This window comes from Mustela erminea, chromosome 20 (assembly GCF_009829155.1).
Source record: "Mustela erminea isolate mMusErm1 chromosome 20, mMusErm1.Pri, whole genome shotgun sequence".
NCBI classification, from domain to species: Eukaryota; Metazoa; Chordata; class Mammalia; order Carnivora; family Mustelidae; genus Mustela; species Mustela erminea.
The window spans coordinates 37,966,345-38,539,052 of NC_045633.1; the positions used below are offsets into that span (position 1 = coordinate 37,966,345).

Genomic DNA, 572,708 nt, shown 5'->3' on the forward strand with positions numbered 1-572,708 from the left:
ATTATTGTCGCTCCTCTCTTACTCTGCCTAGTTTATCATAGGTAGGTATGTATAGGAAAAGACATAGTATATATATACATAGGATTTGATAATATCTGTGGTTTCAGGCATCTGCTGAGGGTCTTGGAATGTATGCCTATGGGTAAGGGGGGCCGATTGTGCTCAAGTCACCAAAAAACACGTGCAAATGTGCCGACATCATTAGTCTCACGGAAACGCAAATCACAATCACAGTAAGATAACACTTCACACCCATTCAGGTGGCACTAATAAAAACAATGGATGATAACGAGTGTTAACAAGGGTGTGGAGGAATTGGAATTCTCATACATTGCGTGTGGCAATGTAAAATGGTGGGGCCACTGTGAAGAACAATTTGACAGTTTCTTAAAGAGTTAAACCTAGAATTACTCTATGACTAAGTAATTCCATTCACAGGTGTATATCTGAGGGAAATGACAGTGTATATCCATACAGAACTTACACTGAAATGCTCATGTCCTATGAACTGAATTGTGTCCCCCTCCCCTGAATTCATTATTGAAGGGTGATGATATTTGGAGGTGGGGTCTTTGGGATATATTACGTTTAGATGATGGTTGGGCCCCCCCCATGGGATTAGAGCCCTTATAATAAGAGACATCAGTGTCCCCCAACTTTCTACCACATGAGGACACAGCAAAGAGGTGGCCATCTTCAAGCCAAGGAGTTCTCACCAGAACCCAACCCTCCTGGCACCCTAACTTCAGACTTCCAGCCTCAGAACTGTGAGTAATAAATTTCCTTTCCTTCAGCCACGCAGACTATAGTGTTTTGTTATGGTGGCCTGAGCTAACTAGGACAGATTTTTGGTACCGAGAAGTGGGAGGCTTCTGTAAGAAATACATAGCAGGTGGAAGAAAGCAACTTGGGAACCGGGCAATGGGTAGAATTTTGAGGGGCATGACCTAAATATAGAACTAAAGATGATTCAGTGAGATCTCAGACGGAAATGAGGAATATATTATTGAAAACCGGAGGAAAGACAATCCTAGTATAAGGTGACAAAGAACATGTTCAGACTATGTTCAGGTGTTTTCTGGAAGGTAGAACTAGCAAGCGATGAAATTGGATGTCTAGCTGAGGAGATTTCTAAACAAAGTGTTGGAAGAGCAGCTTAGTTTCTCCTGACATCTTGCAATAAAACACATAAGGAGAGAGATGAATTGAAGTAGGTTTCAGGCAAAAAGGAACTGGAACTTGGGTATTTGGGAACATCTCAGACTATCCATATTGCAGAAAAATGAGATAAGTTGTTCGGAAGAGAACACTACGGGTGTGACTGAAGAGCCACTTGGTAAATCACGGGTATGACTCATGGACTCAAGCAGCTCAGCCATCTCAGCAGAAGCCAGGAATAGAGAAGGTATTACGCTAGTGAAGACTCTGCCAGTTTGAACTAAGGAGGCAGAGGAAGCCTGTTGGAATGAAGGAAGACTATCAGACTCTTCGGATTCTCCAGGACAGGGCTACAGACACATTTGGCTATAATGTGCACTGTTTGATCGTAAAAAAGGAAGAGTGACCCCGAAGTGATTCTGAGATCACCAATACGGCCTCTTTGGTTTCAAAGAGCAAGGCCATCACCTCAGCTTCAACACGCTGTATAGTCTTCATCCCAGACCCTTGGGGGACAGGACCCTTGCCTGGCAGAGCCAAGGGGCCAGGACTGCCACTCCAGTGGGTCCAGAAGGAAGGATATAGAGTCAAAGAGGATTATTTTCAAGCATTAAGATCTAACAGAATTTACCTCATTGGGGGTTGGACTTGCTTGGGACACATCACCCCTTCCTTCTTTCTTATCTCTCCCCCTTTTGAGAAGAGCATGGTTATCGTATCCCTGTCCCATGGTTATACGGCATACAGTTTGTTGTCATAGGTTCATAGCTGGAGAGGAATTTTCCCTCAGAACGACTAGTGCCTTGAATTCCACCCACATCTGACGATATTTAGATGAGACTTTGGACTTGAGAGTCATTGCTGGAAGGAGTTAAGGTTTTGGGACTGTTGAGGTGAAATTAATGCAATTTGCATGTGAGAAGAACATGAGTTTTGAGCTAGGGGCAGAATTCTATGGACTGAATTGTGTTGCCCTCCCTACCCCCCCGAATTTATATGAAGACCTAAGTCCCAGTGTGCTAGTATATGGAGACAGGGCCTTTGAGAGGTGATTGGGTTAGGGTGAGGTCGCAAGCATAGGGCCCTCAGGATGGGTTTACTCTCCTTATAAGAAAAGACACATGGGGTGCCTGGGTGGCTCAGTGGGTTAAGCCTCTGCCTCAGGGTCCTGAGATCGAGTCCCTCATCGGGCTCTCTGCTCTGTGGGGAGCCTGCTTCCCACCCCCACCACCTGCCTGCTTCTCTGCCTACTTGTGATCTCTGTCTGTCAAATAAATAAATAAAATCTTAAAAAAAGAAGAAGAAGAAAAGAAAAGACACAGCAAGGAGGTGCAATCCAGGAAGAGAGCCTTTGCTAGAGACCGACCATGCCGGCATCTCAGCCTCACACTTCCAGCTTTCAGAACTGTGAGACAGAAAGCTCTGCTGTTTAAGCCTTCCTAGTGTTTTCTTATGGTATCCTAATTTGATTAACACAGAAGAATTATTCATAAATCAAAAAGTGGGGAAAAAAACCAATATCCATCACTTGATGACTAGATATATAAAATGTGCTATGCCCATATAACGCGGTACTAAGGAAAACCAAACCAAAATAAGTAGATAAATAAATAAAATAAAAATAAAAATAAATGAGGTATGAAACATGCTACAATATAGAGGAACATGGAAAACACTATGTCAAATGAAAGAAGGCTACGTATTGTATGATTTCATTAATATGAAATGTCCAGAATAGGAAAAGCCATAGAGATAGAAAGTTTGGTAGTTTCCAGGGGCCGCCGGTAGGAGGGGGTGAGAAATGACTGCCTATGGGTATGGGGTTTCTTTTTGGGTTGATAAAAATGTTCTGGAATCAGTGGTGATGGCTGTACAATGTTATAACTATAGTAAAAACCACTGAATTATATACTTTACAAGTGTGAGTTTTATGATATGTGAATTATACCTCAATAAAGCTATTATTTTAAGAATGCTGCCCAGAGCAATAGCTCCTGGCAAATTGTAGGCCCAGTGAGGAAGGTGAAGAAACTTGACTTCTAGATTAGGATGTTAGCCAAGCTGTGGGCCAGCTTTGTGACTGGAAATGCGATGGTCCGGATATCAACACAAAGCTGGGTTATGGATTAGGATCCTGAAGGATCAGATGGGGGCAAGCCACTAGACAGAGAGAGGAATAAATAAATGAAAAACAAAAATAAGATATTCTACTGTAAGCCAAAATATCAAAATACAAGAAAATACATCTAAGGGAAGCCAACAAATAAAATCAACATTCAGAATAGAACCTAAATTCAATTGTGTGAAATTACATTTATAGAACAATCTGACAAAGACTTTAATTTAGATATAATTAGGATGCTCAGAGAGAAAATGAAGACATACTTTCTGTTAAAAAAAGAATATTACAAAAAATAAGGAAAGCTGAAAAAGAACAAGTAGAAACAAACAAACGAAGTCCATTAAAATGACAGACAATTCCAGAAAAGGGATCGGTACAATTTTACAAAATGGAAACAAAAGGAGAATCAATTAATTGGAAGACAGGATTGAGAAATTCACAGAAAGTGTGTCACAGAAAGACACAGAGATGCCAAAGGAGAAAGAGCAGTTAAGAGACGTGGAAGATAAGGTGAGACACTTCAACATTTAACTGGTAGGAATTTTAGAAAAGAAGAATGGTAGAAGTCAGGGAAAGTCTATTTTCTTAAAGACATAATTTATAGAAATGTTCTAGAATTTTGTAAAAACAGTCTTCCATTTGGAAATGCACTCCAAGTACTGAACATGACCAAACCATAGAAAGCTCAGGAACGTGCCCTTTGGTGTACAGAAACTCAACATATGAAAGCGATAGCATCATAAATTAATGGAGGAAGTAGTACTGCTGAAGAAATATGGAAACTATTATGCCCTTACTACATATTACAAGCCAAGTAAATCTTAAGTAAATTAAAAACCCAAATTTCAAAGGCAAAGTTGTAAAACTTTTAGAAGAAAATAGAAAAAAATAACTTAGAATCTTTTGATAGGATAGATCTACTTAAAAGAAAGCCCAAAACATCAAGGAGACATTGGATAAATTGGACAGCTTTAAACATAAAAAGCTTTACAATTAAGACAGAAAAAAGAAAGTTAGAAGACAATCTACACACTTAGAGAAAATATTTACAAAGTACGAAGCAGACAAATAATTATTTACAGAACATTTAAGGAATGGCTACTACCAAAGACAATCTGATAGAAACATAGACAAACCATATGAACAGGCAATTCATAGACAAGGAAACCTGAATGATGCCGGAATATTTGTTCAAACATTGAACAGCGAAAGGTCTCCATTTCACAAGTAACCATGGAAAACAAATGAAAATAGTGATGAAGTTCAATTCATACCTATCAGACAGGCAAAAATTAGAGTTCAACGATACCAAGCACGAGTAAGAATGCAGAGAAACAGAAATTCTGTGACATTTCTAGTGGGTGTGTGCATTGATATCATAACTTTGGAGGTGAATTTGATTGCACTTAGTAAAGCAGAAGATCTTTATATTCTACCCTTCAGGAAAGAAGTTCTCACACAGGGCTAAAGGAGATATACTTATGAATACTCATTCCAAAATTGCTTGCAAAAGGAAAACCAAACAAAAACAAAAACAAAAAAAGAGAGAGAGAGAGAAAAGGATAAAGGGAAACAATAGGAATTTCCAAGCCATTCGCAGGAGAACAGATTAATCATTTGTGGCATGACGAATCCGTACGGTAGGGTAGACTGCAGCTAAAATGAGTGAACTACGGTTGTATGTATCAAAATTGAAAAACACTGGAAAAGAGCATAGAAGGAAAAGAACTAGATGCAGAGGGATAAACGCCAAATGCACGTTATATACATATACGATAAATTAAAAACATGGAAAAGCACATCATTGAAAAGCCATGGATATCTAAATTTGCAGCAAATGCATGGAACAAAATGACTGAACTCGCGAGAGTAGTTAACTAAATGGGGAGGTGGGGAAGGATCTGGGTGTGTGGGTGATGGGGACATGGAAACCTCAAGTCTTTCTCTAGATCGTTTAAAACAAATCTGAACTTACTCTAAATAGAGAATCATGTTCATATTGTATAAAGGAAAGTCATGAGAGTTTATTGTATTATTCTTAATTTTTGCTAAACATTCTAGATACGTATTATAATGAAAATATTAAAAATGCCAACACTCCAGTACTAACAGAGGAAATACACAGCGGGAGAGAGTTACTGCGACAGGTGCTGGGCAGACGCTGGAGGTTCTCATGATATAAACTGCTCTTGTTACGCAATGAGAATGAGATGAACACACAAGAGGAAGCTGGAGTTAACAGCATGAACGGGCAATTTGCAGGAAGAGGAAAACAAGGACTTGTGAATTTAAAAAAGCAAGTTCGATATCCGTGCAAAGATGCAGATTGGAGCAGCAACGAAATCCGCTTTTTAAATTCACTGAGTTCTTGGAGCCGACCCTTAAGAAGTGGCCAGGAAGTCTCATAAAACCAAAACCAAAACCCAAACCTTTATGTTCGGGATAATATTCATGGTTGATGAAAGTGGTGAACACAAAGATATGTGACAACAGAGTGTGTGCACCTGTCCACGCCAGCGACCTGGGAGTGAGTCTTGATTCACTCTGACTTTTACTCTCCATCACCAAAGACTGACAGTTCTACTTCCTAAATTCAATGTCCCGCATTCAATGTTTTCCTTTTGGCATCGGGCAAGTGGGGACGTGGGCTACAGTCACCGCCGGCCAGGCGGCACTCGACGATGTGGCTGTCCCCCTCCAGACACACTGATCAGAACCTGCACAATAGGTGCTAACATTCTTCTCAAAAGCTTCCTAAGTACCACGAGCACCCTACAAGCTTCATACACGCGAGCTGGTTCAGAAACCCACAGTCCTCTCAAAGGTGCCATCGTGGTCCAAGTTAGAGCAAATTAAGACAACTCTGTCCCACAAGAGAGAGAAACGAGACGGCAAAGCAAAGCAGAAGTTTCTATAGTGTCTTTCGGAGTTCGAATCCGGGACCCACCTCATGGGCTCCCAGAGCGGGGGAGAAGAGGGTTTATGAAAGCAGAAACCGCAGGCTTATGGAAGTGGCACACGCAAAACCATTCAAGCTTGTAGGGTGCTCGTGGTACTTAGGAAGCTTTTGAGAAGAATGTTAGCACCTATTGTGCAGGTTCTGATCAGTACACCAGGTTACTATGCTGGTCGCTAGGTTGGAGCTCAGTGAAACCAGCCTCATTCTTAGAACCGCAACAGGATGCAGCCGTTTGTGGTTGGCACAGCCTAAGAGTCCGGGTTCCGTCCCGGTGTGCCTGTGCGTAAGGCCACCTTCCCCAATCCCCTCCTGGCTCCTTTCTGGGACCCCTTGACGTTCCCGACTCCATTTCAGATGTTTCTGTTCGCAGATCTAAACCAGCGAAGTGAGAACAAGCAGGGACAAGCAGAACATGACAGCTTTAATTTAAGTGAAATGTGAGCGTAAGTTGAGACAAAACTAAGCAGTTCGTTGTCAAGGTCTGAATCTGTCCTCTTTGGACCCAGTCGCTTGGACGGTGTTAGAGTAAGTTCTAGCTGATACGAAGCCGTGTGTCTGAGACTGAGCTCCAACATCACTCACTCCCCTCAGAAGTTCTTATTGCTCATCAGAACTAATTAATGTGTAATTAATATGTAACCGAACCGTTTATATTGAACCAAAGGCAGACTCAAACATCCTTCTCAAAAGTAACATCTCTGGATGGATTGGCGGGTGTGCAGTTGAAACTAAACTCCGTGTGAAACCAACTCTGAAATCACGCATGCATTTCAGATAAAACCCAGGAGCTCTGTAGAAGCGGTACGTGCAAGCCAACAGAAGACGTGTTCCTTGTCCCGCTTATCAGGGGGTCGTCGGACTTCACTGACCATTTGCTTACCACGTGCTTGAAGCAAGATTTGGGTTGCTTTGAATGACGGGGATAATCTTGGCAGCTCCTTGGGGAGAGCAAATCGGGAACACACACAGAAGGATTTGGAGATGCCCTAAAACAGTGTGCGAAACAGTGACGGCGGATGGAGAGTTCATTTCCTCAGTGTGTGAAGAGCTTCCGAAAATCCGTGGGTCCCTAAACACGTGTGGGGCAAGCACAGAGCTCGCACAGCGCTCACAAAGGAGGGTATACCACCGGCCGAGAAACTCCCGAAACACAGAAACCTGACGGAAACCGGAGAAACGCAGGCTAGGGCAAGAAGTTAATTGTGCCTCTTAAGTCACCCTGTATTTAAATAACACACCATCCACGGTGGCTCAGGTTGCCGTGAAACAGGAAACACTGTGTCCTAGTGGGAGCGCTCACGGAAGTAGCCTTTCTGGGAAGCAATGTGCCAATATGCACTAAGAGACTTAAAAATATCCATGCCTTGCCCATGTATGCAAAAGGCAAGAACCGTAGGAGGCAGAAACTGAGAAGCAAACGAGCTGGTTCTCGAGGGTAAGGGGGGGACACGAATGAGAAAAAGAAATTGTAGAGAGAGTGAGTGGCACCTGTGACTTCATACACTTTTATTTTATTTTATTTATTTTATTTTTTTTTTAAGGGAAAGAAAGAGAGCAACCACAGAAGGTGGAGAGGGGCAGAGGGAGAAGGAGAATCCCCAGGAGGCTCCCTGCTTGGCACCGAGCCCTACCTGGGGCTCCATCTCAGGACCCTGAGATCATGACCTGAGCCAAAGTCTAGAGTGGACTGAGCCATCCAACCGCCCTATGTGTTTATGACCTTTTATGTAGTTCTGAGTTTTAGAAAGAGACCTCCCCCCAATGAATAATTTAAATCAGCCGGGATGTGGGGAAACCCAGAATAGAACGCAGATGGCAAAAAGTGAGCCTAGTTGTGTTACGGATGATTAACCTCCCTGGTGGAGAAGGGGAAAAAAACAGCCTTCGTGTAACATTGGAAAACAGGGTTTTGACTCCCTATGGCCAGACCAGAGACACAGAAGGGTACAAAGTACTGGGCTCAAGTTAGTAAGTATGTTTCTCGCAGGGGAAGGGGCTAACCATTCTGACACGACCTCACATGCACACCAGAATGGGTTGGATGAGTGAAACTGTAGCTGCAAGTAACATCTGCAGGGCTTCTCGGGCTCAAGAAAGAAGTTACCAACAGGGGAAAGGGGAAGGTTCTGGATCGCAATGAGAGGTTATCAAGATGAACTCATAGTTTTCGGTAGAAAAATGTATATTCAAATGCTTTGCCCATTTGTTAGTTGGGTGATTTGGCTTTATTGTTGTGTTGATTTGTAGAAGATCGAGCCTGCTTGGGACTCTCTCTCCTTCGCCCTCTGCCTTTTTCCCACCCCCGTGGGCGTGCTGCACACGCACTCTCTGTCTCTCTCGATCTTTCTAAAAAAAAAAAGAAGAGGAAGAAGAGAAATTGCTGGAGATCTACCCCACAGTGATGCGAGTAGACTTAGCACTCATTACTGGATCACACAGTTAATAATGTTTAAGGTCACAAGTTCTATGTTATGTGGGTTTTTTTTTTTTAACCACAATAAAACAAACAAACAAAAAATTCGAGAAGAAAGGGATTATTTGCAGAGTCTTTAAAAATCTCCCATCAGCCAAATATTTATTCATTTCAAACGGCAAAATAGAAACTATACAGTGGGGAAACCCAGACACCAGACATCACCTTAACCAGGTGATCAAGGCTAAGGTCACCAAAAAATAAGACTTACCAGCCTTGGGAGCCTCCTGAGGTAATGCACTGAGAAGGGCACAACATCTGTGGTTTTCTTGCCAAAAGCACATAACCTCAATCTAATTGTGAGAAACCACTGAGGAAACTCACATTTAGGGACATTCTCCAAAATACCCAACCAGTGTTCTTCAAAACCCTTAAGGTCTGGGGCTTTGAGCAGCAAAGCAAGACTGAGGAACTCACAGACTGGAGGAAACAGAAAACTCCAATAAGTATAATATGTCTCCCTAGCCTGGATCCTGGACCAGAGAAAGGACATTAGTGAAAATGCTCGTGAAATCTGGACACAGACGATAATTGAGTAGACTGAACACAGTCCATAAATTATACTATTATAATTCTTCAAGTTTCTAAATTTCAAGATGGTAACATCAGGGGAAGCTAGAAGGAGGTTTAGGGAAACTCTTTGTACTATTTTTGTCACTTTTCTGTCTAAAGTTATTTCAGATTATGATTTTTTAAAAATCCATACATTGGGGAAGAACCCCCCAGAGTCTCTTTCCCGGCAATTCTTTCCTAAAGAAAGAATCTGAAATACAGAAGATGCTCATCGTAGCGTTAGTCGTAATTTTGCAACAAGGTCTATGTTCCTAAAAAGGATGCTGGTTAGTAAATTATGATCTCCGGGCTCTCGGATTTGAATAGAACCTGTGCTGGTTGATACCCCAGTACATGGCTCTGTTGGTAGAGCTGATGGCTGGCTTCACACCTCCACTCAGGAAGGTCGAAAAGGCACAGCAACTTAGTACCCACAACCTCAGCCTCAGACTTGCCTGTGGTTTAGGTGACACCTACCAGCCACCCTCGAGTTCCTTGCATTTCCTCGTCTTCCAGGCGTGTCCCCTTATCAAGTCCCTGTGCTCTTCCTCCAAGACACGTCGTTGAACCATGTACTCTCCGCAGCACCATCGTGCTCCCTGATGCAAGTCCTCCCCGCCGCCCGCCTCTCCCGGACCACTGCACGGGCCTCCCAACGGCTCCCCTGTTTCCTCTGTTGTCTGCTGTCACCCTCTCCGTGCTGAATGATGTAAAAGAACACAGCCGTCTGTCCCGCCTCTGCCTAAAGCCCTCCAGTGGTTCCCCGCTACACACGGAAGGTCAGCTTCCTTAACGTTCATTCCCTGCTGGGTCCGACGGGAGCCGGCCAGGCGTTGAGCGCTGGGCCTGTCCGTCATCCTCTCCCTGTGCTCTGGCCGGAGTGGTCTCACTCAGTGTCTAAAACAGCAAGCTCGTTTCCTTCCCAGGGCCTCGGCCCAGAAGGTTCTGTGCCCAAATCCTTCCATGGTTGGTTCCTTCTTGTCATTCAGGGATTGAAGCACTGGTCACCTCTTGGAGGCAAATTAACATAAAGCGCCCCCCACTCCTACCCCAGCATCATTCTCTATGCCCACAATGTCCTCGAACAGCTTCTGAGCACGAGTTATAATTAAGAGTCTAAAATTATTTTGTTCAGGCATTTGCTCAACGGTTAATTTTCTGCCTCTTTTTAGAACATAATCTTCCTGAGAATAGTTAAATTGTATTTTGAAAAATTTCAGGCCTCCAAGAAAGTTGAAGGAATAGTACATATACCTCACTTAGTTGAGTCAAATATTAACCTTATACATTGTCTTTCTCTCTGTCTACACACAGACACACACACACACACACACACGCTTTTTACCTTAATTGTTTAGAATAAGTTAAGGACATCATGGCGCTTCACCTCTAAATGCTTCCTCATGCATTTCCTAAGAATAATGACATTTTGCTGTATAATATCTATATCATAATTAAGAAAATGAATAATTCCATAATATCATCTAATATATAATCCAGATTTCTCCAACTATCTTTTTTAAAATCAGTTTTATGGTTTGTTTTTTTTTCTCTTCATTGCGGATTCAGGTCAGTGTCAAGCACTGCATTTGGTTATGTCTCTTTAGTCTCTTATCTTGTCCTTTAATTTTTCATGAGGTAAACTTTTGTGACGAGCCTGAGTTCTTCAAAGAGCTCAGAGAATCCATCTGTTGTGTAAAAGGCACCGCTCTCTGAATCTGTCTGATTATTTCTTCGTGGCATCAATCGACTACATCTTCTCTGTATTAATTCAGCTCACACCACAGTTGCAATCCAATATGGCGGCCACTTGCCACATGTGAGCACTTGGAACGTAGCCAGTGGGACCGAAGACATGAATTATCACTTTTATTTAGTTTTAATTCATTCATATTTAAAATTTTAAATGGGCATTCTTTTCAGCTATTGGGAATTTTTAAAGTATGTTCGGAATGACTTGGGTATGTGAACCTACTTTTTAAGCTGTATATATATTGAAATCTGCGGTAAGCGTAAAATATCAACTGAATTTTGAAGACTTAGAAATAGGAAAAGAATCCACTCACCCATTCCTTCACAAAATCTGCACTCAAGCCTTGGATTAAAAAGTCTGACAACACACACCCATGCTACACACACAGGCAATTCGAAAAGTCAGGCCGGAGCAGGAAGGCAAGGGCTAGCTGAAAATGACTCACCAGCTTGTAAACTCTACTGGGTGGGAATCATTATCTCTTACTCAACTTATCAACGTGTCTTTGGGATCTATGTGACACCTGGCGTGTCGTTGACGCTTACTGGGTATTTCTGGTTGAATGAGAGCGGGCAACCAAATTTTCAGGCCTTTGAGGAAGGAAGAATGGCTTTGCTGAGAGCTGAGGGAGCCCTTCCCAGCAGCCCTGCAGCATGAACAGGCAAACAGTAGTGTCCTAATCTAGAGATAACAGAGACAGGGAGGGTGGGGAAGACCTGGCCAAAAACCAGGGCAAGAGACAAGCACCTTGCCCTCCTTTGGGCATCTCTGTACGGGCCTGTTTTGGCTAAAGCACGCCCGTGAGTGGCAGCCTGGCTTTGGCCTCGCTGCGGGACGTGTTCCTGGCCAGCTGGACCTACAGCGCGACACCTGCATTGGTAAGTGGCCTGGTACTGGGCAGCTGTGTCTGGCCTCCCTGTGCCCAGAAGAGTCGCACACCCGGGGGAGGTGCAACAGAGACCCTCCGCGCTTCCCACAACATTCGTCTTTCTTTCGTAATAGAGGAACTGACAGGTTGGGGACTAGTACATTTAACCACGAGTTCGTTGTGCCTAGTTCTTAAATACAGTCCAGATACCATTCCCATTCTGAGGAACACATTGCAAAGTAGGTATGATTGTCCTTAGTCTAGATAGGAAGAAACTTGGGGCGTCTGGGTGGCTCAGTCGTCAGGTGTCCGCCTTCGGCTCAGGTCGTGATCCCCGGGTCCTGGGATTGAGCCCCACATCGGGCTCCCTGCTCAGCTGGAAGTCTGCTTCTCCCTCTCCCACTCCCCCTGTTTGTGTTCTCTCTCTTGCTGTGTCTCTCTTTGCCAAATAAATAAATAAAATCTTAAAAAAAAAAGAAAGGAAGAAACTTGATTTCGAATAGGTTGAATAGCTTACCAAAGGCCACACAGCGAGTCGGTGTCTGTGCTGGCTTCTGAGAGCAGTGGGGCCCCAACTTTTTGTTTCTCCATGGGGGAATAAGACACTAAGATCCCAACCCGTCCCTGGGGCCATCCTTGCACAGCTCTGGAATCTGTGCCCTGCGACATCTCTGTATTCTTGTGCGTCCTATATATGCCACTTTGTACATTTATATCTGAGCATAAATTACACATATGTATGTATATAAATATATAAAATTATAGTCATGTATTTACTATTTAAATATTAAATCATTCATTATTCATTTTATTATTCATTGATTTTTATTAATAATTTATCAGTACGTTAAATTATTTAATATATCAATTTTATTATTTATGAATAACACTGTATTAACAAAATCATTATCAATGATATATCAGTAATTTGTTATTTAATACATGTAGTATTTATGCATTATAAATTATATATGTAGAATATAAAATTATATTTATATACTTAATATTGAAACATTGATTTTCCTTATTCATTTTATTTATTTATTAATTTTATGAATAATTCATCAATAAAATTTATTAATGTTATTTATTACTCTTACTTTTAAATAACTATTTAATATTAAGTATACTTATATACATACATATAAAATGTCATATAAATATTAAGTATATATTAAATAATAAATGTGTTGATAAACAAACAATAATCATAACTATTTGTATTATACTATCATTTGTTTTATTAAATCTATTTAATTAATTATTAAAAAATTACCACAATAATTATTATATGATGCATTATGTTATAGTATTAATTTTATCAATCATTTAATTCACTATTAAATAGCTATTAATCATTTATTAATATTGTTATTTATACTTATTCATTATGACATTTATATGTGTATATAAATATATAAAATTACATATGTGTATTAAATTATATATATGTATGTGTGTATTTCATACTTGTATTACCTATACATACACACATGCATATGTATATTTATATGTATAAATTGCATTTTTTCTAATTAAGTTTTAGGAAGAAAGTTTTGCTCTCCAAATTTCTGGATATATCATTAAAAGCTTGAGGGACAACTGTTGAATGAGAGGTCAACTGACACAAGGTCATCGCTCACAAAAATGGTTTCCCGCATTTGAACTGGACCGAATCCCTGCAACGGCTCGAGGTCTCTCCTTGCAGGACCAGCACTGAACATGGTGTCGGCGCCTAGCGTTTGCTACAACGCTGGAGCCTTGGCTAACCTGCCAGAGCCGGGAAGGCAACCCCCTGCCTGTCAACGTGCTTTTACCTAAACATTCTTCCATTGAAAGCTTGGAGGTTTCCATCAGAGAGGGTTCCGACTTTATAATGATCAGAAAGCGGGGGATCGACCCTTTAGTTCCCTACTGAAGAGCCCTATGCCGTGGAGAGCAATTGAAGACCTACTGAGTGACGGGATCTGCTTGGGAACCACGAGTAAACTTCCCGTGGTGAGATGCGGGCAACACTATTTTCCAGAGATCTTCAAGGCTCCTGGGTTAAAGTGTGGTTGAATGTGCACATTTATTCTCACTTCCTTCCTAAGTCCTGCTGGGACTATAGAAAAGAGGTTTTTAAAAATATGCAAACATGGGGAAAACCAGAAAGGAGAAGACAGCAACAAAATCTGGGGTAATGCATGGAGTAGATGTGTGCGCGGTAACTGACTTAGGAGATCCTGTAAAGCTAAGCCCCAATCCACAGGCCCCTCTCATACATACTGCAGAATCCCAGACAGCCATGGGAGGCGTTATGTCTGAATTTAGGCAAAGCCAGTGGCCAGGATGAGAGAACCGGGTAAAAACTGGAGAGATCTGGAGGGGGAGAGGAGGTAGCTCTGTGACCTACTTTCTCATGTGGGTACGATCCAAGGCCATCTTGAGAGGGCTTGCGTAGGCAAAACCTGTGTGCTTCCCTCCCCATCTGCCTCAAATTAAACCCATCAAGTTAAAATTGTTAAAATAGATGTCAAAAAGCAACTTTACGGGCGCCTGGGTGGCTCAGTGGGTTAAGCCGCTGCCTTCGGCTCAGGTCATGATCCCAGGGTCCTGGAATCGAGTCCCGCATCAGGCTCTCTGCTCCTCTCTCTCTCTCTGCCTGCCTCTCTGTCTACTGTGATCTCTCTGTCAAATAAATAAATAAATAAATAAAAATCTTAAAAAAAAAAAAAAAGCAACTTTACATTAAAAAGACAACAGTTACCTGGGTGGCTCAGTGGGTTAAGCCTCTGCCTTAGGTCATGATCCCGGGGTCCTGGGATCGAGCCTCACATTGGGCTCTCTGCTCATGGGGAGCCTGCTTTCCCCTCTCTCTCTCTCTGCCTGCCTCTCTGCCTGCTTGTGATCTCTCTCTCTTTCTGTGTCAAATAAATAATTTTTTTTAAAAAGACAACAGTTAGAAGATGTAAACAGAGTAAGGACTTGTAGATGAGTTTTACGTGTACAAGAAGGAGTGTGGTTTTGCCCTCTCCCTCTGCCACATTACGTACCCTCTGACGGTAGGGTAGGTGCTGGGAAGTTTCTAGAGAGCCTTGGGTAATGCCTCTAATTTCTTGCAGCTAAAAAATGGTTCTCCCTAAAGGCCCACATAGCCTCTAACAGAAAACTGCCAATGCCCTAGAGTGTTTTTCTTGCTACCAGCTGCTACAAACTCCTTTGAGTTACACGTTGCTGAAATTCGTCGGGAATTATCTTTGGGCAATATACTGAAATGTCTTTGTCTGGGCTTGGAGGTTTTAATTTTTCCGCTATCTGAATTCAGCACTTGGTCAGATGTCATAACCGGTCATTATGCCAGCACCAATGTTATTCTAAAGCTACACTGAAATAATTTCTATGACAGGCTTGAGTAGTAAATAGAGAGACGGCTTAGTGTAGCATAGCATTTTTCAATTTTAAGTAAAGAAGCTCTTTGAAAGGGAGGGAAAAAACCCTTTCACTGCACCTCAAGCACTGACTCAAATTATGTTTATTTTGTTACTAAAACAAATACATTAACAAGACATAAATTCCTTATGTTTTTATAGCTCATAAACCATACAATCAAAAGAGATATTAAAACTAAATTTAAACAAACTACAGAAAAAAAAATCCCACAATACTTTTAAATAGATCGAATTCCTCTAGAGTTAGAAATTTATGGCAGATTATTACTTCTGTCATAATGACTAAAATATAACTGGATGAAATGAAATTTCACATGTTTTTTAGAGATACCAGAGAGCTGTGGGTGCAAATAAATTTAAAGGAATAAATTCCAGACAGGAGAGAGTCCTTTCTAGATGAGGCAGAGATCCTGCCTAGATTAGCAAGTTTCCTTCCTAGGGGCATTTGCCAAATTTGGGCACAAGCAGAGAGTCAGTCTTACCATAGGCAGAGAATTCTATGAGAGAAAGAGAAGATTTGTAATGTTTAGTGACCTTGTGGACTGGCACGAAGAAATGGAGGTTGGTTTTTCCTACCTGCCAGTTTTCGATCACATACGTTTTACCGAGTGTTGGGGTTGTGGTTGAGAATAGAGCTTGGCTAGAAAGGCAGAGAAAGGGTCCCTATCATTTTCTGGTTCTTGAAAAGGATAACCCCTGGAGGAAAACGCCTGAAATGAACACAGACAAAACTCACCCTCAATATGTTTGCAAAAGAAGGAAAACTAATACTAAGAAGCTGAAACCAAGACCCAGCGCAGCTCAATTTGCTGACAGAGAGAAAAGGCGTGTTTTGTCTTGAGAAAATAGCATCAGCTTCTGTCTCTATGGATCTTTTATGCAAACTGTCTGGCACAAAATAAAGAATGAAGAGATTTTCTGGAGAATATGATCATGCCATTTTGTATACTTTAATATGAACACAAATGTTATATGTGCATGTGTGTATCCTGTATTTATATTATGTATATAATTTATGTATGGCATTTTTCCTAGTATTAAGAAGAAAGTGCTGCTATCCAAATTTCTGCATCATATTATTAAAAGTGAGAAATGCCATGATTCAAGAGAAATAACATCCTTTTGAAGCAGACCTACAGCCAACCCAAGCTAATTCTAAGCAGAGGACCTTAAAATAATCGTGTGGATATGTCTTAAAAATTAAAAAAAAAAATCTAGACAGAAATGGATGAAAAGGTAGAAAATTTCTGTAAATAAATAGAATCTGTATAAATAAATATCTATATAAATCCATATAAATGAATAATCTATAAAAATTAAAAATAAAAATCTAATAAAATATAAAAATAATAAGAAAATAAAATAACTATAAAAATAAAATATAAATAAAATAAAAATAAAAACCTATAAAACCTATATAAATAAATATTAAAAAAAAACAAGATCTCATACAGGAACTTTAAAATACAATATTTGAAGGGGAGAATGAAAAGAATGGAGAGGGCAGGAATTCTCAAGTGGTGGCGTGAAAAAAGAAGGGCAAACTTTAATTTTAAAGCAATTCCATTATTAATTATTTTCCTAAAATCACAGTTTGGGTATTATTTTAAGAAGTCTTCACTTAAGTCAAGTTTACAAAGATTTCCCCTAGGGTTTCATCAAGAAGTTTTACAATTTTCTTTTACGTTTAGGTCTGTGATCCATTTTCACTTAACTTTTGTACATGGTTCGAAATGCAGTTCTACGTTTCTTATTTTAAATATTAAGTTTCTTATTTTGAATATGCATATCCAGGGACACCTGGTTAAGCATCTGCCTTTGGCTCAGGTCATGATCCCAGGTCTTGGGATGGAGCCCCACATCCAGCTCCCTGCTCAGTGGGGAGCCTGCTTCTCCCTCTCCCTCTGCCTGCCACACCCCTGCTTATGCTCTCTTTCTCTTTCTCCGTCTGTCAAATAAATAAAATCTTTAAAAATAAATAAATAGAAATGGGTATCCAAGTTTCCAGCGCTATTTGTTGAAGAGACTATCTTTTACCCCATCGAAATGCCTTGAAACCTTTGTCAAAATCAACCAACCATAAATGAAAAGGTTTATTTCTGGACATTCTACTTCTGTTTCATTAATATCTAGGCCTATCCTTTGAGACCAGCTACTGGAAATCTTAAAAGTTTGTTCTTCTTGTTCAGATTGCATTGGTTATGGATTCTAATAAGAATTGCATTGAATGTATTCCCCAGTCTGGGAGATCTGCCATCTCAACAATACATGAGCATGGGACTATCTTTATTTGGAGCTTGACTTTCTCTGTTATGTATCTATGTGTGGATCTCTTTATATTTATAGTAATTAGAGTTTACTGAGCTGCTTGGGTGTGTAGATTGTTTTTCATGAAATTTGAGAAGGTTTAAGACATTATTTCTTTGAGTGTTTTTTCTGCCCCTTCCCTCTCTTACTGGTTTCTAGGAATCCGTGATGGTGTACTTGATGGTATCCCACAAGTGTCTGAGGCACTCTTGACTTTTCTTCCTTTTTCACTTCCCGTCCTTCAGATTCAATCATTTCTATGGGTCTACTTTCAAGTTCATGTATTCTTTGTCCTGCCAGCTCTCATCCTGTCCACTTTTGAGTCCATCTAATGAATTTTTCATTTCAGGGGTATTCAATTCCAGAGTTTTCTTGTTCATATTATTTATTTTTATTTTACATTTCATATATATAAATGCAAATCAAAACCATAATATAATAACACTTTACCCCTTTCCACACACTAGCACAGCCACTTTGGAAAATCAATTTAGTGGTTTCTTAAATATTTAAACCTACACTTAACAGTAGAACCCAATAATCTCTTTCTTAGGGATGTATGAAAAGAAATGAAAATATATTTCCACATAAAGATACATATGTGAACATTCATCGGAGCATTACTCGTAGTAACCAGAAACTGGAAACAACCAAATTATCCATCAACCGGTGAATAAATGAACAAAATGTGGTGTCTGCTGGCAATAGAATGTTACTCAGCAATAAAAAGGAGCAAACTATTTATACATATTACAAAAGGATGGAACCTCAAAAAAGGTACACTAAGGAAAGTAGCCAGGCACAAAAACTACATATATTTTAAAACAATATTTATAGGAAAATTCTAGAAAAGTCAGATCTCTAGACACAGAAGACCGATCACCCTAGTAATTATCTGGGTCTAGGAATGGAAGTAACAATGTCTGTAAATGGGCACAAAGGAGCTTTTTAGAGCAAAGAAAATGTTCTTAAACTGCATTGTGGTGGTAACTTCACAGCTGTATAAATTTACTAAAACTCACTGGACCACATGTTTATAATGGGTAAATTTTATAGTATGTAAGTCATGTATCAATTAAACTGCTAAACATTTGATAAGGCAGTAAGGAAAATTACAGATCCATCTTACTCATGACCACAATGCAAGAGTTGTACCCAGAACATTAATGAAACAAACCCATGAATATTAAAAAAGGATATTATATTGCCATTAGATTGTGTTATTCCAGGAATGCAAGTCTGGTCAGTCGAACATTCAAAACTGGCCAATGCCGTTGTCCCATCAGCATCTGTTGGGTCAATGGTGAGGGCTCCGCCACCTGACTCGGTGTGTGCTTAGGTAGTTTGGGGACAGATCCCTGGGTCAAGGGGATCCTCATTGAGAACATGGATGGGATTCTGTCTGTGCCTAGACTGTGAGGCACATGCTTACTTCTGCCTCAGTCAGATTGAATAGAACTTGAGCTTTGGCTCTAAGCAGATGGGTTTCTTCATAATTAACTTTCCAGAAAAGTTGGAGATGGTCTTCCAGCCCTCGTGTTTACCGGCCATTGCTGTGGTTGGGCTAATGTTGGTAATGGAGTCGTCTGTAAGATGGCCGTGGTCCTAGGAAGGAACTCATACTACAGTAGCACTAAAAAGTCCATGGGAACTCATGCATAATGTCTAAAGAAGACCTCTGCGGAGGATATCCTCAGTGCGGCCACTTTTTTTGTGTTATTATACAATATTTAACTCTTCTACAGAGGCAAGAAAACAAGTGGGATAGGTGAAGCTGATAAGGTATGTTAACATACATAATGAGTACTCTATGAGCTTGTGAGATAGAACATGAGTCAGGATGTGTGGTTAGGGGTAAAACTAAACAAAAGCAAGGTGGGGCACCTGACTGACTCAGTTGGTTAAGCATCCAACTCTTTTTTTAAAAAAGATTTTTATTTTGAGAGAGAGACAGACAGACAGAGTGAGAGAGAGCACGAGAGGGGAGGTCAGAGGGAGAAGCAGACTCCCCATGGAACTGGGAGCCTGATGTGGGACTCGATCCCGGGACTCTGGGACCATGACCTGAGCTGAAGACAGTTGCTTAACCAACTGAGCCACCCAGTCATCCAAGCATCTGACTCTTGACATCACTTCAGGTCTTGATCTCAGGGTCATGAGTTCAAGCCCCACATTGGGTTCCATGCTGGGCTTGGAGCCTGCTTCAAAAAAAAAAAAAAAGAGGAAAAGGAAAAGCAAGGAAGGGTTTACCATGAACTGTTCTAGCCAACACCCAAACATACATCCTTTCTTAGAAATTTTACTAAAAATGTCTTACAATTGCAAGACCTTCTTCTGTCCCTTTGAGATGTGTATTTTTGTCCTACAACTCTAGAGTGTCTTTCTCATGAACCTGAAAGCCATTCCTTTAAAATATAATCCCTAGGAAATTAGGACCTCTGTCTCCCAGTCCCTGTAGGAACGAATCCTGACTCTGAGAGTTGCCAGCAACAGACACAGCTGGCTTCATGGACACTGACACTAACCCACCCTTTGTAAACTCTCACTTTCCTGTCGCTGCTGGCCCCTGCTCGCCCCCCTGCCCAATTCCTCACTCTCCTGTTGAAATACCCAGTCACCTCTGCACAAATCAAGGTTGGGTTCAGTTCAGTGTAGATGCTCTTCCCTACTGCACTAGGGATGTAAATTTGAGATTTACTGTTTAAAAACTGTCCTTACTATTTAAAATCTGTCCTTAGCACTCTTGAATTGGTATCTGACTTTGCTAATGTTTGACACCATAACGTTGGGGGACAGGATAGTGTCCACGTAAATTGGAGGATAGTGATGGGTGGGGGTCCTATGGGGTTCTTGGGAGCTGAAGTTCTATTTCTTCATGAGGGTGATGGTTACACAGACGGCTTCTTTGAGTTCTTGAGCTGCCCATTTTTGATTTGCAAATATTTCTGTAGGTATGTTAGAGTTCATCATTTTTAAAAGGGTTAAACAAAGAATAATTGGCTTTGCTTCTCCCCGGAGGCTAGTGCTCCGCAAATTGCTTCCTAAGAATGTGAGCGTAAATGCTGTTCATTACTAGCTTCAGGAGAAAAATTGTGCAGACTTAGGTATTGCTGATACGATGCATTGTAGGAAGAATATAGATTTTTATGTATTAATGACTTTTTGAGAAGCCACTCGTATTAGATTTTAAAACTTCTGATGCAGAATCTTTCCACATACTAATGGTTTCTTTTCATTTCTTGAAGTGTGTGTATGATAGCATAGGAAGCTCAGGGAGTCATATCTGGTAAATCTTGGACTTGGAAGGACGTTGCGTACTCCTGTCATTTTTGTTTTTTCTTTATTTAATTTTTAATAAGAGCAAATGTCTCTATAGTGCTCACTCTGTGGCCAGGCCTACATGCATTACGTGGATACTATTAACCCATTTAATCCTCAAAATAAATCTATAAGGGAGGTGCTATTTTTTATCTCTATAGATAATGAAACTGAGGACCAGGAAGTTAAACTTCTGGACTGGCCACGGTGCACAGTGGGTTGGTTCCCTGGGCTGGGCCATGGCTCTATTTTTATAGACTGTTTGGCCATTGTCTATTTGCATTATATTTGTGTATTCAAGATTACACAGTGAATAGGAGTAGAGCTGGACTTTGAACCATGTGGTTGGACTCCAAAATTCATGTTCTTTTTTTAAAAAAAATTTATTTATTTGAGACAGAATGGGAAAGAGAGCGTGTATGAATGGTGGGGAGGGGCAGAGGGAGAGGGAGAAGCCGGTTCCCCGCTGAGCAGAAAGCCTGACACGGGGCTCCATCCCAGGACCCTGGGATCATGACCTGAGCTGAAGACAGACGCTCAACTGACTGAGCCACCCAGGCACCACCCCCTGCTCCAGATTCATGCTCTTAACCAACAGGTTATGTTGTCTTATAAATGCTAAATGAGTAGTGCCGTCTGAAACACATATAGGATTAAAATAAGGGTGAGAGTCTGAGTATGCAAATAGACAATGGCCAGACCATGTAAAAATAGCACCATGACCCACAAACTATAGCAACCAGCCCAGGAAACCAACCAATCATGCACAGTGGCCATTCCAAGAATCAGGCTTCTATTTCTTAGCCTGGCGGTCAGAAAGCTAACTTCTAGCAACTGGCCCAGGAAGCTACACAGTAACAACCAGTAACAGTTGGCCCCAAATGGCCAGGATTTGATGAAAACCTGATAGCTTCCGTAATTGTGGTTCCCGTTCTGATTTAGGAACAATCAGAGGACGTGAACTATGCTCTCCCTGGGCAATCCTATGGAATGCCTTCTCCTGATGAGCCCATCTACAGCTTCCCCAAGACAACAGCCTCCCCTCGGGGTGACCTGAAGCTCAACCCCACACCCCCATCTCCCACACGCTGCCTGCCTTTGCGTCTCTGCCAAGCCCACACGTCGGGGCTGACTCCCTTGCCACAGGAAGTCCTGAATGAACAGCCTGTGCTCTTGCCCATCTCATCGGTCTTTGTTGGTCTCCGCGAGAGACAACAATGGCGGAACATCTGAAGGGAAGTGGTTCTAGAGGGTCAAGGAAATCACCACCATCAGCATAAATAAAATATATCTCTGAGTGAGTAACTGTATCGATCACGCTACTTCCACCAGTCTGTCCTCACGTTTAACTAATATAAAATTGATTCGGTTGGAAGAATTCCAGGGTACCACATGAAAAGCTTTCTTCCTTCCCACCAGGTTACCTGGGCCTGTGATCCCCTCATTCATTCTTTCTGGTTCCTGCTTACATCCATTCTGCATACAAACCCTTCCCAAGCTTCTAGTCAGAAGTTATTCCCCGCTTAGACCACCAAGGCCCGTCTTGGTCACCAGCCCCCAGACATGAATGGACTTCAGCAGAATCTTCTAAAAACAGCCTCCCAACTTCTTTCTGGCGGGCCATATGCCTGTATCCCCCAGGACCATTCACGGGATGGCCTGGTTAGGATTTGTTCTGAAACTCCAAAGGAAGAAGGACTATTTGACTTTCAAAATTCCTGTTCCAACTGGGAGATCCTGCAGTTTCCTGATTAGACAGAATGAAGGATGGGGCCTGGCATTTACCCATTAGAGTGATGACGAGTGGGTCTAATTTGTGGCATCTCTAACTGATAGTTTGCATTTTAAGGTTAAGATATTTTATTGCTTCCAGATGGTCAGCTAACTTCTAGCCAGAGGAACATTACAGCAGAGTTTAAGAATAGCTATGATGCAAAGAGAGATTTTAATTATCATGTAAAGGATCTAATTAAAAAGACATACAGTAGTCGGCTTTTCACATGCTTAAGCCCATAAAAATCAGTAGTTTAAAAAATTACCTTGAGAAAGAAATTGGAAAATTATTCAATTTGAAGTAGAGACACTTGAGGAATTTCTCAAATTGGGGAACCAGAATCAAGTTAACTGCTTATTCCTAGAGGCCTTCATTTCCATGTTGTTCCTTCCCTTCTGTTTAATGGCACAGACCGGCGGAGGTTCGAGTCTTTTTGCTCCTTTGTTAGTCTGCTTCTGGAATAAGGCAGATTCCGTTCCAACAGCCTATCCATCCAAGAAGTCAACACAGGATTCATTTCTTGTTCGCTGAACTCGAGACCTCTGTTCTGATCCAGACTCTTCCACTTACTGGGTGACCTTGGGCAAAGCCCATAACCTCTGTGAGCCTCAGCTTTCGGGTGTGTAAGATGGTAAGCCCTCTCCCGAGGGTTTCTGGAGCATAGCCCGAGACAACGCGTAGGCTATGGTGATCCACAGAGTTTTAGAACGAGGCCAAGGACTCTGGAAGACAGGTACCTCGCACGACTTCTGGAGGAAGGTATTCAACAGACAATGTACTCTTTCCTCTGTGACTTCCTCTTCCTGCCTCCTGAGCTCTGCAACACAGAGACATTTTGAAAGAGGGGCCGTGGGGGTTGCCGCAGGGATGGGGAGCGTGCTCCCTCTGCAGCAGGCAAACTGAGCTCTTTGGGCTCAATGATGTGGAACCAGGTGGGCACTGACCTGTGATACGGGGATGTTGAATAGACACCATCTTCGCACGATGCCCTGGCTCTTCCCCACGTCAGGACCTCCTGATCCGCTCATCCCCGTCTCCTCCGTTTGCTACCTGGGGCCGGCGCTCAAACACAAAGGGCCAGCAAAACTCAGCTTAAAGCCTGCCGCATCCACCTCTTCCCTTTTGTGGCCTCCAGTCATCCTGAAGTCCTCATTCTCTCCCCCACACTGCCTCTCTTTCTCCTTTCCCACTTGATCCAGGGCATTAGTTCGATCTGAATAAGCGTGAGGTCTCCAAATGCGTTAATCCTTTTCTTGGAGGGTGACGTTACTACAGCCCACTCTTCTTCATAGCTCCGAGGAGTGCAATGAGGCTTGGACGGAGGCTATGGAAGAAAGAAAGACGTCCCTCCTCTGCTGCTCTGGGTTGGAAACCCTAATTAATTGGACACCAAGACTGTTCCTCTTGGAAAACACAAGGTCATCAACAACAGACCCGCAACTTGCGGGCTCATCCCACTTCTGTCTTCTACCTTCAAGGACTGGTCCCATTACTCAGGTCAAAGGAGGTAGAGGAGACCGGGAGGGATCCTTATGGACGAAGGAGCCGTGGTCTCTCCTCTCATGAATCCGGGGACACCAGGACAGACCTTCCGTTTTCTGGATGTGGCAGAAGAACCCATAAGGCAGAAAGTCAGTCCAAGTCAAAGAATATCTAATTTGTTAGCTTGAGTGACAGTAATAGCCCTGCCCGGACCCAGTGGGGGTTGTAGGTAGGTAATTACTCCCTAGAATATCCTTTTTTTTTATTCCTACCTTTCCTTTCCTCCTATGTTCGGAAGTCAGATTTAAAAGAATGAGAACGTTCTAGACCATACCTCCTTTCTCCCAGAAACAAAGCCTAGAGCCCTAACCAATGCAGCGGGTGTCAGCTACATCCAGGTCACATAACTTTGTGGACAAGAAGCTTCCAGTAATTAGGATAAGTAGCTCTGATAACTAGGGTAGGGCAAGTCACTCCCTACCGCCAAATACACAGAGGAGTGGAATTTGTGTCTCAAACATATAACGGGGGGAGCTCTTACAACTCAGTGAAATAGTACACAATCCATTAAAAAGTGGGAAAAAGACTTGAACACGTATTTCATGAAGGAAGATTTATGGATGACCTACAAGCGTATGAAGAGATAGATGTTTGCCGTCCTTCTTCGCGGTGCAATTTAACATTGTAATTAGATACCATTTCATACCCTTTAAAATGGCTAAGAGGAAAAAGACTTACCGTACGAAAGCATCGGTGAGGATGTAGAACGGAATGTCCCGTACGTTGCTGATGGGGACTTACCATGGTACAGCCACTCTCAAAGCCAGTTTTGCCGTTTCTGATGAAGTTAAAGATACACTTACCGTACCCGCTGGTGATTCTCCTCCTAGGTATTTACCCAAGAGAAATAAAAACATGGGGCCACGGAAAGACTCGGTGGGGAACGCAGCAGTTTCACACTCACTAGCCCAAACTGGAGACAGCCTGATTTCCATCAGCAGATGAATACATAAAGAAACTGGTCTGTCTCCATACAATGGAATATTACTCAGCAAGAAAAAGGAATGAATTACTGATGCATGCTACAATAGGAATGAATGTCGAAATAATTATTCTATGTTAAAGAAGCCAGCCAGATCAGAAACTAAGTATGTATTGTTTCGTCTTCCTCCTCCTCCTCCTCTTTCTTCTTTTTGGTGAAGAAAACAAATGAGTGTCTTCCTGGGGCTGGAGTCATTGAGCACAGAAGGGCATGAGGGAACATTTGGGGAGTGACGAAATATCCTCTATCTTGTAAGAGGACGCCGACATTTGCGACATTTGCGACAGTCTGGACAAAGCTGGGGATTGTTATGCTAAATGAAACAGTCAGACACACAGAAGCTGAAATGACTGCCTGAGCTCGCTCACTAGAGCAATTCAAAAAGTGAGTGCATAGAAGCAGTGATAAAAATAGTAGTTAACAAGGGTGGGGGATGGGGAAAACAGGGAGATGTTGGTCCAGGGATACAAAGTTACAGTTACGCAGGATGAATAAGTCTAGAGATCCAAGGTACAGCATAATGACTGCAATTTGCAATACTGCATAGAATACAGGAAATTTGCTAAAAGTGTAGTTTTCAGGTGCTTTTATACACAAAAAGGTAACGATGTGAGAAGATATGTTAAATAGCTTGACTCTAGTAATAATTTCTCTATGTGTATGTATATTAGATCATGTTGCACACGCAAATGTATACAATTTTTATTAAAAAAAAAAAGTAAGGGGTGCCTGGGTGGCTCAGTGGGCTAAGCTGCTGCCTTTGGCTCAGGTCATGATCCCAGGGTCCTGGGATCGAGCCCCGCATCAGGCTGTCTGCTCAGCGGGGAGTCTGCTCCCCCCTAACCCCCGCCTGTTTCTCTGCCTACTGGTGATCTCTGTCTGTCAATTAAATAAATAAAGTATTTTTTTTTTAAAGTAAATAGGTCACGGCTAAATAAAAGAATATGTTCTTTATCTTGAAAGGGACATTGTTATAGGAGTAAATGTATTTGTTAAAATGCACTGATGCATACATTTAAAACTGACACCTTTTGTTATATGTAATTTACACCTCAACAAAATTGATTTTTTAAAAGATTTTACTTATTTATTTGACAGAGAGAGACAAGAGAGAGAGGGAGCCCAAGCAAGGGGACTGGGAGAGGGAGAAGCAGGCTTCCTGCTGAGCAAGGAGCCCGATGTGGGGCTCCATCCCAGGACCCCAGGATCATGACCAGAGCTGAAGGCAGATGCCCAACGACAGCCACCCAGGAAACCCTAAAATGGATTTTTTTTTAAAGCAGAAAGAACAACTGTAAACCCAAACCAATGAGCACAACCAAAAATATTGCTAAGACGTCTGAGTGGGCTGAGAGATTACCCTGGGGGAGCAGTAACCAGAACTCACAGGAGGAAGGCAAGTCATCTGTGTCCGAATCAGTTTCTGGTGTTTCTTCGAGAAGGATTTTTTTTTTTTTCTCAGCAGAAATTTCCCCACCGCAGTAGCGTGCACATAGCTGTCTTTCTGCAGCTAAAATCGTGAGCTGGCTGGGGAATATTGAAGGACAGACAGAAGGCAGGTTGTTCTACACAAAATCACATCTATCATGCTAAGAGTAAAAGCAAGTTACTCGTAAGTGGCAGACGATAATGGGAAATCAGGGTTTTCTGAGCTCAGAGAACGTCAGCTAACCTGCTTTGATGGGCCTGCGTTGAGATAATGAATGTTCCAAGCTTGGGGAAGCGATCATGGGGCTGGGAGGCCCAGGGCAGGTGTTCCGATGTTGGCTTTACAGATCCTCGAAAAGAAATTTTCCTGTGTGCTGGACACAAACAGGCTTTCACCTCTGATCAGAATCAAATATCTCCTTTATTCCTTTCACAAGAATGAAGACTGGTGTGCAGCCTCAACAAGTGGAAACACTCCAGATTTCAGGCTGTGGGATGTGCACCACGGCCCCTGGGGGACGCCTGCGTGACCCACTCGGACCAGAGCCTGTTGGTTTATTTCTTGGGGTCGTTAATCCACTCGCTCACTCAGCTGATACTCCTCGTGAAGCTTCCGCCAGCAACGTGTCCAAGACAGACAGGACGTTTCTGCCATGGTCTCTCACCATCCATTGGGTGACGGACACATGAACGAAAAACTGATGTGACAGGATCACTGAGACAAGTGTTCATGAAGCTACGCGGATACACACAAAGGGGTAACACACAATCTGGGGAACTAGGAAGGAATTTGCCCACACCCAGGGGCACACGCACACACTCAGAGGGGGCTGGCTACCTCTTGGACAGAGGCGCCAAGGGCCAGTTTGGGGACAGATCCCTGACCTCTGAGCTTCCTGAAACCATCCATGTGACGATATCACCCGTGGTTTCTCTAGACCCATGTAAGGCTGAAAATAACCAGAGAAACGAGGAGAGGAAGAAAGTCGTTTCGAGTCTCTCCAGCGCTGGGTTGAAGAGAACAGACAGCCTCCGTTCCGTCACACAGCGAAGGTACGAGCCATCTGCTGGGTAGGAAGAATATAGCACTTTGGTCAAATTTATTCATTCATCTTATTTATTAATGTGGGTGGACGGCCTTTATCGATTGCCGTGATGCGATTGTACACAGACGTCCCCTCCCCAGTCCAGAAGGCGCTGGGATCGGGTGACATCATTGTGGATGTTCATTCTTTGTCCCGCCTTGCCTTTTTCCTTTTCCTCTTCGAGAGACCTCCTCGTCCTCCTAGGCAAAAAGATCAATAAGGAGAAATGTCATTGGCAAATTTTGCGGTGACATTCTGAAAGTGCAGGTTAATAGCAGCGCGCTTCGGGGCCGGCGGTCGCTGGAGAGGGGAGGCTTTGGCTCTGCCCCCCACTTCTCTGACACGCCTCTCCCCTCCCTGTTGTGGGGGTTTGAGATCGACCCACACAGCTGTGTAGTAGAGATGAAAAGTAGCTCAGCCTTAGCTCTGGGGCACTGTTTGATACAGTGCGGTGCCCACACCTCTGATGAAACCTGAGAAAAATGAGGCACTCCACGGAGGGGCGTATTTTGCAAAAAAGTTGAATCACTTAACAGGCCTCACGGGTGCATATCGCTCCCAAAACAGAGACATGAATAAAGGCGGCAGCCTGGCATGGTTCAGAGCCTGAACTCTCCAGTCAGCCCGCTTGGGTTCTGGTCCCGGCTCTTCGACTTCCCAGCAGGGGAAACTCCGTGCCTCGCCGTCCTCGTCCGTTCAATGGGCACGATCGCAACAGCACCCACCTCCGGGAGCCGGTGCGTGTGAGAGGTCAGTGAAGTCACGTGAGTGGAACATTAAACAGGTCAAGACACGTGTCGAAAGCGTGACACATAGGAAGTGTCTGATAAAAATTCGCCTTATTATTCTATGGATCTTACTGTTTCGAACGTCGCTGCTTGTAAAGAGAAGAGGGTTGGTTTGGATGAAGAGGTTCTCTAGATGATGGTGCGGTTGGTACTTCAACGTGTAAACATTGGTGAAGCTATCCACAAGATCGGGGGGCTGGGGGTGTCAATGAACACAACCCCCAAATTCAGCGGCTTAGAGCCCAAGAAATTTATTACTTTCTTCAGCGCAGAGGACATGAGTTTCCAGCGAGCGGGTGGTTCTGCTCCATGTGGTGTTTTCAGACCCCCGGGGTCCTTTAGTCTCGAGGCTCTATCTGCCCGCGGTTTCCTCGTCACCTTCATGGTGATGGTACTGATGGGCGGGTTACCCCTTTGGGCTCTCGCACGCCGGAAAGGGGACGGAAGGCTGGTGGCTGTCTTAAAGTCCCCGGCCCGGAAGGGGCCACCCCACTCTGCTCACATTCCGTGGCCTCAAACTTCACTCCCCTGAGCTGGGAAGAGCCGTGTAGCCGCGCCCCGCGTTTTCATGAGCAGCTAGCTGACTCTGAATGTGAGTGAGGGGAGTTTGGGGAACACCGCTCTTGGGCTTGGTGGCGGGATTCCTCCTAGGGCTAGGGCCAAGGAGCAAGATGGCAATTCAGGGCTTCCCCGTGACGGGAAAGGGTCGATGAGTTTTCGGCCCCTGCCACTCAACGCCCAGCTTCACTTCTTCCCCCTCTGTCACGTACTCTGTTATTGCCTTGAGCTGGAGGTGCCTGAGGCACGTGGATGGGACCATGAAGGGCAGAATAATGCACCCGCAAACCCCACAAAGGTGCCATCACCCTAATCCCCACAACCCGTGTATATATGACGCACATGGCAAAGGGACTTTGCAGGCATGGTTAAGATTGAAGACCCTGGGATGGGAAATTAGCCTGGATTTTTCAGGTGGGTCTGACCTAATCCTATGAGTCCTTGTAAAGAGAGAATCCTTTCTGGCTGTAGTCAGAGAGCCAGGGTGGGTGGTAGGAATTCAGCCTGAACCGACTGGCTTGAAGACAGAGGAAGGGGTGGGGGGACGCCTGGGTGGCTCAGTGGATTAAAGCCTCTGCCTTCGGCTTGGGTCATGATCCCAGGGTCCTGGGACTGAGCCCCGCATCGGGCTCTCTGCTCAGCGGGGACCCTGCTTCCCTTTCTCTGCCTGCCTCTCTGCCTACTTGAGATCTCTGTCAAATAAATAAATAAAATCTTAAAAGAAAAATAAAAAGACAGAGGAAGGGAGTCTGTGAGGCAAGGGTTGCAGGGAGCCTCCAGGAGCTGGAAAATGTGAGGAGATGGAATCTTTCCCAGAAGCCGCAGAAAGGAGTGCAGCCGCCACACACCTTGATCTGAGCTCAGCAAGACTTCTGACATACAGAACCCGAAGACCAACTTGTGTTGTTTTGAGTCTTTACGTTTGTGGTAATCTTTCATAGTTAATACAGGACCTGTATCTTTAGCTCGGAGAAAAGAGCGAAGCGGGGGCACAGAGACATGGAAAAATGTTGACTGGAAGCCCAAGGGTTTTGAGCATGAGGTGACATGAGGACAGCCAGGGGAAGATGACCAACCCCAGAGAATCTTACCCTTAGGAGTTATTGGGGGAGGACATTGCACTTTTCGCAGCAACTACAATGGACGATCTTAAAGGAAGTTGGGGAATTTGGCCAAGATAAAATCCCCCCAACTTCTGTTCATCCTGGAAATTCTGTCTGCACCTTGAGAATTCCAGAAGCCTTGTTCTTTTTCAGAATATTTGCAGAGTACTTGGAGCTGTGGATTCTCGGAAATGATGCTTTCCTGGGAGTTCTCTCCAAACGAGTGGTTGCATTCGGCAAACTAGCCCAGGAAGCTCCAGTTTCAAAGGCCACTTCCTGGTGGCCTCCAGGAAACTCCAGGTTTCCTTCAGGAAACTCCCCAGCAGAGCTAATCTTGAGCCCAACCTACCACCGATGATAGAAAAGCTGTTGGTCTGTAATGGCCAGTAAATAGGTCATGAGAATGTCATAGGGTATATGAACGCACCTTTCACATGACTGGGTCTGCATCACATAGCATGGATGGCCCATGGCAGGATAAGCCCAGTTTCTCGACTTCTCCTGCACATGCTCACACTCACCCCGAAGCCAAAGCAAGAAGGGTCCAAAAAGGGCTTTTAATTCACAGGAACAACAGGCAATGAACAGACATTGAAAAGTTTCTTTCAAGTTCCTTATTCACACTTGCTCTGTTTTTCTCACTTAGAACCAATAACAGACAATCTTCTGGTTGTCACAAATATTCGTTAAATTAAGAGAAGTTGCATATACAGTATGGTGGTTCCTCAAAAAATAAGAATACCCTATGATCCAATAGTTCCGCTACTGGGTATTTATGCCAAGAAATGAAAACACTACTTTGAAAAGCTGTATGCCCTTCTATGTTTATTGCAGCATTATTTATAGTAGACAGGATATGGAAGCAACCTGATGTTCAAACTGGCAGATGAATGGATAAGGAAGATGGGGCAGACGGTGGAATATTACGCAACCATGTAAAGGATGAGATCGTGCCGTTTGCAACAACTCCGATGGACCTAGAGGGTGTTATGCTCAATGAAATAGGTCAGATTGAGAAAGACAAATATCGTATGATTTTACTCATCTGTGGAATCTAAGAAAACCCCAAATGAATAAACAAACAAAAAGCAGAATCAGACCTATAAATACAGAGAACAAACTGATGGTTGCCAGAGGGGATGGGCAAAATGGGTCAAGGTGGGTGGGAGCTACAGACTTCCAGTCATGGAATGAATAACGTCATGAGGATAAAAGGCATGGCCTAAGGAATACAGTCTGTGGTATTGTCATAGGGTCGTATGGTAGAAGGGACAGCTAGGCTGGTAGTGAACACAACAATGTAGAAACTTAACCAATCACTGTGCCTGGCACCTGGAACTAATGTAACACGGTGTCAGATGTAGTAAACAACAACAAAACAACAACAAAAAAGTTGCCGATATAGATAAAATAGAAGCTTGGGCATACTGAGCACCAGAGTGAGGTTCATGTATATTTGAGAAGAGCATTTCCCGGCCTCAGCATTCCCAACAGAGCTGTCCTTGGGAGGGTGTAGGGTCCCTGAGCAAAAATAAGGAGTCTGGGGACAGGGAGGAGGGAAGGGCCGTCCCCAGAGCAGTTAGTTTCACTGGACCCTCTGAGGCCTGGGACTCTGTGAACAAACACGCCCAGGCCACCTGTTCCCTGCGGTTTGGTGGAATTGTTTCTCCTAAGTGCAACTCAATGATTTTGGTATTATAGTTTATCTGTGACTTACCTCTCCTCCTAGACAATAAGCCCCACAATGCCTGGGACACAACAGCTCATGACAAGTACTTGAAAAACATTCGATTACAGAACAAAACACTGAGCAGGTACTTTGTAGATGGGTAGATAAATCTGTGGCTAATTTGTAGCTAGAAAGGCATCCGGAGTTTCCTGATAAGGCTTCGCAGAGGACTGGGATACTAAGCTGGGCCTTCAAATGGTCTTTGAGTTTTAGGAGGAATCCAACTTCTAATAGGAAGGAAAAATTTTCATAGGTAACCCAGGGTTTCCATGCAAGTTGGCCAGTAAGCAAGTATTGCTTTCTAATGGTGGTCCCTACCAGGAAAAGATGTGAGACGTGTATGCCCGTTATATGTGCCATTCTTTAGAAATCATATACCCGTGTGACTCTCACTGCATAGATGAAATGTCAGTAGCTTTTGATTTCTTTCTTATTTTGGATCACAGTAAACGGAAGGTTGAATATTTTTCCCCATCCCCCAGTGGGTTGCCTTGTGTGCTCATCGTGGAAGCCCACACACTCCTGACTGATTGATGAGACTGGGACAAAGGAGAAGGTTCTGGGGTTGGGAGGCGGCCTGTGTCTCTCCCACAGGTGGGCCTGGTCTCAATGTGTGCCTCTACCCATGACTAGCCTTTCTCAGTTCTACTGATTTTAATAATGCTGATAATAACCAATGCGTACTGAGTGTTGAGAGGGCTGAAGTTCATGGCCAGACGTGGCAATAGAGCTCTGACCCTCTCAACCTCTGTGGCCACCAGCCTGGAAAGCCCACACAATCAGCTGCAAATGCTGGGGACCTGCTCAGTAATTTCCAGCTTCCCTAATTGTTACCCCTGCTTCTAACTTAGGACCAACCAAAGAAAGCCCAATAAAAGCTCCCTTCCTCCATCACGTAGAATGCCCCACTCCTAGTGAGCCTGCCTCCAGCTTCCCAGGCCATCAGCCTTCAATCAGCGCTGATCTGAAGCCTCTCCCCACCTTTTTACTATTAAACTCTCTCCTCTGCCTGCCTTTGAATCTCTGCCAAACACCAGGGACGGTGGCCGGCTCTCTTGCAACAGCAAACTGAATCAACAGCCTTTACTTGTCCTCAGCTGGTGGTCCTTGTGTATCTCCACCGGGCTTCCCGTCAAGGCTGTTAACTGCTGTTTTGTAGCTGGGGAAGCAGGTGATGCCCCCAGAGAAGTGAGGTAAGTTGCTCAGGGTCCCCCCAGCTACGACTGGCACCCAACACAGGCTCTCAAGGTGGATTCTTGAAGGGGGAGAAGGGAAGATTCCTATCTTCCTTTTTTCTTAAAACAAAACAAAACAAAACAAAGCGTGACGTAAGCCAGGCAGAGAAAGACAAAGAGCATATGATCTCACGGATACGTGGAAATCTAAAACAAGACAAAACAGAACCCTAAACACGTAGATGCAGAAAACAGATGGGCTGGTGGTTGCCAGAGGTGGGGGATAGGTGAAGAGGCCCAAAGGTGCACGGTGCCAGCGATAAAGTAAATACGTCGTGCTGACTGCCGTTAATCCTACCGTATATTCGGAAGTTGCCGAGAGAAGACCTTAAAAGTTCTCATCACATTAAAATAAAAAAGTCTGCAACGCGGTGTGATGACAGGTGGCAGCCTTACTGCGCTGATTGTCTCCTGACCTACACAAAGATAAAATCCTTGTGTTGCACACCTGAAACTAATATGATGCCCTATGTCAATTCTATCTTATTAAAGAAATCAAATAAGCCCCCCCCCCCCAGCCCCCGGTTTCTGTTGCTCAGGGTTTTATGGGAAGGATGGCTCCAGCCCTCGTTCCCTGTAGAGCCATGAGCCCCTCCTCTTCCTGATGAACCTCCAGCTCTTTCTAGCTTCTGTGACAGACCAGGCTGAGATGTGAGAGGTTTTCAACAGGCAAGGAAGGGTGACACAGACCAGTCAGAAGCTTCACATCATGGCTGATGTGTGAAAAACGTACCTGGAGGAGAAATCTTTCGTGAACCGTGGACGGAAATACACCCATCGCCCCCCTTTCAGTTGGCTCAACAACAACAACCAAAAAAACCTGCCAATAAACCTCTTTTTGGAAGTATCTGTAGCTTAACTGAGTTTTATGATCGGGAAAGATTTTTGGAGCCCTCCAAAAGTCAAGAACGGATGTGCTTCATGGTAATAGGGGGACTAGGAACAGTGGCTCCTGGTGAGCAGGACACAGAGGCTCCGAAGGGTCGTTTTGTTGATTTTTACAAGCTGGATTGGAACAAGGGGTGTGTAGACGGAGGGCAGGCATTGATGGAGGGAGGTCGCCCACCCCTCTGGGAGCCTCTGGTTCCAGGACTATCAATGACTCTGCAAATGGGTCCTTCCGTCTCTATGTATGTGGTGTAAATGGCTAAGAGTGCTCCTTCCAGAACACTCTCAGCAGAACCCATTCAATTCAGCTCCTTCATTCATTCAGTCCGACCTTCATCTGTACAAGCGGCTGGCCTTTGTCCAGTCTTCTTTCTTCTATCTATGCAAACAACCAGAGAGTTCTACCAACCCGGTGTGCCTCGGAGCCGCTGACTTTTTAGGCAGCTGGCAGACAATAAATATTGAGTTGATTATGTTTTTGCATATCCAACGTATCCCAGGCAGGGTTTTAAGTATGTGGAGTCTCCGACCACCATTGAGAATCTGATGGAAGCTGGCGGTCTTTTCCCCAGAAAAATGCCCATAGGACACACATGTGAGTGTTTTGTACTGGACTGAGGGGTGTTTATGGACTTCTGAAGTCTATGTCAGGCACCTCTGAGGGGGGAGGAGCTGCCTAGGATCATGGAGCTAAGAATTAAGGATCCAGTTCAAGTTAGATACCACCAACTGGTAATGTCTCCAAGCTTTCCGTGATGGCGTTTTCCCTAAGCACACTCTGTTGCTTGGATCCGTGGGTGCAAGAACCAAGACGGTGAGATTGTAATTCAGAGGTGCAGATTGCTGGGCTGGGGACGGTGTGAGCATATGCACAGAGAGTGTGTGAACTGCGGTCACTGCTAGGAAAGTGTTTGAAATAAGTAATCAGAGCTAAAGTGTAACCAGGAAGGGTAGGGAAGGAACTCACGAGGGGATGGACGGGCTTAGAGACTGGGTGAGGGAGACAGGGGCTGCTGGTGGCTGGAGAACATGTTTTTGTTTGGGGTTGCGAGTGGGAAATTTTCCTGAAGGACTGCTGGAGCGGGTCACTTCTCTGTGATGACAGGGCTCAAGACAGGAGCCTGACAGTGTGTCAGATGTCATTTAGGAATGCAGAAGCTTTCCAGGATGCTTGTGGAAGGGGAGGAGAGAACCCTGCAAGATGCTGGTAAGATCAGCAGTTAATCTGGGCTAAGGACCTCTCCTGCTTTGGAGGGAGAAAAAGAAATGTCTGAAGTTGCATCTTGTGTGGAAACATGTCCATGGCTCAGTGGGTGTTCCCTCTACGTGGCTTCCCGTCTCCTACTCCCAAACAGGCATGTGCTGGGGCGTCAGACCCACCTGGGTTTATAGCCACTTACTGGGGGCTCCAGCCCCTTGTCTCAGCCTCCCTGCCTTCTGTCTTGCGGTGGAGTCCACGTTGGAAAATTATTTTTGCAGAAGTTTCCACTGATTGTACTAGCTTCCATCTGGGTTCCCGGTGAGACATTGTGGGGACCCTGCCTGCCCTGGTGCCTGTCACGTCACCACTGCCCAGTAACTCGGGTTTCTAGTCCCTTGGCTCCTTTCTTGCCCAACACCTGTGGCAGGAAAAGGTCCCTTGGGGCTTTTTATGTGGCTTTTTCATTTGCCTGTTTTGTATTCACTTTTTGCAGGTGCTAGAAAGCAAAACACCAGGAAGACCCGACTGAACCCAGGCACTGAGTTCCAAGGGACTAAAAGGACTAAAATTGAAAAGAACTGTTATTTTTTCAGGCACTCCTCTGTTAAAAATATCAAGTTAAAATGATACATCAGCAACAAAAGCCCCAAACCCCAAACCCCAAGCGCAGAAAGAAAAACTTCAGCGAGATCGGGGTGGTGAGGTGGAAACCACCAGAACGCTTGGCCTTCCCTGCCCGCTCTTTATGGGGGGCGGCCGCGTTCTTTCTTAGGCCCAGGGAAGCGAGTGGATCTAGAAGGGTCTTTGGATTCCGGCCTTCCCAGCGCCGGGCTCCGCGAAGAGGAAGAGGCCGTGGAGATCCGGCCGCCCGAACGTGCGTCTTGCGATGGAAAGAGGGGGACGCGCCCGCGGCGGCGGCGACGGTCAGCATCTCTGCGCGGACGGAGCCCACCCAGCCCAGGGCGCGCGGCGCGGCTCCCAGAGTCGCAGATCCGGGTCTCCAGGCCAGGTTTTCCCTCCAGCCATTCCCGGCCACGCCGCGCGGAGCCGCGAGCGCACGGAGAGGGATGTCTTCATCGCCGCCCGGGATGGAGCGGCCCCGCCAGCCCCGCGGGCGCGGAGGCGCGGGGGTCCCTCCGACGCCGCCCGCGGCCGGCATGGCTTGAGCGCCCCCCCCCCCCCGCCCCGCGCGGCGCCCACTCTCCAGGCGCCCCCGCCCTTTCCGGGTGCGCGCGCACGAGCCGGCGACCGGGGAGCCGTGCGCCCGGCAGCTCCGGGGAGAGGCTGGCCCGCGGCGGCGGGGGAGGAGCTGGCGCCGCAGCCGGTCCCCTCGGGCCGCGCCCCGCCCTCCGCCGCCACCTGCGCGGTCCCCCCCCCGCCCCCCGCCCGGGCTCCGCAAGCCGGGGCCGGGGCCGTGGGCGCTCTCGGTGCCGCAGCGGCGGTGTCCTGCGTCCGCCAATTAGGAGACTCGGCGCTCGGCTCCGCGGGCGCGGGACGAGCGGCGCGGCCCGTGCTGGCGAGCGGAGGGGGCGCCCGCGCGCGTCCCTGCGGCCGCGCTCCCCGCGCCGTTTCGGGAGGGGCAGGGAACTGCCGTGACTTTTGAGGTCCGACTCCTTCCGGCCGGCCTCGCGACGCGCCCGCTCGCAGCGAGGCCGGGGCGACCCGCAGGCCCCGAAGGCTCCCGGCGTGGGGCTGGGGCTTGGAACGCGTCCCGGCGCCCGCGGCGCTGTGCGCGCTGGTGAGTTCGCTGGCGGGGTGGGGTGTCCCCGGCGCGAGGGGCGGAGAGGACGTCGCGCTCTGCCCCTTGGCCCGCCCCTGGAGCTGCCCCCACTTAGAGAGTAACTGGGACTTGAGCGTGACTGCGGAGCCGCGAGGATGCGGGCGCCGGGCGCGGGCTTCCCCTCCGCCGGGTGCGACGGAGCGGGGCGCTGAGCGGAACAAAGGCGCTCGCCCGGGGTAGCGGGTCCAGGACCGGAGACCGCGCGCCGCGACGGCCGCCTGCGGACCAGGGTGGTGGCCGTGCTGCCCCAGGCGCGGCGCGCTCCCCGCGGGCGGGCGGCAAACCCGAGCCCGACACCTGCGCGCAGCTCCCGCCGCGGCGCCCGGGCAGCCCCGCTCCCGGCGACCCGAGGGCCAGCGCCGAGCCCCTTGCCGGTGCCGCGGAGACACCCCCGGCCCCCGGCGCTTCGCGGAGTCGCCCGAAGGGGCCGAGCGCCGCGAACTGAGCAGGCGTCTCCGGGAGCACTTCTGCACACCCAGCGCTTCCATGGGAGCGACTTCGCTGTCCCCCTGACCGCCCCGTCCTCCCCGCCGCCGGAGCGGCCGCGCTGCGGGGCCGCGAGCCTCTGGGGGCCCCGCCGGCCGTCCGGAGTGTGAGGCTCGCACGGGCCCCGGCTGCCCCGCGCATCACCGGAGCCCGAGGGGGCGCGGGTCCGGGGCGAGGGCCGGCGGGCGTGTTTGATGGCTTCACTGAGAAGAGTCAAAGTGCTGCTGGTGTTGAACTTGATCGCCGTGGCCGGCTTCGTGCTCTTCCTGGCCAAGTGCCGGCCCATCTCGGTGCGCAGCGGAGACGCCTTCCACGAGATCCGGCCGCGCGCCGAGGCGGCCAACCTCAGCGCGCACAGCGCCAGCCCCATCCAGGATGCGGTCCTGAAGCGCCTCTCGCTGCTCGAGGACATCGTCTATCGGCAACTGAACGGTAAGGACACGCGCCGGCGCCCACGGGGCTCTTCGCGGGCGGGCCCGGCACCCTTAAAGCCCTGGGGCCCTGCGCGCGGTGCCGGGGAGCCGGTCCCTCCCGGCTCCCGCGGGCTCCCCCTTCCCCTTTCTGCCCTGCCTGGCCCAGAAGGCCGGGGCTGCTGGAAAGAATGACCCGCTTCTTCTGTGGCCCAGCTGTAAGTTTGCTTTTATTGTGGAAACGTGTCAGTACAGCCGGCTCCCGGGCCCCCGCGTGCGGGAACGTTACCTGGAGACTCCGGCCGGACTGCAGAAGCTAGACGCGCGGCGGCCGAGGGGGACGGGGCCGCTGGCCGGCTGACTTGGAGGAAGGAGCTCCTGCAGCTTCGCGTTCCGTGGGGTCAGACAGAGAGGGACACTGTCGGGCTTTCAGTGTCTGCAAAGTCAGGGCCTCGGGTGTGGAGCTAATGCGCTTCGGTAGTGAGTTGAGTGTGTCAGCCGGCTGGACAGCTGATAACCAGGACCCGTCCCTTCCTGCCGCCTGGGTGGAAGCTGCTGTTAAAAACACCTGGTTTCTCACCGGAGAGCAGCCTGAGGGCGACTGTTAGCAGTTCCTGGTGGGCTGGGGAGGCAGTGCTGCAGAGTGTAGCAAAGCGAGGCGTGCCATCCAATTAATGGCAGTTCTCGGAATCTGCCCCGTGTGAAATGTTCTCCTTCGTGCTTCTGGAGAAGGGGGGAGACTTTTGATGTGCCCTGACCACATCTGGCCTGGGGACTGTTAGGTCACTGGACACGTGCTGTTCGCAAGGCCAGAGTGAGTGTCACCTACCTGAGTCCAGGCAGCTCCTGGGGGGTCCGTGGGGCTGGCACCCAAGGCAGATCCCAGGCTGCTGCCTACCCTCCTGAGCTTCTTCCAGAACCACTAATACTCATGAAGATCATGATAGTAATAATTGGTGTAACGTTTGCTCCCCAGTGATCCCTGCTGGGTCCTTCCAGGTGGGATACGGTCGGAACTCTGAGCATCATCTGAAATATCGCCTTGGTCTTATTGGTGTCATGTCACAAGTGTCCAGGGGGTGCTTTCAACTTGTATCTGCCCCAGGTAGTTGCGTCTAGATAAATTAGAAGCTTATGGGGTGGGCCTTTGATTCGACTCAATACCTGCCAAAGACCTACCCATAAGACCCAAGATGGCTTGGGTCTCACTGTTACGCTGCACGCAGGGACACAAGTCATTTTAGAATTGGTTTCAGTTAGGAAACAAAATTTGGTATAGCCACACTCTGCATGCCCTAAAGAGGAATAATAAAATCTAAATGGTATTTACTCAGCGCACACACATGCAGGGACTCCTTTAGTCTTCCTAGCAACCCCAGGAGATAGGGGCTGATACGGCCTGCTGAGTACCGCGCTCCATAGGGGCTGATACGGCCTGCTGAGTACCGCGCTCCATCCCCTAGTGGGGGGCTGGGGCTGGGGATCAAACTTGGATGGTCTGTTCTGGAATTGAGGTTCTTAGTGTGGTGCGGCACTGGCCTGCCCCAGTCTGGCATGTGTCAGAGTCGGACGGAGGGCGCGCTAAGTCACAGGCTCCTGGACCTCGGCCCTGCAGTCTCTGATTCAGTAGATCTGGGGTAGAGGCCTAAGACTTTACATCTGGGCTAGCTGGGGCCTGCACCACGGCCCACTGCCTATGCGGGGCAAGCAAAGAGGAAAACCTATTCGCCCATCAGTGCCCTCCGGTTGGGGTTGGGGTTGGGGTGGGAACTTCTGAGAAGCCCAGAGCCTGCTTCACGTGGCAGGGATGGGGGGTGTTGGGCTTCTCTGCATGTGTGCTCTTCTGTCATGTAAGCAGTCCTCTGGGGAGTGAGGGACATGCCTGGCCCTTGGGGCTGGTTGGGTTGGCCGCCATGCGGTGGGAAGACGGAGCTTTCTGGACTTGCAGCCTCTGAGGAGGGACTGGTGGGAAGACTGGCTTCAGAGCCTTTCCTGGGCCAGGAATTCCGGCCGGGACTCGGTGGGTGCTGTCTTCCTGGCTGCTGAGCGTAATCTGGAGCGAAGGGAAGCCCAGAGGAAGAGGACAGGGCGGAGTCAGGGCATGGGGAGAAGCCTCCGGCCCAGCCTGACCGCTGGCGCGCCGTGCCCGTCCTCGTCCTGGGCATTGTGCGTCCCACCTGTTGATGCAGTAGCCCGCTGGGGCTGCAGGGGACGGGGGCTGAGAGTGGCGAGCGCTCCTGGGACCTGGACTCCAGTGTCCACTGGCTCTGCAGCCTGTCTCTATCCCTTGCTCCTGAAGGAGAAGGAAACCTTGACCTTGGCATTCTTTATTCCTCGGGAATTAAAGGTGGCCTGTGAGCACCAGGCATCCCATAGGAGCAAGGCGGCTGGGGTCCAGCCCTCCTGTACAGAGCGCGAGCTGACGTGTTCAAGGCTGCTCGGCCTTCCTTTGAACCCTTAGGAAGTTCCAGCAGGAGGCACTCCTGGAGAGCTCTACCCCTCCCTGGCCGTGGGCACTGCTGTCCCGAGGGGCTCCTCCCCCCAGGAACAGGTTTCCTTGGGTGTCCTGACAGGCCCCTCCACCACCCCCGCCCTCTGGGCTTAGAGGCCAGGGGGCCCCAGGCTTCCTTAGAATCAGCCTCTCTGCTAACATTCTCAGTGCCCAGATCCCGAATCCTGTTCTTGGAAAAACAGTTACCGGCTGTTGCGCCTGTTGTGTTTTTCTTACCGCAGGCTGGGAACTTGGAGATGCAGGGAAATCACACGGAGATGAGTGAGTTAGGTTTTCCCCCTCCGGACTCTGTCTGGCCCCTGCTTTCCCATTCTTCCGGCAAGTCCCCCACGGCTGCCCCTGGGTGTTACGTGGGACGCTCTGCCCCGTGCCCTGGGCCTGGTCTCTCGTGGTGGCGTTGCAATGATCACACGTGGGTCCAGCTCTCTGCGTGGGAAACCCCACTCCCCAAGGGCCCAGCTTCCAGCAGCTCTTTCCTGAGGAATCCTGGGCAAGCCTAGGGGCTGCTAGTCAGGGCCGGCCCCAGCCAGCGGCAGCCAGAACGTCCCAGGTTCCCACTTGCCAGGGCCTTCTGCCTTCCCCAGCCTGACCCATCTGCTCGCAGGAAGGCCCAGCATTTGCCTTCGGACTGTGGCCTCCACAGGTCAGCCCCAGCTTTGGGGACGACGTCCGGGTTTGCTGTCCCAGCTCCCTTCCTGGATGCCTCCATCCTTTAAAGTTCGGGTCAAGGTCCTTACCGTGGGGTTGGGAGTGGGGTCGAGGGCGGGGTTGTGCCAGGCCACGCGTCTGGGCTCCTCCTGCTCCGAGGGGCGTGAACTTTCTTGTCATACGTGTTCATGCATGTTCTTGTGCTTCCCTGGGTTTGTCTTTTGAGGCCAGAACTGGATGGTTCGCTTTTCAAGGGCTTGAACCATTTTTTGGACTTTTTAATACCACGTCTGTCTTTCAGGCCTTAACCAATAGCACCTCGTACGGGATGTGGTTGGTCCATTGGACGGGGGCTAGTTTTAGGAGGGAAATAGTCTCCACACTGTCCTGGCTGGGTTGGGCTGGGTCAGGACGCTGGGGAGGGAGCTAGAAAGACTTGCCTGGAGAGACCAGGCAGTGTGAGGAAGCCATCTGTCTCCACCGTCGTAGCTGCGCCCTCGTGAGGCTGCCCTGGTCCTTCCCTGTCCTGACTGAAGGGCTCCAGTCCCTCCGGAGGACCTTGGAAGGGAAGCCGTTGCCCGGCATAGGGAAAAAAGCATTTCAGTATATTTTCTTTGAATCTGTGCTTTCTTATAACACAAATATGGTTTTATATTCCTTTTTTGGAGAGAAGAAAATTCAGTCATACTTACTGTAGAAAATTTGGAAACTCTCAAAGGGTTCCATGAGAGAAAAATAATGCCGTGTTGAAATATTTTCTGGAACAGTGACTTCGTGGTTCAGGCCGAGCATTAGGAACCGCGGACCTGGGGACGGATGGATTTCTTGTGGGGTTTCTCATGGGACTCTGCACGGGACTTGTCCACTTCCTGCCCCTTCTGGGGACGTCATTTGCTTCTCTCATTTTGGAGCGGAGAAAGAGGTGACAAGCAGAGATGCTGTGTGACTTAGCCAGGAGGACACAGCCAGGGAAGGGCAGTGCTGAGATTTCCCGAAGGCTGGGTGTTTTCCCCAGCCCAGGGCCGTCCCGAGGAGTCAGGGTGAAGACAGCGTTTCCCTGTCCGCCCTGCCCCATGCCAGCCCCAAGCTCTGGCTGGCGACCCCCTCCCGCACTGCCCACCCCACCCCTGTGCGGTGAAGCCCAGGGCAGCTCTGTCCTAAGAGGAAAAGCGATCGATTCAGGTTCGCTTCCAAATTTAGATTTCAGGAGGATATTGAGCAGAAGCGGGGTGGCTTGGAGAAACTGACAGTCTTTGTGGGAACGGAGAGAAGCCAGAATGACCCTTCGGAGTCCTGCCCCCAGGCCGTTGGGGCAGATGGGGTGTGAGCTGCGGAAATCCCACAGGGGCCCCGGGGCGCCGGCCCTGGCACAGCCCCCCCACAGCCTGACAGCCCAGGACAGCCAGGCAGAGGCCGAGATCTGCTCTCGGAGGCCTCCAGGTGGAGTCACAAAGAGAGGGCTGGCATTTCGAAGGCGCTTCTCCATGAGGCCCGGGGTTGGCCTGGAGACCCCAGAGCTGCCTGGGATGGGCCCTGCCTATGGGAAGGAGGGAGGTGGTGGGGAGGAGGAGAGGGCAAATGTTTGTGTTAAAATCACAAATTTTACACAAGGAGCGTCAGACGGAGGCCAGGGCAGCTCGGGCCTTCACGGGGTGCCCAGTCAGCGGGGCCAGGGTCTGGGCGCGGGGCGGGCGGGCGGGCTCTTTTCCTTTCCCTCTGATGCACGGCCGGCATCTGGAGCAGCCACCTGTCCTGCGGGATGGGGAGCCCTCGGAGGCAGTGTGTGCGACAAGCGCCCTCCTGGCAGGCTTGGCCGCCGCCTGCCCGGCCCCAGAGGTGGTGGGCAAGAGGCCACCGTGCCATTCTCAGGGAAGAAACCCAACCCCCTGACCTTTGCTGTTGCCAAATCGGGAGTGTCCTTTGTGGACAGGAAGGAGGCTTGGTAATTAGAGCCAGAGGCAGCCACGGGAGGAAGGGGCCATGGGCGCTGTGAGGCGCATGGCAGACAAAGAAAATCTGGGATCAGATAGCCGGCAAGTCTCTTCTAAGAATATACAATTGGAAAAAAAACCCAGAAGTCTGCTCACTTGGGCATCAGGCAGACTGGACTGGATGACCCATTCTGGTACCTATTAGCTCCATGACCTTGGGCAAAGCATGTCATCTCTCGACTGAGAAAGGGGGTCCTTGTAAGGCCAGACAAAATGGGACTCGGAGCAGACAGGCCAAGCCCTGAGGCCTGGCGTGTGGCAGCTGGGAGCGCGCAGGCGTCTGGAAGGAAGGGACCCTGCCCGCCTGCCTCCGTCCCGTCCTGGATGCTGGGAGCCACTCTAGCTCATAGCAGGTGCCCAGCAGATATTTCTGGCCTAAATGCACAACGAGCCGCTAGCCATGCTTTGTGGCAGACTGTGGTCATTGTTGTCTGCGGTGTGACTCTTCAGAGGGACAATAGCAAGTCCTTTTCCTTCTCACTTGCCTGGATTGTGAATTAATGGGCATCCGTCTCTCCTCTTGTGTTTGTCTGAGGCCAAATTCTGTTCCCTTCATCTTTCTCCTTTCTCCCTCTCCCACTTGACTTACAAAGATGATGCCTTTGGGTGATGCTTGTGAGACCGAGGAGAAGAAATGGGCCTCTACACCTCGGACCCCAGGACAGAAGCTCACGTGTATTATGGGCACTGGCGGGCGTGGGCTAGGGATCAGGATACGGAGGGGGCAGACATCTGTGGTCTCAGTGGAAAGGTGCGTTGGTGGTCTTACCAGGGACACATGAGGTCCTGGAAGAGTTGCTGGCGTGAGTATGGGGCTGAGGCCTGGACGGGCACGTGGAGGGTACTTGGCCGGTGAGTGTTGAACTTGAACCTGAGGACTCAGAGGTTTTGACAGGTGCACCTCAGAACACAGGTGGTCAGAGCTCCCCTCTCCGGCTTTGCTCTACTGGGGGACCTGACGGGGAAGCAAGTCACACACAATGGTCCGGGCCCAGGCCTGGGAACCCACAGGGTGGCCGGCATGGGGGGCGGCAGGGACAGAGGCAGAAACGTGGGCCGGGACCCAAGGGAGGCCGCATGGCAGGAGCTTGCCGGTGAGGTGGGGCTGGTCTTGGAGGAGCAGGTGGGTCCCACTACCCCGTCTGGATTCGGCGGCACGGCTGTGTTGTAGGGGCAGAACCTACGTCTTCAGCTGCTGCCCAAGGGACCAGAAGGTGGAACCTGGAAGTCCGGGAGAGCCAAGGCTGTGCAGGATGGCCTTTGACTAGGAGCTGCCCCTCAGCCGGGGATTGGGGGGAGGGGTGGCCCCTCAGCAGGGGTGGAGGGTGGGCGAGAAGGGCCTTCCATCCCTCCCCCTGCCCCCCTTTCCTGATGCCTACAAGTCGTGAAGAAAATGCAGGACTCGTTTTGTTGAAAGACCTTCTTCTGCCATAGTTATTGTTGCTCACGGGTCTCTAGTCTAGTCCGACACAAGGATGACAATTGGCTTAGCCACTGAGAGAGAAGTTTTCCCTTTTAATAACGTCCGTCATCGCTAACTGCTGAGCCTCTGCCTCGCCATGCGTGAGTAATAACCCGCCGCCGTAATTGCGGGCGGCCACATGCACACAGCAGCACCGCGCGTGCCGACAGTTGATAGGGAGGAAGGTTCCACCAGAGCCTCCTTCCGTCTCGCCGCAGACACAATGGCTAATTGTGTGATTAGTGTTTGCTGAGGGGTGTCTAATGGTAAGACATGCCTTGTTAGGTGCTGTCCGTCCCTGTGGAGAGTGCACTGAACTCATGGGGCCCCGGGGTTCTAGTTCTACCCTCTTTCTAGGGACCAAACTTCATGTGTGTATAAACTGAGAGCTACATGACTGGAGGGTCCTTTAACTCGCAGATTATGAGTACCCCCCCCATCTTATTAAAACCTCACGCATTCTCCAACAGCCGTTCAGAATCCCTTTAATCCGTGAAACCTTCCCTGTCACCCTGTCAGAATTAATTGTCCTGTGTTCTGGGCTCTTACAGTGCTTTGCATGGGCCGGCTTTTAGCCCTTGTTCATCTCTGCCTTGCATTATAACGAAGTGTTAACGTGGTCAGAGCTAAGAGTTTGCAAGAGAATACATTTTATTCATTTCTAAAAATCCTTCTCTGTGTCATTTAGGAATTAATTCATCGTGGAATGGGCTCTGTCTTGACAAGCCCAGAAGCAGTGGTGGCTAGGATCGGTTGGGCATCGTGAGGTCATTATGATGACATAATTTTATGACATTATATTTCGCCTGGTCTTCATGGTTGCAAGATGGCTGCGGTAGTTCCAGACATTGCATCTTTGTGCAAGGAGGGAAGTGGCCGCATCTCCTATTCTCTAATCTGGGAAGAAAATCTTCTCCAGAAGTGTCTCTGGCATGCTCTGCTCATGGTCTGGAAAATGGTCAAATGACCAGCTTTGCTTCAAGAGAACTTTCTGGAGAAAGTGAGGGTAGCTGAGGCAAAAAACCAAAGAGGGAATGGGGTTTACATTATGAATCCACGGTGTCTGCCATCCCTTCCACACTCCCGATGCTTTTTCAGTGAACATCAAAGTGAAGCAAGACTCTTGGCCAACCAGAAACCAATTACCTAGAATAAAGTCCTGGGCATCTTGGTTAACTGAAATTTGTCTTGAAGGCATCTCATAGATGGAAACTGTAACCATGTTTTGTCATTTTTGTGTCTCTGAAACGTTCATTTTAGGGTTGGTAATGTGTCATAGTTTAACTGGTAGCATTTTTTCTCCATAAAAATGGTATAGCTTGGGATGCCTGCATAGCTCAGTCATTAAGCATCTACCTTTGGCTCAGGTCATGATCCCAGCATCCTGGGATCGAGTCCTGCATCCGGCTCCTTGCTCAGCAGGAGCCTGCTTCTCCCTCTGCTTCTGCCTGCCATTCAGCCTGCCTGTGTGTGCTCCCTCTCTCTCTGACAAATAAATTTTTAAAAAATGGAAAAAAAATTGTGTAGCTTGCAGTCAGAGGCCTCTGAGGTTTGGTGAAGTACAATGTGTACTATTGTACGTAGAAGGTACAATATGCATGTGGTATTATCGTATGTATCATATGTAGTACGTACATATGTATACCAGAGTTTACCTGCACAGTGGTTTTATTGAGCACTTGATACATACCAAGTGTTTTGTGCTCCTGAATTGTACGTCAGGTACGTGTCCTGTGAAGCCCATTTTACATACTAAGGAAGCTGAAACTCAGAAAAACAGGTAAGTCGTCCAGAGACACTCACCTGCTGCCTCTCTCTGTCTCCCTTTGTGAGACGGACGCTCGCTGCCCCCTGGGTAGGCCAACACCCAGTCCTGATCGGCGTTGGTGGCTGGCCCGGGGGATTGCCGAGGGACAGGCGTGGGGGCTCAGTGGCAGAATGGTGGCCGCGAACCTTCCTTCCTCCCTTCCTTCCGGTTTAGCAGTTACCAGTGTGTAAAGTTGTGAAGCTGTTAATTCTAGGGCTCTAAATTATGCTGCGGGAGCTTTAAATCCAGCCCATAATTAGAACAAAATGTGAGAAAAGTGAAATTGATATTAAGTTAATTAAAAGGCTTTGCTTATATTTGCAAGGAAATTAGCACGACGAGAGTGCTGACAAGTGCACATTGTTAATTTCTTCTTCGTTTGGGCAACTCTCAGCAGGCCCAAGGCAAGCTTTGTTCTTGGCTTCTGCCCTGTGCCCTCTCCACAGCCCAGTCTCCAACTTGTTGGTATTCACGGTGGCTTTAATTGGGCAAGAGCAGTGTCATCTTGCGAGGGTTGTTTTTTAGTGGAACCAGGCCTCAAGTCGGAGCCACACCATCCAGCCAAGGGCCCGGGCCCGGACGGATGTGTGGGGCTTTGGAGGTTGTGGATGCACCTGCTTCTGGGAAGCCGATACCACGCGCTGATGTTCCCTTTGGCTCCAGCTCACCCTTCTCGTGCCTGTTCACCATCCTGACCTGTGCGAGAGACCAGAGCTCGAGTATGTGGTATAGGACTGTAGCTTGGAGCTCCTGGAAGGCAGGAACAAGGCTTTCTGACGGTGCCCCAGATCAGGGTCTGCGTTAGGGCCGCTGACATCAGGCAGCTTAGAGCGCTCCTGTCTCCAGTCGGGCTGGTGGGACTAATGCTCTTGTTCACCAAGAAATTTGTTTTGGGCACCGAGCTCACCTTCAGCCTTGCCTGCGGGTAAGTGGGGGCCATGGGACTGAGTTCTGGGTAGAAGGTGGGTGGAAGTGATGTTTCTCACTGTCAGGCTTGGTCCCCCGTGTCCCCTGTGGGGTCCCCCACGCTTTCTCTCTTTACCCGTTCATGGTGGCCTTGGAGTCTGCATCTAAGTGGCATCTAAGATGGAAGGACCCTCAGTCTGTGAGTGACTGGGTAGAACACAGCCCCCCACTCTGAAGCTCTCTCCCGATGTCCCTGTGCCTTTGGACCGTTGTGTTAAGCCGCTGAGATCTTGGAGCTTCGCTGTTACAACAGCTAGTGTTAATCCTGACTGATTCAGTCAGGCAGAGCCGGAACCCTGGTCTCCCTAAGTGACAGGCCGGCCTGTCTACTCCAGGTCTCTACCTTGATTAATATGACCAGCAGGTACTCGTTGAGCTAAACAATAAGTGGTTTGGGGTACGGTGGTCGGCTTGGAATCCATCTGGCTCTGGACCAGCTTCTCTGTCTGATCTGTTGGCTTTAAGAAAAGAGTCTTGTTCTCAGTGTCCCGGTGTTCTATTTACGGAGTGATGGAATGATTGTAATCATCCCCTACTTATGCTCCATGTTGGAGCTGAGGGATAAGTATTGAAATACAGCTAAGTTGTTTGCAATTATAAAGAACTAAATAATATATGCATTGTCTTTATTACAGCTTCTGCTGATAGGAACTGGCATTTTTCAAGATGAGACAAACTGAAAAGGTTAGCTTAAGAATTAGCAATTTAAAAAATCATGATCTTTGCTGCCACTGCATTTTAAATCATGCAAACATTTATGTTTGTGCCAAAGTTCCACAATTTCCTTTAGAGCAATTACTGAAATGCATTCACAGGATAAAAATGGAGTTCAGGGAAGAATATTTAAGAGCTCTTTAATGATGTTACAAACTTTGCTAATTTGCCAAGTTGTTCTAAAATCCACTTTGATTTTTTTTTTTCTCTCACTACCCATCTTCCTGCCATTGAACTGATTCCAGAAGGTTTGAAGAAGGGGGCTGCAACTTCCATTAAAATAGACAAATCTTATAAAATATCTTTTCAAGGGCTTCGTGTCTTCTTTCACTAGCTGAAGGTGAACACTCAGAAAGAGACAAGAACCCTTGGGCTGTGTTTACTTGCACAAAGCAGTTCAGGGAGCAAACAAAAGCCGAACAGGAGTTACTAAGTGGGTGGTTTGAAAAGTCTTTTTTGCTCCTCATCGGCTGGTGTTCTAGAGCCTTGGGTGGGGGAGCAGACGCCCAAGTGTCCTCTCTCTCCGCTTCCTCTCTCAGAGGTCAGCTTGGCACCGCTGCTGCCAGTGAAGGGCGTGTGGCCCCCACAGCCTGGCAGCTGGGGGATGGCTCTAGCTTCCTTGTCAGGGCCCTGGAAACCCACATCTGTCCTTCTGCTTCCCCACAAGAGGGGAGCTCATGTTCATGGTGCCCAGTTTTGTTAAGAGTATACTAAGTTCTTGGTTGCCCCTCTGGGATGCTTCTTTTGAAAGCTTCATCTCCAGCAAAGAAAGTTCAATGCCCCCGAGTTCCGGAGGAGGAGGGCCAGCCATGCAGCGCTGCCCCCCGCCTCCCCGACCAGCTCCCTACTTCCCCAACCACGTGCTCTCCAGGGGGCACCACGCCGTGAACTGAACATGGGCCTTGAAGTCCATAGATTTTCCCAGACTTCCTATGGCTACATAACAAAGCCAAGCCACACCCTTCAGGGTTGCTGCGCCTCAGTTTACCTAGCTGGAACACAGCAGCTGCTCATAGACATACTATAAAGACCAGACAAGATGGCATTTGTAGAATACCTTGGAGAGTGCCCGGAGGCAGGAGAATGTTGGTGAATGATCCTGGGATCACTGTAGCAGGGGTGGCCAGAGCCGTTGGGGCTCCCTGGACCAAGACAGTTAGCCGCTCTGGGACTGCTTGTCTCCCCAGCAAAGCCTGGAGGGGATCTAACCTGTGTTGAAGTCCTGTGATTTTATGGATCAGACCAGTGATTCAGAAGTGCCTTTTCATGTAAACGGTGGTTGGTCCAATCTGGATTTCCATTTTTGGGCATCAAGGGAAAGTGTAGTCTAAAGGAACGGGAAAGGGCTTTTGTAGGTGTGGTGGTTTTAAAATGTATCTGCAAATTCTTTGACGCTGTTCCCGGCTTAAAAGGCACACTAATTGCCTCCTCCTTGAGTCTTACTGGCTGGCCTTAGTGACCACCTTCTCGAGGCTGGAGGCCAGTGGAAGGGGTGTTGCAGGACCTCGGAGGCTGGATCTAAGGGGTGGTGGAGGGTCCCCCAGGCACTCTCTCTGGGGATGTGTATCTTTGTCGCCTTGGGCCACAGTCAGAAATCAGGCCTTCCTGAAGCCACTGCTCTGGGAGGGGGAGAGACTCTCCCAGAAAGGGGGAAGGATCGGGGGAGGGGAGGCAAGAGCGCCAGAGGGTGCAGCTCCCGGCTGCTTTTGTCTTTGGGGGGGTCAGACACGGGAGTGAGCGAGTGAGCGAGTGAGCGAGTGAGCGAGCTTCAATCCACCGCACCCCACCACCCTTCCCGGCTGACCCCCCCCCCGCCCCACCTGTTCCGGCTGCCCCCACCCCTCCCCCATTTCCTCTTCGCAGTCCCCCTCCCCAGGGACCCCCTCAGCCCCCCCGCCCCCCATGCCACCTTTCCCCTCTCCCCACCTCCCCTCTTCCACCCTGCCCCACCCCACCTTGGCCTGCGAGCCTCCCGGCCCTGATGCCAGGTGGAGCTGAGAGTGGCGGTCCCCACGCCCAGGCTCTGCCCAGATTGCAGATTTGGGACCCAAATCAATGTGGTCATCGTTTCAAGCCAGTAACTTTTGGGGTTGGTTTGTCGTCCAGCAGTTAATAACCAGAACACCGGGCCAGTACCCTTGCGCTCAATAAAATGTCTTTTTTTCCTTCCGACCCACAAGAAGTAAGGGATTCCCAGTGACGATGGCGTCGAGGGGCCGACAGGAGCACATGACACAGTAGCTAACATCGGCAGCACGTGCGCCTCATGGACCCAGCACTGGGCCTGAGACTTTGTATGGACGTCAAAGTGGGTCATGGATCATGGATTTTTTTTCCCCTTAAGTCTCAGGTTTGTGTGCCACCGACGGACTGTGGACAGCAGCCTGATTGCTGCAGAGCCGGTCGGCTGGCCGAGAACTTCAGCGTCTTGTAGCCCGTCCCCGGCTTGGCCTGGACGGCCAGGCACCACGGCTGTGCCCCCCTCCCCCGAGCATCTCCTTGAGCATCGTGGCCAGACTCATGGACCCTCACACCCGAGTTTCTGACATCCCGCTGTTTCAGGTCTTTGAGGAGGTACAGGAATACATTCGACAGAGCTTGTGTCGACAGGAGACAAAGGACTTTCTACTTGTGGGGGGGCGGGGGAGTCCGGAACGTTCTTCTACAAAGAAGACACAGACGGCAAACCTGCAGAGCACCTTATTCCCCGGAAGTTGAAATAAATACTGTAAGCGTCTCATCTTCCGGTGAAGTAGACTGGGGAGTAGGCGGCTTGTCTGGACTCTGGTCTTAGAACGAAGACATAAATCAGCATCTCGCTTTGCCCAGGCGGAGAACACTGTATTTTGGTTCTAACTTGGACACGTCGTGCCTGTGGCTTTGCCACTTCCTTACTCCAGAGCCAGGGCACCCAGAGGCCAGTGGTTCCCATGCCGGTCTGAGCTTCCTACTGGTGAAGACGCTTGGGAAACTGGCACAACTTTGGGGGAAAGTCCCGGTTCCCAGATCGCTCCCCCTGGGGGTTCACATTTTGCGGATACCCCGTGTCAGACTTGGCTTTGGAAATCCTTCTTTTTCGAAAGCTCGGTGGGTGATTCTGAGGAGCAGGTGGGAGCCACAGACGGGGCGGCCGCCGTGCCTTGAAGTGCTCCCTTCTCTTTTCCTGGAGGCAGAAGCTTTCGCGCCTTCCTACCTGCGGAAGGCTTCGTGGAGGGTTTCAGTGTCTGCATCTCTAAAAACATTGATTCCGCGGGGCTGCTGGGAGGCTTGGATAAGTTTATTCACGTGGGATGTTTGATACATTCCTGGCTTCTTGTAGATACATTTTCTTTTAAACCTCCCAACGCAATTAACATTGTTGCCAGCATTTGCCTCTTCATTTCAAGAGCAGAAATATACCTTCAAAACCGGATCTTCTCTTTCTGTTACTGCCAGAACACTGAACGTGAGAACTACCTTCACGGTCAGCGGGTGTTGCTGGGACCCCAGCAGGTGGCCTCCCCTTTTGGGGCTCACGGTGTGCCCCCGTTCTGCCCTCACCACGCCTGCCTCTCCCGCCATCCAGATGTCTTGGGTTTGGATAAGCTGGGTGTGGGTGGCTGTGTTTCATTGTTTGCTGGGAGTGCAGTTCTACCTTTTTATGGAAAACCTGCTTGTCACCTGGTGTTTGTTTGCTCAGTCAGTTTGCTGTAGTATTGACTCTGGTTTTACAAGGCGCTGCCTTCCATCTTTGTTCTCAGACTTTGTTCTCACACCCCGGCTCCCCCCTCCCCTTCTGCTCCCTCTTCCTGGTGTAGCCCTACACCCTGGGTAAGACCTGGGAATGGGCCTCGGCTTGGTTTCCCCCTCCAGGCTCTGCTGGGAGGCGTCCGTGCTGCAAGGGCCACCGGTGCTTGGTCCTCAGCCACCCCACGCCCTCCATTCGTCCGAGTTTTGTCTTCGTCCCCGGTAATGCTTCTCACCCCTTAGCACCAAGTGCCTTTCCTGAAGAAAGCCGCCTGTCATCTCAGAGTTCCTGAAAGTGATGGGGATGTGTTTGGACGCGACAGTTGAGACTCGAAGAAGGCACGTTTCTGCAGTATGCGGAAACCTTCCAGAGCTGATGAATTTCTTTTCCCCCTAATCTTGGGTGCTGTCTTGCCCACCTCTAATGGCATCCTTGTCTGCTCGTGGCTTTCTCCCCACCTTGAGTCTTTCTAAAGCGTTCAACTTGGTTTTCACCGAGACAGTCACTCTCTTTTTTTATCCTAACTCATAATGTCATCCCTTTATGTAATTTAATAGAATTACATAATTACAGTAACAAGCACAGCTGGTACGGGGAGGTTTGGGAAAAAGGCAAGGGACTGTTGGCAGGTACACAGCTCAACTGGTGAGAGCAGAGGCAGGCCGCCCACGAAATCGAGGGGTCCCTTCCAGCCTGGTGACCGTGCGCCGGGGTCTGTCGGTCTGTCTGCCTCTCCTGCTTTACGGAGGTGACGGAGGGTGGCAGCCTGGTGGTCTCTGTGGCAGTTAAGAGAGCATTCCTGGGATCAGCTTAGCACATTCACTGTGATAAGTCAGGAAACAGGGAACAATAGAAATGCGAGAATAAAATTGTTGTAGCTCAATGGCATTAAGATAAGAGCGTCTTTCTTCCCTGTAAACACTCTTGTGTCTTTAAGATCATGCTTCCCTATAAATGTTTGTGTCTTGTGCTTTCTCTTACATTTTTAGATAAACATTTCCCTGAGGTGTTATCAAACACCTCGTCAACATTAATTTTAGTTATATGGTATTTTCATACAGTGGTTCTACCCTAAGTCTCTCTCTCACCTCCCTATAGGCAGAGAATCCAATTGATGCAATGGGAGAAATTTCAGAGTTTTTCCTTCCTCTGTAGGCAGAAACCCAGTTCTTCCCTCCTGTGTCTCTCCTGTGTGTCTCCTTCGTGACCCACAGGGAACCCTTCGTTTCTGACACTTGTGGTCACCGAATGTCGGGGTGTTTCCCCACACTTAGCAGTTCTCTGTGCCTCCAGCTGGGGCTCCCGTAATTCAACTCAATTCTGATACTGTCTGCCTGGGGTAGCGTCAGATGACCCCGCTTAAGGGCTCAGTCCCACAGGACTGTCCCCTCCACTAATTCAGATGTCAGTCCTAAGCCAGAGTTTCCAAGGACTCCCTCTCGGGTTTGGTTAATTTTCTAGAGCACCTCGTGAAACGCAGAAACATTTTACTTACTTTTATGGGGTTGTTAAAAAAGGATAGGGTAAAGGAAACCGTTGAATATCCAGATGGAAGAGATGTGTGTAGGGCAGGACGGTGAGAGCTTCGGTGGCCGTTCGGGGCATGCCAGTCTCCCAGCCCCTCCGTGTTCACCAGCCCACAAGCTCTCCTGATCTTGTGCTTTTGGGATTTTATGGAGGCTTCATCCCACAGGCAAGATCAACCATTAACTCTATTTTTACCCCTTCTGGGATGTGGGGCCGAAAATTCCAAGCTCCAGTTATGGTTCCATCTTTCCGGAGACCAGCTCTCATGCAGGAGCCCACCTAGAGTCACCCCATCAGAGCGAGATACTCCATCACCTGGGAAAATCCTGGGTGCCTTGGGAGCCTTGTGTTGGGAACCAGGGTCAAAGATCAAATACTAGAACAAAAGATGCTCCTACTGCTCTTGTCACTTAGGAAATTACAAGAGTTTGATGAGCTCTGTGCCAGGAGCTAGGGCCAGAGACCAAATTTATATTTTCTATGATCTCCTTCCAAATTTTTATTATAAATAATGGTGTGATGAGCATCTTTCTATGTAGAATTTTGTATCTGGTATCAGATAGAAGTAGTGTCATGTGGAACTAGTAAACCAGAAGGTTTAAGGGCTTTTTAAAGATTTTTGATCTATTTTTGCCCAACTGGTTTCCATTAAGTTTATGTGAGTTTGTTTTTCACAATAGTACCCAACAGTCCTGTGTTCCCTTATCTTTTCCCACAATGAAGAGATGTCTAAAACCTTGCTAATTTGATAAACAATCATACCTTCTTGTTTTAGCTTACATTCCCTTGATTGGTAGTGAGACTGAATATTTTTCCTAATACGATTTATTTGCATTTGCAACTTGCTAAAATTTTAAGCTCTGATTGATCTGTTAAAAACAATTTATCTGTTGATTAATTGAATTGCTGATTTGCATACATTTTTTTAATGTAGTGAAGAAATTATCTTTGTCTTCCGTATTTATTACAGATATGCATTCCCAACGCATCGCTTACCTTTTAATGTTGATAATTTTTTGGAGGGGATGTATCGGCTTTACATTTTCCAAGAAGAGTGAATTTCACAAAGAGTTCTCGGCTTTGGGTTTTTTTTTTTTTTTTAAAATATATCCACATGTATTTTTTTTCTGGCTTTATTTAAAAAATTAAGTTCAATTTTTAGCACATAACTAAAAATACACCTGAGAATTATGCTGGGGAATTATACTTAGGCGTTGAAGTTCTAGCTTGATCTTTTCTACGTCAGCCCCGCTGGTTGAGTGACGCTGCCTTCCCCACTGACTCATGCCTCTCTTCTGCCGCGCTCTCAGCTGTTACACGGAGAACGGCGATGGTTCTGGGTGTCTGTTCTGTTCTGATGTTATGTCTATACTAGCATCAATGCCGTGTTGTATTAATTACATGATCATTTTAGTCTCCATCATTTATCTTCCGTTCATCTTTGTTTCCTTTTTTTAAGAAAGGATTTATTTGAGAAAGAAAGAGAGCGAGCGCTTGAACAGGGGAGGGGGAGAGAGAGAGGGAGAATCCTCAAGCAGCATCCACCCCCACCATCCCCCCCACCCCAGCCGTCACCGTGTAGGGTCCGCTGTGGGGCTCGAGCCCAGGACCCTGAGATCATCACCTGAGCTGAAATCGAGAGTCAAATGCTTAACCAGCTGAGCCACCCAGGTGCCCCCACATGCTGGAATTCTGGATTTTGTCTGTCTTTCACAGACCAGTAACATTTCTGACGGAAAGGTAGAGGATGATAGATTTTCACAGATCTCGTTTTGTATTTTTCCTTTGCTTTTACATATATGTGCCTTGGCTAACTGCAACATTTCTTTGTTGGACTCTTTTCCCCACAAGTGATGGCATTCTCTTCTGACATTCAGTACTAGAGTGCCTAAGTTGAGTCCATCTGTCCGGCCATCCATGGATCCCTGGATTGGAGCCATCTGTCCATCTGGGACCAGTTCTGTCATTTGCAGAGCCCGTTGCAAAATGAAGATGCGAGGTCCCTCGTTCAACAATCGTGAGCAATTTCAGGGTGGTGACGGCAGAGCGTTAAGCCAAGTGCAAGGCCCTCGAAGTTCAGGGCTTCTTTATTTCCTGTTAATTCCTTATTGAACACGCACCACGTGTTGCACAATTTAAGGTACAGTCCATGGGGCGACATAGGTAGCTCAGTTATGGGCTTGTCAGTACGGGATGGAGGTGTGCACAGGGTACTGCGGGTGCGCAGAGGAGAGAGAACTCCACCAGCCCTGGTTTCCAGAGAAGGCTGCTGGAGGAGAGAATACTTGTACTGATGTTCCAAGTGACGCTGGGGGGGTTTTGAGCTTAAAGTAGTGACATGTGACATGCTCTGATTCCAGTGTTTTCAAGAGATCACCCTGCCCCGTAGAAGTGATGTTGTAGGGGACCGGGTGAAGGCAGGAGTGGAAGCAATGGGAAGATGATTGTGGTGGTCCAGGCAAGGGAGGATGGGCGTGGTGGCTTCCGTCTATTTGGAAGAGTGGAGGTGGTGACGCGTGTGATGTCCTGGGTGGGTTTTGCGGGAGCACTCCGTCTGTCCATGCATAGGAGAAGGAGAGAAGCTAAGGGCGACTCGATGGTTTTAATCTCTTCAGTTAGAAGAAAGGAGTGGCCGCTCACCGAGACGGGCAAGACGTGCGGGAGAACGGGTCTGGGGGGAGATGAAACGTCCAACTTCGGATACGTTGGATTTGAGATGCTTATGAAACGTCGGTGGAGATGCTGAGTAGACGGCTTGACGTGCAGTTCTGGGTCTGGGCTTGACCCAAGTTGGGGAAGAAGCTTTGTCAAGGAGAAGGTTAGAGAAGATGAGTAAGACGCCGCCAATGAAATGGTTTTTATGGTTCCTATTTTTTATTCAAGTATAGTTAACATACAGCGTTGTGTTAGTTTCGAGTGTACAATATGGTGACTCACACTTCTGTACATTTCCCGGTACTCATCACGTTGAGTGTGTGCTTGATCTCCTTTTACTCGTTATCTGATTCACTCATTCCCTCCTGCCCCCTTCCTTCTGGCAACCACCAGCTCTTTGTGTTTAAAGGTCTGGTTTTTTCTTCATCTCTTTTATTTTCTTTGTTTGTTCATTTTGTTTCTTAAACTCTGCATTCGAGTGAAATCATACGGCATTCGTCTTTCTCTGACTGTCTTAGTTCACTTAGCATCACACCCCCTAGGCCCATCTACATTGTTGCAGGTGGCAAGATCTCATTCTTCTTTTTTTTAATGCCTGAGTAATATTCCATTACATATGGAATATGTACACTTGGGTTGCTTCCGTATCTTGGCTGTTTGTAGATAATGTACAGTAAACCTAGGGAAGCATGTATCTTTTCGAGGTCATGTTTTTGTTTTCTTTGGGCAAATACCCAGCAGTGGAATTACTGGATCAATTAATTTTTTGAGGAACCCCTATGCTGTTTTCCACAGTGGCTGCACCAGCTTGCATTCCCACTAGCAGTGCCCAAGGGCTCCTTTTTCTCCACATCCTCCCCAACCCTTGTTATTTCTTGTGTTTTGGTTTTAGCCGTTCCGACTAAACGGTGCGTAGTGATTGATTCGACATAGAGAAGGAGGAAACAGATTTAGAAAATGACACTGACCAGTTTTATAGCTCTTTCCCCCTCATTCGTGAACCAAACAGGGATTCTGGAATATGGAATTGTGTTTTGTGCTTTTGGGGAGAGCCCGTCCTGGAAGTATTTCTTCTAGTTCACATTCCTGTAGGAGATGATGAAGGTAATTTCTTGATGTTTACTTATGATGAAGAGACAATTGCTGCCACTTAAGTATTGAATTATTAATGATTCAGGAGGAAATGACTTCTTTCCGAAATACCGATCCTGAAGGTGTGTTAGACAGAGGCCAAGTAGTAAATTACCTCTTTCAGTGACAGGACTAACATGTTGAGGAACATCTAAAAGGAGGCAGTGATTACCTTCTCCGGGTTGGGTTCAGGTAGTCATGATTCTGGAAGTCCAAATCAGTTTGCTTTTGACACTTGGCACATCATAGAATCCATTTTCATGGGATTAATCTCATACTGGGGGCGGGAGGAGTGGGGCTTTCTAGAATCAGTGGATTTGGAACCGAAACAGAACATTTTCAAGTTTCAAGGAAGAGCCAATGGTCCCAGGCCATTCTGATCTGATCTTATGAGACAGTTCTTCCAGGGTCTGGCTATTTGCTGCCAGACATGGTAGTATACTGGGGTGTGTGTGTGTGTGTATACACAGTACATCCTCCTCCCCTTTCAAAACTCAGAGGAGTTTTTGCAGAGACAAATGGGACCAGGATGGGACTTGCCTGTGTGTTGTCACCGGCATGAGGCTCAGTGAGGAGACGGGACAGCAGAGAAGACCCTTTTAACCAGCTGGGAAGCTAGGTGAGTGAGTGTGTGGGTGTGACAAGGTATGTATTTTACCATCATCTCATACACTCACGTGCAAAGAAAAAGTTCTCTAAGGCTATTTGCTGTGCTCCGAAATGGATTAGAACCTGCCTTTATTTCCAGAGAGTGATTTAAATATTGGATAGCTCATTCATAATTGACTAAAAGAATGCAGGGGCTCTTTACAGATTTTGAAGGCATTCTCTCCAAAAGGCTGTTTTGTTTTCTCTTTTTGAAATAAACATGAATTAGCATAAGAAATAAGGAGGCCCTGAAAGGAATCAATAAAATTAACGGGAATTGGATTTCACCCTTTGAATGCATCACACGTCCCTATTAGGGGAGATACGGAGCAAAAGGGAATCAGTTCAAAGAGAAGCGGAGGCTCATGAAAGACTGACCTACTTCAAGAGGATGAATATTTAAAATCAGAAAAGCTGGAAAAATAATTCAGTTTACATGGATGGACCGAATCGCAAAAATAGCAGGGAAAGCTGGGTCGAGTGAGGTGGGGCTGGCACCGTGTTGGGGAGCCCGAGAGGTGTGGGGAGAAGGCCGACCTTGGACCCTGAGCGGGGTTTGAGTTCTGGTGCTGCCGATTGTTTATTTCAAGTATATGTTTTCATTTCTACCCTTAAAGCTGTTAGCCTTTGCATTGCAAATGAAGTTGGCTTGGCTCGACTTGAATGTTAAAATTAAGCCTGTTTAATTTTTTTTTTTTTAGGTGAAACAATGAGGGAGGAATTTATGAGTTCAGACCACGCTAGAGCCTCTGTGTGGAGGGGCTGAGGATGGGGTGCGAGTGTCCCTGCAGACATGACCCACAGCCCTCCTTGGCGAGGTGGGCAGAGGCTTCCCAGGAGGCTGCTCTTGCCCCACCCGAAACTCTCCTTACCTCCTGCTCCGGGGCCCTCTGAGCCTGGGGTTGTAACAGAGATCAGTGTTTCTGCCTCCAGAGCTGTGTGACTTCAGAGGGGAAGCTCTGCGTGCGCACCCACTGATTTTCCTTTTGCAAATTAGTGCGGGCGCTCCACGCACGGCATCCGTAGGGAACCTAAGTAAAGTTCTCTGTTTCCCTGGCAAATAACTGAATTTCCTCCTGCATAAAACGGAGAGGGGCACCTGGGGGGCTCAGTCCGTTGTGGGCCTGACTTTGGGGGTCAGCTCAGGTTATGACCTCAGGGTCCTGAGCTCAGGCCCTGCCTCGGGCTCCGTGCTCAGCGGGGACTCTGCTGGGAATTCTCGGCTTCCCTCTGCTCCTACCTCCGTCCCCCGCCCCCTTGCCCCGAAACAAATACATCTAGAAGGGAGATAAAATGCCCATCTGATTTGTTTGGAATTCTCCATTTCTTTATACTTAATTGGACTTTTGAGAAGGGTTTTTTTAAACAGCTTTGTTGAGGTATAATCAAGTCATTACACCACACGTTTAAAGGGTACGCGTTGATACGTTTGGAAATACACACGCACCAGGGAAACCACCACCACCTTCAAGCTCACGTACTATTTGTCGCCCCAGAAGTTTCCTCGTGCGCCGCTGCCATCATCATTCCCAACCCTCCCATCGGCCTTTCTCCGGACCACGGTGGTTCACCTTCTAGGTGGTAAGGGGTTTGCCTCTTCGTCGGGATCCGCAGGAAGAAGGGGGTCACAGAGCGCGCATTCTCCCCTGGCCGACTGCCTCTGCCCGGCGCGGTGGTCCGAGCCCATCCATGCTGTGGCCGGTAGCAGCAATTCATTCCTTTTCCTCGCCGAGCGCTCTCCGTTACGAGCGGCCACGGTGTGTCCGTCGGTTCTCTTGTTGATGGGCATTTGGGTCGATTCCAGATTTCGTCGGTTCCGAAGGAGACTGCTTGGAACGCTCAGGTAGGAGCCTTCGTGTGGACAAGGCTTTTGTTTTTCCGAGGGAAATAACCAGATGCAGACTGGCTCGATTATATCGTAGGTAAATACTTAGGAAAGTTTTTTTCAGGGACAACTGATCCGATTTCCGTTTCAGTTCTCACCAGCGGTGTATGAAAGCGTCAGCTGGAGCTGTTATGACGTGTGTGTGGTGGTGTCTCTTCCTAACTGTAACTGGCCTTTCCCTAATACCTAGGGTTGTGTTTGCGTTCAAATCGTTGCCCATATTTTACTTTCCAGTTTTCGTTCTCGAGTTTTGAGAATTCTTTGTGTATTCTCGATGCAATCACCGTCTCAGATCTGTGGCTCACACACAGTTTCTCCCAGTCCGTGGCTTGTGCCTTCATTCTCTTAATGGTGAATTTCAAAGAAAGGCTCTAACTTTCAAGGACGTCTGTCCGGTTTATCAGTTTCTTCTTTTATGGATCGTGTTTTTGGTATCTTATTGAACAAGTCTTCACTTAACCCATTGTCACAAAGAGTTTCTTCTATGTTTTATTTTTTATTTTTTAAAGATTATTTATTTATTTATTTGACACAGAGAGAGAGCGATCACAAGTAGGCAGAGAGGCAGGCAGAAAGAGAGGGGGAAGCAGGCTCCCTGCCAAGCAGAGAGCCCGATGCGGGACTCGATCCCAGGACCCTGAGATCATGACCCGAGCTGAAGGCAGAGGCTTAACCCACTGAGCTACCCAGGTGCCCCTATTTTCTATGTTTTAAAGTTTAGTTTCACCGTTAGATCTATGACCAGTTGAAATAAATCTTTGTATCTGGTGCAAGTTACGGATTGTGTGTGGGTTTGTGTTTTTTTTTGTTGTTTTTTTTTTTTTGGTATATAGATATCTAGTTGTTCCAGCATCATTTTTTTGGAAAGATGGCCTTTCTCCGAGAAATTGCCTTGGTAGGTTTGTCAGAAATCAGTTGATCATGTACGTGGGGATCTATTTTTGGACTCCCCGTTCTGCTTCTTGGCTATGCATGTCTGTATTCACAACACCACCACGGTGCCTGATTACTGTGGCTTTGTAGTACGTCTTAAAATGGGTAGCGTGAGGCCTCTGACGTGTGCTTCTTTTTTAAAAGTCCTTTTACCTGTTTTAGGTCCTTCATATTTCCATAGGAATTTTGGAACCTGTCTGGTTCTCTCTCTCTCTCTCTCTCTCTCTTTTTTTTTGTTTCCTTTCAAGATTTATTTATCGATTTATTTATTTGTAGGAGAGAGCACGGGTCTGGGTGTGCACAAGAGTGCATGAGTGGGGGAGGGGCAGAGAGCAAGGGAAACAGGCAGGCTCCCCAGTAAGCAGGGAGCCCGACCACAGGAGGCTCCATCCCAGGACCCTGAGATCATGACCTGAGCCTAAACCACGAATCTGACGCCTAACCATTGAACCTCCCAGGCACCCCTTCTGTTGGCCATCTTCTGCATTGATTGTTGAATTGTATGTAGCATCTAGGTACCCATTGGCTGGTGGCAGCAGACCTTGTTCGGGGCCCTCTGTGAGTCCAGGCCACTTGTGGTTACCTCTCTTCCTTCCGGGTGGTTCTTTCCCCAGCACTGGGTCCTTTCTTCACACTAACGCACTGATCGGTTTTCAGCTGATGCTGGAGGGGTCCCTTTGCAGACCTCTGGGATTCTCTCCTGTGCAGCATTCCCCCTCCTGCGCTTTGCCCTGTGAATCCTTGCTGTCTCCGTCTCCACGGACCCTCGTCTCTACCCTTCAACTGAGGATGGCTGTTGGCCTTGGCCTGAATTCCCTGGTCCTGAATGTTAGTCCTGAAACTCTCAAGGGAGTGGCTCACCTCATTTGGTTCCTCTCTTCTGGGGTCCATTGTAGTTTGTTGTCTGATGTCCAGCATCTTGAAAACTTTTTTCTTTTCATATGTTGAGTCTATTCTGGTGGATTCAGGTGGGACAGTAAATTTGGTCGCTGTTACTCTGTCTTGATTGAAAGTAGAAGTCAATTACTTGGGTTTTACATAATGCGGTTTCTTCTATTTTTAAGATTTTTTTAAGTAATTTTTTAAAAGATTTTATTTATTTATTTGACAGACAGAGATCACAGGTAGGCAGAGAGGCAGACAGAGAGAGAGGAGAAAGCAGGCTCCCTGCTGAACAGAGAGCCCAATGCGGGGCTCAATCCCAGGACCCTGAGATCATGACCTGAGCCGAAGGCAGAGGCTTTAACCCACTGAGCCACCCAGGTGCCCCTCAAGTAATTTTTATACCCGTCACGGGGCTTGAACTCACAGCCCCGAGATCAGGCGTTGTATGCTCTACTGACTGAGCCAGCCAGATGCCCCTGTGTAATGGTTTCTTAGTTTAGTCGGCTTTTTAGATGGGATATTAACCCTAGCCAGGCTGTCCGCGACCTTCTGCATGGGGAGGGCAAATTCTTTCCATCTAGAGTCTCCCTTCCTTTCTGTTGAATTTATAACACCTTGTCGAAACTTTTGTCGTTTTAATTTATTGTTTCTCTTTTCCATTTGACTATGGTCTCCTTGAGGATTATGGCCGGGTTTTATTTACATCCTGCCCTGCTAGGGAATGTTGGTTTATGTAATGATGAGTGAATTAAAGTGAATGAAATTTTCCATTTCCATAACAATGCATGGGTTGCTGCTTTTCCTTACCCCTTCGAAGAAGTAGATCAGGCAAAGGCTATATACTCTTTTAGAAGGGCGATGCTTTGTTTAAAATCTAGCTTATTTGGAATTTTGAGTGTGTGTTCCTGTGCCTGCATGAGTGCAATACTGACGGGTGCTTGGTGTTTTAATATTGAAAAGGTGTGGCTAATTGAAAGTCAGAGTGGCCCCAAAATAATTCATGGCAAATGTCCCTCCAGGAGATACAGGTCTGGGACCATAGGGTCCTGAGCTTTTTAATGAAAGTTTATTAAACAAATGCCATTATGTTTTATAGCTGTATAACCTGTGATGCTTAATTCATTTTTCTTATTTCACTTTTGTCGCTAAACGGGATAAAGGCAGACTTGCAAGCATGTATGATTCATAGGAAGCCCCTGTGGGAATTTGGTGTTTTTGAGGGGCCTAGTGAGTTAGAAGGAGGAGGAACGCTAGTGAAAAAACTTAGTAGAAGGGGTATCTGTCTCTACGGAGCCACTATTCCAGAAAGAAAGTTTGTGTCTTGGAAATATTCTCATTAGAAATTTTTGATCTCCAATTACTTGCAAGTTACTAATTTGGGGACGCGGATTTACTCATTATTATTACCGTAGACTTTGCTCCGTTCTCTCTGATTTGCGCCTGTGGCTGTAGCAGAATGCAAAATGTAGAACAAATGCGGACCGGGTTTTTAATCTGTTTGAACAATTCGGAAACTTGCATTGCACTGTAATGGAATTCGCTGGGTTGTGCCAAAGGATTTTTTTTTTTTTGATTCTGAAGTTTTTGTGCTATTTGCTTTTGCTTTATTTGAAAAAGGTTCTGGGATGTTGCCAAAGACAACTGGGAATTGCTTGAAACTATATTAGAAATACACACGATGTGGCTGAATGTGGAAGCAGAGCTGCATATGTTGGGAGTCATTCCCAGAGCCGTTGTGGGGCTGGGGATGGCTTTCCTTTAAGTAGTTGTGATTGTATTTGTAAAAAGACAGTGAAAAGTGTGAAGAGTGTGGGGTTGTGGGAGTTTTACCACTGGGACATGTGGATCGAAAGTTTCTAGAGTATTTTCTTTGACTGTTTTTTGATTTTCTGCTCAGTTTAGATTTATTTGCAGGAAAGGACATGCCCTCCCTTTATCCACTGTCCACCCATCTGGTATTTTGCTTGACTGTTCTTGGCCCTTGGGGTTACCTGGGTGTGCGAACATGAGAGTGATTTTATGGAAGGGGAGGCGATTGAGGAGTAGGTAAGAGAAAACCACATAGGACAGAAGAAAACGTGATAGAAGAAGAATTTTGGAGGAGGGCAAAGAAGAGAAAAAGGGAGACGCAGGTGTATGTGTTCATCAGAGCTATTGGTGAGGGACGCTTAGGTGGCTCAGTGGGTTAAGTGTCTGCCTTCGGCTCAGGTCATGGTCTCAGGGCCCTGGAATTGAGCCCTGCATCGGGCTCCCCACTCAGCGAGGAGCCTGCTTCTCTCTCTCCCTCTGTCTGCTGCTTCCCTTGATTGTGTTCTCTCTCTCTGTGTGTCAAATAAATAAATAAAATCTTAAAAAAAAAAGTATTGGTGAAGTTAACCAGGTTTAGGAATGGATTGTCAGAGCCCTAAAATAATCCTTTTCTGGCTCTAGTCTTATCTAAGAATCTTGGTTTCCCCCACAGCACTGGATAGATGCCATCTTGGACTGCTCTTGAGAAGGACAGGAGACCCCACGAGGACCAAATCCTCTAGAGTGAAAGCCACGTACGGGCAAATGTGTCACCATCTCCCAGTTTCCGCAATGCCTTGCACTTGTTGCTTATCAAGCTCATAGTAGCCTAATAATGTTTACCAATTAAATCAAGGTCCTTTAGTCCTGAAATCGCACTATATTTCATGATTTTTTAAATAAGCAGAATAACGCAGTTGCTGAGATAAGCAGTAACGGGTGACTTTGAAATGTCCCGGCAGCTTCCTGTTCGGCTTGAGAGCAAGGTATTGTTCATCCTACAGGGGAGGAGAAGAGGGTTATGGAAAACTGGTAGCAGGGAAAGGAAAACAAGGGATCGGTGAAGGGGCCAGGAAAGGAGCAGGTGCTGGAGTAGGGTGTGGGTTTTGTGCCCCTGCAAAGCAACTGTATAGGTTTCACTATCACGATTACGATCCTACCGCCCCTTTGTTTCTGTCACAACACAGTGCGTTGTGTAGCTGCTGGCCACTGACCCAGCAGAAGGTGAGAGGGCAACAGGCCGTCGTCTGGTGGTGGTTCCCCGGAACCTCAGAGGGGGTAGTGCATGTAGGGCCGTCTGGAACCCTGGGGGCTTGGCAGAATGGCTGTGGATGTGGATCCTGGAATCCCCCAGCCATGTAAGTGGGAAACAAGATGGCGGGCCTGCGCTCCCGAAGTCATGGTATGGCCATGGACTTCAACTCTTGGGCCGTGCCTATTTTGATAAGGTGAGGTGTATCGCCCCCATCATGGAGGACAGTATTTAATCGAATGACGTGACTAAGTAGCTTAACATTCTAGTATTATTATTGTTTTTCTTATTAAGGGTAAGCCACATAAGCTCAGGGGCTCTTGTCTGCTTAATTCTCATTGTATCTTCAATACCTGGGCAGTGCTTGGTGCAAGGTAGACACTCAGTAGATAGTAGTCAAATTTTGGGATGGTATAACTACAATGCCTGGGGTTCAGGCAGGGGAAGGAGAGAGAGCGGAGGACCAAATGCCCTTGTGCTTGACCTAGATTCAGTTGGCCATCTTTTCTTAGGCAACATAAGAGATTCTTCCATGCTTGCTGTGTCCCAGATGGGTAAGACCGATGGTTAAGGCCCAGCCCTGCCCTCGTGGAGCTCTTACTCAGGAAGGAGAGGTATTGCCCTAGGTATTGCCCTAGGGCTGCTCTGGGGGGTCTGCTGCAGATGCTGAGGGGGGTCCTGGTCAGATCTCCAGGGTCATGGAGGCCTCTCAGAGGGGACCTCTGAGCTCAGGGTTGATACCTTCATAGGATGACAGAGAAAGGAAATTGGGGGGGGGGTTCCTTTATGTACAGGTCATGTCAGAGCACAGTGTCAGCCTGGGGGACCTTGGCCCCATCAGGGATCTGCACATGGATAGTGTGCCTGGAGCTCTGGAGAAGACCTGGGGAGGACCCAGGCATGGAACAGAAGTTAGTGGAAGCCAGACGCAGAAGAAGCTTGTGTGCCATGCTTTGGAATTTGGATTTCCGTCTGTGGGTAGTCATTGAAGATTTATTTTAATTTCATTTCCTAAAAAACTTTTAAAGTGAAAAATTTCGAACATGGGCAGAAGTAGGAAGGATAATACATGATGTCCATAAACTCAGCCTCTAGAGTCTACAACTCACGTTTTCCTATATTTGGTCTCTCCATCTTTCTGTATCTTACCTGTCCATCTGTCTGTCTATCCATTCATCCATGAAATCCTCCGAAGCCTCAGTCACACACATCTGGCTGGATGATGCTGGCTCTTGCTCAGGATCTTATGGGGACACCCAGGTGTGGCCTCACCATGGCCTGGGATTCTGCACAACATGCTGTCTGGATATTGAGAGAGAGACAGACAGACAAACAGAATAAGCGTGCTGGGTAGAATGACAGTTGGTTTTATGGTGTAGCACCAAAGTCATGTCCCATTGTTTCCGGTACGTTCTGGTCATCAAGGCAGTCACCAGTTCAGGACGAGAGAAAATAGTCTGCACTACTTGATGGGGAGTGGCAAGATTCTAGAAGAATCTGTGGATCTGGAAATATGGCTGTTGGCCACTTTTGGAAAGTACAGTCTGTCCAGAGGCCAAAATGGCAGGATCTGTAGTTGGATGTACGGAGTCCGAGATCACACGCAGGCCTCTAGGGGGAGGGGCAGGGGTCGCGCAGGGCAAGGGCAGTGTGGGCGGAGGGACGGGCTCTGCGAGGAACCGGGAGAGGAGGAGGAAGGGTTTGCGTTGAGGCCCCTGCGTCGGGACAGCTTCAGAAGCTACAAACCCCACAAGTATAGCAGCATTCCGGGAGCGGACCCCTGAACGTTCAGGTTGTTTTCTGATAGCTTTGGGCCGAGTCGGGTGTCCTGGCCTCCCTGCCTGCTGGGAACACGGGGGCCCTCAGCGTCTGCTTCCTTCGGTGCAGTTGGGGTGGCTGGTTGGGACCCAGGCCTTCATGAATCCCTCCAGCAGGTGTTGACAGAGCTCGTGGTGTGCTCTGACCTACAGAATTTACATATAAGCTGCAGCCTGGAGAGCTTTGTCTGCAGATGGGGAGACGGTGCTTGGGGCCACCCACGTACCACTGAACTTCGAGGATCCGGAGCTCCGAGCAGGAGCAATGTCAAATTACTCCCCAGGCTTTTCATTGCCTCTGGGACCCCCACGGGGTACACAGTGTTGCTGGTGTTTCTGTTGGAGCTCAGAAGGTTCTGCCCGAGAGGAGAGGCCAAGCCACCCATCCTCACACTTCATGGGACATCTGTCCGCACTGGGCTCTCTTGGTTCCTAAGTCAAACTCATCGACCACAAGATGGCACCCCTGCCCTCCACCCCGGGGGCAGAAGGCTGCTGAGCCAGTGGCCAGATGACCCCGACCAGCATTGGTGTCTCCAGGCACCCAGTGACCCAGAGAGCTGCTTCTCTGGGAACGCCCCCCCCCCCATCCCCACCGCTTTCCAACCCCCTGTGTGTGGACTCTGATTTAGTGCCATACTGCCTGGGAGGTTCTGACACTATTTATTCTGAGAACCCTGACTGGAAATCCGATTCCCTGTAGCTTGTACACAAACAACTATAATTCAAGGTAGAGAGCCTTGAAATGCAGAACGAGTCCTTCTGCCTGGGGAGAAGAGCGCAAGTTTATTTGAGGAGAGGGCGTCCCAGCTGCGCGGAGAGAGCAGGGTCTACAGAGATGATGGGGTTGATGGAAAACACATTCCTGGGAGCGTCCCGGCTGGAAAAAAACCAGCAGGGAATGGGGCAGAAGCGTGTTTTATTTTCCATGATTTTTATCAGCCGTCCCCTTCTTGGAGCCTGCATACAGTTCGTGCGGAGCTGTTTACCTTTATTTATGTCTTAAAATTCTTACCAAAATTAGTTCATTATTTCCTCTTGCCTCGATGCAGACTTTTGCCTTTATCATGAAAACCCGCGCAGGGCCCTTCGGATGAATCTACACCGTAGATGATGTGAACAGAATCAGCAAATCAGGAGCATTTTGACTGAGTCAAAACTTTTGAAATGTTTTGGAGACAGTTCTAGCATTTCAAAATCAATACTAGGGTTTTATATGAAATGTATATTTATTTCTATTAAGATTAAGAAAAATTACCAGGAAGGTAAAACTTGCTTGTCTGAACATTTAGGTGACCTGGAATGTGTGTTTTCCATTTTATTATTATTATTATTATTATTATTTATTAGAGAGAGAGAGAGCGTGAGTCAGGGGGAGGGGGAGAGAAAATCCCAAGTAGGCTCCCCACTCAGCATGGAGCCCAGCTTCGGACTCAGTCTCATCACCCTGAGATCTTGACCTGAGCGGAAATTAAGAGTCAGACGCTCAACCGTCGGAGCCACCCAGATACCCTGTAGCCCCCCATTTGTAATTCAGAGACCACGTCATACATTTTATTTTTATTAACATTCACCTTTTCCTGTATATTCGAGTTACCACCCACATTCCTTTTTCTTCAGACTGGAGAACTTCCTTTAGGAGTTCTTGTAGGAGAGTTTTGCCGCGTAATGACGGATTCCGGGTTTATCGGTTTTTTGCTCAGCGGGTTGAAGATAACCTTCCACTGTCTTGGCCTCCATGGTTTCTGATGAAGAATACACCCTCACTTGTGTTATTCTCACGGATGTAATGTCCCCTTTCTCTGGCTGTTTTCAAGATCTGAACCTTGTATTTCTGTAGTTTGCCGGAATGTAATTTTTTAAAAATAGTTACTCTGCTTGGGTTTTGTTGAGTTTTGTGAGTCTGTGCTTGTTTTTTTACTAAAGCTAGAGATCATAAGCCTATTAAAATGCCTCAATTATTCTCCTGTCCATTCGCTGTTTGCTCTCTTTCCTGGGACTCCACGTGTAAGCTGAACAGATTGATGTCATACAGTCTCTAAGGCTCTGTTCATTTTCCTTCAGTCTTTTTTCTCCTCTGTTCTTCAGTTTGGATGGTTTCTATTGGTCTTCCTTGAGTCTCAGAGACTCTTCCGCTATCTCTAAATCTGCTGTTAATCCCATTCCCGTTATTGTACTTTTTACTTGTAATTCTCATTTGGTTCCCTTTTTATAACATCTAATTTCAGGGCTGAGATTTCCGCATCTGTGCATTCATTGTGTATATATTTTAATTAAAGTTCTTGAACATATGTATAATAGCTGCTCTAAAGTCTTTGTGTGCTAATTTTTATTTTTATTATTTTTATTTTTTAAAGATTATTTATTTATTTGACAGAGAGAGAGAGAGAGCGAGAGAGATCACAAGTAGGCAGAGAGGCAGACAGAGAGGGAGAAGCAGGCTCCCCGCTGAGCAGTGAGCCCGATGTGGGGCTCAATCCCAGGACTCTGGGACTATGACCCAAGCCAAAGGCAGAGGCTTAACCCACTGAGCCACCCAGGCGCCCCTAATTTTTAAATACCATTTAATGTTTTTTAGAGGAAGTGAGAGAGTGCACAAGCACAAGGGAGGGAGACAGGACGAGGGAGAGAAAGAACCTCAAGCAGGCTCCGCGCTTACAGCCTGATGCCGGGGGTGCGGGAGAAGAAGAGGGTCCATCTCAGGACACTGAAATCATAACCTGAGCCGAAATCAAGAGTCGGAAGCTTACTAGACTGAGCCCCCAGGAGCCCCCTTTATGCACTAATTGGAATTTCTGGATCATCTCGAATTGCTTAAAACATTTTTTTTTTCCCTCTCAAAAATGGTTTCTATTTTTTCTTTTCATGTCTAGAGATTTTTGGATCAGTCCCCGGATGTTACTAAATTATATTATAGAGAGAGACTCTGGATCCTGCAAAGGTCCTTTCGATAGGATTCTCAATTCTAAAGACCCTTGACTTGGCTGGACTTAAACTCTGAGCTCAGTCCCTTACACTAGGGGCCTCAGGACATCTTCATTTATTTATTTCAGTTTCCAGATACTCTTTCTTCACCAACACCATGCCCCCACCACCATCATGGTCCATCCTGTCTGTGCGGTGCAGGCTGGTAGGCAGCCAGGGATCTGGTGGATTTCGTATACGGATTTTCATGGGTTCATTCCATCTGCAGCTGCCTCCCTCCCAGGATTCCACCTCTAAATTTCTGACTGTTCTTCTAGCCACCAAGTTCTCCTCTGATGACTGAAGCCACTTAAGTCTGTGGCCTTCTGCCAGATGCATGCAAATTGGAGAGGACCTTCAGGTAAAAGGCTGCTGCAGTCACAAATTTTACCTTCTCCTGCTGTTTTACAGAGCTCGACTCCTATCCAGTTCTGGCCTGCTTTTGGTTCCTCTCCCATACTTTTAAATACATTTTTAGAAAAATTACACTTTGTCTGGCTTTGGTCTTTATTACCTGCCGAAGGCTTAGTTTGTACAAGCTGTTCTGACATTACTGAAAGCCAGGTCAACATTTTTTCTTTTTTTACAGTTAGGCTGAGGTATAATTTATATAAACTGTGCATATTTAAATTATACAACTTCAGGGCACCTGGGCGGCTCAGTTGGTTAAGCCTCCGACTCTCGGTTTTGGTTCAGGTCCTGAACATGATCTCAAGGTCACGAATGTGAGCCCCGTGTCGGGCTTTGCGTGCTGGACGTGGAACCTGCTTGGAACTTTTCTCTCTCCCTCTGCCCCCTCCCTGTTGGTGCATGTGTGTTCTAAATAAGTAAGTTGAGCAAATAAATGAATGAATGCATACATACAATCTTAAAAAAAGGTACAACCTCATAAGTTCTAATATATGTTTATGCCCTCGATACCGTCCCTACAATCAAGATAACGGTGAGCTCTTGAGTTTTGTTCAGAAGTCCTATGAAATGAGTAGTGGGAAAACCGGGCGCTCTCACACTTTATGCCTTACACGTGGCTTTCAAAATGCCATACCTCAGTCGGCTCTTCATCATATTCCCGTGTTATGGGCTGAATGTCTGTCTCCTCACCCTCCCTCCCCTCCACCATTCGTATGTTGAGATCTGAACCAGCCGTGTGATCCTACTAGGAGGAGGGGCCTTCGGGAGGTGATTAGGTGTTGAGGGTGGAACCCCGGTGAGTGGGATTAGCAGCCGGATGAGAAGAGGCAGGAGGGCTTGCTTCTCTCTGCTCTGTCAGCGTCCGGAAACAAGATGGCCGTCTGCAAACCCGGAAGTGGGCCCTCGCCAGGACTGGATCTGTTGGCCCCTGGGCTTGGACTTCCCAGCTTCCAGGGCCCTGAGAAGTAAATGTTTGTGGTTTGAGGCACCCAGTCTGCGGTAATTTGTTCCTGAAGAAAGACGCCTAGTGAAGGTACCGTGGTTCTTCATGTCACCCTTCTGCTGATAAGAAACCGAGGTGATGTGTGAAGTGGCTTGCCCTTTCCGTGATACCTGCTGTGCTTCCTTACTTCGCCACACACCCGTGATTCTCAGACACGTCCACGGTGGTTCTGCCTTCAGGGGTGCGGTTTTATTCTGCGCGGGGAGAGAGAGCTGCTCAGAACAGGGTGAGTGTGTGGCGGAGAATTTGGTGACCCTGCAAGCCAGTGGAACATTTGGACCAGATGTAGGGTGTGGTGGGGACCACGGCAGTGTTTGCGCAGAGGGGTTCTGGGACAAGAGGGGCAGTTGGGCTCGGGGAGAAACTGAGGCAAGGAGTCTGGTTTGGGAAGCGTGTGCGGCACGGCAGTGTAATAGGATGACCCTCGTTCCAGAAGTGGAAAGAAGAACAGGTCTCAGAGCCCTTTCGGAGGAAGAACTGCAGGGAAATAGGAGAAAAGCAGAGGCGGGATCCACGGTAGCCTTCCCGTGCCGTTCACTGGGTGAGTGCCCAGCGAATGTTCGTGGAACTAACGTGAGTGACGGTGGGGAGGGGGGACAGGGTGAAGCTTGCCCGCAGACCACTCAGTTAACACTTCACTAACTTGTGTGTGCGTCAGCGTCACCTGGAGGGCAGTTTCTGGGCCAGTAGGCCCGGAGTGGGCCCCCCGATTTGCATCGCTAACAAATCCCATCGGCGCTGCTGGCCCGCGGCCACACTCTGAGAACCAACTGCTCAAAGTCAAGGGAACCTTCGTGAGTTCTGCTGTCTGCCCTTTCCGCTTCGGGGGCTGACTCTAGAGGAATGTTCTCTCTCATTTCCGTCCGCTGGGATTGACAGTCAGAGAGGTGTCTTTGGGATCATTAATCACGATTTAACATTTGCAAGAAATCCACTTTATTACTTCCCTTAAACTCTGGAGCCCCGTTTCTGGAACCTCTCGGGTCACATCTCGAGAGCACTATATGTTCTGCCACAAATTCTTCGTGAGCAAACGGGAGGCTTTCCAGATGTTACAGGAGATGCTGTGTCCTGGGAAGGGCAGCGGCAGACAGATGGGGGTGCCCGTGCCATGACGTTCGGCTTATTGGCTCATTTGCAGGATCATGACTTCATGTATCATCAGGTAGAGGTCCTGGGCGTCCCTCCAATTAGCCAGGGGTCTTCCTGAGTATCTGCTTGGATTGCAAATTTTTTTTTTTAAGATTTTATTTATTTATTTGACAGACAGAGATCACAAGCAGGCAGAGAGGCAGGCAGAGAGAGAGAGAGAGAGGAGGAAGCAGGCTCCCTGCAGAGCAGAGACCCCGATGTGGGGCTCGATCCCAGGACCCTGAGATCATGACCTGAGCTGAAGGCAGAGGCTTTAACCCACTGAGCCACCCAGGCGCCCCAAATTTCTGTTCTTTAATCCACCTGGCATAGTACTCGGACAGCTGTCGAAGTAACCCAGATTTGCTGGATGACGTATGCCTTCTCCGAGTGTGGGGGCCGTGGCTGAATCTCACAGTCTCCCCCATTCTGTCCCTCAGTCCGATGTAGAAAGCTGATAGACCCAGCCTGTCTTCCGGTTGCTGTCTTCACTGACGTCCTTGACCTCGGGTCAATCCTTCCCCTCTTCGGCCAGACCCAACAGGCCCTCCCTGGTGAGATTTGCCAGCTCCCAGGCTCAAGATGGAAAACAGCTGGTTCCCTCAAAAGGGCTACGCACTCAGTTCCCCTCTTGGTTTAACAGCGCGGTGGGGGCTATTAAAGGCCCGTTTTGCATTATCCTGCGTGAAGCCCCCTGTGCAAATGCTGGGTTAGTTGGCATTACCTGGAATTCGAAGTTGGCTCTCCCCGCGGCACTAAAAGTTATATGGGAAACCATGGGAAGGGCTTTAGGGCAGCGCGTGTGAGTTCTGACTCCGGAATCCCACAGACAAACCGTGGGATCTGGGGTCGTCATCGGACGGTCTGCAGCTCCGTTCCTGCAACTACAGGACCGGGGTGAGCACTGTAGTCAGTCACGGGGCGCTGTGCCGCCCAGAGACGCGGCACAGGACGGCCGATGCTCGATCCGCAGTGAACTCAGTTCTTAGAGTTGTTACTTTTATGGACCTGCGAGATAATTCAGGATTCCCACTTGTCCTCTTCGTCAACAGAGCTGTCGACTTTGTTAGAAATGCTGAATAATGGTGCTGTTTATGATCTTTAGGAGTTACTCTCTGTAAGTTCTCCACAAATGGTAATCCACATAAAGATACCGTATGTAGCCTGTTTTGGAACTAAGAGCATTCTGCTGGTTTTTTGGGTGTGTGTGTGTCTGTGAGTCCTGGACTTCTATTTCCTGGTTAATTCCCTGCTCCCTCGCTCTTGTCCGACAGAAGGGAACATGTAGTTACCTGTTTGGGTTAGAATTGAGGACCCAGATGGGGCCACGTTTCTGGTGTGTTGGGGGCGTGGCTTGTGAACACCTCGTGCTTGGGGATGGGTCCGTTTTTGCTTCCTTTCAGCCACGCTGTGGTCCTGCCGTCCTGCCGTCTTTGCTCTTCTCCTGTGGGTATCCCACGGCCTTCATACTTTCCGTGGCGAGTGGAAGAGCTTGCCTTTTGGGTTTGGGCTCAGCAGATGGGAGGGACTTGTAGGGTTTGATCCTCACCCCCACGAGTCAATCAGAGTTGACTTCCCGTTTGCCGGTGCCCTTTGGGTGCTGGTGAACCTCAAGGGCACGGCGGGAAGGGGAGGGTCTAGCCTCATCTCATCAAAACTCCAGGCCCAGTTCCCTAAACAAACGGTCTTGCAGACATTTCCCTGGCCAGTACCAAAATGAAAGTGGGATTTGGGCCTCTACAAGCAAGCTCAGCTACCTGATCGCGGACGTCAAGGCAGACACTATAATGGGAAAATAAATATTTCCCCTAAGGCAAGAAGGGCTGAGGCGGCTGCCATCCGCGGCTCCTTCCCTCGGGACAGAGCCCGTGTTTCTCTTATTTTCTCTTTTCCTCCCCAAAGGTAAACATACAGGCAGACAGCTGCCCTCCCCTCGGCTCCCCAGCTTCTCCTCTGGATTTTGTGTTTGAAAGCAAAGCTCAAATCTCTGACAGGTGGGTCCAGCCCCAGGGTAAGAAGACGTCTGCAAAGTGCGGAGGGGAGGCTGCCGCACGTCTCCGTCGCTGCCTTAAAACGATCCATTCAGCAAGACGATCTGGGACAGATATGGTGACATGTTGGAGGGACAGGTAGAGATCGCCCCCGCATTATGCTGACTGTGGTCTGCTTTCTGTATTTACATCACCGTTGCTAGCTTTGCTGGGGAGTTATATTTTGAAACGAGCCACAGAAAGTGGCTTGTTTCCTAATGTTATTTGTTGAAATTGTTTCCTAATGTTATTTCCCACCCCCTGCGTTGTCCATTTTTCCATTGTGGGATTCTTTGTTCCGGGGGCAGTGCTGCCTGGCGAGAGCCATGTCACTTCGTACGGTGAAACATCCACAGCTCAGCTTTGGGCACGTCGCCGGGTCACGGGACACACGTGTCTCTCACAAGAAATGGGCCCGAGGGAGAGTGAGGAGGCAGCAGAGGTTTGGTTTGGTTTGATTCTTATTCCTGTAGCGGCAGCTCAATGTAAATGTACGTGACACCTGGGGCTGTGAAGTGCGTGTGTTTTGATTCATGACCCACAGCTCTCGAGAGAGTTTTTGATACAAGAAAGCGAGGAAAACCGAACAAAAAGTCATCTGCTCCGTGGAAGGCAGCCTTCCGCATGGTCCTTCACTCGAAAGTTGTTTCTGCCCACAGAGCCTGCGGGCTCACGTGCGGGATGTGCACGTGTCCAGGGGTTTGAGAACTGGCCCCGGTCTCAGGCCCTGGAGAGGATGGGCCGTTGGAGGGAGAGAGGTAGGGATGGTGGGACGGAGGAGAAGGTCGGCCTGGCCTCAGCTGTCCCTCACCCAGAGCATCTCTGAACTGAAAATATTGGGCAAGTCCCACAGGGCTGTTTGGACAAAGACCGTAGATGAAATGAGATTAAAAGCCACGTCCTCTGAGGAATTCCAAGGGCCCCGAGGCTGGGTAGTTAGGAACAGCTGGTCATTAAGAAAAAACAGCTGTACAGAGTGAGCTTGAAGTTGAATTTCAAATGTAAAGCTACGAGAGCACAGAGTCGAAGGGAAAGGCAGCCCCGTTGAGGGTAAGATCCCACCCTTGTGTCTCTTGAAAAGAACAACAAGTTGTTTTCAGTATTTCTAAATGTGGGGTGAAATGGATAGACCTTCACTATGCAATTCTGATCAGTTTGGACAAACTGCTTATGTTTGCGGAACCCACGCTCCGCCGATACGCAGACCAATTCTGTCACCTCGGAAAGGGCTCTGTACCCCTCCCCAGTCAGTCCTCCATCCGCCAGAAACAAGCACTTTCCTGACATTGTCCACCCTAGATTAGCTTTGCCTATTCTAAAACATCATAGCAACGAAGTCATGAAGTTCACACTCCTCTGTTTTTGGATTTTTTTCTCCCTCCTTCACTCAGCATAATCTTTCTGTCTTTATCTTTGTCAGAGGTCCAAAGACATTTCCTTAAAAAAGCAAATAGTAGATATTTGAGGCCGTTCGGTCATAAGGTCTCCGGCAATATGCAAATGATGGTCACTGCTCTGTAAATAAAACTTTATTTACAGGAAACAGGTGGCCATTCTGCCAGTATAATTTGCTGACCCTCAATCTATGTTAGTTTATTTTTTACTATATATGAGAAGTATTCTGTGTATGAATGGATAACAGTTTATTCAAACTTCTGTTAATGGACACCTAGACTGTTTCCAATTTTGGGCTAGTATGAATAAAACTACTATGAATGTTTTTGTGTGAAGACTTTTGTGAGCCTGAATTTGGATTTCTCTTGTATAAAAACCTGGGCAAATAATTACTGTGTCATAGGGTAGGTGTATGTTCAACTCTTAAAGAAACCACCAGGGAGTTCTACAGAGTCATTGCACCAACATATACTTCTTCTTTTTTTTTTTTTTTTTAAAGATTTTATTTATTTGACAGAGAGAGAGATCACAAGTAGGCAGAGAGGGAGGTGGGGGGGCGGAAGCAGGCTCCCTGCTGAGACCCTGAGACCATGACCTGAGCCGAAGGCAGATGCTTAAACCAATGAGCCGCCCAGGCGTCCCCAACATATACTTTTGTCAACAACATATGAGAGTTCCGGGGGCTCCTCAGCCTTGCCAACACTTGGTGTTGTCGGTCTTTTTCATTTTAGTTGTTATTGTGAAAATGGAATTGTTCCTCATCGTGCTGTGAATACTTGATTAACACAGTTCCATCCCAGGAGTTGTCTTCATTTCTGAGGTGGCTGGAAAGGGGATGCCTCTTCCTGGGATCAACCTTCCAAGCATTAATAGCTTCTCTTTACATGGGATCTGGCTAAGTGGCATGTGTCTATTCAGAGTCTTTGACAGGATGTATTTTGGTCTTTAATTATCATTTCCTGTAATGGTCCCCATGAACCAGATTTTACACGGATACCCCTTTATCTTCTTTGGTGGAGAAGAGTTGGGAGAAGGGTGGTTCTTCTTGGTTTGGTTGGTGGAGCCAAGCTGGGAGAAGGGTGTCAGCAATGACACCATTTCTGTTTTTGCAAATGCCATGATCTTTCCTCCTTTAGAGCTTTAAGACCAGGCTGGTCCCCATCTATGGAAACTATGGAAAAATCCAGCTGATTCCTTCCCACCATATGGTTGATTTTCCCTGGGGGGAAGGGGAAGGATTGAGAAAACAGACCCATATGCTGCTGGTTTCCTGTTTGCGTTTGGATACAGAGTTTGATTTGTGTCAGAAAATGGCAGTATTTTTACTTCATTGATTTCCTTTTTGCTTCTTTTATAAAAGGAAAGAATAAACGCTGGGAAATTAGCTACAGAAATAGCAAGTAAATAATAAAATATTGTGTTGTTGGCCCACGTGCAATAGAAAAAAGGAATAATGTTTTACTTTCTTTTGGTGTGTATTGACAAAAAACATACTGCTTTCTTGTTATCAATGTGGTGTTTTAGAGGCATAAAGAATTCTTGCATCCCCTTTCTTATTCAGTAATAAAAATAACCCTGTGAAGCCGTTGTATCAGCTATGAAGCCTATTTTATAAATGAGGACTCAGGGTCACAGAAATGTAATAACATTCACAAGGTCACTTAGCATGACTGTGGTCCTAGTTGAATAGGCACTTGAAATTGCCAGTGACTTGGTTTGTCATAAGATACTTCAGTGAATATTTTTTCCCTACCTTGGAAAAAGAAATATGGCATGTTAAGAAAAAAAAACAAAAAACTTTTGGGTCCTCAAGTTCAAGTAATGGTATTTCCAGGAAGGTTCAACATTGAAATTAGAGGAAGGAGACGGGAAAGGTGGATTTGGGAGAAGAGAACTTTTTCTAAAGATTCAGCCATGAATTGAGACAGAGCTTGTGCCTGGCATTGATGCTGACTTGGGGGACATAAGGTGGTGAGGGTGACAGCTGGGTGCAGAGGAGAAGTTTCTGGTTAACTTTGCATCCCTGGCTAAGTCATTCAGTCCCTCTGTACCACTGTTTTCTCATTGGTAAAACTGGGTTCTTGGATATGATCTTCTTTCTCCCCTCCAGCTCTGAATTTGACTCATTACCTAGAGTAAGTCTCCTTCATTTTAGTTACTCTGTTGAATCAAGGAGTGATGGCTTGGTAGAGTTATGAGCAAAACACCAGCACCCGTCAGTGTCCAGTGCTATCTCAGATTTGGAGGGTCCTATTGGAAAAAGGTCCTTAAATAATTAAAGGGAACAAGGTATGGGTAAGAGCTATCTGTTCCTTGTGTCTGGAGATAAATAACGGTCTTTGGCCACAGCTGCTGACTGCTAAGCCCACCCTTAGGTCCCAAGGAGGTAAGTTGATGTAGAGAGGTGTTTGGCCAGCCCCGGCCTGGGTGGATGGACTAAATGGGGAGAGGAAAGTAGCTAATATGCATTGGGCTCACAGTCTGTGATGGAACTTTACATACATTACCTTATAATATATCCTTTTAACAACCCTATGGAGCGGATATTACGATTAATGCCATTTTACAAATGAGCACCTCCTAAAACCTTTACGTGATGCACCGAAGGTGACAAAGGTGGGATTTGAACCTTGACTGTCTAATCTGGAGCCTCTGATCTTAACCACCATTTCATGAGTAGCCACATGATAATAATTTAAATAAGCCTAAATAAGCCGATGTTTTTTGTTTTTTTAAATTAACATATAGAGTATTATTTGCCCCAAGGGTACAGGTCTGTGAATTATCTGTCTTACACATTTCACAGCACTCACCATAGCCCATACCCTCCCCAATGTCCATAACCCCACCACCCTCTCCCTACCCCCTACCCCCCAGCAACCCTCAGTTTGTTTCCTGAGATTAAGAGTCTCTCATGGTTTGTCTCCCTCCTGATCCCATCTTGTTTCATTTTTTCCCTTCCTACGCCCCATGGCCCCCCTCCCTGCCTCTCACATTCCTCATAACAGGGAGATTATATCATAATTGTCTTTCTCTGATTGAGTTATTTTGCTTAGCACGATACCCTCTAGTTCCATCCACGTCGTTGCAAATGGCAAGATTTTGTTTCTTTTGATGGCTGCATAGTATTCCACTGTGTGTATGTATTTGTATATATATACACACTACATCATCTTTATCCATTCATCTGTTGATCTAGGTTCTTTCCATAGTTTGGCTATTATGAACATTGCTGCTATAAACATTCAGGTGCCCGTGCCCCTTCGGATCACTACATTTGTATCTTTGGGGTAAATACCCAGTAGTGTGATTGCTGGGTCATAGGGTAGCTCTATTTTCAACTTTTTGAGGAACCTACATGCTGTTTTCCAGAGTGGCTGCACCAGCTTGCATTCCCACCAACAGTGCAGGAGGGTTCCCCTTTCTCCGCATCCTCGCCAGCATCTGTCATTTCCTGACTTGTTGATTTTAGCCATTCTGACTGGTGTGAGGTGATATCTCACTGTGATTTTGATTTGTATTTCCCTGATGCCAAGTGATGTGGAGCACTTTTTCATGTGTCTGTTGGCCATTTGGATGTCTTCTTTGCAGAAATGTCTGTTCATGTGTTCTGCCTATTTCCTCATTGGATTATTTGTTCTTAGGGTGTTGAGTTTGGTAAGTTCTTAATAGATTTCAGATACTAGCCCTTTATCTGATATGTTATTTGTGAATATCTTCTCCCATTCTGTCAGCTGTCTTTTGGTTTTGTTGAATGTTTCCTTTGCTGTGCAAAAGCTTTTGATCTTGATGAAGTCCCAATAGTGCATTTTTGCCCTTGCTTCCCTTGCCTTTGGCGATGGTTCTAGGAAGAAGTTGCTGTGGCTGAGGTCGAAGAGATTGCTGCCTGTGTTCTCAAGGATTTTGAGGGATTCTCTCTCACATTGAGGTCTTTCATCCATTTTGAGTCTATTTTTGTATATGGTGTAAGGAAATGGTCCAGTTTCATTCTTCTGCACGTGGCTGTCCAATTTTCCCAACACCAAAAGAGACTGTCTTTTTTCTATGGGACATTCTTTTCAGCTTTGTTGAAGATTAGTTGGACATAAGAGTTGAGAGTCTATTTCTGGGCTCTCTATTCTGTTCCATTGATCTATGTGTCTGTTTCCCTGCCAGTTCCATACTGTCTTGATGATGATAGCTATGTAACAGAGCTTGAAGTCTGGAATTGTGATGCCATCAACTTTGGCTTTCTTTTTCAACATTCCTCTGGCTATTTGGGGTCTCTTCTGGTTCCATATAAATTTTAGGATTATTTGTTCCATTTCTTTGAAAATTGTTGATGGTATTTTGATGGGGATTGCATTAAATGTGTAGATTGCTTTAGACATTTTCACAATATTTGTTCTTCCAGTCCATGAGCATGGAATGTTTTTCCATTTCTTTGTGTCTTCCTCAATTTCTTTCATGAGTACTTAATAGTTTTCGGAGTACTGATTCTTTGCCTCTTTGGTTGGGTTTGTTCTTAGATATCTTATGGTTTTGGGTGCAATTGTAAATGGGGGTCAACTCCTTAATTTCTCTTTTTTCTGTCTTGCCATTGGTGTATAGAAATGCAACTGACTTCTGTGCACTGATTTTATATCCTGACACTTCACTGAATTCCTGTATGAGTTCTAGCAGTTTTGGAGTGGATTCTTTTGGGTTTTCCACATAAAGTATCATATCTGCAAAGTGTGAGACTTTGACTTCTTCTTTGGAGACTTGGATGCCTTTTATTTCTTTTTGTCGTCTGATTGCTGACGCTAGGACTTCTAGTACTATGTTGAATAGTTGCCGTGTTCCTGACCTTAGGGGAATAGCTCTCAGTTTTTCCCCTTTGAGAATGGTATTTGCTGTGGATTTTTCATAGATACCTTTGATGGTATTGAGGTATGTACACTCTATCCCTAAACTGAAGAGTTTGGATCAAGAAAGGATGCTGTACTTTGTCAAATGCTTTTTTAGCATCTATTTAAAGTATCATATGGTTCTTGTTCTTTCTTTTATTAATGTATTGTATCACATTGATTGATTTGTGGATGTTGAACCAACCTTGCAGCCCAGGAATAAATCCCACTTGGTCGTGGTGAATGATTCTTTTAATGTACTGTTGGATCTATTGGCTAGTAGTTTGGTGAGAATTTTTGCCTATGTGTTCTTCAAGGATATTGGTCTGTAATTCTTCTCAATGGGGTCTTTGTCTGGTTTTGGGATCAAGGTGATGCTGGCCTCATAAAATGAGTTTGTAAGTTTTCCTTCCATTTCTATTTTTTGGAACAGTTTCAGGAGAACAGGTATTAATTTGTCTTTAAATGTTTGGTAGAATTCCTCTGGGAAGCTGTCTGGTCCTGGTCTCTTGTTTGTTGGGAGATTTTTGATGAATGCTTCAATGTCCTTACTTTATGGGTCTGTTCAGGTTTTCTATTTCTTCCTGGTTCAGTTTTGGTAGTTACATGTCTCTCGCATCTATTTCTTCCAGATTGTCAAATTTGCTGGTGTATAGTTGCTCATAACATGTTCTTGTAATTCTTTGTCTTTCTTTGGTGTTGGTTGTGATTTCTCCTCTTTCATTCATGATTTTATTAATTTGTGTCCTTTCTATTTTCTTTCTGAGAAGTCTGGCCAGGGGTTTATCAATCTTACTAATTCAAAGAATCAGCTCCCAGTTCGTTGATTTGTTCTACTGTTCTTTGGAAATCTATTTCATTGATTTCTGATCTTTATTATTTATTTTCTCCTGCTGGGTTTAGGCTTCCTTTGCTGTTCTTTCTCCACCTCCTTTGGGTGTAGGATTAGGTTGTTTACTTGAGACCTTTCTTGTTTCTTGAGAAAGGCTTGTACTGCTATATATTTTCCTTTCAGAACCACCTATGTTGTGTCCCAAAGATTTTGAACAGTTTTGTTTTCATTTTCATTTGTTTCCATGAATTTTTAAAATTCTTTTATTTCCTGGTTGACCCATTCATTCTTTATTAGAACCACGGCTCTGGTTCTCTCCGGGCTCCGGGTGGGCTTGTCGGGGCTCGGGTCGGTCGGGTGACTGCGCGGCTGTCCCCGCGACCCGATGTGGTCTCCGTCTCCTCCTCCGCCGTCCTGCTCGTCCTCGAGAAGCCAACGTTTCTTGACCCTTGCTCTTGGGCAGGCGTGGGGCAGAGCTGTGTCTGGGGGCTGGGGAGCTGCTGGTGGGCAGGGTCGGTGGGCAGGCTGGGTCAGACCTAGGGCGGGGGACGCCCCTTGGGTTGGTGTTCCGTGTGTTCTTTGAGTCCGTGTTTGTGTTTCGGGCCCGCGTCCATCACGGAGCCCCGCGGTGGCCAGAGCTGTGTTCCTCTCCCCTGTGATTCTCCGCTGCATTCCCGCTGCTTTCAGTCCACCCAGGGCCAGGACCAGACGACTGGGGACGACCCCGTGCCCCAGGAGTGCTGAAGTCTTCACACTGGCCAGTTCTGAGCTGTTCACCTGCTCTGCTTTGCTGTGGTCCAGTCTCTAGCCTTCAGTCCTCCTTCTGTCTCCCGAACGACTCCAGGCATGTCCCCAGGTGGCCCTGTGTGGCAGGCCCCTTGCTCTCAGGAAATGCACGTGACCAGTGTCTTCCTTCGAAGGCGTTGGCTACATCAAACACTAATGATGTGCTGTATGGTGACTAATATGACACAGTAAAAAATAAGTTGAAGTATTATCTTAAACCTCCTTCTGAGAAATAAAGTCCGTGAACAGCTGAAAAATAAAACAAAACGAGACAAAGGCATTGGCCACTCTTGTTGTCACTCAGTCCCTTTCATAAATCAAAGTCCTGTGCTGTCATTGAGACCATCAGTTCCATTTTCCTAACCCATGATTTGTTCTGGAGAATGGAATCCTTGCCTCTGGGGGCATGTATATATTTAAGAAATTGCCAAAGGGTCCGCTGGGCTTTTAGGGAGGTATTTGAGGGACAAGTCCGTCTAGTGTAGCAGTGGACCGGGATGAGGCTTTGTACCTGGCTTACCTGGGGGGCAGAAAAGATGTAACCCAGCAGAGCTGACGGTGTCGTCTTTGCAGAGGTGTTCCTACAACGTTGGCCCTCGGCTGGCATCTGAGAACTGGGATTTTGAGAGAGTTTCCATCCTTTCCTGATAGCAGTGGCTCACTATGTCCAAACTCTGTGCAGATCATTTGTGTGCGCCGAACCCCTGCTTTCCTTCTGGGAGCCTGGAGTTTAGATACATAATAAGCCTGTGTGACAGCCCCCAGTGATAACCGTGGGCACTGAGTCAATAATGAGCTATACGTGTTGTCACAGCTCTCGCTGGGGCACTGAGTCCTGTGTGTCATTACCGGGAGGGGACTCTGGAAGTGTCCGGTGTCTTCCGGCGCCTGTTCCATGTGCCTTTTCCCTTTGCCGATTTTTGCTTTGTCTTCTTTCCCTATAATAAATCATAGCATGTGTATGACTATATACTGAGTCCTGTGAGTTCCTCACTGAGTCACTGACTTGGAGGTGGTCTTGGGGACCCTCAGCACACCTGTGTTTGAAACCTGGTTATGTTAATTTATGGGGTGTGGCCTTGAGACTGTTGGTGAAGTTATAAATGTATTCCTCGTCTGTGAAACAGGACGAAAGCACCAGTTCAGATGGATAGGGTCCGAGGTCCGTGAGAAATATGCGTATGGAAGCCTTCAAGGATTAGACTTTTCCGCTGTCCCACTCAAATGTAGGAACTAAGCAATGTGAGTGACCAGTCGGTAGACTTCGGTGCGGGAAAGGAAAGGCCTTCCGTTTCCTGTTTTCATTTCCTGCATCTGCTGAGGCTATGTTTCTTTTTCTCTGCTGATCTGGAATGTACCTATTAAACCTGGCCCTATACCAGAGAGACTGAGAGGTCACCCAAAGACTCTGAGCTCCCAGAATTTCCTCTGGGGTGTCTGGGCTAGTGGTAGACAACGGATGCCAACACAGAACACTTAAGAACGAAGAACCTCACCGTTACCCGTACTGAAGCTTACGTAACTCGGAAGGTGGGCACCTCGAAAGAGGCCACTTTCGTCCTAGTGTCTGCAGGTGGGGTGGCTGAAAATTTCAGGAGAAGGAATTTTTATGTCTGCATTTTTCTGGAAGGTTTCTGTGTTTTCTACCAGAGAAACGTGTGTGTGTGTGTGTGTGTGTGTGTGTGTGTGTGTGTGTGTGTGTGGTGTGTGCTCGTGCATGCGTGTGCTCTGCCCTCTGCCTTTCTAAAAAAAGAAATCTGGGTCAAAACGAAGTGTGTAGTTCCCTTCATTTACGCGCTGGCTGCAGGGGTTCTTGAACCTGAGCGGGCTTCAGCATCACCTGGAGGACCTGTTAAAACACAGATGGCAGGCGCCACTCCCGGAGGTTTTGATTCGTAGGTCTGGGTGGGACCTGAGAATTCGCCTTTCTCAATGGTTCCCTGTTGCTGCTCCTGCTGCTGGTCCCCCTCACACCAGCCTGCAGCTTCTGGGCGGCATAGCGGCTCTGGCTGGGGGACGTCTCTCTTTCTGTCAAGAGTGACTCATTTAAGCTCCTCACAATGCTACTTCCACCCTCATTAATGGTTTAAGTGTGTAAGCTTAATTTACAAGGCAAGAAGCCCTGAATTTTGTCGTTGAATGGTTTCACAAATGGTCCATCTGAATTTTGTTCATAGAATGGCATTTCAATCAAGTCTTGTTTGCTCTCTTGTTTGGTGTGTGTTCAGAATACCACTCTTCCTACTGTGGTACCTTTTGTAACCCACTGGTATGTGTAAGTGGTTTGAGCAGCTCCTTCCTTGTGGACTAGGACTCACAATCATCCATCCATCCATCCACCCACCTACCTACCCACCTACATACCCACCTAGCCAGCCAGCCAGCCAGCCATTCATCAGCCCGCCTACCTACTTCCCCTTCCTCTCTCCCATCTATCCGTCTGCCTCCCCGTCCAGCCACTGTCCACTCACTCATCCACCACCCACCCCATCCGTCCACCCATCTGTCCATCCACCCATCCGTCCACCCAGCCAGCCGGCCGCCAGCCAGCCATTTACCTCACATAATGTGTTGGAAGGCTGTAGAGTTCTAAAGAAAAATAAGACAGTGTTCTTGCTCTCAAGAGGTTTATGGTACTGTAATAGAAACTCCTCTTTCTTGTCTTCCCTGGAGCAGTTGTGCATTTCTTTCTTCCTAGTGAGTTGTGATAATAGTTGAATCCATTAGATTAATGCTATCCTTTCCTTACAAGAGTTCATTTCCTCAGAAAGTGTTGTGAGAAATCTGCTGATTTCTTGAAGTAAAGACACAAATGTTTTTAACCCAATACCTTATTGGAAAGGCAGCCCAAGGAAGCCCTTCATAGCCTCTTGGTGGTAATGACAGAAGGGTTTTCTTTGAATTAGGATGCTGCTTTTTAGAAGCCTCTGCCATGTTCTCAGGTTATCTTCAAAGACCCATGTCGGTTTCAGCAAGGCTCACCAGTGCCTCTGCCAAAAATGGATGTGGAAGGGGTTTTTGTAAATAATTCTAGAACATCTTCCTGGGGACTTTTCTTCTTTCTTTCTTTCTCTTTCTTTCTAGTTTCAGAGGTAGAATTCAGTGACTCATCAGTTGCAGATAACACCTAGGCTCCTTCCATCCCGTGCCCTCCTGGATGCCCGTCACCCACTTGCCCCATCCCCCATCCGCCTGCCCTCCAGCAACCCCCAGTTTGTGTCCTGGAGTTAAAAGTCTCGCACGGTTTGTCTCCCTCTCTCTCATTTCATCTCATTTTATTTTTCCCTCCCTTCCCCTATGTTCATCCGCTTTGTTTCTTGAATTCCACACAGGAGTGAGACCATATGGTGTCTGTCTGTCTCTGACTTACTGCACTCAGCGTCACACCCTGTAGCTCCATCTGCATCATTGCAAATGGCAAGATTTCGTTTCTTTTTGAAAGCTGTATACTGTTCCCTTGTATTTATTTACCACATCTTTATCCATTCATCTGTCAGTGGACATCTGGGCTCTTTCATATTTTGGCCATTGTGGCCATTGCTGCTATAAACTTTGGGGTGCAGGTGACCCTTGGAGTCACTGGGTTTCTATCCCTTGGATAAATACCCAGTACTGCGATTGCTGGGTCATAGGGTAGCTCTGTTTTCAACTTTTTGAGGACCCTCCATGCTGTTTTCCAGAGTGCCCGCACCAGCTTGCATTCCCACCAGCAGTGGAGGAGGTTCCCCTTTCTCCGCATCCTTGTCGGCACTTGTTGTTTCTTGAGGTATTAATATTAGCCATGCTGACTGGTGTGAGGTGGTATCCCATTATGGTTTTAATGTGTGTTTCCCTGATGCCGAGTGATGCGAAGCATTTTTTCTTGTGTCTGTTGGCCATCTGTGTGTCTTCTTTGCAGAAATGTCTGTTCATGTCTTCTGCTCTGACTGGGTACTACTCTGGTTTTCACTGCTGGGTGAGGTGCTTCAGGCGAGTGCCTGTCCATGGGCATGGACAGCTTTATGTTTCCTAGAGGCCTTTTCTGAAGCATTTAAAGTGGTATCTTCACTCCATGCCTTCCTCCATCCTACAAAAGCATCAAAAATTTGCATTATAAAATTTTGCATTAAAATGTCCAAATGATGGGTGCCTGGGTGGCTCAGTGGGTTAAGCGACTGCCTTCGGCTCGGGTCATGATCCCAGGGTCCTGGGATGGAGCCCTGCATCGGGGCTATAAAAAAATATAAAAATATATAAATATATATATACAATATATAGATATAGATATAAAAAAATATCCAAACGATTTCCACCTCTTCTTATCCTCATCCCATCTTTATTTAGACAAATAGAGCTCTTTTTATGGTTGTAGTCATTATGGAGATTCAGTTTTTTGGCTTTTCCCACTTTGCGTTATTTGGTAAATGTTCTTTCTTCCTCCTGAGTGGCCATAATGACTTCATAATAGTCATGGTTTAATATACTTTTATTGCTTTTCCATTTTCCTTTGCTGAATATTAGGTCACTTATATTTTTTTAAAAATATAACTAAATGCTTCTACATCTAGTATCTATATATAAAAAGCAAAAAAAAAATATCAAGTACACTCTTTTCTCTTTGAATTACTTACAGACATTTTGATGATTAGGTTATTGTTTTTATTGTTATAGTTTTAATTACTCTTGATACTGTGAGTGAGACTTTATTCCCAAAGAACTGAACCAATTATCTCCCTGCCGAAATTGAATTTAATAATTTTTTTGTTTTTTCGATCTTAATAAATTGTAAAGCATATACCCACTGTTTGAACTTAGAGTTCTTTAATTGCCAATGTCATTAAACCTGCTTTCAGTTACTGCTTTACTCAGGAGTTCTGTTCACTCCCATGTTCATATTTGTGATAGAGACTGATGACGTGTGTTTCCTTTGTATGGGGCACTTACATATATATCTGTGTGTGTGTTAATAATACTTATGTCTGGATTTTCCAGTGCTAGGTTTTCTTTCCAAGTAGGCCTTCTTGGCCTCATAAGAGTTGATTATTTTTATAAAAATACATAAAATGGTAAGTTCTGCCTGTTTGGAACTCAGATATTTATTGAATGGACAAATATTTATCTTTTACTTGAAGTCTCTTCTGGTACAGTAAGTTTAAGAAGCACTAGGGAGGGGCGCCTGGGTGGCTCAGTGGGTTAAAGGCTCTGCCTTCGACTAGGGTCGTGATCTCAGGGCCTTGGGATCGAGCCCTGCATCAGGCTCTCTGATCTGCGAGAAGCCTGCTTCCTCCGCAATCCCTGCCTGCATCTCTTGCCTACTTGTGATCTCTGTCTGTCAAATAAGATCTTAAAAAAAAAGAAAAGAACCACTTGGGAGAAAAATGTTGTTCCTTCTTCTGTGTTTTTTATTCCATATGCTATATTTTCCATTTCCATGACTTAAAAACAAGTCTTGATTTTTGTATAGGCAAACTCTACCCCCAATGCAGAGCTCGAACTCAGCCCCCAAAATCAAGACTTGTGCACTCCACCAGCTGACCTAGCCAAGCACCCCAAGTGTCATTTTCTAAATCTAGTTTTTCTGGAGGTTTTGATTTGTTATGCTGAGCAATTTTTGCCACCAAATTCAGATTGGGTATGAATCTCAGTTAATTTTTCTCCATTTTGTTATTTCGTTTCTGTCATAACATATGCTATTAAATTTATTTCCTGTTCCCACTGTTGTAATTCTTAAAAGTTTGGATCATCTTTGGGGTTCCTTTTGTGCCTCTGTGATCTTTGAGCCATTATTACTGTTCATGATATGCTTGTTTTGAACACGTTCTAATATTAAATGGAGAAAACCCTTTTTTTCTTAATTCATCCTTTTCCTCCAAAATATAACATGTTTCCCTTCTTTCCTTTTTCTGTTTTTATTTGCATTTTGCATATAACAGCATAAATAAGGAAAGAAAAGCTTCATAGAGCAAGAGGTAGTTTAAAGCAGCTCTCCCCTCTGTAGTTCAGGAAAATATAATTAGGAAAGTGTTAGTTATGCTTTTTTTTTTTTAGAAATTGATCACACAGAATTGTAGTAATCTATTTGCTATATACATATATTTTTAGAAAATAATTACGTTGTACACCTAAAATGTCAGTCATAGCTCACTAATAAAAAACTTGTCACGTAGACACTATTACAGCAATAATAAAGAAAATAAAGTGAAAAAAATCACCTACGGTCACCTGTAATGTTTTTTTGAAGCTTGCACCTAATTCGGTTTAAAAGTATCTGAAGTTTTGTATGGCTTTAAAGCTAGCCAAACTTTAGTTTTATAGTTTCATATTTTAAATGTATCTATGTAACTTCATATCACAAAGATTTCTCCGTATTTTTTAAATAGTTCTTGTTTTACGTGACTCCATAAACTCTCTTGCGTTGAGTCGGGGTTTAGTAATTGATCTTACCAATTCCTTTGTTAAGTATTCAGGCTGTTTCTATTACAGATAATGTAGGAACAAACTTTGTAGTACATATGGCTTTTTCTCACTGAGAGTGATTTTTTGGGCTGTTTTACTGCAGTGAGGTCACGAGGCCAGAGAGTAGAGACATCTACAAATTGCCAAGCTGCTTTCCCAGCTTGAGAATGTGTGCGAATTATATGATGTAAACAAATGATGAATTTTACTACAGGTTTGCTTGCTAGCTTTCTTTTTTAAAGATTTTGTTTATTTATTTGACAGAGAGAGTTCACAAGTAGGCAGAGAGGCAGACAGAGAGAGAGGGGGAAGCAGGCTCCCTGCTGAGCAGAGAGCCCGATGCGGGACTCGATCCCAGGACCCTAAGATCATGACCTGAGCCGAAGGCAGAGGCTTTAACCCACTGAGCCACCCAGGCGCCCCACAGCTTTGCTTTCTTGTGTATGTGTGTGTGTATAGTTACCTTGTATCCCTCAAATTAGTGGTATGTATATTTCATGAGTACAAGGGGCTACATAATTTCAACTTATGTTTCTTTGAGACTGAACATTCCTCCATTTTGTTTATATGATGCTTCTTGTAGGAGTTGGGTCCCTTGTCCAGTTTTTCCAAACCAGAGAGCTTTCTTGGGTGCCCCTCAGGACCTACGTGAGACACAGTTCAAAGCAGCCCTGAGTATCCCTGCCCCCTCAGAGGAGGGACACGGATAATTCGGCAAGCAGGAGGAAGACCACCCTGGGGAAGTGAACAGCTTTGTGACAGCACATGGCAGGGCAACTCACCAGACTCAGATTTCCCACCTTCCCCACTGCGTGATCCCTTCCTGAGTGCAGGAGCGATGAACAGACCAAGGGACCCTGTAAGGACTGTGTCACTGTGTCACCTTGGCCGTGGACAGTGGGAGAAGCAGTGGCACCAAAAGCTCTTACGAGTATAGCGGTTCGAGTTCATCTTTCCATAACCAAGTCGAATTCTCCCCCTTTGTGTTTTTACTCTTTGAGGCACATACTCATTCCCCCAGGACCTTCCCAAGGATTCTCTGGTGGTGGCACGAAGCGCACAATAGACAGCCATGATTCTAATTAGTATTGTTATTGTATTTGCAGGATTTTCTCACGTGATTTCATTTCTCACGTGAGGTCTAGGGAGAGGTTCTGTTGTCAGGGCAACCGAAGTGGTAGATTTCCAGGACAGCCTTCATGAAGACCTCTCCTTGGGCCGGGTCCTCGCTTCCTGTGGCCAGAGGAGGCCTACGATCTCTGGTCTCTCCCACTTGGCCTCATGGTTTGTTCCCTCTGCTCAAGGGTCTCCGCTTCTCCTCAAGACTATGAGCCAGCATTTTCTCTGGAATCTACTAGCCTAATATGATGCCTTTCTGTCCTCCCAGAAAAGAGAGCCCTTCTCTGAATTTTGCCCTTGATCATCAGGTTTTAGGAAGCAACATATGTTTAGCTTTTGATCCAGTTTTAATTCCTTTTTTTTAAACTTGTAATTTTAAATCATGCCCCTTTGTTGTCATACTTTATTTTTTGGGTTTGATACATTATTCAGCTGCCACTGATCTTCTGTTCTTATGGAATCAGAATAATTTTGGTCGCCTTCACCTTCTGGAGCAAATTGGAGGGTGGATACCCTACTTAATCCGCTAATCTGCACTGGGGACTGGAGGGATTTCATCTGCGCAAGTGCGTAGCGGGAATGGTGGGAACCACCCCCGGTGGGGGTGAGGGGTAGGAAGCATGTCACAGCAGGTGGGCTCTCTGAGGAAGAGCTTTCCAAGGGAAAAGATGACATGCCACCATGAGGAAGTGTCGCCAGGGCCTGGACATTAGGGGGAGAGTGGTGAGAAATGAGCTGACAATCTCTCAACAGTTCTTGGGGGCCTTACGTGCCCCCCTGATGAGTGTGGACTTGACCTCAACTGTCCTTGGGGGCCTTATGTGCCCCACTGATGAGTGTGAACTTGGTCTTGAAATCACCAAGAGCTGTTGGAGCTAAGCTGTCAGCATTTTTCTGAAACAGCAGAGCAGAAGAAGTTCATGCGAGGTTTTCTGGCCATTGCTTTAGCCTGGGTATTTGTCAGAAACACATATCTGGAGCCATGGATATGTGTTCAGGTATGAGATAGACACACGGCCATAATTTTGATTTAAACGTGATGTTCCAAGAATAACAACACATATCTGCTCCCACCAGAAGATCGATCGGGGGAGAAGTAGCTTCCCCTCTGTGGATTGCTCCAACCAGGGAGCTCAGCCAGAATGACCCACACGGACAGATTCCGCCAAAGAAACATTAATGACTGGCCTTCACACTGTGCTTGTTTCAATGTAATAGATGCTTATAAATCATATAAAATGTTTGTATTTCCTTTCTTATGGAAGCAGTTTCAGTATTTTCATCGTATGAAATGGACTTCAGAAATGGAATCTTTGTTAAGAACTTTATACTCACAAGAAACAAATAATTGATTTATGATTACTTGACTTGCTACTTTTGTCCAATAATTGATTAGGTCGGGGGTTGGCAACCTCCTCCTGCAAAGGGCTGGAGAATAAATCATTTCAGCTCTGCAGGCCATATGGTCTCTGTCAGAGCTACACAACCCTGCCTCTGTGGTGTGAAAGCAGCCACAGGCACTGCGTAAACAAATGAGTAGAGCTGTGTGCCAATAAAACTTTATTTTGGGCCAGTGATATTTGAATTTTATATAATTTCCATGTATCACAAAATATTCTTCTTCTTTGGGTATTTTTTTCCACCCTTGAAAGAAGCCAAAATATTCTGAGATTATTGGCTGTATAAAAACAGGCCAGGGGCAAGATTTGGGCCCTGGTTTTACCCCCACCCCCAACTCCCACCTTGGGTCATTCTTTAGGATTGTGTGGATAGCTGTGATTTACACAACACACTCAGTGTGCTGGGTTCTGTGCTGTATACTTTCTCATGCATCAGCTCACGTAATTCCCATGAAAACTCTGAATTCTGTCGATTTATTTAGAGGTGGGGAGACGGAGGCGCCCCGAGTGCCAAGGATGAAAGGGGAGCCCTGGCACGCACGAGGGGGCGGCATTGTGAACTGAGATCGGCCCGAGTGTAGGTTGGAACTGTAAAATCCCTTTCTTGAGGAATTTACGGGGTTGTGGGGAAGAGAGTGGGCAGTTAAACAATTTTGGCATTGTAACACGGGGTCATAATAATTCCGTCGATGAGCAGATTCCTAGCTCCAACGTACTTATGAAGCCTCAGATGACTTGAGTTCTTGGTTCTTTATCACGCTTAACACGGGAGGGAGGAGAAATTGTCTGGGCATGAACCTCGCTCCAAACTTGGAAATTCATTGACCTTCAAGTTACTTATCCGCTGTCTGCCTCAGTGTCCTCATTTGTAAATGCAAGTAAAAATAGTGGCTTACACTGGGGAGTTGCCCAAAGGATTATGTGAGCTGGGGTAAGCTCAGTGGTTGGCACGTTAAATGGAAGCTGTTGTTACTATTTTGAACTTTGAGTCAAGTTAAAGCCCCCACAGCTATGTTTAAAACTCATGCTCCCCATTCTATTTTTGTGAACTGACTTTTGGGGGAAAAAAGATGGTATTTTGTGGACTAGTACAGTTGTTCTGTATATTTTCCCTGTACTCAAAAATGAAGGTGCAGAAGGATTTCCTTTTGTGTGTCGTCCTTTTAAATGTCTGTGATTGCAGATGACTTCTTCCAGGATGAAGTACGTCCCAGGCCTTCTTGTCCTTGCGTAGAATGACTTTGCAGCCCCCAGCAAGACCATTACAATTATTAAAATTCATCCTAGGTCTTTCAGATTTGAGAGTGTTTTGTGAGTATGTATGTCTTTACCGGTCTAGTTTTTTTTCCCCTTTTATAATTGCTTGTCTTCCTCCGGTTATTGATCTGTTTAAATTTTATAGCTCTCATTGGCTTGGTATTTAAAACTTTAATAGAAAATTATAAATTACCCTTAGATTAGATTAGATTAGATTAACCAATCCAGCTTGGCATAGCCTTCTCAGATGACTTTTTTCTCCAGCATGTACGTGGTTACTTTTCATTGGTAATGTTGTACATTCGTGTCTGTTTCTTGTTTAAATTTACATGAGGATTATCTGGGGTTTTTTAGTTTTTTGAGGGGAAAAAGGGATCTCTTCCTTTTATTCATCAGCCCTTAAATGTTATTTATTTATTTATTTATCTATCTATTTATTTTTTAAAAGATTTTATTTATTTGTCAGAGACAGAGGGAGAGAGAGCGAGCGAGCACAGGCAGACAGAGAGGCAGGCAGAAGCAGAGGGAGAAGCAGGCTCCCTGCCGAGCAAGGAGGCTCATGTGGGACTCGATCCCAGGACCCTGGGATCATGACCTGAGCCGAAGGCAGCTGCTTAACCAACTGAGCCACCCCACCCCGGCGTCCCTGTTTTTATCTTTTATTAACACATTTGTTATATTGCGATCAGAGAATTTGATTCCTAGAATAATTACCTTTCTGTACTTAATGGCATGCACTGTCTTATCAATTACAATTTTGCTTTCTTTGAAAAGGAGAAACATTCTGTTTTCATTTACTTTGTTCTAATTCTCCATTAATTAAGCGATATTAGTTATAATGTTCAGATGTATATCATTGCTTTAAAAAAAAAGATTTTATTTATTTGACAGAGAGACACATTACAAGTAGGCAGAGAGAGAGAGAGAGAGGGAAGCAGGCTCCCCGCTGATCAGAAAAGCCTGATGCGGGGCTTGATCCCAGGACCCCGAGATCATGACCTGACGCAAAGGCAGAGGCTTAACCCACTGAGCCCCCTAGGCGCCCCCATGTCATTGCTTTTAATGTACCAGATTACTGAACTCTAACAGCACGGCTTTGTGGTAAATCACTACAGAGGTGATTCCATCAAGTTCTCTACGCTGGGCAGACAGTCAGTCTTAATGTATTTCGCCAACATTTATCATTTGAGAAATGTTCAACATGCATTGGTTTTCAGTTGTTATATGCTTTTAACATTTTGTTATGACTGTGTGTAATTTAAGTGAATTTTGACACAAACAGTAATGTTTCCATTTTTATTTTTTTAATTGAAGTACAATAAAGATACAGGCTTAATTAGTTTCAGGTGTGCAATGCAGTGATTCAGCAATCCTGCGCATCTCTCAGTGCCCATCGTGGTGTGGAGCCCTGGCCACCCTTCATCTGTTTCATCCGTGCCCCCACCCACCTCCTCTCTGGCAACCACCAGTTTGTTTTTTGTATTGAAGAATCCTGGGGTTTTTCTGGTCTTTTTTTTTTTTTTCCCCTCTTGGTTTGTTCATCTGTTTTGTTTCTTAAATTCCACTTAAGAGTAAAATCACATGGTAATTGTCTTTCTTTGACTGACTTATTTCGCTTAGCATTTTATTCTCTTGCTTTACTCCATGTTGCAAATGGCAAGATTTCTTTCTTTTTTTTATGGCTGCATAGTATGCCATTATATGTAATGGGAATTATAACATAAATACTAATATATATATGTGTGTGTGTGTATGTGTGTATAATGTGTGTGTGTATACACACACACTGCTTCTTTATTTATTGATCTATGGATGGACACTTGGGTTGCTTCCGTATCTTACCCATTGTAAATAAGGCTGCAATAAAAATGCATAGACCTTTCTGAATTAGTGTTTTTTGTTTACTTTGGGTAAGTATCCCATGGTGGAATTACCAGATTGTATGGTAATTCTGTTTTTAATTTTTTTTTGAGAAACTTCATATTGATTTCCAGACTGGCTGCACCAGCATATATTCCCACCAACAGCGCACAAGGGTTCCTTTTTTTTCACATCCTCACCAACACTTGTTTCGTGTGTGTGTGTGTGCGTGTGTGTTTCTTTTACCAGTTCTGACAAGTGTGAGGTGATATCTCATTGTGGTTTTGATTTGCATTTCTTCGATAATGAGAGATGTGGAGCATTTTCTCATGTGTCTATTGGCCATCTGTCTTCTTTGGAAAAATGTCTATTCAGGTCCTTTTGCCCATTTTTAAAATTGAATTATTTGTTTTTTGGTGTTGAGTAGTAGAAGTTTTTCATATATTTTGTATATTGACCCCTTATAAGTTATACCACTTGCAAATGTCTTTTCCCATTTCCTTTTTGTTTTGTTGGTGGTTTTGTTCACTGTGCAAAAGCTTTTTTATTTTGGTGTTGTTCCAAAAGTTTAATTTTGCTTTTGTTTTCTTTGCCTGAGGACACATATCTAGAAAACTGCTTCTGCAGCTGATGTCAAAGAAATTACTGCTTACGTTTTCTTCTAGGAATTAGATCTTTAATCCATCTCAAGTTTATTTTTCTGTGTGGTATGGGAAAGTGGCCTAATGTCATTCTTTTGCTGTCCAGTTTTCCCAACACCATTTGTTGAAGAAACTCTTTTCCTTAGTGTATATTCTTACCTCCTATGTCATAGGTTAATTTCATTTATTTCTGGACTCTGTATCCTGTTCTGTTGATCTCTGTGTCTGTTTTTCTGTCAGTACCTCATTGTTTTGATTATTACAGCTTTCTGGTATACCTTGAAATCTGGGATTTTGACCCCTTCTTTTTTCTCAAAGTTGCTTTGGCTAGTTAGGGCATTTTTATGGTTCCATATAAATTTCAGGGTTGTTTGTTCTAGTTCTGTGAACAATGTTGATATTTTGATAGGGATTGCATTAAATCTGTAGATTGCTTTGAGTGGTATGGACATTTTAGCAATCCTGTTCTTCCAATCTATGAGCATGGAATGTCTTTCCTTTGTTTGTGTCATCTTCAGTTTCCTTCATTGATGCTTTATAGTTTTCAGAAAATGGGTTTTTTTACTTCCATGAGTTTATTCCGAGGTATTTTTTTCTTTTTGGTACAGTTGTAAATGGGATTGTCTTCTTAATTCTTTTTCCACTCTTCATTATGAGCGTATAGAAATGCAACATATTTCTGTATATTAATTTTGTGTCCTGCCATTTTCTGAATTCATTTACCAGTTCTAATAGTTTTTTGGTGGAGCCTTTAGGGTTTTCTATATGTAGTAACATGTCATGTGCAAATAGTAAGAGTTTTACTTCCTCCTTACCAGTTCACATGCCTTTTATTTCTTTTTCTTGTCTGACTGCTGTGGCTGGGACTTCCAGTACGAAGTTGAATAAAAGTGGCGAGAGTGGGCATCCTTTTCTTTTTCCTGATCTTAGAGGAAACATGTTCAGTTTCCCACCACTGAGGATAATATTAGCTGTGAGTTTTCCTTATATGAGGCCTTTGTTACAGGGAGCTGTGTTCCCTCTAAACCTACTTTGTTGAGAATTTTTATCATGAATGTACATTGTACTTTGTCAGATGCTTTTCCTGCTTCTATCATGATGATCATATTTATTTTATACTTTTCCTTGTTAATGTGATATATCACACTGATCGATTTGTCAATCCTGAACAAACTTTGCATTCTGGGAATAAATCCCACTTGATCCTTGTGTATGATTTTTTTTTACCGTATTGTTGATTAGGTTTGCTAATATTTCGTTGAAGACTTTTGCATCTGTGTTCATCAGAGATATTGGACCACAGTTCTCTTCTTTTGTAGTGTCTTTGTCTGATTGCTGTCAGGCTAACTAGCTGGCCTCATTGAATGGGCTTCGGGGTCTTTCTTCCTCTTCTGTTTTTTTCTTGAAACAGTTCGAGAAAAATAGGTATTTTTCTTAAAGGTTTTAGTTATTTATTTGACAAAGAGAGAGAGATCACAAGTAGGCAGAGAGGCAGGCAGAGAGAGAGGGAGAAGCAGGCTCCCTGCCAAGCAGGGAGCCCGATGTGGGGCTCGATCCCAGGACCCTGAGATCATGACCTGAGCCGAAGGCAGAGGCTTTAACCCACTGAGCCACCCAGGTGCCCCAAGGATAGGCATTAACTCTTCTTTAAATATTTGGTAGAATTTACCTCGGAGGCCACCTCATTGTGGACTTTCATTTGTTTGGAAATTTTGTGATTACTTGACTCAGTTTCATTGTCACTAATCAGTCTGTTCAAATTTTCTATTTTTTCCTGATTCAGTTTGGGGAGATTATATGTTTCTGGGACAGTCCTTTGTATTTCTGTGGTATTATTTCTCCTCCTTCATTTCTAGTTTTGTTTATTTGAACTCTTTTTATTACTTTTACTTTTTTCATTTTAAAAAAACCCATACACATCTTTTTATATTTACTTTTTATTCATGTGTAATAGATTTTGTTTGCTAATCCAGCTAGAAACTCCTTTTTTTCCTCTTGGGATGATAATTGAGTCCTTTTGTACTTGGCCTTACATTTGGATCATCTTCTGTTATCCTAATCATTATTTTCATCTTTTTAATTCTTCTGACATTTCTTTCCAATTGTGACTGCAGAATCCTGGCCATTCCTCACTGGCCTTATTCCTTACCACCCTCCCCATCAATGTCATCTTCTGGTAACCAGCCTGTTTCTACTACAATATCACTAAACCAAATTGGTCAGCAAATATTTTATCTTTGTACATACCTTCACATTTTTAACTGCTTTACATTTTTATTGGCTTTAATTTTTAACCACTTAATGCAAGCCAGCAATTCTGGTTTAAAACAATCTTATTAAAAATTTTTAAAAGATTTTATTTATTTTATTAGAGAGAGAGAGTGCACACAGAGGGTGAGTGAGAGAGAAAAGCAAACTCCCCGCTGAGCAGAGAGCCCGGCGTGGGGCTCGATCCCAGGACCCCAGGATCATGACCTGAGCTGAAGGCAGATGCTTAACTGACTGAGACCCCCAGGTGCCTAAAACAAGATTAAATAACAATTATATATATTTAACCCGTACAACGTGAGGATTGATGTACATGCACATAGTGAAATGGTTATTATAGTCAAGCCAATGTAACCCACTGCTTCTTTACACAGTCAGCATTTCATGGGTATGTATGATGGCAGCACTTGAAATCTACTCTCTCTGCAAATTTCTAGTATTTAATCCCATCTTAGTGGCCGCAGGCGTCACAGCGCACGTCCAAGCTTCCGACGGACTCCCCTTGCGCACCCGAGGCTTCCGGCCCGGGCTCCCCCTTTTCTCCGCCTCCCGGCCCCGGCTGGGCCACTCTGCCTAGCGTTTCTGTGTTGCCGACTCCGTTTTAAGATGGTGCATGTAAGCGAGATCATGCAGTGCTGTTGTTTTTCTTTCTTTCTGCGTCTCGCTTTTTTCGCTTAACATAATGTCAGTAATTTGGGGTCCTCTTGGTGGAAGAAGAATGGGCACCCCCCTTCCCCGCGCCCCAGCCTCAACCCTTCACCCAGTTCCCAACTTTTCCTTTACCTGCGGAAACTTGGAGAAGCGCAGAGCGGGTTTTTGTCTTTGAGGCCGCACTTTCCGTGGCGCTGATTGATCTGCGCCTGTGTTGAAGCTCATCCCTGGCGGTGCGGCAGCCCTTCCCGTCAGTGTCCGTTCTTTATCGCTCCGAGCTGGCATTTAAACTCAGCGGCTGCTTTGAAGTCATTTCAGAAGTGAGATTTGTCCGTCGTGCTGCGCGCCCTAAGTAATGCCTTCGGGAGCTGGGCCCATCCAGGTCTTCTGTCGCGGGCGCTCTGAAGTGATAGCTTTGCAGGGTAAACAATACCTGGGAGCCTCTGCTTTTATTTCTGAAGATTTATGTGCACCGCCGAGGTCTGGGACGAGCATTCGGAGACAAGCCTTATTTGTGGTATTTCTTTCAGTGGAACTCCTTCTTTCCCTTTTCAGTGCCTTGGGAAGGCATTTCCTGGGAGAGATTGGGTCTTCCTCCGTGCTGGCAGATGCTGGAAGGAGCGTCGTAAGCGCTGCTGGTCTCCAAACTAAGTTTTTAAACAATCTAGGAAAACAGAGAGAGAGAGAGAGAGAGAGAGAGAGAGCACGAATGCGGGGCGGGGGGGAGGCAGAAAGAGACAGAATCTTTTTTTTTTTTAATTTATTTGACAGAGATCACAAGTAGGCAGAGAGGCAGGCAGAGAGAGAGGAGGAAGCAGGCTCCCCGCTGAGCAGAGAGCCCGATGTGGGGCTCGATCCCAGGACTCTGGGATCATGACCCAAGTCGAAGGCAGAGGCTTTAACCCACTGAGCCACCCAGGTGCCGCAGGAGAGAGAATCTTAAGATGCTCCATGCAGAGCCCAATGCGGGTCTTGATCTCATGACCCTGAGATCATGACCTGAGCTGAAACCAAGAGTTTCGGTCACTTAATCAGCTGCACCACACACGACCCCATCTGGAATGTTTCTAATTGTTCCCGTCTCATTGTACTCTTCCTTCCAACCCCAGTTTAATCTTGATTGGTTTTTCAAGAGAAGATGCTGCTTGTTAGCTAGATGCTGTTTTTGATTCTGGTAGTTGTTACAGTTTCGTTATCAAAGTGCTGTTCCCAGGCGCCCCCCACCCCCCACCCCGCCCGCCCCAGGCCGGCTCCCAGGGCTCTGAGCTTCTGCCATGGAACACATTTTTGTCTATCCTGGGGTTTTAATTGTTTTTTTTTAAATGTTGTTAAGATTTACTTTTCTGTTTAATTTGTTTTCTGTTTTATGGGTGTTTTCGGTGGAGGAGCCTGTTTTTTTATCTTCAATTTTTGGAAAGTGTTTTCATTACCACTTTTCAAAATGATTTTTTTTTTTTTTAAAGATTTTATTTATTTATTTGACAGACAGAAATCACAAGTAGATGGAGAGGCAGGCAGAGAGAGAGAGGGAGGAGGAAGCAGGCTCCCCGCTGAGCAGAGAGCCCGATGTGGGACTCGATCCCAGGACCCCGAGATCATGACCTGAGCCGAAGGCAGCGGCTTAACCCACTGAGCCACCCAGGCGCCCTCAAAATGATTTTTTATTGTATTTTCTTTATTTCCCTGATGGAGGTATGTGAACGATTACGACTTTATTCTATTCATTTTTATTTTAGTTGTATTGTGATAATAAAATTTTAACTCTACGTTACGGTAGAGAGGATTGCCTAATGCCTGCTCATGTATCCCATGTGGATACCCAGGGACCACCTGGCTTTAGTAATAATGACTTTTCTTCGATCTCATTTTATTTATAGTCCGCGGACTCATTGTTTGTCCTGGCATATTATCAGGGGAAGCCCAGATATTATGCCATTTCACCTGTAAATGTCACATACCAGAGTCCTGGGTGTGGCTGATTCTTCCTCATGGTGTCATTGAACTTCCTTCTTCAGACCCCGAATTTCCTCTAAGCAGGAGTTGGATCAAGAGCAGACGGTCTCCAACTTTTTGGCCTTCAGACCCCTTTGCAATCTTGCAAATTATTGAGGACTCCAAATGCTTTTATTTATTTATTAAAAAAAAGATTTATTTATTCATTGATTTGACAGACAGAGATCACAAGTAGGCAGAGAGAGGAGGAAGCAGGCTCCCTACTGAGCAGAGAGCCCGATGCGGGACTCGATCCCAGGACCCTGGGACCATGACCTGAGCTGAAGGCAGAGGCTTAACCCACTGAGCCACCCAGGCACCCCTGATTGTTACATTTGGAACAGCTTCTGTGTCTCCAGTTTTCCTACCATTTAATTTTTACCTCTCTTAGCCTTTTCTTCTTCACTTTTACAAAGGCAGTGAAGTTCGTAGGTACACACGTTATTATTGGGAGCGTCCCTGATCGGGAAGTACAGAAGGAGGAGTGCTTGCAGAAACTTCTCTGCACTGCCCACTGTCGTTAGCGCTGTGAGCCTTTTGGCCTAGGCCTTTTCAAACCTTTTCTGTGGGCTTCTGAGCAAACTTGGAGACATTAAAATAAAGTAGATACTTGGGTTTTTAAGGTGGTTTTTGACAGTGGTAAATGGGTAGGTATGTACCCTGTGTTTTTTCCTGCAACTCACTTTTTCTTTGTCTTTTAACCTGACAGTATGTCTTGGAGGTCCGTCCACGTTGGCAGAGTAGCTGACTGCATTCTTGGGTGTGGACGCTGTGTGGCTGGGTGCGGACGCAGCAGAGTCTACACAGCCGGCCTACTCTTGGTGAACAGTCAGGTGTTCGTTGTTCTCCTGTGGCAGCCACTGCTGTCGTTAGCACCCTTATGGTGGCCTGCTGGCGATACTTAGCAGTGTTTCTCCACCTAGAAATCCAGAAATGGGAATACTCTGTAGAAAACTCTGTCCCTTTGGGGGGCGCCTGGGGGGCTCAGTAGGCTGAGCTTCTGACCCTTGGTTTCGGTTCAGATCATGATCTCAGGGTCGTGAGATCCAGTCCCGTGATGGGCTCCGTGCTGAGTGTGGGGTCTGCTCGGCTGTCTCTCTGTCCTTCCACCCCTCCCCCCAGCCCCCGCTCCCTCCCTGTTTCAGATTTTAAAAAAGAAAAAGAAAATTCTGTCCATTTTGCGGTGCAGTGAGCGCCACCGTGATTGTCCCCACGGAGCTGCCCCGCACTGCACGTCCGTTCCCCTCTCTTGTCCTTCTCCGCTGGGTTGTCTGCAGGCACCAGTTGCAAGTTCCGGCAATTAATCCTCCGTTTTGTCCATTTTAAGGGCAGTTTTCTGCTTCTGGTGTTTTGCTTGGCTTTTAGCTTTGTCAGTGGCTTGTAGTTTTTAATCTTTTGGCACGTGCTCATTTTTTTTCCCCTGCAGTAAAATTGCTCAATCCCTTTAGGGGATTTTCTGTGTGGTTCTGTGTTTTTGCATCTTTTCAGTGTTTTAATGTCTGGGACAGAGTCTGTGGACTTCTTGTCATTTAGTTCCCCGGTCATCCATATGTATGACACACGTCATTGTCACTGCGGACCTGTGGGGAGCTCTAAGGGGGGAAGAGGCGTTGCTGGGGAAGCTGGAGGTCTTTCCCTGGCAGATGAGGCCTTGCGTCTGGTTCTTTCCTTGGCTTCTGTTCTCAGCTAACCAGTATCTTGTGTTTTCTAATCCCTCCATGATGTCCCTGCCTCTGTGCCTCTGTGTGTGTTCTTTTCCAACTGGAAAGTGTCCCTCTTTCCCTTGGCTTTTGGTTGTCGGGTGCTTTGAGTGTGCAGAGCACGCCAGGAGGCGTGACCAACGTGTCCGTCTGCGGCCCCCATGGTCCTACAGGGGCTGGTCGGCCCTCTCCAGAGGTGACCCTGGATGAACCAGGCTTCGCGACTGCTGCTATGTGTCGTGCCCTCCCTGCCAGCCCATTCCCGCTGGCCGGTGACTTGCTCTAGTCAGGACAGCGTGGCATCAGGGAGGCCATGCTGGTTCTGGGCAGTGCTCTGAAGAAGGCCCATGTGCCCTTCTGTGCCCAGAGCCTCTTGGAAGGGAGAGGTCTTGGGGCTTCCTGGACCCACAGAGGATGAGAGGGTCCAGCCCAGCCCTGCCTTCTCTCTGTCCTGGCTACAGTGCCGCACCGTGGGTGAAGTGACCGTGGCTGCTCCAGCACCATCCATCATCTGGCAGTGGCCATCGAACCAGCAGGAGAACCCGTGAGCAGAGCTGTACCAACCCGCGGAAGCATAAGTAATGACAGGCTGGTGACTTTACAACACTAGATTTAGGGGTCCCTTGGGTGGCTCAGTGGGTTGAGCCTCTGCCTTCGGCTCAGGTCACGACCCCAGCGTCCTGGGATCGAGCCCCGCATCGGGCTCTGCTCAGAGAGCTCCTCCCTCTCGGGCTCTCTCTCTCTGTCAAATGAATAAAATCTTTAAAAAATGAATAAAATGCTGGGTTTGGAGGAGTTGCTAATGCGGTACTAGACAAATGGAACAGAGAGGCGGGAGTGATCGGTCTGGTAGAGAAGGGCTCCGTGTTATTTAAAAGACTCAGGAATGCTCTCCGTAGTAGTCGTCCTTGAATGAAGCGTCTGCTGCGGTCCAGGCCTGGTGTAGAGAACGTACATGCTTTCTGCATGGATTTCTGCTCCCCAGTCTTTGTAGATCGTTGGGGATTTTATAAGAACACAAGCCATAACCACTACTCCTTATTGAGCCGTTAGTCCCTGCCAGATTCTCTCCGGCTGCTTTGTGTGACTTGCTGTCAGCAGATTCCTACTTTGCGTGGGTGATTCTCGACTGACTTCAGCTCATCCTTTGAGAGGGTGGCCACCGAAGGGAGGCGCCGGCCCCCTGGACGGGCTTTGCCAACGGCTGGCCTGTCCTCACTGCCCTGAGCTTGCAGAGCACCTGGCCCTTTGCGCCCGACCGTGTCTCGCTCTGCCCTCTCCTGGCCCCCGCAACACTACAGTGGTTGGCCCAGTCAGCTCTAGGACTGCACACGTGTTATTCCCTGACACCCAGGGGTCTAGGACCACGTTCATAATCGCATACGGCTCCTCGGGTGAACAGTCACCTTGCTTCTTTCCCTCTTCCTTGCTCTTGGATGTTTTTGTCTGTGCTTATGGCCACTGTCCCGTAGGCTGCCCCGAAGTGATAAACCCCTCTGGATGCTCTTTCCACACAGTCAAGCCCCTGAGCTCCTTTTTCTGGTGTGTTTTGTTCTTTCCCTGGTGATGGTCCCCCTGTGGCCCCACAGGGCCTGCTGCATGCCCTCCTCCTGGGGTTCCTCCTGCCTTCTCCTGTGCTCGGGGCTGAGTTTCCAGGAGCCTGCGTTCTCATTTTGCTGTGTTCCCTTGGGACCGTCCGCTCTGCTGTGTGTCTATATTCTAAATCCTTGTATCCCGGGTTTCCTGAAATGCTTCTCCATCCGGGGCTAGGCCTCTTCGATTGAACCTCTGACTTTCCTTATTCCTCTCGTATTTTTGCTTTTTGCTTTTTCGTCTTTTCATCCAATTTTGGGGGGAGATTTGGTCTCTTGACTCTTCTCTTAAAATTTCACAGTTTCCATTCTCTGGACTCCGTAAAGCCTTTTCTTGCCCAGGAGTGTTCCTCTTCCGCATGTGCCGTCTGTTTGGTGAGCTGCGGCACCTTTCCTCCACGCTCTCAGAGTTCCGGGGGGCGCGCCCTGCGCCCTGCGTGGGGTCCGTGCTCTCCCCGTCCCGAGCGTGGTGTTAATTTACATGTTTGCTTCAGCACCTACCCTCGTGCTGCTACTTTTCCTTAAGGCCTGGTGATGCTTTGTTCTTTGGAATCTGGAAGGAAGGTGCTGAGGCCTTGGGGAGCATTCTGTGCCTGGTGGCGCAGAGCAGTGGGGGGCCCCCACCGGTGGGCAAATCGAGCGGGTGTGTGGCTGTTTCACTGGGTGATCTAGACTCATTTGTCACCCCCAAACTCATATGTGGAAGTCTTAACCCCCAGTTCCTCCAGAATGTGGCCGTATTTGCAGATAGGGTCTTGGTCTTTAAAGAGGGAATTAAGGAATAATGAGGCCATTAACGTGGGTCCTCGTGTAATAGGACCGATGTCCTTATAAGGGGTGGGACTTAGGACACACGCACATGGAGGGAAGGTCGCGTGAAGACGTGGGGAGAAGGCGTCCATGCGCAAGTCCGGGAGAACGTGCGCTGCAAGCATGTGTAGGTCACGGCTTTTAAATGCTTTTACGTCTCCTTGGATAACGTTTGAGAAGGAAGCACAGAAGCCTGTATTCAGGACCATGTTTTCCAGCACTTTTTTGGTCCTAAAGATCTTCTTTGTCTGCTTCTTGTGATGTTACTGTTATTGTAGTTGTATTCACTGACGTGGAAGGAAATAATCTCTCAACTCGGCATCTGTCAGGAGGGCATCTGTCCACATCGTTCTGGACAGAGTAACCTCAATTTCCTTCCATCTTAGCCTGGCGCCCTTGGGACAGACATCATACCTAACTCGAGCCCAGGCTCCTACTCGGTTTAAATCCGTTGGCGAATGTTCCATCCTGGTCAAAGCCACCAAAGCACAAGAAAACCCTCTTCCTCAGAATAAACCAACCCGCTGACCCCTGGATCTCAGACTTCCAGCTTCTAGAACTAGGAGAAAACGAGTTTCTGTTGCTCGAGGCCCTCCTGGCCCCTGGTCCTTTGTTACGAGGAGCCCCGAGAAGACCAATATGCCGGGCAAAGCCCACTTGTCAGTGTCTGCGCCTCTCCCCTCTGGGGCCATCCAGTTTCCCTAGAGGAGAGATCCCCAGTCTTCTGCCAGGCGGGGGCCTGCTGGGAGCCTCTGGGAGCTCGTGTCGGGAACGAGACCTCCATGTGACCTTCCTCTCTTCCCTTGGGCCCTGGCCTCCTCCTGGGAGCCTGGCCTGGGGCCCATGTGGGAGAGGCAGGCAGCTGTCCGAGCGGGATTGGCACAGGGTGGGTCGGAGGACTGGGGGCTTAGCTGCACCTTATACAGAGCTACAGCCAAGCTTCCCTTTCAGCCATGCGACTTGCCCCTACTTTCTGGAGATCCCTGGGCACGAGCGGGCGTCTGCCTCTGCAGTCCAAGTATCTGGTCCTTGTGTCTTTCCTTCTCCCCAGGCTGCTGCCCGGGGTGTGAGCTTCATTTTCAGCTTCGAGTTCTGAAGTGATTGTCGACTTAGGGAAGAGCCGCGGAGAGGGTACCGCGCGCTCCTCGGTGGGGCCGTCTTACAGAACGGCGGCGTGACTGTCGAAGCAGAGACACTAGAGCTGGTCCAGTCCGAAACTAAATGTAATAACCAGATGCACTAACGACAGAACCTGGTTCAGATTTTACTGGATTTTTCTCTAACACCCTTTCTCCACTCTGAGATCCGGTCCCGGGTGCTACATCGTGATGAGCTGTCCGGGTTTTGTTGTCTCTTCGAAGCAGTTAGAATTGCTCAGGATGTCCTTGGGTCTCGTGACTCCCTGGGCTGGAAGGGCGCTGGTCAGGTATTCCGAGAAGGTCTCTTAATGTGGGCTCGTGTGGTGTGGAGTTTTCTCAGGATTTGATGGAGGGTTTTGGACTTGGGGGAAGGACACCACAGGGGGACGGGTCCCCTCGGGGCATCATGTCAGGGTTAGGGGACCTGATGGATACAACTGGTAATGTTCATATGATGTCTTGCTTAGGTGGTGGCTGCCAGGTTCCCCTCCCCCGCACAAAGTTCCAGTAGGGGTGTAAAGCCTTCTTTGTAATTAATATGCCTTTGGGGGATTCTGGAAGCCTCTGCCAGAGTCCTGCTTCTCCTTAAACTTTCGCCTACGCGTGCATTGGGAGGCATTGCCTGCAGCAGCGGTTGCTGAGGTTTCTGGTGGAGATTTTCTGCTTCTGTCATTCTATCCGTACTTCTTACTTGGAGTTTTGTAAGGAAACGTTGTCCCTTGTCACTCACTTCTTTGTTCATCTAAGAATTTGTTTATATCAGTAGGGATGGACTTGTGCATATTTATTTTATTCTTTGGCGCTATGTCCAGTTTTCTGTTTCTTTCTTTTATTGCTCACATGGTTCTCGCACTGGCCACAGGTTGTCAGCTTGGTTCTTGTGTCCTTTTTTTTTTTTTCCTGAGCATTTTTTCACTTTCTGATACCACAAGATGCCCCGTGCTCCTCTTGTAGAGTTCACAGATTTTTAATAAATTCTTTTTGTTGGGGCGCCTGGGTGGCTCAGTCGGTTAAGCGTCTCCCTTCGGCTCCGGTCATGATCCCAGGGTCCTGGGATTGAGCCCCATGTCGGGCTCTCTGCTCTGCGGGGAGCCTGCTTCCCCCGCTCTCTGCCTGCCTCTCTGCTACTTGTGCTCTTTCTCTCTGTCAGATAAATAAATAAAATCTTTAAAAAATTCTTTTTACTTCTGTTTTGATAAGGTTTCAGAAGGAAGCAGAGAAGAAGCGTGTGTTCAATAAAGTGCTTTCTCTAAACTTCTTTTGATCATAAAGGTTTTCTTTGTTTCTTATGATGTTATTGTTTTTAAATTTCTATTCACTGTTGTTTAACGTCTGAAGCAGACATCTGTTAGAAGGAGGGCATCCAGTCCCTGTCTTTCCAGACACTGTAACCTGAATTTCCTCCCCCATCCTTAGCCTGGTGCACTTGGGACTGACATTATACCTAACTTGAGCAAACAGGATCCCACTTACTTTAAAACACTGGGTGCATTCCATCCTGGTCAGATCTCCAAAGCATGAGAAAATCCTTTCTAAGGACTTGGAAAGGGGAGGCTTTCTCTCTTCCGTAGAAGCAATCAGAGGGAAGTTATCTTTTTCCGTGGATGATGATGTGTTCCAAAACATCAGTTTGGAGCGGCTGCAGCCTTTTTGCCCCCATGAGGGTCAGGTGCTGTGGCAGGGAGCAGTTGTCATGTAGAGCCTGAGGGTGAAGCCAACCCAGGAGGGGAGGGGGGTGCCGAAGAACCAGCACCTTGGGGCTTAATGTGTGGGTTGCTGCTGTAGAAAACCCCACCTGACCAAAACACTTCCTTTATTGTTGAAACTAGTGCGGTGTGTCATTTTGGATGTCACTTCACTTCCAACGAATATAATCTCTTTCTTCCAGAAATCATGCTTTACTGCCTTAAATGTGCAAGTGCTGTAGGCAATAGAGATAATAATGATCTCAACTGATCTGCAAATGTTTTGAAAAAAGCATTGTCTTTTTTTATGTTTCCAGGTTGGTGATGACTTCCCGCTGTGTAATGAGGACAGTGATTATATAGAAGCTATTTCTTTGGCCACCGAGATGTTTGCGACTGTAAACGCCCTGCCCTGGCCCATTCTCCTAGGAAGTGAGAGTTCAGTCCAGTCAGGGGCACCTGCGTGGCTCAGTCCCTTACGTGTCTGACTCTCGATTTCAGCTCAGGTCATGATCTCAGGGCTTTGGGGTCGAGCTCCGCATCGGGCTCTGCACTCAGTGTGGAGTCTGCCTGGGATTCTCCCTCTGCCTCTGGCTTTCCTCCCACTCACACTGTCTCTCAGATAAATTAATTAATTAAATTTAAAAATTAAGTCCAGTGAGTGAGTAGGGCTGTCCGTTAATTTTCACGTAGCGAGCAGCCCTGTACTCTGTTGTCTGAGAGATGTCCCCAGGGGTCCTGTGCCAGTGGATGACACAACCTGCCTTTTGACCAAACAGTCACCTCGTTGGAAGCCATCTCAAGGAAGTAAGTAGAGAGGTGTGTGTATAAAGGGGAGAATGTGCCAGAGGGGTACTGCGGTGTCGTCGCGACCGAAGAAAACTGGAGAGATGTATAAGGGGCAGTCGGTCACATACGTTACGGCACATTTGTGCACATCAGCCGCGGACCGGTGATGGCCGTGTGTATTCAGACCTGGAGCGGTGCTTGTGGTGCACTCTTGGGTTCAAAAGAAAGCAGACATGTCACAGTACAGTACGATTGCATTTGCAAAAAAATTATATATACACGCCTATAAAAATTAGCGGTTATATTACAGATTTTTAAAATGCCTTTGAAAAGTTTTTTTTCTGAATCAAATCCACACCACTTTCAAGTAATATTCTAAAGCTAAGTAAAACCAAAATTAGCTTTGTGACCCTGGTGCCCTTCTTCTGGAGCTCCTGTTTCTGAACAGCAAGTAGGCACGAGGTGTTCCTTCGATAACTGGTTATTCGTGGGCTGGTAAGGCCTTACGTGTCTGTGACGTGGATGTCTTTCCCACTCCTCCAGGCCCTTCTCGGGGCATGGCTCAGGCAGCCTGGAGTCTGGGGGGTGGGGAGGAGGGACGTCCTCTGGGCAGTGGCACAGCAAAGGTCAATGTGAAAAGCAGTGAACCTAGATTCCAACGTGGGGGCTTTCATTCCCTGTCTTCATGGTCTGGTCTGAACCCTCCACTGTTATGTTGGGGCACGGTTATGGTTTTCTCTGCTTCATAGCGGCACCATCACAAATAAGGTGGTACCCCCAGAAGAGCCTTCCAAACTGGAGGAAAACATCTGTGAGGTCCTACTGGGTCTTGTTTGGGACAGATGCTGGGATGTTGGCTCTGCCTCTTAATGTTTCTTGGGCTGAGAGTCCGTCCGGGTCCTGTGCTGCCTCCTGAGGAACCCCACGTCCTCGGAATGGAAGGGGGCGGAGGGTGAGGGGGTCGTTACGTCCTCTCCGGCCTTTGAGCCCCTCCTTAGAAACTGCCCTCTGTGCAGTCAAAACGGGAGGCCCTGGAGGTCAAACGGTAGGTCGTGCAGCTCCGGGGAGAGCCCGGTTCCCTCCAGGCCACCCTGTCTGCCTCCCGAAGGAGCCGAGTCCGACCACACTTCTTGCCCCGTTCTTCTGCTTTGCCTGGCTCCGTGATCTGGATGCTCCGAGCTCCTTTCACAAGCCGTGATTCTGTTCCTTTGGCAAGAGACCTCCGGTATCCCTCCTGCCCCCTTTGCTTGATGGCTTAATTTCGTCGGCTCCCACCATTTGATTTGATTTGATAGCGTGCAGCATGACGTCCCCAAATCATTTCTGCCTGTTAAGCAAACATATATTTCTGGGATTGATGTTTTAATTTAATGAAACACATTCTAATGAGGGTCAGCTGCAGCCATGAATTTTTTATGAGTGATTTGCTGAAAAGCAAATCCAGTGGTAACATCCTGTGCTTGGCTGAGAGAACCCGAACCCCCGTTCCAGCGCGTGGTTGAGTGAGACGCGAAGCGAGATTCTGCCGGCCGCGGCGCGCCTGGCTTCTCCTTAGAGTCGATCCTGCTGCGTTTGTGCTGTGTCTCGTCGGGGTTCCCTTTCGTTGTTTGAAAGAAGGAGCATCCGGGGACGCCCAGGCCAATAGAGGAGGACACGGGTGGCACAGAACCCCAGCTTGGCATCTGCTCCTGGGGCTCGTCTTCAGGCCCTATTAAGGCAGAGAATGAGGAGGGCTTTGCTGGGGCGGGGTGTGCGTGTGCATGAGCGTGTGCGTGTTACAGGTGCCTGGGCGCTGGGGAGGGCAGGAGAGCGAGTGCATGAGCAGGTGCACCGGGTGCCTGGAGGGCAGGAGAGCGAGTGCATGAGCAGGTGCACCGGCTGCTGGGAGGGAGGAGAGGTCCGAGTCTCTGTGGAGGAACGTGGGGCTTCCATCGCCGCTCCCCTGTTCCCGAGCCATTCTCCTCGTGTTTGTTTCCTGCGGCTGCACAGTGAGTCTCCACAAGCTGAGAGCAGTCAGACCGCCGGCGTGTATTCTCTCTCGATTCTGCAGGCCAGATGTCCTAGATCAGCACCGCCGGACTGAGATGGAGGTCTCACAGGGCTTTGCTCCCTCCAGATGTTCACGGGGAGGGGGGACGCCTCTTCCAGCTGCTGGTGGCTGCCAGCGCTCACTGGCCTGTGTGGCTTGTGGCTGCACCAGTCCCTCGTGGCGGGCCACCCCCCCTCCTCCGCAGCAGCCCCTGCTCTGCCGTCCCCTTGCCCTCTCCCCTCCAGTGCAGGACGGTTAGATGCGCGTCCGCCTCTTCCCACAAGGACCCTGTGATTGCTCTCGAGGCCCTGCACAAGGCAGGACACCCCCACGTCGAGCTCCTCAACTTGGGAGGGGTTTGGGGGGGATCGGTCCGTTAGGCACCTGACTCTGGATTTCAGCTCAGGTCATGATCTCAGGGTCCTGGGATCGAGCCCACGTGGGGTTCTGTTCTGAACGTGGAGCCTGCTTGAGATTCTCTCCCCTCCCTCCTGCCCACCTTGTACGCGTGATGCTCTTCCTCGCTCTTTGTCTCTCTCAGAAACGATCCTTGGCTCCATCATGTTTCCTGTGAGGACTCTCCCGAATGAGGCTGACACTCAAGCTTGCAGGGATCAGGACCCGCCCTCTCGGGGCCGTTTGCATTCCTCAGTGGTCTTCCTCCTCCTTCTTTGCCAAGGCCCTGATCTGATGCCCCTTGGCCAGTACGTCTGTGCCCGGCTGGTCTGGCTCATGAGGCAAAGGACCAGTTAACAGTGGGTGTCCCGGTGCCACTTGCCCTTCTTCTCTGCTCTGCGGGCCGCTGGCCAGGAGGGATGCAGCCATTCTGTCATCACAGGCACGTGCCCAAGAGAGCTGTGAAGATTCCCACGCAGAGCCGGGACGGGCCGGCCAGCCTCCACAGCTCTCCGCAGCACGAGATCTGCTCACTGACCCAGGATGCACTTGGGAGGCCGCTCCTGCCCCGAATGACGGCCGGCCTCTTTCCCTGGCCTCTGGGGTGAGGGCGCAACAGGCCCAGGCTGGATCCCAGAGTCCTCTTGGGTCCTGTTTCTGGCTCTTTCAGCAGCCACAGCACATCGGAGCAGCTGCTGGCCACGTGGTTTGGCCCCAGGCCGTGCCGTTCCTCAGCTATGTCTGGAAGCCGGTACTTCTGGAGGAGGTCAGGTCAGGTTCACATCGCGAAGGTTCCGCCCTCCGCCCAGCAAATCAAGTCTGTGCTGGTAGCTGCGCCCCACGTGGAGCCGGGGTGTGCGAGAAGTCACGGGGCCGACCACCCCCTCATTCAGCCCAGTGTCTGTGACAAGCCGTGCCCGAGGCAGGCAGGTGCCCAGTTAGGTTGCCCCACAGGCAGGAGGAGGATAACAGGGTCGAGCTGAGAGACCGTGTGTCTCAGAGGGGCTTAGACTGAGCCGGGGCCAGCGGGGCGGGCTTGGCCGGCCTCGGGCCGCACCCAGCGCTGAGAACACTGTGGGGCTGGGGGCCACGACTGAGGGCTGCTGCAAGAGGAGCCGCGCCCCGGTGGGCCCAGCACGTAAAGGGACAAGGGGATGGTGTGGGCCTGGGCCTGGGGAGAGAAAGCAGAGCATGTTCCTTGCATTAATAGTCCTGCTGCTTCTGCTCTGTGCCTCTCCCTGCCCACCCCATGAGACCGATGCCAGATGACCGAATACGAGGTCATTTGTTGAAATGAAAGTGGAGTCTATGTGTCCGTTGAGATCTATCAGCCTTAAGACAGTAAGTTCAATAGGGGTTTGTTTCATTCATGGCCAAGAATGCGGGAATGGGCCGCCTCTGCATGGAAGAAGCTAATATCCGGGCTTCCCTCCCTGCTGCAAGACGGCTGCCACAGCTCCAGGCATGCTGCCTGCGTTCAGGAAAGAGGGAGGGAAGTTGGCAACAACATCAGCGGAGGAAGCGCTTTCTCAGCTTCCGCAGCTCCCAGCAGACGTTCTCTTGTCCCCTTGGTCAAAGGAAGGAGGGAGAGACGGGGAAGCCCTACCTGTATCCTCAGCTCCGTCCCACCGCCACTGCCTTGGGGATGAGGCTTCTAACATAGGATTTGAGGAGCACACAGACATTCGGGTCACAATGATGGGGAAGTAGGATCTGGGTGGCTGGTCTCTCCTGGGGCAGATGAGGCCTTCTATATTCCAGCATTCCCTGAGTCGTGCGCAAAGTCACTATTCACAACAGAGAATTCTTGGTTGCCACAGAGACCCATCGGGTCCTGGGACACTCGGCAGGTGTCCGTCTGTGCTGAGAGTTTGGGACATGGGATGGAGGTGGGCAAGGCAAAGGGAGTAGAAGCCTGAGTCTGCCCTCAGGGGTTGTTTGCTACACACCCGAGGGATGGCCTCCACAGTCCGTGCCCTCAGACTAGACTGCTTGCCCCTGGCTCTCACCAGCCCGTCTCATTCAGGCGAGGGGAAGCATCCTCTTGAGGCGTGGCAGGTGGGGTCTGTGGGACGGCGTCATCGTCCAGAGCACGCCCTCCGCTGATGACTCCCAGGCATCTTGTATTCAGTGAGAGCAGTAGGGGGCAGAGGGGACCCAGACCCCAAAAACAGAGGAGCAGGAGGAGTGGAGGGTGAGGGGGTTTTACGTATGCTTAGGAGCAGGCGCATTTCTGTGATGAATTCCAAGTTCACACACACGTCATTGAGTCGTCTCAAAAGCCCCAAGATACAGAGAGGGAAACAGTGCAGAGCCCCGGAGTCTGCTCTGCCAACGGGGGGCGGGGAGGGGGGAGCCTGGACTTGTAACCTCCAGGCTTGTGACGGGCGATGCACCTGTGATGACTGCCGCTAACATTGCCGTGGGACGCGCCGGAGAGCTGTGACCGGAGTAGATCCTGAGTCCTCATCCCGAGGAAAACAATCCGTTGCTTTTTATCGGGTCCATGTGAGCGGATGGGCACTCACGGAGCATCCTGCGGTGCACATTCCATGGGATTTGCGAGTCAGACCCTTACATGGGGCACTTTACGCTTTCGCGGTGATGTGTGTCCATTACATCTCCGTGAAACCGGGAGGAAAAAACCCTTGGGGGTCTTGCCGGGAGCCCTAGTGGTCTGTTCACCACAGCCGCTGCTCCTTCACTTGCTGGGGGATCGGCGGGGGGGTGGGGGAACCTGCCCAGAAGCCTGGGGGTGGGGCTGTGCTGCCGGCCATGGTCCTCCCCACATCCCCGTTCACGGAAGTGGGAGCAGTGTCGGAGAGAGGACAGAGCTGGACCAGTCCATCCAGAAGGCCCTAGAGATGGAGGAGCCCCCATGAGGGACGCGTTCACAGAGAGTCCCGTCCAGCGGCAGTGAAACCCAGGTCACCATTCGATGAGATTGCGAGGGGCAGTGGTGTCCCTGCTGCGAGACCTAGGAAGCATGCATGGGTGTGACCATCACAGAGCCCTCTGCTGACCAAACGGAAAGCCAAGGAACAATCAAAAGTGGACTCTGGGAGCCCAGCACCCGAACAACCTGGTCGAACTGATGTGTGACGGCTGCAGTCTGGGATAAAGGGCGCGTGTGCACTGGCTGCCCTGCAGGGCCCTGGTCTTGCCTTTTGCGGACGTCATTCTGTCGTCCGACGCAGACCCAGGGGCATTGGACCTCAGGCTCCTTGCTCCGGATGTCTTAACACCGTCAGCCCGGCTACAGCCTGAGCACCAGCCTGTCTCTTCCGGGTGCTTTTGCCTGCCTAGAGATTTCTGAGCTGTGTGTGCTGACTTTCCATTCGATCTTGGAGGACGCACGGGCTGTGGAAGGGTGGGGGTTGAGTAAAGGAAGGAAACTCAACCAGCCTCCGGCACCTGTCTGATGTTCCGGTGTTCTGGAATGGAGCTTGCTTTCATCCGTGGTGATCACTAGCCTTTGTCTTTCTTTCTGCGATGATAACCCACAGGACCGGACAGAACTGATTTTATCCCCCCCAGAGACCAGCCCCAGTGTTACGGATGCAGAGTCCAGGAGACGCGTCTTGGCGTGAAATCTTTTGTACCTGGCCATCTCCTGCACAGTGAGGATGCTGGAGGCTTGCCTTTGCCCTGCACGATAAATAATTCAGTCCGGCCCCTCTTGGTTTCGCCCCCAGTTGGGAATAAGACCATCAGTCCGGGGTTTGTGACTTTACGACACAGATGCCCGCATTAGTCAGGATTTCTGGTTTTCAGGCTGCAGTGTACTTTTATTTTGCTGTTTTTTGTTTGCTAAGGACCTAAAGTGACTTGGATGGAATTGCCGCTGGAATAAATGATGTATGAAATGAGAAATCTTTGTCCGGTTCTGCCAGGGGGAGGGAAAGGAGAAGGGAAGGCTTTCAGCAGCATCGCTGTTGTACAGTTACTCCCAGTACAGCCAGAGACACCAAAGAATGAGACAACGAATCATCATATATTTCTCTCCATTTTTTACTGAAAAGCCAGGCTTTTATCACTTTTCCATTACCCCTTGGAGGCTCCCGGCGAAGGAGAGTGGATCTTAACACCAAATGAAAGCAGATTTTCACTTAGTCCAGACGCTCCCAGGGGCCGAGCACAGGGGACCCCCGTTGTCTCTTCTGCGCTGTCTCTTCTGCTCTCTCAGGAAAGGAGCTGACGAGCTCATCCACACTAGGGCTTCAAGGGGAGACGATGCTTCATTGCTAACTTCCCTCTGGGGGGTTTTATTCTGAATGGTGGAAAACCTGGAACCAAGATCGGAATCTACCAGGAAGCAGATGAAGCTTCTCAGGGCCGGTGCCCGTGTCGTTGGCTGCAGGATGGGTCTGATCTCCGCGTCACCTGCTTCCTCAGGGGCACTGCAGACGGCACACACTCGCCCGTCTGCAAGGCTGCGTCGTCTCCTTCCTCCAGGGCGAGCGCGATCCCGCAGTGCGGCCGCTGAGCTCCTGCTGCCGCACCTGGGAGGGCCAGGCCGGCGTTCCCTCCACCGCCACGCGCTCCTGGGTCTCCAGCTGACACCTCCAGTCTGCGCCGGGAATCTGCGACCAGAGCAGCCAGAGCTGGAGACGTGGAATCCAGGCCAGCCCGCAGCGGGACACCGCCCTTGACCTCGCTCACAGCACTCGCGTGGGGTGTTTACGGAAGCTGCACCTGCTGCCGTCGCGGCTGGCCGTGCTGGGGGGACGTAGTCATCTCAGCCACCGGAAAGAGAGGAGCACAGAGAGGCAGCCTGGGGGAGGAAACGATCCGTGCCCTGCTCTATTTTTGTCTCTGCTACAAGCTCACTGAGTGTCCTTGAGGGACCTGCCTCGGTTCTCGGTCATGCTCTGTTCGTGGCCCGGCCGAGTTTCGTTCAGTGCTTGCCAGAACTCGCAGGGAACCGTGGCCTCCCTGACAGCACGCAGACATCCTGGCACCTTGTTTTTTTTTGGGGGGGGGGGGGCGGAGTGTGGGAGGCAGGGCCATCCGTCATGGGAGAGGACTGGCAGTGCCCCAGTTCATCAGACCATAGGCACGTTGAATCTTTCCTTGTGCTGCCTTTGAAGGACAGTCTTATTGTCCTTATTTGTAGCCCCAGTAGGCTCCCCCCTCCCAGGCTGGCAAGGAGTTGGGCGAGCTGTTGTTTGCTGACCGTTTCACAAATACTTTCGACCCATGTACATGCATCATGTTACTTGTTTCCCATTTTCAAGATGAGGGAATTGAGGCTTTGGGAGGCCGGATTATTTTTTTTTTGGAACAGAACGGGAACCTCTCTCGTTTTTAGACCCCAGCACGGAGCCCAGCGCACAGGAGGGCTCAGCAAATAGTTGGAGGCTGAGAAGAAGTGTGGGCAGCCTGGGGGGCTCTCTCCATGCTCCGTCCTTGTCTCGGTCCCCTGGCTGGTTCACCTGTCAGATAACGTGAGCCGATCCTCGTGTGTGATCGGGGACGGCTTGGGGAGGGAGGGCAGTTGTCAGCAGCCCTTCCTACCCCACCTGAGTTTGGAATCCCTTGAGAAATGAGCACGGAATCAGGCCAGTGCAGTAGAAATGTATTCACGTTTTGAGTGACAGAAGCTGGCCTCTAGGGGATGTGGATCCAGTCCATGGCCGTAGTGGGTTTCCTACTGTTTTGCCCCACAATTAAACTTATCCACCAATCACAGCTGGAGCTGGACAGCTTCCCTGTGGGACAGAGCACACGCCATGTGGCAGACGGCGGATCAGCCACACTTTCTCAGGGCAGCTGAAATTGCCAGGGAGAGAGCCCTAGGGGTGCAGGGCCGCACAATGACTTTCTTCTCAACTGTCCTAATACAGTAGCTCACTCTGGTTCTGGAGAGAGGTCAGGGAGGAATTGGGAAAGAGGTACCTACATCCAGTGTTTATTAAACTAATAGGTCAAATATCAGAGACCGAGGGAATGCAGGTTCCCCTAGCCCTATGCATCTCCTGGAATCAGTGTTTGTTCTTGTCCCAAGTGAAATAATGAATGATGGCTTTCTTTCCAAACAATTTAAAACCTGTCCTAGCAAGGAAATTGGAGGCAGCCTCCAAGGTATGCCTGTATAGCACATTTATGCCTGGGTGTAATCCTCTCCCCGAAGTGTGGGTAAGGCTGTTGACTCATTCTCATGAACAGAATATAGCAGAAGTGACTTACGACGCTTCTGAAATTAGGTTATAAAATTCTGCTGGGCAGTAACAGACCAAGACCAAGAACTAAGGCAGTTCCCTCGAGGACACTCAGTAAGCATATACACTATCTGGAGCACATTGTCTTGGAACACACGTCTGGGAGAACCCAGTTGCCATGTCCTGCAGGAGGCAGCCCTGTGGAGAGGTCCACGTGGCAAAGGCTGTAGGCCTGTCAACAAACGTGTGAGTGAGCCCAGAAGGGATTTCCCCCCTCCCCACGTGGAGCCTTCAGATGAGACCGCAGCCCCAGCTGACCATTTGATTGGAACCTACTGAGAGACCTGGAACCAGAGGCACCAAGCTAAGCTGTGTGGATTTCCAACCCCTAGAAACTGAGCTAGTAAGTGTTGCTTGAAGCCACTAAATTTTGGAGTACTTTGTTGTGCGATGACAAGGAGCTATACAGAAAGCCTCTCCTTCCTCGCACGAGGGCCCTGCAACGTAGCATCCCCAGGAAAGCCCAGTGGTGTCTTCACCCTGTGGCCTTTTATTCCTAAGGAACCGAGTCTGCCCGTTGCAAGCAGCTCAGCCCAACCAAGCCCAGGATTCTTCCTCGCCCCAGGCCCCAGACTAGAGATACAGACGGGCTGGACCACGTGATTCGGCTCAGCAAACAGGTTTAAAAATAGCTTTACTAGCTCGCACTTCGAAATTTAAGCCATCCATTTAGGAAATAGTGTGTGTAGCTGGGAAAAATGATTTTTACATTATTACTTTTCAAGAACAAAGTGATAAGTGACTCTGGAGTCAGGAAGTGGTTGTTTGCAGAGTTTATGAAAAATAAGCTGTCAGCCTTGTCCTATATTACATTGGAGTCACTGGGAGTTAGAACTTAGTTTTCTTAAATTTGGGTGTTTTAAGGGATCTTGGACAATATTGAAATAAAAGAATGCCTCACAGTTACACAGAAGTGACATTTCCCACCTTTTCCCTCCAAGAATGGAACATTAAAAACACACTCACTCCTTTGGAGCCTCACCGAGGGCCCCATGCGCAGTGCCCAGGGAAGAGCTCGAAATAGAGACACATGTGTTGCCCCAGCAGCCGCCTTAGCCGAGACCAGAGAAATTGTCAATTATATTTAGATAAGCCATATTCTCAGCTACCAAATATACTTTCAGACGGCATTTGGGGGATCAGGCAGTTCTGTTTCCCTGGCTCAGAGCTTGTCCATAAGATCTCTAAAGTGGTTTTTTTGGCCAACATACTTTGCATATTCCCAAAGTTACAAATCTTGGTGCCCTTGGGTGACTGCTTTCTTGTTCTCTTTTTCTCCATTTGGTTCTTCTCCGAAGGGCTCTGACAGGAGAGTTATTTGGATAAGTCAGCAACTTGGGGACAGGTGCCATGCTTCCTCTGTGTCCTTCAGTCTTTGTGACAAGGACCATGTGTCTCCCGTTTTCCCCAGAGATGGGCTTTGTGGTGGGTACATGGCCAGTGTCTCTTGTAGTGTGGGTGCAGAGATGTGACCTGAAGGGCTGTGAACCGAAGAACCATGTGCCGTTTACAGGGAAAGAGAATGTGCCCCTCTTCCCTCTCCCACTTGCCACTGGCTGGAAGGCAGATGCTGTTTGAGCCCACTTGGACCATAATGAAGAGGGTGGCTACCTGGGGATGGTGGCCAAGAGCTGGGGCCCCTGCCACCTGCGCCATTACAGCCAGTATCACTTCAGGTCCCTATCACACACAGCAGAAATTGGGTCCCATTTCATCCCCTGGTATGACCCCGGGGTGTGCGTCCCTGGGCCTGCTCTGGAAGGTGCCCAGTGTTCATCGATTCGTGTGGTTGAGCAGGTCACCACCCTACGTAAAGATGGCCACTGAGGATGGTTGCAGATGGCCCCTTCCTCCTCAGTCTGTGGTCTCCCACCACTTGGGCCGTTAGAACCTTAGAGTTGGAGAGAATCTTCTAGATCAGCTCTCCAGTGCACCCTTCACTGACATCAATTTCTGCACATCATTCTTTTTTTTTTTTTTAAGATTTTACTCATCCACTTGACAGACAGAGATCACAAGTAGGCAGAGAGGCAGGCAGAGAGAGAGAGAGGTGGAAGCAGGCTCCCTGCTGAGCAGAGAGCCCGACGCGGGGCTCGATCCCAGGACCCTGAGACCATGACCTGAGCCGAACAAAGGCAGTGGCTTAACCCACTGAGCCACCCAGGTGCCCCACTGCATGTCATTCTTGACCCATCTAGTTCCCAGCCCGATGATGAAACAGTGTCGGACCTTCTTAATTGTGCCGAAGTAGAGGTGCTGGAGGTGGTTTGCTCTGAAGGTGAAGGTCCAGAAGCCAAGGGAGACGAGCCTGATGGAATGAATGAGGCAGCGGGCAGGGCTGTGTGCGGAGCCCAGCATTCAGCTTCAGCAGGACGCACAAGTAGCCTCATAAAAACAGGCTACAGGTCCAATGGGCATAGGAGAGGGAGCCTAAAGGACCTATACAGCACTGACCGAGTGCCCAGCTGAGGTACTAGAAATTTCCAACAGTCCACGCAATGGTGTGATGCTTTCTAAAAGTGCTCAGCCACAGTGAGACAGACCCAAGGTAGGGTAAGACAGGAGGGCGCCCTGGAAGGCCAGGGGTGCTGGGGAGTCATTGTGAGAGTGAGACACTGGTTTGGGGGCCAGCCTCTGGCCCAGGTGGGAGAGGAAGGAGATGCAGGGGATGCCGGGCGGGAGGCTTGCGTTGGTTTCTTCCAGGTGTCAGGGGGTTGGGGGACCAAGGCTTACCTTCTGTGTGTCCGTCTGCCTGGGACAGTCCTGTGCATTTTCTTGACCATCCATCTTTGGGGTCTTCCGGTCTCCTCTTTGAGGGTCTCGTTGCCCGCCCCCAGCCCCCACGCTGGGGCCCCACCCCCACCAGCCCAGCTCAGAACACGTCTGTCCTGGCTCCACAGCCATGCTCAGAGCTGTTCCAGCTCAGGACATCGTCCTTCGCTCCCACACGCCCGGCCCCACCGTGGGTCTGTCCCCGTGAAGCGGAAGGCCCGCCCTTGTGGTGCTGGGTCTGCGCGCCCGGCACCGCCAGCCGCTCCCAGCTTCCGATCCCCGCCGTGTTTGGCGCGGTCATTCTTCTGAGGGACCAGAGCGCTTGGTGGTCAGGGGCTGAGATGTCGGGGTCATGCAGACCTAAGGCTGGACTTCAGCTCTGCCTTTTATCAGCCATGGGACCTGGAGTGGGTCTCTCCGCCTCTCTGTCTCCGTGTATAATGTGGGGACAAGAGAGATGCCAGCGTGACGCATAAAGGGTCGTGTGTGGGCCTTGCGGGCATGATCTTGGAGTGAAGACAGAGACAGGGCGCCTGGACGTGGCCGGACCTTGGATTAGAGCTCAACCAACCAACCCAGCCGTCTCTTGGGAAGGACCCTCCGCCCCATGATGAGATGGGTATTTCTAAGGATCGGCCATTCATCTGTGTCACACAGCCGCACTGTAGATACTCTCAAATAGCCCGTCGGGTTTTGGTGTGGTTTCTTGGCTCCCCGACAGCCAGCAGGTCCGTAATTACATTCTGACTCTGGGGCACCCCGTGATTCTTCTCCGCCCCCAACTCTGTAGAACCTTTGTCACAGCCCACGAATGATGTGCCCCAGGTCTGTGGATCTTTCCCACGGAGCACACACTTGACTCGCGGGGGCTGTGCTCACAATGCACTAAAAAGGTGATTTAAAAACCGTCGTGATTTCATGAAGCGCGCTACAGTGCCCTTTCTCCTCGGCACTGCCTGTCGCCCAGGATCTAGAGGAGTGCACAGGTCTGAAGTAGCTGATGTTAACTGTGACACGCCAGGTGAATCCCTTGTCCTCTGGGCTGGAAGGGAGGAGGCAGAGACGGACAAGCGTCCCCAGGTCGGGTGCAGTTGGTCTGACGAGACCTGGTCACAAAAGAGTGGGGACTCTGGAGGGCGCCCGCCCACCCCCAGCTTACGTGCAGCATCTCGTTCTGAGTCCCTGAGAGCGAACAGTTCTGTGGACACTGGGGACGGAACTGGTTTGGGGTGTTGGTTTTCTGGCTCTCTGATGGGCAGAGCTTAGAGGTAATTAAAGGGAAGCCCATGTGCAATTAGTATTTCAAATTAGCTTTCTGGAGTTGGAACTTTTGACAAAAAGAAGGCACTAACCACTCCATAAGAACAGGGAAGACCACTCAGAGGAGGCCAGCATGCTTCGTGAAGTCTGCAGAGAAATCCTTGCTGTCCAGTGTGGTTGAGGTGTTGCCAAGACTCACGGCTTCCCGCTAGCGGGTGGCCTTATAAATTCCAAGTCACGCTTTTGGAAAGCCACTTGGAAGTACATATCCTAAGCCATAAACATATTTCATACCTTCTGAACTGGTAATCTCCCTTCTGGGGATTTATCCTAGGGCATTCGGTCTGAAAGGAAGAAAAATACCGCAGGCATGGAAGTGCTGATTGTCTTGTTGGTTTCCATGCCAAGGATTCGGAAGCAGCCGCAAGGACCAGCAGGGACGGGGTGGGGACTTAACTTATGGAATATTGAATCACAGAGTGGCAGCCCACTGTTAGGTGATAATGACGAAAACCAGGTAGAGGTGTGTTTCTGTCTGAGCTGACGAGCTTTCCTGGTAGAAGTCAGGAAAAGCGAGCGTAATGTCAGCGGCTCACTGTTCTGCGATTTGTACAGAAAACTGAGGTATGTCTGTGAGAAGGTAAGAACGCTTGGTGGCTTCCCGTGGTGAAAACAGGACTGATTGCTTTTACGTTTTTGACCTCGGTGGTTCTTGTAATGCAGCTAAGATTCACATCCTTGTTATGTCACAGGATTATTACAGTTCGGTCATCTGTAAAATGGGTATAATGCTGCGGAAGAGTATGAGCAGCTCAGTCCCTGCCCCCAGCCCAGGCTCCGTTCTTGGCCCGTCCATATGTCGGTTCTTTAGGTCTCTGCCGCCTCCCCAGGCCCCCCTTGGGCTAGTGCTTGCAGACAAGGGACAGAACTTGGACAGTTTGTCCCATGAAGGTCACTCGGAACCGAGTTGGGCTTCCAGAACCATGTGGTTTGACTCCAAAGGCAACACCCTTCACTCCCTACCCAGTTTGGTCTCCTTTGCCCTCTGCTTTCCTGGAACTTTCCGAGTGTGTTGTCGAGGTAATGTATGCTCCCTTTGGGCTTGGCATTTAGTAGGAACTCGGTAAACACGAGCTGCTAATCACCATCCTCATTATACTGTTTGTATAATAAAGTAATAAGAAAAACAACAAAAGTAGAATGAGTACCTTGAGGTTCATCTGTGCGGGTGAATAAGGCTTACGTGCCCTATTTTAATGGATTCTCAAGGTCCATCTTCAAATAAGAGCATCTATTACAGATTTTCTTATTGTAACAAAACCACGTTAGAATGAACATCAGAGGGATGTCTGGGTAGCTCAGTCGGTGAAGTGTCTGCCTCTGGCTCAGGTCACGATCTCAGGGTGCTGGGATTGAGCCCCGCATCGGGCTCCCTGCTCGGCGGGGAGCCGGCTTCTCCCTCTGTCCCTGCCCTTACCTCTGCTCATGTTCTTTCTCTCAAAATAAATAAAATCTTTTTTTTTTTTTTTTTTAAAGAATGAACATTGGACACCGTTAGGCTGGATGAGGCCAAAATGGGCCGGATTTTTCAGCAGCAGACTCAGAAATAGTAGCAGTTCCTTGTGCTTTCGACCTCTTTATTCACAGTGCTTTTGTCTCTCTGGCACCTGTGCTTCTTTAAAACCATTTTCATATTTATTATGCCTCTCATTAATTTGGTGAGACACATGGTGGTCTCTTCACCTAACAGGTTGGGGTCTCTAACCCTTTTTTTTTTATCATATTAGTGAAAAATTTTGAGTTTATACCTCTAATACCTGTATATCTGTTTACTTATAAATTATACGTGTGGCTCACAGTGCTAACGGACTAGCCGTGAAGGCGTGGGATGGCATGGTGAAATAAGCAATGTTTAAAAAAAACAGTTTTCGGGGTGCCGGGTTGGCTCAGTGGTTAACCATCTGCCTTCACCTCAGGTCATGATCCCCGGGTCGTGGGATCAAACCTCACATCAGGGTCCCTGCTCAGTGGGAAGCCTGCTACTCCCTCTCCCACTCCCCCTGCTTGTGTTCCCTCTCTCACTGTCTTTCTCTGTCAAATAAATAAATAAAATCTTTTTTTAAAAACCCAGCTTTCATAATATTTGATTTAATAGCACAGCAAACCTTTATGCTTTCATTAAAATATCATTGCTAGTCATAGTTTCAACAAGAGCGGTGTTAGTGGCTATGTTTTATTGTCTTCAGAATCCCGACTTAGTACTTTGTGATATGCTAACTCACATGTCTGGTTTTAATTCACTTATTTTCGGTTTCAGTAGCTACGGACGTATCTCAAGGAGATATGTAGATTCGAGTGGGAGAGGTTCCTTGGTGCTGGTACTTACTAAATTATGACGCTCATTTTTCAGTCCCATCCGTGTGTTATGCAAAGGTTTTTGTTGAAATTCAGCTGGTAAATTTTCATTTCTCAGGATGTCAGTCCCTTGCTCTTGCATACTAGCTGAAATGTGCTGCATTTCAATATTTTTAACAAATGGGTTTGAAGCCCGCTGAAATTCATTTGGAAGACATTTAAAAGACTAGGAAAATCCGTTTCCAAGTTTTTGAAGTGTGCAGATATGAGTTTTTATAAATCGAATTACAGCGTTTTCAGCCACAAATCATTAATCATGGAAACGTTTCCAAACATCCATTTTCAAAATGCCTCTCCAATAGTACAAGTTTCTTTTTCTTTCTTTCTTTCTTTCTTTTTTTTTTTTTTATTTGGAAAACATTGCTTCCTCATTTATTGTTAAAATGTCAACTTTACCTGGAGGGAACTAATTCAGTGTATTTGTTTTTCCTGAAAATTTCTTCTGGGTGCCATATGCTTTTGATAGTCACCTGTCGTCCAAGAAGAGGCCATTAAATTTTGAGCTCTAAAAAAATGGTAACGCCTCATTAAGTTTTAAATTTGCAACTTGACTTGAGTTCTTTGATGCAAGAAAACCAGGAAATGTCTGGGTATTCCAGAAGATTCAGATCACTGCCCATCTTATTAAAGAGGTTTGGTAGAGAGATGCCTCCATTTTATTTTTATTTATTTATTTGACAGACAGAGATCACAAGTAGGCAGAGAGGCAGGCGGGGGGGTGGGGGGAAGCAGGCTCCCCGCTGAGCAGAGAGCCCAATGTGTGGGGCTCGATCCCAGGACCCCGAGATCGTGATCTGAGCCGAAGGCAGAGGCTTAACCTTCTGAGCCCCCCAGGTGCCCCGAGATGCCTCCATTTTAAAGATCGAGTGTTTTTACAGTTGGTGTCCCAGAGCCCTTTGTTCCTTTTGCTACAGTCACTTGCTGGGAGTGATGCACTAAGTGAATTTCCTTGTGCCTCTGTCTCTGTCACCCGGCACCCAACCCTGTTTTTCAGGCACAGCTACGATTCCGTCAGGACCTACATTGTGTTTCCTCCTGGAAAAGAGCTTTCATTTAGTTCAGAATATGAACTTACCATAACTCTTTTGTTAATTGGACACACACACACACACACACACACACACACACCATGGTGGATCATTACGGAGACAGAGTCTAGCCCATTCCATGCAGAGAGATCCTCACCCCAGAGCACCGCAAACCTCCAGCCACACGCCTCTTCCTCAGGTGTCTCTAGATGGTCACCGCTGTTTTCAGTGCATTTTCCAAAGGTATTTGCTGACAAAGAAGTGCATTTAATTTGTGGGCACATTGTTTTGCATGTGACAGTTAGGATGGTTTTGCTAGAGTCGAAAGCAACAAGTGTCTCTTCTACAGGGTTTCTTACCTTTCTCTATTAAGAAACCTCAAATTTTTTTTTAAAAGATTTTATTTATTTGAGAGAGAGAGCGCGCGCGCCCACAGAAGCAGGGGTGGGGGCGCAGAGGGAGGGGGTCAGGGAGGCTCCCTGCTGAGCGGGGAGTCCAGTGTGGCGCTCAGTCCCAGGACCCCAGCATCGTGACCTGAGCCAAAGGCAGACGCTTCACCGACTGAGCCACCCAGTTGCCCCAGGAATCAAAACTCTGTCATGCGGTTTGGGGAATGTCCGGAAGGCGCTTGGATTGTGTCTGTATGACGTTAAGTATCCCTGAAGACACCCAGACGACTCCTGTTCCTTTTCCATGTGTGTCCGTGAGCCTGATGGTCAGCCCGTCGTTCGGCACCGTCTGTTCTTCAGGGAGGGCCATTGTGATGAGATGACTGTGCACCCTCGGATTCCAGTTCTCGTCTCGCTGATTCCTTTTCTTCTTCTCGGATCTCTGTCTGATCGGCCTGTATTTACCTCCTCTGGTGGCTGACGACAAGCTCCCATCAGGGGGACAGTGTCTGCTTCCCTTGCTCCGTTGTTAGCTCGTGTTTGCCTTTCTCAACCTCATCCTCTGCACACGCGCTTTACAGAAAACCTGTAAGTCTCTCACCTGTCTTACGGGGCTGGTCTTGGTCAAGCCATGCCCCAGAATCTGTGCATTCGTGGGCGGGCATGTGGCACGGCGTGTTGGCGCGGGGCTCTGATCAGACTTGCCTGCCTGTGTTGTATTCTCTGGGCTGTGGGGGTGCTGGGCTCACTCAGGGCATTGCCTTTTTTTTTTTTTGACCACCTGGGACAGTTCCGCCAGTGGGAACACCACGGCGAAGGTGTGTATTACGTGTGGTTCGATTCGATGTCCTGTCTCATTTTCAGATCAATAAGCATTACTGTCCCAGAACCTGTAGTATAGGCTTGTAATCTTTTTTGTTTTTTTAAAGACTTATTTCCTTCTGGGGCACCTGGGTAGCTCCATCCTTGTGTCTGCCTTCGGCTCAGGTCATGATCCCAGGGTTCTGGGATGGAGCCCGCATCGGGCTCCCTGCTCAGCGGGGAGCCTGCTTCTCCCTCTGCCACTACCCCTGCTCGTGTTCCCACTCTCACTGTCTCTCTCTCTCTCTCTCTCAATTAAAAAAAAAATTTATTTCCTTCTTTGATTCTTTGAGAGACCGAGAAGAGAGGTCATCTGAGTGGGGGAAGGGGCGGGGGGGGGGTTGGAGAATGTCAAGTGGACTCTGCATGGAGCTCCATCACGTGACTTTGAGATCATGAGCCTAAACCAAGAGTCTGACGCTCAATGGACTGCACCACCGGGGCTTATAATCTTGTATCTGCAGTTCCGAACCTCAGAAAAAGGATGGGATCCAAACCCACAGAACATGCAACACCAAGAGGGAGCCCTAATGTAACGATGGGTGTCGGGTGACATCAGTGTGTCAGTGGAGGGCCGTGGACTCTGGCAGATGTGGTGGGTGTTCCTTGTCGGGGAGGACGGGCCTGTGTGCCGGCAGGGGATCTGGGGGGCCGCTGTGCCTTGCTCCTATGCTTGCTTTGTGAACCTGAACGGCTCTAAGAGAGGAAATCTTTTTTTTTTTTTTTAACTGATACAAACACTAATTCTTTCTTTTTTCTTTTTTTTCTATTTATTTTATTTTATGTTTATTTTTTAAATTAACATATAATGTATTATCTGTTTCAGGGGTGCAGGTCTGTGATTCATCAGTCTCACACAGTGCACAGCGCTCACCGTAGCACATGCCCTCCCCGGGGTCCATCCCTGGCCACCCCATCCCCTCCACCCCCCTCCCCTCCAGCAACCCTCAGTCTGTTTCCTGAGACCAAGAGTCTCTTATAGTTTGTTTCTCTCTGGGATTTTGTCTTGTTTCATTTTTCCATCCCTTCCCCTATGATCTTCTGGCTTGTTTCTCAGATTCCTCATGTCAGGGAGATCATATGATAGTTGTCTTTCTCTGATTGACTTGTTCCGCTCAGCATAATACCCTCTGGTTCCATCCAGGTGGTTGCAAATGGCAAGATTTCATTTCTCTTAATGGCTGCATAGTATTCCATTGTATATATATACACCACATCTTCTTTACCCATTCATCTGTTGACGGACATCTAGGCTCTTTCCATAGTTTGGCTACTGTGGACGTTGCTGCTATCAACATTCGGGTGCACGTGCCCCTTCAGATCACTGCATTTGTATCTTTGGGTTATATACCCAGTAGTGCGATTGCTGGGTCGTAAAACTTCTCTAGTAACACTACAGAAATGATCCTTGGAAGTACAGACTTAGAAATGAAGTCTTTAATAATAATTTTTTTAAAGATGGTAAAGCCTAACCCTATCTGAATAAAAGGCTCTTAGCGGCCTGTATTTATCCCACTTAGTGTAGCTGTGTTTACAATGTATACTGGAGGGATAGTCCTGTATTCCTGTGGGGTGCTGGCCTGGGCCCCCAAAGAGTATTGGGTCGTATCTGTAACTCCCCTAAACTCCGATGCTGAAACGGAGCTCGGCCCAAGGTTTTAGATACGGGACTGTGAGCCTGTATGGTCTTCCCGTGGCCCTGCGGATGGTTCTGGGCTCTCCCTGAGGGGCGTGCACCCTACTCTGGTGCGTGCAGAGGGGGAAACCAAAGCCCAGGGGAGCTGTGTGTCATGCCGAGTCACCCATCAAGCCAGGGACAGGAAATGAGACTGACCGAGGGCTGCTTTCCCTGAGTCATGTCGTGTTGTGCATCTGAGGGACAAATTCTGGGTCCGGTTTCAAACCAGAGCTTCCAAGAGAACAGGCCTACCCGCGGCCTCCTGCCAAGAGCCGGCAGCCTTCACTGCCAGCATCAGCTGTGAGAGGCCATGTCCGCAAGGGGGATGCGTCTCGAATCACAGAACGTTCGAGTTCGAACATTTTGTCAATGGATTCCTTTTTGCTTCACTCGCCCGTTCAACACAATATTTATTGATCCTGTGCTAAGACTCAAGCTAGGGCTGGGGAGGGTGAGATCAAATGCCTGGTCATTGCTGCCTGCCTTAACAGTGTCCGCGGGTCCCTGTGGACTGATGGGTATGTACGCAGACTGCACATGCACAGTCCGGTCCCGTGGCTACAGGCCTGGGACTCGGAGGAGAGGCAGCTCCCCTTAGGGAAGGAGCTCCTCAGTAGAGACCTGAAGGTCGACTAGGACTTTTCTCAGGTGCCTTAGGCTGGAGAAGGTGTTTTGGTTGACAGACTGGCTGGGTGAAGGCACAGCGGCTGGCTGGGGGGCTTGCCGGAGCTCACCGCGTCTTGGTGTATTTCAGTGTTGGTCTGTTTCAGCTCAGTGTTATCGGGGTAAGCTAAGGAGTAAGCAAGGTGGGAGAGAAACCAGCCTGGTTGGCAGGGGTGCTGTCCTCCCGGACCCTGCGCTGGCGGGTGTGGATTTCCCATGTGGAGCTAGTGAACCGGTTTGAACAGGGGAGGGAAGAGTTTGTCTAGAAGCTCCCTAAGCCTCGGCCCCAAAGCAGCTCCTTCCGTGGCACCCCTGTGTGGATGGTTGGGTGGCCTCTCGTTGGCCACTTCTGGGACATTATTTGGTTAACATAGAAATTAATTTTGTTTAGGTGGCTTGTCATCTGTAACTTCCACTCGCTTTAAAACCCATTTTTTTTTTTTTTTTTTTTTTTAGGGCACTCTGTGCAACTTCAGCGTGTCCTTTTTTGGGAAAAGGGTGCAGGATACTTCAATTTAATTCCTTTTGTGTTTCTCATTTTTCACACCAGTTGCCTTATTATTCTTAACTGTTATTAAAAGGAATGATAAAAAGTAATTAACCATCTGGAACAGATTCATGCTTCCCATTAGTCAGGGCATCCATTATAAAACCTCCCCAAAGTTCAGCCTTGGAAATAAATTCTCCACGTAGGTGGATTAGCTAATGAATTTTTCTTCTCCAAAGGCAAGCGCGTTTTTCCCGGCACAGCCAGTTCCTTCACTGCCCATTTATCAAAAGGGGAAAAAGTAGAAGTGAAAATGGAAACAACTTATCAATATAATTTACTGTGTTAAAGCTGTAGATTTGGTAGGGTTTTTGTAGGGCTTCTACACCAAACTTTCCCACCACTCGATGGATTTAGTGTGGCTTTTCCCATCAGGTTATTCAGCCAGCGCTCCCTCTGGGGTCCTGGGGAAACAGCCTCTGTACTTCCAGTCTGATGGGGAAGCTGGGGATGGGTCTGTAGTGGGAAAGCACCAGGCTTCAGCTCGTTTCCTGTGGGTCCCACTGTGACTTTTAGGGGTCCCTGGAATTTGCCCAAAGGAGGAATTGTGTTGTAATGGGTGAGCTCTATGTCGTGCCTGGGTTCCCCAGATCCCCATCTCCAGTGGCATCCCAGCGTGGATGGGCTGTCTGACTCCTGCAGGACCCATGCGACATGGCCGTGTTGGGCTGCGGTCCTGGCTGTCTGTAGAGAGTCGCTCCCCCTTGCTGCTTCTCGGGTGTCCCACAATTATGAATACCCAGGAATGGAGTCGGGATTTGTCATTGCTCATCATTTCCTCCAGATTCGGGCTGGCCTTGAGCGGACATAAGCTCAGCCCCCCAAGACCCTTCTGGGGGAGAGGCACCAGCCCTCAGTGCTTCTTCCTCAATACGGAACACGGGTCCCGGCCCCCAAGGGCTGCAAGGCTGACTCCCCGTTAGCTCTGTCGACAGGAGCGTTTTCTTTTCTCCAGATCAGAAGCTGTCCACAGCCCCTTGCATTCCCAAGGTGTGAGGCTGATCTGGGGCTGACAGTGAACTCTTCACGCTCCGGGAACTCTCCTACGGCTTTGTAGTAGCCTGATAAGGCTTAGCTTAAGTACACTTTCCTTCCTGAAGCTGATAATGTGAGCTTATGAGTCGATTCTATTCCACAAATATTTGTACGCCGCCTTTCATAGTCCGAGTCCCATGCTGCAGTCCGGGGATACGGGGGTGAGTGAGGCACGGTCTGTCCCCCAGGAGCTCTCTGTTGGCTGAGAGTTGCACATGCAGCAAAGTTACAGGTAAATATGGTCAGTGCTGTGAAGAGAGGGCTCGGGAAGGGGCCGCAGGGGCCTGGAGAAGAGCCTTTCCCTGTCTGCTGTGGAGGCTGGGGAGGACCTTCCCTGGGCAGGATTATACGTGTGCTGAGCCTTGATGCCTTCCTAGGGACTTGCCGAGTTGAAAACTGTTGAAGCAGAAAGAATACGTACAGGAGCCTGGCTTGGAAGACTGGGGTATGGGGCATAGTGTTTCTCTTCTCTTCTTTTCCTTTTTTAAAGGTTTTAAAAATTTTTGTTTTTATTTTATTTTTAATTTTTTAAAGATTTTTTTATTTCTTTAACAGAGAGATCATAAGTAGGCAGAGAGGCCGGCAGGAAGAGAGGGGGAAGCAGGTTCCCCGTTGAGCTGAGAGCCCGATGCGGGGCTCGATCCCAGGACCCTGGGATCATGACCTGAGCCGAAGGCAGAGGCTTTAACCCACTGAGCCACCCAGGAGCCCCTAGATTTTTTTTTTTAATTTTTAAAGAGAGAGCAAGCATGCACGAGCAGGGGGAGGCACACAGGGAGAGGGAGAATCTCAACTGAAGTCCCTGCTGAGCACAGAACCGGACCTGGGGCTCGATCCTGGGACCCTGAGCCAGAATCAAGTGCTGGATGCCCGACTGCCTGAGCCACCCAGGCACCCCAGGGTATTTGTTCACAGAGGGTAAGGCGGGAGCCCATCCTGGTTGTATCCCCTCTGTTGCCCTCACTTTAGACCCCGAGCCTGGCACACGGTGCCCGCTGGGAGCAAGGGGCCCGGATGGAGACCCAGGACGAGCTTACGGGTGAGGGCTGGGCAGAGCCCCACCGTCGGGAGGAGTGACTAAATATGGCTGTCTCGGGGACCGCCTGCCCAGGGGCCTGGAAAGAGGGCTCAAAGCTGCAGGTCCCTAAGTAAGAGGCGGGAGCTCCAGGGGAAGGAGAAACAGAAACAGGTTGTTTCAGCCAGGGAGGAATGACCCTGCATTGCCCAGGTTCGTGTATACCCTTCTTTACTCTTGCAGTACATTATGCCCGAAGCCAGAGGGGATGGCTCTAAATTTATTTAGTTTTTTTAAAAGGTTTTATTTATTTATTTGTCAGAGAGAGAGAGAGAGTGCACAAGTAGGCAGAGAGGCAGGCAGAGGCAGAGGGAGAAGCAGGCTTCCTGCCGAGCAAGGAGCCCAATGTGGGACTCGATCCCAGAACCCTGGGATCATGACCCGAGCCAAAGGCAGCAGCTCAGTGGACTGAGCCACCCAGGTGTCCCTCAATTTATTTTTAAGTCCTAAGCACCGCGATCTAGTAGAGTACCATGAAAACACGTGGGAACTCAAGCCACTTGCTGACAGTTCCAGAGACCGTAGGGTGGCAGAGTGAGGAGCACTGTGCTGCTGGAGCCTGGTGTTAACCCCAGCCCTGGACGGCTCCCAGAGACGAGTGTTTGCCCCGTCCCTGCCCTGCCCCGCCCTCCCCAAGTCCAGATGTGGAGAGTTAATTCCCCAGGGTGGTGATACTGGAGATGCGGGCCTTTGGGTGGTGAGTAGGTCGTGAATGCCGTGAATGGGATTCATGGCCTTATTAGAGCCACCCCAGAGAGCTCCTTTGTCCCCTCCACCACGTGAGGATAAAGCGAGAAGATGGTGGTGCGTGACCAGAAAGTGGGTCCTTATCAGACAGGGACTCTGCGATTTGATTTCGGACTTCCCAGATTCCAGAACGATGAGAAGTAATTGTTTCCTGTGGGAGCAACCCAGTTTGTGTCATAATGGCAGCCCAAGTAGACCAAGAGGCTTCCAGGTGAAAGCAGGTAGTGACCCCTTTCCGGGGGGGTCGGATCTCATTCAGGGAATGTGCTTAGTGGACAGTGTCACACATAACAAGTTCAAGTACACACAGGGGATGGGGACCTCTGGTCCTTTGTCTTGTCCTGTGAACAAAAATTGAGGGAGCAGAGAAGTTGCCAGAAAGGCCTGCGTGTGTAGGGTGGTTGGGCGGCCGGGAAGCAGGGTGGTGAAATACTTGCACGTGTTTCATGTGGAAGAAGAATTGATTTTGGCCGATGTGGCCCTGAGGGCGGTACCTCTAGCTGCCTTGAGGTCGCACATCTCCGTTAACCGCTGGTGCTGCTTAAACTTGCGACAGGCTGATCGGAAAGAGTAAGGCTTCCCGAGCGAGTGGCAGAAACAGCAAGGCTGTTGTCAAGAGCTCCCTTCTCCGAGTAGGGGATCCCACCAAATGATTTGCAGCGTCTCTTGGAGTTTGAGGATTCTCTGCATCTCTTGATGCTTCTGTGATTCTGCCGTTCCCCCCGGCAGCTGGCGGAGGCCAGGCTGGGTGAAGACCTCAGAAGCTGCGCAGCCGGCTGACTGACGCCCGCCTCGGTCCTCATTCTTGCAACGTGTGGGACCCACTTGCCAAGAGAAACGGGAAAGTATTTTTAGCCGAGGCATTTGCTTCCAGGGGACCCAGTTTCCTAGAAAAACTCTGTTCCTCCCCTTTTCTGTCACACCTTCTCATTCCCCAGGATTTTTATGCTTGGGGTGCTGTTTGGAGGATTGTTTCCTTTCTCATCTCTTGAACCAGTTGGGTTCCAGAAGGATTAAAACCCAGGTGTTCAATTCCAGCCTAGAGAGACAGCCGCCTATTGATTGCAACAGAAAACACCCACCCCTGAGTTGGTGGCCGGGTTCAGGGCAGGGTTCTCAGCTTTGCCTGAACTCTGGAATCACTTGGGGAGGTTTGGAACATCCTAATACCCAGGTTGCATGCAGACTGGTTCGATCAGGTCGGGGTGGGGCCGGGCACCAGAGGTTAATAAAACTCTTCTGGTGGTTTCATGTGTAGTCAAGGCCGAGAATCATGGTTTAAGGTACATTCTGGATTCCCCTTGGAGGACCTGTTGGTCTCTGTTCCATTTTGGACCTTAAAGGGATGGAGAAAAGCAGTTTACGGTGTACCTGTGTGCTTTGAGGAAGTTAATGGAGTTCTCAGAGTCTCTGTATGGAACCCCTAGAAGATCAGTCACATGTGTCGTGTCCTCAGCGAGTTTCCTGGCAAGGAGTTCACTCTGGTGCTGTTAGCTATGATGATGATGATGATGATGACAGTATTGATGAGGGCAGTGGCGATGACAACGATGATGTTCGTAATGGTCGTGGTGACAGCGTTGATGGTGTTCATGATGCTGACAGTGATAATGTTGAGGGTGACAATGAAGATAATGGTATCGGTAAGGATGACAAGGATGAAGACCACGAGGACAAAAGTGACAATGTTCCTGATGTTAGTGATGATGAGGACGAGGGTGAGGATGACAACGTTGATGATGACAGCGTTCATGACGATGGTCGCGGTAACGTTGATGAGGACAGTGAGGAAGAAGATGATGGCAAGGGACAGAATGGTGAGGGTGAAGATGACCGTGTTCCTGATGATCGTGATGATGATGATGACGAGGATGAGGAGGATGGTACTGATGACGGCAGTGTTCCCGATGATGACAAAGACAACGCCAGTGACCAGGATGAGGATGACATGTTGGGGACGTGATGATGACAGCCATAGTACACACTGGCTGGGCATACTCCTGTGTGGCTGTGGCCTCCGTACCGGGCTTTCTGCATATGAACTTCAGGTACTCCTCTCAGTAGTCATAGGTGGTGGTTACTATTAATATCTTGCCATTTCCACATCACCACCTCCATGGAGAATGATGACATTTGTAGAGCACATGGCAGGAAAGGCGTGACAGCTGCGGGGGCTGGAGGTGATGAGCTTGGTCCCAGTTCCAGGAGCCATGAGTGTGGAGGGGATCAGTGTTTTGGGCACCCCCCACCCAGAATCCCACCTTCTAGCGGGGAAGTTCTGCCTTTTTCAGATGGTGATGATGGTGATGCTGATGCTGATGGTGAAGTCGGTGTGAGGGTTATTGCTCTGTTGACCCCTTATGTACAAGTCACTTCTCATTGGCAGACAAGTTACAGGTGTTCACATGGTATATTTTTAATTCTTAGGAATGTTTTGGGCTACATTGTATTCCTCCAAATTCAGATGTCAAAGTCCTTGCCCCAGAATTCCATACTCAGAATAGAACCTTATTTGAAGATAAGGTATTTCAAGAGGCAATTGAGTTAAAATGAGGTCTTTAGGGTGGGCACGAATATAATGTGACTAGTGTCCTTATAAGAAGAGGACATTGGAGGCGGACATGTACAGAGGGAAGACCATTTGAGGACACAGCAAGAAGGCAGCCATCTACAAGCCAAAGAGAGAGGCCTCTGAGGAAGCCAGTGATGCCCAGACCTTGACCTCAGCCTTCCAGCCTCTAGAAACCGTGAGAACAGGGATACCTGATGTTCAAGTCCCCCAGTCCGTGGTGCTTTCTTATGGCAGCCCCCGCAGACAAGCAGAGAGAAGGAGGCCTCTTTACCACTTCCCAGCACCTGCCTTTAGAACACCGGTGGGTTTCTCCTGCCTCGGGCGAGTGGTTCTCACGCTGCAGCAGGTGTCAGAGCACCCAGAGGTCTTCTTAAAGCAGGGCCTTGGGCTTCACCCTTAGGGTCTCTGACGCATCGTGTGTGGGATCAGGTGGGGCTTTGGAATTTATGTTTCTAGTATGTTCCCAGTGTCTTAGTCCGTTTGGGCTACTGTAGCAAGGGGCCAGTTCCGGAGGCTGCGGTCCAAGATCAGAGTGTCGGAGCCCTCTTCTGGGTTATGAGTTGCTGATTTCTGGTTGTGTCCTCCTCTGGTGGAAAGAGAGGGGCTGGGCCTCTGGCTTCTTCTTTCCAGGTCACTAATCCCATTCAGGAGGGCTCCACCCTCATGACCTAATGAGTTCTCAAAGCCCCCACCTCCAGATATCATCACACTGGGGATCAGGGCTTTGGCTCAGGAATTCCGGGGGACACAGTCGTTCAGTTTGTAACACTGGGTGATGTGTATGTTGCTGGTTTGGGGGCTACACTTTGATAACCGCTGTTCTAACAGCCACAGACCTATAGGTGGCTCCCAGCAGGTCCTCCAAGTCTTTTGAACACTTTGGGGGTCCTTCTGGGTTCATCTATGTGAAGAGGCTGGTGGTTCAAATCCTGCCTCCTTTCCTCTCTCTGACCCTCTCTCCCGGGGCTGAACGTGCAGTAAATGCTTCCTTTCTCAAGGGCCTCTTTGTTGGCCACGTGGAAGGGCAGCGCTTCTATCTAGTTTGGAGTCCCTCTCCCGCTATAGTTAGGGTTCCCCTCTGTTCTGGCCGCCCATACACCAGTATATCTCCAGGGTTACAGAGATGGTGAAGGCAAACAGTTACATTCGTAAAGACACTGCGAAAGGGTCATCTGTGCCAAGACCTACGTGTCGGACACCATGTGGTGACAGAGTGCCAAGTGGCTTACGTTTGCGCAGAGAGGAAAAAGCTCAGCAGAGATAGTGGCATCACCACTGGGGTGTGCCTGAGGGGCAGAGATTTTCCTGGCAGAGAGGAAGGCATGCCGGGCTCCTGTCTGAGACTGTGGTACGTGCCAAGGCACTGGGGTTGGCAGTGACCCAGCCTCTTGGGGGGAGAGTCAAGGAACGAAGGTGAGTTAGAGCACAATCTCTGTGAGTGGAGTGTGGTGGGAGCCGAGGCAGGAGAGAAAGGTGGGTGCCGTTCCCACCGACCGGGACTGTGGTATGCATCTTAAGGACTGAGGACATGTATCTCGTGTCAATGTATCTCTGTAACAAATGACCACAGACCTTGTGCTTTAAAACAGCGCATTCATTCTTTTGTAAGTTATCGTGGTCAAAAGTCTGAAGTGAGTCTTTTTTTTTTTTTTTAAGATTTTATTTATTTATTGGACAGAGATCACAAGTAGGCAGAGAGACAGGCAGAGAGAGAGAGGAAGGGAAGCAGGCTTCCTGCTGAGCAGAGAGTCCAATGTGGGGCTCGATCCCAGGACCCTGGGATCATGACCTGAGCCGAAGGCAGAGGCTTTAACCCACTGAGCCACCCAGGCGCCCCTGGAGTGAGTCTTAAGGACTAAGACCCGTGGGTCGGTAGGACTGTGGTCCATCTGGAGGCTTCTGTGCCTTCCTCTGCCAGTTCTCTGACCACGTCCCATCCTTGGCTGCAGGCACAGAGCTTGATTCTCTGCTTTTATGGCCACATAGCTCCTCTGACTGATTCTCTCGTGGCTTCCTTATAAAGACCCTTGTCTCTGGGCGCCTAGGTGGCTCTGTTGGTTAAATGGTTGCCGTTGGCTCAGTCATGATCCCCGGATCCCGGGATTGAGTCCCGCATCAGGGCCCCTGCTGAGCAGAGGGGGGGAGTTTACTTCTCCCGCTGACCCTCTCCCCTCTCATGCTCTCTCTCGCTCTCCAGTCAATAAGTAAAAACTTAAGAAAAAGTCCTTGTCTTTGCTATTTATTTATCTATTACTGTCTCTGTTCATTACATGGGGATCACCCACACAGTCCAGAATAAGATCCCGCATCGAGATCACTGACTTGTACCTGCGGAGCCCTCCCCTGTTTTTTGCCATATAAGGTAACGTTCATTGGTTCTGGAGACAAGGACTGGCCCCCTTCTGGGCGCTGTTATCCAGCCTACCAAGGGCGATGGAGGAATTTTTAAGTCACCTTGACAAGACCAAAGAGAAATCCAGTGTGGAAGACCAGCTCTGCCGGTCCCCACGGCCACGTGACACTCAAATGGGGCCATTATCAAGAGGAGTGCAGGTCCTGATGACTTACCGAGCTCTACCTCCGAAGTTAATGACGTACTATATGTTGGCTAGTTGTGTTTAAATTAAAAAATGAAAAAAAAGGAGTACAGGTCCGTCCATGACCTGCTGCCCAGATCCCGCCTCTGGTTGTTCGGACTCTCAGGAACCCTTCCTGGGCGTGCCTGGTGAGGTCCCCCAGCACACCCGCTCACTGTCGGCAGACGCCTCCTGGCGCGTCGGCATTTCCTTGCCGGTTTGTCAGGCTGACGGTTTCTCGAGCCCCTTGCAGGGCGTGCGCTGCGAGGCAGGCTCTGGTGTTCGTGAGTTTCCTCTGTTTGTCTGTAGACATTCGGGTGCCCGCGGGCGGCCGCTGGAGCCGGGAGCCCAGAGAACCGCTGTTGCTAGGACACCTTGCTCACTCCCCGCTCCTTCCCGGAATGATGACAGGGCTGAGTGGTTAACCTTGATCTCCCTGGTAGTGAAGTTTTTAGTTGCCTCCCCTTCAGGAAGCCGTGTGTCTTCCAGGATGTCATATAGTCTTTAAAATGGGTGTAAGTAAACCTAATAGCTGAAAATGACTTGGAAATCATTTAGCAAGGAGGGATAATTCAGCTGGAAATATTAGAAGGCAATTTTCAAGGATACTTGCCTGGGTATTTCCAGAAATGGCCTCTCCCTTGAGATAATATTTCTTGTATCCGTTTCAGTAAATATCCGTTCTGTTCATTTGCTGATGGATTTTTGAAGCCTTCTGTCTCCTGTGTGTTCTGGCTCTTCCTTAACCTCTTTCCTCCTGCTTGTTCCTTAAAGCCACAGAGAAGAGTCAGTTCTTTTGTTTAAAAACAAGAAAGGGGACACGGAGGGGACTTTGCCTTTTGCTTGGGAATTCCGATTCCTGTCCCAGACCTGAGAGCAAGAGGACAGGGGTTTCTGTTATCTGGGGAGAAGGCGGAGCCCTCCCGGGAGGACCCATCAAAGATGACATGACTGGTCCACACGCTCAATGATTTCTCCTCTGCATGGACAAGATGTGGTCATGGAGGAGAGCTCTGGGAGAGATGGGGTTCCAGCTCTTTCCTCCGTCAGAGTGACTCCCTCTGCACAGAGATCGGGGGCGCCTTCCCGAAGAGGAGTCTGGCACCCCCTTCCGTGGCTGGGTGCTTGCTGAGCTGTAGCTCTCATAAGCCCGTCTTCACACCGGGAACAGAGTTTGAGGAGAATGTTCCTGGGAGACCCTGAGTGTGGGAGAAATTGACAGGAGTCCTTAGGATTGGGGGTACCCATGTGGACCTGGGGGCCTGAAGACAGGAGGCCAGCAGCAGACAGGGTGGGCGGCCTGCACTGTCTCCCCAGCCTGCAAGCCAAGCATGAGCAAGTCTCCTGGGGGTCCTTCGAGGCAGGGGGCAGGCTGGACAGGGGGTCTGCTGGGGGGAGGACCTGGGCACGGAGGCTGCCAGTCAGGTCCAGTGAGATTCCCAGGAGAGCTCATGACCACATCAGGGAGCCCTGTAGTGTGGAGGTCTTCACAGCAGGGCCTGGGGGAATCCCTCAGATGTGCCCTGCAGGAGAGCCGACCCACAGACCTTTGATTGCCAGCCAGGAGGATCCAAGTCTTTGAAAGGCAGGTGCTGCTTCTCAGGCTCTAGCTGACCTGTTCTTCCTGTGCCTGGGAGGGGCCAGGAGTTGGGACTGGAGGAGGCAGAAGCTCGGAGGACCAGCCAGAGGCCCACCGGCCTGTATGGGGCCACTGACCCCTGCACGGGGCCGGAAACGGAGGGGAGGGGTGAAGCTGGGAATTGGGTATGTGTGGATGCGTTTGCACTGGGCTGCCCTGCACCTTTTGAATTTGGAAACCAAGTCCTAATTTCCTGATGTGTCTTATTCTCCCAAAGGAGCACGAAGGGAAGGCTGAAGACTGTGGCCTGGGGCGACCACCAGGCAAGAACGGGGGAGGGGGGCGCGGTGGTGCGGGCGGACGGCCGCTGGGCAATGGCAGAAGAAACACAAAACCATTGCCTCCGTATCCCCCCGGGTTCAGCAGCACAGGGCAGAGGGTCAGCTCAGGATCCGAGGTTTCGACATACTCAGCGAACCTCACTGAGGTAGTGGCTCAGTGCTCCTGATGTGGTGGCTTTAGGAAGCACGTGTCCACGCATGTTTGTATCGGTAGAAGCACATCACGGAATAGCGGCCGGCACACGGTAGGTTCTTAGAAACCCGTCTCCCTGCTGCCCCACACGGTTAGGAAATGTGCTGTAAACTCACTGAATCTCACGGCCGTCCTGTGATTCGGTGCTCTCAGTGCCTTTTTACAAAGAGGAAACAGAAGCACAGAGAGGTTAAGAAACTCACCTAAGGGCACACAGCAAGAGTTAGAGGAACAGGGATCTGTCTGGCTCCTTGGGCCATTTTCTCTGTCTTTCTCAATCTCTCTGTGTCTCTCTCTCTGTCTGCCCTCCCTCCCCATCTTCTTTGTCTCGAGTTTTTTTATTACAGAATTTTCCCGACACACGAGGTAAAGAGAAGGCTGTCGCAGACCCGATACACACGCCCGCAGCTCCGGCTCTTCTCAGTGTATAGGCTGCACTCCAAACCCCACACCCTTCTTTCTGCCTCTTCTAGCAGATTCGTTTGAGGTGGTGGCTGTCTGCTGAGCAGACGGATGAAACACAAGAAGGAGAAAGAGGGAAGAGTCATTGCCGTGTGATACAGAACAGCAGCGCTTAGCTTTGGTCGAAGCTGCTCCGTCCCCCTCCCACATGCCGGATCAGCCGCAGGAAAAAGAAAAAAAGGAAAGCAGTCGCAGTAATTTAAATTCTGCCGACTTCGTTTTGTCCTCGTCTTATCTGACCTTATTTAGTCAGACAAAAAAAAAGAAAAAGGGGGAAAAAAAAAGACGAAAAAGAAACATCAGAATGGCATTTTCCAGGGATTTCATCATGACCCTTTAAATGAAGGTCCCGTTTACACTTCGGTAATTGTTTTATACGGGATAGTCTTAGTGATATCAAGTTTCATTTCTGAAGGAAGCTGACGAAAGCTTTTACAGACTCACTCATTCAGATGTGTTAGAGAAGCTGAGAATAACAATGTGCTGCCAGTTCATTTACTCCCAATATTTTCTGCCTAAGGGGGCTGCACGCTTTGCCTTTAAGGAACTCCCCACCGTTGCAGAAAAAACCTTCCTCCCTGATCCCAGATCCCTGTCCCCTCACCTCAGACCCCTCTCAGACACCTGGCGTCTGGGGAGCAGGCTCTGCTTAGAGCTCCAGAAGTTTTTCTTGAAAGCACCTGACCTTACAGGAATGAATTAAAAAAACCCCTGGCCTTCATTCAGATTTTTCCTTTCGGTAAGACTGATTGAAGTCTGATGTTCCTCTCATAGCATTCACCTTTGTACCTGTGTGTTCCATGTTTTGGCGATGCATACCACCACGTATCTGTCAGCACGGTCAAGACACAGACCTGTCCCATCACCCTGAGAGCTTCCCCGTGTGCCCTTTTCGAGGGAAAGCCCGACCCCACCCTCAGGCAGCTGCTGATCGGGTCCCTGCTTTTGGGATTTCCCTTTTCTAGGATGCCATGTCAGTGAGACCCCTGCCGCGTGTCACCTTCCAGGTGCGGCTCTTGGACTCACTGTAAGGCTTCTGCGTTTCATCCCTGGGTTTGCCTCTATCAGGAGCTCATTCCTTCTTATTGCTGAGTCATCATTCATGGGCTGGATGGACGTTTGGGTTGTTTCTGGTTTGGGGCAACCGTGAGGAGAGCTGGTGTGAAACATTCATATATGGCCTTTGTGTGAACGTGTGTTTTTGTTTCCCTTGGGGGGATCCGTAGGAGTGGGATTGCTGGACCATCGGGGGGCTGGCGTTTGCATTGTCAGCAACCGTGTGTCATGGCTCTAGTCGCACCAGTTCCTTGCTGACACTTGGTGTTATCAGGTCTTTTTTTTAGCCACTCTGCTATGTGTGCAGATTTTTGTCTTCGGAAGGCTAAGGATGGGCTCTCTAAAACCCGGCCTCGGTGACTGCGTCCGTGGGCCTCTTTCTTCATGGGCTGGATCACAGGGTTCCCTGGGTACAGATGTGTTTTTGTGTCACTTGCAGGGCAGTGAAGGGGGGAAGGACTTGCTGCTGGCAGTCTGGGACCAAAGTCCCTTTCTTGCCACTTATCAGGCCTTCAGCATCCAGCAAATAAATCATTTAAAGCCCGGGCCTGCCGGTCCCCTTCTGTGAAATGGAGATAATCATGGCTGCTGGCCCACCCTCCCGGAGAGTGAAGAAGAGCCTTGAAAATGGAACAGTGCCGCCGGAGAAGAAATCACGGCACGATTGTTTCTGTAGCTACCGACCGGCCGCTGCCGGAAACCCCAGGAACGAAGGGGAGCACTATTGTTAGAGCAGTGAAGGTCGCAAGGACGGTTTCTGGCCCGCTTTGTTATTTTTAACCATTTTATGCACAACCTAATCCCCTGAAAATGCAGGGAAGCTGCCTGGAATCGAAGCTGCATGTTCCGCTGTGATTTTGAATATAAAACTCTGCTCAGGCAGGCACGACCTCCTGTAACCACGCACCTTCCTTCCCAGACCCCAGTCGTCCGCCGTGCGACTGCAGACCTTGCTCCGACTTCAAACACTGTCAGCTCCTGCTCATAAAAGGGGCCGTTTCTGTAGCGTGTGGGTTTATCCCTTTCCCCCTCCGAACGTTTGTGTCACTGCCCAGTGCCATTCGCAGTCAGTTCAGACAGGACGGATGGAAGGAAATGAAATGCAGGCGGGGTTACTTTTTCCCTGATTGCGGCTGTTGTCCAAAGTTTGGCTAAAATGGAGTGCTTGGGGATTTGAATTATTCATGCTCTACCCCTTCCCTCTGTGGGCAAAGTCCGCGAACAGTGGAGTGAAGGTGGACAGTGAGCTCTTCCCGTCTGCGCTCTGTGGTTTCTGTCTTACGTACACCAGAAGGTGATGTTCCAAGTTGGTACGGAGCGAAATTTATTAGGAGCTCACGTCCCATGTGTACGTCGGAGACAACCAGTATTTCTTCTGCGGAAGTGAGAAAAGGAGCAGCCTAGAGAGCCCGTGGCTGAGCGTTCTGGGTACTGACGGTCAGGCGCAGTCACGGCGTCTCTAAAAGATGTTCTCTAACGAGGTCGTGTGTGCGTGTGTGCGAGAGACAGAGGGAGAAGGAGGGAATCATAGTTCTGCGCCGACCTCCATTTTAATTGCAGACTCTCGTTCCAGAGCCGTAAAGCCGCAGAGGAGCGCGCGGCGGCTGAGCTCAGTAAGCCGCAGCCGCGGGGCTGTGCCGGCTCCTGCTGAGGACTCTGTGCCCGGAGACCGGCTCTCTGGTGTGGAGTGACGGGGAGCGAGGGGGGCGGGGAGCAGGGGAGGTGGAGGCGGGGAGCAGGGGAGGTGGAGGCGGGGAGCAGGGGAGGTGGAGGCGGGGAGCAGGGGAGGTGGAGGCTGGGAGCAGGGGAGGTGGAGGCGGGGTGGGGGCCTTCGCGCCGCCGTGGTCAGTGTCACGCGGCCGGGAACTGACACGCGGCCTGCAGCGTTCCTGACGATTGAGCCGCCGGCTCTGGCGGTGCCGACCCCACGCGCCCTTCATTGCAGGGACCGCTCCGCTCGTCAGGAAGCCACGTCCATGCGCCTCGTCCCACCCAGCTCTCCCAGAAGACGTGTGTCGGGTGTCTCGCACTTCACATGGGCGCATGCGGGACAGGGCACCGAGGCGCCGGCAGATGTCGCCGGGCTGATTCTGGGTTGGCGGCAGGCGCCCTCGTCTCCGTGCCCTCCTGCGTTGGTGTGGATGCCCCGGGCCTGGGGGGACAGGGACGTTCAGGGCTTTCTGATTTGCATTTCGCAGTGAGGGCGAGAACTCCGTGAAGGAAGGTTAGTTTTCCAACCAGCAACATGCACATCGAGGTAGGGGCGTGCAGGGGCCAGGTCAGGCTCGGACCCACCTTAGGGCCCACGGCCCGTGTCCATGTTCCCCGGTCTCCATACAGGGGCTGATGCAGCCTGCAGGGGTCTGTCTCAGGAGTCAGGACCCCGAGCTGTCTACTGAGGGATTGCAGCAGCGGGAGGCCCCGTAGAAGGGCCTGCAGAAGTAACATGAAGGGTTTGTGTCTGCCTCTTGCTGCGCTGGCGGATGGGCTAGTCTCCACCTCCCCGGCTTCCCCTGATGAGCAAATAGATGTTGTCCCTCTGATACAGCAAGGGTTCTCCGTGGGGGGGGGGGGGTCCCCAGACCAGCCACAGCCGTGCAGCCTGCCAGCCAGTTAGACATGCAGATGCCCGCCACCCCACCCCCACCCCGATCCTGGAACCCGAGGGTGGGCCCAGGGATGGATCTGGGGACACCAGGGCCTGCCCAGGAGTGAGGCCCACTGAGTCATGGCACCCTTTATGTGAGCTCTGAGCCCTCAGCCTGACTTGTCACCAGTAGCTCACTGCAGGCACTCCGGGAAAGGAAGCATCCAGGTGGGCTGCAGGTTGGGGAAGGGGACAGATCAGGCTGCCACTCCATGTGGGGACTTCGTGGGAAGGCGTGGCCAGCAGGAAGGAGGCGGGAGGTTGCTCGTGCGGGGTCCGGCAATGGAGCCGTCTCTATCTAAGCACGGGCTAGCCCCATCCCCTGTTGGCCCGCTCACAGAACTCCCTGCCCTCAGGAGGGACCCAGTGCTCTGCCCCACACGTGGGGCCCGAGAGAAAGAACCTGGTCTTGCTGCAGAGAGATGGAAACCGTCCGAGCCATCGGCTCCTCTCAGTCGCCGTGCTCTCGCGCTCTTGCTGGCTTACTGACACGTCATACTGTGCCTCAGTTTACCATTTGTGACTGTAATACTTATGTGTCTCTTATTTCCTTTTCTAGAAGAACATAAGTTCCATGAAGGCAGGGGCGGGATCTGTTTTGTGTGCCTTTGTCTCGCCACACCGTAGCACAGCGGCTGGCTGGCCGTAGGTACACCTGGGAAGGTCTGCGGAACGCACGGACGAGAGGGTGGGTGGGAATTTCGGGAGACAGCTGGGTGCAAGCCCAGGTACTTCGTGGAGGAAGGAGACTTGGTTCACATCACTGTTTGTCTGAAATGTCTTTGGTGATCTGGAAGCATGGAAAAAAAAGGCCATTGAAAAGTAGGGAGCAGGGGCCCCCGGCTGGCTCATTCGGAAGAGCATGTGGTTCTTGATCTCAGGGTTGTGAGTCTGAGCCTCATGCTCGGTGTGGAGCCTACTCAAAATAAAAGTTAAATTAAAAAAAAATTAGAGAGCAGAACAACGCTGGAGATATCACTTTTCCTGATTTTGAAATAGATGACAAAGCTACGTGAATTAAAATACTACGTTCCTGGTGGGGGGCCTGAGTGGCTCTGTCGGCTAAGTGTCCGACTCTAAATCTTGGCTCAGGTCATGATCTCAGGGTCTTGAGGTCTAGCCCCCCATTGGGCTCGGCCCTTTGAGCATGGAGCCTGCCCGAGATTCTCTCTTTCCCTTACCGCACCCCCTTCTACACCCCCAACTGTTTGCACACGCACTCTCTTTCTGTCTCTCTCAAAAAAAAAAAAAGATTTAAAATAGTATGGTCCTGGCAAAAAGACAGACCTATAGACCGGTAGAGCAGAGTAGAGCACTCTAGAATAAACCCTCATGTACACGGCCGACGGACCTTTGACGGGGTGCCTAGAATGCCGAGTGAGGAAAGAGAGTCCCTTCGACAGCTGCTGTTGGGGGAGCAGGGTACCCACATGCAACAAGTGAAACCAGACCCTTATCTTACACTGTACTCAAGAATCCACCCAAAATGGATTTGAGACTTGAACATAAGGCCTGAAAATGTAAAACTCCTAGAAGGAAATATTTTTAAGAATCATCTTGACATTGGTCTTGGCAGTGATTTCTTGGATATGACACCGACAGCACAAGCAACAAAAACAGAATTAGACAAATGGGTCTACATCAAGCTTAAAAGCATCTGCGCGGCAAAGGAAACAATCAGCAGGATGGAGAGGCAGCCGGCAGAACGGAGGATCTACTTGCCAGCCATCTAGCTGGGAAGGGCTTAATACCCAACATCCGACAGGGACTCCGACCACCCCCTCGCATAAAGCCCCGAATAACCCAATTAAGAGACTGGCAAGGACAGGAACAGGCATTTCTCCGAGGCAGACATACAAATGGCCACCAGCCCCGTGCCGCGTGGCTCCACTTCAGGAAGCACCGGGGAGGTGCTGCTCAAATGCACGTTCGACGGCGATCCTTAGAACCAACCAGTCCGCCGACGCGAAGTGTCCGTGAAGACCGAGAGGAGCTGGAACCCTCACACGTTGCCGCTGGGAGTGTCCCGTGGGGAAGTCTCTATGCAAAACAGTAGGGAGGTTCCTCCAGCCGTTCAGAGTAGAGAACAGACTAGAACTAGCGCGTGAGGCCGCGGTCCACTTCTGGGTGTGCGCCCAAGAGAGCTCAAGTGACGTCAGAGGGATCTCGGCACTCCGAGCTCCGTGCGGCACTCTTCACAGCCGAGAGCGGGAGCACCGCCCCCGTCCACCAACAAACGACGACGTGAAGACAAGACCGGACACACGTCCTCCTTTATTCGGGAGGACGTCCTCCCGCGGGCTGCAGCACGGGAGAACCCAGAGGACGCCATTATACTAGGTGCAGTAAGCCGGTCCTGGGAAGATGCATACTGCACGATTCCATTTATATGAAACGTTTGAAAGAAGCGAACTCGTAGCAGCAGAGAGAAGAGTGGTGGTTGCCAAGGGACCCAGGGGAGGCGAGCTGCCCGTGCCGTGGGTGTAGATTTTCAAACAGGCCAGAGGACCAAGGTCTAGACGTCTGTTGTACAACATAGCGCCTGTGGTTGATAATCCCGTGCCGTGTACTTAGACCATCTGAGAGAGTAGATCTCGGGTGGCAGGGACTTACATGCCCCCCGCCCCGACCCCCCGAGAAACAACGGTGCACAGGGAAACTTGGGGAAGTGCTGGATATGCTCCTTACTTGGGTTGTGGTGATGGCTTCATGGGCGTAGGCACGTGTCCAGACTCCCAGATGGTTCACATGAAGTACGTGCAGGGTTTGGGGTTTTCCCGTTTGCCGGGGACACCTGGGTAATGCTAGTCCCCACTGGTGGCCCCGGCTTCTGTCATTTGTATGCTGCCTTCCTGCCCTGCGTGGGCACCCCTGAAGGAAAACATTTCAATTACACGAAGGGGAAAGAAACTTGAAATCCATTGTTGCTTTTAGTGTGAGAAATTAATTTGAAAGTAGAGCTGGTGTTTGGTGCCTAAGATAATTGGGCATTGTTTTTTTTTTTTTTGAAATTCTGTCTGATGATAGTTTAGGGAAAGTCAAGCTAGGCAATTCATTTTCCCTTTTGAGGTGTGCCCAGGGGAGGGAGTGATGAAGGATACAATGATAAGTAGCCATAATGTACAATGTTTAATAACAAATAAAATAGCATTACTGTGTCTTTAACAAGTAATAACATATAATAATGCCTCTATGCTATATTTATATTACTATGATACATGATTGTGTATTGTGTTATATAACACAGTGTATGCATAATACTTATATAATATAAATATGAATTTATAAATATATTATGATAATTATAAAATGTACTGTGTATATATAATAATTATATTTTTAATATTTAATAAGATTTACTATTATTATTATTATTACTTGTTATATATCAGTGAAAGAGATTTATTTAAGAATTGGCTTGAGGCCCAGGAAAGCCTGTGGTGTACTTCAGTCCGAGTCTGAAGGCCTGGGAACCAAGGGAGCCAGTGGTGTGAGTCCCAGTCCGAGGGCAGGAGGACACGAGGTGAGATGTCCCAGCTCCGCCGTGAGGCAGGAAGATAACGCGGATGGATTCCACCCGCCTCTGCCTGTTGTTCCAGCCAGGCCCTGCATGGGATGGGTGAACTGAGCCCCGGACTCACCGGAAACGCCCACACAGACACCCCCAGAGAGAATATGGACTCTGGGCACTCCCGGGCCAGCCCAGTGGACACATACAATGAGCCACCCCTCAATGCTCGTATCGATCCTGTGCCTCGGTCCCTGTTCACGGAGGGGTTGAGTAACTCAGCCCACGTCCCCTGCACCTTGTATGGCTTCCTAGGATGTTTAGGACACACGACCCCAACCTGGATGGCCCAGAACAATGAGCATCTCTTCCCTCCGATCTCTAGAGCTCGAGCCTGACCCCAAGGCATCCAGAGGGCTGTGCTTCCTGGGGAGGCTCGTGGCTCTAGAGAAGGATCCTTCCTTGCCTTTTCTAGAAGCTTCTGGTGGCTGCCGGCAATCCTGAAAGTTCCTTGGCTTCTGCAGGGTCATCCCTCCAGTCTGTGGCTCCGTCTCTGCAGGCTCCCCATCCCTCTGTGTGACTGTGTGTCCCCTTCTTGGAGGGACACCTGCTGGGGGATGCAGGGCCCATCCCAGTCCATCCTGACGTCCACCTTAATGCTATCTGCAAAGACTTCACTTCTAGATAAGGTCGCGTTCTCAAGTTCGGGGAGATTGGAATTGGGGGGGAAACCCTGCAGCCACTCCAGTGCTGTGTGTCCGTCTGACTTCAGAGCCATGTGTGATGCCCCAAGGAGCCCACTGAGGCTTCCATGGAGTGTGGCCTGAAGGAACGGAGGAAGGTGCTGGAAAACTCCATGTGGGGGCGGGGAGGAAATTCCGCCGCCCGGTGGCATGGGACTCTGTGCACTATTTTTTTTTTTTTTTTTTTTTTTTTTTTTTTTAGATTTTACTTGTTTATTTGAGAGAGAGGGGGGAGCACGAGGGGTGGGCGGGGGGCGCAGAAGGAGTAGAGGGAGCCGATTCCCGCTGAGCAGGGCCCGAAGCAGGGCTCCGTCCCGGGATCCGGGGATCAGGTCCGGAGTTGGAGGCAGATGCTTAACTGACTGAGCCACCCAGGCGCCCCCTTTAAAAAAAAGGAAAAAAAAAAGATTTTAATTCTTTATTTGGGAGAAGTTCATCTTCTTCGTGCTGTGGGGCGTGTCCGCTTTCTTGCCTGCCGTGTGGTCCCTGGAGAGTTTACCTTCTGTCAAAATGCAAGAGTTCGCTGGCTCATTTAGTGATTTCTGATTCTCGGTCCTCTCCGTCATTAACCCGAATTCTTCCTGCTTGTGTTTGGCCGATGTATCTCGGGGCACGCTTTTAACTGGTCTGGGCTGTGTCATGGCAGGTATGTTTGGTACAAGGGTAGAGAGTAGTGTTTTCTATCCCACTGCAAGCTTTTTAATATAGACGGGAGAGAGCAGTCCCAGAGCGGGGGGCACCCTGGAGGGGGAACAAAGGGGGACCGAGCCCAGGAGACCACACGGACACCATCCTCACCTCCCTCTGTCCTCTGGCAGGGGAGGGAGGAATGTGGGGCCGATGGGTGCGGGGGAGGATGTCCCATGGTCTCAGGGCCTGGGTGAGGAGTCCACCTTGGTGAAGGGGGTGTCGGCCTCTTTGGGGAGGGCCGGGTTTCAGGGAATAAGGGGGTTCGTTGACTGGGAAGAGGCTGAAGCCCCTTGGAGGTAGCCCCTGCGTGGTACAGGGTCTTCGTGGTGACCTTGGAAGGGTCTGCCAGGAGGAGAGAGGATTGTCAAGAGGGAAGAGCACCGGGCAGTGTGGGGCGGAGGGTTCCAGGAAGGACTCATGGCAGGAGGGGCCGAGAGAGACCCGGGCGGGGGTGGTGGCATTACCGAAGGGGTCCTCCCAGGGCCGAGGCAGGACCAGCGGCTGTGACATTCCTTAGCCATGTGGCTCCCGGGACACATTTCTCTTCCTTCCTCTTCCTCATGATTTGTGGTTCGGATTTTTGTCTCGGGTTCATTATTTTAACATGTCAGGCCGCAAGCCTCCTTCAGAACGCGCTCATATCCAGGTGTGTGCGTATGGGTCAGTTAAAAAAAAGGTGGGCTTCTTTTTTTGAGGTTTTTTTTCTTTAAGATTTTATGTACTTACTTGACAGACAGAGATCGCAAGTAGGCAGAGGCAGGCAGAGAGAGAGGGGGAAGCAGACTCCCCCCTGAGCAGGGAGCCCGATGCGGGGCTCGATCCCAGGACCCTGAGATCATGACCTGAGCCGAGCAGAGGCCTAACGCTGAGGCACCCAGGTGCCCCCGAGTTTATTTTCAAACCCCAAGCTCTCCTCTCTGGGAGTCAGCCCCGTCAGCTCACGGAAGATGATTTGTCCCTCTCTTCCAGACAAAGCGTTTCCTCACAGGGTTCTTGGTAGAGGGTTCTGTGAGCTTTCACGGTTAGAACGGTCTTTCCCGTCTGGAAAACTGTCCTACCCTCTGCCGTTCAGATCTGTTCTTCTGGTCCTTGTTGGAGAGGCTTTAAAATCAGAGCATTTATTTTCACAGAAGGAAACGCTGAGCTTTTTTTTCATAACTGAGTCAACTGTTGGAAAGAACAGAAGGGCTCAATTAGGGGGATATCAGATTCAGGGTTTACTGGGGCTTGATGCTGACACAATTTTGGCTTCCTCTTTTTTTTTTTTTAAGATTTTATTTATTTATTTGACAGAGACACAGCGAGAGCAGGAACACAAGCAAGGGGAGTGGGAGAGGGAGAGGCAGGCCTCCCGCTGCTTCCCGCTGAGCCGGGAGCCCGATGAGGAACTGGATCCCAGGATCCCAGGATCATAACCTGAGCTGAAGCAGACGGTTAGTGACGGAACCACCCAGGCACCCTTTGGCTTCCTCTTTTAAGAAAAAGAATGCAAATTAAGTAATACAGAATTAGGTGCAAAGTAAATATTTATCAGGAATGAGAAAAATTGGGAAAAATATTGACAAGTTAGAAAAGCTGACAAATATCACAAACATCCTAAAATCTGGGGGAATAGTGTATTTTTACGAGTTTCCCAATGCCCCTTTATAATCCTTTCGTACGTTTTTGACTGTGTGTTATGAGACTGACTTTCGGTATATGACAGCGGGGTTGGAACACCCTTTACTGTGGAGAGAACAAAAGGGTGATTCCGTCTTCCTCCAGTATGCCTGATGTGAATGTTAGCTGCACAACTCCGTCTTGGCAATGTCCTTGAGTTTTTAGGATCGTTGTCAAAGTCAGGGCGACTCTCATGCATGTGCTATAGGAGCTGTAGGATTTTAAGGCTTTCCCTTTTTTTTTTTTGTGGTCAGTTGTTTTCAGTAGACTTTGAATTGATGACATTGTGCGCATTCTTGGAAGCTGTCCCTACCTGGGCTTAACAATGTATGGGAGACTGCGAGCTATTGTAAGCCTGTCCTGCTGCTGCGGGAATAAATGTATTCCCAGCTCAGCTGTCCCCGATCAAATCCCACATAAACCATCATTCCCACCGCTCCTCCCCACCATATGGGGGAAACTGTCACAAAACTGGTGTAGAGAGGTGGTCAGCTTAGCTGATTGCAAGGGAAGTATTTTGCTTTTGGGGCATCTGGGTGGCTCCATCAGTTAAGCGCCTGCCTTCGGCTCAGGTCATGATCCCAAAGTCCTGGGATGGAGCCCCACATCGCATCGGGCTCCTTGCTCAATGGGGAGCCTGCTTCCCCCTCTCCCTCTGCCCCTCCCTGCCCCCATTTGAGCTCAGGCTCTCTCACTCTCTCCCTATTTTTTTAAAAGGCATATTGCTTTTGCAGATCTTATGGAAACATCTGACTGTGCGTGCACATTGCTAGGGCCCTTTTGAGGCCCCTTAAAGGGGGGATAAGAGGGACGTGATGCTCAGGCTCCGATACCGCGTGTAAAATCGGGCTCCGCGTCCACTGATTACTTCTGAATGCGAATATTTACTAAATCCCCCAGGGTGTGTGTGTGGGTGGTGGGGGGGGGAACTGGGAGCACACACCCTGGTGTTTTCTCTTCTCTAATGGACCTTTAAAATGGAAAAAAAAAAATTATTCCCCCTTGAAATAGGCATTACAAATACTCGCCCGAGTGATGATTACATTTCCCAACATCTGTGTGGTGGTGTACAGTTTGCAGGGGCTCGCAGTGCCTTCTTTTCTTTCGTCTGCACTCCAGCCCGGGGAGCTAGACAGGGTCCGCATTATTCCTGTTTGCAAATACGGAGCTGCGCTCTGAGCGCCCGGGCTTTCTCCATCTGCCTGCCAGGGAGGGCCTGGCGGCGGGAGGCACCTAGGTGCGAGCAGGGACCGCTGGGCGCTGATCCCGGGGCCTGTGATGGGGTCGGCTCCAGCTGGCTCCAAGTGCCCCCCAAGCCTGTTTCCTCATTTGCAGGAGGGCTGGCCCCTGGGGCCCCTTTTTTCCTGCACCGTCCTCCCCTCGATCCAGAACAGAGTTCCTGCCTCTTGGCTTCCATCCGAACAGGGGCAGTGGGCCTTTTCCTTTCCTTCTTTCTCCGTTCCTGATACCCTTTTTCTTCCTGGCATCACCCTGACATCCTCTCGCTGTGTCTTTTCCGGAACGGAGGCCCTGAGCCGGCCAGCGCGGCGTGGAGATTATTTTCCTGCTTCTCAGATTTTGGAAGCTCGTCCTCGAGTCGCAGGCTGACGCTGCTGTGGGCTCTCCCAGGACCTGGGGGGAGGCAGTGGGGCGGTCAGGGGAGGCTCCCCTTTTGGGCACATCACCTGATGGTGTTTCTGCTGCCTGGCCCCCGGCTTTGATGCACCTACGCTTCTGGATATTCAGAGGCTCCCTCGGTTTCCGAACTAGGTTAGAGCAGCACACGCGGCTGGCGGAAGTACAGCAGGGGGTGCAGGAGAGGGGAGTCCGTGGGTCACCCCAGCAGTGTTCTGGCTGTGGATAGATTTCTTTTGAGAAGACTAACCTCTCAGCAGAGTTTTCTTTACATTATCTCTTTAACTAACGCTGAAGCTTGCTTTGGTCCTTGTCATTGAAAAAGACTGCAGACAACTAATGTGCCCATTTTTCCTCTAGGGATGCTGGGGTCCAGGGACGAGCGGTTGGGAGTCCTGGGTCAGAGAGGTTAAGTGGGAACCTGAGCTTGTGTGTAGGCCGCCCTGTCCCTGTGTGTCCATCGTCATTGGACCCCATGTCTTTTTCTTTGCAATCTTATTTTGTGCTTCGTTATCATTATTGGCTATATTTAGTAAGGGCATGGTTGGATTTGAATAGTCTGTGTTTTGTTTTTTTTTTTTTTTCCTTTACTTGCATTTAATTGTACCTATAAATACAGAGATACCTTTCTGGGTGGCTTAATATTGAAATGTAAATGTTTTTTACTTTCTTCTTTTAGTTTTCTTTTTTGCTTTTCTGAATTTTTCTGTTTTTATTATAAAAATGACATAACGTAAAGTTCATCCTGTTAACCGAAGGGGATTTTAATATATTTCCATGTTGTACAACTGTCATCTCCGTCTTAACCCCAGGACCCTTTCATCACTCCCAAAAGAGACTGCGGAGCTATCAGCCATCGAAGATTTCATTTTACAGATGGGTTAAATCGTGATGCCGAGGGTGTGTTTAGACTTTTTTAAAAAATATATTTATTTGACAGAGACAGAGATGACAAGTAGGCAGAGAGACAGGCAGGGCGGGGGTGGGGGTGGAGGAAGCAGGCTCCCCGCCGAGCAGAGAGCCCAACACTGGGCTGGATCCCAGGACCCCGAGATCATGACCCTAGCCGAAGGCAGAGGATCAACCTGCTGAGCCACCCAGGCGCCTGTTTACAGGTGTGTGTGTTTACGGGTGGACCTGGCCTCCCTCAGCAGGTGTATCTCTTCCACCTTGACGATGAGCTGCTTTGGAAACGTGTCCCTTTGTTGAGGGTGCCCTGGATTTCAAAGCCATCTTTCTCATGACTGAGGCTGTATGAGCACGTTGGGGAAACTGTATAGTGGCGGCTGGCCAGAGGCTGCCAGAGCGGTGGGGAGAGGCAGCAGCAGCCCATGGAGACCCCTGGGCTTTCCCAGGCCTCATGAATCAGAGCCAGTGCCGCAGGAAGGAGCCGACCTGTAGAAGGCCGTCTGCAGAGAGGCTGCGAGCCTCGGTCCGGTGTCTGGTCTAATAAAAGCTCCCTGGACACTTTTGACAAAAGCTCCAGTGTAGTTGGCCGGCCACATCCTGATTTGGATCCGTAGCTTCTGCCTCTGAAAACCTTCCCCAATGTCCCATTTGCGTGTGCTGGTCCGTTCTGGGTCTCTCTGCTGCGGATTCCACCCGTCCCCCAGGCTCACGCGTGGACCCCAGAGAGCTGTGTTCGCTCACAAGATGCGGTCCCGGGAACCGGCACCGTTAGACAGGCCCAGTGCCAGACGGACGCAGCGCTGGGCTTGGCTCTCCGCCCCGGGTGTGACCCTGACCGAGTCGCTTACTTCCCTGGGCCTGCGTGTGCTCCTTTCTAAGGGCATTGGTGGGAACAGATGACCTAAAAGTAACAATACCTGCTTCACGGGCATCAGGATTAAGTGAGATAATGCATGTAAATCCTTTGGCACAGTGCCTGGCACACGGCCTAAGTGCCCCCAAAGGCTGTTAATATAAATACACTAATCCTTATTAATACAGGGACCGTAACAAACTGGCTCATGGATCCAGAATTAACTCGTAAATAACCAACGCCATTTCGTAAATAGCAGCATCCTTAATTTGTAACAACTTCTCTAGTGTATATTAAATTTATTTATTAGAATAAGGTTTACTTTTGACTTATTTTAATTATTGTGGCTTTATCAAACTTCTCAACATGTTGGGGCTACCCTCTTACCATTTTAAAGATTTTATTTATTCAATTGACAGAGATCACAAGCAGGCAGAGAGAGGGAGAAGCAGGCTCCCTGTTGAGCAGAGAGCCCGACGCGGGGCTCGATCCCAGGACCCCGAGACCACGGCCCAAGCCGAAGGCAGAGGCTTAACCTCCCACCCAGGTGCCCTCCCCCCAACCTTATTACCACTTTAAGGAACAGAGTTTCCACCCTTCTTGCCTTCCTGTCCTTACATATAATTTCTGTAACTTTGTATATCCTGTGTGAGTGTCTCATTGGGTTGCCGCAGACCCTCCTGGGGTTGTGATCAGAGGCCAGTTCTGTTTTGCCTACATCTTGGTGTCTGGAAACTGGCTACCTAGCGATTTTCGGTCTTCCCATCTGGGAAGAGGCCATATCTCCTCATTGGTTTACATATTTGATGTCTTTCTAAACATGCATTGCCATAGACGCTTAATTATTTGTTACTGTTTTGACTGGCATTTTTCCCATCTTCGTTCTGATTGGTTTTTGTTTTGTTTCAGGAAAGGTGTTGATTTTTAAGTTTTTCTATTATCTTCACCTTATGCCCACTCCTGACTCTTACATGCTAATTCTCAGAATTATTATTTTGATTATCTCTTGATTTCTATACATATAATCATTGATTGTACAAAAAATGATAACTTTACCTCCTTTGTAAGTTTGATTTGCCAAAAGATTGGCTTTTTGATTTTCTTTTCTCAGCAGGCTCCATGCCCGTGGTGGAGCCCCACGCAGGGCTTGAACTCCCAACCCCACGATCAAGACCTGAGTTGAGATCACGAGTCAGACTCTTAGCTGACTGAGCCACATGGGCACTCTTCTCTCTTAGGTTATCTTATGTCATTTTGTATTTATTTACCCAGCGATGCAATTGTTTTTTCTGGTTTTCTGGTTTCGGATTCATTCATATCTGCAAAAATTTATCCCTGCTTTTCACTGGCCATTTTCTTTCTTTGTATTTTCTGACTTCTTCAGTAGAGTGCTTGAGGGCTCATTTATATTAATTTTTTTGCTTCAATAATACACGTACTTAAGGCCATGGATTTTACTCTGAGTAGGTCAGAGCATGCGTAACCCTGACATGGATTAATTCCATCTTAGGTATTTTCAAACGAGTTTGTTATTGTAGATTTGATTTTCTTTTGGAACTTGCCGTTTTTCCAATTCTCTTTCTGGGAGACTGAGATCGGTAGCTGAAAAAGTGTCACTTTGAAAGCCTCTGTAGAGGGGCGCCTGGGTGGCTCAGTGGGTTAAGCCGCTGCCTTCGGCTTAGGTCATGATCTCAGGGTCCTGGGATCGAGTCCCGCATCGGGCTCTCTGCTCAGCGGGAAGCCTGCTTCCTCCTCTCTCTCTGCCTGCCTCTCTGCCTACTTGTGATCTCTCTCTGTCAAATAAATAAATTAAATCTTTAAAAAAAAAAAAAAAAAAAAAAAAGAAAGCCTCTGTAGGGAGGCATGGAATGCGGGACCCTGTTGGGCGGACAGAGGGTACTCTGGGGTGCTGAGCTGCCAAAGCCCAGTGAGGTGTCGAGTCTGTATCGACAATGATAGTACCTAAAGGATTGTTTTCAAGTCCTCGTGTGCCTTGGATTCTTTTCCTTTGAAGGATTATTACTCTTTGTTTTATTGTGTTGTGGACTACATGTGGTCTGGCCGGTTTTCACTTTCAGAAAAAATTTTTCAGGTTATTTCTTGTGGTCTAATGTGTAATCAGTTTTTATAAATGTTCCATGGGTGCTTGGGGTAGAGACTGGTGTCTGCTCATAAGATACACGGATTGGCATGTCCATCCCTCGATTTAGTGTTATGCATCCAAATGCTTGATGTGGTTTTTTATGTGGTTTTGAACTTGATGTGTCAAGTGTTTAAAGAGGTCACTCGGAAGAGCTGTTTTGTTCCTTTTCTCCCTTTTGTGATTCGGATGTTCTGTTATCTGGCACCCACGTGCGGTGACGGTCTATATTAATTACGGACTTTCCCTTTCATTGACACGTAAGTTGTAGGTCATCTGCGTGGACTTTTGCTCTCTCCCTCACGCTTTATGCTGTCGCCCTGCGCCCAGTCTTTGACTTCATGGGGCAGTATTTTGTTTGTCTTTCTTGTCTCCATTAGTAATTCTCTTTGAAGTTAAAAAGCTGCTGTGGCTCCTATAGATCTGTTTATCTGAGGCAAGAAGGAAGCCACTTCTGATCCCTCATTATGTAGGAGGTATTCTAGGATATCTTCAGTCCCTCTTCTCATGGACGTATGAATCCTTGACCTGCAGGGCCCAGGGTGTGTGTGTGTGTTATGATGTATTATGATATGTTACAATATTTTAAACACAGTACAAATGCATATATAAATATAATTTAATATAGGCAATATGTTAAACTATGGTATATGCATATGGGTGTGTATGTGTCTATGGGTGTGTATATGTGTACACACGTTTATATAAATGCATACATGTACACACACATATGTAAACACACATACACATTCATGCATATATGCACACGTGTTTTATATATATATATATATTCATTCATTCATTTCCCCCCCAACTTTTGGGATTGAACGTGACCCCCACCATGGCACGCCATGCTGGTAGATTGGTAGATTCCTCCTCTCAAGCCAGCAGAAGTCAGGAAAGACCAGAACCTAGTTCTTTACCTCAAGTTCTGCCCCGGTTGGTCCAGGGCACTAAGGAGAAGCCCTTCCTTACCCCCATGGGCCGCACATCCGTCAGGTTCAGGTGGACCGAGTGCAGACGCCTGGCGCTCTTCTTCACCGCCCCGGGCATGCATGGCTCACACGTGGTGCCGCCGCAGCCTCTGCTCTTGACCACGCTCTTCCTGGGGCCAGGGTCTCAAAGCAGATCTTCTACAACAAGAAAGATTTGGATCGAAATGCTCAAAGCGGCCTTACTCATAGCAGCTCTGAACTGGAGACAGCGCCAGGGTCAACCAGGTGAATGCAGGGACTGGGGCGCTCACGCCCTGCGGTGCAGCCAGCGGTACAGACGCAGGAGCCATCCAGGGCGTGAACGTAAACACCACTGCGGTGAGCAGAGGAAGCCCCCACAATGGGATTCCGTGTGTGGAAAGTGCTAGAATGGCCACAGTAGCCACCAGGGAGGGAGTGACAGTGCTTTGCTTGTGTTTGGAGGGGGGAGCAGCGGACTGGAAGGGGCTGGAGGTGTTGGCGACCTGTCTCCGGTGGTGGTTCCTCCGCGGGTCTGTGCAGCCGTCAGAGTCAGAGTGCGTTCACCTTTACATCCAGGTGTTGTCTTATCTGTAACTGATAACTGATACATCCATAAACTACACAGACACGCTTCTGGCAAAAAAAAAGGAGGGGCATGGGAGACCATTTCACAGCCATTGCGCTGTGGTGAAACAAGCAGGAGATGACCAGTATTTGAGGACGTTTAGAAATGGGAAGCCGTGTACATGGGTGGTGGGAACGTTCGCTGAGCAGCCATGTGGAAGAGTTCGGGGGTTCCCCCAAATGTGAGATTTGCCCTATGACCCTGCAGTTCCTATCCGAGGTGTATACTGTGAAGACCTGAAGACAGATCTTTGAGCAAATACTCGGATAGGGACGCTTGTGGCAGGGCTGTTTACAGAGTAGCCGGAAGGTGGGGACAACCCACATGTCCAGCGGTGGACAGAGGGATAAACAAAACCGTGGTACAGCCATGCAGTGCGACTCAGCCGCCAAAGGGATGGAAATCCTGATGCGGGCTTCCCTGCGGGTAGACCCCAAAACACTGGAGGGAAGGAAGCCAGGCCAAAGGTCACCGCTTGCATGATCCCGTTTGTAGACGTATCCAGAGGGCAGGTGAGGGGCGGTTGGTGGTGGGTGGGAGGCGGGGAAAGAAGAGCGAACCGAGTGTGCAGTTCCGACCGGGGTGATGGACGTGCCTCGGAAAGAGCCACGCGGGTGGTGGCCCACGGCTGGGAACGCACCCAACGCCACCAACCGCACACTCTAAAGTGGTTAATTCTATGTTAAGTGAATTTCACCTCAGTTTTTCAACATCAATCCAATGTAAAACAAACAAAAATCAGGGGAATAAAATAATGGGTTAACCTAAATGAAATCAGATTCATTAAAAAAAAAAAAAAAAAAAAAAGGCAGACGATGAAGTTGAGAGCCGGGGCCAGGAGTGCGGATGAGTCTTGGCACCTGCTGGGGTCCGTCCCACGTGCCAGCTGTGCCTTTGTCTGCCTGGTTCAGACCCCGTGTTACTCCCTGAGCGGACCGTGGTGCATAGCCTCAGTCGGGCTTTCCCGTCTTTGTTCCGAGTGGCTGGGTTTTTCAATTTCCCAAAGTAAAGGTGTGTTCAGACCCAGCTGCATCGGATTTCTACATCATGTTTATTTCCAGTGATTTCCGTGTGTGTGTGTGTGTGTGTGTGTCCACCGCACACTCAGGGGCCTCTACCTTCTACGGCATACTGACGGCATTTTATTTCGGGTGTGGCGAGACCTGTTTCAGAGGTGCCAGACTAAAGCTGTTTTAACTCCAAGATATGGAATAGGATTAAAAAAACAAAATAGTAGCTGCCTGAGGGAGCTTGGCAGGGAAACCGTGCTGATGGTGCGATGGTGGGTCTGTCACATCTCCCCGAGTGGGGCACAGGAGGGTTTTCACCCCAGCGACTTGTGGCTGCCACAGCCTGCCGATCCAGCGGTGGAAAGGTCCAGCCGTGCACAGGCAAGAACCTTACACCTGCTCCCAGGACCTGAGGTCATCTTACAGGTGGGCCGACCTGAGCCCCAGACAGAAGAGACTGGTGCTTACCTGTTGGGGGCAGGGGACCCACGTAGAAGACCACGTTCTTAACTTTTTTCCAGGATGCTTTCCCCCTCCACTGCAAAAATAAGCTAAGAGATTTTTATTGCCTTAATAACTAAGGGTATACTAATATCTCAAAATACTGAATTATTTCAGACATACGATTACAGTAGTCCTATGATGAATAGAGTGGGGACAGGAGCCAGCGCACTGGAGGAGCGATCTGTATTTATGTTATAATCAATGGCAGATATTTCTCTGGTTATTCTTAGAAAAATATTAGATATGTTAGAAGCCGAAAAGCTTTGCTTAAAAACAACCTGTACATGCAGGGCAAGCTTAGACCTTCAGAAACCAGATAAACATCTGCAAAGTAAAACAAATGAGAAACACTGATTCAATGTTGCACACATACTGGCTTGTATCAGATACACTGTTTCAAGGCATTGTAGCAAAATGAAGCATCCCACTGTACTTAGGAGACTTACTCGCTACATTTGTTTTCATAACTACTTCATTATAGGTCCACCGACTTTAGTGTAGTTTGGGTAAAGATTGATTGGAAAGCAAAACTGCAACCCTGTGATTTCCCCCAGCCCTGGGTGTGGAGATAGTGGCCAGGCGTCTCCCGTGTGTCAGGCATGGAGCACACTCTCTTGTCCCCGTGGAGGGCATGGGTGGTGGCCGAATCGGGGTGGGTTTCATGCTGCGGTGGAGAGAAGGGCGGTGGTTAGGCAGAGCTGTGTGTCCTTCACATGCCTGTGCTTTTGGGTCCCTGCAGGGAGCGACTCACCCTCATAATCACAGCATCACAGAGCTGCGCTTCCTTGGCGCCTGGCGCTGATGGGAGGAAAACGCCTGCTATGTTCAATCAAAGTTTTGAGGGAGATGATTTAAATTGTTTTGATAACACCCTTGGGAGCCAGGGCTCCTTTTAATAATTTAAGGTGAAGGCATGTGTGCTCTCATTAAAGGCAGGAGGCGGATTTGAAGTTTTCCTTTCTACAAGGAGGCTTGTTGAGTTTTGAAATCAGAATGACACGGAGGCTCGGTGTGCTGGCAAACAGGGAGAGACGCCTGCCTGTCTCCTCTCGTGTGTCCCCGCTCTGCAGAGTAACATGGCTGAGCTTTTCCGAATCACTGGCTATTGGACGCTCATGGGCTTGGACAGGATAACAAATGGAAGGGGGTTATTTTCTGATCCTAATAAGTGAGAAACAGCTGTTCTTCCTAGCTTGGAAGGCAAGTCATTTGTTTTCTGCACACACACATACACATACATGGTTATCAACCTGCGGCGAGGAAGAATTAAAAGTCACACGTGGTGTTTTTTAAAAAGATTTTATTTATTTGAGAGAGAGAGAGAAAGCACAAGCAGGGGGAGGTTGGGGGAAGGGGCAGAGGGAGAGGGAGAAGTAGACTCCCCACTGAGCAGGGAGCCTGATGCAGGACTTGATCCCAGGACCCTGGGATCATGACCTGAACTGAAGGCTTAGCTAAATGAGCCACCCAGGCGCCCCTACCTCATGTTATTTCTAAAAGGGGAAAAAGGGAAAAGGGATCCAAACCTGCTTGCCACCCCCGCGTCTCCTCACAGTGCACGACGCAGAGCTTAAGGGTGGACCTGGCTCTGACCATGAGCTTCCAGTTCCTGCCTCCCTGCTCCCTCTAGCCACCGCTGGGGAGACTGAGCTGCCGAGGGCTGCCGAGGGGGAGTCGCAAACTAGACTTGGTCTTTTTCCATAATCTGTCATCAGCTGCTTGTTTTGCTTCCGCGGAAGCTTATTTTAAAAGTGAATTTTGTTGAATCCATTTACATTTAAAGTAGTTATTGATGGGGAAGGATTTACTCTTGCCATTTTGTTAATTGTTTCCCGTTCGTCTTGTAGTTCTTTTGACTGTCTGTCTACAGGCATGAAGTTTCGGTGAAGCCAGATGGATCCGTTGTAGTGTCTGCCGTGTGACGTTGTACCTGTAGTTAACAAGGCAATATTGGACACTTACGGATTTAAGAGGCTAGAGCTCATGCTGAGCGTTCTTATCATAGTAAAATTAAAAAAAGGAAAAAATGAATAAGGTAAATGGTAGATAGATAAGGGAGGGCTCTCCTTGGGTGAGAAACGGATTAAACTGTCATTTGAATTCAACTTTTCTTGGTGGTCTCTACTTTTTTACCGAGGGAGGAAGGCAAAGTACCTGCTGGCGGTGGTAGCTTTAGGTAGTCTCAGGAGGAGCAAAGTGTGGCCACAAACAAACATGACGGTTTCTCGAACACAAACTAGAATTTGTGTTTCCAAAATGCATATTCTCTGAGTTTAAATGGTCACCTTGGAATTCTTTCGAGTAATTGCTGGGCTTGAAAGATACAAACATACATGTGCTTGGCTGTGTGCATATGTCCCCTCTCTGGATGGTTCTGGGCACACGGTCTTGTTTTTCGCTTCCACATCCAGATACTTCCCCTGCACAGAACGTTACTACACTGGGAAGAGGTAGCCAGGCTGAGTGGGTAAAAATCCAGAAATACTGTTTTACTGGATTTTTATTAGGTTGAACAAATTTATTATTTTTAGAAACATAGCATGACTCTGCTGTTTGAAGAGAAAAGAAAAAAACCTGTCTCTCCTGCAACCCTGTTCACCTTGCCTTATTCGGGACACTCATTGGTGATCAGAAGCAGCAATTTTCATGCATGTAATTAATAAACTAAGATCCTTAAAAATAGAATGACTTCTGTAGGTTAGGCATGCCGGGCTTATTTATACCGCTTAATTGCTTTCTTTTCATTTTCTTCATAAATTACACCAGAGTGAAATTGGCCAGCCCTTCCGGAGTGAATGATCCCAGAGTTCGAACTGGTGGGGTGTGTTAATGCTGGCTGCTCGAATATACTCTTGGGTTGTGGGAGGGGAAAGAGACCACTGTCAGGGGTGCCTGGGTGGCTGGTCGGGGCGCCTGGGTGGCTCAGTGGGTTAAGCCGCTGCCTTCAGCTCAGGTCATGAACCCAGGGTCCTGGGGCCAAGCCCCGCATCAGGCTCCCTGATCAGCAGGAAGCCTGCTTCTCCCTCTCCCCTTCCCTCTGCTTGTGTTCCTCTCTCACTGTGTCTCTCTCAGTCAAATAAATAAAATCTTTCAAAAAAGAGAGGGAGAGAGAACACAGTCAAATACAGATACTGTGTACTTTTCTCCTCGCACTGGGAAGATGTCTGATTCTAATCTTTCTTGTTAATAGAGTCATTACTGATACTTAGCACATTGATCTGCTCCTTGGAAATGATTCGCAGATTCTCTGGGAGAGGGGAATTACTCTCTTTGTCTCTTCACGACTCGGATTGGGTTGGCCTCCCCTCTGAAGGAGAGGCCCTTGACTTTGATGAAGAGCCACATTCCTTGCAAGACGTGACCCTAAACCTTTGAGAGGGGCCCTTTCAGTGGCTCTTTCTGGGAATCTAGCGGAACCTGGTGCCTATTTCTCTCCAGGATCCACATAATAGCTGAAGTCCTCGGGGGCGGCTGTGAGGAAAGTGTCTTTAAAAACAACCACATTAGAGTTATCTGGAGGAAGCAAGCGAGAGTCGGCTTGTACTTCCCCGGGAGCACGTGTGTGTATCGGGCCCCGCTAAAGTATGAAATGAGTTTGTCCCTCAAGAACGTGCATGAAGGTTTCTACTCTAGTTTCTCTGACTCCTCTCTGAAGCATACCTCGCTCGTGTGAGCAAAACACACCCAGTTTTCCGGCTTCTTGGCCAGCCACGTCCTTGACTCCTGCCAGCTCTCCTACTTAGAGAAATGGCAGAACTCACACAGTATTCATTCGCTCGCCGAGTCACTGCTTTTTTTACCCTGCAGATGGTTTTTGAGTGTTTACAAAGTGCGAGGCCCGGCCTGGGCCCTGGGAACACAGAGTTCCTGAGCTCTCAGAGCTTGTTATCTGGAGAGACTGACGAAGGGGCAGACACCTCCATGCTCTGTAGGGGATGATGCCATCGTGAAGGAAGACAAGTCAGGGGAGGGCACGGAGAATGGCAAGGAGGTGTGGTGTTTATTAGAGCGGCATTTGTGCCGAGATTTTGAAGTAGGGAGGGAAGAAGCCGTACAGAAGGGCTGTAGACAGAGGGAGCAGCGTGCGTGGCGTGAAGGAGCTGGGAACAGAGAGGAGGAGCAGATGGCTTTGGGGGCACGTGATAGTGGTTTGGTGGCAGGAAGTGGTCAATTTGGGGTTCCAGGGAAGGGCTGACAGGGCTTCCTGAGATCTCAGTGGGTCGAAAGCAGGCGCAGAGCCCAGGGAGGGCTGTTAGAAGCCCGAAGCCGCTCTGGGAGCAGATGGGGAGACGTAGGAGGGGCAGCCTTGGGAGGGGCCGGGGGAGCTTGGGTTGGGCGTGCTGAGCTCGGGGTGTCTGTCGGACACCGAGGGTGAGACGCTCTGCGCAAAGGTAGGTATGTGAGCGGAGAGGTGAGAGAAGCGGCTTGGGGTGGACGGATCGTGGGGGTCTAGAGAGAGTGTTTAGAGCCGTGGGACTGGCTTTAGGGACTTGGGTGAGGGGAGCTTAGAAGAGAGCAGCGGAGACTGGGCTGGGGACGAGCTGGAGCTATACCGAAAAGCTAGAAGATGAGAAGGAATCAGTAAAGGAGAATGAAAAGAAGCCAGTGGTCAGATGGGAACCAAACCAGGGCAGGCAGGTGGAGACAGAGACAGAGACAGAGACAGAGAGAAGAGAGAAAGTATCTGTTGTAGGGCCTGGCTCGAGACCCAGGTGGTAAGACCGTCCGGGTCTGAAGGCCTGGGAACCAAGGGAGCCAGTGGTGTGAGTCCCAGTCCGAGGGCAGGAGGACACGAGGTGAGATGTCCCAGCTCTGCCGTGAGGCAGGAAGATAACGCGGATGGATTCCACCCGCCTCTGCCTGTTGTTCCAGCCAGGCCCTGCATGGGATGGGTGAACTGAGCCCCGGACTCACCGGACACGCCCACACAGACACCCCCAGAGAGAATATGGACTCTGGGCACTCCCGGGCCAGCCCAGTGGACACATACAATGAGCCACCCCTCAATCCTCGTATCGATCCTGTGCCTCGATCCCTGTTCACGGAGGGGTTGAGTAACTCAGCCTATGTCCCCTGCACCTTGTATGGCTTCCCAGGATGTTTAGGACACACAACCCCAACCTGGATGGCCCAGAACAATGAGCATCTCTTCCCTCCGATCTCTAGAGCTCGAGCCTGACTCCACAGAGGGCTGTGCTTCCTGGGGAGGCTCGTGGCTCTAGAGAAGGATCCTTCCTTGCCTTTTCTAGAAGCTTCTGGTGGCTGCTGGCAATCCTGAAAGTTCCTTGGCTTCTGCAGGGTCATCCCTCCAGTCTGTGGCTCCGTCTCTGCAGGTTCCCCATCCCTCTGTGTGACTGTGTGTCCCCTTCTTGGAGGGACACCTGCTGGGGAATTCTATCATACCTAATACCCATAGACTACCCATGGGTCTTCTCTAATACCCATCCGTAATGAGGTATGACCTCCTGTTAACTAAGTCCCATCTGGAAAGAAGGACAGAGAGAGAGAGAGAAAGAGAGAAAGAAAGAAACAGTGCTGATCTGACAACTGCAGGGATGGGCAGGGAGAGCCTCAGACCGTGATGCAGATCGGACAGAGTCTGGCTGTGGGTCGACTCTTGGCTGACTTCCAGGCACTGGGCAGAAATGCCCCTGGGAGCCTGGCCATGCTCAGTCATCGGCTGGGGGGTGGGAGCTGCCCAGGGAGAGTATGGCCACTGCTCTGAAGACCAGGCCACCCCCAAAGGTGCCAGCTGCTGGGGGTGTCTGTTGGCAAGATCTTCTGGAAGGGAGGGGCAGGCAGTACAACTGTGCGGCCGCCATTCCTGGTGCTGTGGTTTCCTGCGTGTTTCCGGGACTCTGTGGGGTGAGTCAGGCTGGTGCTCCTCTTTCCTCAAGGCTGGCTCAGTGCAGCTTTGTTCCTTGGGCTGTGGCCTCCCGAGTCCCCTAGCTGTTGCCTCCTCTTCTGCCTGCGGCGTCTGTGGGGCTTATGCCCTAAGGAATAAATCCCTCTCCGGAAGGCTAGTCGGGGTGCTGGGCAGAGAATAAAATCACATGGCTATGTGCAGTCTGCCGTCTTGACTCAGGAATCTAGTTTGTTTTTTTGTTTTTTCCACCGAAGCAGAGAGGAGTCGGAGAGCAGTTAGGGGTACAAACTACTGGCTTCCGTAATGGAAGAGCCAGTGGCTGCGCAGACAGGTCTGAAGCTGACTGAAGGGAGCAAGGGTGGAGAGCCCGAGTAGGATCCGTCTGTGGGTCGAGGGACCCTGAAGGCGTGGGGGAGGGGAGGACTACATGGACTCAGGCTTTGCTTCTCTCCCTCTGTAGCTTGGATGACTTCGGGAAAATTACGTCCCGACCCCGGCTAGTTCTTCAGGTGTTTGGTAGGCCTGCTGAACATGGGGAGGGTTTGGGGGCGCCCCGGTGGCTCAGTCGTTTAAACGTCCGACTCTTGGTTTTGGCTGAGGTCATGATCTCAGGGTCGTGATCTCACGGTCACGTTCAGTCCGTGCTGGGCGTGGAGTCTGCTTACGATTCTCCCTCTCTCTCCGCCCCTCCCCTGGAGACCACTCTGCTTACAGGGGTGCTGAGAAACGAATTACATGTCTTTGCCCACCTGTGCCCGTGGGACCCCTGCAGTTCGGGGAGCTTCCCTTCGTGCTTCTTACCCGACTGTTCTTTCTCGAAAAAGATGTGCTAGATGAGCCTCCGCTGACCTCCATGTACTGCAGCGTTCAGGATTTCCCTTAGAGACGCCGTATCCGTCCTCTGTGTGTGTTAGGGACTGAGTTGTGTCTCGCTGTAGTGAACATGTTGATGTCCTAACCCCGGTACCTGCTAGGCACAATATTCAGAGGTGGGGCCTTTAAAAGGGAATTAAATTACAATAAAGCCATTAGCGTGGGCCCTAATCTAATCTGCCGATGCCCTTAGAAGAAGAGGAGATTGGGACGGAGAGAACATAGGTAGGTGAGCTCGGAGGGAGAAGGCAGCGTCCGGCCTGCAAGGCACGAGCCGGGTCTCAGCGGAGACCACGCCTGCCGGCGCCTAGACTCGCAGCGTCCAGAACTGTGAAAAAATAGATGTCTCCCAGTTTGTGGCATTTTCACTAGGCCAGCCCTGGCGGAAGGACTCGGTGGGGAAATGAAAAGAACGAGGCCGGACGGAGGTGGACGGAGGAACAGATGCGGGCGCGCGGACTCTTAAAGTGAACTACCCGAACCCGGACTGCATTCTCTTTCTTCTATCAGACATAATCCGACGTGGAGCACAAAGGCTCTGAGTGCATTTTAACTTCCCTAGTTTCTTGGGAGGGGCTTAATATTCATTTATTTTTTGCCACACGCCTGCCTCCTGAACTGGTCATTTAATGCCCATTCAGGACCGTGCGTGTCCGCCGGTCCTCACCCTGCTGCTTTCTTCCTGTGGTGACCCCCTTGCGTGGCAGATCCGTGCCGGCTGCGGCTGAAGCGCCGCCGTTGCTTTCTTCTGCCCCTCGCCGGCCCCCGGGGAGAATACATTTTCCTTCCCTTGGCATGGCACAGCCCATCCTGGAAATTCCGGAGTGGCTCGTTAGCCGCTGTTCTTAAAAACCTGGCCTTCAGTTTTGTGGAGACTGCGTCTCCGATGTTTCTTGATGTTTGAGGAGGAGATCTGTCACCGTTAGGCGCAGAGTGCCGGTTTTTTGGTGGCTGTCCTGCGATGGGCCAGGACAGAGAGGCTGTCCTCGTAGCTCTGCATGGGATCAGTGGTAAAGGACGCGTCGGGCTGGTTATCTGGTGTCCCAGCCTTTAGCCATGGAGCTGGGGAGTTTCTGTGTTTGAAATAACATTTTGGATTTTAGAGACTGTAGTTGTTAACTAGCCGCTGAAGACCGTCTCCCTAGCATAGCATGAGTCATTTGCCACTTGTTTTTTGTTTGTTTTTGTTGTTGTTGGTTTTTTTTTTTTTTGTAGTATTCTAAGTTCCCAGGAAAGCCACTGGATGTTGTAAACAGGAGAGTATCCTATCGTGATTTGATTTACACTTAAACATTTTTTTAATTCTGGTGAAATATACTTAGATAAAGTTTATCATCTCAAGGGGCACCTGGGTGGCTCAGTTGTTTGCTCTGTTGGGTCAACCTACTTACAAAAAAAATTGCCATTGTAACCATTTTTTTTTAGAGAGCGCACCCAGACGCATGATTGTGGTGGAGGCAGAGGCAAAAAGAGGGAGAGAGAGAATCTCAAGCAGGTTCCACGCCCAGTGTGGTGTCCGATGCAGGGCTCAATCTCACGACCCTGAGATCGTGACCTGAGCTGAAATCAAGAGTCAGACCCTTAACCGACTGAGCCACCCCAGCGCCCCCTCTCATTTTAGCCACTTTTATGTGTACAGAGTAGTTGTTTCGTGTACATTCACGATGTCGTGTCATTTCCAGAACACCTCCATCCTCCCCAGCTGAAACGCCGTACCCATTCCGTGACCCCTCGGCTCCCCTCCCCCAGCCCCCGGCACCCACTGCTCTCCTTTCTGTGTCTGCGAACCTGACCGCTGCCGGGACGTCACGTGCACGCACTCGTCAGGGTCGTCCTCTTGCGGCGGGCTTGTTTCTCTCAGCATAAGGTCCTCAGGGTTCATTCATGTTGGAGCCCGGGTCAGCAGTTTCTTCCTTTCTAAGGGTGAATCATTTTCCGTTGTGCGCTTCTCCCATTCTGCTTATCCACTCATCCGGGTGAAGGGATGTTTGGGTCGTTGCCTCCTTTCGGCCGTTGTGAATGACGCTGCTTCGAACATTCTGCCGTGGGAGTGCCGATACGTCTTGGAGACCCTGCTTTCGGTGCTTTTGTGTATATGCAACAAGAAACGGATTCCCGGATCTTATGAAAATTCCATTTTACATTTTTTTTGGTGGGGGGACCACCAGCTGCACCGTCTTTTGTCCTCACGAGCAGTGTATGGGGCTCTGATTTCTCCACATCCTCACCAGCACTTATTTTCTGCGTTTCTTGTTTCTGACATAGTCATCTGATAGGTGTGAGGTCCTGTCTCATCGTGGATCGTAGCACACGTGGGACTTTCTGCTGTGTGCACGTTATGTCCTCGGGTACGCGTGCTCAGAGACCGTAAGACCCCGTTTCCGCCTCCAGAGAGGACTGTTGTGGTCTGCTGGAGGACAGAGGCATCCGAACGGAAAGTTATAATACATCGTACTGGTGTCGTGACAGAGATAGGTCTTAAGAGAACATGGAGTGGATACAATCAAGGAAGACTTCCCGGAGGCGGGGGTGCTTCTTGGAGTACTCTCTAAAGCCCACTTGTTTGAAGGCACTGAACAAGGGAAACTGAAGTTAAGCTCCAAGTGGTTGGGGGCTTGGGAGGGAGCGATATTTCTGGAGTAGAACAGCGTGTGAAGCATTTTCCCTCTCCGTTCGTGTGTCTTTCTGGCTCTGAGAGATTGTAAAGGTTATTTAATTGGGATACCGACTTCACAGTGTGCGGTTATCTGAAAGAGGCCAGACCGAGGCCTTTGGGAGAAAACGTGCCCAGCAACTGAGTGGGTGGAAGGCGCCCCGTGAGCCCGAGCCGAGGGGGCGTGTGCTTGAAGGGGAGAGTTTGAAGGCTCGGGTTAGCGGGTGCGGCGACAAGACAGTGAATACGGAGGGAGAAACATCATCTAGAAAGGCCTGGCGTTTGGGAAGGGTGCTGCTGTTGTCATGGTGACTCACACTCGCCGAGCCTTTGAGGATAGATGCCGAGGAAGAAAGGGGGACTGAGCGGCCACCAGAGGTGGGACCGGGCCGTGTGATCTCACCCGGGCTTCTGAGGTGTGATCTCACCCGTGTGATCTCACCCGGGCTTCTGAGGGCTGGGCTTCCCCCGGGCGGCTCAGTTTCCGTGCTCCTGCCTCTGCGCTGCCTTCCATAGAACTGCTCTCAAAGGAGGTAGTGGGTCTGATGCCACAAGGTCTGTATGCTTTCCTCGGGGAGGAGAGGGACCGGCAGAGAGGGAATACGCGTTTGCAGGACTTCCGTACGAGGCGCCCTCCCCCAGCCTGGGGTTGGATTTACTGCTTAGGTGTTCGGCCTGGACTCCCTGTAAGGCTCCCTGCAAACTTGTCTGGCTCCCAGAGTAGACCGAGAGCCCCTTTTGTCCCCAGAACCACACGGCGTGTCCACGTTGCTGATTAGCCGACATGTGCACAAATGAATGGATGTTGGGAGTTGGGAGCACGGAAGTGGCCAGCCAGCCCTCTTGGCTCTGGTCCTAGAGGATCTTTCCTTTCTGTCTTCTCTCTCTACCCACCACTTCTCCTAGTTCAGGTTCTTCTTCATCTGAAGTGGACAGCTGAGGGCACCTTCCAGTGGTCTGCTCTCCATTCGATGTCATTTTTCTGACGTTCGGCAGTCGGGGTCATCTCTGTACCGGCAGACGCAGCCCTGGTCCTGCCTTTCCTCTCTCCTACTCAGAGCATCTCATGGTTTATGGTGACCCGGAGGCCAAAATCCATGACCCTCTGCATTCTGATTCCTGTCTGTCTGCTTTCAGGCCTTGCCACACTTCCCAACCTCCCTCCTGCCTCAGCCTGCCTGAAATTTGTCTCTCCCTTCTGAGATCTGCGGTACATGCCTCCCTCTCGCCTGGGAAGCACACTCCCGTTTCTTTTTCCAGAGCGAGGTCCAACATTGCCTCGTTAGGGAAATTGGTTACGCGCCTCTCAGGGACAGAGCTGGACCTTCACTTGGGTTCCCGCTACCTTTGTACAGACCTTCTCTGAGTCGCTCACCCCATAAATTCCCCCAAAGTATCTTTTACTTAACATTTATTCTCTTATTAATCTCAAAAATGGTTTAGGCCAAAGAACAGTTCCACAGCACTGAATTATCCTTACGAAGACAGACTTACACTGCAGCGGTGATCACGGTTGTGCTCGGGGCCATTCACGACGAAGGCCGGTGAGGACGGGGTTCGGCGCCGTGCGAACTTGGGGAGCGTGTGTGCGTACAGTTTGAGTGCGTTTGCCAGAAGTGGAACTTGGATCTGTGCCCGTGCTTCTCTGCAGCCTGCACGGAGACGGAAATGCCATCCACGTCATCCGTGTGGCTTGCCTCATCTCCGGGACAGAGCAGATTAGCAGCAACACAACCCAGCCTGCTGCTAAGACTCTACAGAAACTTCCCGTAAGCAGGTTGTCATAAAGGACCCCCTGAGTCATGTCACAATGTCCTCCATGGCATGGGAGGTCAAAGTCATCCCATGGGAGGTCACGTTTTGTGCCTGATGGTGTTTGTTTGCAAATAACAGAAGGGCCCTCGTGTCAGAGACCATGAAGACGTTTACTGTCTACTCTACAAGAGTTCTAGCTTGTTAGGAGCTCTGAGGGGTCAGCTGTGTGGTTCTCGGCCCAATGGCTTCCACTCTTTCCTTCGTGGTTAGTCCAAAGGTCACGTCCTGATGCTGGCATCCCAAGCAGGGTGGAAGGGCTTGGCCTTGTATCAGAGAGGAATGGCCTTTCTGGAATCTCTTTAGGAGACTTTCCCTTCTATCGGCCAGAGCAAGGTCACACAGCTCCCCAAGCAGCGGGAGGCCTGCAGCCGTGTCATCCGAAGGGCGTGATCGGTGTGGGCCCGCCCGGTCATCATGGAGCAGCGCAGATTGCCACCCGGGCATGTTCTGTCGGCAAGGAGGGAGCTGGGAGCCAAGAAGAAAGTGCTGGGGAAGACAGCGCGGAGTGACGGCCGCAGCAGGCCCCTAACGCCCCAGGCCACTCGACGCAAACCCAGTGTGCGACTCAGTGTTGAATAGTTGTATTCCCCAAATAACTTTCAAGTCTTAAGGGGAGGGGCCGCCCTGCCTTTCATTCCGGCAAGCCTCCGCGGATATTATCTTATTTCCGCTGACCTTATCTGTAACCCGAGCTGCAGGGAGCCTGAAAGTGGGGCTTCCCGACCACACCTGAGCGAGGGCTTGCTGGTCGGCCTACTACCCCTGCACTGCGTCCTCCAGCAGAGATGGGAATGAGGGACCACGGGCTCTCAGCCGAGCTGATGACAGCAGCGAGGACACGAGGCTCCTGAGGCGCGCCGTGTGATGACGATGGAGGAAGGAGAGGCTTCGGGCTTGGCAGACGCGCCTCTGCTTCAGGCTTCCCGGCTAAGCCGCGCCGGGGTGGCCTTCCCAGGTGGTTCAGCCTGATGAGGTCGGGCCTCGTGGCCGGAGTCAGCCTGGGCTCAGGCGCCTTCCGGGGGAGTGCTCTTACCAGAGCTGGTGAAAGGCACAGTGACAAAAGTCAGGGAGCAGCAAGGAGCCTCTGGGGGCGAGGCGGGTGCGGTGGGGAGAAACTCCCTTTGCTTGGATCGTGTATGGTGAAGCAAGGGGGACCTATACGAGGAGAGAACCAAAGACCATTCCCGGCAGGCGTTGTAACGCTGACTCAGCTGCGAACCTAGACGCACTCATCCATCAGGAATGAAAACCCCATAGAGGAGCATATGTGCTCTCTGGGGACTGAGGGAGAGACTAGAGATTGTTGAAGCTCAATGGCAAGGATAACGGCGTTGATCATGGCTCAGGGGCTAAACCCCAGGGATTTTGCGAGAGCTCTGGCAGAGGAAGGCGGAGCGCCCCTGGTCCACGTTCCTCGGTGCGTACCGGCTGCAGCCACGCATTATGAGCGAGCTACCTGGTGGGACCCTGTGCCTGGCTTTCCAGCCAGAGCCGGGCCAAGCTGTGCTGTAGTCAGCGACTCTAGCACCTTCACGAGCTCAGAGAAGTTGAACTCCCCTCCTTCCTCACCAGGAGATCCTTCCAGAATTTAGCCAAAAAGGGAGGAAAGAGAGGGGCCATTGGGAAGTAAGCATTCCAGGGCTCAGCAGGGGGAGGTATGCAAAGGCAGTGGTCACCTGGTCTCTTCGCTCCCTGGGAGTAGCTGCCCACTCACCGCGTCTTCTGCGTGGCGATGGAGTTGCCCGTAGCCTGCCCCCAACCCGCTACCCAACACGACTGGCTTCCAAACAGTCGCTTCCTCATGGAACAATCAGAAAGGGCTGGGTTTCTTGGATCTTCCATCCGGTAGCTGGGGCGTGCCATCTGCACACTCTTGCCCTGGGGATTGTTATTTGGAAGGCCGGAAGACCGTCCGAGGAGGTGTCCTTCTCGAGAGCGCCCTTCGGTGGTCTGGGGAGGCCTGGGGCTGGGGAGCCTGGGCGGGCATCTGGGGGGTGTGATTTTAGGAGGCAGAATACCCTGGAAGCCCAATGTCACCAGACAGATGGAGCAGCCCCCCTGCTTCCATTCCCACTACCATATCGGCCGATATAGAAAATAGGAAAAGGTGACTTTAAAAGTTGTATACTAAAAGGCAGAAGGTTAAGGCGGTTTTAAAGGCAAGGAAACCAAAGGAAAGAAAGGAAAAACAGGGAAGTTAAATGTTTATAGGCAATAAAACAAGACAGAATAATTGATATTTTTGCTAAAGGAGATAAGCTAAAAGTGGCAACGTTAAAAATTCAAAAAATACCAAAAGAAGGAATGAAATTTGAGACCAGTGTTAAAAGTAGGGTAGTAAAAGAATACTTTTTGAGAGAATAACATAGTTTATTATTTTTTTAAAGAAATTTTATTTATTTGAGATGGGGCTGCCTGGGTGGCTCAGTCAGTTAAGTGTCTACCTTCAGCTCAGGTCATGGTCCCAGGGTCCTGGGATCGAGTCCCGCATCGGGCTCTCTGCTCAGCGGGGAGCCTGCTTCCTTCTCTCTCTGCCACTCCCCTTGCTTGTGCTTTCTCTGTCTGTTAAATGAATAAATAAAGAAAATCGTTTTTAAAAAAAAGATTATGAGAGAGAGAGAGCGCGCACGTGCACACAAGCAGGGGAGAGGGGCAGGAGAGTCCCAGGGCAGTGGAAGAGCAGGCAGGATAGCGCAGCTTGTCAGTGTGGAAGGCTGACAAGGGGAAAGTTGGGAGGGTCTTGCTTTGACTCAAGTTCTCAGGATGGGTCGGTGAAGGGGTAGGAGCGTTGGTGTGTGGGGATGTGCATGACCGCACTGTGTAGTTGTTCTGCAGGGTCCATGTGTGGGAGAAGCACGAGACACTTGAGGACCTTGGCAGGGACAGAGACCGAAGAGGGCGTTAGTCTAGAGTAGAGCGCCCCTTCCCGCACCAGCTGTCCCTGTGTCTGCGTCCACCATTTTCCGTCTACTTGGATCAAAACCTTGACCTTGACTCCTGCCTCTGTGTCGCCTCTGCCAAAAGCCCTTGAAAATTTAGCAGTGGGGTTCCTGGATAGCTCAGTCAGTGAAACGTCCCACTCTTGATTTTGGCTCAGGTTCTGATCTGGGGTCATGGGATTGAGCCCCGGGTCGGGTGCTGTGCTGAGCGGGGAGTCCGCGGGGGGTCCTCTCTCCCTCGCTGTCCCTTCCCTCCTTTCCTGCTCTTTTTCTCTCTCAAATTAATACATTTTTTAAAAAAGAAAATTTAGCTGGATTGTCTGTGTGAATTTGTTTGCTGCTGTAACAAATTATAGAGACGGGGGGGGGGGGCATAAGCAACAGAAATTTATAGTCTCAAGTCCTGGAGGCGGAAGTCCAAGGACAAAGTGCCCGCTGGGTGTGTTTGTCCCCAGGCCTCTCTCCTTGGCCTGCAGATACCTTCCCTCTCTTGGGCGTGGTCTTCCTCTGTGTGCTCACCCCTGGGGTGTCTCTTCTGTCAGGACACCAGGCAGATTGGATTAGAGCCCCCGTTAACAGGCTCATGTTAGCTTGAACCCCTCTTTAGAGACCTTCTCTCCAACAGGGCTACGTTCTAAGCTGCCAGGAATTGGGAATTCGGCATCTCACAATGCGGAACGGGGTTTGCTCTGTGCTCTGTACCTCCCCTCTTGCACTTGACCTCATTTGAATCAGTTACTTGTGTAATTAGTGCTTAATGTTCATGTTTCCCATTAGCCGGTAAGAGGCACAAGGGCAGGAATTGTGTCTGTTTTATTTGTGGCTCTATTTCCCCTTCGAGAGGTCGGGGACGTAGGAAGTGCCTCACGAGTCTGTGTCGGTTGAAGGCGGAAATGATCTCTTTCTTTCTGTTCCCTTTCGGGCACCCCCGTCACGCGTCCCCTCCTAGCTCTGCTCACGCAGAGGGCACGCTGCTTGTGTGTGGTGGGCTTGGCAGGTTGGGGGGGCCTCCCCCAAAGAGAGATTTCTCAAATCCCAGCCCAGAGTCCATGCTGGGGAGAGCCACGGACCTTCCTACTTAATGGATTAGGACCGTCATGTCTTCACATCCGTGGGTGTTATAAACATGAGTACATTCTTCCAAGCGTGCATCGACGACCTCATTCTCTGAATAATCAGCCCAGTTATTCTCAGGAGTCTGTATTTTTATCGCTTGAGCAACGCGAGTGTATCTCAGCTTCCTGTCCAGATTGTAGATTCCAGAAGGACAAGTGTGCAAGCAGGATACTTTTTCCCTCCTGCCATCCCTGTGAGGGCTTGGAGGGGCTGTCAGTGGGCTGGAATTCCAAAGAGTAAATAAGAAAGGAGAGTCATAGAGCAGCAAAGATTCTCCTGCGCTGTGGCCAATCGTCCGGGGGAACAAAAACACGTTAGCGAGGCATAGTGCTTATTTCTTTTTAGCAAAGAATAATTACCGAGAATGAAAGCCGCCTTGGCAAAAAAAAGAAAATTCAATGTATCAGGTGAATATTTTGTAAAGGAGACTTTTTGACCTTAAAAAATGGTGAGCCATAGCTCAGTAAAAGCTAATTAGGGAGAGAGCGAGCTGGTCAGGGGAGAAAATGCATATTGACTCAGAGTTTCTCTCTATGAAGGCCATTTGTATAACAATGAACGCATGTTGGGTTGGAGGCAGTTACTGTTCATTGGAACCCTTCCAGGGTAGCTGCTGTGCTAAATGCAGAGGCCCTCAGAAACCTGGGTTTAAAAGGAAATTAAATGCGAGGGGTTCCGTTGCTGCACTTTGTTAGCTGTGGGGGAGGGAGTAAAAGGGACATTTTATTGTGTGAGATGTCAGGAAAATTCTCGACGAGCTCACTAGGTTGTCCCCTTGAAAAAAATATGCCCCTCCTGGTGGATTTTGGAAAAGATCATTTAATTGTGGCTCTTGGGCATTATGGGCAGAGAGGGAAGAAGACGTTGCCTTTTATCCTTTGAGAAACAGTCCAGTTTTTCTACCTTTTACACAAGAAAACACAACTGAAATGCACTTCATGTCTGTGCCTTCTGTCTCTGCAGACAGCGGTAACAGAAAAGTTGTAGTAGTTGATTATTCCCGGAGAACAGAAAATTGTTTTTGTGTGTGTAACCATGACACAAAACTGCTTCTAATTTCTTTGGCCACGGGAACCAAATTAGGTGGCATGAATACGGCAGTTAGAGAATTTGGCCGAGGAAGGAGGTAGGGTAAAATTTTAAGTAGATGATATGTAGATCGACAGGTGGACGGAGAGACAGATACGTACAGAATATGACCTGACAGCGAGGTAAAAGAAGACCTTCCTGGGCTGCACTAGAGCTCAGAACAGCCCCTCTGAGTTTTGACATGGAAATAAGAAAGTTCAAGAGGGGTCAAGAGCCTTTCCTGCTTAATTTAACCTTTTCTATTGTTATTTTTTATTAAGAGACCATTTGCATACCATAAAATTCACTCTGTGCAAATGACCGGTATGTAATTCTAGAGTATTTCATCAGTCCCCAAGAAACCCCATGATCATGGGGTGCCTGGGTGGCTCAGTGGGTTAAAGCCTCTGCCTTTGGCTCGGGTCATGATCCAGGGTCCTGGAATCGAGTCCCACATTGGGCTCTCTGTTCCGCAGGAAGCCTGCTTCCTCCTCTCTCTCTCTGCCTGCCTCTCTGCCTACCTGTGATCTCGGTCTGTCAAATAAATAAATAAAATTAAAAAAAAAAAAGAAACCCCATGATCGTTAGCAGTCACTACCCAGCGCACCCTGGCCCCTGGCAACCTCCCCTGTATTTTCTTTTTTGTCTCTGTGCGGTTGCCTCTTCTGGGGATTTCATACATATGTCATCATACAGTATCTTTGATGTTTTGTCTGGGTTTGAATTAGCACAACGTTTTCGGGTCCATCCACACTGTAGCGTGTGACCTGACTTCATTCCTTTTCACAGCTGCATAGTATTCCACTCTGCAGATGCGCCACCCTTGTTCAAGTGTTCCACAATTGACAGGCATGGGGGTGCTCTCCACTCTTTGGTCACTGGGACTAGTGCTTCTGTGGACATGTGGGTCCAAGGTTCCGTGTGGATATACATTGCATATCTAGCAGGGGAATTGACAGGTCACATGGCAACTCTTGTGTTAAAGTTTCCAGGAGCTGCTAAACTGTTTTAGAAAATGACCACACCACCTCACGTCTCTTGGGGGATGCATGAGAGAGCCCTTATGATCTGAGCGCCTGCTGTCCACCAGATACTGTACTTTCTGTCCTTTTGGTGTGTGCTCTGTTGTATGATCTGGTAAGTCGGTATTCCTCCTCTTCAGAATAGGAAACTAAGGCTCCGGGGGTTTAAGACCGAGAGAAAGGACAAACCGGCCACTGTGATTATTGTTATAGGACTGAGTGTGGGGCATCCCCTAAGCCTGGAACCCTGAGATTCCGGCTTGGAGACGGTGGGGAAGTAGAAGGGTGACCTGGAAGGTGCAGAAGCTGTACCTGGGGCGGCAGCCGGAAGTCCGCCGAGGGACTGCCGACGTCTCTCATGGTCTGCGGCTGGAACCAGAGCAGAAGCCAGGGAGGCCGAGAGCCTGGCAGGCCACGTGGGACCGAGGAAGAGGACACCTCGATCAAAAACGGAGGGACGAAAGCATGTGCTGGGTCCCTGATTGTGGTCCCTGGAGCCCCCCAGGCGGGAGCTGGTGCACCGTCCCTGAGACCACTTGTGCACGCTCCCTTCCAGCTGTCCCTCCCCACGCACACCTGCCTCAGGCTGGGAGCCGGGCTGGTATCGATCCATGTTTTTTCTCATCGTGTCCCAGTTCTTGTTCTCCCCAACCCCGATGTCTGCTTCGATTATCACTGTTAGTTTTGCAAGGAGGGACAGGATGAGTAAGTGCGTCCCAAGCGGAAGGGCTTCGCGGTACCAAGTTAAATGAGCACCAGGTAGCGTGAGCATCTCCTGCTGGCCCTCCGGAGGGAGGAAGGGCTGGGGTTGCCGCCCGCACCTGCACATCTGGGCAGATGTGCTTGCCTCCCACCTCCTGAATGGTCCAGCCCTGGGCCGAGGTGAACAGACACATGCTGGGTAGGGTAGCCCGGACGGCAGAAAGTGTGTGTACGTTCACGGCAGCCCTTTGGGAACAGAAACTGGCATTTCCATGTTGGAGCCTCTTAACGAAGCTCAGGCCTTGTAGGTCATTCATTCCCGCAAAGGCTTCCAGATTCTCCTCCCTAAGAGCTGGAGAGCAACCGGGGCATGGGAATGTGTGTTTTCTTCTGGTCTCTTGTATCCGCTCAGTGTCTGTCTAGTGAAGGGTCCAAATGGTTCCATCTGGTCCATCAGGGCCTCCAGGTAGAGGCTGTTCCCCGCGGTGGGAGCCGGGGCTGTGTGTTTCCCCATGGAACACTCAGCCCTACTCGGCCTGCTTCCCGTTTGCCTCATCGGGGGACTGCAGCAAGGCAAGAGAGCAACATCATAGGGAAGAATGAGGCGCGTGTGAGGTGAACCGGAAGGGGAGAAGGTGGAGCAGCTTGTCCTGGCACAGATGTCTTGTGCTCCGGGGACGGTGGCAACATCGAAAGCTCCGGAGCTCGGAGACAGCCAGCCGCTTCTGTGTGTTCCCAGGCAGGATTAAGACCAGTGTGAGGGAAGGTAGAACGATGAGGCTGACGTTGGCTGTATTTAGGAACATTGAACGTGAACCCAATGGAGTGGCCTGGATGGAGGCTCGTGAGGGAGTATGAACCTCCGGAGGTGTCTGTTCTGCGGCTGCACTTCGTCCCGGCAGCAGCGTGGACGCCATACATTGCATTGGGTCAAGGACCAAAGAGGCTTTGGATGAGCCTAAGAATCTGGGTTTTGTGGATTCATATTTGGGGGCGCGTTTTGCATTGCTGAATGTATTGACTCATTAAGAAATTGGATTTTGCCACTTGTACACGGAGGGATGAATTCTAAGCTAGTACCTGTGTTGCTGTATCTGGGCCCACCCAGGTAAAGACTTTGGCCTCTTGCTTCCCTTCCTCTGGTTTGCCATGATGCCGCGGTGCTCTGCGGTTTCTGTCAGGGGATGAGAACACCTGTGTGTCCCCTGTGCAGGTCACACAGAGCCACAGAACCCCCGGAACAAAGACCTTTGGAAATCTGAGTTCCAGAAGAAGCCACCAGGTTATTCCACGTTTTTCGTTTACTGATGGATGAGCTTTCTTGCTTGTGTCCTCATTCTGTCACATATGTTTTCACACCGGGGCTGCCGAGAGAGGAGCATGGAATCTGAGACGACACGGGGTCTCAGATGCTTTTCCATCCCCATTTTACACATGTGAGTTTTGTGGCAGGAATTCGTGGGAGGCCATCGTCCCACTGGGGCAGAAAGGGTCTAGGATTGGTAGAACCGCAGCCCGAGTGTGCCGAGCTTTATTTAGTTATTTATTTTTCTGTTCATGTAGCTGTTTTCCATACTGATCCCTAGAATAGAAGCTGCTTTGCATTTCTCGGCTCCTTCTTACAGCAGCTCCTTGGAAGTGTTACCCGTACCAGCTGACCTCTTACGTTCCCTCTTGTTCTCTCGCAAGCCTCCTCCGGGTTTTGGTTCCCTGAAGCTGGTCCTGCAGGAGTTGCTGGCACCTTGGCAGGACCACATCCATGAGATAGTTCCCAAAATACTCCATGTCTAGGCTTGCTTTCTCCATTTCCTCTCAGTTTTCTTGTAATGGCTCCTGGTTGGTGATGTGCCCAGGGCCAAGTGTTCAGCCTTTCTCTTTCTCTGTGTATCTCCGTTGCCTAGGTGACTCCTCAAGGAATGTGTCTTTCAGTCCCCTTTGGATACTGGTCAACGCCAATTTCGTATTTCCAAAACTGACCTCATCCTCTGTCATGTGCTTGACATCTCCACTTGGATGTCTCATGGGCATGTCCAGTTCCTTATGTCCCACCCAACCGAACTTGAGTCTGATCACACACACTCATACCCGCAGATCTTTTCCTCCCCCTGTTTTCTATCTTACTGAATGGCCCTGATGTCCAAAATCCCTCATTGCTTAGGTTTAAAAAAAAAAAAAAAAGGTAAGTGAGCTATTCTTGGAGCCTCTGTTTCTCTCGTGTGTCTTCAGAAGCTGATCTGGCCTGAGTTTAGCTGGGCTGGGTTCCAAGTTTCTCTCGTGTGTCTTCAGAGAAGCTGATCTGGCCCTAGTTTAGCTGGGCTGGGTTCTAAGCTGCAAACTGGATCCAGCTCGTCCATGAGACTCTCACCCCCCTTGGAGCAGTGAGCGCCCAAAGCAGGTTTTCGTGTTGGTACCAGTTGAAGAGGCCAAGGCCAACAGTCTAGGCACATTAAGGCTCTTCTCACGTTGCACTCGCTAGCATCTTGTTGACCAAAGCAAGTCTAATGGCCAAGCCCAAAATTAAGAGTGAGGAAGTACTCTCTACGCAGCAAAATTATCAGACCCTACATTAGCGGGATGGGGATGTATACTCTTCCCAGGGAATTGGAGGGCAGAAAGTGTGTATTTGCTGAACAAAAATCTCACGTAGCACCTTGGAGAAACACTTGGAGTTTACTTATACTTTAATAGGATCGTTAGTCAATGGAGTCTTTTTATGAGGAACTGGGTATTCGTTTTTAAACTTGTGGTGCTTTTCTTTTTTTTTTTTTAAGATTTTATTTATTTATTTGACAGACAGATATCACAAGTAGGCAGAGAGGCAGACAGAGAGAGAGAGAGAGAGAGAGAGAGAGAGAGAGAGGAGGAAGCAGGCTCCCTGTTAAGCAGAGACCCTGATGCGGGGCTCAGTCCCAGGACCCTGACATCATGACCTGAGCCAAAGGCAGAGGTTTTAACCCACTGAGCCACCCAGGCACCCCATAAACTTGTGGTGCTTCTGACTGGCTCTTTGAGAATAGGTATTTTTTTGCTTCCAGTTTCTAATAACTAATTAGAGATGGTCATGATGGTGGTGGTGGTGGTGATGTTGAGGTGACGGTAACAGTGTTGACAGTGGTGGTGATGGTGGTAATGGTGTTCGTGATGGAGGTGATGGTGGTGATGGTGGTATTGACGGTGGTATTGGTAGTGATGGTGATGGTGATGATGATGATGATGGTGGTAGTGGTACTGGTGTTGGTGATGGTGGTGAGAATGATGGTGGTGGTGGTGATGATGGCGGTGATGATGGCGTGATGGCGATGGTGGTGGTGATGATGTTGATGGTGATGATGATGATGGTGGTGATGGTGGTGGTTGTGAGGATGATGATGGTGACGTTAATGGCGATCATGGTGGTGGCAGTGTTGTGTGTGTGTTAAAGGAAGGTGATGCTGATGGTTTTGAGGCGTTAAAGAGATAGCAAGATTTTCCTAATGTGGTTCACTTTTGTGTTGTCTTACTCCTTCCTTATCCCTCTTCTGATTTCATAATTACCCTCGTTGACGTGACCATAGGTGTTGGCACTCAAAAACCTGTGGAACTGTATGTGTGCTGTTTAAAACTTATATGCTTTTGGGGGTTCCTGGGTGACTGACTCAGTTGGTTAAACGTCTGCCTTCAGCTCTGATCATGACCCAGGATCCTGGGATCGAGCCTCACATTAGGATGCCTGCTCAGTGGGGAGTCGGCTTCTCCCTTTCCCTCTGACCCTCCTCCACCCGTGCTCTCTCTTGCCCTCTCTCTCTCTGTCTCTCAAATAAATAAAATGTTAAAAAAAAATAAAACTTAGATGCTCTTTGTAGAATGTGGTGAAGGTTAGTGTTGCTAACCTTCACTGCCCTCTGTCCCTTCTTTTTAATCCCTCTCATTAGGTATAAACCCTAAGAGGAGGGTTCAGGGCGTGAGAAGGGGGGAGTGGGAATTTTCTCTGAAAGCGGTCAAGATGGGCAGATGCTGAACAAATATGGCAAATGGCATGGTCTGCAGTGCCTGGCGTGTGCTTGACACGGCGAATTTCATAGGTCACGGCAGGGGACTCTCTCCAATTCAGCGTATGGCCCTAGGTCAGCTTTCTTTCCCCTTGTGTAGTTTTGTAAGTGATGTGAGGCTAAGTGACACAATTAACCTGTGCAGCCAGCATCTTTCATCCCTCTGCTCCGAGCAGTCTCAGTGATTGCCAAGCTCTTCTTTATTTTATTAGGAATACGTTTTTCATTTACACACTCAGGCACGCATCCGCTAGAGCCTGGGCCAGGCCAGAAGCGTGCGTTTATCACCTCCGCACATGGGGGGGATGTTTGTGCCAATGTTTGTTTGGCATGGGAGTGAGATTCAGGCCTTATTTGGTTCTCTTCATCACAGCGTGAAGTCAGAGAGGGCGTTTCCTGAGGATGTGCTTGGCAACCCGAAACACATTGACCCAGGTTCTAGATCTACTGTGGACTGTTTTTAGTGATCTTAGACCGTTCAGAAGCCTCCTGGAGCCTCCTTTTCTTAACTGCTGAATGTGGATGGGGCTGTTCTGAGGATCAAATTAAATAATCTATGTAGAAAGATTCCGGGAAGTCTAAAGTTCATAATACATGTACGATATGTCATTTTGTATAAAACTGCAGTTTGAAAATTTATGGACAGTTTGTTCCAAAGGCACTTCAAGCACATAACAATGATTCATATCTCTTGGAATTGCAAATGCTGCATGAACAGTTTGGTTAATGGGCAAAAATGTACTTCTAGTATTCTGGGCTCCCGGGGGGAGCCCACATCCAAAGACCCTATTAGTCATCATTTTGTCGTCTAGGACAGAATCCGGCAGAGGATGACCATGAGTTATCGAGTACGTGCATGAATCGCCTGTGCCAAATTCGCCCATTACGGCCCTAACCTCTAACGTGATAGAATTAGGAGGTGGGGGCTTCGGGAGGTAGGTAGGTTCCGATGAGGTTAAGGGAGTGGTGTCCCCATGGTGGCACTGGTACCCTGACAAGAAGAGGAAGACCCCAGAGCTTGCTCCTGCTCCACTGGGTGAGGGCACAGCAAGATGGCGGTCGTCAGCAAGCCAAAAAGAGAGCCCTCCCCAATGACCAAATATGCCAGTGCCTTACTTTGGGACTCCCCAGCCTCCCAAATGGAGAAATAGATCTCTTTTGTTTAGGTCTCTTGATGTACAGTATCTTGTTGTAGCTGCCTGAGCAGACTAAGAAATCATGGAAAACTGGAAAACGTGGGTATACAGAGATGACTGAAGGGGTGGCTATGGTTAGCCTGGGAAAATGATGGATCAGGTCATGCTAATGCAGCAATATTGACAGGGACATGAGAGCATAATTATATGCATGACAGATGAACCAGGAATGACCTGCTGTGTTGGGCGGCGAGTTCTTTATTCTGAGAGGAAAGTAGTAGAAACAAGGACGCATCTCTCTAGAGTTCTGGCGCCGGATGGGGGTGTGGAGAAACAGTTGAATTTTCCTTCCTTCCAACTCAGGATTCTGTGTTGGATCCCAGGTATGCTGTTGCCTTTTGACATAGGCAACAATGCATTCAGTTCCTTTGCACCAAGGAGCAGCTGACATAGTTGAACTCTGTGAACTCATTCTGGATATTAAGACTCACGTAACCTTTGGACATCGTATCTGGGAAGCACTGAGGATACAGGACCGAAAATGTCAGAATCATTATAATGCTGATGTCAACAAATGTCAAGTTCATCGTACTAATATATGAACCGGGGATTTTATAATGATGCGGTATGAGTTTATGAAGCGGTGCTTACCGGTTGCTGACGCATCCCAGGAGATGTCCGCATCCGCCCTAGAACCTGGTAACAGCGGGCCGGCCCGGCTTGCAATGCACCCATTCACTTACTCTGCCGTTTATCCAACTGCCTTTCTCATCCGGCTGTTTCTTCCTCTGTGCAACGCGTGTGAAGCGCTTCCTAGGTGCAGACCAGGCGTAAGACACAGAGAGGCCTTCCTGTGCGCAGGAAGTGGGGCGAACACAGCAGAAACAGTTACGGCGATGACTTCGTTATATGGAGGACGTGGAATGACATGACAGGAGCAATGCTGTGGTTGTGATTTCCACCTGGGAGCAGCGTCTGACTCTCTGGGTAGGGCGGTGTTCAGAGAGGGTCTGTGGGACCGTGTCGAGCAGCAAGGATGACTGGCAGAGGCACAAAGGGGTAGTGACTTGAGAAGCATCGGAAGAAGGCGATGGCTAAAACAAGGCATGTGGTGGATGAGGCTGGGGAGGGGCCACGAGTGAGCAGCTTTGGACATCGCATGACGATCTTGGATTTTTTTTCTAGAGCGGCAGTTGTGCGCTGATGAATTTTAAGTAGGCAGTGATCAGACTTCCCTGTTTCCCGGTCACCCTAAAGCGTGGTAGGGGCTGACGGTAATCGCTCCAGAAAGAGGACTTGAGCTCGAATCCAGGCGCTGGAAGAGACGCAGAGAAGGACCAGAGTCGAGGTACAGATGAGCGAGCCCCAGGAGTCACTGGGGTAATGAATTAGAAAAAACACGTCTATGTAAATTACGGGAATTAACAAAAATATGTACATATAGCACAGATATAGTTGGCATATTTGTTTAACATAAATACTGTATAATAATGATTAAAGTGCTTAGTATAGCGCTTTGCATCTAACAAACATTTGCCAGCTTAACTAATTATCACTAATAATTGTGTCCAACATGGGGCTATCTTCTTTTGGCAATACTTCTGGGCTGGCTTTCCTTTTTCATTTTTCTTTTAAGATTTTATTTATTTGACACAGAGAGAGAGAGAGAATGGGTGGTGGGAGGCAGAGGGAGAGGGAGAAGCAGACTCCCCGCTGAGCAGGAAGCCCGACATGGGCTCTGATCCCAGGACCTTGGAATCATGACCTGAGCCGTAGGAATGCCTAACAGGGGCCCCCAGCCTACCGTTTTTGTTCACTGATGTGCCTGTCATTTATTATTCTATTGTCTCACTGTCTTAATTATCAGAGCTTTCCGGGGATGCTTTCCCAGCTCGTGGTGGAGGCCCTTCCCGGCCGGCCCCTCTTCACTCACTTCTCCAGAGTCCTCCCTGTTTAGGTGCTGGCTGGGAATCCAGGGCTGGAATGACAGCTCACTGTTACGTTTATGGCTGCCACTTCCTCCCTGTCTGTCAGTTTGACAGCTTGAGCATCGTGGAGGGTCTCCCTGAGACTCTGTGACCTTCAGGAGGCGTCAGGCCTCTGCAGAGACCCCGTAACACACGCTCACCCCGCTGGGCCTCAGGACATGCCGGCCTCGTGGGCTGGTGTGTGTGTGTGTGTGTGTGTGTGTGTGTGTGTGTGCGCGCTTGCACATGCGGGGGCTGCGGCTGCCCCGATGATGAGAAGCTTCGTGAGTTGACAAGACGCCAGGCTGCCTCTCACCACGACCTCTATCTGTCCCGGAGTTTGTGCGTCGGTTGTAAGCGCCGTCCCTATTTCTAGAAGAATGATGCCGGTTATCTGTAAACCCATAAGTTTAAACTGTAACCCTGGAGAAAATTATGTCCTGCTGTACGGAGGGAGGTGGGAAGGCCGCGCGGCCGTGATTTACTGCCGTGGTCCGTTATCTCCACTGCCGCCACGGAGCCCGGGGGCTTGGGCCCAGCCAGAGACAGACGCGGGCCGAGTGATGGGGTCTCGCTGCGGGGTCATCAGAGATGTGCCCCCGGGGACCCCCCGGCTCTGTGCCAGGTGCGCGAAGCTTCTTTGTTATCCACAAGTTGGTTGTCGAGCCAACTGGACTAGAAGGGGTTTCTCAGATTTCAAAAGTGTCGATTCTGTGGGTGACTTCGTGTTCGAGAACTGGGTGACTGTTTGAGGAAGACAGTACATTAGAGCCTCGCTTCCCGGCGTAGATGTGGGATTTCCTCGCAGGGACCACGCCTGTTGCGTTATTACTCCTTTATTCTCGAACTTAGTGTTGGAGACAGCAACCTGCCCCATGATTCTCTCTCTCTCTCTCTTTTTTTTTTTTAATCTGTTTTCTGGCCTCTGTGTTCTTCTGGGGTGATTTTAGAATTTTTATTATGTTCCTGAAAAAAAAACCAGAAATCTCATATGGAGTTCTGTTTAACCTGTCCATTAAAGAGGGGATGTTGTGTCTTCGTGGCCGAACCTTCAAAAATGTCTCTCTCTGCTAAGCTCAGTAGGTCTCATTTTATTCCCTCCAGTAGAATTTTATAACTTTCTCCCTATTAAAGTTCTTTCTAGATATTCTGCAACATTTGTTACTTTTATAAATACCACTTTTTTTTTTTCTTTACATTATGTATTCTGGTGGGTTATTGCTTGTAACACGGGACCCTCGACATGGTGCAGCTTCGGGATCCTGACCAAGGAGGGAGCTCGCTTCCAACCTCTTTTCTTTTCTGCCTTGGGGGTTGCCTATTCATGGGCATGGCGGTCTTTAAGGGCACCAGGGCCCTTTCCGTGGCCAAACCAAGTGGCCCTTTTCCAGGCTTGATTTCCCTGTGACATTCCTTGGTGTAGACTCTCTTCTTTATGACTGTAACTACAACGAGCATATGTTGTTTGCATCGCTCCTCTCGTAGTAGACATTTATCTCATGGATATTTCGTGTTCTTTCTCAACATCAACTTTGTCGTAGAGGCTCTGAGTCGATCTCACACCTCTCTCTGCTCGTCCACGTGTTCAGCAGTTGTGAAGACCTTCCTATGTATCGGGCACTGGGTTGACCACACCCCTACCCTTCAGGGGAGGGTGTAGACGTGGCACCCTGGGAAGAGTCATCCCCCGGGGCTCGGTGGGATGCTGTGTGTGTTAGGATGCCAGCAGGAAACAGGTGGCATACCCAGAAGAGGTGATGGAAGCGAGGCTAGCAAAAATAGTTACCGAGGTCGAGAGAGCAGCAAGAATGACGAGGGATGGTGACTCCGCTGCGGCTCACAAAAGAGGAGGAGGCAGGTGGCATACCAGGGACGGAAGGGGGAGGGGGGGAGCCGTTGACGGAACACAGGGCTAGCTGTAACCCCAGGTGAACCCTAAGAGAGGGATGTCTTGTAGCAACAGCGGCATAGAGCAGGCGACCCAACTGCTGCCCCGTTGGGAGGGAGTTGGGAGAGGACACACCCCAACTTCTCTCTGCACCCGTCCACCGATGGAAGCCACTGATGCTACCTCGGAAGGTCTGTCTCCTGGGATGTGAAGCAGGAGGGCAGGGTGACAGTGGGGGTGGGGAGCAACATGACGCCTACTCAGTCGAGGTTCTGTGGGACGACGAGCTCACTTTGTCCTTGTTCCCTTCTCTTCAGCAACTTGCCTCCTAGATCCCCCTCGGCTCTGCGGTCTTGAGCTGAATAACTCGGAAGGCCGTGCCCGAAGCAGAGAATGATGAGTCTTTCTAGACTGAGTGCCGGGCACCACCCCTGATTCCCTCTTTTCTCCTCCTCCTCCTCCTGTTCCTTCTTCTTCCCTTTGCCAGTTGGGACGTTCATGCCCGTACGTGCATGTTGGTTGGCAGTGGCTTCGGTTGCTTCTGGCCAGACTGCAGAGGCACTTCCAGTAGAGAAGTTTCCGGGTATGTGGAGTCATCCCAGCTGGCCCCAGGGGTGACTTTTCCTGGCTAAGTAGAAGATCAGCTTGAGCCTTGTTGGTGATCTTGAATTCTTATTTATCTTTGCCAGTAGTTTCAGGGGCCTGCTAAGTGAGCACATTAAAATGCCAGTGAAAATTTTTGCTGCTTTGTTGAACCTTTCTGGCAGATTCAATTGGGGGGAAAATGGGAGCACATGGACCACAAAATACATAATTCATAGTTGTCACATCGCACTGTGAAGAGTGATCTTTTTGGGGGCTGCTAAGTGGGTGCCTTTCCTAATGGAAGAAATCATGCCCCAGAAAGGGGAAAAAAATAGCCCTGGGAACCGTCATTCCCTTTGTGTTCATGGTGGCATTCGGTGTGCATTCCTAGTCTTAATTCCTATCCATTTTATTTTTTTTTAAAGATTTTTATTTATTCATTTGAGACAGAGAGAGAGTGTGTGAGAGAGAGCAAAAGCAGGAGGAGAGGGAGAGGGAGAAGCAGGCTCCCCGCGGAGCAGGGAGCCCGACACGGGCCTCGAGCCCAGGACCTGGAGATCACGACCTGAGCGGAAGGCAGATGCTTAACCGTCCGAGCCGCCCAGGCGCCCTCCGCTGCCATTTTAAAATGAATCCCCTCCCTGGCCCTTCTGCCTGCAGTGGAGAGGCTGCCCACGGAAGATGCTGGGTAAACACAGCTGAGATGCAATTTAGCGCTGAGACGGCATTTAATGGCCAAAAGAAGGCCTTTGTCATTAAGGGAAGAAAAAGATGTGCTAAAACCAAACCAAACAGAGGAAATGAGAGGAAGGCTCGGAAGCCGCTCTGTTGGCTTGAGGGTCAGCCATGTCCCAGGCCAGTGGTTTCCCGCCTTGACCCATGGGCTCCGTGCCGGCAAGAACACCATGGAAGGGTGAGTTTGTGACTAGTGAGAAAAAGGGAAAATCCAGGTGGGTGAGCAAAAGTGCACAAGACAAGGAGGAACTACTGTCAGTAGTCCGTGCGTGATCTTTTTTTATTATGCAAAATGGCATCCATTATATAGATCACATACATGTCGGAGAATAATTCTACAACGAATTGTTATAGAAATGAATGAGTGAATCCTCCCGGCTTTCCAGTGGAGCAGTACCAGGACCTTTGAGGTCCCAGTGTGTCTTCCCCAGTGATGATCTAGTCTTTTTTTTTGCAGTTTCTGGTTTCCATGAATTTATACTTCTGACCTATGTTTTAATTAGCCTTTGAGACTTTGTATAAATGGCATTATACGCGTTAATGCTTGCTTTCCCCTTGACAGCGTGTCTCGGAGAGTCATCTGTTTCCTGGCAAGCTAACCATTTTCACTGCTGTATGGTATCCTCTTAATGAGTTCACTACCATCAACTTACCACTGTCATCACCGAAAGTTCCTAAAGAACTTCCTGGATTGAACATTTGTTTGTGTATTGGAGGCTGGGGCGGGTGGAGACATCTTCTTCCATTTCTGTTACTTTTGGAAGGTCACGTAATTAAGCCTCCTGAGCCTCTCATTTCGTTATCTCTAAAGTGATCCTGGTAACATCAGCCTTGCTGGTTTAATACAGAAATGGATATAAAACCATCAGAGAAATTAAGCCCTAAGCAGTGACCATTAGCAGGTGGAGAGAAGGCGGTTGATTGGGTCTATGAGGACAAGCGAGGAGCTTAACCACTTGGTTCATACTGAGCTATTTCTCCGGTCCTTGAAGTCTTGGGTTTCAAGGGTAGCTTCAGTGGGAGAGCCTGTGGAGAAGATCTGAGTTTCAGAGGATGCAGTTCCTGCTCTAAATACATTGAAATTCCGAAGCATCATCTTTCTTTCTCCTTTTTGCTGCTCGACCCCTGCCCCCAGCCCGGCACCCCTGCTTCCATCAGGGCTGCAGCCCCTGCCAGGCTCTGGCTTCCTGGCTCGTCTCCTGAGCTTTGTCCTCCATCTTAACTTCCATTCCCACGTGTTTCAGCTTCGCACTAGACCCCGACTCCGTCAGAATGTCCCAGGTCTGTCCTGTAGACAGACCACCTGTGCGGAGTGGAACTCATCATCAAACTCGCTTCTGAATGTGCCGTCTCTGGGGCTGGTGTCCCCAGCTGGTCCTCATGCCGGGAGCCGGGCTCGCTTACTGCTTCCTTCTCTCCTACCCGAACACTTGTCTGTCTCTGCCTTGTGACAGTGTCTCTTAAATACTTCTCCAGTCTCTCCTCTCCTTTGGGTCAGTCTCAGCACTGCCTTAAAATGAGGCCCGTGTCCTCTCTGGAAGAGCCCTGGAGTCGGTCTCCTCGGGTGTCACAGAGGCGAGGTTTTCTCCTGCTTTGTGTCTCTAACTGTACTCGGAATCCCGGCCAGCCTTCCTTTACCAGCTGTGGAGCTTTGACAAAGTGACTACATTCTCAGGCCAGTGTCCTCATTTGGCAGAGATCAAAATAATGCCTTCCTCATGAGGTTTGGCAGGAGAGTCGATAAAACAGTAGCACACGTCGTGTAAAGCAGCCAGCAGGGTCCCCGGTGAAAGCCTGACCTCAAGGGAGTAAGGGCCGCATGATGACTTTGGCCGTGGTGGGTTTCTTCCTTCGTGAAAAATGGTACTAAGCATTGTATTCTAGGACTGCATTGTTCTGATTTTACAAGAACTTGAAACACTTTCCTCTTTAGTATATTCCCAGGTTTCTGCACATATTGCTGCAGTCTAACTCCAGGACATGGTCACCATCCAAAAAGGCACCCCACACACACCCGCAGCCACTCCCCATGGCGTGCCCCAGTCCCCTCAGCCCAAAACAGGCACTGATCTACTTTCCGTCTCTAGAAATGTGCCTGTTGTGTACGTTCCGTATAGATCGAATTGCACAGTATGTGGTCTTTTCTGACCAGCGTGGTGTGCTTGGCGTCATGTTTTCAAGGTTCACCACGTCCTGGTGTATATCACTACTTCTTTCCTTTTTATTTTGCTAAATAATGTCCCACTGTATGTTTTTACATTCTGTTTATTGATTCATCAGTTGACAGACGCTCAGCTAATACAAATAATGCTCCTACAAACGTTTCTGTCCAGGGTTCTGTGTGGGCAGAACTTCTCTTGGGTGTCCACCCGGGGGTGGAGTTGCTGGGTCATATGGTAAAACGACACTTGGCATTTTGAAGAGCTACCAAACTGTTTTCCAGAGTCACTGCCCTGACTTACGTTCCTACTAGGAATGTCCGATGACAAGTGATTTCAGCACGCAGTGCAGGCGTTTGCACTGGCCTGGGAGGCGTTCTTACCGATCTGGGAGCATGGCGAAGGCGGCGTGACTGGCATGTCGGTAGCACGTTGACGCGGGATGGGAACTCGGCGCCCGGGAAGCAAGTGGGCAGTGCTGGAATGACCTGACTGCCCAACCGAGGGTGCTCTGTCGGGATGATGGCTGACAGGATAGAGGTCAGGGCTCCTGAAGCTCCCAGCGGCCAGTGGGAATGATTCTTTGGCAGGAAAATGATGTTCACCTGTGGCCAACTCTGAGCCGCTTGCTGGACCTTCGCTTTTTGATCATGATGTCACAGAAGACGCATTTCTGTTTCCAGAGAAGCAGGCACGTCTTGCCACTGTGTGACAGAGCGCCGTTCTGTGACGGGAGCAGATTCGTTGCCCTCTGACAGGTTTGCTGGGTGCCTTTCTGGGAGGTTCGAATTGTCCTCAGTGCTCTGGGCTGCCCCTCATGGGAGCAGAGGGCACGGTTTACATGTCTGCTCCGCTTACGTCCTGCCAGGAGCAGGAGTGGGACTTCTTTGGATGAAGTGGTGCGTGCTTGTGTACCTGTGTGTGTACCTGCGTGTGCATGTGTGTTTGTGCACGCACATGCACCTGTGCACTCGTGTGTGTGCACCTGTGCGTGCATGTGTGCGCACATACGTGCCTGTGTGCGTGCATCTGTGTGTGCATGTGCACGTGTTTGTGCACGCACATGCACCTGTGCGCTCGTGTGTGTGTGCACCTGGGCATGCACGTGTGTTTGTGCACGCACATGCACCTGTGTGCACTTGTGTGTGTGCGTGTGTACCTGTGTGTGCATGTATGTGCGTGCACGTACACACGTGTGTGTGTGTGTGCATGCCCACAGTGGTGCTGAGTAGCCTGAGCCTTCGTGATGACGGAAGGGAGTGAGAGCCCTTAACAACCGACGTTTCCTAGCTGAGAGGTAAAACCTGCCGTAACTCCTGGATTTCACAATTGCCCATCAAGCTGTTTATCGTGTGATGGGGCAGCAGGTGTAAAGCTGCCACCGTCCTGGGGACAGGCCATTGCTCAGCGCGGCCCGTTACAGAGGTGTCCCCCTCCGCTTGGCGTGGTTATCATCCTTGTGGGATTTCTCCCGCCTCTGTGATGTGTTCTGAAACCTTCTGCATTTCCTTTCGCCATTTAGATGGAATTTAAATAAAACCGTTAGGTAAAGAAATGTGTCAGGTTGTTGTGCACTTTAAACTCGAGATAAAATCAGTCTGTGGGTCGCCCTCTGTCCAGACGAAGCAGAGCACCTTGGCTTGGCTGTTCTCCGCGATGGCTGTTCTTTCTCTGGGTCGTGCCTGTAGCTCGTGGAGTGCCGAGGCTGGTCCTCCCTGCCCCGCACGGCCGGGAGCCCTGCATCTGTCCCATTGCTTGTGTCCTTCTTGGTCTGCCTTTTTCCCAGGGTAGAGTCTCTCGGTTTTGTAGACCCCGTCCACTCCGTTCTGCCGAGGAGGCAGAGGCTCCCACCTGGGAGTTACACGTAGCCCCAGAACTCTCTGTTGCCTCGACCTTCCTCTCAATGATACAGACGCGTTCAGGGCATATTCCTTGATTGTTCGAGAAGTAATTAGCCGTGACAGGTCATGTGAGACTTGCCGTCAAAGCATGTGTCTGAGTTTGAGTGACATACCCTGATGTGGTGGCTTTCTAATAATTGTCTTTCCTTCCTTTTTCTAGGCTTATCCAAGTCCCTTGGGCTCATTGAAGGCTATGGCGGGCGGGGCAAAGGGGGCCTTCCTGCTACCCTTTCCCCCGCTGAAGAGGAGAAAGCCAAGGGACCTCACGAGAAGTATGGCTACAATTCCTACCTCAGTGAGAAAATTTCACTGGATCGTTCCATTCCGGATTATCGTCCCACCAAGTAAGTTGTGATTCAGTCATTCAGAGCGGCCCGCTGTCTCCCAGGATGGGTGGGGACCCGAGTCTGCGACAGGGTCTCATGTCCTTTGTCACTAGCACAGGGCTTCCGTCTTCCTCTGTCTCCTGCATAGTCCGCAAACCAAGTCCTGTGGATTATGAAATATTATCTAAATGAAGTCTTGACATTTTTAAAAAAGATTTTATTTATTTGGCAGAGAGAGAGAGCACAAGCAGGCAGAGAGGCAGGCAGAGAGAGAGAGGAGGAAGCAGGCTCCCTGCCGAGCAGAGAGCCCGATGCGGGGCTCGATCCCAGGACCCTGAGATCATGACCTGAGCCGAAGGCAGAGGCTCAATCCACTGAGCCACCCAGGCGCCCCTGAAGTCTTGACATTTTTTTAAAAAGTAACCCAGAAACACACAGGGAAGTCCCCAGTACAAAAAGTCTTCAGTAAAACACAACACTTGCCATGATCTCGTTACCTAGAGATGGCAGTCAGTCAAATCTTAGCATCTTGTGTTTGAGTCAGTTTTCTGTACAGATTATGAGCATGTGATGCATTGTTTGTACCCGTTTCTCATTTAATATGATTTCGTGAGTGCTTGCTGACGTCATTAATTATGATTAACGATGATCATCATTATGACCGTTCTGCATCATTATTTCTGTCGTCGGAAATTTAGGGTATTGTCAGTCTGTCGTCGTTATAAATGACCGCCTGATGAGCATCTTCCCACGCACGTCCTTGTCTGTAGTGAGTTGGTATTTATCTTCTGAAAGTATAATATGCCCAGGCCATATCGCAGGGGTGCTTCTGGAATCTCTAGATTGATGTTGGGGTTCTGTCCCCCAGAAAGCTGGTGGCCATCTGCACTCTTGTGGGACTCTTACCTGACCCTTCGCAAACTGGGTCCTGGCGTTTCAAAAACGCCGTGTCACGCTGGTGGGTGAGAAGGTGCATTCCGTGGTTGTTTCAACGTCCACTGTTCTGTTGGAGAGTCTTTTTTTTATAAATTTATTTTATTTATTTTGTATTTTTTAAATTTCTTTTCAGTGTTCCAGGATTCATCGTCCGTGCAACACATGCCTTCCTTCATACCCACCACCAGGCTCACCCCACCCCCCCGCCCCTTGAGAGTTTTCTCTTTTAATCAGTTTGTTTGCGTCTTGGTTGCCTCACGAAAGGTCTTTGTTCTGTGGGCTCGGATTTAAGAATTATTTGTTTTCTCCTTGGGAAGTGGAGAAGAGGGGTCAGTCATAGAAGCAGGACGCTGGAGGGAAACCCGTCTTCTGGGCCGGTGACCGTGTTGACTTCACGGGTTCTTTGTCTTCTGTTAGAGTTGTCGTGTCTCTTTCCTCCCCGTGGAGAGCGTGTCCGAGGTTAGGCTGCTTTATTCCTTTTTCAAATGGGTTTTGGACAAATCAGTTGCGTATCCTGGTTACTGAGAAAAATAGAATCAAGATAAAGAAAATTATCTTAAATGGATTTAAAATTGCAGCATTAGCTGAGAAACCCACTAAATCTCTCTCTGCCTAATAAACATATATTCATCTTGAATCGCTGGGAAAACACACGTCACCCCTGTTGGAAGGGGTTTTGTGCTCCTGGACTTCTGCTCGCAAACACATCTGGCTGTTTTCATTTCCCGGTGCTCTCTGATTAGCCTTTCTTATTTGGACGCTGGCAAACACACAGAGCCATATTTTGGTTGCCTGCCTTTGAGAATGACAATGTTTCCAACATGGAGCTTACTGGAAGTAGGTCCGCCGGACACAGATGAGGAGGGCCTGTTGTGCCGGGTGGTTCCCCGCGCAGGAGGCAGGACACTGGAGAAGACACAGTCCTGCCGACTTCTTCTCCAGGGAGGGAGGAGACGTTTAGGCAGGGTGAGTCGGCCCACTGAGCTGTACGTGGTGTGTGTCAAGCCACAGGTTTACACAGCCCGAGGGGGAGGATCGGGGAAGCTTCCCGCGTGAGATGATGCCTGAGCCTGATCTCGAAGGTCATTAGGGGTTGCAAAATGAGCAAAAGGCGGAGGCTAGGAATGGACCAGGCAGGGGAACCGCAGGAACAGAGCTGGGGGTAAATAAAAGCATGGTGTATTGGGGGTTGGGGATGCGTAGTGCAGCGTGTTCCGTACATTAGCATGGTGTCTTGAACACCCACTTTTATCTGGCCCCTCCTGGAACTGTACTAAGATGGTAGTAAAGAACAGGACAGCTGACCTGTAAGGGATGACCGGGCAGGTTAGGGGCTGACCGCCGGCAAGAAACACCTGCAAAATTTCGGGAGATGGAAAGAGGAGGGATGGACGGTAGCGGACAGCAAACCAGATGAGGCTGGGACCCAGCCTCCTGCCTGTGGTGGGGACGGATGGGGAATCCAGGCTAGTCACACCTCAGAGCCCCAGAGATCTGGGCATTGGAGGTTCTGGGTGCTTCCGATGGCTGAGAAGTCGATGTGAAGAGCAGGCCTGCAGCTGCACCCTCACGTTCTCTCCCCAACACCACCCCTCAAGAATATGGGCGATTGCCTCTCCGGAAAAGGTAAACTTTGGGCTTCAGTTCGTAAGACGTAGCCTAGAACAGATGGTCAGACTGGGTGTCATCTGGGGATACCCTCAATGTCGTTACCCCTCCAGGGCTGCGCACCCTGGTAAATCAGTACTTGGGAGAATGTACTCTTGAAGCAGCCAGCCTAAGAAAGGGCTGATAGACAGGAGGATTGGCCCCCTCCCCAAACGTCTGAGCTCTGCTCACTGTTTGTAGGGTGTGCCCGTTGTAAGACTCCATTTGTCCCCACACAGCCGTCTCACTCCAAAATAAGAAGGACGATCCAGGATCCCTGGACATCCCAGCAGAGTCTCGGTTACAAAAGTCCTTAACAACAGCTACAACTGGGGGTGCCTGGGTGGCTCAGTGGGTTAAGTGTCTGCCTTCGGCTCAGGTCATGATCCCAGGGTCCTGGGACCGAACCCCAGCATCGGGCTCCCTGCTCAGCAGGAAGCCTGCTTCTGTCTCCACTCCTCCTGCTTGTGTTCCCTCTCTCGCTGTGTGTGTCTCTCTCTCAAATAAATAAATAAACTCTTTAAAAACAACAACAACAATGACTGTGACAACAGTAGAAAAGGCATTTAGAGGAGGAAGACACTATAAACTTTCGAACTATAATTAGTCAGATCATGGAATGTCCTGTTTTATTCACAAAACAGGAGCCAAGTGCTATGGCAAAGTAATAATCCGAGAATACAAAAAGAAGCCCTGGGACTTACAAATAAGGTAGGAATAAGTCAACAAAAGAGTGGAAGATAGCATTGAGAAAACCTCCGACAGGTCGAGAAAATGAAAAGTAGGAGAGAAAAATTAAAGCAGTGGATCAGTTCAGCATGTTCAGCATAACCAACAGGGATATGGGGAAGAGACCAGAGAACACGGAGAGCAGAAAATCATGAGACCAGTGATGGAGGGTGATTTCCCAGGACCGTAGGACATGAGCTTTCAGGTTAGGGGGTCCCACCCCGTGTCTACGGGATGAAAGAAAAGAGGAATTAAAGCCACATCACCAAATGTCAGTATGTTTGTGCAACTCCTCAGAGCACCCCTCTGTTTTCTAGCTGGCATGCTGCCTGATTTGTGAGTTGTTTAATAAAGCTAGTTACATCTTTAGGTTTTGTTTTATTTAATTAATTTATTTAAAGATTATTTATTTATTTGTTGAGAGAGAGAGAGAGAGAGAGAGTCCACATCGGCAGGGGTAGAGGGGAGGAAAAGAGGAAGAGGGAGAGAACCCTCAAGCAGACTCCCCACTGAGCACCGGCCCCCAAAGTGGGGCTCAGTCCTTGGACCCTGAGATCATGACCTGAGCCGAAATCAAAAGTCAGATGCTTAACCACCTGATCCACCCAGGCACCCATGATCTTCAAATTAAAAAATATGTAAAAATGTAAAATCTCAGGACAGGTAAATATATTACATTTAAGTAGGTTCTCCACCGTTGTACCTTCCCTGCATCTGTTTTCAGGAAGCTGCTTCAGGATATGCTCCAGTAAAACAAGGGAGTAAAGTAAGAAAGAGAATGATAACAGTATTGAAGAAACAGGGAACTCAAACAGGACCATACAAAAGACAGATCCCAGGACACTGATGAAGGGATGCTCCAGGGTAACATTTCAGGGTGACAGCTGTGTGGCAGGTCAAGAGAACACCCATTCCACACTGGAAAAGGGAGATGGAGGGGCTGTATGAAGTAGGTCTCCAAAGGAGGCCAGGGATAGAATAGTTTGATTACGTAGCGTTTTTTACTGCATCCAGAATTATTATTATTATTAGTAGTAGTAGTATTGGAACGTAATTGACATACAGGCTTGCAACGATTTGATGTTTAGAGACATTGTGGAATGACCACAGGTTTAGTTAACGTTGGTCAGTGCACATAGTTACAGGTTGTTTTTTCTTGTCATGAAAACCTTTGAGTTCTACTGTCTTTGTTAACTTTCACAGGTGTAATACAGTATTATTAACTGGAATGACCAAGCTGTACACGATGTCCCTAGGACATACTTATTTTATACCTGGAAATCTCTTCCTCTTGACTCCTTTCATCTGTTTGGCCTACTCCCCACCAACCTGCCTCTTGCAGCTCCCAGTCTGTTCTCTGTAGCTTATTTTGTTTGTTTTTAGATTCCATAGATAAGGGAAATCTTACAGTATTTGTCTTTCTTGGACTGACTTCACCTTGAAGGCCCATCTGTGTTGTCACAGATATCAGGATTTCATTCTTCTGTATGGCAGAATAGGAGTCGGGGTGTGTGTGTGTGTGTGTGTGTGTGTGTTTCTGTGTGGCTGCACCAACTCTCATTCCCACCAAGAGTGCACAGGGTTCCCTTTTCTCTAAATTGTCACCAAAACTTATTTCTTGTGTTTTTGATATTAGCCAGGTGTCAGGTGGTATCTTGTGGTTTTGATTTGTGTTTCCTTTATGATGAGTGATGTTGAGCATCTTTTCATGTGTCTGTTGGCCAACTGTATGTCTTCTTGGGAAAAATGTTCAGATCTTCTGCCCAATTTTCTAATTGGATTGTTTGATATTTTTGCTATTGAGTTGTATGTATGAATTTTGATATTAATCCCTTATCAGTTATATGATTTACAAATATTTTCTCTCATTTAGACGTTGCCTTTTCTTTTTATCATTGTGTTTAGTTTTGTTAGTTCTGCAGAAGCTTCTTACTTTGATGTAGTCCCGCTTGTTTATTTCTGTCTTTCTTGCCTTTGCAAGATTTTTTTTAACCATTCTTTTAGAAAGTTTGGGACTAATTAGTGATAGAAACAGAACTGGAAAAAAAAAGGGGGGGCTTTCGACAAAGCAAAGCAATTGTTAGCCACAGGAAAAAACCTAAGAGTTTTTCAAGAGAGGAATTGTAATTTTATACACTGTGTCTCAGCTGGGCCTGATACAGTCACACCAGCGTAAGTACTGGCTACCTCCCTACCTGCAGATCATGAGGTGGCTGTACGTGGACAAAGGAGGAGGGCCAGACGTGGCTGTGAGGTCTGGGAAGTGGGAGACCATCACATCTTTATCCCCAGAAACAGAAAATCAATCACAAAATCTAAAATGTGAACATCAAGAAATAGAGGCATTCCCAGTGATAATTAGGTACGTGGAGATTACAGAAATGAGATGGAGCCATATATGTTTTGTTTTCACAAAATCAACGTTTAATTAAGCAGTGAGTGTTAACCTACACACAAAACAAAGAATTAGGCGCAGGATGGAAGTATGGTAGAAGAAAGACGTAGAGAAGACAGGAAGAGGTGGGTTGGATGCATTGCCCACATTTGCCTTTTCAGAGTCTTTTGGCAGCTCCCTGGAGGATGCGTTGGAAGGTGGATTTGGTAATGAATTTGGGAGGTTGCCCATGAGCCATGTATGGCAACCAGAGGCACCACTGTGCATTCTGGGCTCTGCGGCAGAAGTTACCAAATTAACCTTTGCTCATTGCAGATTAACCCTTGCCATCAAAGAATGGCAGAGGATTTGCCCGTGGAGGCTCCTCTTTGAGCCCTGGGGATGGGAAGAGGGGAGCTGTCTGGGGCCCCAGTAGTTTCTTTCCTCTGAGCTCAGGAGGGAGTATCCCCCGATGGGCGAGATCCTTTTTGTGAGGCTCGCCCAAAGCCCTCCCAGGTGCCGAGATTTAAATTAGCGACTCATCGCAGTTTTGCACAGAACCTGGCGTGACTTTCATTCTTACTGTTTTGTTATCACGCTGCTCTTAAGAAAATTGTTTTTCACGGAAACATGAATGGATCTTTAGGTAGTTGTGGGATCAGCCGTTTGTTCATCATCTTTCACACAAACGGATTCCAAAATGTTGTTTTCTCTTTCATTCCAGTTCTGTGGGTTGTGTTTTTTTTTTCCTTCCACTGGACAGATCGTTTAAATTTGTATGAGTCCCAAACTGTCAATCTTGCCAATTTCAGTTCTTCACTGCTTTAAAGCCGAGGAAGATACCGTCCCTCAGAAATACGTATAAATATTCTCTTCTGTTCATGCTGCTTTTCCGGGATGCTTGTAGTTTGCCCCTTCATCCATCCAGGGTTTATTTGGGAATATGGTACCAGGTGTGTATCTTTTGTTTAAAATGTCTGTCCATTTTATCCAAAGCAGCTTTTTAAAAAAAAAAAATCTGTAAATAATTCTTTGATTTGGAGGTGCTAGATATAATGCACTTTATACATTTTATAGATCTAGACTTATTTTCTAAGCTGTATACTGTTCCTTTGGTCTCTATTTTTTTTTCTTTTCCTTTCTTTCTTTGTTTTTTTAAAAATTATTAAAAATGATTTGGAGGGGCGCCTGGGTGGCTCATGGGTTAAATCCTCTGCCTTTGGCTCAGGTCATGATCTCAGGGTCCTGGGCTGGAGCCCCACATCAGGCTCCCTGCTCAGTGGGGAGCCTGCTTCCTGCTCTCCCGCTCTGCCCTTGTGATCTCTGTCAAATAAATAAATAAAAAATCTTAAAAAAAAAAAAAAAAGATGATTTTGACCACCGTCTCCAATCGGCCAGGCACTGTGTGGCTGTGTGGAGGCGAGTCAGGCGCATCCCGGCCCCCTAAGAAACCGGGGATTGTGGGGGGGCGGGTGGCAGAGGGGCTCCCGGGAGTCAGAGAGCAGCACGGAGGCAGCCGTGCTCTTACTGGTGAGCAGGAGTTTTTCCCTCAAAGGGAAGGCAGGGGCATTTTAAAGAGAAAAACCTGTGCTTGAGGAATGGACAAGTTCTCGGATTTGGGGTAAGGGGAGCAGCACACGGACTTCTGGCTGGAACAGAGTTTCCAGAGTGAACTGTGGAAGGAGCGATCGGAGGGCAAGCAGGTGCGGGGTGGGGAGGCAGCCTCAGGTACCAGCCTGGGTTTCGTCGGGGTCTTTGGCTCATCAGTGGGTGCGAGTGAAAGACCGAGGCAGGAGGGTACTGTTGGCATCACCCCCTTTCTGACAAGAGAGAGAATGTTCCCTGTGGCGGGAAGGCATCGCCCAGGCTAGGACAGACGGAGGCCGGTCGCAGGCCGGTGAAGTCGAGTCGCCCAGTCGCTGGCCGGTGAGGTCGAGTCGCCCGGTCGCCGGCCGGTGGTGAAGTCAAGTCGCCCGTCGCCGGCCAGTGAGGTCGAGTCGGCTTCAGCGTCCGCTTCTCCATCCGCCCAGCCCAGTGTTCCTCGCTGCCCGACGGAGAGGACGGCGTCGGTCCAATGCTAGAGTGAGTGATTCCTTATTCACTCACTGTTTCCACGGAAATCATTTCTCGTAGCAAACCAAGGACTCCGAGGCGGCGTGGACGGGCTAGAGAGACGAAGACTTCCTGAGATCAGTCAGCGCAGGCAGTGGATCGGATACGGGCGCGGGGCTGCAAGCCCAGGTTTCCCGCTTGGGGGGCAGAGTGCAGTGGTTCACTCACCGGGCAGAGCGTCCACAGGGGCTCACGCTGTGTGTGAGCTGGTCCGGGTTTCCCTATGGTTTCCTTGAGGCCACTGTGTGAGACGAACCTGTCCAGCTTTATTCCCTATGTGACTAGGTGTGTGCAAGCGAGGAGGTGACATGGGTGACCCTAGAAGCCAGACAAGGCTTAAAACACCCCGCTCTGGTCCCTTGCAGAGAGATGCCAGAGACACCATTCCTTGTCCTGTGGTGGCGTGGGGAGGATCTGCCTGCCCCGTGGTCTGGTAACCCGGGGAGGCAGCCCCCGCCAGCCCCCGCTCCGTGTGCACTTCTGGGAGCCCCTGCTGAGGTCCTCGCACGCTTTTTGTGGCTGGCCTCCTCCTCCGGGATCGTGTCGGTAGTTTATGGGCCGTTTCTCCTGCTGTCATCTTGAGTTTCTCCTTTGGCCTCCTGCTTATAAATCCAGATGTCGGGTTTCCTTGGCGCTCATTTCGCTTCGCTCAGAAAGTCCTCTCTTTCCTTGCCACAAATTCTAACCTGTCGTAATCCGACGACACCCGCCTTGGGCACACGGGGCACGAGACGTTTGTAGACTGACTTCATGTCCACAGGGACGGCTGTGCCTTTGGGTTTGGAGGTCGGGAGCGGTGTCCAGGCTGGCTGTGGGGTTTGAGAATCATCCCAGTCTAGCAGGTGTCCGAGGTGCAAGTGTGTGTGTGTGTGTGTGTGTGTGTGTGTGTGACGTACGCCGTTGCAAGGACCCAACTCAAGGTTTCCAAGAAGCCTGCTGATTATCGAATCGGTGGCTGGGCTTTTCTTTTTCTTTTTTTTTTTCTGAATCGTTTTTCCAATAATCAATACCTGTGTCTCGTAGATCAGTTTTCTAGTGGAGCAGAAGCGCCTCAAAGAGGGTCTTTCCCGGATGTGGGCACGGAAGGTCACGGTCCCATAAACACTTACCGGCTGACATTATAAGGACGGGCTCGGTTAGGAGTGTCCCTGAATCACTAACCACAATAATTATCGCCGTTTATTGACTGCCTTTTATGTTTTGTCACTGCGCTGCGTGCTTTATCGATCTTGTTTAAATTTACACTGTTCTCTGAAGGAGCTGCTCCCATCTCTGTTGTGTCAGTGAGGAGGGGGTTAGGAGAGGTGAGCCCCTGCCCGAGGTCACACAGCCTGTAGGTGCTGGACCCAGATTCAGACCCCCCGTGTGTGCGTCTCGGAGGGCTGTGCACTTGCCCGCACACAGTGTAGCCCCTTCAGGCCCTGCCCTGCCTGTCCCCGCTTGTCTTTCCATGTCCACGCGCTGGGACTTTCTAGCTCCACACTGGCTTCATCAGTAGGAAGAGACACCCTACGTCTGAGAAGCAGAACAGTTTCTTTGGAGAGAGAGAGAGAGCGTGTGTGTCTGTGCACGTGTGTCTGTGTGTGTGCACGCGTGTGTGTGTGTGCGTGCGCGCGCACACGCCTCATTTGCTTCTCCTCGTCCCGTCCGCCCCTCCCAACTAGAGCCACATTACACCAGCAAAGGGACTGTCCTTCGAATTCGATTCGCTGCTGTCCTGTATGGCCCCCTCACACGGAGGGTAAGAGAGTTGAAACCCTCGTTCAAGGATACGGTATTTGTAAAACACAACACGTAAACAGTGCAACACGGACCGGTTCAGGAAATGTCTTGCCGTCGAGCTGCTCTCACCTGGACGGGAGATCTCACCGAGAGCAAGGAGCTTCTTTGGCTGGAGCTGGTCCTCACCCACAGTCGTGGGAAGTGTGGGAGTAGCAGACCCCTCCTTTCCTATCTGCTCCCGTTTCATGGGTTCCTAGGTCTGAAGAGCATGTCTGTGCCACTTAAAATCTGTAGTGGGAGATTTTCCAGAGCGGTCAAGAGCATGGACTTGGAAGTCTGCGTCCGCTCCTGGCTTTGCCTCTTGCTGGCTCTGCAGCCGTGGGCCACGCATTTAGCCTTTCCGGGCCTCGTGTGTGAAGTGCTGCTGCGTTGGTATTTATTTCAGGGAATTGTGGGGAGTAAATCGATTATTTCCTGGGGGCTGCATGGGCTGATCTACCAGACGTGGTCTAAGCCTTTCTCGTGTACTAATGGTACCCAATCGATCAATATTAGCTACGGTTACTTCTTAAAGTCCTTCATCCTACATACCCCTCGTCCTAAAACGCCTTGTGTGGAATGACAGAAGCCTTAGGGAAGTATGTCCCTGAAGAGTAGGGCACAGCTGTGTATCCTTCATATGGGAAACCAAATCTAGGGTGACGAGTATTCCCTTATCCCCGGGTCAGCCCAGAAATCCAGGGGACCCAGCCTGAGACAGATGCCTGGTTGTGACGAGCGCCTGGGAAGGTCATTTTGGTGTTTGGAGGGCCCAGCGGCAGAGGAAAAGCTGGTGGGAGAGATCAGCTGCCTCCTGCTTCTGCTTTGCCAGCATCAAGAGCCGTCAAGAGAGTTTACAGTCGGCCCTTGAGCAACGTGAGGGTTGGGGGTGCGAACCCCTGTGCTGGCGAGAATCTGCCTACAACTTTTGACTCCCTAAAATCTCCACTACTCCTAGAGAAAAGCAGGTGTTACTAGGAAAATCACCAAAAAGAGAAAATACACTTACAGCACTGTTCTGTAAAAACATCTGCGTGTAAGGAATTCACCCACGTCCAACCCTGCTTGAACCTAGTCCAAACAGGTCAAAGATCGGCTGTAACATGTGCTCTTATTTCTTCACAAATCGAAATGATTTTTTTTCCTCCACTCATGAAAACGACTCTTCCATGAAAAGGGCTGAATATTCAAAAGCGCATTTTAGAGTGAGGTCTTTGGAGCTTGCAAAAAGTGTAGGTTGGGGCGCCTGGGTGGCTCAGTGGGTTAAGCCACTGCCTTCGGCTCAGGTCATGATCTCAGGGTCCTGGGATCAAGCCCCGTATCGGGATCTCTGCTCAGCGGGGAACCTGCTTCCCTCTCTCTCTGCCTGCCTCTCCGTCTACTTGTGATTTCTCTCTGTCAAATAAATAAATAAAAATCTTAAAAAAAAAATTAAAAAAAAAAAAGTGTAGGTTGCTGGGCTCTCCGGAGTCCCCGGTCGGAAGTCGTGGACACGTTCTGTGAATTAATTCCTTCTCTCGAGGACCGCTGAAACGGTAAGAGAGTTCTGAGAGATGGGCTGCTGCTCCGCTGTGGCCTTGTCTGCAGAATGCCTGTGTTCTCGCCAGGTTTTGACTTTTGAGACTTTCTGGGAAGCTGTTCCAGTGGGGAGCTTGGCCGCGCCCGAGAGGCCGGCGCTTGGCCTGGGGCAGCTGGGGAGAGCAGAGGAGCCCCATCTTCCGGCTGGACCGGGGTCTCTGCGCAAGCACAGGGAACCCTCTGTTGCCTCAGGTGGACGCTCCTGCCTTAAATCCCCGACTGTTACGGTCAAGAGGCAGATGGGTAGCCCGGTTTCATTACTGCTTCCTGCCTGTTGTGGACAGATGAGAATCTTGGAATAAACGTTCTAGAATGTTCTTTGGGTAAAAGTGTCAGGAGTTACCAAAGTGAAACGTGGAAGCTCTAGGGCCTGCCTCCCTGCTTGCCTAAACGCGTGGGTTCTCCCTCTGGAGTGGGGTGGTGGTTCCCGCTGGGAGGCCCCTCCTCCCCCACCGCGATGGACTCAGAATCTCTGGGAGTGAGGCCCGAGCACCCGCAGGGACCCCCGGGGGGCTCAGTCGGTTAAGGGTCTGCCTTCAGCTCTGGTCATGGTCTCAGGGTCTGGGACCGAGCCCCATGTCAGACTCCCTGCTCAGCGGGGGCCTGCTTCCCCCTCTGCCTGCCAGTCCTGCTGCTTGTGCGTGTGCTCTCTCTGTCTCTATCTCTCTGACAAATAAAGGAAAATCTTCAAAAAAAACAAAACAAAACAAAACAAAAAACAACCACAAGCTTCCCAGGTAACCCCAATATCGCATCAGGCTGACGCTCGGGCAGGCTCCTCAGATTTCTGGAAGCCTGGCCCTCACAGCTGACTCTGCTGGCTAGAACCGTCTGCTGCCTAGAACCGTCAGGTCTCTGGGCTGGCGACAGCCGGGCTGGCCAGGCTGCGGGCTGTGAACCGGCAGCTTCGAAAGCTAACTCGCCTGAGTGATGACACCAGACTGATTCTTATTTCTCAATTCTGAGCGTCCTGCCCCCCACCCCACTTTCTGAAGCAGGTGGAAGAGGAAACGAGGGTCAGGACAAGGTGGGGTCTCCCCGGCCGGGGGGGTCTTGCCTTCGCTGTCGGTTTATCTTCCCTCCTACCCCTTGTTTCTTCCCGTCCCGTGGCCTCCAGTGCATTCGTTTATTTAGTGAGTGAAAATAAGTAGGAACCAACCTTGTTTGGGGGCACCTGGCGGGCTCAGTCGGTTAGTTGTCTCCCTCCGGCTCAGATCATGATCCCAGGGTCCGGGAAGCTCCTCCCTCTCCCCTCCACTCATTCTCTCTCTCTCTCCCAAATAAAATAAATCTTAAACAAAATCAACCTCAGTTTGAATTATCTTCCTTTTCAAATTTCCTTGCACCCCACAAAATGGTTGACAGCCCTCTGGAGTGTTGCACACAGAGGCATAGAGCAGAAGACGGACGCGAAGCCGAAATTCCGTTGGTGCTACCAAGGGCATCGTAAACGTGGGGGTCAGAGACGTAGCTAGTGTTTAAGAAAGGATTCCAGGGGTAGGGCCAGCCTGGCCGGCCGAACATTTGTGAATGGGCCAGGTTACTCTTTCATTTGAACGTAAAAGGATTCTTGCAAGTGCATCCGAGCGAGGGCAGGAGAGACTCCCCTCCGTCCGCTCCTGCTCCAGACAGCGTTCTGGTCCGGTTCAGTGGCAGGTGATGTCTTCAGGTAGAAACCCAGTGTGAACCGTGTCCTGTCCATGCAAACGGCTCTGCCCGGTGGCCTGTTGACAACCGCCAGGCTTCTTGAGTACCAAAAGCGTGCCCCCCAGATGTAGATGCGACTGTGGGAAATGGCATTCTTGATTTATAACCTTAAGTCAAGCTCGTGTTGGGATTTACAGCCGCCATTGTGTCTGCTTCTGCAACTCTTTGACGCTTTGTGGGAGGATTTGTAGGCACACGTGAACTGGAGGGGAAGAGCTCACTTCCCAGCAATATTCAGAAATTCCCATAATGGCTGCAACTGGGGACTCCTGCAACATGCAACCTGTAGGTTTCTAGGGCATTATCCCGCTACCAATGCTACTGACCCTCCCGGGAGCAGTGTGCTCTGAGTTAAAACAAACTTGGACTCATACATGCACACGCACACGCACACAGACACACACACACGCACACACACACACACAGCCCCCTGTAAGAAAGCCCAAGCCGGCCTCCACAGGCCTGGTGTAAGCAGCCTGCCGAATTCCGCTCTGATTTGTCTAGTGGCTAGTTATGTGAAATACTTTCCCGAGAACATTTGTTTCTCAGCCCTGAATGTAATCAATAGAGGCAAACGTTTCTGCAATCACAAGGCCTTTTTTATGTGCGGAGTTCTTGGTGGTTTTTGCTCTGCGAGCAGAGTAAACATCCCCAAAGAGGCAGCAGGGGAGTGCCACGGTGCTGGGTAACAAGCTGAGATTTACAGCGCCGGGAGAGCTGGGGGTGAATAAGGCTGCTGGCGGAATGGGCGAAATGGGCTAAATTCAGGTATTAATGGGAGCCTCTGTGTGCACTGCAGAGGGAGACAGGCTCATCAGTATTACGGATGGAAGGTCCTTGGAGTTAATTTGGAAAAAAATCTGATCAGCCAGCAGAGCTCCGAGGATGGATGCCGGAGAAAGAAGACGGTGGCATATGGAGAGAACATATTTGTTCTTGGAAAATCAGTAGAAAATGTTTAATGTCATCATAACCTCATTTGCATAAAAATAGTCATCGGCTGCGAAACGCACGAAAGCAAAAGAAGACGTGGTGCAGCCGACGCTGTTTGAGTCTTGTTTCATTATGGACAACATAAATAATTCAATTGGATAAATAAATGTAAAATTGCTTCAAGTGGGTGTACTGTGAACCCTCCCTCCCCGAGGATTCCTTTAACGGGATGTGTTGCGGTGATGAAGGGAGGCCGCGTGCCGCCATGGGCAGCACCTCCTGTACCCTGGACCCTTGATAACACCGTCGGGCTCTCCATCACTCGCAAATGCTTTGTGGCCACACACGAAAGTGTCAGTGGCACGGGCCGGTCTGTAAGATGACCTTGAAGACGGTCTCATCCTCATCGTGGGGCATCCAGCCCCCCTTTGCCCATGGCTCCGCTTACGCAATGTCTGGCCATGGGGCGTCTGAGGAGCTTGGGCTGCTCTGTGGTAGACACAGAATTTTTTTTCTTTTTTAAAAAGAATTTATTTATTTATTTGACAGACAGAGATCACAAGAGGCAGAGAGGCAGGCAGAGAGAGAAGGGGAAGCAGGTTCCCTGCCGAGCAGAGAGCCTGATGCGGGGCTCGATCCCAGGACCCTGAGATCATGACCTGAGCTCAAGGCAGAGGCTTTAACCCACTGAGCCACCCAGGCGCCCCTAGACACAGAATTCTTAATAAACGCTTGGAACCCTGGTGGCAGAGTGAGAGCCACTGTTTTTGTCTTACAAAGTCTGGCCGAGGGAATTCTTGTCTAAGTATAAATTGTGGCTGGCGTGGAGAAAATTGATGGAATTTATTAGTTAATTGATTTCAATGGACAGTTCCAAGGGCCATGTAGAGAGCCATGGGAAGGTTCTATGGGGGTTGTAGCAGACGTGTATCACACACACACACACACACACACACACACTTGTATTCATTCGGCAAATAATCATGAGTGCCTGTATCCCAGGTACTTTGCTGGATACTGAAATTATGATGGGAGATGCAGAGGAAACTGGGAAGAATACACACAAGATAATTATAGGTTGTGGATTGTGGCGGGAGCTTCGAAGCAAGCAACAGACTGCTGAGATAGAGCAGCCGGACCTGAGGATGTGCTTTAGGGAAAGGCCCACTGAGGGACTGGAAGAGATGGGCATGAGCCAGCAACTCAGACACCGGGTAGGAGAACACTTCTGGTGGAAAGAACAGTCCTCAGAAAGGCCCCGAGTTTGGGGTGGCCTTGGCACCACTATTTGTGAACTGGTGGGAACTACTGGCAAATGGTTTGAGGAGGATGGAGAGGTGGGTAGGAGCCAGAGCATGTGGGACTGTGGGCAATGATGAAGACCTTGGGATTTACTCCCGTGGGAATAGAAAGTGAGTTTTTTGGTTGAATAACATAGCCCCCCAAATGCATGTCTATCTGGAACCTCTGATGGTGACATTCTATGAAAATGTGGGCTTCGCAAAAGAAACTAAGTTTAGATGAGGTCGTACCAGATTAGGGTGGGACCTAAATCCGAGGTGACTGGGGTCCTTGTAAGAAGAGGGGAGACGTAGAGACACAGACACAGAGGGAAGAAGCGCGTGGGAAGACACAGGCAGAGTGTCGAGTGATGACATAGTCACAAGCCAAGGGATGCAAACTACTGTCCGCGATCTCCAGAAGCTGGGATGCAGCGAGGTTGGGTTCTTTTCTAGAGCCTTTAGAGCATGGCCCCAACACCGTGATTTCAGACTTCTAGCCCCCAGAACTACGTGATAATGGACTTTTGTTGTTTTAAGGCACTCATGTTGTTATGGAAGCTCTAGGATATAATACTAACAGCCATGGAACCCGTTGGAGGTCTGACAGGGGAAATGTCATGACCTGGTGTATGTTTTTCAAGCGTCATCGGAGCGCTTCGGAGGAGGGGCTGTGGAGAGCTGCAGTGAAGCAAGGGATCTGGTTTGGAGGATGGTCAAGGTAGGAGACAACAGTGGTTCCAACCAGGTGAGCACAGAGAGATGAAGGAAAGATGAGAGGGTGACGTTGGAGGTGATCATGGGAGACTGCTGAGTTTTAGATGGAGGCATATGGGTAAGGCCATTTGCTGAGTTAAGGGGGACTTGGAAGAACCGAATAGATTTGGGGAGATATTTAAGAATTCTACTTTGGACATGTTAAGTTTGATTTGACTTTTAGTCCTATCATTGGAGATCTCAAATATGTGATTGAACAATTTATGAATCTGGAGCTCAGGTGAGGGTTTGGGGTTGGGGATGTACCTCTGGAGGCATCAGCCGCAGATGCCCGTTGAAACTGAGGTCACTAAGGACGGCTGGCAATGAGACAAGGGCCCAGGACTGAGCATTAGCTAGGTCATTCCAAATCTCAGAGCACTGGTAGAAGAGAAGAATCCAGCAGTTGATGTGAAGACGGAACAGCAAATAAGGAAGGAGGAAATCCCGGACAATGTAGTGACCTGGAAACCGAGGGCAGAGAGTGTTTCCAGAAGGAAGGAGTGGTCACTCGCCGTGAGTGGTACTGAGACGCCAGAAGTAGCCATCGGGTTTGGCAACAGGAAGAGCATCGATCACCTCCCGGGGGTACCCAGCCCTGGCTGGGAGTGGCCAAGGAGGGAATGGGAGACAGGGAATGGGGGAACAAATGGACTGTTCCTGGTGACTCCTTGTGCGGGGAAAGAGTCATGGGGTTGCATCGGAGGGATTTGGGAATCAAAAGAGGTTATTACTGTCCTTGTGCTTATTTTTAAATCTTTGTTAATGACATAAATTCAGACTCACAGAAAAGTTGCAAGGATAGTACAAAAACGTTCTACACACCCTTTACCCAGATTCCTCAAGCGTTAACATTTTATCGTACTTCCTGTCTGTCCATACATACCCGTTTTTACCTGAATGGTTGGAGACGCGACGCCCCTTTCCCTCTTAGTACTTCAGCACGAGTGTCCTGGGGACAAGGGTGCTCTCTTACGTCCTCACAGAACGATACGGATGGTACTGCAGTCCACAGTCCTTTATGTTTCCGCGATGGTCTCCGTATGGTCCTTTTGGAAAAACCAAGTGCTAGATCACGAAGGACATGCAGTTGTCATGATTTTTTCATTTTGAAATGGGCCTTCAGCATTTCCTTGTTTTTCGTGACATTGACATTTTCAAAGACTTGCGAAACACTTCTCAATTTGGACGTGTCCGTTCCTTCAGAATTAGATTCAGGTCAGGCCATCGTACAGGAACACCACACAAGGGACGTGTCCCTCTCAGCGTGTCTTATGAGGACGCGCGTGGGGTCTAGCGGTTTCATTGCTGGTGGCAGTAATGCCGATCGCTTGGCTATAGGATGTGTCTGCCTGGTTGTCCCTTTCCTGTCCCGAGCCGTCCCATGCGTTGTGGAATTAGTGAGAGCGCGTGGGCTCCCTTGCCTTACTTTTGACCCTGATGGAAATGCCTGCCGCAGGACACTGATTTTAGGACTGTGGTGTAGGTGTTGGCCTGGTTAAGAACGTTTCTATCAATTCCTCTTTTCCTGAGTTTTTTTTAAATTAGGAGGAGTTGAATTTGTTGAAGGCTTTTCAGTATTTTCAGTACCTATAAGGATAATCATAGATTTTCTTCTTCCCATATTGTGTATTGTGTTATTAGATTTCCTCCTGCCGAATCAAATTTGCACCCCTGGAATAAATTCCAGCAGGCCACGGTGTGTTATTTTCTTAGCGTGATAGTCACTCATATTTTATTTAGAAGTTTTGCATCAATATTTGTGATTCTTTCTCTCTGTACTCTCCTTAAGAGGTTTGGGTATCTATACATCTAAAAAGAATTAGGAAGTTTTCTTCCCTTTTCAGTGTGCTAGAGCGACTTATAGAGAATTACGACTGTGGTCTCTGAAAGTTCGGTAGAATGTATCTGTGAAACCTTCTGGTCCTGAAGGTTCTTTATATGGTAATACCTTGATGCTTTTTCCTATTTCTTCGAGGGAAATGGGTCTATGAAGTCTTCTGTCTCTAAAGAGGTCAACCTTGGCAAACTGCCTTTCCTGGGGATATTGTCCATTTTATTTTTATTACAAATTTATTTGTGTACAACTGCAAACTATTCTCAAAAACTATTTCAAGAGTTATTATTCTCTTTGGTTTCTCATTTTATATTTTTGATTTCTTCTTTTTTGGTTAAACTAGCTAAAGGTTGTATTATTTGATTAATTCCTTTTTAAAAATTAGAATTTTGAGAGGCGCCTGGGTGGCTCAGTCGTTAAGCATCTGCCTTCGGCTCAGGTCATGATCCTGGGTCCTGGGATCAAGCCCTGCATCGGGCTCCCTGCTCAGCGGGAAGCCTGCTTCTCCATCTCCCACTCCCCCTGCTTGTGTTCCCTCTCTCGCTGTCTCTCTCTCCGTCAAACAAACAAACAAACAAATAAATAAATAAAATCTTAAAAAGGAAACATGGTTATTCAAAAAATATATATTTATATTTATTATTGCCTTCCTTATATTTCTTTGTGGCTTACTTTGTGGTTCTTTTTCTAGCTTTCTGAGCTGGTAAAGAAATTCAAGTATCTTTATTGCTAAAAGTTTTTCAGGTTTCAAATATTCTTACTACTTGGAAGTTTCCCACTGATTTTATATGCTGTTTGCATCATCATTACTTTTTAGAAGTACTTTAATTTGGGTTTCTACTTACCCCAGACTCAAGATTTGTTTAGTCATATTTTTTTTTAAAATTTTCAGGTGGATGGCTTTAGAAAATTATGAATAATTTTTTATTTGATTGCATTGTGATCACAGACTGTTGTTTGTCCTATTTCTGCTTTATGATATGTCCTGATGTTTCCTTTGTGATTATTTTTTACAACTTTCCCTGAGGTTGAGAAGAAGGTGTTTTGTCTATTTCTGGGAGTAGCGTTTGGTGGAGAGCCGTAAGTGCTGTTATCGTGGTTGTATTACTTAAGCATTCCCTCTCTCTCTCTTTCTATATATATATATATAAATATAATAATTATATGTATATTTTATATATATATATTTGAACAACAGTGCCTTTATTTATTTATTAATTTAGGAGAGGGAGCTAGAGCGGGCAAGAGCACACACGAGGGGAGGGAGGGGCAGAGGGAGAGGCAGAGGCCGGCTCCCCACCGAGCAGGGAGCCTGCCTCTCAGGACTCCATCCCAGGGCCTGGGGATCGGGACCCGAGCTGAGGCAGACACTTCACCGCCTGAGCCCCCCAGGCGCCCCGTGAGCGTTGTAATTTTTACTCGTTGTCTCTCTGATTTGTTTGTGTGAAGAGCGGGGCGTTAATATTTCTGGCCAGCGGGGGTTCTCGCCTGTGCCTTCCTGCGTCCACCGTAGTGGTTCCCGGGATGGTGGCCGCGTTATTGGTGCCTACAGAGGAAACATCCCCGCATCCTCACTGTGCGCTATGCCTTGGAGCGTTACAAAGTAACCTTAATTCCGCTTCACTGGGTGCCTTTAAGGCGTTCGGTCTTGTACCTCCTTTTGGTGACATCAGGTTCCCGCACCCTGCTTTTTCTTTCTTTTGCTATGAACGAAAATGGGAAGTTTTGAGGGTTCTGTGTGTTAGAGTAATGCTGTAGTTTTATTTGTTCTTTTAGCCATTATTTGTCATTATTTTGGAGAATCTGGTGAGAGATTTGGATTTCTGGAGGGCGAACCTTTCGAGGCTGCTCTTAAGTTGGGACATACAGGATTTAAAGTTTATCCCGATAAGGATGTTGACCTACGTCAGGGAAGCAGCTGCGCCAAAACCCCTTTGCAGTTCTTGATGTAGCACACGGTCCTAGATTCTACCCTAAGGAGACTGGGTGGGAGTCCCTGGAAGGGGCCCAGCAGCTGGTTCGTCCAGGGGCATCTCAGGTAGTTCTTACACTCATTAAAGTGTGGGGGCCACGGATGTAGACGGGAAAAGTGATTAAATCAGATACAGAAACAACTACCCTTGGTCACAGCACGGCCAGCCCAGAATTGGGGGGACTTTGTGTCACTCAGGTAATATTTACCCTCAGAAAGCACAAAAGAAAAAATCTCCCCATATATTGTTTTTTGCTCCTTACTATTAGGAGAGAAGAACATAGGACCATCTGGTATCTGAGATTTAGAAATACCCAAGCATTGTCAGTGTCTGTTGTCGTACGCCAATTCCGCTGTCTTGTCTGTCTGCGGGATTCGGAGCGGCGGCTGACGCCCCGAGGCCGTGTTCGCGGGACTTGCGAGATGACTTTTCTGTCACAGACCACTCCTTCCTTCTGGGTTCCTTGCTTCAGGGACTCCCGGGACCTGGAAATCACGTTTCTTCCTCTTCTTTCCGCGTCGTGATCGTGGAGACTACATCTCGTCTGGATTGGTGGTCTTCATATCTAGGGGACCCGATGGACTAATTTTTAAACCAGTGAGTTCTCTAGAGGTTTCTAGAAAACAGTGGAGATACCGAATTGCTTGGATTTAGTTAATACTGTGTTTCCGTTGTGTTTGGTTGAACTGTACAAAATTGCTGACATTGGACCAGAAACGGCCGTCTCCTGGGGTGCCTCGTACCTCTTCAGCTCTTTGAAACCGGGGCCAGGGTCTGGCCCAGCTACTGGCTTCCTGTTAGTCCACATAGGGGGGACCCCTCTCCGCTTTTCTCTTTATTATGGGTCACTTATTTACGGAGGCAACTTGTCAGATGTTCTAAGCGCTTCTTTTTTTACGCAACCGACGGCTTCATGAGTTATTTCACACTCGGCTGGAAGACCCGGAATGGAAGTCAGCCCAGGATCGGATTTTCATTTTTTCAAAAAAAGCCTCTGCCATTTTGTTGTGATCTGGGAGCCAGCAAGCCCGATGGGCGCGCCCCTCACGGCGAGCCTCCGCACCCAAAGCACCCCCCGCCGTTCTCCGTACGATGGCCTTGATGCTCCTTTCCCGTGCGCCTGCTCACTCTTCCTCTCGGGAAGAGTCTCTAGTTCGTTTCATCAAATAGCGGTCGCCTGTTCCTGTTCACCGTGTGGCGGGCGCAGGGCTAAGGGCTTGAGGGCTGTGCACGCGGACGAGCTGTGCTCCCGACGGCGCGGAGGTTTGGAGCTGCTGGGAGGAGCAGGTGCGTCGGTATAGGACCTCAGTGGCACTGACCTCCCGTCGAGCCTTACTCTTCTGGCCTAGATCGAAGGCCTTCTGCTTCAGGTCACAAATCCCGGTAACCGCGGCGTAGTGACATTATAAATAGCATCGAATCTTGACTGCAGGTGAGCTCCGAGAGAGGGGGAGAGAGAGAGAGAGAGAGAGAGAGCAGGCAGAGATGGGACAAAACGTGGAGCACAGTTTATCTGGGTGTTTGTTTGTGGGGTTGGACCATGGCTGGGTCCGGGTGCTGTTCGTGTCCCCACAAGGCCGACTGCGCGATTTTTGTGTCTGTGGTTAGAAGGCTTCTGGGGAGTGTGTCTGCGTGCAGACTTGCTTTCTGCCCGTGAGCACGTGTGTTCATGCTTAACTGATGTAAGGGCTACGCTTCCCCCAACATATTACACCAAATGTACTTAACAGCAATTAGAATGTTTGCCGCCTGCTGTGTGCAGATCTCGCCGGAAAACAAAACTCTCCTAAATGGCGGTGTAAGTAATTCCGAAGATTAAAGCCAGTGATTTGCAGAGCGCCTGGTTTGTTTGCTTCCTGCAAATATCAAGATTAACAAAGAAATTCATTGATCCCGGTTCGCCTCCTCGAAGCCGGCGCGTGGGCCCCAGGGAGCACATCACGCGTGGCTCGGCAATTCAGACGAACACTTGCTGTTGCTTCCTCTCCCGCCACGGTGCTGAGTTAGTGGCATTTCTCTTGGCAAAAGGGGTCTCGAGAAAACAGATCAGTTTATGTGTGTTTTTCCCGGAAAGGCTCCAGCCAGCCCTCCCCCAGTAACGGCCTTCCCAAGCAGGCATGACCAATTCACAGGTCTGGAAAGGGCAGCTCGGGTCCCGACGCAGGGCCCTGCCCCCTCCCTGGGTTGTGCGATGCTGGCTGGATCTGAGCCGCTGGGCCACTGTGGAACCGGTTCTTGGCTCCGGCGAAGTTGCTCTACAAGCCTCCCTTCCATTTCTAACGTGTGAGTTGACTCAAGAGCCCGTCATTTTGGACAATGAGTGACGTGCCGTGGGTGGCGCCAGGGGCTGGGGGACACGGTTGTGACGGTGAGGCGGTGTCATCTCCGAGCACACACAGCGACCAGCGACCAGCGACCAGCACTGGCTGCCGTTGTAGGCAGTGTCTTGGGACGGCGCTCAGTGCGCGTTCCTTTCCGTGCACACTCGCCTGCGCCCTGCCCCCGTCTCCCCCGCTTGGGATCACCTGACTTCAGGTCATCCTCCGTGTCCCTCCCAGGCCCTTCCTCTTCCTCACTCTTCTCCCGGAGCGACGGGGTGACTGGCCCACAGCGAGGAGGTGGCATAGTCCGTCCTGCTGTAAATCCTTAGGGTGCCAGGTGTGGTCCGCGGACCCCCGGCCGCCTCGTGAGCTGGGAGGTTGTTAGCCGTGCGGGATCCTGGACCTCTCCAGTCCTCCTGAGCGGCATCTGCTCTTTGACCAGCTTCTCCGGTGGTTCGCAGAGAGGGTCCAGTCCGAGAAGCCTGGTCTGGGGCCAGTACCGTGACTCAGACTCCCAGGAAGCCTCATTCTTACCTTCTGGAGCAGCCCTGAGGCCTCCCGGCTAGTCCCCACTGGCTAGGCGAGGCACGTGGTAGTCTTCAGATGCCTCCCTTGCCCACCTCCCGTGGCTCTCTGGTGGCCAGACTGTCCAACCAGGTACCCTGGGGCAGAGAGGCTGTCCCGCCCCAGGCCTACCCAGGCCTGAAGACTGTGCTCCATGCAGCATCATTGAAAGCCGCGGAGGCCGTGTGGGAGGCAGAAACAACCGTCCGTGCGGTCACTTCCAGCCGAGACAAGGAGCTGCAGTCAGCGGGTTTTCAGAGGTGTCAAATCATCGTGATGATCACTGTATCATAGAAGACGGACACGGAGGTCCCATGCCCCGGATTCTGTACCGATGGGTGACAGTCCAGCACTTAGCTTCCACCTGCAGTAGACGTATTTGTACCCTGCCCGCTTCTCTGCAGGCCGCCGAGCCCCCTGCCCGCCTGGCAGGAGCCAGGACTGGAAGGGTCCACAGGCTGCCCAGGGAGGTGCACAGTGCTTCCCAGAAGCTCCAGGACGTACAGCAGGAAATGTCTGCTGACCATTGCTGGACATCAGCCAAGCAGTCCCGGCTGGACATGCCCTTTGATGCCTTTCTGACAACATGCAGATTTCCCTTGGGAACACTGAAAGCGCTGCTTGGGCTGTCTTTGTCTCCAGAAACCCGGGATGTTCCCCCTCCCGCACCCATCGTGGCCAGCATTTTGCATCTTCTGTCATTCCCTGCTGTACCTGCCACATCTGCCTGGACCCAGAGACTGTGCGTGCAGGGACAAGTTACAGAATTCTCGCGTGCCACTGCCAGCTCCTACACCTAGACAGTGAACAGGCAAGGAAGACGGATCTTTGGAGCCAGGCCCCCGCTTCGGGGAGGCTCCGCATTCAGCAGGACCAAGGAGGCCGCTGAGGGACACCTTTGCGGAGGCTGGGGTCTGCCTCACGCCTGACCTTTCAGTCCAGACCTGCTCTCACACCCTGGCTGGCCTGGATACGGAGCTCAGTGTGGCGGGAACAGGATGCTGACTCTTGGTCCGAATATGATTGCCAACTCCTGGAGCACAGACATGGTGATCACCCACACTGTAGGGACCGGGGTGTTCCTACAGTTTTTCCTTTGCAGACACGGTGGGGGGGTCTTGCGCCTGTCCTCAAGGGACTTGCTGCCCCCACCATTAGCGCACCCAGGCCCATCCCAGGCCCTGTTCTGGGAGGTTTGTGTGGGGGACAGATTCCCAGTGTAACATCATTTTGCCAAGTAACAGCGTTCCTGTAAATACTCCTTTGGACCAGCGTGCACAGTCGAAGATTTTATGGAGTACTGCCGACATTTTCTACATACTTTTTTTTTTTTTTATTAGAACCCATTTGCAATTACTCATGAAGGCAATTTTTAAACACAGACACACACAGACCAGAGTCGAGGAGTAGAATATTTTAGGATGGGAAGACTTAGATGTGCAGGGACAGTCATTTTGAAAAAGTCATTACTTTGCCTGCTAGACCTTAACACACTTCCCGCCTGCAGTCAGGCCCGCTGGCAGAATCGGGAACGGGATTCTTTAAGGATGTCGGAGCACGGGACCAGAGGGTCTCATTTGCTGGGGCTGAGTGCCAACTGAAGACTCCTTTTTTTCAACCCATTTCTGGGCTTTTTCCTTCCCTTCCTGCGCCGCCGTTCTGGGAGGAGGTTTTAATCTATTTCTTCTTCCACGAATGGTACAAAGTGCTGTGTTGGAATTTACAGATGTTTCCTATGATTTTCTACCTGCCACATCCAGTAGATTTTTTCAAGTCTCTTTTTAACTTAAAGAGAGTATGCAAGTAACAGTTGAATGTATTATTTATGAATTGTGTTGATGGATATAGGGCAAAAAAAAAAAAATTCTTCTTAAAGCCCCAGATCCAAATATCCCTCTTCTCAACAGCGGTAACTGCTGTCGGCTGCTTATGTGTCTATCTGAGGTTTCTTTACGCCTGGATGTGCCGGCATGTTCATTGTTAATTTGTCGGGTGCTGCTGACCTGTTCTTGAAGGATTTTGCCCGTGTGTACTCCAGTCCGCGGTGTATGAGGGTTTCCTCCTCCTCACATTGGATGAGGCTGTGTAAGATCTGTCTTCGTTTTGTTTTGCCAACCCAAAGGAGTAAAAAAAAAAAATACTTTGTTATAGCTCTTGGATGCATTTCTTTGATTACTATAGAGATTGATCACCTTTTCGTGAAGTTATTGGACATTTTTGCTTCTTTGGATTTCCGAGAGAGGCGTGCTGATCTCTCTCCGTGTGACTGTGAATGTGTCTGTACTTCTTGGATTTCCAATACATTTTGCTCTGCGTGCTTTCAAACTATGCTGTCAGGTACGTACATTCGTGACCATTTAATTGTCCTAAATCGTACCATTCATCAGTAAAAAAATTTCCTCTGACCCCAGATCCCTTCATGTTTCTTGTAAAATCACTCAACCGATCTTACGGATTTCCTGCTTCTCTTGCCTCACTCCTCCCACCTTGCTTTAGAGTGTCTTTCCAAAACAGATTCGGTTTTACGGGGTATTAGCATAGGACGAGTTGGTGAAACGTATGAGCCAAAAAGAGTATTAGTGGAAACCCTAAATTCCAATCCCCTGGCCAGGGATTTCTCTTCATACGTGGGATCTGGGGGACGTTTCCTGCTTGGCTGCCATTGTGATGTGTGGTTTACTGGCCTCGGGTGTAGGCAGAGCTGCCCTTCTGTTGGACATGGTTTTGTTTTTTGTTTTTATGTTTCAAGATTGATTTATTTTGGAGAGAGAGAGAGCACAAGTGGAGAGAGCAGCGGATGAGAGAGAGAGGGAGAGAGAGACGCCCCAGCAGACTCCCGAGCAGACTCCCTGCTGGGCAGAGAGCCCGAGGTGGGGCTTGACCCCAGGACCCTGAAGTCATGACCTGAGCTGAAATCAAGAGTCAGACGCTTAACCCACTGAGCCACTCCGGTGCCCCTGTTGGACGTGTTTATCGGTGACTTCCGGCTGGGCCCCTGTGAGCGAGCTGGGAAGGGGTGGGGGCGGGTTAGGGTGAGGTCCCCGGATGCCTGAGGCCCCGGGAAGTGGAGGAATCACATGTGGGAAGTTGCCGGCTTCTTCCCCGGGTCTCTCCAACCATCGATGAGTCCACGGCACCCCCTGAGTTTAGTTCAGAGGTCAGCCCATTCCATCTGGGGCTTTGCCGGCAAGGTAAAACGCCTCGTTCGGACTTCTGATGACTTGAACTGAAAAACCTCGTTTCCTGCTGATAACACTGCGAGGGACAAGTTTCTGTAAGTGATCCAGGAGGTAATTTTCGTTGTGGTCTTTGTTCAGGATGGGGTCGAGGGGCCCTGCCAGAGACCCACTCGGAGAGCTCATGGGTAGGCCCGAGCTTTGGGGCCTCGGAGGGGAACTGGAGTGTCTGAGCCAAGCGTGCACCCTTTGGAAGGTGTCTCAGTGGAGCCCGGCTTCCCCAGGCCGCGTGGGGAGTGGGCAAACAGCCACGGTGAGGAGCTGGGGTTGTGACCTGAGCAGAGTGAAATGAATGAGCTCTGTGGACAGCAATCTCGTACACCCACACCCTTTTCGAGAGCTTGGAGCTCAGCCTCTAAGGTCACATCTTGGCCTGACTAGAAGGGATGCGGTTCTTCGATTTAGACACCTGCCTGGGGCTGTCATGCCACTTGCCTGCTCAGTAATCCTTGACCTCATGGCCTCGCGCCACCGGAGGACGGAGTTCGCCTTTTATCAGCTGCCTTCAGAGCTCCTGGTCGACCGCGGGTTTCTTTCCTCGTCCAGGACTCACCCCAGAAGACCGATTTCCCTTACGGGTGCGCGATGTGTTTTCCTTCCTCTGTGTCTGCACGTGCTGCTCATTTCGTTCTGCTCGAAGAATTTTCCCATCTTCCCTTCCCCCCTCCCAGTTCCTCACCTGGAAACTACCTCCTGATGCTTCACGGCCCCCAGGGCAGATTTGATCTCCTCGGGGCAACCTGCCCGGGGCAGGCCCCCTGGCAGGCAGAAATCCCAGACCATCCTGGACAAACCTCCCTTGTGGTATTTCTCATTCCCTAATCATAGTTATGATTTAGCTATTGTTTTCTCTTTCCAGGGTAACGGGAGGTTTTTAAAAAATGTCTGTATCTTCTGCACTTTGCTGGTCCATAATCGATGTCCCATGTGTGCGAATGTCACTGTTAAGCCATTGTTTCCAGGTGATATAGATACAGTTGTCCCAGGGGGTGTTAAATATAAAAGAACAGGTTTGTTTGTTTGTTTGTTTTCTTCATCTTTTTTATTTTTATTTTTTATTTTTTTAAAGTAGACTCCACAACAAGATTCGTGTTCAAGACTGAAGGCAGGGCACTGTCTTCTATCCCTCATAAAATACTTGGAATTAAATAAAATCACCATCCACAGCCAGGAGACAGCTTCTTCTCCAGTGACCTGATGTGGCATCTTCAAACAGGTGCCCTGGGAGGGGCCACATTCTTGTGATTCTAGGGTCTTCATTAAATACTTAGGGTTCCAGAACTGTACATTCCCCATAACCTCTTCATGCCACAAGTGACTGGAATGTCTCTTCTCTATTTTATAATTAATGTATTTTACACCTATTTATTGAGCATCTGGGATGAGCCCTGTGTGTACTGCAGACGTATCAGCCAAAGAAATGTGGTCCCTGACCTCATGCAGCCTCCTAGCCAGCGATGGGAAGGGTACGTGCTAGGACTGCCAGCGGCGAGGACAGATTTACGGTTACCGCCGTGCCCAATGGGTGTGCTGCCACTTCTCTACCCCCCTCGCCAGCCCAAGATACGAGAAATCAAGTCAACAGATTGGAAGTCTCCAAATTAATGTAAGATCTTACCCGTGGGATTTTAGAAAGGGGAGCGTTACCTGTAGGGAGGTTGAAAAGAATGAAAATTGCTCGTAATTACCATGTCGGAGGGATGGTGCAAGTGACCGCGAACATTCTACAGGACACTGAGAAACCAGTGGGAACGGTATCTGAAGAGGATTGAAGTGTCTTTCATGCCGTTCTGCTGCAGAGCAGAAGCATAGCCTAGCACAGAGGTCACTAGGTCATCTCATCCGTGGTTATTAATGGGTAGACTGGGTGTCTGGCAGGCTGAGGGGGACGCCTCGCTTTCTCTGTAGGAGGCGCAGGCGTGGGCTCACGTCTCACGTGGCATGTAGTATCATTGTAAATGGGCAGGTTCCTGTAACGTTATGAAATAGGCGTAGAACTGGAACTAACTCCATAATTTAAACAAAATTACAGTTATTTTATATTTAAGTTTCTCAGGCCTTTTCAAAGCCACATGTTGACTAACAGAGGAAGGTCTACAATTGCAGTGATTGGTTTTATGTTTATTATACTTTTAGAATATAAACCCTTTATTATATGAGGCCATCTTGGAACAGCTCCCAAGTAGAGGAAAGCGGCAGGGGTCTGATTCGGCGATAGGTCCGCTCGCCCTCCGGAGCGGGGCGCCTGGAGGTCGGGCTCTGCCATTCTTGTTCCCCGTCTGCTCTTGAAAAGGTGGAAGGCTTGGGCCTTAGGTCTTGACTCCGCATTGTCTCTCCGGTGGCGGGGTCACGTGGTGGTGGGGATGGCGTGCGGGGGGTCTCTTCCGCAGGCCAGCGGAGGTCGCGCCCGTGGGGGCATCGGGGAGCTTGTCGTCCAGCACCGCGGTGCCCTTCAGTTGGGCAGTATGGTTCTGTCGTTCCTGTGTTAATCGAAACTGATGTGTTTTCTGTGATATTTGCTCACTATAAAAAAGATCACAAAACGTACAAAGAAGCAAGAAAAAGTTATTTATAATTCCACCACATCGAGGCAGAATGACATCTCATTACTGTCTGAATCCTTTTTATTACTAGGGATGGCCCACCTAGTTTCGTGTTTGTTATTTATTTCTTTTGTTCTCTGAATTGTGTTCATGTTTTTTGTTCATTTATCTGTGTTCTTTGGGTTCTCATTATCTTTTCTCCTTCTAAGTCCTCTGAGGTGGGTTGTTTTGTTTTGGTTTTTTTTTTTTGCAGTTTACTGTTTTAATTTTATTATTTTTCTGATCAGAGATTTAAACATATTACCAAACTATTAAAGATTCTTCAATATCCAGAGTTCGTATAAATATTCCCATACATTTTTATGTCGCTTTCCTTATATTTTGAGTTCTGCATTCAGCCATTTCGTCTGGCTGGCTTCGTCAGAGGAGCGTGTGGCTGTTGATTTTAGGGTTGTGAGTTGAAGCCTCACCTTGGATGTAGAGATTACTTGAATAAGTAAATAAACTTGAAAAAAATAAAATAAATTTACTTTTAGTGTGTAGGGGAGACTCACTGTGTCACCCAATAAAGCAGTCCCAACACCATTTATTATATGATCCTTGGCTTACTGTTTGTGGACCTTTCTTGGCATAAATTCTCCAAGATCAGATCTGTTTCTAGAATCTTCTATTCACGTATCTGTCGTCTCGTTCTTGATTCGATGATAGTCACTTTATGTTAGATTCTAACATCAAGCAGGTCTCTGGGCTTCCTGAACGCCCTTCCCTCTTTAACAGTTTTGGTACTTATTCTTAGCTGTTGATTGTTTCTGGTCGGTGCTGGAATTAATTTGTCAAGTGCTAACATTGTTTCTGTAGAAATCTTTGAACAAGTATCATCTGTAGTATTTTTAACTTAGGAAAGTGATGCATTTTGATACAGAACACTGGAGAGGACAGTCAAATATAAAGAAATAAGCATGTTAAAGAGAATTCCACCAAGGAAGCTGGAAGATCCGAATGACTTTACTAAGCAATTTGTGAACTGGCAGCCTCCTATCTAGCAAATGGGGGGGGGGGTCCTTCGGGGAGTTGTGCAAAATGAAAGATTTTATAGGATGGGGGGGGGATGAGACGTTCTTAGCAAAACAAAGGATCGTTTTAGGGAGGGTCACCCTCCCTGAGGGGAGGGGCTGGGGGTCTTCTTAGGTGGGTTGCCTCCTTTTACTTTGGGGCACAGGGAAGGGCTTCTGGACCAATGACCTCTTCAGCGCTGAGCAGAAAATGCCTAACTGACAGGTCAAGACCCCTTTTCTGGGGGAGGCTGAAGCGGCAGTGAGGTCAGGTATGAAGCCCCAGTTCGGCGACCCGACTCGGCATGAGTGACATCTCGGTCATGCCTGTGGCTTCGCTGGACAAACAGAAGCCATCCCGAATCCCTCCACTCGGACCCTCCTTGGGAAATCATCTGTTTTCAGAGGCGGGGACAAGAGGCTTTGGCGTCAGGTGCGTCTGGGTGTCAGGTCTGGCTCTGCGCACCCCTCGCTTGCCTTTGGGCTGGTGACTCTGAGCCTCACTTTTCTCATCAGTGCAGTGGGTACAGCCGCATTGCTGGCTCACTGTGGAAAGTAATGAGCCGACGCAGACACTGGAAGCTTCTTGGCACAGCGCGTGGCCGCAGAGGCTGGGCTCCCACATGCGTGGGCGTTTTACGGCCCATCTTCCACCCCCGTCGGGGACCAGAGGGCTCGCCCTTGGCTTCTCAGGTGATGGCCAAGGGCAGGAGAACGCTTCGATGCTCGGGCCTGGAGCGGCACGACCCCTTCCCCTTGTTCTGACGGTTAAAGCAAATCGTGTGGTTGCACCCCGATCTCACGGGTGGGGAAATAGACTTCACCTCCTTTGTGAGAAAAACCTGGAAGTCACCCGGCGGAGGGCCTGCGTACACTGAGGGGTGAAGGATTAATGCATTTGGCCACGCAGGGTCCACAGAACGGGGTACACTGCTCCGGCAGTCAGGAAGGGCGAGGGCATTTGCGGATTGAGACGGGCAGGGTCCTGTTAGCTGGAAACAGAGCGAGGGGCTGGTGTGTCAGACCTGACTCTGACTGGGCAGGGCCTGCCTTGGGGGAAGACTTTCTGGGTGGAGGGTGAGAGCCCCGAGGACAGAGGGGTGGCCCAGACGTGGGGATAAACGGACGTGTTCTCAGGGTCCGTGTCCCTCGGCTGGACGGCTGCTTCGGCCAGAGCATTGAAAGGAAAGGTTCCGGTTTGGTAATGTGTTTCTCATCGTGGGCCTGAAGTTCTAGAAGACGACTTTAACCCCAGATTGGAGCTCTGTGCGGGGCTAGGGTGGGGGACTGATGCTTTGGCTGAGATCAGAATGTTCTAGGTCCTTCTGTTCTTCTGAGGAATCAGGTTGACCACGGTTTGGATCTGCTGGGCTTCGGAACACGGTTCTTTATTAGTTCTGGTTTGCACCACTTCCTCATGCATTTTGGCCCTCCTGCAGCCGGGGGGGGGGGGGGCGTCCCCCTCCACCACGCTCCCCTTCCGGAGCTTATGGGATAAGGACCATGTGTGAAGGACTCAGGCAGCATTTCCCGCACCGTAAGTGCACGAGGTTTCCTTGGCTCTGGCCTGAAACTGTCTGTATTAATACACCCTTAATTGCGTTTAGAGATTCTGTTCCCGAGCCATTGCTTAATGAAACTCTGGGGTTTTTCTTTTCTTTTTCTGTTCTCGTCCATTGACTGTAACAAGGTAAGCTTCCTCGCCGCCAGACAGACCCACCTGCCGAGCCGAGAAGTGAAGCCCCCCCCTGCTTCCCCCAGCTCTGGGCCTCGTGGGTGTGGTTCCTCCCCTCCCTTCTGAAAAAACTGTGCTGCACAATGCAGGGGGCTGTGGTCAGGGTCCAGGGTCAGAGAAGGTGAATCAGTCCTTTTTTGCTTGAAAACTAAAAACCTTCTGAAGACAGAGAGACATGGGTGGAGGTTTGCCTGTGTCCTGACCTCGCACTGCGCCTTGAAACTGGCCTAGCAGCCTCCTGGCTAAGGAGAGTGGAGTTTCCTGGATTTTCTGGCTGAAGACCATGACCTTGTCTTTGGAAAGGCAACTCTGCACCCCTTGGAGAGACTCCTCAGTAAGCCCTGGGGGAAGAAGTCACACTTGGCCATCGAGCCCCGAGCCCTGTAGGTAATCAGCTCAAAGATCAAAAACATTTGGGGAACATTCCAAAGTAGGAACTAGGCTGGCTTGGGAGGCCTCCAGGCCTGTTGATCCTTCGGTGCTTGGAAAGAGGGCTTGGGGCTGCCTGGCCACGGGGCATGCCCAGGGCCTGGGGTTGTAGACCGACAGCCGTGCCAGGGGCGGGGGCGGCGGGGGTGCTCCTGCCAGGCTTCTGCAGGAAGCCACGGAAAGAGGTGTGACTTCTCGCCCCAGAAACAACAAATTCTCCCGTAGCACAACATCCTACATTTCATATCAGGGGCTTTGTGGGCTTTGTGGAACCCAAGGCAGGAGGCCGTGCCAAGCATCTCGATTCGTGAAAATGGCCCCAGTGCGACTGGGCAGGACACAGAGGAGCTCAAACGCTGAAGTAGGCAGTTTGTCCCAGAGACTGCTCTGTGCGGGAACTGAGCTAATGAGGTGTGGTGCTCCTTCCCTGACAAGTGCAGAGCTCAACCGAGGAAATTAAACCACTCAGCAAAGCGTGTGTTCTCCCGCATAACGAGCGGTCCAGCGGCGGGGCCTCATACGTCTCCGTCGCCCAGCCCCGTCTTGTTTTGCAAGGCTTGCTGTTGCTAAAAATGGTACCAGTCTTGCCTCGGATTCCGGGAGAGGCTTGATGAGGCGCGCGCCAAGAAAGGGAATGTCGGCCTGGTTAATGCACTTGACCCAAACGGGCTTCCGGAATCTGCGTTCTGATTAGTAAATCAAAGGAGACAGCAGGCAGCTGAGTCCCGGATGGGCTCTTTTTCAAGTGTGGGGGTGCCATCCTTGATGTTAGGATTCGGGAGGAGATAAGTGATGCCTTTGATCGTAAGAAGAGCAGAGAGAAGAAATAGGGGAGGTAGGAGGGTTTTCATTTGTTCCTGCAGTAACGGTTTCTCTGCCAGGGACTGTGCTGGGCCCCGGGGACACACCGTGAAGGGAGTCGGGGAGGAGAGAGTGAAGGGTCCCGGGTGGCAGCTGGCCGTGGGGAGAAAGGAGCAGAGGACAGGGGGCCTGACATCAGGCTGGGGGCCCAGGGACGTGGCCGGGGGCCCAAGGACGTGCCTGCGGCTGGGGCTGGACCGGGATGGCGTGTTGGGCAGAAGGAAGGGCACTGGAGGCAGAGAGGAAAGAGTGTGAACTGAGAGAGGGCTTTCCTGGTTCTGCGAAGGACAGCGGGTTCCCGTCGATGGAGGCAGCGGGGGCAAGGTGAGGTCGGAGGAATGCGCAGGGGTGGAGCTGGGGGCCGGGAGAAGGAGCTGGAACCCAGCCCTGAAAGCACTGGCGAGGCGAGGAGATCGCAGAGAAGAAGAGTGCCGCGATTCCGCTTGCGGGTTAGGAAGGCCGGGCTGGCTCAGTGGGTGGGACACGCAACCCTTGTAAGGGTTGTAAGTTGGAATCCCATGTTGGGTGTTTATATAAAAATGCAGTTATTGATGAGGCAGGAAGGCAGGAAGGAGACAGATCATGCTGGCAACAGAGCAGTGATAGAACGAGGTTGAGCTGCCCATGGGGAGGCTGGACAAAGGGCACCAGCCGGTGGCTTCCGGTGTCATTGAGGTGGGAAGTGATGAGACATGGAGCTTGGGCTGTACAAATGGGAGGCAGGGTGAGCGTCATGAAGAGATCCTAAAGGTGGCGGAATCTTCAGGATTTGGTGACTGACTGGACGTGGTGACCGTGTCATGATTCCAGCTTGATGCCCGCGAAGAGAGAGCATGGGGTGCCCCCATGATGTGGATGGGAAGGCACAGCAGAGCAGGTGGCCACTTTAGGCAGGCTGAATTAGCGGGGCCTAGGAGACATCAAAGGGGAGACGTCCCATGGGAAGTTAGCGGATGCTTGAGTGAAGGTCCGGGTGAGTCATGTGGGTTTGGAAGTCGCCAGCGTGACAGCAGGAGCCATAGATTTGGATGAGGTCAGCCAGGTAGAGTCTATAAAGTGAGACCAGGAGATGGGAGAGAAGGAGCCTTGAGGAAGTCAGAGACTTGAGGGACTAGCAGAAAGGGCAGCCCAGAAAACAGAACAGGTGGCCCAGGGCTCATCACGGTGGGGAGAGGGGAGCCTGGGCATAGGCGAACCCTAAATGTGTGGGCATCCAAGAGTGAATCACGTTTATGTGAGGAGAGAGGCAACCGTGTTGGCTCCAGCAGAAATGAGGCTCAACTAAGGTCAGGTTGGGAAGTGTCCCTGGATTCTGGCCACGTGGATATGCTCAGAAGCTAACCAGAGCACTTCCTGTGGAATAGAGCAACCTGAAGCCAGAAGGGAAAGGAGTGAGGACCTGAGTGGGAGGTGGGGGAGGGTGACAAGGAGAAGAAAGCAGTAACTGAGGCTGTGGGAGGGGCCTGTTTTGTTTAAACGGTAGAGACCGGAACGTCTGCTCGCGAGCACTGCTCCCTTCCAGGGAGACACACAGACAGGAGCAGAGTGGGGAGGCCCAGAGGTTTGCAAGGGGCCCGTGGGACTAAGGAAATGCTTCTCACATTTCCACCTGTAGGGGATGCACCGTTGGGCTTGGTGGGGATTCTGGGTGGCGGGCCTGCCGGATGGCCAAGCGATGCTGATGTTACAGGCCTGGACCACTTTTGGAAATTCCTGCCGGTGGCCTTGATTCCTTATGTGGAGTAGGAGGCGTGCTTCCCTGCCTGAGGGAGATGGGCCAGAGGAAGGTGGTAAAATCCGAGAGCAGTGAGTGGGGGCCGGGGGAGAGAGCTCCTCTGAGGGCTCCACGGAGACTGGAAGCCTGGGGTTTGTCTTGTCATCGGCTGCTGACGGGAGGCCGCCTCTGCCTCTTTATCTGTCTCTAGCATCTATTATCTTAATGTTTATGGCTACATGGAGGTAGATCCATAGGAAGAGAGAGGGAGAGTTAGAGGGAGATTTATTTCAAAGAATTCGGCATTCGTAAGTGTGGAGGCCGGCTGCCGTGTCCCAGCTCTGCCCGACTCATCCACGGCTTGGAGACCCAGGGAGGAACCGATGTTGCATCCAGACTCCAAAGGCGGTCTGCTGGTAGAATTCCCTCTTCCTTTCTCGTGAAACCTTCAACTGATTGCACGAGGCCCACCCACATTATGGAGGGTAATCTGCTTTGACCCAAGCCCACTGATCTGAATGTTAATCTCATCTTTTAAAAAAAGAGTACTTTAGGCACATCTGGATGGCTCAAGTCAGTTAAGCATCTGGCTCTTGGTTTTGGCTCGGGTCCTGATCTCATGGGTCATGAGATTGAGCGCCGTGTCAGGCTCCATGCCCAGTGGGGGTCTATTTGGATATTCTCTCCCTCTGCCCCTTCCCCTGCGCACACTTGCTCATGCGTGTACGTGCTCTCTCTCTCTCTCTCAAATAAATACATAAACCTTGAAGATAGTCGAATGAAGCACTTTCAGAAATATCGAGCGTAGTTTGACCAAAATACCGTGTCCCAGCCACGCTGACCCATATAATTAAGCGTTACAGTCAGCTGGACTTGCTTTGGGATCGGACTTCACAGTCTGACCCCACCTCCACAGTGAGCCAGAGAGAGGAGGGAGCAGCTTGTCTCCTTGTTGGCGAAAGAGTGAAGTTGTTGTTGCCGTAGAAAGCGTGTGGAACATTCCGAAGTTTTCTGTCAGTCGGCATGTGTGGGATCAGTGTTCGTGGCCATTTCCGGGCTCAGGAGTGTGGGCATTTTTGCAATCGGGCTTCCAAGGAGGAGACTCATTTCTGTTCGCAGTTGATCACAGCCCCTGGCTTGGCTGGTGCAGCTCGAGTTGGCGCACACGGGCCACATCTTTGGTCAGACATGCGCCTTTGGTGCTTGTGGGCTCACGGGGCTCAGGCAGCAGCTACGAGATGACTGTGAGACAACTTGCCATTCCTTCCTGGTCACTTCTGTCTGCAACTGGACCCCACTGTTTGGAAAGTGCATCCCACTGCTAAGTGGCTGGGCCACCTCAGTGCTTTCTTGGGGATGGCGCCCCTGGGCCTCTCGGTTTGCGATGGTGGGGTGTGCATGGGGAGTGTCTGCATGGGTCAGTGACGGTGCGGCTACCCAGGTCAGGGGAGCACGTGTGCCCGTTCTGAAGTGCAGGGGATGGTGGCACGGTGCGGTCATTCCAGGTGTGCTCTCACACATAAGGCGCATTCCAGATTTGGAAGGGAGACACTCACCGACCCGGAGCCTCCATTTTGGAGTGGATCTGAGGTCGTGTGGATGTGACGGTGGCGGCAGGCACTTCCAGAAGGAGCCCTCCCCCCGCCACCTCTGCCCATGGCCGTGGAAGAAGAGGGTGTGATGTGTCCGCCCCACTCCCGTGACGTCCTCGAGAGCTTTCTTGTTGGAGTGTGGCTGCTCTTGGGGTCAGGTGGCGTTTTCTGACTCAAACTGTTGGATTCCGCGCACTTCCTGCCTCGCGTTTTCCTCCACGGTGCTGGCATGTGCTGGGATGAGCCCTCATCAGTGGACCTTTAGGACCTCATGCCTGTCTTTGGTGCGCTTTGAGAATGAAAACGAGTCGGCCTGGCAGGAATTTGCGGAGTCTGACGTGAGTCTGTGGTTCCAAGACTGGGCTCTTCACCGCTCCATCTCCGGCCAGGCTTAGCTAGGTTTCTTCCGGAGGCCCTGGGGGAGACCAAGCAGGGGCCCTGGTGCTTCTGTGCGTTCAGAAGTGCCCTCCCTGCATGCGCGTCCCTCTGTTCTCGCCCGTGCGGGTTTGATCCGTGGATCCAGCGTTCCAGTTCGTGGCTCCTCTTCCCTTGTCCTCCTGACCCAGCGCAGGCCGGCCGTCCCTTCTGCTGTAGGTACAGCTGCTTGGCACTTAGCCCTGACTGTGTTGCATCCCAAGCTGCCTGGCTCTAAGGGTTGAATGTTGGTTACCAGCAGCAGGATCAGAGCCTGGGCAGAGCTGGGGACTCTGCTCCCTCCCTGGGATGGGGCGACACGGGGCAGAGATAGGGGCGTCCTTGCACCCAGGGCTGGAGCTGACGGCGAGCAGCCAGCGAGGCTCTGCGGAGTGGCCACATGGTGACCGTCCTGGTGAGCTGAGTGACCGGGACAGATTGGGTAGGCCCTGGAAGGGGGGCCCTCACGGTAGGGCTCCCGCCCTCAGGCTAGGGCTCCCACCCCCCACCTTGGCCAGACAGGGGCCTCTGGGAGACTTTTCACATCAGATGGTGATGCTCATGTCCAGGCGCCCTTGCTGCTTTTCAGACTTGTTGTGTGACTCAGGGCAGGTGACTTCACCTGTCTGGGCCCCCAGTTTCCTCATCCGTGCAGTGGGGATGATAATACTACCTTCCTCCTAGGCAGGCTGCTGGGAGGATTAAATGAGATGGAACAGTCCATAGAAGCTTCCAGAAGTTTCTGGCATTATGTGCATATGGATTGTTGTGGTCAGCGTCGTCGTCATCAGCCATGAGTCCCCTGGACCACACGGAGTCTGAAGTCTTTTACAGCTGTGGGGATGCTGGGGTCATCTCTTTGTTCTGGGCTTGGCAGGCTGGGTCACAAGTGTGACTTGGCACCCCTGACCCGTACCACACTGGGGTCGTGTACGTTGTCCCCTTAAAAGGGGGTCATGGGCAGCCTCTGACAGGGCCTGGCCTGCTCTTTGATCTGTGTTTTCTTCCTTGCTGGAGGCCCAGCCCTTGACCTTCAGTCGTGTCAACCGTGATCCTCTCTGGTGGGTCCTGAGGTGGCTTGACCTTCGGTCGTGTCAACCGTGATCCTCTCCGGTGGGTCCTGAGGTGGCTTGACCTTCGGTCGTGTCAACCGTGATCCTCTCCGGTGGGTCCTGAGGTGGCTTGACCTTCGGTCGTGTCAACCGTGATCCTCTCTGGTGGTCCTGAGATGGCTTGACCTTCGGTCGTGTCAACCGTCATCCTCTCTGGTGGTCCTGAGGTGGCTTGACCTCCGGTCGTGTCAACCGTGATCCTCTCCGGTGGGTCCTGAGGTGGCTTGACCTTCGGTCGTGTCAACCGTGATCCTCTCCGGTGGGTCCTGAGGTGGCTTGACCTCCGGTCGTGTCAACCGTGATCCTCTCCGGTGGGTCCTGAGGTGGCTTGACCTCCGGTCGTGTCAACCGTGATCCTCTCCGGTGGGTCCTGAGGTGGCTTGACCTCCGGTCGTGTCAACCGTGATCCTCTCCGGTGGGTCCTGAGGTGGCTTGACCTCCGGTCGTGTCAACCGTGATCCTCTCCGGTGGGTCCTGAGGTGGCTTGACCTCCGGTCGTGTCAACCGTGATCCTCTCCGGTGGGTCCTGAGGTGGCTTGACCTCCGGTCGTGTCAACCGTGATCCTCTCCGGTGGGTCCTGAGGTGGCTTGACCTCCGGTCGTGTCAACCGTGATCCTCTCCGGTGGGTCCTGAGGTGGCTTGACCTCCGGTCGTGTCAACCGTGATCCTCTCCGGTGGGTCCTGAGGTGGCTTGACCTCCGGTCGTGTCAACCGTGATCCTCTCCGGTGGGTCCTGAGGTGGCTTGACCTCCGGTCGTGTCAACCGTGATCCTCTCCGGTGGGTCCTGAGGTGGCTTGACCTCCGGTCGTGTCAACCGTGATCCTCTCCGGTGGGTCCTGAGGTGGCTTGACCTCCGGTCGTGTCAACCGTGATCCTCTCCGGTGGGTCCTGAGGTGGCTTGACCTCCGGTCGTGTCAACCGTCATCCTCTCCGGTGGGTCCTGAGGTGGCTTGACCTTCGGTCGTGTCAACCGTCATCCTCTCCGGTGGGTCCTGAGGTGGCTTGACCTTCGGTCGTGTCAACCGTCATCCTCTCTGGTGGTCCTGAGGTGGCTTGACCTTCGGTCGTGTCAACCGTCATCCTCTCTGGTGGGTCCTGAGGTGACTTGACCTTCGGTCGTGTCAACCGTGATCCTCTCTGGTGGGTCCTGAGGTGGCCAGTTCTCCCCAGCTCTCCTCTCCTTACTCTGCATCCACGGAGGGAAATGGCGGGCGCTTTGGGTGATAAGTGAAGGCCGTGCCAGGGGCTCTGGGGGAGGGGGAGCAAGCATCACTGTCTGGGACATACCATGTTCAAGGAAGTGGCCCAGGCGTCTGGACAGATGGACGCACAGACATCAGGACAGACATCAGGGGTCTGAGGCATCTCACTGGGTTGGTTACTTGTCTCTGCTTTCTTTGCCCCATGAGCTCAGTGTGGCAGAGACTGGTTCCTTGTCAGGCCTCTGGGGAGAGGGCTGGGCCTGCGTTCTCTGGGGTCCCTTCACGCACGGACGGAAAATTATCCAGGCCTTAAGGTTTTCCTGCCGACCCTCTTCAGACATAACGGTTTGCCGCTTGCTGACCCATTATTGAAGGGAAACCTGTGGTTTCTGGGACCCAGAGCTGAGCCTGTGTTGCTGGAGGGAGCGCACGCCCCCAGCTACGGAATCGGAAGCGCGTTTGCAGTTTCTGGGGCTCGTTCTATCGACTCGTCATCCGCAGCACCTCTCAGGTTCCTCTCACCTGCGTGTGGGGCCTGGACGGTGGCCGGGGAGGCAGGAGACACGACTGATTCTGCAGGTTCCGTTGTCTAGAGACGGTCTCTGGCCTGGCCGCTCCCTTCCCCAAGTCCGCCTGCCCGGCTGCCTGGCACGGGCCATTGCCGGGCCCCCCGAGAGCACCATGCCCCCCACCGAGGCACCGGGCGCTGAGCACCTCCCGCCCCCTCGGCTCTGCGGGGACCTGGGAACCACGGGGAGGGCTTCTTTCAAGTCAGCCTGAGGGCAGCGGGGGACACCGGTCTGTGTGGTTTGGTACACCGTGTGGGGGCGTCCAGCCGGAACAGGAATTCAGCTTCCACTCCTGGGGGCAGAGCCGCATCCGTGCCCTTTCCCCGGGCGATCTCTCCGGGCGATCTCTCCGGGCGATCTCTCCGTATCTCCGTACGTCCGCGGCCTGCCGGCCTCTGCTTCCTCGTGCCTTCCTTCCCGCGCTCACTTCTGCCGTGAGGCACAGGGTGTCTGATGGGCAGCAACGTGCGCGTCCGTCCGCACCTACCCAGTGCTTTAAAACCGCACTGTCCTCCGCTCGAGAAGATTGCACACGTCTTCTCCGTCGCAAGCAGTGAGCCGGGCCCAGGGATTTTTTTTTTTTTTTTTTTTTTTTTTTGAGGCAGAGTTTACTCCCTAGATACGGAAGACCCAGGAAGGAATGCTGATTTTCGTAATACTGACTGTATTCATCTGTCTGCCCACTGGGAAAGCCCGAGGACGCAGGAGAGGTGAAGCGTGAGCCGGGCAAGGACAGAGCCCCGGGTGGGCGGGTCCCGCAGGAAGGGTCCGGGTGAGGGAGCCGGGAAGCCGGGCTCATGGGGACGGGGAGGACACAGAGGGGACGACGGGAACAGGCGACAGCCAGGACAACTGGGTCTTCCCGTGAGTCTGTGCGTTGCATTTTTACGGGGTCTCAAGTGACCTTTATGGGCACCTTAGCCAGGCACCCCAGCGAGGCACACACATCTCAGGTGCAGAGATGACAAACCAGGAGCGGCGTGCTCAGGGTGACACGTCCAGCATGTGACCGAGCCCTTCTTGTTTTTGAAATCTGCCCCTCCCTGATTTCCTGCAGGGCCACCTTGACCCATGAAGGGGCCGGGGGAGGCCGTTCCTCTAAGGTCCCACATCTCCCCTTCACCCGGCGGAGAGGCCCGACTCACACTGAGTCTTGATTGCGTCTCGGCCCCGGTGCCTGTGGTGAAAAGACGGTGCTGGTGCCACGCACTCTGGTCTCTCCACTTCTTAATTCCAAGCCAGAAGGTGTTAAAAACAGAGGACCAAAGGCCCCAGCCCTGGGCATGAGCACTCTGCAGAGGTGGGTGTGTACGGCGGGTGTGCGCTCGTGCGTGGGTGGGTGAGGGATCCGGGCTCGGGGTGGTTGAGGGGCTCGGAGAGACCTTCCGGGGCAGCCTCCTCCCTCGGATCACCCCGCAGTAAAGGAGATGATTCCTGCTGACGGCCCGGGAGCCCGTCAGTAACCGTCCTCCCCTCCCTGGCAGCCCCCAGAAGTGAATTTACAGCAACATGGTAAAAATGAGGCTCCGTGATCAATGGGTCCCCAGACAGTCTCCTCCAGGAGACACAATTGTGTATCGTAACAAAACTTTATTTTCTCCCGAAAATTGCCTGCATGATTAATACGGCCTGACACGGCCCAAGCTGTTCCGCATTAAAAAAAACAAGCCGCTGTTCTGCCTCCTTCTTCAGTGCCGTCCGTGTCACTCCGGTCCTGCATCTGGTTTCCTTTGTTTTCTCCTCTGATGTGCCTGCTCTCAGCTTTTCGGTCTTGGGCAGGGGGGAAGAGAACGCATGGAAATGCCCTAGCTTGCTCTTCATTCCGCTGGGTTCCCGCTCCGTGTGGCCAGCGAGGCTTAGCCGAGGCCGTAGACGCCCATTCGCTGGTGCTCCCGGGACGGAGTGTGGTGCTCTGGGGACGGAGCCGAGCAGAGCACGTTCCCTGGGAATTAAACCACCTCTTAGGGGCGCCTGGGTGGCTCAGTGGGTTAAGCCTCTGCTTTTGGCTCGGGTCATGATCTCAGGGTCCTGGGATCGAGTCCCGCATCGGGCTCTCTGCTCAGCGGGGAGCCTGCTTCCTCCTCTCTGCCTACTTGTGATCTCTGTCATAAATCAAAATAAGTAAATAAATAAATAGACCACCTCTTCAGTCACCAGGAGCTCTGCACCCGGGGTCCGGCCTCGGTGACAAGGAACCCTTCTCTTTCCTCTCCTGGGAGAGCTGCTCTGAGGGAGGACCTTCGAGGCAGGCAGCCCCCGCTCCTGCCCCACCCCAACAAAATTTTAGGAAGAGTCGGGGTGTCTCGGGCAGCATGCGTCTGTGATTATGATTATTCACGTGTGCGTTTTAGGTCCTAGAATGCAGGCTGCACCGTAACAGGTCTGCAGGAGATGTCTCCGTTTGGGTTCCCCCAGAAGCAGACGCTGAGACAAAGATTTGAGCCAGCTGATGGGGAAAGTGGAGAGAACCCCGCTAGGGGCTCGGGAAGTGGCTCCCGGAAGGGAAGGCGTCCCCGAAGGGTGTGGGTGACGAGATCAGCCCCCCCGCGGGCCTCTGGGAGCCGGTGTGAAGCACCCCTCGGAGTCAGCCGCTCCGGGGTGAGCGGGCGGGGACTGATGCGCCAGCTGCCGGCAGGTGGGGGCAGAGCGGGGCTTGGGTGGCAGCCAAGGAGGCTCCAGGCAGGGAGATGCTCCCGGAGTGGGAAGTCGGGCAGGGGGCACCGAAGGGGGATCAGGTAAGTCTCGGAGAATCGGGGCTGGGTCCTTTAACAGTCTCCTTCTTAGGTTTTCGCCAAGAGGGGCCCAGGGAGAGCCCGTGACTTTCACCTCGGGAGGACGTGTCCATACCGGTCCCTAGTGCCCACATCTTCTCCCTCCTCTGACCCCCCCCCCCCCCGCTTCTCCCCCCCCAGGTGCAAGGAGCTGAAGTACCCCAAGGAGCTGCCGCAGATCTCCATCATCTTCATCTTCGTGAACGAGGCGCTGTCGGTGATCCTGCGGTCCGTGCACAGCGCTGTCAACCACACGCCCACACACCTGCTCAAGGAGGTCATCCTGGTGGACGACAACAGTGACGAAGGTGAGGCCTGGCCCAGCTGCTGTGCAGAGGAGCGAGCGTGATGTCAGCAGCGGGGCAACGCCACCGGCGCTGAGACGGGAGCCCACGAGTGTTTGCCTCCCGGCCCTGGGGCCTGCCTGCAGGGTGCCAGGTGGTCTGAGGAGGACATCTGGGCGAACACCGGTCCGTTAGACCGCCCAGTGCTAGACGGCCCTTAGGATTTCATGCCTGGCCGCTTCTCTAGACTCATTTCCCTTCTCCTCATGACCTCAAGTAAGTAGATGACACCCAAGGGCTCACTTCTTCCACGCTCCCCGCCCCCAACCGTTGCCGTTGTCCTGTGATGGGGACCGTTCACCTTGTATCTGAAGTCCCCTCTGGGCCATTGTGCCCATAAAGACCGTAGGTAGGAATGAGTGGTGTTCTCAGGCCTTTCGTGGTTCAGCTCTGTTGGGAATGATGGCTCGGTGAAAAAATCCCAAACAAACGCGTGTTGGGCAGCGGTAATAGAAGTCCTCTGAGACCTTTGGAGACCAGTCAGCGGGCGGGCCTGATGTCCGGGTGGGGGTGATGGGCGGATTGGTCTTGCTAATTGTGCCTTGATGTTGGCTCTTAGCCTCCAGAATTCCCTGTGCTCCCTGCAGGGAGAAAGCCCCACGGGCTGATGACACAGAAGAAGGCCAGCCTCGTGCTTCGGGCCGAGGAAGGATTAGGGGCAGGCTGACCCCGTTGCTCTCGGCATGATGAGTGGAGGAGGATTTCCCCGTGTGTTCCCAGGTCAGGAACGGGTGAAGAACTTAGAGGACGATGCCACAGGTCCTGGCTAAAACCTGATTACAGCCAGGAGCTCTGGGCTGGGCCTGTCACGTGTCAGCAGCCCGGGTGCTGTCGGCCACCTGCCCCTTCTGAGCTGGCTGACTGTCACCCAGAGGGCTCAGGGTCCCTGGGCCCAGCCATCCGCCCGCCAGGGGATACCCCCTGCCCTGGGGCCTCGAGGTGCTGAGGACCGATGCGGCACTTGCTGTATCTCTCACAACCTCACTTTTCTCTTTTGACCTTTGGCCATTTCATTATCCATTGGTCCTTCTGAAATGGACATCGATGGTCTCCTTGTGAGAACATGGCTCATTCTGTTCCCTGAAGCCTCCAGGTTGTCTGGTGAAGTCGTCTCCCTGACGTGGCTCCCAGAGCCCCTCGATGCAGCCTCCCTCTGAGCCCGCCAGGGACCTCCTGCTTCAGCAGAGGGAATCCCCAACCCTTTTGCCGGCCAGAGTCCACCCACTTGTTCCCCAGGTGTCCCCTGTGTGTCATCTCTTCAGAGATCTCTTTTGCTGACATCCTAGGGCCCTTGCTCTGTGTTCCCTCCGCTTCTGACGCACGCAGCTGGTGACGCCTCTGTGTCTGGCAAGCTGGCTTCTCAGGGCTGGGCAGGACGTGGTTCCCCATGGCCGGGCTGCTTAGCCCGACCCTCGGGGAGCCTCACCCAGCCCGGGAGTGAGTGATGAAGGACAGGGTTGGCATGGGGCCAGCGGGAGCCGGCAGCGGTGGCTGGAGACAGGGCAGAGAAGAGCAAGCAAATGCAGGAAAGAGAGCTGGTGGTCTCCTCTGGACTGACTTGGGGGAGGACTCACTGCCCGTGCGGCTCTCCCCACTCAGGGAATCTTGGAAGAGCTCAGCCAGAGAGGAAGAAACCAAAGTCCAAGCCAGTCCCACCCAGAACACAAGTGGCGGTGGTCTCCAGAAGGTGACTTAGTTTGGGCCCCCCCAGAAGCTGACCCTGAGACGAAAGATTGGCGCATGTTAGTGGATTCGCGAGGGGGAGAGGACACCTCCAGGAGCCAGGACAAAGCAGGGCCAGGAAGGGAAGGCGTCCCCCAAGGGTGTGGTGTGTGGACAGCCCCTGCGCGTGACAGAGCTTCATCCCACGGGGGCATTCGGGGAACGGCGGCAGTGGGAAGCCCACTCCTGGGAGTCAGCCTGCTCTGGGGGGAGGGAGCCGGGGTATTGACGCACCTTCGGCGTTCCGTCAGCACCTCCTGGAGCCCCACCCTGGAGGAAATGCGGTCTCTCCGGAGGTCCAAAGTGCTGCTGAGAATTTCTGTTTCTCGCAGATTCCCAGGTGGGGCTGAGGCTACTGTTAGGGACAGCCCGCTGAAAACCACGGAGTTAAGTACTACTTCGGTGGTTCCGTGGGTGAGAGAGGGTGAGACAGGTGCTTGGCCCAGTCTGAGCACAAAGTTAATTCCCATTCATCTTGTTCTCTGCCCCCTTCACCTTCCCAAACACCCAGTGAATCGTAGTAACACGGGTTCCCTCTTGCCTCCAGCCTCTGGGTGTTCTCCGGGCAGAAGGGCCTTGTCTCTAACTGGAAGAGGAACTTACTGATATTTCTCTTTGTTGAGATTTTCTTGCTGATTCGTATTATCGAGTTCTGTACGTGTTCTATGGACCCTTGAAAAGACCCCCACGCACTGTCATCATGGGACTGAGTTCCTGCCAGACGTCAATTTTGTGTATTTGCGTGGACCTGGAGTTTATTTTCTTGAGTCTTTCTGAGGATGATGTTTTAAAATCTCCTCCTCCGAGGACTCTTCCTTCCTGTGTTCCTAATGATGTTTGATTTCTGTATCTGTTGTCAGTTTCTTTGGCAACTATAGACTTGTGTCTGCATGGCTTCGCTATTAGTGGTGGTTGTCACCATTATGTGACGCGCCCTTTATCTCAAAAGCGTATTTTCCCCCTGGCCTTGAGTTTTGTTCATCGAACGTTAATATTGTTATCCCTGCTTACCTTCTGCTTGAGCGTGATTAAACCATTTTTTCCAGCCTTACCATATTTTCTCATCTCAAAGGTAATGCATGATTTTTGTAGGGAAATTGAACATTCCCAAAAGGACTTGTAATTGGAAAATAAAATACTGAGCGGAGTAACTGAAGACAAGGGCTCATTCCCCTACTCCTCCCCTTCCTTAATGCGTATGTTACCTAGTTAAGATCCTGTAGTAAAAACAAGTTAGTGTTCTTGTTCTCCCCCGAATGGTGACACGTAACATTCCCCTTTTTATTCAGAAAGATCTGGGGTACCCAGGCGGCTCCGTCAGTTGAGCATCTGACTTTTGGTTTCTGCTCAGGCCATGATCTTATGGGTTATGGGTTCGAGCCCTGTGTCCAGCTCTGCGCTTAGCGGGGAGTCTGCTCAAAAGAGTCTCTCCCTCTGTTCCCCCACCTCCTCTCTCTACAATAAATAAATGAACCCAAATACGCAAATAAATACACAAGATCTGCAAACCTCATTTTTTTTTAAAGATTTTATTTATTTATTTGACAGAGTTCACAAGTAGGCAGAGAGGCAGGCAGAGAGACAGGGGAAGGGAAGCAGGCTCCCCGCTGAGCAGAGAGCCCGATGTGGGGCTCGATCCCAGGACCCTGAGATCATGACCTGAGCTGAAGGCAGAGGCTTAACCCACTGAGCCACCCAGGGGCCCTGCAAACCTCATTTTCATGAGGGTAGAGTGGGCCGTTCTCAGGCTGGTCAAGACTGGCTCGGGTGGGAACTGTAATCCTGTACCTCTTTGGTTATCCCATACATTAAAGAAAAATGAGGCTTTCTCAGAAAAATAAGAAAGAGAAAGAAAGAAAGAGAGAGAGAGAAAGGAAAAGAAAAGAAAGGAAGGAAAACCTGGCTCGGGGCCTGTGTGGATAAATGTGAGTAAAATCCAGACGACTGGGGATCCGTGCACACAGGCAACTCCGCGACTTGCCCTTGTGGGTTGTTTTTTCTAATGAGTTCTTGCATTCTGCTTCGGTGTTGACTCCGGCTCAAGGTAAGCCCAGGTAAGATGCGGACCTTTGTGGCCATGGGCATTAAACTGAAATCACTGATGCAAACTTCAGCAGCCGTCACTGCTCACCCGATCCAGTGGGCCCTCTGCTGCTCCGACCTGGACACCTTTGACATTGTTGGCGGCTTCCTTCCTGGCGCTGACCTCCTCCCCAGTCCCCAGCATCTCTGTCTTCTCCACCTTGACTCCTTGCTTCCAGGGGGATCACTCGTGCTTCTTACCATCAGGACACAGTGGGCACTTTCTCCCATGCGCGTGTTCGGAATGATCTGCAGATCCATCATTCTGGTGCAGGGCAACTCACGCTCTCCCCTGAGCCCCAAACCTGGGTGCTCTGCGTCCTCTATGGCTCAGGGTCCCTCGGAACTATAAGCTCAATCTGTCCAATGACTGATTTAGCATTCTCTTCTTGGCCTTGGACACCTGCTTTTCGTTCTTTCTCTCCTGTGTCCGTGAAGGGCTCCACCTCCTCTCTGTGGTCTCACCACCAGAGACCGGAAGGCTTTTCGTCTCTCTGTCCGCTCCCCTTCTCAGCATCCCCTTCGTTCCTCTTGAGCGTGATCCTGCCTGGCCGTATCCCGAGCCACTGGTCCTTGTTTAGGTGCTCAGCGTTCTTTGCTTTGATCTTTATTTGAGGGGTTGAGGAGAAGGGGATTTGGGTGCATGGAATTGTATTAATCATAATTCATTTTTTTATGGATTTTTGATTTATTTATTTGACAGACAGAGATGACCAGTAGGCAGAGGGGCACGCGGCGGGTAGCGGGGAAGCAGGCTCCCTGCTGAGCAGAGAGCCCAATGCAGGACTCGATCCCAGGACCCTGAGATCATGACCTGAGCCGAAGGCAGAGGCTTTAATCCGCTGAGCCACCCAGGAGCCCCATCCCTTTAGTCTGTCTTATTTAGAGAAATGTCTGTTCAAAGCTTTTGCCCATTTTTGAAATGTCTTTTCAGCGTAGAACTATAATTGCTTATATCCCGTGGCTATACACTCTTATCAAGTATATTCTGTAAGTATTTTTTTGCAAATGTATTTGCAGACATTGTCTTTTCTCTTGATAGTGTCCTTTGATACACAAACATTTTTAATTTTCATGAAGTCTGGTTTATTTTTCTTTTGAGTTTTGGAGCTTGTTGGTGTCATAGCTAAGACACCATTGCCTAACTCAAGGTCCCAAAGATTTATATCTATATTCTCTTCTAAGTGTCCTATGGTTTTAGCTCTTACATGTAGCTCCATATCCATTGTGAATCATTTGTATATGGTTTGAGGTAGGGGTCTGAATTTTTTTTTTTTTTTCCATGAGGATATTCAGTTGTCCTGGGAGCATTCATTGAAGAGACCATTCTTTTCCCATCGAGTGGTCATGGCATTCTTGTCAAAAATAAACTGCTTTGTAAATGGGAGGGCTTATTTTTGGACTTTATATCCTGTGTCATTGATCTGTGTGTCTGTCCTGCAGCTGGTACCATGCTGTCTTGAGAACTCTTCCTTTATAGTACATTTTAAAATCAGGAAGTGAGTCTTCCAAACTTCTTCTTCCTTTTCAAGATTGGTTTGTCCATTCTGGGTCCCACGTGTTGACATACGAATTTTAGGACGAGTTTGTCCATTTCTGTGAAAAGACAGTTGGAATTTCATCAGGTTTTGCATTGAAGCTATCGGTCCGTCTGAGGGGTATCGTCACCTTAGCAGTATTAAAGTGCCAGTCCATGATGTGGAGTGTCTGTTTATTTAGATCTTCTTTAATTTCTTTCAACAGTGTTTTGTAGTTTTCAATGTATCAGACTTACCTTCTTTTGTTAAATTTATTCCTAGATATTTTATTATTTTTGATGCTGTTGTAAGTAGAATTGTTTTCTTAATTTCATTTTTGGACTACTCATTGCTCATGTATGGAAATGCAACTGGTTTTTGTATATCGATCTTGTGTTCTTCTATGTTGCTAAACTTGTTTATTAACTCTGATTGTGGGGGGGGCGGTGTGTGTGCATGTGTGTGTGTGTTCTTTAGAGTTTCTGTCTAGAATATCCCATCATCTTCAAATAGTGACAAGTTTATTCTCACTTTCCAATCTGGATGCCTTTTATTTATTTTTCTTGCTTGGTTTTCCTGGGTCCTATATTTTTAGAAATGTTTACTCTTTACCAAACGCCTGATAGCCCATCATGTCTAGAGCAAGAACATTGGCCCATGTGTATTCTGATGGTTTATAAAAGGCTCCTTGGGAGACGAGAGCTAAGTCAGGAGTGAGCTCAGGGAAACACAGGGCTCAAGCAGGGACCCCAGCAGGGACATCTGGCAAGCTGTTGTGTGGACCAGTGCTGGGTGCAGGGCGAAAATCTGGACAGAAGGAATGGCTGCCCTGTGTTTTCTGCCCGTGACCTCACCACGGTGCACTGCCTACTCTTAGGAGGAGGTCAAAGCAGACCATGTCTGAGGGATGAAATGAACGTCCTCAGCTGATCCAGGCAGCAGGCGTGGAGAGAGAGAGCACAAACCCTGTCCGCCCGTGGCCAGAATGTCCAGTTACCGGGGAGAATGGGGACAGTCCATCCTCACTCAGACATCATTTCACTCATCAGAGCAGCCAAGATGACAAAGATTAATAAGCGCCCGTGTCGGTGAGGATGCAGAGCAGAGAGACTCTCATATGCTTCTCAGGAGACAGAACCTCGTATCTGGAGAACAATTTATCAATTCATATTAGAAGTTCTTGTCTCAGTTTGTTTCTCGGAGCCCACGGTCTCTCACGGTTCGTCTCCTGCTCTGAGGGAGGGGGCGGGGGGATGGGTTGGCCGACGGCTTTAGGGAGCACTGGGTGTTACACGTAAGCAGCGAACCCTGGAACACGGCACCGAAAACTGAGGACGAACTGTATGGTGACTAACAGAATATATATACAGAGAGAGAAGTTCTTATCTCATTCAGACAGCCTGTCCTCCGTTTAAAAATGCGGTATGTTTGCAGGAGAGAGTAATGGCAGCTCTCCTGTATCTGCTTCAAGTCCCCACTGCTCCGCCCTGGACGGAGGCCACGATGGCCGTGTGTCACTGTCACCTGGGATCCCTCCTCACCACCCTCCTGGGGGCCTTCTTCGCCCCCTCTTATGCTGAGCTCCACACGTTTCTCTTTTCCTGGCTTCCGTGCTCATTTTGGCGAAACACGACAGCTAGAAGCTTCATTAAGGAAGACCGCAAGGAAGATGAACTCTTCGGAGATCATCGGTTTCTGAGGAAAGCTTCGTCCTCGTTTTCCGTGTGACCGACGGCCCGGCTGCGATGGGCGTCCCCTTCTTTCCGACGTCGATGCTCTGGCCTCTTTATCTTCCTTTCAGTGTTTTAGAAGAACAAAGGCGTCCGATTTCCGATCCTCGGTGCGTTTTTTCCTTTTTGGAAGCTGGTGGCATCTTCATTTTGTCCCCACAGTTTTGAAATTCCCAATGACGAGCCTTGGTGTGGGCTGTCTTCATCTATTGGGCTGCACCTTTAGAGGCTCCAGTCTGGAATCGACTGTCTGTCAGTTTTTGGGAAATTTCTTGGAATATTTCATGGATAATTCCTGTCCATTCTTCTCGGTTCTCTATTTCATGTCTCCCCTGATTCCATCTTTCCCCCCATTTTTCCATTATTAAGCCTCTTGGGCAGAACTTTTAATTTTCTCATCCTTTCTCTGCCGCCTTATCATTCCTTACGTTTTTTGCTTGGCTTTGTTTGCTCTCTCCAGTTTTTATCTTCCTTCCCTTCTATTCAGTTTTTTATCTCTGCTATCATGGTTTTACTTCCAAGTGCTCATTTTTATTCTCTGAGAGCTCCTTTTTATGGCATATTGTTCTTACTTAATAGAAGCAATATGTTTCCTTATCCCCTGGAGGATATTAATAATATTTCGTCTTTTGTTTTGTTTTTCCATCTTTCTCCCTGCACGGTCTGTCTCCACATGTTGCTTTTCTCCGGCTCTTCGCTGTGTGGCTTCTGGCTCCCACACTGGAGGCCTCCCCCGTCGGGATCGCCGCTGGTTTTGACAGCAGAGGGGTCGTGTGGGCTGGAGCACAGGGTGGGGACGGGGATCTAGGGACAGGTTGCCTTTTGAATGGGCTTCCCTCTGGTCCTCCTCGTTCTGTTTCCCCGATTTACCCGCAGTTCAAGAGGCACCTGCTGCTGTTGCCATCACTGTCCTCAAGGATTCTCTGTCCCTCAAGATACAAATGGAGTTGATTCTCAGTGTTTCCCACGGTTAGCTTGGGGTTCAGCTGCCACACGGTGTGCGTGCTTTCTTACCCTTTCCCGCTTCCCTGATACTGTGCTTCGTGTCTCCTCTTGTGCTTCCTCCTACCTCGGAATAGGTCTGAGTATGGGTCTATTTTATTTCATTTTTAAAAATCCCTTTACTATAGTTTTCAGTGGCTTGGAGTAAGGAAGTGCATCAGATTAATAAGTTAAATTCATCTTCTTATCCTGATTAATATGCCGTATTAGTTTTAATAACTTTTTTTTTAAAGATTTTATTTATTTGACAGAGAGAGAGAGATCACAAGTAGACAGAGAGGCAGGCAGAGAGAGAGAAGGGGAAGCAGATTCCCTGCGGAGCAGAGAGCCCGACATGGGGCTCGATCCCAGGACCCTGCCATCATGACCTGAGCCGAAGGCAGAGGCTTTAACCCACTGAGCCACCCAGGCGCCCCCCCTAGTTTTAATAACTTTTAATTGAATTGGTAAGTTACTCTCCAGCTCCATGGTTCTGTCCCATGAGAAGGACATGAGAGTCTCTTTCTCCATATCCTCCCCCGACACTTGACTCTGATTTATCTTCTTCGTCTTGACTGTTCTAATGAGTGAGCAGTGACATACCTTTAAATCCACTTTTTTGGAATCCTAGTGATAATGGGAGCTTCTTTGTATGTTTTACTGCCTTTATTTTCATAGAAATTTGCCAACTGATGACCCCACCTTCTGTTTTCTCCTGAAGAATTGATCTTTGCCTCACTGATTTGTAAGAACGGTGTATATATATTAAATGAGCTCCGTTCACGTTCATCTATCAGGTGTTTCTCCCAACTTGTGCTTTTCACTTTTTCTTGTTTATTGCATTTTTCTGACAAATGCAAATTTTACATTTTTAAATTTACATTTTACATGTTCAAATCCACGCTTTGAGTGACGTCCCGAGAAAGTTATTTATCATCCCTAGATGGCACAAATATTCATGCGTTTTTTTCTTACAGGTAAATTTTTTTTTTTTCAAAATCAATTCCAAACAGATTAGACATTTTTATGTTCAGGTATAGGAGTTTCAGCACAGAGACCCTTGTCTCCAAGTATGCTTCTCTGAATTTCTTTAATAATCAGTCTGTTCTCATTTAACCACTGATTTGATGTTGCCTATTTTCATATGCTAAAATATTCTAGATTTGGAAACAAGGTGGCCAGGTCACATGAGGACTGATTGGTTTGGGAGGAGGGTGAGGAGGAGGGGGTAGTCATAGAAGGGTCCCGGCTCTGGTGACCGGGTGGGTGTTGGCGCCACTCGTTAGGAAGGGAATATGACAGAGGTAGCAGTTGTGGGAAGGAGACTGAGTTTACTGTTCTGGATGTGCCAAGTCCAAATACCCGTGCAAGTTAACGCACCTTCAAAACTCAGGGGAGGGGTAACTGTCACCATCAAACTAATATTCGTGGCTAGAAATAATATTAGACTAAAGTAATATTAAAATAACAATAGAGACTTCTTTATTTCTACTATCGTAATCCTTAATACATTTTTAAATATGTCTTATCAAAAGTTTTCAACTACTTTTTAAAAACTTCCCTCAGGGACGCCTGGGCGGCTCAGTTGGTTGGGCGGCTGCCTTTGGCTCAGGTCATGATCCTGGCGTCAGGGATCGAGTCCCACATCGGGCTCCTTGCTCGGCGGGGAGCCTGCTTCTCCCTCTGCCTCTGCCTACCGTTCTGTCTGCCTGTGCTCGCTCTCTCTCTCTGACAAATAAATAGATTAGAAATCTTTAAAAATAAAATAAAATAAAAGTTGAAACTTTAAAAAAATTAAAAATAAAAAGTTCCCTCAGTACCTTCTTTGTTCTTGGGCAACAGCATGTGGAGCAAAAGGTAGAATCGAATCCTGTGTGCTGCTGGCCAAGGCCCTTACCTTTTCTGATCTCGAGCAAGTTGTGGATAATAGTGGCTTTTATACAGGGATTAAATTGTGAGGTTTAGAGGTAATACTTGCAAAGCGCACGGTACAAGTCCTGGAAATAAAATAAAGGTTGTTCTTACGGAGTGTGCTCACGGTGTTATTTGATTGGCTAGCTCCAGACCGTTCTTCAACACTACTTCTGTGTCACCTCCCCTGGGAAGCCATCCCGGATTTCCCAGCTGTGGCAGGGTTGGGGGCCCTTTGCCTCTCCTCCCCAGGCACCAGCATGGATTTTGGCGCAGCACTAGGGCCGCTGCGTTGCCTTTGTGTGCCTGTCCGTCTCTGGACTGTGAGACCCTTTAGGATGAGAACCACAGCTCCTTCTCGCTGCTTTCCCAGCACGCCGCTGAGTCACGGTCAGTGCTGATTATTCACTTAAAGTGCACGTGTGCAAAGATGTTTTTTTCCTACTTCATCCCAGGATGGTCTCGTTGTACATATTTGGGCTTTAACACTGCAGTTCTTTTGGTTGAGGTCTCAGATCTTACCGACCTCTGCTAATCAGCATTGAAGTGTCCTGGTGACCAGGGCGGCCGTATGTCTGCACACTGGAGCTTCCCTGTGGGCCAGGCACACCCAATCGGGCTCTTCTCTTGGCTGGCGCATTCAGAGGTTGAAACCAGGATGGTCGAGTTAGAAGACTTCTTTGAGTGGGGGGTCATACCCTCTGGCCTTCCAAAAGGCATTTTGGAGACGGCACGCTGGCATCATTTGCTTTTCTTCTTAGCTAACAGTCGCAGGGCTCGGAGAAGTCCTGTGTTTCTGGAAGATAACATTTCTCTGGTGTTGTCGAGGCTCCAAGTCAAGTAGCCAGGAGACACCTTGTTATCACACAGCTCCACGCTGGCCCAGGCTTCCTTACTGGAACAGCACCTGCCGTTCCCACAGCTGTAGGGAGCCTTCCTCATCAGAGACAATGCTTGTTTTGTCCCCAACCAGATGGCTGCAGTGTGACAGCATTTGCTCTGTGGGCCTGTATTCACAACTGGGTTGTGGGCTCACATTCTTCCTTGTGTGTTTTCAGCCCACGGGGAGGAGAGATTCAGAAGGAGAGTGTATACCCTTACACGAGACAGTGGGAGAACCCCACTGAAAGCTTCAGAGGCTAACTGGCTGTGAGAAGCCATGATGGAAAAAAATGCAGTAATGACAACAAAAACACTTTGCTGTTTTGAAATAATTTTCAATTCATTAGAAGTTGCAAAAATGGACAAAAGTCTTAGGTGTTTTCACTCAGTTTTTTCCAGGGGCTACCATCTTGCAGAGCTCTAGTCCTCAATCATGACCAGGAGGACATTGACTTTGGTGCCGTCCACAGACCTTGCTCTGATTTGACCGGTCGAACATGGAGGCATGTGTGCGTGTGTGTGTGTGTGTGTGTGTGTGTGTGTGTGTGCGCGCATGTGTGCAGGTGGTTCTGTACAGTTTTAGCACATGTGAACATTCCTGTAACCAACACAATTAAGGTATAGAAATGTGCCAGCACCACAAAGCTTCCCCGTGCTCGCCTTCAATACCCACACCCGACTCCCACCCCCATCCCTGACCCCTGACAACCACTGATCTGTTCTCTGTCCTATAGTTTTGCTCTTTCCAGAACGTTCTCTAAACTGAACTCTACAGAATCTAATCCCGGTGGTTGGCTTTTTACACTCAGCATGGCTCCCTCAAGATCAGTCCAAGTTGCCGTGTGTACCAAGTTCATTCCTTTTGATTTTTGCACAGAGATCTATGATACGGCTTCATCACACTCTGTTCCCCCTTGGGCCATGGGAGGACATCTGAGTTGTTTGATTTGGGGTTTTTACCAATAAAATTTCTATCAGCATTTGTGTACAGATGTTCGTGTGAAAATATAGGTTCATCTCTGTGGGATAAATGGCTCAGATGCAATTGTGGGGTCTTAGGATACATGCATGTTAATGAACTTTTTTGGTCATTCATTCCAGTTGTATGATATCCTCTCTTTAAAAAGTTTGATTGACTTTTAATCCTCCAACCCGACCTCCAGTGGAAGAAAAGTTTCTGTTTTAACCTTGATGACCATGACTGTGGCACCAAAGGGAATGGTTGGGTTCTACAAGAACAAGTTATCAAGAAAACTTGTTGAAAGTTTTGCCTCATGATCAGACTCAGGGTTCACAGTGATGGGAATCAACAAAAATGCTGGAGGGTCCGACCCAACCCAGGGACAACAGTAAGGCTGAGCGGGGGGAGAGTCAGACCCAGGCATGCCGAAGTGTTTATGAGTGACCGGCCACCTCCAGTTCTTCGGGCTGCCTGGAGAGAAGTAGAGCTGGGGAGGTGGCTCAGAGTCGTGTTACAATCCCGCTTCCTCCAGTGGAGAGGGACAGGCCCAGGGGACTCCTAGGGAAGGAAATGGTGCTTTAGTATATGTCGAGTGCCCTTCCTTGGACCTGCCAACACTGTCTAGGAGGGCAGGGGATAGAACCACCCTGGCACAGCTCCAGAAAGGAAGGGGGCTGGGCAGACAAGCACACCACGGACAACATCTCATGGGGATTCACACTTAGGGTTCCTACAAGTTGGGGAAATGAATGAGGTCTTTGTGGCCCTCGAGTTGGCCCGTGAAAGGGCTTTGGGACATCGGGAAGCAGGAGGAAGCAGCAGTGGGAAGAAGTACCCAAACAGAAGCAGGGAGGCGTGGGGCCCACGGAGGGAAATGTGCGTATGGGATCCCACGCGCAGGAACTGGTGGGTGGACCGGAGAAACTCTCCGTCAGGTTCGGAGAGCCCTGCAGGGCCCCAGGATAGGGAGGTGAGTCTTCGACCTTCGCTGGCCCTGCTCCGCGGCCTCAGAGAAGAGGGAAGCCCGGGCTGCTGGAGCTGCACAGCCTGGGATGGAGGCCGGCGAGCGTGGAGGTGGGACAGAGAGCGGCGCGAGGAGCCCCGGGGCTTGAACTGCGCTCAGGAGCTGCCCAAGGCCATGTTCACCGTTGTTCCTCCAAGAGCGGTGTTCAAGCTTTGACCTTATTTTCCTGCGGAAAAAAATGAGCCGGGCACGTGACGGGGGTGTCTGTAGATCGCTTCAGCTTGAGTTCTGGTTCGCTTGCGCTTTGGCCTCAGGCCGTGTTACGGGGTCTGGAAAGGCCTGTGACCAAGACCAGCCCCAGGTCTAGACCGGACCTTTGCTTGCTCTCGCCCTTAGGGCAAGAAGGCTGCCTTCAGAAGGTGGGTCCTGGCTGATGCCCCTCGTTGCCTGCTTTTCTTTCTTTCTTTTTTTTTTTTTTTTAACCCTTTATTTATTTATTTTAGTTTTAATTAATTTTTTAAATTTATTTTTTATTTATTTTCAGCATAACAGTCAGTATTCATTGTTTTTGCACCACACCCAGTGCTCCATGCAATCCGTGCCCTCTATAATACCCACCACCTGGTACCCCGACCTCCCACCCCCCCCCCAGCCCCCTCAAAAACCTCAGATTGTTTTTCAGAGTCCATAGTCTCTCATGGTTCCTAACACCCGAGGGAGGGCAGTCAGCTGCCTGGCCTCAAGGGGGTCTGCTAGGCAACGCCTCCTCGCGGGATGTCCGGGAATGCGGGAGGGTTTGGTACAAAGACAGAACGGGTGTCCTGTGGCAGCTTAGGACCAGGTGTGTCTCTGCCTCCCCGGGTGCCCCTGACCCAGTGTAAGTGCTCCCAGGTGCTCCTGGCCCTGGGGCGCCCTCTCTTCTGAGTTCTATCCACTGTCACCCTCTTTCCGCATCAGAACATTCCAGCCCCGTGCAGCCGTCGCGTCTTGTGCGGCGCCGTTCCTGCCCCCTCTGTTACGCCTGCTCAGGGCCTGTGCGTCCCGCAGATGGTCTCCTGGGGCAGCGGAGACACAGTAGGTTCTGTGGGGCTTTGGGGACCCTAAGACGAGCTGCTCTTCACAGAGCGCTTGCGGGTCACCTAACTGTCCGACGGGGGTCCTTTGCTGTGAGCACGCAAGAGCAGCCCCCTTGCGCCTGCGATCCGTGCTGCCCTTGACCGGGGAGACTCCAGGGCTCTGAGCACAGAGTCCCCAAAGGCTAGAGAAGGGTGGGTTGACCAGATGCCTTGCTCGCTCGTTATGCCGCTCCTGGCTGCCACCAGCGTTGAAAGAAAACTGGAGGCGACCCAACACCAAGACCTGACCCCGTTCTCTCCAGGGCTTCACGTCTCTCATGCTCTGCTCTGCTTCCCCCCGCCCCTGCCCTTAATGACCGTGACTTTTGCTATTTCGAGGAAAATTTTGCCGGCTTCAGAGCATGCAGAATCAATATCGCAGTAAATAAGAAACATAATGAAAAAAACCACACTCCAGCCTGTAGACAAATTTTATCGCTTAAATTCACATGTTATTATTAGAATCAGCTGCGACTGCCAGACTTGCCACGGCCTGTTGTTGGGGGCAGGATCGGGGGTGCTCTCCTATTTGGGGCAGCTGCTTGGAGGCACCACCTCTGGGCTCTATGAGTTTCCCTGTTGCTCTGGGCTACTTGTAGGGTTTTTCTGTTTTTTCTTTAAAGGTGAAATTTAAGTGGGGACAGCAGAGGCGAGGACCTTCTTAACAAAGGGATTGGAAGCAGGGGCGGCTTTCCTTTTCAAAGCGCCTCTCATGAATGCACAACTCGGTGTGATATATTTAGTGTAACACTTTGGTATATTTTGTGCCTTACATCTCTTTTCTTGCTTCTTTTCCTCTTTCGCGTTCTTTAGTCCTTGCTTTGATCTCGCTACGGAATAGCCTTTAAAACGCTCTCACACACAGCAAAAGCATCCTTTTTAATCTCCCCCATTCTTCCGGAAGTTTTCTGCTCCCGCCTCTTTTTTTTCTTCCCTCTTTGCTCCCATAGTCAGAAAATGCATTATTTAAGTCACAAAGCTGAGCGTTGCTCGGAGAATAAAATATGCATTACCGCTGCCTTCTGTATTATTTCAACCTGCACTTTAACATGCTCACTTCCTCTCTGCGGATGTTGGCAGGGGCTGGGATTTCAGAGACAGGCAGGGTCTTGCAGTGGTGTGGGGACCGTGGCTCATGTGTCACTCCTGTCCCTTCGGAGTCCGGTGGGACTGTCTGGAGATGCTCCGTGTTCCGCAGGGTCTTCTCTATGCCCCCAGCCCTTGGGAGCCTCCCCAGCAGCCCAGGGGCTTGTTCTCTGGGGAGGACCGACCGCCATTCACGTACGGGTGCCTACAGAGGCAGGTGCCTGCCCACAGGGAGAGTGCGGGCGCCTCAGAGTTACCGAGGGGGCCGGTTCTGGGGCAGACCGGGTCAGGCCCCTTCTTCTTTGTGCAAGGTGCGCTCCCTGCTTGAGCAGACCAGGGACTTCGGGTCTCACAGCCCAGCACCCACAGGGACCGGAGGCGGAGTGCCGGGGGGATAGCCCGTGTCGCTTACAAAGCGTGACTTGCGGCAGGGACCTTACTCTCTGCGCTGCAGTTTGCTCCTCCATAACGTGGGGATAGCAGCACCCCTACCCCACGTGAAGTCTCAAGGGTAACAAGAGTTGATAGACCACAAGCAGCAGGTAGGTGGCTTCGCGCCAACAAGTATGAAGTGTTAAAGCAAAAATACAAAACAGGTGCCCGAGAACACAAAAGCCGTGCAATGTTAGAAGTTGGCAGATTAGGTCATTCTGTCACTGACTGCGGAAGGGGAGCGGATCCGGACAGCATTGGGGAGCATTTGACGGTCAGAGGACGGTCTTAGCAGTTTTGGCATCGAGATGCTTCGTCATAGACACAGGTGAGCCTCGTATGTGAAGTGTTCAGAAAGTCATGATTATTAGCAAAAAGGAGCTTGGAGCAAAAGGAACCCCCATGAAGTCAGGCTCACCGGGGCGCACTCACCGTCAAGCTGAGAAAACTCGTGCGTTGGGACCTCGCGCGTCTGCATCCCCGCTGACCGCGCGTTCACCCACGGTTTACCCTGAAGCCTGTGGGCTTTTGGGAAATTTATGAATAAGAGATTTTCTTTTTTAAAGACGGGGCGGTGGAGGGCGGGCAAGCTGGGCGTGGGGCAGGGTCGAGAGGGAGCCAGAGAGAAAATCCCAAGCAGGCACCACACACAGTGCAGACGGTGACCGGGCCTGACCTCACGACCCTGAGATCGTGACCTGTGCCCACATCAAGAGTCGGACACTTCACTGGTTGAGCCACCCAGGGGCCCCAAGAGACTTCCTTTTTCTTAAAGAGGATCCTCCACATCTTAGAGACTCTCCGTTCTACAGAACCCAGATTTGTTTCTGGAACTTCCTATCTCCATCTGACAGATGAGAAATCCACCTCCTGCACGACCAGATGACCAGGATATGTGACCAGGTTTCTCTAACCCCCCCCTTTTTTAAATTTTTGAAGATAATGTTTAAACATGCACTGTTGGTTTTTGTAGGGCCACTTTCTTGTATTTAGCTGGTTAGCTGTTTCAGGCCCAAAGATACTCGCAGGCATACCCGAAAAGCCAAGTTTGAAGTCCATATTCTGTGTTCTTTCTGTGGTACTGTAGGTGATTTTTACGTTAAATCTCATTAAAAAAGACCCTGCGGAAATGTAGGGCTAGTCATAACAAGTAACTCTGCTAAAACCCCATGTTGAAGACCGTGATTTTTCTGCTGAGTGATCTTAAAGTCCCCCGGCGTGGTGAGCTGGGAGTTTTCATGAGGGACGGAGGGCAGGCTGGTGTTGGGGGGCCTGGGAGTCTGACATGGAATCGAGGGCTGGATCCTCTCCTCGGAGACCAGACCCCCCTTCAGGGAGCCTGGAATTGCTGTGGGAACAGCCTTCCGGTCGACTACATGACCAGAATGAGGGTCAGAAAAGCAAACTGACGGCAAAACACAGAATCCGATCTTCAGGGAGGCCTCGGCGTTCAAACTCACCTCAGCACGGTCCCTCTCCTCCTTCCCCAGCTCCAACCCGGGCTTGTCGACCACACGGTCACCCGCTGTGCGATCCCGTTTATACGCAATACCCAGAAGAGGCAGGTTCACGGAGACCAGAAGAACAGGGATCTGTGGTCACTAGAGGCTGAGGTGGGGGTCAGAAGTGGAGAGCGACTGCTTAACAGATGCAGGGTTTATGTTTGGTGTGACGGAAAGTTCTAGAACTAGATAAGGGGATGGTTGCCCCACATCGTGAATGCACAGAATGCCACTGAACCGTACACTTAAGAAAAATAAAACGGTCAATCTCATGGCATGTGTATTCGTCGCACTGCAAACAGTGAAAAAGAATCCAGCAGTGCTTTCCAGAAGCCTTGGGTCTGTGCGAGAATTGTGTGGAGTGACCACAACCCTCTACTCACGCCGGCTCAATTAGAAACTCTTGCAGTGTGCCCGGAACCCTGTATTTGCACAGGCTCCCAGGTGATTCCCAGGAAGGCACCGCATTCTGAGAAACGCTGCATTTGAGGCAGGCAGTTTTTGCTTTTTGCTTTTAACTGGAACACGCCGTATGTGCCCTTTTCTCGTCCCAGCTGTCACAACACATGCATCCCCAGCTAGCGGCGTGTCCAAAGCCCAGCCGCCGCCGGCAGGGAGAGGTGGTGGTTGTGAGTGGCTGGGGTGGTGGCGGTGGCACCGAGAGGGGCAGAAGTGATGTTGGTGGAATCGTAGCACTAAGGGCAATAACACGAGGAGCCTGGGGGTGAGAACAGAAGCCCGAACCTGTGCGGTCCTGGGCAGGGGGCAGACCTAATGGCCACGTTGCTCTGTGCAGGGCTGACCAGCAACGGGGACTCAGTTTGGGAATCGGCAAGACAGACCCTCGCCGTAGAGACTGAGATTAGCCTCAAGGAGCTCCATCTCTCTGAGGAGGCAGGAGAAGAAGGCTCACGTCGTGGGAAAAGCAGAGACGGGGCCGTGACCCCCCGGGATCGGGAGCATCTGCTCCGTGAGGAGGAGGCCCGTTCCACGCCCAGGGGCTGGTTCACAGAGAGGGCGTTGTGGAGGTGGTCACCGCCGGGCCCGAGCTGCTCCGAGTGTGCTCTCCAGGCCAGCAGCAGCCACAGCCCCTCGGAACTTGTTAGAAATGCGAGTTCTCTCCGCACCCCAGACCTACCAGGGATCCTGACGCGCGTCCACCTGTGAGAGCACTCCTCCACCGGCGCTCACACTGCCTGTCCTGAGTCGCCGTTCCTGGGGGGAGTACTAGAACGTTCAGGAGGCCTCATCCTCGAGACACAGCAACCACGTGAGGGTTGAGAGGTACAGATGTGACTCGGCCCTGGACAGCGTGGCCACGTCCGAGGTCACGGCTTGTGGCACCAAGGCTCATGGACTGGCTCGAGAGCAGGTAGAGATGAGTTCTGAAGGCCAACGCTTGCCTCTGAGTGAGGCTTAGACGCAGGACCGGACTGCTGCTTTATTCTCGAAAATCCCTGAAAGCGCAGGCTCTAGCTATAATTCTGTAATAATGATTCCGCCGTAGTTCTCAGTCTCCGTGACTTTCTTCTTGCCGGTATATACACCTTAGGCCTGGATGGCAGGTGTCTCTTTTATCGCTACGGCGAAGATGCGTGTCTCTTCTGGTCCCTTCCGAATGCGGGTGGCGTTTCTTCTTTCCTCCCAACCTCCCCAGATGCTGTTTACCGAAACGTTAAGAAGTGCAGAGATTGCCGAATGACGCTGGGCCAATTTACTATTAGATTTGATCACATTGGAAGGTCAACGCTTATTTTTGCCGACGTGAGTTTTGGTTGTTTTTTTTTTTTTTTTCCCTCTGAGTTTGCTGATGAGAAAAATCATACGTAAATGGTTTATCTTACCGTTGTTGTAACGTCCGAGCATGTTTCCTCTGTTAAGGATGATGAAAGGTCTCAGGTGGCGGGGGGGCATTTCTGACCACGGCCCGGCTGGGAACGGGCTTCTTTCCCTGGTGGACTTGTGGGCCTTGTTTTTACATGGTTAATTCGTAGGCTCTCTTGCTTTCAGGCGATTTCCAAATCTCAACACCCCAGTGCCTCAGACTGTTAAAACTGTGCTCCACCAGGGTTACTCGTTTCTGGAAGTTTCCGGAGCTTTCCCTCTCACCCAGTTCTCTTGATGCGAACCTATCCCTGCGGGGCACAGCTGCTTCCAGAAGGGAATTCCTTTTTCTCTCTGGTCCCATCAGGAGCCTGCTTGCTGACTGGATCTGTGAGCCATCCTCAGGTCTCCGTGTGTCTAATGCATTTGATTCTCCTGCCTTTGGATGTTGGGTTACGCTCTGAGGGTAGGGACTGTGTCCGTTTCAGCCGTGCAGGCACTCTGTATGTATCTGTGACATGAAGGCACATGGCCTCCTTTTGAAGCTCTACCCGTGACAGGCTCTGCCCCACGACACTGCTTGGAGCCAGCCTTGTTCCCGGCTCTTCTTCCGGCCTCCCGAACGCGCGTGTGTCCCCAGGTGCCGTCCCAAGTCTGCGCTCCGTCCCTAGAGTCTCTGGGCTCTTTCACAGTGTCCTCTCTCACCACTGTGTTCCCAGTACCATGTGCCTCTGTCCTCACCTCAGGGTCGCTGGTTGGTTCAGCAGTCTGCCTGACGTCTGCGGGCATCTCACTGTCCCCAGGTGGACTCAGCAATGTGTTCTCCGACTTCTCTCCTTTTTCTCTTTTCTGGTTCATGACCTCTTCCCAGTCTCCCAGACACTAGTGGTTTTGTCGCCTGAGAAGACCCAGTGCCGTGCTTGGGCATTTCGCTGTGTGTTTATGTATCCGGGGACGTTGAGAATGCATGTCCAGAAGCTGCCATCCAGTGACCGGACAGAGTGCCCCTGGGGGTCCCAGTCACCCGGCAGCGAAAGGGTGACAGTGTCTATGGGTGCCTGGAGTAGAGCCCAGCACTCAGCATTCAGGATACTCTCCCTGCACTTATGGAGAGTCCCCAAATTCCTACCGCCACACGCCGATCCTAGCAAACGGGCAGGTTTCCCACCACGCCATTCCGTGGGTGAGGTACCCGTGCGCGGTCCCAGCATGTCCCTTCCTCCCCTGCCCGCCCGCCCGGCATTCATGAGGAAAAGTTAAGACCCGGGCAGGCCTGGCCTGCCCCACGCTCTTGGTCAGAACTCTTGTTATGAGAAGTGTAATGAAGACGGGAAAAATCCCGCCAACATTCAGTCGGTAGAGGTTTCTAGAAGCTCAAAACCCCGTGTATTTGGTTATCCCTCTCTCGTGGTGAGTGAAAAACAGAGGGTCCCCACAGCCTGGCCTCACCTCTCGCCAGCGCTGGGATGAGGGCAAGTACTGGAGAGACCAGTTGGTGACGTCACCAAGCACAATAATTCTCCAGGCTGTGTAGTGTGCCCGGCATGCGCCAAGAAAGCCCTGTGTGTTTTGAGCTCAGTGGTTCTCAGTGTGGTTCCCCATACTCCAGCATGGACACCGCCCCCCACCCGGGGTCTTGTTAGAAACACAGACACGCAGGCCTCACCCCCAACCTTCTGAAAATGGGACTGTGGGGGAGGGGCCGGGCAGTTTGTTTCAGGCCCACCCCCCCCGTGGTGCTAATGTGCCCCCGGTTTGAGAGCCACTGTTCTAACCTGCAGGCCTGTTCCCTTCTGGGGGCGGCTTCCTCGGGCTCCGTGGTCTGCTCTGAAGTCTCTGTCCGCGTGCTCCACGGCTCTGCAGACGGGAAACTCAGGGTTGAGCCTTCACACTGTGACAGCGACCTTGCTCGGCATTCCCTCACAGGGACTCATTCCGTCCCCACCACACCGCTACGGGGCCCATGCTGTGATGATCGTCCCCTTCCGCAGAGGAGGAAATTGAGGCCTGAACTGATTGGCTAAAGCTCCCAGGGCCACTCAGGAGATTGGTGGCAGCTCTGGGTTCCGAATCCCAGGCGGCCCGACTCCAGTGTTGAAAAACCCAAGCACATGCTACTTTTTGTTAGAGGGTCAGGCCCCTGCCCCACCCAGATTCCCACTTTTTCCCCTTCCCAAACAAATACCCCCTCCTGGTGTTCGTTTGCTTGGCCGCCATAACCGAGGACCACAGACTGGGCGGCTTGACCAGCAGTTCTGGAGGCTGGACGTCCAAGGCCAAGGTTGTGCGCAGGGTCAGTGTCTCCCAAGTCTCCCCCGCAGCCTGCAGAGAACCACCTTCTCTTTGTGGGTGGCCCCCGGTGCCTCCGAATCTCTTCTCAAAAGACCACCAGTCATGCTGGATTCGGGCCACACTAACAAATTAATCACCTCTTTCAAGTCCGTCTCTGCAGATAGGATCACATCCTGAGGACCTGGGCTGGGTAAGGCTTTGACAGGTAGATTCTGGGGAGTGCACAGTGTGGCCCATCAGATTCCCACTCCCTCACCATGTGGGCATTTGATAGGAACCGCTCCATGTCTCCGTGCCATGGAGACGCCCCCCTCCCACCAGCTACACACCCCGGCCTCTGCAGTTCTTCCCGGGTCCCGTGGCAGCATCAATTCCCGGGACGACACCCGTGACCTAGAGAGCTCAGCCTCTACCTAGGCTCACATCTGTGGCTTTAATTCCCCAAAGTTGCTGTGTATAACGAGGAAGTGAGGGTTCTACACGACATCTGTAAATATAGCCTCTTTGGGTTTCTCTCGAATGGCGTCAGAGGTAAGAGTGTCTCTTGAAGGATGGTTTGTGGCCCGCTTGTGTGCTCCCCAGCCCACAGTGATCCGTAGCAGCGTCTCCAAGGCTGGATCCTCGCGGTGTGCAGACCTGTGAGTGCCCTCCCCTCCCCCTCCATCTGGCGATTCTCATGTACAGAAAGGGGTCAGCTGTCCTGTCTATGGGGTAGACATATTTGGTGCGTGTCTTAGCCCTAACATTACTCAGTGTGTGACCTCAGGACAGGTCAGCTCCCCCAAGACTGTTTCTTCATTTGCAAAGTGGGATGAATCCAGGTAATTAATGGAATCAATCTAGCTCCCTCCTAGTTGCTGTAAGGATTAAATTGGATCATATAAATAACACACTGTATACCACCTGCTTGTCGCAGAAGGGAGGCTGCTGGATCTCTGGTAGGGCAGCACTTCTGCTACTAGGCAAAGATTCCTTTGTTAAACTGAGACCACAGCAGCAATCTTGTTAGCTGTGCATCTGGTGCGTGACTGTGGGACTGGACCACCCAGGACACGTACTCTAAGAACCAGTGTGTGCGCTGATGAGAAAACGTGTTTAGAAGTTGAATAACATGACCCAGGGGATGGTGGGAGGGGAGAAATGCTGGCCTAGAAAGGAGGAAAGGCCACAAAGAGAAGCCACCTCAGAAGGCATCTGCTGGCCTGGAGCGGTCAGAACGTTAAAGCCCGATGTGGATCCTGTCCAGCTCTATGGCTTGGACGTGGGGCGAACACGGCTGTTCTGCATTGGCGTGTCGGCACCGTCTTCCAACGCTCGTGCTGAGCCAGTTGTCTCCTGACTAACTACTAGCATGTCCACTTCTCTGCCTCTCGAGCTCCCTGAGGATCCGCTGGCATCACAGTGGGTCGGACGCATGGGTGTCATGACGTGTTCATGGACCTTCTTGCATTTTATCCTTTGCAGAGGAGCTGAAGGCCCCCCTGGAGGAGTACGTGCACAAGCGCTACCCCGGGCTGGTGAAGGTGGTGCGCAACCAGAAGAGAGAGGGCCTGATCCGAGCTCGCATCGAGGGCTGGAAGGTGGCCACGGGCCAGGTCACTGGCTTCTTTGATGCCCACGTGGAGTTCACCGCTGGCTGGTAGGTCACAGGCTGGACCCCGGGGCACCGAGACCCACAGGAATGTGGTCAGGAGCAATTAGAATCTGGGAGGTGGAACTTTGCCTGTTTCCTCTGGGGCTGCCAGAACAATGGAGAAGGACTGGTTGTTAGTCTGGGACAGAACGGGGAAGCAGGGACAAATGTGCCATATCCTCTGTTCTTCATTGTGGATATCACCGTCCCCATCATCATCCAAATGCCCGGCAAAACGTTAGGTTAATTGCCAGAACTCAAGATAATCCTTGCTAAGGGGACAAGACAGCCATATGTATTCTGTTCTCCCACTGGCGTGTTCCCTTGTCTGAGGATGGTTGAGTGCTGTTCGGAGGAAAGAGATCCATTTCTAATGCTGCCTACTCAGGGAGAGCCTCCTGGAACCCATGGGACCATCTGTGACATCATATGCAGGAAGGGGAGGGTTCATCTCTACAGATGTGGCCCCCAGGGGTTTCCCAGGTGGTGAAACGATCGATCTGGGAGAAATGGGGGGTGGGGAGCCCCAGGGAGAGGAGGCGGCTTGGGAAGCAAGACTAGCAAAGCATCAGAATGCCCAGATCCCTCAGTGAGCGCTGACAGTGGGTTAGGACTTCCCAGCTGAGAAGAGCCGTCATGTGATTGCTGCTGACTGACCACCGGCGACAGAGCAGCGTAGAGGTTAAATAACCTGTGCTCGGTTTGTTGAATTACTGAGAAGCAGAGTTTTCATCTCACAAATCATGTTTGTAACGTGTCGACTCACGGGCACCATCTTGAATACACGTTGTTCACGGTACCAGATTGGAAGAGCCACCGTCCCGTCACCACTGACACATTAAATCATTTCTTCTCCTTCATTTGCAATAGACTTGAGAATCTCTTTAATGGCCGGATCAGAGAATGGCTACCCGCGCGAGCCCATGAAGACTGGAAACGGGGTCAGGGCTGACCCTGCCTCCTCCAGGTGCACATAGGTAGCTGGTGTCATCTCAGACACCTGTTTCCTTCCTGGTGTTTCTGCCAGGTGACACACGGCAGTGTGCTTGCCGCCCTGACCTCCCCCATGCTTCGGAGTTGTTTATATCTCATAAACAATTCTCAGATTGTGGTCCCCAGACCAGCAGCAGCATCTGGGAACTTGTTCGAGAAGGAGATCCTTGGGCTCCCCCGAGGCCTCTGAAATCAGAAGCTCTAGGGGTGGGTGCAGCGATCTACTTTAAGCAGCCCTCCCCGTGACGCTGATGCGCACTCAGGGTTGAGAACGGTTGAGCTGGAAGCCACCCAGCAGATGAACTCAGATGTTCCACGGGAACTTCTGGCCTTTCTCGCCCATCCTTGCCTCCCTGTTTCTTTTCTGTCAAAACTGGTGGCTCTGCCCATGTCTCTCTTCACTTGATTCTTCCCTCCCGGTTATGTCACTCACCCAGTCAGCCTCTGGCTCTCATCAAGCTCTAGCTCTGCCTGGTTTTCCCTTCTATTTTGAACGTCTGCCCTTTCCCCTTGGCCTTGACCCCACTCCCCCACCTCACACCTTGCACCTAAACTTGCACAGTGGCTGCCTGAGTCATCCTTTCGACAGATATTTCCTGGGTGCCTGCCACGGTTCCAGATGGGGTGACCAACTCTTCAGGTCTGCCTAGTGCTGAGGGATTTCCCCAAATGCAGGACTTGCAGCAGTAGAAGTCCTAGGCAAGCTGGGACAGTTGTTCATTCAGCTGGGGTTCAGAATCGGGCAGGACTCAAGTAGCCCGTGGTCTACCTGGTCTCTGTGCCAGCCTTAGCCCATCACACTCAGTTTCCACATGTCTATCGGAGTGACCTGTAGTCCCTGGTGGTTCCTCATTACAAGGTAGACACTGTGTCTCACCTTTCACTGGGTTATGCTGCTCTCGTAATTTCCAACCTCAGTGATTTCTGACGACAAAGATTTTCATCTTATTTGGGAGCCGGTCAGCCACTGCTTCTCCGTCTGGAGCTCTTCTGCACACGTGTTCTGCATTCTGAAACCTCAAGGAGGGTTTTGTTTTGTTTTTCCCTGTAACTTAAAGTACCTTGCTAAAGTCGACGGAATTGGTCATAGCAATTTTTAAAACTGGTGTTAGTTTTGCAATTATTAGCCTAAATGTAGTACAGAGAAACCAGGACATTTGAGTTCAGTTGCTTGGAGTCTGTAGCTTAAAAACAGCTTAACTTTGTACAGGTTAACATGTGGTCACTTAGTAAAGTCCTTCTGAGACTCTTTCTTTTTTGTTTAAAGAGTTAGAATTTGTTCTCTCTTCCTGGAAGGGAGCACTGACATTTAACAGCCTTTAGGCTGTCGTCCTGTATACATAAAATGGAAATCTGGCCATAAGAGGCCATGTGGGAAAGGAGTCGTGATGCATTTTATTTTATATGCCAGTGTACTTGATTGTGAAGAGAGCAGAGATTTGATTCAGGACTCGTGGACACTTGTACTAAAATGCCTTACGCTGTTAACCATGAGGTCTAAAACAGGAATTGCTCGGGGCCGGGCGGGGGAGGGGGGGTCGGACCGTGTAAGTCTACCCTGGTCACGGGCTAATGAACAGTGTGAAGACAGCCACTTCGAGAAACCCCAAATTAAAAAAAAAAAGAAAGCAAAAACCAGTCTGTAGGCGAACAATCTGATCGTTGCTAAAGTGAGGCTGTTTTCACCTATTGATTCGATGAAGTCCTATTCGCCGTCCCGATGGGCTACGGTTCTCCCAGTGTTTCAGATCCAGGTGTGTTAGCTACAGGCTGTGGGTCTGGGGAACGCCAGAGAGTCGTGCTGTTACCTAAGAACGCGACTAGGAGGTGGGTGTTCCTCAGCCAGAGCAGTGAGTGCCCGCGAGGGGGTGAGCGAGTGAGCGCGGTGGGTCCCCCAGAGGCGGTCCGCGAGTCTCTGGGCCTCGGAGGCTGCGTCCCGGCTCCGATCTTCCCCCGAAGACGCCGGTGGACGGCAGCGCACGGGCCGTTTAAAAGTGACAAACAGCTCAGTATTGAAACGGGACACCCGTGTCCTGTCTCTCGGTCTGAAGCAACAGGAAGCAGAGCTCTGCCGGGGATGCCCCGTTGTTGTGGCTCTGCGGGTTTCTGCTTGGATGTGACGTCGTCTCTTCTGCTCAGACCCCGTTGTCCAGAGCAGGTCCCAGATGACGGGCTGCGGGAGGGAGGGCGCCGCGCTGCGGGAAGCACAGCCGGCCGCCCCGTGGAAGGTAGGGTGTGCCCGGGGCGGGCTGTGAGTAACTGGGAGCAGGCGCATCTTTGCCCGCACACTGGGAGGTCACCCCGCAGCATCAGAAGCGTTGGTGGAACAAAGCCGCCTTGCCCCCGAGCTCAGAAGCCCAGCACAGTGGCAGGGGACTGATTGCTTCTCTGCAGCCACCAGACCAGCCGGGGGACCCTGGTCCCATCAAGGACACGGTGGAGCTTATGGGCAGGGCGCGAAGCCAGGCCATCCAGGTCAGAAACCCCGGCTCTGCCACCGGCTGGCTGTGTGGCCTGGGGCAAGCCACGTAACCTCATTTGTCCGATGCTGATCATACTGTCTACCTCCCGGAACCTTTGTGAGGTTTCCATGAGTCGCCCTGGCTCCTGTGGGACGCCTCAAATGGTGCCTGGTGTGTAGTAACCGGCCCATAGCTATCCGCTGCCATTAGCTCGTGCAGAAAAACTGTGTGTGTTCTAACAGTGGCAAAGGCAAGGTATAGTCAGGGTGACCTGATGAGATGGAGAAGATGGTCCAAGAGCTGAGAGGAAGGGCAGAGCCTTCCTACCAGGAGAAACCAAGGAAGGCTTCCTGGAAGAGGTGGCACTTGATCTGGTAAGACTCCATAGGTAACTAGACTTCCTGCCAGTGGCCAAGGGCGTTCCTTCCGGGAGGAGAACCGCGCTTGGAGGGGTGAAGCTCTGAAGCATGTCTCGAAGCCCCGGCGAGTCAGTCCCACTTGGCTTCAGTCTGCGTGGTGCGTGCAAAAGCACTGGGGGCAGTAAATGGCCCAGGGTATGTTTTATTGCTCATTTTAAATAGAAAGATGAGATGAGCCAACAGGTAATTCAATAGCTGGAAACGAAAAGAGATGGGAAGCAGGCCGAGCGTTCTCATTATTCTCCAAGTAATGCAGAGGAACGGTATTTTCACTTGACTCTTTTCCAAAGCCGAGTGCTGTTCTGAGCAGGGAGAGTAATGCCCTGGCTTGCGAGAGCCATCTTTGCCTTCTCGGATCTGGGAAACAGCCCTTGCCGACGTCTGCCTGAGAGACACACACTGGTGGGGGAGCCTGACCACCTGCTTTCTCCTGAGTGGGCGGGGCTGCCCCTTGACCCCCGAGCCAGGTCCCTGCCCTTCTCCCGCTGTAGCCCTGAGGGGCCAGGCTGGCTGGGAGGCAGGACTCTGCCTGCCTTTGCATTTAATTAGTTCTCTCCTGCCACTGCTAACCAATTCAATTAGATCCCTTTTAAGAAATCAATTAAATAATCAATTAAAACAACTGAAACAGTCACACACACCGAGAAGCTAGTGAGATGCTTATTAAAACCAGGCCATCAAGGGCAGAAGTGACCCATTTTGGGAGAGAAAATTCAGCTCCTGCAGAAGAAACAAGAGATGTCAACCAGTGCCAGAGGGGAAATGGCAGAACTGGGAAGCCTGAGTGCGGTGTGCCTGGTGAACCGCGTGGAGTCCGGCGGCCTGGCCTCGGCCTGTGCTGTCAGCACAACACACAGGCCTGGGGCGTTCGTGGGGAGAGGCCCCCACGTTCTGAATTCTTGCCCTGGGTCTCTCGGGCCCAGGGGCCAGGGGCCAGGGGCCAGGGCGTGGGCCACACGGCACCGCCTTCCAGAGCGCGCTCCCAGGGGCATGGTCCACTCCGGGCAGGTCGCTCATATGCCTCAGTTTCCACCTGAGCCTCAGCCCACCCAGGGCCGCCACCTTCGCCATAGATCACTTCTGTGCATTCCACGTGGGGTGGGGGTCCATGCCAGTGGGGGGGTGGGCGTGCCACAGGAGCAAGACTTTACTTCTCCTTCCTGTGTTTCAGGGCCGAGCCGGTTCTGTCCCGAATCCAGGAGAACCGGAAGCGAGTGATCCTTCCATCCATCGACAACATCAAGCAGGACACGTTTGAGGTGCAGCGGTACGAGAACTCGGCCCACGGCTACAGCTGGGAGCTGTGGTGCATGTACATCAGCCCCCCGAAAGACTGGTGGGACGCCGGAGACCCGTCTCTCCCCATCAGGTCGGTGCAGCCAGCTCTGGAGGCTGTTGCGTCCCCAGATCCCAGGGACGCGGGAACCCGGAGGGAGGGAGTGTAGGCGGGGCCACCCGGGGTGGCCAGCAGTGGGCAGAAGCCACTTTGGGACTTGACGGTGTCTTACTGTCAGGGCTTGCTGAGGAAGCAAGAAATGCCTTTGTCTTTAGCTAAAGGTTTCAGGTGTAGCTTATCAAACGGTGATACGGAAAGATGGAAATGTCGGGAACGTCCGCCACCTGTCATCCATCCTCTGTCTGATGGTCTGTGTCCAAGAGCTTGGCCTGTGACGTTTGCGGGGTGGTCATTCCCGTGGCTCTTTCATACCTGCAGCCCTCTCTCCCCTTTTGGTGATGTGAGAACATGGAGAAAACCGTATTTCTGTGACACTGGAGGGCCTTTGTGCAGCCCCGTCTGACTCTCGCCCACGTCCCACCCTGGTGCCCACGGAGATGAGGGCATCGGTACCCCAGAGCGTGCCAGCCGGGAAGCTCTCACGTAAGGGGTGTTGAGTACAGCGGGCTGACGCTGACGCCGTACTCCCACGGCTGCTGTGACAAATCACTACCGGCGTGGTGGCCGGAAACCACGCAGATGTGCTCGCTGCGTTCTGCAGGTCAGAGGGCCGGAGTGAGCTTTCCGGAGCTAACGGTGTGCTCAGCGAGGGGTTTCTTCTGGAGGCTGGCGGGGAGCATCCCTTTCCCTGCCTTTTCCAGCTTCTGGAAGTCCTGGTTCCCGGGTTGGTGGCTCCGTCACCCCCTGGTTCCCGGGTTGGTGGCTCCGTCACCCCCTGGTTCCCGGGTTGGTGGCTCCGTCACCCCCTGGTTCCCGGGTTGGTGGCTCCGTCACCCCCTGGTTCCCGGGTTGGTGGCTCCGTCACCCCCTCCTTTCCGCTCTTTCTTCATCACACGCACGTCTCCTCCCTCCGAAGTTCCTGCCCCCCTGCCATGCGCCCTTGTGATGACATTGACGGCCCGTGTGCATAAGCGAAGGTAATTCTCTAGCCCACAAAAAGACCTCATCTGCAAAGTCCTTTTTCCCACGTAAGGAAACGTTTACAGGTTCCGGAGATTAGGATGTGGATTATTTGGAGGGGAGGAGGCGTTGTCCAGCCCGCCACAGAGGCTGTTTCTCACCATGAGACCTGAGTCATTCGGAACTTCTGTGAGTTTTGCTGAAGGGCCCAAGTGGCTTCAGACCTTCAGGGTTCTGTCTTCAGTTAGGACAGGCGGGAGACGCTCTCCTACCTTGGCTGGGTTTTCAGGCAGTGTCTGTTGATCTAAAGGAGGGGGCAAGAAGGAGTTGTGGGCTAGGACGAGGACTTTCGACAGGTGGTTCTGAAGTTCATAGTTGTCACATGTTAAATAACAAAGTTGCCTCGTGTTCTCTTATTTTCCTGCCCAAACTGAGAGCTGAGGACCTAATCGCTTTAGAGTAGGGCTGCCCTGGGTGGATCTGTGCAACAAGGAAGGCGATGTTTTGGGCCTATAACTTCCTGCACCAGAGAGGTCCTGTGCCTCAGTTTCCATCCCAGTCTCGATGTTCAGTGCCGTGCTGTAGGGCCACGCTCCTGGCTCCTTGCAAATACTTACGTACACTCATCAGTAGGGTGTCACCTGGGAGCAAAGCACAACCTTTGGGGAATTTGAATTTAATGGTGGACTGCCCCCTCACATCCATTAGGGTGGTACTGCCCAACAAACCAACAAGCAGAGAGGAACAGGTGTTGGCAAGGACGGAGAAACCGGAATCCTTGAGCACTGCTCGTAGAAATACCAAATCATGCAGCACGAGAGTTCCTCAGGAATTTCTAAAAAACAGAATTACCATGTGGTCCAGCAGTGTCACATCTGGGTACGGACCCAAAAGAGTTGAAAGCAGCCTCTCAGAGAGAGAGTTGCACACCCGTGTTCCTGGCAGCACTCACTGACAACAGCTAGAGGGTGCTGGTGACCCAGGCGTCCCCCGACGGATGGAAGGGGATAAAACGTGGGGTGTACATGCAACGGAATATCACTCAGCCCTAACAAAGGTAGGAGGTTCCCACTTAAGCTACAGCATCGGTGAACCTTGGGGACATCACATTAAATGAAATAAACCAGTTACCAAAGCCAAATCCTGTATGGTTCCACTCCTGTGAGGTACCGAGCACGGCCACCGTGGTGGATCGGTGGTCGTCAGGTGCTGGGAGAAGAGAGGTGTGGGGCGTGTTACCCGACAGTGACGAGTTTCGGTTTTGCAAGATGGAAAGCGCTGTGGGGTCGGGTGCAGAACAACATGGAGGAACTCAACACTGCTGAGCTGAACACACATGGCACTTCCTCCCTGACCTCCGGCCGCCACGGATACGGGAAGGGGGCTGACGCGGTGCTACCCCAGAGGCGAAGCAGTGGGAGCAGTGCCGTGCGGTCAGGTGCCCAGAAAACCGCTATTCCTACATATGAAAGGCACCATGCGAAAATGTGGCTTGTATTTTGTGAGTTACGGTAATATTAGCAGATGATTGATGCGCGCTCTACAGAGACTCAAGAAAACAGAGCTGTGACCGTGAGTCGTTCATACTGCCTGTATCTCTGACGCACAAAACAGAATCAAATACCAGCCGTCTCTTCTTCATGGGTCACAACTGACGAAATGCGTAGTTTGTTAGTGGCAGATGGAGCTATTGTTGCAGGACAGAGGTTTATGGCCCTTCTGATGGTGCCGTGCAGACACTAGGATTTCTTGCATGTGAGGACGTGGTCGTTTCTGCTCCCCCACGGTGATCCTAATGCTTCAGGAGCAATGGTTTTATTTTGGGGAAGGGCGTGGTGGGGAGAGCATTTCCCCATCCGCACGGCGCGGCCCGGTGAGCCGTGGACGCCGAGTCGTCCCAGGTGACGACATAATACAGGAGATTTTGCATTAAGAAAATTTATATCCTTAAAAAAGAGGAAAATGTGTACCTTTTCTGTTTTACTTCTTTCCCTTTTCTTCCTCTATAGGTACTTTTTCTCCTGCCTGGTAAATGGTTTATTTCCATGGTTTTCCATTTGTTCTCTGCCCTTCTTTGTGTCCACCAGAGCCGCTAGAGCGGAGAGTGGGCCGGTGCCGTGAAGCAGAGCAGAGTCTGGGTATGGGGGTGGGGTGCGGGGGCTGAAGAATGCATTGCCCTCCCCACAAGAAGGCAGCTGCTCCCAGCCCCAGGGGACTGTGCTAGCCGGGGGGCAGGGGGCTGGCCTTTGCTGGGTCCTCAGACTTTGAAGAGAACACACAAATCCAGATCATTCCATGAAGTCTCTTGTTTTCTAAGTATTGGCCCCCAAATCCCTCTTTTTCGACGCTGTGCAGGAGACTTTTGTCATTCCCAGGACAGCCATATCCCTGCTTCTCACACCGGGAGCCTGGGCACCTGCGCTGTGTGGCGTGACCGTGGGACTGGGGGGTTTGGGGAAGGGTTACTCGGAGCTGCAGGAGAAGCATAGTTAGGCTTTCCGGAGAAGCATAGTTAGGCTTTCCGGAGCTTGAGTTAAGCCTTACAAGGTCCCCGTGGCCTCCACTATGTGTCACTGCCCTCTGCTGCCGGGACTCTGCAGGGAAGGACTGAGGGCCCGGTCCGGCTCTTGCCTCGCAGAGCAGGGTCTCACGTCTTTGTATAAGCCCTGATTTTTCTCCAGAGTGACACTATGTCCAGGGTCACATCGGTAATGTTTCTGAGTCAAGGACCTCTTGCCTAAGCTAATGAAAGGCATAGATCGTATCGACCATGAACTTGTCTGATCGGACAGAACTTTTCATATAATTTCATAAACTTCGTGAGGCCCGAATGGTTCACAGGGCTCCTGTTACGAACCAGTGCTGCGTTCCTACTTGCCTCTCCCAGTCAGAGAGCCTCTCTCTACCGTCTTTATCGCCCACCAGACCGTAGACCTATGAAGCCAGGAGTGTGGCTGGGTCACGGCTGCGGACCCCCTGCTCACCTACTACCCGGCACTTAGTCATCTGCTGAGAATCTTTAGTGAGTGACCGAATGGGTGAGTGACAGTTGAGGCTCTGAAGAGCCATCCGCCCTAGCAATTAGAGAGAGAGTGACAGTGCCCAGAGGTCCTTTAGAGAAAGACAAGGAGAGCCTGAATATTTCTGGGGTGGAGGGAGCCTTCGTAAGGGAGACTGACAGGTCTTGGTGAATGATCAGAGATGTATGAGGACAATCGGGGAGCAAGAGATTTAATAACGGGAAGACCCGGAACACCACTGGGTTTAAGGAATCAGCCCCTCGTGGCCTTGCTGAAACCGTTTTAAGGGAGCATTCGGGTCCGAAGCCAGCTGGCAGTGTGCGGAGGGACGGACGGAGCATGAGGACCTTGGGAAAGCGAGTGAGGGGTTTGGGGCAGCCTGGACTCGGTTGGGGGAGGGTGGAAGCTGCGGAGGAGGGTAAGGAGAGATCAGGTGATGTGATTTTAGGAATGGGAGAAACTGAGCGTGCACCCCAGGGCGCGGGAGAGCAGAACTCCTGGGTGTAATGCCCTGCCCTGATGGAAACCCCGGTAGGCCTCGTGACGTTTCTTATCACTCTTGGGTTAGGCAAGTCCTGGGGCCACTTACGTCACGCATCAGCCTCAGTCCCCTATGGATATTGTCCCATCTCCTGTCATCATAAAAACTTGAACCTCCTTGAATTTAAGAATGCTTCAGGGCACCTGGGTGGCTCACGGTTAGGCGCCCGACGCCTGATCTCAGCTCAAGTCTTGATCTCAGGGTGGTGAGTTCAAGCCCTGTATTGGGCTCCGTGCTGAATAAGATGTCCTCCTGTCCCTCGCTGACCCTTTGCAGTAGGGGAGTGGCCTGTCGCTCACTCCTCTGTCCCGCGGGAGGTGCGGAGGAAGGATCTTCCCGTTGCCCAGTGTAGGGCCGGGCAATCTGAGCCTCGATCCTGCTTTATCAAGGCGGCAGGGACGCTCGCTCCTTGGGCCTCTTCCCGTGCTCTCTCCGCCTCTGGCTTAGCGTCCGCCCCGCACCCTCTAACTGCTGGGGTCCCTGTACTGCAGAGCTGCCTTTTACTTCCAGGTAGTTAATTCATAAATTTACATATGCATATGCATTTTAAGCACTTATTTTTTTCAAGCTTTCCTGAGCGATGATTGACAAACAAGAACTGTGTGTACTTACTGGGGACAGTGTTCTGGCACAAAATGGCTGCCGAGGTCAGGTCAGGGAACGCGTCCATCACTTTACAAAGTCACTGTCTTTGCAAGGTGGGGAGCCCTCAAGATCTCTTCCCTCGGCTGACTTGGAGCATGCGGCGGTTACTAACAAGCGCAGTCACCGTGCTGTCCTCCGATCTCCGGAACTCCCCGGCTTGAGGCTCCGTGTCTGCTCCTTGGCCCAGCGCCTTGCCGCTTCCCCCAGCCCCGGCCCCCGGCACCGGCTGTGCTGATCTCTGCTCCCTTACGAGCCCCGTACGCGGGAGCGGTCACTCCCTACCTGTGTCTCTCCCTCTGGCGTCAGACACTCGGCAGGACGCCCTCAAGGTCCATCCGTGTGTTGCAAACGGCGGGATTTTCTTCTTTCTCCGACACGTCACGCTTTCTCGGTCCAGTTCACCCATCGACGGACACGTAGATAGTTTCTGTGTCTTCTAGGGTGCGATTCTAGGCCTTCCTTTTTTTCTGTTTTGCTGACGATTTTATTTAAGGTGGTAAAGCGCACGTGACACAAATTTTACATGTTAACCATTTTATGGTATCGGATTCAGTGGTGTTCCGTGCGCTCGCACTCCTGTGCACGCATCAGCACGTCCTGCCCAGTTCCCTCCCCAGCAGACACTCACCCCTCCCCCTCCCCACTGCCCCCGGCCCCACCCCCGCCGCGCCCCTGGCAGCGGCGTCTGCTGTCTGTCTCCGGACGTCCTGTTCCGGATGGTTCGTGCGCGCAGAACCGTACAGTCCCGGGGCTTGTGTTCGGCTTCTTTGACATCACCCAGGGTTTGCGAGGTTTGTCTGTGTTGTGATGTGAGTGAGTAGTTCCCTCCTTTTCTATACCGAGCTTTAATAATGGCCCTTTTGAAAGTGGTCACGGGTCAGCATTTGCTCTGGGTCCCGTGTCTGCGTCCCAGGAGTCACACACTGAGAGGTGACACCCCGGTCTACCCGGGCTCCGCTCTGCTTCACAGGCCACTTTCCCTAACCCTGCGGCAGGAAGGAGGGAGGGTGTTTTCTGCTGCCGGGAGCCCTGGCCATCACGCTTGGGTCAGACGGGAAGACCCCCTGCTCCGGGGGGAGCACCTCACCCTCGGGGAGCTCTCCGCACACATTGTCCCCTGAAGGCCACTCCCGTACCAGCTGCTTCTCAGCTTCCGACTTTGGAACTCCTGCCCGATCTCCCTGAATGTGTCGTCTGTTGCTCGAACGTCCTCTTCCCAGGTGAGGACAGGAAGACTGCCCTTTAAACACTACGTGCAGGGGCGCCTGGGCGGCTCAGTGGGTTAAAGCCTCTGCCTTCTGCTCGGGTCATGATGCCAGGGTCCTGGGATCGAGCCCCGTGTCGGGCTCTCTGCTCAGCAGGGACCTGCTTCCTCCTCTCTCTCTGCCTGCCTCTCTGCCTGCTTGTGATCTCTCTCTCTGTCAGATAAATAAAATCTTAAAAACAATTTTTCTAAAACATTTCTAAACACTACGTACAGTTGAAGCCACGGCACAAGGAGAGGGAAGGTCTGTAGACACAGCAGGGAGGGAGGGGCTGGTGGGAGCGGAGGACCCCGGAGTTCGGGGACGGGTCAGGCCATGAACTCAGATGGCGGTTTGGTCTTGGAGAGCAGGAGGAGAGAGCTCATGGTTTATGACCACGTTCTCTTTGGGGAAGAGGAGGAGAAGTCACCCTTAAGAGTGGGAGCTAGGCCTTCGTGTGGGAGGTCATGGGAAAGTGATAAAGGTCTGGAGACTTTTCCAGAAGGAAAGAGAGTGGGTGAGCCAACCAAGGACAAAGGCGTTGTTGACGGTGGTTTGGGGGATCTGGGAACATCCGACAAATCTCCCATGAGAATTCCTTGACAAAAGAACTACTATGAATTCAGTTGTACTTGGATATGAACTCAAATTTTATGATTTGTAGCATTATGTCCTCCTATCTGGAAACCAGTAGCAGATAGGGGATCTCGTCGACACAGCCTGGAGACACCCAGATTGGGTGCGTCCTGAATTCACAGAAACCTCACTGAGCTCAGCAGCCTGCAGAGAGGTGTGTAGCTCGCAGCGTGGCAATCGCTCATCTTTCCAGTTCTTTCCAGCTGTAAAATCCGAGAGTTTTACCAGGAGGCCGGGGTCTCCGGTGGCACCAGAAATGGGCCATTTTCCAGGGCACTGCTTCTGGGGGCTGTCTGCGGTTGAATGAGGCATCTTCTGGGCGGTGCTGGGGGTGCCCGCCGGCTCTGTGCTAGGTGACCCTGTAATTAGTGGCATTACTCATTAATAACTAATTCAGGCTGATGATTAATAATTAGCCATCCTAAATCCAACATATAATTTTAACATATAATTATAAGGCACAGGAACCATTAGAGGCTGTTAGTTGAAAGGGCTGTCCTGGATTTGTGTGGCTGCTGGTGTCTCAGATTCTATACACAAATGTATATAATGGAAAAGGGTTTTTTTCCCCCTTCCTAGGGGAATATCACTGGCTTACACACGGGGAAATCCTTACATGGAAAACACGATTTTTCTAGACTTTTAAACACAGATCTCTTCCCTAGGCATCAGCAAATGTATTTTAGGAACCAATTTTGTGCTCAGCCTTGTAGGGACTTTAGGGGGACAGGGTCGGTGAAGGCCGTGGTCCTCCCAAAGGAGGTCCTGGGCTGGTTGGAGACCCGGGACCCAAGTGGGCACAGTTGCATTTAAGCACAAGGAAGTGTGGCTTGACGGGAGGGGGGTTAGCTTTGTGAGCAGAGCGGATGGAGGGCTCATAAAAACCGTAATTAATGTTGGAATCTTCCATGTGCCGGGTTTTAATCTTATGCTGTACACACTTCAGATCCACCTACACCGGATGCCCTTGGAAGTGAGTATCATCGTGGTCTCCATTTCACAGACGGGGCGAGCACTTTACTCAGGGTCACGGGCTTAGTGAGAGAGAAGCGAGGAGACCAGTCACGTCGCCCAGAGTCCGGACTCTTCCCCATGGTGCTGTCTCTCTTGGAAAAGGTGGGACTTTCTGGGCCTTGCAGGCTGACATAGCATGTGGGAGACAGCACAATTAGAGGGCTGGGAGTGAAAAATGAGTGTGTTTGGGGTCCCCAGGCTGCCCTCAGGTGTGATGATGATTCAATTGAAGGACTCACAAAACTCAGAAAAGCAGCCATGCTTCCCTTTACCACGTTGTTAGAGTAGAAGGGTACAGATGGAAATCAGGAAAGGAAAAAGATGCATAGGACAGAGTCCAGGAGAACCAGGTGTGAGGTTCGGGCTGTCCTCTGCCGTGGGGCTGCACAGACAGCACCTCATGTCCCGGCGGTGACACCGAACCGCAGGTACGGAGCAGGGCCAACCAGGGAAGCTCTCCCGAGCCTTGGCCTTCCCGGTTTTCAGTGGAGGTCAATCATGGAGGCACGGCGTGCCGGGCGACTGGCCTTGACCGTGCAGTCTCCGCCTCCCTCACCCAGAGCTTAAACTAGTGTGGTCCAGGGCCTCAGGCCTGCGAGACACTCGAAGCAGGCAGGAGACCTCCAGGGCCTGTCGCTTATCTTCCGGGGCCCCGGCCAGGGCCAGTTCTTTCTTTAGAACGTGCAGGATTGGGGCAACCCAAGTCCACGGAATTAGCCATGTAGGACACCCGGAGGTTGAGGGATCTGGGGTGTGGTGAGGAGGCTGAGGGTAGGGAATGTGCACTGAAAACGAGAGGAGAGATTCCAGACCAAGTGGATCAGAACAGGAAGTCCACGTCACGAGAGTTCTCCAAACCGAACAGAGGAGCCCAGAGTCCGCCCAGCGGTCGGACGAGGCGGACGATGAAACATGGGTGGGAGAGACAAGCAGAAAAGCCGTTGTCTTGGCCTGGGGAAGGGGCGGGGAGAGGAGGGACTGCTGATGAGCAGGAGGCCTTTGCGGGAGTGATACAAACGTCCCAGAAACGATCTCGGTGAGGATTGCACAACTCTGTGAGCACACCCAACACTAGAACTGTGCACTCTAAATAGACGAATCGCGTGCAATGTGCATTCTATCTCCGGAGCGGACGGCCGCCGCGGATGGCCGATCTCGCAACGAGATGAAGACCGTCGGCTGTTCCTTCTTGGCTCCTCGTCTTGTGCCGTCCCCTTTGGAGGGACGTGGCCGGACAGCACAGAGGACGCAGCTGATTAAACTGCGGCAAATCCCAGAGCAGCAGAACGTCGCGGTGGGGTCGCGAGCAGAGATGGGGCAGAAGCTGACCCCCGCCCAGAGTCAGCCAGGTCTTCCCGGCCACCGTGGGCTGGGCCTCTGGTGCTGGCCGCCTGCAGCGTGTAGGGAAGGACAGACTGAAGACCACAGTGGCTTGTACTTGCCTCTGGGTCTAGGAAAGGAGAGTCTGGAGAGGAATCTAGCTCGGGGGCCAGCTGAAGTCTGTCCCAGTTCAGGAAGAGAAAAATCACAGTGGAAAAGCCTCACCTTCTTCTCCTGCCTGTGGCTGTCCAGTGACAGAGGAGGGACCGGGTTGATTTTGCTACTGACAGGGTCTGTGTCCTTAGGCAGGCGGCTCATCCTCTGTGTGAATGAGCTTCTCCTCTTGTTAGCCGCGTACCACACCCAGCGCGAAAAGGTGTATTGTTCCAGGAGTAGAAAATTTCCATAACGAAGCTTCTGGTCCTTCAGAGGAAAAGCACTCACTGTAAACTCTGAAGACCGGCAGGAGGTGTTGTAGAAAATGAGGCTCAGTAAATAGTTTTACCAGAGACCCCAGACGTGAGGCAATTTACAGTTAAAAAGAACCTCCACAAAACGCCGCTTGCTTTCTTCAGGGGACAGCCCTGGAGCAGCCCCGTTGGTAGAAGGTGTCGGTTTGGTCATTACTCGTCAACTGTGGGGTTTCCTCTCCCTCCGGAGGAAGAAGAGTTAGGAGGAGGATCAGGGCTGGGGCGGACTCCGCGTGCGGTGTTTTTCCCTCTCTGCCTCCTGAGCCTTCATTCCTGCTGCGTATGGAACTCTTCTAAGCAAGGCAGAGGCTTCTCTACTTGTGTTTTGGTCCTTTTCAAGTTTTCCCGTGTTTGTCCATTTTTGAGACCCCAGGTGAGAACTCGGTGAGTGAGAATGACCACCGGGGAAGGAATGGATGCGATCTTGCTTTTCTGTCCTTTGTAAGAGCGTCCAGCGGAAGCCGCGTCCACTCCTCTGAAGCATTTGAAGTTGGGTCAGACAGTTAACTGGGAAGAATGCCTCGTAGCGATCGCGGTTGTCCAGGACCTTGAAGCAGCGTCATCCTCACGTTTGTCACTTCTGGGAAAGTAGCAGGTCCAGCCCACCTGGAAACACAGGATGGCCTGGGTCTGCTCTGCGTGGCCGTCCACGGCTGACTGCTGCCTTTTCACGGTGCTCCAAGCTGGGACGGGGCGCCTGGCTGGCTCCGTCGTTAAGCGCTGCCCTCGGCTCAGATCATGATCCCAGAGTCCTGGGATGGAGCCGGGCCTCAGGCTCCCTGCTCAGTGGGGAGCCTGCTTCTCCCTCTCCCGAGTCACTCCCCATGCTCACGTGTTCTCTCTCTCAAGTAAATAAAATTTAAAAAAAAAAAAATTAAAAAGCTGGGAGCTAGCACTTCTCAACCGCTCTGTGTGTCGGCAGCATCGTGGGAGAGAGAAAACATTGCCACGACCTGTTTTGGGGTCAGATTTGAGCACTGCCTTTGAGCCTCAGTTTACTTCTCTGTAAAAGGGGTAGATGTGCCCCAGACCCATTCTGCAAGACCAGGGACAAGCCACTTGACCTCTCTGTGCGTCAGACCCCACCTGTCCGTGAGGGCAGTGACCGATTTTGTAGGATTGTCGTGAAGATGAATACATACAAACTGCTTAAAAATGCCCGTTGTAGGTGTTGTTAGTAGGGCTCTTCTGTGTTCTGCGGTGGCAAGCCTGCTTCTCCCTGTAGGGGCCCTGCAACCCTCGTCTGCATGCTTGGTCCATTCCTCCAACTCTGCATGGTCAGGACAGCTCACCTGACCGCTGGGTTAGCCCTCCCCGGTCTCCTGCCCACGGAGCAGAGCGCCGCACGCCGGTAAGGAAGCGGCAGTTCTAACAAAAGGGCATTTGCCCTGAGAGAGGACAGGCCCACAGTCCTCCCGTCAGTCCCGTCAGGGAGGCTGTTCATTGTAAAACAAAAGCGTGCTTACACATTGGTGAACAGACCGCTTTGGGGTGAAATAAATGGTATTTCTTGACACCCCTTCTGTACCTGCAACACCAGCCTGGGTAGATGAGTGTTTCTTTTTGCATGACACCCTGAAACCGCTGCCCGATGCTGTTCTCTTGGAAGCAGAGTTCCCAGGCAGTGCCGGGAGCCAGAGCAAGGCTCGCAGGGCAGCCGCTCTCGGCGAGGACAGACAGACACCCGCCTCCGTCGGCCAGCACGTGCGATGACAGAGCGGCGGGTAGGTAACTCTGAGTAATTTGGGGAAGGTTCTCCTCCTCGCTTCCGAAGAGGCTCGGCGTTCTGGGCTGCCAAACAGCAGACAAGTTTCCTTTTAAGTGAAAGTTTTTAAAAATAGAAGATACTTTGCCTCTGAGTTAAATGCCCCGGTCCTGAGTTATTGCTGGACAGGAGTCGGGAGCAGTGGGGCCGTTCATCCTGCCAAGCGGATCTGGCGAGGCCTCCATTCCTCAGCAGTTGGAGCTGGGTGGGTGTGATTGCCGACGGGGTGGGGAGGGGCAGGCTCCCAGTAGGGCCCCTCTTCCAGATGGTTCCAGAACGTGCTGTCGTCCAGTCTTGCGTGTGTTTTCCTTCTTCGGAGCCCAAAAAGCAGCTACAGGAGACTCAGACTGAGTTTGGAGCAGAAAATGCCCTTCTCTCCTTATTCCCAGCTGCCCCTTGGCTTTCTCTATGGCGGAGTGTGGAACTCCGGCCCATTGCGTCCACGGGGCCCCGTTGCTCCCTGTCGTTTTGAGGGCACCTTCTGGATGCGGTGCCTCAGATACGGGTCGTAGCGGGTCCCCAGCCCAGCCGGCCTTCGCCGTTCGCGCACTCCCCGCGAGCACCACCAGACTCACCGTCGTCCACCACAGACCGGCTCGGCCCAGCTTTCCCAGACGTGCCACGTTTGTCCCATTTCAGGCTCAGTTTGGAGCTGAGCCCTTCTCCACTTCCGCCTGTCTTTTATGGAAAGACAGGGACATGTGACCGTTTTATTTCTCTTCGACCGGGGAGAATTAAACAGAGTCTTCCGTGAGAGCCCGGGAAATTATCCATCAGCAGTGAGAGCAGAGCCTGTGGTGTGCTTCCCTGCCGGGTGCAGCCCGCGGGCCCAGGTCAGCCCGCTGGCCAGGTTCATCTGTGCAGGTCCAGCCCGCTGTCCGGGTCCAGCCCGCTGCCCGGGGTCCAGCCCGCTGTCCAAGTTCAGCACACACAGCGGTTTGCTCTTAACTCGTGGGCATGCAGGCATTCCTCATCCCGTGGACGGCGCCCGGTTTCCATGGCTGCAGTTCACCCCAGACTTTCCCAAAGCAGGAAGTTCAGGTTGATGCTTTGCAATCTCTCTGGATTTTAGGTCAGAGTCGTCGCCGGTTTGGCTCCCGCAGGGCTCTAAAAATAGCTTTTGCAGCCAACGCACACAGAAAGTCAGGGGCAACGGGCTTCGTTTTCCCCCAAGAAGCTGCGTCAGTAAACCTCTCGGTCTCGCACCCTCACAGCCGCAGGGAGGCGGTGACGCGCTGCCTGGGCCGTTAGGGACAGTGTCAGTAGGAGTAGCGTGCGATGGAGGCCGCCCCTTCACAGCAGGGTCCTTTCTGGACCCTGTAGGATACACAAGTCAGTATTTTGGAGTTTGACTCACGTGCGTGAAGTTCAGTGAACCCCCGGGTTCCTAAGAAGTTGAACTTCCAGGAGAAACGAGAGAAGCGATCGTTGAGCATCTTCTATTAATGTTGATTTCCGGCTGCGGCGCACGCGGTGGCGGCAGACGGCTCTGCAGCCCGGGCGGGTCGTGCGGCCGGTGGGAGCCTCCGCGGGCTGCGGCCGAGCCTGGGAGCCGCGGCTTCTGTCGCCGGAGGCCGGTCTTGTCGCGGGCCCGGCTGCACACGGTGTCGTTCCTGGGTTTACTTCTGTGCCTCTCCGCCCGTCTCAGAAAGGCTGACGGCACGTTTGCTTCCTCCTGCACCGAGAGTCGGACGGGTGAGGACCTGGAACCCGGGAGCCGGCGCTGTGACTTCCGAAGACGTCCCTCTGGCCCCTCGTCCCCTGGTGACGGACGCGTGCGATTCTGAAGTACGTGGGAGCCAAGAGGCAGGGAAGCCAAGGCGAGGCCGTTAGCCCGCGCTCTTCCGCTGCTCCGGCCCCAGCCCCCGTCCAGTGCTCCGAGGTGGACGGGGTGATACAAGCGCGTCCGCTGCGGAGTCCTTCCGAAACCGCTCTGGCTTCCTTCCGCTGCCGGGACAGAAACGCGCGGAGTAGCGAAGCCTCCGCTGGCCCAGCGGCTCGTACCTCTTGAACCTTCACTACACCCGTGCTCACCCCCCGGGGGACGGCTGCTGGGTCTGGGCTACTGAGCGCAGTTTGTCCCTGAGGAAAGGCTCGGCCTCCTGCGAACAGAATGCTCAGTCCAGGTGGTGGGCGGGTGGGGACGCGGTGGGGACGGGTGGGCTCGTCCCCCGCAGCTGAGCGGAAGCCCCGAGGTCGTGTGTGTCTCTTCTTCCCGTGGGCAGGGCCCCAGCAGGGGACGAGGGCCCGCCTGACTGGGATCCGATCTCTCGGTGGGTCAGCGCGCGTCCACCTCCGGGCCGAGGCGTGTGCTGGGGGCGGGCGCCTGAGCCTGGTGCTCCTTCTCCCACTCACCCCCGCTTCAGCTGCGGCCCGTCTTGCCCTCGGGAGAGACCCCGGCTGCTCTCTGACTCTCCACTCAGCCTCCCTCTTCCCTCCCCTCCCCCCGTGGCCACACTGCGCCATCGAGGTCGTTCGGATGAGGCGGGTCCCACAGGCATGTGGGCCCCCTGCGAGGCAGGCTCCTTCTGTGGCCCCCAGGAGAATGGAGGCAAAGCCCCCCGTGCCCCCTGCGCCGGCCTCCCTGGGGAACGCATCGCTCCCTCTCTCCGGGCTGCACCTGGCACTTGTCCCTTCTCGTCCCCTCCCTGTCCCCCGTCTTCGTCCCATGGGACCGGAGGCAGAAAACCACGGGCTTCCGTTTAGAGCACATCTTCTTGCTTCTCAGCACCCACCCGGCGCAGGGCTGTACCGTAGTGAGAGCGTTTCCTTCCCGCTCTGAGAGCCCGGCGGGCTCCGAGCTTGGCTCCCCCGGAAAAAGGCAGTGAAGGCGCTGGGAAGCCCCCACGGTCCCGCCGGGCACCTGAGAGCAGGGAGCAGAGGTCACGGAGCCCAAAGGAGGAAAGCCCAGCGATGGTTCGCAAACCGCCGCCTCTAGCGCGCGGGTTTGGCCTGCTCTGGAGCAGAGAGCTCGGGTTCGTGACGAACAGCTTCCTCGAGGCTCTTCTTCCGTTCCAGGTTTTGGAGGACGGCTGGGGACGGCGGCGAAGACCCCGCGTCTCCCCGGCTTGTTCATTCCCAGCTCTCCTGAGATCCCCACCCTGCCTTCTCTCCGGATTTTGTCCTGGTGGCCCGGCTGCAGTCGTGCGCCGAGAAGCAGTGTTCCCACCTCGCACCTCGAGCCGCCGGGCGTCCCGGAGGCTCCCCTTCTCCCGCCGCCGGCGCCCTCCCAGCATCTCTCCGCCTCGCTCGTGGGGCTCCCGGAGTGGCGACTCCGCAGTGAGACCCTCCGCTCCACCAGGGGCCTCTCCCCCAGAACCCCGGCGTCCCAGGACCGGGGGCTTTTCTTTGGCCAGACCTCAGGGATGCATCCACTCAGAGTCCTGGCCTCCGGGCAGTCATCACCGGGCCGGCCCTGCCATCACACCCCCGAGTCCCGCATCTCCGCTGGCCTGCCGTGCCCCTTTCCCCAGCTCCGTGTCTCCCTTTGGATTTCTGGTCACCCGATGGCTGACCTCTGATTTTAAGCTCCTGCAGCCCTTAAATGCAATCATTTTGCCTGAAGGGCTCAGCCGCTCCAGCCAACCTATGTGCTTCTGTGGCTGGGACGGCGTTTCCGGACTTCAAATGACCACCGTGACCTTCACACTCGTAGTCTCTGCGCGTCTCTTTGAATGCAGTCTCAGGCCCAAAGTAGTGAAGAATGGTGGTTCGACGGGTTGTGAAAGTTTACACAACTGGGACATCCGTCTCATCTGCCCCCAAACGCTTTGGTATCTTAAAAGCAACGACACACGGGGAAGAAACCCCCGACACCTGTCGTCATCACTGGAAAGCGGGAGTTCTTGCTTGAAGAAACTTGAAACTGCAGAGACTTCAAATCCGGAAGGGTGTGAGGAGGGAGGAGCAGGGTCCGACAGCCGTGAAGTGAGAGCTTTGTGATTTGTCTGTCGGCATTCGGGGGGGGAGAAAGAAGAGTCATTTTCTGCTCTGCTTCTACTGCAGATGTTGTCTCCCAGCCCAGCGGAGAAGAACACGGGCAGTGGCGAGGAGACTGGGGAATTTGAAAATCCCGTTGTAAAAAATACTTTTTTTATTATGTGTTCATTGTAAAGTTAATATTCATCGTACAGATTTAAAAAATACAAGTATAGGATGATGACTCATCATCAAATCCCCGGTGGTCATCACGAGGACGGTTTCATGAGGGTCTTACGTATTTTAAATGACGTGGTCCTTCTATGACATTGATGTGCACGTGCATTTTAAAAGTCTAGGACATGCTCTAGAAGGCTCTGTTCGCTCTGTAGAGGGACCACTCTCCGCTCTTGAAAATGGCCCTTCTGTCTTCCTGTCTCTTTCCAAATAATACACTTCTAGTCCTACTTGTTTTTTGAGATGTAAGCAGGATTTCTGGACTTCCTACTCATAGCTATCCCTGCCGCATTTGCCTGCACCTTTCGTCCCCGTTCTGTCCCCCGTGGTAATTATGCTGTGATTTTGTTCAGATCATTTAAAAATATTTGTAGTACTGAAACTTCGTGTGGATGTACACGGTATACTTGGTTATTTCCTCTTTCCTGCTCAGCTTTTTGTTTCTCCTGTACTTAGTCCTTCTCTGTTGGTTGCTTTGTTTTCTAGGTACCCATCACTAATCCAACCCTAGACCGTCTGCCTCTTGTCTGAATTCCCCCTCAATTCAGGAAAAGGCTCCAGAGCGCTCTGGCCCTTTGCAGTGGAATAGGCTGTGCAAAATAGCACGGGTTCTAGACTTTCCTTGTCCTCTCTCCTGGGTGTGGTCCTCTGTGTTCCAATCTCACGCCTTGATTTTCTTGGCTTACCCCTTCACTTTAGTGTTGCATATCTTCAAGTAAACTTTTTAGTCCTGGCTTGTCTAGAAATATCTGGATTCATGCTTCGCACTTGGACTGATTTTCCTTCCCTATTTTGAAGGCTGTGTTTTACTGCCTTCTAACTTTCCACACGGCTCTTGGGACATTCAGAGCCATTTTGACCTTGGTTCTTTGAAGGTGACTTGCCTTTATCTTTTTAGAAATCCTTTTTACCCCACGTATTCTGTAATTTCCTGACAACGTGCTTTGGGATTTACTTCTATCCATTGTGCGGGATGCTTGGTGGAGCTTTCTAATGGAAACACATATTTGTTGTTGATACTCTTTATTCGTGTGTGCATGCGTGCGTGTGCGTGTGTGTGTGTGTGTGTGTGTGTGTGTGTGTAGGTGTGTTTGGCGCTCTTCATTTTTGGAACTTGTTTTGAGTGTCAGACCTCCTGGACCAATTCTCTAAGTTTTTAATCTTTACCTTTCTATTTTTCGTTTTTTACCTTTTGACTATACATTCTGGGAAATATGCTTCACCTGATTTTCTAAACTTTCTATTTCTGCTTTTGTATTTTCATTTTCAAGTGTTCCTATCGGTTCTATAACTCATCTTTTGCCGTAACACCCAGTTCTTGTTTTATGAATGTGATATAGTCTCTGATTACCTGAGGATATTAATTTTTTTTTTCAAAACAAAAGGCACGCATGTCTCCCAAACATGATGTTGAATCAAAGAATTCAGATCCCAAATAGTATACACTGTTTGATTCTTCTTATATAAGTTTCAAAATCATGTACCATCAATCTGCAAGGTTAGTACTCAGGATAGATAGTAGTTACCGTTGGGCAGGTAACCCGAGTAGGGACTGGAGGAGCGCACTGGGAGATTCAGGGAGACTGGTCATCGTCTGTTTCTTGACTTGAACGATGCTTAAATGGGTATGCTCAGTTTTTTAACTGACAGGACAGGGCTGAATGCTTGAGATTTTTGTGCTTTTGAAAAAAATGTGTGCTCTACTTCAACTAAAGGTGTTCTTTAAAAAAAAAAAAAAAAGATTTTATTTATTTATTTGCCAGAGAGAGAGCACGCAAGCCAGAGAGCCCAGGGAGGGGAACAGTAGGCAGAGGGAGAAGCAGGCCCCCCGATGAGCAAGGAGCCTGATACAGGACTTTTTCCAGGACCCTGGGATCAAGACCTGAGCTGAAGGCAGACGCTTCAACTGACTTGAGCTACCCAGGCGCCCCTTGATAAAAAGTTTTCATTAGAAATGACAACTGACCGGATTTCTGAAGTCTTTATAAGTTCTAATAATTTTTGTTGACTTTTTCTTTCAAGGTAGACAAAGCATTGCATCAAGAACAAATAAATATAGCTTTGCCTTTTTCTTTTCCTTCATTGTATTTACCTTTTTTATTGCCTCCACTGAAATCTACAGAGCAATATTGAATATTGATGGTAACGGCAGATCCTTATCTCATTTCTGACTTAATGAAATGCTTTGAGGATTTCACCATTATAACTAGTACTGGATGTTTGTTTGAAAAAGACGTCAGGTTCAGGAGACTTACTTTTTAATTTTGTAGATTTTCCTTGAAAATGCATACATAATGTTTTTATATGTCTTTTTGGTATTTATCAGTGCGATTATTTTTTCTCTTGATTTATTAATATTTTGCATTGTATTCATAGATTGTCTAAAATAGGGCCATATTTTTATCCCTAGAGTAAACTCTACTTGTTAAAATTTTCAGTATTCAATTGATCAGTGACACGTGTATATAGTTTTTCCTTTAGATTGTGTATATGCTGTTTTTTCTTAAAAAAAAGAAAACCAGCCCTGTTGAAATAAAATTCGCAGTCATACATTTTATCCATTTAAAACGTATAATTAAATGAGTTTTTTGTATCTTCAGAGTTGTACACACATTACTGTGATTTTAGTACATAATTCATCACCCTTAAAAGAGATCATCTACTACTTTCCTCTGACCCCCACAGCCACAGGCAATCACTGATCTTTCTGTCTCTGTAGATTTGCCTGATCTGGACATTTCATGCAAACGTGGTAAGTGGTGTGTTGTGACTGGCTGGGTTCACTTAGCCTGATGTTTTCAAGGTGTGTGTGTGTTCACTTCACTGCCTTTATGCTGAGCCTTGTACGTGTGTGGGGAAAATGACCAACTTTCCCATTTTCTTTTATGTTCTGTGCTATTTCAGATTACATGGTATTTTTCTATTCCTCAAAAAAAAAAAAAAGACAATTTATTTGTAGTATAATCTGGGTCGAGTGCGTTTTTGGATAGTAATCTTGGATGACTTTTCCAGGGTTTTGAAGTGGTTGGCCCCTTCCGGGTTTCAGCTCGGTCTCAGAAAGCTTTCTGGAGTGGCATTTCTTCCCTTCCTTTATCATTAAAATATGTCAAAGCTTCTTTATGTGTGGTCAAAGCCTTTTTTTCAGTCCTAATGGCATTTATGTGTTTTTTTTTCACTCCTTTTAAAATTAGATTTAATTTTATAATCTATTTAGTTGGCCTTTTTGGAGAACCGGCTCGTGATGTACCGATTCCTCTCTTTCCCTATATTTGAATTCTGCAACTTCCGTCCTGTCCCCTTTCGCCTTGGTTTCTTGCCTTCTACCCTTCGAGTTGAAACCTCAGCTCATTTATTTTCCTTTTGCCTTGCTTAATAGCAAAAGCATTTAAGGTTATGTGTTTTCCTCTGAGAACAGATCTTGCCACAGCTCATAAGCTTTTATACATAGTGTTAGAGTTGTCACTATTTCCTAAATAGTGTATAATTTCAGTTTTTATTTTTCTCTTTGATCGAAGAGTATTTAGAAGCTTTTTTTTAATAACCCAGTGGTTAAGTTTTAGAAATGTAAACCTTTATTCTTAATTTCTGGCTTCAACTGCATGCTGGTGATTTTTGTTTTTAATTTTTTAAGTACAAAGGGCTTCTTTTGCAGCGGTTGTTGGACAAGAAGTGGTGTGACTCGGGGTGGAGGCGGCCTGCATCTCAGTCATCCGTGTCTGCCTCCTCGGGTGGTCCGCCTCCGAGGGGTGGCGTGAGCCCGGCTGAGCGGAGCGGATCTCTGCCCGCTTCACGCCCCGTCTCAGGGGAGGGGGATCTCGGTTAGCGCCGGCGCAGGGACGCTGGAGCAAGCGTGACGCGTCCCGCAGTTTCTGTTTTGTTTCTGGCACCTTCTCGCCGGTGAAGTGTGGTCATTCGCCTGCCGGATCGTGCGCGAGTCGCTGCTTCCTGGCTTTGCTCCACCTGCTCTAAACCGATCGCCGGCGCCACCTCGGCGCTGACCCCCAGTTCTCTGCCACGATTAGCCTTCTTCCCTGTCCTGGCCTTTGGCTCCCCCCGTCTCATTGCTGCTTCGGGGAGTCCCAGACTGGGAACCCCCTCCGGGCAGGAGTCCTGCTCCAGGGCGTGGACTCCTGCCTGTAGCGTAGTAAGTAAATACTTTCTGCATGAATTCAGGTCGAGAGAGGCTGCCTCGCTTGGGGTGGGGAGGGGTGCGTGTTCCCCAGGTTTCGTTTTAGGCATCATTGGTAATGATATGGCAGGTATTTTGTTTCTGGTCTGAAGTACTACCCTGCGTAATCAGCAATCAGCGTCTGGATTCCGGAACTCGGGCTGCGGGCCTTCTTCAGCGTCTGCCGCTGCGTGTGGATGGCGTGGTGGGGACAGGTGCAGAAGTGGCGCAGAAGGAAGCCGCGCGGCGGGATGCTCTCCTGCCCCCTCCTTGGTTCTGTTCCAGCTCCCGGGGCAGCACCTCCTCCTGCTGCTCAGACCCTCCCAGGGTGTGGTTTCGCCGTCAGATTCCTCCCGTCCGCGTCCACAGACACAGCGACCGCTCCTTCGGCTTCCGCTGCTGCAACTCCCAACTTAGCTTTCTGCAGCCCCTTCCTGCGCAGCCCCCTCCGTGACTGACTTGCTAATCTCCTGTAAACTCGTTCACGTTACAATTTTGAAAGATCAAATGACAGCTTAATACGTCCCGTGGGTATTACTACGCTAGGTTTGGGTGTGGAGGTTTTTGCACTTTAATAAGCCTTTATTCATCTTTTCATTTACTCATTCAGCAAACACTCTTGAACCTCGCTGTGACTGAGGCACTGTACCAGACCCTGTGGCACCAACGAGAGCTCTGCTGTCTCTCAGGCTTGCAGGCCTCGATCCCTAGCTGGGGTGGGGGAAGGGCTTCCCATCGGGAACCTCCGATCCCGCTGGGCGCGTACAACACTGGGCAGGTAATGACTTCTCTCTCAAGGGTAGTCCTGTCTGCATAAGAGGACAAGCCAGACTTTCAGCACGAAGCAGACCTGGAAAAAGCTTTGCCCTGGGATCTGTCCGTTTTTTGTCCGGGTTCATTTCCATGGGTCAGTCTCAGACCCCACTGGGAGTCTCAGGAAAGATCATTGGCTCTTGGGACCTTGAAGAAGGTTGTACCGAGTGTAGGGCCTGTGGTGGGAGCCGGGACCATTAGCTCTTTCCGCCGCTTCTGAAAATCCAGCGTGAGGCCTGGCATGGCAGGGATGTTTGTGCTGTTGCATTTACATTTTAGAACAAGCCACTTTGTAGAAAGGAGCTAATGACATCTAATCTCAACAGCAGGCGGTAGCAGAAGGCAGGGCACACAGGCACCCCCTCCCCCAACTCTGTGAGGTCAGGCTGTGTCCCCAGTAGGGCCTCTGCTCTCACCTACCCCTGTCCTGCCACGCAGCGCCACGGCAAAGCTCCGCGTGGGGAGCTGACCCCGTCCTGCTGGCAGGCTCAGTGGTGGGCGGACGCTTTCCCATCGCAGGTACGGTGGGCTCCGTTCTGTGCAGCAGCGGACAGACATCGGACTGACCCTTGGTTGCTCCCGAACAAAGGAAGTAGAGCTTTGCCGGTGGTTGGAAAGCTGTGTGGAGCAGTAGTCGGACGCGCCAGATACACGGGTGGACTTAGAGGCGTCCATCGGATGGACAAGGATGTCCTTGTTGGACCAGCCCGGCGGTGGGGGGGAGGGCCGTACTAACTAATACGAGACTCCTATTTCTTAGGTAGAATTTCTGGTCACATCTGGCAGATAAAAACAAACAGAAACTATAGGGAAGCTACATTTTGTCCTTCTCCTAGGTTCTGGGCTAGGGCTCCTCCTCGCACAAGAGACAGCTTAACAAGCGAAAAAACAAACAAGCTTATTAATATGTCGATCTCTTGTATACCTGGGGATGCTCTGGGTTGGGTGAACTCTGAGAGGTGACTTAGATTGGGGCTTAAATGCCGTCTTCCGCTAAAACAGAGTGAGAAGGGTGTGGAGGAAAGTGTTGACGGGAAGGGGCCAGGACGAGTACTGCGGGCAAGGATAAGGCTCGTTTTGGCGATTTATACCAGTGTCTTGTCCATGGTCAGAGTCTCTGCTGCTGTGGAGTCCTTCTGGCCTGGTGCAGAGACGCACCCCTACCAATGGAATTTCCTTCGTGTATGTTCATTTCCCTTGCAAAAGGCAAGTTTCTACTCTGTTTCCAGAGCTTCTCCTGTTTCTCAAAATAATCCGCTCAGAATAATCTCTATGCCAAAGAGGCATATTTGGGGGCGGCATTTTCTGGTCCCCTACAGTGATGTTTTGGGGCGGCATATTAGAGTTTCCCACAGAGTTGACTCACCGCCACCCCAGCAACAACTAGGGGCAGAGCTCCTGTTTACTGTTAGGTTGAGGAGATAAGCGGACAAAGCAGACCTCACACAGAGGAACCGGGCTTGGGACTAACATGAAAAGTTGAGGGACACCAGGGAGGCGTAAGACTTCACATTCCTAGAAGGTCTCTCATGCCTCTGAGTGAAACCCGGCCATTAACGCATGAGTATTCGCCAGAAAACCACCCCGTTTTTCTAGATCTTACAGATACACCACGGACGTACGGAGGGAAGCCGCGTGTGAGCCCTGGAAGTAGCTCGTGCGTGCTAGAATGAACACATCCTGAGGGAACAGGTGAGACAGGCTGTCCGAGTGAGTCTTTCCTTTTCCTTAGGCGAGGGCGTTGGAATGAATTGTTACCGCTGCGCCCTCTTCTCATCAAGAAGCGGCGTTTAATGACTTCTGTGCGAGTCCTCAAGTCAGGGAGGTGAGGCTGGGAGCTTGTCTTGGAAGCGGACTGAAGAACGCCGTCCTCCTCCTACGGGACTTAGCGGAGTGTTCGGAGAGCGACGGCTGAAGGCTGCGCGTTCTTGCCTGTGTGGATGGATTCAGCCCTTTTTACTCAGTGGGGCACAAGCATACCGCACTTAGATGAGCAAGGAGAGTCAGAACTGGGACCTCCATGAACACATCCTCGGGGCGGGGGTGGACGAGTGCTCCATGCCCGCTCCATGCCCGCTCCATGCCCGTGCCTCCCTGAGCTGGGCCACCCGACGGGCCCCTGCCAACTGTCCTCTGCCTTTTGAGGTCCTGCTCTGGGGTGTCGTTCTCGGCGGCTTGTCTCATCTCCGGGCCCTCTCCCACAGATGTCGCAGCAGGTCTGAGTTGTTTATTATGCACCCGCTGTACGCTCCTTGCATGATCCTCTGGGACGAGAAATAATACACGTCTTTAGCCTTCGAACGGAGCGGACACTGGAGTCATCGGCTAGACATCCAGGAACGCTGCCTCGGCTCCCCTCCTCCTGCTCACTTCGAGGAGGATGCAGGCGTCGTGGCGAAAAGCAGAGCAGACCCTTGCGTCCGTGACGGTGCCTCACAGGTGTGCCCCGTGTGGGATCTAGAGGGTCCTCCCTGCCCTTCGAGCCTTCCGAAGTCATTCCTGCAGCCGCGCCGCGCTGGGGCACCGCGGGGACCTGCGTGTGGGACTCCTCGGTGGTGGGGACCCCGGTAGCTGCCCCTGTGTCCTCCGTCCGGTCTCAAGGACGTTGATCTCCGCCCCCAGCCTTTCACGCCCTCCTCTCGGAGGAGGTTTCAAGAAACGGATGACACTTAAAACCATAGGGAAGACTTTATTCCAGAGGATTGTAAGGGCTTAACTCTGTTGTAATAGGGGAGAGAGAGCTCGACTGTAAACACGAGGACGAGTGGGGATTTATGGCCAGGGAGCGGGCGGCAGCGCCAGTGGATAGAAAATCGCTGAGGTTGGCGGACGCCTGGGGCTCAGTCACTTAAGCATCTAAGAAAATACACAGAAAAAAAGAAAGTACGGGGCACCTGGATGGCTCAGTCGGTTAAGCGTCCGACTCTTGGTTTCAGCTCAGATCGTGATCTCAGGGTCGTGGGACGGAGCCCGCCTCAGGCTCTGAGCTCAGCGGGGGTCTGCTTGAGATGCTGTCTCTCCCCTTGCTCTCTCTCTCCCTAAAATAAATAAATTAGATCTTAAAAAAATTTTTTAAAGTATATGTGTATGAAATAATCGTTTTATGTGGCTTACATTTACGCCATGCTGTGTGTCCGTCACAGCTCAAGAAAGCCAAACAAAAAGCAAAACGAACAGCCGAAGCCCCGTCCCCTCGAGCAGTGGCCGCTAACAGCAGCCTGTGTCCATCCGTGGCCCTCGAAGACTGAGGCAGGGGCCGGACGACCAGCGTGACTTTATCATGCAATTCGAGATGTCGTCCCCTGGGAAAAAATGTTGGTCTCGAGATGAGGGGTCCCCTTTCGTTTAATTTTGTAGTCTAGTTTGGAAATTAATGCCAGTGATGTGTGTGGCTTGAAATAAAAGACAAGACATGAATACAGGAAGCTTTAGGGGGACGTTGGTTGGTTGGTTGGTTGGTAACTTGGTTGGCTTTGGAGGAACAGCTGTGGAGCTCAAATTGAAGGGAGCGTTCGGCATCGAATGTCCCCTCCCCATGGTGACCGTCGGGGGTGTGTGGACATCTCTCTCACTGTACAGACCCAGACTCAGAAAGGAAAAAACTGCTTTCTGAACTGCTGGCTTTTAGAAATGAAAGCCCTGGTCCAAGCAGAAGGAGGGAGGTGACGGGAAAACCACAGCAGAGATTGAAAGCAGATCGCAAAATGAGCAGACTGGGGACCTTGCTTGACTACGACGGCCGCGGGAGCCTGGAGCGCCGCAGACAAGCGCCGCGGAATCGTGAACGGGGTCCGTCTTCTGACGCTTGCGTCAGAGAGGGCAGGTGTGTGTTTGCTGTTGAATAATATGCAGGTCAGGTTTGTGTTGTTGTTGTTGTTTTAGTACAGAGGGCTTGTGGGTTTCCCCTGCTTCCCCCACCCGTTTTCGTCAACTTTTTCCCCTGCACATTCATTGTTGGAGACGCAGGAGCATCTCGCCCCTGCCCATCTGATCCCCCAAACCACGGTTAATCCACTGGACATTTTGAAAAGCATTCGCGCTGTTAAAACATGACTGTGTGACCCTGCGGGTGCAGCCTCCGTGGTTGTCCCAGCACGCTTCTAGAAGCAGGGCTCGGCCTCCTTTGCTCAAAAACCAAATTTGATGGGACGCCTGGGCGGCTGCGTGGGTTAGGCAGCCGACGCTCGGCTTTGGGTCAGGTCACGATCTCGGCTCAGGTCACAATCTCAGGGTCCTGGGATCCAGCCCGCGTGGGGCTCTGTGCTCCCGGGGGATCCGGCTTCTCTCTGTCTGCCCTTCTCCCTTCTCGCAGGCATGCTCTTCCTCAGTCAAATAAATTAATTAAAATCCATTCAGCTCTATGAAGCATGTTTTCATAAAAGAGATTTAACAGGCAATTAATGCAAAAGGAAGCAGAGAGGACCGTGTCCCGTGCCCCAGTAAAATTTAACAAAATTACTCTTAAAATATCTGATTGCACCCTGTCCCTCCGCACTGGCTGCCAGGTACCTCTGTCTCCTCCCGGACCTCCCCGTGCTTCTCCTCTTCCGCGAAGTGCGGGAGCTGCCCGCTGCTCCAACCCGCGCTTCTCAGGCCCGTCTTCTCTTTCAGCAAACAAAGGACACTTCTGGCTCCGTCCTTTGCAGACGGGGATTATGAACAACAAATGATGCGTTTCTATCACAGATGTTTTTCAGTTTGCATGTGGGCTCAGTCCTAATACTTGCATTTCGTGATTGTGTTCTGAAATCGTTCAAACGGGGAAAATAACCCGTCTCTCCTCAGCCAGGCGCATCGCCCTGTCTGCCCTCGGAGAGCCCGATCAGGCCTTCACCCTTCGTGCGGGTTGTTGTGAAAGGTGTTTGCGGGGCTCCCGGAGCAAACTCCACGCTTTGCGGAATCAGGGCAAAGCCGGCCTAATGGATGTGCCCGGTCCCTTGGTTCATCCGTCCCGTTATAACACTACGAGGCAGTAGTCCCTCCGGCCAGCGCCCCCTTCCTTAGCTGGGTGACCTTGGACTACTCTCCTGACCTCTCTGGGGCTCCCTTTTACCGTCTTTAAAATGGGGATAAACAGCAGCACCTGTCTTCTCTCATGGGGTTGTCGCGAGGATTGGTGTCATTAATCGTGGTTTGCTGTGAGTATGAAGTGAGAACGTAACATTTCATTTGTGTTATTAACTCGCAGAAGAATCCCTAAGAAACCAAATCCAGCTCAAATGAAAGTGTGACTTACGGGGATTTGTTGTCTTCCCCAGAAAAAAACTCATCACAGGTAGCATTCGCGCTTTCCTGGTGTCTGTGCTGTAGCAGCGGCCCCTGCAGCCCCGTCCCGTTCCCTGGGACCTGTAAACTGCTCTTGTATATGGATAAAAAACCGACTTTGCAGATATGATTAAATTAAAGATCCTGAGATGAAGAGCTTATCCTGGATTATCCCGGCAGGCCCCCGTGGACTCACACGCGTCCTCCAGGAGGGAAGCAGAGGGAGACTTAGCAGGCGCGCACACGCGTGTGCACACGCACGCGCACACACTGGGAAGCCGTGTGACTGCAGGCGCAGGGCAACCTGACCACGACCAGGGACTGCCCGCAGCCCCCAAATGCTGGGTGAGGCAAGGGACAGATAGTCCCCTGCAGCGTCTGGGGGCAGCGCGGCCCTGCAGACGCCGTGATCCGGAAGCCGGTGAAACGGACTTCGGACTCCGGAGCTCAGACCGTAGATTTCCGAGCCAGCGTGCGGCAGTCAGTCACAGCGGCCCCAGGAGCGGGCTTCAGAGGCGTGAGCTCGCCTCCTCCACGGGTCCATCCAAAGCCCAGACCCCTGGAGGCTCTGCTGGCTGCACCCAGAGCGCCGCCGACGGGATTTCCGGGAAGCGCTGGACAATTCCCCCTGACTGTCTTGGGGTCTCCGTGGAGTCGGAAGTGCTCAGGGAACGTGCAGAGCCTCTGATGCCCGTGCTGGGCGGTCGCGGTGACACTGCCCTTCCTACCGCCACGACCACCGGTTCGTGACCCGGATCCTCACCGTCGTGGCCACCCAGCTGGCCCTTTCCACGGCGTGGGCCGTGCTGATGGGGACCAGGGGCTCACGGGGCTAACTGGGATCCATGTCCTCTGGAGGAGGATGGTGGGATCACGCGTGAAGACAACGGTCGTTCTGGTCGGGACTTGGGTTTCAGCTCCTACGTGCAGGAGGACAGAGGGGCAAGGTGTGGGCAGTGATGGGCGTGGAGTGACCTAGGCCGCCCCAGCTCGATGTCCTGAGCTTCTGGGGAGATACGGATACCGGTCAGGATGATTAGCTGGAAGATGTGTGGTTGTCAGTGAACAGGAGTCGTGGGGAGCACCAGTCGGGTAGAAGCGAGCTTACTGGCAGACCCCCGAACGGCGGCAGGAGGTCCTTCTTGCTGGCTTCCAAGGGGATTGTATTTCTTTTCAGTGGATGAGCAGAAGCCATAGGCTGATCACAACAGAGTGGGACATTTAATAGCATATTTTTTTAAAGATTTTATTTATTTATTTGACAGGCAGAGATCACAAGTAGGCAGAGAGGCAGGCAGAGAGAGAGAGAGAGGAGGAAGCAGGCTCCCCGCTGAGCAGAAAGCCTGATGTGGGGCTCGATCCCAGGACCCTGAGATCATGACCCGAGTCGAAGGCAGCGGCTTAACCCACTGAGCCACTCAGGTGCCCCTAATAGCATTTTTTTAAAGATTTTATTTATTTATTTGACAGACAGAGATCACAAGTAGGCAGAGAGGCAGGCAGAGACAGAGAGAGGGGGAAGCAGGCTCCCCGCTTAACAGAGAGCCCGATGCAGGGCTTGATCCCAGGACCCTGAGATCATGACCTAAGCCGAAGGCAGCGGCTTAACCCTCTGAACCACCCAGGTGCCCCATACATTTAATAGCATTTTGAATGAATCTGGGACTGTGGCTGTCAAGGAGGTAGGGGAGGACTTCTGTCCCCCAGGGGACATTTGGCAAGGTGTGGTGACATGTTGGGTCCGAGCAACTAGGGGTGCCGCTGGCGTCGGTTGGTCGAGGCCAGGGAGGCCGCACAGGCCCGCCTGCCAGAAACCCTCCACAGCCCGAAAGCTTGGTAGCGCCAAGGCTGAGAAGCTTGCGCCTGCGGGGAGAGTTCAGACTCACGGAATCAGAGTCCCCGAAGGGACTCCAGAGATCACGAAGCTGAGTGGTTTCCAGGCGTCATCCTTCAGATCCCACGGGGGCGAGGAGGAGGCCCTGGGAGCTGCGGCAGGCCCCGTGGGGCGTGTGAGCCCGTCCCGGGGGCCCCACCTCGCCGGCCCCCGTTTCCTCTGCGTTGACGTGGGCCCGGGCCTTTCTGCTGGTGACTGTTGCTGCTCCCCAGAAATCTGAACATAACTGAAGCGCTCTAGTCCTTTGGGTTTGGAGCTGAAAAGCGGATCTCTGCTGGCAGGACTCTGGCACACAGGTCGTAAGTGACGGCGCCCTTGCGAACCCGGCGTCCTGGCTTCCCCGGCACCAAAGCCGGACCTTCTCAAGATTCCCTACACCCCCGCCAGAGAAACCCGGGGGCTTTCAACCACTGTCAGGAAATCTTTCAGACACGAACTCTTTCGTTTCCGACCTTTGTAAAGCATGGCTGTCGAGGATCTTACCAAGATCCTTCACTGAAGCATTCACCAGCCCACCAGTTTTGGCCCTGAGCATTGAGAGGGCATTAAATTTATAGCTGGAACTGTGTAATTCAACGCATGTTCTAGAAGCTGGGGTTTATATGTTGGCCTCTTCTACACAGAAACTGCTGAGGACGGGGTTTCTGGGGGGAGACACTGAGTGTCGTGCTCTCATCCTGTCTTCCGGCTTGGTGGCCGCCGTGCACCTGCGACTCCCGCCCTCTGTCTGGGGGACTTTCCCACTGGGAGTCCAGCCTTTCTTTTTTCTTTTCTTTTCTTTTTTTTTTAAGATTTTATTTATTCATTTGAGAGAGACAGAGGCAGAGAGAGCAGGGGAGAGGCAGGAGGACAGGGAGAAGCAGACTCCCTGCAGAGCTGGGAGCCAATATGGGGGCCCGGTCCAAGGACCTGGAGATCATGACCTGAGCTGAAGGCAGACGCTTGACCATCTGAGCCGCCCAGGCCCCTCTAGTTCCGCCTTTCTTGGGTCAAAGTGGAAACTCCCTTTCTGTGTCCCGTGTAGCTCAGGCCAGAGGTGAGAACCAGCTTCTCCAGTCAGAATCACCTGGGGTCGGGTTGCAGAAGACGGTGACAGAGGACCTATCGCAGCCAATCCATCGCTGTGACAGGGAGGCAAACGTGGTGTCTGTTTTAGTCGGGGCGTCTCGTTCCCACCTGGACAGAGTGGCAGCTGGCCAAGGGTCTCCGTTAATAAATTCCCGAGCATCTGAACTAGCTGAGGGCCAACGAACGCCCCCCCCCCCCCGCCCAGGCAGGACAGAGGGACAGCAGAACTCTCCCAGACGCCAGATCACTTGGCGTTTCTGTGTTTCCGCCAGTGTCGCCATTCCCGCCGCCTCTGTGGCGTGGGAAGAGCTCCCGGCTGCATCCTGTCTCAGACCAGAAACCACCCTTTAGAGCGGCGTTCAAGGCCACGGGCTTTAGGAGAGGGGACACCCGGCTGACGGCGACCCTGTGTGCGATGGACTCAGCCTCTGCACTTAAATGTCTAAAAACATTCCGAGTCGGGTGAAAAGGAAAAGTTGCCATCTCTCCCACCGCGTCCTTCACCGTGCCGCTCGCCGCCCGTGGCTTCAGGGGGCTCTGTCGAAACAGGTTCTTGGAAGAAGCCACAGAGCCGAGGCCACGACAGGCTCAGGGAACTGCCTGGATTACGGCCCGGCACGGCCTCCAGGACCCTGGGTGGTTACTGACTCGGGCAAGAGACTGGGTGATCAGCCCAGAGCCCTCTCCTTTCGGCCGGGCGGCGGGAAGGAAGGCCCTAGCTCAAGGTCAGCAGACGGCTTTCTTCCTCTTGCTGGATCTCATCCCTTTGCAAACAGGAAGAGGTTTAAATGTCTGTGGAAATGTCCAGAGACTGTAAAATTGAAGATCACGTTAGCGGAGACGGCGTCGGGCTCCGTCTCGGATGAATAGTGAAATTGCGTTTGAACGGGCCGGGGCCGGAGGAGCAGCTCTCACGGCCTCGGAGTCAAGGACCGCTCCGGTGTTCTCACCCGTCGTGCTTTGGGGATGCAGACGGTACCCCAGGATGCCGCTGGTGTCTGAGGTCAAGGACTTTGTCTCTCATCCCTGCAGAAGGGGCCGCTGTGTCCCCCGCTGCGGCTTTGCACTTTCAAACCCGCATTTTCCCCAGTGAGCCCCGCGCAGCGGCCTGTCCACATGGAGCCGGACAGTGGAGAGCTCTGCCCTTGCCTGTGGGGACCCTGGCCTTGCGGCTGCTGTCTCCTTTCCCTGTGGTTCCCCCAGCTTCGTACCCGACTGGGGCACTGTCTCCAGAGGGGGCTGGGGATCCTCCTGAAACCCCACGGGACGAGTCCTTCTGGCAGCTCGGCAATGCAGCAGTTTCCCTGGCTGAGCTACACCTTCCAGAATGCCCCGTCCGGAGTGTCTCCCGCCGGGTGGACCCCAGCTTCCTTGGGGAGGTCTGGAGGATGGAGGGGAAGCCCCCACCGTTTTGTACTGAACACGCCGTGGCTCATCTGCCGGCTCTGTGAGTCGGCCACCCTGCGACCGCTCTGCCTTTCCCGGGGGCCTCCCTAGCCTCTCGGGCGCCTGCACCGGGGGCGTGTGTACTTGACTCCATGAGGAAGGACCCAGGCTTCTGTAGGACGCCCCAGACCACCAAGGTCAGGGGTAGCTAGACCCCTGGCCAAGCTTCACCCGTCTGCCTGGGCTGCAGCGCGCGTCTGTGGGTTCCAGCTCTTTCCTGCTCCTTCTCTTTATGTACATCACCTCCCCTGCCCGACCCTCTGCCCTGTGGACTCAAGCCGCAGCGTTGGACGTGAGGAAGAGAGCCTTCGGCGTCCGCGTGACCGCTCCTGCGGTGGGTCAGCTCCGACCCCTGCCCCCACACCACAGGCCTCCAGGGCCACCCCTCCCTCCCCCGGGCCCCCCTCCCCTAGGAAGGCCCCTCCCAGGCTCGTCGCAGTGGGTCATGAAGGTCCAGCCCCCCTTGCCTGATTCGGGGCATCTCTGCAGGGCAGCTCTGCTTCAGCGCTCCCCAGGGGGTCTTCCGGGGTCCCCGTCCTGTCTGCATCACTGTGCCACCTCTCCTCTGCCCAGTCCTGCTTCCCGCCCTCCCTGCACCCCCGGCTCCGTGTCAGGGAACAGACCCTGCTGGTGAATCCGTCTGTGTGGCGGAGTTCCTCCTCCTTAAGCCTTTTTCCGTCTCCGACTAGGGCCGCTGGAGCAGGAACAGGAGTCTGTTCACACACGTTCTTGGCTTTCCTGGCGGAGAACAGGCCGGACTGGGAGGAAACTGGGATCTGGAAACTAGAGCAGGAGGGTCAGGAGTTTGGCGATGGAGCTAACAGTCTGTCCGTGGTCCAGGGAATCTCGGGGGGACAAGCAGCAGTAGAGTCAGAGCGAAAAGCAAGCCCCTGGGCAGCGGGATGAGGAGGAGCCAGGGGACCTGCCAGGTGCAGACCTAGTGTGTCTGGGCCGGCAGACCAAGGAAGCCCCAGAGCAGGAAGCCAGGCCCGCCTCCCGGCGGACCAGCATCCGGGGAGGCACCCGTCTTTGCTGGGAGAAATGTGAAGAAACTTTGAGAAGGGGGTTCCACACGAGGAGGGGGACGGAACCTCATCCCTCGTCAAACACGAGCTGGGGCCCGGGTTCTGAAACTCGAGTGGCACCAGGGTCACCTGGAGGGTGAAACACTTCCCGGGCTCACCCCCAGATTTTCTCATTCAGTGGGTCAGGGCCGCGGGGTGCAGGGTGGGGGGTTGCCGAGGGTTTGCCTTTTTAACAAGTTTCCACGTGACCTGGGGCCGTGCTCGGAGAACGTGACATGGAACAAGGCCAGAAGACAGGTCACCCGGATACGAGCCCTGACACGCCTCGCTCACACTCAGCTCCTCCCGGCGCAGACAGAGCCCGGAAGGTCCGAGATTCCCACAGAGAGGACATCCCGGTCTCGTCAGTAGACTTTGTGGGGTCAGATGTTCACTACGGGAAGTGACTCGACTCCGAAAGGGGGTGATGCCAGCCGTCACATAGGGTCCTTGTAAGGACTGCCCAGGGTCAGTCATGGAAGGTGCTGCCACAAAGTCTGGCCAGAACAAGCCCTGCAGAGACAGACCGAGAGCCAGATGGAAGGGTCAGCGCAGTGGGATGATGGCAGGACTTCCGTGGGGGTCTGTAGAGGGGGCGGGGCGGGGGCTGCCAGCGGAGGGGACTGTCGTCTTGAACGACCGGGTCTGGGTTCCGGGCACAAGGGGAGCCTCCCCACCCCCAGTTTTGGCCTTCCGGTGCCCGGGCTCGGAGTCGTGCTCATTCTGCCGGGCCCTCACGGTGGCATCCGTAGCTGGGGGTGTGGGGGTGGGCTTCGGGGGTGATTTTTATGTTTTCTCAGGCAGGGAACCTAGGGAGCGTCGGGATGACTTTCCTCCGCCAGCTGCACTTCACGGCTTGCGACTCGTGGCGAGGCCCATCACGGCCACAAAGCACGCGGCGTTATTTATATGTTTGTTCCCTGCCTCGTTCCCGGAAGATTTAAGGCAGCTGCACACCCGAGCACATGAATCCGCTGTCAGTGCCCGTGGGGGAGGCAGACTCCGTTATCAGCCCGGGCAGGTGGGCTTGGCTGAGAGGTCTTAGCAGGAGACCCAGGCACCACCGTGCGGGCCGGGGGAGAGGACGCGGAGTGGCTGCGTGGAGGGCATGTTCTCGCGCGCTGCTGATTTAGGTCCACGCTGATTTCCCGATTCCTTAGGTCTGAGGCAGCCCTGAGCCTCCTGCATTTCTAGGAGACCCGAAGCTGCGATACTGCGGGCTGGAGGTCGTGCTTTGAGAAGCACTGACCTGGAGAAACGTACGCTGAGAGCTCTCTCCTGCACGCAAGAGCTGGACACCGTGTCCACCCTCCAGCGATGATGCAGGCCTGTTTTCGGTGCTCTCCCCACCCACAGAGCTGCTGGGAGCCTCCCGCTTGTACCCACCTTCCTCAGGCGTATCGTGTGCTGGAACTTTCCAATCTTGGCACCTGTGTGAACCCTTGGTCCTCTGGCTCTCACTTTCAGAGCCTGGCCAGGAGCCAGTACCCTCAGCGGATGATCTGTCGGGTGGCTCTTTCCTGGCGGAGAGAGAGAGGGAGAGGAGGCAGGCTTCGGTGGCAGATGGACCTGGCTTCGGAGAGAAAGTCGGCCAGGTGGGGTGACACTGGGCAAGTTAACGAAATCCTCTTGGTCATTGATCTGTAAACTGGGGAGAATGCAGGTCCATGGCACGGCTGTCACAGGTCAGTTTTGTCATACAGAGTACAGCCCTTGAACAACATGAGCTTGAACGGCATGGTTCCACTTACACATGGGTTATTTTCCGTAGATACAGTACAGTGGATGTATCTCCTCTTCCTTTTGATGTTCTATTCATTTTTTTAAAGATTTTATTTATTTGTCAGAGAGAGAGAACACACACAGGAAGGGGGAACAGCAGGCCGAGGGAGAAGCAGCTCCCCACTGAGCAGGGAGCCCGATGTGGGGCTTGATCCCAGGACCCTGGCACTATGACTTGAGTCAAAGGCAAATGCTTATCCCATTGAGCCACCCAGGCACCTCTCTTTTGATGTTCTTAATAACATTTTCTTTTCTCCAGCTTACTGTATTGTAAGACTACAGCATCTAATACATGTGACGTGCAAAATGTGAGCTAATCGACTGTTCATGTTATTGGTAAGGCTTCTGATCAATAAGATATTAGTAGTTACATGTTTGGGGATTTTCCACTACATGGGGGGCAGCGTCGCTAAGTCAACCTTGTTGAAGGGTCCACTATACTTGACACCATGTTGTCCTCCCAAATATAATCCTAACAAGAGCCTCCTCGAGGAATGACCCAAGTGGAGAGATTTGGGAGATGGCAATGGGCCAGAGCCATCCTTGTGGGAAGATGAGGGGCCGGGGTCCTTCTTTGGCATTCCTTAGTTCATATGCTTTTGTATGGTTCCTCTCAGCCCCGTGGTTTCCCCTTGGATCCAGGTAAATGACATGAGCAAATACATATTTTAGTTGGAAAGGGCAGTTTCCAGAGAACAGTTTTGATTTCTGCTACTGCTGGTGCTTGAAGTGGGGCAGGTACTGGGTGTTGGACTGGGTGTGGGGCACAGAGCCCAGTTCAATGGAGTCTTGGATCCGAGGAGCTCTGTCTAAGCCTCGCTCTAGCCAGGCTTTGTCAGGGCTCCCTCGGGGCCTTTCCCACCCAAGCACCCAGTGCAAGAGTGGCTCCCTTGGCCACACTGCCAGGGCACACGTGTGGATCCTCAGTTGTCTAGGTGTTCTTGACACCGCCCTGCTTCACCCTCTTGTTGAAGAATTATGTGCAGGAGAATTGCGTGAAGGAGAAGGAGCTCAGCTTTGGTCGTCCCCTCCCATCACGCCACCCCCATGCCTTTGCTTTGCTTCTCTGAACAGTGCAGATGTTTCCGTTTGTATATACCAGGTGATCCATCCTACAATGTCATACAAGTGTCAGGTGTACAACATAGTGATTGGACAGTTCTGTACTTTATCCAGTGCTGGGTATGGTGACTAGTCATGATCTGTCACCAAACACTGTTACGCCAATGTTCTTGACTATATTCCCTATGCTTCTTATCCCCGTGACGTATTTATTTTATGACTGGAAGTTCATTTGTCTTACCCCCTTATCGACTTCACCATCCCGTCACTCCTCCCTCCTGGGGACCACCCCCCCCCCACCGTTTGTTCTCTGTGTTTATGGGTCTGCTTCTATTTTCTGTTGTTGCTGTTTGATTTTTAGATACTACTTGTAAGTGAAATCGTATGGTATTTGTCTTCCTCTGACTTGCTTTATTTAGTCTAATACCCTTAAGTCCACCCATGTTTTCGCGAGTGGCCAGTTGTGGAGGACAGTATGGAGGTTCCTCAAAAGTTGAAAAATAGAAATACTTTGACTCCAGTGATTCCACTATTGGGCATTTATCCAAAGAAAACAGAAACACCAATTTGAAAAGATCTATGCACCCTGTGTTTACTGCAGCAGCGTGTACAACAGCCAAAGTATGGGAAGTGTCCATCATTAGATAAATGGAGAAGCGTGTGGTGTATGTACAATAGGATATTAGTCATTAAAAAAATACCTTTACTGTCGATGGCCTTGATGGCTGTTTCAGGTGGTTTACACACATGGAAGAAGGAAGTCGTCAGCTTCTTTATAAAGCAGAGCAGAGGAGCCTGGGAAAGATTATACTCCATGTCCTGTGTGGACAATGAGGTTAATAGCTGTCTTTACTGAGCACGTAGTACTGTGCCAGGACTGTGCTAACCGCTTTCCATGGATTAATAACTTATTACTCATAAGAGTTTTATAGATGAGGCAGAAAGAGATTAAGTAGTTTGCACATAACTAGCAGTGACAGGACTAGGTTTAAATACAGTGCCAAGGTCTGACCCCCAGCCCCTGGGGCTCCAACCCCCACCTCCTGGCCAGGCTCAGACACGGTGCCGTATCTTGGCACAGCCCCCACAACAGGAGGGTGTTCGTGCTGGAGGCTGATGATTTCTCTGCTTGAACTGGGAACAAGAATAATGCCCCTTCTCTCTCCAGGTATGTAGGAGGTTGCAGCAGGTAGCAAGGAGAGAGCTCTAGGAATGTCCATTTTTGGTCTAGAGCAAAAAAAACAGCAGCCCAGCGTCCGGCAGGCGTCATCAGAGTTGAAGGGGCCGTGTGTGGTATGCTCGGGAAGCAGAAACAACTCCGAAGGCGTCCCCTGTGTTCTTGGAAGTACATCAGGAAGCTCCAGGGGCTTAAGAATGAGGGGCTTTGGGGTGGCAGGCGTAGGCTTCCCAGGAGTGGCCGGGTGGCCGCAGGGCCGAGAGCGGTGAGCCTTACCCTGAGTGTTTGTAGGCATGAAACAGTGACGGAGCTGCCTCTCTTCAGTGGGGGGATGGGGGGGTCCTTAGCATTAGAGGGGAATGTGTCCCTAGAAGAGACTGCATGCCACAGGGCTTGCTCAGTGCACAGCACATTGGTGAGGCCAGTAGCCACAGTTTAAACAGAGGAAGCCAGAATGAGGACATCACCTCTCACTACTGACCTCCACATGACACGAGACAGTCTCTGCCTCAGCTCCCAGCTCTGCCCCGTCCCACCTTCCTGACCTGCTGGTCCTTGAGAAGGAGGGTAAAGAGGAATGAGTATCTCAGAGCCCAACACGGCCTTCTTATTCTAGACCCTTCCGGCTGCACGGGTGCAAGGCAGGAGGGCTGACACAGAATGAGATCAGCGTTCTTCACCGGTCCACGTTCCAATAACTGAAGATGACTTGAGAGGTGGCAAATGTGTCCAAGGAGGAAAATTTGATTCCTTGTCATTGAACTGGGAGCAGGAACTGGATTAAAAAAAAAATCATCTGCTGTATCTGTCCCAGTGAACTAACCTTCCTCTGAGTATTAGTGTCCCAGAGCTGCCGTAACAGTTCATGACAGACTGGGGGGTGGGGGGCTTACAAACAGCAGACACCAACGTCCCCACGGTTCTGGAGGCCGGAAGGCTGGGATCAAGGTGTGTGCGGGGTCGGTCTCCTCTGAGGCCTGTCTCCTCGGCCTGCAGGTGGCTGCCTCTTCCCCGTCTCCTCACGTGGTCTTCCCCGTGCGCCTGTGTCCCCGTCTCCTCTTCCTACAGGGACGATGGCCGCATTGGACGAGGGCCCACGCTAACAACCTCATTTTAATCGAATTATCTCTTTGAAGACCTGTGTCCACAGACAGTCCCTTCTGAGGTCCTGGGGGTAAGGGCTTCAGCGTGAATTTCGAGGGGACACAATTCGGCTCCTCATACTCTGTTCATGCGGGCCCACTGTGGCCCTGGGGGGAGGACGCCGTCTTCCTGGAACACGTCCTCGGGTTAGCAACGTCCACCGCGGCTGCCCCTGCCTGTTCCCGCGGCCGCGGACGGGGGGGTGGCAAGGCCAGAGTGACAGGAGCTCGTCTGCGGGCTCCAGCAGGAGCGGCTCGCTTCGGGAATGCAGGTGTCCCTTCCAGCGATTTGCCCTCGGATGGCTGGGACTTTGGGGAAGACGGACAGCCACGATGGCTCTTCCTCCAGGACAGAGGCAGTTCGCGGAGCAGACAGGGTCGCACGAGTCTGTTTCAAGAGAACGTCTGCGTCCACACGCACGTGTGACCCTGCCTTGGACGTGTGCAAGCCAAGAAGTCTGAGGGGGCAGCCCACAGTGGGGCACGGGTTATCCTTGCGGGCGGGAGGGCGGTGGTCAGCACTTCTAGGAATCCTCACCTGTATTTGCCACAGTTCCCACGATGACTCGATATTACTTTTGTGACATAAAAGAGAGAAAGAGCCACGTGACGCAGGAGAAGGGAGACCCAGAGAAGGCAGGTGCTTAGCCTGGGAGCCGGGAGCCGGGGCATGGAATGTGGGTTTGTGAGCCAGGACTCGGGAGGTGCCCAAACCCCAGAAACAGCCAAATTAAAAGCAGCAGATCAGTAAAACAGTGTTCAGTGAGAGTTTGTTGTGCATGTCAGAGCAGTTTGCTGACTGGAGCTTTTAAGCTCAAAACCGCCGGGAGGCCCAGAGGCGCGGGATTACACGGTGGTTTATAAAGTGAGAACGAGGAGGTCATCGAGCCTCGACAACACTCGGTCATTACACTGGGGGTGGGCAGACGGCAGGGGATTGGTGTAAAGTGGCTGTCTCGTCCCATGTGTAGAAACGTGACTTCAGTCTCTCTTCACACTTCTCAAAGCTTTGACGAGAAACACTGGAGGTCTTTCACTGGCGTCCACGGAATCCCAGCTTCTCTTTCGTCCGTGCAGTTTCGGTGGCGTCGTTTGCTCGGGGAATTTTCACGTCTGGTCCCCCTTCTGTATGTAATTATAACAGCCATCAGAGTGACGGGGTCCTGGAGAGCACGGTGCATCCATGGAGGGGACGAACTCAGGATGGCTGGAGCAGGCGGGGACTCGGCAGAGGCGGGGACCCCTTCTGCCTGTTGGGCTCTGCTGCAGCCGAGGCTGAGCTCCCAAGCTGCCCCAGATGGCTGTCTGAGCCGGAGCAGAAAACTGCACCAAAGAGATGAGTAGGGTTGAAAGATGACATTTAATGTCCCTCCGAACCCTGGGAGCCTGTGCGTCTCTGAAAATGCAGAGCCCCTGAGCTGAGCTGTCTTTGAGGGCATGGTGACATTTGAGGCTAAGAGCATCTGTTGATAGTGTCTTTGAAATCTGCCCTGGGCCAACTCCACCTGGAAGGATGTCCTGCAGAACGTTGGAATTCCTTGTAAGTCTCCATAGCAACTCTTGCGGCAGAAGTGTATTTTTAGGGAGATCCAAAGGCACAAAGACAGCGCGGCATTACGTTTTCATCTTGACATCTCCTGTCCGCGTTCACACAGTCTCGCGAAATGGCATTTCTTTCTTAGATGACCTGTATCTTAACACCGTCACTGTTAACGGGCGCCCCCCCCCTCAGGGCAGGATATGCAGATAGGCTCATTGTTTGCGGGTGATTTGCAGGGACCAGTCACATTTCCAGTCTCCGGTAATGCTGATTTATGGACGGGACTGCGAGTGGGCGAGATCCACCGTAACTCAGACGAGCTCCATCGCCAGCAGGAGAAGGTGCTGCAAACAGGAGCCTTTTTCATTAATGACATTATCACTTCCTCGTGAGCGCTCAAAAGGTTCCAGAGAAAAGCGTCCTTAGACTCAGACAAGTCACGGACAGAGACCGTTTGCTCTGGCCTCCATCTGCTTGAAATGTGCTCCCAGTGTCTTCTTTCCTTCCCCGGGTTTAACCTGTCCCACCAAAACCACTGCAAGTTCACACTCTTCCTTGTAAATCCAGCCCAGACTCACCCATCCCAACTGGCTGCTTCTCCTACAGATTTCCTAGAGCCAGAACTGACATTCAGGCGACCTGCTGTCTCGTAATCCTCCTGGGTGTCCACTAAAACGTTCCGTGCGCTTGTGTCTCCTCGCGGTGTCAAGTAACGTGCTGTGAAGGGAGCAGGTCTCCGGGAAGGGTTCTCGGTCGCTGTTGAAGACCGCCGCGGCGGTGAGCAGCAGTGGCTTCTGCAGGTTGACTTTGTAGCCGGCAGACTCCGCGGGCGGCTCTGCCGTCCTCGCCAGGGACTGCATCATCTGCGGGGGAGCCCCCTTCTAGCCCACCGGCCTCTCCGATTCTTGGCTTCTCCCTTTCCATTGACCACTTGCACTTGGCTGCATCCACCCAGTCTCGTGGCCGTACCCCCAGAACGTGTCGTGACGCACGCAGCAGGAACGCAGACCTCTGTCCCCTCCCGCCTGTACCACCGGCCCTCCCGCTAGGAACCTTCTGGGAGGGCATCAGAGCCGGAGCTCACGACCCCCTCTTCTTCCTGCTGGCGCCGGCCCATTCCCTCGCCGCCTGCTTTCCTATCTGGACTCCAGGCCTCGTCACTTCAGCTGCGCCATGACCATAGTAAACGCTCTACTCTCCGTCTTTCGGCCATATGTGTACACACATATGGCAAAGCCTCAGCCCTGGATGGGTCTCTTCCTGATGAACTCAGGCCCTGAGTGGTGCGAGGGGCCCGTAACCCAGGCGGGTGGGCTCTTGTCACCAGCCTGGTGGCCCTCACTGTGTCAGTGTTGGGGCGATTCCAGTCCTCCATGGCGAGCGTTTCCCTTTGGCCGGCCTCCCCATCCAGACCCCTGACCGCCCCCTCCCACGTGCCTACGAAGTACACCCCCCGTCACCGGCGAGGCAGGAGACATCCTCGGCCTCAGGACTGCGGACACAGACTTGCAGAAATACCCCAGCCTCCTCTTTCCCGCCTGGCGCCCCGAGAAACCGGGTCTTCTCTGAAGCCGGCTCCTTCACCTGACTCAGGATTGGGCCCTGGCTTCACGGGCTCTCTGCAGTGTTTGTTGATTGTTTGTTGATGAGCCCTTTGCTCTCCTTTTTAGATCCCCCTCCTCTGCCGCAGATGGGTCTGTCCCACTGGCCTTCACATGTGCCCAGGCGGTTGCATTAAAAAAAGAGATAATCTCACATTTGCTGGCATCGTATTCTCGTTCACTCCTCATGGCCCAAACTCTCCAGCTTTGCTCACCATTTCCTTACCGCCTGCTCATTCCCATGGCCCAGTGTCTCTCCCAGAGACGGCCGCAGCGGTACAGACGGGCCCGGTGTCTCTCCCAGAGACGGCCGCAGCGGTACAGACGGGCCCGGTGTCTCTCTCTGGGTACAAATGCCATTCCTCTTGCTCTCCCTGCAATGTGACACTTATACCCCGTGGGGACTTCAGGTCTGGGGAGGACCTGGGAACTGAGTCAGCCGAGAGAATGTGGTGGACAGTTGCTGTCCAGCCTCTAAGGCTGGGTCATAACGGGCAATGTGGCACCTCTCCCTCAACACACCTCTGGGGAGCCTTGAGCCAACATGTAGGAAGTCTGGCTTCTCCAAAGCCGCCGTGTTGGGAAGACCATGTGGGGAGGCCACCAGGGCAGACGGAGAGATGTCCAAGGAGCCCGCACTGCCCCAGCCCTGCTGTTTAAGGTGGCCCGGTCTCCACCACCAGGCACGGGCATGAGGAAGACTTGGGGTGATTCCAGGCGCCCAGTCTCTGTCCTGCCCCGGCCCATGCTGAGGAGAGCAGAGACAAGGCCATCCCTGCAGGGCCCTGACCAAATTGTAGATTTTCAAGCAAAGTCTATAAGCAAAGATACCGCTGCAAGCCCCTGTTTGGACCGGTTTGTTACACAGCAGCCGTTAGCCCAGTCAGCCCTGAGGCCTACCCAAGTCACCTTTGCCCCATCACATGCTTAAATGGCTCTTACTAGGCTCCCCCTGTTGCTGAGCCCGGTAGGTGGTATCCAGAACTCCTCTGTCTGGACAGTGACCCTCTGCGCCGCAGACCACCCACCCTGAACGCTGGATTCCCCTGCAATCCGTCATGCAACCCTCTTCGGGACTTTTCGGTTTTCTTCCTACTTTTCAGTCTGCTGCTTCCCCCTTTTTTACATCATTCCATCCCTGACAACCAAACACAGAAATCCTTCGAGACTCAGGCCTGGTCTTCCTTCTGCTCTCGTTCTGTGCTTCACCACTCTGGACAGTTGCTTCCATGTTCACGGGTCTGTGCCCCCCCTTCCGGACACGAGTCACGATTCACATCTTCTCCAGGCTCCTGACCTCTACGTCCAGTTTGCTGGGGCAGCTCCCGCTTCGGAAGGTCAGAGTGACCTCATGTCCGACATGGCCAAGGTCTCACCACCGTACCCGCATCCGCTGCTCCCTTCACCTGCTCTGCCTGGAGGGTCGTGAGACTGGGTCATCGCGCGGACGCCGTTGTGCCTAGGATTCGAGTAAGACGCATGCTGTTCCTGCTCTCGTAGAGCTTTAATTCCAAATCCTTGGAGCAGACAAATGCTGGTAAGTACGTCAGTGAATAGTCAAATGCCAGACTCCAAATCTTACACAGGCGACGCGCGAGGACAGTCGGGGAGGTCGGGACGAGCCTAAAGGAGAGAAGAGACGTGGCGGCAGAGAGAGCCACGGTGCCCCGACCAGGAAGGCAGGGAGCGCACTGGTACGAGGCAGGTGAACCCCGAAAACATTCGCTGAGTGAAAGAAGCCAGTCGCAAAAGACCACGTGTCGTATGATTCCATGTATAGGACACGTCGGAAGGGGACAGATCTAGAGAGACAGAAAGTAGATGGTGGTTGCCCAGGGCCGGACACTGGGGAGAAATGGGGAGTGGCCGCCCCCATGGGTCTGGGACTCCTTCTCGGAATGATGAAAATGTTGTAAACCCGATCGCGGTGGTGTTCGCACAACCCCGTGAAAACACTATAAACCGTTGACTTACGCACCTGAAAGCAGCGGATCGTGTGGTTTGTGACTCCCACCCCGAGAAAGCTTTAGTTAAAGCGGAGCCGGCGCAGAGAGATTGGGCGGCAGGAGCTTCCGTGGCAGAAGGAACAGTGACGAAAAGATGCGGAGTGGAAAGAAACTCTTGGCATTTGCGGGGAGCTCAGTGAATTCCGTGGTGCGGTCTGGAGGGCGCAGGGGTGATGGTTGGAGGCGGACCAGGAGATCTGCACCAGCGGGCGCATCGTGCAGGAAGCTGGGCCTGAGACATGAGTTGTGTCCCGAGTGGGATGGAAACCACGGTCGGGTCAAAGGACGGAGGTAGCGCGATCTGGCTTGGAAAGAGCCTCCAGCTTCTGGGCCGAGAAGGGACCCTAAGAGACACGTGTAGGGTCAAGGAGACCCGTATGGGGCTGCTGCTGCAGGAGGCCAGGCGGTGGTTAGACTAGCGTGCGGGATGAGAGCGGCGGGGAGCACTGGGTGCATTGGGGTGTTTTGGAGCTGCAGTCCGCAGAATTGGTGGGTACCTTAAAGGCAGGGGACGAGGACATAAGAAGAGTTGGGGATGACCCCTAGATCTTGGGTTAAGCAGTGCAGTGGCGGTTGGTGGTACCATTTCTAGGTGGCAGAGACTCAGGGTGACATCGGCTGTGTTCAGTCTGAGGTAGCTGCGGGGCTTGCGGGGCGAAATGCTGTGCAGGCAGCGGGACGTGGGAGCAGAAATCAGGGCTGGGGTTTGAGGTCGGGGAGTTCGATGTTGTTATTTGTATGCACGGGGCTGAAGAAGTCACTTAGGGAAAGCGGGTGCTATACAGAGAGAAAAGAGAAACGCGGCACAGAGCCCTGAGGACGCCAGCATGTGGAGAAGGAACAGTGTTGAGCACAGAGGAAACCTAGGAACCTTTGGCCAAAAGGGCAAGTGAGGCATCTGGCCACCCAGCCCGTTACCCAGCCAGAGACGTCATCCTCGTCCCACACCGGCTGTGTCCTGCTCCGCTGTTGACGCTAAGCCCTGACATGTCCCCAGTCTCTCCCTGCTCTGCTGCAGCCACCCCCAGACCAGGCTGCTGCGTGTCCCACGGGCTTGGGCTGTAGCCTTCACACGGGTTTTCCATCCCCTCCTGACTTTCCCGCTTTTCGGTCCCGGACTGCCCTCTCACGGTTTTTCTTAAAATGCAGATCAGCTCCTGGCCCACGTACTTGGGGGCTCTCACGCAGAAGTAATGCAGTGCTTTCCTTTGGTTTGTAGAACTAGGAGTCCGAGCCTTTGCTTGGCCCTCTGGCCTTACGTACCTGGAACAGTTCCCAGCCTTGCTTTGCCCTTAGCATGCCAGCCCCCCTTCTCTTCCTCCTGCCATATCACCCCCTGCCACAGGACCTTGGCACATGCTAGTCCTTCTGCTGGAATGTCTTTTCTTTCCTCTACTGCCTGTTAATGCCTCCTCATCTCTTCTAGAGAATCTTCAGGGAACTCTTCTTTTTCAATTTTATTTGTTTATTTGAGAGTGGGAGAGCATTGGGCAGGGCAGAAGGAGAGGGACAAACAGACTCCCCGCTGAGCAGGGGGCCCCACACAGGGCTAGAGCCTGGGACCCCGAGATCATGGCCTGAGCTGCAGGCAGACACTTTACTGACTAAGCCCCACCCAGGTGCCCCCTTCAGGGCATTCTTGAGGACATCAGCGTCCTGCATCGTACGCTCTTAGCATGGGCTGCTTCTTCCGAGTGCCTAGCTGTGTTAATTGTGTAATTACCTTGGATCCCATGCCCCCACCCCCGACAAGGCTTGGGCTCCCTACAGGTGCCCACCTAAGAGACGATAGCAGAAAACGTGAGGACAGAGAGAAGCGATTCTTGTACTTTGCGACATTGAGTACTTTTCCCTTTGTCCAACCTGAACCTCTTCTAGCTCCTCAGTAAAATACTAGATCCCGGAAAGATGGAGGCCACACGCTCCCTCACTCTAGCTCTTCTCTCTCGGGTTCTTGGCTAGCACGACCAAGGATCAGAGCCAGAGAGGCGGACACACCAGCAGGGGTGTGGAGAGATGTCCTCAGTGCGCTGGAATTGTGCAGTTAGGTCCCCCGCCCCTGCCGGAAGCCAGTTGTGATCCTAAACTTGTCTGGGAACTTATTTTTCATACAGTGAAAATGAAAAGCAGCCGAAATGGTGAAAACCTGCAGTGTTTATGCACAAACCTCGGTGGTTTCTGGGGAAAACCTTGTCATAGGTCCAGAATAATCTTAAGATGGTTCTGCTTGAACCCCGGGCTGGAAGTGAACACTCATTCCCAGTCCCTTTGGACCCTGGGGGTCTGAATTTGGAGGGGGGGGGCGGCCTTGACACCCTGAGAAAATTAAACCAGCTTCTGTCTGGGCACACAGCTGGCCCCGGAGCCGGCATGTTGCTCAGTCCTTAAGCTGTGCCATTAACGCACGAGTCATTTGCATCTCTGATGACCTGCGTCTGCCTGCCCGATAAAAGGGATCCAGGGCACCGCACCTTTCCCCGCAGGAGGAGAGCTGCCCAGCCGGCCGGGGTGGTGCGCGTGGCTGGGGAGTGTTTGGAGGAGGGATTCGGGAGGAGGAGGAAGCCGCCCCTCCGTGATAAGCCTAATTGTTTTAAGCCTTGGGTTTCAGGTCTCCGCACCTGGGATCAGTATTCAGCTCACAGATTTTGCTAAGCTTGTGTGACAGGATAATCTCCTTTGTTCAATGCCCGAGGAGGATATTTTCTGCATTATTAGACAAGTCAATGAAGATAAAACAAAATATTAACTATTTTAAGCTGCACGAGTCCACCCTTTTCTAATCGTGCCGGCTCCCTTGTTCTAATGACACGGGCTGAGCTGCTGGGCAGGAGGGGCTGGTTTGCAAGTCCCCCGCCCCCGCCCCCAGCCATCCTGTCAGGTGCAAGTTTCACCTTTTCTCCGCTTTGCTTTTCCCGGGCGTGGGGGTGGGGGGCAATTTGTGAAGCTGGGGACCTTGTTTCCTGGCAGGAAAGAAAGAAATGGAACGTGAATGAAGCGCACAGCGGCGTGACATCCATCAGCATAATGTTAAAAGGCATCTATGTCTCTTTTGCAATTATGTAAAACCCGCTAATCCTGCGTCTGGGCTTTGGCAACCGGGACACGTCAGGGCCATTCGGCATCAGGATTCTATCACGCAAAAACTGCCGGCCCTGTCTTTGCATCTGCGCTACCGTGTAATTTCCAGTCGGCTTTTTAAAGGTAGAAACCTGGCCGTCGTCACGTGAGCAGCAATGCTGTTTGCCCACTTTCCTGGCTCTGGGCAGGCAAGAACAGTTGGTAAAACCTGGAGAGGGGAGCGCGCCCTTTCCTGGCCGGTCACTAAGTGCCGGTGTTTTATGGGAGCTGCCGTCCTCACTGGTTTGGGGGATCGTCCCGCCCCGACAAGCCAGACCCTCCAGGTCCCCAGCCTTGCCAGTAGCTGGGCTGTGGCCCTGACTTTGCAGATGCAGAAGCCGTGGGAGGAAATCGGTCTCCCTGCCTCACTTCTCCCCAGAGGACAGGTCCCTCCTCCCTGGGGACAGCCTCACACCCACAAGCTGCCGTGTGACCGGCCCTGGCTTGACTCTTCCCTCCTGCAGAATCTCTGCCTGGTTCTGGAGCACCAGGGTTCCCGGGAGAAGCCCATGAGGTCCTGGACGCACACGCGCGCACATGTGTGTGTGTGTGTGTGTGCGCGCACGCGTGTGCACTTGCGTGTGGACAGCCCCTCACCTGTGGTATCTTCGTGCTGTTCACCCATCCTCTCTGCTAACTCCTTCTCTTAGCTCCTGTGCTCAGAACCATGTGGCTGTTTTCGGTCTCACCTAATCCTCCCAAGAACGTTGACAAAGCGGGTGTAATTATCTCTGTTTTGTAACGAAGGAAGCACTTGGCGTCCCTGAGCCTTGAACTGGCCCAAAGTTCAAAGTCCACGGCAGAGCTAGGATTCGAACCAGAGTCCACACAGCTGGGATGCCTCCAAAGACCTCAGAACTAGGATTTGGGGCAAGCACTTTCTTGCGGGGGGGTTGACCCCTTAAAGCACCAGGGAAGGGAAGCAAGCCGTGAAGGGGCTTATGAGCCAGTCACCGCACGGGCTTAGCCCTGGGGGCCCTCTGAGCGCCTGCGTGGGACACACAGCATTTTCTCAGGGGACGGTCTTTGTTTTTTTGGTTTTTTTTTAAGAGTTTGTTGACATTTATGAACATTTAAATCCCAAGCTATGCAATTCTCCCATTTAAAGTGTACATTCTGTGTGGGTTTTTTTAATGGCAGCCTTGAGCTGCCAGAGAGCACTGGACCAGGAGTCAGGAGGGGTCACTGCCTCCCTCCTCACCAGTACAGTGGGCTTCTTCAGTAACTACTCTTCTTCAAGGACCTACTCTGTCCGCCAAGCGCACGGTCAAACCCCACTCAGGCCCGGCTCCCAGCCGTGCCGAAGCCTACACCACGCTGGTTTTCAGTGCATTCACCGCGTTGTGGAACCATCAGCACGAACGATTTTATAACCTTTTCATCATCCCACAGAGAAACCCCGTGCTTCTCTGCCTTGACCCCCAGCCCCCGTGTCCCTCCCAGCCCTCGCCAGCCACAGGCCTACTTTCTGTCTCCATAGGTTTGCCCGACGCTGAGACTTTTGTCCCTCTAAATCCTGTGCTCCATCAGTTGGGTCACTCCTGAGGCTGATTCCCTGGCACATCCAGCCACCCAGAGCACAGGCTCGTAGGCCAACCCCGTCTGCCCAGAGAACACAGCACACCCAGGAGAGGGGCCCGGGGGCGGACGGCCTCCGCAGGTGTGGGGCCCTCAGGGATGTGGGGCGGGTTCTGACAGCGTCTGCTTGATATACTTCTCCCCTGTGCCTCCTGGGGGTCTCTGCTCACCCCGGAGGCCTCTTTGCTCCCCCTGTTAAGTCACAGCTCTTTCCTCCCAAGGTCCAAGAAGGCTGTAGTGAGTCTCTGCTCCCCAAGTCCATCGCACTCGATGTGTCCTCTTCCCGGGGGGAGGGTAGAATGTGGCTTTAAGGAGTGTGGTCAGGGCCTGGGGCCCAAACGGGGAGATGAAGCAGCCGAGTCGAGCTCCAGCGGACAAGCATCAGGGGCAAAGCGGGGGAAGCAGGAATGGGCTTGGAGCTTGCACGGACCGGACCAGAAGCCCGGGGCCTGGAGTGGACATAGCTGGGTGCGGGGGCAGGAGGAAGTGGGAGGAGGGGGTGGGAGCAGCGGATCCCACAAAGGGCTCTTTGGTGAGGAGTTTGGATTTTCTTCCAAAGCAAGGGAGCCCCTTGGGCAGTGTTAAGCAGGGATGGGACCTTCCGATTTCCTCTTGACACCTAGGCCATTTGCCAGGGACTTCAGTCTTTAGCATTGCGTTGCCCTTGGCCTTCTCCAGCCCCACGTGTGTCTTATTTGGCCGTTAAACTCTGGTACAGGCGCTGTCACTAGCACCCTTGCTAGGCCAAACAGTCCTTTGTGCAAATTAGGAAAAGGCACAAGACACGTTACTGCCATCTGCTGGAAAACCATCATAATTAATGCACCTGTCCGTGATGGTGCCACTTAGGGTGGGGCAGTGTGCAGCCTACACAACTGTACATGGCAACCCTGCCATGCCTTCCACGACAGACTTCTTCTGATACTATAGCTTGGATTAGCCAGGGTTCCCCTCACTTGTCTGACCTCCCACAGTGCTGCTTCTGCTGGGCATTTCTGATAGTAACTGCCACATGCCACTCTACCCCTAGAACCCATGTCCCGTTGGCCTGGATGGAAAGGAAATCTTTCTTTTATCTTCAGTAGAGTTTGTTTTCTCAACACTGAATCTGCTAATGAACAGCTAACTTGGGATCCATCCTCCCAAACTATAGGATCTGCCTTGCGTCACTGAGGTCTTCCTTCCTTGCCCAGCTACGTCAGAGGCAGTGTGATAGGGTGAAGTCCCTTAGACCGGTGGTGTTTCTAGCTCTCTCGGTGGGGACAGCTCTTGCCTTTAGCATCCAGGTCAGCCTAGGTGCCCGGGCCTCACAGAAGGCCTGCAGGCGCCCCACTGGCCTCTTGGGGGTGATGCTCTGTGAGAAAATGGTCACCCAGGACATCAGCACAAATGCTCCGTGAGCAGCTTTACTTGGGGGCTCCCTCAGTTTCCCTGTTCTCAGCACCCCCTGGGGAGGCTGGTGTGGGAGACGTCGGAGACTGGGCATGTTTCTGAGGATCTCAGTTCGGCCACTGTGCCGGGCTAGACCCCGAGTGCTGCCTCAGGCCTTCCCCCCTCCCCGGTCCCTCCGACAGCCAGCGCGAACCTGGCTCCCTGTGCGTGGAGAGGGTGGGGGGTGATGGAGCATTTGGGGGAGAAACGGGCCCGAGGCCCAGTTCCCTGTCAAGGGAAATACTTCACTGTGTCTAATGGGCCAGGATTCCTTTAGCTACAACCTGGCTCCTCTTCTCGAGCACTGCGATTCCCCGAACGGCAAATGGAAACGGAAACGCCACATTACGTAGCATTTCTATGCAATTAAAACACATTAAAATGGCAATTAAGTTTCACAAACAGCCTTCTCTATGTTCCTGGGTTGATTAGGCTGTTTGTGTTGTTTTTCAAGGATGATTGTTTTAACTAAAGGCTGAGTTGTCTTCTTAAGGACTGAGCTGTTCCCCGGGAGGCAAGGAACCCTGAATTCGAAGTCTGTCTTTCTTCCCTTGGCAGTTTGGGCTTACTTTTATTTTTATTTCTTTATTATGTTGAATCTCGAGCTCAGGCCAAAGGAGGGAGAGCGGGGCGACAGCTCCGTGTGCCCATCACCCAGCTTCCGTGTGCCCATCACCCAGCTTCCGTGTGTCCATCACCCAGCTTCCGTGTGCCCATCACCCAGCTTCCGTGTGCCCATCACCCAGCTTCCGTGTGCCCATCACCCAGCTTCCGTGTGCCCATCACCCAGCTTCCGTGTGCCCATCACCCAGCTTCCGTGTGCCCATCACCCAGCTTCCGTGTGCCCATCACCCAGCTTCCGTGTGCCCATCACCCAGCTTCCGTGTGCCCATCACCCAGCTTCCGTGTGCCCATCACCCAGCTTCCGTGATTATCGACGAGGGACAGTCTCCGCTCGCTTGTTACTCCTTCCTAAAGAGAAGGACGTGTAGCAGAATTCTGGTAAGAGAAATTGGCACGGACTCCAACCGGGAGACCCCCTGCCCACAGAATGCATCCAAGGCGGGGCCGTGGGGGCCAGTCCGGGGCAAACGTCCTTCCCTGCCCCTTGCGGGCTTCATGGTCTAGAAAGGCCTTCATCGGAGCTGCCAGGAGGGTCTGCTGAGGCTGGGCTTCCTGGGAACCCTCCGTGGGGCTCTGGCCCGCCCCCGGTGACGCTCTCCCCCCTCATCCACGAAGGCAGACCCAGCGCGAGGGCTCATCTGCTTTCCCCACGGGAAGAGGAGCGCTGTTACCCCGCTCCTGACGACACGCGAGGAATTTAGTGATTGCTCCGAATCTACAATGATTGGGAGCGGAGAAGGCATTGTCGGTCTGGGGTCTCACTGCTTCGGAGGAGCAGCGTAGCTGCTGTCCTTGGCAGGACCGTGGGATCAGGTCTGGGACCCCTTCCTTGACCGCGGGCTGTCGAGGGGCTGGCAACAGCCCTTCCTAATCTCCTTGCCTGCCTCCCGGGTAGCCGGCTCCCAGTCCCAGGGCCTCCTTCCAAGAGCAGCGGGGTGTGCGGTTGCTCGCACACTCCTCTGGCGTTGTGGGCTTCCTTGGGAAAGGGGGATGTGCTGGAGTTAGTGAGGTCGGCCTGCCGCCAGGCCCGCCGCTCCCTGGTTGTTGGCACACAATTCCTTCTCTCCTGCTTGTCGCTCTGTCACCAGCGGCAGAGTCCCTGTTTCCGCCCGATTTCTGCCTGGGATAATGGCTTTTGTCCTTTGGGGCTGCAGGTGCCTGGGCCGTCCTAGCTAGAAGGAGCTGTAGCCTCCTTGCCTCCAGCCGGGTTCCTCCAAGCTTCAAGGGCACAGCACGGCCCGGGGCCGTCCGGGATGAACAGCATCGTGGCCAGGATGTATATTCTGTCTCTGTCACCGTTGCTCGGAGCCTGACCTCACCCCTGGGGCTGCTGACAGTGATGTGAGGATGTCAGAGACCTCAGGACGGGCGTCCCGGTTCCCCCACTCTTTGGCCAATCTGGCTGGTTTTCATGGGCAGCTTTTTTTTTCTTTTTTAGGAATAACACAACTTCGGAGCTTCCTTCCGGGCAGTCATTTGTTTCTATTCTCTTTTTAGTTGTGTGGTGGTTGTTTTTCCTACTAGATTAGGCGTCAGATGGGTAAGACATCGAGATAGATAGAGGATAATAAAAATCAATCATTTAATAAAAAGTATTTATTAACGGCAACTACATGCCAGGGGCTGTTGTAGGTTCAAGGATTTCATAGGTGAACAATGCAGAGGGGCCCGTGACAGTTTCATGCTTCTTACGCACTATCGTAGGGAGAGACACAACACCCGTTGGTCCTCAGGTGAATAAAAACAGAAAACCCAAGCCCATGATTGTGTTATGTAGGACATTGAAGGCGGGGGGGGGACGGGAGTGCGGCATGGGCACTGCTCCAGTGGGGGAGAGGAAGAACCAGCTTTGGGGAAAGGGTTGAGACCCAGAGCTCTCCTCTCTGAGGAGCAGCTCATCAAGGACCTCGGGGGAGGAACGTGTGGCCCCTCCCGGGAAGGCGACGGCGGGCGGTGGGCGGAGCCAGTGGGAGGCAAGAGAAGGGACCCAGGCCCGCGGCGCTCGGAGACAAGAGGCAGAAAATGCCAGACACCCAAGCATTGGTAGGTTCCTGGTGCAGCACCATCTCTGAGGGACCAACAGTTCTCACCCCCTTTCTGAGGCAGTGCAGGGACTTTGGGGTCTCTGCTGATGTGGGCGGACCACCCCTGCTAGCCCTGTTCTTCAGGCCGGAGCGGGGGTCACCCAGCTCAGCCCCCCTACCTGAGGGAATGTGGTTCCCCCCGAGGTCCTTTCTTGCTTCGATGGGGACATCTGAATGAGCAGCGGAGTACATCATCTAAGCTGATGGTCTCGTACTTGCTCCCCAGACCAGCGGCCCCAGAATCCCCTGGGAACTTGCTAGAAATACAGACTGTCGGTCAGCTTCCCCTCTCCCCAAAACCTACCAACTAGGAAATCCCTGGGGTGGGTCCGACGCATTCATGTGCCCGTAGATGCCACCACGACCTCTAGGCTGTCCCTGGCACACGGAGCTCTGACGATACCCCAGATCCACACGGGATCTCGGTCTCCCACTGGCTGAGCAGATGGTCACCATGTACCACACGCATTTCCTAAAACATTCAGTGAGTGCCCCGGAGAAGGCAGAAAGTGAAGTCATTGTGTTCCCGAGAGTAGAGCTTCCGGGTTCGAGTCTTAGGAAGGACGAGGGTCTCAGTAGGGCCGGTCTCCGACTGCTGTGAGGGGAGCAGGCGCTACTTTCATCTTTCTGACATCCGTCCTCGGCTCTGGCCCACCGTAAACCTTGCTGGGTCCTTTTGTTTCGAGTGCGCTGCTTGCGGATTGTACACGGGTGAACTCTGAACTCTGTGATTATCGTCAGAAGCAGCCCCGTCGCCCTCACTTTCTGTCCGGGCTTGTAGCTCCTCTGCATGCTCCCTTGGCCTCTGTTTTCTGTCTTTTCCTCCAATATTGGTCTTTGGTTCTGTCTCGTCCAGTGATCAGGACGGCGCTCGTTCCCCTTTTAATTCTAGTACTTCTTTTTATGTTTTTAGAAACTCGTGAAGCCTGTGTTTTCAAATGATGGGAGTCCAGAGGAAATCTCTGTTGGTTCAGTTCCCTAAATACAGGTGTTTGTTTCCCGCTCCCTCTTTCCCTCCTTTCCTTCCTTCTCTTAGTAAAATTGGAGGTTTGGGGTCTTCATTATTATCAGCTTATTAACTTTTCCATTAACGAACTTCCCTTCGAAGATTGAGATTTGACAGCCGCGTTCGCTGTGGTGACCACGTCTATAACAATGACAAGACTTAACCTGTTCAGATGATTTTAGTCCAGAATGTTCCCACTTTTCCTTCGTTTTGATATGTCTCTTAGGATGTTGGGGTTTTTTTTGGTTTGTTTTTTCCCTCAAAGAAGAGTTTATGTGAGTGCCGCTCGCACACGGAGCCGAGAACAGAAGCAGGACCTCGGCTATTTCCGTTTCCTTCTCTCTCTCAGATGCTCACATCTTTTCCCAAATCCGCAGCCAGTTCCTCACAAACTGGTTGGGCCTCGCCCGAGGACCAGACGAGACGAGTCGCGGGAGATGTTCTTCTGCAAATGCGAATCGCCCCACGCCTTGATACACCGGCCGTGCCCCGCTTCCGCAGCTTTGCGCACACAGTCGCGTGTGGTTCGGGTGCCGTCCTCGTCCACGGGGGCCCAGGGCAGCAGCTGCAGCCGCCTCCTCCGTGACGCCCGCTGTCCTCTCCAAACACAGTGTCATCTCTCCACGGCCCCTTCGACTTGCCTCACTTGCGACAACGAGCGTTTTCTTTGCCGCGTCCCCTACTGCGTTTCACATTCCTGTCCCTTCTGTCCCTGTCTGGGCCCTCTTCGAGTCTCTCATTAGAATTCTCAGATAGAATCTGGTCCTGTTCGTTTTTGGGTCCAGCCCATATCCTGCACCAAGTTTGGTACACAAAAGGCATTCTCTCCATTGTCGCGTGCCCACTGTGATTGCCGATGGGGGAACCCACGAAACCCGGGAGGCATGACCTTAATTCAGCATATGTGGAAACATCCCATCAGAACAGTACTAAAACGGAAGGAAGAAGGTCTAAAGATATAAAAATCCCACAAAAGCCCATCACATAGGTCATTAGGCAGTGCATATCCATAGAAGAGAAAATAAGATCAAAGTCATCACGTAACGCCGCCGTGTAAGCGAGGAGGGCTGGCATTTTCCTCCTGGTGATGTGAGCGGCCTTGTGAGAGCGCCGTTAGGCTTCCCGGGAGGCAACTGCAAGGAGCTCTCGGGCTGCGGATTTCAAAGCCTCGACGGCACGGGGATCCTTTTTTGCCTCTTTTCTGGCTGACTATTATCCTGTCCTCCCCAGGCTGGCACTGAAGGCTCACTTTACTCTCGACTTCAAGGCTTGTGTCAACTCTTAACTGTCTTTTCTTGCCGTGCTCATTTTACCGTTGGTTTGTTAATAAATATTTGCCATCTGTAGCAAATCTTAAAACGGAGCAAAATCTTAAAATGTCTACAGCAAAAAAATGCACAAGACGAGGAACTTGGCATTTCCTAAGAAGAGACCTTTATTTTCTGCCTGACTCTCATCTGTGTGCGGGGGCACACATGAGGACGCACGAGCCGGCGCGTGTGCGCGCACACACACACACGCACACACATGGTCCCCGGCGCACACACACGCGTTCCCCAGCACACGCACACATACACGTTCTCTGGCGCACGCGCGTGCACACACACAAACGCACACACGCGTTCCCCGGCGCGCACACACACACACCACATACACGGTCCCCAGCACACATCCCTTTCCTTAGTTCCTCATCTTTTCTTTGCTTTTTAAATATGATTGTTGAAACCGGGTTTTTACCAAAATTCCCTTCCGTCTGGGGCACTGAGTAATCCAGGCGGGTGTGCCGAGCTGAGGCGCCACTGTGGGGAGGTGTAAAGTAGGCAGAGAGCCTGAGCGTGATTCACAACCCCTCCTTGCAGTCCAGGGCACAAGACTCTTGGGGGCCCTGGGACTTCATCGCTGTGGTCTCCGGCATCACCTCCCCGTCCCGAATTCTCGCTGCCCCACACCCTTCCGTTTCTTTGCCGGGAGGTTTTAGGCAGGTGTAACACACACGTGCCTCAGACCGCGTGTCGGGTGTGGGGTCGTCCGAGCTGGTCCCCGCTGGGAGTGCTCCCTCGGCTGTGGCCGGTGCTCCATCCTGCCCTTTGCGTCGGTGGCCACGAGGGGATGGGCCGAGCCTGTGCTGGGTCGCGAGCGGAACCCGTGACCTCCAATTCGCCATGGCCTCGCCGACAAGAGGTCGTTGTTGCTCACGTCACGCGGCCCCTGCGGGCTCAAGACCGCCCCCCACCCTCCTCTAGGCTGTGGGTTGGCCGGACCTCCGTTCCGTGTCTCCTCATTTTGGGGACCCTGACCTGTGGCTGGTGTTTACGTAGCACGTGCCGTTCTTACGGAGGGACAGAAGCAATGACAGCCCAATGGCACAAGCGCCCTCGAGGACCATGTTTGAGCGCAGTCTGTGTCACCTTCATTCACACACCATTGGTCCAAACAAGTGACATGGCCACGCAGATGGTCCGTGGGGCGGGGAAGTTCCCAGGGAAGCCCGGTCAGAGCAGGGAGAAGGGGACGTTATGTTCAACAAGTACAACCTTTTTCCCTTGATAATTCCACGACCTCCGGGGGGGATTAGAAATCCTAGTGAGGAGGGACCTGGGCGGCTCAGTGAGTGAAGCCTCTGCCTTCGGCTCAGGTCATGATCCCGGAGTCCTGGGATCGAGTCCCACGTTGGGGGTGGGGGCTTCTCCCTGTCCCTCTGCTCCTCCCCTGTACACTCTCTGTCTCTCTCTCAAGTAAATAAATACAATCTTTCAAAAAAGAAAGAAAGAAAAATCCTAGTGAACTTTGTTGCCCCATGACCGCTGCCACCCGCAGCAGGGGAGAGTGGGCTGGCCGGCTGGGTGAATTCCAGGCACGCATTCACAGAAAAGCATGAGGACACAGAGTGAGAGCACAGACGTAGAAGACCTAAAGGTGAAATGTGGGAACGCACACGGAGTGTGAAATAAAATAGAAAGTCACAGATGAAACGGAAATTCAAAGCATCAGCGATAGAAAGAGCCCTCCGGTCACCAGGGCAGAGAGGGAGCAGTGGACTACCTGGGTCTCGTGTGGCGGCGGGGAGCGTGTTCACACACGGCACGGGGGACACCTTCCCCTGGCGCGGGCACTTGGCGCGCGTGAAGGCAGCGTGCGGCCCCATGCAGATAGAGCCCCGTGTAGGGAGCAGCGGTGGGTTCTGCTCGTCACGTGCTCGTCCTCCGGAGCCAGGGAAGGGTGAGCGACGGTGTCCCACGCGGCACAGCCAGGGAGCGGGCAATCCGGATTTCACTTACGTTCACCCGGGTGTCTGCAGCGCTAATTACGCCGTCAAGAACTCGTCGTTACCAAGGTGTTAAGTCTGACGTTCGGGCTTTGCTACGGGAAGCTTTGGAGCTATAATTACCCATAAAATGTAAACAAACTTTTGTTGAAAAATGAAGATGAATTGTGACAGCAACAGAGAAGCGGGTGCCCCACCATGGGCTCTGCAATTAGCAGGGTGGACGGGAACAAGTAATTAATCAGTGCGCAACTCAGGCAACGACGCTGGGCCATTTACTTGTCTGCCTTCCCTGGTCAACTCTCGTGTGATGACAGAGTTCCACGGAGAAGGCGGCATGTCTGGGGCCCGCGGTCCCTTCAGCACAGCCGACATACTCCTGCACTGGCCGGGATTTTGTTTTGAGACCGTGTCCTCTCTCGAAGTTTGATTTCTAGAATTCCGGTTGATGGTGAATTCATGGCACTTGTGTTTGTCTCGGCAACACACATGCACACACACGCAAACACTTTCTTAAAGACGTTTTTAGGAGGAATGTCAGGAGAACACCCCGTTCCCTACTTCAGTTCCTCTTAAAGAATGTTCTGGAAACGTAGCCACACTGGAGGGGCCTGGCTGTCAACGCTGATGACAGCACAGCCCTTCTGAATGAGCATCTCTTGGAGGGGCGCGGCTCTGTGGCGGATGCTTGGGGCACGGCCGTACGCTCGGCCAGCGTCGGCCACCGGAGCTCTCCGCGACGCAGGAAACGCTCCGTGCCGCTCTCCATGGCAGACACGTGGCCGAGCCCGCCGACGAAGCCAGTGCTCTTGAGTGACAGAATTCTGGATTTCGTTTCACTTCTGGACTCCGGGCCAGTCCCCCCCCACCCCACGCCTTTAGGAAACTCGCTAGAATCCTGTGAGGCTTAAATACGTTCAGCTGTCGCGAGTACTTAGAACGGCGTCTCGCATGTAGCAAACTCGAAAAACCCGAGGGCCAAGTCACATACAAACAGCGGCTCCTGGGGCGCCTGGCCCGGAGTCCAGAAGCCAAGCTGGGGGTTTCAAACAGAGCGTATTTCTGGCAAGTGCTCATGTCCCCCGGGGACTCCGTGCGGTGCCAGGAGCTCTGGGTTTCGCAGGCGTTTGGGACTTTAGTCCTCCTTCTTGTCCTGAGACACGGGACCCAGGCCGAAGGCGGGGCTCGGATCCTGTCTCCTCCTTCTGACTTCAGGCCTCCTGCCAGTGCCTCCCGATGGCAGAATCTAATTTTATGACACATGTAATCCGTGGAACTTAATTTAATCAGAACCTAATCAGAAATCTAATCAGAATATAATCAGGCAGAGGGGTCTGGAAAATGTCGTTTGGGGACTCCCTGCCCCAGAATCCCAGGGCAGGGTTCAGACGGGCGAGCTTGGCGTGGGGAGAAGATAGACAAAGCACCTTCATAGTCGTTCAGTTAGCATTTCTCTCAATCCCACGTCCGTCTCCCTGTGTTAATGACGTCACCACTTTCCAAGCTCAACGGCACGGGCCAGGCAGGGGCTCCCGAGACGCTTGGACCCGAAGGACCGAACCTGGACTAATTGCCAGTTTCCGCGTTCGCTTCGGCTAGATCACGAGCAGAGGCCGGCGTGCACGCGGGGCTGCTGGTTCTCCGGGTCTCTGTCCCTAGTTTGCTGCTCGGTCTCCTCCCTGAGCCTGGGGGGCTCTCGTGGACAGGGCTTGAAGCTCTAGACCCAGCCCTCAGGGGCCGCTCCTGGCCGTCCCTGCTGGCCCAGCTGTGTCCGCAGCTCTCCGAAGCTTGCTACTCCCCAGCGGGGAGAAAGAACGGAGTGAAAAAATGCCCAGAAGAGAAGCCGCCCCTCGCTACACCTGTTCACAGTTTCCGCCCTTCTCCCGGGAAAGCCCCCACGGCGCTACTAGGCTCGCTGTGTCTACCCCCCTTCCTCCCAGCTGTACTGAGCCCCTTGTCTTTGGAGCTGGACTGGACATGGCGTGTCACCTCACGCTGGGGAGAAGACTCGCCAATGCTCAGTTTTCTCTTTTACCCACCGCTCGGACCAAGAGCGTGAGAAATAGAATCCGCAGTAAAAAACCTGAATTTTCTAAGGCAACTTCTCTGCATCCCATGGCCTAAAAGTCCTTGTGTGGAAGCAACGCTGAGGGGCTAAGACAGGGGCCAGCGCGGATTAGTGATGAGTGACCGGCTCGTGAGTGTATGAAGCTGTAGGGAAACAAGAATGCATCCGTCTTCTCTTCCAGAACCCATAAAATTAATGTGGAATTTAATGTCTTAGAAAACAAATGACGGACGATCGTGAGACATTACGTTCTTGTCTCTTGCAGCGGATGATGACAGGTTTTTGTTTTGTTCTGTTTTTCCATTTCTGATTTCTGTAGCAAATGATCTCAGAGCTCTGCCGGGTTTTGGAGGCTTCGGCAAGCTCTCTCCTTCCCCAGCCCTGCAGTGTTTCCCACAGACTCTCAGCTCAGGAGAAGTGCCGGCCCGGTGACCGATGACCTTGGTCTTGGGTTGCCTGTCAGAGCCCATTTTCCGTTCTCACGGTGGGACGGAAGGGTGAGCACGGAGCGCAGGTGTCATTCTGCAGGTCTTATCCATGCCTCTCTGCTGGGCCGAGGGGGCTCCGTCTCTTTACCCCGTCCGGGGGTTTCTGGGCGCTGCGTCTTTGCTTCTGCTCTTTTGTTTCGGATTTCTTTGCATTTGTTTAAGACTCACAGTCTTGGTGTTACCTGCTCCTTGGGTCAGTTACAGTTTTGTCCAATGTGTGTCATATTCCCTCCAGCGGGATCTCCAGCCTGTCTTCTGGGCGCCCCGGCCTCCTAAGGGAGAATGGTGCGACCCACGATCTTGTTACCCGAGGTCGTGGGTGCCAGGCTGCCCTTCCGTGTGGTCCCCTCCACCTCAAGCCTCCGGGCCGGTGGGGAGATAGTGGGGGAGGGCCACATAGTTCCCTTGTCATCCTAGAGGCCAAGAGTGGTATTTCCGAGGGACGCCGCTGCTGTGCTCCTCTACCCGGCCCTGCTGACGTGTACGTAGCAGATTTGTCTTCCAGATCCTGACAGTGGGTTGCCCGAATCCAAGCTCTAGAATGAGCAGTGGTTTTTACTCTCTTCTGCATTTTCATGTGTCTTGCCACCGGACGAGAAGGTGGCGCAAGTGGTTGCTAGTCAGACGCCGGCGACATCTGAGTCTCACTCACGCTATGCCTCTTCCGCCGTCTCCTTGTTGGGCAAGGACACCCCGGATCCTACTCCCTGACGGGTGAAAACCCCAGGTCAGATCCGTGTGGGAAAGAAAGGCACTTTTGTGTGCGTGGGTTTTTACCTGTGAAGTGGAAGTGTGCGGAAATTCAGTTTGGGGCCTGTGACGTCCTGCGTGAGCAGACGACCCTCCAAGCAATAAAGTCACCAGCTCTGTGGGGCTTCCGTCCGGCATACGGCTGCGAATGACCGCGCTGGCTTCGTCTCCAGAGTCTGCGCCGCAAGCATCTGTGTTAGGAAGGGGGTGGGCGTGGAGCCCTCGGCCACGTGGGCGTGAGTTCATGTTATCGGCTTATTAGGAAGACAGATGTCATTTCTGGGCCAAGTGTCAGCCCTGACAGGGTTATTTAGCAACTGGAATACTAGCTGGTAAACATTAAGCACTTCTGCACCTGAGATGGATTTCCCTGAGGCCATTTAATTTGTAGGAATAAATGCATTTAATTTCCAGCAGTTGGAATTTCTGATTCTGTGTCCCGTAACGCTGAAGCCGTGTCTACGTTAGGCCCCAGCCAGGCCGTTATCAGGCCTTGTTTAGTCATAAAAATCAATGATTTCCATTTAACAGCTCGTTTTATGACTTAGTTCGCTGTCTTAACAATCAGTCTCTTTGGGCATTTAGCTATCGAAGATGAGCAACCGTGCATCGGTGACCGTGCATGGCAAGGGGAACTGTTTACCAGCTTCGGTCACCGTCCTCCTGACGGAGCTCCTTCTCCCGGAGACACCGGAGAGGGCTGGCCATCGTCAGCAGATGCGTTCAACCCGGTTTCGGATGCACCCGCTTCTCTGCTTCGGGGAGGCTCCTGCATCTGGGCCTCGCCCTTTCCCAGGCAGCTGAGCACAGAGACCCAAGCGCTGGACACAGCCAGGGCCTGGGCACCGGTCACTGCTCAAGTGGGAGCAAGGAAGGCTGGCTTTCTGCCTCAAGCGGCTCCTCCTATAATGGGGAGACCTCGGATGCAGATAAGCTTGAAGCTGTTTGAGTCTGGCCTTCAAGCCTTGAGTAGCGGCAAGTGGTTGGCAGGATGTGAACTTGGAGGAAGATGGTCCACATCCTGCCTCTGTGTGGTCAGCCCCGTCTTCGGGCCCCTCCTCCTCTAAGATACCCACACAGGGACTCTCTGCCCCATGTCCTTGGCTTGCGTTGCGTGCCCTGAACACACCAGGCCCGTCCAGCCTCCCTCCTTCCTCCTTGAGTCCAGGATCTTGATGCTGCCTGGCACGTCCTTCTGCATCTCACGGTGTTTCTGCTGGTGATTGCGTACCCGTTCGGTGATTGCGTACCCGTTCGGTGATTGCGTACCCGTTCGGTGATCGCGTACCCGTTCGGTGATTGCGTACTCGTTCTGTAAGGCTCAGGTCAACACCTCCTTCCCGCAGCTTTCTGCTCAGTCAGTCACCTGGACGACAGTGGTTTCCACTCATGTTTTGTATGATCACATTGTGTCGCAGCTGCTTGATGACGCATCCCGGACTGGGAGCTCTTCAACGGGGAGACAGTGGCTTAGTATCTTTGTGTCCTCAGTGTGAGTAGAGCATGGTGGATTGAATGCCCCCCCCCAAAAAAGATAGGACCCCCGGACCTGGGATTGTGACCTTGTGTGGAAAGGCGGGTGGCAGCGGAGGTACTTGGAACCACAGGACACGGTAGGGGCCCTGGGGCTGGAAGGGGCAAGGGCAGATTCTTCCCTGGAGCCCTCGGAGGGGTGCGGCCTACCTGTGTCTTGATTCTGGACTTGTGGCCTCTGCAGTTCTGAGAGCACGCGTTCCTGACGGAGCCTTCCAGCTTGGGGCGTTTTGTCACGGCAGCGCTAGGAAAGGGGACGGTGCAGAGTAGGGGCTTAGCTGCTGAAGGCATCATCGTTGATTATTCTGTAACTTAGAACATTTAGGATTAAAGGTACTTCCGTGGAAAAGGGAAAATCCTGGAGGTGTCTCTGCACGTGCTCCTCTGGGTCCGCTCGACACCGTGTAACCCGGAGAGGACGGCAGCGGCTTGCACACCGCGTTCCTCCACGGAGGACAGAGGGGCCTCGTCCACCTCCAGCCCGCAGGCCAGCGGCACAGAGAGGGCGGCTCCGTCCCCTCTGCTTCCGGTTGTCAGCAGGGATGAGAGACTGAGAACTCCGCTCGGGGCCCTCCCGTCACCCTGACAAGGCGCGGCAGACGGCAGCGCAGAAGTGCACAGGAGAGATCATCAATTAACCTAATAAAATTGATTTAAAGGCCTTTAAACTTGAGAGTGTGTTCAGTGCCAATGAAAGATCTTCCCAGTCCCTTGAAGTGATGAGATAAAATGATCGATCGCCCTCATCTACCTCCCTTTTTTGGTAATGTGGTGGCAGGAATAGCTTCGCCACTGCCAGACTAACCCTCGTTTTGTAAAGGGTCTGTGCACGCTTCTTCGCCCCAAGTGCTCGGGAGCTGAGCCCGTGGAACTCATTTCTCCTTCACTGCTGGCCTCATCCTGTGTCGGAGGGGGCAGCCCGGGCCGGCTCTGGTGACTGACTGCCCTTTCTCTTGGAGGCTTTCTCGGAGGCTGAGTTTTCTTTTCACGTCATTTGAATTATAAGAACAGAAAAAATGTGTTGTAAAAAATTCAGCCCATTGAGAATCATGTAAGTCAGAAGCCCCTTATTTTGCTGCCTTCCATTGAGCCGTTTGGTAAGTAGACATCTGGACCGTTTGCTTTATGTGTTCACGTGTGTGTGTGTGTGTGTGTGTGTGTGTGCGCGCGCACATGTGCGTTTGTGTGATCGTGTGAGTCGTGTGATTGTGCAACGTGTGCATGTGCGTTTGTGTGATTGTGTGTACATGTGCATGTGTGCACGTGTGCATCGGCTCATAAACTTACATGACATCATCTGCAAAATCCAGCACATCCGACAGACCTTTTTCTGACAACGGTCTTGAAGGGCCTTGTGATGTGCCGAACGTGGAGTGCCTCATTGACATTATTCTGCAACTTGCTTTTGGACTTAATTCACCAAGGACACATCAATCTCTGGAGTTTAGTTCCGCCTCAGGCTTTTTACTGAGCCCCTACTGTGCGCCAGTGCTGCGCTAGGGGCTGGGTGTGTGGCTGTGCAAGCAGATGGGAGTCTGTCTGTCCTGCGGAATGTTTTAATCAGGACCTCTTGTTTACGGGCATGGGGTTATTTCTGTTCTTTCCTCTGTCCCAACAAACGCAATGGCTAATTGCCTTGAATGTGTATTTTGTTACCCAGGTGTATTTCTAGGCCAGTGTCCCTGAAGTAGAAGTGTTTTGTTCAGTCGTGCGAGCGTAACGGTATCACAGTTCATAGACTAGAACAGGACGTTTGAACTGCGTATCAACACAGCATTCATCAATGGGCCATTTTCTTTCTTTCTTTCTTACAGATTTTATTTATTTATTGGTCAGAGAGAGAGAGAGGAAGAGTGAGCACAGGCAGACAGAGAGGCAGGCAGGGGCAGAGGGAGAAGCAGGCTCCCCGCCGAGCAGAGAGCAGAGCCTGATGTGGGCCTGGATCCCAGGACGCTGGGATCATGACCTGAGCCGAAGGCAGCCGCTTAACCAACTGAGCCACCCGGGTGCCCCAGGCAATTTTGTTTCTTAACCCAAGGCTACTGACTGTCAGTCACTGCATCATTAGGCTCACATCTCCTGCTCAGAATCCCTACTCTGCTCTCTCCTGCCTGGGTTCCCCAAGCCGTGCGACAGAGTTGTGCTAAAGGACCAGTGGCCACTTGGCACCAGGCAGTGTGGCGGGAGCGTGCTTGGGTCTCCTGGCCCCGCACGGTTCCCATTCACAGCCCCTTCTCCCTGTGTGGCGTGGACCCAGACTTACGCTCACCCACCCGCTGCGGATGAGCGGCGAGAGGAGGTGCGGGAAGGATGACCCAATGACAGTAAGACCGTTCGGTGACCGGCGCATCATCTCCTGCATCGTGGCTGCTCTCATGAATTCACACGCAGGCCCCTCCAGAGGAAACTTCTTTGAGCCCAGAAGTCGCTGGAGAAAAGGATGTTCTAATCGGGCCCCTGCGTGCACTTGCTGCGCAGCATTCGTAGAACACTTGCGAAATGCAAGACACTGTTCATCGCTGTCGAGGACGCACACGGGGACTCCAGCACGGGCACGTGTTCCGACAGGGGGACGAGATCCGTCGGTGAGTAAGCGCCGCGTAAGGTGGGAAGCCGTGAACGCCGAAGAGACGCGAACAACAAAGCTGGCCCCGAGTCGTCCGACGTCACTTCCCTTTGCCGTGGACGGCTCTGTGTCTCCTGGAGACCCTCTCTTCTTCCATCAGAGAGAACGCTGATCTCGAGAAGGTCATTGCCATTGTCAAGGGTGTCGCTGAGGCCACGTACAGCGGTCTGCGTTCTACTTCCCTGCCCTTTTGAGAATTAAAATATTCAGCAGGCACTTTGCAAGCAGATTTACCCAGGCTCCTTCGCCAAGGTTAATGAATCCAGAGCCTCATCAGACTTAAGATCCCACCTGGCCGACGCATCGAATCCTGGTGACTTAAAAATCTGAGCTACCGGAATAGAGGAATCAAGCCTGTTTGGGGTGGGAGGGGTTTAAGGGAAGATGTCTGGGCGGTTTGTCTCACTGTTTCTAAGGGGGAGAATGCTTGCCCTTTTGAAAAGAGAGCCCACGCTCCCAAAAGAATTTCATTTCTCCTTGTCCTTCTGGTCAAAGAGTTTCAGCGACCACGGTTGCGTTACGGCTCTGGCCCCTGGTTGGGGATGTTTCGCATTTTTGTGCCCTGCCTATGGAAATGACCCCGGCACCGTTCCCATGCAGTTTCTCCCCGCGCCCCGCGCCCCTCCCGCCCAGTGTAGGAAGGAGGTGAGTGGTGCATTATCCCCCTCCCACCAAAAACGACCAAGTCCAGAGCGGCAGGAGTTCATTCGGAAAACCGGAGAGACCCAGCAGTTCCCCTTTGTGCAAACCAACCCTTCCCTGTCTTTCAGGCCCTCTGCACCTGCTGGTCCGTTCTGCCTAGGCAGGAAGAGCGCTGTCCACTGCCAAGGAGGGAGGGTTGCTCCGCTGTTCTGGCTTGAGGCTGTCCTTGGGTTAACACTGTGGAGACTCAGATAATTTGGCCAAGTCCACTCCCTCAGCATCCCCGTTGGCATCGCGATGGTCTGGGTGTGTGTGTCCCCCACCCCCCAACCCCTACCAGCCCAAAGTCCTGTATTGAAATCCTCATGTCCAGCGTGATGGTATGAGGAGGTGGGGCCCTTGGGAGCTGATTGGGTGTAAAGACAGAGCCCTCGTGGCTGAGATTCATGATTTTATAAAAGAGGTCTGAGAAGTCGCCTTTGCTCCTTCCACCTTATGAGGGTACAGAGACGTTCACAACCCGGACGAGGGACCCCTCCCAACCATGCTCTCTGATCTTGGACTTCTGGCCTTTAGAAGTGTGAGAAAATGTGCTTCTGTTGTTTGTAAGTGATTTCGGCATTCTGTGATGGCAGCCCCAACAGACCAAGACAGCATCTCTTCGGCTAAAAATACTCATCAAGTGGGGGACGTAGGAGAAAGGGAAGGCTCTTGGATTCAGAAGATTGTCTCGGACTTGCAGCTTCATCACTGATGAGCCGTGTGGTCTTGTGCAAGCCCCTTAAGTGTCTCTGAGCCTCCATTTCTCCATCTGTAAGGTGGGTAATTCAATCCGTGCGTCTCCATCACATGGATTCTTTGTGGACCAGATGAATTATAGGCATTAACCTTGAAAGCTTTATTTATAAATGATAGAGGTTTATTCAAATATAAAACATTTAGTAATCTCCACTCTTGGCCCTGGGGAGAAGTTGCCCAGGGTCCAGGACCTCGCTGACCGCTGCTGTGATGGCAGAGTCCAACCTCCACGTCTCTTCCTCTCTTTTGCCTCTTTTCCTCTCTCTATGTGCACTAAGGGTGATTTCACCCTCTGTCCCTTTGTTCACGCCATGTCACGCTTCAGCTATGCCTAGTTTATTATTAATAATTCATTATTCTTTAAAACACAGTTTAGCCATGTTTTAAACTTCAAAGTCTGTAGTTTTCATTTCTAGAAGTTTTGTGTCATTATTTTTCCCGTCTGCTTATTTTTCATAGGGTCTCATACATACGGTTTTGTACCTCATTTTTAAGGTTTTTAAAACATTTTGAACATGTTTTATTTCATGGTCTCTGATAGTTCTGTAAGCTTGAGTTCCTGGGGGCACTATTCTGTTATATTTGCTGACTCTGACTTAGGGCGATAGTTTCTTTGTATGTTTGTCATTTTAGATTATGAGCTCATCTTCTGTGGAGCTTCTGGGTTGTCTAGCACCCGGTGCTATTTCTTTGTTTCATTTGGTTTTTTAATTCAAATGTAGTTGACACACAATGCTACCTGGGGAGGTTTTGCATCTGCTTTCGGCAGTCGCTCCCAGTGACTGTCAACCTGGTGAGAGTCAGGGAGACCCAGGATGGGATCTTCTCCACTGCATTCGAGCGGAGCACCCACGTTCTCGGAACTTCATTGTTCCCAGCTCTCAAAAGCATGAGCTATTACTCATCTAAAAGCATTGCTGTGACAATCTGATGGGATGACAAGTATATGTCAAACTCATGGCCTCACACCTGCCACGGGGGAAGCAGTCCAGTGATGGTAGCTGTTCCCCTTCTCCCCACTGCAAGGGTAGAGAAACTCAAACCCAGAAAGAGTCAGCCCACTGCCGGATGGGGCACTCACCCTGCTTCACGGTCAGGCCATGATCCTTTCCTTATAAACCCTCTCATGGGTCCACTTTTCTACGTTTGGGTACATTTACCTGCCCTTGAACAACAGAAGAGCTGCGGGGGTATTTTTTCTTTTTTCTTTTTCCTTAAATTCTGTCTCAAACTTAGAATGGGGTCCCTGGCCTGAGCCAGCAACGGGAGAGAAACCCAAAGCTGAGGAAGGAGGGACCATCACTGTTTTTGTTGATAATGAAAGCAATTTTCTAACAATAAAAGAAGTACAATAAAAGCTATCTCACATAATGGCTTTCATTACCCATTCTGTAGTCTTTTCTAAACAATAGGTTATTAGCCATATGCAGTAGGGACTGAAGCTAATTGTTTTCCCTATTTTTCAAATAAAGAAATGAGTTGTGCACAGTGATTTCTTAAGGACACTGCTAGTGCTAATATTCTGTGAATCGATTTAACGGGGAGCACTGGGGAGGAGTCAGAAGTTCATGGAGACTGGGAGTTCTTTCATCGTTGTGTTTCCTTGAGTGGTGGAGACAGTCGTTGTGTTTCCTCGAGTGGTGGAGACACATCCCTGTCTCACTCCACACCCAGATGACAACAGCAGCAGCAGCTTTTTCTTATGCCTTTGTGCACATGGCTTCTCTGGGTGCTGCCCTGTGCCATGGCCGTTCCACCCAGCCGTCCTTTGTCATGGCGGACATGGCTGGTCTGAGGGTTAAGCTCTCCCCATCATTTTCATGGTGACGTAGAATCAAGAACTCCCTCAGCCTTGACCTGCTCATCTGTGAAGAGACTGACTCCTACCTCCCCCTGTACAGGGTTCACGTGAAGCTCTAATAAAGTAGGCAGGCTTTGGGAGTATGGTATCTGGCACAAATGGAAAACACTCTGTTGGTTTATTTGTCTCTTTGGCTAATGTGCAGAAAACCGTGAACATGTCAGACCTAACTATGTATTTATTCTTTGAAAGGCCCACGTACGAGGTTGGCCCTTGGTTGCCATCTTGGACTTCTGATGAGAGCGTCTCCCTTTATGTGGTTTGTGCTGTGCACCTGCCTTCCCTCTGAGAGACTGAAATTCTGGTACCTGCTAGGCAGAAGGTGCCCCCATAATCAGTAAAAATCCCGGGTGCTGAGTCTCTGATGAGCCTCCATGCTAGACAGCATTTCCCACGTGCGGTCCCAGCTCTCTGCTGGGGGACATCCGATCTGACTCCAGTGGGAGACGACCTTGAAAGCTTCTGCTTGGTTTCTCCAACTGTGTTCCCTACACCTTCCCTATGCTTCCCTATGTCAAAGGAACAGAAGACTTCCTTCGGTCCTTTTGCTGTAATAAATCATAGCCGTGAGTAGGACCATCTACTGAGTCCTATGAGTCTCCCTAATAAGGAAGCAAACCCGAGGGTGGTATCAGGGTCGCCCTCACACAGATGCTCATTAGGGCTCCAGCTTGAGTCATACATTGCGCTGACTCCCCTACATGGCCCGCTCCCCGGGGCCCTGCCTGTGCAGACTCCAAACACAAGCTGTGACTCTCAGCGGGGCCGGTGTCTCAGGGAAAGAACAGGAGGCAGTGGGTCTGGCTAAAGCAGGAGGAGTGGAGCTACCAGAGCTGGAAAAGATACACATTTTCTGGAGACAAATACCGGATTCTAGAAGAACAGGGAGAATCTGCCTGAAGGATGGCATGTGACCGGGGAGGACCAGACCCGTGTAGGTCCTGTGGACCACTCCCAACGGTGTGGTTCTCTCTCAGACCAGGGCCAGGACCCACCCAAAGGTGACACATAGTGTGGAGAAAAATGGGGGGAGAGAAAGCTCCATGGGCTTGGTCTGGGAGAGCCTGGGTTCAGGTCTTAGCTACATACTTACTGGTGATTTGCTGCTAGGGAAGGGATTTACCTTCTTTGTGCCTCAGTTTTCACATCTTTCAGTTGGGGATATTAATAGTAGCTCCTTGTAAGTCAGATCAAGTGGAAGGATTAGATGAAATCCCATATGTAAGTGCTTAGAGCAGAGCTTTCAAGCATTCAAGAACACTGAACTATGATGGGGTTAGTAGGCAGAACGGTAAATTTAATGGCCCAGAAATCTCTGCCTGTCAAGCCGGGCAGCAGAGGCTGCTCCTGATGGGCACACAGGGAGAGGAGCCCCTGGGCTTATAAAGGCCAGGGGTAAATCACAGCTTCCCAGTCAATCCTATGTAAACATACCTCTTCTCTGATTTTCACTCTGTGACTCTTTGGATCTGGAAGTGACTCTGGCTTAACTTGGATTTTCTGATCTCTTCGCTGGAAAACATTTGGAGCTTTGTCTTCTAAACTCTGAACCTGGCAGGGCTGCCGGGCATAACCCAGCCCGATACAAAAGGCCAGCCTCATGCCTGCTCTCCCCAGCTGCCTTCTGCCAAGCTCCCTCCTCCCACCCAGCTGCTCCCAATGCATCATGAGAACAGCTCTTAGTGGCTCATTCCCTCCTGGCCTCTTCTCAAATCTCCCAGCGACAGAATTGTTCCGCTCTTGTGGACCCAGGTTGATGAGTGTGGATGGCAGAGGCCATGCAGTTGTCATATCAAAGGCGGAAGCATGCTCTACTGCTGCCCAAGCCTTCCCGTTGCTAAATACCCATGATGGGGAAAAGATCAGTATGGCTATTTTCCCAGTCCTGGGGCCTGGAGGTAGGGGTAGGGAGACACAGGACAATGAAAAACAGAACAACACACTTGCCAAAGGAGTGTGACAGACAACAGTTCTCTAGAGGTTGAGAGCTACAGTGTTGAGCGAGTCAGAGGATTCATGGAGGACCCTGGGCCAAAGCTAACCCCATAAAATACAAGGACTTGAGCAGGAGATAGCAGGGGACGGTCTAAGCACAGGGAGTGAAGCTCAAATAACACTGGGCTTCAAGGGAGGAGCAAAAGATTCAGAGAGGGAGGGGGTCCTAGAAAAGAAATTTGGAAAGCTAAGAAAGGGCCAGACGTCCAGAACCTTGAATGAGTATTGCCTAGAAGTTTGGAATTCATCAGGCAAGTGTTGAAGATACCTTGAAATTGAGCACAGTCATGACCTTTGGAAAGTCTCTGCACTTGGAACCTTAGGCACTGGGCAATGTGCAGAGGTTGCCTGTGCTTAGACTCAGTGACCCGTCTCTTCTTCCTCACAATAGACACTGCTAGAAAGGAATGATGTCATTAAGGAAAGAGGCAGCCAAGGTCCTGTTCCTGTAGAGGATTGCTCAATGACATGTATCACATCTCCTTGTAGTATCAACTCTTCAGCCTTCTAAGGAGTTAACTTACAACATTTGCAGCTTCTTTCTCTGAGCCAGGGAGTGAATGAGGGTGTGTGAGAAGTGGCTTTGCTTTTGAGCTCCTGGGAGTTCTGGGTGAATGAGAGGCAGCCTTTGGCCTCTCATAACCATGTGACCTCCATGTTTAACTCCTTCCTCATGCCATTATTTTCAGGAGGGCAGGGACGATATAGTTCATGTTTCATGTGGCCTTGCTGTATTCCAGTGAGTTCCCACACCACAAGTCTACTTGGCCAGACTTGTCCCTCCTTCTGGGCTGGGTTGAGTCCTTCTGGGTGGAGAAGGTGAATGAAGGAGATTGTCCTTCAGGAGCTTCTTGGCCAAGCATCTTTGAGACCATGAGAAAAGACCTTACTGTAAATTTGATAATAATATGTTATAAGATTGAATATATCTTATTATACTAAAGCAGTATTTCTTTTTCTCCTTGAGTTGTGCTAGAAAATAAGCCCTTTTCTCTCATCCCAGCTTGTTATATGCCAAGCCCAAGAGGGGATGGGGAAATGCCAAACTCCTGGGAGAATTTTGGAAGAAAAAGAATCCCGTCCTGTCTCATGGGTCTTCTGGGAAAACCGAGAAAGAAGTGTAGAGGAAAAGCTGGGTAGATTCTCCACAGAAGCATCTGGAAAAGAATGTGTGACTTTCTCAGCTCCGTACTCATCCTGCTCTCTTAATACATGTACAAAACAACCACTAGCTCAGAAAGCTACTGCCCCAGTTTGAAATTGAGAACAGTGGTTGCTGGTGTTAAGATTTTTAAATAAAACTTTTCCTACATCATTCAATATTTTTAAAATGATATTTTAGTAGTGGCATCTATTTTATGAGGAGGATATGCCAGAATATATCTAACTGTATCTCTGTTAGTGGAAATTTGGGTTTTTAGTTTTTCTCCATGACAAATAACGTTTTGATTAAAATTCCTACACAAAAACCTTGAAAAATCTTTGATTATTTCTTTTTCTTTCCCCATCTGGCTGCTTGTAAGATTATATCCCTTGTTTTGTTTTTAATTTCGTTGTGATCTGTCTAGGTGTGGATTTCTTTTTATGTATTCTGCTTGAGATGTGTTGATCTACTTAAATCTGTATATTGATGTCTTTCCTCAGTTCTGGGACATTCTCAGCCATTAACTCTTCAAATATTGCCTCTGCCCTTTTTTCTTCTCTCCCAGGATCTCACAAACCCATGTCACATTTCACTGTATTCGCTACATAACCTAACCTCTTTTACATAGTTTTCACCTTTTTGTCTCTCTGGACTTTGTTCTTGAATGTTTCTTCTGACCTACCTACCACTTTAATAATGCTCTCTGTCTCTGTGTCTAATCTGCTGCTAAACTCTTCACTGAGCTCTTAATTTTAGTTGCTTAACTTTTCAACTGTACATCTTCTCTTTTTTTCTTTTTCAAAACCGGTTGTTTCACTTTTAATGTAGTTTCCAGTTTCCCGCTGAAATTTTTAAGTTTGCTTAAAAAACCTTTCTGTGGTCTCTTCTTTCTGTGGGTCTGACTTTTGACATCTTGACTTTGATGCTTCTGATTATCTTGGATTATGTGTTGGAGAGTGTATTCGAAAAAGTATTTACTGAAAGAATTTGAAACTAGAATGATATTATCTGCCTCTAGGGGGAATTTTTGTTTACTTCTGTCAGGAGCATGGGAGTACTCTTAACCCTGATCCCGTTAATCAGAATTCAAGAGTCGAAGTTTCCTGGGCTACTCAAATGAAATGAAGTGGACTCGTAGCTTGTAGGAGAGCAGGTTGGTTTCCCGGAGGTTGTTACTCCTCCGTCAGCCTTTTATGGTCCCAGTCCAAACTGGAAGGTTATTCATCATGTTGCCCATCATGGTGGGCCCTGAAGTCTAATTTTTAGCTTCCCGGTCTTTTGAGGTTGCTGTAAGTGCAGCCCTCCCCCACCCCATACTGGTCTATAGCTCTGGGCAGGAGCAAACCTAGTGCTGGGATTCCCTTTATTCCAATCTCAGCCAGATTGCAACTCAAGCCATTTATATTTTGTTCATTTTTAATGGTTTTATTAAGATTTAAAAATTTTTTCAATCCAGGGGCGCCTGGGTGGTTCAGTGGGTTAAGCGTCTGCCTTCAGCTCAGGTCATGATCTCAGGGTCCTGGGATCGAGCCCTGAGTTAGGCTCCCTGTTCAGCAGGGAGTCTGCTTCTCCCTCTCCAGCTCCCCCTGCTTGTGTTCCCTCTCTAGCTGTCTCTCTCTGTCAAATAAATAAATAAAATCTTTTAAAAATTTTTTCAATCCAGTTTCTTCCATTGTTTTCAGCTAGAAAGTTGTCCAAATCATACAATCCAACATTCTCAGAGTTCGAAATCATTGTATTCTCTAGGATAAATTCATGGGCCTGGAATTTCTATATCTAAGACATGTACACTGTTAAGATTCATAAGACATTTTGCCAAATTACTTTCCAGAAAATTCTTTTTCTTATGTGACTCCTTTGTTCTTTTCTCCTCCTTTTTTTCTCTTGGTGTCTTAGAGTCCATTCATTCTTCTAAGTACTCCAAAACCTGTAGCAGGTTTTAAATTGTAGTTGCAAGGCAGATGTGGGAAAGGTTGACTTTGTTTGGCAGTATTTGAATTCAACTTGATCTTGAGCCCCCATTTTCATTGATGATGAGAAAGAAAACTAATCTTGTCATCTCAAGGGAATTCAGTTTCTTCCAATTTAAAACTCCATTTCTCTGAACCCAGTTGCTCAGTTAAGTCATGATGATACAGGCTATTCTCTGTAAGGGTTGATCTTTTTCCCTAAGGGATCTTCCTTTCCTGCTTCCCAGCCCCCCTTGAATAACTCCGAGGAGTAAATGGGAGCTGGCATCGTACAGCGGTGATGAGGAGAGGTGTCTGGGCTGCAGGCTGTTCCCTGTAACCTTCCTGGCCCCTGTTAACGTGTCTCATACCTGCCATCTTCAGTTTTACCCCCTCTGTACTCACTGTCGATGTCCTTGGCCCTGGCCCTGAGCTCCAGGCATAATATGCACCCATTCTGTGCCCTCCAGGCCCCCGACTCCCTTGATCCTATCTGTTTAGCCTTTTGCCACCACTTTCCCAGGAGATGAGGGACTATCAGGACTTCCTGCAAGCAGACAAGAGCTAGCCGTGGGCACTGGAAGCGCTATTAGAAGTCTTCTGTCTGCCTAAACATCGCTCAGACATCTGCCCCAGGGCCTGGGCAGTCTGCAAGGCATTCTCCCTCCTGTAGAGTAATAGGCAGTGTTGGGGAGGAAGAAATTTTCTCTGCCCTTCAGGATCCTTCCAGCTGCTCTAAGGATCTCATCAACATGAGATCAGGAGAAAATCAAATCTAGTTTTGTACTTACTGCCTAAGACAGTAGGCAACATGAGGCTTTTACATGAGCTAAGGAGAAGCAGAGGGGGTCTGAGGATACTAAGGGAGGAAGACCCTGGGCTTCCTTAAAGGTAAGGTAAGAGGAGAAGTTTGGAAAACAAAGGTTGCCCTTTTATACAGATATAATTTTTTAGGTAGAGAGGAATCTCTGTGAATAGCTCTCATCCTGGTACAAGCTCTCTTTTCCAGTGTAAATTTAGGCAGTTGAGGGGGAGGCAAAGTTCTTTCCCTGAATATGCTAGGGTTTGTTTGGTTTTATTTTTGTTTTTTTAGAGATTTTTATTTATTTGGGAGTGTGAGCACACACATATGTGCAAGTGGGGGGAGAAGCGGAGGAAGACAGAGACTCCCAAGAAGACTCCGCACCAAGTGTGGAGCCGACATGGGCTCAATCTCCTGACCCAGAGACATGACCTGAGCTGAGCCAGGTGGGCCACCCGGGCTCTGGCTGCACTTCCGAATCAGATATGGACGTAGAGCAGTTGGAGCCGAGTGTCTGGAAGGGATCCCAAGCACAGGTAGTTTCTCAAAGCTCCCCAGGTGATCCCAGAGTGAGCCAGCATCGAGACCCATAGCCCTGGAGCAACCTGGTCTTGTGTTTGTCTGATATTTCAAAGGATGCTCAGATTTAGAAAATGCTTTCCTTCCATGCATGGCTAATGCACTTGAAATTCTGGCTTCAAGACTATTTCAGTAGTTTCAGGAGTCGGCTTTATAGTCACAACTGAAAATTAACACTTCTTTGCTTCTTTTCATCTTAGTTCTGACAGTCTTTCCTCGTGTGAAAGCTATGACTGCCTCTGGATGAAACAGCAAACCCAGAATAGAAAAGAATACTCCTGGATTTCAAAATAATATATTTTATTTCACCACGTTCTTACAACGACTTGAATACTCATCTACCCTGTAAATGAGCAAGGCCATCAGAAAGCTGTGTTCTTACTTTGACCTCATTTTGGCCTTGAAAACAGTCATGCTCATCTTATTATACTGGGTAAATGCTGTGAGCCAGAGCTGAAGGATGTTTTAGGAAACAGATTTGTGGAGCTTGTTGTATTACCGAAGTAGCATTTCGAGGATATGGTTCACCAAGTTACTCAGTGGAGAAATATCTTTTGGGTCTTAGAGGCCAAGTACTTCTCTTTTAAAAATCTTTTAGGCACTGCAGATGATTCCAGTAGTGCTGTTTGCAATGACTGCCAGAAAGCCTATGCTGCATTTGTGTCCCCTTTACTAAGTGTATGTTATGTGCACTAAGCTCACTCTTGACATCATCTTATCCTGCTCTCTTCCCCTCTGCCTGCTTATTCTCATTTACTTAATTCTAATTGTATTTTATCCCAGGGAACCTGCATGTTTATAGGCTGTCCTCAGACCTCCTCAGAAAGATTCCCTGCCAGGCACGCATCTCAATACCCTTCCTTTTGCAGGGGAGGAAAACTAATTTTCCTTTTACCCTTCTAGGTTCTTGACTGAGATTCCTCCCTGAAATAAAAAGATTAATAAGAGAAAAACAAACAGGAGTTTAATAACATGTATACCTTTTGTATACATGGGAGAGACCAAGGAAAACTAAGTCCCCAAAATGACCCCACCCTAAACACATTTCAGCTAAAGACAAAAGAAAGATGGTGGGAAGAAGAGGCTGTCAGTGGTGGGGGGGGGTGGCCAGGAAGAGCACACTTACAAGGGGAAGGCTTGTTATGGCAATTTAAGTGGGTGCCTTCTCCATCAGTGAGGGTTTCTAGAGACTCGGGGTCATCCTCCTCTTCCTGGCACAGAGAGGGAGGCACCCTTACAAATCGAGATTCTTCCATAAATGTAAATTTCTCTTTGCAAAGGGTAGATTTTCAGAGCTTCTCCTATGTCTGCTGTTTCTTAAACATAAGCCGTTCAAGGTCATCCTTACACAAAAGAGACATATTTGGGGCTGGCATAATCTGTGCCCCTTTGCTTCCTTAGGGGCACAGATTTTACTGTGTTTTACTAGCCTGATACCACTTTTGAGTGTGCCTCCCCAAAGCGTTCATCGGATTTGTTTTCACATCAGCCCTGGAGGCTGGAGAGGAGCTATTATTCCCCTTTTACAGATGAGAAGGACACTCCTCCATCCTTTAAGTCTTTTTCTCCCCAAGCTCCTTACCTGTCCTTTGAAAGTTACTTCTTTGCTCATCACCGGTACCATGTTGCTCCACACAGAGTCTGCACTCCACTCTAAGGCTCATGTTCCAGCACAGAGTTCAGCAAAATTTTTCTCTAAGGGGCCAAATAGCAAATATTTTAGGCTTTGCAGTCCAAGAGACAAATTCCAGACTATTGTGCAGATACCTATAAACAAGAATAAAAACCAGTTTCCGTAAATATTTTGGTGATAAAATCCAAGATATAATAATAATGAGGATAGTTTTTTGGAGCTTATGTCTACTAATGAGGATAATGGAATTTTATTGGGATTTTATTGGGATTTTAATGGAATTTTATTTTATTTTGCTGGTGTTCTCATCTTCAAGTCAATACGTTCGTCTGTATAAAGCATTCTTAGCTCTCGGCTTGGACAAAAACGGGCTGTGGAGTGTGCTGACCCCGTTCTAGATCCTTCTTCTGTTTCTCTTCTGCAAACATTCACCCAACCTTTGTTTCATCTCGGGAGGTAGCTAACCAGACACGTAAATATACATATGTATGAGGCGTTGATGGCTGATAATGGCTTAATGTGTTACCGATTCTCTAGGAACTTGGTGCTTTTACAAAAATTGTCTTCAAAGGATTATTTGCACATCAGTTTCCCAAAGCCTCCAGAAAATATGATTAGCAAAGAGCCAAAGTGTTATGCTGAGAAGATTCCTTGTGGGGAACATCCTACTGGAGAGTTTTGATAGGGTCTTTGTTTTAATAAAACAAGCCCAGGCAAGATCAGCCAGCCAAGGACATGCGCTCTGGACCGGCAGCTTCAATCCCTGCTGGCATTTTCTACATCTGTGAAAAATCACACTCCAGAGAGATAAGCATTTCCTTCCTCCTCCACCAGGAAAGGCTCTCCGTGCCCAGACGGTTCCCTTCCCGATCTGGAAGAAGTCGTTGTCTCGGCGTGAATGATCTCTTCGGCAACAAAGGGGAAGTGCTACGTCCATTTACCAGACCAAGCATCGGCCTCTGGGCCCCATTTTCCTGTGAGATATTTGTGCACTGGATACAGCGTTTGATTTTTAAAAAGGCAGCAGTACTTACCCTTTTGGTATTTATATGTACAGCAGAGGCAAATGGAACTCTGAGGATTAAATTACTCCTCTGTGCCGGTTGAGAATTCTGTGCCAGCCACAGCCAGCTCCTTCCCCCAAATTGTATTTTTAGTGTTTAGCAGCTGCAAGTTCCCAGAAATCTTCAAAGCGGGACCACTCATTCTGCCCAGTGCGAGAGCTCTTAGCTGCTGCCTGTTTTTGATGATCTTGTTAGGGAGGCAGCGGGATACCGAGGCGGGTGTGGGGGTCCAACGCCAGCAGGTTGCACCTCGCCCTGCGCTTACTTCCACGTGTCTGCCCTGGGCCAGCTCACCTACCTCTGACCTCAGATCCTCCGCTGGAGAATGGGCAGCCCAGGAGAGCTGCTCTGAGGGTTCAGGATTCCTATGAACGGTCTCAACGCGGCCCTGGATACATCTGTCTTCTCAGTACGGGGTCCTGTTGGCCTGGGTGGAGCGCCACCCACCCAGTTTCCTCTCCCCTCCATGCTCTGTCTTTGGGGCCCTTTAGCACATCAGTGTCTGTGCTAGCGGATGGCTGAAGAAGGGGGACATCCCCGTGAGACACTCTTTCTGTGTATTAGGAAATGGCGTCAGAGGGCCTATTGCATACGTGACTGTTACAAATGCAGTGAAATCAATACATTTGGAGGAAAGGTGCTACCTGTTGCTGGAGAAGTGGGTACCCAGGGCAGCTTACACCCTGGGAATGGAACTTGCAAAAGTTCTTTCAAGGATAACTCCAGTCGTGGTGTAGGATTTTACATACTCTTCCTACGAATGGGCTCTGAGAAGGGATCAGCAGAGGTGCCTCAGGGGCTCCGTTACGTGCTGGCTCCTGACTTCAGGTCAGGTCATGATCTCGGGGTCGTGGGATCGAGCCCCGTGCCGGGTTCCACGCTCAGAGGGGCGTCTGCTTGAGATTCTCTCCCTTTCTGTCCCTTCCCCCACCTCTACCTCTGACTCTCTCAAATGAATAAATACATCTTTTTGAAAAAGGGGGAAAAAGGTGCTCAGCAAACAGTCCTGGACATTAGCTGAAGTAGAACTGGGACCAGTGGAAGTGGCAGGCATCTGAGTTTGAGGACAGAGGGAAACAGGGAGTCCCAAGGAGGCAGGCCCGCTGGAATCACGAGAGAAGAACAGGGTGAGCCCCGGGGCCCTCACTTACGAGCCATGAGCCTCACGGATTTGGAGACACGGCCACCAGAGATGGGGACAGGAGACAGCAGCAGGAGGTATGGGGCAGGCAGGGCAAAGCAAGGGACACACACCTCAGCCCCACTGCCGTCCGTGTGACCAAGACAGCCGGCCACAGTGACAAGTGCATACCCAGGCTCGGACAGGAGAGCCAGGGGCAGAGGAGAGACCCCTCCCAGCGGGGCTTCTCTCCGAAGACAGCACTAGTCCTCCGGCCACAGGCCAGCAGAGTCTCCATTTTCTAGCATCTCTTCCCATCGTAGTGGCCTTGTTCACCGGTAATAACGGGGGGCGCCATGACTTCAACCGGAAAACCTCTTTACTAAGAAACAACAAAAATATAGTGCTGGCTTGTTCCAGAGGACAGAATCACACATGCTTTTATCTCCTCAAGTCTTTGGGACTTAGCCTAAGAACCGTGGCCCCATGGCCTCCTCATGCTTGTTGACGGGATGAACCGATGAGTGAGCCGGTGACGAGCACGCGTGACCCCTGCTCAGACCGCTTCTTCCCGTGGCGGTAAGGCCCGGAGCGGGAAGTCCGCCCTCACGTGAGGGTCCCCGTGCAAGGAGCCCTGGGATGGGGTCGCACACGACTTCTCTCGGACAATCCACGCGGAGGCCTAGACGTTGCACGTGGTTGTGGAGGGGAGAGGTGACCTCAGGACGGGCTGGACACTGTAGACCGGACAGACTTTTGTCCTGGGGCCGCTCTGCCTGCCCCACGCTCTTCCCTGGGGTGTTCCCACACGCCTGTCCCAACACGTACCTCAAACGTCACGCCTCTGTGCCGTGCCCTACTGACTCGCTCATTCCCCCTTCTTCTGGGCTGCAGGCCACCTCCTCTGCTTGTCTCACTAGACTGAGATGTCTGTGGCACCATCTGCCAGGACACGTCTCACCAGCTTCTGTGCCCTTTGCCCGAGTCCCTCCCCTCGGTCCGTCACCTCTCTGCTGTCCTTCTAGGTTTCTCCACAGTCGCGCACGTGAACCGAGCGCAGAGCACACCTGTTTCCATTATCGCCTCAGATTCTTGCCACAACCCTACCAGGTCGCCCGGGCATTTTGTGACCAGGTTATAGATGAGGAAACGGAGTCACCCCATGGTTGGATGACGGCCCCGCAGAACGGTTAGATCAGTGCGCTTCCCCTGAATCCTGGGGCCACGTGTTTCCACCCATTCTAGAGGGAGGACCATGGCGCTCACCGTGGTACGAGCGTTTATACTAGTTTGGAAATAGGGCGTATGGGCTAAAACTTTGAACACATGAGGACCTTCTCTCCAGAGTTCTAGATGATCCGTCTCCATGAATAGAGAGTCGGATTGGAGATAGAGCCGTCCCTTCAGTCTCCCCCCTCTGTGTTTTTTAGATTTTATTTATTTATTTGAGAGAGAGTGAGCAAGAGCCAATGGGAGAGAGCGCACGAGTGGAGGCGAGAGGCAGCAGGAGAGGGAGAAGCAGCCTCCCTGCTGAGTAGGAGCCCGGCTTGGGACCCAGCCCCAGGACCCTCAGGATCACGAGCTGAGCTGAAGGCAGACATTTAACTGCCTGAGCCACCCAGGTGCCCCTCAAGTCTCCCACCTTCTATTCTAAAGGCCATTGGAGGAAACTTGGGGTTCGTGTTTATAACGTTACATGACAAAGCAAGCTTAAGGAGTGTTACCATCAGCTGCACGTTTTTTGTTGGGGTCAAATACACATAAAATTTACCATTTTAACCATCCTAGATGTACAACTTCGTGGCATTAAGCACATTCACAGTGTTCTGCAACTATCCCCACCTTTTCCTTCCAGAACATTCTCCGCGCCGCGAATGGAAACGCGGTACCCCCTCCCTACGACCCCGGACGACCACTAAGCTGCTGCCTATCTCTGTGGACTTTCCCGTTCTGGATATTTTATGTAGATAGAATCACGCACTCTGTGACTCTCTGGCTTTTGTCACTCTGCGTCGTGTTTTTGCGGTTCACCCACGGTGCAGGACGTCTTAGCACTTTATTCCTTCTTACAGCTGAGTGGTATTCCGTCGTGTCGATATTCTACGTCTGGCTTATCCCTTTGTCCATTGGGGGGCCTTTGGGTTTTTTCCACCTTCTGGCTCTCGCGAACGGTCTTGCTGTGAACGTGCGTGTGCGGGTGGGTGTGGGCATGCCTGCTTCCAGTTACTCTGAGTGTAGAGCGGGGAACGTGGCCGGAGCAGGGACGGCAAGACGAGGAGGTCAGAGAAGCCCCAGGAACACGGATGGTCTAGATGGAGCCCAGTGAGCTCGAGTGAGACCCTAACTGTTGCTCCAAAGGAAATGGGGAATCATTGGCAGGTTTGCAGCAGAGGCCTACCCTGATCTGGTTTATAGTTTAGTAGAAGGTTCTGGAGGCTGTATTGAGAGTTCACGGACGGAGAGTAAGGCTGGAAGCAGACGCCACTTGGGAGGCCACTGCAGTTACTCGTCGCACGATGGCGATGGCCTGCCCTCGACGGTGGCAGTGGAGGTGCTGAAGGCCATCAGACCCCAGCTAGGTCTTGAAGGTGGAGCCTGAGGAATTTCTGACAGATCGGCAGCAAGGCAACACCAGAGTTTTTACCCCAATATTTTGGAAGAATGGAGTTGGCATTACCTGAGATAGCAAAGACAGAGCGTGGGGCAGGTTTGCGTGGGAAGAGGTTGAACATCCCATTCCGGCCGTGTTGGCGAGAGCTCTTAGACACGACGGAGATGCCGAACAGGCAGTCGGATGTACCGGTCTGGAGTCCGGAGGAAGGATGAAGACTGGAGTGTAAATTGGGAAGCCGCTAGAATAGAAATGTTGCCGAAAGCCACGGGAGCAAAGAAGAGCGCCAGGGAGTGAGTGCGGCTGGGGAGGAGACCCACGGGCTGTGCCCGCAGTCCTCCCGCCTGGAGCACCAGACAGCAGAGCAAGAGTCGACGGGACGGCTGGGGGCGGCCGGCACAGCCGGGCCGGGGCAGGTGTGGCGCCCTGCACGCCTGTAGAGGTCCTGCTTCCAAGGCAAGGGAATGGGGCGCTGGGTCAGCTGCCCCTGGGAGGGCGCCCGCGATGAGGACCGAGCCTTGCGCGTGGCACTCAGGACGCGTCATCTCCGACCTTGACAAACCCGCGTGCTTGCAGGGGAGTAGCGAGGGTGAGAGAGAGCCTGGCGGAGGGGGTTGGGGGAGATCCGGAGAGAAGCATCCGAGGCCCGGGCAGAGACAGTGCTTTAAAGGGGTTTTGCTGTAGGGGGAACCATTAAACGAGGAGGGGGTGACTGTGGGGGACGTGGGTGGGGAAGGAGATCGTAGGCTCTGTAAGCTGCTACGCGTGGCCGGCCCCGGAGGCGGGCCAGTAACGCGCACTGTTATTCCAAAAGGCACCCGGGAGTTTTCTTTTTCCGGCAGATCAAGAGGTCAGTGCCATTGAGAAGACGGTTTGTTACGGTTCCCAAGAGGAGGCATGTGCCGCTGGGCAGGGCCATCTGAGGAAGCCCCCGGGTTGGTCAGGAGGCTGGAAGAGAGAGGGGAGGCACATGAAGGAGTCTCCGCTGTGGGTTTTTTTTCCGGGAAGGAATGGGCAAGGCAGGGTAGGCTTGGGATGGGCTGGCTGGGGTCATTTTGGCAAGCTCAGGGGTTGGGGGGAATCAGGGCTGTCCCCAGTCGTCTGGCTCCTGGCTGTGCGATGATCAGGACAGAGAGGTATTGCCTCCTGAAGCACAGGACCCAGCTAGGGGCTAAGTGTGGTCTCTGGGGTGGCCAGTTTGCGTCGGAGAGGCAGTGCTCCCTGGCGGGTCTTGTGCTGTCTCCAAGAACTGGACAGCCCTGGGACGGGCAGCCTGTCCCCAGCGGGCAAGGCCCGAGATGCCAAAGCATGATGAACACGGAGGCCTGGAGAAGACATTTGATGCAGGCGTGTCTAGGGGAGGGGGCGTCGCCAGCGTGGGGTCTTGAGTAACTACAGAGGACAGTGAGTGACAGCACAAAGCCAAGTAGATGTGGGAACTGGGGACATTCGATTCTGTTTGCCGCCTTCCAGGGGAGCAGGAAGCAGGGTCGTCCGTGGAGAGCTGGAGAGGGAGGAGGAGGTGTGGCAGGGCCTCTAGGTCGCGGGGAGGAGTGACTCGGGCCCTGTAAGGAAGGAAGGGCAGCACGGAGACCCGGAGGCTCACAGCCCTGCGCTGAAAGCAAGACCAGCCCACGCGGTGGTTACCCGCGTCTCTAACTCCGTCAGCGGGAGTTCCAGCTGTGGGTAGGCAGGGTCTGCCTGAGGGTTTGCCAGCTGAGGACGACAAAAGGGGAAGGAACCAGGGCATCCTTGCAACAGCCGTTGTGGCTTTACACGGGGGAGGGAAGGGGTGCGCGGGGCCAGTTGGGGTCCCGGTGAGTGACAAGACTGTGGGCCCCCGGGCTTAAGGAACTGAGCTGCAAAGATGGGCCGTGGGGATGGGGACGCGGCGCTCTCGGTCACGAAGCGATGAGATTTGTTTTAAGGCGTATTTTCTTTAGGGTAGGTATCGTAGTTTTTCGTACCATAAAAATTAATATTTTTTTCCAGAAAGAAAGGTGTTTTGAAGGTTGGGTAGGATTCGCATAGATGGGGGCGGTCTCGGGGACGACGTTTCAGAAGAAGGGGGACAGGCATAGATTGGGATGGGCTTTCTGAACGATGACAGCCCAGAGCCGCCGCGGAATCCGGGGGCGACACGGCTGGGAAGGGGCTGAGGGGGAGCCTGTCCCTCACTGAGGAGAGGGTGGGGAGCCCGGGAAGAGTTTGGGGGGTACCAAGACCCCACACGGGCCCGTTGGCACTCCGAGGGGAGGAAGCCTGGACACGGGGAAGGTTCTCCCCGTGGTGGAGATTCTCCTGCGTCTCCCCCCAGCTGGGCCTGCGGTGCGTGTCACATATATTCTGCGAAACAGAAACAATAAAAGTGATTATTTTTAATTTCTTTCCTTCTCCTCTGTAATAGAGCTATTAGACTTTGGCAGATCCCTTAATATGATTATCGTTTTTGAATGATTTTGAATGGAAATGTTTGCAGTAACGGTGCGAACCGCCGTGCGGTTTGAGGAATGAGGCTGTAGGCTCCGGTTCCAGGGTCTCAGCAGTCCCAGGAGCCGGCGGCAGGGCAGGGGGTGGGGAGACTGGCCGGGAAGCGGGGGCCAGTGCCTGGCTGAGGCCGGGTCTGGCCAACCCTGTCCCCTCCGTGTGGCCGTCAGGGCAAGCCGGCTGGTGGTGCCGGAGACCCGCTCCTCCCCGAGCAGAGAGGCTCCTCACCAGTCGGGTCGGATAGTTCCAGAAGGTGAAGCCGTCTTCCTCTGACCAGCAGAACTGCTGGCTGGCCTAGCCGAGCGGCGGGGGGGACCCGTGCTTTAGTTCAGTCTCCGCATCCCCGGTTCTGCACGGCCGCCTCCGGGACCCTGGGGCCGCGGAGCCCTGCTCTTGTGGCCCTTGGAGTCTCGGTTCAGCAGGGAGGCCCCTCCCGGGGCCAGTCTCCAGGCCGGTGCCGGCCTCTCTTTGCCACTGTCCCTGTCAGGGGCCACGTCAAGAGAGAGCCGAGACACGGAACGGTGCGTTCCTCCTTCTTGACACTGTGGCCGGGGTTTCCTGCGGCCTTTAGGGAACCTTCTCGCAGGCCACCTACAGGAATGGTCACCACTTTGTCCCGCGTCCTCCGTGCTGTGGCCTGTTCTGGTGAGGGGCCCTAGGGGACCGCTCCGTGCCGTGGTGAGGAGTCCGAGGGCTCCCGGGAGGGAACCGAGTTGAATGTGCTAGACTGACCAGCACAGGGGGGACCCGGGGCGGCTCCTGCTGTGAATCCGTCTGCTCGCCACTGCAGGCGAAAACCGCGCCCCGTCCAGCCAGTTCTGCTGGAATACGCGCTGCTTGACAGGCCCGGGTGCTTCCCGAAGGGCGATCCCAGAGGGGTCTGGAAGGAGCAGGCAGCCCGTCCGCCCTCCTGGACAGGGAAAGCGTCGTCTCCGAAGCCCCGCCCCTGCTCTCCTGCCCTCTTCAGCCTCCACCCCTTCCTCCCCGCCCCTCCCTCCTCTCCCCTGTCTCCCCCTCCACGCCCCCCCACCCCCGGTCGGCCTGGGTTGCAGGACACCTCCCTGCTGTCCTGGGTTCCGGCCAGCTCAGCCAGGGTGTCCCTGAGACGTCACAGAGCCCTTCCCCGCGGGCGCCATCCCCGACTGTGTTACTTTCCCTCGTTTGTCCCCAGTAGGCAGCCTGCTCTGGGCCAGCAAGGCCCCAGCTCCCGGGGGACCTTCTCAGCCCTCGGGCACCTGGCCCGTGGAGGGCAGATGCCTCCGCAGGACGGACCTGCTGGTCCAGACCCCAGTTCCCGAGCCCCATCCCCGGAAACCTGGCTGCATGGTTCTGGGCCGCCGTCAGGAGGCTGCGTTTTCTCCAGGCCGTCCCGGAGATGCCGGTGCAGATGGGCCCCGAGCCAGTCTCCGGGAAACACCCTTTCATCCCAGCCACCCCTCCGAGAGTGTGTGCGGCCTGCCCCTGCCATCTGCCCCTGCCATCGGACGGCCTCAGCCTCGCTTGCCCGAGAGGGGCTGGAAAGCACAGTGTCTGGGGCAGGACCTTAACCACCCGCAAATGTTACTGTGGGGAATTTCCGGGTGCTGAGCATGGGCTGTCGGGATGGTTCCAGCGCACCTTTCCGAAGGGGCTCAGCACTTGCCCTCAAGAAAACCGAGGCGCTCCTCGTGCTGCCCCGTCCCCTCCTCCACACGTCCCTGCCCCTCCCGTGGCTGGGTGGGCCCTGGTGCCGAGCTCCCCCAGAATGACGCCCCCCTGCCGTTTGCTCCGCTGGCTGCGTGAGGCCACACCGTCCCTCCCCCGAGCATGAGGAGGAGGGAGCGTGTGTTCTCATCACCGCTTGCGAAGAGCAGAGACGTACTGCACCGGTTTCAGTCAAGGATAGGACACCAAGACTCGGGGGCTCCTGCGTGACCTCGGGGGGCAGAAGGCAGAGCTGGGCCTGTCAGCCGATGAGAGGCCCGGTCACCCGGCTGCCCCTCACCACGGCCTCCCCCCAGCACCGTGTACCTGCTTCCTTCCTTGGCACAGTCGTGCCCTTGCACACGGGGTCGAGGTAGCCTCCCCAAAATGGCGCCCTGAGCCCTACAGATGAGGGACGCCATGTGGCTCTCGCTTCCAGAATCCTCCCAACTCCGAGTTTCAGGAAAAACAGGATTCGCTTGACCCGGTTTGGGTCTGATGCTCATTCCTGGTTCGGTTGGTCGAGGCTGGGCCGGGGGTGGGAGGTGGCGGGCTCACACCGTGCTTTTCCGTGCTAGGGTCAGCCGCCTGTCTCTGAGGGCCGCAGGGCTGGGAGGAGGGGTCGTCAGGCCGAGTGCCTCCCCTCCCTGGTGTGGCCCGGGCGACACCTGTGGAGGGCCGCCCCCCGTGTCCGGGGCTGTGACTGGTACGGGATTTCTGGAGAAATCACTACGGGTGGGCTTCTCAGCGACAGGGCCGGGGAGCCGTCTTCGTTGAGCCCCTGCTCTGTGCACTTCTCTGCACAGCGATACTCGGTATCCAGAACATTCCGTTAACATCATGCAAGTGTGGGTCTCCGTGGCAGCGCCGGTGTTCAGACTGCTGCCGTCAGCGCCGGGCGCGGGTGTTTCCAGTGTGTCCCTCCTGCATGGGGCCGAGGACTCCAGATCAGGAGCTCACGAGGCTCTGACGTGGAGGGTCCCGGTGCAGCTCGAGGGAGTTTCGCCCCATGAACCGCTTCCCGCAGGCCCCAGGCGGGTGTCCCTGGCTTCCGTCTCTTTCTCCCCAGAGAGCATCTCACTGGCATTTCTGGCCGTCGGCACCTGGGGCACGGGCTCCTGCAGGAAGCCTTCTCGGGAGCGCCGAGTGGACCGGAGTCTGGGGGTGCTGAGCCCCCCCGCCCCGGCGACTCAGGGCGCCCGATCTCCGCGGCCTTGGTCTGACTCGGCTGCTGTCCCTCCTCAGAAATGCGCGCGGCCGGGCTTCAGGTCCAGGCGGGTTCGTCCCTGAGGCTTTGCTTGGGGGGGTTTTGCCCCCGGTGTTCACTGAGCCAACTTGTGCGCGTGGCCCGCGTGCGGCTGGAAGAGATCATCACGGCTTTACGTATCCAAGACTGAAGTGTCGTCTCCGGACTCACCGGTCGCAGGCCACCCTGCCGGTTCTTATAATTATTTTAAGTTTCTGTGTGTTTATTGTCAGAGAGAGAGAGCAGGGGAGTGGCTGGGGGTGGCAGGCAGAGGGAGAAGCCGTCTTCCCACCGAGCAGCTGAGCAGGGAGCCCGACGCGGGGCTCGATCCTGGGGTCGCGACCCGAGCCGCAGGCAGACGCTTGACGCACGGGGCCATGCGGGCGCCCACTGCCGGGACTTGTCGTCTTTCCCGCGCGGCACCCTCCGATGCAGGCTGGGGCGGTGTGTCCCCGGGCACCGCTGGTCTCCTGGATGGGTCGTCTCCTGTCCCGTCTGCGCTTCTCTGCGACCGTCCCGGAGGCTCATCGCGTCACACGGCTGTTGCCGGACGTGCCATGAGAACCTGCCCGTGTTTGCAGACCCCACGGGTCACAGGAGACCGTCCCGTGTAAGCTCCCAGAAGCCCGGCTGCCGCTAGATGCCCCGGGAGCGTGTGTGGGCACGAGATGGGAACTTCGGGACGTGCCTCGATGGGCCGGAGTGAATCTCCGCACCTGTCGGGGCGGGGCCTGCCGAGGGGCTGCGGCATGTCCCCTTAGTGGCTTTGGCTCCTCCTTTTTTTAAAAAAATTGATAATTAAATAATTTTTTAAAAATTGATCATTGGCAAGTGGGTGTAACCTGTTGACTTGCTACGTTTCCTACGCCGTGTGAAGGCCGCCACCGCGCGCCGCTAACACCTTCCCTCACATAATGGTCTTCCCTGGGAACTGAAGGCGTTTAGGAGCAGGTCTCCCAGCTTGAAGAACGGGGTGCGGTCTCCTGGCGATGGTGACCTTGCTGTGCGCGTGACCTCCAGAGCGCACGGACCTTCACACTGTACATTCAGGCCCCGCGACCAGCATCCCCCGGCCCCCGGCCCCGAAGCCCCGGTAACCAGCCTCCTCCTCTGTTCCTCTGAGTCCGGCTCTTCTAGACGAGAACATTCAGTGCTCGTCTCTCTGACTCCGCACGGCCTGCGAGGGCTGCAGACGGCGGATTTTCTTCCTCCCGTGGCGGAGACGTAGGTCCATCAGCGACTCTAACCTCTCCTCTCCCCCGCAGGACGCCCGCCATGATTGGCTGCTCCTTCGTGGTCAACAGGAAGTTCTTCGGGGAAATCGGTCTGCTGGACCCTGGGATGGATGTGTACGGGGGAGAAAACATCGAGCTCGGAATCAAGGTTTGTGCGCGGCATCCCTGCCTCCTGCTCTGTTCTCGTTTGTGAGCCGAGCCGCCTGGTCATCCTTCATGTGTATTTAAAGTTTCCTTAGCTGGCGAGCGGCAGAAGCAGTCACCCATCCCCACGCCTGAAAATGTGCCGGTGGCTTGTCACCCTCTTTAGGCAGGGGACCCTGGGCTTTCCCTTCGGCATAGGTTGAACCATGTTTCATGCTTCGGTGACCCACACTGAGCCAGGGAGTTCGGTTCCCATTTCCACCCAGCTTTTCTTCTTTCCGTAATGTGTTCTTCACAGTAGCGTATCTCCTTCGTGAGTATTTCCACGGTCTACGCTTTGACGATTTGTGTGCATCAGGGAATCGTTAAGAGGCCGGAAGCGAGAAGGACCCTACCTGTGGGACCCTTCCTTTAGAAATGCTTCCAAGAAGGCGGACGGGGACGGGGAAGGACCAAGCCGCAGGACGGTCCTCTCGCTGGGCCCTCAGCCCGGTCGGCGTCACCGTTAGGCGGCGTGTAGGTGGCTGACCCTCCCCGCGGGCTTGAGCTGCACGGGTTCAGTTACATGCGGAACGGACAGTGTCCTAAATGTATTTTCTCTGCCTTATGGTCTCCTTAATCCCGTGTTTTTCTCTAGCTTACTCTACCGTAAGAACACAGTACATGATACACACAACACAGAAAACACACGCTCATTGGCTCTTTACGGTATCGCTGAGGCTTCTGGTCCGCAGCCGTGGGCTCGGCGTAGTTGAGTTTTTGGAAAGTCAAGAGTTACACGTGGATTTCTGACTGCACGCAGGTGGTCAGCACCCTAAGCCCCCGTGTTGTCCGGGGGTCCGTTGTCCTGTGTTCTGCTTAAGATTTTGTTTGAAGACATGAATGTCAGGGTAGAAGAAAACGCAGGTTGGCCACATTGATGCATCCCAACCTCGTTGTTATAGAGTTGAGATAAATTAACCGTAGCCAGGAGTTGGCGCAGGGGCAGGGGAGTTCCTTGAAGACCCAGTAAGCACTTCACTGGTACGTCTTGTCCACACCCCAAAGGGTGGGTGCTGGGGAGACCCCCAGCTGGGGCCTCTGTGTCCACTGCCCTTTGTCCTGAACCTTTGCATACCCGAGCCCCAGGCTTGTTGGAAGCCACTCAGGACACAGCTGTAAGGTTTAAAATTCACTGAATTTCTTTTGCCTCCCTCCGCCACGCCTTGTTTCTGTCCGCTCCGGCCGACTCCCAGTGCCGATCGCCCTCCCCAAGCAAGGCTGCCGCTTTGGCGTCCTGTCTCGCTCGTGGACCCCTCTGTCGCTGCTCCGTACCTTCCGCCAGCCCCTCATCGACCCTTGAGCCCCGTTGTGGAATGAAAGGCATCGTGCCTGCGATGGCCCTCAGGGCCGCACCAGCGGAAGGGGACAGTGAGGCCGGCCCCCGCCTCCTCACATGGCTCCCTTCCGAGGACGGCCGGCCCTTCCGCTGCTCTCAGTGTCAGGCCCGGCTTTTCCCTGGATGGGATTTGCATAGGGTTTCTTTGTAAAGCCCCGTAATTAAAAAGCCCGTGCGTATGTTATTATAGTGAAGATACGTGTCGTCCGTTTGGAATTTAACAGAAGGAGAAGGTCTGGACCCGGCGTATTGAACTTGGCCTGTAACTTGGCCCCACATCACTCTCTCCTCCGTCTGGGTCCTTGTGCTGTTCTGCTGCCTTCTCTTTTCTCTGAGTTCTCCTGACCTCCGGCACGCCACAGAACCCACGTAGTTATGGTGAGCGTTGGTTTTCTCCACCCTGCCCTCACAGATCGCAAGCTTTCGGGGCCCAGATCTTTGACGTGTTCCCCTCTGTGTCCCAAGCGTGTAGAGCCGCGCTCGGCCCGGGCTCCTTGGGTGCCCGTTACTACATTCATGCCTGAGGGAACGTCTGTGGGTGCCTGTGAGCGCTCCGGGCAGCCGCCTGGGAGGGGAGCAGCTCACGGAAGCCCCGTGTGGACAGAGTGACGTTCTGTTTGTTCAGAGCAGAGAGACTTGGAGGTCTCTGTCTGCTGTTAGAAGGAAGCCCGTGAGGAGTAAGACGTCACCACAGAGGAGGGGACCGCATGACGGCGGAGCTCTGCCCCGTGGAGCCAGGGGCACCGGTCGGGTCCCGGGCTGCAGGGTCACGAGAGGCTCCCAGATTCGACTGCTGTTGCCCACTGGGTTCCAGGGAAGACGGAGGCCGCGATGGCAGAATCCAGTGCCGAGGCTCGCTGAGACGTCGGGCTCCCCACACTCGCAAGGACGCTTGCTTTGCCGCGTCTGGGATCCTGCAACGGTCTGTACGTGGAGCGCCGCCGGGCCCGGTGCGGGTGGGGGTGACGGTCCTGTGTGGCGGCCCCTCCACGAAGGGGGGCCGGGGCCCCGTCGGCTTCCGTCCCGAAGCAGAGCCCGGCAGAGCACAGCCCGTGTGCCACCGGCCGGCCCAGAGCCTAGCGCGTTCTGCTGCGCAGGGGCCTTTCGAGCAGGCCGGAGCGGGCGGTTCAGGGACACTGACTCCGGCCCCGGCTTCCCTTCCGCTCCCGGCTGTGGGAGCTTCCGACGGGTCAGCGGCCGGTCCCTGACCAGCCACATCAGCCTCTTCTGCGAACTGGTCACAACGCAGACTCTCGGGCCCCGTTTCCCACCTACTGAATCGGATGCTCTGGGCTGCGGTTCCGTGACTTGTATTTTAACAAGCCTCCCGGGTGATTCTGTCGCACACCCAGGCTTGAGAGCCACCGGTCTGCAGCCCGGCCTCAGCCTGCCTCCTGGCAAGGACACACCTTTCCTCAGAGAGCAGGTCAGGTGAGGACCCACGGCTTTCAAAGCCTTCCTGGGGTGTCGCTCACAGCCACCGCAGGCCCACGGGGGCTCTTCTCCCTCTGCCCGGCCCACACCGCCCGGGTGCCCTCGGTGTCAGCACCCACCTTCCTCATGACCTTCACGGGCAGGTGTACGGACCAGGGGACTGCAGGGTTTCTGATGACAGGGCTCCCTCTGTGTGAAGGAATCCACATGTTACAACTGGGTTGGTTCTTTCATTCCGTGCCGTTTCGTGCCACTCAGAGGACGCGTTAGATGAATAATAAATACATTGTCAAGAAAGCCATCCCCGCTGCTTGAAAAAACCCAGAACTTTGTTTAATACACACACACACACACACACACACACATACACACAATTTTCATACAGCGTCCACATATACAGTTATGCAAACTAACCTATAAGAAATTATGCACAATTGGGGTGCCTGGGTGCTCAGTGGGTTAAGCATCTGCCTTCAGCTCAGGTCATGATCCGGGGTCCTGAGATCGAGCCCAACATGGGGCTCCCTGCTCACTGGGGGGCCTGCGTCTCCCACTCCCTCTGCCCTTCCCCCCACCCATGCTCGTGCGCTCTCTCTCTCTCTCAACTAAATAAAACCTTTTTTTAAAAGAAGAAATGACCCCAAATCAAACGTTTTAGTTATGTAGGGAGATTCTAATATGAGAACACTATCTTTGTGGATTTTTTTCACCAAGAAACGGGTCCATCTGCAGTCTTTCTAACACATCTTTGACATTTTTTGTTACTTTTTATTTCCATCCTCAGTGAGTAAAGATGTGTCACAAGAATAAGAATGCAAAGTCTTACTGTGGTTTGGGGAAAAACACCAGCGGGGTTGACTCCTGGGCCGTTGCTCGGGTGAAAGGCAGCTTCCGTGTGACCAGAACAGTGCGTGCGGGCGTGGGGAGTTGGGCTCGTCAGGACTGAAAAAATAAATGAGATCAGAAATGAGAGGTTTCATCTTGTTCTGACTGACATTAATCAGAAACTGTTAACAAGGCGTATCATTGTAACGTGTCCAAATGGGAAGAGAGAAAAAAAAATTCTCCAAGGAGAGCAGACCAGATAGATTACTCTGAAGTGGGGTAAAATCACGTGCCTTCAGACCTCTCTAGTCTAGCAACTTCTCCAGGGAGAAGCGACGCTATCTTTTCTGGAGCCTTGAAGAAAAGGGCGGCACCAGGTCTGCCGAATCCTGTCGGGCAGACGTGCCTAAGGACGGACAAGAGAAGGATGTTATGAGGCCCTCAGACTCTCAGAAAACCTCTTGGCGTGATCGGGTACCTCAGGACCGCGTGTGTACGTTTTAGTAAATATTTGTGAGACTGATGATGCGAGACGCAGGTCTGCAAACTTGAGGGCGTGGGGAGGCACCAGGTGGTAACCTTCTTGCCCACTTGAGCCCCGGGACCTTGCCCTCGGCGCAGCTCCACGACAGTGGCTGCTGAGTTTCAGACTCATGTCATGCTGCGCGACGACGGGCAAAGGGTGTGCGTGTTTGAATTTGCTCAGAGTGACAGTAATGTGCGTAAATGGCAGAGTTTGATCTGGCTGCGGCAGCGGCTGTTTGCATAGTGCCTGGTGTCCCTGGGCCACACCGTTTTCCTAAGGTGTTTGGATGCCATTCTCATGACCCAGGCGGGCCCCAGGGTGGCATCCCTGCCGTCTTGCCCAGCCCGGGACACTCGAGTCCATGACCCTGGAAGCCTGCAGGGTTCCCCAACCTACCCAGGCTACCCTCACAGTTCCTGAGCCAGATCAGGAATGACGGCAGCAGATCTGAAGAGTGGCCTCCTTTACAGGGGTCATTGAGCAGTTGCAGGCTGTCTGGGGTCACCAAGCCCCAGCCCCCCACATGAACGTGGAACGTCCCACTCACGCTGGTCTCAGTGTGGGCGAAACTCTCAGTTTTGCTTCCCACCTTGCCTCTTGTCTCTGTGAAGCTGGTGGTATAATTCAGCCCAACTCTGAAGGCCTGAGAACTGGGAGCTGATATACAGACGGTCCCAGGCTGCGTCCGAAAGTCTGAGGACAACGAGTGCCGATGTCTGAGGGCAGGAGAAGGTGGATGTCGTGGGTCAAGACCAGCTGGGGCTGGTGCCGCGACCCCCACCCCGGCCACTTCTCCATCCATACGGGACGCGTCTTCCAGCACCCTCTTTGCCGTCGGAAGTCCCCCTGCCCTCTCTGAGACCCTTGCTATCCAGAGCTCTGATATCCGGAAGCTTCTGTGAGTTTCGTCTTCCGTTTGGAATTGTTGGGCTCGTCTGTCCCATCTGGTGGATGTTGTGATTTGGATAAACGTGTGGGGAGAGAAACCAGACCACCAGCTCTGTTCAGTTACCCTACTCCTGCCCCTACAGGCATGGGTGTCTGGCCGTGTGAAAATCTTCCTTGTGCAGGATTCGAGTATGTCTGTGATCAAATTCAGGGGGAAGCTCCAGGTCATTTGGGGCTAGGGTTGGCCTTGGGGTTTCACGTACTGGTCTTTGATCAAGATGCATATGTTATAGGTGGCCAGCAGTTCCAAAAGCCTGGAATGCTTTTGAATAGAAAGGGGGCATGTTGAGTGCCTTCTGTGCTCTAGCAGGATGTCACTGGGGCACCGCAGTGACTGACATAGCTTCTGCTTCCATGAAATTTATGGTCAGGCACCAAAACCGTTCCATAACTACGAGTGTGATCAGTCTGAAAAGACAGGCTTGGAGGAGGCTGTGGGAGAATCTGACAAGGGAATATGACTTAGCCTGGGGAGCTGGGAAGAGCCTCCCTAAGGGAATGATGTTTCAGGCTTTAAAAATAAAGTGAATTTAAATAGGCAGAGAAGGTGTGGGTGTGGAGTGTGGGAGTAAGGCTGTTCCAGGAAGCTACAGTTCGATGACACGAGTAAGTCCTAGCGATCCCCTGTGTACTTCAACCTCTGCCAACAGGGTGGATCTTGTGTTGTGCTTTTTTATTGATTATTTTATTGAGATATAACTGACACGCATCCCTGTGTAAACTTAAGTCGTGCAGCGTTAGAATTATACATATCGTGACAGGATTAATGCAACAAGTTTAGTTAGCATCTCCTATAAAGAGAAAGTGAAAAAAAAATCCCTTGTGATGAGAGCTCTGGGGATTTACTCCCTTAACAACTTTCATACAAATCCTAGAGCAGCGTTAACGGTGGTCCCCATGCTGTCTGTGCCCTCCCTAACGCACGCACATCTGTCGCTGGAAGTTCGTACCTTCACCTGCTTTCTCCTCCTCCCCCGTCCCTGCCTCGGCTGACCACAAATCTGATCTTTTGTCCTTAGAGCTTGTTTGTTTTTAGATTTTGCATACAAGTGAGTTCATGCAACACTTGCCTTTCTCTGACTTGCGTCACCTCCTGCTCTCAAGGCATTTAATGCTCTCATGTTGCCACAAATGGCAGGATTTCCTCATTTTTCATGGCTGAACAATATTCCATTATGTGTATGGGATGCGGTTACCTGTTGATGAATACTTGGGTGATTTCCGTGTCCTGGCTATTGTAAGCAATGCTTCTATGAACATGGACGCGCAGACATCTCCTGAAGTTAGCATTTTCGTTTCCTTTGGGTATTTTCCCCAAAGTGGAGCTGCCGGATCATTGGGTAGTTCGATTCTTAATTTTCTGGGGCTCCTCCATCCTTTTCGTTACTGGGCTCACTCATTTACATTCCTACCAGCGGTGCAGAAGGATCCTTTTTCTTGTCTTCTTGGTGATGAGCATTTTAACGGGGCATGAGGTGACCGGTTCTTGTGGTTTCATTTCCCTAAGGACTAGTGATGTGGATCGTCACTTCATGTCCGTGTTGGCCTTTCCTGTGTCTTCTTCGGAGACATGTCTGTTGAGGTCTTTTGCCTACTTACTCACTTTTTTCCTTTTGAGTTGTGTCAGTTCTTCATAAATTTGGAGGTTAACCCCTCATCAGATATGTAGTTTGCAAATATTGTTCCCATCCCTAAGTTGTCTTCTCACTTTGTTGATGGTTTATTTTGCCGTACAGAAGCTTTTAGTTAGATACGGTCCCACTTGTTCATTTCCTGTGGTGTTGCTGGTGCTTTCGATGTCCAAGAAATCATCGCCAAGACCCATGTCAAGGAACTTCTTTTCTGGTTTTCTTCTAGAAGTTTCATGGCTCCAGGTCTTACATTTAAGTCTTTAACCCATTTTGCATTAATTTTGTGAGCGGTGTAAGGCAGGGGTCTAGTTTCTTTCTGTTACGTGTGAGTATCTGATTTTCCCAGCACCATTTGTTTAAGAGACTGTCTTCTCTCTTTGGAGCGCTCTTGCCTCCCCCGTCCAGTACTAGTTGATCGTGTATGTGGGGTTCCTTTCTGGGTTCGTTTCTGGGCTCCCAGTCTGTCTGCTTTCATGCCTCTGTCACACAATTTGATTGCTGTGGTTTTATAGTAAAGCTTGAAATCCGGAAACGTGATGCTCTCTCTTTGTATTTTCTTCTCAGGATGGCTTTGGCTACTTGGGGCCTTTTGTAGTTTCATATAAATTTTAGAATTGTTTTTTGTACTTCTGCAAAAGATACCCTGGGGATCTTGATAGATATTACATTGAATCTATAGCTGGTTTCTGGTCGTATGAATATTTTAACAGTATGAATTCTTTCAATCCATGGACATGGGATATATTTGCATTTGTCTGTGTCTTCACTCGTTCCTTCATCAGTGTCTCACAGTTTTCAGAGTAGAGATCTTTCACTGCCTTGGTTAACTTTATTCCTAAGTATTTTATTGTTTTTGATGCTGTTGTAAATGGGATCATTTTCTTTATTTCTTTTTTCAGATAACTCATTGTTAGTGTAGAGCAATGCTACTGATTTTTATATAATTTTGTATCCTGGAACTTTACTGAATTCATTGATTAGATCTCACAGTTTTTTGATGGCGTCTTTATATTTTTTCTATATAAAATCATGTCATCTGCAAATAGGGAAAATTTTACTGCTTCCATTTCAGTTTTGATGCCTTGTATCTCTTTTTCCTGACTGATGGCTCAGGCAAGGCCTGTGGTGATGGTTCCACAGGTGTATGCATATCTTCAAACTCATCAAGGTGTATGCATTAAATAAGGACAGCTTGTTGTATGTCAGTCATATCTCAATAAACTGCCTCAACAGAGAAAAGTATTTCAGGCAGAGAGAATGGTATGTGCAAAGGATTGGAATTCTGAGAGGGAAACAGTCTAGAAACTGCAAGAGTTCTAGATGTCCGGAACAGAGAAAGGAAGAGGGAGACATGTTGGACGTGGTTGGGGCTTGGGTTATGGAGGACTTGTAAACAAGAATTTGGCTTTTCCCTAAGGAACACTGTGCACATTTTGAAAAATAAGAGATATATATATGTATATGTATATATATATACACATATGTGTATGTATATATATATTTATGTATATGTATATATATGCACATATGTGTATGTATATATATAATATATTATACACACACACGGATGTGTGTGTATGTGCATGCATATGTGTGTGTGTGTGTGTAGTCCTATGTACCCATCACCAGGCTCCTTTGAAGAGTTTTAAGGGAATTAGGTTATCTGGCTTTTCCTTTTTTTAAAAATCAAGGATCATTACGACTACCACATGGAAAGTGGGTTATAAAGCTGAGGAGACTCCGAGGAAGGAAACCTTAGTGAGAGAACGTGCCCTATGGTTGGGACAGTGGAAGAGACATGGACCGATTCAGGAAGTAGAAGAGACAGTGTGTGAGGAAGACTGAGCGTGTGAAAGGAATGGTGGGAAATGGGAGGTGAAGGCCAACTCGCACATGAGTAGCTTGAGCAACTGAGAGATGCTGGTGCTGCTCTGAGGTAAGGAAACCACTGGAGGACGTTTGGGAGAAGAAGGTTCAGTGTCTGAAACACCCAGGTGTATCCAGCAGGCAGTTGGCTGTGTAGGGACTGAGCGGAGGAGAGAGGCCAGGCCTGAAGGAGGCTGGGGCATCTGTGGTCCATAGATCGTACCTGAAGTCTTGAGAGGGAAGAGGTTGTGTACAGAAAGGGGAAGAAAGGACAAGAGAGAAGCCCAGAGAAAGCAACATGTCGGGTGTGAGAGGAGCCACGCAGAGAGGACTGAGAAGAAGCGGGCCAGAAAGGCAGCGAAGCCAAGAGAGCGAGCTGGCGGCAGCGGAGAGAGGAGATAGGTGCGCGCGCGACGTGGGTCCTTCAGGAGGCGTGGAGAGGAGGGGGTGGAGACGAGCGCCATCCGGGGGTCACTTACCAGCCCCTGCTCGGTGACCGGACCTGAGGAAGGTATGCGGAGTGCGTGGCAAGGAAGCTTCCCGTCTTCCCCAGCCGCTGGGTGGGCTCGCTTAGTGAGCACCGGCACGGAGGAGGGCGTGTAGGGGACTCGAGGAGCTCCATGTCAAAAACACTGGGGTCGAGGAGAAGCAGTTCTCTGTGGCCTGGCAGTGGGAGGTCAAAGGGAAGATAGGAGTAGGACGGAGTCCCAGCCAGGAGCGCGAGGAGGCGGAGGTTCCGGGGCAAGGGCTGGGTGTTCACTCGTGCACTCGGGCTCCGCCGGACTCTGGTGCCGAGGGCCGGAGTGACTTCAGCGAGCAAGGGCATGGGGACTCCTTTTATGGTTCGAGCCAGCGGCCTATGGAAGACTTAGGAAACTAGCATTATTGTTATTATTGCTTTATCAAAATATAACTAACATGCGCTTTACTCCCTGTGTCTATCCCATCCGCCCCACCGCTCGCCTTCCCTCGGGCAACCACCAGGCCGTCCTCTGTATCTGGGAGTCTTGGTTTTTGTTTGTCTCTTTTTAAATTTTTGTTTGTTTTGTTTTATAAATTCTACATTTGCATGAAATCATATGGTATTTGTGTTTCTCTGACCTTTCACTCAGCGTCCTACCGTCTAGTCACCCATGTCGTTGCAAACGACAAGAGCCTGCTGAATGGGAGGAGATATTTTCCAATGACGTACCCAGTAGAGGCTGCCGTCCCCAGTCTATAAAGAACTCAGACAACTCAATACCAAAAAAAGCAAATAATCTGATTAAAAATGAGCAGAGGACCTGAATGGACGTTTTCCAAAGAAGACATACAGATGGCCAACAGACACATGAAAAGATTTTTTTTTTCTTAACTGAGAACACTTCATCTCTTTTGCTGCTTATTTTCGGGAAAAGATTTTAGTTTTTTAAAATATGTTTAGAATTTTGATAGCTCTGCTCCCTGCTTCAGTTGCACGCAAGTACGTGAGTTTCCTGGCTGCCCGTCCAGCCCCACTGTGTTCTATTCGTTTCTATGACACTTCCCAAAAGGAGAGGGTGAGGTTCCCCCAAAGTCCCCATCAGAACAGCAGCTGATGAGCCACCCACCTGTAGGGACTGAAAACCCGCAGTGACACCTTCCTTTTCTAGCCCTCACTGCTAAGGGATGTTCTCACCAAAGGGCAGAATGGTGCTTTGTAGGATATGGAAAGAGCAAGAGGAAGTTAATTTAAACTGTTCATGGCATTAGATAGCAGGGCCATTTTGCTCTCTTTATTGAAAGGTATTGCCCTCCCCTTAAAGACAGAATAAACTCATATATGTAGAATGTGAAAAAACACACAAACGTGTGCGCACACACACACACACACCACACAAATCTTGCTCAAGAGACCTTCCACGGACGGCCGGTGTGTGACGTCAGTCGCGGAATAAAACGGCCTCCACAGAGATCCTAAAACTCTGGAGCGCTGACTTCGGGTGGCCTGGGAATCCCACCCTGAGTGGACGAGGGCTTTGATTACGTTGTCTCCTGCCATTTCTCCCCCTCTCACTTTTTGGAGAATGAAGAATTCAGTCATCCCATTTTATGTTAATTTCTTGTATTTTAATCCAACATTTTATTATGGAGAATTTGAAACATACACCAAAACGAACAGTCTAAGGAATCCAAATGTACTCATCGTTAGTCTCAACAAATACCAGCATTTTGCTACGTGTTCTCCAGCTACGACCCCTCAGCGTTCCAAAAGCACATCCCCAGACGGCCTGCCGTCCAGCTGTAAAAACTGTAGGACGTGTTGCCAACATATAAAGGCTTTCTCCAGCGTAGGCACAACATACACTTACACTTGGTAAAATTTAATACCCAGACCATGTTTCTCAAAAACATTTCTCAAAATTCTGTGCGATCTCGCTGTCCATACTTGTGCACGCGCACACGCACACACATGCACACGCACACACACGCACACGCATGTACAGTTGCTTTCTTCAAATAAGGATCCAAACACCATCCACACATCGTGTTTGGCTCATGGGTTTCTTAAATGCCTTTTGATCTGTAACATCCCCCACCGTTATTATTCTCACGCCATTCGTTGTTGAAGACCCCGAGTCATTGTCCAGTGAAGTTTTGCACAATCTGGATTCTGAGCGGATTGCTTCTTCTTGATGTCTTTGATGCATCCCTTCTACTCATGTTCTCTGTGCTGGGCTGTAGCCTCCCCTTATCTGCAGTGTCACTTCCTAGGGATTCCTCTACTCACGGTCCACGGTGGTCCAGAAGGAGGTGATCCTCCTGACTCACTGCCCTCAGGAGGTCCGTAGCAGCCTGACGCTACGTCACCGTGCCCTGTACCACTCGTCTCACGTTCTCTCATCACGTAGGCATCTTAGATCTCACGTCATCACAGGAAGGAAGGACGAGCGCAGGACAGTCAGATATTTTGGGAAACAGAGAGACCATGCTTACATAGCGTTAGTACAGGGTATGATAATTGTTCAATTTTATGAGTAGTTATTCTTGTTAATCTCTTACTGTGCCTAATTTTTAAATTAAACCTCTTCATAGGTACGTTTGCATAGAACAAAAACACAGTCTATCCAGGGTTCAGTACAATCTGCAATTTCAGGCACCCACGGAAGATCTTGGACTATATCCCCTGGAGATAAGGGAGAAGAACCACTGTAATGAGTCTGCAGGGTCTACTGTAATTAGACCCGGAACGTTTACTGGACTTGGCTCCCTTCCTTCTTCCTTCCCACCTTCCCGTCTGTCCTTCCCAGCGAGAGTGCATCCGGTCGGCCTCAGACTTCCTGTCACATCCCATCAGGAGACACACCGCATCTGGTGTTTCACGCTTCGTGAGGGCAAGTTTCAGCAGCGGGTTCATGTGTTGTCAGCCGGACTCGTCCATTACAGAAGTTCCTCATCAACCTCGCCCTGAAGGATTTCGCAGCCACCAATGATCATTGCCTGGATCCATTATTTCATTAAGGCCTACGAAATGGTGATTTTTGAGCTCTACATTAATTCTGCATTTATAAGCTGGAACTCACCTATTAGAAAGGAACGTTCCCTCATCAACTATGTGGATACTCTGAAATACAGTTCAAGCAGGGAAGGCGGGATAAATGCTTAATTCTTTCCTTTCATTTAAACACTTTTAGAAAAATGAATCGTTGCATAGCCACCTCCAGAGATGACCAATAGGGTCTTTCCCCCTAGTAATATTATGGACTCACGGGTTTTTTTGGAAGTGGGTATTTTATGTGTCTAAATCCGTGACAGTCATTATTGATTCGTTTGCCTGCTCTGTAAGAGTTTTCGTTGAGGTATTATTCAGTACCGTAAAGGACACAGGGTTTTAGTCTTCAGTGTGACCGATTTCGGTTTTACGCATCCCCATTGTCACCTCCCAAAACATGACGTGAACATTTCTGTCGCCTGAAAACTCCCTCTTGGCCCCTCTGCTATCCTTTCCCGCCACTACCGCACACCACCCTTTCCAGACAAGCATTTTCTGATTTCTGATGACTTGTTTCTGCCTTAGAACTTCACATAAAGGGAATCATATCTCAGATACTTTACTCTTCCGGCACAAGTGATGTGTTTTGCGTTCCTCCTTGCTGTGCGTCAGCAACTCCTCCTTCCTTACTGCTGAGACGTACGCTACTGTGTGAATATAGGATAGATTTGTTCATTCATGTTCCTGCTGAAGGAATAGTTGGGTGCTTTCCAGTTTGCAAGTGTTAGGAGTATTCATGGAAAAGTCATTTTTGGACATATGTTTTGGTTTCTCTTGGGTAAATACCTCGAGATCGAATAGCTAGAACATAGGGAAGACGTATGTTTAATTTTTTAAGAAACCATCAAATGGGTCTCCAAAGTATCCTTTTCTTCTCTCACGGGCATTGGGAGAGTCCCAGGGGTCTGGTATCTTTACCTGTATTTGGGATGGTCAGTATTTCTTTTAACAAATCTTGTCGGTTTGAAGTGGTACCTCTGTGTCATTTCAATTTCTATTTCCTTCAGGGCCGATGACACTGAGTACCTTTTCTTGCGCTTTTTGGATAACCTGTATATCTTGTTTTTTTTTTAAATTTAAATGCAATTAGCCAACATACAGTACATCATTAGTTTCAGATGTAGTATTCAACAATTTATCAGTTGCCTATAACAACCGGTGTGCTCATCATGTCACATGCCCGCCTTAATCGACTTTTGCCCATTTTTAAAATACTGTGTGATTTTGTTGTTGACTTTTAGAGATTCATTATGTGTATATTGGATACTATTTTCATAGATACATACTATGAATATTTTCTCCAGTATATGGCTTGTCTATCCTTCTTTTCCTGTCTTCTTCTAGAAGCTTTATGGGTTCTAGCTTTTACCTGTAGGTCTTCGATCCATAAAGCCCCTACGGAAAATGTAAGAGGATATACTGAGGTAGGCAGGACTGTTTCAGAATGGACACAAGAGACTTCATCAAAATTTAAAATTTCAGCTAATCAAAGTATACCGTTAAAACTGTGTAAGCACATCAACACGCTGGGGAAAATATTCAGTGTGTATGTCTGACCAAGGAACTTCATCCCAGGTATATATGATAAATCTTAAAAGTCAGGAATAAAGAAGTAGCAAGAGATTTGAACACCCACTTCACAGAGCTCTTGCTTTCTGTCATAAGAGTTTTTTTGGTCTCATTTGTGTATTTCCTATCCCTGACTTAGGATCAGCCATTTCTCCAAGAAGTCCTAGTTCCTTCTGATGGGAAACAGTTAAACTTCAGAGACCAAAGTCTCTTCAGTCAGGGTGCCCGTTGCTCTTGGATTGCCCCTATGTTGCTTTTTCACTAGCAAAGCTAGGTCATATTGAGCTTTGTGGACAGAGAAATGCATATCATTATTGCACACTAACATTTCTGTTTTGAGTTTGTGATTACAGGATTTTTACTTCTTTGATTTTATACTTATCTTTTACTGAAAGACTAGGTTCCTACAATGGAATTTCTTCTTTGCATGATTTTACAACTGTGCAAATAATGGCTCCAAAATAAGAATGCCAACTACCTAGTTAATGAAATTTAATACTTCTGTGTGGTTTGTCTTATCCTCAAGGTGAATTCCGCTGGAGCTAGGTAGTCATCGTGCTATGATTTAGTTATTTGAAGTGATTTTCTCTGTATGGTTATATCACGTTCTTGATACGGGATGTTAGAACTATGTAGCAATGGACAATGAAGCTCACTTTCTTCTCCCTGTTGGAGTTTACAAGTCAGGTGATTAAAACCATGTGACCTAAAGTTTTGGCTTTAAAAAATTTCTTAGAGCAATTTTAGGTTCAGAGTAAAACTGACAGAAGAGTACAGAGATTTTCCGTACCCCACTGCCCCCCCACATAGAGCCTCTCCCATTACCCGCATCCCGGACCAGAGTGGTACGTTTGTTACACTGGGTGAGCCTGTGCTGATCTGTCATTGGTACCCGAAGTTACTGCTTACTCTTGGTGTATGTCTCATGGGTTTGGACAAATGCACACTGACGTGGACCCATCAGTCGGCACCATACAGAGTATTTTTGTTGCCCTGAAAACCCTCTTTGTTCTCTCCCTGTTCATCCTTCGCCCCAACCCCAAGCAACCACTGATCTTTTTACTTTGTTTCATGGTCGTTCCTTTTTCAGAACGTCATGTAGTTGGATCGGCGCACTGTATCGCCTTTCCAGATTGGTGTCTCTCCCTCAGCAATATGCATTCAGGCTTTACTCTACTCATCTTTACATGGCTTCATGGTGCAGCTGCATAAGAGTCCCTTGTCCGGATGTACCACAATTTGCTTATCCATTTACCTACTGAGACACCTCTTGGTTGCTTCCAAGTTTGGACAGTTATGAATAAAACCGCCGTAAACATCCATGGGAAATTTGGGCAGTACCATAGGTCATAGCAATGTACACAAATATATTTTTTTAAATGTATCCAACTTTATTCACTTTGATTTCTTTTTTTACATTTTTTATTTTTTATTAACATATCATATATTATTAGCCCCAGGGGTACAGGTCTGTGAATCACCAGATTTATACACTTCACAGCACTCACCATAGCACGTACCTTCTGCACCAAACACTTTTTATGTCTCCTTCTGACCTCCCGTTTTATTTTATTTTATTTTAATTATTATGTTCAATTAGTCAACATGCAGTCCCTCATTAGTTTCTGATGTAGTGTTCAACGACTCATGAGTTGTGTAAAACACCTAGTGCTCATCACAACACATGTCCTTCTTAAAACCCATCACGCAGAAGAGATTTTATTTGAGAGAGAGAGTGCGAGAGGGGGTAGGGAGAGTGACGAGCAGACTCACGCTGGCTCCAGGGCTTCATCTCTCAACCCTTCCCTGTGGCTTAGCTTCTGGATCTGATCAGGTGGAGCCTCAGTAATTATTGTTGTTGTTGTTGTTGTTGTTGTTGTTGCTAAAACATTGGGGGAAAAAATCAAGAACTGCCAGGCATAAGAATAAAATAATCCCTCCCTCCCCCAAAGCATGCGGTTGATTGTCAAAGCTAAATTAAATTATCATGTACCAAAACTAAGCCAGGGAGGAGAAATAGCCCCTAGAGGGGCTCAATCGGCCGCCAGAGCTCTAAACAGTGGGAAGAGAGCACGGCCGGCATCAGTGGGCGGAGGGAGCAGGGGACAGACGGGAGGAGAGCCCGCGGGCCTGTCTGTGTCTTTCTTCGTGTGGTGCTTTTGCCGCCACAGTCTAGACTGGGTGCGTAAGAAGAGAAGCAAGTGCATAGTGAGTTCGAGGATGGTTCCCACAGCTGCCATTAAATTGACACCGGTGGGGCGCCTGGGTGGCTCACTGGGTTAAGCCTCTCCCTTCGGCTCAGGTCATGATACCAGGGTCCTGGGATGGAGCCTGCTTCCTCCTCTTCCTCTGCCTGCCTCGGCCTCCTTGTGATCTCTCTCTCTGTGTCAAATAAATAAATAAAATTTTTTTTAAAAAAATAAATAAATTGACACAGGAGAGGGAGTCACGTCAAAATAACATCTACTGCTGACTGGCACGAACATTGTGCTCAACACTTTATAAACAAAAGAGTATTCAGTCCTCCTGGCGGTCCTGTGAATCAGTCACCATCGATTCCATTTTACAGATGATACGAGGATTGGCAGAAGCCAAGTGATTTGTCAGAGATCTTGGAGCTAATCAACAGAAGAGCCAGGACTCAACCCCAGTCTGCCTGACTCTAAAGCCCCCTGGGGCTTTGCTCACCTGCTACCTGGAGTCCTTACGCATCCCGGACACCTCAGCCTCCGGGTAGCTGTGCAAACGGCAAATGACGCACGGGTATCATCACAGAGTAGGTGCTCGTACAGAAGACAGATCATAGAGTAATTCCATTTGTAGTAGATGCGATGTTCATAATTCCGATGTAGACACACAGATAGATCTCAGGCCCATACACCTATTTCATGTAATGCGCCATCTCGTATATAGAGAAGGATAGTTAGATAATAAACAAAAATGTGTTTGAAACAGCATGAAATTGGATTTTCCCATCCATAAATTGTGTTATATTTATGTCTAAGTTATAGTTCAAGAAACAGAACGGCGATGTTGATATTTTTATAAATGGTGTCTAATGTATTTCTATTAAGGGGAGATCTATTTGCCGTGTTGAAATGTATTATCATAATAGCCAAACCATTTACTCTACCACTGGAAAACGGTGTGGTGTTCTGTCTGGAATTTCACTTGCCTGCTCACAGCCTGCCAGATCTATTGTAAATTATTGTAGGCGTCTGTGAGTTATTTTATAGGAAGCATCCATCTATTTTTACAACTCCGAAAAGTCTGTCACTCTCATTCATCTCCCTGGGAATAGAGCAATAATTTGATTCTCTATAAATGTGAACCTGAATTTACACCCTCCTCTCCAGTTGGGAGACTCGGTGATGTGGGTGAGTTATAGCCCTGTGTCTCTGGGGCAGGGGACCGGAAAGTGGCGTCCTGGCCCGATGTGTTTGTTGCCATTTTCTCTCACTTCCACAGAAGAGGGGGTGCGAATCAGACTGCCCTTATCCTGTTTGGGATGTCCCTGTTTTGTTCTCTGTACCATGTGGGCTTGTCGAATGCCATGCCACAGGGGATAGCCTCAAGGGTCCTGAGCCAGTGCGTTCGGGTCTGGATCCCATGGTGGGGTGGATATTTGCAAATACATGGGCACCACGACACACTCAGGCTTGAGAGACCACCACCGCGAATGCTGACATTTCAGAGCTTTGACGGGAAAGTGGCTGACCATTTGGGGGTCTGTCAGATATTTACTGTCCTGTGGATAGCCTTTTGGGCAAACCCATGTTATCTATCCTTGGCATCTGTCCTTGGGCTTACTGGAGAACAGCCTGTCTGGGAACTGTCAGTGTTTTATCCCTTTTTTCCTTTGATAAGATGCCAGGCAGCAGTTGCTTGGGGGTCTGTGGGACTGAGGCTGCTTGTGCCTGGAAATCTGGACACTTCCATAGCCAGGGAAGTGGGCAGTGGGAAGAGAGTCTGAGTAATCCTGAAAACGAGGAGGTTGGGAAGAAGGACAGGAACCGGGGCTGGAGGCTACAGTCAGAGAACCGCAGTTCTAGGATGGGCAGAGGAAGGAATGATGGCTGATGGGGTACGCGATGCAGAGAGAAGTCCTGGAGGGGAACCCGAGACAGGCGGGCCCCGGACCCCTGGGCTGGCTTCTTCATGATTCTACAGCACGCTGCTCAGGTGGGCTGGCTGAGCTGGCCGCCCTCACCGGGACCCCTCCCTTGGCTGCGGTCCCCACTGAGGAATCCACATGCAAGCACGAATGTGTCTCGGCCCTCTCTCTATCACATTGTGGGTCTGGAAATGTTGCGCGGCAGGCTGTCCCTAATTGAAACCATTTGTCCTGGAAGAGCATTTCCTAAGGATTACGCACAGTCAGGCTCAGCACGAAAGCTGGGTCTGTGAATGACTTGTGTTATTGTGGAGGCTCTTGTTCACATGACTCAGTCTGGGGAAGAGAAGTGTCCGTGGAAACATGGCTGATGGATTTGTCAGCGGTGACCCTCGATGTCAAAGCGGCTGTCCATTCATCTGCAGGACGCCATGTACAGACCTTCCGGTGACGGCCTCACGGAACCACTCTCTATCTCACAGAGTATGAAACCGCTTCCCCTTTGCCTGTTTTGTAATTAATTCTCTCTTCTTTTGAAAATCTAAATGGGAAATATATTGTGCATTTGACAACACCATAAATTTTAAAATACTCGAGCTTAGCAATGTAACTCCGCGTTTGCTCGATGTGACGGGAAGAGAAAGAATTAGGACCTCGCGTGTTTTCCAAAACTTGTGTTTAGACTCCGTTCCCCCTACAAGGAGAGCCATGTAGGAAACCATGAAGGTCCGTTCTGTTGGAGTCAGAGACGCCAAAGACACGGGCACGTCCAGGGAAGACCTGTCATTTTCCCTTTTTCCCCCAAAGTTCTCCTTTTATCCTCACCCGGAAAATCAGCCAGTTCTTCGGGCTTGGAATGGTTGTGATCCATTTGGAGCTCCTTCTTGAGGACGTTCTCAAGGGAGAGTCGTCCCAGAGGCATGCCGTGGGGCTGGGACCAATGAGGGTGGCCTGCCAGCGTCCAGGAGCACAGGCACGGGCTGGAAGCCTGCTTGGCGGGGTGGGGTCCCTCCGAGGACACTCGGCCGCCCGAAGAACCAGCAGCCGTGACTGCAGGACGGCTGCCGACGTGGAGGAGAGCTGCGCCCGGGCCGCAGAGTGCGCCAGGCACAGGCTCTGGAGAACCAGACGACGGAAGAGGCAGATGGGTTCCAGAGAACTGGTGGATGTTCACATTCTAGGCGTGTGACCAATAGCCCCACACTGATGGCTTAAAATAACAGCGGTCATGTTATTATCTCTTCCGCGCATCAGGAATTCACACAAGGTGTAGTGTGTTAGCAGAGGAATTGCGTCTCCCCACCCCAACCCCTAACTCCTAACTCCCGGGACCTGTGAATGTGAACTTATGTGGAAGTAGGGTCTTCAGGCTCGCCCCAATCCTGTAAGATTGCCGTTCTGGTTGAGGGATCGCACAGACACTGGGAGAAGAACACTGTGTGGCCACCCAGGAAGCTTCTGGAGTGCTGCAGCTACAAACCAAGGGATGCCAGGGAGCCCCAGGGATTGACGGCCGAAGTCAGGAGACCGGAAGTGGTCTCCTGGTGGCCACGGTGAAGACTGTCTCCATTGCAGGCACCAGCGCTGCCGGACCACTGCCGTGTTCTGCCCCCAGGCCCCTTTGTGCTTGGCCTGGACTCCCCTTTCCGCACGGTCCCCTGCGCACAGTACCGCAGCTGCGTTTCTTACTCGGAGGGAGACGTAGTTCTGTGCTTCAGAAGGCAGGAGCAAATCCACCTTCTGGAAGGGGCTTGTCGGTCTGAGAAACACCGGCCGACTCCCCAGAAGCAGCAGACTGTGTTCTTCACGGTCCGCAGCTCACCACAAGCTCCCCTCGGCGGGCACCGGCCTCAGTGACACGGAGCGTGCGTGTGGGTCTCGCACACGTGGAGTCCCTGCAGCTGTGTTTATCGTGTCTCTTATCTGCCGTGGGTGTAATTTTCTTGTTTCCAGCGGGACTTTTGGTTTGTTTGGAGCCTATTTATTCTTTTTTTTTTTAATTTAGTAGATTTAAGGCGGAAGATCCTGGGACATACATCTGCAGAAGTGAGGTGCCTCGACAAACTTTCTAGAACTACTGTCGCTTGCAGCTCCAGGTGAACAGAATCCGAGGGAAATGCCTAGAGTTGGGTCAGTCTAGCAAGTGCTAAGTGTGTGCTGTGCGCCGGCCCGGGGTGCTGAGGGTCTCCCCCGGCGCGGAGCTGATGGTCTGGTTGAGGGATCCGTGTTAATGACCCACAAAGAGACAGTAATGCGTTGGGATAAATGACGGGGGTGGGGAGGGTTGAGTGCTGTGCGAAAGGCCGGGCCGGGGACACCTGCGGTCAGGGAGGACCTCTGTCAGGAGCAGAAACAAAGTCCGACCTAAAGGGGAAGGAGGGGAGCAGAGAGCAGCCAAGAATGGTCCGGACAGAGCAGCACAGAGACGAAGCGGGGTTCCTGGGGCTCCGGGCCCTGGGCGAGGCCCGATTACCTAAGCCGGAGGATCAGGCTGAGCGCGACGAATCTGGAAAAGCAGGAAGGGGCCAGGCCTTGCGTGGCCTTGTAGGGCACCTAGCACACTGGGGACTTTATCCTGAGTTCATGAGCAGTCCGTGAAGGAGGAACCAGAGGCTCCGTAGCGCGCTTGGGTAGAGACAGGGCTGAGAGGAGGCAGCCTGTCCTGACCGCACCGGGAAAGCCGGGATGAAATGTGCTTCGGGGTTTTGCTTTCTTTTCTTTAAAGGCTTTTGCTACCCTGTGACAGTCAGACTCTGTGAGTCTCTGGGAGACAACGGCTTGGGCAGGAGGAACCAGAATTTGGGGCTCTCCAGGGCCTGGGGGGCCTCATGGGCCATGGAAGTGTGGTCTGGGCCGGAACCTCCAGGAGGTCAGCCTTGTCCTCGACTCATCACCACGTCGCTGTGTGGATCCTAAGAAAGGCCCTTCTGTCTGTGAGAGCAGCCAGGCGCCAGCAGAAGTTTAAACCTAGGATAGCTTTGTGCCCTGAGCCATCTCCTAGGGTCACCCATTAGCAGAAGTTCTCCTCTGGACACCAGGGACATCTGGGGTTAGGCCGTTCCTTGCTGTGGGGGGAAGGGCTGTCCTTCTCTTGTAGGATGTGTAGCAGCATCCTTGGCCTCTGCCCAGCAGATGCCCGTGGTGCCTGCCACCTCCCCCAAGTTCTGATGACCGAAAACATCAGGTATCACCAAATGTCCCTGGGGGGAGGGGAAGGGAACAAAGCTGGCCCTTGGTGAGAACCGCTGATTTAGACTGTGCCTTCCCCAGGGGGTGATACGGTCCCTGGGTGGGGGTGGGCAAAACGATGGCTCTTGAGGAGTGAAAATCGTGGCTATTGCAGTGGCAGGTGGCCCTCCAAGGGCCACAGCACGTGGACAGAGATCTCCCGGGTGTTACAGCTGCGTGGGGGGAAGGGCAGCTGAGAACAGAACCTGTCCACAAAGGCTTCCTGGGGGGTGCTGATAAGATGCAAAGCTGTGAAACACTGATCTACACCGAGGGAGAGGAGGTGTCTCCCGGGGACTACAGGACCGGAAACCGAAATGGGGAAGCAGCAGGCGCGGTGGGAAGGGTCATGTGCCTGTCCCAGCAGCAGCTAACAGCTAATAATAATAATAATAACAACAGCAGCTAACAGCTAACATAATCGCTGACCACGTGCCGGGCATGGGGCATGGGGCCAGGTGGTCTGAGTGTGCACAGCCGTGCCTGGGCGAGACCGCGGCTTGCGCGGATTCACGATAAACAGCCCGTGTCCAGACACAGGGCCTCTACCGTGGGGGGCGGGGCCGACCTGCGGGTGGATGAGAATGACCTTAAGAGCCCATCAGAGGGGCTTTCAGGGAACCTGGGGGACCCGAGGCCCCAGGAGTCTGGGAAGGGAGCAGGGGGAGGAGGAGGAAGAGGAGAGGTTGAGAGATGAGCCCGAGGGGGGCCTTGAGTCCATCAAGCCTGCAGGGACTCAACCTCCGAGGCCAGCGCGAGCCTCCGTGCACCCGTCTCTCCGGGCTTCTGCCTTCCCCGTCTCTGCCTCAGTGGCCGCATCGTGGCTTCTCAGCGGCCCGGCTGGGCGGCAGCAAATGGATTCTTCCCAGCTGACCCGGAAGGCTGGCCTTGGCCACGTCCTGTCACACTTGCCCAGTAACTCAGTGCGCCTCCGGACATCCCTCTGGGACCTGTCTCAAACGGAGCTCTTGTCCGGAGCTCGGCGTGACCTCTAGGAAAGGAATTTTGCGAGCGTTCCTGATTTTAAAAAAATAATAATAAAAATTGCATAGAGTATTTTCCACCCAAACTCTGTATCTGCACAGAGAAATAACACTATTTCATGCCCTTTTTTTGAGGGGAGGGCAACTATTGCTGTCCTCAGAGTTGGAGTTTGAGCTCTTTTACCCCCGTCTGTGCTGAGAAAAGGCTTTAGGTTCTAGCTTGCAGGTCCCGTTGCTGGAGAGGCAGCTCCGAGCCCCCCAGGACATCCCCCTAAACCAATTAACCCTTCTTTGCTCATCAGTGGTGACCTCGGAAGGCAGTAGAAGCTGCATCTGGGATGTTTCAACTTGGAAAAGTGGTGGTAACTTAGAGTAATTGGGGCATTTCAAATTAGGAGCGGAATTATGGTAACTGACTCTCCGTGGTGTTCTCTTCAGAGCAGCCCTTGCGCGCACACTGCTGCATCCGCTCCGCCTCTCTCCGTAGCTGCTGCGGGTCGGGAGCAGCTGCAGCCACATGGTGGGGGTGGGGGGTGTCCTGCGAGGTCGTCTTCAGGCTCCCGGGTGCACTGTATGGAGTTCTGTTGCGTAACGTAAGCACCCGTCTTCCTGTGGCATAAACCCGTCCTTCTGTGGCATAAACATACCTAGCACCTCCTCCCCGGTTCTTCTAATCCCATGCTTAACGCTCCTCCCATCTGGGGTCTTCTCGTCCTGCGTGGCCCAGAGGAGCACCTGCCTCTTCCTTCAGATGTGGCACAGACAGAGCAGGTGGGGAGGCTAGGAGCCCGGCGGATTCCTTATTCTCGAAGCTTGAAGCCTAAGATCCCACAATCCTGTGGCTACAGAGTGGATCAACCCACCTGCTCCTCCACAGGCAAAGACCCGTTTGGAGGGATTCCCTTCCAAAGGGATCACTGAAGTTCTATCGATGAGCCTTGATGCGGGATGCCCAGGAAGCTGTCCCCAGGCTCCACCCTCAACTCGACCCAGTCTTCAGCACTTGGTATGCGAACTTCAGGAAGAGCCGCCTTGGGGCCAGCGTTCTGCGGACTCGCTCTCTCACCCGCCCGGGTGCTCATATCGACAGGGTGCAGAGAGCCAGAAGGTGTCAAGCAGAGCGCTGGGGAGCGTTGGGGAGACATAAACATGAAGATGCCCTAGGTCCTGTTTTCAAGGAAGAAAAAGAAGATACCTTAGTTCCAATCATGCCGGAAGAGCGCAGTAGTACAGCGTGCGAGCAGATGCTGGGATTACAGGAGAGAATTCCAAGGCTGGGGTCCTGGAAGCACTTCTGACAGTACCTCAAAAGGCACCTGTGAGTCGTGATGTTCCGGAAGGAAAGGACAGGTGCAGAGGGAGGAGAGATCCCTTCAGCCTGAGGGAAACGCTCCAAGATCAGGAGAGACACGTTAATGTAAGTCATATCGGAAGAGCTTCCCAATATAAATGTTTACGGATTGCAACGGATGGTAGACACACCTGCAAACGTACCTCACTCCATCCAGAGCTCTGTCCACTTCGGGCTGGTGGGCGCAGGTGGCCAGCACTGGGTACGAAGAGGCAGAAGGAGGCCCCACAGCTCTTGGCAGTCCGTGTTTTCGTGAAATTGTCCTTTCTCTTGTCTCCTTCCGCCGTAGGGAGGTCCCCTTTCTATGGGTGTCTGTAGCCTCTGGTCTCCTCTCTGCTTTCCTGGGGTACGTGAAGGGATACTTGAAGGGTCCCGGGAGTCTGCGTGTGGTGTCTTGTCTCTCAGCTGGCCTGACACCCGCCTTACCCTCCCCTGCCCCACTTTTATGTGAATGGTCATAGGCTGGTGACTGTTTCCTCGGAGACTCTTGGTTTTGCTGAGTTTACTTCCGTTTGCTTCAGCCACGATTGTGACCCTCATTCACACTCACATGTGTGCACACACAGGCACGCACACACTAAGCCCATCTTGACTTGCCTTGCTCCTAATCTTGGATCACGGATCTCTACACCAGGGAGAGAGAGACTGATAACACTCAAGAAGCCATGAGCAGAATTACTGGAGAGGATGGTGAACCTCGAAGAGGTCGGGGGGAGGAGGCAAAGTGATAAAATCACCTGGTGTCAGAAATAAGTGGCTCACACGCACGGGGCATGCTCCTCGACTGGATGTCTTATTGAAGTACCAGTTGATAGCATCCAAGATGGTGATGGGATGAGAAGCTCATTAAAAATGCTTCCTGTACAGGGCACCCGGGTGGCTCAGTCAGTTAAGCATCTGACTCTTGGTTTCAGCTCAGGTCATGATCTCAGGGTTCTGGGATCAAGCCCTGAGTCAGACTCTGTGCTCTGTGGGGAACCTGCTGGAGGTTCTCTCTCTCTTTCTCCCTCTGCCCCTCCCCCACTCACGCATGTGTGCTCCCTCGCAAATAAATAAATAGAATCCTTTTTAAAAAATGCTTCTGTACTGCCTAAGGAGTCAGAGTTTTATCATCAATTCATCAAACTCAAGGAAGTATGTGAATACAGAAAAAACATCAAAAGCCCATGGAAACATTTTGTAGTGTAAAAGAATAGTCATTAAGAGCTTAAAGGTGCACCTGAATTATTTCCTTTACTTGAAACTGATGGAAAAGTGAGGAAGCAATTATTACACATTCTCAGTAAGATGGAGGGGATTTATACCTATTGATCATAAACTCGGTAGCACATAAGGAAGTGGATTTAGAGGCGTCTGGGTGGCTCAGTCAGTTAAGCGTCTGCCTTCGACTCACGTCATGATCCCAGGGCCCTGGGATGGAGCCCCACATCGGGCTCCCAACTCAGGGAGAAGTCTGCTTCTCCCACTCTCTCTGCCCCCCCCAATAAAGAAATAAATCTTTTTAAAAAGTAGAATTATAACCATAAGAAACTATGTACTATTTTTTTTGGTTGCACCAAAAATTAAAACTGACACTAAAGGAGATAAACAGATAAACAAGAAATGTTCCCCAAGGCGTGTGGGAAAAGATGACGGACACAGTGATAAAGCACGGAGAGGGGGTAGGTGAAGAGTAAGAGTTGCCAAAGAAAAAGAGAAAAAAGTCAAGTCCCCAGGGGAAAAGAGGGTGAGAACCACCTCCTGTCTGTTGATTTCCACTCTTCCTCTGGTGCTTTCTCAGCAGAGCTGATCAAATGCAAAGCAGAACCCCTTCTTTCCTCGTGGATGGTCAACCCATTGGGAGCCACACTGACACTTCCCAAAGGAGTATAGTTAGTAAAGGTATAATATAGTATAGTATAGTACAGTGTAGTATAATATAGTATGAAAAATACATACATACATACACACATACACACACACTTCACTGTTTACTGTAGTAAAGTACAGAAGCAAAGTTAGGGGCGCCTGGGTGGCTCATTGGGTTAAAGCCTCTGCCTTCAGCTCAGGTCATGATCCCGGGGTCCTGGGATCGAGCCCCGCATCGGGCTCTCTGCTCAGCGGGGAGCCTGCTTCCCTCTCTCTCTCTGCCCGCCTCTCTGCCTACTTGTGATCTCTGTCTGTCAAATAAATAAATAAAATCTTAAAAAAAAAAAAAAGCAAAGTTAGTCAGGACAAGATAAGTTCTGCTGTAGTAACAACTTTACCCAAAACGTCTGTCTCCCGCAAAATCCGGTGAGACCTTTGGGACTCTCCAGGGAAGTAGCTTCAAGTGATTGTTCAGGGACCCAGTCTGCTTCCAGCCTGCTTGCCGCAGGGCCCCCACAGGACCTGTCCTGGCATGACCATGGCAAGTGCCCCTTTCACTCCCCACCATGTACGTGTGAGTGCGTAAGTTATGTAGTCACCTCCTTGTTCCCCCAACCCCCCAGGGGCTGGCTTCCAGGTCACTACAGCAGGGAAAAGAGAAACCTGGTGTTTATGGGCCAGTTTCATCCTTAAATGCTTTGGCCCGGATGTGATGCCCATTATTTCCACCGACCACCCATTAGAATCACAGTGATTGATTCTTCATTTCGCTAGGCGGAGGCCAGGACACGGGGGCAAGCACACGGATAGTCAACGAGCAGTCAACACCACTGTCACAGTAACCTTAGCAAAATCTGACATTAAAGGAAAACGGTGAGACAGATACAGGCAGTTTCAAAGCAATGAAGCTTCTAAGTCCAGCCGTCTAATTTTAGCTCATCTGTTATCACCCCGGAAGGGACCCAGACTCTGGCTGGGTTTTACACAGACACACCCCCACGTAGGGCCACATCGAACACCGTCTCCTGGTTTGTCCCAACTATAGAGTCCTTGACATTCTATCTGATCCCGATCAAAGCCACGCCCCTACCCCTCCCATCTAGGGCCTCCATCACCCCTCAGTGTCGACCCTGAAGGGCGTGTCTTAGTCCATTTCCCTGGCATTGGTCATTTCGTTCTGAATCTTTTGCTTTTTGCCTGAGGATATTATGGCTGTAGAATGAGTGGTCAGGCACCAAGAGGCCAGAAGCAGGAGGACTGGGGTCACAAGGGGTCCTTTGTGGGTGGCAAGAGCCTTCTGAATAGAGGGGCAGCTACCTCAGCTACGGTGGAGACAAGAAGGCAGCAGGCACAGAGCGGCGGCAGAGTGGGGGTGCCACAGCAGGTAGAAATATTCAGTCCACCATGACATGCCACGACATATGGCTAACTGAGGGGAAAAAAAACAGAAAGAAATTATGTAGCTGATAGGAAAGGTGTAATTAGCTAGACTTAATCATACTTAACAAACATTTATTCATCAATTATATGATTAATGAGTGAATGAACACACGTAATTAAAAAGGTAAATATTTTTAGAACTCGACTACCTCCCAGAAGGAGAATGTAACTTCTTTTCAGACGCCTGTGAATCTGTCGCAAAAATTGATTGTATCCTAACCTGCAAAACCGCCATGGATCTTAAGAAGCAGAAAATTTTCAGGTCCTTTTCTCTGATCAAACCAGAAATTGATAGTGTAGGGTTAAATCGAAAGACCACTGTGGGGAAAGAGCCTTGGGCTTTGAAAGATGCCTGCAAATACAGCATTGTTGGCCAGGGGAGAAGACCCAGGAAATCCTTAAAAGCTGCTCAAAGAGAATATGAGCAAAACCAGTACTTGTCAGAGCCCAAGGAGCGCCGCTCGAAGGGAGGTTGACAGCTTTTGCTGCAGTGGTCCCAGTCACGCGGGGTGCTGGGGGGATCGGGAGTGCCTGTCTCTGCCCTTTTACTTGGCTCCACACCGAGTTCATCCAGAGGGTTCCCTCTGAGCACCCTCGGGTCGTCCGCCAGCAATGCCTACTCTGCCCATTGCCTGCTGTCATCTAGACCGTGGCTTCTACCACGTGGGATTTTCCAGCAATCGCCTCTTTCTAAAACAGATGAGGGCCTGCTGTTCCCCTGTGAGGCACGTTTGCTGGATCCCCACGCCGCCAGATTGAAGTCTGTCCTCTTCGGGCAGGCCCTCCGGGCCGCTTGCGCTTGGACCCCAGTCCGAGGCACTGGAGTTCAAGATCCCGGCCCAAGGGGCCGTGACCACTGCTTACAAGCAGTCATTCATTCCAGCCAGCCCTCCGTACCGTGCTCCTGGTGGGTGTGAAATTGTTGTATTATAGACAAACACAACTGTTGACTTGTCTCTTTGTCCCCGAGTAGCATTTAGGCTTCTTTCCTATGTCCTACGACCTCCCTGGAAGGCTTTGTCCCTAGTCTTCCTCACTGCACCAGGACAACGCGTCGGTACAGAAGTACAAGACAAAAGCTTGTGGGATGATAAAAACTCTTCAGGTCTTAGACCAGCTCTAGACACTCAACAGGCATTGACTCCTGTTGGCACTAATACGGTAGACCCTCGGGAAGGGGGGAAACTCCGTGTCACCCGGTGCCGGGCACGTGCTGCAGGAATTCAGAGAAAGGGCTCACGGCCCAGAACGACCCGGGGTAGCCTGACGTGTTGCTGGCTTTGCAGGGGGAGAACCTTAGAACGCTGAAGGCGCTTATGGCCTGGAACTTCTGGCTGGAGGAATTTGATCCACAGCAGAGGAAGGGAGGAAGTGTGGTGACAGTGGGGGGACAGTCCCCGATGAGGGGCACAGGACGTGAGTTTGGACCGTTCCTGCAGCCACCACCGAGCCACAGTGTGGGGCAAGTGGGCTGAACCCCTTCTCTCCAAAGCATCCACGACCAAAGCGGTTTGTGTCCAGACCAAGGTAGGGTTTCGGTGTTCTTAGAAACCTTGTCCGGCTGTTCAACAAAATTCAGAGGGAATGCCCTCCCCCACGCCCGCCTCCAGTGTAGAAGCCTTTATCTGCTGTTTGCAAACTTGACAAGGGAACGAAGGAATCCGGAGGTCAGATCTGAGTGCCTGTGAGTGGGGGACGAGAGAATTGTACTGATTGTTTGCATGTTTTGCTGTGTCGGCGTTTATCCCACGCTGCGCGGGGGCTCGGTCTGCTACGACCCAGACCCCGTCCTGAGGGCTGTGCCTGTGGAAATAGCCCCTTAGACGCTTAGAATTAGTCACTGTATCTCCTGCATAATTCCTCCGCCTGCGTGTCCGTATGGACAACTGGCCCTGGGCTCATGCCCTTCACGTGCTCCGTTAAAATTAGTTAAATCAAAAGAATGCATGAAAAAGAGATTGCGTTTGGCAAGCCATTGTGCGGATATCTGATTAAGGAGAAGCTTTTTGGCATGCTGTGTCAATGAGATGTGCTGTTGTATTAATAAGCCGTAAATTCTAAATAATCGCTTGGTAGATGAGAACCTGAAACAATGGGTTCCTCCCCGGAATGCTGATCACCCCCACAGACGGCGAGAGGACCCATTCCCGCAGTTGTGCCCCTGAGGGAAGGACATTTTGTCCCGGCGCATCGACGGAGAACACTGAAAATTTCCTCTTTGTTTCCTCTCCCCGGAGCTTCTGGTTTATTCCCACATTTGCAGGCAAGAACCGGGCGAGGTGACGACTCCTGCCCGTCTCTGTTTGCCGCGTCCCCTGCATGGCAAGTGCTTCTTTTCCTGGCCAGAGAGTGGGAATTCTGTCTCCGGAGCCAGCAGCATCCCCGGGTACAAGCAGAGCTTCCCTGGGGGGTCACAGCCACGAAGGTGGGTGACTCGGCCGCCCTCTTGCCCGGAGCCCGAGGTTCTAGCGGACATCCCTGCTGCGGGAGGCTCAGCTCCATCAGCTCTGAGTCGCAGCCAGCACTGGTCGTTGGTTCCAATTAAAAAGCAATTGCATTCCCGGCAATTCCAGGCTGCAGCCAAAAATACAGCGTGTTCAGAAAAGCGCGATCCTCTCTGACAGGCGGTGACTCCAGAAAGGGCTGGGTGCTGCCGGGGGAGGCTGATGATGGTACATCTGTATGTGATGGAAATTTCTAAGTTCAAAGTCGGAACCGTAGTAAATGACTGACTTTATAGTTACTTGTGGATGGCGCAGAGGGTTTCCTGTTGCTCTTTTCTTTTTTTTTTCTTTCCCTTCAGCATTAAGCAGCCCGTTTATTAGAGGACAAATAGAAATTGACCTTTGTCAGACAGCAAGGAACAGAGCAATCACATTAAGGAAATCAAAGGCAAAAATGCCAAAGGGTCTACATGAACCGGCCCTGGGAAGCAGTGTCGTTCTCGGGTGCCTCGGCCCGGTCAGCACCTGTCCCTCTGTGAGCGGTGTCCGCTTTCTCGCAGGACCGACGAGGCCGGAAGACTCGTTCAGATCACCGTGTGCTGTCCCCTCCCGTGGTTCAGTGCTTGTGTCTGGGTATTTTTAGTAACCTTCTCCGTCTTGTTTGGCTCCAGGACACATAATTTCGCAAGAATCGTAAACCTGAGAGTCAAGAACCCAGATTTTTTCATGTCTGGCTCGCTGTTGGACGGGGCAAAGTCACTGAGCCTCTCTGGGTGTTTGTTGGGAGTTGCGACTCTTTTATTTTAGTCTTCTTAGTTCATGATTTTAAAATAAAACCGTCCGACCTCATCACCATGAAATCAGTATTTCAAAACAAAGAGTCCCTTAATTTCCACTGTGTGAGCGAGGGTATGACCTACGTTGAGCCAGTCCTAAGTCTTCTTCTGGAAGGGCCAAGAGATCACTTCCAGAGGCCTTTCCGTCTCACGCCGCTGGGTTTCCTTAAAGAGGAAGTGGGTTACTGCTGCCAAGACACCGTGTTCAGGACCCGGGTGACTGGCACGGATCCTCCAGTACCACCACGGTGGGGGCTGGCGGCCGCGTCCTTACCCTGGAAGAGAAGGTGCGGGGGGTGAGAAGCGAGAGCGTCCGCGCAGAGCCGGAGAGGCTCGTCTCCTGCCAGTGGTTCATGTAACTGAACAGGCTGTTTGTCATACTTAATTTTAGGTGTAATTATTCAATCAGGACCTCATCCAGACCAGCTTCCAACGCACTCCCTACTCTGCCCTCTTGTCCCAGGGTGTGTGACTCTTGTTTGCCCAGCCCTCCAGCCCCTGGCCAGCCCCGGCCAGGTCACCTGCGTGGTGGGCCCCAGGTGTGGCTTTTCCAGCCCCTGGAGTGGAGGGAAGCATTCTGGCTCTGCCTCTGTCTACGCCGTAGAAGCAGAGTGTTTCTGCTCTCTCGTGCCGTACTCTGCGTCCGCTCTGTCCTCTCCAGTGGACTCTGAAGGAAGGAGGCCTCGGGAAGAGGCACAGTCCCCACTGGGCGTGGCAGGAGGAGAGCATCACTTCTCTGATGATTCCGGGGGACGGGGGTGTTGCGCTCGGCTCCTCCACCTCTGACGAGGGCAGGTGCGGCACGAGGCAGTAGGAGGAGGAGTCTGAAACCAAGCCCCGGTTCTGAACGTGTTTTGATGGGCAAGACCGTGGGTCCGTCGAATGGAGAGGGTGCCTGTCCCGCCAGCCTCACGTGTGGATGGGACGGGCGGCCCGGAGTTAAAACATACGGCGGCACCGCGTGAACTATGTGTGCGCAGAAGGCCGTCTCCCAGCCTCTGCCTCGACCGGACGAGGATGGTGCTCTGGGCCTAGGACCTGGGCCTGTTTGTGGGGCCTGAGAAGGACGGTTCACAGTGGCACCTCAGGAGAAACTTCAAGCCCTCCAAGCCCAAGATTCCTTGCCCCGCCGTCTCCCCAGAACGGGACGGCTTCTCTGTCTCCTGCTCCTGTCCCGAGCTCCTGGAAATGAAAAGTGATCCCTCATGACGCCACTCTTTCTTCAGTGTTCCTCCGTCCGTCTCCCGTGGATGACTCGTCTGGAGCTGCTTTCCGTCCCGTGCCTGGAGACCTGGTGCGAACACCTTGGGTTCCTGACCTCCTGAGCCACGCTGGCCCTCCTCTCCTTTCTGATCTCCTGTGCCGTCACCGCTGCGCCCTCTCCTTCCCTGACGGACTCTGCTTTTCAGTCCAAGCAGCCAAAATGTAACCTGGCTTAATCATCCTTCTCTAGTTTAAAGAAGATGTCCTCTCCGTGAACTTGTGTGATAGGCCGTTGAAGGTCACGAAGTAGGAAGACCCAGATTTTCCACGGGGAAGAAAGGGGACACGCCCCGTTTAAGAATGGGAGCTCATCCCCGCCCAGTAGCCAATCAGACACGGGTCACCCGAGTTCTGTCCGCCATCCTCAGCATGCTCTTGACCCCCTTGAGTGGGGAATGGGTGGAGAGGTGCGTTCTCTATTGTGTGCAGAACCCTGGACTCCTAGACTCGGGGTGGCCTTGGAGACTCTTCGCAGATGGTCTACAGACGAGAGTCATGGTGTGTCCACGCTCAGTGGCCAAGGGGAGGAGGGACTGCTGACGCCCTGTCCAGTACACTTCACCGTGACAGATGCTGCCTCCATGGGGGTCAGGGGCTCAAAGCTTGTCTTGGGCCAGGAGTCCCTCTCTGGAGAGTGGGTGTGGGAGGTTGCCTCTGTCAACCAAGAAAACACTAGGTCTCCAGCCACTTCTGCCCAGGGACACCCACATGGGGGCCCCTGGTCATGCTCTTGATCTGCCATCATTATGAATGCGATTCCAAAGGAGGGAGTCAGCCCTTTCCCCTGAAAATTGGTTGGCAGTGTGACATGACATTGGTCCCTTCACTTTGCTTCTGCTGTTCTATGTGGGGAAACGGGACTCCTTGGGCTTCCCCCTTTCATCAATATGTTGCTCATTTTCCACAATTTGGGGGAGTTTTTTGAGACCATTCATCATCTCGTTCAGAGTAATTTTGAAATAAGGTGGAGAGAATTGATAGAAAGAGGCACCAAACCTTCTTGACAGAGGAGGAGTAATTGTCAGAAGCACAAAGCCTTTTCAGTGTCAAGTTTCTGCTGACCTCTTCAGCGATCCTGGTTGTCCCTCTTTTCTGGCATCCGAAAGCATCCACCCCGCCCTTTGGATAAATATCAGGTTGGTTCTGACGCTGAATTCACAGAAGCTTGCAAATTCAGATCACACTCAAGACCAAATTGCTGCTTTCAGACAATGGCCTTTGTCTGACTGCTAACTGGGGATTTAGTAAAGAGCCTAAGGGACAGGATTTGGGTCTGAGCTTTCGAGCTTTCGCTAGGTTGCGTTTTTTTTAAAAAACAGAGCTTAATTATAGGCCCAAGTCATATATAGAAATGCAGATATGAGACATACCGCATTCCCACATTTAATTGGATCTTTAGGTAAAAAGAGTGTAAGCCATGTATTAATTCAGTGTGAATATCTGTGTGTGAGCACACTTTCATTGGAAGGCCTGGCTTTCTTTTTTATTTTCCCCCTTTGCCTTACATCTGTGCTCCTGCGGCACCCTGACATCTTCTGTTCTTCTCACTGCACTTGAAACACTCGGAATCGCTTCATCAGCGTCCTCCTCGGTTAGATTGCAAACTCTGAGAAGGGTCTGTATCCAGTTTACCTATCAGTGTACCCCTGACTAACCTCGGATAGTACCTGACATGTTGTAGGCCTTAAAAAGCATTGGGGTGGGGGGGAACATTTGTAGGATGGGTAGACAGATGGACAGATGGATGGACAGATGGATGGCTGCATGGACAGACAGATGGTTAGATGGCTGGATGTATGGATGGACGGATGGACGGATGGATGGACGGACGGGCGGATCGGGGGATAGGTGGGCCAGCAGATGCATGGATGGATGGACAGATGGAAAACAGATAAAAATGTATTCTTCCTGCCTTCTATTTTTGAAAACCTTGATAAGATCACAGCACCCTAAAATGAAAATAGACCCTTCCTTGTGCATTGAAGTGTTCTCTTGGCTGCTCTTCCAGATTGGCCGCGTACTGTGTCCTAAGAAAGCATTCTTGTCCTCTTTCTTTAGAAGCTTCGTAAAATATGTTTTCTGTGATCGTGGTATCTGAGGTTCATTTTTTAAAAATGTGTCAACAAGAAAAATAGATCATCTTTCCTGGATAAAGTTCTAAGTACCTGTTTGTTTTTCACTCCGGGGAGATCAAGGACCCGTAGAATCCAAGTGCGTGTCTGCCCAGCTCCTTTGCTGCAAAGGGATTTTCTTTTTTCTTTTTTTTTTTTTAATTTTATTTAATTCATTTAAATTCAGCTAGTTGACATGTGTGTATTACTAGTTTCCGAGATAGAGGTCAGTGATTCATCATGTATAAAATACCCGCTGCCCATGACATCAGGTGCCCTCATTAATGCCCATCACCCAGTTACCCCAGCCCCCCACCCATCCCCTTTAGCAACCCTCAGTTTGTGTCCTATAGCAAGGAGTCTTCAATGGTCTGTCTCCCTCTCTGATTCCATCTTATTTTATGTTTCCCTCCCTTCCCCTATGATCCTCTGTTTTGTTTCTTAAATAGCACAATGAGTGAAATCATATGATAATTGTCTTTCTCTGAATGGCTTATTTCGCTCAGCGTCATACCCTCTAGTTCCATCCACATTGCTGCAAGTGGTAAGATTTCTTTTTTTGATGTCTACCACATCTTCTTCATCCATTCGTCTGTCCATGGATATCTGGGCTCTTTCCGTAGTTTGGCTTTGTGGACATTGGGGTGCACGTGCCCCTTCAGATCAAACATTTGTATCTTTTGGGTAAATACTTAGTAGTACAGTTGCTGGGTCACAGGGTAGCTCTATTTTTAATGTCTTGGGGCACCTCCATGCTGTTTTCCAGAGTGGCCACACCAGCTTGCCTTCCCACGTACAGTGTAGGAGGGTTGCCCTTTCTCCACATCCTCGCCAGCATCTGTCATTTCCTGACTTGTTAATTGTAGCCATTCTGACAGGCATGAGGTGGTATCACACTGAGGTTTTGATTTGTATTTCCCTGATGCTGAGTGATGTTGAGCATTTTTTCATGTGTCTGTTGGCCATCTGGATGTCTTCTTTGCAGAAATGTCTGTTCATGTCTCTTGCCCATTTCTTGACAGATTATTTGTTTTTTGGGTATTGAGTTTGAGAAGTTCTTTATAGATCTTGGATACCATCCCTTTATCTGATAAGACATTTGCAAATATCTTCTCCCATCCTGTAGGCTGCCATTTGGATTTGTCCTTTGCTGTGCCAAAACCTTTTTATCTTGATGAGGTCCCAATAGTTTATTTTTGCCACAGAGGGGTTTTGTAACCCTCAGTACTTGAGAGTGACGGTCCTATAGCCAAAGAGCCCGAAGGGCATGACCTCAGGCTGCATGGCTTTAGAGCATGTCCTACAGGGGAACCGGAACCAGCAGAGAATCCAGATGAAGGGTGCGCCTGGAGCGTGCCCTGTGATGACTCTGCTCTTAGGCGCGCCGCTGTCCTGTCCCACAGGCTGATGTTCCAAGATTGCTCTGTTTCTTCATCACACTGTTCCAGGCTTTCTTTTCCTGGGGCTCTCTGAGAGCAACAGGATGTTTTTACTAGCATTGAACTAGAAAATGAGAGCATGCTTTCCCGAATGGTAACAGCATCAGTTCAAACCCTGAACACAGCAGCCGTTGCGACTTACGAGAGCAGCTGGAACCCTGGGTCTTCAGAAGAAGTCCGGTTGTCCCCAGAATGAGTGGCCTTTGTGTGCAACACCCCACGGGCCTGTTCTCACTCACACCTGTGTCTCTCTCAGCTTCACCAAGCACTGTTCTTGAATGCCTCTGCTCGCCCTGATGCCTACCTTGCTCCAGTACAATTTGAAGTCTCTCTCCGTGTCACTTCAGGATCTGGCGCTTTCTGGATGTGGTGCGTCTCTCAGAAGCTGACCCGACTGTCCAGTGTGGCCTTCATCATTGCTCTTCAGAGGCGGGGAGAGTGCCCTTTGGGTCCGGCTGGAGGCAGGAGGAGGTGGAGGGACTGAGGCCAGTTGTGGACTCTTTAGAAATGTGGATTGTCCCAGCCAGGTTCCAAGACACTGTGTCAACAGGATATTGGCAGCTGGCTGTTTGGTAAAGGGTGGAATGTCTCTCCCAAGACCCCATGCTGGACTTGGAGGGGTCCACAGGGAGATGAGCCAGGCTCTTCATGCTCAGACGCTCCATACAGCCCATCTGCTCATAACATCCTGCCTCGTTCCCCTCTCCATGTCCTCCTGTCTGCATTTAGGTCTCTTCAAGTTCTCCCTCTAAGTGAGTGCATTTGACCTGCCGCATTCATCTGCCCCTTCCTGTCTTCCTGGGTCTGGACCTTCTTTTTCCTTCCAGACTGTGAGCTCCTCACCTCCCTGGAAAAGGACATTACATCGTATTCTCTGTATACAGTACAGTGCTAAAGATCACGTACTCTGGTGCAAGCCTGCCTGAGTGTTTGCCTTCCATCTGCCTTTGACTAGCTGTGTGACCTTGGGCACGTTGCTTAATCTCTCTGTGCCTCCCTTCCCTCACCAGCGTAGCGAGGATAGCAAACATGTAGGGCAGTGGCATTTTGTTCTTCTGTGTTGCAAATCTCTTGATGTCTAGGGTACTAGACAATGGGTGGGTTGTAGCATCATCCCACATGATGCGGCCTCTGGAAAATTCTACTTGCAGAACAATGCAAGTGGAAAAGGTAAAGAGCATCTTGGTATAACTATGAAGAGAGTCCTGACCTTGTGGAGCCCTGAGAAGGTCTCAGGAACCCACAGGCAACCAGAACGTCCCCACGGGCAAGTGGGAGTCCGTAGCTGTGGAGCAGGGTGGGGGTCAGTGAATGGAAGATCACTAAGAGGAAATTTCAGGGGTGAAGCGGGTTCTGGCTACACCAAGCTAACAGGACTCTTGCTGAAGACAGGCCAAGGTGTCCAACATCACATCGGGGAGGTTTTAGAGCGAGGAACTTGATCAGGATATCAAGATACCAGTGTTCTTGGTTACCTGATTTAGCGGGGCTCTTGCTAAAACTGGAGCGTACAAAGAAGTGTACAGATGGGCCCAGGAGAAGGGTCAGGAGCCTGATTCAGGTTTGGTCAAGCAGTGAATCTTTGTCCAAGTATTTGCCTGGCCTCGGAGACTTACTTTTTCTCCACTCGTTATAATTTGTGTATGATTTTTTAGTGTGTTTGTATGTTGGTTTTTCTGGGGGCGGGGCGAGAATGGTGGTGTGGAGGGGAAGGGGGCCCCGGATTAGAGCCCCCAGGGCCTGGGAGCTGGGTCACCGTGGGCGGTCCCTTCTCCTGCCTGGCCTCACTGTTCCAGTGTCTGGCACAGACGAACTCCACCGTCTCCAGAGCTCTAAGGGTTTGGGTTTCGTTGAGACTCTTGCTAGAGAGGCCACCTGTTTTGAGCTAAATTATTTCCTCCCCAACTTTCATATGTTGAAGCCCTAAGCCCCAGCCTCTCAGAAGTTGACCGTATTTGGAGACACGATCTTTAAAGCAGTGACTAAGTTCAAATGCAGTCCTCGGGGGCCCTCATCCAATCTCACTGAAGAGATTAGGACACAGATATGCACGGAGGGAAGATGGCCAAAGAGAGAGGTCTCAGAGGAAACCCGACCTGCCAACACCTTGATCTTGGACGTCCAGCCTCCAGAACTGTGAGAAAATTGATTTTTGTCATTGGAACTTCCCACAGTGTGATACTTTGTTACGGCAGCCGTTGTCCACTCGTGCTCCACTCAGGAACCGTGATGTGCCCTGAGCCTACATCCAGCTGTCCCCCAGACTGTTGTTTCGAACTCGGACTGGATTCTCTGGGTTCAGAACAATGCCTGAGGGAAAGGATGAATGACCGCTACTGAAGGACAGAAGCTGCAGGCTGTTCTGAAGACACACACCATGTGGGCAGCTCCAGAGTCCTCAGGGGACCTGGGCCCTCAGTGTGTCTGAGATGCTCCTATCTTTGGCTTGTCTCCCAGCCAGAGAGAGGGTGAGAAATGACAGGCATCTTGAGGTAGAACGAATCTGCCTTCGGTTGCGAGAAAGTGAATTTGAGTCTCCAGTGTCTTTCCGGTCTTGTGCTAAGCCTTAAGAGGAGAGAATGTCCACAGGAGCATGATCTTTCTCAGACTTGCGGCAGGGACAGTTATGGACAGTGCTTCAGAGCTGGCTGACGGGGGCTGAAGGCACCCCAGGAACCTCCAGTAAAGGTGAAGACGACATTCTGATTTTTACTCCTTTGCTTCCAATGACCTGTGGCCCTGGGGAAAGAGAATGTGAATTAATAAAACTGTGGCCTCTACTTTTTCCGAAGTATGTTCCTTGGAAGGCTAGTTCCCTGGGTCATCATATATCCTGCAAAATCAAAGTAGTTCTGTGTAAGTAACAGAGAGTGAGTCCGAAGTTTCTGCCTTGAATAGAAGTGAGTGGGCTCCTGGGGCGCCTGGCCGACCGGGCAGTGGAGCACGCAGTGCGCGGTCTGAGGGTTGTGAGTCGAGCCCTGTGCTGGGTGTACAGACTACTTTTTAAAAAAATAATATCTTAGGGGCGCCTGGGTGGCTCAGGGGGTTAAAGCCTCTGCCTTCAGCTCAGGTCACAATTTCAGGGTCCTGGGATCGAGCCCTGCATCAGGCTCTCTGCCCATCGGGGAGCCTGCTTCCTCCTCTCTCTCTGCCTGCCTCTCTGCCTACCTGTGATCTCTCTCTGTCAAATAAACAAAATCTTTAAAAAAAAAATAATATCTTAACAAAAAAAAAAAAAAGAAGTGAGTGGGCTTCGCTACCCAGTGGACCTGGCCCCCAGCTCTTTACAATGCTGGCTGCGGGCGTACCAGGGAGGGCCGTTTCTCAGACCGGCGTTTTCTGCAGACCGGCTAGCTGCGCATCCCAGGAATGGCCTCTCAGATGGTCTGCAGGCCTCCCTGTGGCTGCCCTGAGATGTCCCGATGGAGAGCAGTGAACGGTCACAGGGTAAACGGCAGAGGGGCGAGAAGATTGGTCATGGCCGGCCGGCTGCACGACCGTGGCCTCCGCACTCCTCCCTCCTCCTCATCTGCCAAAGAAGCACAAGACCCAGCGTAGTTTATGGGTAAGGGAACCTACCAAAATCCATAGTTAAAAAAAAAATCAGTGCGTACCCTCACTGTAAGGTACGAGGGACAGGAGAGGCGATTTGCGAGAATGTGTGTGTGTCAGCCTCCAGGCCAGCAGCTCCCTGGCAGGAACCACCCGCTTCTGGATGTCCAGAACCCCCGGGGGCGGCACCTGCTTCTCCCGGGACCGTAGCAGTTCTTCTCAAGCCGTCCGTGGCATGCGTTCTTAGTGACAGTGACACGGTCCCCAACAGGGTGAAAATTGGCTCTTGGAGGGGGACACAGAGGAGCATTGCTCTTTTTATGTAAAATCACAAACCTGCACACAGCGTGCAAACAGATCTACAGAATGTCTGTGGCATTAACATTTCATGGTGGGAACAGAGTGGGTGGCTGGCAGGGAAAGGAAAATGACTTACACGTGCTCCGTGGGGCCAGTCATGAGCAGAACGTTGAGAAGCACTGATGTATCATGGAAGACCAGATCTTGTCTTACTTCCAGTCGATCACAAACGGAGACTTTTATAAAACGCAATAAAATGAATGACTAGATAAACAGAGGAAAAAAAGAAGCAAACACAAAGCCCAAGTCTTTATTCTTAGGTTCCACCGCCATAAAATTACTCAGTTGAATTACTGTAACTGCTTTCACAGCTCACTCACGATTTCCATCCAAAGCTTGGAATTCAGACCGTTCACGGACAGGCAGTGTGAGCCACATGTTCGGTAGCCCTGACCTGGCGAGGCCGGGGTGGGAGAGAGGCGGGTGCTGGACAGGCCTCAAGGAGGGCATCCCTGGGGTCTAGAAGGACCAGCGGGAGTTGGATGTTGGGGAGGGAAGAGGAGTGATTTGGCAGAAGGTACAGCCTGGGCAAAGGCACCGGGGAGGAAGCTCGTGGCCCCCGTGAAGACAGATGGCAAGGTACGGCTCTAGCAGAGGGAGGGAGCCTGGGGAGGAGGGAAGACCAGGGAGGAAAGCAGAGTGCACTTTCCCAGGCAGGAGCTGGACCCAGAGCCCTGTGGGCTGCCTTCAACACCCTGCTCTCAGCAAGCGGCCATCTTGAGATCCTAACGGCACCCATGGGACCCCTCCCCGCAGCTGGAACAAACTCAGGACGTCGTACCAACAATCTAGGGGGATGGTTTTGCCATCCCGTAGGCCCATCAAAGTCTCCAGATTCAGAGCTGGTGGCAGACAGCTGAGTTGATCCCTTGGACACCCCCTTTGGAGATGAGCTCATTCATTCCCACAGCCTGGGTCTGTGGGTCCCCACTCTGTGTCGACTGCTGCTCTGTCAGGCCTGCCAGATTCACACGGGATAGTTACTGTCCAGAGATCAGCCTCGGTCCCAGAGATCTGGGGGTAAAGCCAAACCCTTCTGTTGGCAGAGCGTCCGCAGCAGAAGAACAGAGCGGAAAACGCAAGATGTCCTGTGGGGACCAAGGGCTTGGCGTTCTCCCAACGCGCTGACTGGCAGCACCATCCCACCCCCCCCCCCCAAAGGGAATCTGGTTCTCCTTTTCCTGACCCTCTCCTTGTCACGCCAACTGTGCATTTGGATCCCTTTCGTGCCCCTCTTGTGAGCTCCCGCTGCGGGAGCTGTGGCGGCAGAGGCCACTCGGCCCGGGCTGTCATTATGGTTGAGGATTGGCACACAGTTAGTGGGCCATTTCATCAGTGTTGGTACAGATCGAGAAAAATGAACTAGCAAGTGGAAATGTACTCAGAGAGGCAGCTGGGATAATTGGCCTCGGAAACACACAAGAAGTGCTCTTCTAAAAATACCGGCAACGCTGGGAAGGCAGGCCGGGGACTCAACTCAGCAGGAGTCGGAGATGGCCAGGACGCAACGTGTGGATCTTCCGGGATCCAGAAATCATGGAGGCTGGGAATGAGGACACAGGGGAGAGGTGCCATTTTGGACGTAAAGAGAGGGAGCAGGTCTGCTGTGCGCCGCACTGTTGGGCTCATACCCCAGACACTGGGCGTGAGGGCCGAGAGCACAGGCTCCGCTGCCGGCTCTCCGACTCATGTCCTGATTCAGTCGGTATTCACTGAGCACCTGCTGTGTGCCAGGGCCGCTCTGACGCTAGCCGTGCGGCAGAGAACAAAACAGACAGAGGCCCTGCCCTCGTGGGGCAGACGATAAGCAAATACGGAGTAAAGGGACAGCATTCAGGGGGTGGGGAGAGACTGTTGTGAATAATGCAGGCAGGGAATGTTTGGGGGATAAGGGAGTATTTGATTCATGGACTCAAATGAGGTAAAGGGACAAGTCCTTTGGATTTCTAGGGGAAGAGTCTTCCATGCTGAAGGAACAGCAAGTGCAAAGGCCCTGTGGCAAGAACAACTTGGCACAGTTGCGCCGCAGCAGGAGGTCCGTGTGGCCGAGTGGCATGAGCAAGGGTGTGAGTGAGAAGCGGTAGCGGAGCAGTAGGGGAAGAGTACAGTCCGCCTCTGGGGCTTCTCTGTGTACTCTGAGAAGGGTTGGCTTACGCTGTACAAGGAGCCCCTGTTGCTCTGTGGGGATTCTCGTGTGGTGGGGCAAGAGCACACACGGGGGCCTGGCTGGGCAGGGAGGGTGGGAATGAGCCAGGGAGAGATCACCAGGTGGTTTCGACTCCCGAGGTAAGTGTGGAGGTGCTCGAAGCTGATGGTGGTCTTTAGGGAAGAGAGAAATTAACCCACAACCAGCCTAAGACTTTGAGGACCTCAAGTAGCCCCACCCCAAGACCCTCTGGGGGTTCCAGGAGGGACGCCAAATGGAGATCTATTAAAGGGTCTGGAGATGTTTAGCCTAAAGACAGAAAGAAGGACAGAGGTCCTGAGCCCTTTCTACAGACACCTTGCAGATACCCAGACAGAGAGAACCGTTATGGCCGTAGACATCCGGCCGTGCTCCACCCCCCAACCTGATCAAGCTGCTGGGGTGCTGGAAGACCCCTTCCCTAGAAGTGAGCCCCCAGGGACCGCCCTGCTCGGATGCTCTGGGAAATGGAAGCCACCCCAAATCAGAGCCCCCGTGCATTCTTCATTCATGACCCTGATACGTGTGGAGTTCGAACACTGAATAGGATCCAGCCCCAGCCCTCAGGAGAAGAGACAGTGCTGGGGACTCCCAGGGGTTGGGGTATGCCAAGAGGAGCTCCCACGCCGGCCGGGGGAAGTGGTCGCGGTGGCTGACCTCGGGAGCCCAGCCCCGTTCACACGCCACACGGATCCGTGTGTCTAGGTGCACAGGGGCTGGGTGTGAGGAGAGGACGGGCACCTTGCTCATTGCGGAAGGCCTGGCGGGGGTGGGGTTTGTGGCCCGGGAGGAGCTGCCGAGGGCGCAGCAGGCCGGTGATGGACCAGCTCTCCTGGCGCCGGACCCGGGGTGGGCGTGTGAGGGGAGCCGTGCACGTGCGCGTAGCAACATAGGAGCTCTTCATGGGTTTTTGCATTACTTTTGATTTTTAGAACGCTGCATCAAAATACTATTCCTCCTAACTTGTGAGTTTTTACGGCGCCCCTTCCGTATTGTGTAGGGAAAGTGCCTCGCCCGCCTGACCCCAGACCCAGCCCTGCTTTGGATGGGGCAGCGTCTAGGAGGACGGCGGAGAGTTGCCCCGTAAAACCATCGGAGGAGGCTTCCAGATCATGGCCCAACCACCCCGACCCCTTACGGAGGGGCGGACGGTTCGTCCGGGCAGCGGGTCCCCTTCCTGCCAGCTGGTTCAGGGAGGGCGCCCGCAGAGTCCGTGTCCTGAAGCAGGAGCAGAGTTACTCCCTGCAGCGGAGTAAGCGCGGGGAGCAGGGCTGGGAGTGGCTGTGGCCGCTGGGGCGAGACCCTAACTCAGGGCGACGGGCCACTGTCCCGGCCGAGCCTCACGCGGCCGCCCCGTTGCGCGCTGAAGGCCCGGAGAGGTTTCGCACGCGTTTGTTTGGCTGGATTTGCTCCCGGGGTCGCGTTTCCCCGCGGCTCCTTGATCGCCCGCCGGAAGCACTGGGGAGGAGGGGAGCCGTATGGGGGCAGAGCCGAGGCACAGCGGGCATTCGCAGGCGGGACCCGGCGAGAAGGCCCGCGTCTACCTTCTGTTCCCCGACGCAGGCTCGGCTGCCTCAGGAGCTAGGCGGGAAGCAGCCCCAGAGACAGAGGAGGGGCAGCTTGTGCGCCGGCCCGGCCCCCGCTTAGACGGGCACGTGCCTCGCAGCGGAGCCCCCACGAGAAGCCCCGTGCCACCCTGCCCCTGCGGGAGCACGTTTCAACGGGGACTGGGGAGAGGACCCGCTCCCTGGGCGCTGTGAGGCCTGGGGGAGTGGGTCGGGGCCTCGGGGAGCAGGTGGTTTGGGTCCGTGGGTCTCCCGCCCTGAGCCCCCGGGCGGCCCCCCTCAGACTTCGGGCCCCTTGGTGGCTCTCGGCTGTGGCGCCTCCTCACAGCTCCTAGCCCTGGGGATTGGCTTTAGGCGCCTCTGACTCTGGGGCCTCCCCTCTCCGCGCTGTCTCCGGAAGAATGTTCCGGGTACGGTCAGCAAGGATCGGGCACAGGCAGCCGGGCTGAATGGTCCTCAGGTCCCCAGTGCTCGGCAGCCCCTTATCAACACGTAGCATCGTTGTAGTAAATTGTTTTGTGCCTCTGATGCTCTGTCCACCAGCGTCCGTGTCCTGCCATCCCTGGGGTGGGGAGCTGAGGCGCAGACCTGCTCTCCGTCCTGAGGTCAGAGCCTCGAGGGCTGAGGCCCAGCCTGGCTCCTTCCGGGGCCCGCTTTGGGTCACTTTCTGTGAGATGGGCTGGGGGCCGGCGGGCCCAGAGGACAACCTCCGAAGGAGCCACAACACTGACCTCCGCTCCCACTTAGAGCCCCTCAGGAGACCAGGGCCCCGGGGAGGTGGTGCCAGGCCCTGGGAGGCCTCGCAAGGACCCCGCAGCCCGTGGCCGCCCTCCCGCAGTGCGTTAGGACGGGGAGAGCCGGAGGACAGATGAGAGACATCCCCTGCACTGCGGTGTGTCGACCGAGAACGAGGAGTTCCGCGAGCTCGAGATGAAACGCGCTCCAGAAGAGGGTTGAGCAGCTTGAGGGGTAGGAGGACACCAGACTGTTCTTAGAAAAATGAGGTTGTTATTTCTCCTGTGTTTGGGGACCACATCACGGAGGCCGGTGCAGACACCCAAAGCCAACATTGCAAGCCACTTCCGGCCCCCCGCGCACCACGAAGTTACTTCACTCCGCGCAGCTTTAGGTTTTCGTCGTAAAATGAAAATTATAAAACTGATTTTACGGAAGTGTGGGAATTAGGTGAAATAACTTACAATGTGCCTAGTCCCGTGCCTTGCACGTTGCCAGTGGAAGGACAGTGTTCTGGAAGGTTGTGGTGTCCGTATGCTAGCGGGCCTCGCGATGGCGCTTGTCGGTGCGGGCCTCACAGAACACAGAAGTGACTCTGGGAGCCACGTTCACGTCCAGAGACCAGATTCCCTGAGAGTCTGGGCCCTACCGGTTGGTACGTTGTTACTGGGCAAATGGCCATGGGGCCTGGGATCCCTCTGTGCCGGGATTCTGACCGGGGACCAGAGAGGCGGGCGCAGACCCTCGGTGACTTGACGGCGTGGTGGGGCCGTAAACAAGGGAAGAGCCAGCCGAGCGGAGAAGCCACGGCTAGAGAAGTAGAGACACTCGTGGGAGGCAGGCAGCCCCGACTGAGGGCTATGGACTCTTCTAGAGGAAGTGATGTTGAGCTGGGCTCTGAGGATGACGGGGAGGGTGGGTGAGGAGGGTTGTGGCCACATGGGGCTGCCGGTGGCGGGGCCCCTGGGCCAGAGGGACCGGGACACACTCGTGCTGCGGCTGAAACAGGAGAGACCCGTGGGGAGACGGAAGCAGACCCGCAGAGACGCGCTCTCCCAGGTCATGGGTACGAGTCAGATCTCCTCCCAAGGACGGCGCGGAGCCGCAGAACACACGGCAGAGAGGGGCACCGAGGCACAATTTGCGCATTAGGAAGCACATCCTGGCGGAGGCGTGGGCTGACAGACACAGTGGAGGCCCCACTGTCGCCCAGGAAGACGGTGGATCAGAGGAGCAGCAGCGGGGGTAGAAAGAAGCAGGTGCTTCGGGAAGCCCCAGAGTCCGTCCTAACTCGGCCGTCAGAGGGCCGAGTGCCCAAGTCAGATCACGGCCCTCCTCTCTCCAGAACCTTCAGGGGCTCCCCGCTCCACTTGACGTGAAAGCTGAAGTCGTCTCCGTCCCCTCCAGACCCTCCAGGAACGGACCCGCCTCTCCTGCTCTTCTCCTACCTTCTCTCCTTCAGTCCGCTGACGACTCGCTCTTCCTGAGCCTCTGCCACAGGACCTTTGCTCTAGCCCTTCCTAGTGTCTGGAATGCTCTTCACAGAGATCTCTCTCATCCCTGTGTGCTGCAGCTTCTCCCCACCTCTGCCCATAACCCGGCTCTGCCGAGCCCCCCGCCTGGCCCTCCTTTCGCCGCAGACTTACCGCCTTCCTGGGGCCACGTGATTTACTGTTTATTGTACGTATCATCGAATGTCCCGATGCCCTTGCTGAAATGTCAGCTCCACAGAGCAGGGACCCGCGTGTGTCCCTCCTCTGGTGCCTGACACACAGCAGGTGCACCACAGGGGAGGCAACGGAATCGGGCCGGGCCCCGCGGTCAGGCACGGGGTCACAGGCGGCCTTGGATTCAGGGTAGGGTGCCATCTGTCATGGTTGATTCCAGGAGTAGAGCTGAGACAAAGGCTGGACTGCCCTGGGCTCGGGCATGAGGCGGCAGGGAGTCGAGGCAGCGCGTGTAGACCGCTCTCGGAGGGCTGACTTCGTGGTTTCCGCAGTACCTTTGCTTCATATTGCCTTTAGGGAGGCAGAGACGGCACATTCCACGCTGACCGGACAGAGCCAGCAGAAAGGGAAGGAGAGCCTGCAGAGAGGGGCAGAGAGAGCCAGAGGAACAAAGCCGTGCGGGGAGAGCAAGGCTGGGGGCGGCAGGGACCCATGAAGGCGCATCGCATCCCCCACCCCATAGCAGGAAGAAGCGGGGGTCAGGCCAGGCTGCAGGCGAACTGATGCAGTGACGCGGGCAGAGTGGCTTCCCGCCGGTGGCCTCCGCTTGCCGGGGACATGCAGGTCATGTGAGCCGCCGAGAGTGAGGGCAGGCTGGAGGTTTGAGAGCAAACGGAAAAGCCCGAAATCGCAGCAGCGAGGACCGAACCGGGAGCTCCCGGGAGGCTCTGCTCCTCTGGCAGCATCCGGGTCGTCTCGAGGGCCGAGCACGTCCGTTCACGGGGACAACCAGTGCTCAGGTGACTCTCCTCCAGCAGTATTTAGTGCTTTGGGTGTTGTTCCAGAAGACGCAGACTGTCGGTCCGATCCACGATGGCCGTGGCCTTGCCGAGAGCATGCAGAAGGCCCTGGTGCAGAGGGAACAAGGGAGCTTCGAAGTGACCGCGAAGGGACCGTGAGCTACAGAGGAAAGGCAGAGGCAAGGGGAGCTGCGCAGGAGGCCCGGGGCAGGAGGCAGGGCGCAGGCAGACGACAAGGGCTCCGACCCCCAGCTCAGCCTCTACGGGGCGCGGCAGTGCGTACCTGGGGCTTAACTTATCAAGGGGACCCCATGGTCACTCAGAAAGGTTAGCGCCATTGAGAGAAAAGTCTGTTACTCCTAGTTCCCCAGAAACAAGAGGTTTTCCACCCCACACAGGGCCACAGGAGGAAGGGCCAGGTTTGCCCAGGACGCAGAGACAGGCGACTGGGTTTCCAGGGGGGACAAAGCAGGACAAACAGCTTCTGATGGCCTAGTTTGAAGGGCTCAGGCCGGCCTTGGGGCAGAGGGACTGTCCCTGGACACCTGGTCCCTGGCCCGGGAGACTGAGGGTGGGGGGAACACGGCCGGGCGTGGGAGTTAGACGAGGATGCGGTTCAGACTGTGGGCTCTGGTTCGGAGGGAGATGTCAGTTTTATCTCTGTGACTGGGGACACCACGCAGGTAGGAAGCTAGGAAAACCAGTTAGGACACCCGCCCCCCTGGTGTCACTGGGCAATTTGCTCAAACGCTCTTTGTCTCAGTCTCTTTGTTTCTAAAGTGAGGAGCGGATAGCACATACCTCGTCGCCGCGGATGTGAGCGAGTTGGTGATGAGTGAGTAACCGGGAAGCGCTTCAGACAGGTGTCGGCTCTCGGTCCTCTGCTCTTGTTAGCTCTTGTCACAAGCACCCCGTGGCCCCAGGCCCTCCTTTCTGAACACATGTAGCGGGACAGAGTGAGTGAGAGTAACCGGAAGAGAAGAGGAAAAGCCTGAGGTCAGAGTGGGTCATTCTGCACGCAGCGGGGGCGTCCCTGGGAGCGGGGCAGGAGGGTGGGACTTGTCCCAGCACCGGCTCCGCATGCGGCTCACGAACTGGAATCACACAGTGTCCCCGTGCACAGCCGGCATCTTAGACCATCTGCTCCATCTGTGAAACCGTAGCACAAACAGTGTTCTAAAACGAAGAGGGGGGCCGTCCCTCCCTCGGAGGGAGAGGGCGGTGCTTTCTAGTGAGGGTCCCGGGGCTTGGGAAGGTGAGTGGGACTTGGATGGGCCAAGGGGACAGGAGAGGGAGGCCCTGGTACCTGGTACGGGCAGGGTGGGGGCTGTCGCTGAGGTCAGAATGGACAGGAGAGCATGTGGTGACGTCTCACGGGGGCCGTGGAGGAGGCGAGCCTGGAAGTGTAGGCTTGGGGCGCGGTGACAGATGGAGGTGGTGAGACGGACCTTCTGAGCTCCCAGTCTGGGTCCCATGACGTCAGTGGATGGTGAGGCCGCTAAGTCTGCTGCTGAGCCCTAGGCCCGTGGCCTCGTGGGGAGGAGAATATCGCTTCACTAGCCGTCCGCAGAAAAGCAGGCGGAGTGACGCAGGACGGTTGCACGAGCCCGTCCTGAGGATGAAGCCGTGCCTCCACGGCCACGCTCCCGTCTCCACGCGGGCGTCTGGAAGGTGGCTCCCCTTCTCCTCCCGCTGAGCTGGGCTGCGCCCACAGGTGTCCTGGGGATCCCTCTGGTGTCCCGATGGACGGCTGTCCACCCTCCTCTGCGGGCTGGTTCCACCTCCAGACGCTCTGATGGAGAGTAGTTGCTCCAAGAGGTCCGTGGGGACGTCTCGGCTCCCCGTGGCAGGTGAACGTGAACTTCCTTACCTCTGCCGTGGAGACAAATAATTGTGAGCAGCCTAGAAACACTGTCCCGCGGCACACAGCCGAAGGCAGCCAGCAGGAGATGCCTTGAGCTATTCAGGGGTTGTCAGGTCACGGAGCCTGCCGTCCCCAGCACCGGCAGACTCTCTGGTGCTCGTGCAGCATCGTGGAGCTTTTCGTTATTGCTTTATCTGGCTGAACCTTCAGGAATCTCATCAGAGCGGGCCGCGCTCTGACAAGGCGACGGAGAGGGGGGCTGATTACGGGGAGAACGCAGCCCTTTCCGTGAATACATCCCGGCACCGTTTGCTCTGAATAAGGATAATCATGTCTCGCAATCTGGAAACCATGTTATTTAGAAAATTAGGATAAGTGCAAAACAAAGCAAGATTGGGGGGGGGATAACTTTCATCTTGGAAATACAAGAACGCTGACAACAGGATAAATCATGCAACATTTTTCCCCACAAGATTTGCATGCATGTGATTCCTCGTGGCTGCTGTTCCACAAGGGATCATTAATTTTTCTATCAGTCATTTGATACAGACTCTCGGCGCGGAAGGAAGGAGACTCTCCGGGCAGATCTCGCTTTGCCGATGGAAATCAAGCGCCTCTTTGGCTTGATTTTGCCTCTTGTAAGGCCCGTGTTCGTGGAGAGCTAGCCCTTGGCACTCCTATCCTGAGTGTTGCCGATTTCGTAACTGGCCCTGGCCCAGAACAAGAGCGTTCAGCCTGGGGTCCGCCCATCTCCGTGGAGTCCTGTGATAAATCCACGGGCATGCAAATTTGGTCAGGAATATAAAACACATAGCATTATTTTTCTTTTATTTTTTAAGATTTATCTATTTATTTGACAGGGGTGGGGCGTGAGTGGGGGGAAGGGCAGAGGGAGAGCAGAGAGAGAAACCCCAGCAGACGCCGCGCTGCGTGTGGAGCCCGGTGCAGGGCCGGATTCCAGGTCCCTGAGATCTAGACCTGAGCTGAAACCAAGAGTCGGACGCTTAACCGACTGAGGCCCCGGGTGTCCCTAACGCACATCGTATGTCCACTAACCTGCACCTGGCCCTGGCGATCATCTCAGTGATGACTGGTTGTGAGTGTGCACAGTGACGGAGAGTAATTGGTCCGTACACCACCAGCCACACCTGGGCTTTGTCTCCGGTGCTAATCACAGACCTGGGCATACTGTGTCCCACTTTGTACGGACGCCTTGAAATACTTCGGGATCCTCCTGTCTGCATTCAGATTCATGATTTCCGTTAAACCCACGCTGGACCTTGTTACTTACTGTGTTAAAGAGGCGTATGGGTTACTGCCTCACGGCTTTTTAAAAATTTGAAGACAGTATTTCCACCTAATTTATTTCCTGTGTGTTTCTGTGCATTTGGCTTCATGGAGGCACTTTTACGCTGAGAAGGGCTCCGGAGGCTTCGCCAGACTGCGCAGGTGTCCCCGGTGCAAAGGTTTAAGGATCTCCGCACAGCTCGCGATGAGTGGATTCCGTAAGCTCGTTAAAATGCAGATGCCAGGCCCTTCCCAGAGGCTGCTGGATGGGCAGCTCGGGGCCTGGGACCTGGACGTGTGTGTCTTTCAAGGCTCCCCGGTGATGAGGGTGCAGTGAGCTCAGAGCAGAGCTGTTACTCAGAGACCTCTGACTTAGAGCGTCTGTACCCCAGTACCGGGGCCTCACAAGTGGGCCTGGTGCAAGTGGGGAGGGGCCATCTCAGAGACAGGGTCTTCTCAACTTCTGGAAATATGCATGGGGCGGACGCACATATGGGGGTCCAGTGGACCCCAGTTTGCCTTGGGGCCCCTCACTCCAGAAGTGTCCTCTCTGAGCCTCAGTTTCCTCGCCTAGGGCCCAGGCCTGCTGGGAGAAAGAAAGAAAGTACTGGTGCGCAGAGAGCACGTGGTGGGGGGGCTGACACGCGGCGAGTCGGCCGCCGTTGTTTGTGGTGATGCTGGTGACGTTGTTTGCAGCCCCGCGACTCTGGGGCTGCTAAGGGAAGCGGCGGTTGGGAAGTGACCGTGAGACCGGCTCCCAAAGCTTGGAGGGGCTCGTCTCCTGGCGGTCACGTGAGGCTGACTCAGAGGGGCTCCTGCCAGCATCGGCCGTCCCCTGCCCCACGGGATGGGACTGGCCCGTCGCTGAGAGTCCGGGGCTGTCTGCTGATGCCCCTTCCGTGGTGGGGAGAGTCCCGCGTTACTCCTGGCTACCCCCGCTTTGTGTAGGAAAGCAAGCATCTCATCTTGCAAAGAAGCCCCTTCCCATCTGCGGGCCAGAAGCCATTTTCCTCCCGATGGAGGGAATTTGAGCAGGGCTCTTCTGCTTCTGAGAGAGGATTTGAGGAGGTTTCCCGCAGTGGGCCTCCAAGCTCAAACCAGAAGGTGCCGTGGGCAGCTGAACGCCCCACGGTTTTCAAGATTGCATGCTTTGAAGGAAAAGCTTTCTTTCACAGACTTTCTTCTAGCTTTTCCAGAACCTTCTAGGGACCTGTCTCAGGTGGGTTCGCCCAGGGCCGCGCCCTGTCGTGAGCCGGGACAGTGTAGGCGCGGACCACGTTAGAGCACTCGGGCTGCCGTGACAAACACCACAGCGGGGCTGGGCCTCACCACGGAGATCCGCTTTCTCACGCTTCGGGAGGCTGCGAGTCTGAGAGCGGGGTGTCTCCCGACACCTCTGTCCTGGGCCTGTAGACGCCATCTTGTCTCCTTGTCCTGGCGTGTCTTCCCCGCGTGCGCGTCCGCGTCCTCCCGTCCACCTCTCACGCGAGCCCCCGTCCTTCGGGGTCGGGCCGCCCTTTGTTAATTCCCTCTTTAAAGATCTTCTCTCCAAGTACAGTCACATTCTTAGGACTTCAGCGTACCAGCGAGGCCGGGGGGAGGTGGGTGGTTGGAGCTCGGCCCCCAACAGACACGATTTCTTCCGACTCCCTGCGTACTCCTCCCGGGGCCCAGGGGCGCCCGGAAAACACAAGAGCCCATGGCATCCGTTGGGGACGTCCGACGTGGAGAACTTCCATCGAAGGGTGGCTCCTGCTTCCGATGCTCCGGGACAAAGGGCTCGCATGGCCCTTGAAGAGACCCTGAGCCGATGGTTCTTTAAGGTTTCAGGATCGATGCCGTGCGGCGGCGCTCTGTCTACGAGTGTCAAGACCCGGCCCCCCCCCACCCCCCGCATCTTTGCAAAGGGAAAAAGGGACGTGCGTCCAAGAGAAGACGGCGTCATCCCCGTGTTTTCTCTGAGCCGGAGAGTGGAGAGACGTATCTGAGTCAAGTCGGCTCTCTGTTCGACCCGGCCCCCGGTGAACGGGTCGTGTGTGCGCGTCCCGCCTCCGGGCTCTGTGGGAGCCGGGCCGCTCGAGGCTCGCAGCAGCCGAAGTCAGCAGGTAGGAGATGACATTTCAGAATTGTTCAAATAGACCCCAGGCCTAGCAGATAGGCCGGACACGGCGTTCGGAGAGCAAGAACAAAGCAGCACGGTTTAAAAATTTAAAGGAACCTTTCCCTTTACCAGCTGCCCTGCTGGGCTGTTCTCCTAGCGATTTCCAGAGTGTGAATCTGGCCCCACGGAACGGAGAGGAGAATGGAAGAGGGCACCTAAGTGACGCTTTCGATATCCGTGCGCAATATCCAGCATCCACGGAAGCTGAGGAAGAGAGAAACAAACACAGTTACTGGGTTGGAAGAGCCTCCGTGAGGCTGCTTGCTTCAGGGCATCTAACCCATTCAAGCGTGGGGTTCCCGTATACCTCTTAAATTCTCTACACTCGCAAGCCAAACCAGGGGAGAGGGAGTATCCGGGGCACGGAACTCGGAGCACGGAAACAGCCAACCTCTAACTCTCGGTGGCTGGCTTGAGATTTTCATGAAAACCCATGGTGGGTGGTCGCGGTTGGCAGGAGCCTTCCTCGTGGTCATCCTGGGCCCTGGGCTCCTTCCACACGTGGCTCTTGCCCCTTCAGCAGGTGGCTTCCGGGGTCCCCGTGCCATGGGTCAGAGGGAGCAGCAATGGTGTGAGGCCTCGGGTGGCACGTCTCCAGGCTCACACAACTGGTAAGAACGAGTCTACGCTGGCAGCAGTTGCCTAGACCCTTCCCGTGGCTGATGTCCTCCTTGGGTTAGGTCCGTCGAAAGATGGTCACGGGCTCAATGAGAGCCTTGCATGATTCCCTGCCCCTTCTAGGGACCGAAACGGAAGTTGGAATTCAGTAAAAAGGACTGAGATCCCTCATTTTCTCCATCTGTGAGAGTCCCTTCCCATGTGCTGTTCAAAGTCCAAATGTTGACACAGAGTTGGAAAGACTGTGGAACCTGCTGGTGTGGTGACTCGTCGGGCTTCATGTCACTAAGCTCCGGGCCCAAGTGCACTGAGGAAGGTCATCTAATGGCGCGTTTCCTTTAGTGGCGATACCCAAGCGAACCAGATCCGTGTCTCTTTCCTCGGCTCTGAGTCGCCCAGCACCCCAAGGGCACTGAATGGCATGAAGGCGTGTAATCTCTGGTCTTCAGACTCTATGCTGGCAGCTTCCTCGTCCTCGCGGTTACTGCCCCGGGTCCCCACTGACTATCAGTAACTGCTGGGTCAGCCATTTGGTGCCCGAGGTACCGGGCCCCAGTGCTCCGTCCTTTCCTGACTTACAGCTCGGCATCCGCTTCAAAAACCTCACATTCCCCTGACATCTGAGGCTTCTAACTCCATTACCGGTCCAACGTTTTAAAAATGACCTGATGCTCCTGGCAGTTTATGTAAAAAGAAGGGACTGCTATGGAGTCACCGGAAGGACTCTGTAAGCCTCCAGCCTTGCAGGAAGCCGCGAGAGACCCTGCTCAGGCGGGCAGGACCGGGGCTGCTCCCAGCGCATCAGCAGCCTCAGCCGCGAACCTTCTCGCTAACTAATCGGCTGTCTGTGAGGCATTCGAGGTCTTTATCTTTTGAGTGCAGGGGGAGGTGGACTCATTCTGTTTACATACGGCTCACAGTGTTCTCTCTCTCTCTCTCTCTCTGCCGAGCCTGGGAACTTGAGTGTGTGTTCATTTACTGATGTGGCTCCCAGTCCGCAGGCGGAGGAGAAGCAGAGAGGGGGTTAGAAGTGTCCCTACACCCACGCCGTGCTTCTTCGCGACCCCATCAGTAACGCCGGTGTGTTTGTGATGCTGTCCCTCTGCCAACACCCAAAGCCACCATTTGTAGAGAGTGACGCGGGGGCGAGGCAGGCCGGAGCCCACCAGGCCCTGTTCATCCTGCTCCTGTGGGAGCCGGCGAGGAAGAGCTTCAGTGGCGACTCTTTTCATCCCTCGATGACCACAGGCTGGCTTCCTGCCAGGTCCCGCAGCCCTGCGCATCTCATCCCCTGCGTGGCCCTGTTGGCTCCTCCCAGGAGGTGTCCCAGGAGGTGTCTGCGGTCCCAGTCTCCGGAGAGCTGCCTCAGGTCACTGTGGACTTCGGGGTGGTGGATCTGCCTTTCTCCCAAGTGGCTGTCCTTGTGCTCTGAGCCTTTGTGAGCACTGGACACCATTTTACAGCAGGTGCCCCCTGGGACGTGCTCAGGCCTGACCACCTGGGGTAGGACAAGAGAGCTGAGGGTCTGTCCAGCCAGGCAGGGCAGGGCCAGCCACCACAGAGCCAACATCCAGTCATGGGTCTGCACTTTGACAAAAGCTAAACGTGCACATGGGCACTCGTGGTGCTCCGATGGTGAGGTCTGTGTCCCCTGCCCCAGCATCAGTGGCCTTTGGTCTCCTCAGGGCCATTGGGTCATTATCTCCAACCTGCCCCTCCCATGCGCACCACATGCCCTACTGGCCGTGTTATAGTGAGTGGGAAGTCCTTCTTCTATGACGGCTAAGGGTGGGTGGGTGGACTGTTTCGTCTGGTGCAGCTATGGCAGGCTGGTCCGTCCTGGCCTCTTGCTCATCCTGGTCCCAGACCACAGGCAGCCCTGTACCTGCTGTCCCCTTCCGTAGATTTCTGGGAGTGTCATTGGCAAAGCCTTTCGTTTAGCCCAGACCAAGTTGGTTTCAGCGATGGTGCTCTGGAGAGAGCACTGACACCCTTTGAGAACCTTTTGAACCACGGTGATAGGATTTTCTTGGAAGCATGTGGACATTCCAGGCTCCTTCCAGAGCGCTGTACCTGATCTCAAAGCTCTGGTTTAACACGTTCGGTATTAGAGATCCAGAATTAAATATAATTCACTTTGCTCCTATGGTGAAGCGTGGTTTACCTCTGTGTGTGCCCTAATAGCTCCTTTTCTATCCTGGCAAAATCGCAGGCTAACTGATAGTAGAACACGGATACATAGAGAGGAGAATGAATTCCATGTTAACACTCCCCCCACCAGCGCCCTGGCTGCTTCTACACCAGGGTTCTAAGGCAATCTGCAACACTTTCCTGGAACTCTAATTTTAAGTTCTGAGAAAAGAGCAAAGACGGTGCGTAAGATGCACCTCTAAATTATCTTTAGATCCCTGGCAGCATTTGGCTCTGAGCTCTGGTCTTAGGAAATGTGTAGATGATATTGAATGGAATGGCCAAAGGAGGTAAATTATTACAAGTTGAAAGCATCAGGCTGGGAATGCAGAGGGATAGATGCTTAATACTTAATCAGTGGGAACGGCTCTTGCAAAAGGAGGGACTGTCCAAAGGAAGGAGTGTGTGAGCAGGGCGGTCGCGGAAGGAGAGAAACAGGAGTGAGGGAAGGTCTGGGCAGGGAAGCCCTAAGTGGTAAGGAAAGAGGAGGAGGCAAAGGAGATGGGCCAGGACAGGGGCAGGACAACCTCAAGGTGTGCGACTGAGGCTGCTTGGGGCTTTTTTCCTAACACAGAACCTCGGGGCCTCCCTGACAATAACAGGCTACCAGGCTGGGTAGCAAGGCGAGGCTGAATTTTAAACTGTTGAGAGTATAGGCCTGATATTATTTGTTTTCCCACCCAATATTATTCTCTCAAACACATAAGCATGAACCTCAAAAATTAAAAGAAAAGGAAAAAGCCCACCCATCTTCCATGCACAATAAATCAAGCTGCTTTCCATGTGAATGCATTTCTTTCCTCCTCTAAATCCCGTGTCATGTTACCAAGCTTCCTTTTAATTCCTTGTCGTGTATTAAGAGGAATGACCTGCATCCCCTGGAAATGGAATCGACGTAAGAGGTTCTCGCCACCGTGGTGCTTACACTGAGATGTCTTGAGGTCCATGTTTATAAATCCGATTTCTGAGAAATGGTAATAAATAAAGCAGAAGATTGAAATTGAGTTTTTGTGAAAGGACTTTAGGAGGAAAGCCATTATGCGTCCGTGCAACTTAGGGAGATAGAACAGACATTTCAACCATGAAAAGCCAGCTCACCGTCCCCAGGATGGCAGAGAGGAGCGTGGAGGAGCAGGGGCACCTCTGGGTGTCCTGATTTTGAAGAGAATGAGCCTGTGCTTTGGGAAATGGGTTATCTACCCAAAGTGGGTTATCTACCCAAAAAAGATTGGTAGGATGAGGGTAACAAACTAAATATTCTCTTAGTCAGAAATCTATGTTGTTTCAAACAGATTTACCAGCAGACAAAAGGCTGAAATTTGCCTGCACTTGGATTACTGAATGTGGTCATTTACATAATTTGTGTTAAACATTCCTCCAGTGCTGCTTTTACCAATGTATGTGGGCTTCCCTGGCTTCCAGAGTGACTTCAGTCTGATACCAGGAAGAAGTTATGTCCATGTGAAGGAGACATCTGGAGAACCAGCTCCAGAGGTGTAGGGCTTCATTCCCCAAGAGAGGGCGTGGGAGAGGTCCCCAGGGCAGGGCATCCAGGTTCTGTGGGGTCCAGTGCATAGGTCAGGCCATGAGAGGAGCTCATGCTAACGAAGGTCCTGGAGCTGAAGTTCAGTTAAGTTTGCTTCTGCTTGGGAGATGGTCATGGGGACTGCAGGAGCTTGTGTGGCCCCAGAACACCTTATAATCCAGAATCTCAAGGTGCTGGTCACAAACCACAGGAACATATCCGAGTGTTTATTGAAGTCCAGGCTCTTAGACTTCTCTTCTGCTATCTTTTTTGAAAGGGTAAGATTTTTTTTCCCTCTTATATTCCAAGTCTACATGACAAAATATAGAGAAGATTATGTTTACTTTTCTCCAAAGAGATGTTAGTGAAGTCTCCTGTTACTTCAGGTACATGTGCCTATGAACTGGGGAGAAAGCTTGCTGAAGATAGACTGGAGGCCTTCACAGGGAAGTTTTATTCCCTGTACCTCTTCCTGGCTGGCTGACTGGTCAACTCCCTTAAAATTCTCCCGTTAGAATTCCTATGTGTCATTCTCATCTAGAGAAAAGCCAGGTATAAATTGCAAACAACAGCCATCCCGTAAGACATCAGAGAATGATGTTGCATAGCTCATGGATGGTCTCGGGCTGCAGAACTTACTTGGCTGGCTTGCCTCTTTGGCTGAGAGACCAGGATGGACAGCATGGGACACCGATGGTCACCCTTGGAGCAGTCACAGACCCTGTGCATGAGGTTGGTGTAGAGGAGGAAAAAAATCTTTTCTACTCTTCTAGGGCCCCTGTAAGAAAAGACAGATTAGCAAGAGAAAAGCAAACCGGTATTTCTTAACATCTCATATATACCTGGGAGAAACTCAAGGATGGGTAAACTCCAAGAGGTGGCTTAGAACTTGAGCTCGAACACCATATTCAGCTAAAACAAAAGAAGAGGGTTGTGGAGGAGACCCGTGGTGGGAAGGGGACCAGGAAAAGTACTGTGACTAAGGGTCAGGTTTGTCATGCAGATTTAAGTCAGTTCTGTCTTCGTGGATGAGTCCCTTGTGATTTGGAGTCATCCGTCTCTTCCTGGTATAAAACGGAGGAGGGTGGGGCACCCTTGCAAATGGAGATTTTTTTTTATAAATGTAATTTTCCTTTACAAAAGGGGAACTTCTCTTCTGTTTTCAGAGCTTCTGTGTCGGCTGTTTCTCAAAATAATCAGCTCAAAATAACCTTTATGACAAAGAGGCATATTTCAGGGTGGCATATTCTGGTCCCCTACAGTGGCCATTCCTGGAGCTGGAGCAAGGAGAGGAGGCTAGGGAGAGACACATACCTGAGGGAGAGTGTTGGCGACGTCACTGAGGGGCACAGCCCCCCACACACACACTTGGGACACGGAGCTGGACATTTTGGGGAGACTCTCGGGCTGGACAAGCTAGCACAGCTCATCAGCATGTCAGTCCTGCCAGTGTATTCAGTGCCCAGTCACGGAAAAACCCTCTGGAAACTCAGCCCAGCCCCCCCTCTTCTCAGTGGGGGCCGGGAGCACAGACAGGGTATGGCATCAGAAATCTAGCCTCGGAGCCATGATAACAGTGATGGCCTAGATAATGTGTATTGAGAACTTGGAGCCACTCACTGCTCTAAGCACTTGACAAATAACACATCTAATTTAAATATCACAGCAACCCAGAGAGGCAAGGACCGTTATTATCCTTCACTATACAGAGGATACAGAGGAGGACATTGGAGTATAGAAAGGCTAAGTTGCATAAGGTCAACCAATAAGCAGCAGAACAAGGTCTGGAAATATGCAGTCTGAGACCTGTGTCCAAGCCCAGAAACCATATCAGTTGTCTCCCGTTGAAAGTATGGAAGACTCAGCAGTGTCCCTACATTTTTACATCCACAACCTCATTGTCCCTCATAATGGCTCTGTGTTGGAGGCAGGTGGATAGTCTGACTCCATCTTGTAGGTGAGGAAGCCTTAGCCTGGGAGGAAAGAGGGAAATGACTTGCTTAACATCACAGAGCTGGACTTTGGAGGAGGTAGAACAAGAATTTGGCCTCTGCTGCCTGGTTCATTTTTCTGTACCTTATGGGCATCTCCATGCCAGCTCTACACACAGCCCAGGGAGGGAATAATTTAGGAGACCTTGAACACTGGAGCCTTTGGATGATGAAGAGTGAAAAGAAGGAGAGAAATGACACTGGAAGCCAACTTCATTTTCTCCATGTGGCCTCTGATAATAATGAAAAGACAAACAATCCAATTAAAAACTGAACAAAGGACCTGACTAGACATTTCTCCAAAGAAGATATACAAATGGCCAATGAGCCCATGAAAAGATGTTCAACATCATTAGCCATCTGAAAAATGGAAATCACAACACAACAAGATGCATCCACTAGAAGGGCTATAATAAAAAAAAAATGGCATTAACAAGGTTAGTGAGGATGTGGAGAAATTAGAACCCTCATTATACTGCTGGTGGGAATATAAAATAGTGCAGTCACTTTGGAAGAGATTAGCAGCTTTTCAAGAGATTAAACATAGAGTGACCATATGACTCAGCAGTTCCACTCCTAGGGATATACCCAAGAGAAATGAAAATATGTGCACATCCATATAAACACCTATACATGAATGTTCATAGATGCATTATTCGTAACAGCCAAAATGGAAAAAGCCCAAGTGTCCATGAATGGATGACTGTATAAACGAATTGTAGTATAGTATCCAGCCATACAAAGGAATGAAGACCACGTATACATTACAACATGGGTCAACCTTCAAGATATCATGCTAAGTGAAAGACGTCAGCCGCAATGGGCCACATATTGTGTAATTAGTTTATATGATATACCCAGAATAGGCAAATCCATAGAGACAAAAAGTAGATTAGTGATTATCTAGAGCTGTGGGTGGTGGTGAGGGGGGCTGACTGGTCATGACTATAGAGTTTCTAGTTGGGTGATAAAAATGTTTTAAAATTGATTGTGATAATGGTTGCATAATTCTGTGACTGTACTAAAACCATGGAATTTTTACATTTTAAACAGGTGAATTTTATAGTATGTGGATTATAGTTCAATAGAACTATTATATATTAAGGAAACAGAAAAATAAAAAACAAAGACCTCAGCCTACTAAGATTCCGTCTTCAGCGAGATCTGGTGTGCTCGCTGGCCTGTGGTCCTGTGGGTTGACTCATTCCTTGTTTTGCATCCCTTTGATGTTCAGCTGGACTCTTTGCTGGATGTTCTACAGCATCTCTTAGTCTCTCTTAGACTTGGATCTTGCTGGTAATTGTCTGCTACTGACTTTGACCCCCTTCTGCTCTCTACAGTTCATCTTCAAACGAGCCCACTAATGCCTCCTGACAGCTTGCCCTTGCCCTCAATGCTCCTACTCACTTCCTTTCCCAAGGGTAGTAGGCAGGTCTAGGGGGTCACTTGGGCAGGACCTGGACAAGACACTGACTGGCCTTGGTCTGGGCTGTGTGAGGATTCAGAACAAAATTAATTAATTTCTCTTGATTTCTTTCTTTAACTCTCATAGATCAGGAATAGCCCATATCCCCCAAAGGAAAGAAACTGTCATTTGATGGTGTGAGATGTGCAGTTTTGACTGTGGGAGTGACACAGAAGACTCACTCACCCACACCTCCGTGGGTCATCTTGGCCTGTATGTCCTCACAGGAGTAAAGACTAGGATGTTGAGGGCCCCACAGTGAGTGAGGAAGACCAGCAGCCATCTTACTTTCTACTCACCTTAACATCTTAGGAAGGGATTCACTCGTTTCATGGAGTGTGAAAGATGGTCTCCAAGAGAAACTCCACAACTCTACAACTGGTAATAGAATAAAAGAAAGTGATGGCTGCCCACCAGAAAAAAGTTTCGGACCAATTAAAAGGATGGACACACTTGGCCATGGTTTAAGATCTGAGATCTCGAAGCGTCTCTTTTATACCCTATACCAAGACAAGAAAATGCCGTTCAAGAAATTTGCTCAGTAAGTGGCACAGGGAGTGTTGACTGGTTCATAGAGAGAAAATAGTTTCGGTGCATGCCTAGAGACGGCCTGTGATAGAAGGTGCACACAGGTCCCAAGGGACCCTAGAGATTGGATTCAGAGATAATCCAGTGGTCTAGATAACATGCCTGAATTCATTAGTTGGGGGATTCCTCGGGGTCTCAAGATTATTCCTGAAGAAAGTCAACACGGGGATGGGCAGCCTAAGGAAGCTAGTGTCCTCCACTGGTGATGACCCTGGCCCTCCAGCCTGGGACTGTGATCTATGGTGTAGGGAATCACAGACCCTGAACACCAGAGCTGAAAGGATCCAATGTGATAGCTTCCCCCTCATTTATAGATGACAAACCTGGGGTTGGGGTATAAAATGAGTTGCTCAGATTGTGGGAGAAACGGATCATGTGGCCTTCCCGTACTAGAGAATAAATGGGTTGATTCCTCCTCAGCATCTTTCACCTTATGCTAGAGGAGGGGTTCAGCTGGGCTGGTTTTGCAGTATGAGCCAGGGTGCCAGGGAGCCGTTGTCTCAGAAACACAAGGGGTGGTTTTGGGTTTGTAGGCAGACGTTGGGCAGACTCAGAGCTTCCTGGTGTTGAGTCCTACAGTAAAGGCCCTTGGTCATTCTGACTTCCATTTCTGTGTCTGTCATGTTGTCTGTCCAGACTGTTTCTGTCTTTCTTCTTCATTCCGTTCCTCCCTCTGTGAGAGCAAGTGGGAGCCCATAAAGTGTTCAAGGGAATGATGAGACCCGATCACGGGACTCTGGCTGCCAAGTGGAGGCCAGCTGAATGGAATGGAGCCATCGGGAGGTGGGTGCTGTGGGCCAGGTGGTGGCAGCTTGGGGCGACGGTGGAGGAGGCGGTGGTGCGGTGGTCATGGTAGGCATGAGTGGAGAGGACTGCAGCTGAGCCACAGTGCAGAGTCATTGTCTGCAGGACTTGGTGATGGACTGACCAGTGCCTGGGGAGCAGAGGTCGAGGATGGCACCTGGATTTCTTTCTGGATCCTGCAGCCTCCTGTTCCAACTGAATGACAGGGGTGTGGAGCAGAGGGAGGCACAGAAGGCCCTAGGCCCCCTTCTGTAACAGTATCGGAGGCTTTTTCCAGAGACAGCTGCCCCCCCACACACCCGATGGTGTCTAGAGCATCTCAGGAAAAGTGGCTCTCATGTTCTCGTGACACTCACAGTTCATACTCTAGTGACACCGTTGAAAATTCGCACCAGATTACTTTGGTGACAAACCTACTCGCTCCGGAGCTGTACTTTCTGCTGCTTTCGAGCAACAGCTGGCTTCTGAAAGTGGCGGAAGAAGACTAGACCTTGAGCATTTGAATTCCTGTAGTGGTTTCCAAAGCCAGACACACCAGGTGGGACCCGCGGGCCCGAGAGGAATATATTAGCACTTCCATTTCTGTGCGATTTCAAACTTCTCTCTCTACACTCATCATTGGTAAAATCTAGTAGTGCGATAGCCCATGCATTTAATTTAAAATGGATGAATTCAGTAGGATGGAGGATGGGCTTCAACTGTTTTGTTTTTTTCTCTAGATGAAAATATCTATCAAAAATGTTCAGAGGCCACTGCCTACAGTAGGTGATACAAATGAACCAGCCACGCTGCCCCCGCCTTACTGACCAGGCTCCTTGGTGATGGAGGCCCTGGGGAGAGCATTCCAGGCCGTGCCCGGAACATTCGATCCCGCATCTCTTCCCAGCATCCCCAGAACCACTGCCCGGTGGTCTGAGCTTTTGTCAGCCACATCCTAACTTCTCTTGGCCTCAGTCATGAAACCATCGACTCGGAATAGATATTAAATGGCTTTATGCCTGTGGTTCCCAAACCTGGCTACATGGAAGGGACGTTTTTAAAGACCCGGTGGTACCTCAGCTTCTCCCTGGAGAATGTGACTCGTAGGTCCGGGGAGGGATCCAGACATTGGTAAATTTAAAGCACCCCTTGGTGATTTGGAGTCATAGCCTGGTTTGGGAACCAGTGATGTGGGCCAGCTTCGAATCCCGCCCTTGAAGGGAAGACCTGAGACACTGGGAGGTACAGAGAACATTCAGGGAGTCCAGCAGACAGGCGGAGATCGAGGCATAGTTCTGGAAATACCAGCTTGCCCCATCCGGTGACATACTCTCCGTCGTCTGTAAGACTCTCATGAGCCATTGAAATATTGATGAAACACACGAGTTGAATGAATGAAACGCATCAAAAGATGGAATTAAGCCAGCATGCCCTTGAAGAGGCTCTCTCTGGAGCAACGCTGGAGAAATCAGAAACCATCCGCACTCACTGGCTTCCTTTTCCCAGCATCCTCCTCTCCCAGGGCATCACTGTCCAGAGCGGGGAAGCTGCGTCTTGTGCTGCTCTTTTGCCCCCAGAGCCCTGGGTAGCCTTGGGCAGGCTTTCTGGCGAGATCATGATGCTGCCACAGCTACGTCCCACTGCCCGCGCGGAAGACCAGGAGTCCTTCTTCTTCTCTGCCACATCCAGCCCATTGGCCCAGATTTTGCCATTAAAAAGCTCAAATCTGTCCGCCTCCGCTTCAATTCCACTGCCCTAGCCAAAGCTACCAGAATCTCTCCCCAGGATGACACTAAGACCCTCCTGCCTGCTCTGCCTCCCCTCTCCTTGCCACTAACCTTTTTCCCACACTTCGGCTGGGGTGACTTTTTCAAATTCATCTCTTTCGGTGGCTTCTCGTTTAAAGCAAAGATCCGTTTGCTCCGTGGGGTCTAAGGCCCGGCTGGCGGGAGCCCTGCCCGCCCACCCAGCTTCATAGTCAGGCTCTGCTCTGAGGTACAGACCCTCGGCTGTTCTTCCAGTTTCCTGCATATTCAACTCATGTCGGTGTTTACGGGCACCCACATCCAGCGGCTTAAAGAACAGCCAATTCGCTCACCATTCTGGAGTCTGGCCGTTTGGGCCGGGGTTATCTAGGTGATTCTTCTGCTCTTTGCAGCACGGGTGGGTTCATTCACATGCCGGTGGCCGGTCAGTGGCTTGGCTGGAGGTGTCCGGTCCAACCGAGGCCCAAGGCACGTGATAGAGGCCAGGCCGGACCCCCTTCTCCCCACGGTCTTTCATCCACAGCTTCTTCAAAGCATGGTGGACTCGGGATCCCGAGACGGAGAAAGCAAAAATTCTAAACCCTCCTAAGGCCCAGCCTTGTACAGTGTGAAACATCACTTCTAGTACGTTCTACAACTCAGGGCAAGTCTTAAGGCTAGCCCAGATCCAAGAGGATGAAGATTAGGTCCAACCCTTTATGGAAAGGAGCATGGGAGGGGTTGTTGCAGCCGTCTTGAACGCAGCCCACGTTCGAGGGGCGTAGGCTCCCCCTACACAAGGCCACTGTGCCTGGGCTGCTGCCCCTAGGCTTGGGCTCTTGTCCTCGTGGCCAACTTCTTCAACCAGGTTAGCTCAGTCTGGGCCGTCTGATGACAGCTTACCTGTCCTAGGTCGAGATACTTTCTCTGAGCCGATGGGCCCATATCCCTCTCTTGGCGAATGCTGGCTTTTCCAGCACTGTGTTGCTTTCCTTCCTAGGAATTAGCTTCCTGTCGGAGTGTGCACATCTGCCTGTGATGATTTCGTTCCTGTGTTTCCCTTCCAAGACCATCAACGCCACGCGCGCGAGGAGCGACTTGTGTGTCGGCCCTTCTTCCTCTGTCTTTCCCGCGCTGGAAAGTAGGCTCAGAGTGGAATTTTCTGGTTGAATAAATTAGTTGATACCTCTTCCTGGAGTTACTACACCTCCTGACGGTCACCTCCCCACTTCTCAGGTAAAGGGGCACCAGGAGCCACGCTGTGACAGTGTCACGGGCATCCGGGCCAGCGCCCAACCCCGGTGATTCACTCTAGGTTTGCTGGGCCCAAGAGAACATTGTACCATTGAGACACTGAACGGTCTGAGAGCTCCTTGCATCTTCCCAGATCATGCAGGAAGAGCTGAGTGGCTCTGAGTTGGTGCCCACTGAGTGTGCCAGCTGGTATCCACAGGGCAGAGCCCAGGACAGGAAGCCCGTGTTCCTGCCGCCGGCCTCCCAGCCTGGCACGCCACCTCCCACTCTTGTTTAAGAGGCTGGGGGTGTGACCTGGCCCCTCTCTTCTCTCAGCGCACTCATAGCAAGGAGGGCCACCTGACAGCCCTTCCAAGCCTAGTCACACCCCCAAGAACAATCTGGAATAATTTGGACGATCCCAACGTTGGTTTATCCTGACCTTGGGCTGGACTGCTTACGGAAGACTGGCGCCAAGTCGGCCTGCCTGTGGGTTCTGTTCCCACCTGGCACCTCCGTGCTTGCGCCTGTGTTTCTGGCTTTTGCCGAGGCCCTCCTACACCTGCGCCTGTGACCCCTGCTCGGAAACTGGTCCTCCCAGAACCCAGCCTTGGCCCTCATCACTTCATCTTTCCTTAGCTCCCCAAACTGGAATCTGTCCCTTGAGTCTTCTTTCCCTTCTCTCTGTGGATTTTCTATCGATCTGCCTCTGTATTTTTGTCATGGCTTCATTGAGATAGTCACACACCATTACGATTCACCCATTTGAAGTATACAGCTGTGTTTTTTAGTACATTCAGAGTTCTTCAGTGATCACCTCAATCAATACAGAACGTCTGTATCACCCTAAAAGGAAGCCCCATACCCACTGGCAGCCGCGCCACCTTCCCCCACCCCAGCCCCAGGCAATCACCGGTTTTCTTTCTGTCTCTATGGGTTTTCTTATACTGGACATTTCATATAGATGGAATCATGTAGCATACTGTCCATTGTGACTGACCGCTTCCCCTCAGCATCCCCTGCATGTTTTCAAGGTTCGCCCATACTGCAGCACGTGTCACTCTCTTGTTTATTTTACTGCAGATAATATTCCACCATACGGAATATTTCTTTATCCACTCGTCTCTGGGTGAGCATTTGCTTAACTGTAGGTCATGAAGATGTGCCCTTGTGTTTTCTTCTAAGACTTCTGCAGTTTTAGCTCTTCCATTCAGGTCTTTGGTCCACTTCAAGTTAATTTTTATACATGCGGTGAGGTGGTGGCAAAAATTCATTCCCTGGTGCGTTGTCTGGCACAATTTGTTGAAAATAACTATTTTCTCCCTTTGAATTGTCTTGGCATCCTTGTTGAAAGGCAGTCAGTTAGGGGGCGCCTGGGTGGCCCAGTCTGTTAAGCACCTGACTGTTGGCTTCAGTGCAGGAAATGATCTTGGAGTCATGGCATTGAGCCCTGTGACGGGCTCCCTGATCAGTGTAGAGCCTGCTTCAGATTCTCTCTCTTCTTCTCCCTCTGCCCCTTGTGCTTCTGTTTCTCTCTCTCTCTCTCTGTCTCTATAAATAAATCTTTTTTAAAAAGTCAGTCAGTTATAAATGTGAGGGCTTATTTCTAGACTCTCAGTTCTATCCTGTTGTCTGTCCTTACACCGGAACCACACTGTCTTGATTATAGGAGCTTCCTGGTACATTTTGAGATCTGAAGAGAAGTCTTCCAGCTTTGTTCTTTTCAAGGTTTTTTGAGTCTCTTGTATTTCCACATAAATTTTCAGATCAGTTTGTTAATTTCTGCAAAGAAGACATCTGGGGTTTTGATGGGGATTGGGCTGTCTTCACATCAGTTTGAGAAGTACTGCTGTCTTCACAATATCGGGTCTTCAGATCCATGAACAATTGGGTTGTCTTCACATCAGTTTGGGAAGTACTGCTGTCTTCACAATATCGGGTCGTCAGATCCATGAACAATTGGGTTGTCTTCACATCAGTTTGGGAAGTACTGCTGTCTTCACAATATCGGGTCTTCAGATCCATGAACATGGGATGTCTTCACATCAGTTTGAGAAGTACTGCTGTCTTCACAATATCGGGTCTTCAGATCCATGAACAATTGGGTTGTCTTCACATCAGTTTGGGAAGTACTGCTGTCTTCACAATATCGGGTCTTCAGATCCATGAACAATTGGGTTGTCTTCACATCAGTTTGGGAAGTACTGCTGTCTTCACAATATCAGGTCTTCAGATCCATGAACATGGGATGTCTTGCTGCTCATTCCCTGAATCCCAAAGCTTCCCAACACTGCATACCTGTGCAACTCTGGGCAAACCTTTGCATACTGGCCACCCCTGGAAGTTCAGCCACTGTGTTTTACCCTTATTTCCCATAAGCCTTTAGCCATGCTTCCTTCCACTATCAGCAGCTGCCATGCCATCCCATGGGGGGAAACTAATTGTCAGGTCCCAAATGAAACTACTCTGGATCGCCCGCTCTCTACCAATCTCTTAGCTCACAGTCTCCTCCTTGAACGTGCGTGTTCATGGTTACAGAGAGAATTTCCCATCTTTATCATCTCCCTGTGGGGCAGCCAGAGTTGGGAAATAGAAGATGACATGCATGTGGATTTTGCCACCAAATTCGATCAATAAAGACCAGGGGTGGTGCGCAACTTGCAAGAGGGTCCCGGCTTCCTGCAGAGGGGATCCGGGATACTGAAGGGTGCAGTGACTTGAAGTATCCCAGCTTGAGACCAGCAGCGCTGTCTGTGCTTACTGGCTCAACTCAGCCATCCTCTGTTTACGGAGAGTGTACACGATCCTCATGGCAGGACAGCAGCCTGGGTCCCTGAAACCTCTGTGTCCGCTCTCCCCACCAGGATCAGGAGGTTTATTTCCACAAAGCAGTCCTTCTTAACAATCAGAAATGCTTCCTTTTTCCTGCCTGGGGCTGAGAGAGGTTGGATAGTCCGGCTTTCCCCCTCAAGCTGGGCCTTCTGAGCCCGGGTGCCTGCCATGCCCACACAGAGAACAGCAAGTGTCACTTCCTTGGGCTTTTGCATGCCTCAAAGGCAACCGCCACTTCAGCCTTCCACCTCGGTGTTCCAGCAGTAGCAAGTGGTGCCAGCGCGTGGTAACACTGGGGCACATGGTTCCAGAAGGCTGGGCATCTGTGCTCTTGGGACTCCAAGATAGAGCATATTAACAATGCATAAGTAGACCATTGCACACTTTGTGCCTATATGAATAAAGATGGTTTGGCATGGTTTCAGTTTGAATTTTCCGTTCTAGGTCTGCAAGGCATGGCTTCTGCCAGGTGGGAGAAAACGCTCCACAGGTGCCACTTTCTCACTACTGAGAACTTAAAAATACCCATGCGTCACCAAGGGCACCTTAGGTCAATGGGTGCCTGTTACCCAGAGCTCTGTTTTCACATCCTAAACTATTGTACCTATAAAAGTCCCCCCAAGCCCTCTTTGACACGTGTTAGCTAGGTCAGGTTCATCTACACTGCAGTAACACACCAACCCTGAAATATATGAGAATGCATTTCTCACTTGTGCTGTCTTTTGACCATGGCCCTGGGGCCTTGGGGAAGGGCCGTGGCCTCTAGGAATTTCTCTGTCCGGCTGATAAAATCCTTTATGCCTCCAGGTGTGGCTCTGCGGGGGCAGCATGGAGGTCCTGCCTTGCTCACGAGTGGCCCACATCGAGCGGAAGAAGAAGCCTTACAACAGCAACATTGGTTTCTACACCAAGAGGAACGCCCTCCGGGTTGCTGAGGTCTGGATGGACGACTACAAGTCTCACGTGTACATAGCGTGGAACCTGCCCCTGGAGGTAGGGACGCAGCAGCCCTCCCCCATCACCCTGGGCCAGTGGTCCTGTGTTTGATGGGTCACCGATCCCTTCAGTCAGTTGGTGGTTCCTCCCCAGAGAAGTGCTTGTACTTGCAAAATTATAAGAGCATCTCGAGGGGGTTCACAGACCTCCAGGTGGTAGAACCCCTGCTTTATGTGGGGACCAGCATAGTGGAGACCTCAAAATCCATTTACAAAGAGTAGAAGGATCTTGTGGGTTAATCCCGGTCATGGTAGAGTAATCCGGATGCCCTGCTCTTGAACGAGCTTTGCATCCGAGAGATCCCGTACCAGGGGTTTGGTACAGGCCCCGTCATTTTCTGACTCTGTGCCCTCTCCTGGAGCTCCAGCTGCCCCCACGACATAGGTACCCACTGTTTACATGACTCATCAAGTCTCCTCCCTCTTCTGCCCGGAACACTAAACCCCACAGGAGTATTGCTTAGTGGCAGTATCCCAGCTTGGTTGGAGTCCGTGCTCTGCCAACCACTGGTTACGCAATCTCAAACAAATCCATTTCTTGCCTCTGCCTCTTAGGTTCCTCGCCTAAAAATAGCAATCACAGCAAGTCCTCCTTCCTAGGGTGATCGGGAGAACTAAATCTGAAGTACCTGCTTAAGTAGTAAGCACTACGGTAGCCAATCTTAGTACCAGAGTACTCAGTAACCGATCTAAGTACCAGAGCACTCAGTATCCGATCTCAATACCAGAGCACTCAGTACCCAATCTAAGTACCGGAGCACTCAGTACCCGATCTAAGTACCAGAGCACTCAGTACCCAATCTAAGTACCGGAGCACTCAGTACCCTATCTAAGTACCAGTGTACTCAGTTTGAGTACTGAGTACTGAAATGCTCCTGATATGTACTTAGGTCCGTAGCACAGTGGGGTGACCAGCACCTTCAGCCAGGGCTGGATTTATCTCTTCAGTCATACCTTAGATGTCTCAGCCATGCCCTGAGAGAGTGGCCTGGAATTGTTCCCACTGAGATCTGGCAGCCTCTGCGTTTCAGGAGGCTGGAGCCCAGAGCCGCAGAGAGGCAGCCGACTACGTGTAAGAATGACAGATGAAGAGGACAAAGGGAAGAATGTTTATCATATTGTGACAGTTCTAAAATAATGTTCTGAGACATGGACACTCCCCTCATGGCCATACAGCACTTCCTAGGTATCAGGAGGCCAGAAGTGATTTTACATGTGATCGTTTATATAAACACAGACAACGCTCGCTGAACCCTTGCTATGTCCTTGGTGCTTGGTCAGTTCCTTACTCGCAATATCTTGTGTAGCCCCATAACAACCTGCTGCCATAGTCTTCCATGCCTCAGTTTCCTCATCGGCAAGGAGTTGTGAGCTTTGACCTCACCGCGCTCTTGTGAAGACAGATGTGAGGCTTAGAACAGAGCAGAGCAAACATTAAGGGATCAGTAAATGCGGGCTTGACAGGGACCTCTCTGCTGCCCATTTTGCAGATGGGCAAACTGAAGCTCCGGGAGGCTGACGTGACTTGCTTACGCCCTGCCCATAGCATAGGCCAGGCCAGGGACGTGCACTCGCGTCTTTATCGCAGTCTTCCCCAGCACAGTCACTGCTGTTCCTGCTGGTGTGGGGGAAGCTGTCGCCCACAGAGGCCTTGTTCTCAGTCCTGAGTTCAGGACTGCCGACTGGCTCCCAGCGCTTTCCTTGGACAACCTCAGGCCAGCAGCAGCCCCCACGCTTCTCGAAAATGGCCATTCTCTTCCACTGTGCTCAACACGGTAAAACCAAGAGTTCGAACACCACGGGCCAGGTTTGCCTTTGGATTCTGAAAGTTTTACATTGAAGGGGATTTTTCCTTTAAAATCACCGTTTGGCTGATGAAAGAAAGGAGGCTAATGAAACAACGTGAACTCGCCGTGGCCCCGCGCGGCGGCCTGGCTGCCCGTCGTGGCAGAGCCGGCAGCCGGCCTCCTGGTCCGCGGCCCTGTTGCGGCGGAGCCTGCGGAGCCGCACCTCAGCCGCGCTGTTCTCCATTACAGGTTCATTTCTGTAAAAGCAGAGTGAATTATTCATTAGAACATCATTACAAGCTTTGCAGTGGGAAATTATTTTCACTTCTGTGTATAATGAACTTCACAAAGAGCCAGCAGAGGGGCAGAGTCACCCGGGTAGGGAGAAGAAAGACAGGAGGTGGTTCCAGGCATTTATTTCCTTGTCTTAATCAAATAATTCCTCCAGTAATTGGCTCTGGGAGTCGCTGAGGATATGCGGGAGAGACGGAGCTGGGGACGTAGGTTGTCAACATCGCTGCGTCCCTGGGTCGCTTCGCGTGGTGATAAGGATGATTGACTTTGGGGGCTGCGAGGGGACAGGCCGCGCCAGGGGACAGCGGTCTCGCGTGGGGGAGGCTCTGCGATCCAGTGAGTTCCCTTGAGCCGACGTACCAGCAAGCAGGCAGGAACTGAGGTTTCTCCCGGACGGTGTCTGTGAAGGCCACCTGTCCTTTCCTCTGGCCAGAACCCCCTGCCCCGCCCTGACCCTGGTCACTAAAGCCCCTTGCTTCTGCTTTCAGAACGCGGGAATTGACATAGGCGATGTGTCCGAGAGAAGAGCCTTGAGGAAGAGTTTAAAGTGCAAGAATTTCCAGTGGTACCTGGACCACGTGTACCCGGAAATGAGAAGATACAATAACACCGTCGCGTACGGGGAGGTAATTAAGACCGCGCTTGCTCTCTGCTTTGGTAGCTGTGAATTAGGCTGGGGACTGCTTTGATGGGAGGAATAGAGAACAGAGTCTTCACTCCTTCAAGAGGGGGTTTGGAGCTGCAGGACCTGGCAGCAGGGCTCCCACCTGCTGGCCGGGGACAGGGTAATACATGTCACAGTGAGGGCATGGGCCAAGGCTCTGGTGGCCGGTTCTGCCTACGGGTGTGGAGTGCGTGACCAGTTCTGTTTGGACATTTGTGAGGTTCGCCCCAGGACCTGTGAGTGAGACACTCAGCAGGAAGTCGTGTATGAAGACAGGCAGTGCCTGGAGCCGTCCGCTGCTCAGGCCGGGGTCGAGCCCCTTGTCACCAACAGAAGGGCAGATGTTCTTGGATTTTCTGGGAGGAGATGACATCACCTCTCTAAACATCAAAGCAGATAGACTTTTCTCTTATTACCAATGCCGTAGTATGCATTGTAGAAAATTTTGAAAATCATAACAGCGATCAACCCTTATAGAGTGCTTTGGATGTGCTTTTCACATGTGAACTCACTGTTTACCCTCTTTATGACGTAGGAGTATTGTTTCCATTTTGTTGATCAGGAACTTAAATGAATTAAATAAATTATCCGCGGTCTCAGCCTGTGAGTCATGAAGCCAGCCTTGGACAAAGACATTCTGATTTTGTGGGTACTATGTACAGTTTGACGCTGGTCTTCACTCTGTGCGTGTATGTGGGCATGTGCGTTTTTTTAATTCACACATGTACATGTTTTTTATAAGTACATCTCTGTCTCTGTATTCCTAGACCCGTGGTATCCACCTGTGGAAAAATTTGAATTATTAATGCCATACGAAGGATATTTTCCTGTGTCATTTCTGCCTCACTAATAACGATTGTATATGATGCTACCTTTGGGTGGGCTGTGTTTTGTTGAAAATATAGACATCTGGCTGGTTTCCATTTTTAAAATATCATCAGCACCGCTGCTGAGAACACACTTGAATGTAAGCCTGGTCGCTTCCTTGAGTTGTGTGTCTGGACAAGGAGTTGGTGGCAGAGTCGGGTCAGGGCGCGGGCAGCCGGATGCGCCGGACCAGTGGGGACACCCCACGAGCCCCAGCATTTGGGTTCCTTCCCAGGGCTCCCTGCGGCTGCCCTGTGACAACCAGGCTGACACTCAGAAGGCTCTCTTCGCCAGAGTGTTTCCTTTTTCTCTGTGTATTTTCCTACTCCGTGCCCGATGCCTTTTACAAGAGGGAAATCAGCTGCAGGTTAAACAATCCGGGTGCAAGGGAGGTGTCGCCCCTGAGCCGGAATCTGGATTAGGGGCCGGGGAAGGCGGACGCCAGTGCACCGGGGAGGGTTGAGGACAGTAGCTGTCACCCAGCAGTGACTACTAACAGGTCCAAACTGCCTTGTCTTTTCTTATTCCAAACAAAAGCGTGATTTGGGGGTTTTGGGTTATCGAAGTGAGATCCAACAGAAGGAGTCGCGGAGGAACGCAGACAGCGAGTGGGTTATTCGTAGGACAATCGGGTGAATTGCCTAGCTCTTTGGAGAAGAAAACAATTTAGATTCTTACAGCTCACCCTATCCTGAAGTGTATTTCAGATGATCTATAGCGTTCAATGAAAGAAAAGAAACTATGATAGAACCATGCGGAAATGCATGCGCCTCTGATCTCTGAAAGGGCCGGAGCCTTCTAAGCAAGCAAGCCCTGGAAGAAAATGCATAGGAAACGGATAATGGATCTGAGCTTATAAATATTAAAATAGTCCATACATCATCCGAATGGAAAAGGCCCGGCAAACTAGAAGTGCGTGTGCCATAAATAGTGTAAATGAGTGGATAACACAATTAGTACATCGTGAGCTCTGGGAGTTGATTTAAATTTTAATAATTAATTTAAATAAGAAAATAAAACATCCCCCGAAGAAAAATAAAGTACACAAGGAAACACAGATCGTTGGGAAACACATGAAAACTTTTCATGGACTTCCTCATCAAAGAAATTAAAATATGTCTTAAAAATACATGGAAGTAGGTTTTTCTCTTCTACCAAATAAAGATTCATTTTTGGAATACAGGTTGGCACTCTGCCAGCTAGATCTTGGTTATATGAAAAACCACAAATCCTCTGGTGAGAGTGTAAATTGAAACAAGCTTTTTAAAAAGCAGTTGGAACCACATGTATTAAAAGGCTTAACGATAGTCACACTTTCATCTCTGCTCTTATCCCAAGCAAATAATTTGAAATGAGGACAAAGATTTGAGAGTAATTGTTCATCTCAGTGACTGATTTTTTTTATTTTGGACCAAAATTTCTGAATCTAACTTAAAGGTTAGTTAAATATACCAAATTAATAGTTTGAAGTGTTTTGCAGTCATTTCAAAAGGTGGGTACAGAACTTTAATGACATGAGAAAATGTTGATATAATTGTGTTTTTTTGTTTTTTTTAAGATTTTATTTATTTATTTATTTATTTATCTGACAGAAAAAGAGAGAGAGAGAGAACACAATCAGGGGAAGCAGCAGGCAGAGGCAGAGGGAGAGGCAGGCTCCCCATGGAGCAGGGAACCCAATACGGGGCTCCATCCCAGGACCCTGAGATCACGACCTGAGCCAAAGGCAGATTCCTAACCGACTGAGCTACTCGAGCGCCCCTGATACTTAAGAAGGAAAAAGTCAGGGGTGCACCTGGGTGGTTTCGTCAGTTGAACATCTGTCTCTTGATATCTGTTCAGGTCATGATATCAGGGTTGAGATCAAGCCCAGCTTCAGGCTCTGCACGAGGCTCGGAACTTGCTTAAGATTCTTACTTGCCCTCTTCCTCTGCCCCTCCCTCAGCCTGTATGAGCACATACATGAACACTCTCTCTAAAATAAAAAAAAAAATCAGGATTATAGGAGTGGATTGGCTACTATTTTAGATTGGAAGCAAGTAGGAAAATAGCAATGGGAAATGGAGATGATGGTTGTAGTTACCTCCAGGAGTGAGACAGGCAGTCTTTATGGGGGTACTTTGTAATGTTTCCCCAATTACTGCTAAGGTTTATATACTAATATAATTAGGAGAAAAATAGTATTAAAAAAGAATAAAAATGGAAAAATTCAAGAAGATGGCAAGGGCACAGTTCCACAGGTTGTGCACTGAACAGCTCCAGGGCCTGCTATTCACATAAAGCACAGTATACATGATGTAAATGATGTCTCTGTTGCTGAACAACGGGGTGGCCATGGAGTCAACATAGAGATCACAGTCTGATTTTTGGAGGGGAGAAGACATTTGTTTTTGCAAATCTCTGTCTCCTTAAAGTAAGAAATTCAATGCACGCACTCTATAAAAAATACAAAGATGAAACTAAACTTATTGCAAATCCCAATTCCCAGGCATGATCCATGTTAACATTTTAGGGCATTTGCTTCTATTACCCGTTCTCTGCTTGCTGAGCTCACCATGTGCTAAAATACATTTCATATGGACTATAATATTAAGTGCAAAGACTCAAACTAATCAAATTCAGTTTGGTAACAAAATTTGCCATTATTTAAACAGCTCCATTTCTAATACTCACTCCTACTGGTTCTTTTCACCACACCAGGCCCATGAGCAGCAGGAGAAAGAAAGAGGCGTTGTGAATATCGTACCGTATTTGCGATTTATGACCTCCGTTTCTCTTTTATTTTTTTTTAACTTTATTTTATTTCTTTTCAGTGTTCCAAGGCTCATTGTTTATGCACCACACCCAGTGCTCCATGCAATACATGCCCTCCACAATACCCACCACCAGGCTCACCCAACCCCCGCTCCAAACCCTCAGTTTGTTTCTCAGAGTCCACAGTCTCCCATGATTTGTCTCCCCCTCCAATTTCCCCCAACTCCCTTCTCTCCATCTCCCCATGTCCTCCGTGTTATTCCTTATGCTCCACACCTAAGTGAAACCATATGAGAATTGACTCTCTCTGCTTGACTGATTTCATTCAGCATAATCTCCTCCAGTCCCATCCATGTTGCTACAAAAGTTTGGGATTCGTCCTTTCTGATGGAGGCATCATACTCCATCGTGTATATGGACCACATCTTCCTTATCCACTCGTCCGTTGAAGGGCATCTTGGTTCTTTCCACAGTTTGGCGACCGTGGCCATTGCTGCTATGAACACTGGGGTACAGATGGCCCTTGTTTTTACTACATCTGTATCTTTGGGGTAAATTCCCAGGAGTGCAATTGCAGGGTCATAGGGAAGCTCTATTTTTAATTTCTTGAGGAATCTCCACACTGTTCTCCAAAGTGGCTGCACCAACTTGCATTCCCACCAACAGTGTAAGAGGGTTCCCCTTTCTCCACATCCTCTCCAACACCGGTTGTTTACTGTCTTTGTTGATTTTGGCCATTCTCACTGGTGTAAGATCAGTGTGGTTTTGATTTGAATTTCCCTGATGGCTAGTGATGATGAACATTTTTTCACGTGTCTGTCAGCCATTTGTATGTCTTCATTGGAGAAGTGTCTGTTCATGTCTTCTCACCATTTTTTGACGTGATTATCTGTTTTGTGTGTGTTGAGTTTGAGGAGTTCTTTACAGATCTTGGATATCAGCCCTTTGTCTGTAGTGTCATTTGTGAATATCTTCTCCTGTTCCGCGGGCTGCCTCTTTGTTTTGTTGACTGTTTCCTTTGCTGTGCAGAAGCTTTTGATCTTGATGAGGTCCCAAAAGTTCATTTTTGCTTTTATTTCCTTTGCCTTTGGAGACCTTTCTTGAAAGAAGTTGCTGTGGCTGATATCGAAGAGGTTACTGCCTATGTTCTCCTCTAGGATTCTGATGGATTCCTGTCTCACGTTGAGGTCTTTTATCCATTTCGAGTTTATCTTTGTGTACGGTGTAAGAGAATGGTCGAGTTTCATTCTTCTATGCATAACTGTCCAATCTTCCCAGCACCATTTATTGAAGAGACTGTCTTTTTTCCACTGGATATTTTCTCCTGCTTTGTCAAAGATTATTTGACCCTGGAGTTGAGGGTCCATATCTGGGCTCTACTCTGTTCCACTGGTCTATGTGTCTGTTTTTGTGCCAGTACCATGCTGTCTTGGTGACCACAGCTTTGCAGTAAAGCTTGAAGTCAGGCATTGTTTTTCATGTACAATTCTGTTTGAGCGTCCTCCCCCAGGCCAGTGAATGTTTCTGGATTTAATGTTCCTTGCTCTTTACAAAGTTTTTACCTAGCTTGTTTTTTAGCTTTAAAAAGCCTTATTAGTCATGTAAATTGTGTATGTCTTGTTCTTAATGGCATTATCATAACCTCTAATGGTTTTTGTTGTTTTAAGTTTATTATTTAAATCGCACGTAGTTAGCACACAGTGTGATATGAGTTGCGGGCCTGCGATTTAGTGACTCGGCAGTTCTGTGTCCCCAGGTGTTCTAGCCCTGTCGCCTCTTTCACGCCCCCTCCCCGGAACCATCAGTTTGTTCTGCATAGTCTGGTTTTTCGTCTGCCTCTCTCTCTCTTTTTTCTCTAAGCTCATCTGTTTTGTTTCTTACATTCCACATATGAGGGGGATCGTCTGGCATTTGCCTTTCTCTGACCGACTGGTCTCATTCAGCGTGATACTCTCTAGCTCCGTCCACATCATGGCAAATGGCAAGATTTCTTTTCTTTTTGTGGATGAATAATATTCCATTGTGTGTGCCGTATTTCTTGATCTACTCATCGCTCAGTAGACACTTGGGCTATTTCCGTAATTTGGCTATTGTAGATAATGCTGCTATAAATATCCGAGTGCACGTATCCCTTTGGGTTAGTATTTTTGTATTCTTCAGTAAATACCTAGGAATGCAAAGATGCTCACCGTCAGGCATCACCAGGGACATACAGATCAAAACTATGATGAGATGCCACCGCACACCCATCAGAACAGCTGACATCAACAACACAAGAAACAACAGGTGTTGGCGAGGTTGAGGAGAAAGGAGAAGCCTCTTACCCTGTTGGTGGGCGTGCGAGCTGGAGCAGCCCCTCTACCAGGCAGTTTGGAGGGCCCCCAAACAGTGAAAAACAGAACCGCCCCGTGCTCCAGCACTTGCAGTGCCTCTAATGTTTTGTTTTTTTCTGAGTCTCCAAAATGAAGGGCCAAGTAGCATATAACACGAGAACATTAACACACTTCCTCCTGACCGCCGCATCAACTTCGCAGCCTTTGTTAACGTTAACTGGGATTTTAGATGCAAACATTATCTTCCTTTATTCACGTTTCGCACCTTTCAGAATAGCTTTTCGGTTAAATTCATTTCAGTGACAAAATCTCTGATTCTTCAGACAGTTGCATTTTGAGGCTTCTAATGCTGCTGCTGCTTCTTTGGGCCACACACAGACCGCGGCTCAGTGGCAAAGCTGGACAGACCCCTCGGAGCAGGTCTCGGCTCCAGTGTTCCTGCTTCATCCTCCAACAGAGACCGCGCCTACACCCGCTTACTTAAGAAGCCATTGTCCCTTGATTTTTTTTTTTCTTCCATTTTTTAATCTAAATTCAGTCAGTTAACATACAGTGCAATTCTGGCTTCAGGAGTGGAGTTCGGTGATTCATGGCTTACATACAACACCCAGTGCTCAGCATGACAAGTGCCGTCCTGCGTCCCCGTCACCCACCTAGCCGTCCCCCCACCTCCCTCCAACAACCCTCTATTTGTTCTGTCACTAAGTCCCTTATGCTTTGTTTTCCTCTCCTTCTGTCCTCCGCCCACGCATGTTCATCTGTTTTGTTTCTTACATTCCACATATGAGTGAGATCATACGGTGTTCGTCTTTCTCGGACGGACTTATCTCACTCGGCGCCGTTCCCTCCTGCTCTGTCCCTGTCCCTGCAGAGGGCAAGATTTCATTCTCTTTGATGGCCGGGTAAATGCCGCGTCGTCTTCATCCGTTCATCGGCCGATGGACACTTGGACTGCTTCCACGGTGTGGCTGTTGTTGGTGATGTGGCTATGAACATCGGGGTGCATGTGCCCCTTCGAATCTGTATGTGTCTTGGGTGAATACCTAGTTGTGCGATTGCTGGGTGGTAGGATAGCTCTGTTTTTAACATCTCGGGGAACCTCCACACTGTTCTCCAGAGCGGCTGCACCGGCTGCATTCCCACCAGCAGTGCAGGAGGCTCCCCTTTCTCCGCATCCTCGCCGACACCTGTCGTTTCCTGTGTTGTAATTGCAGCCATTCTGACGGGCGTGAGCTGGTGCCCATCGTGGTTTGGATCTGTGTGTCCATGATGCTGAGTGAGGCTGAGCGTCTTTCCGTGGGTCTGGTAGCCATCTGGAGGGCTTCTCTAGAAAAACGCCGATTTGTGTCTTCTGCTCGTTTTTTAACTGGATCATTTGTGTTATGTTTCCCTTGGTTTCTAGAAGCTCATTTACCTCTATTCTGAGCTGTCTTACAATAGTATTTCAGGGAAGACACGTGGATACTTGATATCCTGACTCTCCCATGTATGACCCAATTGCTTTTCCACATATGAAGCCAACTCGGGGTGCGCACAGTTACCTCCCAAGTCTTCCTCTCACTCTTCTGTGGTTGGCTCATGTCATCCTGAAGGTTGCTGGTTTGCTTTTACTCATCCTTTTTCTTCTTTTACCGTTATTTATATGAAAGACAATACACGTATGATATGTATAAAGCATACATGTATAGCATAATAATATAAAGCAGAAATCCACATAGCTACTACCTGGGTAAAAACTAGAACATTTCCAGCAATATTTCCACTTACCCAGGGGTCACAAGTCCCTCTTCTTAGTGTCCAAACCCGCAGATGGGGTGAGGATGGTCTCCTCTTGTCCTGCAGACTCAGTGTTGTACCTGCGCTTCCTTTGTCTAACTCTCCAGACCATGGACTGTTTCAGGGCGAAGACAGTTTTGTTTATCTTTGCATTTGTTAAGCTTAGCACGGTCCCAGGCACGCAGCTTATTAAGTTTCCAAATAATAGATTTCTTTGCATAAACATAAGAAACAAAATTTAAAAGCCTAGCATTCTGAAATCATTATATGGAACAAATATGCCATAAAAACAATATCCTTAATATATAAAGAGCTCTTATATATCTACAATAAAACCACTTGATATCCCAGCGGGGAGATAAACAGATAATTCTCAAAAAGGGAAATAATTGCTAAACATGAAACATTCCAATTTACTATTAATTGTAAATTGATAAAAGCAAGATGTCTTTCTTCACCTCTCAACACAATGTTTTTTATTACCCATAATTTTTATTTTATACTTACTTTAAAAGCCTCATTAGGCCTCATTAGGCACATTTTATCATGTTGCTTTTGTACAGGCGTAAAATGGAAATATAAGCAAAGTACATTGGTCGAGGTATTTCTGAGATTTCATTGCTTTCAACATCTTAACTCTTCTGAATTACTTCTTGACTCAGAAGATGTTTGGGTTTTTCCATGTAATGTATCCTTTGCATTGTTGAAAGCATCAACGCTGAGCCATCTCCTCAGAGCTTCTGAGAAAGAACTGGAATACGGTGTGGGGCTCGTAAGGGGGCTTTGCACTTCCTTGGAGATCGCTCGCTTGGGACTCTTTGTGCGCCATGTCTGGTTCTTCACTCTCTGCACAAATTTTTAGAAACTTTGGTTGGAAACAGTATTCCACCATTTTCTTTAGAATTTTTCTTCCTAGCCCCTTTCTTTTTTCCCCTCTTGCAGCTTTACTGAGACATAATTGACGTGTAACATTGTATAAGCTTAAGGTGTCCAACGTAATCTGATACAGTTGCGTATTACAAAGTGATTACTGCCAGAGAGTTCACTAACCCTCCACTACATCCCATACTTACCATCTCCTTTTTGCAGGAAGAACATTTAAGATGGTCTGGCCACTTAGCCATTTTCGAGTATGCGATATTGGCTATAATCAACATGCTGTACCTCAGATTCCCCGGAATCTAGGTTTGGAAGTTTGTACACAATATTCTTAACTGGTGAAAGTCAGGACTAATAAGCATTTCTGTATCTTGTGGATGGGAATAGGACTTGGTTCAAAGTTTCCAGAAAGGAATTGGACAGCATATTTGACGAACATTAAGGGACCCATACATTTTGCTACTGTATTCCCAGTTCTCAGATTATTTTCTTTTTTTTAAAGATTTTTTAAATTTTTTTTTATTTTTTCAGTGTTCCAGAATTCATTGTTTATGCAGCACACCCAGTGCAACATGCAATACGTGCCCTCCTTAATACCCGCCACCAGGCTCACCCAACCCCCCCCACCCCTCCAAAACCCTGTCTGTTTCTCAGAGTCCACAGTGTCTCATGGTTCACCTCCCCCTCCAATTTCCCCAACTCCCTTCTCCTCTCCATCTCCCCTTGTCCTCCGTGTTATTTGTTATGCTCCACAAATAAGTGAAACCATATGATAATTGACTCTCTCTGCTTGACTTATTTCACTCAGCATAATCTCCTCCAGTCCCGTCCATGTTGCTACAAAAGTTGGGTATTCATCCTTTCTGATGGAGGCATCATACTCCATAGTGTATATGGACCACATCTGCCTTATCCATTCGTCCGTTGAAGGGCATCTTGGTTCTTTCCACAGTTTGGCGACTGTGGCCATTGCTGCTATGAACATTGGGGTACAGATGGCCCTTGTTTCACTACATCTGTATCTTTGGGGTAAATACCCAGTAGTGCAATTTCAGGGTCATAGGGAAGCACTGTTTTTAATTTTTTGAGGAATCTCCACACTGTTCTCCAGAGAGGCTGCACCAACTTGCATCCCCACCCACAGTGTAAGACGGTTCCCCTTTCTCCACATCCTCTCCAACACCCGTTGTTTCCTGTTTATTGATTTTGTCCTTTCTAACTGGTGTAAGATGGCATCTCAATGTGGTTTTGATTTGACTCTCCCTGATGGCTAGTGATGATGAACATTTTTTCATGGGTCTGTTGGCCATTTGTAAGTCTTCTTTGGAGAAGTGTCTGTTCATGTTAAAGATTTTTTTTAATTTATTCATTTGAAGGAGACAGAAAGAGTGAATGGGGGTGGCGGCGGGTTAGAGGGAGAAGGAGCAGCAGACTTCCTGCTGAGCTGGGAGCCCAAGGTGGGGCTTAAACCCTGGGATCATGACCTTAACCGAAGGCAGACGCTTTACTGACTGAGCCGCAGATTATTTTCTTGAGAAAACCTGAACAAAGCTTTACATGCAAAGTTTCTCATTACCATCAAAGCTGAATAAAACAAATTGTCTCAGAATTGGGAAAAATTAACTGATTGTGGGAAAGGATTGTAAACAATTGTTATTTTCTTATACATTTTTCAAGAGACCTCAGTACGATGGTATCATTTTTGTAATCTTTCATGAAACAGGCATTGAAATTCCACTCAGGTGTCTGAACCCAGACCCAGTCTGGGCACACCAAAGCGAAGTGCCCCTTGCCTCTCTTCTTGCTTTATCCCTGGCTGGTTTGGTTTCCTGGTGAACAGAACCTGGAGAGGACCGAGCGTGTATGGATAAGACCAGCACCACTGCCATTTCCCGCTGGCTGAGGTCGCAGCGTGGTGGGAGGGGCCGACACCACAGCAGAAACACAGAGCCCCTGGACCGTCCGGCTAGACAAATTCTTGCCTGTTCCCTAAGAGATGCGCCTCGCTGAGCTCAGGGGTTTTGTCTTGGGGACTTCTGGCTGTTCCTCCACGGATGTTTTCCAAACACTCAGGATGGTGTCTGGCACGGTGTGGGCGTTCAGTTAGTATTTTCGGAATATATAAATACATGTTGCTCGGGCTTTTCCTGGTGGTGAGGCTTTTGTTTCCTTTTCCAATTCTTGTTTTTGGTGCCTCTGTGTCAGTAATGACTTTAGACACTGACCTATGATTCCCAGAATGATTACAACCCATGCTGGTGTCGAGGCCCACTGTGGACAGCCAGTGGGTAACTGGTGTGCCTATGTCCGGTGTTCCCCAAGGCCCCTCTTCAGTGCTCGGATGGGGCAGCCGTGTGCAAGCAGAGGCTGGAGGTGTCCCAGGCAGAGGGCTGGCGCCCACAGCATCCACCGAAAGACTTGGTCTTTCCTGCTATAGTGATCACCTCACAGATTTGAGCCTTGGTCCTCACATGGCGGTGGGGGGGGGTCCCGTGGCCTTTGCATCGGGAAGTGGGGGCTGAGGCTGGCGGAACAAGGGTTGGGTACAGAAGCTCCCCCTGTGAGCTCTGACGGGCGATGTTTTGCCTTTTCCCGCAGCTTCGAAACAACAAGGCGAAAGACGTCTGCTTGGACCAGGGGCCACTGGAGAACCACACAGCAATACTGTACCCGTGCCACGGCTGGGGACCCCAGGTAGGAGCCGGGGGAGAGTAAAGGCAGCGGGGATTTGTGGGAACTTCTGGTAACATCTGTTATCCGATTTGTGGCTGTTCCATGCTCTGAGATGTTCAAGGAGGCGGGGGCTTTCTGGTTGTTTCTGCATAGCCCTCGGGGGGAGACGCATGGGTGCCTCGGTGCAGGTATGCAGGGCAGCAGTGGGCACATCGCAGCACACTGAGGAGTGTAAACGAGCTGCTGGGTCCTTTGCAAACAGGAGGGCATGTACCCTTGTGCATACAAGCTGTTACAGCCACGGACGCCTGAAGAATTAGCCACTTCCTCGTGAGGACATGCTCAACGCACTCATCCCGAAAGGCCGCCGGCGGGTGGGTGGGAGGGAGGCATGACCAGCTCTGTGAGCCGCGGTGCAGAGCCCAGGGCTGATCCTGAAGGAGGCGTGTGCTTGCCGGGACGTTGCCGGGAACGCACGTGCTCCCCGGTGCCTCGGGAGGACACACCGGGAGAGTAACCCAGAAAGGGCAGAACAGCTCCAACCGAGGAAGGGCAAGCCTGGTGAGGGAATCTCCTAGCCCAAGCTCAGCGTGTGTGTGCACATGTGTGTAGGTGTGTGCGTGTAAAAAGCTTAGAAATTCTCTACGGTTGGGAGAACACGTATCCAGAAATGTCGTTAAGACATTCATAAAAACGGAAAACATTGTTTTATGTCAAGCCGTAACCTAAGAGGCCGCTGCAGACAGGGGCGGTCTCCATGACGCCATCCCAGGGGAACACCAGGCAGGGGACGCTACCCCAGACTCGCCGTTTCTCTCTCCGGGTCTCAGTGGGCTCGTCTGGAAGAGGAGGAGCCTGGACAAAATGCCCGAGAGCTCCCTTGGTCTTGCTCGTGCTCTGGGAGCACACGCATTCATGGCAGATCCGTGGTCCTCTGTCCGCGTAGACGCTCGCACATGCAGGCGTAAAGCTGGTGGGTTTGCCTCCTTGTGGAACTTCTGCTTCCCACGAAGCCAGCAGCGAGGAAGAGGACCGCCTCCTCTCCACTGTCACGGCGGGTGGTGCTGGTGGCCCGGACCCTCAGCCTCCCGTCGGTGCAGGACCGGGGGTTGGGGGCCAAATTCCACGTCCCTTCGCTCCCTGCAGCCCCCCCGCGATGTAGAGAGGCAGCAGGGGAGACTGAGGCGGGGAGGGGCAAGTGCCGGACGGCAAAGCAGACCGAATCCAGGCCCTCCAGCAGGAGCAGAGCCCTTTGAATCCAAACCCAGCCCGTGTACTTGCAGAGGGTTTACCGAGCCGGCCACCCGCCGTTGGCTGAATGGGCCGCGGGGCACCGGCCACCCGCCATTGGAAGGAAGACAGGGAAGCCCAGACCCGCTGCACTTCCCGCCGGCTCCGTGCAGGGAACGGGCCGGGTTGTCCACACTCACGACAGTGGGGTCTAAAGAATCCAGGGGGTGTCTTTTTTTCTTTTCTTTTTTTTTTTTTTTTAAGATTCTGTTTATTTATTTGAGAGAAGCATGAGCAGGGAGAGGGAGAAGCAGGCTCCCCACGGAGCAGGAGCCCAGCTCGGTGCTCGATCCCAGGACCCCGGGATCATGACCTGAGCCTAAAGCAGACGCCTCCAGGGAGTGTCTTCACTCATTCGCTCATTCATTCCGTGAGTCCGCCCGGATCCCGGGCTGCAGGCTGGCCGCGAGTCATGCGGCGGTGGTCCCTGCTCTCACGTGGTTTGCACTCGAGGGAAGAGACAGGTAAAGAGGCAGGAAAATCCACAGCACAGTGAGTGTGGAAAGAGCAAGAGAGCTCAGGGTGTCGGGAGGTAGCAGTGGCCCCGTCTGGCGGGCCCTGAATGCAAGAGAGGAGGACGGGCCACGCACTAAGGCAGAAGGGGACGGAAAGGCAGATCTCCCAAGGCTGGACAAGGCAGGCGGGCTTCTAAGCCCGGACCCTTGCCTTCGGGGTGCGGCGGGTCCCCACGAGGCCTGTGAAAGCACCACGTTCTGGACCCCACTGCTGGAGCTCCTGAATCCGGGGGCCTGGGGTGGGAGCTGAGATTTTGCATTTCCAGCAAGTTCCCGGGTGATGCTGGGCTGCTGGCCTGGGAGGGTTGGGACTGGACACCAGAGAACCGCCACGGGGATGACAGGCTGCCCTTGGGCTGTTTCACCTCCCAGAGGTCAGAGACGGGTGCTTGCTATGGAGACTTCCCGGCCTCCGGCTCCTGCTGACTTTCCAGCTTCCCCAGCACAGGCCTGTGACCATTGTTCGGGGGGGACAGGAGCAGGGGCTCATCCTGAAGTCCCAGGCTTCTCTGTCCAGTGCTCTGAGCAGGCAACATTCAAAGCAAGCACGGAGTGACCGTGGCATCGTAGACACTGGTGCATTTAGATAATCCGGCCTGCGAAGCCGACTCGGAGTGAGAACGGAACAGCGGTGTCTCCTAGCTGTCTCCGGGCGCCTGAGGGCTTCCCCACATGGCTCCAAGCAGTGTTATTTTTTACCTGGGGGATTCGGGGAGGGTTTTCAAAGCTCCTTGGGCTGTTCTTAGATGAATCCAAGGACCAGCACACTGAGGCGCTCGCTCTGCCCCCCGCGGCCCTGTGGCCACCTCCCCCAGAACCCTCTGCCCTCTCCGTCTGCCCGGGCCCTCAGAACGCCCTCTCACACCCTTGTGATGCTCACAGCTCTGGGACAGACCCCCGGGAACTTGACCTTCCTCAGCCTTCTGTCCGGAGCCTTCACTCCGCTCGTGCCCCTGCCTGAGTCCCGCCAGTCACCTGCTAAATGCACCCAGCCTGCAGATGTGCACCTGGCAGCCCCTGCCCACCCCGGAGCCAGCGGCAGATCTCCGCTCCCCCAGCACAATTCCCGCGACTTGGGTGGGAAAGAACTAGAATTCTTTCTCCAGCTCCACCTGTGCGCAGAGCGTTTCCAGACGGACGCCCCTGCCGCTCAGTCGACGGAACGGCAGACCGAAGTGGGCTGCTCCCTGCTCCCCCTGACTCTGGGATGAACACCTGTGAGGGGCCCTGGTTGTTCCCATCCGCTGATTTGAGTGAGTCTAGTGCTGGTTTCTGTTCCACCACGTGTTCTGAATTAGGAAGCCACCCTCGGCACCGCTCTGCAGCTGCCAGCCCCCACCCCGGCTCATCAGGTCTCCTCCCCCGCCTTCCAAGCCGCTCCCTCTACCCCAGGAGTGAGCCCCCCATCACGTGTCTTGGCATCTTTCTAAACCGCTCCGGAAAGCGCTGTGGGCAAACAGAGCCGAACCAAAGCTCCCGTAACAAGGCAACTCCCCGAAGAAGGAGTTGGTGTTCCGCAGACATTGTTCGCTTAATTAATGGACTCTCTGTCATAATTCATTATCAAACAGCAATTAAACAGAGATAAAGTAAGCACCAAGCAGGGCGATTTCGCGTCTTACAACATGTGTCTGTCAACAAGATGGAAACGGCCCCTCACCCTGCGAGGAGCCCACTGGCTCGCCGATGTCCGTCGTCACACGCGCGGCCAGCCTTGCCCCGTGTCCGGTCCCTCAGTTGGGTGAGACACGCGCCTTTCTCTTTTCCGAACCGAAGTCAGAGACGGAGCCACCGCCTTTGGGATCTCGTTGAACCCACTGAGGATGGGGTCCTGTCCAAGGAGAACTGAGGCTCCCCCACCCCGCAGGGCGAGGGGCAGGTGGGTCCCCGAGCTGGAGCGGCCGTGGCGGCCCTGCAGGGCTATCGGCCGTGAGCTCGGCCTCCTCTGCCCGCCCCTTCCTGCCGACCCTTCCCGCCCACCTGGTCAGCCTGTCCACCTCGCCGAGCCGCTGAATTCTGAGAATTCTGAGCGCCCTCTCCAGCTCTCCAGCTCTCCAGCTCTCCAGCCCCTGCCGCTGAGCTGCCGCCCAGGTCCCCACGGTGCAGCCGGCCACGGCCTGTGAGCCCCTGAGCACCCTGGGCCAGGGCCCTGGCTGGGCTGGCGAGAAACCCAGTTCTGGCCTTAGGAGCACGGTTCGTTCCGTCCCATCGGGTGGGGTAGCGACCCACACGCAGCAGGGTTCATGCGGAGACAGAGGCCGGGAGCCATGACGCCTTTCAAACGAAGGTCCTGTGAGAACGTCCTTGCGGGGAGCGTGTCTCGCCTGCGTTCGCTAGCCCACAGCAAGGCCTGCTGGGAGGACTGGCAGCCAGCACGGACATGGGCAGGAGGTGAGCACGAAGGCTGGAGGTCGTGGGGACCGCGGCGAACCGCGTGTTGGAGGGACAGTGACACAGCTGGCTGGGGCAAGTGGGGTCTGAGTGTCGAGAGCCCTGGGTGCCAGGATGTGGGGCCAGGGCTTGCCACCCAGCATCTCAAGTGTGGTCCGCAGAACCGTGAGCCCCCCAGCCATGCATGAGAAATGCTCATCGGTCCCTGAGTCCAGCCCCAGACCTACCGAAGACAGAGCCCGGGACTCTGGATGCTGTCGCCCCCGAGTGTTTTCCTCTCTCAGTACCATCAGTGGAGCACCTGTTAGGGGCAAGGCTTTGTGTTAGACTCACAGGTGGTCAGAGGTCCCCCCAGATGTCTGCCCCAGACTGCCAACTGTCCCAGCCTAATTCTTTTTCTTTTTTTTTTTTTTAAGATTTTACTTATTTGCAAGAGAGAGCATAAGCAGAGGGGAGAGGGAGAGACGGGTTCCCCATCGAGCAGGGCCCCGAGACAGGGCTCCATCCCAGGACCCTGGGATCATGACCTGAGCTGAAGGCAGATGCTTCATGACTGAGCCACCCAGGTGCCTCCAACCTAATTCTTTTTTTAATTTACCATACTATTTCAGTTTTTACATAATTGGGATTTTTTTTTCATTTTTCAGGTAAATTCGTTCTTGTTAATACTGAGTTTTGTAAGTTTTAGCAGACATAGGCCGTCAAGGTAACCCCACCCAGTCGGGATCTCGAGAGGCCCTGCTGTCCTCCAAACCCCCCTCGAACCCCTTCACAGGCGGTCCCTCCCTCCGCCTCCAAATTTGAGGCCCAGCGTAACTGGGAGCGTTCATGGCCGTGTACCCAGCGGATGTGGCTTCCTCCCCGCGCTGAGGACCACGGATTCGCAACAGCCCGTGCCTTGCCAGCACGAGGTCGAGCAGGTGGTCCTGCGGCATTCAGGGAGCGCCGTGTGCAGCAGCTCCTAGCTGCGATGGGACGCTCTAGGAGGTGGGTGTCCTGGAGGGGGTGTCAGGCTCTGTCCCAAGGGCGACCTCTGTGAGTCTCTGGGCTCTGGGGAGATATCAAGGTCTCCCTTCTGTCTGTCCTTCTGTCAGTACATCTCATTCCTCCTCTCCCTTCTCCTCGGAGAAGCTCCCGTTCCTTAGCCTCGGTTAATTCATCATGAGAATGACAGATTTGAATTCTTTTATCCTGTAATTAAATTTAATCTGATCTTGGACTTACTCTTTGATGGCTTCATCTTTTAAGCAATACATCATCCCAACCCCTTGTCACGATGATGCATTGTGCCAGTAAGAGGCCGGAGCCCCGGCGGAGTGACGGGGCTCCCGCAGCTATTAGCATGGGGAAGGCCCTTGGTGGGAGGTGATGACATCTGGCAGCCTCTTGGCTTCCAGACAAAGTCACAGAAGTATTCGGGCTTGGGGCTGGAGCCGTTGAGAGCCTCTGGAGTTAACACCCCAGGAAAGATGGCTTTCCAGAGACCGGCCCCTGCCCTGGGGAAGAAGCAGACCTGGGAATCCCTTTCCATTCCTGGAGCGCACGAGGTCAGAGCAGGGGAGCTGGAGACCTCGCGGGAGAACAGGGTTGGGGGAGCGAGGGCAGGTACCTTTTACATTAGGGAAACCTACAGAGACCGAAGAGAAGGGACAAGGAGCAGGAGAGGACACACTGGTGTGGTTTGCCACGCCTGAAGTGGGGCGCCACGGAGGCTCTTCCTGCTCACGCCCAGCACCCGTGCGGTGTTCAGAAACCTTCTGGGTTTATTATTTCCAGATTGTTACCCCTGCCTTCCAGGCCCCGCCTCCGTCCAGCCTCAGTGCCCGATTTCTGAAGTGGGATTCAGAATAACACGCATGCGCGTTTGATCTTGCTTAAGGTGGGCCCCAGTTTAAGGAGGAATGACCTCTCCCGGCAGAACGGGGTGAGGGACTGTTCTCTCCAGAAAATCAGAATCGTAGTTGTAAACTGTTCCCCAGTAGAGGTGCTCAGCTAAAAGTTTCATGTCTTCTTAGAAGTTCAGTGGATTGTTTTCTCCAGACGCAAAAAGCGAGCCAGGCAGACTTTTTGTTAATGTTGGGTTGGGAATTAGGAACTCAGAGGGAACAGTGGGGCAGTGGCCGTATTATCAGCCGAACCTCTCTACCTTGCCCAGAGCTGTTGCAGTCAAAAAAAGTCACTGCCAGCTAATCTTTTCCTTTTCTACTAAAGATATAACAGCATTGCAATGAGTTTGGGGAAAAATTTTTTAAATCATTCCATAATCCTACCACCCTAGAACAACTATTATCATTTCTGAGGCTTCCTTCCAGACTTTATATTTTTTCAAAGAAGTATTTTGATTTCTTATGTTGTTTTCAAAGCACTGAATTAATAACATCACCGCTTCTGAAGGACAAGAAGGGGACGGTGGAAACCTGCTGGGGAAAAGGCATTTAGTGCCTCAGCACTACCAGTGCATCTGAGCAAGAGAAGAGCCCCTAGGTTAGCCTCATGCCCTGACCATTGGGGTCAGAGTTTCCGCGTTCGTTTGGCACGGTGGCGTCTGTAGGGAGGTCATTTGCAAAGACGTTGCCTGTTGGACATGGAGAGAATCCGCGAACATGGCCAATCAGAATTAAGGGCAGGTCCTACAGCGTTTGGGGCCAGTGGACTTCAGGCCATTGGTCTAGGCCTCAGAAGGCTGGGTTCCCATCTGAGATGGCCAGAGGAAGGCCAAATGTCAGTAGCAGAATGTTCTAGACTGTTCTCACCATCCCGTCTATCTGATGCAGAAGGAAGGGGTTGTGCAAAGTGCCGGGTTTTAGACCCACATGGGGACAACCAAGGGTGCCATGGATTTACTGGCATTCGTTCTAGAAAAGTGTGAAGGCCTTCCTCTGATAGCTGTGTGATGCGGCGGTTTCCACAGCAGCCCCTCTCCTGGGAGCGCTGCACTGCATGACCTAGAATCCTCCTGAAGCGACTGGGGCCGAGTGTAGGCGATGGGGCCTGCTTTCACGGGACTCCATCAATCATCTTGATTGCCTGATCCTGCTCCCGAAAGATGAAACCTAGGTTCATGTCTACATTGCCTGCAGGGCCTGAATCTGGGGCCCCTTTATGGAAATCTGAATGTCAACCAACCAGAGATGAAAGGTGAATCCCGAGAAGCTTTGCAGGAAGCTTCTGTACATAAGGACGTGGGTTCTCGTCGGCTTGGGCTGCATAGCCCACACATACATAGTTGGTTTGGCCAGGAACAGGACAGGATGAACAGCTGGGCGGACCGGAGCTAACCGGAGCCGTGCATGGCTAAGTGAAGGTGTCTGGTCCCTGCATCTTAGTGAGACTGGAAATCAGGAAAGGACACTTCACACGCATCCTGAACCAGAGTTCATTCTTCACGCGCATCCCGGACCAGAGTTCATTCTTCTAAGATGATGCCAAGAGGTACCCTTCTGTGTGTGGCTGACTCGTAAGGGAAACACGGCTCCCTCGCTTACTAGCTATGACCTTGAGCAACACACGGTAGTGTCCTGTACTTTAGTTCCCTTCTCTGTCGTGTAAACACAATGAGAGTGTGCACCTCGTAGAGATAGTGTGTCAGTCAAACAAGCTCATCCGTACAAAGCCCGGGGACGAAGTCCGTGGTGCCTATCACATAGAAATGACGACCGTGGTGCTGACTGTGGGACCTTGGGAAAGCTTCAGTTTTCCAAGAAAGATTCAGTTAGGTTCTATTTCCCAAAGATTCTACTACGTGAGGCTATTTAAAAAAAAAAAAAAAAAGCAATAATGAGTAGCAGTGAAAACTTGAACAGTTCTAGCCACTTAGCACCGCAATCCTCATAGAACTTGCCCAGGGGAAGACTGGACCCGGGATGCCGTAGGCTCCTTCCAGCTCTGTGGTGCTGGAACACAGGAGCTTTCCATCATTCAGCTCGTCCTCCAGCTTGGTTCAGTTCTGTAAGGAAATGTCGCCTGGGAGGCAAGTTACTTGGAAAGACAGATGGAACATGGAAGCTCCTACCATCCAGGAATTCATAGTTAATTAAGACATTATTGTATAAAATAGCATGGTGATTGGTTGAGTCCAACCATGGATTTTTTATTTTTATTTTTTTACTTATCAAGTAAATTTCTGTAGACATCATCTTAATGACAAATATTATGCAATTTGTGATGCATTTTCCCCCTAATTTATCTAATCTTCAGACCAGCCCAACAAAACAAATACAGATACGGTTTTCCTGCTGGGGAAACCACCGTATTTCAGAATAGGTAATGTGCCGAGGTCTTGCGCTGTTCTTTCATTCTTATATTTCTTTTTTAATTGCCTCCTTTACCAAAATATCTGAATCTGAGGCCTCTTCTCCTGGAATCCCACAGTATCTTGTAGACAAAATTTCGTTGTTTCTTGCATAGTTTCTGCAGGGCCTTCTATCATTCCCATTTTTAAAATGGGGAAACTGAGTCTCCAGGACTAAAGAGGCAGGAACACAGAGCAAGAGGTGGAGAGTAACCAAAGATGAGGCGGGACCAGCGGGCAGGAGGCAGAGAATGTGCAGCCCTGGAGGACTCTAGGAGACTGGGCTTCAGGCCAGCCCCCCCAGGAAGCCTCCGAAATATTGAAAGCCTTTTAGAATAGGAGGTTGGGGTACAGCCTGACTTACATTTAGGAAGCAAGCAGTTGGGACCGCGGTGTGAGGGACCGACGGGAAGGGTCTGAAGCTAGAGGCGTGAACTTCAGTCCTGACACGGGTGGGATTGTCTTGTCTAAAGTCAGTCTCCTGAGCTTGAGTAGTGACCATGGGGATAGCGAGAAGTAGACAGAATTAAAATGTGATTAGGGATGAAATTAGACCCGTACCTGACACTATACAGAGGCTTAAATTCCAAATGAATTAAGAATCTAAATGTAAAATATGCAACTGTACAAACGCTAGGAAAATAATGGTGAATCCCTCTCTAACTGTGATCTAGGGGAGGGCTTTTAACTAAAATCCCAAATCCAGAGACTATAATAGATTGATGCATTTGACTACATTAAAACTTTTTTAAACTTGCATGGTGATATAACACCATAAACGCAGTCAAAGACACCTGATAACCGAGGAGAAAATATCTGTAGCATATGCCACAAGGGATAATTTTCCCATTGCATAAAAGATGCTTAAAAATTGAGGAACAAAGGACTAAAAATCTGTTAGAAAAATAGGAAAAAGACACAAGCAAACAAGTTGCCTCCCACCAAAAAACGTGTGTGTGTGTGTGTATATATGCATATACACACACACACACACACACACACACATGTTTTTTGTTCTAAATATATTTTTAAATGTTTAAATTCATTCGTAATTGGAGAAATTCAAAGCAAAGTCATACTGAGAAGCCATTTCCCCACCTATCATATTTGCAAAAATTAAGAAAACTGACAACCTACTCTGTTATCAAGGTTCTGAAATAACCAGTCTTCCAGATTGCTGGTAGAAATGCAAATCGGTACCATTTTTTGGAGGGGAGTTTGGCAATACTTAACAAAGCTGCCGTCCGTTTACTTCCTGACCCAGCCATCCACTTCCAGAAGCCGACTCTGATTCCAACAGTATGAGAATAGTGCGCGTTATTTGCAATTGCACAACGGTAGAAACCGTCAAGTGCGTGTCGTTGGGACAGTGGTTGAAAGAGCGGTGCGGTAGCTGCTGCACGAGGGAGCACCGGCCATCTCTGCTTACCCGTGCAGAGTGAGCTTCACATACGGCTGGGCGAAAAAGGCAAAGTGCAAAAGAAGATGCGTAGTGTGTTAACCTTTATTTAAGGCAGATGGCCACTTAAAAATAAATACCTGTACCTGCGCATCTGCACGAGAGAGCCACGAAGGGTAAATCAGAGACTGATAAGCTGGGTCACCTGCCGGAAGTGCGTGGGGATGGGACGGAGGAGCGTGGAAGTGGGGGCGGGTAAGAGGAGGAAGAGGGGATTGTCTCTCAGGGAGCCTTCATGTCAGGTCCTGACTCTTAGAACCACGGTGATGTTTCAGATGTCTAGAAAGAAAACAAATTCAACTAGAATGTGGGGAAGGACCCACAGTGGGGTGCAAGCAGTAAAGGAAAATGACAAACTCGACAAATACAACCACCCTGATGGTGGGGAAGAGGAGCGCTAACCTAAGTAACTTGGGGACAGTTTGGACGATGTTGACTGGATTCCACAAAAAAAGAACCACCGCCAGTAATGCATTCTAACAAGTTAGCTTGTCTTCCCCATCAGTCTGGGTTAACTGCTGTGGACATGCCAGGACTGAACAAGCAGGTGTAGGACGGGGGCGTTGGGAACCCCAGCCCCTGCTGTCGGAGACGGAGGCTGGGAGTAAGCGAGGAGGCGTGGCCAGGATGAGCGGATGCCGGATTGCAATGTGAGGGTCGGGATGAGTTTATGTTACATGCATATATGCAAATATAAATACATATGTAAATGTGTGCATAAACAGAGACGTGGAAATAAATTTGTAGAAAGGTAGAAAGAAAAACAAATGTGTGCATGGGCGGGTGTGCATACACGGACTTCCTAGCTCTGGAACAGCCCAGGAGCAATAAAACCCAGTAGCGCGGAACACCTCCGGCCCCCAGCTTTGCGATGATCCCAGCAAGGGAGCAGGAGGTAAACAGAGGTTAAGCCTGGAAGACCTTGTGGTGTCAGAACAAAAGGAAGTTCTTTAAAAAGAGACTGTGTCTTCTCAATAGAACACAGGAGCCACCCTGAAGGACACCCAGTGTCCAAAGCTAGAACTGCCCGAGCAACAAAATAGTGAGAGTATTGGGTTGTCACTCACGTAATTTTTTTTTAAATCCATGAGTCTATACCGATATAAACAAGTAAATGGAGAGCGGGGGCCCACTCTTCTTCAGTAGAAGTCCACTCAGTCAACGTAGAAGGCATGTGGGACATGAAAATCACGCCCAGGCAGTCGGCCCATAATACTTGCTGACATCCAGAGCTCGCAACGGATGCTAAAATCAGTGATCAAAAGTAAGATGTTTTCGTAGTTTCCAGGCATCTCCCTCGATCAAGGGAAAAACTGTGACATCATGGTTGAGAGGCCCAAAGGACACTGTCTTAACCAAGTGTTCAAGGTTGTCGTCACCAGTAATGAGCCGTCACGCGCTCCTGATCTGGTGCCCCAGGAGGGGCACAGCGTCACCTCTGTGGTTTTTACTAGACCTTTAATCTTAATCATGAGAAAACCTCAGACAAACTCAAAGTGAGGGACGTTCTACAAGATAATTGCCCCATACTCTTCAAAAGGGTCGAGGTCATTAGAAACAAGGGAAGACTGAGGGCCTGTCCCAGATCGGAGGAGATCACGGAGACGTGACCACAGAAGGCAGTGTGGGATCCTGGGAGAGCACGCATGCTGGAGAAGCTCCGAGATTCCTGTGAGGTCTCCAGGTTAGTTAATAGGACTGGACCAATGTTAACTCCCTGGATTAGGTAATTATGGTACAATTATGTAATAGATTAACTCTAGGATAAGCTGAATTCCAGGCCTACGGGAACTCACTGTTTTATATTTGCAACTCTTTGTAAGTCTGAAATGGCTCTGACATTACAAATATTTTTTTAATGTTTTTAGAGGGCTGCTTGGCTGGAGTTGTTGGTGGAGAGGTCAAGCGAAGGGACAAGGGCTGTGGAGTGACACTCCAGTCCCTGCCTAAACCCGTAGACGGCGCCGCCGTCGCTGAGACTGGACGTGAAGGTTTGGGGAGATGCCTTGAGTTCTGTCTGGGGCACTGTGAGTTCAGGCTGAGGGACGGGCCTTGGGAGTCCCTGCAGTGATGTCCTCCAGGCAGCCGAACTTTCCAACCAGGTGCTGAGGACAGAGCGGCAGAGGCAGATGGGGCATCGGGGTATGGGCCAAGGGAGAGAACAGTGACCCCAGGACAGACCCTAGTGTGGCTCCGCCCTTCATGCTGCCCAGGGGTCCCGCGGGCTAGACCGCACCGCGCGCTCGATACGGTTACAGACGTGGTGAGAGGATTCTCTGTGGAGGCGGAGAGGAGCCAGATGGGAGCGGATGCCGGGGGAGAAGGGCGGTGAGGAGGTGCCGACGTGGCGGGGAGAACTCTCTGGAAGGCGAGACCAGGCGGAAAGGCAGAGGAGGGTGAGCTGGAGGCACCCTCGGAGCAGAGTGAGGGAGTGAGAGGGGGTTACTTATATTTCTAAGATAGTAGAGGAAATGTAAAGAAGGCTGAGGGTCCGTGCTCCGAAAGCAGACTTTCTGCCGTCTCCCGTCAGGCACGGCTGCGGCAACCCTGAATTTCCTCGGGTCAGATTATGGTAAACAGAAGCAGAAATGTAGACTTTGTTTTTTCAGAGGGAAATCTGTGCATTCGCCCCAAACAGAAATCGACTGACCTGCCAGCCTGGGCTTCCCCTCCGGAGAACCACAATTTCTAGCCCCCCTGCCAGGGCTGGCAATGCTGAGGGCCCTAAATTCTAGCGAACGGTGTTCTTCAGGGAATCTCGGGGAAGGGCTATCTTCGACTGGGGGGGCGCGGTAGCCCGTGGGGGCCACTGACGAGCGTTTGATGTGGAATGAAACGTGCACAAAGGGGGTCCTAGCTGCTGGCAGGGAAAGCACGAGATGCTTTGACTGGACCCATGTGGTGGCTGTGGGGTGAGTCCATGCTGGACACAGGCTGGCCCGAGCTTCAGGATACGCCTGTGGGCTCAGGAGGGGGGTGGGGAAGGGCAGCATGACAGCGACCAGTCTGGCTGGAGAGGTGCACGACACGAGGGAGACGCCACTGCGCCAGGAGTTTGGGCTTCTAGAATCCGGAGAAGAAACTTTAGTCTCTCCAGCGGGAAGGTAAAAAAGAGGAAGTGCCCTGACTTTTGTAGGGCCGTTATCCCTGGATAAATTACATTACATGAAGGACCAGACCCAGGACAAGGCTTGGAGTGGATCTAATGACCTTCGGTGATGCTAGAAACCCAGACTGACTCTCAGAGGTTGGTGTCATTTCGGAAGACCTTCCCGTCCACGCTCACGCGTGAACATCAACACCGGGCTCACCTCTGACTCCCTGCCAAGGCGCAAAGTTCCCGAGCGGTTGAGGTTCATCGAGGCTGCCTTCCAGCCGATGGTGGGCCTGGGGTTCGTCTGGGAACGTGCCAGGAGCAGAGAACAGGCAGAGCTCGTCAGCCTCCGCTGCAGAAGCGTGAAGGAAGGACCGCGCGTCCAAGATGGGGGGCCAAGAGAGCTCAGGACCCTGGGGGCATCAGCGGGACACAGGAGCGGCTTTAGAGATGTGAAGCGGAGTCCCAGGAGCCCCACCGAAGGTCCGGTTCCCCCAGGCATCTGGCCCGCTCCAGGCAAGGGCACGGAAGAGCCGGACCAAACCAGAGAAGTGACGTGGAGGGTGGGGGAGGGAAGGGCGGGAGCACCGCAGGGGCCAGAGCCAGGCTCCCCTGCATCAGGAGGCCAGCTCAAGGTCGCCGGCAGACCCGGCCCAAAAGAACCCCGTGGGCCAGGCAGCCACCGGTAGGGACTCAGCTGCCCAGCAGTGTTGCTGGAGCACTTGAGGCGACCCTTGGACCAAGGGCTCTGGCACAGAACGGGGAGCCCGGAGTGGCTGGGAACAGGGAAGGAGACGGGGCCGGGAAACGCTGGCCACACGAGGCCCCGTGGGAGCCCCGCTGGGAAGAAAAGAAGTCTGCTGAATTAGAAACCCCGGCCGAGTTCTCAACTTGAGCATGAGGTCAGGGAAAAGAAGAGAAACAAATACACGGGCCTTCCTATGTGCCGTGTCCCCTTCTTACTTACCGGATTCCATAACTACCCTAGGAAATAAATCGCAAAATTATCCCCAGTTTGAAGAATGAAGACTCAGAGTCCCATGGGGCTTAAGCAACTGGCCCAGGGTTATAAAACTATTAAGTGGCAGAGCTTGGATTTCTTAAACAGGCTCCAGAGTGCAAGTCTTTAACCGTGCGATAGACGGCCCCTTTGATGACACAGCACCGAGCCAGGAACAGTGTTTCAATGGGCAAAAATGAGAAGGTGAGACAGATTTAATTAAGATCTTGCTAGAAAGGGAGCCAAGCGTTTGCGGCATTTCCACGCTGCACCCGATAGAGCCAAGCGTTTGCGGCATTTCCACGCTGCACCCGACACAGTCCTGCCTTCCTGTTTCACATGTGGAGACAAGAAGGAAATTAATCTCTTCATGGAAAAATAGGATCTTTGCTTCTCTGACCAGTTAGCAGTCAGGGTGAGCTTTGGAAGCAGGCTTGGGAATTTGCTCCGGATCCCTGGGAACTGGAGCGGGCTCTCCCGCTCACCACCCCCTCTCCCACGGGACTCTTCTGGCCCTCATCCTGGTGTCGCTCCCACTCCTAGGGCCACTCTCCAGGAGCTCCCAGCTCTCTCCACAGAGTTCTGGGGTCCAGACCCTGCCACCCACCCCCACCTCCACTGGCAATGCCCTGAATCCATCCACTTTTCGACAGTCTGTGCAGGTAAATCAACCCAAGGTTTTGTGGTGTAAATATGTTTCCCCACTAATTTTCAGTAGCACTGCATTTTCTGGAAATACAATATTTTTATCCAGCATGAGGAGTCATAATGGGGGAAGGGAGGAGACTGAGGAGGAAGGCCCTGGGAACTGGCTCGTCCCCTAGGAACTGACTCTCTGCAAAAATCGTCTCTGATTCCATAGCCTGCCTTCTAAGCTTCCAGATATATTTTAAAATCAAATTTGCTGAAGTACAAGGTCAGTACAGCAAACAGCATCTGCTCAAGGGTACAATATGATGAATTTTGACAGGGTACGTACTTGCAGATCTGCCTCCCCAATCAAAACATACATTTCTATTTCCCCCAAAGATTTCTCCTGCCCCAGGCAGCCCCTTTCTCCACTTCCAGCTCCGTCACAGCCACCATGTGTCCACTTGGAGATGCAGTTGGAGACATTTCCTGTATCACTTGGGATCAGGCATGCTCTGAGAAAGTCTATTTGTTTTGAAGAATATACATATGCATGTGTAATCACCAGAAATCACTCCTTCAGCCAAGCAGCAAACAAATAAATTCACCCCAAAGCAGGTTCCAATCAATGGAACCTCATCTCTCCGTGTCCTGAGTAAAAGCAGGGTAAAATGCATTTTTTCATTTAGCAATGGTTTTCTACACTGACTAAGCCTGATTCCGAAGAGTTGAGAAGGACCCTTAATCTGAAAGCAATTGCAAGCCATGTTTTTATTGACAATTTGATGGGTTTTGCTGTGTCCCAGAGTCATTCCACAATCATTTGGCTGTTTTTTGTTTATTTGGCTATAACCTGCATAGTTTAGTTTTCCCTCAAGGCTGTTAAATGTGGGTTAATAGTTGTGTGTGCCTCTTAGATCATCTCAAATAGAAAATTCTTCTTTTCTGCTAAATGAGAATTAATCGTATTTGAGCTCAGAGCTTTTTTTTTCCCCCCTAATGCATTAGGGTTGTGGATAATGACATTCATTTCTCCTCTTGGGCCCAGCAGCCAAACCTAGAATAATCCCATTCCATTCAAAAGGCATTTATAGAGTATTTGCTTTTTGCAAGATTCTTTCTCACTCCCTACGCTGTATAAGAATATCCTGAAACAGCAGCAGTGACAACAACAACAAAACCTTCCACAAGGAGAGTCACAGAATACATAAGTGTGTATGTTGAAAGAGACCACCTCTGGAAGGGGGGTCTTTGTGTAACCGCGGGAGACAGGGTAAGAGTCGGTGGAGATATATTCCACACAGTCTTCCTGCTGGCTGTTTTCGAGAAACCTCAAGCCATCTGTCAGAAACCAAGAGTGTAAGCTGGAGACCTAGAGTCGAAGATCATGACCAAAAAAAAAAAAAAAAGTTTATTCTTAAATCAGGAGGTACAAGAGCAGTTGAAGGTTGAAGCCGGGAATGATGTGATTTGAACCTGCAGGATTAGGAAGGCGAGATGAAAAGTAGGAAGGCCTAGAGGTGAGGACAAGTTACAAATCTCCTGCAGCAGCTCACCTGGAAGATTGGGAGGAAATATGTGTGAGAGACATAGGGAAGCAGGAACCAGAAGACTTGCAACTTTATGGGTGGGGGAGAGAGAAGGGGGAAGGTGACCAAGTTTGTAAACCTTGAGCCTCGGAAGAGATCAGGAGTACGGGTGTATAACGAGGAACTGGTATTCAATTGGCCGCAACTGGAAAAGTGAGGGTCGACAAGTTTCAAGCAGTTTTCCGCTCAGAGGAGGGAGCTTCTGACAGTAGAGCAGATTAGATACTTTGAAGGGTCTTCTGTCTGTGGCATAACTAGATTCTAGGTCAACTACAACTAATACCGTTTTAAACCCCTGCTAGATGCACAAGAAGAAACTGTATCTGTTAGCTTCTGCTGCATAACAAATCACCCCCAAGACATTTTCAGATAAACAGAATATGGGAGGGTTTAGCACGACAGATAACCACCAAGGGAACTTCTAAAGAATGTACTTCAAGAAGAAGGAAAATAAGCCCAGAATACTATCTTGAGGAAAGAATGAATTATAAACAAAAAAAAATTTATAAATGTATAAGTAAATCCAAAGAATGTTTCTTACATAATAAGAATAACATCTAGTTTGGGGCAGCGAAATATAACCAAAGGCTGAACGGTAAAAAGGAGGTGACTGGATTTAGTGTCCTAATGTCCTTGAATTTTATTGATGGAGGCAGACATTAGGATACTGAATAGTCTGCTAAGTTGTTAATTGTTGAATTTTGAAAGTAGCCAGTAAAATAATAGAAATGAAGTAGAATTTCCAAATCTGTAGAGGAGAACTATGAAACATTCCAGAAAAAAAAAAAAATCAAACTGAACCAATCCAAACTAAGGCCAATAAAGGAGAAAAAGGAAACGGAGAAGACTGGGCACATAGACAGAAGGAAAATAGAAATAAGTCCGTTTAGATCATTAAGTGCAATAAAAACAAATGGATCAAACATTGTGGCTAAAAAAACATAGATTGTCACTCTAAGTTTTTTTACAATCCGGTGGAAGTGAAACCTGAATGTCATTTGCTAATGGGCTGGGAATGCGGCGGGTCAGAGGAAGAGGCAAGTAAAGGATGAAGCCAACGTGCCTGGCCTGAGCAGCTGGAAGGATGGTGTCGTAATGACCAAGATGGAACCGAGGTTGGATGAGTGTGGAGGGGAGGACTGGGTACCCAGGGCAGCAGGAATTCAGTTTTGATCTGTAACTCTGAAATGGTTACTAGACCTCCCAGTGGTATATCCAGTGGTGAGTTGGATATACAAATCCGGAATTGAGGAGAGGTTTGGTTTGGAGATAGAAACTTGGCACAGTGAGCCAAGTCAGCATAGAGATGTTACCGGAAGCCCCCAGAATGGCAGGCTTTCCAGGAGAGAGGGTACAGAGAGAAGAGATGGTTTCACCAGAACCCTGCAAAGCTTCTGGCCCCAAATCGGTGGCCCATGTAGAGACTAAGAAGAAAGTATTGAGGTGGATAGAATGAATGGGTCCTGTTGGCCTTGCGGAGAGCCGTGTCCGTGAAAGTGGTGGTAGAAAGCACGAAGGAAGGAGACCGTGGAAAACCAAAGACAAAACAAGGAGATCATGAGAGCTGTGGCTGGAGATTTCTGGGCACAGAGATCTGCTTATGTTTGTAGCTTGGAAGAAACGAAGAAGAAGAAGGGAGAGATGATGACTTACGGTACCTATGAAGTGAGGAGAACACAATGTTGAAAGAAGTGAAAAATGAAGGGAGACACACTTTGAGGGGCAGGGAAGGTAACTTCTCAGCAACGTGGGAGGCAAGATTCCCCAGGGCAGGGAGGGTCCGGGACACCAAGCTAGGGATTAGGATGAAGGGGGCACGTTAAAAATCTAGACCCTGCTGTGGGCGGGAAGGGCGTTGGTTGGCAGAGTCACAGGAGACAAGTGAAAAGATGAGAGACTTGGGGTGAGGTCCAGGCACCGTCGGAATATTGGTCTGCAGTGGGTATGGGCCACTGGCACCTGGCCCTGACCCTGGGGAAGCAGGAACCAAGGGAACTTGCAGCCCCTCCTGGTCTGAGTGACCATGAGGTACCAGGAGGCAGCTCATGGTCCACAGAAATGTCTTAAAGATACTGCTTGCACTACCAGCGGATGTTCTGAAAAAGAAACTAAGAAGACAATACCATTTACAGTAGAATCCAAAAAGAGAAAATACTTGAGAATAAACCTAACTGAAGAAAAATACACTGAAAGCTACAAAACATTGTTGAAACAAATGAAAGACCTAAGTAAAAAAATACATCCAATGTTCCTTGATCAGAAGACTTACTGCTGTTGTGGAAGTCCTGCCTGAGTTGATCTGCAGATGCAGTGCAGTACCTATCAAAGTTCCAACTGCCTTTTTTTGCAGAAATGGAAAAGATAATCCTAAAATTCATATGAAAATGCAGGGACAGAGTAGTCAGAATGACACTGAAAAAGAACAGAGTTAGAAGACTCACGTTTCCAGTTCTTAGACCTACTACAAAGCTGTACTAATCAAGACAATGTAGTGCTCTCAGAGGGGTAGGTACATGGGTCAGGGGAATAGAATTCAGATTCCAGAAATAAATTCCACATTTATAGTCAATTAATTTTTTATGAGCAATTTATTTTTAACAAGGATGAGAAGACAATTCGATAGGGAAACAGTCTTTTCAACAAACAGTCTTGGGACAACAAATAACCACATGAAAAAGAAAGAACTTGTATGTACACTTTACATCACATATGAAAATTAACTCAAAGTGGATCAAAGATCCAAATGGAAGAGCTCAAACTCTAAAATTCTTAGAAGACATAGGGGTAAATCTTTATGACCTTGGATTTGGCAGTGGTTTCTTAGATAATGACATCAAAAGCATAAGTAATCAAAGAAAAAGTCAATAAGTTGAACTTCATCAAAATTAAAAACTTTTGTACTTCAAAGCATACTTTTAAGAAAGTGGAAAAAAAGAAAATGAAAGAAAAACCCTCAGAATGGGGGGAAATATCTCCACTCAAAATATACCAGAAAAAGGTCTCGTATGCAGAATATGTAAAGAACTCTTACGACTCAGCAGTAAAAAGACAATTTGCCCAATTGAAGAATGGGCAAAAGACCTGACTGGACATCTCTCCAAAGATCCACAAGTGGCCGACAAGCCCGTAAAGAGATGCTCAACATCAGTAGTTATTAAGGAAACGCAAATCAAAACCACAATGAGATACCACTTAACACCCAGTCAATGGCTAGCATGTTCCTAAAAAGAAAGACAGACAGAGGAGAAAGCCACAAGAACAAGAGTTTACGGGGCTGGGGCCGAGCTGGGACGCTGGCCCGTGGCGGGGACAGCTGCAGACGGTGCAGCTGCTTGGAGAGTTTGGCGAGTCCTCCGAAAGTTAGGCACACATTCACCATGTGACCCAGCAACCAGCAGTTCACTTCTCGACACAGCGCTAAGAGAGCTGAAAGCACGGGTTCCTCGGAAACCTACGCATGAATGATCATGGCGGCATGATTCGTAATAGCCCCAAAGTGGAAAAAACCCAAATAGCCATCACTTAGTGGATTCCCAGAACGGTCTAGCGGAGGTGAGGCACTCCCACACCCCCTGAGAGTGAGACGCCGAAGCATAGGGATCATTGACACCGAGGGCTTGAGGGACGGTGCAGGGGTGGGGGAAGGAAGACTTAGAGAAGACACCGAGGGATGGAGAGAAGTGCACGGAGTCTGGGAAGGCTGAAGCTCGAACCTTCTAGAAGGCCAGTAAGGAGTCAGCTGGAGCCAAGCCGCGAAGGCAGGAAAGCCTGCGGCACATGCAGGGACCAGGGAGCAGAGGCCCGTAAGGAAGGGCTACCGGGGACGGGGAGCTGGGGAGGGGACCAGACAGCGGTCCGGAGACACCGCGGAGACTCGCGACCCAGGACCGGCACAAGATCCGAGCTCGCACCACCCTCCTGCCTCGTGGGGGAGAGGCAGTGTGACATCGGTTGGTGTAACCTGAGCCCTCCATCCTTTCAGACCACAGCGCCCTTCCCCTGACCGTGCCCCCTTGGCCAGGCCAGCGGGACCCGTGCATGTGTTTTTGGCTTGAGAAAGCGCCTTCCCCCAGAACGGAAGGCCTGCAGGGCCTCCCCACCCTCCTCGGAAAGTTGGAGGGCTGGGGTCTCATCCTTCACCCAGAGACCTCAGAAAGGAGGGCCCCTAACTCCCGGTGGCATTTAGCGTCGCTCTTTAAACATCTGGGTCACAGATACGCTCAGTTAATTAATGTTCTTAGCGCTGTTCATTTGCCTGCTGGGTAATAGATTGATCCATAATTTCAATAAGCAGCTGTGTCTGTCTTTCCTCTGAACATAAAGGCAGCTCGCTGTCATTCACCACTTTGCATTTGGTGAATCTGAGCATATTCAGAGAGACATTGTCTGGGGAGGGGTGAGGAGGGCTGCAGACTTTCTTATCGTGTCGCTTCTGACAATCCCTCTGATTTGGAACTAATTTGGGTTTAAAGCGCATGTTAACCGCATCTCTCTCAAGGGCACTTAAACTCCCTGTCCCTTGTTTCAGCGGGGAGCAGGTGGGCCCCCCTTCGGGGATCAAAGCAGAGGATTTCTGAGTGGTTTTCATCAGCAGTGAGAACCTCCGCAGAAAACTCGGGCCCTGGAGAAGAGGCACTGCCGGACCACAGCTTCCTTCTGGCTCCGTTCCTGGCCAGAAATGCCCAGGCTCTCGGGAGAAGCCCGGAATTGTGTAGGAAGAGTCCCGTTGGCTGGTCAGCTGCTGGGCCAGCGTCCCTCAGGTCCCAAGGAGGGAGGCCAGGACCCAGCCAGGGGGCCAGATGTCCTCAAACCTGAGTTTCTTCATCTTTAAAACGGGAGAGTAATGGAAATGTATCTCAGAGAGTTGTTGCAAAAATTACATTCTTTATTCTCTTTATGATGCTTAGAAATAATGCAGAGTGTGTCTTTAATACATGCAAGCTGGTGGGGTGCCTGGTGGCTCAGTGGGTTAAGGCTCTGCCTTCGGCTCAAGTCATGATCTCACGGTCCTGGGATCGAGCCCAGGGTCCAGGTCCAGGATCGAGCGTTGGGCTCTCTGCTTAGCAGGGAGCCTGCTTCCCCCTGTCTCTCTCTGCCTGCCTCTCTGCCTACTTGTGATCTCTCTTTCTCTGGCAAATAAATAAATAAATCTTTTTTAAAAATACATGCAAGCTGGTAATTTTATTTTTTAATTTATTCTGCACCAGCTGTATATTAATAATCTTCCTACCCTGCTACCTCGCAGCATGTAAGAGCAAAAATGAGAGATGTACCTTCTTTCTCCTTGCCTTCACCAGCCTGCACCAGAGTTATCAGTGGGAACACAGCCCCGTGCTCGTGTTCTCAGAAACTGGTTCCCAGGCAGGTCGCACAGAGAACTCTTCAAAACATGCTTGTGGAGCTTAAATAAACAGACGTCGTCACGTCTTTTAAATGATGTCGCTCCCCACATTTATAACGTGCTCATCCGCAAACATGTTTTGAGCACTTGGTCTGTGATTTTCTCTGAGGGAGGAATGAAATTAATTAGACACAGCCCCTGCCCCTAAAAGAGTGTGGAAGACGGATGAATGTACTTGCTCCAAGGCTGGAATACAGAATTTTAGACAACACAGACAGGCAGGAGGGAGGCCACTCGAGTAGCTTGGGTCCTGCTGTGGGAAGGCTTGGGAGGCAGCACCATCTCCGTATCAGTTAGCTCGTGCTGCGTGACAACTAGCCCCCCAAAACCTACTGGCATAAAGCAATGAGCATTCACTGTGCATCGTCGAGATGTGCTGGATGGGTCTGTGACCCGGACTGGGCTCGGCTGATTTCAGCCGACTCATCCCTACAGCTCCTGGCAGCCGGCCGGTCCGCTGAGGGCTGTCTAGCCTCGGTCAACCTCGTCCACTTGTCTGACGGTTGGCTCTTGGCTGGGCCATCCAGAGCCGACTGCCACGAGGCCAGCAGGACTCCCAGAGCAAGAGGGTAGAAGCACGCCAGGCTAAAGACTAGTCCATCCTCGCTTCTGCTGTATTACATGGGTCTAAGTAAGTCACCGGCGCTCACGGGATGGGGAAACCGGCTTCACCTCTTGAAGGACATGGCTTCGAAAGTCGTACTGCCCGGGGTGTATGGAAGGAAGAGGGAAGGCTGTGGCTTTTTTTTAAAGAAAGGTTTTATTTATTTATTTGAGCGGGGTGGGGGTAGCAAGCCGAAGTGGGGGGAGGGGCAGAGGGAGAAGGAGAGAGAGAGTTTCAAGCAGATGCCGTCTAAGTGCGGAGCCTGCCGTGGGGCTCGAGCCTGCGACCCTGACACCGTGGCCTGAGCCAAAACCGAGAGTCGGACGCTTGACCGACTGGGCCAGCCCCGTGCCCCGGGTGTGGCTGTTTTTGCGATCTCCCACAATCCCCCAGCACCCGTCGGGGCGCGTGGAGCAGAATGAAGCCCCCGCGTTGTGTGGCGCACGGGGGACCCTTCCGCTTTTTCGTCATTCTAAATGATGTTGTGTTCCCAGTTCGGGTTTTCACCTGGGGATAGATTTCTGAAAGTGGATTTGTTGGGTCAAAAGAGAAAAAAAAAACTAAAGCACCCAAAGTATCTATTTTGAAATCCCCTTTTGGAAAGCAAATTTACCCCACTGCCGCCCATTTTATGCCAACCTTGACAAAACGAGAATTTTGTTTCCCAGGGTGGTATCACCTTGCCGTTTTGGTGTATTTATTTTAACGCTTGTTAGGTGCGATGCCTTATAATATGTCTGTTTCCTTTTCAGCGACCCGCCTCTTTGGAAGTTTACAGCAGGGCAGGATTGATCAATTAATCCCAATTTACAAACAGGTGGAAATGCAGACTCGGAGAGGTTAAGGGACTTACTCGGGGTGGCTCCCGCGGGGAGCAGACCTGAGCTTTAGAGATCCGAAGTCCTGCTCTTTTATTTACTCCTGCTCCCTCATGTTGAAACACTGACGGAGAACATGCTTAGAAAGAAACCCGCCTGGGCCCGGGGATGCGGCTCCCAGACTTAGCGAGCCAGGAGGCCCCCTGAGCAGGGCTCCTCTGTGACCCGGGGCCGTGGCAGCCAGGACCGCAGCCGTGGCGGGTGAGCCCTGCAGACCTGAGTCACTGCCCCCTGCCCTCTCCTCTCTCCCCAGCTCGCCCGCTACACCAAGGAGGGCTTCCTGCACTTGGGCGCCCTGGGGACCACCACGCTCCTCCCTGACACCCGCTGCCTGGTGGACAACTCCAAGAGTCGGCTGCCCCAGCTCCTCGACTGTGACAAAGTCAAGAGCAGCCTGTACAAGCGCTGGAACTTCGTCCAGGTGAGCGCCCCAGGGAAAGGCGGCCCCCCAGAGCACCCAGGGGCCGCTGCGGGCCCCAGGGGAGCGACTTCCCCAAGGTCTCCAGCCCAGGGCCAGCCTCATGAACCCAGGGCACGTCTAGGGGAGTCTGTGGAGGAGGGGGATAGCGTGTGGGACACCCTGCGGCAGCACCAGGCAGGCTGGGAGCCGACCGATCTCGGGGAGGGGAGAGTGCGGCGAGTTTTCTGAAATCCGCTGAGTAGTCAGGAGGATGGGGAAAGTCAGAGCTCAGGTCTCCCCGGAAATCCCACTCTCAGACACCAGCCCCCGTGCGGGCTTGACACCGGGTTCAGCCACTCAGTCTTGGTGAAGCTGACACCTTTTCTGACTCTGGGGTTTCTGGAGGAGGCTCCAGTGGTTCGTTTCCCTGTGCAAAGAGTTTTGGTGGGACGGCTCCCTGGGAGAGGCCCTGCGCCGGGCACTGCAGTGTTAAACCTCTCTCTCTGTCTTTCTCTCCGTCCACGTCTCTCTCTCTGTCTCTCTGTCTCTCTTATTCTCTGTCTCTCCATCTCCCTCTGTCTCTGTCTCTCCTTGTCTCTCTCTCTCTGTCTCTCTGTCTCTCTTATTCTCTGTCTCTCCATCTCCCTCTGTCTCTGTCTCTCCTTGTCTCTCTCTCTCTGTCTCTCTGTCTCTCTGTCTTATTCTCTGTCTCTCCATCTCCGTCTGTCTCTGTCTCTCCTTGTCTCTGTCTCTCTGTCTCTCTGTCTCTCTTATTCTCTGTCTCTCCATCTCCGTCTGTCTCTGTCTCTCCTTGTCTCTGTCTCTCTGTCTCTCTGTCTCTCTTATTCTCTGTCTCTCCATCTCCCTCTGTCTCTGTCTCTCCTTGTCTCTGTCTCTCTCTCTCTGTCTCTCTGTCTCTCTTATTCTCTGTCTCTCCATCTCCCTCTGTCTCTGTCTCTCCTCGTCTCATCCAGAATGGCGCCATCATGAACAAGGGCACAGGGCGTTGTCTCGAGGTGGAGAACCGGGGCGTGGCTGGCATTGACCTCATCCTCCGCAGCTGCACGGGACAGAGGTGGACAATTAAAAACACGATCAAGTAGCGGGGAGTGGCAGGGGCCCCCAGAGCCCGGCCCCCGGGACGGGGTCTGCCCGTCTTCTGGACCGGCCGTGCGGGTGGACAGACAGCAGGAAGCCGGCAGGTGCTCAGCGGGCCTCCCGGGGCTTCTCCAGGGCAGCACGGGGGCCCCAGAGGGAGACGTGGTGTCCCCCCTTCAGCACTCAGCTGCCGGGAGGCCCACGCTCCCTGGAAGAGCCCCGACCCCTCCTCTGGGAAGCCGGGAGCCGCGTCTTCTGCTGCCCGGGCGTGGCCCGCGTACCGTGGCACGAAACCCCCACGTCCTCCGCGATCTCTTCCAGCCGCCCTCTGGCCTGGGACTGGCAGGGCCCCTCCTCCTCCTCATCCCTCTCTCGCAGCAGCTTCTGAACACTGCCCCAGCCCTCAGCAGAGCGGGGCCCGTGCTCAGCCGCCTCCTGTCTTCCCCTCCTCGGAGGGGACCCCGGGGTCCCAGCACTCCGTGTCCCTCGACGTCGCTTCTGCCCAGATGCCCACTTTGAGGCAGCCTCTACCCCAACCTTTCCCCCAGGCGGACGGCCCTGGCCTTTCCTGGACCCGCCCGAAGAAGGCCTGGGAGGAATGAATGGTCCCACGGTCACCCAGTGGGGCCCTAAGCTCCCGTGTCCCTGGGCCAGCGGCTCTGCTAGGTCTGCAGGGAACCAGGAACATGGAGAGGCTGAGCACAGAGGGAGGTCGTGGCTGGGAGTGGGTCTCCAGGGCTGGCGCCGGGCCAGGGGCAGCTCTGCCCTCCCGGGGACCAGGGAGCCCTGACCCGCCTGGAGCTTAAGGACTGAAGCCAACACAGCGAGGGGCGAGGGGCAGGGGGCGGGCTCAGGACCCCGGGGTGCTCCGTGTCCATCGCGTGTCACCCTGCACTCTGCTGGCTGGGGGCCGAGAAGGCAGCCGACTCCTCCCCGAAGAGTAATCATTTCTGCGATTGCCCTCCGGTTGGGGTGCCCTTACACATCGGAGGTAATGTACGGATGCGTGTGCACGCCTGCGAGCACGTGTGCCGGTGTGATGCGTGATGGCGGGGGCTGTGCATGAGTGTGTCTGGGCGTGAGCCTGCAGTGTGTGCAGAGCGGGTGTCTGTGCCTGGCCGTGGCCGTGTCGCTTCGGGGCTCGCCTGGATCGGGACGAGGCTGCTGGAATCCGGGTTGGGGCGGGGGTCAGCCACGCCTCTCTGGCCTGGAGGACACCCCCAGCCTTGCCCCATGTGGAGCCCCAGATGGAAGGCTGTCCCTTTTGCCAGTTCCCCCTCTGTCCCTCATCCTGTCCCCAGAGGCCAAGCCCAGCCCAGAACCAAATCCTGTAGTCACCCAGTTGGGGTTCACTGTGTCTCCTTTGGTGGCATCTTCTTGGTGATTGCGCCCTGCCCGTTCCTCCCTTGTGAAATAAACACATGTGAGCACTTCCCAGAGCAGCCTTGTTTGCTTCTTGGTCCTTCCAGAACCCGGGCTCAGGGGGAGGTCCTGAAACATGGCGGAGGGCTCCTTTGGTTTGAGGGTTTGGTCTTACTGTAAGCAGCAGTCCACGGAGCAGAGGCAGACACAAAGCCGACCTCCACTTGGACTCAATGTCTCCCCAAAGTGGGATGGAATTTAGCATTTGGCATTCACTTACTGATGCCCTGGGGCGCCCAGTGTGGGGGAATCAGGCTGGTGCCGGAAGCTGAAGAGAGGAGGAGGGTGACCCATCTGCATCGCCCTGATCAACCTGCTCCTGATGCCGTGAAGCCCCCAGACCCCTCTCAAAATCACGGTGCCTCTGGCGGAAGCACCTGCCCCCTGTTCTCATGGAGATGTGGGTCCTGAAAGGTGCCGGAGCTCCGTCAAGGAAATCGGTATGGTCAGGGGTCCCTTCAGCTCGGACAGCACCTCCCTGTGAGGGGGCCAAGAAGGCATCCCATTGGGGCCACACAGACACGCATGCCGGTTTCCTTCGGGGTTCTGTGAGAACCGGGGTTCCTGAGCACGTGATAGAAAGTGCCGCTGTTCGGTAATAAGGAGCTCATCAGACTTTAATAACAGCGTCTCGGGGTCACCGTGAAGTGAAAAGCACTAAGGCCAGCAGGTTCCCAGCGGGGTCCAGGGAGACACTGAGGGAGTATCATGATACCACGCCGTGCGGTGGAGTCGGCCCTGACTGCTCCGTCTCCCACCCCGCTGTGGGTCTCGAAGGGAAAACAGGAAGAAGGCCGCAGCCTGTTTCGCCGGAGGCTGAGGTTTTTTTTGTTGGTTTTTTTTTTGTTGTTTATTTGACAGACAGAGATCACAAGTAGACAGAGAGGCAGGCAGAGAGAGAGAGAGAAGCAGGCTCCCCGCTGAGCAGAGAGCCCGATGCGGGGCTCGATCCCAGGACCCTGAGATCATGACCTGAGCCGAAGGCAGAGGCTTTAACCCACTGAGCCACCCAGGCGCCCCGGAGGCTGAGGTTTTGACCGCAGATCCCGCTGAGGCCTTCGGCGGGCCCAGGCGGCTTCCTTCTTCTGCAGGAAAGGGGCCACGTGTCCTCCCAGTGGCACCGGGCTCCCGGCGTTGGGCTCCAGGGACGCCTCATGCTCCTTCAGCAAACGGTGGGAGTTGGTACCACCTCTAGCTGGGGATCTCACTCCCCACCCTCGCTGGGGGCCGGGGACGCTGCAGAGGGGGCCGAGCCGGGACAGCCTCTGCTCCAGCCCCTCACCTGCGCCCCCACTCCCCTGTCCGGTGCCTATTTCTTCTTTTCTCTCAATCCCCCTCCCTATGTATATGGACGAAAACCTCACAGGTGGTGCCCCGACACGCGTCCAAGCCTCGCCACCGACGTCTCTGATCCTGTGCGTTCGTCCTCGAACGCCGTCTCTGCGCTCATTCCGGGGCCCGGGAGGGGGAAAGAGAAGACTGGGAAGGCCGTCTGAACCCCTCCGAGCCCTTCTGCTCGGTTTCCCGAAGCGTTCCTGTCCGTCGGCTGTCTTCCTGCCGTCCTCACACCGTAGCCCCGTCTCCCAGAGGGTGGGAGCCGGCCCGGCCGACCGAGGGGCTCTCCCATGGCCGCCCCGCGAGTCGCCCCGTTTGCACGCTGTTCTCTCCTTCTGGCCGGCTTGGGACGGCCGCTCTGACACGGGCTGGGTGACAGCCCCGCCACCCGCCCCACAGCCCCGTGACGGCCCCCGGGGACGGGCTTGGGAGGGGCCTGGAGCCTGTGCGGGAGGCCGGGAAGCCAGGGCCAGCACGAAAGTGGCCTCGGGTCCCCAGTCCCTGCTCCCTGCCAGCAGCTCCTCTTGGTTTTGCTTGTGTTTTATTAAGTTTCAGTTGAATTCCCGTGTGGTTGACAAATAGTGTGATATTCGCGTCATGTGTACAGTGTAGCGGTTCAGCGCTTCCGTGACCACCCGGGGCTCCGCGTGGAGTCCCACATCGGGCTCCCTGCTCAGCGGGGCGCCTGCTTCTCCCTCTGCCCCTCACCCCTGCTCATGTGCTCTTTCTCACTTAATCGGGAAGTTCCCGAAACCTGGGCCTAGCAATCCGAGGGGCCCCGGCCCCAAACTCCCGATGCCCGTTTCCGTTCAGTTCGACAAGCTGCTCCGGACGCTTCTCCTCTGACTTGTTTTTTAAGAGGAAGAGAGGGAGCGAAGCAAGAAGGAGCTAAACTTCGCGGAGCACGTGCACGGCCAGGACGCTAGTCCTGACCCTCTGAGGCGCGTGTTGGAGAGAGGAGCACAGATGCGGCCCATGCGAGAAGATACACACAATAGAGAGCAAAGATACAGCACCCGGCCCCGGAGCCTGGGCAGTCCTGCGACGGGGTCTGGTCCTGCAGCGATAATGGGGATCTTGGTGTCTTTAGAGATGTCGGGGTTCTCGCCCCCAAGAGGCCGCAGCCGACAGCGCGTGCAGGAGGCGCCCCGCTGGATTTCACCGGCCGCCTCTCGCCGGGGGCTCCCTGCGCTGCCCGAGCCCCGAGAGCCAAGTGGAAGAACTCAGCCGGACAGGAGCCACTGGGGCCGCTGGTGGTGGCGGGACACGGAGACCGTCAGGCCTGGCCCACTGTCGCCGTCATCCTTAGTGAACAGAGGCTTCCCAATACCCCAGGGGCTAACAGTCGTCTCGTTCACGGTTTCACTGGGTCCTGGGCTTCCTCGGGTGCGCTGTGTCTGCCTCAGCCGCTCTGCGGACAGCGTGTCCGAGGGCAGAACCGCGAAGACCAGATGTCAGGAACCGCCTCCTGCCGCCCACTCTCTGGAGCGCGGACAGGACAAACTGTGCTTAAAATCCTCGGTGCGGGGCACCTGGGTGGCTCAGTCGGGTTAAGTCTCTGCCTTCGGCTCAGGTCATGATCCCAGGGTCCTGGGATCGAGCCCCGCATCGGGCTCTCTGCTCAGCGGGGAGCCTGCTTCCTCCTCTCTCTCTCTTTGCCTGCTGCTCTGCCTACCTGTGATCTCTGTCTGTCAAATAAATAAATAAAATCTAAAAATAAAATCCTGGGTGTGGCCTGAAGTTGTCAGGAACAGAAAACAATCCGCGGACGGCAAGTTCCCCACCACCCCCCGGCGAGGGGCGAGGGGGTGATCGGCTCGTTTCGGGGCCGGGAAAGCCAAATCCCGTTCCCCTGGGGATTGGTCGCCTATTGGGGGAAAAATGTTCATTTACTGTTTCTTAGGAAAATGAATAGACAGAATCCTTCTGAGAAAAAAAAAAACCAACAACAATCCTCACAGCCCTAGGGTTGACCTAATTTATCTTTTATTGTCGTGTTCCTCAAATATGTACAGACCCCAAACAGCTTTTGCTCATAGACCCGTTACGGCATAACATAAAAATAAATGTACAAGTCGATACAAATGCACGAAGTCCATGAAACTGGAGTTAACGTTCAGCCCGGCGGCAGCCCCGCGCGGCCCAGACCAAGTGGCCGTGTTGGCCGTGACCGCGCAGGCCCAGGCCGCTCGGGGTCTGGAGACAACTTGAACCTTCCTCCTTTCCGCACACCGGCTGCTTCCGGAACGTTTACCCGCGACTCGTTCGCTCGGCGCAGAACCTTCCCTCGTCCCAGCTCCCCTGGCGCGGGGTAAGGACGGAGCCGGACGGGGCAGGCCGGAGGCGCCATCCCCCGGCCTTCCGGAGCGGCAGCCGCACGCACGGCTATGAAAGTCTCCCTTCCTTGCTTCCTCTCACACGGCCCGTTAACTGCGGCGCTCGCTGGTGCCGGGGCTGCTGTGACATCAGCTCTAAGCCCCGTCCCCGATTCACGGCGGGCGCACGCCTGGTCCTCTGGCTCACGCAGAATGGCTTTATGCTGATTGTTATCGTTTGGGCGTCTTGCAGCTGCAGAAGTCGGAGAACCTGCAGGTGCCTGTACAGCACCAGGTGGAGGGCACTGGGGCGGCTCGGTCGGTTACGCATCTGCCTTCAGCTCGGGTCATGGTCTCAGGGTCCTGGGATCGAGCCCCGCATCGGGCTCTCTGCTCGGCAGGGAGCCTGCTTCCTCCTCTCTCTCTGCCGCTCCCCCTGCTTGTGTGTGCATGCTCTCTCGCTCGCTCGCTCTGTCAAATAAATAAATAAAATCTTGAAAAATAAAAATAAAAAAGAGGAAAGCCGCCGCCTCCGAGGAAGGAAGAGTCCGTGCTCCGGGTCGTCGCGGTGTGAGGCCGGTGGCCCCTGTGTGTTTTCACTTTGTGTTCTGAAGTTTTACTTTATTTTTAAGTTACACCCTCTTGAAAGGTCTGTTTTACCCACAAAGAGTTTCCCAGAGGCGTGAGGAGGCTGGGCGCCGACGAAGGTGAGTGCAAGCCAGTATGTCTCGCAAAGGCAGAGAAGGTTGGGTTTGGGTTTGGGTTTGGGTTTCAGTTTTGTTTTTACTCCTTTTTCGTCGTGACTGCTTTCCCTGGGTCGCTCTTGGTTTCTTCATCAGGCGGGTGCTCACGGCCGGCGCTTGGTGGGATTTTCCGGCAGGACGGGGCCTGCCTTGCGTCTGGAGAGTGGAGTACTGATGCCTAATTGTCACCGTAACTACAACCACCACCGTGACCCGAGCACGTCCTGCGGGTGTGTCCCCAGCGAGCCCTGGGCGGGCCCTTCCACTTCGCCTGCACAGATGAGACACCGAGGCTCAGAAAGCTCAGGATCCGGCCTGACCTCACGAGTGTGCAAGTGGAAGGTGTGGGTTTCGGACCCCAGTCGGCCTCGCCCAAAAGCACGCGTTCATAACCACTAGGCTACACCGTCTACGCAGGTGGCTTTGCTCTGAGGCCTCTGTTTTAACATACAAGCCCCAGGCACGAGAGGAGGAGGAGGACTAGGCTGTCACCAGGCCTGTGTCCAGGTTCTCAGCACAGACCTTCAGAGGACGGAGGAGCCGAGATGCACTGATTTCCTTCCGCGTGTCCCCGAGTCCCGGGAGCTCCGTTGTCCCAATGCAGCCACGGCTGATGTAGAACAGGCGGGACATTCCGGCCTCCTGCCTCCGACTTCTGCTCCCTTTTTATCAGCTTCAAGTTCCAACGCACACACACGCACACTCCGAACTCGCAGGAGAGGCGTAGCCAGTCCTGCCCGAAACGGTTCAGAGCATCCCCGCAGGCTAGGAAAGTAATCTGATCCAAACAAGAGCAAAAAAATTTTTTTTTGTTTAATGTAATTTACAAATTAGTTGATGGTGCATTAGAGAAATTAGATAATACAAGTAAGTAATAATGAGGAGACGACAACATTACTAATCCCGCCACCCAGAGAGACCTTGAAGCACTGCTCATCGCATCAGGATCATCCTCCCCACTTCTTCCTCACATGTCGGTACCCATGACTTCCTATACATAGTGCGTAATGGGGTCGTAACATGATTAGCTCTGATGAGATGAATTAAAGTTCCCGCACTTGGGTCTGAAAAGCCAGCTGTACTAATGCATGCTACGGGAGATACGGCTTAGCAGGCATCTAGCATAAAAATGAAATGAGCTTTATTTAATGGTTGCCTTAATCCAGGCCAGCAAGCTCCAGGAGAAATCAGTGGGATCCTGGAGCCAAAAATCCAGAAAATCCAGTGACTCCGTAATGGGTGGGGATGAGCCTGGAGATCACATCTTATCGAGGAAGAAGCCAAGTGTGTTGAACTTGGCAGTCACTGCTTGAAGACTCAGTGGACCACCGAGGTTTGGGGTCGAGAACACGCACAGGAGACCGTCTAGAGCTCTGTCGGAACGCGGCCGGCTGGATGGACGCAGGCTGTGGCTTGGGCTCAGTGTAAGAATCTGCCTTCCAAACAGAGCCATCGCCCAAAGAGGGATGGGGTCTCAGGAAGGCATGAGTGGCACTTTCTTCCGCTGTCTTCCTCCAGAAAAACCCAGAACCAGACAGATTATGAGACGAATTCCAGTAGAGGGGCATTCTGCGAAACGGCCGATCGCATTAACTGTCAAGGGGTTAAAAACAAGAATGGTCTGCAAAAGGGTCACAGTCAAGGCGGGCCTGGGGAGACGTGAAAACTAAATGCAATGTAGTGTCGTATGTGGGGTCCCGGGACAATAAAAAGGAGACAGAGTTTAAAACAAAAAGAAATCCGAGTATATTATCAGTTGTAGTTCATAATGGTATACCATGGAAACGAAAACAAGAATAAAGTATTGAGATGACATCAAAATAAGAAGCTTCTCAAGATGGAGCAAATAATCAGCAAAACTAAAAGGCAAGCTATGGAAGGGGAGGAGATATTGGCAAATGACCTGTCGGGGGAAAGGCTAGTATCCAAAATGTATAAGGAACTTACACAACTCAACACCCCAAACACAAATAATCCAATTAAAAAATGGGCAGAAGACAGGAACAGAAGTTTCTCCAAAGAAGACATCCAGATGGCCAACAGACACATGAAAAGATGCTCCACATCACTCATCACCAGGAAAATACAAATCAAACCCCAGTGAGATACCACCTCACACCTGCCAGAATGGCTAAAATCAAAAATACAAGAAACAACAGGTGTTGGAGAAGATGCAGAGAAAAAGGAACCCACGTGTGCTGTTGGTGGGAACGCGCCCTGGGGCAGCCACTGTGGAAAACAGCATGGAGGTGCCGCAAAAAGTTAAAAATAGAGCTACCCTACAATCCAGCCGTTGCATTCCTGGGCATTGATCCAAAGAATACAAAACCCTAATTCAAAGGGATACATGTACCCTGATGTTTACAGCAGCGTTATTTACAGTAGCCAAGATATGGAAGCAGCCCAAGAGTCCATTGATTAGTGAACAGATAAAGAATATGTGGTACGCATGCTCGAGCGCACACACACACACAGGAATACCACTCAGCCATAAAAAAGAATGAAATCTTACCATTTCCAACAACATGGTTGGAGCTAGAGAGTATAATGCTAAGTGGAAAAAGTCAAAGACATGGACGCCTGGGTGGCTCAGTCGGTTAAGCCGCTGCCTTCGACTCAGGCCATGATCCCAGGGTCCTGGGATCGAGTCCCGCATCCGGCTCCTTGCCCCGCAGGGAGCCTGCTTCTCCCTCTGCCTCTGCTCTGCCTGCTTATGTGTGCGCTCTCTCTCTGACAAATAAATAAATAAATAACCTTTAAAAAAAGAAAAGGAAAAAGTCAAAGACAGACAAATACCGTATGATTTCACTCATATGTGGAATTTAAGAAACAAAGGGGGGAAAAAACGAGAGGTAAATTAAGGACTCGTAACTATAGAGCACAAACTGATGGTTACGGGGAGGAGGGGAGGGCAAGGGGAGGGGGGAGGGGTGAACGGGGGATGGGATGATGGAGGGCCCTTGTCCTGAGTACTGGGTGTTTGTTTTACGGAAGTGCTGCATCGCTGTACTGTACACCTGAAATTAATACAACACTATGTTAACGACGCTGGAATTAAAAGACTTAAAAAATTAAAATAAATAAGTGAAACCATATGATAATTGACTCTCTCTGCTTGACTTATTTCACTCAGCAGAATCTCCCCCAGTCCCGTCCATGTTGCTACAAAAGTTGGGGATTCGTCCTTTCTGATGGAGGCATCATACTCCATCGTGTATATGGACCACGTCTTCCTTATCCATTCGTCCGTTGAAGGGCATCTTGGTTCTTTCCACAGTTTGGTGACCATGGCCATTGCTGCTATAAACATTGGGGTGCAGATGGCCCTTCTTTTCACGACATCTGTATCTTTGGGGTAAATACCCAGGAGTGCAATTGCAGGGTCATAGGGAAGCATAACAAATATCATGGAGGACAAGGGGTCTTAGAGAGGAGAAGGGAGTTGGGGGAAATTGGAAGGGGAGGTGAATCACGAGAGACCATGGACTCTGAAAAACAACTGAGGGGTTTGAAGTGGCGGGGGTTGGGAGGTTGGGGTACCAGGTGGTGGGTATGATAGAGGGCACGGATTGCATGGAGCACTGGGTGTGGTGAAAAAATAATGAATGCTGTTTTTCTTAAAATAAATAATTTAATTTAAAAAAAATAAAAATATCAATAATTGAAAAAAAATACCAATAATTGAATCGTCAGTTACAACAGTGCATCATACCAACGTAAGGTGTTGTTAATAAGGGAAACTGTGGGTCGAGGGATGTGTTGTGAGAACTCTCTGTATTATCTGTGCAAATCTTCTGTAATCTAAAACTGTTAAAAAATTAGTCTACTGCTACTTAAAGAAAAAAAGGAAAAAGGTGCTCCCTGGGCGTTGTCTCTCCAATCATCTCGGCCACCGGATGCCACAGTCTGGCTGGTGGCTGTCCATCTGTCCCGGAGACCGCGCGGCCATTCTCTCGCACGTGGCCGTTATTAGCGGTAACAAAGGAGCCACGGCCTGGGACCATTTCTCAGTGGGGAGCCTGAAGTAACGATAAATACAGTTTCGTCGATACCATTAATGGGTATTATGGAAAAGCCAATTGGGACTTGGATCAGCGGGAATCCATCTTTCTGCTCCCTTGAGGAGTGAGAGGCTGTATCGGAAGCTGCTGGTCTGTCCGATCTCCCCCTTTTTGGCAAGAGAACTCGCTATTGCTGGATGCAGCACGGTGCCCGGCGAGGAAGCCCCATTGCCCAGCCTCCCTGGCAGATGGGGGTGGCCACTGAGAGGTAAGAAGTCGTTCCTCTGGGGATGCTCTTGAAAAGAGGCCCATTCAGGGGCACCTGGGTGGCACAGTCAGTTAAAGGTGGACTCTCGATTTCGGCTCAGGTCATGATCTCAGGGTCATGGGATCAAGGCCTGCTCTGGGCTCCCTGCTCAGCACGGAGTCTGCTTGAAATTCTCTCTCCCTTGCCCTCTGCCCTTACCTCGGCTGGCTCTCTGTCTCTCACTAAAATAAATAAACAAATCTTAAAAATAGAGGCCCATTCAGCTTGGAGACATACCCTTTGGCCCTGGACCCCGCCTTTTTTCTGCTGCCTGGAACACGGACAGGATGGCTACAGCTGCGGCACCGTATTATAATTATAAGGGGACCTTGAGAACCGTGCGGCAGCAAATACTAACAGTGGGTTGTTACTTACCAATTTGTTTACATGAAAGAAAAATAAAGCAATAAATAAGCCTTTGGTTCGCACAACAGTCATTTGGGATTCTTGCCCCATGGCCCTGAGCAGCATCTTCACCGGTTCAGAGATAACATCTCTTCTGATTCAGCAAACCTGATTCAGGGCAGCCCAAAATGTTGCATGCACTGGGTCAACCCTGACGGTGCAGACGTGGGGCGGTGTGGGAACCTTCTGGAGCTCATATTTTGCGGGGGGATTAGGAACCAGTCAACCACGGCAGCACACAGTGACCTCTCCCCGAAGCAGGCCAAACCCTCATAGAACCCATCACCTGAGCACTGACAGGCCATTGAAGAGGAGACACCCCTGCCCAGGAACTTCTCAGGAACACGTCCCTGGAAATGTCAGCGTCAGGACAGGTGACGCGGAGAAGAACCCAACGCCCGGCCGTCCTTGGGCCCCGCCTGCCGCCTTGTCCCTTCTGAGCCGGATGCGGACGACAGGGGGAACTTGGGGACGGTGGTGCCGCATGGCGGAAGGGTTCTCGGTCCCGAGCGACCGCGTGAGAGAGCCCCGCATGGACCCCAACACCTCACGCTGTCTGTCGGCCGCTGCAGGCTCGGGTCTGTGTGTCACCGAGCGTCGGCCTCCCCTCGCGGACGCAGACCTTCACGCCTGCGGTCGCTGTCCGGTGCTGCCTGACGAATGATTCCGAAGCTCAGGGACTTAACGCACTTCTGATCTCACAGTCCCTCTGGGTCAGCTTCTGAAGCAGCGTCCCTGGGTCTTACCTCAGCGGCTCCCTTGGGCCCCGATCCAGATGTTGGCCCTGGATGGAGTCGCTTCGAAGCTGGACTGGGGGAGGACCTCCTTCCAAGATCCACGGTCACTGGGGTGATTCAGGCGGGCTCAGGGTTTCCGTCCTTGGTGGGCAGTTGGCCAGACGCCCGAGGCCTCCGTTCTTTGCCGTGTGGCCCTCGTGACACGGCAGTCATCAGCGCAGGCAGGAACACCAAAAAGGAAAAGAGCCGCTCAGACGGAAATCACGACCCTGCGTGGCCTCCCCTCGGAAGTGAAATCCCACCACTGTGGCCAGCCCTCTGGTCCCCAGCCTCAGACAGCGGCCGGCGGCCTCCGGAAGGATGTGTGTGTGCGCGTGTGTACGTGCCTGTGTGTGAGAGGAAGGAGAGAGGGCAGAGAGGCAGGACGGGACGGGGGAGGCGACGGAAACCTCCGGAAGGAGAGAGAGAACCACGTTCAGAGGGACAGGAGAGAAAAGCAGAAAGAAGGAGAGACGCAGCCGAGAGACATTCAGAGACAGCAAGAGACCAAAAAAGAAGGAAAAAAAAAAAAGAAAGAAAAAAAAGAAAAAGAAAAAGAAAAAAAGAAAAACCAGAAAGAAAAAGGAAGAGGAGAAGGAGCCGGATAAGCAGACAGTGGGGAGGACCGCGAGAGAGCAGCTCGCAGCAGGGGGCGGGCCGGGCATCTGAGCTCATCGCGAAGGTTTTGGGGAGACATGTCAGCGGTGGGGGCTCCTCGCACCGCACACCCAGCGGCTCTGCTGGAAGTCTTCCCGCGGCCGGATGAGAGGGTCTGGCGGCGGGTCTGTGTGTGGCGAGGTGGCCAGGGCCGCGACACGGTGGTGGCGAGACGCAGGGACGGCCCGAGCCCCGCGCGCCTTCTCCATGGTTCCCAGCGAGGCCGCTGCGCCCTGCCGCGCCCTCCCCGCTGCGGGAGTAGAAACCAGGGACTGTGGCATTTGAGTGACCCTTCGAGGGGCCCAGGGCTCTCCAGTCCCTTCCCCGCGCTCTGGCCGCTGGCCTGACCTCGCACCTGCTGGCGTCTGAGGGCCTGCGGGGCACTTGTAACCCTTCCCACGCGGGGGACGCGTTGGGCAGGCTGCGGGAGCCTAGAGACCCCGTCTTAGAATACCATTCAGAAGCGTAAGAAGTGAAGGCGGTAGGACCACGGGGAAACCCAGTCAGACAGAAATACAGAAACTGTGATGCCAAAACACATGCGCCTCTTCACTCACACGCTCCGCGGAAGATGGGACGGGTCCAGTCCCTGTCATTTCAAAGCTGGACGAGGGGACGCCTGGGTGGCTCCGTCGGTGAACCGTCCGGCTCCTGATTCCCGCTCGGGTCATGACCTCAGGGTGGTGAGATCGAGCCCCAGATCTGCCTGTGCGCTGGGCATGAGGCCTGCTGGGGACCCTGTCTCTCCCTCTGCCCTCCCCACCAAAGACAGTTAAAATTAAAATGAAAAATAAAAAGTTGGGTGAGTCCACATCACGAGATTTCCGCAAGGACCCATCTGACACGCAACTAGGGTTTTGTGGCTGACGAAGGCGCCGGTGCTCTTCACCTGCTCCTGCTTCTGGTTGACTTTCATGACTGAAGGAAACGCTGTTTCTTTTAGAGGCAAAAAAAACTACAAGTGTAATTATTTTCAGCCAAAGGCATAATTCTTTCCCCGTCCGAGTTCACAGACTCCCTGAGCCCTGCAGTTCACAGGAGCCCCCTCCCCCCGCCAGCTCCGCAGGTGGAGTGCTCGCCTCTTGATCTCAGGGTCGCGGGTTCAAGCCCCATGTTGGGCGCGGAGCCTACAAGAAAGAAAGGAAGAAAGAGAAGGAAAGAAACCAAAGAGACAGAGTTCTTGTCCGGGCCTTAACCTTACCAAGGAGGCACGGCCTGATGCCAGACAAGGTTCTTGGAGCCAAATCCCAAGGGAGCTCAAGGCATTTCGGTGGGTGATCCCCAAATCACTAGTAATACCGCTGACAGCAGCACACTTCCGCAAAAGAACAGTGGCCAGAGCGTCCCATGTGCCGACCCCATGCCCTGTCTCATCCGACCTGTCCACCCCGACTCCCATCACCAGCCCAGATGGCCCTGCGACATCCCAGAATAGTGCCGACATCCTGGGTCATCACAGCCAGCCCCTCTGCCAGGGTCCCTGGGAAGGGAGTCCGGGAACCGACCTCTCAGCCCACCTTGGGGAAACCACTGCCCGAGGCCATCAGACTAGATGTTTCCTGGTAACTAACTCTCCCATTACTCTGCTCCCGGCTTTCTCAGTTCCAAGTTCCATTTGGTGACCCACTAGGTCAAGGATGCCTTCCTGTGTCACCTGTCTGGATGACCGACCTTCCGCACGTTTCTCTGGTTGCAGCCCAGGCTGAGCAGTTGCCCCACGGTCTCTCCGAACTACAGAGAGGAAGCCCTGTGGTCCTTCTCTGGGGCCCACGGGGCCTGGGAGAGCCTCTCCCGTCAGGCCCACTTGCTGGCAGAGGGACATTAGTGACAGCTGCTGTCGGTGGCCGTCGGGCCTTCCGCGGCGTGGCTGACTTCTGGTGTCTTTTTGCCTGGGGGCCTCTGACAGCCACCAAGCGGTACCTGATGGGAGTGGTACGCGCGTGCCCAGCTTTCTCTCTGCTCGGGGGACACTCTGAGCCGGCACAATGGTGGGAAGGCATTCGTGCCGTTTCCCGCATCTCCCCACAGAAGGAAGCTCGGGCATCCGAGTGCCGGCCGGCTCCGTTGGCGGTGGCCTTCCTGTCCCTTCCCCACTGGTTTTCTGCTCATCTCTGATGAACTGCGCGTGCGGGAGTCTTTGTCTCAGCGTCTGTTTCTGAGGGAAACCGAGACCCTCGGCTGCCTCCTTCCCCGGAAGGCTCGTCTCTGGGGGAAGGAGTTGTGGTCCCGGGGGTGGAGAGCTGGGCTAGAGCCCTTTCCCGTGTGAGGAGGATCCGTCAGGTGGATCCAGGCTCGGACCCCAGCCCAGGCCCCGAAGACGCTCGTCACACACTTTGGAGGGGTCAGGAGCTCCGGGGTGGGCGCTCTCTAAAACGGCCGTGTCTGTGCTCATCGGTCGAGGTTACCCGGGTATATCTCCAGGACAGGAAGAGGATTCCCAATACTTCAACCTTCTCCAAGCCTGGGAAGAGGAATCTCTCTCCTTGTCCATGCTCTGAGAGATTTCTCCTTCTAGATTCTTCCAGCAGGACAGCTAATGAAGGCCTCTCTGTGAGTTCAGGATTTGACAAAGGATAAAAACCGCTAACTTTGAGCACTTCCGTTAGTGACCTGCTATAATTTTCCCCCAAGGCAAAGCTGTCACTAACCCTCCAGAAAATGCGGGGAAAGGGTGCGTTATCCAGCGGGGCCAACAAGGTCCACATCTGGGACCCCATCCCTTGAATGCAGCAAACACCTCAATACCTGGGCCACAGAGCCAGGACCAACCCTCATGGCTACAGTGACAGACCCAGGGTCACTAGGAATCCAGGACTGGTGAATTCTGCCCATCAGGGTACCTGGCCCGAGGCCCGTTACGGTGCCCACAATCTGACAGGGGGGCATGGCCAGGAACCCCTTGACCCTCACAAAGTCGCGTTTAGGACCAGCGAACATGCCGGAGACAAGCTCTGAGGTTACATACAGAATTCAAGGTACCGTGGCCACCTTAGGGAGAGCCACAGGGAGTGGAGCAGAGGGAACCTTAGAAACTTCTGGCCCCTGCCGGTGTCTGAGCCTCGCTCGCGAAGGTCTCAGGAGCAAACACAGTGCCATCTAGCGAGCAAGAGAGAAAGTGCCACGACCCAGAGGATCCTTCCACTGAGAGCAAAAGATCTTTTGCTTCGTAGGTTGACCGAGCTCCCCTGCACTGGGACGGGTTTCTTCCTCACTCAAGGCCTCTGACCTCCCTTTTCTAAGGGCAGCTACTCTAGAAGAGTCCATGAAAATTCGTTCTCTGCCCTTTGGAGGTAGTGTATACATCGTCTCCAGCCTCGTGCTAACTTTCCGACACAGGGATGTCCTTCTCGCAGACCTGGGAGCCGTCCTTATCCAGGCAGACAGCACCCTTATCCCGCAGTTTCCGGGGTTGGGGGTAGGAACCTGACGTCGTTGGGTGCCACTGAGCAAACACAGATGGCCGAATCACAGAGAAAACCATTTGCAAGCTGGGGAGTGACTCAGCGTGTACGTCCCATCCTCTGTCCTCCCCCAGAGTGCTCCTTCCCTGCTCTGCTTGTCTGCTGGAATTTTCCTTTGACATTTTTTTATTAAAGATTTTATTTATTTGACAGAGATCACAAGTAGGCAGAGAGGCAGGAAGAGAGAGAGGAGGAAGCAGGCTCCCCTCTGAGCAGAGAGCCCAATGCGGGGCTCGATCCCAGGACCCCAGGTCATGACCCAAGCCGAAGGCAGAGACTTTAACCCACTGAGCCACCCAGGCGCCCCTTGACATTTTTTTAATTAACATATCATGTATTATTTGCCCCAGGGGGTACAGGTTTGTGAATCGTCAGGTTTATACACTTCACAGCACTCACCATAGCACAAACCCTCCCCAATGTCCATAACCCAACTACCTTATCCCTACCCCTCCCATCCCCAGCAATCCTCTGTTGTTTTGTGAGATTAAGAGTCTCTTATGGTTTGTCTCCCTCCCAATCCCATCTTGTTTCCCTTTTTCCTTCCCTATTCCCCAAACTCCCCACTCTGCCTCTCAAATTCCTCATATGAGGGAGATCATACGATAATTGTCTTTCTCTGATTGACTTATTTTGCCCAACATAATATCCTCTAGTTCCATCTATGTCATCGCAAATGGCAAGATTTCATTTCTTCTGATGGCTGCATAGTATTCCATTGCGTATATATACCACATCTTCTTTATCCATTCATCTGTTGATGGACATCTAGGTTCTTTCTGTAGTTTGGCTATTGTGGACATTGCTGCTATAAACATTCGGGTGCACGTGCCCCTTCAGATCACTACGTTTGTATCTTTAGGGTAAATCCCCAGTCGTGTGATTGTTGGGTCGTAGGGTAGCTCTATTTTCAACTTTTTGAGGAATCTCCATGCTGTTTTCCAGAGTGGCTGCACCAGCTGGCATTCCCACTGGCCAGAGGCTTATCAATCTTATTAATTCTTGCAGAGAACCAGCTCCTAGTTTTGTTGATTTGTCCTACTGTTCTTTTGGTTTCTATTTCATTGATTTCTGCCCTGATCTTTACGATTTCTCTCCTCCTGCTGGGTTTAGGCTTTCTTTGTTCTTTCTCCAGCTCCTTTAGGCGTAGGGTTAGGTTGTGTGCTTGAGACCGTTCTTGTTTCTTGAGGAAGGCTTCTATCACTGTATACTCTCCTCTCAGGACTGCCGTTGCTGTGTCTCACAGATTTGGAATAGTTGTGTTTTCGTGATCATTTGTTTCCATGAATTTTTTCAATTTGTCTTTAATTTCCTGGCTGACCCACTCATTCTTTAGTAGGATGCTCTTTAGCCTCCATGTATCTTGAGTTCTTTCCAACTCTCCTCTTGTGATGGAGTTCTCGCTTCATTGTGGTCTGAAAATATGCAGGGAATGACCCCAGTCTTTTGGTGCCAGTTGAGACCTGATTTGTGACCCAGGATGTGATCTATTCTGGGAAATGTTCCATGTGCACGAGAGAAGAATGTGTATTGTGTCGCTTTGGGATGAAATGTTCTGAATTTATCTGTGATGTCCATCTGGTCCAGTGTATCATTTAAGGCCTTTATGTCCTAGTTAATCTTTTGCTTGGATGATCTGTCTATTTCAGTGAGGGGGGGTGTTAAAGTCCCCTACTATTATTGCATTATTGTCATGTGTTTCTTTGATTTTTTTAATTGGTTTATATAGTTTGCTGCTTCTATGGTAGGGGCATAGATATTTAAAATTGTTAGATCTTGTTGGACAACCCTTTGAGTATAATATAGTGTCCTTCCTCATCTCTTATTATAGTCTTTGGCTTAAAATATAACTTATCTGTTATAAGGATTACCACCCCAGCTTTCTTTTGGTGTCCCTTTGCATGGTAGATTGTTTTCCACCCCCTCACTTTAAATCTGGAGGTGTCTTTGGGTCTATAATGAGTTTCTTGTAGACAGCATATCCATGGGTTTTGGTTTTTTATCCATTCTGATACCCTGTGTCTTTTGATTGGGGCATTTATCCCAATTACATTCAGGGTAACTATTGAAAGATGGGAATTCAGTGCCATTGTATTGCCTGTAAGATGACTATTACTGTATATTGTCTCTGTTCCTTTCTGGTCTACTACTTTTACGCCCTCTCTTTGCTTAGAGGACCTCTTTCAATATTTCCTGTAGGGTGCTTGCTTTGGCAGCACATATATGATATTTCCTGTAAGGTTGGTTTGGTGTTTGCAAATTCTTTTAGTTTTTGTTTGTCCTGGAAGGTTTTTTTTTTTTTTTTTTTTTTTACTCTCTTCTTTTATTTTCAGTGACAGCCTAGCTGGACATAGTATTCTTGGCTGCATGGTTTCCTCATTTAGTGCTCTGAATGTATCATGCCTCTTCTTTCTTGCCTGCCAGGTCTCTGTGGATAGGTCTGCTGCCAATCTAATATTTCTACCATTGTATGTTACAGACTTCTTGTCCTGGGCTGCTTTTAGGATTTTCTCTTTGTCACTAAGACTTGTTTTACTATTATATGACAGGGTGCGGACCTATTTTTATTGATTTTGAGGGGGTGTTCACTGTACATCCCGAATTTTGATACCTGTTCCCTTTGCCATATTTGGGAAATTCTCTATAATAATTTTTTCCAATATACCTTCTGCCCCTTTCTCTCTTGCTTCTTCTTCTGGAATCCCAATTATTCTAATATTGTTTTGTCTTATGGTATCACTTACCTCTCGAATTCTCCCCTTGTGGTCCAGTAGTTGTTTATCTTTTTCTCAACTTCTTTAGTCTCCATCATTTGGTCTTCTATATCACTAATTCTCTCTTCTGCCTCATTTAGCCTAGCAGTAAGGGCCCCATTTTTGTTTGCACCTCATTAATAGCTTTTTTGATTTCAGCTTGGTTAAATTTTAGTTATTTTTTTTCTCCAGAAAGGGCGTTTATTTCTCCAGATAGGGTGTCTCTAATATCTTCCATGCTTTTTTTGAGCCCAGCTAGCACCTTGAGACACATCATTCTGAACTCTAGATCTGACATATTACCAATATCCATAATGATTAGGTCCCTAGCCTTTGGTACTGCCTCTTGATCTTTTTTTGTGGTGAGTTTTTTCATCTTGTCATTTTATCCAGATAAGAATATATGAAAAAGAGAAAAAAATACTGAAAGGGTGACAAAGACCCCAGAAAAATGTATGGTAACCAATTCAGAAGAGACCCCAAATCAGGGGGAGTAAAAAGGGGTAAAAAGAATATATATAGACATATATGTCTATATATATTAGACTGGTGAATAGAACAGAGCCACTCTCTTGATTTGGGGTGTATTTTGGTCTCTTAGAAGAAACTGCCTCCCAAAATTTTAAAGAAAGAAACACATATATATACAAAAATAAGGGTAAACACAATGAAGGGATGGAATATGACTGTAAAGATGAAGATTTTTTTAAAATTGTGAAAAAGGAATTGATACTTTGGTTGGAAAAAGAAAGAAAAAAATAAGTGGAGAGAAAGTGCTCAGTGTAGAGACTAGAAAAAAGCCCTGTGCTAGATTTAGGGTATATTTTGATCTATTAGAAGAAATTATATCCCAAAATTTTTTAGGAGAAAACCCCTATATGTACACAAAAAATAAGGTTAAATACAATGAAGGGTAAAATATAATGATGGTTTAAAAGATTTTTTGTTCAGAAAGGTATTGTTAAGATAAACTAGTTTAAAAATGTTTTAAAAAGGAAAGAGGAAAAGTTAAGAAAATAGAACAAGAAAATAATTAAATTTAAAAAAATAATTAACTTTGAGGACTGAATCATCATGGGGAGAAAGCCGTGACTTCCCTGCTCGCTTTCCCCTCCTGACCTCCGCAGGTCTCCTTCGTCAGCGTCTCTGCGGGAGGCGGAATCGCACCACCTGTGCCAGGGGCGGGGCTAAGTCGTCTGCTCCGTTCGCGCTGGAGCTTTTGTTCCCTGAGCGCTTTCCGTAGAGCTGGGGAGGAGGATAAAGATGGCGGCCGCCCCGGTTCTCCCCGTGGAGCCCGAGAGCTCGGCCGCCCCTCAGCCCCCCGGAGAAAAGCCGTCGGTCCCTCCCGGCTCCGGTCCCCGCGGGCTCCGAGCTCCCCGGCCTGGGACCGCGGCTCCGTCCCCGGCGGCCCGTCCGGCGTCCGCACACCCGCCGCTCCCCGCCCCCCGCGCGCTGGCTGGGCCACGGCCGACTGGGGCGCCCGCAGGACCGCGTCCTCCGTCCCCCGGTCCCGAGTGACATGGCGGGGCGTCCTGCGGGCTCCGGCGCGGACGTCGGAGTCAGGAAGGCGGTCTGTGCCCCGGTGGCTCCCGGCGGTCCTCGCTCGGGCCGGAGGCTCTGACTTAGCGGCTTCCGGCGGCCGTTCGCGTCCCGGGGCCGCCCGCGAGCTGCGCTTCTGCGAACGTGGAGCCGCCTGGGAACTCGGGTCTCCGAGAGCGGAGCCGCGCCGCTGCGACCCGTGGCTCCTCGCTGCACCCCGTGGCTCCTCGCTGCACCCCACGGCCTCCTCGCTGCACCCCGTGGCCTCCTCGCTGCACCCCGTGGCCTCCTCGCTGCACCCCGTGGCCTCCTCGCTGCGTCCCGTGGCCTCCTCGCTGCACCCCGTGGCTCCTCGCTGCACCCCGTGGCTCCTCGCTGCGTCCCGTGGCTCCTCGCTGCACCCCGTGGCCTCCTCGCTGCACCCCGTGGCCTCCTCGCTGCACCCCGTGGCCTCCTCGCTGCGTCCCGTGGCTCCTCGCTGCGTCCCGTGGCTCCCTCGCTGCGTCCCGTGGCTCCCTCGCTGCACCCCGTGGCCTCCTCGCTGCGTCCCGTGGCCTCCTCGCTGCGTCCCGTGGCCTCCTCGCTGCGTCCCGTGGCCTCCTCGCTGCGTCCCGTGGCCTCCTCGCTGCGTCCCGTGGCCTCCTCGCTGCACCCCGTGGCCTCCTCGCTGCACCCCGTGGCCTCCTCGCTGCGTCCCGGGGCCTCCTCGCTGCACCCCGTGGCCTCCTCGCTGCACCCCGTGGCCTCCTCGCTGCGTCCCGGGGCCTCCTCGCTGCACCCTGGGCCTCCTCGCTGCACCCCGGGGCCTCCTCGCTGCACCCCGTGGCCTCCTCGCTGCACCCCGTGGCCTCCTCGCTGCACCCCGTGGCCTCCTCGCTGCACCCTGTGGCTCCTCGCTGCACCCCGGGGCCTCCTCGCGATCTCCTCCGACAGCCTCCGGCCGCGCGGTCGCTACTTCTCCGGGACTCCGTCTGTCTCCCGACGGGACGCGCGTCCCCGGCCGCGTCCCTGCCGACCCCGGCCGGCCCCGCGGCGTGCGTTCTGCGTCTGCGGCTCCACCGCGTCCGGTAAGTGAGACCGTGCGGCCCCGCGCTTCCCCGTCGGCCTCGTCCCGGAGCATGGTGCTCTCCGGCCCGCCGCGCCGTGGCACACGTCGGGTCGCTTCTCCGCGCGGCCGCGTGACACCCCGCCGCACGCAGGGCCGCGTCCCACTGTCCACTCTCGGCGCGCGCGCAGGTCGTTTCCGCGTCCGGGCCGCGGCGGACAACGCGGCAGCAAACAGGGCTGCAGGCGGCCTCCCAAGGCTGTGATTCTCTTCTTCGCACGGAAATACCCAACAGGGAAATTGCTCCGTCCTAGGGCAGCTCTACTTTTACTTTCTTGAGGAGACTCCACACGGTTGTCCACAGTAACTGCGCCAACGTGCGTCCGCACCGGCCGTGCATGGGAGGTCCCTGTCCTGCACATCCTCATCGACCCTGGTCATCTCTTGTCTTCTTGCGAACGGTGATCCCAATAGCTGTGAGGCGTTACCTCACTGTGGTTGGGATTTACATCTCCCCGTGACAAGTGATGCTGACCACCTTTCATGCACCTGTTGGCCATTGGGATGTCTTCTTCGGAAAAATGTCCATTACATTCCTTTGCCCTTTTTTTTTTTTTTTAAGACTTTATTCATTCACTTGACAGGCAGAGATCACAAGTAGGCACAGAGGCAGGCAGAGAGAGAAGTGGAGGCAGGCTCTCTGCTCGGCAGATGTGATCAAGCCCCGATGCGGGGCTCGATCCCAGGACCCTGAGATCATGACCTGAGTGAAAGGCAGAGGCTTATCCCACTGAGCCACCCAGGCGCCCCTCCTCTGCCTATTTTTAAATCAGTTCATTCTTAGCTATTGAGCTGTAGATGTTCTTTATGTGTTTTGGGTATTAACTCTCTAAAACGACCTACAAACGTTCTCTCTCATTCCGGAAAATGCCTTTTCATTTTGCTGATGGTTTCCTCTGCTGCACGAGAAGGTTTTGGTTTGATGCATCGCTCATCACTTCAAACACACACAACCTCTCATATCACACGCCTCATGTCTATGCCCCATATATCCTCCTGACAGCAGAGGTGGAGGTTCACGGTAGGGTAGGTGTCTCTGGTGGGTGTGCAGTCCTTGGAGGCCCTGCGAACCTCTCTTGGGATGTCCTTCATTTTGTGGCTCAGCAAGCCACCAAGTTGTGTTAGCATCTACCTGTGATAACCAGAGGCACCTTCTGGGCACAAAGATGACATATTTTGTGGCCACCTTACCTTGTCCCCAGGCATATTCTATACTATTGGTCCCTTCACTGATTTCAGGTCCCTACGGGGGTGCCTGCAGAAACTTCTGGACTCCCTATGGGCCCTGACCAGACATTAAGAAACTGGAAGGCTCATTGTCTCGCTGGGCTGGACACGGTTTCTCTAGTACTCTGGCTACCACCTGTTAGCACAGGCATCCTAGAGGCAGTCTGTTCTCCTACTAAATTCCAAAGCTCTGTCTTCTTTGGCTTCCTTCCATTGTTCCTCCCCTGTTCAGATATGTCCCGCACACTTCCATAATGGAAAGGGGAAGAGGGATTGCCCTTCCTCCTGTGGGACAAGACCTCCTTGAACTGAAAACCACACGAAAGTCTACATTCAAACACCCAGCTTTGCTCCTGCTCTATAAAGGAAGATTACTGGACACTGGAAATCCTTTTCTCTGTCAACAAAGCCTGCAACTGTGGACTCCCTCTTAACTGAGAAAAGTGGGATTTGAAATACTGAATGATACAAAGACCTTTTGTCCCAGGCAGCAGCCACTGTCTCTTTAAAGCAACGAACCTTCTTGTTTAATAGGGGAAGGAGAGGCCTCTTGGCATATCCAAGAGTCAGGAATTACTGGGAATGTAATCACATTGGGTTATAATCTAAGCAAATGTGAGCCCTTGTTAAACAAGTTCCATGTACGTCCACGTGAGGGGAAGAAAGCCTTCAAGGCTTTCATCAGATTCTCAAAATATCAAATTATGGAAAAAGTTAAGAACTACTCTTTTAAGGCCCCTCTCTGGCTAGTCCTGACAGCATAGTTTGCCCTATACCCTTGTAAAGCGCGTTACCACTCTGATTGATAAAAGCTCATTATAATTACCTTCCTGCACACTGGAGTCCCCCAGCACCTCATTGTGACATGCAGAACAATATTATTACCCTGACCTTACAGGGGAGAAAGACAAAGCACTAATTTTCTCATTCTGGCCCAGCAGCTAGTGAATGGGGCCAACTTTACAGAAGGTGCCAGAACCTAGACTGTCAGAGCAGGAAAGACCTTGGGGGACATCTCGGCCAATCTGACTGGTTTTCAGGGGATGAGGCGAAGCTCTGAGTGAGAGGCTTGCCTCCCCTGCCCCGTCACTGCCGGTGCAGATACAAGACCGGAAGGACTGACAGCCTCACGATCGGAACAGGACCGATTCTGGCCGGAGAAACAGATGACCTCCCATCCTAGGAACAGTTTCTGAACCTGAAAATGTGGTCGCTCACCCTGATTGACAAGGCCAAGGTGTGGTAGAAAACCGAAGGTGGGGGCAGGGGGTTAAAATAACATGTAATACCGATTCTAGAACACGCTAATGAAGGTTCTGTAAGGACTCTTCTCAAAACAGATCGAATTCCTTGGCCTTTAGAACTCTGCCTTGTAAATAATCCTTTGCCCAAATCCCCACCTTTAATTGTTCAGAATTCCCAGTAGCACCGTCATCTGCGAGGGCAGCTTTTCCTAGAAGTTTTATGAAAGGCAAAACAACCTTTTTCTTTTTTCCTTTTCCCCTCTAGTGTGTGTGACGGTCCGTCCTGGCTTGTCAGCTGCCTTCTCCCGTCTCTCCCGCCCTCCCCGCCTCCCCCTGCTTCCTTCCTACCTACCGATCTTCCTTCCTTCTTGCCGTCTCCTCCTCCTCTCCTTCCTTTGGGTCTTGGGTTTCCCCACCGGCCGCTGCTCCAGGCCGTGAAGCGCTGTGCGGCCTTCGCGTGGATTCCTGCCTCTCTGTGCCCTCCTCCTCCTCCTCCGGCCGCCGCGGGCCTAGCACTTCCAGCGACCACCACACGGTGGCGAGCGCGCCCGCTCTCGAGTGTCCGCGGCCGGGGCCAGGCGGGGAGTGGTCTGCAGGTGTTTAAAAAACCAAAGATTTCAAATACTAGGTTTTAGGCATAAAGCTGAATTCTTTACAATATTTGGTTGGAAAGAAGACAGACAGGCAGGAGACTCACGGAAAGATGCTCAGCATCACCCACCGTCGGAAAAATACAGACCAGAACCGCAGTGAGGTCCCACCTGCCACTGTCGGAAGGGCCGACGCCGGTGTCCGCGTGGACGCGGAGAAGGGACCGTCGTGCCCCGTCGGGGCGAACGCGAGCTGGTGCGGCCGCTCAGGAAGGCGGGATGGAGGTTCCTCCAGGACTCAGACGCAGAGCGACCCCGCGGTTCCCTAATTCCCCGACTGGTGTCACCCGGGGAAGATGTTAGCGCCCATCGACGTCCTGTTCGCGGCGGCCACGACGGGAGCAGCGCGGTGGCCCTCGACGGGCGCGAGGGTGAAGGCGTGAGACACACGCAACCAGGTCCCGCCGCCGCGACCACCGCAAGGACCTGGGGGGGGGGGTCCTCACTGAACTAAGTCCGAGAAAGACACCGTGTGATTTCACCTACATGTAGTCCTAACGACAGAAGAGACGAAGCGGACCTGTAAACACGGGAACTGATGGTCGTGGGCGGGGCGGGGCCTGGGGGGAGAAAGGGCAGTGGGGGGGGCGGGGGGGTACAGGCTCCCAGTCGGGGACGCACCAGCCACGGCGCAAAAGGCACAGCACAGGGAGCCAGGTCAGGGGGCGGGGGGCAGTCGTGCGGTCCGGCCGCCGTCTGCAGAGTGGCCAAACCCCTGTGCCATCCGCTTGACACTAATTTGACATTGTGCACCAACTGGACTCGAAGAAACGTCGTTGTTGTTGTTGTTTTCTGCACATTTTAAGCAGTTACAAAGAAAACAAGATGCCAGGTGCAAGCAGGCTTGTGCCTCCTGCAGAGTCATCTTTCGTACCTCGTACCTCGGGAGTCACACCGTTGTGGCGTCTGAGGAGCTGCGAGGATCCAGACTCCCGGGCCCACCCCAGTCCCCCACCCCACCCCCGGCCGAAAGCCCTGGAGAGTGTCCCGAGCAGCCCTGATTCTGTCCAGCTCTGCAGAGGTTCCCGTGCAGACATCCAGCCTGGCCGGCCGGAGGCAGAGGCTGGCGTGGCTCTAGCGGCTGCGAGCCCGGTGGGCTTGGGGGTCGGGTACAGACGCGGTGCGGGGCTGGGGGAGCACGCATTTCCCTCCAGGCTCCAACTCTTCCCCTCCGGCGAGCAAGCTCCGTTCTCGGAGTCGCGCCTGGTTCTCCAGACTAGCCCTTGGTCTGACCACTTGGGTGGCCTGAGAGAGGAGGTCCTGGACACTCGGGGCCTCACCTCCGATCAGTAGGAAGAATGGCGTCTTGCCGGCGGGCGTCAGCCCCTCTACTTGGGGCTCATGGGAGGCCAGCCGGGAGGCCAGCCGCCTGCAAGGCCTCGCTCTCCACCGCCCCATGCTTCCTCCGCCGCCTCAAGGCAGCTCGTGTCTCTCGGCGCGTTCGCAAAGCCATCGGGGGTGGTGGGCGTTGGCGTCATCGCCCACACGATTGCCCTGTAGGGCGGGGTGTTGGGGCCCCAGTCACCTTGGGGACAACGACTCCCAGGATGGATGCTCAAGGTCCAGAGAAACCGTTACGCTCAAAAGGACGGTTAATTTCCTCGGAAAGGTACCGCGGAAGACCAGCGACAGAAAACGGCAAGAGTGCAGGGGACACCGGGAGAAGCTCCAGCCGGTGGGGGCGGCGTGCGGAAGAGCCGCCGGCCGGGAGACCCACGGGACGTCCCCCGACGGTTGCGCGGGGTCACGCAGGCAGGAGGCTCCGCGCTGACTCCACACGCTCAGCACCAGCCCGCCCCGCCCCAGCGCTCGAAGGTAGAGCCCGGGGGACCGAAGCAAGTGTCCCCGTGACCCCAGGGTGAGCGTGAGCGCGCAGAGGCGCTCTCGGACGGTGTCTCTGGGGGGCTGGAGGGAGCCAGTCCTGGAGACCTTCGGAAGGTCGGGTGTGGGGCCCCCGGGCCCCCTCCCCGCGCCGGCTCCGAGCCCGCGTGTCCCCTCCCGCAGGCGGTGGGCGGTCCCGGTGACCGGGGGTGGGGGGGGCGTCACCGCCGCTGGAGGGCGCCCGGTGGCCGCGGCTGACCCGCCCGAGTCCTGCGTTCCTGCCGGGACCGCATTGCCCTCGGCCCCGCCCCGCCCCTGCCTCTGCCTCTGCCCCTGCCCTGCCCGCCTCCTGCGCACCCTGGGCCACCCCAGAAAACCCAGCTCAGCTTCTTCCGAGGTCCCTGTCCTGCTCTGCTCCGACGCCGCCTCCGGGCTGCCCTCCGTGCTGCGCTCCGCGCACGTCTTCCGGACTCGGGCTGTCCCAGAGGCTCGGTGCGGCCGGCCGGCCGCCAGCCCCAGCCTCCGCAGGTGACCTGGGGACACGGGAACCCGCGCCCCGCGGGGTGGCAGGGACGCGTGTGCTGCCCCGGGAGCGGGGTCGGTGCGGGCAGAGGCCGGTGCCCCGCGGAGGGAGCCCGAGGCTGCCCTCCCCCCGGCGGCTGAAAACTAGCGTCCCCAGGGACCCGCGGCCCCGCCCCACGCGCCCTCCTTATCTCCCGGGCGGGACCCAGAGCGGGGCGGGAGCCCGGGACGGCGCCAGCCCTGCGGAGGGTCCCAGTCCCCGCGGCCGGTCCCCTGTCCCTCTGCCACTGCAGCCGTCCGTTCAGGGTGCGGCTACCTGGGCGCCGGGGCAACACCGCGAAGGCCAGTTTACTCAGTAGGGCCGTCTAGGGAAGACGCGGCAAGGGAGAGAAGCCGTGTGCCCCGAACCCCGACGCCGGCCAGGACCCTGCGGACAGAATACTGAGTCTGGGGCCTGTTCTCCTTGGTGCCAACCTGGCACCTGGCCCCACCCCAGGGACCCCCCACCTGCCTCTCCCATCCGCCCGGTGCTTCTCACGCCCCCTGCCCCACACCATGTTGTGGGAGCTTCCAGAGACAGCTGCGCTGGAGGACGGAACAGAGTGACCCCGGGCTCCGCTCCAGCCTTGGTCTCTGACACAGAGTCCCCGGGCCTCAGTTTCCCCATCTGCCAAAAAGGCTCCCGTGATCTCTAACGTTCCTTCCTGCTGACTTCCAGGCAAATAGTGCAGGTGACAGCTGTCCCTGCTTCAGACGACAACAGCCCAGGGAGCTTTGACACGCTCTGGTCTGCGCTGGTCCCCCGCTCCCCGGTGCGAGGTGGCTGGTCTGCGGTGGAGGCGTGTGAGCATTTCTGCAGAGCTCCCCAGATAAGGAGAATGTGCGGCCCAGTCGGGAACTTCTGGCATCCAGTTCCTGCTAAGAGATAGTTGCATTCTCAGAGGAGACTCCTGGGAACGCAAGAGTCCCCACTGGGCTCACATCTTACAGTGGAGTAACAAGTGTGGTGGCAGGCGTGGGGTGGTCGTCGCGGCCAGCCCCCCTCGGGGTCTTCTGAGGCCGTGGAAGCCCGTCATGGACCGCAGGCACCACAGGCAGAGCCCTCCTTTCTCTATCCTGCCGGCGCCCCCACTTCCTTCCCCTCCTGTCCCCTCTTTGCCCATCCCCACCCCCAATCCGATGACAGCTGTGCTAAGATCAGCTTCTGCCACCTGGATTGGCTTTCCCCTTAGCTCTCTCCCCACCTTCCATGTTGTCTCGAGAACCTTCCTTCTTCAGGACAATGTCCCTCTTCACCCTCCACAGGAACGAACCCATTCCTTCTGCAGGTGCACAGCCTGAGCCGGCTATCAGAATCCTCCTGCTAAGGGTTAGGGGTTGGGGCTGGAGAGCTAAGGGAGGGGTGATCTCTAACGGTGACGTTCCCTGGGTTACATTTTCAGCAAAATGTACCTTCATTGCATGGATTCAGACCATTCTGAGAAGTGAGATTCAGCACCTTTCAGATTGCTGGGAGAAACTGTGAGGGAAAAGGCAGGGCTGGGACTTGGGGGACCTGGTTCATGGCCCAGTTGTGCCATTAACGACTTGGTACATGACCTTGAGCTTGGTACATGACCTTGAGCCTGTAAAATGAGTACTACTAACTATTCCTCTCGGCGATGCCTTTCTGTGACTTCTGTGACTCTCTGTGGCACATCCTGGATCCAGAGAGAGCAAAATGGGCTTATGACAAAAGAAGAGGAACTGGCTGAAGTTTATTCCGTAATTACTTGGGCACCTCCTATGTTCAAGACACTGGTGGAAGTACTGGGAACAGAGCATTAAACTCAGTAAATCCCTTCTCTCATGGAGCTGATGGTGGAAGGAAGCTTGGCATTGGGTTTGGGGGCCTCCTGTTGCACCTTTTGTGTCCCGGCTTGGCAGGGGGGAAACTGTAGGAGTCCCAGCAGCAGGGTCCTGTGGAGCCTACCAGAATAGGTAAGGGGAGGTGCCCTGTGGTAGCTTGTGGTTGTGCTGAGCTACTGGCAGGAGCTGCAAGTTGTAGAGACATTGAAGAAAGAGCTTGCTGGCACAGAAGCCCGCAGAGAACCAAGAAAACTGCCACCAAAGGTGTGATTCTCCAGTCTTGTTGAAGTCTAGTTCCTTTTCCTGTAGCTTTTATCAGATAACCATGTCTTTTGCAAATAAAGACATCTTTTCTTTTCCTCTCTAATCTGGATGTATTTTATTTCTTTTTCTTGCCTAATTGCACTGGCTAAAGCCTCCGATACAAGACTGAATAGAAATGGTGAGAATGAACATCTTTGTCTTGTTCCTGATCTTAGCACAAAAGCATTCTGTCTGATACCATTATGTCTGAATATTAGTTGTAGGTTTTTTGGTAACTGCTTTTTATCAGTGTGAAAAAGTTCCCATATATTTCTACTTTCAAGAAGTCTTTATCAAGAATAGATTTGGGTTTTTGTCACATGATTTTTCTCCATCTATTGAAATCATTATGTGCTTTTCTATTTTAGTTTGTGATTATGATGAGTTTTACATGGATTGATTTTCAAAGGATAAATCAAGCTTGCATTTCTGGGATAAACCCCTGCTGGTTATGATGTGGGTTTTTTAATGTTATTGGACTTTATTTCTAGTGTTTTTACTTTTTTTTTGCATATAAGTTAATGAGGGATATTGGTTTGTGGTGTGTGTGTGTGTGTATGTTTAATGTCCTCTTCTGGTTTTGATATTGGGGTAATTCTGGCCTCATGGAAAAGATTGGGAAATAGTCTATCCTTTTCAATTTTCAGGAAGAGTTTGTTTAGGTTTGGTATTAATGCCTCTTTAAATGTTTGGTAAAATTTTTTTTATTGTGTTATGTTATTCGCCTTATAAAACATCATGAGTTTTTGATGCAGTGTTCCAGAATTCATTGTTTATGCCCCACACCCAGTGCTCCATGCAGTACATGCCCTCCTTAGTGCCCACCGCCAGGCTCACCCGCCCGCCCATCCTCCCACCCCCGCCCCTCCAAAACCCTCCGTTTGCTTCTCAGAGTCCACAGTCTCGCTCCGTTCATCCTCCGCTCTGATTTCCCCCAATTTACTTTTTCTTTCCTTCTCCTAATGTCCTCCGTGCTATTCCTTCTGTTTGGTAAAGTTTACTACTGAAGCCATTGAAAGGCTGGAGTTTCCTCGTCAGGAAGAGGTTTAACTAAAAATTCACCCTTCTAATACCTGCTAAACTCTGCAGTGATGATCACCTTTTCATTCCTGATGTCGGCGATCTCTGTCTGCCTTCTGGTTTTGCTTCTTGGTCGGACTAGAAGTTTGTCAGTTTCATTAGTCTTCTCCCCAAACCGGCTTTTGGTTTCATTTATTTCTTCTTCTAATTTTGTTTTCTTTTTCCTTCATTTTCCTGCTTGATCTTTATTATTTTCTTCTGCTTTAAGGACTACTTTATATTTCTTACAGGGTATGTCTGCTGGTGACAAATTTGTTCAGCTTTGGTTTGTCTGAAAACTCTATGTTGTTTTTGTTTTTAAAGGATATTTTCACTGCATCAGAAGTTCCAGGTGAGCATATCTTTCCTTTCAGCATTTTAAACATATTTCTTCAAGCATTTCTACACTGCTTGCTGATCTCTGCCTTATTCTTACGTTGATTCTTTGTACATAATATCTTTTTTCCTCCCTGGATGCTTAAATCTCTTTATCACTAGATTTAAGCAACATAGTAGAATACTCTGTGTTTCTTGTGCTAGGAGTTCACTGAACTTCTTGGATCTATGGATTATTGTTTTTTGTCAAATTTGGGAAATTATTACACATCATTTCTTCAAGTATAATTTTCTATTGGATGATCAATATTGTGAATTTTACCTTGTTAGTTTTTGGATATTTTCATATTACTAACAAAATTTTTGAGCTTTGCTCTGGAATACACTTGAGTTAGCCCAGAAAGAGTTAATATTTTAATCTTGCTTTTTCAAGTTTTGTTAGGTGGGACCAAATCAGCATTTTAGTTGAGGATAAACTTTTCCCCACTGGCAAGGCAAGGGCCTACTTAGTACTTTTATTGGGTTGAATAAGGTCCCCACTCCCAAAATTCATGTCACCTGGAACCTCAGAATATGAAGTTATTTGGAAATAGAGCCTTGGTGGATGTAATTCATTAAGGTGAGGTCACATCGATTTAGGGTGGGCCCTGACTCCGAGGACCGGTGTCTTTATAGGAAGTGGACAGACAGACACAGGAATGATGGCCACGGGAAGACAGAGGGAGGAACTGGGGTCATGCAGCTGCAAGCCAAGGATTGCCAAGGAGCGCTGGTGACCCCAGAAGCTGGAAAGAGATCAGGGAGCATTTTCCCATCCGGCCTTCAGAGGGAGCATGGCCCCTCCGGCATCTTCACTTAAGACTTCAGGCTTGCTGGGAGGGAATACATTTCTGCTGTGGGAAGCCACTGATACAAACCGTGTCCGAGTATCAAACTGTATCCGTTTGTGATAACTTGTTACAGCAGCCCCAGAAAGCAAATACAGTTCTTTAACTTGATGTTCACTAGTGGTGAATTATGAGGTTTCTACCCTGGACGTTAGAAACAGGCATTATTGGAGAGCTGGACTCCCAACATCTGATAGTGTCCGCGCACATTTGATGGTCAGCAGCTCGACCTGCAGGGTGTGCTCTGTGGGTCCTCAGAGTCCTCTCTGTGCAGCTGTTTCCTCTTTGGTCCTCTGCCCGTGACCTGTAGCCACCCCAGAGCCCAGCTCTAGATTCAGCCTGTTTGGTGGCTTTTAGAAACCAAGCTCTGGTCACCAGGTGTCCTCATTGCTATAAGAATATCTTTTCTTCTCTACCCTTTCTGCGGAAAAAGCCAGAGGATATTTTTGTTTGTTTGTTTGTTTTGTTTTTTTGGTTTTTGTTTTGTTTTGTTTTGGTTTTAGATTTATTTATTTATTTAAAGAGGGAAGCCCAGAAGGGGAGGGAGAGGGAATTTTTTTAAAGATTTATTTATTTATTTATTTATTTGACAGAGAAATCACAAATAGACAGAGAAAGCAGGGGTGCAGGGGGAAGCAGGCTCTCCGCTGAGCAGAGAGACCGATGCAGGGCTCAACCTCAGGACCCTGAGATCATGACCTGAGGCAAAGGCAGAGGCTTAACCCACCGAGACACCCAGGCACCCCGGGAGAGGGAATCTTTTTTTTTTTTTTTTAAGATTTTATTTATTTATCAGAGAGAGAGAGGGGGAGAGAGCGAGCAGAGGCAGACAGAATGGCAGGCAGAGGCAGAGGGAGAAGCAGGCTCCCTGCTGAGCAAGGAGCCCGATGTGGGACTCGATCCCAGGACGCTGGGATCATGACCTGAGCCGAAGGCAGCCGCTTAACCAACTGAGCCACCCAGGCGTCCCCGGGAGAGGGAATCTTAAGCAGACTCTGCACAGTGTAAGCCCCACACAGGCTCAGTCCCGTAACCTAGAGATCACAACCTGAGCCAAAACCAAGAATCAAATGCATAATGGACTGTGACACCCAAGTGTCCCAAAGCCAGGGGATGTGTTAAAATGAAAAATCATGAGTTTATATTGACATGTCTGTTTCAAAATAATTATTACAGAGTTTCAGTCTACTATTACTCTTGCATTATTTTTAAATGTTTGTCTTTGAAACAAGTATTACATTTTATTTATTTTTTTTTAAAGATTTTATTTAACAGAAATCACAAGTAGGCAGAGAGGCAGGCAGAGAGAGAGGAAGGGAAGCAGGCTCCCTACTGAGCAGAGAACCCAATGTGGGGCTCGATCCCAGGACCCAGAGATCATGACTGGAACCTAAGGCAGATGCTTAACCCACTGAGCCACCTTGGCACCCCAAGTATTACATTTTAAAAACATGTTCTTACATTTTTATTTCTATAATCCTAAATTAGGAATAATCTCTGAGTTCTTCTCCTTTTATATAAAATGAGGAGAAAAAGTGTCGTTTCTTAACATCTCTCCTTCCTGTCTCTTCTTGGGTCTTCATTAATTTAATCCGAGTGTCACACAAAATTAGATTTAAATCAAGGATCTGCTACTTTCATAATTTGTGTGACCTTGAGATCAATAGTTAAACTCCTTAAACCCCCCATTGTTTTGCTGACATATCAGAATTAATAATAAAATCTGTTTCATATGGTGATTCTTATGATTAAATGAGATAAAAAAATTACCAAAGTGATTATAGTAATCATTTTTAATGTTATCACTTTTTAAAAATTTTGTTAACATATAATGTATTATTTGCTTCAGGGGTACAGGTCTGTGAATCATCAGTCTTAACACAGTTCACAGCACTCTCCATGGCACATACTCTCCCTAATGTCCATAACCCAACCACCCTCTCATACCCCCTCCCCCCGGCAACCCTCAGTTTGTCTCCTGAGATTAAGTCTCTTATGTCTCCCTCTGGATCTTATGGTTTGTCTCTTATGGTCTCTTATGGAGACAAACAAATCTTAGGGTTTTCTTCCTCCGGATCTCACCTTGTTTCATTTTCCCCTCCCTTCCCCCCATAACCACCCACTCTGCCTCTCAACTTCCTCATATCATGGAGATCTTGTGATCATCGTCTTTCTCTTGTTGACTTATTTCCCTCAGCACACTACCCTCTAGTTCCATCCCCATTGTTGCAAATGGCAAGATTTCAGGGGTTTTGATAGCTGTGTAATATCCCACCATATATTACACATATGTATATGTATATACATATATGGTGTATGTGTGTGTATATATGTATATGTGTATATGTATATACATACACATAGGTATATATATACATATATGTATATGTGTACATATGTATGTACATATATATGTATATGTGTATATGTATATACATATATGTATATATATACAGCCAAACTATGGAAAGAACCTAGATGTCCATCAACAGAGGAATGGATCAAGAAGATGTGGTATATATACACAATGGAATACTATGCAGCCATCAAAAGAAATGAAATCTTGCCATTTGCGACAACATGGATGGAACTAGAGCGTATCATGCTTAGCGAAATAAGTCAAGCAGAGAAAGACAACTATCATATGACCTCCCTGATATGAGGAAGTGGAGATGCAACATGGGGGCTTAAGTGGGTAGGAGGAGAATCAATGAAACAAGATGGGATCGGGAGGGAGACAAACCATAAGTGACTCTTAATCTCACAAAACAAACTGAGGGTTGCTGGGGCGAGGGGTTTTGGGAGAAGGGGGTGGGATTATGGACATTGGGGAGGGTATGTGCTTTGGTGAGTGCTGTGAAGTGTGTAAACCTGGCGATTCACAGACCTGTACCCCTGGGGATAAAAATATATGTTTATAAAAAATAAAAAATTTAAAAAATATATACACACTCTGAACGCAGTTTTTACACATTATTTTGTAAATATTTTTGTGCATTAAATATTCTGTAACTTTAAGAGGGGCATTATATTCTATTGTATGGATATTTTATAGTTTATTTAATATACTCACTATTGAGCATATAAATTTTTCCCAAATTCTCATATCAGAAATAACATTTTAATGAGTTTTCTTAAAACAAGAAGTGAAGTAGTTGGGTTAAAGGGTATATATGGTTTTTTTTTAGATTTTATTTTTTAGTAATCTCTACACCCAGTGTCAGGCTCAAACGCATGACCCCAAGACCAAGAGTTATATGCTCTACTGACTGAGCCAGACAGGCGATCCTAAAGAAGTATATATAAATTTAAGGCCAAAGACAGCAAGCTTTCTCTGGATATACGATACCAATTTATGATCTCCTTCATTATGTGTGAGGTCTTAAAGAATTTTCCTACATTTTCTTACTGAAGGTTTATTATTTAATTTATCATTTAATCTTCCATAGAGAAGATTATGTATGATCCATTTCAAATTAATGTTTTTAATGGTGTGAGGTAGGATTTCTTAGCCTTTTTTCTTTTAAATTTTGTAAACAGTGAAATTGAATAAGCACACAAGAAGTTTATACAACATAAACATGCAGATTTTCTACTACTGCCAAATGAACATTACGTGGTTTCCCCTCTATTTAGAGAAAAAGAATATAACCAGAACCCCAGGCCTAGCCCAAATCAAGGTCACAACGATTTACTCTTATGTTCTCATCTGAGAATTTTATAGTTTTAGGTCTTACATTAAGGTCTGTGATCCATTTTGAATTAATTTTTCTGAATAGTGTGAGGTAGGGGTACAAATTTATTATTCTGCATGTGTGTATCTAGTTGTCCCAGCACCATTATTGGAAAGATTATTCTTTTTTCCATTGAATTTTATTGGCATCCTTGTTGAAAATCAGTTGACCATAAATTAGTTTATTTGTGGAATTTGAATTCTGTTCATTGATACATATGTCCACCATTGTGCCAGTATTATTTATTATAATTAATAGTTTTGAAATGTGAATGTGTGAATACTCCATTTTCTTTTTCAAGATTGTTTGACTCTTTGGGGTACTTTGTCTTTCCATATGAGTTTAAGGATCAGCTTGTCAGTTTCTGTAAGAAAGCTGGATGGGGATTTTGGTAAGGATTCTGTTGAATCTTAAACAATTTGAGGACATTGCCATCTTTACAATAGTCTTTTGATCATTAAACATGGGGTGTTTAGAAATAGTTCTACTTCTTTCTTCCTAGAGTGGGTACTTTTAATTTTTTTCTTCCCCAAAACTTCCTGTACAATATTTGTAAGTGGTAAGAATGTACATCTTTGTCTCATTCCTGATGTTAGAGGGCAAGTTTTTGATCTTTCACCATTTAAGTACCCTATTAGCTATGAGATTTTTGGAGTTCGAGAAAGCTCCCTTCTATTCCTAATTTGTTGGGTGTCTTTAACATGAAATTGGATGTTGGATTTAATCAGATTCCTTTTCTGTAGGTATTGCCACGATCATGAGGATTCTGTATTTTATGCTCTTGGTATTGTGTATTACACTAAATGATTTCTGTGATGCTAAGTCAACCTTGCATTCTTGAGATAAAACTCACCTGGTCATGGTGTATAATCTTTTTATATGCTGTTAGATGTGATTTACCTGTGGTTTGTTGAGGGCTTTTGTGTCTGTGTATTTATAATGGATATTGGTTGGCAGTTCCCTTTTTACTGCAAATTTTTTGATGAGCTTTGGAATCAGGTTAACCCTGGTCTCATACAATGAGATGTGAAGTGTTTCTCCTTCTTTACTGGAATATTTTGAGAATGACGGTGTTAATACTTCTTTAAAGGTATGATAGAACCAACCGGTGGGACTGTTCGGTTCTGGATTTTCTTTATTAGAGGTTTTAAGATTTTTAATTGAATCTTTTTAGAAGTTTATTTTATCTTCAATTTCTTCTGGATTCTGTTTTGGCACTTTGTGTTTGTCATATAATTGTTCATAGTATTTCTTTACAGCCCTTTTTATTTCTGTAAGGTTGGTAGTGATGTCTTCTCTTTCACTCCTGATTTCAGGACTTTGAGGTTTTTTCCTTTTTTCCCCCCCTCTCAATTTAGTTAAAGACTTGTCAATTTCGGTTGATCTTTTCAAAAAACAAAATTTTTATTTATTGATTTTTGCTACTGTTTGTTTTAAAATTTTTGTTTTTTTTTTTTTTTGGTAAGATAAAATCCACATAACATAAAACTTAACCATTTTGAATTACATAATTCGGTGGTGTTTTTGTAAATTCACAATGCTGCATGACCATCACAACTGCCTACTTCCAGAATATTTTTAACACCTCACAAGGAAACCCTATACGCAGTCGTTCCGATTCCCCACTCTTGCCACTCCTGGCAATCACTAATCTGCTTTCTGTCTTTCTGGATTTACCTTTTCTGGACATTTTATAAAGATAGAACAATATGATATCTGATCTTTTGTTACTCATGACTTATTTCATTTAGAATAATATTTACAAACTTTATGTGGGAGCTTTTATCAGTACCGCTTTCCTTTTTATAGCTAGATAATATTTTATTGTGTTGGTATGCCACATTTTTTTAATTCCTTGATCAGTTGATGGACATACGTATCATTTCTTTTTTGGCAATTAAAAATAATACTACTCTGAGCATTCTTGTGCAAATTTTTGTTTGAACAAATGTTTTCAATTCTCTTGGACATATACATAGAAGTAGAATTACTGGGTCATATGGCAACTCTATGTTTAATGCTTTGCCAAACTGTTTTCCACAGCACCTGTATCATTTTACATTCCCACCAGAATGTATAAAATTGATGACAACTGAATTGCTGAAATTGTTCCAATTTTTCCATGTCCTCATCAAATCTTGTCATTTTCATAAAAAATTATAGCCATCCTAGTTTGTGTGAAATGTTATGTCACCGTGGTTTCACTGCACATTTCTTTAATGACTAATGATGTTGAGTATCTCTTCATGTTTATTGACCATATCTTCTTTGAAATGTTAAACATTTAACTCCGTAGCCTACTTTAAAAATTGGATTATTCCTCTTTTTCTTGTGAAAGAACTGTTACAATGGCTGTAGTTCCTCATATATTCTGACTAAATCATTATCAGATATCTAATTTCTCAGTATTTTCTGCCATTCCTTGGGTTATCTTTTCATTCTCTTGATCATTTTCTTCAATGTATAAAAGTTCTTATTTTCTTTTAATTTTATTTATTTAGTTGACACACACACAGAGAGAGAGAGAGAGAGAGAGAGATCACAAGTAGGCAAAGAGGCAGACAGAGAGAGAAGGGGAAATAGGCTCCCCGCTGAGCAGAGAGCCCAATGCGGGGCTCGATCCCAGGACCCTGAGATCATGACCTGAGCTGAAGGCAGAGGCTTAACCCATTGAGCCACCCAGACGCCCCTAAAAGTTCTTATTTTTTATGAAGTGTAATTTATCTGTTTTTTCCTTTGGATGCTTGTGCTTTTGGCGTCAAATCTAAAATAATGTTGCTTCATCCAAGGTCACGAAGATCTAAGCCTATTTTTTTCTTCCTAATAGTTTGTTTTAGTTTAGATCTTTGATCCATTTTGAGTGAGTTTTTCCATATGATGTGAAAGGACACGACTTCATTCTTCTGCATATGGATACCCAGCTGTCCCCAAAACACTTACTGGAAAACTATTCTTTTTCCCACTGAATAGTCAACACCTTTGTCAAAACTCATTTGGCTATAAATATATGATTTATTTATGGACTCTCAATTTTATTTCATTGGTCTGGATATTTATCCTTATGCCATTGTTACACCTTTTTGATTGGGAAATGTGGGTCTTCTAACTTGATTCTTTTTTTTTTTTTTCAAGATTCTTTTGGTTGTTTAGGGTCCCTTGCATTTCCATCTGAATTTCAGTGCCAGCTTATCAGATTCTGAAAAAAAGGCAGTGGAATTTTGTTAGCAATTTCTGTGAACCTGTATTTGGAAAGTTTTACCTTTAAATATTCCAATGCATGAACATAGAATAGTCTTCCCACTTAGATTAATTTTATTTTTTTAACATTTTTTAAAACTTTTATTTTTTATTTAATTTATTTTTATTTAAATTTTATTTTTATTTTTAAAAAATATTTTTTAAAACAATACAATTCTCAGACCACAAGCTTTGCACTTTTTTTTTTAAGTATGCTTTACTTAAATGGGACTTAAATTTCTGGTGTAAAGAATATGCTTTACACCAAACATGGGGTTTAAACTCATGACCCTGAGATTAAGAGTCACATGTTTTATTGACTGAGCCAGCCAGGTACCCCTATGCCTTGCACTCTTCTGTTTAAATTTATTTTGAAGTATTTTCTTCATTTTGATCTTATTGTAAACAGAATTGTTTTCTTGATTTCATATTTTAATTATAAGTGTACATAAATACAATTAATTTTTATATATTAATGCTATATCTTGCAATTTTGCTGAACTTATTTGTTAGTTATAATACTTTTTGTGTGTCTGGACTGTTTAAAGTTTTCTACATTTAAGATTATTGCACCTGGAACGGAGATAGGTTTACTTCTTCCTTTACAATCTGAGATGACTTTTTCCCCTTTGCCAATTCTCTTAGCCCAAACCTCGAGTGCAATATTACATAGAAGTATCAAGAGTGGACATCCTTATCTTGTTCCTGATACTAAAGAGAAAGCTTTCAGTTGTTCACCATTAAGCACATTTTCAGATGTGTGTTTTCTCTAGATGTCCTTTATCAAGTTGAGAAACTCTCTTCTCTTCTTAAGTTGTTGAGTTTTTTTTTTTAATCATGAAAGGGTATTAGATTTTATCAATTCCATTCCTTTTTTTAAAAGATTTTATTGATTTGACCCAGAGAGCACAAGCAGGGGAGCGGCAAGGAGAGGGAACCAGGCTCCCACGGAGCAGAGTCTGATGCGGGGCTCGTTCTGGGAACCCTGGCATCCTGACCTGAGCCAAAGGCAGAGCTTACTGACTGAGCCACCCAGGAGCCTCATTAATGCCTTTACTGTCCTTTGTTATGTTGATATGGAGCAGTACATTAATTGGTGTTTTGGGGTCATAAGAAAATCTTCTATTCCTAAAATACATTAGTCGCTGTGTATAATCTGTATTATATGCTACTGGATTTGATGTGCTAGAATTTTGCCAGGAGTTTGCATGTTGTGTTCAAAAGGAATATTGATCTGTAATTTTTTCATGGGACGTTTTTGTCTAGCCTTTGGAATCAAGATAATATTGGTCTTATAAAGTGAGTTATGAAGTACTCTCATCTATTTCATAAAGATTTTGAGAGGGATTGTGTTAATTTTTCTTTAAACATTTAGTGGAATTCACCAGTGAAACCATCTGGTCCGGGCTTTACTCTGTTGGGAGGATTTTGATTACTGATGTGATGTCTTATCATAGAAAAGTTCAATTCAAAATATCAAGTTCAGGGGCACCTGGGTGACTTAGTCGGTTACGTGTCTGCCTTCAGCTCATGTCATGATCGCACTATCCTGGGATCAAGCCCCGCATCAGGCTTCCTTCTCAACAGGGAGTCTGTTTCTCCCTCCTGGTGCTTGCCCGGGTGTACTCTCTCTCTCTCTCTCAAATAAATAGATAAAATCTTTAAAAACAAAACAAAATACCAAGTTCAGAAAAGATACCTCTTTTTTCTTGAGCCAGTTTTGATAGTTTACATATTTCTAGGAACTTGCTCGTTTCCTCTAGGTCTCCTAAGTAGTTAGAAGGCAATTGTTCATAGAGTTCTGCCATAATCCTCTCTATTTTTACGAAGTAGGTAAAAAAAGGTCCCCCTTTTTATCTCTGATTTAGTAATCTGAGCCTTTTCCCTTTTGGTAACACTAACTAATGGTCGTGTATTTTGCTGATCTTTTCAAAGTACTAAACTGATTTTTCATGTGTCTTCCTGTGGTCTGTTGGCTTTGGACGTGCCTCCATCTTTATATTTCCTTCCTTCCTCTGACTCGGGCTTACCTTCCTCTGATTTTTCTGGCTTTTTAAGGTGGAAGGATACGTAACTGATTTGAAGCCAATATTTTTTAATGTATGCATTCCCAGCTTTCAATTCCATCCTAAACACTGAACTCACTGAATCTCATACATTTTGGTATGTTATCTTTCCATTTTCATTATCTCAAAGTATTTTCTAATGTCCCTTATGATTTTTCTTTGACCCATTTGTTATTTAAGAGTATGTTGTCAAATCTCCAGACTTATAAATGTTCCAAATTTCCTTCCTTCTGACTTCTAATTTCATTTCACTGTTGTCAAAGAACATACACAGTATGGTTTTAATTTTTTTACATTTATTTAAGCTTATTTTATAACCTAACAAATGGCTTTACTGGAAAATGTTCCATGTGTATTTGATAAGAACGTATATTGTGATACTGGGTAGGGTGTTCTATGGATGCCTAACAGGTTCACTTAGTGTTTCCAGGTTTTCTATTTCCTTGTGATCTTCTATCTAGTTTTTGTTCCATTAATGAAAGTTGGTTATTGAAGTCTCCAAATATTGAAGGAAAATCACATATTTTCCCTTCAGTTCTGTCAGTTTTGTTTCTTCATGTATTTTGGAGCTTCCACTTTAGAACTTAATATATTTACTTTTTTATCTTTTAGGGGAGTTGGTCCTTCTTTTATTATATCATTTTTTGTCTGTTGTATTCATATCTATTTTGTTTGATATTAATATAGCCACTACAGTTCTCTTCTGGTTAGTGTTTGCATGGACGGTTTTTGTTACTTTGGTAAAATATACGTAGTTTTTACCATTTTTAACTGTACAACTAGTGGCATGAAATTAATTCACAATGTTTTGCTTGCCATTATCCTCTATTTCCAGAATTTTCTCATCATCCTAAGCAGAAACTCTATATTCTTTATTAAATAATAGCTCTCCATTCCTCCAGTCCGCAGTAAGTTGTGTCTCTGTGAACGTGCCTTCTTTATACTTCACGTAAGTGGATTCGTACCGTGTTTGTCCTTCTGTGTCTGGCTTCTTTTGCTTAACATAATGTCCTCAAGGTTCGTAGTGTTGTAGCATGTATCAGAATTATATTCATTTTTATGGCTAGATAATGTATGTTACATATCATTTATCCATTCATGCACTGATGTACTCTTGGGTAATTTCCATTTTGTGGCTTTGTGAATAATGGTGCTATGAACATTAATGCACAAATATCTGTTAGAGTCCTTGCTTTCAGTTCTTTTGGATATAAAACTAGGAGTGGAGTTGGTGGATCACAAGGTATTTAACTTTTGGGGGAATTGCCAAACTATTTTCCACAGTGGCTGCACCATTACCCATTCCCAGCTGCAGGGTATGAGGGGTCCAATTACTCGACATTCTCAGCGACACTTGTTATTTTCTGTTTAATTGATAATGGCCATCATACTGAATGTGAAGTGGGATCTTGTTGTTTTGACTTGCATTTCCTTCATAACTCATGATGTTGAGCATCCCTCCATGTGTTTATTGGTTATTTGGGTATCTTCTTTGGGAGAGTGTCCATTTATGCCTTTGCTCATTTTTAAATTGGGTTGTTTGGAATTTGGTCGTTAGTTGTAGGGTTTTAAAAAATATATATATTCTTATTATTAATCTGTTATTAGAGATAAGCTTTGTAATCACGGTCTCCCATTCTATGGGTTATATTTTTACTTGATAAAATGCAGACAATTTTTGAATTTTGTTGAAATCTAGCTTATTTATTTTTTCTTTTGTTGTCTATGAAATTGGTGTCATATCTGAGAAATCATTGCCAAATCCAGTAACACGAATATTTTCCCTATTTTTCATCTAAAAGTTTGATAGTTTAACTCTTAATTTTACGTCTGTGATCCATTTTGAGTTAACTGTCATATGGTGTATGGTGAGGATCCAACCCCAATCTTCTGCAGGGATATTTACTTTTCTCTACACCGTTTGTTGAAAAGACTGTTCTGTCCTTATGAATGGTGTCGGCATGCTTGCCAAAATGTCAATTAACTGTGTATGTGAAGATTTATTTTGAGAGTTAGTTATTTTATTTCATTGGTCTATATGTTTATTTTTAAGCCAGAACCATACCCTTTTAATTACTGTAGGTTTGTAGTAAGTTTTGAAATAATTTTTTCTACTTGGGTTCCCTGAGATTCCATAATTTATGAATGCTTTTCTCATTTTTGAAAAAAAAATACCATTGGGATTTTGATTAGGGATTGCATTAAATTATTTGTATCTTATTTAATTTCTTTCACCATTTTTGTAGCTTTTAATGTAAAAATATTTTACTGATTTCATTTCAATTATTCCTAAGTATTTTGTTCTTCTTGATGTTATTGCAAATAGAATTGTTTTCTTTCTCTTCCTCTTGAATTATTCATTGCTAGAGTATAAAAATACAACTGATTTTTGCATGTTGATTTTATATCATTCAACTTTGCTGAATTAATTTATTAGCTCCTACAGTTGTGTATGTGTGTAATCTTCAGGGTTTTTACTTTATATATCTTCTGTGAACAAAAATAATTTTACTTCTTTTCCAATTTGGATTCATTATATATTTTCTTTCTTGCCTAATTCCTCTGGCTAAAACTTCCAATAGTATATTGACTAGAAATGGTAAAAGCCAATATCCTTGTCTTGTTCCTGATTTTAAAAGAAAAGCTTTAGTTTTTCACCATTGAGTGTAATGTTAACTGTGAGTTTTTCATACAAGGTCTTTTTCATGATTGAGGTAGTTCCCTTCTGTTCTTAATTTTTTTTTTTAAATCATGAAATGGTTTTGAATTTTACCAAATGCGTTTTCTGCATTTATTGAGATGATCATGTGTTTTCTCCTTCATACTAATAATGTGGTGTATTACATTGATTGGTTTTTATATATTGAACCACCCTTGCATTCAAGAATAAATTATACTTAGTCATGGTGTATAATCACTTTAATATATTGCTGAATTGGCTGTACTAGTATTTTCTTGTGGAGATTTTTGCATTAGTATTCATAAAAGATACTGGTCTGTAGAGTTTATGTATGTATGTTTTCTTTGTTTGGCTTTGGTATTCAGAAAATGATTGCTTCGTAAAATGAGTTAGGAAGTATTTTGTCCTCTTAAATTTTTTAGAACATTATGAAAAGGGTTTAAGCTAATTCTTCTTTAACTGCCTTGTAGAATTTGTAAAGCCATCCACTCTAGGTTTTTATTTGTGGAGATATTTTTGATTGCCTGTTTAATCTCCCTCCTGTAGATTTTGGTCCATGCATATTTATATTTCTTTATGAGTCAGTCTCACAAATTATGCATTTCTAGGAATTTCTCTACTTCTTTTAGGTTATCAAAATTGGATATTAACAATTGTTCATAGTTTGCTCTTATAACCTTTTCTATTTATGTAAAATTGGTCATAATGTTCCCGTTTTAGCTTCTGATTTTAGAAATTTTAAACTTCACTATCTTCTTTTTGTGGTCCATCTAGCTAAAAATTTGTCCATTATAAAACATCTTTTCACAGCACCCAGCCTTTGGTTTCATTGTATTTCTACATTATTTCTCTACTCTCCGTTTCATCTGTCTATGTTCTAGTTGTAATTACTTCCTTCCTTCTACTTTTGGGCTTATTTTATTCTTCTCTTTTTGGTGCTTTGAGATGTAAGTTAGGTTATTGGTTGAGATCTTTTTTCTTTTTTAATGTGTGTGTGTTTACAGCTGTAAGTTTCCCTTTTAGCACTGCTTTTGCAGCGTGCCATAAATTTTGGTATGTTGGGTCTTCACATTCATTTGTCTCAGTATATTTTCTAATTTCCCTTGTGATTCGTTTCTTGAAATTGGTTGTTTAGAGTGTGATGTTTAATTTCCTCATCATCGTGAGTGATCAAGTTTTCCTTCCTCTACTGATTTAGTTTCACTCCACTGCGATTACAAAATATACTTTTTATGATTTCAAGTTTTAAAAATTTATGAAGACTTGTTTTACATCCTAACATATGTTTAAGCCTGAATAATGGTCTATGTGCACTTGCGGGAAAAGTGTATCATGCTCCTGCTGGGTGTAATGTTCTGTATGTGTCCATTATGTCTACCTGGTGTATCGTACTGCTCAAATCCTCGATTTCCGTGCTGAGCTGTGTGATTTTGGGGTGCATTATCAAAAGTGGGATACTGAATTCTCCAACTATTATTAAAGAACTGTCTATTCCTTTCTTTAATTCTGCTTTTCTCTCTCTCTCTCTTTTGCTTAATATGTTTGAGGACTCTGTTATTAGGCCTGTATATGTTTATACTTGTTATATCTTCTTGATGTATCAGACATTTTATCAATATATTATGATCTTCTTTGTCTTTGTAAACTTAAAAAATTAAATCATACTTTTTAATTTAAAGCCTATTTAAATCCTTACATTAGTATGTGAGCCAGCTCCCTTTAGATACTATTTTCATAGAATATCTTTTTTCATTCTTTTGCTTCAGTCCTTTTATCTCCTTTATCTATTTATTTTATGTGTCACATATGTTTTTTGTTCTTCAATTCCTCCATTATTTCCTTTTTTTGTTGCTTAGTTTTTTTTTATAGTGTACTATTTTGATTCCCTTGGTTCATTTTCTTTCTTTATATATATAATTTAGTTCTTTTCTTAAGAATTACTTTGGGGTAATAATAAATATCTTAAGCTGGTAATATCCTAGACTGAATAATAAAAAAATTGGTTTCAATAATATATACTCTGTTTTTATATATTTCCTTCCCTCTCTATATTTTTATTGCCACAAATTATGTATTCATATACTGCATGCCCAGTGACATGGATTTATAATTATTATTTTATGCCTATTATTTATTGCTTATTAAATCATATAGAAGAAATAGACATTGCAAACCATACCAAAAGTACAATAATACTGTATTTCATATTTACCCATGTAACTAACATTACTAGTGTTCTGTTTTTTATAGCTTCAAGTTAATATTTAGTGTTCTTTAAATTCCTCATGAAGGCCTCCTTTTAATATTTCTTACATGGCAGGCCCACTAGTAATAAGATTCTTCAGCTTTTGATTAACTGAAAATATCTGGGTTTCTTCATTTTTAATAGATAGTTTTGCTACATACAGAATTCTTGATTGACAGATATTTTCGCCTTGGGTTTTGAAAGAGAATCATCTGAGTGGTCTCTATCCTCTATGGTTTCTAAGGAGAAATCAGCTGCTAATCTTATTAGCAATTCCTTGTATGGATGAGTTCTCTTTTCAAAATTCTCTTCTTGTCTTTGAATTTTGACAGTTTGGGTATGATGTTTCTTGATGTGGGTCTCCTTGATTTCATCCTCCTTGGAGGTGGCTGAGGTTCCTGAATGTGTTTATTCATGTTTTTCCTCAGATTTGGGAACTTTTGGACCATTCTTTCTTCAAGTGTTTTTCCTTCCCCTATCTCTCTCTCTCTCCATCTGGGACTCTCACAGGGCATGCGTTGGCATGTTTGATGGAGTCCTACAGGTCTCTTTGACTCTGTTGATTTGTTGTTGTTGCTGTTCTTTCTTTCTGTTCCTCAAACTGGACAGCTTTAAAGTTTTTATCTCCAAGTTTGCCAGTTCTTTCATCTGCCAGTTCAGATCTGCTGTTGAACCCCACCAGTGAGGTTTTCATTTCAGTTATTAGACTGTTTATCTCCAGACTTTGATTCCTTTTTATAATTTCTCTTTAATGATGTTCTTCTTTTTTCATACACTGTTTTCTTGATTTCCTTCAATTTTTTGTCCGTGGTTTTCTTAGCTATTGAACCTAGTTAAGTCAATTGATTTAACAGTCGCAGACTAATATTTCCAATATCTGTGATTCCTCAGGGATTGTTTCTGTCAAATGCTCTTTTCCCCCTCTGATTGGACCAAACTTTCCTGTTTCTTTGTATGTTTTGTAATTTTTGGTGGGAACTAGACATGTGCAGTATTATGTCATTGAAACTCCAGAGATCTAATTCTCCCCTTCCTCAGAGATTGCCAAATCTGGCTTTGTTGAGGGCCGTAGACTTCCATTTGTGACTTTTCCAAAATATATTTCTGAAATGTGTATTTGTTGTTGTATGTGGTCACTGAAGTTTCTATTCTGTCATTTCTGTAGTCAGTGACCTGACAAAAATTTCTTTCAATGTCGGGGTTCAAAAGTGGGAAATAATCTCACAAGTACTATATCTTTTTAAATTCCCTGGGAACCATTTCCATCTGTGAGGTTTGAAACAACAGCCAGCCTCTGTGCTGGCCCCTTGGCATCAAAAGCAAATATCAAAATCTAAAACACACAACCCTGATATTTGGAGGACAAGATTCTTACTGCATATGTTGGCTCAAAGAATGCAGATGCTTTTCCCACAGCTGCCTGCTGTGGGGCTGGGGTAGCCACTATGCAGAAGGCTATAATTGACTAGAATTTATTGAAGTTCACTACCTTCTTTAGCAAGCACTTCCATGGACACCTCAAGTGTTCAAGTAGATGTCAGGGTTCTAAACTAGTTATTTCAGACAGTTTCCGCCAGCTCAATACTTGTTTCGGTGGAAGACGGATTTCTGGATCTCCTTACTCCGCGGGTTCTGTGATATCACACCTGGGGTGACTTTTTACATTCTTTTACTTCTCATTTGTAACTTTGAATCTCTAACTAGTCTCCTGCAGATAGCCTATAGTTTGGATCATTTTTGTAAATTCATTCTGGTCAATCTCTACCTTTTAGAGAGTTTAATCCATTTATGTTTGATGTACTTACCAACAAGGAAGAACCCCTATTCTTTTAGTACTTACTCCTATATGTCTTTCTTGTTCCTAAATCCTCCATTACTACCTGCCTTCTTTTGTGTTAGACATGGGTTCCTAGTACCCCAGTTTAATTCCCTTATCATTTGTTTTACTATATTTTGGGAATATTTTCTGAGTGGTTTCCCTGGGAATTGCAATTAATATCTTAATTTATAATAAACTAGTTCAGATTAATACCAACTTAGTTTCGATAATACATGAAAACCTTGCTCCTGTAATATCTTGGTTCCCTCAGGCTATCATTTTTGCAAATTATACCTTTACACATTATGTGCCCATCAATATAGATTTACAGAATTGCCTTCATGCAGTCTTCTAAATCTTCTTTCTCTAAGAGAGAAAAAAGGAAACAACAAAAATGCATTTATACTGTCTAGTTTCTGTAGATACAGAATTTGCAATTGAGGTTTTTTTCCTTTCAGCACTTTGAGTATATTGTTAGCGTTTGGCCTTCACGGTTTCTGATGACACAGACTGTTGGGCCCTAGTCTGTGTTCCCCAGATGAGGTCAAGGAGAACACACCAAACATCCCTACGATGGAGAGTCCACAGGAAGCCAGAAGTCATTTCCGTAATCAAATTGTGCTGTGAGGGTCTCATGTTCCACATCGGTTTTCACAGTGAAGGTTTCTGTCCTGACCAGTGGGTGTAAACGGATTCTCCCGGCTTCAGAATGTGACATGCGGTAGTACGTGCTTGCAGTGAGGACACTTGAGAAACGGCTGGGGGCTCAAACACCCTCATAAAAACTCTGAAGTTTCCAAAGAGAGAAGACAGGGGCAGTGGTCTTGCCAAAATGAGTCAACCAAATACATTTCACTTTTTTTTTTTTTAACCTCTGGGAAGGGAGTTCAAAGCATATTATTTTAGAAAGTCAAGCAAAGAAAATCCGCTTCAATGATACGGCTATTTGATTTTATCCTTCTGAAGCAAGATAAACTTTTCCTTTGTGTGGCTGCTGCTGAGCATCTGGCCAGCATTCTGTTCGGGCTTCTTAGGACAGATGACCTCGGAGCTTCCCAGACTCGAAACAAGCAAGCAGCAGAGGTTGCTGAAGTCAGAGCAGTAAGGTCTTCCAGAAATCACAGAGGAACCTCAAGTTACAGAGCGAAACCACATGAGTTCAACTTGATTTCAACCCTCACATTTCCTGGAAATCATCTGTGAAAACCCAGGTTTGGCAAGGAATCTGTTAAGTCATCGAGCCAAGGCCGGGATGAGCAATGTGTGTGGCGGGCCGGAGGGCTCGTGGCTGGGAGTCAGGGCCGCCGGCTGCTTGGGCGCGCGCGGTAAAGGGGGTAAGTGGGGCCGTGCTGGGCTGTCAGACCCACGAGCCCAGCACGGCGCTCTGGGCCCACAGCCGCCCCCGCTGCCTGCTCAGACCCCAGGGAGGCCCCAGAGTGCCTCCCCACGTTTTCTGGGAACTGGGCGGCTCCAAAGGAACACTGGTGGTAACCAGCCAAGACAGGCCGTGGCCTCCTCTCCCGCCGCAAGGTGCAGAAGGAAGGAAGGCGAGGGAGCGAAACGTTTGACAACAAAGCTGTTTCGGGGGCTGCTTTTCTCCAGCTTCTCCAGGGCAGACCACCAAACTGCCACTTGCTTTTCTGCAGCACAAGCTATAGAGCCCAACCCCCCATCTGCCATCTGATGTCCTAAGTTCGGTGACTGCGCCAGCCCTTCTCAAACCAGAAACCTGGGTGTGCTTCAGCCAGTCTTCTCCATCGAGCCGCGCACCGAATCAGCCGCCAGGCACCGCGACTCGCTTCCCCGGTCCCTCGAGGTCGCGCCGTCTTGCCCCGTCCCGCTCTCCCCTTCCGAAGCCGCCATCACACGTCTCCCCCGGTTAAGGCCAGTTCTTCAACTGTCCCTCAGCCAAGTCCGCCACGCCCTGGGCTCTGCCCATGTCGGTTCCTCCGCTTGCAGTGCACTGTCCCCCGCTGCCTGGCCAACTTCTTTGTATTGCCCCTTGAAGAACTTCCCCTCCAAAAAACATAAACAGGGGCACCTGGGTGGCTCAGCCAGTTAAGCGTCTGCCTTTGCCTCAGGTCAGGACCCCAGGGTCCTGGGATCGAGCCCAGCTCGGGCTCCTGCTCAGTGGGGAGCCTGCTTCTCCCTTTGCCCCTGCCTGTGCTCGTTCTCTCTCTCTAAGTAAATAAATAAAATCTTTAAAAATCTTAAAATATATTTATATGTGAATGGGAACAAGCAGTTTCCGGAAAGTGATCGTATCCGAAGAAGGAGTGGAAGGGAAGGCGACAGACACGAGCCGCAGCGTGCGCGGCCTGCGGGCTCGGGTGCTTGGCGGGAGGGAAGCGGGAGGAGCGAGTGGAAGAGCAAGAGAGAGATCTCAGAACACTGACCTCTATTAAACGCGCACGGTAGCTATACTGTTGTCTGTTTTACATGCGCTTGAAACTTTTTTTTTAGTTTTTTTTCTTTTTTTTAATTGTGTTATATTAGTCACTGTAAAATACATTATTAGTTTTTGATGCAGTGTTCCAAGATGCGCTGTTCATGCCCCACACCCAGTGCCCCATGCGGTACGTGCCCTCCTTAATCCCACCCCCAGGCTCGCCCCTCCTCCCCACCCCCTCCCTTCCTAAACCCTCAAGTTTATTTCTCGGGGTACACAGAACAGACTCTCATGGTTCATCTCCCCGCTCTGATTTACCCCACTTCATTTGTGCTTTCCTTCTCCTAATGTCCTCCGTGTTATTCCTTATGCTCCACAAGTAAGTGAAACCATATGATCATTGACTCTCTCTGCTTGACTTATTTCACTCAGCATCATCTCCTCCAGTCCTGTCCATGTTGCTACAAAAGTTGGGTATTCGTCCTTTCTGATGGAGGCATCATACTCCATAGTGTATATGGACCACATCTTCCTTATCCATTCGTCCGTTGAAGGGCATCTTGGTTCTTTCCACAGTTTGGCGACCGTGGCCATTGCTGCTATAAACATTGGGGTACAGATGGCCCTTCTTTTCACGACATCTGTATCTTTAGGGTAAATTCCCAGTAGTGCAATTGCAGGGTCATAGGGAAGCTCTATTTTTAATCTCTTAAGGAATTTCCACACTGTTCTCCAAAGTGGCTGCACCAACTTGCATTCCCACCAACCGTGTAAGGAGGTTCCCCTTTCTCCACATCCCCTCCAACACCCGTTGTTTACTGTCTTGTTGATTTTGGCCATTCTCACTGGTGTAAGGTGGTATCTCAGTGTGGTTTTGATTTGACTCTCCCTGATGGCTAGTGATGATGAACATTTTTTCACGTGTCTGTCAGCCATTTGTATGTTTTCTTTGGAGAAGTGTCTGTTCTTGTCTTCTCACCATTTTTTGACGTGATTATCTGTTTTGTGTGTGTTGGGTTTGAGGAGTTCTTTACAGATCTTTGTCTGTACTGTCATTTGTGAATATCTTCTCCCATTCCGTGGGTTGCCTCTTTGTTTTCTTGACTGTTTCCTTGGCTGTGCAGAAGTTTTGATCTTGATGAAGTCCCAAAAGTTCATCTTCGCTTTTGTTTCCTTTGCCTTTGGAGACATATATTGAAAGAAGTTGCTGTGGCCGATGTTGAAGAGGTTACTGCCTATGTTCTCCTCTAGGATTCGGATGGATTCCTGTCTCACGTTGAGGTCTTTTACCCATTTCGAGTTTATCTTTGTGTATGGTGTAAGAGAATGGTCGTTTCATTCTTCTATGCATAACTGTCCAATTTTCCCAGCACCATTTATTGAAGAGACTTTTTTCCACTGGATATTTTTTCTTGCTTTGTCAAAGATTATTTGACCATAGAGTTGAGGGTCCATATCTGGGCTCTCTACTCTGTTCCACTGGTCTATGTGTCTGTTTTTGTGCCAGTACCATGCTGTCTTGGTGATCACAGCTTTGTTGTAAAGCTTGAAATCAGGCAACGTGATGCCCCAGCCTTTTCTTTTTCAACATTTCCTTAGCGATTTGGGGTCTTTTTTGGTTCTATACAAATTTTAGGATTGTTTTGTACCAGAACTGTGAAAAATGCCACTGGTATTTTGGTCAGGATGGCATTGAAAGTGTAGATCGCTCTGGGCGGTGTAGACATTTTAACAATGTTTGTTCTTCCAGTTCATGAGTATGGAATGGTCTTCCAACTTTCTGTGTCCTCTTCCATTTCTTTGATGTGTGGTCTATAGTTCCTCGAGTATAGATCCTTTACCTCTTTGGTTAGGTTTATTCCAAGGTATCTTATGGGTTTTGGTACTATTATAAATGGAATCAATTCTCTAATAACCCTTTCTACAGTTTCATTATTAGTGTATAAGAAAGCAACTAATTTCTGTACATTGATTTCATATCATGCCACATTACTGAATTGCTATATGATTTCTAGTAACTTGGGGGCGGAGTCTCTTGGGTTTTCCATGTAAAGTGTCATGTCATCTGTGAAGAGGAAGAGTTTGACTTGTCATTGTGAAAACCTTTGATTTCTCTTTGTTGTCTGATCGCTGGTATAGGACTTCTAGTACTACGTTGAACAACAGTGGCGAGAGTGGGCATCTTTGTCGTGTTCCTGATCTTGTGGGAAGGCTCAGTTTTTCCCCATTGAGAATGATATTCGCTGTGGGTTTTTCATAGATGGATTTTATGAGGAATGTTCCCTCCATCCCTACACTTTGAAGAGTTTTAATCAGGAACGGATGCTGTGTTTTGTCAAACGGTTTTTCTGCATCAATTGAGAGGACCACGTGGTTCTTCTCTCTATCGATCTGTTCTTTCCCATTGATTGATTTGCGAACGTTGACCCACCCTTGCATCCCAGGGATAAATCCCACCTGGTCATGGTGGATAATTTCACAATTAAAAAAAAAATGTTTTCACATGACTGATGCCCCTCCTTTGTATTGCTGTGATTTTCTGAGATGAATCCTTCCATAGGGCTTTTGATCCTGGGCTGTAGTCCCAGGCTGACTTGTCTGTTCCTTCTATTGGCTACAGGCTCCCAGTGTCTTGTTTATGTTTCTCTCTGCGCCTGTTAGTACCTGGCGGACACCTGCCAGTTACCCAAAGCGTCGCTAAGGCGCAGCACATGATGAAGGCTGGGGTTGCGCGGTGGGGCTGGCGATCCACAGGGGTTCAGGGAGATCTTGCAGAGGTAAGAGGAGCGAGCGGTGTAGGGCAGGGGCAGAACTGCCCCCGTCCCAGCCCAGGAGGGCTCTGCGTTATGCCTGGGAAGACCTTGATCCCTGCGGAGACCAAGCCCAAGGGCCGGCTGCTCTGGCTTTCGGGGAGGCTGACGGGAGAGCCAGAGGCGAGCCCCGTTCTTTGGCACCAGATGCCGGCTTCACGAAGCTGAAGGAGCTGGACCGAGCTTCTCAAACAGCGTGAAGAGTTCCTAGACCGGCGGGAAGAACTAAGACGCCCCGGAACGCGGAGATGCAGGCTTGCCCGATTTGGACAGAGGCATGGGAACCAGGGCTCAAGGATGGGGGGAGGGAGGTGGCGGGGCGATGGCAGAGCAAGGGGACCTCGCGGCGCCAGAGGACTTGGACATCCGGGCAGTTTGCGGCGACCCGGTCTATTCATCTAGTGTTGCTGAGGACTGACCGTGCGCCGGGCACAACGTTGGCTGCTGGAAATAAAGCGACGAGCAGGAGAAGCTGTTGTGGCTGAGATGAGACACTCCAGTCGCAGGGCTGAGGTCATTTGCTCACGATTACAAACCCCCGGAGTCTGCAGAGCCCGCCCTCCCCCCACCTGCACACAACCCCCCGGACCCCCTTACATGACGGCACCGCAGACACCTCCGGGGCTCCCCCCACCCACGTTCCCTTTTCTCGACTCGACACTTCACCCTCGGAAGAGAAGCCTGGGGGAAGGAACAGAGGGGCTGGCGCTGGAGGCGCTCTGATCTAGAAGAAACCGGGCTCTGGGAGCACGAGGCTCGAACGCGCGAAGACCGGGGCTGCTCCTCTTCGTTCCGAAAGGCCGGGAAGAGCCGAGCCTGTTCACGGCGGCGCGCTCGTGCCTGCTCTGCCGGTGCTTCTGCCGGTGCTTCTGCCGGTGCTTCTGCCGGTGCTGCCCGAGGCAGCGGGAGACGCCAGGGGCCCCAGGGCGCACCCAGGGCTCACGTGCATAGAAGAGGCCCAGAGCCGTCCCCCGCCTCCGCCACTTGCTTCCTTTTCTTGTTCAAGGCTCTTTTGTGCTCATTTTTAACAACAGCTTGGCTGAGCGGTCACTTCCACACCAGGCAGTCCACTCCCTCTCTCTGCTCCGTCTGACCCTGCTGCTATCCCGATGAACCTCGGGGAGATGGGGCGACGGGGAATGTCACCTGCTCGGCAAACCCCACGCCCACCCCTGGGCTTCCGAGGGACACCCTGGCCGCCACGGCTTTGGCACTGAAAGGCGGGAAGGAAGCCCATCAAGACCGTCCAGTTCCTAAGCCAGCGGCCCCTCCCCGGGAGGGGGAGCAGAGGTCTCCACGGCCCGCACACCCTCTGGGGCTGTGCACGGGGGCTGTGGGCTATAGCCGCAGCGCCGAGCCAGGAGACTCGTCCCAGGAAGTACTCCTGAGATCAGAGAAGTGGCTCCTGATCCCCAGCCGGCCATGTCAGGCCGTGAAACCCGGAGGGTGTGAGCCAGCATCTTCGCACAGCCCCGAAGCCCTTCTGCAGGAGGCGCCTGCATCTCCCCTCCTCATCCTAGGAAACCTGAGTGTGAGAGCAGGGTCCTGGCTGACTCTGAACCTCTCCCAAGCAGAAGAGCCTTCTGGCCTCACAGTGGCTGATGCTCGGGGGCCAGAGCATGGCCCCAAGCGCGCTCCAGGACCCGGGGGTGCTCAGCAGGTTGGGTTGGAACACGGTGGCTCCTGGCTCTGCCCATCGCTCAGTCATCGAAGCCTGGGCCACTGGGTTGAAAGAAGATCAAGGTAAGACACGCCTGGGAACACGGCCCGAGGCGCACACATTAGCCCGGTCAGCCCAAGGTTAAGCTCCTTACCGCAGGTGGACCTTCCAGCACCGGCAGAAGAAGCAGCGGGACCAGCTTTCTCACTGGGCACATGGTTGGATCACAGATGAGCCAAGAAAAGCCTTTGAACTTCACTGATCACGACAATTATGGAAAAATCCCAGTGGGGTTTAAAAGTATGTTCATAACCGGAGGGAGCGCTTTGTTTTACCTTGGATCTTACCAAGTTCGGGCCCGTGTTCAGGCTTTGCTATCTGCGTGGTCAGGGGTCAGAGACAGAGTTTTGTCAGCCCCTGCTGGGATTTTAATCCTGCGGGACCCTCCCCGCTGGGTTAATTCCCCGGAGAATAAATATTCATGACTGAATGCTCCTTTATAATAAAAAAAAAGTCAAAAATCGGATCAGAGAAGATAAAATCCAAGTCATTCTCACTGGAATTTGCCAGAGGCCCCTTCAGCCGAGAGAAAAACATGTGTTGTATGCCTAGAACACTCTATTTTTAGAAGTTTTAAACAATAACAAATGCTTAGCGAATTTACCTTGTTAAGTTTCCCCCGAGAAGGTGTATAAAATGCAACACTTAACAAGAGGGTCCCCTGGGAGATGCCACCCAGACGGAAACTCGGCTTTTTGGCTTAAGTACAAGACACTTGGGAAGATGTGTGATAACGTTTCTGAAAAGTAAAGAAAATCTAAGAAGCCCTCATGGTGTTTGGGGCCGGGAGGCCAAGGTTCTGGCCCCAAATCAGGCAGGACCTTGGTGTCCTCCATCAAGCCATTTCGCTTTTTGGTGGTGTCCGTTTCCCCCTTGATGTCAGGGAAGGGCTGTCTCTTTTTATGCCGACAAAGCTCAAGGAACGTTGCAAATTCCAAAAGCTACGGGAATGTCCTGCCGTGGCCCAGTGCGGATGTAGGGGAGAATTTGGCAAATGGAATCCCGAGAGGATGACCCCATTAGCCTGGGTGTCTGCAAAGTCTTCTCAGTTATACTGTCTGCCCCGGCTAGGAGGTGTTTCCTGTTTCTCACCACATGGTCCGCAGTCGGCTGCCTTCCCCTCATGTCTTCCGAAGCCCCAGTGCGAGACCCGGTCCCCCAGCTGCTTCCTGGAAGCGGGGGACGTGGGACTCGACCCAAACGGACCTGCGTGCCCGTCAGGGTCCCAGGAGGGAATTCCGTGACAGGTCTGCAAAGCACGCCCCCCATAATGAACTGAGTCTCTCCTCAAAAGAAAAAAAAACTTTTATTTTTTTCTATTGCATAAATAATGGTAAATTAGACTCTTTTTATACAGATTATATATTTACAGACAAGTTTGGTTACAGAAAACATCTGGTAAATATGGCAGTCAGTTTCCCTTTATACACTGAGAGAACGTATTGATAGTATATACTTCATGGGTTAGTAAGTTGCATGCCAAGTTAATTTATATTAATATTTACATTTTATATAAAGATTTTCTTTTGACTAGTCTGCGGACTCTCTCACCACTTAATAGCAGAAATCATCACCTAATACTGAAGGAAAAAGAAAAAAGGAACATGAATGAGGTAAATGGGAAGACTGGCCCAGGGTTTCCGTCTTCGTGGCCGTTCTCCATCCGAGCGCAGCGGGCTCCGGGCGCACCGGCCCTCGCAGCCCTCAGCGGTGCTCCGGTCGCCACCCAGCCGCTAACTGTGCTATCCTGTGCTTCGAGAAACAAGTCACGGCTCGAGTCTCATGACGCCGAGCCCCCCCCCCAGATGAGAGTTTGCCAGCCCACTGCTGACCAGACTTTCTGGATCGGATTCCCATCCAAGAGCATTGTCTTTGGTTAGTCCTTGAAGGAGCCTCTTCCTGGATTCAGAATTAGGGGGAATCAAACCGCACTCAGAAACCTTTCAAGGATCCCCTGAAACCAGATTTCTGGGTCAGACAGCAAGGATATGCACTGGTCTTCCTTGGAGGGAGCCGGGAGGCTCTGGCTTGTGCAGATTTCTCCCAGGCGCTGAGGACCCTTTCCTGACCAGGCTGGGTTTTCCCAGGGGAGCACAGGAGGGCTTGTAGAGAAACAAGCTTGTACAAAAGCCCTAGTCCACTCTAGGACGGGGAAAAGGGACAGAGACCTAGGATGTTCTGTCGTCATAGGGCAGAAGGACTGGGGACTTTCCTGGGTCCAGCAGCCCCTCGTCCTGCCCTTCAGCTCCCTCAGGGCTGGGGCGCATGTAAGCCCGGCCCGGGCTCGGCACCCCTGAGCCTTCAAAAGACGCTCGCCGTGGCTGGTGTCCCCCCCGCGCCCATGTTCTTCCCGACAGTCAGGAGACAGTGACTGTCCTCCTGCCGTGTCACGAGTAACTGTAAACCACAGCCACGTGTACGGAGCGGCCAGAAAACGGAAGTTAGGAAGGAGGAATGAAGGCAGGGGCGCAGCGTGTGGAGGCCGCGCTCCTCACTCGTGGCTTCCGGCGGGCTTTCTCCGATGGAGACACCCGTCTCTCCCTGGGGTCTGGCTCTGCCCCACCCGTCCTTGTCCGCGAACTCTGATGCGCGGATGTGCGGAGAAGTGCTCCGACCCCCCTCCTTTTCACACCGGCTGACAAGGGGACACGAAGCCCCTCACTGGTGCTCCCTGGAGTCAGCAAGACCTTGGGGAGTAAAGAAAACCCTCACTCGCAAGACACCACACGTTGGACATGAGCCCATTCGCACGGTCTCATCCACAGACGAGACCGAGAGACACACTTTGTTGCAAGCGCCTCTGGGGAGCCGCGTTGGGAGAGAAAGTGCCGGACCCGGCGCCGCTCCCGGGGGCAGAGGGACCCTCCCGTGTCTAGGCAGCGTTTGACTCGTTTCAGACAGACTCACGGTGCAGGGGGGGCTTCTGGTGTCCCTTTGCTCTAGAGGTCAGAAACCCGAGGCCGGGGACCGAAGGTCACTGAGTCATCAGGCTGGTCGGGGGCAGAAGCACATCGCGTCCTCACGTGATGGGGCTCCCGCGCTTCTGGCTCTGAACTCCGCTCTCCGGCCCTTATTCAACAGGTCTGAGGCCAGACGGGAGACCCCGGGAGAGGCGTTCTGAGCTCAGCGGGTGTCCGCGTCCCCCGGGGAAAGGTGAGTCACCGGCCGGTTTCCTCTCGACGCTTGCCCGCCGTGTCACAAGCATCGGGTTGGTGAGCAGCAGCCCCGTGGCACTCGGTCCCTCGTACGACACCGAAGTAGGCCAGACACACCGGGAACGCGTCCCGAGGCCAGCCTGTGCGGCCCTGCACGGGGTTTCTTTTCACAGGGCCAGGGAGGGAGCAACAGCACACGTGGATTCCCATCCGCTGGAATATTCCTCCCTAATTAGCCCGTTCTTCGCCCCGTGGAAAATCCCAGCCTCCGCATCGCTTCCTCTGGGAGGAAGTCGCGTCTGGCCTTGGGAGACCCAGTCCTGCCGGCCAGCGCCCCAAGCTCAGGGAAGAAGGGGGTGAGGGCGGGGCCGCGCGTGGGCGTCCAGCCGACAAGCTACCCGACGTCGGGGCCGCGGCGCGTCTTCCAGTTTCAGAGGGAAACCCATTGCCTTCCATGGACTGGCGACACCTGTTCTTCGTGGCTGTTATTTCAAGCCCAAGGAATCTAATTACTTTTGCCACGAAGACATTCTGAGCTTTGTGACCACGTCCCTTGAGACCGTGTCAGGAGGGTCCCGAGCCAGTGCAAGGCCGAGAGCACAGCCGCGCGCCCTGGCCACGCGCACTCGCAGTGAGCGCGGGACAGAGAAATGTGTGGCTGGTTTGTGCATTTCACCGTGTCCCTCCCCAAACCCAGGACTTCTGGCAGGGCCACACCCCTGGGGACAGTCCCGGCTGACTTAGTCCCGGGAAGCATGAGCAGAAGCTGGACTCTTCTGCCGTTCCGGCTCGCGCAGAGGCCGGGGCACAGGGACCGCGGGATTCCTCCTCCCGTCACTGTCGTTGACGCCATTCAAGCTGGAGCCCTCCCTGCTGGCTAATGGCACTTTTCTGTTTCGGATGGATCCCCCGCCCTCGGGGACAGGTGGGGCAGGAGGGGGTGAAAATGGCTATGGCAGGGCCACGAGGTGTGGACCCTCCGCCCTGCGAGTCACGGAAGAGGCCGCCGCGGAACGTCTGATGTCAGGTCAAGGCCGACGGCCGCGCTCCAGACAGCCGTCCTGGGAACGCGGCCGCTGTGTGCCGAGTCTGAAGTCTGGGCTCGGCCCGTCTGCATCTTCATGGCGCTATAGGAAAACGGGGTGTCTCCTTGCGGCGGGGTCCCGGGTCTCCCTGCGTCTCCGTGGGACGGGGTGAGCAGTTCTGTCGCTATGGGCTTCCGGGGAGACGGTGCAGGAGACCGACCCAGGATGGTTTGGGACATCGTGGGGGGCGGGGGGCAGAGCTCCGCAGCATCCGTGGGGGTCGAGGGCGATGACACAGCAGGACGGGGCTTCAGGACGTGCAGCCACACGTGGCCAGGCCGGCCAACCCGGGACCTGTGCTTGGCGGTCACGCCCTTGCTGTTCTGTCACGGTCCCGGGGAGGCGACCGGCTACGAGTTAAGAGCAAAACTCTGATTTATCACCTGAGTCTGGACCTGAGCCTAGAGAAGGCCTTTGGAAGAAAAGAGAAATTCCACCCCCCCCCCCCCCCCCCCCCCGCGTTCTTAGATACGTCACTCTCTGATTCTGTAGGGGGAGGCTGGGAGGGTCACTGCCGCCGGAACGAGCCTGCCGTCTTTCACCCGGTTCTTCTGGCTCAACACAGGAGAGACCACGTGTGTGAAGTCGGAGACAGGAGCGGGTGTGGGGACAGAACCCGTCTCGTGCACATCTCGTTCTCGCAAACCAAACACCCAGAAGGTTCTGAGGCCTCTGGGCTTGCCTGAGACCACACGTAAAACTTCACATTTCTGGCTCGTGGGAGAGCGTCTAAACAGGCAAACAGATGCTTTTAAAGATTGAGGCTTAAAATATTTTCTGCCTTCCAAATGACATTTCTGCCTTTTTGCCCAGATGAAGGGGTCCCTGCTCCCTGGGAAGGGGGTGGGAGGCGGGGCGGGGCGGAAGCCACCGGCTCTCAGGGAGCTCTGTTCTCCCGAGCAACGGCAGGGCGGCTTCACAACGCCAGGAAAGGCAGAGGAACCGGCCGACTTCGAGAGCGTAGTTTACTGCCCCGGGGGACGTGGACGCGTGGACTCAGGCTGCAACCAGGCAGAGCCCGTGTTCCTTAAGGAAACGTTCCCTGCTTTGCCTTGGCGAACTCGGCTGCAGTGCAAGGGCTGCCATGGCAACATGGTCCCCCACCCCCTTTCCTTCTCCAGATCGGTCACGTGGGACCCACACACATTCTGGAAGCCACTTCTAATAGTTCCCATGCTGGGTCCTGTTTAGGGCTCTGTGTGCGTCTGGGTGACAGCAGACCGCTTCTGGTGGGTCAGGGCCTACGTGTGTGCCTTGTCCCCCCAGCAAAATGCCTCCCTGGTCACCACCTGCGTGGTCTTGGGGGGCACCCGTTCTCACAGCAAGAATGGGGCGAGGGCCCCGGAGCCTGCCAGAAGTCAAGCTCATAGGCCTTATGAGGAATCCCAACCCCTCTGACAGACTGTCCAGGCAAAGCAGCCACGGGTCACGCCACGGGGATAAGCTCTTAGCGCCCGAAGTCTCAGGAATGCAACCGGGTCTGGCCTGTCCCCCCACACTTTGGCTGCTGGGTGCCGTGTGTCAGGCCCCCGGGGCGGGGCCCCTCCAAGATCGTGCTACAGCTTCCGCGTTGTCGGACCGGCTGCTTACTGGTCCCTGGGGGGCGGGGTCCTCTCCGGGGTGGGCGCGCTGAGGCCCTGAGCAGGTTGCCGCTGCCTCTCTGGAGCTCCTTCTCGTCCCTGCCCCTGCCTCGTGCCTCCAAACTCCCCTCTCGCAGGGCAGGTTCCTTTAGGAGTCATGCCCGGGGGCCTTTATCCCATCTACTTTGGGGCCCAGGAGGACATGGTCTGGCGGTCCACGGGCTCCTTCCCGTCCAAGTCCAGCTGGGGGGGTCGGGGAGGTAAGCTGCTCTGGGCAAAACTAAAGAAGTTGTCTTACGTGTCAGTGCTGTATTCGGACCCGTCTTCGTTCGGGCGCCGACCCTGAGGGCCGCGGTCAGTCGGGCAGGGGGAGAGAGAGAAGAGGCAGGGGTGCGGTGTGCACCAAGGCAGGGCAGGGTGGGCAAGAGGGACAGGCAGGCTGCTGCCTTCCTTGGCCTGGCTGTGCGGGACTCCAGGCATTTTCCCAGCGGGACCTCGACCCCCCAGCTCTGGGAACTCTCCCCTGCTCCGTCCTGCACACTATGGCTCAAACCCTAGTTTGACTTGTGCTCGTCACTTAGGGACCACCGTCTCCCGCGGCGGGGGGTTCCCGCGGTCGCCCCCGGCTGCTGCCTGGGGCACTTGCAGAGGTGAACCCGAAAAAGACCCTAAAAAGACCCTAAAAGGACAAGTCAGAGAAGGCAGTGGGGAGAAAGCTGAGAGAGGGGGCGCCGGGGGACGGAATCGGGGACACCCACCACACGGCGAAGCCCAGGACGACTCTGGCACCTCAGCTCTGGGGGAGAGGGAAAGAGCCAGCGGGAAGAGCGTGTCACCTCGGGACGCAGCGGAAAGAGAGGAGCAGGACAGTCCCGTGACGGATGTGGAGACCCGAGCTTGGCCAGTACAAAGGGAAACATCACATGGGAAGACCACGGGCTCGGCCGGCTGTGCCGCTGGACCCCGCGGCGGTGGCTGGCGGGCGTCCGGGGGAGGCCGGGCAGTGCGGGACCCGAACACGCGCCCCGGAACCCCGTCCCGTCCCCAGAAGTTTGCCGCCACCGGTAGCGGGGAGTCACCTGCCGTGCGGGCTAAGCTGATTCACACCTTTTCGTTTCCTTGTGAAGAGGAGTCACGTGCGGAACCTGCGTGCTGCGAGGGGCCGTGCGAGACAGCCGCTCCGCCGCTCGTCTGTGCGGCGCGGACTGGCTCTCTCCGGGGAAGACGAAGCAGAGTTGAAGACGAGAAGCGGGGAAGGGGCTCCCGGACCCGAACTCACGGGGCCTCGGCGCCGGAGATGGGCTCCGGCTCCGAGCCCGACGGCGGGGGGTGGGCTGCACCACCGCCGCCCCCTGGTCTCGGTCCTGCCCCGCACCACCCCCGGGCTACCCGGTCCGCCCAGGAGCGGGGATGCGAGTCGGAGAACCAGCGTGCTGCGGGAGTGAGCGGTCAGGAAAGACGGATGTCGCCCAAGAGGAAGACCGACGTGTGCGACAGTCCGCGCGTCTGGACAGATGCCCGTGAGCGGCTTCCGTGTCCGCGGAGGGCAGCAGGGGTGGCCCAGCCGGGAGGAGGGCGAGGGCTCTGCAGGCTCCGGGGTGCTGGTGCGCCGGGCTCCAGGAACAGAAAGCCAAGTGTGGGCGGGAACCCAGCATCCCCACCTCTGCCCGCAGGGGTCCTGCAGGAGAGGCAGGGGGCGCGGAGGCGAGGGTGTGGCCTGCGCACGGCCAGGCGCTGCACCCCCGTCGATGGCTTTCCCCTTGTGCCTTTGGGGGGCTCCACGGGGTGCAGGAGGCAGGCCAGGGTGGGGTGGGCAGCCCCCCTGTCCCGGAAGTCAGCCCCGTGGGGCGGAGGGTTCCCCCAGCTGGGAGCCTCCCGTTGGCCCGGGGGTGGGGCTCGAACAATGGGGCCCGTGGGCGCCGCGCCCTGGCTGTCGGGGCTGCCACTGGAAACCCCCGAGCTGAGAAGTCTGTCCGTCTGCAGAGTCCTAAGGGGTGGTGCGCGCAGTCACTGGAACTCCTGGCTATTTTATTGCATCGGGAAGCGTGTAAGACAGCCCTTTTGTGTCCCTGCCAAGGAGATGGAGCGGGTGAGTGACACCGGCTGCGCCGCGGCCTCGGGTCCCGCTGGGAGCCGCGCTGGGCACGCAGGAGCCGGGTCCGCGCGGGCCATGCACATGCAGGCCGGGCCGGGCGCCGCGGCTACTCCATGCCGCTGCGCAGGATCTGGTTGGCGGCGATCAGCATGACGCTGATGATGAAGGCCATGGCGAAGGCGCAGATGAGGCTCTTGCGGACGCACGTCTGCCTGTTCTGCTTCTGGGAGTGCACTGGGGGGCGGGGGAGAGGAGAGAGAAGGGACAGGTGAGACAGGCCGGCCTCCCCCTCCACAAGCCCACTTCCTGGACGGAAGACCGGGCGCACCCACGATCCCGTCGGGGACCGGTCCCCCAGACTGGACATGGCCTCTCCTGGCAAATGGGACGAAACGGCGACACTTCTGTAACAGAAAACCCAGGAGAGCTGTGAGGTTCAGAGGGAGCTACAAACCCCCAGACACGGTAGAGTTACGGGGACTTTCTGAGTGAGGAAATAAGGTAACAATCCGGGGTGTCCCCAAAGGCACCACCTGGCTTTACTTTGTTGATTTCCGCCGGACACGGGCTCCTGTCTGAGTCCCCCGCTGCAGGCAGAGAGAGGGCCAGATGCTCCTCTCCCTGTGTGCACCGGGCCAGAAGCCACTTGTCTTCCTGGCGTCGTCCTTGGGGACTATTGGGGGACATGACTCTTCTATGGCTTGTGGTAGGACTTCAGACGCGCACCGGGGGTCCTGGAGCGGGGTCCCTAGGCAAGCAGCATCCGTGCCCGGGAAGCTTGTTAAAAATGCAGGTGCTGGGGTGCCCGGGTGGCTCAGTGGGTTAAACCTCTGCCTTCGGCTCAGGTCATGGCCCCGGGGTCCTGAGATCGAGCCCCATATTGGGCTCCCCCCTCTCTCTGCCTGCCTCTCTGCCTACTTGGGATCTCTCTCTGTCAAATAAATAAAATCTTTAAAAAAAATGCAGGTGCTCAGGCCAGGCCCCATCCCAATGTACGGAATCAGAAAGGCCTGAGAGGGGGTCAGTCATCGGTGTTTAACTGGGTGACTCTGCTGAAATCCGAGAAGCGGAGACCACATGGCCCGTGGACAGGACCAGTGAGGAGGAGGGAGGCACAAAACCCTCTCAGACATTCCAGAGACGGGTGTTCCTGCCCCATGGCTGCTGCACCAGGGTGTCTGTCCTTGGATCCTTGTGTTCTCTTAATCCTGTTGGGCTGGGTCTTGTGCCACCACTTTGATAAGGCCCTTGAGTAAGGGGAAACAGGTAAGTGGAAATCACTAGAAGGAACGTCCTTGATAAAGTGTGCGGAGGAAGCACAGGTCTCTTTTCCAGGCATGGCTTCCCCGGCCGAACTTCTCTTCCTCCTTGTTCTTCTGGTGGTCTGCACCTCCTGCCTTTCCCATCTGTCTGTCCGTCCGTGGTCTTTGCACACAACTTATCACTGAGCATGTGGCAGAAATCTGTGCCCTGGAGGCAGGTGGGAAGCCACACACGCCGGAGCCACGCGCCAGATCAGCTGCGTCGGCGCCAGCTGGGAGTCCGATGTGCGTGTGAGGTCTTGGGTCCCGCGGCAGAACTACTGAGTCAAAGCTCTGGGAGCGGAAGGCGGGAACTCATGAATTCCTCGGTTCTCCGCGTGATTAGGGAATCGCTGGGCCCCGGCACCAGAATTTTCGATTCAGCAGGACTAAGTGGCGTCAAAGAACCTGATGGACTTTGAGTTGCTGGGGGGCCTGACGGGTGTGCGTGTGTGAGCGTGTGCGTTAGGGCCTAGGGCGGGGAGTGTTGGGAAAGATGGTTCTTCAGAGTCAGATGTTAAGAAACCCAATACCGGGACAGGAGAACATTGTCAGATCACCTTCTGTTTTGGAGAAGGGGACCTTCAACCTTCGCAGACCTCCAGCAGAGGGAAAGCGGTTCTTCTCCAGGTCAGATTATGGCACGGAGGGGGCCGGGGGTTAGAAAAAAATGCAATTGCCCTTCATGCGCCTCACAGTCTCTCGGCAGAAAAGAAGATCGGCCAAAGAGCAAGGTCATGGTAGGGTCCACATGCCGTTAAAGAACCAAAAAATGGTCCAATTTCAAGGACGTCTTCCCTTTGGCATTCAGTGGCTCCTCTGAAATCCCTGGAAATAACAGGGAACAAGTAGGAAGCCCATGAGGTTTCCACGGGCAGAGCTTGCCTGGAGGGAAGGGGTCTCCGGGGCTTGTCAAGGGTCTCTCAGAAGTGTGTCAGCCAGGAGGGTGTCTCCAGCCGCGTTTCACAGACACCCGAGGCTCCCCGGGGCAGCCCTGGGCTCTCACTCCCGTGTCTCCGCCGCCCTCTCTTCCTGCCTCTTGTTACCTTTAACCCTCGATCCTCGGGGCTTCTTGCTTTCCGTGGGTGATTGTGGAGCATTTCTGGTTTGGTTCTCGACTTGCTGATCAGGTCTGGGTCTCAGAATCTTAAAAATTCTTATCTGGAGGAAGAAACTGTCCTGGGTGCAGAGCTGTGCCTCCCCCGGCCCCTCCAGGAACGGACGAAATGTAAACCGGAGCCCGCGCGGACGGGAGACACGACGTGGTGTTGGGGAAGGAAAAGGACCAAAGCAGAGGAGAAGCGGAGGCTGCGGAGGGAGCGCATCTAGCACGTTCCGCGGACTGGCTGATTTCTTCCGCGCAGCTCCTCGGTGTGAAAACGCTTCTGAAGGCTGTCATCTACCTTTCTGTCCCCAGGGCTGGCGAAGGCCAAGAAAAATTGCGTGATTACGGGAGGGAGAAATTTTTGGCTGAAGCCGGTCTTTGTGAAGGACGCTCAGCAAACAAGGTCACAGGCAACAGGATTATCCCCCAGGAGAGCGGCTGCACCTCTGATCCGAAAACCCTTCAAAGCAGTGGGAGGGGAGAGAGAAGAAAGGAGAAAAGGCCTGGAGAACCCAATAGTGGGTACTTGGGGCCATGCAAACCAGAATCCAGACCAAAGTCCTGCAAACGGAGTGGTGGAGTGGTCCCTAGCTTGGAAACACGTCACCCTTCAGCTCCTGATTCAGCCTCTGTGCCTCGATGAGGGTCCTGGGCTCTGCAGCCCTCGCAATGCCCTGGCCTGTGCCGAGCACAAAAGGAACGACCTCAGAGCCAGACCCGCGTCTGAATCACGGGTTAGGTAGCGGCCGCGCTGGCCAGCGGGGTGTGTGAGCGTCAGCTGACAGGTGAGCGGCTGGAAGCTCCAGGCAGTGAGGTCCAAGTTCATCTGGCAGTGGTGGAGGTGGGGCCTGAGGCAGGTCGGACTCTAAGACCCAGGTTCAGAACCTCTGCACAAACTCAGTCCCCTTGATCTTCTGCTCCGCGATAGGAAGAGCCAAAGGGAAGGCACGTCACCTGCTGCGGCTGGCGGGGGACGGCCCGCCGCGCGCTCGCGGGTTCGCGGACCGTCACTGGCGGCTGGCTTTGGCGAGCGGACGTGTGCATCGTGCTGTAGTTTTGGGGTTTCTGTGTCCAGGCTTTGCGTCCGCGATGAGGCGACAGGACGGCCGAGGGTGAACTATGAACCCGGTTAGGGCTCCTCTGAGCCACCACTCAGGAGCAGCCCCCGGCAAGTGACTGAACTTCCTGAGCCTCAGTTTCTCTCTCTCTGTCCAAGGACCGAGTGGTAACCGCTCTGCTGGTGTCAAGAATGATCTCAAAGATGAATGAGCCAATAAAAAAAGGTGAAAGCTGCATCCGACTGAGAATTGCTAAAGAAACGCAAGACTTCCTCCTCTGCCCTCGGGGCGGCAGGAAAGGTCTGCTCCTGTTTCTCCTGTTCCCGCAGCCTCCAGCCCAGGCCCGCACGTCCCAACGCAGCCCTCCGCCGTGCTCCTCCCTCCTCACCTGGCGCCGGCGGCCGGAGACTCCCCTCCCCGCAGCGGTGCTCCGGACGCACCACCCAAGCCCGCGGCCGTTCTGCGAGGGCTTCCTGCTGGGGGAGTGCGTCCCCCGGCTCCGAGGCTCAGCAGGGAGGACCCCAGGCCACCTCTGGCCCGTCTCCCACCTCTGCTCCTCGACCACGCTGCCTCCCTGCCCAGCGAGCTCCGTTTCAGGCCCCCCCCCCCCCCCGCACGGACTCCGCCTGCTGCCCGAGACTCCGGGCACCTATTCTCGCCGCTGGGGGGGCCAGTGCCCTCCCCCGCACGTCTTCGGGGCTTACTGCGGACTTCAGGAGGCGTCTCCTGAACATCTTGCTCTCAAAGAGCCTGATCCTTTTACCTTTTCTGTAACGGCCTAACTCCCAATAGTCACTCATTTCTCGCGGAGATGGCATTCCCGTACTAAGTACCAGGGACATTCAGTCCATCCACGGCGCTGCCTAAATCCGGAATGCGTTCACCGCCCGAAAAGGGGACCCCACGCGCACCAGGAGTCACGCTTCACTCCCGCCCCCGGCCCTGGCAGTGCTGCTCAGCTGCTTCCGCCCTGGGCGTTGCAAGTACATGACACACCACGTAGCCTTCCGTGTCGCCTTCCACGTAGCCCGGCCCAGGCACAGCCGCGGCAAGCGTTCCCGCTTCGCTCCTCTGGGCCACCCTGTCCTATCGCTGCCGACGGACGCTGCGGCTGTGTCTGTTCTGGCGACCGTGGATAATGCCGCAAACACACTCGGATCCGCGGTTTTGCGTGGACGTGTCTTCGGCTCTCTTGGGTATGCAGACCTAGGAGTCAGATTTCCGGGTCAGACGGTAGCTCTTTTTGAGGAGCTTGAAACTGACCGTGAAAATGGCACCAACGCGTCATGCGGCCGGCGACCCTTTCTGTGTCTGTCTGTCCGTCAGGCCCAGCGTTCCCTTTCTCTGCTCATGGCTGCCAGGGCAGGCGCCCAACGCACACAGGGCTGGCGTGTGAGCGGGGGAGGCTGACACAGGAGGACAGAGAAGCGGGGTCCGCAGTTTTCTTGAAAGCTGGTTAGCAGGTCCCCAGCCCCTGCAGAGTCCTGGCTGCGAGGGCAGGACCCGGGTTTGTGAATCCAGCAAAAGGCCGTTCCTTTTGCTTTCTCTTTCTCCCAGAGACTCATGCTGTCCACTCGGCCAGTGACAGGCAGTGGGGACTCCTGGATATTCTCCTGGAGACCAGAGTCTGCATGCATTTTGCCACCGACCAGCTGGGTGACTCCTGGATATACGGGGCTCATAACCCCTCTGGCTTCATCTCTTCGAAATGGGGCTGCGCATCTGGAGGCGCCGACTTCCCAATGAGGCAAACCAGAATCTGAACGATTCTGGCGAATCACCCGAACACAGACCTATGTAAGTGATATTTCTGGCTGGGAGCTGGGGGCTCAGAAACGTTTAAAAACCAAAACACTATAAAACCCATCTTAGGTGGGTCTCGCCATAAGCCGGACCTGCCAGGTCTGGGGGCTATTCCCACTCCGTGAGTGTTCCAGGCCCAACATTTTCTGATTTTATGAAACTGAATATTTCCAGGGCCAAAGGGGATACTAATTAAGAGCTTCTGAAAGAGACTTTTCTGTCCATCAGAGAAATCGGGGACGCTTGGGGACTCCAGGTGAGCCCTGAAGGTGAGCGGGACGTGGTGGTCGCTGAGGGAGTAGCAGGAGGCTGTTGCATGATGCCCCGAAAGGGGACCAGGGGCCTCCTCTCCTGGGCTGGGAGCTGGCTCCTTCCTTACCATGAAGCATCTCGGTTTCCAGCCATCAGCTGTGTCTTGCTTTGAGGGTTCACTGTGCACCAGGGGTTGCTTTGGCCTTTCTAACTGACCTTTCTTCTTCTTAGAACAAAACCCGTCTCCTGGTTCGGGGATCCGCACCTCTCCCCAGTGGAGCTCCCCGTGCAGCATCTCACCGTTCCCGCTGCGCCAAGCCAGGCCGGCCAGGGCGAGCGAGCCGAGCTCTAGGCACACGGGCCCCGCACGACTGGCGGGAGCTGGTCTCGGAATGGGGACGAGTCTCCGGGAGACAATCCTGTCCCTCAGGGGAGAGCGAGCCTGCCCGGGAGCGAAGGCGGCAGAGAGGACAGGACAGAGAGCTGGGGAGCGAGAATGCGCGCGGCCGGGGCTCGAGGGGGGACGTCCTTGGGCCGGGGCTCGAGGGGGGACGTCCTTGGGCCCTTTGGATCCGGGTCAGCCAAAGCTCGTTCCTCCGGCGCCTTGTATGATCTGAGCCGGTGCGCCTTTTAATTTATTTACCTTTTTTAAGTTTAAGCGGCTCTGGGTTGATTTTCTGCTACTTAAAACCAAGAGTTTTGACCAGTACTTTTGGGAAGTCCAGCGCTGGCAGTGAGGACTCCAGCAATCAACGAGCCAAGAATGTCTAAACCCTGCAGATCTGGCCCCTGTCCCAGATGCCTTCCAAATGCCTGCGAAGACGCGGCATTCTAGCGGTGGGTCCTGCGGCGTCTCCGGGAAGAAGCCTGAGAAGGACGGAAGCGGGGCTGGGGCAGCCCGTTTTGGTTTGGTCGTTTGTTTTGAGTGTTTCCTACCGTGCGAAGCATCTTACAAATCACTCTCCTGCAAGACTTCGCCTCGTCCTCCTAACAACCACACGAGGTCCTGCTGCGACTCCCATTTCTCGGATGAGGAACACGAGGCTCTGAAGAGTTACTAAGCATCTTGGCAAGGGGCCAAATGCCTGGGGCAGCGCGGGGCAGCTTTCAAGCCGGGCTCGCTCAGGGCGCAGAGCCAGAGCTCTGCACCTCCCGGCGTCTGTCCAAACCGGCCTCCGGCTCTCTGTCCGGGGTCTCAGATTCTCACCCCCCGCACTGACGGCTCCAGAAAGCTTTCCACCACGACTGCCCAGGAGGATTCCCGGAGAGAAGAAAAATCCCTTCCCTTCTGAGGCCACAAATCTCTTTGCAGACCGTGTCCTCTCTCACTGCCAGCCACAGGCCTCGGCTACACCGTGACCTCCTACCTTTCCCCAAGGAGAAAGGGGTTTATTTAAGGAAAGTCGTAGCACTGGAGAAAATGCGAGCAGATGGTAGAGATGACATCTTATGCCCCCTTCGTTCAAATGGGCCTGAAATCCCCACTGCGCACAGCCCGGTGACAGGGCAAGGCTCGCCATCTGGGTGTGCATTTGACATCCTACGAGGAATCCTGGGGCTTCAGCAGCGACGGCCGAGCTGGAGACCTTGGGTTTGGCTGCAGATTCTTTCTGACCTTCCAGGGAGCCCAGAAATTGTTGAATCTGGATGTCACCGACCTTGTCCAAACTTTGCATTGGACGGATGAAGAAAAGAAGGCCCAGAGAGTTTTTAAGTAACTTACCCAGGGTCGAGGCGCCTGGCTGGCTCTGTTGGTTGAGCATCTGACTCTTGGTTTGGGCCCAGGTCATGATCTCGGGGTCGGGAGATCGAGCCCCACATCAGGCTCCGCACTCAGCAGGGAGTGAGTCTGCGTGAAGATTTTCTTTCTCCCTCTGCCCCTCCTCCCACTTCCCCTCTCTCTATTTTTCTCTCTAATACATCTTTAAAAAACTAGTAACTTATCCAGGGTCACGTATCTGGTCTACACAGGGCTGGAAACATACCCACAGACCCACACAGGGATGCCTCGGGGTCTGCCTGGCCCGTGTCACGTCCTTGGACATTCCTTCCTCTGTCCATCATCCCATCACGGAGCAGCGCAGAGCCGCTCTGCCATGCCTTTCCCAGAAACTATTTATTCCCCCGTTGATGATTTTGCTTTACTTCCTTCTGCTGTGCGTGTTGTCAGAATGTCTAGAAAAATCTGACAGCTGGTATTCCATTTAGGGACAACATTTGGGGGACGTGTCTTGAAAGGGCTCACACAGTCTTGCTGCACTTCTCCCCAACTTCCAAATATAATGTGATTTCTCCAGCGACGGAATGAAGAATGAGCAATGACGGCGCGCCGTTCTGCAAGCAGTCTGCGACGCCCACGTCTGGCTGAAGGGCCCAGAGGAACCCATGAAGAGGCCAGGGCAGGGTTGTGTCAGAGAGCCCCAGGTTCAAGTCCTTTCCTGTGATTTGATTTTGGACAAAGGACAGCACTTGGCCGAGTCTCACTCTCCCCATCTCTCCCAGTCGGGCCGCAGAACTACACGCTCAGGTCAGCTGCCCAGGTTAACCAATTCCCAGCGCCTGGCCGGCAGGACAGCCACGTCCTCCTGGCCCTTGACCTCCTGGACTATATCCTATGAGTTAATCAGTAAACATACAGGAAGCGGCAAGTCCAACTTCATACACAGTATCACTTGTTACGGGAACCCTGCGTACGGATCTGGTGACCGGCAGGTAGCGGATCCAACCACGACACCACTCCGTTTCACATGTGCCAGCAACCGGAACCAAATAACGAAACAGGAATTTGCCTCTCGGTGTCCCTGATGCAACGTGTCTGGTGATCGATCGTAAGGGGCGAAACAGAAGCACCACGGCTTGAAGCTCTTAGGTAGCCTGGGCGGTGGGGGCGCACTGTGGGGGTCCCAGACTCTCGTGTCTCGCGCACCTTGGTGGACACCAACCTGTTTATTTATCCAAGTGGTTAGAACACAAATCGGGAACTGATACCTTGGAACACTGAGCAGAATTTGTGTGAAAAAGAGAATTCAAACAGATCGCGGGGACGGGGAGTGCCTGAAAGTCATGCCAGGTATGCTCCCAGGATCGGGGCCGCATTGGCTGCGGGCTATGGACCGTGCCGGAGAGGCCCTGACTCCCGGGTGCTTCCGTGACCTCATGGGTGCTCCCAGAGCACTGGGCACAGTGGGTGACAGCCGGTCAGCTTCCTGACCCTTCCTGACTTCTGGATGTCAGGTGTGTGAGGAGAGGAAAGGTGCCCCTCGGAGCCTCGGATTGGATTCTTCTAGTCTCTTCCCTGCCTTAATGAGGTTTTCTGTAGGTGCCTTGCACACACGGCATGAGCCCCCATCTCAGAGTCCCCGGGAGAACCCGGAAAGCTTCCTTCTGTGGAGCCTGGAGTCTCGTCCTGTCGCCTCCTGTCCTTTCCCGGGGGAAGACGGGAGAATTCCTTCTTGCTGACGATCCCGGAGCTCTGTCTTCCATAAAGACAAGGCGGACCAGAACGTGTGAGGAGCTGGGGTGTGCGTGTGCGCGTGTGCCTGTTCACGCGTATATCTGTGGTCTGCGTCGGCCTAAAACTCAAACAAGTGAAGACAACATCAAGCCAAAAGGAAAATGAAAAGGAGAAAAGGAAACACGGAAACCTCCCCCATCAAGGGGCCGCAACCCCCTGGGCTCCGGGCCCATTTCTCCTTTACGTTTCATTCATAGGGAAGGACATTTGCGTCCTGACTCAGCGGACAGAAACGGACCCTCTGTATGAGTCTGAGACCGGGATCTAGAAAAGTGAAAGCAGAGTCGTGCTGTAAAACGACGCTGCCGGCACATGGAAGGTCTCCCACCCTCGTCTCAGTGGCTCTGTCTCACGGATTGTGCACATCTTGGGGTCTTGACCCTAACCTTGCTGTGCTCGGAGCTGTTTGATGTGACCTTCTTTAAATTCCCCCTCTGCCACACAGCATCTGCTGCCTTTTTTTTTTTTTTTTAAAGATTTGATTTATTTGACAGAGATCACAAGTAGGCAGAGAGGCAGGCGGAGAGGGGAGGGGGAAGCAGGCTCCCTGCCGAGCAGAGAGCCCGATGCGGGGCTCAATCCCAGGACCCTGAGATCATGACCTGAGCCGAAGGCAGAGGCTGAACCCACTGAGCCCCCCAGGCACCCCCAACACATCAGTTTCACTGACCACCTCCTTCCTTGCTCAGAGACAGATGTGCCCTTTCATCTTTTTAAGGCAAAGATCTACACTTTTAGGTTTTTTCTTTCTGAAGGATTCCTTCCTCTGACACAAAGGAGGGCCAGACTCCCAGTCCCCACGGATCTGCTGGCCGCCGTCTGGCTGACTCGCCTGGGTACGCACTTGCTGCAGCTAAGTTTAAAGAGCAGGAGAGAAGCGTTCCCTGGCTGGGAGGGAAGGGGTCAAGGCTAGCCCTGGGGCCCCGAATGGACTCTTCTAGTCCTGGGCACTGGGGGGACCTCAGTGCCTACGTGGCATCTCTTCCAGGACAACTCTGCCCATAAGTACAATCAAGGAAGCCCCTTGAACAAGGAGAGGGCTCCGGGCATTAAATAAATCCACCAGTGACTCTGATCCTACCCAAGACTGGAAAAAACCTGACCACAAAGCGATGAGCTTGCATTTGGGGCCAAGCATAGTAATATTTAAAATACAAAACACATACAGAAAACAACTGTCTGATGTGATCACAAGCAAAGTGGATTACGTAACCAAGGTTGCACAGGTCATTCCAAAAAGCAATGTTATAAAACAGTGTTTCTTTTACTAAATAAGACCACAAAGTTTAAAGCATTTAGTGCAGTGACTGGAACTTATCAATTACCACCCCCCGCCCCCGGCCCCCCGGATCCCGAAACGGTGGCTGTTGTCCGCGCTCTACGTCCGCATCAGTTAAAGCAGACGCGGTGAGACCTCGATTCGGAAAACTCCCTTCTCAGTCGCTTCCTTTACGAACGTGTGAGCGCTTGGACAATAAGAAGACACTGCTTAGAGTTCGGATGACTTCCCCGTGCACAGTCTGACCTTGCCCAAATTACTAAGACTTGTGGCATTTCTCTGAACAAAACAGTGATCCACAAACGAAGGCGCTTATGGAAAACGAAATGCCCAGAAATACGCTTCCCGCCACCTCAGGAGTGTTTGCTGGAGCCCCCGGTGCTATTATTTGAACCGGGAAAAACCAGACGGGACCAGGGGAGGCCAGTGACCACGCAGCCCAACTCTCCCCCCATCTCCGCCTCCCTCCCCCACTCACGCTCCCAGTCATCCTGCCGCAGTGGCCTTGACTACCACCCGTCCGGCTCTCCCGTGGCTCCCACTCCAGATACGGCCACTGACGCTACAGCCCAGGGGTCGTGCGCGCCAAGACCAAGGCAGCCTCTGTGCCACCACCTTTGCCATTCACAGCAGTTTGGGAAAACTTAAATTTGAAAGTCTTCAGAAGGGGCCTTGCCCTCAGGTTGATGCCCCTTCCCACCCAGCACGCTCTGTTTCCCAGGCTTGAGTTCATTTGGTCCCGTCGGGGCATGAACCATGAACGTCTCCTCCTGTTTCCTCTTGTCACAGCCTCTAATCCTGCACACAAAGCCGTCCAGACAGGATTTGGGGGAGCGCAGTGCTCAATGAGCCACTGTGGCCACCGGGACCAACCCCGTCCCGAGCAGACTCCCTGCCACAGTGCTCCGCCGCTGCGCCATGGCAGCTCCAAGACCAGACAGCCCAGTGCTATTCTGGTGGCCACGGGACAGCTCACCCACTGTGTACACTGATTCCTTTAAGCTTTCAGAAAAAACAACAGAAAATAACAGTTTGACCTCTAAGAAATCTCAGCACCCACACGTGGAAAATGGCCGGTCACCGATACCCTGTTTTAATTCTATGCAAAAAAATTCTTCTTTGATGCGTCAGCATTGTTGCAGCAGTTCTGGTTTTCAAAGTCGGAAAGAGGGATTCAGTTCTTAAGCTTCCCTGGAAAGTTCTACTAATTAGGGGATCGGGTAAATCGTTTTTTCTTAAGTTTCCTTTCCTGAGCCCCCCACAATGGCCTCTCGTGGGTCTCTATTTCGGCCCCAGGAAAACCTTATTTCTTTGAAAACTCCGTGGTTAAGTTCACAGTCATTTCACGAACAGGATCTTCCTAAGCCGCGCCTTTTGGGCAGCAGAGCACAGAGGTCAGCTGCTCCTCAGGGTCCTGAGAAGTGGGGGTAATTATCCTGAAGCTTTTAGACAAGGATGGGCCCTCAGAGAGGCAGTCCGGGCGGCCGAGATCACCCAGTGAGCCACCAGACTCGATTCAAGTCGCCACCAGCGTCGGAAGGCGTGGTGGTCGTCCAGCAGACGACCGCAGAGCGACCACAAAGCTGAACACTCAATCCCAGACCTCAGAGGACCCCGGGAGGGAAGACATGGTCGCTAGTGACAGGGTCACTAGAGGTCCTGCAAAAATGCAGGGTTTGGGGAAAAAACAGAAAGAAAGTAAATGACCTGCGGCGTCTGTGCAGCAAGAACCCCGTAGCCTCGTTCCTGGGTTCTCGACCGAGGCACTGCAGCCCGACGGCCAGCACGTTCCGCCTGCGGACGACACGGCAGCGTCCGCCGAGCCCGGCCCGGGGAGGGCGGCGACGCGGGGGCACCTACCTCCCTCAAACTCCGTCTGGCAGCTCTCCGACGTCTCCTGCAGGCTCTCCTCCTCGTTGGTGATGATGTTCTCGATGTCCTTCATGGTCAGGTGGTCCCGGAAGGCGTGGTACAGGATGAGCTTCAGCTCCTCCAGCGTTATCCTCTGCATGTCGAACTGTGGGGACAGACGGAGTGAGACGGTCCCGAGAGCCCAGCTCGGGGCACAGCCCGTGGCCCGAACACCCCGAGCTCCTCTCCTGGCACTTCTCCCAGCCTTGCGGGGCAGCCGATGAGCAGTTTCTCCGGCACGTGCAGTTCTGAGCACATGCGGGAACTTGGCAGGGGACCCCGCGGGGACACAGCGGGTGTGGCACCCGCCGCAGCGGGAAGTCCTGGAGAAGATGCCACCGGCTCCTTTGGCGTCCCACTCGCACAGCATCTGCTGTCCCCCACACACCCAGCGCACCTCACATGCTCGGGGGTTGTGTCACACGTCAGACAATGCCTGTGTCTCTAATGATGACAAACCTCCCAAGAAGCCACCATTCCTGTCCTGCTCTACATATACATATCTTGTCTGGGCCACCTGGGCAGCTCAGTCGCTTACGCGTCTGGCTCTGGGTCAGGTCATGATCTCAGGATCGTGGGATCCAGCCCCCCTTTTGGTACACGGTCAGCTTCTCTCTCTCCCTCTGCCCCCCCCAATAAATAGATAAATCTCAGAACAAAGTATGTACTTTTCCTTAACAAGATAAAATGCAAGTTCAAAGCCATATTTGTCAGGAAGAGAAGCGAAGGGCTGGTGTGGCTTCCCCGTCCCGAGGAGAGGATTAGACTCTCTCCCTCCGTCTCTGTCGGGTTCGGTCCTATCGCTTTCTGGGCCGACGGAATGTGAGAAGAAGTCACGGATGCCACATCCAGGGAAAAGCTTTAAGAGCCATTACGCGGTTCAGCCAGGTGCTGCCTGCCCTCCGCTGTGAGGACAGCACGTCCCACGTGGGGGTTGGTCCTTCCGCCTGGGCCCCGGAACAAGGGTCAAGTGCAGGAGACCCACAGACACCCCAGGCAGGGAGGCGACGGGGGTAAGGAGAGCCCTCCGTCACGGTCAGCCACAAAGACTCGGGGCTTGTTTGCTAACCTGTTTGAAGCCAATAATACAAAAATTAATGCACGGAAGTGGGAGGCTACCCTCACGAACTTTCTAAAATACCACGTTCCAGCACCAAGTGGTGGGAAACGAGAAAAACGTTACTGGAGGCCGGAAAGAGAAAGACCCACGGACGTCGTGCGGAAACTCAGCATCCAGTAATCGTCGCCCGAGGGCTTGAAGGACATAAATGCGTGAAGGCAGCTTGTGGCTTTCGGTAAGAAGTTTGGGGAACAGCAACGGTTGCAACTGGTTTCCTCTGACAGGTGCCTCAAGACAAAGTGAGCTCAGCATGACAGACATTGGACAGAGAAAGACGAAGATTATATGGTTTCACTTATCTATGGAATCTGAAACCAACCAACCCACCCAAAACCCCTGAACTCACAGATACAGAGAACAGAGTGCTGGGCTCCAGGTTTGGGGTGGACGGCGGGTGACATGGTGAAAGGGGCCCGAAGGGACACACGTCCAGCTATAAAATAAGTGAGTTCTGGGGACCTAGTGTACAGCGTGGTAACTGCGCGGTATTGCATATCTGAAACCAGAAGTATAGGTCATAACAGTTCTCGTTACAAGGATGTGTGGGGATGGATGTTAATTCAGTTTATTGTGATGGTCTTTTTGCAATATATATAAATATTGAATCATACACAAGAAGCTAACATAATGTTATATGTGAATTGTATCTCAATTTTTTTAGAAAAAATTAGGGAAAAAAGAGAGATGAATTCAGGAAAGAACTGGTTGGTTTGCAAGCCAGGAATAGAGAAACTCAGAAATTCCTGGTCTTACAGAACAGAAAGAAGCAATTGTTTCTTTCAACTAGGAAGAGATAAAACTGAGATATGCTATAAATAACAAAATAAACGTAAGTGTTCCTTATTAAAACCCCTGAATGTGTGAAGTGACTCTCCAAAGAAGCCAGTTTAGAGAGAATAATTGTGGGTGTTAGAGAATATTAGAGAAAATTATTAGAATATTAGAGAAAATAATTGTGGATGTGGCTATCAGAAGACAATTGAAATCAAAGAGATTTTTTTAAAAAATGACTACGTTTTTGAAACAGCAATCCTGGGCAGGAGCCAACAGCCTGGGATTAGAAGACTCTATGACTGTTCAAAACCCAAGGTGATCTTCGGGCTCCCAACCTTTCACGGGACCAAGCGCTTAGGAGAACAAGCTCTCGAGGATCCAGGCAAGCCCCGGCGTCCACTGCCCTCATCAGACGCGCACTAGCCGAGCGGCACGACGGACGGATGTCCTGGGTGCGGACGCCGGGAACCGGGCTTGAAATCATACAGTGAACGCAAGAGCGGCTTCCAGGGAGCGGAACTAGGGTCCAACCAAGGAACGGTGCTCACCCCAAGGTCTGTTCAGTAGGAGGAGAGAATTTTTTCTAAAATTTTGAATGCTGTGTGTCTGTCATCTCTTTTTCTCTTTCCTTCTGGATGGGATTGGTTGGGGGTGGTTAGCCGGAGTCTGTTCTGCCCTTCTATGTCGAGTGTGGCAGTGGTGGATTATATATTCATTCATTCATTCACTCATTTGCAAAGTCTCCAGATCAGGAGGAGCCACACCCAGGTTTAAGGTAATTCATGAGATTCTAGGACTTGAGGCTCGGGTCTTACATGCTATAATTGGATGGGGCTCTTGGGTGTTTCCCTTCGGGGAGGGAGCAGTATATTTTGTGGCTCAAGAGAGGGAAATGAGTATTTGTGAGCAGAAGTGTGGGCTGTAATAGGTTTCAGTATTTCCAGTTCTTTCTTTCCCCAACATGCGAGGGGTATTTCCTGGCCTACTGATGGAAGGCTTTGGTCGGTTAAATGCCGGTGAGAGTCACATATGAAAATGATGGATGCCCGGAGCCAAGTCTCAGAGCCATCTTGTGTTCTGCTGTTTTGTTTCTTTTTTTACTTCTGTCACAAAACCACTCACACCAAGTAGGGGCTGCTCCTTCATTCTGGCTCCTGGAAAAAAATACACCATGGGGCCAACTCACAAAGGGCATGTGATTTAAGAGAAATAAACCCTCACACTGGCCATGAAGACTTTGGGATTTCTGCAGCATAACTCAGCCAAGAGTGAACACAGAATAATATTTTAAGTTAGTCTGGATCGCAGTGAGAGGAAGTTCTAGACATTTTTCTCTCCCTGCTTTCTTTGTAAGCAATCTTTCCCTTGCTTTAAAAATGCCCTTATTCTAACAAATGAAATGAGGTCACTGTAATTTGCTGGAAATCTAAATGACTCCAGTTCAAAGCCATTTACAGAAGAAAGAACCAGTGAAGTAGGTGTGTGAAGTGGATTTGTTTTCTGCATCACAGTTTACTGGCCCTAGAGTGAATTAGGAGACACACGGAGGGTCGACCTGCCGTCTTTTTTGTCTTACTGTCCCTCAGATTTGATGGGGTGACATGTGGTTTTAAGCCCAGGCGCTGCAAGAAGCCTGGGAAAGGGCTGGGTGGGGGTGATGGACGTCCCAGACGAGACAATTTGGACGCGCTCCCACCCAGCGTGCCCCAATCAGAGACAAAGAGGGACATATCTGAGAATATGAGTAAGTATTTCCTGGAAGACCAGCTGAAGGGATCTGGAGAAACCCTAACCAGCTGAGAATTTGCTGAAAATCAGAAATTAGGTGAAAAGAATCAGCCAGAGTCTGGCAAAGTGAAGACAAGACACAGAGCCTAGAAATCTCTCTTTTCCTTCGATTCAGCCATCTGCGTCATCGTTTAATAACAGGATACTAACATTGAAACAAAATTAATTAAGTAGAATTCCAAGTTTTCAGTGTTGTCGGAATAGATCTCTCTTGCAAGTCTGAAAGACATCGCACTGTCAAACACTGCAGACAAAATGCCAAGTATTCCTTCCGCCATCACTCCTGTAGCTTAATTTTTCTTGGGTCCGTTTTGGAATTACACATTTTCTTTCAGAAAACCAGCCAAAAGATAAGCACGTAACCATACACATTCGCAGTTTTAAATCGCTCTCAGTACTTCTGATACCCCATTTTGTATTGATAATCCTCCTCTAGGTTTGGGTTTTTATTTTCTTCTGCTGGTGGTAGCTCACGGTTAAAGAGTGCCACATGTACGACTGCTCGTTCCCGGGAACAGAAGTTTTCCATTTATGGTATCTCTGCAGGGTCAACTGCACGAACGTCTCCACCCTCATTAATCATATTAGGTAGCCTCGCATGTATACTCTGTTCCCTCCTCTAACATCACTTGCTGGGGACTACTTGATTTGCCAGAGACCACGGGTAACACATCGAAGTCTATGGAGAGTCCTGTAGCTCTCAAATGAGGCAATTCCTTACTTTGAAAAGGTTGATTTCTGAACTCGACCAACAGTCATTGAGGCAGACCCCACGCCAGACCCTGACGAGATGCAAAGGTGCGCAAGACATGCATCTCTCTCCAAAGACAAGCCAAGAAGTGGTTTTAATCCAGTGTGTTACGAGCCACGACAGGGGACGCACGGGGTGGCTTGGGAACCCCTGCGAAGGCAGCAGGTGCTGAGGGCTTCCTGTAGGAGAGGCACGCCAGCCGAGACCGAGAGGGGAAGGGTCTGCCTGGTGAGTGCAGTGGGAGGGGGCGCGGGGAGGGACGGGAGAAGGATGCAGCGGCCACAGCTCGTGACTACACCAGGCCCAGGGTGTGATAGCCGACATGTTCCATGAACGGTTCTACGTTGCGTTCTTCTGAGGACTCAGAGCAATGGAAGGGGGTGGGGGGTGAGGGGACCCATGGGGAGGGTGTCAGTCCGTACAAACATTCAGCTCTGTGGCACCAAGTACATCCACGCTTCATGTAACCGGCACCACCATCCGTCTCCAGAACTATCTGTTCTTCCTAAACTGAAACTCCACAGACACTCAACACTATCTCCCCTGGCCCCTCTCTGCTTGCCCTGCCCCTGGCAGCCCCTTCCTGTAGACGGTCTACTTCCTGTACAGTCTAGCATCAATCTGACACCTCGTACGTGGCATCACCTAGTGTCTGTCCTCTTGAGACTGGCTGATTTCACTTGGGTTCATCCCTGTGGCTCTGCTTTGCGGCTACTGTGAGTAATGCTGCTTCGAACACTCCGAAGGCTGAGTCAGATGGTAATTCTAGGTTTAATGGCTGGAGGGATGGACTTTGTCTTATCTTTTAGGTAGCATGGGGTGTCCCCAAAAGATTTTCACTAGAAAAATGGCTTGAGTTTGAACTTGAGAAAAAGTATCCTTGGCGTATAAGGGGCAAGATGACCCGAGAGGAGGGTATTGAAGCAACTGGTTTCGGGACCGTGGTGGTGTTGACCTAACATTCCAGGAGGAAGCCACTGAGGTCCCACGTTAGCAAACCAGAACTTAGATAAATGTTGCATCCTTGTAATGTTCCTCTTGAGAAGAGCTGAGACCAATGCTGGGCCTTCTCACCCCAAGCAGGGCTGACTGTGTGTGTCCCCAACTCGGCAGAGAGTTCCAGTTTTTCTCTTCCTTGTTCTCATGCATTATCCTACCAAAGCTTCCTGTCTTCTGCCCCATTTTGCATTCTCCAAATGCAAACTGCGTCACCTAAATTGTCTTCTTCAATCATATTTGACCAGTGGGCTGTGGTGCCAGAGAGACTGAAGCACCACGTAAGGGAGCGACGTAAGAGCGCCATCAGCAAGACTTAAGGAACCATTAGGTGCGGAGCGTGGAGGAGAAGGAGCCAATCAGGACGATGCCCGAGCGGTGCCGGCTGGCTGGGAACAGAGAAAGGACAGGCCAGGGAGAAAGATGGCCAGAAGAATTCTGGTTGTGTGCACATCAGGAACCTCCCGAGGGACAGCCCAACAGAACAGCCCGGGGGAGGTCTGGATGCGGGTTGACGATATGGCTTTGGAAGTCGTCCGCATACAAATGATAATCAAAGTCATCAGAAAGGAAGCGGGTATGGCGGATCAACAAGCCCAGGAGAGGCTCTGGGAGGACAAGACAAGCAGGTTGCAGCCTCCATTAGAGAATGGGTCTGAGTTGAACTGTGATTTACGGTAAATGCACATTCTGGTCTTCATTTGTCGGTCCCGGTTCCTGGCTCACAACCCCTCCGACTCCTGGAATGGATAAGGGCAATGGGAGCATCTTTGTTACATATTTGGTCTCTTGTCCTCAGTTCCTGCAATCACTTCTGAGCTACAAACGGGTGTCTTGTTATTCACATGTCCCTCTCAACCCCAACTGAGTTTATGCTACAGACGTGACCTTTGGAAGTCCCTGCCAGATGGAGAGCAGGTCGCCAGGGGACCCAATCATGGACAGAGGGTTGTAACTTTCAGTCCCATCCCCTGATTTCCAGGGAGGAGAGAGAGGGGCTGGAGGGTGACTCCGTCAGGAATGGCCGATGTTGTCATCAGCTGTGCCTAGGATTTAGAGAGCTTCTAGGTGAGCGGGCTAGGACACTTCCGTGTGCCCAGACTCCAAGAGGACGGAAGCTCCTTTGCCATCTCACCCGATGTGTCTCTTCATCTGGCCATTCATGTGTGTCCATTAGTAGCCTCTGCAGTAAACCAGTAATCTAGTGATTAAACTGGTTTCTTGAGTCGTGTGAGCCACTTTAGCGCATTAACAGAACCGAAGGAGGACGCCCCGGGAACCTCTGACTCACAGGCAGCCAGTCGGTGTGGGTCACGGTCTGGATTGCATTTGCCAGCTGCAGCCTTGTGGGTCGAGCCCTCAACTTCTGGAACGATATCATCTCCAGGTAGATCAGGTCAGAGTCGCGTTGAACTGTAGGACACCAGCTGATGCTGGACAATCGCTTGGTAGCAAGGGGGGAAACCCTGCTCATGGGAACTGGGTACAGGGCTGTAGTACACCTTTTATCAGTATACACGGTCATTAAAAAAAATACTCAAGCACCAAAAAGAGACCAGCAAAAACCCCGTGACTCTTCAACAGCGTGGTTACCAGAGGGGAGGTGGGGGGGGCAACCGGGGGAAGGGGAGTAAAGGGCACAATTGCGATGAGCACCGAGTTACAGACAGGAGTTCTGAATCCGATGCTGCGCACCTGCAACTATATACAACACCACGTGTTAATTATGCTGGAATTCAAAATAAATAAAAATTACCAAAAAACCTAGGAGCCTAAAGTTTTAATATATATCCAATTATTTTTCAGATCACCTGTGCTGTCAAATGATACTAAATTTATCAGGCATATATAGAATCCAAAGTAAGTTTTTAAAAAATTTAAGTGCCTTCTCTTTGAAAATAAATCTGTTTTTACATCAAGATGGCTATGCTTTTCTTTTTGAGTGGATTTTCTGCTAAATTTTTATCTCCCTTTTGGTTCTTAAATTTACTGTGTTGTATTAAATACATGTCTCTTTATTTTTTTGTTGAATATTTTTGGAGAAGGAGGGGGAGGGGCAGAGGCAGAGGGCGGGAGAGACCCTTAGGCAGGCGCCACACCCAGCAGGGAGCCCCGTGGGGGGCTTGATCCCAGGACTCTTGAGACCATGACCTGAGCTGAAAGCAAGAGTTGGACGCTTCACCAAGGGAGCCACCCAGGTGCTCCAAATACTTGTCTCTTTAAAAAGGCATGTGTCTTATAAAGAGAATGTCTCTTGTCTCTTATAAAGAGAATAAAGTTGGATTTAAAAAAAAATCTAACTGGAGATTCTTTGCCTTCCAACGGTGGAGGCTAATTATATTTTTATATGTCATAAACATGTCTGGCTGTGCTTTTTAAATTTCACCCTCTGCTTTCTGGACTTATCTTTCTCTATGGTTTCCTTGCCTTTTGTCTTTTGCAAAAAATAAAAAATAAAACCCCAAACCTACAGCTGTCCTAGTTTTGATTATACTGGCAGATATCTTTCCATTTATCAAGTGCAATACTTAAGCCATAATTTCTTATATTATTAAATTCAAAAAACTTAAATTGCATTTTCTCATCTTCCCCTGCAAATGATAAGAAAGTTTATAATACCTTTATTTCCAATCTCTTATCCAACACGTTATAGTCTTGGTAAGTTTAATTGGAGATTTATTATGACACGTTTCCCACCATGTACGTTTTTCCTAGAATAGTGTTTGGCTTCTGCATTTAATTTTACAACAAAATTTATAACAGCTACTGACACTTCACTGTATTAAACTGATTTCAATGCTCATTTCCCTTTCTCTGTGACTGTCTCAACCCTGATTTTCATCCAAATATCTGCTATGAGAACTTTTAAAAATAGTTTGATAATGAAGCGTTTGTGGACACTGCGTTTTCTGAGTTCTTAAAATCTGCTAGTACTTTGTTCCCAGCATCTCCTATGACAGAAGACTTAGCTGGGTGTAAAATTCTAGAATCATACAAATCTCCCCCTCAAAGCTCTGTCGAAACTTCTCTGGATCTTGTATGGTTTGATGTGGGAGAGGAGGAGAGGTCGGGCTGCTCTAAATTTTTAGTTGGCTGATCATTTCTTTTTTCTTCCGGACACCAGTAGGAATATCGCATTATCCATGAAATTTTAAAAATGTTTTCCACACTGCGTTATGTGTTTTTGCAGTGATCTCAGCTGGAGCTTCATGAGGGGGCTTTTAATTTTTACACCAATGCCATTTTCGGTTTCCGGTTATTTCTGGACAACAGCTTTGATCACTGTCTAGGTCCTGGTCCATCGAATGGGTCCCTTCCTCTGGAACACACAAGAGTCTAAGATCTCTACCCATTGTTTCCATATTTCCCACCTTATCTCCCATCATTTTCATCTCTTGGTTTTGTATTCCACATCCCCGATTTTTTTTTTCCCACTGTTAATCCTGCTTCTACTTCTCTCCAGTGTAGGTTTTAATCCTGCAAAGTGTTTGATTCCTTCCCCTCTCATTCCTTTAGTGCCCAGACTGTTACTGTTGCTTTTTAAAAAACAAGATCTAAAATGCCTTGCATTGCTTTCAAAGATTGAAATATTAAAGAACATCAAACAGGCATCTTCTACAGTTCTTCCCTGATGCACTTTTCAGAGGCAGGTTCCTCCTCTGCATCCTTCTCCTTGGACATGCTACGTTGTAAGGAGTCCAGCGTTACGGCCGCTACTGATTCTGAGCGCCTCGAAGTGAATGGGAGTTTGCAGGACTCGCAGAAGAGGAGACCGGGGGGCTGTCTTGGCCGTGGGTATCCCCGGGCTCCATCTGCTGTTCCTGGGGTCATTCCTCAGGCGCCACTTTGCGGATGCTAGTTCTCTCTTGCTCTGGAAGCTTGGTTCTTCCCAGGTTAAGATTGTTGCACACCCTTCTTTAGCCTAAGCCAGAGGTTCTGAAGTGTGTTTGCTGGACCAGCAGCACCAGCAGCACCTGGAAACTGGTCAGAAATGCAATTTCCCCGGCGAACTCCTTAACCCTGGCTCTTCCCCGGGGAGTTCTTTGTCTGTCTGGGGGCCTCTGCCCGTGGCTGGGCATGAGGCATGCGCCGCGCCTTCCACAGTGTCTACAGTCAGTCCCGTCACAGAGCCCGGCTCTGGCCGACGCAGGACAGATGCTTGCTGAATGAAGAAGCCTGAATCTTCTGTTTGTTCTAAACAGTCTTTCTCACGTGCCTTCCCCCCTGCTCAAGGTTCCTAAACCCCAAACCTGACAGAAGACCAGGAAGAGCCCCGGTGTGATGGGACCGCCCATGTTCAGCTTCTCTCTCGGGGCAAGGTGCGCGAAGCCAAGTAACTGAATGTGTTTTCCTGCTGTGGGAGGAACCTCGGGCGTGCTCGAGTCTTCAGTGGGTCCCTGAATTCTTGACAAGATGACATGCCCGACTGCTGGAAGGACAGAGTCCTTTGTTCTCTGCCGGGCGGTCTGCTCTGGAAGGACACTGGAAGGCTGCGTCCCCGGCTTCCCCGACCAGACGTTACGTGGATCCAACTCGCTCATCGCAGAAGGCGTGCGGTTAACTGGACGACACAGTTCCCTCCCTGGAGAGGAGAGCAGGCTGCGTGATCTCGGGAGCACCGCCCGCTCCTGTTCTTTTCTCTTCCCACCGGCAACAGGCATCATCGCTCCGAGAGAGCTGCGCGGACCCGCGGGGTAAGAGCTCCTCAGCCATGGCGGGAACGGGGTACCGCGTGCCGTGGGAGCAACTCCTGCCGTCTGGGACGTCTGGACAGGATCTCGGGCGGCCAGAGTTCTCCCCAGGTGACCGAGTGCTCTCATGCGTCTCTCATGGCGGCGTGAAAACAGAGCCATTGTCAAGTGTGCGCTGAGCACCAATGTGGCAAGGACACACACGGTCCTTGGAGCTGCAGTTTCCCGCCTGTGCCTTCCCTTCCTTGCTCGGCGCCACGCCTCGGACAACACAGCTTTCCTGGTCTAATAAGCAGCCTTCCCCCCAGCAAGGGTGCGTCTTGCCATCAGCCTGTCCACGGTGTCCAGAGGTGAATGACAGGAGGCACCCGTGTAACCTGGGAGACTTCCAGAGTCCTTCGGGGCTCCAAGATTTTCCCACACGGAGACCCGAACAGGGAGACTGGGATGTGAGGCACTGTGCGACTCCTCCCCACTGCAAGCAAACGGGGCCGCGTCTGGATCCTGGACAAGCCGAGCAGGCTGGGCCCAGGCATGGAAGGCGGCTGGAGGTCCTGAGAAGCAACAGCGGGTGCCGGGCTACGATGGACCATCAACTGCACACTTGCACGAGGAGGCGTGTACCGTGTTCTGCAGTCCCACAGAAGGTAGGCCGGGGTTGGGGTTCGCACGGGGATTGGGTCCTAACGCGAGGCTGCAGACACGCCCCGGAATGCAGTGGTGACGCAGAAAGAAGGAAGAGGAAAGAAACGCAGAGAAAGAGGAAGCCCTAGCACCACAGCAGAACTGAGACGGAGTACCCATTTACTGCCACATTCCAGAAGGAAGTTTCCCGTAATTGCCAGACCTACAGCGCAGACACGTGGCTCAGAGTCGACGGCTGACATGGAGAAAACTCTGCTGCGGGGCAGACTCACCACTCCGAACGCAAGCGAGCGGCTTGGGATCTGTGCCCATTGATAGGTTCCCTGGCTGCAAATCTGAGACAAAACATCCCATAAGACCGTAAGACTCGTAAGACTCTCTGGATGTCCGGCGCCTCGTTTCCAGTCTGACTGTCTGGGAGCAGCTAGCAGGAGAGGTTAGATGGAGGGCGAGCTTCCTCTGTGACAGGTGCACGACACACTTGGCCTTCCCGGAGCCTCCCGTGGGTACCGCCCAGAGCAAGGCCGGGCCACCTCACGCCCATGGCACAGATGAAGATGCCGGAGCCCAGAGAGGTTCAGTAACGCAGTCGGAGATGAGGAGCAGGCGAGTGAGACTGATGATTTCCGACGGAGCACATGCCTCTGCTCCCCTCTGCTGCTTTAAGCTGAACTTGGATTTGGGGTGTACACCTCGCTCTCCCCCGTGCAGTTGTTAAAACGTGCCAGCCAGACTCCCCTGTGACAGGGGGCAGGGGAAGGTCAGCTTCAGACTCTGACTGTGGCTCAGATATCCATGTTCTCTGTATGCTTGCCCCCACTTATTCAACAAATACGTATCGGGAACCCAGTGAGCGGTACGCATTATTCTAGACAGGGGGATACGTCAGGGAGTCGGGGAGAGAAAATTCCTTGTCCTCAAGGAGAACTGTTGGGACAGACCGAAAGTATGGAAAGAAAGAAGTGACCGGAATGTCAGATGGGGAGTCCAGGGAAGCCAGGAGGAGGCTGGGGAGTTCTTGGTGGGGCGGGTGGTGGTGATTCACTTTTAAATGAGGGCATCAGGGGTCCCTGTGGGATGGTGCCATTTGGGCAGAGACATAAAGGGGCTGAGGGTGTGTGGTACAGCTCTCTGTGCAGAGCACAGTCCAGGTGCAGGGAAGGGCAAGTGCCAAGGCCCTGAGGCAGGCACATGCTTGGGATTTGGGCTGGAGGGGCTAGAGGGCAGGGATCAAGGGCACACTGTTCTGTAAGCAATACGGCTCATGGCAAGAATCAGGAAAACATTTCTCTTTCTAAAATGGACATACTCGCTGCTCCGCAGCGCCTTCCCCAGGGCGAAAGGAAAGGGAAGGTACCGGAGTGCGGGTCAGACGAGAGGACATCAACAGGTCTCTGCTCCCGCTCTCGACTGCCACGCTGATCAGAGCCTTAGACTGATAACTCACTCCTCTCAGTGCCTTTCCACCAGCGCGATCTGCCCACGGAGGGAGGACCTGGGAGACCCCAGAGCGCGGAGCTTGTGGCTCCTAGAAGTGGGTTTTCTGGGAGGCTGAATCGCAGCCCCAAAGAGATCTACATCCTGACCCCAGGACTTGCAAACGTGGTCAAAAGGACTTTGCTGATGTGACCAAGTTAAGGACCCTGAGACAGGGAGGTTATCCTGGACTCTCTGTGGGGCCCGAAACGTAACCACAAGGGTCCTTCGCAGATGGAGACCCAGGGAGGTTGGACGCGGGAGGACGGTTGAGGAGATGCAATGAAAGAGCGATGCCCGAGGGATGCAGGAAGGGAGACCTCGGAAGACAGGCTGTCCTGGGAAGCCACGAAAGACCATGAAACACTGACCTCCCGCCCAGAGCTGCCAGGAAGAGCTCAACCCTGTGGACACCCTGATATTAGCCGAGTGACACCAGTTTCGGACCGCTCATCTCCAGGACGCTCAGAGAACACGTTTACGTTGCTTTAAGCCACAGAGTCTGTGGTGATTTGTTATGGGAGCAACAAAGAGGTTTATGTTTGGGTTTGGCTGGTCAAATAGAGGCGTTTTGCTAAGAGCTCCCCCACGTCTGGGAAGAACCCGTCTCGCCTTTGGGAGTTCGGACGGGGGCTGCTGTGGTTTGTCAAGCGGAAGGGGGGCCCGTTTACTGGACCGTCCAGTTTGGGGGCTGAGGGGAGAGTGTGGCGGTTCCCGGGAGAGTCCGGCAGAGGCCCACAGGGATCCCGCTCGGCGCCAGCCCCAGGAGGTGTGTGATGTCTGCGGTATCTGAGGGTGATCCCACAGGAGAATCGGAGACAAGCAGGAGTCCGGAGAAGGAGGTCTGAGTCTTCACAGCAACTCTTGAGAATGAAACACATACGCAATTCCCCTTTGCACACCCGAAGGGACGTGGTGAAGCTCCAAGGGGTCCGCGGCATTACAGTGAAGTAGTTTATGACACATGTGAATGAAGGTGAAGACGTCATGAAAACCCAGTGTGAGTGTGTGTGTGTGTGCGCGAGTGTGCGAGTGTGTGTGTGAGTGTGTGAGTGTGTGTGTGTGAGTGTGTGAGTGTGTGAGGCCCCAGCAGGACTTCTGAGAAAAGTCCCATGACCTTGGTTTCCACCCAGACACTGTCATGTAGTGGCTGTGTGACCCGGCCAAAGTGTCTAAACGCCTCTGTTCCTCAGTGCTCTGTTCCCCTGCGACATATACGGTGGTATTTGTATCCTGGGTTGTTCTGCAGACACAACTCCTTCGAGTCTAAAATGCGCAGCTCCTTGCACATCACACATTTTGCTGGCCTGTGCCCGGGTTGTGTTGTGGCAGGAGAAGGTAACTCAGTCCAATGTCACCTGGTCGGGCACCACACAGGTAAGGCTCAAGTCCGGGGTCTGCTTCTCTGTTTGCTCCCCCCTCACTACCTACTGTGGCAGTTTCAGAAAATGAGATTAATCAGTTGAGTTCTGCAAATAAATGCAGAAAGAGGTTGACAGAAATGTCCTACACATGCAGACTCACGGAATGATAATCGAGGGACATATATATTCATACAAAATCGAGGGATTCCGGCACTCTCCAGCTGAATCTAGCAGGTCACTTACTAGCTTGGAATGTGTTTCTCTCTCCATTTAACAGATAACAATAATACTAATAATAAAATGATCAGGATAGTCACAAGGAGGTAAGAATAACAATCATCGTAAGAAGCCACCTCCTAGAGATTTGGGGAGTATCAAACAAAGTAAGAATGCTAAATCTTTTTAATGAAAAATGCAAGGTAATACAACTACCTGACATCACTGTGGTAGGCCTGCTAATGCGGAGAGATCCAGCGTCATCTCTGTTTAGGCCCACGGAATCCATCTCTGATCTGGGTTGCAAGCTGCCATCGGCCGGCCCCGAATTCCGTCTGAGAACAGGGATTGGAGCTCCTTGTGCCCGGAGCACACCTGCTTTTTTCCTCATTTAAAGACTGTCACTTAGGCTTTTAGGATTCTCTTGACAGCTTCCGTCTGGTATTCAGCAAAGCAACAGAACGAGCTGTCAGTGCATCACTTGTCTTATTCTGGAGCATTCCTTTTGCCACGCCCAGGACCCCAGACAGGTGATTCTTAGTGACTTTCTTCAGATAGGAAGAAAAGCCCTTTCTGACGGGCTGGGAGTTAGGGGAGAAGAGCCGGGCGCAGCCGCTTGTGAATGCAGGTAAGGACTGTAGATCTGCTCGTCTGGAGCAACGGATGAGGCTTGGCTGTCCTGTGATCCTGTCTGCACGGACGGGGCCTTTCCGGTACACGCGCTGATTGTGAAACAAGATCTCAGAAGCCAAGGTGACCTGATGAAAACCTTCTAAGGACTCCTGAGTGCTTTCATCTCGGGGTCTAAGCTCTTCAACAAGCTTCTTAAGGTCTTCCGTGCTCTGGCTTTGCCGTCATGTCCTGCCCCTTCCCACCCCTACATCTGACTCCTCCACGTGCTGAACTTCCTGAGCACCAGAGGCTGCTGATTCCGGGACACCGTGCTCTGGCCCGTGTCTTTCTCTGAACCAACCCCTCGTTCAGGCCTCACCGTCTCCGAGATTCTTCCGATAAGCCTTTTGGGTACCCTGAGGTCGGATGTGCTTCCCTCCCGCGTGATCCATGTTACCCCACATCCGACTTCATCAGCACATCCACGACGCTGTACGAAAATTGCCTGCTGGCATTTCTGTTCTGTCCGATAGAACAGAAGATCCCTGAGGCTGGAGATGTAGCCCGTTGGTGGTTTCATTCCTACAGCGCCTCGCCAAGGCTAGCCCTAGCTCAGTTTTGGCAGAACGGAAGAACGGGCACGTGGTGTCGTAAGAAATGGCTAAGACAGCCAGGGCGCTGAGCAAAGTCCCCATGCACGAGAAGAAGCGTGGCGAGCGGAAATACTCAGAAAACGGGCCGTGACTGCATACGGAAGTTCGAGCAAAAGGATGGCTTGAATGAAATCCAGGGACGGTCACCGCAGTCAATGAAGGGAGAACACAGATGCACGACGGAGGAAGGAAATGTGACCAGAGGCAGGATAAAGAATAAAAATACCTCCCCAGCGCACACACCGATCAATGTGACAGAACAGGGAACCCGCAGATGGACCCACAACTCTATGGCCAACTAATCTTCGACAAAGCAGGAAAGAATGTCCAATGAGAAAAGGACAGTCTCTTCAACACATGGTGCTGGGAACATGGGACAGCCACAGGCAGAAGAATGAGCCCGGACCACACACAAAAAGAGACTCAAAATGGATAAAATACCTAAATGTGAGACAGGAAACATCAAAATCCTAGGGGAGAGCACAGGCAGCAACCTCACTGACGTTGTCCAAAGCGACTCGTATTGCATATTGTCTCCTGAGACAAGGGAAAGGAAAGCGAAAATGAACTATGAGGACTTCGTCGAGATAAAAAGCTTCTGCGCAGCAAAGGAAACAACAAAACCAAAAGGCGACCTTCAGAATGGGGGAGATACTTGCAAATGACGTACCTGAAAAGGGTTAGCATCTAAACCCTAAAAAGAATGGGTCAAACTCAACACCCCAAAAACAAGCCAGTTAAAACATGGGCAGAAGACACGGACGGGCGATTTTCCAAAGAAGACACACTGACGCCCGACAGACACATGAAAGATGCTCCCCATCACTCCTCATCAGGGAAACACACATCAAAACCGCAATGAGATCCCACCTCACACCGGTCAGAACGGCTAAAGTTAGTAACTCAGGAAACATCAGAGGTTGGCGAGGATGCGGAGAAAGGGGAAGCCGCCCATACTGCTGGGGGAGTGTCAGCTGGCGCGGCCGCTCCGGAGAGCAGCGTGGAGGCCCCTCAAAAGGTTAATAAAATAAAAAAAAAGTCCTACTCTACGGTCCAGCAGTTGTACTACTGGGTATTTACTCAAAGGACAAGAAAACACTGATCTAAAGGGATACACGCACCCTGACGCTTACAGCGGCCTTGTCAGCGACAGCCGAATTACGGAAAGCCTCAAATGTCCATCAGTTGATGAATGGAGAAAGCAGGTGTGGTCTGTATGTATGTGTGTGTGTATGTGTGTGTATACGTATGTGTGTATGTGTGCATGTGTGTGTATGCATGTGTGTATGTGTCTCTGTGTGTGTGTGTGTGTGTGTGTGTGTGTGTGTGACACACACACTGGAATATCAGCCATCAAAAAGAATGAAATCTTGCCATTTGCAACAACGTGGATGGAGCTAGAGGTGTTAGGCTGAGCGACATAAGTCAGTCAGAGAAAGACAAATACCGTATGATCTCACTCATATGCGGAATGTAAGACACAAGAAACAAAACTGATGAACAGGGGAAGAAAGAGGCAAACCAGAAAACAGACTCTTAACTACAGAGAACACCGGGGCTGCTGGGGGGCGGCGGGTGGGGCCGGGCTACGGAGGCCGCGTTGACACCCAGGGCACCGGTTAGGAGGGCGCGGGCTGCTGTACTGAGTAATGAGTCATTAAATCCTACACCGGAAACCAACGGTACACTGTATGCTAACTAACGAGTTTAAGCAAAAACCTGAAAAGAGGAACAACAAGAAAGAATCAAAGGACCAAAATCGAATGGGTCCAGGCTGAACGGAGGGCAGAAAAGAAACAGGAATGCCGAAGCCAGAGAGAAAAATGGTAGCGTGAGGCCGAGCGTCCCTGCCCGGCTACAGACTATCAGCACCAGTGGCTGAAAATTAAGAGAACTAAGGTGCTTTGTTCCAAGGCTGAGAATGGAAATGAAGGTGGTGTTTTTTCCCTTAGAATCCAGAATTAGTTAGAATACCCTTGACCCAATTTTAGTTCCCAGAGGAAACCCCGCGCAGGTCAGAGACCTTCCTCCTCCAGGAAATTGCTGGACAGGAGTCCAGGGTGAAGGCCACGGCTCTCTGTCCACGAACTAGATCACAAATGCCGCCTGGGCGAAGTCACACGGCCCAGCATTCTGCTTCAGTAACGGATCACAAATACGACATTTCGCTGGGCTGTGTGGTCCCCCGTTTAGTAACCGGATCACTAATATGGCACTTGGGTCAGTTACGCGTCCTTCTGTTGATCTCACTGATCACAGCTAAGGAATGAGTTAAGATTTGCAGCTGTTCTAGTAACCTGACCGCAGAGACGGCACGTGAGGAAGGGGTCTCACTTTCCGATTCAGGCACCAGACAACAAACTCTGACTGTGGCTAAGCTGTAGCTTCTCCCTCTTAATACCCAGGTCACACGCTCAGCAGGTGGCGCGCCCTCTCCCATCACAAACAGCACAGAGCTACGCCGTGCAACGCTACATTTATAGGATTCAATTATATACCCCGACCTCATCTTTTAAAATTTTATTTGTTGCCTATGAAATTTTAATCAGCTGAAGATCAACAAACACTTTTATAGGAACAAGATAACTGAGGCCGTAAAACCGGCAGCTTCACAGAAATACTTCAAAAGGCAGGCTGGGCTCATGTCAGGACACAGGGAGTGGAGATGGAGGGTTCTGGAAGAAACACACCACCCCTGCTGGATTTGGGGATGCGGGGGCATGAGAATGGCAACGGGACAGACCAAGGCCATTTCATTAGAAGCTCCTCGCCCCGGTGAACTGTCACACCAGAGAAGAACTAGGATTTGTTGTCATGTGAATAGATGTAAAGAAATTCTTACCCCCCCACACTTGGCCCCGACTGGGATATTCCAGGGGTGTAGGACTTGGCTGGGTGACTTGCTTTGGGCAGTAAGATGTTAGAGGAGGGGGTAGAAGCAGATGCCGTTGGGTGCACCTTCTTGTACCAATGACGTGTCCGTACAAAAACCTTCCCATGGGTTTCTGCGGACTGGGCCCAGAACGGAAACAAGGGGCACTGACTAGAAATGCAACTCATGGTGGGTGCAGAGCCGCCCAGCTGACCCTCAGCATGGAACCCATGAACATCACTGTAAGTGCGTCTTACGTTATGCCACTGAGTTTTGGGGTGACTGTGCGGCACCACTATACAACATTCACTGACACACTGGAAACTTCCAAGGGGAAGAGTAACCACACCCCGGGGGCAAGATGCAGCGCAAAGGAAAGGGCCACACAGCTGGCTGTAGCTTCGGGCGAAGGGTGGGTCTCAGAAAACGGAAGAAAGGACAACCCAGACTCGCTAGCTTTCCCCTTCACGGATCAGCAGCCCTACAGAGATACCTGAACTTCCCTGAAGGCGCCTGCCCGTGTTCCTGGCTCTCCCCACACTCAGAACTGCTGGCGGCTCACTGAGGCTCATGTCAGTTTCTTGCAAATTCTAGTCCATTATTTATCTTTATGCAAAGACGGGGTGCACCGGGTACACAAAGATCAGAGGAAATGAACACACAAAGTCTGCAACCTGCGAAAAAGAATTCAAGATGTACAAATCGCAGGAGAACCGAGCACTTTGGAAACTGAAGAAAATGGACTTCTGGAAAATGTGAGAGACAAAAGTAAACTTTACGCAATTACTTTGCACGCCCCATGGTATTCTGCGATACATGTGTTTGTTGATTAGATGGAAACTAGTTAATACATAATAAGTAATGTTTTAAAAATCTAATAATGTCATCGCAGAAATGACAATAGAAGCAATAAATTGCAGGATTTACAGGAGAGAAAATGGACTCAGCGAATCAGATGGCAAAATAAGTATCATCAGCTCTGACACACAGAAAGAAGGATTTATGGAGGAAAAGCATCGGAGGGAAGATGATAAACCAAAGGACACAGAACAGAGACACACTGAAAACCATTATTTCTAAGGAACCAAGAAGTTGTAGAATAGAATAATAACCAAACATATAATAATATAAAAATACTTCCTAGAAGTTTAGCTCTCTAGATCTTTAGGGCTTATCATGAATCAGGTGACATAATTAGAAAGATGCCAACACTTGGACATATTTTGATGACATGTTTGAAATGCAAAAATAAAGAAAAAATTCTGCAAGACATCTAGGTATAAAGAATAAGTTGGTTAATGTCCAAGTAAGAGAACCAGGCCCTCTTGGACATGTCCTGTGCAAGTCTCAACTCCAGGAGACACTAGAGAAACATCACCGAGATTTTTAAGGGAAAGTGCGTTTACTTAAGAATTTGACACTTGGAAGGTTTTGATTCATCTTCAAAGACAAGAGACCTCATAACATCGCTGCAAGAGCTCGGAAAGCATAAAATCCACCAGCCTTCCTAAACAAATTATTTAAAATGCACATCAGCCCACTGAGAGAGGAATTAAATGAGGAGTTTGGTAATGGGGAAAGCAGGACATGAAGAAATGGTTTGTGAGAACAGAAACCATCCAATTTAAAATTTAATTTAAAATGTTATGAACTCAAGTATAAAGCAAAATGCAAATAAGGTGGCTGATTCTTAAAAAGAAAAACATAATATGAGAAAACAATAATTTAACCACAACAAATTGGATCTAAATCCCATATTGCGTAAGTAAAGATCAAAAAGTAAAAATGCGAGAGATTAGCAAGCAGGAAAAAGGACTAATTTCCCCCCCCGCCACCCCCATGAAATCTGGAATTGTGGGATCTCCAGCTTTGTTCTTTCTCCACGAGTTTGGCTATTTGGGGTCTTTTCTGCTTCCATACACATATCAGAATTATTTGTTCTAGGTCTGTGAAAAGTGTTGCTGATATTTTGATAAGGAATGCATTAATCTACAGATGCTTTGGTCATACGGACAATACAGACATTAGAACAATATAGGTTCTTCCAATATTTAACAATATTAGCTATCCATGAGCATGGGATAGCTTTCCATTGGTCTGTGTCTTCAATTTCTCGTAGCAGTGTTTTACACATTTTAGAGCCCAAGTTTCTCATCTCCTTGGGTATGTTTATTCTGAAAAAAAGTACCAATTACTGTATTTAAATGGAGGCAGAGTTCTTATTTAATTGCACTGGTTAGATTAATGTTAAATGATAGTGTGTTAACAGGCACATGTATCATGTTTCCGATTTTAAAGGAAAGGCTGTATCTAATTATACTGGTTTTTCCCCCCAAATTTTGTTCTGTAGAAGATAGTTCCAGGAAGCTAAGTGCTCTTCCAAAATAACTACAAGAATAAACAGACCTTCATGGTAAATATGAATGAGAAATAAGGCGTATGATTTCCCCTACTGGAAATGACAGATCTAATTAGCATCAAGGTTTCTGAGCAGTCCTGTAGTTAAAAGACCAGTTTAATTTTTTATAGTCTAGTGTTTGCCAATGATGAAACAGGAAATCCTTTCTTAAGTAGTATTGTTATAGATATCAAGGTTGTCTCTATCTCATCCTGTCCCAGGTAGGCATGTGATTCACTTTTGACCAAAGAGACACGTTCTGATGCCTGCCAGGGAAGCATTCTGTCCTTGAGAGAGCCCCACCGAAGGAGCCCCTCTTGAAGCTCTGGGCATTGTCAGGTCTAGATGTGAAGTCTAGAGCTGCTCCAGTCATCTTGTTACTAGCATGAAAGTGACACTGTTCTAGTTATCCTGGTTTGCCTCTGCTCGACAATGTCTGGGGTCTGTTTAGAAAGACGCAACCTGACAGTTGGAGCTGAATCATCTGAAGGCTTGTTCACTCATAAGTCGGGCAGACCCTAGGAGGATTTCAAGACTAGGATTGCCAAGAATGGAGCCTACCCATGGCCTCCTCATGTGGCTTCGCCTCCTCACAGCATTAGAATCACAACGTGGTGGGTAGCTGAACTTCTTACACGGCAACTCAGGGCTCCAAGTGTTCCAGCAAACAAGGTAGATGTTGCATGGCCTTCCTGACCTGGCAGTGGAGGGCACACGGCATCATTTCCACTGCACGCTGCTGCTTAAAATAAGCCACAAGCTCACCAGACTCATGGGAGTGAGAAGATGGACCACTGATTGATGGGGGGACTGCCAAGGTCACACTGCAGAACATGTCGTGGCTATGGCTGTATTTGGCGACTACCATCTGTACAGGTGTCAACACAAAGGAAGAGGAAGAGGCCAAGGCTACTGATATCCAACCAACCCTGAAGCTCATTCAATTCTAGACTTCTGTTCACTGAGCTATTCCCTTACCTTTGAAATCCAACCAAATTGGCATTTTTGCTACTTGCCACAAAAGCATTCTACAGAAACAAACAGATATTAATATCCTGCAGAGCCAAGTGCGTGGAGAAAATTGTCCAGAGAATGCTTGTGTACTGGCAAGGAATACAGACATTCTTGGAAGGGAGACCTGAGATTTAATTGCTGGGTCTTCTTGGGCATTTACTGAACCTCTGAGAGCCGAGCCGCAGTGCCCTTGTCTGTAAATGGGAACAATAACGCTAACAGAGCTTCAGGGACGACGGGATGAACCTGCAGCTCTGAAACGCCTTATTGTGGGGCCCGGCACGGAGCAAGCAGCAGTGCTGCACTAGCGCTGTTTCGCCATTAAGCAGGTGGCAGTATTTTGGGGGAAAACCGCAATGAGGATATATTCTTTCCACCTTTTACAGGGTGTGTGTGTTTTAGGTATTTACTGAAGTAACCCTCCTTTCCCTTCCCCTGAAGGAATGCCCTTTTCAAAGGAAAAAAAAAAAATCATGGAAGCCGGTATCACAAAGTGATAGCCAAGGGATCTTCACTGTCTCCGTGGAAGAATTCTGCAAAAAGCAGAAATCCATCCACACTGAGTCAGGCAACAAACAGGGGCCACTGTGGAAGGACACGAGGGTAGGGGTGACACCGAGTCCTGGGGGAGGGCACGAAGGACAGGGCAGGATGTTCTCAGGGTCCAAGGGCAACAGGGCTGCTCCCTTGGGCCACTAACAGCAGAGCATGGAGACCACCCCTCCTTCCCCCGGAAGGCAGCTCCTGCTCCCTGCCCGTCCCTGAATTGAGAATTCTTTCTGTCTTTCTGTGTTCATAGGAAGGGGCGTGAATGACCCCTTGGTTCGCACCAACAAGGACAACGAGACCGGCGTCTCCCAGCCCATCCTGCTCTAAGACTTGCCCTGGGTTCTGGATGTCACTAAGGAGAGGTGTCTGGCTCACACCTCAGGTCGAGAGACTGGGGGTAGGCTGGGCACATCAGGCCACGTGTCCGCCTTGGAAGGGCAGAACTTACTGGGTACGGAATTTGTGGAATCACAGCTTGAGCATGGGAATTTAGAAGATTCAAGAAAGAAATGCCTGGCTGCCTGCTGGGTTGCTTGTGGTTCCCCCAAGGGTGCACACAGGTGGGGGCTCGGTGCTGTCCCAGGAGCCGACGGTGACATGCTGGGTGTCCCTTCCAAATTTCTCTGTCTGTTGACAGCTGCCATTTTGTGCGGGTTCCCAGAGACACAGACGTTATCCCCACGGGACTCAATGCTTGTTTAGGAAAATCTGGGGAGCAGTCAGAGCTTTTGGTATGTAGCCCCTGTGGGTTAGCTGATTCCTTCCTGGGATGCTGGCAGCATGGTTGGTGGCCCAAGAGCAAGACGTCCAAGTTTACAGTCAGTTCTAAATTAAGAAAACCTCCATGCATTCTGGCCTCCAGCCAGAGAAATGTGATGGTGCATTCGCTTCTCTGCTTCCATTTGCAGGCTTTACGAACGCCAGCAAGCTGTGCCTGTCACGGGGAGCTTGGATAACACGCTAATAGACTTAGCAAGGTAAAAATAAATAATAGGGCCTCTTGGAGCTCTCCTGGCTTTGAACCCCGTAACTGTGAGTCCTTCTATAAGTAATTATCCCAAACAGCCCACAGGTCCTTCCTTATACCTCCAGCGCAGCCCAGCATCAGAGTTCTGTCTGCCTGGGATCACGTTTAAATTATAACGCAACTTCATGAGAATGTAATACCGCACTGTAGCCTAACTGAAATCTGTTTAGGTTGTATCTGCTCTGCAATGTCTCTTGGAAAAGCAGTGAAGGAAGAATCCTGGACACCTAGAATTCTAGGGCGGTGAGAGGATGTTTAATCTGCTCTCGGCTAGGCATGAACTAACAAAGGCAGAGAAGTGAGGATGGGCTTAAAGTAAGAAAGGTGAGTAAAACCATGATTTATAGCAATCCCATCCTCTGTGACTTCTGTATTTTATTCTTATCCTCCACCCCTTGATTAACAGGGAGACAGCTACCTTCCCCCACTTTAAGTATTTCCTTTCTGTGATCTGAGCGATCTGGAGATCTCTCAGAAGCTGGGGCAGCTGGCAGGTGCACTGGACTGACAGCCTGACCCACCAGCACAGAGATCGGCAGCCAACCGCACCCACACATCAAACATGAGTAAGAGTAAAATTTAAAAAAAAAAAAAAATCAGTCCTTTCTCTGCTTAAAAACAAATGTTTTAGAAATACAGATTGTTCTTTCAGTCTGAATTGCTCTGGTCTCTGACAGTCCTGGAAGGCTGGTCCAAGTAGCCAGGATGCTGAAGCAGCCCACGTGCCCAGGGTTTCTCCAGGGGCAACAGAGACTTGGAGAGCTGAGATGTTGGACACAAGGACAACCCAGTTCTAGGCCAATAGGACTCTGCAGCAGAGACTGCTTGTTGCCTAACCACCATTGACTCTCCCGTTCATCCTGTATTGCTGGGGTGCCCAGCCTTTCAGCCATGCAAAAGCAGTAAGTAGAGTTTGGGGGGAGCTCTTGAATAGGAAGTTACGTAGTCAGGCATTCTTTTCTGTCCCTCCTCCCTCTTCCTTCCTGCCTAAACCTGATGGCTAGAGCTGCAGCAGCCCTCTTGAGACAATGAGGGAAAGAGCAGGTGAATTGCAGAGACCTCCAGCCCTGAAAATCTTGAGCTGCTGAACCAACAGCAAACGTTGCCTCCTCTGAGCATTCCCTCAGGTGAGACAAATAGATCTTCATGTGCTTACATCGTTGAAGTCAGCCCTCTTCAGAGAGTCTCATACACACTCTGCCTTCCTTCCACAAGAGGCCAAAAACCAGGGTTGGGTGAGTCCAGCCCTGGCCGCCATTTTCCCGCGCAGGATCAAGTGGGCTTTCCGGTGGTACAGCCATGGTTTGGGAGCAAAAGCTCAGAGTCCCTATCTCTGCTGCTGCTGAGGTTGCCAGTGAGTAGTGGCCACAGGTCTAGCACGCTCCAGAAAAATTTGCCGGGGGAAAGGAAAGGAAATAAAACGGATTCTGACAAGGCTCTTCTGGGTAGAGTGAGAATTAACTCACTGTTGGACTCACTAGGGGATTTGGCATTTCTAAATCCAGAGGATTTTTTTTTAAATTATTTGATTATTTATTTTGGGGGAGGAAGAGACAGAGACAGAGACTGCGGTGGGGGAGGGCAGAGGGCAGGGAAGAGAATCTCAAGCAGACCCAGCCCTGAGCACAGAGCCCGCAGACCCAGCCCTGAGCACAGAGCCCGCCATGAGGATCCATCTCGCAACCCTGAGACCACAACCTGAGCTGAGATGTCAGACACTGAACGAGCTGAGCCACTGGCGCCCTCCCCCAAAGAATCTTCCTTAACTGACCTCTGCAGAGACTGGAGAGAACTGGGGAGGGGCACGGTCACCATCAACTACAACCTGAAGACCGCCAAACCAAATCCCCCGTCTCCATCAAGTCCACGTCTCGAGGGCCCAGGCCTTCCTGAACTTTGACTTTCTCCAGCTCTTAACTATCCGATGCAGAGGGAGGACACACATGAGACCGATTTCCGGCTCCAGCGTGTACTAGTGCGTGGGCTTTGCTCTAGGAAACAGTGCATCTTTGTCACTAGAAACACTCCGGTGTTGTGCAGCGGACGAGACTGCAGACTTTCAGCCAGAATTCCTAGATTCAAAGCTTAGCTCTACTTTCCCTGGCCCTGGGGGACTCCGGGCAAGTTCCCTAAACTCCCTGCTCCCCAGTGCTGGCGGCTGTAACGTGGGGATGATGATAATGCCGTACAATGGCGACGGGGTTAAGTGAACAGTGTCCGACACCCCTGTGTCACATGTGCCATAAGTAGGGTATTATCTTGGCTTATGAGCGCTCAGCCAGGCTCTTCACGTGAAGCTAAGCCCCGCTCTGCTCATTCGTAAAATGGGGACATGCTGGAGCTAACCCAGTGCCCTCACCTCAGGGCGGCTGGGACACGAGGGGTGTTAAATGCCTGGTCCACTGCCTCAGTGTTCCCGTCTTCCCCTGCCTCCCCCCTTTCTGCTCATGCTGCGGCCGAAGCCTGCAGGACAGATGGCCGGGGTGAGTGTGCTCGGCGGGCTGCGGTGTGTGGACTGGTACTTCTGGGGTGGGGGTAGCGAGGAAGGGGCAAGGGCAGCAGCTGAGACCCTGGTACGGAGGTTCGCAGGCACTGAGCTCAGCCGCTCTGTAGCTGTAGTCTATGGCAAGCTCACCTTTCTGCTGCTGACAGAGATGAACCATAAAAGGGGAGAGTTCTGGCACTTTTGCACAAGGAGCACGTGGGGATACGTCTTTTCTTTCTTTGTCAGGCGGGCTAAAAGAGCAGACGCCTGATTTTCCTGGGGTGGCAAAGCTCTTTTCTGAAGGTCCAGGCTTGGGCTGGATTCTTCATGAGGGGCTCTACGTCCTCCCCCGCCCGATGTCCCTCCATTCCTACAGCTGACAGTTGCTCTTTGCAGGGAAAAGGTTTGAAGTCACACCCAACTTCTTCTCACTTAGTCTTACCTGACGCCTCTACAGTGACTCAAGAATATTTTGTTATAGGACACAACTCGGGTTCCAAGTTTATGCTCTGCTCATCCCAGAAAAGCTGGCTCACAGATAGCCAGCTTCTCGGGTGTAAATATGGTATCAGGCATTAGAATATCCATAGGCAGATAAATAACAAATGAAGAAATAATTTAGTCATTTAAATTGGAACAAATTCCCAAAATACCTTCTTGTTATCATTTTGATGAATCAGACTCCAGAGTTCTTAGGGGATATATCAAAATAGCTAATTAAAGTTTTTAGGATGCTGGGGAGGGATTAGTATGAAATGGATGGGAGTGACAGAGGGAACCACGGCACTCGACGAGGAGGGCAGCAGGCAAGAGAAGGAAGGGAACCTAAACTAAGAAACAGTGGTAACACGGATTCGTTGTCAGTCAATATGAAACAGCATCATATAGTAAATTCTGCCTTAACGTAAGGATCTATGACTTACTGGAAACCTCACACATCATGAACAGTAGGCAACACCCTCTCCCCCATCTAAGCTCTGTAATGTGCCTTATTAATTTAGTTTCACAATGTTCCTATCTCCTGATAAAGCAAACCGAGTCCAAAAATCTAAGTCAACTGAACATTTGGTTTCGGCCACCCGTACCGGCAGACTCTGTCACTCTTCCCATTTGGCACACACTCGACCTGCCATAAGGAAGGGACTCAAGAAGGGGCCTGGGCAGGGTTTCCTTCACACTTGTGTTTTTCTCTTGGTGCGGCCCAGCCCTGTGTGTTTCTACAGCCCACGCCGTCTCCACTTTTAGAGGATGGCGTCCGGTGAAAACAAACTCTTATCTTGGCGCTGTCCATGCCTGAGTCCTGGTCTTCCTTCAGCCTTGCCCTCTGCCTCCTGACTTTGGTGCAAGGCTCCTGTTTCCTTAATGCTGTATTTTCTCTAGCCCTCTCTCTAGTCCTGAACCCTAATGTAGAGGTTCATTAGCACTGCTGGGGAAATTGTTAGAAATGGAGAGACTCTGGTGGTGGGACCCAGCACTCAGAATCCAGGCGATTCTGACTCGTCACTTCTGGGGCTACCTTGGGTTTTCCTGCTGGGTTTTGATGGCACCCCCTGGATCCCACCTGCCTCTGATCACTGTGAGTAGCCCCACAGAAGGAGAGCAGATCTCCAGCAATGACTGGGGCATTTAGGATACACCAACCAAGAATCACCCTGTGGAGATAAGTACTGTTCTCGTTGGGTATACACTTATGTCAAGGGCTAGGGAAGCTGCAACCCCTCAAATGGTGTACTTTCTGCAATTCTGACTCTCTTATCTTGCAAAGATTAGAGGACCCTTGGGAGATGCTGGAGCCGGAACCAGGCCTTGTCCATGGTCCTGAACGTGACACCAATGCTCTGTTGTTTGTTGAACAGGAAAGGCAGCAAGGCTGCTCCTTGGGAAGCTGTGTTAGTGATGGCTCTCCAGACAAACAGAAAGGAGATACATATGTTTCTCCTATTTATTAGGAATTGGCTATGCAATTCAATGCAGGAGCTGGTTCATGTAATTCTGGAGGTGGCTGACCAGACTCAAGATCTGCAAGGTGATTTGGCAAACTGGAGATCCCAGGACAACAGATCGTACACCAATCTGAGGGCTCAAGATCTAGGAAGAGCTCGTATTTCAAGTCACGTCTGAAGGGAGGCAAAAAGCGATGGCCCACTTAGAAAGCTGTCAGGCAAGAGGAATTTCTTTTACTGAGCTTTTATGTTCTACTCAGGCTTTTCTCCGAAAGGGTGAGGTCCACCCACATTAGGGAGGACAGCCTGCTTGACTCAGTCTACTGATTCAAGTGTTAATCTCATCCAAAAACACCCTCACAGACACACACAGAATTAATATTAGACCAAATCTCTGAGCACACCGTGGCCTAGTCAAGTTGGCATATAAAATTAACCATCAGAGAAGTGAAGTCAGTTTCAAGAATGAGAGGAAGAACAGATGCCCTAGGAGGGATACTTCAGCAAGTCCATTTTCTCTGTATTATTCTTGTTAAGACAATCAGACTGTGTCAGATTAGTCAGAAGAAGCATACTTCCATAATCAGAAGAAAGGGTGATGGATTCTCCTCCTCCGGACTGCACCAAAATTTACTCTTTGCTGATCAAATTTGCCATTGGCAGCCGTCTTGAAACTGAGTGGTCTCTTGAGGTCAGGAACCGATTTTGGAATTCTACTGACACCCAGAAGGTCAAAGACGAAGACGAAACATCCATTCATTCTGTGCCCTGAGATCACCCACCGAGGCTAGATCTTTCCTCTTTGAAGGGTAAAGAGAAATAAAAACACCAAAGAATATTGCAAAAACAACTTCCTACATAGTAAAAAGAGAGGTAGCCACAGAGGCAGAGAAAAGGTGTAGCACTCAGGAGGTTCCTTACGGGAAAAATCTCACAAAGCATTTATTTTGTGTTCTCAGTGAAAAACACACACACACACACACACACACACACACCCACACACACCATAAAATTTTATTTATGAAGCAAAAGCTATGATTTAAGACTGGGATAAAAAAAATTAAGTTAAGAACAAAAGGGAATTCACCAAGAGAAGTAAAAGAAACTCAAGGATTCTGAAAACATAATAGAAAAAACAGCAGGAGAGGTAATAAAGAGCCGAGCCAATGAGTGTAAACTCCAGCTCAGGTTATAGAAGATGAACTTGGAAAGCTTACCAGAAATGTGGACCTAAAGAACAGAGGTGAACATTATGATAATCTGGCCCTGGGTTGCTTCTCAGTAAATAGCATAGCTGAAGAAGAAACCGGAAGAGAAGCCATCATCAGGACCATAACAAAACACGTGTCGGCAGATTCACAGAAATTTTAATGAATAAGAAAGTACTCCAAGATGGCCAGATAAAGGGTCAGAGCACAAATTCAACACTTTCTCATCATCGATGGTAACTCATTCATAAATATAGTGGTAAAAACAGATGTCATTTATTACAGAAAAAATTTCAAATACCTAGGAATGAATCTAAGGGAAAAAAAAAACTATTAAAATAGCTACCCAGGCCATAAAAATCTTCAATAAAGCAAGAGAAACATTGTATCCATGGATGAAAAGACTTGCTATTCTAAATATACCCATTATGAAATTAATGAAGTATTCAATTTAATCCCAATCAGAATCCAAGCCGGATTTGCCAGGGAAGTATTACATCGATCCTAAAATGTATATGACAAAGAAAATAAGCAGGAAGTGTCCAAGATAAAAAACAAAAGAACACAGACTTGCACTACCAGATGTCGAGATGTACCGTAAACCTACATAGTACTGTACATAAGTAGAACAGAGTCCAGATCAGTGGAACATTATGGAGTTCAGAAATACACTGACTATACGGAAGAATTTAGCATGAAGGTAGCAGTTCAGATCACTTAGGTCCAAGATTCAGAGGAGTTGGGACCACTGCCTATCTATGTAAAAAAAGCCACATGCTTAGGATATCTATAAAAATAAGTTGCAGGCAGATGAAATACACAAATTCTAAAACAGAAGCAAATACAATACATACATAACTATATAAAATAATTTATTATTAGTAATTAACATATATTAACATGTAAATATAATTATAAATTATAAACACCTTAAATAAGACAAAAACAATAGCCAGAAGGGAAAGATAAAGAGCTTTACCTAAGTGAAAATTTAAAACCCCTGCATGGTGAAAAGATGTTTGCAACATAATCAGCAAGAGATTCGCCTCCAGACTGTGAAGGGAGTGTAAACAGAAAAGGACAGGTAAATCAAGAGGAAAATGAATACCTGAGGAGGAAATATGAGTGACCACTACATACATCAAAAATTGTTTAACCTTATTAGAAATCAAAGCAGTCGAAGCAATGAAAGTTAAAAATACAAGATGTTATTTTTAACCCATCAAGTTGGTAACAAATGTAACATGTGATGGTATCACAGCTTGGGGAGAATGTGGTGAGCAGAGGTCTTCTACGTTGGGACGGCAACCGCTAAAGGTGATTTGATAGTATCTATCAAAGTTGAAAATGTGTGTATAACATACCATTTTGACTTCCCTGATCTCCCCTAGAGAAACCCTCCGTGGTATGTGCACACGGAGGCAAAAACAGGCATGTTTCCTGCAGGATTTTTGTAAAAGGAAAAACAACAATAACAACAACACTGGAACCCAGTGTCCATCAGCAAGAAAATGGCCAAGTAAAATACTTGATATATTTAATATGGAAACTTCACAGTAGTTTAAAAGGTATGATTGCTCAGTATAGTGACAAACTGCTGAGTGAACTATTACCAAGAATGTTGGCGGGGGAGTGCCTGTGTGGCTCAGCTGGTTAAGCATCTGACTCTTGGTTTTGGCTCAGATCATGATCTCAGGGTCCTGGGATCAATCCCTGCATCAGGCTCTGCAATAAGCATGAAGCCTGCTTGAGATTCTCTCTCTGCCCCTCCCCTCTGCTTGCACACTCACTTGGCCTCTCTCAAAAATAAATAAGTAAATTAAATTAAAGTTAAAACATGCTACACGAGTATGGTATTTATGGAAAAAGAAAAAAAAATTTTGACAGTATTTTCCCTGGGATTAAGTGGAGAAGAAATTCTAAAAGGATCCGTACTTAAAAGAGTAGCAAGCCCCTCAGAGACTCTGGAGTTAGCAAGTACGCAGTGGGAGGGGGGTGGGTGCACACAGAGATGGCTAATTCTTAAAAGCAGAGTTTAAAGGGACTGAATGAAATAGGTTTTGTCCGTTTTGACTACTGTTGTATTCCTGTGCCTAGAAGAGCACCTGGCATATACTGGGGATGTTCAGTAAGTATTTCATAAATGAATGAAAAAAATAATACCATGTATGTTCGTGAGAAGAATGTGTACTCAAAACAAAAATAACTTTACCCTAAAAATACGAACTTTACCTTAAGAACGTGTACTCAGAACAAAAATACGAACTTTACCCATGATAAAAAGGGATGGAGGCAAAACAGGGGTGGGGAAAGGAAATACATAAATTAAATAAGAGGGAGGTTTTTTATAAGGATGTGAGGTGACGTTGTACCATATACTGAGAAATAGGACTGAGTCCATTCTGTACCCGAGGCACAAAACCAACAGAAGTATCTGAACTGGCAGGAAAGTCAGGGTTCTTCAAACTCTAAGTGCAGGCAGGAATCCAGAGAATTAAGGAGAGCTCTGAGCTGGCTTTCTTCCTAAGAGGTTTTGCCAGTCCTCATGGCCATAAGCCACGGCTTTGATGAGCCTGCACAAATTGGGGACAGAAGGCAATGCTCGTGGACCAGAGAAGACAAGGGTCTACTAAGAGGTTCTATAGAAATCTTGCAGAATCCTGTGGGGCAGACGTGATCATTGTAAGAGTCATTCACAGTGATCGTTCATGATTCATTCATTCCATTTTATCCCCAAACAGAACTTCATTGTACATATTTGCTACAGTTTTATTTATTCAATTTCCTGCTGATGGATACTAGGTTGTTTCTGGTTGGCCACTATGGTGATTAAGGCTGCTAGGACCAATCTGGTACACAACACTTCACAGACCCATATTTTCCTTTCTCTTGGGAAATTACTTGGAGAAAACCTTGGGGCATTGGGTAAGTGTACGTTTAATTCTATTGAAGACAGCTGAACAGTTTTCCAGATTGGTTGTACCATTCTTCTTTGTTACCAGCAATGTACTAGAACCGTACTTACTCTAAATCCTTGCCAGTGTTTGATATTGCCAGTCTTTTAAACTTAAGCCTCTATTGTGAGAATAGGTAGGTAATTCATGGCTGTTTTAACCTGCAGTTTTTCTGAGACAAACGATTTTGCACATCTTTATTGTGCTTACTGGGCCTTTGTGTATTTTATTTGGTCAGATAGCGTGCACATTCTTTATTGGGTTGTCTTTTTATTGTTCAGTTTGAACATTTAGAAAAAAAATCTATCCTGCATACAGATCTTTTCTCAGATAGATGAACTGAAAATATTTTTTCCTAATCTATGGCTTGCCATTTCCTATCTTCAGTGGTTCTTACTAAAGACCAGAAGTTCCTACCTTTTGTTAAGTTCAATGTATCAATTTTTTGTGGTAGGTAATTTTGTGTTCTATCTGGAAACCCTCTCCCTATCTCTAGATTGTAAAGATATTCTCCTATTTCTCCTCTGGGATCTTAATAGTTTTGGACTTTTGGGTATATAAATCACCCTAAATTGGGGTGTGTGTGTGTGTGTGTGTGTGTGTGTGTGTGTGTGTGTATAGGGTCTGGAATAGGAACCAAGAAGATGGTGGAACTTTAAATTTGGGTCCTTGATTTTTGCTTAAAAAATGATCTCCAGGAAATACCCCAAACTCATGATAATGGTTCACTCTGAACCAAACGTCAGCAGGGGAGAGGTATTGACATGGCACACAAAAGGGGGATCAACTAGATCACTACCATGTTACTTATTTTAAGAGGAAAAAAGAAAAGTCAGAAGCAAAGGCAGGAGGTTGGTGATGTTTGTTACTTCTGCAGATGCCTACACTGGTGTTTGTGGAAAAGGTCTTTTTCCAACTTAATTTTTTTTTCATAATTAAAAAACGTACACAGTTGTGCAGCAATTAAAAGGTTACTCTGAACAATGAAGATTGGCAGTTTCATGCAGACAACACAATTAAGGAAGCAGACAGTGCCAGATCAGTCTCAAAAGATCACAGAAATTTTCAAACTTGGAGATACTACGTGGCTGATTCTTTTGTTGTGCATTTCTATCACTCAGGGAGTGATACCTGTCAGGGCATCAAAAGAAACTATTTAATGTGAAGCCAAACAGAATTTAATAAAGAGAGAAAAAGGAATTAGGGCTTCACTACACACGAACAGCACAAAATCCCAGAGTTCTTTGATACTTCTCAACATTGTGCTGTAATTCAGAACAACGCTAAAGCTGTCACGAGAAGGGGTCTATGTTGTAAGAAATCGTGTGCTGTTCGGAGGTTCTGTATAAGACCTGCCAATCGCAGGAAGTGATGCAGAACATTCTTCATACCAAATGGGAATATGGTTTAAGCTCAAACTTTGTACTAAGAAGAAGAAAGTGATACACAATTGCGTGCATCGATGTGTGCCATGGGCAGTTAAAAATAAAGACGTGCATTAAAGTGGTGCTGAAAATGTGGTCTGAGCTCTTACTACAAAAGCAGGTGTGCTGGTCTCCCACCAGACCCTCACCATTTCAAGAGGTATTGCTTTATCAAGAGGCCATGCCTTATGAAGTTCTTCAGGGGATGCTTGGAGAATTAACTACTCTAGTAGAAATCCAGCGATCTCTTTTAAGATGCATAGTATTCAGGATGATATAATTTTGGTGTCAAGTTGACTGCTCTCTGGGGCATTTCAAAGGACTGAGCCCCTTGGAAATCATCAGGGGGTTTTTGCCCCCATCCATTCCTTCATTCCCGTCTCCAACCACCTGAGCGTCTCACCAACTCCTTCTCCCTCATCTGTTATGCTCTCTTGGCCAGTGGAGGTGCCCTCACTCACTTCATCAGGCCAGCGGCTGAAGCGGGAAGTGGCTGTGAGTGATCACGTGGGCAAGGGCTCTGCGCTTTGTTTAATTCTAATGTAAATCGTGTGATTACTTCTCCCATTGGAGAGGGGCCAAGGACCAAGGTATTTTTAACCAAGATGTTTGATGAAAATATAAAACAATAATTAGAGAAGAAAATTATAAGTAATAAGTAGTGCCTGAGTTCCTCATGGTTCAGAGGCTCCAAAGAGCACACAGTGTTCACAGGAACAATGTTCATTCTGTATTTCTGTTATCAAGAAAGCAGGCCAGAGAGTTGCAGAATCCTGGTGCATAAGAAATAAGGCAATGATTAAAAAAAAAAAAAAAGTTACAGAAGATTTAAACTGAACGGACTCCGTGAGCTCCAAGTGGCGGGGCCCTCTCCTTGGGAACAGTTTTTCCTTTGTTTACCTAATGACACTCCATCAACCCTCGGCCCACTCTCCCTATCGCTCAATGCTGTCTTTGAAGGGAAGGCTGAGGGTTGTTCCAGAGACTCCTATGAACTTGGATTTCCACTTCAACCTTGGACTCCCAATTCATAGCATGACCCTTGCCTATCGAATTTAAGACTGAACAGTGACTCTCATACTTGGTGTGACCTCAATTCATCTGATCTGGTTTCTCGTGCCATTTAACACGTGAAAGTTTCTGCACCAGTGAAGGATATCAGACCAGAACCAAATCCAATATTGCCCTTCTTGGTCACCTGGCACTGCCCCATCAGTGCACTTGGCTGAGTGTGGGATGGAACAGCCACTGCTGGTAGTTCACCCTAATTGAGCCCAGGGTGACACAGACCCATGGTCATGGCCTAAGCCATAAAACATGGCATGACTTTGAGCACCCCGTCAACATTATGCTGTAACATTAAAGCCCCTACCACTGCCAGGAGAGGCAGTTGGAAGTGAAGGAATATAGGCAGTGAGGAAGGCTTCAGAGCAATGGGTGCACATAAAAGGACGCTTCCAAGAAGCCCTCACGGAGTGCCTGAGCTGCGGTGCCCTCCTCTCCGCGTTGAATACAACGGGAGCATTTGCCGCGGGGGTACTTACAGCAGGGGAAGACTCCACAGGGAACTCCAAGTGACTGATACACCAACAGGGATAATGGAAAACACCTAATTCAAGGTAGCTTACGTTATGAGATGAATGCCTGGTCTTATGTGGATCTTCAAAGGGGACCATTTTCATCAGATACACAGAGACAGAACAAGGAAGCAAAGTCAGACAGAACAGATACTCCCTACCCATATCTCCACAAGGTCTTCTCCAATTCCTGATGCATGGAGACGTGTGGTTAACCTTGGATACCAGAATGAATGAAGCAAACTGGTGTGTGTGTGTGCTCTATTTGCAAGAACAAGTCAGTCCCTCTATGAAAATTTCTTGGGTTTCTACTTGTGGTGGCACCAACTCTTACCTCATTTCAAGGTACCCATAATCACTGCCCATGATTTGTTTGAAGCTCTGCTCACTTAAATTTCTTGTCCTCATAAAATCTGCTATGTAATCCCTTCAGCTATTATTTAACAGAGTCAGGTGAAAGATGTGGGCCCCACTCTCAGAAGAATTCTGTAGGCATCAAATCTGCGTTCCAGGAGAATATCCCAAAATGCTGAGTGGGCTTCCTGCCTCAGGGATTTCACTTGAACCTGATATGGACCTTTCTAGGTCCCTAAGGGCACTGAGGGCAGTTTCATTAGAGGTTTCCGGGGCTGCTGGTCTACTAGGTCTACTAGGCCATCCAAGAGATCCAAATGGGCATGAATGGGGTTGGAGGCAGGAGGATTTTGCCTAGAATTGCCTGGTGTGCGAATAATGCCTGATTTCCCAGAGGGTAGCACTAACTTTGTGTGGTCATCTGATCTTTCTCTGACCTTCCTGTGCTGGACAGGAAATCATGTGCCTAATTTTCCGGAGCAGCTAGCATCTTGTGATCAGTGAAGTTACTGGTAACGAGCAGCTCTAGATGTGAGGCTTATTCCTCCTTGAACAATCAAGGGTAGATTGAGTAAAGATCAACTCGTGCTGGAGACTAACATACTGTTAGGTCTGAGCACCTTGAACTAGAATAGGCAGATGAATCTATTCCAGATGCTAGATCTGTAATTGCCAGAAAGGTTCAAGCAATCATGGCAAGCTCATGTTTGGATATGTTTTCTTGACCAGTATCCAAATACCCACATTTTGCTCACTGTTTTTTCTAAGTAAGGCACTCTCGTTACTTTTAATTCCATTGGTTCAGCCTATCGAAGAACCCAGCCATGGCAAGCACATTAGAGCTGCCCACGAGGAGAAACTAAAAACTAAAACTAGAAATTCAGATAGAAGGTTTGATCAAATGGACAGAAAAGAAGCCCCATCCAATGACAAGAACTCAATGTGTAGGCAAGAATTCTCTGTTGAGGGGCACCTGGGTGGCTCAGTGGGTTAAAGCCTCTGCCTTCGGCTCAGGTCATGATCCCAGGGTCCTGGGATTGAGCTCCACATCGGGCCCTCTGCTCAGTGGGGAGCCTGCTTCTTCCTTCTTTCTCTGCCTGCCTCTCTGCCTACTTGTGATCTGTCAAATAAATAAATAAAAATCTTAAAAAAAAAAAAAGAATTCTCTGTTGAGGCAAGAATTTGACTCAACAGAGAATCTATAAAGAAAAAAAACAACAACCCTGCTAAGTTGATACCATAGAAAACAGACCACAAAGCAATGGGGTCACTTCTAGGAAGACTCTGGGCAGGAGTTTGTTGATGTGCCTGACTGTAACACCAAGAAATATAATCAAAGAAATTGTGGCATCCTCAGGCATCTGCTGGCCTCTTTCCATCTTCCCTCCTGGTCTCTTGTCAAGCGTCTGGAGCTGACTTTGTATTCTGGCTGATCATTTCTCAGTCCCATTTCCAGCTCTGATCTCTCCCTTGAGCTCCATGTACGCCCATCAACTGTGAACTCTGCTGGACGCCTAACTAGAGCAGGAGTCTAGAATGTAGTCTGTGCCAACTTGAGCTCTACAGTTACACTTTCCTGTCCTTCTTGACCTCCGAGAATGGTACCACTGTTTCCTAATGAACAAAGCCCAAATCTGATCAGTCCTCCACAAGGCACCCAGTGAGCTTTGTCCTTTATGGAGCCTCTACTGGTATTCGTGTTCTTCAACATGTAAGTCAGACCTCCTACCTCATGATTAGGATCCTTCAAGTAGCCTCTCGTGGCAAACAGAAAAATATATATATTTCTCTCTGTTATGTGATAGGTAGAATTTTAAGATTATCCTCAGTGACCCCCAGTTTTCTATGATTCCCTTCCCTTTGGGGGTGGAATATCACTTCCATGATTAATTTCAGTTCACTTTGAGTTAATCAAAATGGAAATTACATTGGGAGGACCTGATTGAATCACAAGGCCCTTTTTTAAAATGTGAAACCAAAGACACCTGGGTGGTTTAGTCAGTTAAACATCTGATTCTTCCTCTCAGCTCAGCTCTTGATCTCAGAGTTGTTAAGTTCAAGCCCTAGATTGGGCTCCATGCTGGGTGTGGAGACTAAATGAATGGATGGATGGATAGAAGGATGGATGGATGGATGGATGGATGGATGGTGAAACCAGTGAGATATACTTTTCTTCCTGGTCTGGGGAAAGCAAATATGCACGTTGTGACCTGTGGTCCCCATGACAAGCAACTGTGAGCAGCCTCTAGGAGCTGAGAGTGACCCTTGGCCCGCAGCTAGTTAACTAAACAGGAAGATCAGACCTGTAGCTCACAAGAAACTCAATTTTGACAACAAACCAGAATGAGCCTGGACAAGCCTGAACTCCAAATGAGCACCACATTGCAGCTGCCACCTGCTGAAGCCCAGAGCAGAGGACCCAGCCGAGCCATCCCCAGGCTCCTGACCAAAGGGAACTGGGAGACTGCAAGTTTGTGCTATTTGCAACCACTTAGTCTGTGAAAATCTGTCATGCACGTAATAGAAAACTAATCCACTGGGGTTCTCAGAGTCCTACTTTATCTGACTTCTTCTTGCCTCACTGGCTTCCCCATGCAGCCATTAAAACATACTTTTGTCACATGGTTAACCTTGGCACTGCGTGACTAGGAGAGGCATTTCTAGGGCATTTGAAGTGCTGTTGATACTTCATTCTGTGCTCTGGGTGCTGTTTGGTAAGGTATGAGGTTGATGAAAATTCATTGAGGTCTATGTTAAGATTCGTGTACTTTTATTTTTATACATTAGATTCAATAGAAAGTTAACTTAAAATTACTTTTGTAGAATAACATTTACTGATGTGACATGATGCTCATTTTATGTAAATGAAAAGTCCCAAGAAAAATTACCAATTTGGAAAGAGTAGCAAATAAAACTTAAAAGTATATTAATAGAAATTTTCTGAGGAATGCAAAAATTATTTAATATTAGGCAGGTTTTAAAATATTTATTGTATATATATGTGTTATGCAATACACATGCTAGTTTATATTATCTCTGTAATATGTACCACTGTATTATACACATTTAATAACACACTGCAGAAGTTTCCCTCTTTTTGCTATTTATTTTAATTAAGTTTATTAATACAAAATGATATAGGTTAAAATGTGTTTAATTGATAGATGTTGGAAAGAGATTTGATTAAAAGCAATATTTGTTTAAAAATTTTTAAACCTTTTAGCAAGTTAACAAGGAATGAACAGAATCCTTAACATGATTGAGAATATCTAATTGAAACCATTTGTCAGCATTCTACTGGATGCTAAAGTCTAGATATGATCCATTTAAAAATTAGGGATAATAATCGATGCCTTTCAGCTTCAAAACAATTTAATGTTACACTGGAATTTCAAACAAATATAGGCTAAGCATAAAATAGAAAAAATCATGTTAAGAAAAAAAATACTTTATTTGCAGATAATTTGTCTACTAGAAAAATCTAAGAGCATGTAAGGTGACATTGTGTGAACTAATAGAAAGTGATCTGAAATGGAAGTAAACATCCAAAATCGATAGCTAGCCTATATATCAGAAGAAGTCTATCACAAAATAGGAGGGAAAAAATTTCACTTACAACAGAAAACCACAAAATGTATCAAAATACCACTAGAAACATAAAAAGGGACTTAAAAAAAAAAGGGACATTTTTGTGTGGATTTGCATCTGTTTGATGGTGCGTCATGGGAAAGATGGGAACCACCTTGCCTAGTATTTTCTTCCTTTTCTTTTTATTTTCCTCTTCCTCTTTCTCCCCCTTCCCTTTCTATTTCTTTTGTGTGGTGTTCTTTTACTCATCAAAGATCTACATTATTTTGGGACAGCTCTATCAGGACTGCAATAGCAAACAGAGCCATGCTAAATCATGCTTACAGATTTGCAGATACCTGAACTCTTTTCTGACTCAGTTGTTGTTGGTTTATGAGATCTATTTACATGTTATAAATATATGATAGACATTTCTTGTTTTTCACTATTTAATTTATCATACTTTCACTTATAAAAGTCTCAATTTTTTGTTTTCAAATCTATTACCTTTTTTTTCTTTACTTTTGCTTTCAAAACATTTATGCTGGGAGGATTCTGGGAACATGGTGGATTAGGAAGCACCCGGAATCTGTCTCCCCACCTAAACAAAAGTCGAAATCTGTCTGACACAACTGTATTGGAATTCTGAAGTCTGTTAGAGGCTTGCAACTTCTAGAGAAAGACTTAGGTGGTAAATCATGGTTAACTGTAGTCAATTTTAGCTCTTAGCAGAACAGCAGCTACCCATCCCAATCCATGCCCCCAGCTCTAGGGCAGGCAGCTGTGCACACGTTCCTGAAGAAGCTGGCTCATAAACTTGCTGGAGCCAGCTGGGCAAAAAGGACTCTGTCCTCCAAATATCTGGGATCTGTGCTCTGATCCCTGATTGCTGCTTCTGATCATAATGGTGTAGACAAAGAGGCAGGTGGTCATTGTCTTTGTACTTCCCCCTTCTGCTGCAAAACCCTCCTCTCTGGCTGAAGTAATTTTTAGGAGATTTAAATAGCCTGATGCTCTCCCCTATGCCCCCTGCATTTTTCTCTTTTTCTCCTATGGAAGCCAAACATTAAAGACTAGGACATTAAATAAATAATGACATATAGAATAATGACATAAAGAATGACATATTAGAAAGTGACTGTGCATGTCCAGGGAAAGGCACAGGCTCAGGAAAGACCTGAGAAGACCTTAAGTTTACAACTGAAGTTGACCCATGGCACAGAGCGAGCCTACAACAATCAAAGCAAAAATAAAACAATTAAAAAGCCTAAAAAACAGCAAACCACAGAGAAAGTGAAGACTTATTTCCAGAGTAATGAGAATAATCTGAATTATCATTTCAAATGTCCAGTTTTCAACAACAAAAAAGTCACAAGGCATACAAAGAAACAAGAAAGTATGAGACATTCAAAGGAAAAATTAAAGCAACAGAAACTGTCCCTGAACTAAGATGTGATGGTAGATATAGTAGCCAAAGACTTTTTAAAACCACCTTAAACATGCTCAAAGAACTAACAGAAGATGTGGATAAAGTAAACAAAGTATGAAAAAAATGAAAATATCAATAAAGAGAATGAAAACTTAGAAACCAATAAGAAATTCTGCCTATGAGAATTAGAGTAAGCGAGTTGAAAATTCACTAGAGAGATTCAAAGGCAGATCGGAGCAGGCAGAAGACTCCGTGAACTTGTAAAGAGGGCAATGTAAATTATTGGCACTGAGAAAGAGAAAGAAAAAAGATTGAAGAAACAATGAGCAGAGCAGATATGACCTGTAGGACACTACCAAAAGGACCAAAATATGCACTGTGGGTGTCCCAGAAGGAAGAAGGAGAAAAGACTAGAAAGAATACTTGGAGAAATACTGGCTGAAAACACCCCAAATTTGATGAAAGACATGAATATAAACACCCAAGAGCTTGGTAAACGCCCATAAGATAAACTCAAAGAGATCCACACCCAGACACATTATAAGCAAACTTTTGAAAGCGAAAGAAAAAAGAGAGTCTTTCAAGCAGCAAAAGCAAAGTGAATCATTATATACAAGGAATCCTCCATAAGATTATGAGTAGATTTCTCATCAGAAATGTCTGAGGCCAGATACAATCGAAGTGCTAGAAGAAAAGAACCAGGAACCAAGAATCCTGTACCTGGAACAACTGTCCTTCAAAAGTAAGGGAGGGGCACCTGGGTGGCTCAGTGGGTTAAGCCGCTGCCTTCGGCTCAGGTCATGATCTCAGGGTCCTGGGATCGAGCCCCGCATCGGGCTCTCTGCTCAGCAGGGAGCCTGCTTCCCTCTCTCTCTCACTGCCTGCCTCTCCGTCTACTTGTGATTTCTTTCTGTCAAATAAATAAATAAAATCTTAAAAAAAAAAAAGTAAGGGAGACATTAAGACATTTTCAGGTATAGAAAACCTGAGGAATTTGTTACCGCTAGTCCTACCCTGGAAGAAATACTCAATCAAATCCTGCAAGTTGAAATGAAAAGAATGCTAGATGGTAATTAACTCAAAGCTGTACGGACAAATAAAGACTGAAATAAAGGTAAACACACGAGCAATTTCAAAAGCTGGTTTTACTCTAACAATGGTCTGTAACTGTATTTTCTATTTTTTACATTTTAATTGTTAAAAATTATTAGTCTAAAGGCTGTATTATTAATTTGTGACTCCAAATCTTGTTTTCTAAATAATTTAAGATACTTGAGAATTTGAAAGACTTATTAGTTCATGTTTTGAGGCACACAATATATAAAGAAGTAATTTTTGTGACATCAACACCTAGAAGGGATGGGGATGGAGGTGTAAGGGAGTAGAGCTTTTATTTATTATTGAGGTTAAGCTGCTATACATCCAAATTAGATTATTATAAATTTAGGATGGTAATTGTAATCCCCTTGCTTACCACAAAGAAAATAGCTATACAATGTACAATAACAACAAAAAAGTGAGAAAGGTAAACATTTCCCTGTTTAAAAAAAAAAAAAAACACTAAACACAATGGAAGACAGTAATGCAGGAATTGAGAGATTAAAAAAAAAAAAAAAGAAAGAAAGCTGTGGGGCACCTGGGTGGCTCAGTGGGTTAAGCCTCTGCCTTCAGTTCAGGTCATGGTCTCAGGGTCCTGGGATCAAGCCCCACATCGGGCTCTCCACTCAGTGGGGGGCCTGCTTCCCCCTCTCTCTCTGACTGCCTCTCTGCCTACTTGTGACCTCTCTCTCTCTCAAATAAATAAATAAGCTTTAAAAAAAAAAAAGAAAGAAAGCTGTAATGCATATAGAAAACAAACAGCAAATGACAGAAGTCTCTCCTTATCAGTAATAACTTTAAATATAAAAAGATTAATTCTTCAATCAAAAGACAGATTGGCATAATGGATTAAAACATATCATCAACTATGTGCTATCTATACGAGAATAACTTTAGATCCAAGGACACAAATAAATTAAAAGTGAAAAGCTGGAAAAAATATTCCACAGAAATAATAACCAAAGGATAACAGAGGCGGCTTCCTAATATCAGACAAAATTGACTTTATAATAATAGCTCTGTAAGACTTCACATGAAATATCTCTACAATAATTGCTGGAGATTTTAATACTCTATTTCAGCAAAGGATAGAACAATCAAACAGAAATAAGTAAGGAAATAGAGAACTTAACACAATAGAACAACTAAATCTGATACAGAGAGAGAACACTCTATATAACAAGAGCATATACATTTTTCTCAAGTGTATGAGACATTTTCTAAGATATACAATATGTTAGACCACAAATTAAGTGTTTATAGATATTATATAAGGTGTCTTTTCTGACCACAACAGGATGAAGTTAGAAATGAATAACAAAAGGAAAACTGGAAAATATAAAAAATTGTGGCAAACACACTTTCAAACTACCAATGGGTAAAAGAAGAAATCACAAGAAATGTCACACAAAAAAATCCTGGAGGTGAGTGAAAACAAAAAGGCAACATACCAAAACTTAGGGGACACAGCAAAAATGGTATTAACGGTGTGTTCATAGCTATAAACACATTAAAGAATAAGAAGGTTTCCAAACCAACAACCTAATCTTACAACTTAAGCAATTCAAAAAGAACAAGCCAATCCACAGTTAGCAGAAGGAAGGAAATAATATAGATTAGAACAGAGATAAATGAAACAGAGAACAGAAAAACAATAGAGAAAATTACTAAAGCCCAAAGTGTAAGGATCAGCAAAATTGCCAAACTGTTAGCTAGATGAAGTATGAAAAGAAAGAAAACCCAGATTACTAAAATCAGAATGAAGGCAAGGACACTGCTACCGGTTCTATAAAATAGAAATGTTTATGAGAGAGCGATCAACAACTATATGCTGACAGACTGGATAACCTAGAAGAGATGGGCAAAAATCTAGAAACAGAGAATCTACCGAGATTAAATCACAAAGAAGTGTAAAATCTGAAAAGACCCGTAACTAGAAAGAAGACTGAATCGGGAGTCAAAACTCTGATAAACAGAGCATCTGGGTGGCTCAGTAGGTTAAGCATCTGCCTTTGGCTTAGGTCACGATCCCTGGGTCCTCAGACTGAGTCCAGCACTGGGCTCCCTGCTCACTTGGGAGTCTGCTTCTCCCCCTCCCCCTCCCTCCTGCTCGGGATCCCTCTCTCTCACACACACTCTCTCAAGTGAATAGATAAATTCAATCTTTTTAAAAAATCCGACAAAACAAAAGACCTGGACTTGATGACTTCATGGGAGAATTCTACCAAAGATTTAAAGAAAAACTAATACCAGTTCTTTCCACACTTTTCAAAAAAAAAAAAAACCAAAACCCAGAAAACTGAAGAGGGGACTCTTCCTAACTAATTTTATGGGTCCAGCCTTACTCTGATTACAAACAGACAAAGACTAATATAAGAAAACTACAGACCAATACCCTTATGAACACTGATGCAAAAATCCTCAAGAAAATACTAGCAAACTGAATATTAGCAAGCTGCATATTTAAAAGATTATGCAGCATGATCAGGTGGGATGTATTCCCGGAATGCAAGAACAGCTCAATGTATGAAAATGGAACAATGGAATACACTATTAAGAGAATGAAGGAAAAAAACCCACATGTTCATTTCAGTTGATGCAGAAAAAAGACACAGAAAAATCATTTGACAAAATTCAACATTTTCATGATTAAAAACACTAAAAAAAAAAAACAAACTAGGAACAGAAGGTAATAATCTCAACATAACAAAACCACATATGAAAAACCTACAGCAAAATCAATGGTGAAAGACTAAAAGTTTTTCCTTTCACGTCAGGAACAAGGCAAGATGTCCACTCTCACTATTTCTATTCAGTATAATCCTAGAAGTTCCAGGCAGAGAAATTAGGAAAAAAAAAAAAAAAAAGACATCCAAGTGGAAAGGAATAAATAAAATACTTTGTTTGCAAATTATATGATTTTATACATAGAAAACCCTACAGACTTCATACAAAAAATTTTCTAGAACTATTAGGTGAATGCAGCAAAGTAGCAGCATACAAATTTAACATGCAAAAATCAGTTATATTTCTATATACAAACAATGAGCAATCCGAAAAGGAAATTATAAAAATAATTTTCCATTTACAATAGCACCAAAAAGAACAAAATACTTAGAAATTAAATTAACTGAGGTGAAAGATTTGTATGATTAAAACTACAAAACATCGCTGAAATCAAGAAGACATGGGTAACTGTTAGTACATTCCAAATTCATGGACTGCAAGTCTTTGATATTGTTAAAATATCAACATTACCCACTGATCTACAGGTTCAGGATAATCCCTATCAAAATTCCAATGGAATTTTTTTCCAGAAAGAAAAACTCATCACAAAATTCATATGGCATCTCAAGAGACCCAGAATAGCCAAAACAAACTTGATAATGAATAGAAGATTCACACTTCTTGACTGCAAAACTTACTACAAAGCTACAGTAATCAGAACAGTGTGGTACTAGAGTAAGACAGCTGTAGAGACCAATGCAGTAGAATACAGAGCCCAGAAATAAACCCTTTCACATATGGTCAAATCATTTTTGACAAGTGTGCCCTGATCACTCAATAAGAAAAGACAATCTTTTCAACAAATGGTGTTGGGAAAACTGGATATCCACATGTAAAAAAGTGAAGTTGGAACTCTACCTAGCACTATCTACAAAATTAACCCAAACTGGATCAAAGATTTAGATGGAGACCTAAAACAATATCATTCTTAGAAGAAAACAAATCCAAATACATTTGGATTTGGCAATGATTTCTTGAATAACACCCCAAGGGCCCAAAAAGGGCCCAAGGGTAACAAAAGGAAAAAGTGGCAAATTGGGTTTCATAAAAATTTTAAAATTCTGTACGTTAAAAGCCACTGTCAACAGAGAAAAAGGCAACCCACAGAATGGGTGGAAATATTCACAAATTGCACATCTGCTAAGGAATTAATATCTAGAATTTATAGAGAACCCCTAAGACTCGACAACAACAACAAAAACCACGCAACCTGATTCAGAAATGGGCAAAGGGTATGAACAGACATTTCTCCTAAGATATAGAAATGGCCAATTAGCACATGAAAATACACTTAACATTAAGTAAATGCAAGCCAAAACTACAGTGAGATGATACATCAACCCTGATAGGATGGGTGCCATCAAAAATATCGGGAAACAACAAGGGTTCACAAGGATGTGAAGAAATTGGGACCCTTGGACACTGCTGGTGAGACTGTGCAGTGATTTGTCCTTAAAAAGGAAGGAAATCCTGACACCTGCTAAAACCTGGATACACCTTGAGGACACTCTCCTAAGGGAAATAAGCGAGTCAAAAAAAGACACGTAGGATATGACTCAAAGTAGAACAGTGGGTCCCGGGGCTGCGAGGTAGAGAGAATGGGGAGTTAGTGTTTTATGGGCCTAGGGTTTCCATTTTACAAGAAGAAAAAGAGTTCTGGGGGTAGATGGTGGTGACAGTATGACTTACTTAACGGCAATTGACTAATGGTAAAGATGGTAAATTTTTTATCTATGCGTGTTTTACCACAATGAAAATACTGGGTAAAATTTTTAAAATTGCATTTACCAAGTCGATCCCCGTCCTATAGTCAGAATTAGTGGTGGGGTAGGAAGAAGAATTTATTGTATTAATATCAAAAGAAGATACAAAATGATAATATTTTCCTTTAAGATTTTATTTGACACACACACACACACAGAGAGACACAGCGAGAGAGGGAACACAAGCAGGCAGAGGGAGAGGGGGAAGCAGGCTGCCCGCTGAACAGGGAGCCCAATGTGGGGCCGATCCCAGGACCCTGGGATCATGTCCCAAACCAAAGGCAGACCTTTAACCGACTGAGCCACCCAGGTGCCCTGTAAAGTGATAATATTCTGAACAGTGTGTTTATGGACCAAGAATAGATTAACCTTTGCAATAGAAACTGACTCTAGAAAATAAATGGCCACAATATTAATTAAAGAAGCTATGCCCACAACTTTTAAGGAGGAGGGGGAAAAAACCAAAAACCATCCAAGCTAATAAGAATAGAAATAAGAAGCTACCTTTAAAAACCTCTAGCAACTAGAATTAGCAGTTTCTTTGTTTTAATTTGAGAGTACCTAAGGCATATATGCTTAAATGCCCAGAAACAAATCTTTAAATAAAACTGAATTTTTTTTCTGGAAATACGCTGCCAACTGTGTATTTTCTTCACTGAGCCCACTTCCTCCTGTTCTGGGGGATGGTGGTGGTATATCTTCTCTTTCTTTTAGAAGGACTGTGGCCCCACCCGGAGAGCTAGCCAGTGTTTAACGGAATCAGGAGAAAACCCTGACAATGCCAGCCAAGGCCACCGTTGTCAGGAAGAGCTGTGGCTTTCAGAGCTCACTTCTCAGAGGTTCCCGTTTTGGGAAATGGGAACTCGGTTCTACAGTGACCCGTTGTGCCATTACCTGCCCCTTTGGGCTTCGGCACACTGTGTCACACATGAGCCTGGCAGGGTGACAGTTTCTGAGGACACTCTGGACTTCTCTCTCTCTCATCCAGTTCTCCAGATCCTGCTTCCGGAAAGTCAGAAACCTCTTCCACGCCTCGTCCCCCAAACCCCTGTACAAGTTAGGCACAACAGTCTTGGCTAATCTTGTGCACCCTGATAAGTATTTGCTTATTCAGTCATTTCTTTAGTGTGCTTTTATGTGAAAGTGTCCCTCTGTGCTATCTGCCGAGTCTCCACAGCAGCCGTGACCGGCGCCGTCAGCGCGAGTCCCCTCCCCGGCCTCCTCCCGCCCCTCCCGCCTCCCCTCCCCTCCCCTCCCCTCCCTTTCCTTCCCTCCTTTCTTCTTCCTTTTTCACTCTGCTTTATCTGAACGGAGTCCATCTTTTAAAGAAACAGTTTCACTGAGGATAGCAACACACTCATTTAGTGTGTCGCTTAGTGTACACACTCATTTAGTGTACGAAATGATATATATCAAAAGCGCAGTCTGGCAAGTGTTAACATCTGTATGTCCTCCTGCACCACGCCTGTGTTCAGTATAGCGAACGCGTCACCTTCTCAAAGTTTCCTTGTGTCTCTTGGTAATACCTCCGGACATCCCCTCTCTGACCCTTCTCCACCCCCAGGCGGTCCCTGACCTGCTCTCTATCCCTATAAATTAGTTAGCATTTTCTAAAACTGTATACGAATGGAAGCGTAGCTCATGCTTAGTTTCTTGCGTCTGGGTTCTTTCACGGAGCATAACTGATGGTCATTCCTGTTGCTACATTATCAGTGGCTCCTTGTCTGTTGCCGTGTAGGGCTCTACTGCATGGCTACGCCTCAATGTGCTTCTCCTTTCCCCGGCCCATGGATGTTTGGATGGTTTCCCGTCTTCGGCTACTACAAACAGCTGCAGTGAACAGTCACATTCAGGCATACGTGCTTTCGTTTCTCTTGGGAAAACACCTGGGAGCAGCACGGATGGGTCCTATCACAGGTGCACATTTCATATTCTAAGAAGCTGCCACACTATTTTCCAAAGTGGTCACACCGTCTTACAACCCCCAGCCCGTACCTGAGTTCCGGCCCTCGACATCGTTGCCCACACCTGTCATTACCATTTGATTGCTGTTCTGTGAAGAAGTATACAGTGGTATCTCACTATGATGGTAATCTGCATTTATACTGTCCATATCTTTTTTTAAGATTTTTAAATTTTTATTTATTTGACAGAGGGAGCGATCACAAGTAGGCACAGAGGCAGGCAGAGAGAGATGGGGGGGAAGCAGCCTCCCTGCAGAGCAGAGAGCCCGATGCGGGCCTCGATCCCAGAGCCCTTAGATTATGACCTGACCAAAGGCAGAGGTCACTGAGCCACCCAGGCGCCCTGTCCATATCTCCTTTATGGTGAAATGTCCATCCCAATTTTTTTCCATTTTCAGAAACAATTGTTTTCTGACTATTGAGTTTTGAGAGTTCCTCACATATTTTGCATACAAGTCCTTGAAGAAGGATTGAGGCAAGTATTTTCCCAAGTCTGTAGCTGACATTTTCTTTCTCTTAACAGTGTCTCTGGCAGAGCCAAACCTACTAATTTTAATGAAATCTGATGCATCAGGTTTCTGTTTTTCTCTCTTGGATCATGCTTTTGATGTCCTAAGAAGCTGTTGCCTAACCCAAGATCACAGCAACTTTCTCCTGCAATGTCTTCGAGGGGTTTCATAGCTTCTGGTTTCACAGTTAGGGGCGATCCATTGGGGGTGATTTTTTTTTTTTTTTTTTACATAGCATAAGGTACAGATCCAAACCGTGTCCATGTGTGGGGATATCTAATTAACCCAGTACCGTTTATTGACAAGACCGAGCTTGGTCCACAGCAGTGAACCTGTGTCCACGTTTGTGAGGATCCCCTGCTCTTCCCCAGGCCCCCCGGGCACAGCACCACCTACTGCCTTCACGCTGGTAAGGACCGTGGTAGAGGCAGAGGGCTGTGCCAGCCACATGAAGGACGCTTCCCTGTTTAGCAGGAACTGCCTCTGGAAGTTCCAGAAAAAATGTCCTTGACACTACGGGGTCGCGTTGGTTGGGCTGCCCAGATCAGTCAGCCACAGGCCTGGCAGAACCCAGCACATGGCTGCTCTCGTCCTGCGTTTGCAGGTGGCTGGTTCAGCCCTGGCCAGGAGGGGAGGGGGACAGGCCAGCTCAGCT

The 572,708-nt window shown here is 50.5% G+C and overlaps 2 protein-coding genes across 9 annotated transcripts in view; one reads left to right on the plus strand and one right to left on the minus strand.

Moving 5' to 3' along the window:
• Positions 1–36,316: 36,316 nt before the first annotated feature.
• On the plus strand, positions 36,317–451,930 carry GALNT17 (polypeptide N-acetylgalactosaminyltransferase 17). 2 transcript variants are annotated; one of them, XM_032328265.1, is made up of 11 exons: positions 36,317–37,952; positions 189,424–189,607; positions 231,471–231,637; positions 254,139–254,313; positions 259,353–259,550; positions 344,825–344,942; positions 411,637–411,822; positions 414,394–414,531; positions 425,777–425,872; positions 449,247–449,414; positions 450,368–451,930. In XM_032328265.1, the coding sequence occupies exons 1-11, from the start codon at positions 37,715–37,717 to the stop codon at positions 450,494–450,496; spliced, it is 1,797 nt and encodes a 598-aa protein (XP_032184156.1). In that variant the 5' UTR covers positions 36,317–37,714; the 3' UTR covers positions 450,497–451,930. The 2 variants fall into 2 exon arrangements, with proteins under 2 accessions (XP_032184156.1, XP_032184157.1); XM_032328266.1 differs by lacking the exons at positions 36,317–37,952; positions 189,424–189,607; positions 231,471–231,637; positions 254,139–254,313; positions 259,353–259,550 and adding an exon at positions 340,817–340,830 and having other exon boundaries at positions 344,811–344,942.
• A 59,210-nt stretch (positions 451,931–511,140) lies between these two features.
• The window catches only part of CALN1 (calneuron 1), a 492,584-nt gene continuing 431,016 nt past the window's right edge, over positions 511,141–572,708 (minus strand). For all 7 annotated transcript variants that reach the window (XM_032328188.1, XM_032328183.1, XM_032328182.1 and 4 more), the window contains 2 exons: positions 523,995–524,151; positions 511,141–512,056 (listed from right to left, as the gene is read on the minus strand). In XM_032328188.1, coding sequence (XP_032184079.1) covers positions 511,929–512,056; positions 523,995–524,151 — 285 coding nt within the window. In that variant the 3' untranslated portion in view covers positions 511,141–511,928. The remainder of the gene's footprint in view (positions 512,057–523,994; positions 524,152–572,708) is intronic.

Coding starts and splice junctions, on each gene's coding strand:
- GALNT17 (XM_032328265.1), top strand. CDS start 37,715: ATGGCTTCACTGAGAAGAGTCAAAGTGCTGCTGGTGTTGAACTTGATC. Junction 344,943..411,636: donor ACATCGAGCTCGGAATCAAG/GTTTGTGCGCGG, acceptor TTATGCCTCCAG/GTGTGGCTCTGCGGGGGCAG. Junction 425,873..449,246: donor GCCACGGCTGGGGACCCCAG/GTAGGAGCCGGG, acceptor CTCTCTCCCCAG/CTCGCCCGCTACACCAAGGA.